The 576,716-nt window shown below is 42.2% G+C and overlaps 8 protein-coding genes, 1 long non-coding RNA gene and 1 other non-coding gene across 14 annotated transcripts; 3 read left to right on the top strand and 7 right to left on the bottom strand.

The window, feature by feature from the left end:
• Nucleotides 1–19,092: 19,092 nt before the first annotated feature.
• Nucleotides 19,093–31,773, bottom strand: LOC148755770 (5-hydroxytryptamine receptor 3A). Of its 2 annotated transcripts, XM_088789941.1 has the most exons (9): nucleotides 31,647–31,773; nucleotides 29,137–29,303; nucleotides 28,017–28,061; nucleotides 25,616–25,725; nucleotides 23,981–24,150; nucleotides 21,729–21,889; nucleotides 21,170–21,380; nucleotides 20,837–21,058; nucleotides 19,097–20,023 (listed from the first exon to the last, which is right to left on the bottom strand). In XM_088789941.1, exons 1-9 carry the CDS (start codon nucleotides 31,711–31,713, stop codon nucleotides 19,725–19,727), a joined length of 1,452 nt encoding a protein of 483 aa, XP_088646067.1. In that variant the 5' UTR covers nucleotides 31,714–31,773; the 3' UTR covers nucleotides 19,097–19,724. The 2 variants fall into 2 exon arrangements, with proteins under 2 accessions (XP_088646066.1, XP_088646067.1); XM_088789940.1 differs by having other exon boundaries at nucleotides 19,093–20,023; nucleotides 20,837–21,380.
• Nucleotides 31,774–206,238: 174,465 nt separating this feature from the next.
• On the bottom strand, nucleotides 206,239–233,924 carry BUD13 (BUD13 spliceosome associated protein). Its single transcript, XM_074335444.2, has 10 exons — nucleotides 233,724–233,924; nucleotides 231,636–231,729; nucleotides 228,593–228,677; nucleotides 224,663–225,547; nucleotides 223,249–223,532; nucleotides 221,610–221,715; nucleotides 221,109–221,247; nucleotides 220,611–220,795; nucleotides 220,283–220,364; nucleotides 206,239–206,636 (listed from the first exon to the last, which is right to left on the bottom strand). The coding sequence occupies exons 1-10, from the start codon at nucleotides 233,864–233,866 to the stop codon at nucleotides 206,543–206,545; spliced, it is 2,097 nt and encodes a 698-aa protein (XP_074191545.2). The 5' UTR covers nucleotides 233,867–233,924; the 3' UTR covers nucleotides 206,239–206,542.
• Nucleotides 233,915–241,345, top strand: LOC141572178 (uncharacterized). Its single transcript, XR_016018700.1, has 3 exons — nucleotides 233,915–234,024; nucleotides 234,740–234,846; nucleotides 241,220–241,345. It is a non-coding gene; the product is annotated as an uncharacterized LOC141572178 (long non-coding RNA).
• Nucleotides 238,069–248,890, bottom strand: ZPR1 (ZPR1 zinc finger). Of its 2 annotated transcripts, none has more exons than XM_019713628.3 (14): nucleotides 248,040–248,890; nucleotides 247,704–247,865; nucleotides 247,196–247,286; nucleotides 246,749–246,819; nucleotides 245,110–245,196; nucleotides 244,845–244,967; nucleotides 244,461–244,508; nucleotides 244,216–244,282; nucleotides 243,741–243,811; nucleotides 242,978–243,067; nucleotides 242,402–242,512; nucleotides 241,414–241,500; nucleotides 239,367–239,432; nucleotides 238,069–238,652 (listed from the first exon to the last, which is right to left on the bottom strand). In XM_019713628.3, exons 1-14 carry the CDS (start codon nucleotides 248,208–248,210, stop codon nucleotides 238,518–238,520), a joined length of 1,380 nt encoding a protein of 459 aa, XP_019569187.1. In that variant the 5' UTR covers nucleotides 248,211–248,890; the 3' UTR covers nucleotides 238,069–238,517. The 2 variants fall into 2 exon arrangements, with proteins under 2 accessions (XP_019569187.1, XP_074191546.1); XM_074335445.2 differs by having other exon boundaries at nucleotides 247,939–248,064.
• Nucleotides 248,891–249,556: 666 nt separating this feature from the next.
• Nucleotides 249,557–252,653, bottom strand: APOA5 (apolipoprotein A5). The gene is made up of 3 exons (XM_074335446.2): nucleotides 252,092–252,653; nucleotides 251,867–251,978; nucleotides 249,557–251,318 (listed from the first exon to the last, which is right to left on the bottom strand). The coding sequence occupies exons 1-3, from the start codon at nucleotides 252,129–252,131 to the stop codon at nucleotides 250,367–250,369; spliced, it is 1,104 nt and encodes a 367-aa protein (XP_074191547.1). The 5' UTR covers nucleotides 252,132–252,653; the 3' UTR covers nucleotides 249,557–250,366.
• Nucleotides 252,654–290,067: 37,414 nt separating this feature from the next.
• APOA4 (apolipoprotein A4) lies at nucleotides 290,068–292,651 on the bottom strand. The gene is made up of 3 exons (XM_019713605.3): nucleotides 292,465–292,651; nucleotides 291,976–292,102; nucleotides 290,068–291,197 (listed from the first exon to the last, which is right to left on the bottom strand). The coding sequence occupies exons 1-3, from the start codon at nucleotides 292,511–292,513 to the stop codon at nucleotides 290,225–290,227; spliced, it is 1,149 nt and encodes a 382-aa protein (XP_019569164.1). The 5' UTR covers nucleotides 292,514–292,651; the 3' UTR covers nucleotides 290,068–290,224.
• A 3,827-nt stretch (nucleotides 292,652–296,478) lies between these two features.
• APOC3 (apolipoprotein C3) lies at nucleotides 296,479–298,936 on the top strand. The gene is made up of 4 exons (XM_019713600.3): nucleotides 296,479–296,564; nucleotides 297,224–297,291; nucleotides 297,439–297,562; nucleotides 298,633–298,936. The coding sequence occupies exons 1-4, from the start codon at nucleotides 296,533–296,535 to the stop codon at nucleotides 298,754–298,756; spliced, it is 348 nt and encodes a 115-aa protein (XP_019569159.1). The 5' UTR covers nucleotides 296,479–296,532; the 3' UTR covers nucleotides 298,757–298,936.
• A 3,063-nt stretch (nucleotides 298,937–301,999) lies between these two features.
• Nucleotides 302,000–304,055, bottom strand: APOA1 (apolipoprotein A1). The gene is made up of 4 exons (XM_019713603.3): nucleotides 303,970–304,055; nucleotides 303,689–303,741; nucleotides 303,344–303,497; nucleotides 302,000–302,699 (listed from the first exon to the last, which is right to left on the bottom strand). Exons 2-4 carry the CDS (start codon nucleotides 303,729–303,731, stop codon nucleotides 302,111–302,113), a joined length of 786 nt encoding a protein of 261 aa, XP_019569162.2. The 5' UTR covers nucleotides 303,732–303,741; nucleotides 303,970–304,055; the 3' UTR covers nucleotides 302,000–302,110.
• Nucleotides 304,056–309,473: 5,418 nt separating this feature from the next.
• SIK3 (SIK family kinase 3) lies at nucleotides 309,474–554,427 on the bottom strand. 3 transcript variants are annotated; one of them, XR_012497380.2, is made up of 26 exons: nucleotides 554,122–554,427; nucleotides 428,668–428,784; nucleotides 425,390–425,453; nucleotides 390,171–390,332; nucleotides 362,715–362,839; nucleotides 362,016–362,139; nucleotides 344,613–344,731; nucleotides 343,997–344,107; nucleotides 343,302–343,445; nucleotides 342,793–342,870; nucleotides 342,556–342,665; nucleotides 341,086–341,239; nucleotides 340,660–340,815; nucleotides 337,471–337,541; nucleotides 335,097–335,240; nucleotides 330,700–330,850; nucleotides 329,819–329,944; nucleotides 329,460–329,545; nucleotides 328,885–328,994; nucleotides 327,531–327,870; nucleotides 326,031–326,914; nucleotides 315,048–315,211; nucleotides 313,959–314,091; nucleotides 312,903–313,072; nucleotides 311,480–311,724; nucleotides 309,474–311,165 (listed from the first exon to the last, which is right to left on the bottom strand). XR_012497380.2 is itself a non-coding variant. In XM_019713625.3 (25 exons), exons 1-24 carry the CDS (start codon nucleotides 554,392–554,394, stop codon nucleotides 312,915–312,917), a joined length of 4,104 nt encoding a protein of 1,367 aa, XP_019569184.3. In that variant the 5' UTR covers nucleotides 554,395–554,427; the 3' UTR covers nucleotides 309,474–311,724; nucleotides 312,903–312,914. The 3 variants fall into 3 exon arrangements, 2 of the variants coding, with proteins under 2 accessions (XP_019569184.3, XP_019569185.3); XM_019713625.3 differs by having other exon boundaries at nucleotides 309,474–311,724; XM_019713626.3 differs by lacking the exon at nucleotides 335,097–335,240 and having other exon boundaries at nucleotides 309,474–311,724.
• LOC141572628 (U6 spliceosomal RNA) lies at nucleotides 451,623–451,729 on the top strand. Its single transcript, XR_012497936.1, has one exon. It is a non-coding gene; the product is annotated as a U6 spliceosomal RNA (small nuclear RNA).
• Nucleotides 554,428–576,716: the final 22,289 nt, after the last annotated feature.

Below are 576,716 nucleotides of genomic sequence, written 5' to 3'. Positions count from 1 at the left end.
AAGAACACTGAGGGGTTGAATAACTTGGCCAAGATAACACAGCTAGAGAATAAGTGAGCCTGGATTTGAACTTGGGTGTTTTGGCTCTAAAGTATGTACCCTTGACCTCTTCTTTATACTGCAGCCCAGCCCCCACTCCCACCCACTACTGCAACTGGCTTAGGAATTCCCAATCGCATTCCCTCCAGTTATGTGGTCATGGTGACCAACGTTCACACGGCATGTAGAGATATGACACTATACAGGAAATGAAATGGCAGGAAGATGACAGTAGGGACAGAGACGTCTTAGAGAAGACCAGAAGAGAGGGGCTGTGACTCTGGAGACTGTAACATGTCTCCAGTACTGGGGTTCAGAAGACCTAGCTCCTCAACCTGCTGCCTAAGTGACCATGGGCAAGTGCTATTGACTGAATGCCTGTGTCCTCCCCAAATTCCTATGTTGAAGCTGAATTCCTAATGTGATGGTGTTAGGTGGTGGGGCCTTTGGGAGATAATTAGGTCATGAGGATGAAGCCCCCAGGAACAGGATTAGTGGCTTTGTAAGAAGAGACATGTTCTCTCTTGGCCATGTCCACAAGCCAGGAAGTGGGCCCTCAGCAAACGCTGCATCTGCTGGCACTTTGATCTTATTTCCCAGCCTCCAACAGTGAGAAATAAATGTTTGGTATAGCAACCCCAAATGGACTAAGACAGCAAGTTACGTATCAGTTTCTTTATATATAAAATGAGGATAACTCTGTTATAGGCTGAATTGTGTCTCCCAGAATCCATATGCTTAAAGTGCTCACCTCAGAATATGACTGCATTTGGATATAGGGCCTTAAAAGAGACAACTGCAGTAAAGTGAAGCTATGTGGGTGGGCCCTCCTCCAGTATGTTTGTGTACTTATTACGAGAGGAGATTAGGGCACAGACAAGCACAGAGGGAAGAGCAGGCGAGAGCCGAGGGAGGAACCGATGGCCATTTGTAGGCCAAGGAGAGAGACTTGAGAAGAAGCCAGTCCTGCTGATGTCTGAATCGTGGACTTCCTGCCTTCAGAACTGTGAGAAAATACATTTCTGTTGTTTAGACACCCAGGCTGGGTGCTTTGTGGCAGCCCTAGAAGCCTACCACAGCTACCTTAGGGAAATGTTGTGAAAACTAAATGATAGACAGTAAAGGCTCTTACCGCAATGGGTGGCGTGTAAAGGTCAGGAACTGGAACGGGTTAAGTCAAGCAAGAGAATAGAGAATGGAAGCACCTTTGCTCGAAGGCATCAGGAGTGGGAGATGTGGGATCCTGTGTGAGGAATAACCCAGGAATCAGAGGAGTAGGGGCTTGTTTCAGATGGAACTCAGGATTCCACTGGAACCAACCAAAACAGATGTGTTTTGCTAGAAGCAGAGCAGACTAATTTGATGGCTCAGCTTCATTCATTCATTCATTCATTCATTCAACCAACAGTTACTGAATGTCTGCTACATGTGGGCACCAAGCCTGGACTGAGAGCATCAGGAAGTCTTCCAGGAGACAGCAACTCCTAAGCTGGATCCTAAAAGGTGAGTAACAGTGAGCCAGATGAAGAAGTAGCTGGCAACTGTATGTCCATGTTAGATTTGAGCTGAGAGAAAGACCAGAGGCAGGTCTCACTTGGTAAATCAAACAGGGTTTCCTATTTACAGAGTAGGAAGGAACTCAGGACACATGGCAGAGACACCAACAACCTTCCTATGGACAACGGCCCATAGTTGCAGCCGAGGACTTCTGAATAAATGAGGCTCACATTAGACATGTCTGGAAGCCAGTCTCCTTCCAGGCAAGGACATATTTCTAGGTTTTATGGGCATGAAGCTTATACTGTTTGGAAAGGCCCTCTTTAAGAAAAATAATAAAATTATGAATTTTACAATTAGGTACAAAATGAGTATTTTTTTAGAGTGAAAAAAATCAGGAAATTACACATTTTAAAAAGCTTCTACACAGAGCCAACATCCATCTTTCCAGGGCATTGGAAGGGGCTTATGCAAATGAGGGGTCCTGAAGCTTAGCTTCTAGAACATCTGCTTCCATTTGCCCGCATACACACGTACCCATATCTAGACACGAGGCTAGAGCATCCAGCATACAACCTACACAGCATTCTTGCCAGAGACCGCCTCTCCTGGGCCAAGTGCATGGCAATCTCGGAATACATTGGCTGCAGTGTATACTCAGTACACTAAGGCTTAATCAAAACCTGATTCAGACTTCCCAGCACACCTGGCTCATGCATACTCCTGAATTCTGTGCGTGGAGCTAGAACAAGGGTTAGTTACTCAGCAGGGTCTGAGTTAAGCCAGCAAGACCTTGGACCAGCTATGGGACCTGTCATGCACAGTCATTCCAGGCAGGGAGCACAACATATGCAAAGATCCAGAGGAAAGGGGAGGCAAGGCCCTTTTGAAGGGTGGCTGGTAGTTCAGTAAAGCTGGAGTTTATGTGAGTAGGCCAAGAGGTATTATTTGGAAGGGGCCAATCCTGAAGGATTTTGTATAGATGCTAAAGAGTTTTAGTTTTATCAAAAGCCATGGGCACTTTTTGAAGAAAGCTAAATATGTGAAAGGCATACTCAGATTATATTCTGGAAAAAAACACTCTGAAAGCAGTGTGGCAGGTGGCTTAGTAAGGCAGGGAGACCATTCAGGAGGCTAAAGTCATCATGTGTCTGCTGGGAGGTCGGAAGGGAGCACGCCCTCCCGCCCGGCTATGAGGCTGTCACAGACCATATAGCTGTTTACAGTGAGATGTTAGCTCTACCCTCAGAGTCCTTGTTCCTGGGGACATACCTGCCATGCCCCGGTCTGAGCGTTCCTCCAAAGCAGCTTCCCTGCTGTAGGTACCTGGATCAGCAACTAGATCATTGCTCTCCTTTGATCACCAGGTGCTTTTGGCACATGTACTCATCCTGGAAGTCTCCCTTTATTGGGAATTCTCTCCCAGAGACCTGGAAGTTCTTATAATTTGGCCTCTGCCAGCTGCCCGGTCTCCCACTCCACCTTCCAGTGCACCTGAATGCCTTTATGTGCCTAGAATCCAACTGTAGATACTTAGAGTCCCTGTCCCCACACGCAAATGATACTCAGCCCGAGTGTGTCAGTATATGTGTTGTTCAAATCTTGGGGTGTTGATTTTTTTGTCTAGATTTTTTTTGTTTACTAACTTTTGTTGTGGTTGTTTATCCTGCTTTAGTTTGTTTTGGATCTCAAGTGCAGAGGGTTGAGTTAACCATAGTCCTCATTTTGTGTTATCTCTTCGTGATCTGTGCAAGGTCTCCCTCTTATTTATTTATTCCTCTTATTTCCATACTAGAGTGACCATACACTATGCATTGAGCTACACCATTTTATGTAAGGGATTTTGGTATCCAGAGGGGGACCCAATCCCCCATGGGTACCGATGGATGACTTGAATTTGGGGGGAGCCAAAAGTTATGAGGATTTTTGACTATGTGGGGATCAATGCCCCAACCCCCATGTCATTTGAGGGTCAACTATATTTGTCATACAAGCAAGAATACTTTTGAGAAGGAAAAAAAGGCACTTTAATAGCTATTAAGCTGGACCACAGGTATAAATCAGGCCTGCCATCAGCAAACCAGGACACATGGTCCCTCTGCTTGTACTTTATGTCCCTTTCTGTGTCCCTCTAAACAACCATTCTATTTTGTTTAATTTGTGTAGTTTTGTTTTTATGTATTCTTATAAAATGTGTATATTTGTTTTATGTGCATGCATCTTTAATTTATATAGAGAATATTTTGCTGTAGCTCTACTTCTGTTTCTTACCTTTTCCCACTAAGCACTGTTCACATTTACATCAAATGTGTTGTTTCTAATGGATGCCTAATACTCCGGGTTATATAACCACTGCGTACATAGATGTACCCAGCCCATGACAGACAGCCGGGTTGCCCAGCATCATCCCGTCACAGGTAATACCACATGGTTCTTCTTGTTTAGGGAGCCTCAAGAGCTGCTGTGAGAATTGTTTTGGGATCTCAGGAGCAGGATTGCTGTATTGTTATTTAAGTAAGTAGGGCTGAATTACTCTCCAAAATTTGCCTTACTCTTTGTGAGTGCTGTAGAAATTTCAGCTCCAGCCTACCTGGGACATCTGGGGAAGAGAAGGCTGAGAACAGAAACCAAGCAAGTACCAGAATTTAGGGAGTGAACATAGGGAGTGGAAATTGTTAGGTATTTTATTCTCTTACAGCTTTTCATTCAAGCACTTAGAGTTTATGGTTATATTGTCATTTGTATGATTATTTGATTAATGTCTTCTACTAAATTATATGCTACCTCAGGGCAGGGACCTTGTCTATTTGATTACAATTTTATTCCTAGCACCTGACACATTACCTGGCACACAAGAGACACAATAAATATTTATTGAATTAATTAAAGAGTAAAAGTAAAATACAGAGGATAATTATCGATTGTGGTAAGTGCAATGAAGGAAAAGACAACATGAGGTGTGAGGGAATAGCTGAGATGAGGGAAGAATGTAGGTAGAGCTACAGGGAAGTCTTCTTTAAGGAGGTGGTATGAGCTGAGAGAGAAAGGTAGAGAATGGACCATCATATGGGGAGTGGAGGGAAGAGTACTCCAGTGTTAAAAGATCCTGAAGCAGGTCAGGTGTGGGCACATCATGAGAAGTCAACGAGCCATCTTACTCAGGAAAGTAAAGTAAGAGGTGAAAGGAAAGAGAACAGCTAGGAGGCTTTTGCAATTGGAAGATGATGGCTTGTGCATAGTCACTGGTAGAAAGCTGAAAATGTGGGTGGGTATGATCTGCATTTTAGAAGTGGAAGACGGCATGGTGAATGACCAGGTGTAGGGCAGGAGGAAAATACATAAATCAAAGTTGACATGGGCAATTATGTGAGTGGTGGTACAATTTATTGGAAGAGAAAAACTAGGGAAGAAATTATTGACTACTAGAAGATCATGAAGATATTCTATGTTTTCTTTTAAAAGTTTTATTGATTTACTTTTCACATTTGGATCTGCCATCCATCTAGAATGGATGTTTGTGATCGATGTGAAGTAGGAGTAAGATTAATTTTTCCCCAGGTGTACACCTAATGTATTCAAGAGACCATCCTTTTACCATTGCTATGCAGTGCCAACTTTGTCATAAACCAAGTATCCATATATGTTTGAGCTTATTTCTGGGCTTTCTATTTTGTTCCATTGGTATATTTGTTGGTGCTTGGCCCTATTCCAATCTATCTTGATTACTGTAGTTATGTAAAAGGTAATGTAACCAGTAATGTAAATCTTCCAATTTTTTATTCTTCTTACAAGATTTTCTTGGCTTTTAGCATTTTTATATAAATGCATTAAAATAAAATAATAAAAAATAATGATTGCTGTAGATTGAATTGTGACCCCGCTCAAAACAAAAGATAAATTGAAACTAACTCCCACTATCTAACAATGTAACCTTATTTGGAAACAGGGTCTTTGCAGATGTGATCAAGTTAAGAGAAGGTCATACTGGAGGAGGTTGAGCCCTACTCCAATATGACTGGTGTCCTTATAAGAGAAGGAGAAGACACAGACACAGGGAGAAGGCCATGTGGCAACAGAGGCAGAGATTGGAGTCATGCAGCTGCACACCAAAGACTGATGACCAGAAGTGAGGAAGAGGCAAGAAGGGATTCTCCCCTACAGGTTACAGAAGGAGCATGACACTGCTGACACTTTGATTTCCAACTTCTATCCCCCAGATTTGGAATCAAAACATTTCTGTTGTTTTAAGCCACCTAGTTTGGGGGCTTTTGTTATAGTAACCCTAGGAAACTAATACAAAGATGTTAAAACAAAAAAGCTTTATTTCAATAAATTTAAAATTTTAAATGAAATAGACAAATTCCTAGGACTGTACAACTTACAGAATTAACACAAAAAGAAATTTGGAAAAATCCTGTATTTATTAAAGAATTTGGACCTGTGATTGCAATATATATATATATATATATATATATATATATATATATATATATATATCCATCCACAAAGAAAACAACAGACCCAGATGACTTCACCATTTAATTTTATTAAATCTAAGAGACACATTTTAAGTCCTCAGTAATATGGAGAATTGTTCAAAGCTAGAGTTACAATATCCCAGGCAAAAATGATGAGGACTTACATTCTTTCAGGGAAAATAGGAATGGGAAAGAGAAGGCAGATACAAGAGATAATAGGGAGAAAAGGTAGAATCAACAGAATTTGTGGGTATTCTAAACATCAGAGGAAGGTGACAGAATGACACCCTGGTCAACAGTTGGTCATCTGACTCAATAGTGGTGATATTCATTGAAATCGAAAACATGGAAGGTATAGCTTAAAGGAGAGGGTTGATAGGCAATTGGAATTTGATATGTTGAGTTTTGATTTCCAAGAAGGGATGTTAAATAAATACTGGATATGTAACTCAGGAGTGCAGTGGGTTGGGGATACAGATTTAAGGGTTAGGAGCCCATTAAGTAATATTTGAAGCTATAAGAGTGGATGAGATCTCCCCAGGAAGGAGTGTAAAGTCCAAAGAGAAGAAGGGCAAGGAGAGACTCTGAGGGACATAGATACTTATCTATGATTATCGGTCATGAAGATATTGCAATCTAAAAACAAAGGCAAAAAAAAAAAACAAAAAAAACCCACCAAAATCAAAAACAAAAAAAAACCCCAAAACTACCCAACTAAATGAAATGATAAGGAAAAATTGTTATTCCATTTAACAAGTGATCTCAAGGTAGGGTGGCTGTAGTATTGGTGGATAAGTCAGAAGGAGCCTGTATTATTTTTCTAGGGCTGCCATAACCAAGCCGCATACACTAGATGGCTTAAAACAATAGAAATGTATTATCTTACAGTTCCAGAGGCTATTGTATTTCCCCAAAAATAAGACCTAACCGGACAATCAGCTCTAATGCGTCTTTTGGAGCAAAAATTAATATAAGACCTGGTCTCATTTTACTATAAGATAAGACCAGGTCTTATAATATGATATGATATAATAACATAACATAACATAACATAACATAACATAACATAACATAACATAACATAACATAACATAACATAACATAACATAACACATAAGCCGGGTCTTATATTAATTTTTGCTCCAAAAGATGCATTAGAGCTGATTGTTTGGCTAGGTCTTATTTTCGGGGAAACACGGTAGAAGTCCAAAATCAAGTTGTCAGCAGGGACATGCTCCCTTCGAAACCTGTCAGAGACTCCAATCTCTGCCTCCATCCTCACATGGCTATCTTCTTTCTGCGTGCCTCCTCTTATAAAGACACCAGTCATGTCATATTTAGGGTCTACCCTGCTCTAGTATTACCTTATTTTAACTAATTACATCTGCAATTACACTGTTTCCAAATAAAGTCACAGCCTGAGGTACCGGGGTGAGGACTTCAGCGTATTCTTTTAGGGGCCACATTTCAATCCATACAGACCCTGTCCATCTTTCTGCTCTGCCATTCTCAACACGCTGGCTCGCCATTAGGCTGCTCTCCCCAAGGTCAAACCTAGCTACAGCAGCCGCATGCATCATACTCAGCACAACAGTGTCCATCAGATGAAGAGGGAGCAGCGCTTCCTTGTATCTCTTTTAGAAGCAAAGAGGCCTTTCCAAGACCCCCTCCCCGAGCAGACGAGCAGACGTCCTCTCGTTTCTCATTAGCAAACACTTCATCACATATGCATGCCTAATCTGATCACTGGGAAGGGGCATAAGACCACTCATCACAATTGACTTGGACCAGTGATTCTCAAAGTTGATTATGCATTGGATCAACTGGAGGGCTTGTTAAAAGATGGATTGCTGGGCTCCACTCCCAGAGCTTTCAGTTCCGTAGGTCAGGAGTGAGGTCTGAGAATGTGAATTTTTGAGTTCCCAGGTAAGGCTGATGCTGCCGGTCCTGGGACCACACTTTAAGAACCAGCAGTTTAGACTGATCAGGATTCATCTCAAACGACGGGCCCAACTCCTGAGAAATGCACTGCCACACAGACGAGGAATGATACCCAGAAAAAATTAGGATTCCATCAGAAAGGAACAAGGGAAGAAAACTATTGGGTCAAAAATCAGGGTTGTCTGTTCCAAAGAACAGCCTAGAAGAGACTGAGAAGGAGTGTGTCCAGACTGGCAAGAAGAAAGTCAGAATAGAGTGATATCCAAGGGAGCCATGGAAAAGAGATTCAGGGTGAGAGTGGTCAGCACGGTTAATGTCACCAAGAGGGCCAGGAAGGTGAGCACTGAAATGTGACCATTGGATTGGACAACGAGGTCTTTACTGATCTTAGCAAGAGCAGTTTTATTTTGAAAACAAGACATGGTAACAGTTATATAAAATACAAAGCTGTACATATATCATTGCTACTGATGCCAACTATTAGAGCTAATACCTAGAGTTGGGACGGGTTTTCCTGGAATCCAGATAACTAGGTGAGTGAAAAGAAGAGGCAATGGATTTTAATTTACCGCTGAGCAGTGAAATAAATTTACTAAGACAGAGCTCAGTGTTCTGAGCTTAAGTTCAAACAGCCATATCTTGAGTCTTGAGTTACAGACAAGAGGTTATGACTGTGGGGAAAGGTTTGCACATCCTCCTGTATTTGCTGAGCCTCACATCTGTCTCCACATATGTTCAGGTATGTCTGCTTAACTGTCAGTTCTCACCTACTTCTCTGTGCACACTTATTATCTAGCTTTGCGTATATACAGAGTTAAGTCCAGGCCCTGCCACTTGCTACTGGAATACCTCTCTTGGCCTCCATTTTCACATCTGTGAAGTAGAGATAATAATTGCACCTCTCATAGAATTGCTGTGAGAATTAAATGAGATCACGTGCATAAATAAAAATGTGTGTGTAAGATAATTGCTATTATGGCTATCCATTACTCTCTCTAACATCATCAACTAACTAGCAGTTGATTTCCAAGTGTTGTATGCATACAGTTTTAAAAGTACATTTATCCTGTATGATTCCACCATATGATACTCTGGAAAGAGCAAAACTATGGAGACAGTAAAAAGATCAGTGGTTGCCCGGGGTCGTAGGGGTATGGGGGAAGGATGGCCAGGTGGAGCACAGAGGACTTTTAGGTGAAAACTACTCTGAGGACACTACAGATACATGTCATTAGACACTTGTCCAAACCCATAGCATGTACAGCACCCAGAGTGAATCCGAATGCTAACTATGAATCCTGGGTGATAATGATGTGCCAACGTAGGTTCATCGATTACAACACATATATGCTCTGGTGGGGATGTTGATAATGGGCGAGGCCCTGTGTCGGGGGAGGCAGGAGGTGTATGGGAAAGTTCTGTACCTTCCACTTAATTTTTCTGTGAATTTCAAACTTCTCTAAAATAATAAAGTCTTTTTAAAAAAAGGATGTTTATAACTATCAGCTTACACCCATCTAGACATACCACACCTAGAGATACACATAGATTTACTTCTGGCATTGCACGGAAACATACGCAGCTATTCTACCCGTCTGTCTTTCTAGCGGCTATCTACATAAATAACATGTAGGCACAGAATTTCCATCCAAGACACTGATGTACACAACTCTCTCTCCTTATGTAAATGAGAAGTGTGCTATTCCTGGTCTTCTGAGAATCAGATGCCAGTAGGGGATTAAATATGCAAGGATTTTATTAGGGGAAATGCCTGTGAGGGAAAGACGGAGAGGGGGCCGGTGCAGGCTGGAAGAGGTATCAGATTACTCTCCAAGTTCGATTCTAGTGAAGGAGAGAGGGAAGGAAGGTTGGGCTGAATCTTCCTAGAGTGCCACGCAGTGTAAGAAAGGTTTGGCCAACAACAACAACTTTAAAAAAAAAAGGACACGCTTGGCAAGGCTATTGGGGAGGCCCCCAGCCAGTCGGCCATAAGAGGAGTCCCTGTCTGCCAGGAATGGGCCTCCCTTAGCATCCTTGCCACACTCAGCCATGCCACAAGCAGCCCACGGGAGGCATGGCCTCAGCACAAATGCTGCCATAGGCGGCCATGAAATTCAAAGCAGCAGCTGGAGCTGTTGATCATTTACCCTCAGTGTAGTTGGAAGGCTAGGGTAGGGCATTCTCATGACCATCAAAGGGGTGCCTTCCATTTTTGCATTTGAGCCAAACACTCCAAATTAAAAAAGAAAAACAACCCAGAAAATCAGTTCAAACTTGGGGAATTCACCTAGCGACAGAATTGCCTGTGTGGCCCTCCTTGCCACCACGACTGTTCTAGACGGAGCCTCTGTTCGAGGGGCCCTCAGGGTAATGCCTCAGGAAGGCCCGGATGGTGGCTGCCCATGAACTTGTCTTGTGCGCTGCTCCAGGCACGCCTCAGGGAGTTCTGGCTAAGATACTGCTGCTGCTCCCTAGCTACTTTCAGGGAGGATTTCCCTACCCAAGGATGGGAGAAGCCAGAACACTCTTGCCTGGTGTCTGCAGGGGCCCAAACCTCAGATCAGGCACAACGTGAGTGGTGACCACCCCTCTGGGATTCCCGAGCACAGCTCCCTCTCCCTAATGTCCATGACCTTCTTTGTGGCAGGGCTACCAGTCCAACTCTGATCAGAGGACAAGGTCCCAAGGGTCGCCAACCAGGTTAGGGGCTCTGGGTGAGTCACCTTGTGTCCAAGGCCAAGTCTCACTGATGAAATCACGGAGAGCCACAGAGGCCCAAGCCCACTACTGTACAGATGAAAGTCTTATTTATGTGAAAGATATATCTGCAGAGGGGGCAATAAACTGCAAAGTATGAAGGTTTGTAGCAAACGCTATAAAGTTTTATATTCCTGAAAACTAGGGATAAAAGATATAACCATTTAAAGCAAAGTGGATAAAAGGGGTTTCCACACGATTGTAAAACAGCCTTATAATAGTTAATTGCTGGTTTCTTATTACAGCAGAGAGAGTCAAAATAACCTTAAAAATACCCATGGTTGGAAAGTGAGAGGAGGGAGAGCAAAAGAAGACAGGTCCTTCCAGCTCCAATACTCAGTCAGCATTATTCATTCAGTGCCTCCACATTCCAGGCACTGTGTTAGGAAGGTGGCAGGGAGGAGATTAAGACTCTGAGAACAGTGGAGAAGACAGTTAAACAGATCATCGCAATTCTGTGTAGTAAGTTGTAGAACAGAGGTATGTGTGGGTGTTACAAATACCTGGAGACGGAGGTATTAAGAACTCTCAGAGGAGATGAAATCTAAGCTGGATCTTGTAGGTTGAATAGGAACTTGGCAGAATGACATTCTAGGTAGAGGGACTAACGTGTAAAGGCTCATGATCAGAGCTTCCTGAGTGGCGCGACTCCAGGCGCTCCGTTCCTGCGGAGTTCTATGTAAATGGTGCCTCCGGGGTTGTACAATGCACAACCTGTGCAGTGTGACACGCAGCTCTACTAAGCTGGGGTCCAGATGCACGCAGGGGGTGGTGAGGCCGATCTGAAATCCCAGCACACACCACAGTTCAGGGTTGGACCTCTCACCTCATCCCCATTTCCTACCTTCTCCCTGATAGCAGACCCCTTAGGGCTGCTACTGCTTAGATATGACTGGCCCCAGGGGATTTCTGTTCTACTCTCAAAGTCCAGGGAACCCCCAGGGAGCAGTCAGAAAGCTAGGGAGAGACCCAAATGCATTTTCCCCTTTAGGAACACAATTGCATTTTCTCTTTACTCTGCAGGGGGACATGTGGGTTTCCTCCTCGACAAAAGAGATTATTAATGAAAAGTATACTTTTAAGGCAATGGTTTATCTGGGGATTCCTTGTGTATCCAGCCCAGTGTAGCGAACTTTCACTTCCATGGGGCACGGCCCCTCTGCCAGCAGCGACCCTTCCATCCTGCACCCACCCCGTCCCACCCCATATCCATCTCCCACTGGGGGGAGTCGCCAGAACCATGCCCTTCTGGTGGTGGGGGTGGAGGCCCTCAGAGCCCTGCCTGCCTGCCTAGGCCTGCCCAGTGCTGCTTCCTGTTCCAGAATCAGCTCATCCTTCTTGCTGGGGGCTGGAGGGCAGAGGCCAAAATGGGACTCCATGTAGCTCTGCTGAGGCCATGCGGCGTTTGACCTGTGACCCCACAGGAAATCCTTCTGACCTCTGAGGTGAAGCTCAGGAGGAAAACCATGACCTCACAGTGGACAAAGGGCGGCTCTGAGGCCTCTCCTCCCCTCCCCCAGCCTAAGGTCTCTTGACTCTAGAATCCGTGGGCCAGAAGCACTCTTGGCCTGACAGGCTGGGGAAGGGACTCAGCATGGGAGGGGCCAGGGAAACCCTAAAGAAGTAGGGTGGCCATACACCCTCCTTGCCTGGGACAGCCCCACAGTACAACATGCTGTTTGTGAATAATTATTAATAGTGCCTCTATTACCAGGACAGATGGATGATAAGTTATATTGTCATCCCAGCAGAAAGGGACTCATATAGAATCCACACTACCAACTCCTTCATTCAACAAATAACAAGCCTCATTCTATGCCAGGCACGTGTCTGGCCCTAGAGACACAGAGCTGAGTAAGAAGCACTTTGTTTCTGCTGTGGAGCTCGTGATTTTGGCAGAATTAGCCCCAAAACAGCTACTGTACAATGTGCAAGTTCTGGGGGAAAGTGATTTGTTCTCTTAAAGGGTTTCAGGTAAGGTTTACTGAGGAAGTGACATCAGGGGCTTCAATGGCCACCCAGGCTCCTGAAGTCTCCCTCCCCCTGCCCCATTCCCCACTCAGCCTCCTCAAGGCCCCACAGATTCTCTTCCCTGTTTCCTCAAGGCCCCACCCCCCATTCTCCACCCAGGCTCCTCAAGGCGCCTCTAGATTTCCCACCCAACTTCCTCAAGGTCCCCCCCAGATTCCCCAGTACCTTTGGTCTCTCTCTCATGACTTACTCCCTGCTCCCCACCCAAATGGGCAGTGCCAGTGAGAGCTGAAGAGCAGGTGAGAAAAAGGAGCTCAGATAAGGTCTTCACTCTGCCTAGGCCATGTTTCTTTCCCCAACCACATCCATTCACTTAAATGCAAAGCACGGATTAAGTGTTAGGCACATATAGTGGTGACTAGGACAAAAAATACTTGCTTTGGGGAACTTACAGTCTGGGAGCCAGGACTAATGCTAAATAAATCCCCCAACAATAAATAAATGAATAACAATTGTTGTGAGAGGAAAGAAATTGGGGAGAGTGTTGAAAGAGCTGTATATACTGGGTGAGGCTCAAGTGGTAGGAGAAATACTACTCACCTTCAGAAGACTTGAGGAATGAACCCTTTAGTGGGAATTTTAAGCCCAATGACAAACCCATATGGCAGATAGATTTGGGTTTCATTAGCGACGAGAACCAGAAAAATGAGTTCTTGGGTGAGAAGGGCAGGGGGCTGGATACGTCAACAAAGAGAAACGGACAGAGCAGGGAGCTGGTGCCTTACTCTCTGATTAAGTGTCACCTAGAGGGAAAGGCCGGATTTCCTGGACCTTAAGCTGGGAAGGTCTTCTAGAGGTTATCCTGTCCATTCCCCTGCCTGTACTTTCTCACACAAAATAGGTGGCTCTGGAGAAGGGGGTGGTGGCTCTGTTACAAGCTTCTGAGGGAAGTGGTTCTGCACCCTCTTCAGCGTTAACCCCTCTTGCCTCAGGAAGCCCTTACCACTGTCAAGCACCTCTCCCCTGAGGAAAATGAGCAGCCCTGTGTGTGGGGGAATGATGGGGGGAGAGGAGCTGCCTCCATCCTGATGCTCTCTCTTTGCTGCCAGGCTGGGGTCCTGACTCAATCCCTCCAGCCTTCTGCATTCATATCCCTGTCTCTTAAGATCACGGAGTAGCTCAGCATCCATCACCCTAACATTACTGCTCAAATGAATTTTGCTAACAGAAAGTATTATTTCTTATATAATATTAATTAAGTGGGTCTGAGATGGATCACACCTCAATTCTGCTGTGCAGAATTGGACAAGGAACTTAGACAAGCAGCTTCTAGATTTATGCATAAGAACAATAATAAAACCATGGTTAAAATTTACCAAGCATTTACTTTATGCTAGACCCTTTATTTGCAATGCTTCTTAATCCTCACAACATTCCCATTAAGTAGGTGCTATTATTGTATCTATTTTACAGGTAAGGAAAGTGAGGCACAGAGAAGTTAAACAACTTGCCTAAAATCTCATAGAGTGGTAGACAGAATGCCGCCCCTCCCCCCCACTTTAAAGATACCCACTTCCTAATCCTGGAACCTGTGATCATGTTTCATCACAAGGCAAAAGGGACATCATAAATGTGACTAATTTAAGGCTCTTGAGATAGGGACATTATTCTGACCATCTTGGGAGACCCACTGTAATCACAAAGGTCTTTATAAGGGAAAGAGGGAAGCAGAAGAGTCAGGGAAGGAGGTGTGACAAAGCAGAAAAATCTGAAGATATTACACTCCTGGCTTTGGAGATGGGGGAAGGGGCCATGGGCCAAAGAATACAGGCAGCCTGCAGAATCTGGAAACAGCGAGGAAACAGATTCTGCCTAGAACTTCCGGGAAGAACACAGCCCTGCCAATCCTGTTTGGACTTCTGACCTCTGGAACTGTAAAATAATAAATCTGTGTTTTAAGCTGATAATTTGTTGCAGCAGCAGCTAGGAACCAGTACGCACAGCTAGCATGTGGCATCAGCAAAATTATGGGCATTGCCCTGGAACAGGTAATGAAACTATGTCATGAACCCTGTGTGAGAGCAGTTTCACCTCTTCAGTCCTTACTCTGGAGCCCTTGGATGAGTATCTCCCAGAGTCCCACCCTCCCCATGTAACCCCTGCCCCTGCCTGCCTCCCCAGCTCCTGCTCTGGGTAGCACCTTACTCTCATCCTTCTTTTCTTAGGACCACTGAGGACCGTCGCCGAACCCGCGTGGGATGATCTGGAGTTGGGGCTCTAGAAACATGGGCAGAAGTGAAAGGCAGAGAGTCCTCGATGGCCTGTATATGTAAGGGTCTTAGGTAAAAAAGCTTCATCATCGGGCAGTAATATCTTCATCGCATGAGCAGAAAATGGAAAAGCAACTAAGTATTTGGCTGGGAGAGGGGTCCAGGCCTAAGCACATAAGAGGGGATCAGTGTGGGCACAGCTGTATGTTGGGGAGAGGGGGCAGTGGCTAGCCTCTGCCCACATCATCAGAACAAAAGGAAAGAGCTGGCCTTGAAGAAAGGGGGCTTCAGAGACCCCTGGGGAGGACTGGGGACAATAAAATATTTCACGAGTCCCCTCCATAGAATCTCTGGACTTTGCTGCCACCTTGTGGAAAGAATTTAGATGGACAGTGTTGTGTCAGCCCCTGGCCAAAGATGGACAAGAGTTTAGCTCTCTTTGCAGACAGGGACACGGGAGGTGGGATTGAATAGGAGAGATCTAGCCAGAATAAGGATAGACCACCCAGTTTGTGCCAGTGTCTATACACTTTCCCAGAGCAGGAACTCAAAGCTGTGGTTTTAGGGAGGAATTCTGTGCAAAGGAGCTGGGAATGTGCAGGGGAGGGGTGGGGTGGGGAGGGAAGTAACCGGAGAAAAAAGGACACAGAGGTATGGGACAGGAACTTCCATGGCTGAAAGTCTTTTTAAACAAAAGTGTTTGTTAGGTCATTGCTAGAAAAAAAAAAAAAAAAAAAAAAGACCGGTTTTTGGGGCATGCGGTCTAAACCACAGCAGCAGAGCTAGGCAGGAAAGACATGTCTGTTGTCCCGGAGTTTTACAGTGTTTTTATGCATCCAGTGGGGGTTGGGAGAAAGATGTAAGCTGTTCTGAAAGAATATACATTAGCTATAGACAAAGGGGACTGGAGAAAGTGAAGCAGGCAGTTCTGGAATTGGCACAGAGTCCGAGGAAGGAGTGGTTTTGCTCCCTTGGACAGGTTGTGGGCAAGCCCAGAAAGCTCATGTGTAAATCAGAAGCAGCCGCTCCTGGGGTTCGAAGGTGCCTGGCTATTCTCTCTTTAGAATAATCGTGAAAATAGCCACCTGGGAATTAATCTGAAGTTCCAACACACACTAGGAACGTGAGCAGTCTTTGGCAGAGCTGGCCTACAGCTATTAACAGGCTAGCTGTTCTGTCTCTTTCGCTCACTCTCTGGCTGCTGTAATTATAATTTAGAACACTTCAGAATATTTTTCTTGTCAGGTCCCAGATAGAAGAGATAGAGGATGTAGAGCAGTCTTCTGTTTCAGAGAGGGGTATTAAACCAGGGTTTAATTCTCTAACTGTGGCCGTCAGGGCTGGCCAATCACAGGACTTAATGGGAGAGCTCAAATTATAGAGGACCAAGTTAGAGGGGAAAAAAAAGCAACAAAATCCACCCAACTCGCAGCCACTGGTACTGCAGCTGATAGGTAATTATCTGCTCTTTGTGTGCAGTTCGGGCTCCCAACCCTGCCGGTCAGAACGGACCATGTGGGCCCAGGGAGAAGGCCAATGAGTTGGTGTCAGGCCAAGACAGTGTGGGGCCTGTCCAGACCCTTCTCCAGACCCTTCTCCACTTCTCTCCCCGCCCCACTCCACCCCTCCCCTCCCCTCTAGTCAGGGGAGGAGCTGCCCTCTCTTGCCCACCACCCCTCCCCAACACTGGGGAGGAGAGAGGAGTGATTAGCATGGGGCATTGTCCCGGGATAATGGGCCCCAGCTGCCGCGTGAAAGAAGAGACAAAGCGCCTGGCCGCTGCACACACATTATCGCCTTGTTAAATCTCTGTTATTAGATTAGATTCAAAATGTATTGATTCAGAGGCTGGGGGGAGGTGGGGAGGGAGGAGAATCTGGCTGGGGAATGCTAAACCACACCTCTCCATACTTTCTCCCTCCCCTTCCTTCACCCTACCAGGCAACTTGTCCTCCCTCCTATCCTCTCAGGGAAATCGCCCCCCAAGCCCATCTTCTGACTCTGAGCTCAGCTACTCTCCCTGGACTATCCTGAAAGCCACAGGATGTGCACTCCTGCGATGGGCTCTGAGCACGGGTTGCCATCATCCAGGAGGAAAGGCAGCCTCACAGTAGCTTCACAGCAGCCAGCCCCACAGCTTAGAGCACTCCCAAGGATTGGACACTTTCAAAACCTTTAATGGGATCTTCTGAGTAGAAGTGACAGGTTTTGGAAAGTGGGGTGGATGGGAAAAGGAGGTAAGACCTGGGAGTACTCATAGGAGTAGAGGAGTAGAGATGAGATAGAGAACAGGTGAGCTTCTCAGAAGTGCTGGCAAAGACGTGGTAAGTTTCTGATGTTCTCTCTGCTTAGGATAGAAGGAGAAGGAATGAGCTTAAGTGGCAGGAAGAGAGAAGGAAGCAGGTTCCAGGAAATACAACAGGTGGCAGGGACGTTCTGGGTCTTCTCATATCCCAGGCAGAGTGAAGGTCTCTTTGGGAGAAGATCAAGGTCAATATTGATGACGAGAGTTAGTACACTGGGAATTCGCTGGCCCTGGCCTCAGTTTCCCATGCCTGGGCAGCACAGCCGGCATGCAGATCGATGAGCTGATTGGCTGTGGCTAGTGGAGCAGAAGATGTTACACGTGGCAGCTCATTCTTGAGGTGGTTAATTGGCTGCCTCAGTGCTGGGCTCTGTTGCCCCATTGATTGTGGGCAAAGGGTGGGGAGGGGGAGATGAGGAATCAATAGGTTAATTAGTGTCTTACTAGCTCTCTGGTTGGACACTTTGTCAATAGGCACCCACTTACTGACCAGTGGTGCATCCACAGTGCCAGACTGTCCAAGTTTCTCTCTCTCTGGCCTGAGACATGAGAATCATTGAGCAGTATGAGGGCCCAGCAAGTTCAAGTGGAGTGGGGCAGCTTTTGATGCCAAGACGAGGCTCCAAAGTGTGGGCTGCAGAGACCATCCTAAGAGTGTTGGGATGAAACATATCTACTCAGTAGGAAGCAACAATTGTGAATGGGCACCACTCTCCAGCCCCACAATCTCCTGCTTTTGCTGGGAGACCTTGATACCTATCCACCAATAAAACAAGGATAAATATAAAATCCCTAACAAATGTCAAAAGCACACATGTCTGGTGTAGAAGTAGCAGATGAAACCTCACTGCAGTTCACCTTCGGAACCAGCAGCCAGTTAGACAATGTGGAATGAAATCTTGCTGCTTGCTGTGGAACCTGGGGTGAAAAGAAGCTGAGAGAAGCTGAACCAGACAAGCTCCCTTCCTCAGCTTCTCGGCTCCCAAGGGCCCAAGATTCTGCGCTCTCCCCAACCTCCAGGGTAGTCTACTAACTAAAACTGCAGAGTTTGGGACCAAGGGAAGGTATAACTTCAGGTGTTCCATGCTGAATCCTGTGTAACTGGCTAACCTGGAACACATCATTTCAGACATTTCTTTTTGGTCCTTTCCCTCTAGCCCGGCAGTGTTCAGACTCTGTCCACATGCCTTCCTCTGAGTGAGAGGCAGCCCAAGACAAGGAGAGGGATGAGGCTGGAATGAGAAAGGGAGAACCAGAGAAAGCCTCAGGCAATCCTGGAGGACACTATCATCGCTCTTGGTGGGTTCTGGCATTCCTTTCCTCGGAATGCTTGTGAGCTGGGTGGAGTAACAGAGCTGGGGTGCTCTCAGCATGTCTTAAAACCCTGAAGTCTGGGGGAGGGGCCAGGGTACAAGTAAGATCAAATACCACGTCCCCGCCTCTGCTTCCCTCATGGTCCTGCTTGCTAGTGGATGTGCCAGGGGCTGAGTGCTGCGAGTTCCCAAAGGAGATTAAGAATCTCAAGCGTTAGCTTTCTCTCTTTCCAACACAAAAACCAGGTGCTGCTGGCCATGGTGCTGATGTCCTCGTCTTCATTGCAGGATCCTCTAGCAGGGAGAGAACTTGATCCCAGCTTCACTGAGAGACCTCGTTGAGCCTAGGTTGATTACAGGACTGTGTGGATCCTTCCAGCATCTTTCCAGGGGGTCACAGAACTGAGAAACCGCCTGGTCCTGACTCTCCCACCTTAAATCCCACCTCTTATTGTTTCTTCATAACAACCAACATTTGGTCACCACCCAATTCCTTGGGGGCAGGAAGCACCAAACAACGGAAGCCACAGATAATTCTCCAACTTCATTTCCACCAGTAACTTTAAACCTCTTCTTTCACCGACCCAGCTGCTGACAAATGGTCAAGAAGAGAGTTTAGAGCTTCATCGCATTTTATTATCCCCCCACCCCCACCATCTGATGAAACATGAATGTTCAGGGAAGTGGTCACAGGTGAGGTAAAGAAGGAGATATTAGTATTAGATAAACCCAATGCAGAGTTACCAGGCCCCAGTAGCAGAGAGTTGGTTTGCCTTTGATTTCTAAAAACAAGGTTGAGGGAGATGAGCAGAATTCTACAGTATCTTATTCAGGGAGGTACCCCTGGAGAAACTGTGCTTGATGCATAGATATATAGAATGAAGTTAGGGGATGCACAGGCTTCTCTTAATCTAAGACAACATGTTTTAAAACCATAATGGACAGGTGGTGGGGGGAGAGGACCTAAGGGTCTTGAACATCAAGGTTTGAGGGGAAGAGCTGAGGCCCGGGTTTGGGATTGCAGAGATGAACTGGCATTGGAAACAAGGATGGAACTGTGCATGTGTCTTGAGAACGTCCTTGGTGTCCCCTGGGCTCTGAAATTCTCCCATCCCATCCTAAGCAGTACCTTCCCACTGCTGGGCTATACCCATCAGGAATACTGCCAGATGGACCAGAGTGTGACCAGAGTGATGCTGTAGGCCAGCACTGCCAGCAGGTAGATGCGGAAAAGCAGCCTGTCCAGCACAGAGCCCACACGCAGCCAGTCACGGGCCACCTCTCGGCTCTCCTCCCGTTTCTCCAGGAAGTGCCGGATGGAGGTCAGCTCCTGCAGCAGCCCACGCACTGCCAGGGAGGCCTCCCGCACTGGTGTGGGAGGGCTGCCTCTGCCCCTCCGGGTCCTGTCCACGTCCACGGGTCCTCCCACATGGCTGCAGTGGTTTCCTATGTCTGGAAGAAAGACAGAGCATTGGCAAGGGATGAAGGCCCAGCCGATGGCCTGAACTCTGTACCGTATGTTTCTTTGGCCTGCAGAAATTTTTATTATGAACAATTTCAGACATAAGGAGTATCGAGAATAACTTACATATTTGTGTATCCACCATCCGACTTAAAGCAAATACAGAAATCCAGTACAATGAAAGATTCCCGTATACCTCTGCGTGGTCACACCCTCCATCCCTGCTCCAAGGCACCACATCAGGAAATTGGTGTTTATCCTTCCCATGCACTTTGGTTTTTAAACTCATGAGCTTTGCCTAGCAGTTTGATGTCCATTATTTCACTTGAACCTCACAACAGCCCCATGAAAGCAGAGAGGGGGTAATTAACTCTATGTGAAGGTGCTAAAGCTCAGAGAGGTCATGTAACTACCCTGTGGCCACACAGCTGGTGCATCCCTTAACAGTGAGGCCACCAAGGCCTAGGTGTTGGCACTCTGAGTTCACTGCTTTCTCTCGTGACTCTGTGTCTCTGCACCGGAAAACACACCTTCAGATACCATTACCTTCACCAGGTGAGCAATGAGATTAGTCATTGGGCAGGTGGGTGCCCTAGTTCATTAGCTCATGATGAGATGGTCTTAGGTTAACCAAACATCTTCTGTAAAAGGCCTGGCCCTCGCCAGAAAGGAGGACAAAAAGAAAAGGACTGGGGTGGAGTGGTTTAAAACACTCATTTAGAGAGCATGGCACATCCTCCAGAGACACTCTACCATGAGTCTGCACCCGGGCCAGAAGGACACTGGGACCCTTTCCCTCTCACCTGAGCACTCATTGGTCTTGGTGGCCTGGGAGGTGGCTGGGCGCCTGTGGGAAGTTGCCTGCTCCCCTAGGCAAAGCAGCAGGGCCACTCTGTCGAGGACCAGGTGCCGCAGCCAGGCGGGCACGGGCTGCTGCAGGTCTTGTTTGTGCACCAGCCGCACGATGAGGATGGTCTCAGCCAAGCTTATCACCAGCAGAGCCATGCACACGACGAAGTAGACACCTGTGCATTCAGGGCAGGGAGGGAGCGAGGGCTGACACACACAGCAGGGGGGAGGCGGCCATTCCTCAGTTCCTGGGCCATACCGCACTCTGCCCCAGGGGGGACCCTTACCAATAAGGGGAGTGCCGATGGCAGTGGCTGGCAGCGTGTCCGACACGATGATCAGGAAGACAGAGTAGCCCAGGAGGAGCGTGATCTTGAAGGAGACCCTCTCCCCACTGTCCGGGGGCAGGTAGAAGCCCACAATGTCCATGACCATGAGGAAGATGCTGGGCAGCAGCAGGCTGACCGCGTAGAACAGGGGCCGCCGGCGAATGACCACCTGGGACCGGAGAGCAGCTCTGGGGGAAGACTGGGGCGCACAGGGCCTGCACCCAGGAGCCACCACCCCATCTCTGACCCCTAGCTTTGTGGCGCTCTCAACCTCTCTTGCCAGAGAAGGAAACAGAGCCACATTCTGTCTCTGGATCCAGCCTCATGCTGCTCAGTGAGGGGAAGTTCAGTTGTTTCCCCATCTACTTCTTTGAAGATCCCGTGGTGAGTGTGGCCTTGGAGTTGGGCAAAGTGCCACAGAGCTTCTGCCCCATATGCCTCCTTAAGTCTACCTGGGGGTGACACTCTAGTAGTTCTAGTCATCAATTTACCCACATCTGCTCCCTGTCCCACTCACGTAGAACTTCATTTCTGCATAGCAGTTGCTGCTTTCGATACTGAACTCCCGAAACTGGGTCAGCACTCCCAGAAGCTCCCACTCGCCTTGGTTCATGAAGACGCTCTTGTCGAACTTCACCTTTTCTGGCAAGCGCCACAGGGAGATGTTAATGTCCTGGACTGAGAGAGAAGGAATCAAGCCAGCTCTGGAGTTTAGTGCCGGAGCGCACCAGGCCCTGTGGTCCTGGGGCACAGAGTGGCCACACCCACGACTTAGCTCATCTCAGCCTCCGTTTCCTCAGCTACAAAATGAGATAACCGTTCACGCTGACCTATCTGGACAGCAGGACTGTAGTGAGGGAGATGGAGTCTTGAATGAAATCACACAGCAAAATGCAAAGAACCAGACAGCTCATTTATTAGAAATGCCCCCACTCTTACACACACACACACACACACACACACACACACACATACTCTGCTTCCACACACTTTCTAGGTGTCCCTGTTAGAATTACCTGTTTGGGAAATGAACAAAAATCAATATTCTTCACTTTTGCCTTCATAGAGCCACCTGTCTTTAAAGGTGAATTAGGAAACAAGCAAACCCCCACTTACAGAATAGCAGTCTTACTTCTCTGTATCTGTATTAGAGAAACAGACATGCATATGTACCAGAGGACAGGAATATCCATTACAGCAAAATAGTGGGAAAGATCTAAATATCCACTAATCAAGAAAATGCCTAATAAACTATGATGTATGCATACCATGAAATATGGTGTGGAATTTGAGTCCGAATTTGAGGGAGATCTAAATATACACTAACTTGGAAAAATGTCCAAGACCTGTTGTTGAGTAAAAAGAATCAAGTAGCAGTAGCATAAATGATACATTCATGTAAAAAAACAACAACTATAGAATAATTTCCATGTACTTTCATACCTATGTATAATATACACACACACACACACATATATATGCAAAGGATAGAGAAGGACTGGGAAGAACATACTATATGAAGCTTATACTGATAAAAGTTGGTAAATCTAGGTGTGGGGAATTGGTGGAGTTTGGGATTGAGGGTAGAGATCAAAGGCCAAAGGTTATTTGTAATTCTGGTTTTTGTTCAAGGAAGTTATGCATTACCTTTGTAATTTCCAGTGGGTGCAATAAAAGCAGAAGAGATGTGGAGGACGCCTTTTCGCAGCGGGGTGAAGCTCACTTCATTAGACCTTAGTGAGCACCTAGCATTCACCCACGCAGTGTAAACTTGCCAGCACCTTTCTCTGTGCCAGGCACTGTGCTGGTATCTAATGGTGGGACAGAAATCATGCTCCTGCCCTCTCTAAGTTTATATCTGGTAGAGAAGTTGACATTGAACAAATACTTATAAATGCAATAGAAGTGGGAAGAACAGTAGGCTATAAATTTGGGCATCGGGGATACCTCTTCTGGGGGATAAAATGTGTTTTCCCCAAGGAGCTCACACTGATGCTGTGATTCGAAGGTGAGTAGAGGAGTTGGACGAGCCAGGTGTGGTTGGGGCAAGAGTGGGCCAAGAAGGGGAGCAGGAAAGAGAGGAGGGAGGAGCAAAGTGGCCCTGGAGAGGATGCAGGATGTGATAAAGGGAAAGAACAGGGATTGTGGGGCCTTCCAGGGAGACAGCTGGGCCGGAGCAGAGCTCAGGGGAGCATGCGTGAGACGAGGCTGGAGAGGTGGGCTGTGGGCAAGGCCAGACTTTGCAGGCCCCTATCAGCCAGGTGAAGGATTTGATTGTCTCAGGAGTGCCAGGAAGCCATTGAGCCTTTTAAGCAAAGAGTGACTGATCAGATTTGCATTTTAATGAGACCTCCCAGTTTGCTGTGAGGAACATGAATGGGAGGGGGACAGGAATGACAATGAGAACAGCCAGGAGGTTACTGCAGAAACCTGGACACAGGATCGGGGGAGGATGAATCAGTGGACAGGAGAAGCGGGTGGCTGGGAGAGACGCTGAGTGCAGAACCTAGTAGCGATCTTGGGAAAGGATTGGCCCTTACTGAGTGTCTTGCGGTCAGTTTACACTTCAACCCACATGACGACTAAGGGAGATGTAAGAGCAACCATGTTAGTCCTACTTGAAGGATAAGGAAAGAGAGGCTCAGTGGCATTAAGAAAATAAATGATAAGTAGGTTGGATAAGGGAAAACACATCCTAGGATGTGTTCCTCACTTGGGTGTCTCTGGGTCCCCCAACCTCTGCCCCACCTCCGAAGCCCATCTACTCACTGGTGTGCAGCCAGCTGGTGAAGGTCAGTGAGCAGTTCTGCACGTCGAAGGGGAAGTTGTAGATGTCCAGGCTACAGGCAGTCACCACCTGGAGGGGCTTGTAGTTCTGGACCTCACCATGATGCCGGACGTACACATACGGGATATCTGGAGACTTCCCCACGTCCACACTGGCCAGGGAAGAGGGGTCAATTTGGAGCTCAAGGAGTAGGTCAAGCCCTGGGAGTCTGAAGGTCTCCGAGCAACCCAGCAGGGAAAGAAATTCAGGGAGGGTCTAGGCAGCAGGACAACCTGCACTGTTTTTCCTAGCCTTGATTTTTCCAGCCTCCTTCTCTGTTTTAGGCTTCCTTACCTGCCATTGTCAAGGCGACTTTCCAAGCAGGAAAGGGCATGTCTTTATTTCACTGGAAACCTAGCCACAAAATGCAGGCAAGGAATCTATGGACCCCACAGCCACAGGCTCTCAGGAGCATGCCTAGTTGTCCCTGTGCTGCCACCCAGTGGGCTGGGCAGACCTCGGCTCCCAGGATGACCAGCCAAGGGACAATGGGACGGTTTGGTGGGAAAGCAGAACTTTGGGTTCTCCTGACTCGGGCTCCTCTTTGCTTCCCATCCCTAGAAGTCCTGTGAAATGAGATTAATTGTCTCTGGAGGAAAAGGAACTAGAAAAATCATTGAGAAGAACTGGGCATGGCAGGAAAGACTTTGTCCCACTTTCTCAGCAGATCCCTGACCCCCAACGTCTCCCAAGTGACCACTATGGCATCGAGTGGCCTAAGCCTGAGATTTCTGAGCCTCAGCCTTCTGTGGAATCAGGCTGAGAGATGAGAATTCAAGACTAAAGCTACTTCACTGTTCATACTGGAGATCCAGCCAGAAACTGGGACTTTTCTCAAATCCTTCCAGCCTGGGCTATGCAGGCATGGGTTTCCAGGTTGACTGCTTCTCATGAAAAGCAGTGTGAGTGGCATCCCCTGGAGCTGGGCAATGCAGTGGGGACTGGGTGGGGGGTGACCGGGCCCCGGCCACCTTCTCCTTCCATCCGTCACCCATAGCCGTCTTCCCTGCACTTGTGTTCAGAAGCCCAGGCAGTGGAGCCTGAAGACACCTGAAGGACGGGGAGGAGGAATGTGGGCTGGGGCAAAGAGACAGTGTCTGGCTGCTGAGAGTGAAGTGGGACCCACTTCAGAATGAGGGTTCAATTTGTGGCTAGTCAGGCACACGTGTGGCTTGAGAGATGTGAGTGTCTCCCAGCTCCAAATCTCCCCTGTGGACAGTGGTCACCATCAGCACTTCCTTCCTTTCAGTGACATTACTGTCTCTTTAAAAAGCAGCTGTTTCTCATTTGGCTGTTATAACAATGTGAGTTCATTCACTGGCTTCTCTTCCCCCAGGAAGGGGGCCCTTACACCAAGAACTAGAGTTTCAGTATCAAGCATAGAAAAAGAGGAATTTTACACAAGCAAAGGGGGAAAAAAAAGACAAATGGGAATTTGGGCCCAAGCCAACTTTACCTACAGTTCTGCACGTCTGGGTGGGACAGCCGAAATGCAGCAGCAGTGACCCGGTCTCCCCACCCCTGCCGTCGCAGCCCCTCAGCCACCCTGCCGCCCGGCATCTGATGCCAGTACTCACAACTCATTGATAAGAATATCCGGGACCCAGATGCTGTCCGTGGGGATGGACAACTTGGTGATGTTGTCGAAATCCTCGGGGTTCCACTGGAGAAACTCGTCAGTCCAGTACTAGGGGAGGGAGGAGCAGGAGCCGTCACAGGCAGCCCCCTCCGTCTCCAGTGGGGTTGTCCTCAGCTCAGGCCGACTTCGCCGCTCGTGCCAAGGCGACAGGCGAGCATCGGGTGTCATTGGCCTCCAAATCACTCCGCAGTACCCGAGAGACCCCCTGCCACTGGACTCACTCACTCCCTTCATGCAAATACGACACAGACACGTGCAGCCAAAGCACAGGTCATTTCTACTGTTTTGAATTCCCTCTCCACCAACTGAGGGATCTTAAACAAAGAGCTTCTTGGGTCTTGGTCTGCACGTATGCAAATCGGGAGCATAACGTGCGCCTCACAAGTAGGCATGGTCACTGTTTTGATCAATGCATTTTCCACTATCTTGCCAGAATGACTGATGTAAAAAAAAAAAAAAATAAATAAATAAATATAAATATATATATATATATATATATATATATATATATATATATATATTTAAACATTTCACATGTTATTTGAAAATATGAGAAAAAGGTGGTGCGTCAGTGGGAGCGGTCTATGAGGACTGGCATGCTAAATAAATGGTGCGATACTTGGGGGGTTAATAGATTATGTTTATGTATTATCACTGGTAACAGAGAAAATAATGTGAACTAAATACAAGCATGACTAGATTGAAATAAGAATATGTCTTTTAAATCACAAGAAAAAAAGCAAAAAGGACACACATTGAAAGGGTTATAAAATATAATATAATGAATTACCCTAATTTTATAGAAACATAAAATGTAAATTTGATCATGTCACTGCCTTGCTTCAAATTCTTCAGTGGCGTCCCATGGGCAATAGGGTAAAGTTAAACCTAATGGTCAACAAAATCTGGCCTCCACCCATCTGTTTAGTGTTTTGTTTTGTTTTTTTGCCATGCCTCTCTGTAGCGTTTACACTCTAGGCACATGGAATTAAACACTGTTGAAACCTCCGCATCTGGGCACACCCTGCCCCTCTCCCATACTGCAGCTCTTGTCTTCTTTATTGGGGTGAGTCATCCTTCCAGACTTAACCAACTCACCTGTCTGTTCCTTTCTCCTGGAATCTTTTGTGAACCCCACCCCTCAGGCTAGGTTTTACGTGCCTCCTCTGTACTTTCATGGTTGACATCTTGTCCTTGGTACATTGGGGTGGCTGTCTTGCTGCATTTAATTGTCTAATTGTCTAATCTGTGAGCTTACAATGGGCAGGACCCCGAGTCTAGTTTGTGTCTCCAATTCTGGTCCCTTAGCACAGTCTCTGGCATATATAGATGGGTATCTCCTCACTGCTGGGACAGACAAGTGACCCTAGAGGCTGAGAGGTGGGACCTAGGCCTGCTGTCCACGTAAAGGAGCTCCTAGCTGCCTGTTCTTTCTTGGGTCCCTTCCCTTGAGGCAGGACATGGTCTGTATTTAGGGACCTCCCTGAGGCAGAAAGGGAGCAGTATGTCAGAAATCAGTATTCTGGCTTCTTCCTTCACCCCACTCCTCATCTCATGAGCGGGTGGTGTGGAGTGTGCCGTGAGGCGCAGGAAGGGATTTAACAGAGACCCGCATGTGCTACACCAGGTGTGTCCCCAGAGCCTCTCTCAGGTTCGCCCTCCATGAACTGTCCTCGTCACCCTGCTCCCCCTCTCTTCAGCCACTTTAGCTTCCCCTCTGCTCTGATGTGATCCCCCACAGCCCCAGGGGCCGCCAGAGCAGGACACAACTGTGGACAGGCCACTGTTTGCCTGCCCTCCCCCACCAAGCCAGAAATGCTGCTACGGCCTCAGAGACTTCCACACATCAGTGCCTGACCAATGCCCAGCAGGAGCTGGAAGAGTGGGGAAATGGCCAAGGATGTGAGGACTAAGTGCACGGGAATCATCCTGTTTCAATCACCCCATTTGCTTGTTGTTCAATTTGGCTTAATAGAAGGAAGAGCTTTCGAGCAATTAAAGCTGTTTGAAAATGAAGTAACTGCCTTCTGAGCTCCCAGTCACTGGAGGTGTTCAATCAACAGAGGTTGGACAAGCACTTGTTTGCGATGCCGTGAAGGTTTTCAGAACCCAGAGCGGGTCGGAGGATTTCTCCTCCACTGACCTTTACATTTGTTTCCATTCCCAGTCCTGAGTTCGAGGAGTCCAGGCTCCTGGATCTCATGCTGAACACGCCCATGAACCTCTCCCCACTTCCCTCACCAAGGCCTCTGAGTTTCCTGACGCCTTGAGGTGGAGAAATCCTTCCTGAAGGGTAAGTCATGTCTCAGGAAACGTGGGAGAAGGGCTGTTCTGCTTACCTGCCGGTACCAGATGTAGGTGGTCAGCACCTGATTCTTCTCGTCCTGAGAAAGAAAAGGGAGCTTAGCATAGGTGGCCTTGTGGTCTGGGGTTCCGCCCTGCACAGGCCGCCCCTCGAAGGAGCTGTTGCTTCATATCCCTAGTCCCTTGGGAAGTGAGAGTCAAGAAAAGGGGCAGGGAGAAGGGGCCAGCCAGGAAAAGTTCGTCATTTACTAGGCTACACCTACAAAGAAATGCAGTAACACACACACACACTTATATATACCTTTTATTATGTCATGTATTAAAATGTGTATACATTTTTTGGCACCCCTGTTATATATTTTACATATATGATATATATAACACAATAGAAGATAGTAATACAAGGCATATATAACAATATCATCTCTCTCTCTCCATATATATATATATATATATATATATATATATATATATATGCCCTAGTGTGAAGTCAAGAAGTATGAAACCATATAGAGTGAAAAATTCATCACCCTCCCTCCCTCCCTCCCATCTAATTTCCTATTTCCCTTCACAAAACAGCCACATGGTCTGTATCGGAGATTATGAGGTCAGTTCCTGCCCACTCTATCCCAGCCCAGTGCCCTGCATTTCTATAATTGCCTACTTGTTTATCTCTGTACACGGTCAACCTCTTGTGCTGGACTGTGCACCCTGCCCTACTTGATGAAGGAATCAATTAATTAATTGATTTATGATTAACTCTTCAACAACCATTGAGTAATACCCACCATGTACCAGGGACCTGTGTAAAAACATCAGGGCGCGGAGATGAATAGGACAGTCTGAACCCTATGTAACACAGCTTACATAGGGAGACAGTTACCATGCTACCGTCTGTGAAGAAACACATGTGGTAAGTGGCCCACTGGCCATAGGGCTGTGGCAGAAGCAGCCACACAGGTCACCTGGTTTCCTGCTTTGTGCAGCTGTGCACACGGTGGGTGCTGCTGTCTGCTGCAGTCTGTCCTGAGCCGTGGTACCTGACCACGGGTACTATCGATACGAGAAAGCCTGCCATGCTGCCCAGGGGATAACTGGCCTCCCACCCCAAGCTGCCACCTCTGAGTTGGGGGCAGGGTAGGGCTGAGCACTCACCACACTGAGGATGGCATAGACAATGATGTCAATGGATACAGTAGTTGGCTTCCTCCAGTCCCGCACAGGTCGCACGCCTTTCTTATAGTTGGTGAAGAGGTAATCCGACAGCCTCCCCAGAGCGGGCCTGGAGGTATTATGGGCCTGGAAGCCCCCCCTGTGCCTGGCTGGGAGAAAGAACAGTTCAAAGTGGCCATCAGAGCCTGGGTCTTTCTTTGGTTCTCTTGTCCAGGTTTGAAAGCTATTAAAAGGAAAGTGTCCTCACCATTCCCACCTCACAAAATTCCAGATACCCCCACAGACTGAAATTTTCATCACTATAGCATTTTATCTTCAGAGATTTCTGCCAAAATTCAAAGGTATTATCTCTTAAGGGTAAACTGTGCATTAATTTATATGAGAGAGGAAGCTGAGTTGTAAGGGAAGGTAAAACAGACAGGTGAGGTCTGAAGTAAGCCAAGGGCTGAGAATGGTTGAGAGTAGATAACTGCCCAGAGGAGGTCAGCCTGCGGGCTCTGGTAAGGGGCTCTTGGGGAGCTAAAGGGGAGCTGGCCCTGGGTGTATGAAACCGGTAGGTAAGAGGGATGCAAAAAAAGTGGCCCTAAGTGCACTGTTTTTAAGCCCAATGGTCTGCATGAGGGTCTGCCTCAGCCAAGGTCAGACTCACTGTCCACAAAGCTCCTCATCATCTCCTTGACCTCGGCCTGCAACTGACAAAGAAAGAAGGGTGGACATCCAGGGAAAACTGACATCTCCTCTCCCTCCAGCAAAATCCACCCCAAGTAGCTCCCCTTCCCCACTTCTATGTGCACACAAACTCCTGGGGGACAGTTTACCAGGTCCCTTCATAAGGTTGCTATGTGAGCAAATTTGATGGAGTTAGGAAGAGGGTTAGGGGTGAGGTGTGGAGGAAGCAAGGAGACACCAAATTGTTCCCAGAGCAAGAGTACAAAACAGTGACGAGAAAACCCAGTTCCTAGGCCCTAGCCCCATTCTATGGAGAGTTCGTGTGCACCTCAGATAGCCCTCTAGGAAATGGTAGAAGCACTTCCTGAAAGGTGCCAAGAAATATGAAGGTGAAAGGTGTAGGGTGGGGAAGCGAGAGCACCCTAAAGACCAGGGTACAAGCTCCAAGGCCTGAGGGGACTGGCAAGGTGAGACCTAGTGCCAGCGGGCCTGGCTTTCTCTAAAGAAGACTGCCTCTTCTCTCATCTTGTCTATGATAAGTGTAACCAGTACAGCAAATTGGTCCTACAGAGTCCCCTTCTTGCCCCTCACCTACCTATCCCTGATAAACTTCCAAATTCTCTTGGAACACAGGAAAGCAGTGAGAGAAGATAAGAGAGCATTTATTGAGTGTCTCCTTTAGAATAATATTAGTTAACATTTTACTCATTTCAATCTTACAACAGCCCACTGGGGTGGGTGTCGTGATAGCCCATTTTACAGATAAAGATCCCCAAGGCTCAGAAAGGTGAGTCCTATGTTCTGCAAGTAGAGAAACTGGGATTCAAACCCAGAGCCCTGTGTGTCTTCACTACAGCAGTGGCAGCCCAGATTCTATTGTCTGGGACCCTGACCAGTTTGGAGAGAACCAGACTGGGCCCTGCAGGCCCCAGAGCAAAGGGCCATTTCTGGGAGGGGCAGAATTTCTTCTCAGCCAGGGAAGCCCCAGAACAGTCGTAACTTACAGCCTGGGTCTGCTTGTCCTGCTGAGCTTCCCCAATGACAGCTCACGAGGAGAAAAATCATCGTGCCCATAAGCCCTTCATGTCTGTCCAGCCCCCCGTCCATCCTAATTGTGCCTCAGCCCCAGCTTCAACCCAGCTCTGGATGAGGAGAAAAACTTCCAAAATGGGGAATGAATGTTATCTGCAGCAAAAGGAAACAACAGATCCTTTTGTGACTAAAATACCCTGCATCCACAGGAGGCAGAAAGAATGGGTGGGGAATGCAGAGAGAAGTTTGGTGTTATTGGAATTTAACCCTGGAAGGGAACTTTAGGAAACCCAAAGAACCCATGCAATGAAACCAGTGAAGCTGGGGAAAGATGATACATTAATTCTGGTCTCCACTCTGCCGCTAACGAGCTGTGTGGTCTTGAGAGAATTACTCCCCTTTTCTGAACCACAGCATTCCCATTTATAACAAGAAGCAGTGGACCAAATGAGCGCATGAAGATCCTTTGCAGCTGCCTTTTGACGAGTGTAGGGCAGGACACAGTGGAGAGGAGCCCGTCTCCTGCACCTGTCTGCGCATTTCCACCACAGCAGGCTGCTTCTCTGCTCCCCTCTCAGCAAGCCCTGCTGTCACCCGATGCTCAACCTCCCCAACATTCTAGCTGGACCACAGTGCCTCAAAATGCTCTTCTGCTCATATGTGGGAGATCCATGCATTTCCTGCAGCTGTACCCACCCCAAAACCCAATTTTCTTCAACCCTTGGCGGAATCAAGCACCCCCTCCATCCCCTCTATAGATGGCTGACCAAGTCCTACCCGTCGCCCCTTACCTTCTCCCTGTGTCAGAAGCATGCCCAGAAGCAAGGTGAGCAGCGTCTGTGGGACCCACAGCAGCATGGTGAGCTCCCCAAGGTGTGGGTGCCTCGGAGAGGACTGGTGTTCAGGGTGGGCCCTGCCGAGGGCCAGTCTATTCCCACTCTGCCAGCCTCATGTCCCAGCCAGCCTGCCTCTCCAGGCTGCTCCCCAGCACCTTCTGAGGCTGCAGCCTGACACTGCTCAGCCCATCCGGGTTGGGAAGCTGCCAAGTTTGCCTGCAATCAATTCTTCAGCTGAATCAGGTTTCAGGGTGGGAGGGAAGGGGAGCGGACCTCTGAGAAGGGAGCCTGCCCTGCTGTCATGTGGCTGGAGCTCAGTCCACCCATTCAGCCAGGTGGTTTGGCCAAGGAGCAGCTTGGGGACCAGGGGCTGCAGGAGCCTCTGGAGCAAGGGTACAGTCTGTCTGCTGGGAGGTGCTCCAGGCAGCTGCCTTAATTTATGTCCCACAGCAAGTATGTCTTGTAGCACTGGGCTGGGGCTGGGAGGGGTGAGGTAGGAGGAGCAGTAGGGCCATGCTCTTGCTCCACAGAGTGACATAGTGCCCCTAGCTAAGCAGGTGACTGGGCATCTCTACAGACAGTAGAAGGGGACCTGGAGTCGCCTAATGTCTGCCCTTTTGTCCTCACTCAAATATTCATATTGAAATATTTTAGAAGGAATACACACACACACACACACACACACACACACACACAAAGTCTGACAATTAAGTTCGTGAACATGCCACCGTGCGCTTACATTGGCAGCACTGTACAAACAGCTCAGTAAGGTTTCATAATCTTGGTATATCAGTGTCTCACAGCTGTGTTCCTATTGATGTGTGGTGGTGTCTTGCTGAGTGGCATTCATTATTGTTGTTGTGTGTTTTTGTGTGCTGTCGTGGGAATATCTGAGCTTGAATTAGAACAAGGAACAAACATCAAATTTGTTGTTAAACTTGGCAAGACTGGAAGTGAAATCAAGGACACGTTAGTCCAAGTTTATGGGGATAATGCCATGAAGAAAATGGCAGTGTACAAATGGATTAAACGTTTTGCTGAGGGGAGAGAATGTGTCACTGATGAAGAGAGGTCAGGGAGGCCAGTAATGAGCAGAACTGATGAAAACATTGCCAAAATTCATTAAATTGTGCGTCAAAATCATTGGCTGACTATGTAAAAAGCATAGAAGACCAAGTAAACATTGATAGAGAAACATTTAGGAAAACCTTTTTTTATTCATTTCAGATGTACAAAGCAATGCAATAATTAGACATTTAAACCCCTTGTAAAGCGATAACCCACCCCCCAAGCTACTACCCCTTCTGACATCTTATACAGCTGTTACAATACCATCGACTATATTCCCTATGTTGTACTCCACATCCCGTGACTATATGTACCTATATATTTAGTTATAGTTGACATTCAATATTATTCTACTTCTGCTCTTCAGGTGTATAGCACAGTGGTCAGGCATCTACAGTCTATGACGTGATCCCCTGATAAGTCCAGTGCCCATCTTGCACCTTACATGATCTTTGCAACATTGTTGATTATATTCCCCATACTGTATTAACTGTCAACTCGTATTTCTTAATGGCTTCACCTTTTTCACCCTGCTCCCAACCCCACTCCCATCTATCACCCTGATAGGTCTAGTACCTATCAGGCACCATCCCTAGTCATTACAGTATTATTGACTATGTTCCTTATACTATACCCTACATCCCCATGACTACTGTGTTAACACCCAGTTTGTTCTTCTTAATCCCTCCCCTTTTACCCCTCCTTTACCCCCTCCCATCTTAAAGAAGTCCCTGTAAGAGCCCTTGTATTACTGGTTTGGTGGTGATGAACTCTTTCAGCTTTTTCTTGTCTGGGAAGCTCCTTATCTGTCCTTCAATTCTAAATGACAGCCTTGCTGGGTAGAGCAATCTTGATTGTATGTCATTGCTTTTCATCACTTGGAATATTTACTGCCACTCCCTTCTTGCCTGCAAAATTTCTGTTGAGAAATCAGCTGACAGTTACATGGGAGCTCCCTTATAGGCAGCTAACTGCTTTTCTCTTGCTGCCTTTAAGATTCTCTCTTTGTCTTTAACCTTTGGCATTTTAATTATGATGTGTCTTGGTGTGGGCCTGTTTGGGTTTGTCTTGTTTGGGACTCTGTGCTTCCTGGGCTTGTATGTCCATTTCCTTCCCACATTAGGGAAGTTTTCAGTCATTATTTCTTCAAAAAGGTTTTCAATTCCTTGCTCTTTCTCTTCTCCTTCTGGTACCCCTATAAATGCGAGTGTTGGTATAATTGACGTTATCCTGGAGGCCCCTTAAACTCTCCTCAATTTTTTGGATTTTTTTTTACTTTTTGCTGTTCTGGTTGGGTGTTTTCTGCTACCGTATCTTCTATATCACTGTTTGGATCTTCTGCTTCATCTGATCTACAGTTAATTCCCTGTAATATATTCTTCATTTCCATTATTGGATCTTTTATTTCTGAATGATTCTTTTTTATGGTTTCCATCTCCATTTCTATGCTTTCTCTCTCTCTGTTGAAGTTCTCCCTGAGATCACTGAGCATGCTTATAACCAGTGTTTGGAACTCTGCATCTGATAGATTGTTTATCTCCATTTCACTTAGTTCTTTTTCTGGAGCTTTGTTCTGTTCTTTCATTTGGGACATGTTTCTTTGTCTCCCCATTTTGGCTGCCTCCCTGTGTTTGTTTCTATGTATTAGGTAGGGATGCTATGTCTTCCAGTCTTAGTAGAGTGGCCTTATGTAGTAGGTGTGCTGTGGGGTTCAGTGGCACAGTCTTTCTGGTCACCTGAGCCACACACTCCAAGTGTGTCCCTTGTGTGGGATGTGTGTGCCCTCCTCTTGTAGTTGAGCCTTGGTTGATAACTGCACATCAGTGTGAGGGACTGACTGTTGGGCCCACTAGTTGTGAGGACTGGCCTTGACTACAGTGGAAGAGTTGTTGTGCAGGGGCTGATCCTACAGAGCAGGATCTGCCTCAGCAGGACTCTGGTGCCTGCCCAGTCTGCCCCTTGGATGTGTCGTACTTGAAGGCGGCTGGGTGACGCTCCAGCTTGTTTTGAAGCTGGCCACTGGGGGCGCCAGCCCTAGGACCACCTTGGAGGGGATCTGCTTCAGGTCTACTTCAGCCACAGCCTGTGCCCCACCCAGAAACACCTAGCGAGAGCCATAAAGAAATCCGCAGATGTCTGCCACCCATGCTGTGCTTGGAAGTACCTCAAGAGGCCAAGCTGCGAACCAAGGCTGGCTGCCACTAGTGCCGGTTTAGGGCTGCTCAGCCAGAGGTGCAGAACATGGTCAAACCAGATGCTGCTCTCTGGGTTCCATGAACATTTGAGAGACCCTAGGAAAGTGCAGCTTGAGCCAAGGCAGGTGGTCTGCATGAGAAAGACACTGAAAGCAGCCTGGGTATGCCTGAAAGTTGGGTGGGGTCACGTCTCAAATTGCCATGATGGGGCAAACAAACAGTGGAAACTCAGAAAGGGTGGCCACCTGTATTAGCACACTGGGATGGGGGAGTGCTCAACAAAGAGACAATGGCCTCCACCAGCTCCTTCATCCAGGAGAAAGCCTCCTCTCCAGCCCTGGCCCCAAGCCAGATAACTCAATTCTCTAGCATTTGTCCCTGCTGCCTTTCTAGCTGCTGCCCCAGTGCTGGAGCTCAGAGTGAGTGATTCCACTGGTGGGTAAGTCTATGCGCAGTCCCTTTAGGAGGAACTCCTGGGAGTGCAGCCACACTGTCACTCAGTCACAATCTCCACTACTTTTCACAACCAAAAATTATGGGGACTTTTCTCCCTGGCATTGGACCCCTGGCCTGGGGAGAGCTGGGATCTCTTGCTCCTTTAGGAGACTGGGGGGACCCATATAGCCAAAATAGCCCTCCCAATCTTTAATGGTCACATGCAGGTGTGAGACCAGCCCGTTCTGCATCTCTGACCGTCCTACCAGTCTGGAGGTGGCTTTTCTTGCAAGTCCTTAGTTGAAAGGCTTCAGTTCAGCTTGATTTTAGGTGATTCTCAATAATGGTTGTTTTGTAGATTAGTTGTAATTTTGATGTGGTTGTGAGAGAAGGTAAATACAGCATTTACCTGCTGTGCGATCTTGGTTGTCCAGGAAAATCTTAACTGAAAATCTCAGCATGAGAAAGGTATGTGCAATAATGGTCCCAAAGGAGCTCACTGATGAATGAAAGCAAAGGAGAGTCGAAGTTTGTCAAGACCTTTAGGAGACGCAAGATGATGTGTTGGGCTGTGTTATCACTGGTGATGAAATATGGGTATACCAATACAACCCTGAAACAAAGCATCAAAGTGCACAGTGGAAGCCAACCAATTCTGCATGACCAACAAAGTTCCATCAGTCCAAATTAAGAGTCAAAATGATGTTGCCAACATTTTTGATATCAGAGAGATTATTCATTATGAATTTGGACAAACAGTTAACCAAGTTTACTATTCAGAAGTGCTGAAAAGGCTGCGTGAAAACATTATATGAAAACGTCCTGAACTTTTTGCAATAATTCATGGCTCTTGCATCACGACAATGTACCAGCTCCCACGGCCCTGTTTATGAAGGAGTTTTTTGCGGAGCAAACTAACTGTATTGGAACACCCTTTCCTACTCACCTAATCTGGCCCCCAATGACGTCCTTAATTTCTAAACAAAGGAAATATTGAAAGGAAGACATTTTGATGACATTCAGAACATCAGGGGTAATACGACGGCAGCTCTGATGGCCATTCCAGAAAAAGAATTCCAAAACTGCCTTGAAGGGTGGACTAGGCACTGGCATCAGTGCAGAGCTTCCCAAGGGGAGTACTTCAAAGGTGGCCATAGTGATATTCAGCAATGAGGTATGTAGCACTGTTTCTAGGATGAGTTTGTGAACTTAATTGTCGGACCTCGTGTGTGTGTGTGTGTGTGTGTGTGTGTGTGTGTGTGTGTGTGTACTATACAATTATTTTATATACTATATAATTATTTTATATACTATAGAAGGTAAAATATAATAGCAATGCATGTTCATTGTAGAAAAAAGTGAAGAAAAATTAAAATCATCCATAGGCGTACTTACAACCCAGAGACAGCCACTGTCCCTATTTTGGTGTATGTTCTTCTATAATTTCCTTCTATAATATGTATATAATAAAGTAAATATACTGTACATATAAATTTGTATCCTGCCCCCCCCTTTGTGTTGCTTAATATCATTTCATGAGCAATCTCAACACTTGCCTTTTAAATGTGGTTTTCTTGAAAGAAGTGTTTCTTTTCTTTCTTTCTTTCTGTTTGGTAAGTTAAATCAGGCAAGTATCTATCCCTTGTATACCCAACTGTTGCCGACAAATTGTCTGAGAAAAGAATTGCTGTGAATTTATACTTTAGGCATCCCACCCCCACTTCGCCATTTGAATATGTGCGGTTTTCTACCTCGAGTGTGTTGAAGGTGACTGTAGTACAGTGCATTCATGGCAAGCTTCAACCACAGAACATTTTCGTTGCTTTTGGTCCCTTTTCCAGTTGGATTTAAGTATTGAATAGACTGAGAACACTGTAGGAAAGAAGAGTTTCTGAATTTTAGTTAAATTAAAAAAAAAAAAAACCCACCTTGGTCAGGGGTGAATCCTTTTTAGTTTTGTCTGGATTTTTCCTCTTATTCATGTGCATGATGAAATCTGCATATAGCATTATACCTTTCAGTGATGGAGTCTCTTCATATGGCCATTAGCCAGGGTTTAGCCTTGAAGTCAAGCTCAAGGTGCCTGGGCTGCCCTTCTTCAGGTCATGTACTTCCTTCCTGCACAATCTAGAAAAACAAGGAAAATCAGCTCCAAGAATTCCTTTTGAGGGAATGGAGATGATGAGGACAGTGGTAGAAAATAGAAGAAAATAGGGGGCCCCAAACTTTTAGAGAATTTAAAGGGTCAACACACCCCTCCCCTAAAAGAATGTACGGCAGACCAGGCTTGACAACACGGCAAGGTAATGCAAGAAAGAACTAGGCGGCCATGAGCCTCCAGGCAGGCTGAGTTCTGCAAAAGGCTCCAACTCGAGAGGGCGTTTGTGGGTTTCTGCATTCCAGCCAAGCCTCTGGAGCGATGAGCAAAGTTCTCAGGCTCATGCTCACCTTCATTGCCACTTAGAAATCTGCTGCAGGTTTCTAGAAGGCTTTCTCCTCTTGTTTGTGTGCATGATGAAATCTACAAATCTGCATATCTGCATTCATTCACTGATGGGGTCCCTTCATATGGCCATTAGCCAGGGTTTGACCTTTGGCACTAAGAAATCCACTTGGGGTTTCATTATAGTTGTTTCATCATCGAAGAACAGCAGACACAAACACCCCCCCACACACACACACCCTAACCACTGCTCCCAAGTTCTCCCTGGGTATATACATGAAGCCCTCCCTCATCTCTTGCTCCAAGCGGAGGCCAGTGTGGCCCAGGGCTCATTCCTTCCACAGAGCAGAGCCATGTGGAGACAGAGTAGAAAGACGCATTAGTCACTGAACTTGTTCTGAAAAGGGGGCAGCGCCAAAGTGGGAGGGAAAGGGGCAAGAAGAGGATGAAAAGAAAGCAGAAGGTAAAACTATCGAAAAGGGGGATCTGGGGAAGGAGAAGGGAGAGAAGTAAAAAATAAAAGGAAGATGAAGGGAAGGTGAGAAAAGGAAAACTGGTAGGAAACTGAGGAGTAAGAGGAAGACAGGAGTGAAAGGCAAGGAGGGAGGGGAGAAAAAAGAGGAAAATACAAGGAGCAAAAGAAGAGAAGAAAAGAGGAGGCGGAAGGAAGAGCAAACGCAGGATAGAAAATGTGCTAAGCTATGAACCCAAGGTGGCCTGAATGTGGCTCAGCGCTGCCCCCGTGGGACTCCGGAACGTGGGCTGTCCACACTGTGGGAGCTGGGTGCCAGCCACGGGCCGTGCTAAGACCCACCTGAGGGGGGCAATGAGAAAGCCTGGAACACCCCCGTCCCACAGACCCGGAACCCTCTGGGACTGCCCAATTGTGTTAGGGAAGGAAGATGTCTCCAGCACAGTGTGTGCATTAGAGAATCAGCGTCTTAGGAACAGGATTAGAGTGAGCCGTGCAGGCCCCTGTCCTCGGATGGAGATGTATTGCCTGCGTGCCTCTCTGATGGAGTAGCAATCAAGTTTGCCCTGAAGTAATTTCCTATTAATGGATTTGATGGCACAACAGACAGAGGGGAGTTGGAGCTGTGGCCAGTGGCGGAGGTAATTGCCTCCGATGAAACTGTGGAGTCACTTCTGCCCCTTTTAAACAAGATAAGAATTAGTTCGAGGCCTTGATGAACTCTCCTTCGGCCAGTGGGGATCAGGGAAAGCAGAGGCTCAGCTAATTTGATTCCTGAGCTCCGGCTGCAGACGGCCAGGCTCCTCCCAGGGAGTGGAGGCAAACATGCAGATGGCAGCGATCCAGTGTGGCTAATGAAAAGCTCCAGACTGCAGCACCCACAGGCCTGGGCCTCCCTTTGTGTGTAGCTGCTTCCCAGCACCCTGGAAAGGAAGACTGCACTTACACATGTGCCTGGAGCTTTCCAATTCATCTATCCTTATCACTGTTCTTGCTCCCATTTTCCAGGTTAAAACACAGAGCCCCGAGAGCCTTCATGACATGCCTCAATTCCCACAGGTAGCTATTGATGGAGCTGAGATCCTCTAGACTCCTGGCTCTAGCCTTTTCCATTACAGCTGTGTTTCCATTTTCTGCAGTAAATTTTTACTGGTCTGTAAAACTTTTACCACCAAAGAGCCTTAACCTTTTAAAGCCTATAAACTTATAAAAAATACTGTGCAATCCATAGTAACATCTGGCCCCACTATGGGCCCACCAGGGAAGACCTGGGGGAGGTTTAAAGTTCGTCATCATGGTGCTAATCTAAAGATAAGTCTCTACTCCTCCTCCATCACCTTGAGGAGAGGGCTCCATGAAAGCCCTACTGGTTGGACACCTGGGCTTGGCTCTTGCTCAGGGTTCCTAAGGGATCCAACTCTGCTCTGGGGATGGGATGGGGAGGACAGACAGGTGCTGCCTTTCTTTCATTCAATGCCATGGACCTGACACGTCTTGGCATGAAGGTTAAGAGATTTAGGGATTGGGGCTGTACCTGGTGGCTCAGGCAGTTGGAGCTCCGTGCTCCTGAACTCCTGGAGGCTGCCAGTTTGATTCCCACATGGGCCAGTGGGCTCTCAACCACAAGGTTGCCACAGTTCCATTTCTCTTCAGTCCCACAAGGGATGGTGGGCTCTGCCCCCTGCAACTAAGATTGAACACGGTACCTTGAGTTGAGCTGCCTCCCGGATGGCTCGGTTGGTTGGAGCACAGAGGCTCCTAACCACAAGGTTGCCAGTTTGACTCCCACAAGGGATGGTGGGCTGTGCGCCCCTGCAACTAGCAACAGCAACTGGACCTGCAGCTGAGCTGCGCCCTCCACAACTAAGACTGAAAGGACAATAACTTGACTTGGAAAAAGTCTGAAAATACACACTGTTCCCCAATAAAGTCCTGTTTCCTTCCCCAATAAAATCTTAAACAAAAAAAATAAAAAAAGATTTAGGGATTGTCTACCCATGAAGAGGGTGAAACCTAACAGGATGAGAAGATGCCTAACTCAGTTTTCCTAGTTTCCATGTTGAAGACCCAGCAATGGGCTTCCGTAGGGAGGAGAGAGGAGCAGCAATGTCCTCAACAGACATAAAAGGGTCTCTTCTATCTTTCTTTGCTTGATGTCCTATCAAGTCCCATCTGACCTTTTCTCTATCAAGGCCCTTGTCCTTGGAATGGCCTGGTTCTGCACCACTCCCCCAACAGTACCTACCATTTATTGAGCACATACTACATGCCAGACACTGTGCTAAAGGTCTTTACAATATTTAAGCTTTATTTACTAGAAAGGAGATATTATTCTCGTATTGCATATGAGAAAACGGAGGCACAAGAGAAGTTAGGCAACCTGTGCAGAATTACATAGCTAATAAGTGAAAGATGTGGTATTGGGTCTTATGACTTGAAAGCCTGGGCTCTTTAACCATCTGATTACATTAAGTCCCAGAGAATATCGTCTTGGATTTAGATCCAGGCTGATTTGACTCTGGCTCCAATCCTGGGAATGGATGGGCTCTCATTCTCACCTTGATTGCTCAAGGGCGATGCATTGGGCTGGCCCTACATGAGCCTACTAATTTAAGATATTTTTATTGAAGACTCTCATAAATAAGAATATATGATAACTTTATGGACCATTAAGTTTACTATTTTCCCCAGTACCAAGTAGATTCAGCAATACTGCCCTCTACCATCCTGGTCCCAGTAAAGCCAGTTTCCACAAATGTCAGATATAGGGCTTCACAGTGAATGCGTGACTGGGGACCTCGTAATTTCTCCCTTGTGGTACGGAAGTGATGCTAGAGTTTTGGGGAGTGTAATATTATTCTGCTGAATCTAGGTGAATGAGGTGGGGCTTCCTTACAAGGCTGGGGTTATTTCTTGTCTCCTGTTTTTTGGGAAAAAGGCCTTTTCTATCCTCCAACCAGAAAGGATAAGATCCTGAAGCAATAAGCACAGTGGGGTTTTTCCCCTTAATATTGACCTCAAAAGGTCAAGATGATTGAGAGTTAGTTCTTGGGAGGTGGGTCCTTCTGTTCCACACCCAGACAGGCAAGGAGTAGGAATGAAGAAACCAAGGGGCCTGTGAAGTTGTGCTAATCCTTCAGGACTCTATGAAGCTACTTCAGGACACTGGGAAGGGTGTGACAGATCTAGGGGAACTGAGCACCTGTGCTGTACAAGACAGACTGTTTCAGTCTTTGCACATTCTTTTGCTTACATCCCCTGCCTGCTCCCTTATTATATATTTATGTTGGAATTTCCAACCTTCATCCTTCACATGAAGAGGAGACAAGGCAGGGGACTTTATTCCTGAGTAGACTAAGGTGGTGGCAGCAGCAATGGTCTGAGAGAGAGAAGCACCCAAGCAAAGGGAAACCCAAGGGACCATGGTGGTCTATGGTCCCACTGCCCCTCCTGCCTGGAGATCTTCCTGCTGTAAACTTTGGAGAGTTGGGACTTGTTTTCATAAGGGAGGTGGAGATCCTTCACACAAGCCATGAGGAAATCAGGGGTATGAGAAACAGCAGACGAGTCAGGGTCTGTCCTTCCTTCTCCCTCTTCCCCTCTTTTCTGGCACAGAGGGATGAAGGTCTCACTCTAGTCCTTGCCGGTGTCCAAAAAGGGATGTACCAGTCTCTTGTGTATGTCTCCTTCCTATAAGAAGATTCTTTCCCCCTACCCATTTCCCCAAATCTCCATCAGATTATAGCCTTTTCATTTCCTTGAGGATGGAACGTTTTTTCTGTGCCCCAAACAACAGAGCCAACTTCTGGGTGGTCTCCAGGGTAGGTCACCCTGGAAGTGCATCTAGAACTGGCAAGCTAGTAGCAAAGGCCAGGTCTTAATGGGGCTGCTGATGGGTCATTAACTGATCTGGTTACCCCAACGCTGGACCTGGGGCAAAAGGTCATTTGACTTAAATTTCTCTAACTCAAGAGAATTACTAAATTCAGGAAGGAAGGGACCAGAGAGTCCATGGTTCCTGGTGAGTGGCCATTAGTCCATCTGGCCACCCCAGAGCTGGACCTGGGGACAGAAGATGGTTTTACTTAAATTGCTCTCTTTCTTGAATTCTAATTTCCAGAGAGAAAAGGACTGGAGACGCCTTTCTATCCATCCACTAGCTTCTGGGAATATTAGTGTCTTCGTAGTAGTATTTTTGAGAAATTTTCAAGAACGAGCCCCTTTCGGATTCCAAAACAAAGTTTCTTCTAATATTTAACTTTAATTGCACTTGGTACAATTTTAATCATTTCCTTTTATCCTGTAAAAATGATTCCCATCTCCCATTTATCCTTCCACTGTTTCTGAGAACATAGTGGTCATTTCTGGGCTCTTCCAAAGAGAAGAAAGCAAAGGCAGAAAACAATAACATTTACCAGCTTTTGCAGCACTGCGTGCTTTACACTGAACTTTCATGCATGTTATCTTCCACTTTGAAACTCACTAGAACACTCTGAGGTAGGTGACATTATGCCCACTTTATAGATGAAGAACTATGATACTGAGATGTTTAGTGACTTGCCCAAGGTCACTCAGCTAATAAATAGGTGACCAAAGCTGAATCAGAACTCCAAGCCAAGGTAGGGCAGCACCCGTGCAGATCTGATTCTGTCTTCTGCCTTTTCCACTGGGGTAAGAAGGGGAAGTTAATGGTTGCTGCCTCTGGGGAATGGGATGTGGATGGAGGACAGGGTGTGGAGACTGATTTTCTTTATCTACCCTGTTATACCTGCAAATTTTGTACCTGGTAAACAAACCTATTATCTATGCAACAAAATTTAATGAGTTTTTAAAAAGAAGCAAAGAGAAGAGTGAAATACAAGCCACTTCAAGTTCTGTGTCATCATAAGCTACCTGTGTGACGTTGGGCAAACCAACAAAACTGTCTATGCTTCAGTTTCACCACTTACCAAATGGGAACAAAGGAATAATTACCCTGCCCACTAAATTCACCTGCCTACCAAATCCATGGGACTTTTTGTGAGAATAACATAGGTCAGTAATTAGTAATCTGGCATAGGAAAGGTAGTGTCGGCATCACCTGGTTCAATTTATACGTGTCTCCTGTCCCAGGTACCCGTTCCCCTTCCCCATGACACAGACAATTACAAAATCCGTAACTCATGGTGTTATAGAAGCAGACTCTGGAAGTCCCAGACTTGAATTGAGATCAGATTATTAATATGTTCAGCTTACTATTAGGTTGGTGACAAGTAATTGGATTTTTGGAACTGTTTTTAACCTTTTAAACCACAATTACTTTTGCAACAACCAAATAGTTATCTTACTGGTCCAGATGCTTAAAGTGACTAACCAGTTTTCTCATGTTTAAATTGGGGCATAACCCAATTTATCTCCATAGGTTGTTGTGAGGATGTAATGGAATGATGGACATAAAGCATGTAGCACAACGCCCAGGACAAAGTCCACACTCCACAGCTATTTGTTTCCTTCCCATTACAAATAAAAAGGATCAATAGAATTAATAAATAAATGAGGTAATTGGTTGCGAAACACTCTAAGAGAATTGCACACAGCAATAAAACATGACAGGGATTGTTCCAGAGCAGCCTGTCACAATGGGAGAGGGGAGAACTGGAAAGCAACAGCTTGTCTATGACCCCAGTGGCCATCACTTCCCTCAAATGTCACCTTCTCAGACACCCTACCTAAAATTCCAGCTCTCAGTACTCCCGACATGCCTCCGCAGCATTTGTCACCATCTCCACACTATAGATTTTGTTTACTTATCTTGTTTATTATCTGTTTCCCCACATCTAAAATGTAAGCTCCTCAAAGGCAGGAATTTTTCTTCTCCCTCAGCTTTATTGAGGTACAACTGACAAATAAAATTGGATATATTTAAAGTGTCTATGTAATGATTTGATATACACGTACATTGTGAAATGATTACCACAATCAAATGCATTAACATACTTATCACCTGATACAGTTATCTTTTTGTGTGCGTGAGAATGCTTAAGATCTACTCTGTTAGCAAATTTCAGGGATACAATATAGCATTAACTATAATTGCCGTGCTGTGCATTGGATTCTGAAGAACTTATTCGTCTTATAACTGAAAGTTTGTGCCCTTTGACCAACATCTCCCCCTTTCACAGTCCTCCTGGCAACCACAGTTCATTTTATTCTCTGTTTCTATGAATTCAACTGTTAAAATTTTTTTTTCCACATACCGTGTTTCCCTGAAAATAAGACCAAGCCAGACAATCAGTTCTAATGCGTCTTTTGGAGCAAAAATTAATATAAGACCCGGTACTATATTATATCATATATCACATCACATCACATCACATCACACCACATCACATCAGTATATTATATTATATTATATTATATTATATTATATTATATTATATTATATTATACCCGGTTATAGTAAAATAAGACTGAGTCTTATATTAATTTTTGCTCCAAAAGACACATTAGAGCTGATGGTCCGGCTAGGTCTTATTTTTGGGGGAAACACGGTATAAGTGATACCCTAACAGTATTTGTCTTTCTCTGGTTTATTTCACTTCACGTAAGACCCTCTAGGTTCATCATGTTGCAAATGTCATGATTCCCTCTTTTTATGGCTGAACAATAAATATTCATATATATATAGAAAGATAGATATAGATATATAGATATAAATACAAACATATCACATTTTCTGTATCCATTCATACAGCAACAGACACTTAGGTTGTTTCCATATCTTGGCTATTGTGAGTAATGCTGCAGTGAACATGTGACATGCAGACATCTCTTTGAGATGCTGGTTTTGTTTCCTTCAGTTATATGCCCAGAAGTAGAATAGCTGATCATATGGCAGTTCTATTTTTAACTTTTTGAGGAACCTCCATACAATTTCCCATAATGGCTGCACCAACTTACATTCCCACCAAAGAGTGCACACGCGTTCTCTCTTCTCTCTACTCCTGCCAATATTTATTTCTTGTCTTTTTTAATAGTAGCCATTCTAACAGGTGTGAGGGGGGTATTCCATTGCAGCTTAAAGCACAATTACTTTTGCACCAACCAAACAGACTTATTTTCTTTATCTACCCTGTTATACCTTTAAATTTTGTACCAGGTAAACCTATTACCTGGTGCAAAAAAATTAAATGAGTTTTTAAAAAGAAGGAAAGTAGAAGAATGGAATGCAAGCCACTTCAAGTTCTGGTTTCATCATAAACTACCTGTGTGACTTTGGGTAAACCAACAGCCCTCTTACCCGGTCCTATCTTTTTTTGTTCTTAGCCCCATCACCTCCTAATAGTGTATATGATTGACTTAGGTTGATTCTTTATTCTCTGTCTCCATCAATAGAATGTTAGTTCCGTGAGGGCAGGGGAGGTCTTGGTTATCTTCTGATGGATCCCAAGTACCTAGAATGGTGCCTGTCATCTAGTAGGGGCTCAATAAATATTTGCTAAATTAATTTTCCACTCAGAGAACCCAGCAGGGCCCCAGGTCTGAATCACCTCCCACAGGTCACAGTAGGTGCTGAACATACATTTGTTAATAGATGGATTGATTGATTATATGCCTTTGCTGCTCTGTAGCTTCTTTGTGTATTGAGTACTGGCCACATGGATGAAAGGAGAGGTGTGGACACAGGCTCTCCTGGGTCACTACAGAGGCTCCCACCCATGGCCATGGCCTAGAGTGTCTCCTTCCCTGGGACCCAAGGAGAGATCTGTGGAGTGAGGCTGGGTTCATGTTTGCCCCTTTTGCTTTCCAATCCATCTCAGCTGCCCCATGTAGTAGGCTGAGTAATGGCCCAAAGATACTCAGGTCCTAATCCCTGGCAACCTGTGAATGTTACCTGATCGACAAAGGTGAGTTTGCAGATATGATAACATTAAGGATCTTGAGCCGGGGAGATGATCCTGGATTATCCCAGTTGGCCCTAAATATAATCACAGATGTTTTTATTAGGGGGAGGCAGAAGGAAATTTGATGACAGAAGAGAAGGCCATGTGATGACAGAGGCAGAAACTAGAGTGGTGAGCCTTGAAGATGGAGGAAGGGCCGCAAACCAAGGAATGCAGGTCACCACTTGAAGCTGAAGGCAAGGAAATGGATTCTCCCCTCAGAGCCTCCTGAAGGAACCAGTCCTGCCAACACCTTGACTTTAACCCGGTGAAACTGATTTTGGGCTTCTGACTTCCAGGGCTAGAAGAGAACATGTTTGTGTGGTTTTAAGTCACTGAGATTGTGGTAATTTGTTACAGCAGCCATAGGAAACTGAAACACACCATTCCTCAGGCAGCTCCTCCTTCACAACCACCAGCACAAAGCCCAGGTCCATTTTTTCACATCACACAAAACCTGAGACCCTCAGAGACCAAGGGTGGGGCGCCAGAACCCTGCAATGTCTCGAGTGATTTCACCCTGAGAGCCTTGCATTCCTCCTCTGCAGTGTGGTTCCAAGTTGAGCCACTCACTTCCTCGTCTTCTGGAGCTTTCCAAATGCTGTAATTAGGCCCTGAAGTGTCTTGCTGGCCTGGAGTAACTTCCCCGTGAGGACCTTCTCAATCTTCCTGCTTCCGAGTATTTAATTAGTCCTAAATAAAGCTCTCCAAAGTGTACAGCACTTTGACCATTTACTGACATAATAACATTTGCACATTTGTTATTGCTGCTGACCATCACCATGAAAACTTTCCTTCCCCTCGGGCTCCCCTGAAGGTGCTTTCATGAGCCTAGAGAACAGTAGCACTTTGCAAACAAAACACATCCTCTCATTTCATGGGAAACTTCCGAATTCTATAGCTCGATTTGCCATATGGAAACAGTGGTTAAATAGGCCAGTCCCAGGGTATTCCGGAACATCACACAGGAACACAGATCACTATGAGTCAGTTTTCCAAGGCTCGGGCTTTTTGGATATTATGTCACTTGGTCAGCTTGACAATCTTGAAAGGTAAAATTACTGTTCCCTCCTTACAGATGAGGAAACTGAGGCTCAGGATACTGTGTGTGTGGGGGCGTGAGCCCGAGAGAGTAGTTTCCAGGCTCTCGGCCTCACATAGACAGGTGCTGGCTCAGGTAGTAAATGGCCAACTGTGATTGCATGGCCATCAGCTGTGGCTAGTTGGCCGTCAGCTGTAACCAGTGAGCCATTGGCCACAATATAACTGCTGTGGCTACGGAAGGAAGGAAAGAGAAGGAGAAAAAAGAATGGGGCTAGCAAGAAGATGGCGGCTGGGCTGGCAAGTGTGGATGGCGGTTTGCGGACAGTGTGTATCCAGCCTCCAGTGAGAGTATAGTGCCGCCAGAGAGAATAAAGTGGTATGACTCCCCTACCTATGGCTCCGTGGGTGTTCCTTTTTGGCCTCACCATGTCCTGCGTTCTTGTATGGGGAGCGGGAGAAGAGACCCTGCAGGCCTCCCAGCACGACAAATGGCGCAGCGAGCAGGGTCTCCCGCACGACACTGTGGAATCAGTCAAGTGTGGTGATTAGAAAATGGATATGGTGACCATTAGAGATTATGCTATACTCCAAATATTCCAGTTGTCCCCTTTTCTGGGGCACTTGGAAGGATTGCACTTCCTAACCATGCAGTGGCTGGGTGGGTTGCGTGACAAGGCAGATGGGACTGTGTCATGCAGGGTCTCAGTCCCCGCTCCCTGCACAAGAACGGCAGGTTATGGTGAGGCCAAAAAGGAACACCCCACGAAGCCATAGATAGGTAGGGGAGTCATACCACTATAGTCTCACTGGACAATATGAGCTGGTTGGAGAGGCAGGAAGCAGCAGCCACAGGATCCATAATCCGCCGTCCACTTGCTGAACCAACCGCACCACTTGCTAGCTGCAATCCACACTTGCTAGCTCAGCCACGGCAGTTGTATGTAGTGGCCAATGGCTAACTTGTTACAGCTCATGGCCAACCAATCACAGCTGACGGCTGTTCACCACCCAGTCAGCACCTTTCCATGTGAGGCTGAGGAAACTGCTCTCTGGGACTCTGTCCCCACAGACTGTAAATTGTGACAGAAGGCCAGGTAATTTCAGACTAGGCAAAACTCTTGTGAGGTCTCTTGTGTAGCTCTTACTAACAATGTCCCAGGTGGCAGCTGTTTCATATCCTGGGCTCAGAGAGAGGACAGGGCCCAGACTGGTGGTGACTTGGACACAGCATGCTGTTGTGAGCCTCGGCGATTTAGGGTTCAACTGGGTTACCACAGCATAACCTAGCCTCTGGAACGTGTCAGCCTCCGTCTTTTCCTAGCCATATGGCCTTGGGTGGAATCAGCCTCTCTAGGGGTTGGCAGAATGATGCAGGGCACCTACTACAGATAGTTTTGGGGAGGATTTGTAGCATAATATGAGTAAGACTCTCAGTGTTGTGCCTGTCACAGAGTAAATGTCAGTAAGTGGAAGTTCTGGTTACTGTTGTTGTTATTACTGTGATTATTTAAGGGACAATCAGTAAATTGCCCAGAGTTCCCAGTTAGAAGTGATTGGCAGAACACAGAAAGGGGAAGCTGGGCTTAGAGAATTAATTTCTCCAGGGTCACAAAGCCATTAAATGGTGGGAGCCAGGATTTTAATTTAGGTCTAGATGATGCCTCCCCCATCATCTTCTTTATCTTCCTTGAAGAAGATCTTCCTGGTGCCGGCACATACTGGTATTTCTCCACTCACCCTCAACCAGCCCCATGGCTTTCCCAGACCAGCACACCTTGGACGGGCTCTCCACAATGCCAGCCTTCGCCAGCCTCCTCCTCAAGCTTGGAACCTTGTCCATCTAGACTTGACCTACAGCTGCCCAACCCCATTTCAGCACCCCTTCCACCTTCCCACCTGCTTCTCTTCAGCCCGGCAAGGAGCAGATGGGGTCCTTAGTATTTCGGCCTAGGACAGCGTGTGGGACCCCTCCAGCCAGGGCACTGGGGCAGGGGCCTCTCCTCCAGGTACCTCAAGGGAAGGCACCACATTCGGGAAGCAGAAGATCCCAGTTTCCTCCAGGCCCTGCATTTGGCAGTAATAATTCCTTACTTTGGCAGCTCATTTAACTGCCACAGCTCCCTTGACAGAGAGGGACTTGTCATCATCACCACCTCTCTAAACACCACAGACACATGTAGATACATCTAGATACTAAAACTACTAGATGTTACATCAGATAATCTGGAATCAAACTCTTTCGACCTCACTCACTGTGTAATGTTAGGGCAAGTTACTTAGCTTTGGCCTTGGTTTCTACACTTGTGAATTTACCCTACCATGAGGATTAAATTAGATACGATATGGGAAAGTCCTTGTACAGTGACACAGTGAGTGGCCCATAGTATAATAGCTATTGGTAATCAGCATCATTACTATTGTCATCATTATCGCGGGGTCCATTATTACCCTCTCTCTGGCTCATCTACAATATGAGAGTGTTGAATGATCTGGGTTGAGTTCCTTTTACTTTGCAGTCACCGCCTCAAACACACTTGTGCACACACACCCCTGGCTAAGCAGGGGATTCCGAGCTTACAAGTCCAGCTATAAGCCTGGGCTCTGCCCAGGTACCCTTAGAGTGTCAGGTGCAAGGTTAGGGAGTCATGGTGGCTGAAGCAAGAGGCAGAGGGGGAGGGGGACACGGCCTGTGGACCCAGCAGGTGTAGGGTGAGGACCTGGTCTGTAGCCCCAGTGGCACCCCCAGCAGCCTGGAAGCAGAGCCCAGAGCCTAATGGGTGTTTGAAAATCTGGGGAGGTTGGGCAGACGATAGAGCTTTCATCGTCCCAGGGACTGGGGTGGAGACAAGGTGGCGGGAAGAACATACCTGGGCAGCCTTGGGGACCTGATGAGGAGACAGAATGTCGGCTTTACTTAAGTGGCGCCTTGTGCCAGCACTGGTACCTCTGCAGGCAGAATAAGTGATGGTGACAGAAGCAGGGCCAACCCTGTCACCTGGGGGTTCTCCCCCCTCCCTACCCCCACTCCCCAGTGCTTCTATATGAGATGATGGCAAGGTGCTTCCCCCACCTGCAATGGGCTGGGGCTCCTTTCAGGGAAACTGGGGTGCATGTTCCTTCTTCCAGAACCACCGTGCCTGTGCTCTGGGCCAGGCTGGGGACCAGATGCCGGAGATACAGGTAACCATTGTACTGTGGGCCCTCCAGCTCCAGATCTACGTCTGCCTGATGTCCTCAAACATCAAGCTTTAGCAGAGGGTTTGGGGTGAGGAAAGGGGCTACATCTGACAGAGGAAGTCAGTTAGAGGTAGTTCTCACACAAGGACAAGGAGCCACACAACTGACTGCTGAGGCCATGACACAGCAGGCAGGAGGGCTCAGGGGTTTCCCTGTGAGTAGGCTTTGGGGAAGGTCGCAGTGCTGGTACCCAGCTTTCCTGAAAAGAGGGTGTCTGCTGTTAGGGGAAAGGAGGGACAGTGGAAAGGGGCTTTGCCCCTCACCCACATCCTCCTTGGGCAGCACAGACAGAGCCATCTCTGCCACCTACCTACAGCCTATAATTAGCGCCCAGTGGCACCAAGTGCCTGACATCTCTGCTTGTGGGGAGGGGCAGATTACTGAGTGGAGGACAGTGATTGGCAAGTGCCTGGTGGGCCCAGCTGCCCTGGTAGCAGAGGGTGGGTCTATGACTGTCCCTGCAACCTCGCTCCTGGGCCAGCCATGACGGGCGCCTGAGAGCTCCCACTGTCCTCTACCTACATCGTTCAGACCACGTTCCAATGATAAGTACAAATGAAAACTCTGGGCTGGTTACAATCTCATTTTGATTCCAGGTCCAGACGACCAAACTGCATTTTCCTAACGAGTTCCCAGGTGGTACTGAAGCTGGTCCAGGGACCAGAATTTGAGAAGGAAATCTTTGGTGTTAACATAGTTTTCACATGCATGACATACATGATCTCTGTAATTTCCTGGAACAGCCCGTGTAAGGTAGTGAGTAATAATAATAACCATAATAATCTAAATGCCTCTAGTGCAAAGCACTGTGGGGACCTCACAAACTGTATCTCATTCAATTCTCACACAGCCCTCGGCCAAGAGCTTTCCCAGAAGTTACAGATGAGAAAAAAGGAAGGGTCCCAGATAACTCAGTAACTCGCCCAAGGTCCTACAGACCTAATGAGTGGTGGAGCTGAAATTCAAACTCATATCTTGAAGACTACACCTATATTTAATCCTTAGAGTCAGTCTGTTGACTTCTGTTGCCTGTTTGCTTTGAGTGTGACTGCCTACTGCTGGGATAGGGGGATGAGCTGTATTACTATGCCTTTTATTTATATCCTGATGCTTTGAGATCAGGGCCTTGTCCACCCTGGGAGCCGAGACTGCCCCTCCCAGGGCTAGTCAGCCACTGGACAATAAACAACTCACCCATCAGCTCATCAATGCAAACCAACTAATCTCAGAGCCCGCGTTCCCACCACTCCCTTAATCGGGTCTCTATACTCACAGGCCACTGTCCACCTGCCTAATCCAAGGCCAGGTACCAGAGGCTGCCCAGAGCCTGCTGAAGTTACTCACACTAGCCAAAATGGAAGCTGCTTACCCTGCCTCATGCTCCTCCAGAGAAAGCACAGTGAAGACTCTTGCCTATATTTATTTTGCGAATAGGACCTTGGCGTTTCTTTGTGTGGATCCCCCCAGTCCTTCACCTTCCCCACCCCCACCCACGCTCCTCTTGGGAACTGTGAGTAATAAACTATCTTTTCAGTGTCAATTCTCTCCTGATCTGTTGTCTTTACTATACCTCAAATTTTCTACGTATTAATACACTGTATTTTAAAGCAGGAGTATAGATAACCAAAGGAGTACCACCACCACCACCGCCCTCCCAAGTTCCATGAAATCTTAAGTTTTATCTTAATTCTAATTTTTTGCTTCTTCACCATGTATTTGTTTTCATAGGAAAGTAAATAATTTTCCTAACAACACCATATTGAGTAAAACTAATACTCTAGGAACAATTTAGTATGTCCTTTCTGGTCCTTTCTCACCTGGCTTACTGCTGAGCCCCTCCGAGGTTATGTGTCCCAGGTGAGAATTTGGCATGACCTCGCTCACCAATTTATACTTGACGAATACCTGGTTCAAACAACTGTCTACGAACCACCAAGTGGAGGGATTCTGATTGGTTTTGAGCATGATGTTCAGGAAGGTAAACTTGGCAGGTAGGAACAGCAACGAGGGGTCCTTTGGGCAGTGTGGTGACAGAGGTCCCAGGTAAGATGCGGGCAGGAAGAGGAGGGAGAAGGAGGAAATTTAGGTAAGTTCAGCTATTGCACAGGCTTGTGACTTGAAATTCAGCCCTGGTGCTCAAGGGGTCAGGTGATGGGAGAGGCAGCTGCGGGGGGGGGGGGGAGGGAGGGAATTTGGTGGCACAGGTAGGTTTGTATAAGGAAGAGCTGAGAAGCCAAGATTGGGGTAGGAGGAGGCTGGGGAGAAAGGAACTGTCACTTTCTGTCCTCGGCCTAGAGCTCTGGAGAGGATTAGCAGGCTGACTTGAGTGGGTCTTACCAAGGGTTGTCTGTCGCACACCAGCCTGTCTGAGTGATGCCTGAATGGGGTGCATAATCCCGCTAGACCTGCAGGCTTTGGCTTCGGAGCCTGGCATTAGGCTGGGGAGAAGGAAGCAAGGCCAGGGGAACAGGAAGGACCCCCACCTCCAGATCTGGAGCTCTGTTGGCTGTCACAGAGCCTGCGGGACTGCCCAGCAGTCCCTTCCCCACCCCTGCAGAAACCCTCCCTTCTACGGCCTTGAACAGCGCAAGCACAAAGTTAACTACATCACCCCCCCAGGGGTGGACTGTGAGCTGCTCAGCCCCCCCAATCTAATCACTGGTGTGGTCATTTCAATTATGGACACCAGAGTGTGGTGGGGGGCGTGGCTGGGGTCATAAAAGCCTCCATGCTGTTGCTCAGCTAATTATGAAGCTCATGCTCGGCAGGTAAACTACACTGAGGCTCCTCACCGCTGAGATGGAGCGTGAGCCAGGGAACGTGACAGGGTCTACTTGAGATGGGCCCCAGGGCACAGACGGGGTGGAGGCAGGGAGGCATGGCCTTCCTGGCGGGAATGTGGGAATAGGGTACTTTTTCTGCCTGGGGCTACCATACACCATCCAGAAACCGGTGAAGGAACTCCTTACCTGAAAACCTAAGATCTGAAAGTTTGCAGACACCTCATATAGCACAGAGTAGGGTAAAAATTAGTCTTGCCCTTTTTCCACTAAACTTGCCTTAGATGTATAATTTAGATCCTTGAGAAGTGAGAGGATCTGGAATCCTTGAGCCTGTGTAGGAGCAGGGCTAATTCTGTCAGGGGCAGTTTCTGTCAGCTGGCAGCTCTTTGGCTCCCCATCTGGTCTGACCCACCCAGGCTTAAAGGCAGATCACAAATACGTGGGTCATGGACACTAAAGAGGCAAAGGGTTCAGTCTCTTAACTACAAAAGCCTCTTCTCCTCTAGCAACCCAAGGAAGAGACAGGGATATCTTGGGAGCAGAGCTGAGAGACCAGAGGCGACCTAAGCAAGAGCCAGGCAAGGCTGTAGAGGTGATGCTAAATCACAACAGCAGCACTTGGAATTTATTCTAGATGTAATGAGGAGCACAGGTCTGCCTGTCTAGCTTGAGGCTGTGCTTAACTAAACTCTTAGCATCAGTGAGCTTCTAGAATTGGAGCTGTGATTTCTTGGGCCAGTGCCTTGGGTTACCTTAGATTCTGGGAAATAGCAGATGGTAGCAGCATTCACAGCTGGGGACAATCCCATTTTTATTCTGTTCCCTTAGTTTCCCTTTACGTAAACAGGAATCATGAAATTTATGAACATTTGCAGGTCAGCTAAGCTGCTCTGTAAACAAGGGCTGCTGGCACCCATCTTCCTCCCACTACAGAGAGACACCATCCCAGAAGGAGGTCACTAGTGTCGTTTGTTAATAACAGCATTGTTTCAGGTGCAGACCTGGCCCTGGGCTTAGATGGTTCCTGGGTACCTGTGTTGGGATCAGGGCCACACCTGCGGCTTAGTCAGCCAGAGCCAGGCTTCACTCCCGAGGGTTGTAGGCTGATGTAAAGGTCTGAAGATGTTCTCTCGGAAGAGGGAGCTGCATGGAGGTACAGAATCGCCTCGGGCAGCCCCCAGTACTCAAGCCCAGAGGCAGGTGGGACGGCTCAGGCCCGGCTCGGCAACTGGAATCAAGGCCCTTCTGGAGAGAACCACAGCCTATAAACTGGATTCTGATAGAGGTAGCTGGATGTGGGACCTCACACCAAAGACTTAGACAAATCCATATGTTGATAGCAGGTCTTATTTTTATTTTGTGATGTATTATTTACTTTTCAAAGTGCTGTTAAATACATTGCTTGATCCTCAAAATTATGTGATATGAGCAAAGTATAAGCAACCCCAATGTCAAATAGGGAAGCTGAAGTCTGAGAAGTCAAGCTCAGGAACCCCAGCTAGACAATGATGGAACCAGGACCAAAATCAGGCGCTTTCTTCAAGACACGGTTAGACAAGGAGGCTCCATAGTGGGGAATTCACTGCAGACCTTTTTCTCTAACTAACTGAGGAAATATAGAGAGATTTAGGGTTCAGTTTGAGAGGCTAACTACAGGCTCGAGGCAGAGGAAGCCAGTGGTAGAAAGTAGGAAGCTAGGAGGGGCAAAGTTTGCATGGCTACTTCCTGTTCACAAACTTCTTATGTTCCCAACAGCAGCAGTGGAATTTCATGGGACAATTGGCGTTGTGAGCACTAACTGGGAGGTACTGAGAGAGGAAGGATGCAGGAAAGGCTGTTTGAATTTAAATTCTTTTTCTTCCCGGGGGGGATGAGGGGGGAGAATTAAAAAGGCAATTTTCAGTGCTGGAAAAAGTTGCTAGCAAATAGTTTGGACTTTTGTATCCTCTGCAGCAGCGTGAGGAGAGAGGACTATCATTCAGCCACAATGCATCGTTCACCCACCAGGCTGCCCTGAGTGAGGCAGATCACGAGGATCTTGACCTTAGGTAGATTTTTTCTGTCCTCATAATTGGGAAAACACACTAGAACTATGCCCACCATCATCTCAGCGAGTCGGTATGAGTTGCCCTGTGCTACAGTTACTGCAGAATCACCATAATAAGCAAAACTCTGGGCAGAGATGAGCGATAAACTAGAAATAGGAACAGGATTACTGTTCGGACATGTGGTCTTGTTGGAAATGATGCACACACGTGGTTACAAAACGGTCAAAGGTAGAAGGGAAAAAAGCTAATGCAAGACTAAAGTAGAAGAGGGGACAGAGTCATGGAGTGATGAAGCCAAAGGTTGGGGTAAGAAGGTTGTTTGAGCAGGGTTCTCAGAGAGCTGACATACAGGTGGGCTGAAACACAAAATAGTACTGTCCAACTAAAAGTAGAGGCTTAGGTGGAAATAGTTCCTGAGCAGGATGGCAGGTTGGCTGGCTGGGATCGAGACTCCGGAATAGGAAGCAATGAGAAATGAAGAAAGTCAAGTATAAGAACAGAGAAGTGTTGTGGAAGGCCCTGAATTCTAATCTTAGGATTCAGGTTATGAAGACACAGGAACTGCCATAAAATAGGTTAATCAATGCAGATTTAACTACTGAAGCGTATGAGCCAGAAATTGGTTAGTCACCCAAGCTGGTCAGGTGATCAGTAATTTTTATTCTGCACGTAGTAGCCGTGGGCACAGAGACAGGAAGCCTAAGGAGCCACAGTACCAGGAGTTTGAGTTGACTTGGCTAGGACCACAGTACCCAGATATTTGGTTAAGCCTTCTAGATGTTCCTGTGAAGGTATTTTTTCAGATGGGATTAACATTTAAATCAGTAGAATTTGAGTAGAACAGGTTATCTTCCAGAAAGGTGGGCCTCGTCCAATCATTTGAAGGCCTTAATAACAAGACCGACCCACCCAGAAGAGGAAATCCTGCTCAGCAAACTGCCTTTAGACTCAAGCTGCAGGTCTTCCCTGGGGGAATTCCAGCCAGTGGCTATTCTGTATTTTGGATTTGCCAGCTTCCACAATTATGTCAGTATTATTTGCTGAATTGTGTCTCCCAAAATTCATATGTTGAAGTCATAACCCCCGGTATGACTGTATTTGGAGATAAGGCCTTTAAAAGAAGTAATTAAGGTCAAATGGCTTATTAGGGCCCAGCCCAGAGACCAGCTGTCCTTATAGAGAAAATTTGGACACCGACACACACACAGAGGAAAGACCATGCTGAGGTTACATGGGAAGGTAGTTATTATTAGCCACGGAGAGAGGCCTCAGAAGAAACCAACCCTGCCATACCTCGAGATCAAGACTTGCAGCCTCCAGAGCTGTGAAAAATAAATATTTGTTTAAACTATACAGTCTGTGGTATTTTTGTTATGACAGCCCAGGTAGACTAATACAAGGATAGCAGATAATAAACTCTTCTAACCCAAGGGCCAGTCTTAAGCGTATTGCTCAGCTCAGTGCCTCACACATGGTATGTGTTGACTAAATGCTGTGCTAGGTTGGGCCTGGAAGCCTTGGCACCTGGGTAAGTTCCAATAGTAATGCACTGCTGAGGTAGCACAGAGCAAGAGGACAGACTGGATAGTAGAACAAGAGCTTCAGATATGGTGGGAATTTTGTGTTCTGGTCCATACAAGGTTGACCTCATCAATTAGTTGTAAGTATCTATTTTATGACTAACTTATTTGTATTTTCTGTTTGTGATATAACGCCCTGGAACTTAATTGACACTTGATAAAGGTTTTGTTGAATGACACTGAATAATGTATAGATATATTCTGCAGACTAGGAATCTTACACTTAAAAAAAAAAAACCCTGCTGAAATGTACATATATGCTTGTATATGCCTGAAAATTTTCTAAAAGAGTGCTAATAGTGAATATTTTGGGAATAAACAGGGATAAGAAGGCAGGCTTACTTGTCACTGCATTTCTCATACTGTGTATGCATTTTCATCATGATTTACATTATCCTGGTCAGGCTCACTAGGTGTGCACACCTGAACTGAATGAAAAGAGGCCACAGGGGCGGATACTTTTTAACCCACCACACCTCCTTTCCAATTTAATTTTCCCATGCTATGAGACACGTGGACTGAGACTACTGAACTTCAGTCTTCACCACTTCACAGCACCCAGAGGGACACAGGGTGATGGTGTAGAATCCCAGCAGTGGTCAAAGCGCTCCAGGAGGACCAGCCACCCACTTTGTTGGTCCACTTGGTCTTGGGTTATCCCGCAGCTGGGACAGCATCCTCCAGGGTCCCTGACTGATCCTGTGCTCTTGACAGACAGTTCTGCGTGAGAGAGGAAAGCACCCCAGGTGAACCAGGGCTATCAAATTTGTCCCCACCACCTGAGGCCGATGGCCTCATCCTTTAGGGAAGGTTGTGGGCAAAACTGGGCAGGGCTGTCCAGTTGGGGTTGCAGACTCTCTCCCTACCTGCTGAAAAGAGGGAATATTGTGCTGAAGGAAGCCTTGAAGAACAACTGTGTCATGTAAGTAGGGTGTCTAGGCTACATCCATCCATAGGTTTTCTGAGCTAGGGGCCAGCCCTGTGTTGACTCATTTGCAGTCAGTGGCTGGGATGATTCTTAAACCTCTTCCAGTTAAGCAACTAGAACCCAGGTATACACGTGGCATGGGTGTGCTCACTACAGCTCTAGTCTAGATTCTGGGGCAATGGCTCAGTCACTTTAGGTAATTGGTTGAACCTAGAGATAAAACAAGCTAAAAGGATGGGAGGACCTGACCTCCAAGATAAAATGAGCTTTCTGAAAGCCAGCAGGCGGCGGCCTTCAGTCCCCAGAGAAGTAATGTAATGCAGCGCAGAGGCTAAGAGGCAGGTGTTTCAAATTTTTAGGACAGCCCCTTACACATGGCTTGGTGCTCCACCAATGGGAAACTGGTGATGACAGTGACAAAGCAAGACAGGTAGGCCCCAGGTTCTACAACCTGTCACCCCACACAGTGTGGATCCATTCTAGGCCCATCAGCATCAGTGTCCCCTCGAAGGCACAAGGCTACTGCACTGCTCATCGTGAAGGAAATGACCAACAAGATGGATTTAGATAAGCTGAGAACCAAGAAGGCCATGCAGACTGTGAAGAAGACACCTGAGGGGAAGGAAGCAGAGGAGGTAAAAATTAGCTGGGTTCCCCTTCCCTCCCCAGTCTGAAGTGCAGCAGTGGGTCTTTCACAGGAGTCATGTAAAATGGGGTGTTGGGCAACCCCGAGGCTGCTTACCAATCAGAGGGGTGCTTGTCTCGCTTTGCGCATTTCGTTCACATGTTGACCTGGAAGACGGTGTAACCCACCAGCACGCTGGTCCCAACAGACTCTGGTACGGCATGTGGCAGGTAGGGTGGCCCAGGTCCACCAGCATGAGGAAGATGCTGGGAATGAGCAGGTCATAAAGAACGAACTACAGTGGGCGCCTGCGAATCACCACCTGGCCAGGGACAAGGGTTTTTTCTGCCCAAAGAGGGGGTGCTTAAGCTGATGGACATCTGGCTAAAACCCACAGCTAAGAACTCTCGCCTGAAAGCCCCAAATATTTTGCATAATGTCTGTAAAAGTCTATGTAGTTTAGAAATAATCTATTTTGTGGTTTAGGAAAGAGAACAAAATTCTTCAGCTTTTACATAAAGCTAATATTAACATTAATAATTTGTCGTGCGGGATAGTGCCTGCTTCTGCGCCATTTGTCATGAGGGCGGCCTGGAGGGTCCTGCTCCCGCTCCCCACATAAGAACGGAGGATATGGTGAGGCCAAGGATCCTACTGAGCCATAGGTAGGGGAGTCATACCACTACCGTCTCTGGAGGCTGGGTTCACGGACATGCACCTGTGTCCGTTTTTCTGTGAACCCCGACGAGTCTCCTCCACTCCCCTCGACTCTGTCCTCTCCTCTCCTCGGCTCTCCCTCTGTAGCCCAGTAGCTCAATTAGCGGCTAATTGGCTAACTGGCTATACTGACGGCCATCTACCACCGAGCCAGCACCTTTCCACGTCAGGCTGAGAGCCTGTAAACTACTTTCTGGCTCAGTCCCACATAATTATAATAAAAGTAAGGCTACCATTTAGCATTTGTTCTTTGTTTGCCAGGCACTAGACTAAGTATTTCATATATTTTGTCCTAGTCAATCTCAGCACTCTTAAGGGCTGGATATTATCTCTCGACGTTACAAAACAGGGGAAATGGCGATTTATAACACAGATGGTATTTTGCTTGTCTGAACTCACACAGCTGGGAGTGAGGAAACTGTTTAAAACCAAAATCTTTCTTAAATCCACTTGTCACTCAACGTATTGTATTATTTTTTGGTTAGTCTAGCTTCTTTCTTGGAATGCGATGCTGTGTGCCTGTCTAGTCTGGGAGCACTCAAATTCGGGAAATCTGAGGAGGGCTTAATGGACTGTTCACAAGGCGTGAGCAGGGCATAAACCACAAAAAGGGAGGCAGTGCTCCAGGGATTTGTGGGGACTGGGATGGCTGTTGCTGTACCTTAGGCCTGAGTATTGAGGCTGGGCAATGTGACCTGAGAAGCTATATGGAGAGGCTGCTGGACAGGAGTTGTGGCTTCCTCTTAGGGTACCAGCCCTGGCAGCGACTCCACAGAAAGGAAATGGAGAGATAGATCCCACTCCCGAACCTCTGTTACTGCTCTCCCTGGCCCATTGGCCAAACATCACCAGAGATCCCAACTCTGGGCCCCAGGTCAGTCTCCAGGAGCACAAAGCAGGAGGGGGGAAAGTGGTATCTGTGTCAAAGCCAAGACATGTAACATGGCCAGCTGTGTGGCTGGGCATACAGAGCTGCTGGAGTGGGCTTTGTAGCAGAGAATTTCGTCTCATAAAATTACTATGATTATTGTAGCCGTTTGTTTTTTTTTATACCTAGCTTCTCTGGGATGGTGACTGGGAAAAAGTATTTTTAATAAACACAAACTATTTGTTACCCTTCCCTAAAAAACCAGGTAATGACAGGGCTGCTTCCTCCACCAGACAGTGGACCCTTTAAGGATGAAAGCAGCAACTTTTTTTTAATTCCTTATAGAATGAAAAATATTTTCTACAGCCTTTTAATAAATGTTTACCAGCAAATCCAATGGTCTAGGCCCTTTCCCCCTTTGGATTTGGGGAAACTGTCCTGAAATCTCCCATTTCCTATTCACAAAACAATTGAACATTTTGACATGTGCTCAGAGAGCGTGCTAGATGCATGGTGTGATTTATTTAATTCTCTTACTGAGAGTTTCTTGGCAGGTAATATAATATCCCCACTTTATAAATAGTAACAATTAAAGCTCAGCTCCTTAAGTAAGGTGAGTAAGTGGCAGAGCTGGCACATGCCCTGCATCTTCTGATTCCAAGCCCAGTTCTTTTTATACAGCATAGTATTACTCTTGATCTGACCAGACCTCTGGAGCCAATTCTGTATTTTCCTTATCTTTGTCTCCTGCTCTGGAAGAGAAGCAAGTACAAAGGCCAGCAGTGGTGCAGAGGCTTGGCAGGGTCAGAACGTGGCGGCTGAGATGACATCTCCACGACGAGGTGGTGGCAGATAGCCGTTGGGTTGTAGTGCATTGTACTTTGGGTGGTAGCTTGAGGCGAGAGCTGTTCGGCGGATATAGTCTGGCTGTTGTCTCTGACATTAACATATATTGGCTGCAAATATCTAAGCCAGAGCGACACTCATCTGCTTTGAAATAATTTGGTTAAAACACATTTCTACCAAAATAATCAACAAGAAAAACAACAACAAAATGAACTGTCATCAACCTGACCCCCTCAGCTCCCTTCGTCACGTGCTCATGCAGTGGCCTGTGATGGCGGGGTGGGGGTTGGAGTAGGGAGCCAAATGGTTAGAGCCCATGGGGTCTGCGTGGGCACAGCCTAGGCTATTGGTGACCTGGCCACAGGAGACAATGGTGGGGTGATGACCAAGTTTGCTATTGATGGTGGGGTAGAAGCAGAAAACACCCTAGAGGCTCCATGACGGGTATCATGAAGGGGACAAAAAGAAAAAGAATACACCCGAAAGAAAGTACAGGTAGGCACTGGTGAAGTGGAAGATATTTATATGTAGTCAAGGGGAATAGGTTCCAGAGCCTGAGGTAGCCGAAGTGCCTACATGTGCTAGTTTGAGTGACCTCAGGTGACGTATCAAACCTCTATGCCTTGAGTTTCCTTCTTAAAAAAGCAGGTTTACTTTCACGTTGCCAGGTACTTGGATAAAATTGAGATTAGCTGTTGTAATCTTTAGCTAAAGTTCCCATGAAATAGCACGTGCACATATTGTAATCCCACCAGAGGCTGATGCAGAGTAGTGAAGGTAAATCTGGGCCAGAACCAAGGATGGCAGTGTGGCTCCTCAGGGCCCCTGATTTCCAAGAAATGTGCAGTTGCTGGGGAGCAGATGTGGCAAGAGCTAAGAGGTACAGGCTGGCCTCATGGGCATTCAGTCTGTGCAGCTGCACAGAGCCCCACACTTAGAAGGGTCCTGCATACTCTGCTGATGCCATTTTGAAATTCTTAATAATTTTTACAAGGGCCCTGGATTCACTTTGCACTAGGCCCCACAAATTATGTAGCAAGTCCTGTCAGGAGGACATTCTCACTTGAATAGCAAGCAGCTGAAAGTAGAGGGGAAACATGTAGCACAAGGTATACAATTAGCTTCGGCTATAACACAAAGAACAAATTTCTCCTGTTTTTATGTTTGGCTTTAAAAAAGATAGGCCCTCAAAAAACCACCTCATCCATTCTCTTACCTTTAGCAAGGATGTCCCCATTCCTCAGCCAGACCAAATAGCACCTACCGTTTTGGTTTTCTTCAAGAACAGAGGATCTGCCCTTGCCTCTAGGTTAATTTAGGGGTGATTAATGGATGGACTAGGCTATTTTTATTACACAATTTCAGCAAGTTCATGATCTCATTTGATTCTCAAAGCCCTTTGTTCCTTATTTGTTCAAGAAACATTAATTGAACATGAACAGATATTCAGGCACTATTCTAAATATTGTGGGTAGGACTGTTAATAGGACAGGTCCCATCCTTCACCTCTTCCTGCTCTGTCTTAGGAATAAGGAACCAAATTTCTGGTGGTTAGATGTTTCACAAGTCCACAGATGGAGAGGAAGTTTACCCAGAACGGGACCATATCCAGAGTCTAATTGTCTCATGATGAGACTTGGATCTTTTTAAGTTTATATTTAGATGATGATTTTGATCTTAAGAGTTGAAGGTGGAATTGGTTAAGATATTAGGGGATCGTTAGGTGTGGTGGACACAGGAGTACAGTTTCCAGGCTCGGCTTGGGAAGGTGCTCACTCAGGTAATAATGTGATCAACTGTGCAATTGGATGGCCCATCAGCTGTGGCTACGCGAGCAGAGTGATAGCAAGAAGATGGTGGTGTACGCGGATTATAGTTAGGATGGCAGGTTGTGGACAGTGTGGCCGAGCCTCCAGTGAGACTATAGTGCTGCCAGTGGAGAAATATAGTGATCTGACTCCCAATTCTGGCTGTGGGTGTTCCACTTTGGCCTCACCATGTCCCAATGGGTGGGGGAGCAGAGACCCCCAGACCTGCTCTGTGTGACACATGGCACAGCTGAGCAGAATCTCTGCATGACATTAGGATTGGTAGAATGCATGTTACATGACATTCTGAACTTCTAGGAAGGACACAAATTCTTGGGGGCATTATTCAACTCAGAAACTTCTGCCACCATCTGGCTTCCAAAATGTCATGTAACATGCATTCTACCAATCCTAATGTCATGCGGGGTACCTCTGCTCGCTGTGCCATGTGTCACGCGGGGCAGCCTGTGGGGTCTGGACTCTTGCCCCCTCCCCACATAAGAACGCAGGATATGGTGAGGCCAAAGTGGAACACCCACAGCCATAGATCGGGGAGTCATACCACTATATTCTCACTGGCGGCACTATAGTCTCACTGGAGGCTGGAGCCACACTGTCCACAACCTGCCATCCTAACTATAATCCGCGCTTGGCCAGCCACCATCTTCTTGCTATCCCCCACTTTTCTGCTCGCAGCCACAGCCCTTGATGGCCATCCAATCACAGTTGATGGCCATTTACTACCTGAGTGAGCACCTTTCCACTTGAGGCCGAGAGCCTGGAAACTGTACTCCTGGCTCTGTCCCCACACCTAACATCCCCTAATATCTTAACCAATTCCACCTTCAACTCTTAAGATCAAAATATCATCTAAATATAAACTTAAAAAGATCCAAGTCTCATCATCTAAATCAGGCATAGACTCTGGATATGGTCCGTTCTGGGGGTAAACTTCCTCTCCATCTGTGGACTTGTGAAACATCTAACCACCAGAATTTGGTTCCTTATTCCCTAAGACAGAGCAGGGGAGAGGGGTAAGGATGGGACCTGTCCTATTAACAGTCCTACCCACAATATTTAGAATAGTGCCTGATACTCTGTTCATGTTCAATTAATGTTTCTTGAACAAGGGACGAAAGGGCTTTGAGAATCAAATGAGATCATGAAAACAAAGCTTTTCTGAAAATTGTGTAATAAAATTAGCCTAGTCCATAGGTAACATCGCCCCTAAATTAACCTAGAGGCAAGGGCAGATCCTCTGTTCTTGAAGAAAACCAAAACGGTAGGTGCTATTTGGTCTGGCTGAGGAATGGGGACATCCTTGCTAAAGGTAAGAGAATGGATGAGGTCGTTTTTGAGGGCCTATCTTTTTTAAAGCCAAACATAGACAGGAGAGATTTCTTCTTTGTGTTATAGCCGAAGCTAATTGTCTATCCTTGTGCCTACATGTTTCCCCTCTACTTTCAGCTACTGTTGGCTATTCAGTGAGAAATATCCTCCTGACAGGACTTGCTACATAATTTGTGGGGCCTAGTGCAAAGTGAAAATCCAGGGCCCTTGTTCAAAATTATTAAGAATTTCAAAATGGCATCAGCAGAGTATTAAACAGATGCAGGACCCTTCTAAGTGTGGGGCTCTGTGCAGCTGCACAGACTGAATGCCCATGAGGCCAGCCTGCCCCTCAACCTCTTAGCTCTTGCCACATCTCTCCCCCAGCAACTGCACGTTCTTGGAAATCAGGGGCCCTGAGGAGCCACACTGCCCATCCTTGGTTCTGGCCCAGATTTACCTTCACTCTCTGCATCAGCCTCTGGGTGGAGAGAAGTCAATCCTTGGGTGCACGTGCTATTTACATAGGAACTTTATTTAAAGAGTACAACAGCTAATCTCAATTTTATCCAAGATACCTGGCAAGGTGAAAGTAAACTGCTCTTTTAAGAAGGAAAACTCAAGGCATAGAGAGGTTTGATACGTCACCTGAGGTCGCTCAAACTAGCACATGTAGGCACTTAGAACCTAGGGGCTCTGGAACCTATTCCCTTGACTACATCTGGACTCTTTCCACTTCACCAGTGTGCCTACCTGTACTTTTCTTTCGGGTGTATTCTTTTTCTTTTTGTCCCCTTCATGTAATACCCGTCATGAAGTCTCTAGGGTGTTTTCTGCTTCTACCCACCATAGATAGCAAGCTTGGTCATCACCCCACCATTGTCTCCTGTGGCCAGGTTACCAGAGCCTGAGGCTGTGCCCACAATTCAGGACCCCCATGGGCTCTAACCATTTGGCTCCCTTCTACTGCCCGCCCCCGCCCCGCCATCACAGCCAGCTCAGTCACAGCATGACGAAGGGAGCTAGTGAGGTGCAGGTTGATGACAGTTCATTTTGTTGTTGTTTTTCTTGTTGATTGCACTTTGGTAGAAATGTGTTTTAACCAAATTATTGCAAAGCAGTGAGTGTCGCTCTGGTTTAGATATTTGCAGCCAATTATGTTTAATGTGAGAGACAACAGCCAGACTACTATCCGCCAAACAGCTCTGGCCTGTCAAGCTCCACCGAACTGGGATATGCACTCAGACCCAACGGCTATCTCCCACCCCCACTCTCATCATCAAGGTGATGTCTGGTCTCACAGCCACGTTCTGACCCTGCCACCTTCTGCACCACTGCTGGCCTTTATCTTGCTTCTCTCTCCAGAGCAGGAGACAAAGATAAGGAAGAAGAATGACAATTCCACTCAGAGGTCTGGTCAGATCAAGAGTCATAGCTATGCTGTATGAAAAAGAACTGGGCTTGGAATCAGAAGATGCAGGGCATGTGCCAGCTCTGCCACTTACTCACCTTACTTAAGGAGCTGAGCTTTAATTGTTACTATTTATAAAGTGGGGATATTATATTACCTGCCAAGAAACTCTCAGTGAGAATTAAATAAATCACACCACATGCATCTAGCACGCTCTCTGACATGTAGAAAATGTTCAATTGTTTTTGTGAATCAGGGAAATGGGAGATTTCAGACACTATTTTTTCCCCCCCAAATCCAAAGGGGAAAGGGCCTAGACCATTGATTTGCTCGGTAAACATTTATTGAATACCCACTATAAAATATTTTTGACTCTATGAGGGATTTAAAAAAAGTTGCTGCTTTCATCCTTAAAGGGTCCACTTCTTGGTGGAGGAAGCAGCCCTGTCATTACCTGGTTTCTCTCCAGGAAGGGTAACAATAGTTTGTGTTTATTAAAAATACTTCCAGTCACCATCCCAGAGAAGCTAGGTATAAAAAAAACAAACGGCTACAATAATCATAGTAATTTTATGAGACTCAAATTCTCTGCTACAAAGCCCACTCAGCAGCTCTGTATGCCCAGCCACACAGCTGGCCATGTTACATGTCTTCAGTTGGCCCTGACACAGATCCACTTTCCCCCCCTCCTGCTTTGTGCTCCTGGAGACTGACCTGGGGCCTGCAGAGTTGGGATCTCTGGTGATGTTTGGCCAATAGGGGCCAGGGGAGAGCAGTGACAGAAGATTGGAGTGAATGGGGTGCTTATCTCTCCATTTCCTTTCTGTGGAGTCGCTGCCAGGCTGGCTGTGTCCCTAAGAGGAAGCCACAACTCCTGTCCAGCAGCCCTCTCCATATAGCTTTCTCCTCAGGTCCCAGTCACATTCCCAGCCCTTGGATCCTTCAGGCCTAAGGGTAGCAACAGCTCATCCAGTCCCCACAAATCCCTGGAGCACTGCCCTCCTTTTTGTGGTTTCCCTATGCCCTGCTCACACCTTGTAAACAGTCCATTAAGCCCTCCTCAGATTTCCCAATTTAATTGTGCTGTTTGTTCCTGCCCAGACTAGACAGGCACACAGGTGCTAAGGAGCTCGCATTCCAAGAAAGAAGCTAGACTAACCAAAAAATAATACAATACGTTGAGTAACAAGTGGTTTAAGAAGAAAGATTTTGGTTTTAAAACAGTTTCTCACTCCCCAGCTGTGTGAGTTCAGACAAGCAAGTGCATCTGTATGAATCGCAGTTTCCCTGTTTGTAACATGGAGATAATATCCAGCCCTTAGAGTTGTGAGGATTGACTAGGACAAAACATATGAAATACTTAGTCTAGTGCCTGGCAAACAACAAATGCTAAATGGTAGCTTCTTCTTTTTATTATAATTATGTGGGGACAGAGCCCCAGAAAGTAGTTTACAGGCTCTCAGCCTCACGTGGAAAGGTGCTGGCTCGGGTGGTAGATGGCCGTCAGCTGTAGCCAGTTAGCCAATTAGCCGCTAATATAACTGCTGCGGCTACGGAGGAGAGCCGAGGAGAGGAGAGGAGCAGAGTCGAGGGGAGTGGAGGAGACTCGTCGGTCGGTTGGCAGAAAACGGACAGCAGGTTGCATGTCCGGTGAACCCAGCCTCCAGAGAGACGGTAGTGGTATGACTCCCCTACCTATGGCTCCGTGGGTGTTCCTTTTTGGCCTCACCATATCCTGCGTTCTTATGTGGGGAGCGGGAGCAGAGACCCTGCAGGCCGCCCTGCATGACAAATGGCGCAGCAAGCAGGGTCTCCCGCACGACAAATTATTAATGTTAATATTAGCTTTATGTAAAAGCTTGAGAATTTTGTTCTACTTTCTAAACCACAAAATAGATTCCTATTTCTAAACTACATAGACTTTTCACATTATGCAAAAATGTTGGGGCTTTAGGGCGAGTTCTTAGCTGTGGGTTTGGCCAGATGTCCATCAGCTTAGACCCTCTTTTTCAGCAGAACCCTTGTCCCTGGCCAGGTGGTGATTCGCAGGCGCCCACTGGTCTACGTTGTGAGCCTGCTCATTCCCAGCATCTTCCTCATGCTGGTGGACCTGGCAGCTTCTACCTGCCCCCCACGTGCCGTGCCAGAATTGTGTTCAAGACCAGCGTGCTGGTGGGTTACACCGCTTTCAGGGTCACATGTCTGACGAGATGCCGCGGAGCGCAACAGTCACCTCCTCATTGGGCAGCCTCGGGGTTGCCCAACACCCATTTTACATGACTCCTGTGAAAGACCCACTGCTGCACTTCAGACTGGGGAGGGAAGAGGCCCCCGGGACTCCAGCTAATTTTACCTCCTCTGCTTCCTTCCCTCAGGTGTCTTCTTCACAGTCTGCATGGCCTTCTTGGTTCTCAGCTTATCTAAATCCATCTTGTTGGTCAAATTCCTTCACGATGAGCAGTGCAGTGGGCAGGAGTGGCCCCTCTTGTGCCTTCGAGGGGACACTGATGCTATGGGCCTAGAATGGATCCCACAGCTCAGCTTGCTGGGGTGACAGGTTTGTGAGAAGCCTGAGGTCCCTACCCTGTCTTGCTTTGTCACTGTCATCACCAGTTCCCATTGGTGGAGCACCAGGCCATGTGTCGGGCTGTGTGAAAAATTTGAAACACCTGCCTCTTAGCCTCTGCGCTGCATTTTACATTACTTCTCTGGGGGACTGAAGGCCGCCGCCTGCTGGCTTTCCAGAAAGCTTCATTTTATCTTGGAGGTCAGGTCCTCACTCCCTTAGCTTGTTTTATATTCTAGGTTCAACCAATTACCTAAAGTGACTGAGCCATTGCCCCAGAATACTAGACTAGAGCTCTAGTGAGCGCACCCATGCACAATGTGTATATCTCTGGGTTCTAGTTGCTTAACTGGAAGAGGTTTAAGAATCATCCCAGCCACTCAAGCTCCAAATGAGTCAACACAGGCTGGCCCCTAGCTCAGAAAACCTCCTGGATGGATGTAGCCTAGACACCCTACTTACATGACACAGTTCTAGCATGTTCTTCAAGGCTTCCTTCAGCACAATCTTGCCTCTTTAGCAGGTAGGGAGAGAGTCTGCAACCCCAACTGAACCTACTGCCCAGTTTTGCCCACAACCTTCCCTAAAGGATGAGGCCATCGGCCTCAGTGGGAAGTCCAGGGGGAACGTTCATAGCCCCTGGTTCACCTGGGGTGTTTTCCTCTCTACGCAGAAGCCACTGTCTGTCAAGAGCACCAGGATCAGTCAGGGACCCTGAAGGAAGTCTTGTCCCAGCTGCAATCCATCAGCAACTACTTCCAAACCCAAGACCAAGTGGACCAACAGGAGATTGGGTGGCTGGTCCTCCTGGAGCGCTTTGACCAGCTGCTCTTTCAAGGCTACCTTGTTGTGCTGGGATTCTACACCATCACCCTGTGCTCCCTCTGGGTGCTGTGGAGTGGTTTGTGAAGACTGAAGTTGGCTGGTCTCAGTCCACGTGCTCTCATAGCATGCAAGGAAGGTTGAAATTGGAAAGGAGGTGTGGTGGGTTAAAGGTGTTCTCGCCCCTGTGGCCTCTTTTCATTCAGTTCAGGTGTGCACACCTAGTAAGCTGCTGAATGACCCAGGAGTAATGTAATCATGATGAAAATGCATACACAGTATGAGAAATGCAGTGACAAGAGCTGTCCTTCTTATCCCTGTTTACTCCCCAAAAGTGTTCACTATTAGCACTCTTTTAGAAAATTTTGAGGCATATACAAGCATATATGTACATTTCAGCAGGGTTTTTTTTTTTTTTTAAGTGTAAGATTCCTCCATCTCCCAGTCCTGTCTTGCTCAATTATTCAGTGTCATTCAACAAAACCTTTATAGAGTGTCAATTAAGTTCCAGGCATTGTGTTAGGCGCACCAGAAAATACAAAATAAGTTAGTCATAGATCATTCTTCACTTGACTTGATTTCTGAGGTCAACCTTGTATCAACCAGAACACAAAATTCCCACCATATCTGAAGCTCTTGTTCTACTATCCCAGTTGTGTCCGTCTTCCTCTGTGCTACCTCAGCAGTGCATTACTATTGGAGGGACTCCCAGGTGCCAAGGCTTCCAGGCAAACAGAAAGAAAATTATGAAAGAAAAAATCTCGGAGCATCAGAATGGAAGAAAAAGCACTGGAAAAAACAAACATTGGTACATACAAAAGATTATTGTTTTCTTCATGAGTTTTATAAATCATACCAGGGGATTTTGATTTTTTTTATAAATCAAAAAAAGTATGCAAGTGACGTCATAGGAATGGCGGCAGTGGGGCGCACTTTTTGAGTTCTCCTCTGGCTCTTATCACAAATGGGACATCTATAACCCACCAAAGGACTCTCTGCTCATCACGCAGAACAGCTAAGAGACTCGTGCAAGGATTACTTGAAGGTGGGCAAACTGGGCAAGCAGGGGAAGAGGGAAGGGAGCGGAGTGAAGAAGCAGCCTACATCTGCGGTGGAGGAAACGCCCACGGCATCCGCAGCTGCAGAGACACAGGGGATCCCAGGACAGAACAGAGAACACAAAAGCCAGGAGATGCACTCTTTCCCTGTGACCCATAGCTGATCTCTCCCGCCGAGGGGGCAGCCAGTTGGGCTCTAGGTCGGACAAAGGACACAAACTCCATACCTGGGCCCTTCCCCCCGCTCTTCCAATCCTACACCTGCCCTTCCAGAGATTAAAACTGGCCCCTGAACTGAGGAGTAGTGTCAGATTACAGAGGAGCCTTAGTGCTCAGGCTCTGGGAAGACCAGCCTGCATCTCTGACCCAGGGAAGAGGCTGGGAAAACTGTGATTTTTTCTGGGCTAGGAGAGAAGAGACTCCTTCACCCCCAGCCACCACCTTTTCTGGCCTACAGGAAGAGTATGACACAGCTGGGCTGGGAGAGAAGAGACTCCTCCATCCCCAGCCCCCACCCTTTCTGGCCTGCCTTGAGCGGGGCAATTACATCTGTGGAGGCACTCCCAGGGATCAGCAGTAAGCAGCAGATGCAGCTCTGGGCTTTCAGCAGCTCAGAAACCTTCCGCCCACCACACACACACACACACACACACACACACACACACACGGAAGAAGTGCCCTAAGACTCAGGAGAACTGGACACAGGGCTAGTGATGGTACTCTCAGTGCTCATATGTACAGGCAAGGACAGAAACTGCACTGACTTTGTAGAAACTACCATCCAGACCCCTCACCCCACACATCTAAATCTGTAGTTCCAACGTCATTCTTGGCACCAGGGGACCGGCTCTGCCTGCACAATACACAAAGGACTCTTTGGTACAGTAGTGGACAATCTGGAGATTACTTGGTGGGCTTAAGCCAAGACTGGCATGGCGTTTTTTGTTTGTTTGTTTTTTGTATTTGTTTTGTTTTGTCTTTATATCTTTGATATATTTACCTGTGTTGAGTATGGGTTGTCGGTTGTTTTTACATGTGAATGTATTTGATTTTTTCTTTGTTGCTGTTGTTGTTGTTGTTGTTGTGCTTTGTGATTTGCTTTGTTCTGAAATTGCCCTACCAGGGCCCAGCTTAAGAGGCAAAAGATTCAACATACCCAGAGGCCAACTCCAGAACTCCAGACCAAACCAGAGTATTACTGGGTTTGACCTACAAGTGACACACCCAGAGGGAATTCTCTACAGGCACAAGAGCCCATAGAGGCCAAACCACATTTAAGTGGTCAACCCTCATGCAGCAGAACACCCTGCGGTGGGCAGAGCCAAGTCTCACAACTAGTCAGCCTAGGAGTTAACCCCACCTACTCACAAGCGAAAAGCAATTCAAGGTCTTCTTTAACAGGACAATATACACAATGCAAGAGTCACCTTTGGAGCATATGCAGAGGAGAAGAATGAAGTAGTGCAAGTCAAATATAAAGGACACATACTACATAAGATAACCCAGCAAGAACTAAGAATTCTAGGGGATCTACCTAATACATTGAAGCAAACACAGAGAGTCAGCCAGAATGAGGAAACAAAGAAACATGTCCCAAATAAAAGAACAGAAGAAACCTCCAGAAATGGAACCAAATGAAACAGAGGTAACCAACCTATCAGAGACAGAGTTCAGTACACTGATGATAAGAATGTTTAAGGAGCTTAGAGATGACATAAAGAAGGATAGAGAAATCATAATAAACAACCAGTTAGAACTAAAGAACACAATTACTGAAATAAAGAACTCACTTGAAGGAATTAACAGCAGGTTAGATGAAGCAGAGGATCGAATCAGCGACTTAGAAGACAAGTTAGCAGAGATCACCCAAACAGAACAACAGAAAGAAAAAAGAATGAAAAACAATGAAGATGGTTTAAGAGACCTCTGGGATAACATCAAGTGCAACAACATGCTCATCATAGGAATACCAGAAGGTGAAGAGAGGAAGCAAGGGATTGAGAACATATTTGAAGTAATAATGTCTGAAAACTTCCCTAACCTGATGAAGGAAACCAACATACAAACCCAGGAAGTGCAGAGAGTTCCAACCAGGATAAACCCAAACAGGCCCACACCAAGACACATTATAGTTAAAATGGCAAAGGTTAAAGACAAAGAGAGAATCCTAAAAGCAGCAAGAGAAAGACAGAGGGTTACATAAAAGGGAACTCCCATAAGACTATCAAATGACTTTTCTACAGAAACATTGCAGGCCAGGAGGGAGTGGCAGGAGATACTCAAAGTGATGGAAAACAAAAGCCTACAACCTAGATTGCTTTATCCAGCAAGGCTATCATTTAAAGTTGATGGAGAGATGCAGAGCTTCCCAGAAAAGAATAAGCTAAAGGAATTTATTACCACCAAGACAGCACTGCGAGAAATACTAAAAGGACTTCTGTAAATAGAAGAAAGATGCAAACAATCTACAAATTTAAAAATGGCAATAACTATGTACCTATCAATAATCACTTTAAATGTAAAAGGATTAAATGCTCCAATCAAGAGACATAGGGTGGCTGAGTGGATAAGAAAGCAAGACCCTTGTATATGCTGTATACAAAAGACTCACCTCAGATCAAAAGACACACACAGACTGAAAGTGAAGGGTTGGAGTAAGATATTCCTTACAAAAGGAAATGAGAAAAAAGCTGGAGTTGCAATACTTATATCTGACAAAATAGACTTTAAAATGAAGAATGTATTAAAAGACAAAGATTGGCACTATATAATAACAAAGGGATCGATCCAACAAGAAGACATAACCCTAGTAAACATCTATGCACCCAACATAGGAGCACCTAAATATATAAAACAGATATTGACTGACATAAAGACAGAGATCAACAGTAACACTATCATAGTAGGGGACTTCAACACACCTCTGACAACAAGGGACAGGTCTTCCAGACAGAAAATCAATATGGAAACAATGGCCTTAAATGACACATTGGACCACTTGGATTTAATCGATATTTTCAGAGCATTTCATCCTAATGCTACAGAATACACGTTCTTCTCAAGCGCACATGGAACATTTTCCAAGATAGACCATATGTTAGGCCACAAAACAAGTCTTGATAAATTTAAGAAAATTGAAATCATATCAATTGTCTTCTCTGACCACAGTGCTATGAAATTAGAAATGAATACAAGAAAAAAAACTGGAAGACACACCAATTCATGGAGGCTGAATGACATGTTACTAAATAATGAATGGGTCAACCAGGAGATCAAGGAAGAAATCAAAAGATATTTTGAGACAAACCAAAATGAAAACACAACGACCCAAAATCAACAGGATGCCGTGAAAGCAGTCCTAAGAGGGAAATTCATAGCATTGCAGGCCTACCTAAAGAAACAAGAAAAATCACTAATCAACTGTTTACCTTCACAATTAAGGGATCTGGAAAAAGAACAGCAAAATAAGCCCAAAGGGAGTACAAGGAAGGAGATAATAAAGATCAGAGCGGAAATAAATGAAACAGAAACCAGAAAAACAATACAAAAGATCAATGAATCCAAGAGATGGTTTTTAGAGAAGATAAACAAAATCGACAAACCTTTAGCCAGACTCATTTAAAAAAAAGAGAGAACTCAAATTAATAAAATCAGAAATGAAAGAGGAGAAGTGACAACAGATACCACAGAAATACAAAAAAAAATTTAAGAAATTACTATGAGCAACTATATGCCAACAAATCTGACAATCTGGAAGAAATGGACAATTTTCTAGAGGCGTACAACCTTCCAAGTCTAAATCAAGGAGAAACAGAAAACCAAAATAAACTGATTACCACCAGGGAAATTGAATCAGTAATCAACAATCTCCCAACAAACAAAAGCCCTGGACAAGATGGCTTTACAGGTGAATTTTACAAAACGTACAAAAAAGAATTATCACCTATTCACCTCAAGCTCTTCCAAAAAATCCAGAAGGAGGGAAGACTCCCAAACACTTTTTACGAGGCCGCTATCACCCTGATCCCAAAATCAGACAAAGACACCACAAAAAAAGAAAACTACAGACCGATATCGCTAATGAACATAGATGCGAAAATCCTCAGCAAAATATTAGCGAACAGAATTCAGCAATACATTAAAAAGATCATACACCATGATCAAGTGGGATTCATCCCTGGTATGCAAGGGTGGGTCAACATCTGCAAATCAATTAATGTGATACACCACATTAACAAAATGAAAAATAAAAATCACATGATCATATTGATAGATGCAGAAAAAGCAGTGATAAAATCCAGCAGCCATTTATGATAAAAACCCTTAAGACAGTGGGAATAGAGGGATCATATCTCAACATAATAAAGGCCATATATGATAAACCCACAGCTAACATCATACTCAATGGGGAAAAGCTAAAACCATTTCCCCTAAGATCAGGAACAAGGCAATGTTGCCCACTTTCTCCACTTCTATTCAACATAGTGCTGGAAGTTCTAGCCACAGTAATCGGACAAGAAAAAGAAATAAAAGGCATCCAAATCGGTAAGGAGGAAGTAAAATTGTCATTATATGCAGATGACATGATACTATGCATACAGAACCCTAAAGACTCCACCAAGAAACTATTAGAGCTGATAGATGAATTTAGTAAAGTAGCAAGATACAAAATTAATATTCAGAAATCAGTTGCATTTGTATATATCAATAATAAAACATCAGAAGGAGAAATTAAAAAGCAATCCCATTTACAATTGCTTCGAAGACTATAAAATACCTGGGAATAAATTTAACCAAAGAAGTAAAAGATCTGTACTCAGAAAATTATAAGACACTGAAGAAAGAAATGAAAGAAGATACAAATAGATGGAAACACATACCATGTTCATGGATAGGAAGAATTAATATAGTTAAAATGTCCATACTGCCTAAGGCAATATACATATTCAACACAATTCCTATGAAACTACCAACGACGTTTTTCACAGAAATAGAACATATAATCCTAAAATTTATATGGGACCATAAAAGTCCCCGGATAGCCTCAGCAATCTGGAGAAATAAGAACAAAGTGGGAGGTATTACAATACCTGACATCAAATTATACTACAAGGCTACAGTAATCAAAACAGCACGGTACTGGCATAAAAACAAACACATAGATCAATGGAACAGAATAGAGAGTCCAGAAATAAATCCATGCCTATATGGCCATTTAATCTACGACAACGGAAGCAAGAATGTACGGTGGGGTAAAGACAGTCTATTCAATAAATGGTGCTGGGAAACCTGCACACACACATGCAAAAAAATGAAACTGGACCACCTTCTTACACCATATCCAAAAATAAATTCAAAATGGCTTAAAGACTTAAATGTAAGATCTGAAACCATAAAATTCCTAGAAGAAAATATAGGAAGAAACTTCATAGACATTACCCGGAGTAAGATTTTTACTGATATATCTCCTCATGCAAGGGAAGTAAGAGAAAAAATAAACATGTGGGATTACATCAAACTAAAAAGTTTTTTCACAGCAAAGGAAACCATCAATAAAACAAAAAGGGACCCTACTGAATGGGAAAAGACAATTGCCAATTATATATCTGATAAGGGGTTAATATCACAAATTTATAAAAAACTCACTCAACTCAACTCCAAAAAAAACAAACAACCCAATTAAAAAATGGTCTGAGAACATGAAGAGACATTTTTCTAAAAAGGACACACAGATTGCAAACAGACATATGAAAACATGCTCAAACTCACTAATCATTAGAGAAATGTAAATAAAAACCACAATGAGATACCACCTCACCCCAGTCAAAATGGCTATCATCGATACATCAACAAACAACAAGTGTTGGCGCGGATGTGGAGAAAAGGGAACCCTTGTGCACTGTTGGTGGGATTGCAGATTGGTGCAACCACTATGGAAAACAGTATGGAGGTATCTCAAAAATCTGAAAATGGAACTACCTTATGATCCAGCAATTCCACTCCTAGGTATCTATCCAGAGAAATCCAAAACTTTAATTCAAAAAACTTTATGCACTCCTATGTTTATTGCAGCTCTATATACAATAGTCAAGACATGGAAACAACCGAAATTCTCATCGGTAGATGACTGGATTAAGAAACTGTGGTACCGTGTGCTCCAATGTTCATTGCAGCTTTGTTTACGGTGGCCAAGACATGGAAACAACCAAAATGTCCTTCGATAGATGAATGGATAAAGAAGTTGTGGTATATATACACAATGGAATACTATTCGGCGGTAAGAAAAGATGATATAGGAACATTTGTGACAACATGGATGGATCTTGAGAGTATAATGCTAAGCAAAATAAGTGAGACAGAAAAAGCAGAGAACCATATGATTTCACTGATATGTGGTATATAAACCAAAAACAACAAAAGAACAAGACAAACAAATGAGAAACAAAAACTCATAGACACAGACAATAATTTAGTGCTTACCAGAGGGTAAGGGAGGTGGGGGGTGGGAGATGAGGGTAAAGGGGATCAAATATATGGTGATGGGAGGAGGACTGACTCTGGATGGTGAACACACAATGGGATTTATAGATGATGTAATACAGAATTGTACACCTGAAATCTATGTAATTTTACTAACAATTGTCACGTCAATAAATTAAAAAAAAAGAAGCTGTGGTATTTTTATACAATGGAGTATAAAGAAGAAAGAAATCTTATTATTTGCAACAACATGGATGGACCTAGAGAACATTATGTTAAGTGAAATAAATCAGACAGAGAAAGACAAATACCATATGATCTCACTTATATGTGGAATCTAAAGAAAAGAATAAGTGAATGAACTAATCAGAAACTGTTTTGGAGACAGAGGAAAAACTGAGAGTTGCTAGATGGGAGGGAGTGGGGAAAGAGGGAAGGTGAGGGGATTAGAAAACAGTCAGTAACCACAAGATGGCCACGGGGTTCTGAAAATTAATTTGGGGAATGTAATAAATAATGTTGTAAAGATTTTGTAGGGTATCCAATGGACACTTGTCTCATTAGTGAGACCACCTCAAGGATGATGTAGATGTCTGATCACTGCCTTGTACACCTGAAGCTGAAGCTAAACAATAATGAATGTCAACTACAAGTTTGTATATATATATATATATATATATATATATATATATATATATATATATATATGTGTGTGTGTGTGTGTGTGTGTGTGTGTGTGTGTGTATGTATGTACTTACAAAAAGCGGAGTACAGCATTAGGAGTAGAGAGTGGAAATGTAATGGCTCTGTACAATGTCAGAGCGTTGGTGGATGAGGGGAGGGGGTTCACACAATTTGAGGTATATAAAAGATAAACGTCTAAGTATTACTTTGTCTTGTGCACCTGAAACTAATAAAAAAAAAAAGTAGGCACATGACTTGTATTCATCTTTTGTTATCGGTGTATATTAAGAATTACAATTTTGATACAGATTTTCCTTTCTTAAAATGTGTATACACTTTTTTGGCACTTTCGGTATTTGATGACTGAAACAATAATTATGGCACCACATGATATGAAGCTCCTGAAATTTGGAGAATTCATCCAAACATTTAAAGAATAATTAACACAATTTTACACAGAAATGGAGAGGAAATTTCCAACTCATTTGATGAGGCCAGCATTATCCTGATAACAAAACCAGACAAGGACAGTACAAAAAAGGAAAAGTACAGACCAGTATCTCCCACGAACTTAGATGAAAATAATTTCAATAAAATGGTCAACTGAATCCAACAGTGTATAAAAAGTATTATACATCATGACAGAGTGGGATTTATTCCGTATGTGCAAGGCAGGTTCAACATCAAAAGCCAATGTAGTAAAAAAAAAAAAAAAAAAAATAGTGTAGTCCACCATATCAATAAACTAAGGAAGAAAAATAATTTGATCATAACGATTGATACTGAAAAGGCATTTGACAAAATCCAGCACCCATTGTTATAAAAACTCTCAGCAAGTTAGAAATAGAGGGCAATTAGGGTGGCCAGATGGCTCAGTTGTTTAGAGCACAAGCTCTCAGCAATAGGGTTGCCGGTTCAATTCCCACATGGGATGGTGGGCTGTGCCCCCTGCAAATGAAGATTGAAAATGGCAACGGGACTTGGAGCTGAGCTGTGCCCTCCACAACTAGATTGAAGGACAACTACTTGGAGCTGATGGGCCCTGGAAAAACACACTGTTCCCCAATACTCCCCAGTAAAAATTAAAAAAAAAAAAAAAAAAAAAAAAACAACCCGTGGTATGGCTCTAATTTTTTAAAAAAAAAATAGAGGGCAATTACTTTAATTTAACAACAAGCACCTACAAAGAACTTTCAACTAACATCACATTTAACATCATATTTAATGAGTAACTGAATGCTTTTCCCTTAAGAGAAGGAATGAAGAAACATGTCCACTATCATCACTCTTATTCAACATAATACTGTATATTCTAGCCACTGCAATTAAGCAAGATAAACAAAGAAACAAAAAGCATACAGATTTAAAAGAAATAAATAAAGTTGCTGTCTCTGTTTATAGAAGACATGATCGTCTATGTAAAAAAAATCCTAAGAAACCTACAGAAGAAAGATTCCTAGAACTAGTAAGTGAATTCAGCAAGATTTCAGGATAAAAAACAAAACACTCAAACATCCATTGCATTTCTATATACTAACAATGAGCATCCAGAAGCATAAATTAAAAGCACAATACCATTTTCAATCACTCCAAAGAAAATGAAATATTTAGGCATAAACTTAACAAAAGGTGTGCAGGATCCATATCCTGAAAATTATAAAATACAGATGAAATAAATCAAATAAGACCTAAATAACTGGAGAGATATAACATGTTCATGGATTTGAAGACTCAACACAGTAAAGATGTCAATTATCCCCAAATTGATCTATAGGTTTAATGCAATTCCTATCAAAATCCCATGTGCGTGTGTGTTTGTGTGTGTGTGTGTGTGTGTGTGTGTGTGTGTGTGTGTGTGTGTTACTGAGAGAGTGAGATATTGACTATAAGGAATTGGCTCTCATGATTGTGGAGGCTGAGAAGTCTCAAGATCTTTAGTTGGAAAGCTGGAAACTCAATACTATGAGTTTGAGTATGATTCTGAGTCCAAAGACAGGAGAGGACTGATGTCCCAGGTCAAAGACAGCTGGCAGAGAGAGAGAAAATTCTCCCTTACTCAGTCTTTGTGTTCCATTCAGACCTTCAATGGATTGGATGGGCCAACCCTCATTGGATGAATATAATCTACTGAGTACAGTTGACTTTACTCAGTGTAGGGATTCAAATGTTAATTTCACCCAAAACACCCACAGACCCATATAGACATACCCAGAATAATGTTTAACCTGGGCACCGTGTGGCTCAGTCAAGGTGACACATAAAATCAACCATCACAGTAGACAAGCTGTTTTAGCTATTCAAGGGCCTGTGCTTCATGGAAAGGCACAGGCCCTTGAATAGCTAAAGTAATTTTGACAAAGATGAATAACGTGGGAGAAATCACTCTATCTGATATTAAATCATAGTATATAGCCTTAGTAATCCATACATTGTGCTTTTGGCAGAAGGATAGGCACATAGCACAATGGAAAGTAATAGATTGTCCAGAAATAGACCTACACAAATATGTCCAACTGATTTTTAACAAAGGTACAAAAGCAATTCAATGGACGAAGAATAGACTTCTTACCAAATGATGCTGGAGTAACTGGACATCCATAAGCAAAAACTGAAACTTGACCTAAACCTCACACTTTATACAAAAATTAACTCAAAATGGATCACAAATTTAAGTGTATAGTGTAAGACTATAAAATGACTAGAAAAAAAATAAAAGTAAAATAAAAACTAGAGAAAGTCTTCTGGTTCTAGAACTGGGTAAATAATTCTTAGATTTTATATCAAAAGCACAGTCCATAAAAGGAAATTTTGATAAATTGGACTTCATAAATATTAAAACCTTTCGTTCTGTGAAAGTCCATGTGAAGATCATGAAAAGACAAGCTACAGACTGGGAAAAATATTTGCAAACCACACACCCGACAAATAACTAGTATCTACAATATATAAAGAACTCTTAGAGTTCTCCATAAAGAGCGATTAGAAAATGGGCAAATGATATGAACAAGCATTCACCAAAAAGGCCAAAGAGATGGCGACTAAGCATATGAAAAGATGTTCAGCATCATTCACCATCACAGAAATGCAAATTAAAACCACAACGTGATATCACTATACACCACTCATAATGACTAAAATGAAAAACAGGAACACCACCAAATACTGGTAAAGATGTGGATCACGCATACACTGCTGGTGGCAAGGAAAAACAGTACAGCCACTCTGGAAAACAGTTTCTTATAAAACTAAGCATGCAGGAGAGATCCAAGATGACAGAGTACATAAACATTGTGTCTGCTTCCTTCTGTGGACACATTAAAATTACAACTAAATTACGGAAAAATCAACCTGGAGAACCACCTGAAGTCTGGCTGAACAGAAGTTTTATAACTAAGGATGTCAAGAAGAAACCATGTTGAGACTGGTAGGAGGGGATGAGACAGTCTGGCCCCAAACCTCCGTGTGGTGGTTGAGAATTGGGAGGAATATCTCGGCCATGGAGGTTCTCCCCAGAGAATCAAGAGACCCCAACCCCACACTGGCCTCCCCAGCCTAGAATGTGGTGCTGGGAAGAGGAGCCCCAATAACATCTGGCTGTGAAAAACTGGGGATTCTGATGATCCAAGTGGGATGGAAGGTTGCGGAAAACCCAGACATCCTCTTAAATGCCCCACACACAGATTCTCTCACCACAGGCACTCACCCTGGGCTCTGGAAGAGGGACAGTGACTCAAGAGATGTCAGAGACACATGGAGGGCAGACTGAGGTTTATGGCTTTGAAGCAGGGCTAGAGGACAGTCATCATTTCTCCTGTGCAGTGGGCAGGCAGGCTACGCTGAGCCCGCCCCCACATGGCCAAATTTGAATCTGATTGGCTTGGTGAGCTCCCATGATGCTGACTCACTGGGAACAAGCCTTACCCAACTTCCTCAATGCCAACTTCCTAATGCCTTACCCAACTTTCTCATGAGCAGCCAGCCCCATTCACACCACTCTTTCTTGGAAAATTATCAGAGTCTGTGGGGCCCAGGTGGGTGGCAACTGGCCTTAGTGTGCTCCGAGACTTTTGCTGAGTAGCTCCAGACTGGCACCAAACCAGAGTGTACATTAACCTGATGACCACAACTCTTCCCACTCTAGTGACTCCCTGAGATATTTCTTCACCCAACTTGCATACTGTACAAGGCTTTATCAGCGGCTGAACCTCAAGGGGTGGCAGCAAACCTCAGGGTGTCCTGGCTTGTTGCAGAGCTACCCCAGACCTGGTACTGGTGGTAGCTGTCCTTGTTTCGCTGTGTGTCCTCGTCTACGTGCCTCCAACTTTAGCACAGGCAGTGAACAACTGTGGATAGCTTTATAGCTCCTACCAGGTAGAACCTGTGGATCACAGGTAGTGGGTGATCTGGCCCTGCACCAGAGCCCTTCCAAAGAGGCCCCAGAACCAAATGGTTGGAGGTGGGCTTCAGACCACAGCAGAGCACCACTCAATTAGTCCAACAAGTGACACACACAAGGGGGGTCTTAACAGGGACTAGAGCCTGCTGCAGTTGATCCCATTCAGTGGGGTAAGCCCCCAACACAGAAGCCTGTAACCTGTGGACATGGCCAAACCCCACAATCAGCCTGAGAGCCAATCCCACCCATTGACATGCCAGCAGCAATCAGGCTCAATTATAACAGGGAGTTACACACAATCCACACAGGGACACTCCTGGAGCATCTCACCTGGCTCAGGTGACCAGAGAGAGTGTGCCACTGGGTCCCACAGGACCCATACTACATAAAGCCACCTGGCAAAACTGGGAGACATAGCAGCCCTACTTAACATATAGAAACAAACACAGGGAGGCAGCCAACATGGGGAGACAAAGAAATATGTCCCAAATAAAAGAACAGGAGAAAACTCTAAAGAACTAAACAAAATGGAGACAAGCAATCTACAAGACACAGAATTCAAAACAGTGGTTATAAGGATACTCAAGGAACTTAGTAAGAACTTCAACAGAGAGATAGCAAGCACAAAAGAAGACATAAAAACCATTTAAAAAAAAAGTCAGAAGTGAAAAATACAACAACCGAAATAAAGAATGCACTAGAAGGAATCACTAGCAGACTAGATGAAGCAGAGGATTGAATCAGCAATTTGGAAGACACCCAATTGGAACAGCAAAAACAAGAAAATAATCCAAAAAAATGAGGATAGTTTAAGAGACCTCTGGAACAACATCAAGCATAACAACAGTCACATCATAGGTGTACCAGAAGGAGAAGAGCAAAAGCAAGTGATTGAGAATCTATTTGAAGAAATAATGACTGAAAACGTTCTTAACCTGCCAAAGGAAATAGACATACAAACCCAGGAAGCACAGAGAGTCCCAAATAAGATGAACCCAAGCAGGCCCACACCAAAGTACATCATAATTAAAATGGCAAAAGGTAAACACAAAGAGAGAATCCTAAAAGCAGCAAGAGAAAGGCAACTAGTAATTTATAAGGGAGCCCCTATAAGATTGTCAGATGATTTCTCAACAGAAACTTTGCAAGCCAGAAAAGACTGGCACGAAATATTTAACGTGGTGGAAAGCAAGGACCTACAACCACAGGTACTCTACTTAACAAGGCTATCATTTAGAATTGAAGCACAGAAAAAGAGCGTCCCAGACAAGAAAAAGCTAAAGGAGTTCATCAACACCAAACCAGTATTACAGGGAATGTTAGAGGGGCTTCTTTAAGATGGCAATAAAAATCAAAACTATGAATAATAAAATGGCTATAGCTACATATCTATCAACAATTATTTTCTATGTAAATGGATTAAATGCTCCAATCAAAATACATAGGAGAGCTAAATGGATAAGAAAACAAAACCCTTACATATGCTGCCTACAAGAGACTCACTTCAGATTGAAAGACACATACAGGTGGAAAGAAAAAGGATGGAAAAGTTATTTCATGAAAATGGAAATGAAACAAAGACAAACAAAGCTAGAGTAGCAATACTTATACCATACAAAACAGACTTTAAGACAAAGTCTATAACAAGAGACAAAGAAGGACCCAGTAATTCCACTTCAAGGTATTTATCTGAGGACACCCAAAACGTTAAGCATCCTTACATTCATTGAAGCATTGTTGACAATGCTTAAGATGTGGAGACAGCCTGGATGTCCATCAGCGGAAGAATAGATAAAGAGGAAGTAATACATAAGTGTGTGTGTGTGTGTGTGTGTGTGTGTGTCACCTCTTCTTTATCCATTCATCCATCAACAAACACCCAGGTTACCTCCATATCTTGTCTATTATAAATAATGCTGCAACGAACATAAGGATATACATGGGCCTTCAAAGTAGCGTTTTGGGTTTCTTCAGATAAATACTCAGAAGTGGGATTACTGGGTTCTTCTTTGTCTCTTGTTATAGCTTTTGTTTTAAAGTATATTTTGTCTGGTATAAGTATTGTTACCCAGCTTTTATTTTCTTTATTTCCATTTTCATGAAATATCTTTCCCATCCTTTTAATTAAAGCCTGTGTGTGTCTTTGGATCTGAAGTGAGTCTCTTATAGGCAGCACAAGTAAGGGTTTAATTTTCTCATTTATTCAGCCACACTATGTATTTTTACTGGAGCATTTAATCCATTTACATTGAAGGTAACTTTTGATAGATATGTAGTTATTGCCATTTTATTATTCATATTTTAAATCTTTTTTCATCTTAAAGATGTCTTTCTAAGATTCCTTGTAATACTGGTTTAGTGTTAATGAACTCCTATAGTTTTTTTCATGTCTGGGAAGCTCTTTATCTCTCTTTCAATTTTAAATGATAGCTTTGCTGGGTAAAGTAACCTTGGTTGTAGGTCCTTGATTTTCATCACTGTGAATATTTCACACCTATCGCTTCTGGCCTGCAAAGTTTCTGTTGATAAATCAGCTGATAGTCTTATGGGAGCTCCCTTGTAGGTGACTAACTGCTTTTTTCTTGCTGCTTTTAAGATTCTGTCTTTGTCTTGTTTTTAGTTATGATGTATCTTGGTGTGGGCCTCTTTGTGTTCATCTTGTTTGGGACTCTCTGAGCTTCCTGGGCTTGTATGTCTATTTCCTTTGCCAAGTTAGGGGAGTTTTCTGTCATTATTTCTTCAAATAGGTTATAAATCCCTTGTTCTCTCTTCTACTTTTGGTATCCCTATGATATGAATTTTGGTATGCTTGATGTTGTCCCAGAGGTACCTTAAATTCTTCTCATTTTATTGTATTCTTTTTTCTTTTTGCTGTTTTGATTGGGTGTTTTCTGCTACCTTAGCTTCCAAATTGCTGATTCGAATCTCTGTTTCATCTAATCTATTGTTTATTCTTTCTAATGTATTCTTTATTTCAGTTTTGTATACTTCATTTCTGACTGGTTCTTTTTTTGTTTTCTATCTCTATTTTTATGCTTCTCATCTCTTTGTTGAAGTTCTTCCTGAGATCCCTGAGCATCTTTATAACCAGTGTTTTGAACTCTGCATCTGATATATTGCTTGTCTCCATTTTGTGTAGTTCTTTTTCTGGAGCTTTGTTCTGTTCTTTCATTTGGAATATGTTTCTTCAACCCATTTTGGCTGCCTCCCTTTCTTTGTTTTTATGGATTAGGTAGAGCTGCTATGCTTCTTGGTTTTAATAGAGTGGTCTTGTATATTAGCTGTCCTGTGGGGCCCAGCAGTGCAGTCTCCCTAGTCATCTGAGCTGGGTGTTATAGGTGTGTCCCTTGTGTAGTTTGTGTGTGCCTTCCAGTTGTAGTTGAGCCTTGGTTAGTGTTTGCATGTCAGTGGGACAGATTGATCCTCAGGCTGATTGGTTGTGAGGACTGGCTGTGAATACAATGGAGGAGCTGTTGTGCTGGGGCTGGCCCTACAGAGCAGGATTTGCTTTAGCAGTGTTCTGCCAAGTGTGCCTTTTGTGTGTGTTGTCTGTGGAGGTGGACTTGTGGTGCTCCAGCATGGTCCACAGCCAGCCAATGGCCATGCCAACCCTAGGGTCTCCTGGGAGATGCCCTGCCACAAGCCAAGTTCAGCCACAGATCAAGTTCAGCCACAGCTTATGCTCTGCCCAGGGCCACCTAGAATGAGTCACAAAGTGATTTGTAGATATCTTCCACCCACACTGGGCTTGGAAGTTCCTGGGAGAGGCTAGGCTGCCAACTGAGGCTGGCTGACACTAGTGCTCGGCTTGGGACTGCTTAGCAAATGCTATGGGGCATGCTGAGGCCAGTTACTGGTGGTTTGGGGTGTGTGAACTTTTGAGAGATTTTAGGAAAGTTCAGAACATGAGCCAAGGCAGGCCTTTTGTGTGGAAAAACCACTGGAAGCAACTTGGGTGGGCCAGCATGTTGGAGGGGTTGAGGTCTCAGAGAATCACCAGGGTGAGGTTAATGCTGTTAGTCAGGTTGACGGAGACTCAGATATGGCCCCTGCCTGTGTCTGCATGCCAGGAGGGGGGAGGGCTCAACAAAGAAACAATAGATTCCCAGCAGGTCTGTCTTGGAGAAAACTGCCCCTCCAGCCCTTGTCCTGAGGCCAGATAATTCAGTTTCCCCCCGTATGTCCCAGGCACCTTTTGCCACAGCTCAGAGCAAGTGAGTCCATCAGTGAGTAAGTCCATACATGGGCCCTTCAAGAGGAATGCCTGGGATTTTAGCAGCTCTCCATTTCACTTAGCTATAATCTCTGGTTTTCACAGCTAGAAGCTGTAGGAACTTCTCTTCCCAGCACTGGAACCCTGGGCAGGGAACCTGGTGTGGCATTGGGACCCCTAGCTCCGTAGGGGGTAATTCTGCAGCTGATATATCTTTCCCAATTTTTAACCACCACACGTGGGTATGAGGATCAGCCTGTTCTGTGTCTCCACTCCTCCTACCAATCTCAAGGTAGCTTCTGTATATTGTTAGTTATAGGACTTCTGTTCAGCTAAACTTCAGGTGATTTTCAATCCTGGTTGTTCTATAGTTTAGTTGTAAATTTCATGTGATTGTGATAGGATAAAGCACAGTGTTTACCTATTCTGCCATTTTGATTGGAAATCCAGTCTATACTCTTTTGCATCTAGTTTCTTTCACTCAATATTATGTTTTTGAGATTCATCCATGTTGTGAGTAATCACTTATTCTCTTTGCTGTATAATATTCTATGGAGTGAATATACAATGATTTGTTTACTCTTTTGACTGTTGATAGTCATTGGGTAGTTTCCGATTTGAGCTATTATGAATAGTGCTTCTATAAACATTCTTGTTCATGTCTTTTGGTGACAATATGTATGCATTTCTGTTGAGTATATAAGTAGAAGTCGAATTTCTGGGTGATGGGATGTGTGCATGTCTATGGTACTGTGCTGGCTGACTCCTGACTGTCATCATGAGTTTGTTAGATCAGAACCTCCAAGAAGCAGAAGCCAAAAGGTGCAAAAGATTTATAGGGGGAAATCCTGTGAAAGACATAGGGGAGGAAGAAGGAGTAGTCAGGGACAGGCTTCAGACCTCAGTGTAAATTTGACCTTGTGAGAGGAGAGGCAGAAGAAAGCAGGATAGGATAGGAAGAATCTGAGAAGTTGTGCAGATCTAAGAAGGTGATGGCCAGGCTGGTGGAGTCTCCAACCAAAGTTGCCATTAGAAGAGGCCTGCATTAGTACCAGCTTTGCCTAATCATTAGCTGAGACTAGGGGGAAGCCTGGCCTCAGAATTATATGGTGTTGGGTCTAGAGGAATGACAACTGTGTTTCCTGTAGTAGGAGATCTGAGCCATGTACATTCACGGCTGCCATGAGAGAATTATGAACCCTGTGGGTGATTGACAGAAGTACACTGAAGTGCTTGAGACCTAGGTTTTGGAATCAACAAGGCTGGGCTCAAACAGCAGCTCAATAATTTGCTAGCTGTGTGATCTCCCATAGGTTGCCTAACTCCACGAGCCTCAGTCTCCAAGTCAGTTAAATGGAAGTAATAACAACAAATTCATATGGCTGTTGTAATGATCAATGAGATAATACATCTGCACTCAATGCAGAGTAATCATTCAATAAATATTAGTAGCTCATTATTCATCCAACACATTTATTGAGCACTGGAAATATGCCAGGCAGTGTTACAGGCTCAGAGGGGTGCATCAGTGAACAAAACAGAGGGTACATTTTAGTACAAGAAGATAGACACACAGACGACCAAGCAAAATATGTATAAAAGTGTGTCGGGGAGTTGTAACTGTAATGGAGAAAAATACAGCAAGACAGGGAAGGCTCTGTCTTGTTACCAGAGTGGTCAAGGAAGTCTCATTCAAAAGGTGACATTTGAGCAGAGACCACTGGGAAATGAGGGATCAAGACATTCTGGTGAATGGGGTAATTGTATTTCAGGCAAAAGAAACAAGTGCCAAAGCCCCGTGGTCAAAGTGCACTTGGCCTGTAGAGGAACAGCGGAGGCTAGTGGGCTGGAGCATAGTGGGAGGCACAGGATAGTTGGAGAAGTAGTTGAAGCAGGAACTGCAGAGTCAAAATAATGAGGTTACTCTTTACTCTAAGTAAGATGGGAAGCCAATGTAGATTATACAGCGTTCCCATTTCTCCACATTCTTGCCAATACTTGGTGTCACCTAACTTAATTTTTCATGCCAATATTATGAGCATAAGGTATAATTTCCTTGTTTTCATTTGGATTTCTCATGTTACTGGAGAGGCCAAATAGCTCTTTATAAAAGTTGTATTCATTTGGGCTTCTGCTTCTGTGGATTGCCTATTCATGTTCTTTGCTTGCTTTTCTATAGGATTTTTTTGTCTTTTTGATTCACAATTTTCATAGGTAGTATTCTTTAATGATTTTATACTTTGAAATATTTTCTATCAGTTTTCACTTGTTTGTTAATTTTGCCCATAGAATCTGTAGTAGGTTGAATAGTGTTGTCCAAGAATTCTTGTCCACCTGGAACCTTAGAATGTGACCTTATTTGGAGAGAGTCTTTGCAGATCTTATTAGTTCAGGATCTCAAGATGAACTCACCCTGGATTTAGGATGGCCTATAAATGCAATGATTGGTGTCCTTAAAAGAAGATTCAAGGACACAGACACATAATAAAGGCCATATGAAGACAGAAGCAGCTATTGGAGTTATGCTGCTATAAGCCAAAGAATGCCTGAGATCCTCAGAGACTGGAAGAGGCAGGAAAATATTATTTCCTAGAGGCTTCAGAGAGAGGCATGGCCCTGTTAACACCTTAACTTTAGACTTGTAGCCTTCAGAACTGTGAGAGGATAAATTTCTGTTGTTTTAAGCCATGCAGCTATGTTATGACAGCCCTAAGAAATTAATACAGATTTTGGCATTGGGTAGTGAGATACTGCTGTAACTCATGCCCAAAAATGTGGATGTGGTTTTGCAATCAGGTGATTGGTAGAGGCTGGATGAATTTTGAGGTTTATTATAGAAAAAGCCTCTATTGCACTGAAGAGATTGTCGACAGAAATATGAATGTTAAAGGTGATTGTAGTGTGGGCTCAGATGAAAGTGAGGAGCACAGTTGAGAAAGCTTCTATCATTTTAGAGAATACAATAAGTATCATAAGAGAATGCTGCTAGAAATATGAATGTTAAAGGTATTTCTGGTGTGGTCTTAGAAGGAAATGAGGAGCATGTCATTGGAAACTGGAGCAAAGACAATTTGTATTATAATGTGGCAGAGAACTTCACTGATTTATGTTCTACTGTTGGGTGAAAAGCAGAATTCAACCTGGATAATTAATTGAGGAGATTTTCAAGCAAAGTGTGGAAGGTGTGGTCTGGTTTCTTTTTACTACTTATAGTAAGGTCCAAAAGGAAAGAAATAAACTGAGGGAGGAGTTGTTAAACATAAAGGAACCAGCACTTGATCATTTGGAAGGTTCTAACCTTATCCAGATTGCTAAAATTAGGAAATTCATTGTTGAGAAAACACACTCAAGAGAGAGCACTAAAAGTGTGGCTGGACAACATTTTGCTGAAGAGATTAGGTATGTGACTGATGGATCCAACACACGATCTCAGCAGAAACCAGGAATAGAGGTGGGGTCATCCAGGAATATCTGGAGACATGGTGTAGATCCCTTTGACATACACAGGAGACCCACAAGGTTTGTGAGAATGTTATACTAGCAGAAACACTGCCAGCTTGGACTGACAGAGACAGAGACTGGATATAATGTAGGAAGGCTGTCAGACTTCTGGGATTCCATAGGCTGGAAACTAGTTATAGAGCTACTCAACTGCAAATGCGCTACCCTTAAAAAAAGGATGAGTGATTTGGAGGGCAGACCCACAGGTACAGAGGCAGAGGACAAAGAAGCAGGAGCTACCACTGTAGGCCAAGAGGACAGAGCATGAAGTCGCAGAGGATTATTTTCATGCCTTGAAATCCATAGGATTTGGTCTTCTGGATTTTGAACTTACCTGGAAATGGTGACTCTTATTCCTTTAAATTTTTCCCTTTTGGAATGGGAATGTCTATTCTATGCCTGTCCCAGCATTGTATTTGGAAGTATATCATTAACTTGTTTTTTAGTTTCACAGTTCCACAGTTGGAGAGAAACTTTGCCCCAGAATGGAGTATACCCAGAGTTTCACTCACACCTGATTTAGGTGACGAGATTTGGGACTTTTTGTGTTGATGATATTTAGATAAGATTTTAGACTTAGAATTGTTGCTGGAATGATTTAAGACTTTTATGAATGTTGGGATGGGGTGAACGTATTTTGCATTTGAGAAGGATGTGGGGGCAGAGGGAAAACTATAGTGGGTTGAATTGTGTTTCCCAAGAAGATATGTTGAAGTCCTAACCCCCAGGACATGTGAATGTGACCTTACTTGGAAATAGGATCATTGCCAATGTAATCAAGTTAAAATCAAATATTTAGGGTAGAACTTAATCCAATATGACTGGTGTCTTTAAAAGAAGAGAAAAACACCATGTGAAGACAGAGACACACAGGGAGAAGATGGCCATATAATGATAAAGGAAGAGATTGGAGTGATACATCTACAAGCCAGGAATGCCAAGGATTGTTGGCAAACATCAGGAACTAGAAGAAGAAAGGAAGGATTCTTCCCTCTACACGTTTCAGAGGTTGGCCCTGCCGACACCTTGACTTCAGACTTATAGTCTCTAAGACTGTGAGACAATAAATTTCTGTTGTTTTTAAGCCACCCATGTTGTGGTACTTTGTTGTAGCAACTGTAGGAAACTAAAACAGCATCCTTTGAATTAATAGAAACCTTTAATTTTGATGTAGTCAAATTCATCAATTTTTTGCCTTATGGTTTTGCTATTTGGGTTTAATGAAGTTCATCACCACCCAAGATTACAAGGAAAGTTTTATTCATTTTTATTCTATTGGATCTATTATTTTATATTTCAATTTTAAGTCTTTAATCTACATGGAATTTATGTTTGTATATGGTGATTTTTTTTTTTTTGGCAAACCATAAACTAAATAAATTATCATTTTCACACTAATTTGTGGTGCTATCTTTATCATATATCTACTTCCTATATATATGCACAGGTCTGTTTATGTATTCTCTTTTCTCTTCCACTGGATTTATATGTCTGTTCTTGAAATTAGAACCAAACTTGCTAAAGTTATATAGCTCTATAGTATGTCCTAATATCTGATATAGCAAATCACTATACTTTGTTCTTTCTAAAAAATTGAGTTAACTATTTGTGGACTTTGAACCTTTACTTTTCTATATATTAATTTTGGAATCAATTTGGCAACTTTCTAAAAAAATCTATTAGAATTTTGATTGAATTTAATTGAATTAGAGATGATATGCACACCAGAAACTGAAGCTGAATAATAATAAATGTCAAATATAATTTTATATACACACACACACACACACACACACACACATACACACACACGAAGTGGAGTGCAGCATAAGGAATAGAAACAGTGGAAATGTAATGGCTGTGTGCGATGTCAGAGGGGTAGTAGATTGGGGGAGGGCGTTATCACTTTGTGAGGGGTATAAATGTCTAACTATTACATTGTTTTGTACACCTGAAACTAATAATCTTTTTTTTTTAAAAAAGAATTTCATGGAATTCTCTGCAAACTTGCAGTTAGATCTAGAGGGTTGATTAAATTCAATCCATATATCTATATCCACATCAACTTACATTTACCTCTCTATATTGATAAATATTAATACATACTTTTTACATGACTACCTTATAAGTCGGTTATATTCTTCCTTCAAACGGAACATAATGCCAATATCTGATTGACTCTCCTTTATTGGTTTTAGTAGCCATGGATGAGCAATGGCGAGATTGATTAATCCATTAGGAGTTGCAATAAAATGATATTTTAATTTAATGCATTTTTATTATTGATTTTATTGATTTCTACCCCTTTTTTCTTGCATTACTTTCTTCTTTGGGTTTCCTCTATAATCTTTTTTTTTCCAAATTCCTGAATAAAATAGTTAGCTCATTTTTTCTATCTTTGTTGTTTTCTGATAAATATAGCTAAAGCCATTACTTTTCCTTAAGTCTTGCTTTAGAAATGTCCCACAAATTTTGATATGCAATGTTTTTGTTGTCATTCAGTTCTAAGTATTTTGCAATTTCCCCTACAATTTCTTTAATACAAGTGCTATTAAGTAGCTTGCTTTTTCAGTTTCTATACCTTTGGGATTAATGAAAACCTGTCTTTTTGTTATCAAGTCCTTCTTTTTTTTTTTTACAGTATTTGGAAATGATTGAATCATCATCCTTTGTAGCCTAGTTCATGATGATTTTTTTAAATGTTCTAGGTGAGCTAAAAAATAACATACACTCCTCATATCTTGGGTGTAAAGTTCTTTATCACATCTTCATTCAAGGTTATCAGTTGTATTATTCAAACCTATTTGCTCATTTTTGTCTTCTTGATCTGTTAGTTTTTAAAAGGGATATGTTAAGTTACTTAAGTACAGTTTTTGATGTATGTCTATTCTCCCACAGTCCTGTCAACTATTGTTTTATAGTCTTTGAGGCTATTATTAAACACACAAATATTTATGATCCTTATATCTTCCTGATCTATTTCTCTTTTACAGTTTATAACATTCTTCTTTGTCCCTTGTAGTTTACTTTTGGGCCTGGAATTCTACTTGGCCTAAAAGAAAACTAGTTTATTTTTCCATGGAATATATTTTCTATTTGTGTTAGTTAGGTTTGGATTCAACTGTAGTCAAAGAAAACCCAAAATATCAGTGTCCACAACAAGGTAGAAGTTTATTTCATTAAAATCCAGAAGAAGACTAGGGTTGGTCCTGCATAAATATGATAGTTTATTTCTCCTTTATTCAACATAGGCAGACAAGAGCTGTTATGGCAGACCCATAAAGTCCTTAGGGACACAGGGTCCTTCCACCTTATCCTTAAGTTATATCTCTTGTCCTCATGATATGGTAAGAAGGAAAGAAGAAGGGGAAGGAGAAATGTACCACTTTTTTCTTTAATAATACTTCCTGAGGTGGGTGGCTGGTTAGCTCAGTTAGTTGGAGTGTGGTGCTAATAACACCAAGGTTGTCAGTTCAATCCCCACATGGGCCACTGTGAGCAGTGGCCTCCTAAAAAAAAAGAATACTTCCTGAGGTTATTGGATCTGGTCAAGATGGTGGAGTAGGTAAATGTTGCACTTACTTCCTCTCAGGACATATTGAAATTACAACTAAACTACAGAACAACCATGATTGGGAATCAACTGAAGTCTAGCTAAACAAAAGTCCTACAACTAAGGATATATAAAAGAAGCCACCTCAAGACTGGAAGGGTGAAGACACAGAATGGGCTGGTCCAACACCTGTGTGTGACGATTAAAAATGAGGAGGGATATCTTGGCTGTACAGGTCACCCCCAAAGGAGCAAGGTGTCCCAGCACCACATCAGGCTCTCCAGCCCAAGTTTTCAGTGCTTGGGAGAGAAATCCCCGTAACTCCTGGCTGTGAAAACCAGTGGAGATTGTGGCTGAGTGAGACTAGGGTGGATGCAGTTCCAGGCGTGAAGGGCCTGTGCATGGACTTACTTGCTGATGGACTCACTCACTCTGAGCCACAGACGGCAAGAACCCATTCCCTTCCGTGGCTGAGCAATATTCCATTGTCTATACAAGGTCTGATAATTAAGCTCAGGAACTCATGCTGAATAAAGTGCTACAGACCTCATTGCTAAATGTCACTATGGTCACCCTTCGGAGGCTATGCACCGACACAAGTACTTAGTCCACCCTTCAAAGCAATTTTGGAACTCTTCCTCTGGAATGGCCATCAGAGCTGTCGTCATCTTACCTTTGATATACTGAATGTCATCAAAATGTCTTCCTTTCAATATTTTTTTTATCTTTGGGTAAAGAAAGAAGTCATTGGGGCCCAGATCAGGTGAGTAGGGAGGGTGCTCCAATACTGTTATTTGTTTACTGGCTAAAAACTCCCTCACAGACAGTGCTGTGTGAGCTGGTGCATTGTCGTGATGCAAGAGCCATGAATTGTTGGCAAAAAGTTCAGATCGTTTTCTTCTAACTTTTTTATACAGTCTTTTCAACACTTCCAAATAGTGAACTTGGTTAACTGTTTGTCCAGTTGGTACAAATTCATAATGAGTAATCCTTCTGATATCAAAAAAAAAAGGTTAGCAACATCGTTTTGACTTTTGATTTGGACTGACAGAAATTTTTTGATCATGGAGAATTGGCTGACTTCCATTATGCACTTTGACACTTTGTTTTAGGACCGTATTGGCACACCATGTTTCATCACCAGTGATAACATAGCCCGAACGATTGTCTTGCCTCTCCAAAAGGTCTTGGCAAACTTCAACTTCTCTTTGCTTTTGTTCATCGATGAGCTCCTTTGGGACCATTTTTGCACCCACCTTTCTCATGCCAAGATTTTCAGTTAAGATTTTCCTAACTGTTTCTCTATCGATGTTTGCTTGGTCTGCTATGCTTCTCACAGTAAACGATGATTTTGACCCACGATTCGATGAATTTTTGCAATGTTTTCATCAATTCTGCTCATTACTGGCCTCCCTGATCTCTCTTCATCAGTGATGCATTCTCTCCCCTCAGAAAATTGTTTAATTCACTTGTACACTGCCATTTTCTTCATGGCACTATCCCCATAAACTTGGACTAACGTGTCCTTGATTTGACTTCCACTCTCACCAAGTGTAACAAGAAATTTAATGTTTGTTCATTGCTCTAATTCAAACTCAGACATTCTCGCGATGGCACAAAAAACATGCAACAACAATAATGAATGCCACTCAGCAAGACATCACCACACGTAAACACGAACACAGCTGCGAGACATTGATACACCAAGGTTATGAAACCTTACTGGGCTATTTGTACAGTGCTGCCAACGTAAACGCACAGGGCAAGTTTGCCAACTTAATTGTCAGACCTCATATATACAAGGTCTGACAATTAAGTTGGCAAACTTGTTGCAACAATGCTGCTAAACTTTTCTGACATGAGAGGGAGTATTCATTATGAATTTGTACCAACTGGACAAACAACTAACCAAGTTTACTATTTGGAAGTGCTGAAAAGGCTGCATCAAAACATTAGAAGAAAATGACCTGAATTTTTTGCCAACAATTCATGGCTCTTGTATCACGACAATGCACCAGCTCACATGGCACTGTCTGTGAGGGAGTTTTTAGCAAGTAAACAACTGCATTGGAAAACTCTCTCTGCTCACCTGATCTGGCCCCCAATAACTTATTTCTTTACCCAAAGATAAAGAAAATATTGAAAGGAAGACATTTTGATGACTTTCAGGACATCAAAGGTAAGATGACGACAGCTCTGATGGCCATTCCAGAAAGAGTTCCAAAATTGCTTTGAAGGGTGGACTAGGCACTGGCATCAGTGCATATCTTCCCAAGGGGAGTACTTGGAAGGTGACCATAGTGACATTCAGCAATAAGGTATGTAGCACTTTTTCTAGGATGAGTTCACAAACTTAATTGTCATACCTCACATATATCAGTGGTGCCCAAAAAAAGTATACAAGTGGACATTTTGGTCAACATTGCTCGAGCACTAGTTCGCCATAATCAGAAGTGTCTGGACACTGATGGTAACCACTTTGAGCACCTCTTGTAATTGCAGAAGTCAAACGTGACTTGTATTCATCTTTCATTATCAGTATATATCGAGTATTACAATTTTAATACAATTTTCCTTTCTTAAAATGTATATACTTTTTATTAAAGTATTAAATTTGTATTAAAATTGTGATACTCAATATACACTGATAACAAAAAAGATGAATACAAGTCACGTTTGACTTCTGCAATTATAAGAGGTGCTCACAGTGGTTGCCATCAGTGTCCAGACACTTCTGATTATGGCAAACTAGTGCTCGAGCAATGTTGACCAAAGTGTCCATTTGTATACATTTTGGCACTCCCAATAAAGTATATGTGTGTATAAAGTATATAGTGGAATATTACTAAGCTATAAGAAAGAAATCTTGCCATCAGCAACAACATGGATGGACCTAGATGGTATTGTGCTGAATGGAGTAATTCAGACAGAGAAAGACAAATGCCATATAATTTCATTTATATGTGGAATATACAGAACACAGTAAATGAACAAACAAAACAGAAATGAACTCAGAATACTATTCGGCGGTAAGAAAAGATGATATAGGAACATTTGTGACAACATGGATGGATCTTGAGAGTATGATGCTAAGAGAAATAAGTCAGACAGAAAAAGCAGAGAACCATATGATTTCACTGATATGTGGTATATAAACCAAAAACAACAAAAGGACAAGACAAACAAATGAGAAACAAAAACTCATAGACACAGACAATAGTTTAGTGGTTACTAGAGGGTAAGGGGGGTGGGGGGTGGGAGATGAGGGTAAAGGGGATCGAATATATGGTGATGGAAGGAGAACTGACTCTCGGTGGTGAACACACAATGGGATTTATAGATGATATAATACAGAATTGTACACCTGAAATCTATGCAATTTTACTAACAATTGTCACCCCAACAAATTTTTAAAAAATAAAAGAAATGAGCTCAGAGATACAGAAAACATTGTAATGGTTGCTGGCTGGGAAGGGGACTGGAAGTATGGGGGAAAAGATGAAGAGATTAAGAAGTAGAAATTGGTAGCTACAAAATAGTCATGGGGATGTAAAGTGCTGCATAGGGAACATAGTCAATAACACTGTAATAACTATGTATAGTGTCAGGTGGGTACTAGACTTAGCAGGGTGATCACTTTGTAAGTTACACAAATGTCTAATCACTATGTTGTACACCTGAAACTAATGTAATATTGTGTGTCAACTGTAATTGAAAAATAAAAAATTATTTTAAAAAAAGAGTACAGACTGTGAGATTCCATGTATATTAAGTACAAAACCAAGCAAAACTAATTTATGGTGCTAGAAGTCAGAGCAGTGGTTATCCTTGGAAAGTAAGGGTAGAGACTGGAAGGGGCCCAGCAGGGATTTCTGGGGTGCTGGTGATGTTTTGTTTCTTGATCTGGATAGTAGTTATTATGTGGTTAGTATTATTATTTGGTTCAATTTTTGAAAATTCACTACTTATGATATGTACATTTCTCTACGTATGTTATACTGCAATGAAAAAGTATAATGAAAAATATAAGGGTAGGCCAGTACTGAACAACCCCAACCAGAAACACAGCCAACTGCTTAGCTGTAACACACTTTCCTATTCCTGTCCGGGCTCTACCATCCTCATGGACACTTTGTAACACAAATATGTCCCTATCGCTTACCCTTGTACGAGACCCTCTGCCATCAGTCTTGCTGGTTCTTCCTTTACAATGCCTGTCTGCTTTGACCAGTTTCTTGCACTCCTGCTGTCTCTGCAGTATTTGATGCCTTGACTCAGCAAAGGTTAGTTTCTAACTGGTCTCCCAGCCAGGGCAGGGATTCGGGTGAGGCTGGTGAGTACCTGGGGCCAAAATGTCAGAAGGCACAACTCTCAGACATAACGTTGACAGCTGAGAGCAATGTTTCTTTGAGTTCTTTACCCAGACACCTATCTTGCCTCATGCTAGTTCTGCTCCATGATGCCGGACTTTTTGCTTTCATCACTGTCCTATCATTGTCTGCTAAATTAAGAATGGCCTTGGGCAGATCAAACCATCTCCCTTAGCCTCCGTTTCTTTATATGTACAGTGAGGAGCCTGGACCCAGAGATAGCAAATAGACTTCCTTTTGAGTACCAGCTGTCTTGAGCATAGGTTGAGAAAGATTCTGAGGACAAGCACAGATGTATTGAAGAAAGGTGTTATGATCAATTACTGATACTTGCCACGGGTGAGAAAGAGGACAACCTTGATATACATACCAGGTACTTCTCTTAAGTAACTAAAGCTAAATTCTGTATCCTGTCATTGTAGACCCTCCACAATCTAGTCTGACCATACAATGGTTCTATTTCTTAGGGAATCAAGTCTAAAATATTCAGCTTGGTTTCAAAATAAAGGAAGTTGAAGTGAACTGGGACAGCTGCACCAAGACGAGTTGTAGCATGGTCACCTGTGGTAGTCACTTCACCCTCAGGGACACTTGGGCAGAACCCCCATCGAGGTGGTCAGTCCTTGGGCTCACCCCCTCCTAGCTCATCTCCATTTCCAGAACCCAATTCCAAAATATTGTCCCGAACTCCCTTGAGAACTGGTTTATGTCCTGGTTAAGGGAAAAAGAACCCAAAAACTTATGCCCATTTGTTTGAGCCGTGGATGATCAAACAGGATCATATCTCTCGTGCTCACTAGCCTGGATCTCTCAGCTCCTCTGGTACGTGCTGGAGGCAGCTGGATTTGAAAGCTCAGCCCACAAGACAAAGCCCAGCCTGTGAACCCAGAGAAATGCCAACCCAGGGCCTCTTGCAGGCCCCCAGGACTTGCACAAAGGGCTTTCTGAATGCAAGGCACATGCACACATGCCCAATAGTGCATGGTTCATTGAATGGGGAAATCTCCCGAATCCTAATATTTCTTTATTTTCCTCTTTCCCAGGATCTGTCCACCCAAAATGGTGATGGGTGGGCTCTGCCTGAGCTGGCACGTCCAGAACTCTCTGGTCAGAGGAACCCAGTGCCACTCCAATCCTTCCCCTCTTCTGGGCGGGCACCTACATGCAGCTACCTAAAAGGCAAGTATGTGTACGTAAGTGTAATACAATGAGACTTGTGCTCTGCCTGGACAAAGTACCAGGAAAATGCAAAGCAGAAGTGGTTGATTCTCCACAGTACCTCACTTCTCAGGGGAGGTGACTGAGGTGGGTCTGAAAAGATAATAGTTGTCCTCACCGAGCAAAAAAAGAAGGGAAAGCCTATGTCAAGGTATGTAAGTAGGGATGAACTCAACATGTTATAGAGCACCTACTGGAGGGAGCTCAAGACCCCAGGACCAGGCCTGTGTGCCTTCCGGATCATGACCTCATTTCACATGCTCAGGCGTGGCGTGGGCAGCAGCGGTCTTTGCTCTGCCTTCACCAACAAGGTAGCATGTCCAGTTTGCTCCAGGAGCTCCCTAGGGACTGCTGTGAAACCCTCTTGGGGACATTCCTAACATCCCACCCAGGGTGGACCCATTCAGGGAAAATCATAGTGGGTCAAAGAGTACGGAGGTAAGATTTCTAGAGCCCGGAGACCTTAGAAGAAAAGAATGAGCTGGGCACTGCTACGTTCCTCTCCCGCGGCAATGCCCTGCCAGTGGTCCTGTCCCGCCTATTTCCTGCTGAGCTCATCATCCTCTATCCACTCATAGAGCCTCTGCTTGTTGATTAAACCAAGGGGAGGGATGTGTGATAAAGTAAACCCTGGGGAATAAGGGCAATGCCCTCCTGAGGCCATAGGACTGGGCACACGCTATGACAGTGGGGACGGATGTCCATCCCCTTCCCAATGAGCTAATCCAATAACCTGATTATCAGGGAGGAATTGCAGTGAAGTCATTTAGAAGTAGAACTTGGGTACTCTGTGGAGGCGATGTGTGAGCACTGAAGGTGAGAGGAACAGACAGGGATGGGTAATGAAGGGGAAGAAGCAGAAAGTGCCTTCTCTCTCACTATCCAAGAATTCTATCCACCAACTCCCCACCCCGAACACACAACTACAGGCACCCTTCAAAGCCCTTCTCCTCCATGGAGCCTTCCCTAAGTGGCCCAGCCAGAAATGCTCAGGGACAACCAAGGCTGAGGACCACTACCTCTAGACCATTGTATTAGGAAGCAGGACCTACAGTCGAATCAACAAGGGCTCTGGAGGGTAAATACGGACTTTATGTCTAATTCTGCTTCAACTAGATGAGTGACCTTGGGCAGAGTACTCATCCTTAACAAGTACAATTTTCTCCTCTGTCAATTGAGAAGTAATCATAATACCTACCTTCCAATATTGAGAGGATTAAATAAGATATTTGTAAAGCCTCAGCACTTAGTAGATGCTTGATAAATGTATTTCTCTTGTAATATGTATCATTTCCAAGTGCACACCTCACCTCCTCCTCTAGATTGCAAGCTCCAGGAGGGGAGTTTTGTAACACACACACACACACACACACACACACACACACACACACAATTGAGCACATGGACAGCTCAATAAATGCCTTTTGGAAATAACACCTTATAGAACAAGAGGAAGGGAAAGGAGGAGATCCCTGAGAAGAGGGCTTTGCCACCTCTCCCAAACTGGGCAGGAGACTGGGTCATATCCTTCTCATCTAGTCGTAAAGCATCTGTGTTCATTATTTTAACAGTTATTCGTGATCAAGCGATTTGGTGTTAATGTGGAGCTAATGTATAAATCCATACGGGTCCCACAGTCATTTAGCATTAATTAAACGAGACCATTATAAGGCTGGGATTCCGATGGGTTTATTGCGCTTAGCAATTAATGGCAGGAACCACTTGGCCACTCTCTGCTCTTGCCTTGTCTCTTTTACCTCTGGAGCAGAACTACAGAGCTGTCCTTGGATGGAGAGAAGTGCATAGGAGGATCCTGGTTGGGGTGCCGAGATGATTGACAGGTGGGGAGCTCAGCAGAGGTCAAGCTTTGCCTTTGAGGAGCTGACATTTCATAAAGAAGAAATAAGGGCTACATTGGCAGCTCTGGTCTGGGAGTCCAGGGAACAGGATTTTAGTCCTGCTCTGCTGCTGTTGACTGGCTGTGCAACTTTGTGCAAGCCATTCACACTCTGTTCTCCATCAGTTAATTAAAGAGGTGGGACAAGCCAAGCTCATTCCCTCCGCCTGGAATGCATCTCCTTCCATTTTCCCATGGTTATTTCTTTCAGGACTCAGCTCACACATCAGTTCCTCCAATAGGTCTCCTGAATACCCACTCCCCAGCACCCCAATCACTCTGGAGCATATTTTCTCTGCTTTATTTTCTTCCTGGGGCTTATCACTATCTAAATTATCTCTGCATTTGTACTCATTTGTCTACTTGTATATTATCTCTGTCTCTTCCCACTACAGGCTCCACAAGACGAAGGACTTCATCTGTCTTATTCATCACTGTAACACCAATTCCCAGAACAGTACCCGTTCTGTACATGGCACATGTATCTGGCACATGGCAGGGAATCAAAAAATAATTTTTCTGTTGATGGATCATTAGGTGATAGCTAAAACACCTCCAAGATGGGCACTCAGTGGCCCTTGACATCTGTGCCCAGAAAGCGAAGGAGGTATATGGGGTGCAGATAGAGCTGGGCTAGCAAGGAAGTCTGGTGGGCGAAGGACTGGGAGAGTCGTAAGGGACAGAGCAAAGCCACCCTAAAGATGAGGAAAAGATGGGTGTTACATTGAGCCACAATCAGAGAGGAGCCACAATGGTGGAGAGTTTCAAGTCTCAGCAGCTGCTACCCTTTTGGGTTTCTGGCCAAGACCATTTGGTGAAACTGTATGAATAATCACAATACAAGAATCCCTTGTGGACTGGAATAGTTTCCCTTCCAAGGCACTGGCACGTATTTCACTTCACTTAATTCTCCTGCCATCTACTTGATACAGGAGAGGGGAAAATATCTTCTGCTGTTTATACTTACAAAATTAATAACTATAATTCTTAATTTGTATAGTAGCTTCTAGAACACACTTTCCTGTAAAAGAGTGCTAGTATTTATCCCTATCTTGAAGAGGATGAGGCTCGGATAGGTGAGGTGACTTGTCCAAGGTCACTCATGGAATAGGTAACCTGAAAAACTCAAACTCCAAACTCAAAATATTTCTAAAGCGCAGTGATCTGTTTTCCACATGAGCAAACAGAGGCAGAAAGTACATGGCTAGGTTATGACAACCACACACACACACACTCAGGGGGGCAAAACTATTGTAGGGTCAGGGTGAGGCATGATGAGGATGGGGGTGGGGGAACCTCACTTCCAGATCTGAGCATGGAGATGGAGATTACCCCGAATGAAATGGTTCATTATTCTAGCTCAGGGAGAGAGGGCCAGAGATTCGTGGTATTACAGAATCCTAGAATTTTAAGCTGGAAAGGACGTTGGAGACGCTACTATCTATTTATATTAAAATTATACACTATAGTTATTCTTATAGAAATTTTTAAAAGATTATATTCAGGTCTCGGTTGCGTGTTCTAAGCTCTTTGATTTAGCATCGTTATATCAGATGCCATGCCCAAAGTAGACTCAGCGAATATCTGACTCAGGGCTGGGCACTGAATGCACACGAGTAAGACAGGGCAGGTCTAACAAGTCAAATTGCCATTGGCACTCAGCCTCAGTGCTGGGGACCCATAGGGAGTGGCGGAGACTATGGCAAGTTGGAAAATATAAACTCCGTGAGGGAGGAACTATCGCAGCCAACTGTTGCCATGCGTACGTGCAGGCCCAGTGTTAGAAAAGCCAGAAACGTGGATCTCTATTGAAAAGTCTAGAATTTTTAATGTTGGCGTTTACATTGAAAGCACTGTGCTGGCCAAAATAAAATGTCTAACAGCAAGTTTCTATTCATTGTCCATCAGTGTGACACTCGTCCTTAAGTGAATAAATTTACCCTGTTCAAACCCTTCATGGTGCAGATGGGCAGCTCAAAGAGTTAAGCCATGTTCCTGATATTGCAAGCAGTGAGGGACAAAGCTTAGACCCCACCCTCCAGATTTCCAATCCAATACTTAAACTGTTGACCCAGGGATCAGGTCAGGGAGGGGACACATCATTGCATGATTTGCTGTCCTGAACGCACACAGTCCATCCAGCCCATGGCCCAGAAGTCAGGGTCTACCCTCCTGCCTGAGCTGGAAGGTCTCGCCCACAGAAGAGGTGCAGGCAGCAGCGCCCCCTGACCTCCCTCCTTCCAAAGCCTTGGAAAAGCTCCCCTATACCCTCCTCAATGCCCCATCACCAGGCCATTTAGAATGCAGCACCATGGCAAAAGCCAGCTGTCACTTAGGCACTTACAGGCAGAACCGCAGAAAAACCAAACCACTGTTATTACACTTAATAACCAGTTTCCACACCATCAATTCATTGGAGTCTGACAGGCGTTGTTAGGGTGTCAGCTCCCTTGGCCTAACAAGGGGTGGGGGCACTAGGCGGGACTGGGCGCGAGCCTCCAGGAGTTATTCTGCCCCCCTCCTGCCCTGTGTGGAGGACATGCTCCCAAGGGCGACCTGATGCTCAGGCCTGCCCTCCACTCCCCCAAACTGCCCCCACGTGCGCAGGAGCTTAGTGGCTGCACCAACAACACCTAAGGTTTGGGGCAGGGCCAGGACCCCAGAGAAGGTGTCTGATGGGTGTCTGAACAGGAGAAAACAACCCCACTTGGCAGAGTGGGGTCAAGGGGTCTGAAGGAAAAGAATCCAGGACTGGAACACCTGGATTGGGATCCTGGCTCTGCTGTGAGACCTTGAATAAGTTACTTCATCTTTCTGAGCCTGTTTCCCATTTGTATAAGGTGGTCCCTCAAAGCTTCCTTCTAAGGGTTAATTTGAAATGTATGCGTAGTGCCCAGCGAGGTGCCCGCGCCCAGTAAATGGCCTAATGTACTCGGGAGGGGAGGTTTGAGCTGAGCTGAAAATATCCAGCAATAATAAAAAACCTAACATTATTTTTATTGTCCCCCTTTCAGAGATGAGAAAACTCAGAGAAGTTAAGTCACTTATACAATGTAATCAAGCAAATGGTAAAACGGCTTGGAAACCAGGCAGTGAGGCAGGAATTGAGATCTCAGGCCTCTTTGCCCTTCCTCCCTCTCCACTCCCCTGCCCTCCCAGTCCTTGTATCTACAAGGGAAGATCTGATATAATGGGGGAAGGAGGAGTTGGGGGGTGGGGATTGAGGGCAGGTGGGACTGGTCTGCAGTTATCCAGCGTCTTAAGGTCCTAGTCCAGATTGTTCTGCACCGAAACAGCAAATGACCCTGGAGGTTTAGGGAACAATTCCGGGATGGAGGCCAGGGCCTGAGGCCTCCAGAATGCAATGATCCTTCTGTCGCTCTGGGTCAAGGCCACATGAATCACACCTTCCTGAGACTCGGCCAAAGCGGTGTTCCCCACCCAGAGCCTTGGAAGACAAAGGACAAACCCCCTTCCTAGGGCCCTCCTGCCGCCCTTCTGCTGCGCTCGCCTGAGGCAGTGCAGTGCTGCCATCTTTTGGCCGCATGCAGCACTGCATCCCCACCCTCCCAGTGGGGTGAACCCAGCCAGAGCAGGAGCCCCTAGGGATGCCTACAGACAGAGCGTCCTCCAGAACCAACACCTGGAGGGGGCCCACCTCTGCGAGCCTTGACAGGCATCCTCTCAGCATCGGACACAGCCTGAGACTGCAGAACAGACCAGGCACCCACAGAGGGCCCTCTGCCCTTGGAGGGGGATAGTGTGCTGAGGCCCCAAGAGGCCCAGGGGCCCCTGATGTTGCTGTTCTTCCCACCCCATACCTGGGCATAAGCTGGGGCCGGAGAGCAGGGAGAAGGGAGAGTGGGAGTGGGACAGAGAGGTTCACAAAGTACCAGCACCCTTAATCCCTGAGAGGAGGGATTGTGGTAATTAACATGTATGGTTTTGTTAGTTAGTTTGCCTATTTATTTGTTTTGTTATGTTTATTCTTTTTTTCTTTATGCTTAATTGGAATTTTATATTTTTCTACAGTGACCAAGTAAGCCTCAAGAAATAATGAAATGTTTATAAATTTAACCTGAAAGTAAATTTTGCTTTAAGTAAAGAAACAATAATTCTAGAATAAAAACGGACTTTTTCCAAGCTCCTTTCTTTCATGGATAAGGAAAATGAGCTCAGAAATAGGTGACTTTCCCAAAGTCACCCCGCTAGTTAGTAGAGAGATGATTAGAACTTCCATCTCAGGACAGGATTTTTCCCCCTTGAGAGTGGCCTGGGCCTTCCCAGACCCACCAGCCAGACTACGATCCAAAGTAATCAAGCAAGTAGTAAACTGGGCTTGGAAGTTAGGCAGTGAGGTAGAAACTGAAATCTCAGCCACCCTTGCCTTTGCTCCCTCGCCCCTCCCCTCCCAGTCCTGGTATCTACAAAGAAAGATCTTCTGTAATGAGGGGTTCGGGGGTTGGAGGGTGGGGATGTTAGTCACCCACGGCGCCTGTTTTTCTGTTTACTGTCTGTCCCGTGTGAGTTTCATGGGGGCAGAAACCTCACCTGTGTTGTTCACTAAGGTATTCCCAATATCCATTATAATGCCTGGCATGTGGCAAATACTTCATAATATGTGTTGAATGAATGGGGTTAATTAGGGAAGGCTTCCAGAAGGAGGTAAATTATACATCCATCTTTAAAAAGGCAATGATAATGGATCAACAGAGAAGATGGGAAGCATTCTAGGAGTTGGAGGAGGGCCTAGAGCTGGCACACAGAAAATCTGTTCCCATATACCTGGGAGAGAATGGCAAATGGCATGAATTGTCCACCAGTACATATAGGTGCCTGACCCATTCCCTTGCCCTGATTCCTCTGCTCATCCTGGAAATCTAGGATAGAAGCCAGTAAAAGCCCCTCTCTGGAACCAGGACGGACCCGCTGAGAACTCAAGCCCCAGTGCAGCCTAGCTGGGTCTGATGGGGTCCCGCTGGTTGGACCTGGCCATACTGGGTGGGTCTGATGGGGTCTGACTGGGCTGGACTGGGTCTGACCAGGTGTGGGTGGGTGGGCCTGGCTAAGCCTGGTTGCTCCCATATTTAGGAGCACCTAGCACGTGTCATCTCAGCCTGATCACCAGGGGCTCTAGTCTAAAGACATGTAGGGGAAGAGTCCAGAAATGTTGAGGCCAAAGGGAAAACGTGAGGGGTCCACATTTATGCAAGGTCTTGTTAGTAGGGCCCTTTATGTTATCACCATTAGCATAGGAACATAAAGATGCATTAAGATTACTATGTTTTGGTACAGATATGGAAGAAAAATGGGAGAAAAATGGAAAATGTCAGCAGGGAGAATTGGATATTTCTGAAAGGAAACTATTCTCTTAATTTTTCCAGAAAAGTCCCCCAAAATGTTCTTGGAAAATATTTCTTTCTCCCAGAATGTGACATACAGCCTGTATGACAAGGAACCCAGGGGCCTTGTGCACGTCCCTCCAACCACACTGAGAAGGAGACACACACTCACTGAGCACCTGCTGTGTGCCAGGCTCTGTGCCAGGCTCATCGTGTGCAGGGCCTGGTGTGATAAAAGTGGGGCAACCTGTAGCCCATAGACACCTGCACCCTGCAGTAAACCTCAGCCACCCAACCTCACTTGCCTGAACACCGGGGAGGCAGGGTCTCTCAGCCTCAGCCTCTGCGTATGCCAGGGCCACAGATGACATGGAGGGCCCCTGGTCTGTCCTCAGGCGGAGCATGTATTTGCACATGCTACTGTGGGTCCTGCCCACTACCTTCCCCTAAGCCCCTTGTGACCTGCCCTGAACAGAGTTCAGCCCTGCTTTGGGTTTCCAACTTTAATTTCCTCTTGCAAAGCTTCCTAGCACCAAAACCTAGAGATGGGATGCAGGTGAGGGCCCCTCCAGGAAACAGGCCAGGGGTAATTCTTTATTGTTTCTGAATTCAAAACAGTAACTCAGAGAAGGACAGAACAAAGACAAAAAGAGAGTGACTCAGAGAGAAACATAAAGAGAGATGGAAAGTGAGAGACAAGGAGAAAAGGAAAGATGGAGAAACAAAGAGGTGGAAAAAAAGAGAGACAAAGAGACAGAGAAATGAAGAGGAAGGTGACAAACCTGGGGACAAAGGAAAGCTTAGAACACAGAGGAAAGGAAGGCGAGAGAGACAAAGAAGCAGGCCAACAGTGAAAGGACCAAGGAGGAGGGAGAAGGCGCCATCCCTCAAGGCGGGCCCCCAATCCTGCTTTCACCCCCCTACAGGAACAGGTACGAAATGGGAGGCACAAAGAAGCAGCAGAGACAGGCAACGTCGCTGGGTAACCTTGGAGACGAGAGCCAGGGAGATGGGCACTGGGAGGGGCACTTTGGGAAGGAGGGAGGAGGGAGAGAGACCAGTGGGCTGGAGACCAGCAACAGGTCCGGCCCCCGCCTCCACCCTCACCCCCCCACCTCACCCGAAGGTAGAGGAGGGGCTAGGGACAGAGGCCAAGGAGTGTGATCCATTTGAGTGGGGGAAGGGAGTGACGGGGACAAAAAATTCCAGGAACAAACCTAAGGAGGCCTGAGGAATCAAATAAGGAGGGAGATTTGACTGAGAATCAATTTAGGGAAGAAAGAGCAGGGAGTTTGGGAGCTGTGATAACAGGAAGGGGGTGAAACCAGCAAAGATAGGCTGTGAGGAGGCAGACCAGATGGCAGCGCTGAAGCAAGGAGGGGCCTGGATGGGACTCCGGTGCTAGGCAGAGGGGCACAGGCAGAAAACAGTCACAGCCAATTGGCCAAGGGGGCTCCTTCTGACCCTTTCCCGGAGACCCATTGGGGGTCATCACTGCTGCATCCACCCGCAGCTGGAGACAGAGTCTCTGAATCCCAGCTAGTTGGCTGGGGGGACCATTCCATTCACTCCTGTCCCAAATTCTTGCTGAGCTTCCACTATGTGCCAGGTGGGTGCTGACGCCCTGGGGACACAGGGACCACTAGACAAACATATGCCCTCCAGCCACTCATAGGCCAATAGAGAAACTGAGGTGTGTACACAAATAACAAGGTAACAATGCGAAGGCGGGGACTACTGGATCAGTCACTGATGCCCAGTGCCAGCGTGGCTGTGGAGGCCATGGGCAGGGTCTGGACTGTGCAGCATTCCCAGAAAAGGCAGCAGGACTGAGTAGGCCCTCATTGTCCCTGGCTCTTCCCACACTGACACAGCTGTGTGGCTTGCCCAGGCCAGGGGACAGACCAGGGTAGAAGTGAGATCAAAGTGGCATTTTCCTAACCTAACCCAAAATCTCAATCCACCACTAACTGCATGGGTTATCTTGCACAAGTGACCTTGACTCTCTTTGCCTCAGTTTCTCACCTGTGATACAGTGATAACAAGTCCTACCTCCTGGGTATTATCCTTATGGTGTGGCAAAGAGTCTCATTACGTGAGAATCAAATGAGAAATAAATTACAACATGCAGTGCAAAGCTGAAGCTCCGTGAAGGTTGGAACACCTACCCCCTGAAACCAGGAGATTTCCCATTTTTCTTTACCTTCTGACTCCATAGTTGCCCATACTTTAGGGTATGAATTAATTTGCAGGAGGAGCTTAAAAAAAAAAGTTTAAAAAGGAAAAAACAAAAAGGAACAGTGGTCATTCCTGTCCCATAACAATTCTTAATTAGTTGAGACCTCGTTTACCGAGCAAATTTTGGCCTTGACCTCATTTCGTTCTCATCACAATCCTGGATTACTCACTCAACCACCTTTGCTCTGGTAACCTCTTTAAGCCTCAGTCTTCTCATCTGTGAAATGGGGGTAATAAGAGCATCAGATCCATAGTGTTGTGACAGTTAAGTTAGATCACAGGGGACCAGGCCTGATGGGTCCTTCTCAATATCCATGATGATTGTGACAATGCTGACAGTTTCATCAGGGCCTGCAATACCAAATAAGGCCATGTTCTTGTAGCACAGAATTTAAATGACTCAGGGATCCTGATTTCATTTATAGCAGAAGTCCATTCTTCTGAGTCCTGCTCCTCAAATAATTAAATGTTGGGAACCCCAAGAAATTCTGACATGGGGCGAGGATCTGTCCCCCTCCCTATTGCTCCACACTATCTACCATTTATGCATCTCTGCACCCATGAGTGTGCCTCCAGCCACATGCTCACACACAGTAGGGTAAGGACATGTTGGGCAAATGTGTGGGCGGGTGGATGGATGGATGAATGGATGGCTATATGATTGATAGATGGATGCAAAGATGATTTTATGGTCTTTGCTCCAGGCCACAGGCCAAACCTCACTCTAGGCCTTTCTTGGGGCTTAGTATGAACAGAAAATTCCTCTCCTGCAGGGAAAGGGAAAAGAGGGGGAAACATCAACCATCCCACAGTTCATTCTCAGTCTTAATTACATACATTCTGATGAGTTCATCGACTTTACCCAATTAAGCTGTCTTAGAGCTCTCCACCCCAGGGTGTGCTGAGAGAGGCTGGGCTGTGCACGTCAGAAGGGAGGCTGGGCTGTTTGCCTAGTCCTAGTAGGTCTAGAAGCCTGTGCCCATCATGGTTCTGGGGGCCCAGAGCCCAAGGGGCAGGCAGCAAGGTAGGAAGGGGCCTTCTACCATGTCCTCAAGCTCTCTGAAGTCTTAGGATTGCCTGGGGTGAGGACAGGCATGGGGAAGGGGAACAGAGACTCCTCATGGGACACTCCCACTGTCCCTCTCCCTCCCTCACCCCGAGATACCAGAAGTCACCAGAAGAGAAGACAAGGCTGGCTAGTGCCTGGGAGATTATTTTGGTGTCATGGAAAGAGCTCTGGACTTAAGAGTCAGAGGCATTGGACTGAAGACTCAACCCTATATGTACTGGTTGTGAGGGCTTGAACAATCCAAATGACCGCTTAGAGCTTCATTTTGGTGAGGAGTTTGTATTAGATGATCTTGTAAGATCCCTCCCATCTCTCAAGACTCATGAATCCAGAAGATATGCTTCAAGGTCACTAAGGAGCTCATGATATGGACATTGGGATGGAGTTGGAAGAATTACTCTCACTGGGGGGTGACCGGGGGGGGGGCTGGATGAGTCAGCCTCCTGGGTTCCTCTCCAAGTTCATGAGTGTTGCCAGGAGGGATACCCTAGCAGAACTTGGAGCCTACACCAGCAGGGAAGAGGATGGGGCAGGGGACAGCAAGGCGGCTGTGGAAGTGCTAGGGGCCCCTAAGCATGCCACTCACCCAATCTTCTCTGCAGAGGTGGCTCCCTTGTAGGGAGTCAGTACCCTGCTAGCTCCAAACCCTCTGGGGGATGGAGAGCCAAACCACTGCCCAGTGCCTGACAAGGAGCTCTTGGTCACATCCTCCCCCTACCAAGGCTTCAAGAACCAGGCAGAAGTTCCAGCCATAGGGAGGGCCGAGCTACAAATGTGCCCCAGTTGCCACCTTGAACTCTGAGCCCCATTCTCCCTGCTGTGAGTGCCACCTGGCCAGCCTGACAGCCCTGGCAAGGACATGGAGCCAGGCCAAGACCCCAGCATGGACAGCAATTGATGGTGCTTCAGCTCCACCAGGCCAGACCCCACCAATCAGGAGATAAGTCTCACTGAACCTCACCTTCGACTACTCCAAAACAAAGCCAGGAAGGCTAGAGAGGTGAAACGGATGGCAAACCCTCACTTTCCGCCAAGCCCAGGGAAGGAAAAGAAGGGGCTGTTATCACCCACATATTTCCTAGGATGCGTGGAGCTAGTATCTGTCAGGATACCTTACCTCCCTCAGGGTTTAAACCCAGCCTGCCCACCCTATAGCCAAGAGCACCCTTTGCCGTCCTCCAGCCACAGCTCTCAAAGTCCGCTCATTGTGCAGCGAAAGGGCTGAGCCTAGCAGGAATGATGACCTTCCCAAGCAGCAGCAGTGGAGAGAAGGGAGACCTTCAGGGCCAAGCTGATAGGTGGCTCTAAAAATGAGGGACTGACGTGCAGGTTACAGGACCCAGTATCAGACTCACCTTGGGTTTTGCTCATCCCCCTGGGACGGTCTCTAGGTAGAAGAGAGATGGTGGCCTGAAATATGCCTGGCTTAGAGATTGACTCCACCTGTCCTCAGCATGTCTCTGCCATGTGATCTTCTATAAGAGACCTAGCCCTTCTGTACCCGTTTCCTTTTCTGCGAAACAGGCATAAATTCTGCCTGGCATCCCCCTCAGCTCAGGGATTCTTGGTAAGTCTGTATGAGTAAATGCCCTGGGCCAGTCAGAGACTGGAGGACCTTCAAAGACACTGGGGAACATCTATCCCTCCTAAGGGACTCGGATAACTTAGGTGACTTCTCCAACTACACAGTGTGTTGTGTGAGAAAGTGGATCCAACATTTATTGTTGTATAAATAACAGAAACAATGTTTCTATAACAGATATTTGGCTCAGTGATAATCTGATGTAAGTTACAGACTCCCTCTGAAAAATACTCATATGTACCGACATGCAGACTGCTCGTGTGACCTACAGAGATTCATTCCTGAAGCCCATTCATGGATTCGCTGGTGGCCAAGGATCCCAGCTCTGCCACTGTGTGACCTTGGACAATTTACATAATCTCTCTGTACCTTATTTCTTCAATGATAGCACCTACCTCATAGATTGTTTTGAGGATTTAATGAGTTCTCTATGTGTAAAGTGCTTGGAGCAATGCCTGGCACATAATAAATGCTATATGTGTGTTTGCTACTATTACCCACGGGAACATAGTCTCAGCTTCCTGGGAGCCCCAGATGCCAAGACTGCCATTCTCCTGAGGGTCTATCAAATGTCCAAGTATAGCTGCTTAGTTGTCCCTCAACTCCCAACCTTGCCTGGGTTGGGTCCGTCAAGTGGATGGAATCAGGATCCCACCACCACCAGGCAAGTGCACGTCTCTGGAGCCTTGACACCTCCCACCTGACCATGCCCACCTGGGCAGCCACTGCAGGCACTTCCAGGAACCCTACTTCTTCCCTCCTCTGCCCTGCCCTCCCCGCTGCCTAGGAATCAATGCAATCCCCTAAAAGCTCATAACTCGGAGGTAATTATAAGAAGCATCAATTACCCAGCAATGTGGATTTCATGAATTCAATTAATTTGCATGGCGATCGATACAGAAGGGTTCGCTGGGATCCCTGGGGGAAGTTAGGACATTGTTCTGCAAGCTATTGATTTTACAATGTAAAACAAAACCTCTCTCCTTGAAAATTCATAGATGCCCATTCAGCCATATTAACTTTCAGATCATTTATTTTTGTATGTCTTTCAACTCTGTTTGTTGCTATCACACAAATGCAGAGTATGACATCGTAGGGAATAATTGAATCAATATAGTCATGCTACGCCAGGCCTCCCTGGCTTGAGAAAGAGATGCTGGTTGGTGAGCTGCACGTCTTCACATTCCTGTCTTCTGCTATGTCCAGCCATCCCCTCACCCCAAACATTCCCCCTCCCAACCAGGCCACTCCCCTGACCCTTAGTCCCTCACTGCATCAAACTTACCTACTTGATTCAAGACAAACTTAGAGCGCAGCTGGAGTGATGTAGTTAGACACTAGGAACAACCTTCCTGGTGATCAATGGAAGCTCACGAAGGGTGGAGAGAATAGAGGACTCCCCTGTTCCAAGGGTCTTTGGAAGCAAAAAGAGTCAAGCATGAAGTGGCTTAAGTCAAGGGTGTGGACTCAGTAACCTGTCAGTGACACTTATCTCTGCCACTCAAAGACATGTACATCGTGGGTTGGTGGGAGACTGTTTCTTTTCCTCCCACAGAGGTAATGAGGTTGAGGAGACAGCATTTCCCAAAAGCTATCCCACCCCCTTCTCTCAGAGAAGGCCAAGTTTAACAGGAAGTGTGCTCATTGAAAAAGGGGCCCATCGACCTTAGCCTCCCATTCTCCCCAACTCAGGTATCCTGAGACCTGCTGTATTACACATACTCGTACACACACACACACAAGTCCAGATACAAGGCTGAGAACCCCCAACCCCAAGGAGAGCGTGAGTGGGAGTTACCATGCTTCCCCTTGCCAAGCCCCAACTCAGCAAACCGCTCTCAGCACCCCATGTCTGGAGAAGGAGAGAAGCTGTTTGTTTTTTTCATTTGTGTCTGCCCCCCACCCCCTGTCAGGATATTAGACAACTAAACAGCCCGTCGTCTGTTTCCCTCAGATAACCAGTTCCTGACAAGCCCCCTAATTGTCCTCGGAATCTCAGCGCCAGTGTATAGAGTAGGTCATTTAACCAACAGTACACACAACTAAATAAAAATCCATTTTCCAAGAGAAAATTCTATTCTTATCAGAGTTTTGCAAGAGGGTTGCAAGCGGCCCATGTTAATTGAAGCTTTGATGTTTGTAGGAGGAAGCCTCTAATCAACGCCACAAAGGCAGCTGATTCACTGCAGAGGGCCCCTGGGCTGAGCATGGGCTCTGGGCAGCCTGTGGAGGAGGGAGCAGGGAGAGGACAGAGGGCTCAGGCCAGCCACCGACAACATACATACAGGCTCATCCACTGCACAGGCACAAAGCCAGGCACAAAGACATCAGAGAGGCAGGTGGCTGGGCTGGGAAGGCCACGGGGCTGGAGGTGAGCTGGAAACCAGTGTCCGACAAGCCTGGGTCAGGAGCCACCTCATGCTTTGCTCGGTGTGGCAAGTCGCTTGACATTTCTGAGCCTCAATTTCTGCTCTGGATGACCAGAACGCTCTCTACCACCTCTGAAAACCTACTTGATAGTGAACAAACAAAAATAAAATCCAGGAAAGGAAGTTTCACTTGTTAAGGACATCCTGTGAGCCAGGCTACCTACCACTTTATAGTCTACCTAGTATGTAATATGCTCTCTGCTTACTGCTGACTGTTTTGTGTTTATTCCTTATCTCATTTAATCTTCAAGGTAGGGAATCTTACACCACTTTGTAGATAAGGAAACAGAAGCTCAGAGCAGCTAAGTGTCTTGCTCAAAACATCACAGTAGAAAGTGTCATATCTGGGACTCAAACCTGCTGTCTTTGACTCCAAAATCCAAGCAGATTTCCCTTACCTGAGCTGCTTCTACTAAAATGAGGTGGGAGGACCCATCCAGCCCTTCCCCCCACCACCCCCACTCACCCTCCCTAACCCTAGTAATGATTAACATCCAGACACACACACACACACACACACACACACACACACACAGCGGCATCTTTCCCTTTGCTCTTCACAGCGACCTCCAAAGTAGGCAGGAGGCACCTGCAAACAAAAAATACAGCTCTTTGCAGAAATGTGTGCTAGTTAATGAAATCACATTCACAGAGTCAACTTCACCTGGACCATGACAATCTGTCAAGGGCTGGAAGCCCCAGCCCTGTGATGACGTGTTGTTGGTGTGGTGATGACGATTTCATATCTACCAACCTAGCATGCACAGTACCTTCTACACAAGAGCTGCTCGAAAAGGCATCGTTAGCAGCAGTAGTAAAATCATCCCCATTTCCTAGATGTAGAAACTGAGCTCAGAGGATGTCAGTGAGTCCCCAGGCCCTACAGCCAGTGAGCAGCAGCAGTGGGGTGTCTCCGACCCCAGGCTTTAGCCACAGACCCATGACCAGTCCACCATTCTCCTGTCCAGTGCCTGACAAAGGCCACTGCTGATTAGGGCTGAGGTGGGAAGAAGGTAGGAGAAATCCAAACACAGGACACTATGGATTGAATGGTGTCCCCCACTCCCAAAGTTCGTATGCTGAAGCCCTCCCCACCAGCGTGCTAGTAATTGGAGCTGGTGCCTTCTGTGGTGGCTAGGTTCAGATGAGGTCAGAGGTAGGACCTTCTTGGGATTAGTGCCCTTATAAGAGGGACACCAAATCTATGGGCACCCTAATCTCAGACTTGGAGTCTCCAGAACTGTGATAAATAAATGTTGTGTAAGCCATCCAGACTTGATATTGGTTATAGCAGCCAGAGCCCACCCACTGAGATAGGTGGTCATCAATAGCACAACTGGAGTTCTCGGGGCACGACACGTGGTCCCGGGTCCCCGTGAGGAATGAGGGGTATGGATGGGAGACAAGTGACAACATTCTTCACCCTCAGGGGCCTCAGGGGGCACACTAGATATGTAAAGCCATGCTCGGGCCCAGGCCGAGGAGGCAGTGGTCCCAAGGAGATAGGATAGGAGAGAAAAGAGAGGCAGTCGGGCAGCTACAAACTTGAAGTGTCTTCAGAAGAGAAAGGAAGAAGGAAGTGGTCGAATTTGCCATGCCAGGCTAGGCTAGCAAGAGTTAATGCTCATTTCTTCAACAGTGTTTACCTAGCACCTACAGGTCTGTGCTAGGGGCTGAGGGCTCAGAGATGAAAAGACATGTGATAAGAGGCATCCACTCTAGCGGGAGCCATGTGTAAAGGTGAGAGCTTTGACAGAGGTCTGCCTGTGCCCTTGGGAAGAAGTCACTTTTCAGCTGCCATTTCAAAGATGCTTAGGGGTGTGCTGGGTGGGAAATTGAGAGATGAGAGGATTTTTAGAAACTTCCCTGCCCGTGACCACATTTGATGATGCTACCTGCTGGGATAAACCAATAATGAGGAAACCAAGGCCCAAGAGCTCCAGCACCTTATTCAAGACCACAGAACTTTCAACGAGCAGAACTGGACCCAAACCCAGGTCTTTGGATACTAAGTGCAGTGCTTGTCCCATTACACCCAGGCAGTTAGATATCAGATGCAAAACATGAAGTGGCTAGCTCAAAATCAGGAGTTAAAACCAGGTATCTGTAAATGGGCACTGGGCTGAAGCTGTATGGCTGGCCTTCCACACAGGACTCTATGGCCCCAAATCTCCAGCAGGCAGTACCTGTGCCCAGCTGTGTCTGCAGAGTGTCGGGGATACTTGGGAAAGGGAAGGGAGGAGGTGTGGGCTGACTATGTCAGAGTGACCTGAATAATTCCTAGGGTTGTGGCCTCTAGCTTCCCAAGAGATAGTGGAGCCTGCACCAGGAAGATGGTGAGGTTCAAGGGATTAACTGCACCGAGTCAAGGCCAAGGTGGGTGGGATGCCTGGGGACCCACAAACCTCCCTACTTGCTTAACCAGTTTAGCTGATCCATTTGTCTTGGCAGCAGCAGGTCTTTTGCTATGTACTGACATGCCAAGAGTTGAAGATTGGTGCACATTTAGAAAAACCCTTATAAAAGCAGGAGCAGGCTCATGACCTGAGTCCCCTGATCACAAGATCAACTCCCAGGGAAGCCTGGGTGACTCAAAGTCTCCTAACTGGTCTCCTAACCTTCACCCTCTGTCCCTTCCATTCTGTTCTCTGCTTTGAAGCCAGAGTGATCATTCTGAGATATAATCTGGCCATGTCGCTCCCCAGCTTAAAACCAATCAGTGTTTCCTCATTGCCCTGGGGATAAAATCTGAAGGCTTTGCTGACAGATAAGACTCTTCCTCATCTCTTCCTGCAAGCCTTTCCAGGAGCCTCCAGTTTCATACATTCAATGCTCCTACCAGATAGGTCCCCATGTGCCAAGCCCTATTCTGTGCATGTTGTTTCCTTATCCTGTATCAACCCACCACCACCACACATCCACCCCACGTGTAGTAGATTGCATTAATGGCCACCATTCTAAAGAGGTGGAGGATATTACCCCACTAAAGAATTTTGATCTTGGGTTTGAACATATGACTTGCTTTGGTCAATGGAATGTTAGTGGGAGTGACATGACTAAAGATTTGAAATGTGCTTGTGTGATTGGCTTATTCCCTTGAGCTTTTTTTATCACCGTTAGCAGATCGAGCCCAGGCTAGCCTGCTGGTGCCGGGAGTTGGATAAGAGACTCATGGAGCAGACGTGCTTAATCAGGCCCAGCCTAAATCAGCTAACCCTCAGCCAACTCACAGAAGCATGAACTAAATAAATGGTAGTTGTTATATGCCACTGAGATATTATTGATGTTTGTTACACAGCATACTCGTATTGTAGTAATAGCTAATTGATACATCATTTTAACCTGAATCATTTCTAGCCATCGATCAGACCTCAGCTGAGGCAGATGTCATTTCTTCTCAGAAGTCTGACCTCGGCCCCCTCGTCACTTCCACCAGTGCGGGGTGAGGTGCTCCCCCCTGGGCTCCCACAGTACACAGCGTTTACCCTTTTTGCAACACTAAGCATGCACTGGGTTATAACTTCTATTGCACTTTCCTATCTCCCTCACGGGATTCTGAGCTTCTTGGGGTCATGTATTTCATGTTATTCACAATTTCTGGTTCACAGACATATTTAGTGACTGCTTGTTAGAAGCAAACACATAGAGCTGACGTTTTCTAAGTGTTGAAAGCAAGAGGTCCTCTCACTTTCCCCCCCAGCTCACCACCATCATGGAAAATGCCCAAAGTGGGAAGAAGACTCATGTGAGTTCTCAACTCCTCCGGAGGGCCATTTGACCAGGCATGTGCATACTTGAACCCCACACTTGCCCAGGCTGCACATACCACCCACCTGCTTGCTTGGTGACGAAGCACTTTTTGAACCAATTTGCTCCATCTTTCTGCAATATCCTCCAGCAAATCAAGCATCCCCTTCTTGGGATGTTTTCAATCTGTTTTATGTTGATTTTAATTAAAGAATCAGAAACTGAACAAACAGTTCCTAGCAGGTGGCCATACAAGTGTGAAATAAGCAAACTGTTTTATCTGCCACAAACTCTGCTAGTAAATTTCTTCAAATTAATCCCAGTCTCCGAGAGTCTGCTGATTTCAAGGAGAAAGCTAGGCAATCCCAGCCTCCAAATATTTGCTTTTGTTACAGCTCCTGGAGCCAACAACTGGTGGTGTCTACCTTTGTTCCACCCAGAACAAAATTCCACCCAGACTCATCTCTGGCACTCCATTGGCCCAACCCATCAGCCCAGAGCAAGGCTCATGTGCCCATACCACTGGGCTCCATGGCCAGAACTTCAATAGGGCGGTCAGATGCCCAGGGGACAGCTCCCAGCCCTCTCTCTTCTGAGTACCAGCACACCCCAGCCACCCACTCTCACAGCCAATGCTCCCACATGAGCTTAGTCCACTTCAGCAAGGTTTGCTCACTCCCAGGGAGGAACAGACTTGGAGGCCCAGGACGAGGCTTCTTTCTTCCCCATGGTACAGCCCAGGAATGAAAAAAGCCATGCGAAAGTGATACCAAACAGGGGCGTACATAAATGGGCATCTCATTCACCACTGATGGAAGTGTAAATTAGCACAGGCTTGCTGGAGACCAGTTTGTCTGCGCATGTTAAAAGTTTTAGAATTTTTCTTATTTTCAGATCCAAAACTTCACATGTAGGACTTCATTTAAAAAAAATCGTCAGTGTACAATGGTAAACATTTACCTCAGAGCTATTTATAACTGCAAAAACTGAGAACTATCTGTTGTTCAACAATAAGGCACTGGATAAATAAATGATGGGACAGCCATACAAAATATTGCAAAATATTAAATACGTAGAAAACAATCTTATGATTTTAGTGAAAAAAGGCCATTTATAAAGGCAATGAATATGTACAGCATGGATTCATTTTCCTTTTAGTTTTTATGTATATATAATATATTATATTCTATATATAGTATAAATATATTGCACATATTATTCTAGGTATGCAATATGTGTGTGTGTACACATAAGGAAAAAAGGCTAGAAGGATATAAACTAAAATGTTAACATAGTTGTCTAAGTATTGGAGATATAAGCGATATCTCTCTTTTGTTTGTTTGTTTTTAATCAGTACTTTGTTAATTTTCTAATTTTGAGAACCCTGGCTGGAGAATCAAGAGACCTAGTTGTGACCAGCTGTGATGCTGACGCAAACTTAGTATTATGCCATCCCCTGGCCTAACTCTAAAACTGGCTGTGGAGTCATTAATATCACCCTGTGTTGATTTCCCTGATCTACATACACTGTAGAAGAGAAACCAGGTTGCCTCTGTAATTGCACCATCTTATAGTTCTACAGTGTGCCTGCACTACATCTGGGAGAGGAAGATGGGTGGGGATATAGAAGGCACAAACTCAGGAGAAATGCCTTGTGGGTAACTTGTTTTCCCTGGTCATACCAGTCTCAGAGCTGTAAATATCAACACTGAAGAGGGCCTCACTACATGTCAGGCACTATTCTATTACACACTTAATGCAAAGGGATAACACTAGAATAGTAACCCATATTTCTACCCCACTGTAATTACAAGACTGTCCCTAGAGGATGGTCATATTTCTGGCCATCCCCAGGAAATGTGTCACGTGTGCTCAAGTACAAAGTACAGGTTCAGTCAGCTGTCACTGGGCCTCCATCCAGCATCACCCCCCTCTGCTGGGCAGCCACTACTCTTGTCCTGCATACCACCCACTGGCCAATCAATCCTCAGGACCTGGTCCTTTCCACCCACTCCAGGGCCAGCATTGCTCTCAAGCCTAGAGGTGCCACATTGCATGGTAGTTGGCAGTGAGGGGAGAAAGTCTCTGTATTTTTTAAAGTGACACTAGCAGCTATACAGATAAACACCTATATTTCATTGACTGAACACAGTAGAAGTTCATCTCTTGCTCACAGTACAGATCGGTGGGGAGTTAGCTCCACATAGTCATTTGTAAACACAGTCTCTTTCCATCTTGTGGCTATACCCTCCTCTAAGTTTCCAGAGTCCTCTCTGTTCTGTAGCAAATGGAGGAAGAGAGCAAGGACTACACAAGGTAGGTTCTAAAGGGCCATGGCTGGACGTGCCCACATCACCCCTACTCACACCCCATTGGCCAGGATTCAGTCACATGGCCGCATCTAATTGCAAGGGAGGCTGGGAAATGTAGTCCAGCTGTATGCAGCCCAGGGAGTCATGGCTGTAGACTGGTGAGTTATAGCAGGCTCTTTCCTCCTCTGCCCCCACTTTCTGAGTGACCCTTTGAGAGGCACCCCAGCAGTGCAGTCTCACACCCCAGTACTTTGCTGTATTTCTCAAGACATGCTTCATTCTCACCATCCTCTTTGTATTCCCCTGGGACGTGAGCCCACATCCTGGAGGAGTGGCTAAGGACACAGCATAACACTGGGAATACAGTAGGTTCTGTATGCCCCAGAGGGATCCAAAACCACCTGTTGAGAAGAATTGAATAAAACGTCCCCCTCAGTCCCTCACAACCCAAATATTTAGAAATTCCAGAGGTCTCAAGGACCACAAAATTGCCAGAAGCGATTACTTTGTTTTAGTCTTCCTTACTTACCTTTCTGTAGTGTTTGGCCCCAGTGGCACCTTCTAAAACTCTCCTCTCGTGATTTCATGACCTGTGCTCACCAGGTTTTCCTTCTGCTTCTCTGACTTCGCCTTCAGCTCCTCTCCCTCCTGTCAGGGCTCCCTTCCTTCTCCTCTTCCCCCTCTCGTCCCCTGATGAACTCACCTGCACCCCACTCAGACACCACCTTTCATCAAACCCATATTTCTGGCCAGACCTCTCTCCTGAAATCTAGACCTACATTTCAAACTGCCTGCTGATCACAGCTACCTGTATATTCCAACTCGTCATATCCAAAGCTGGGCTCACTATAGTCTTCCTGAAATCTCCCATCCTCCCTCTCTTGGTTAATGAGCCCACCAGCCGCCCTGGCACCTTGGAAGCACCCTGGGAGTCCTCCTAGAGTCCAACTTTGTCTGGCCCCACAGCCAGGTGGCAACAAGCCCTGCCATGTCTAGTTCCTAGTGCTCTGGGCACCATTTTCTTCAGCACTTCGACCTCCTCTCTGACCCTGACCACCCAAGAGACTCCTGCCTGGTGTTCCCACCAGTATTCCCCTCTGATTCATCTCCTCAAGGAAGCCAAACGCTCTTTCTAAAAACACAGATTTCATGGGGCAGTCAGATGGCTCAGGTGGTTAGAGCGCGAGCTCTCAACAACAAGGTTGCCGGTTCAATTCCCGCATGGGATGGTGGGCTGCACCCCTTGCAACTAAGATTGAAAACAGCGACTGGACTTGGAACTGAGCTGCGCCCTCCACAACTAGATTGAAGGACAACAACTTGAAGCTGACGGGACCTGGAAAAACATACTGTTCCCCAATATTCCCCAATAAAATTAAAAAAACACAAATTTCACCATGCCACACCTTCCAAATACGCAAGATATAGGACCTCAGGGAAAGGCCAAACTCCTTAGTCCAGCAGGAAATGCACACCACCATCTGGACCCCCCCACCACTTTCCATGTCAACTCACTTCCGTCTGCTCCTCGCCTCCTCTCTCAACACTCCTAACACCCTCCCCAGGCCCTTCTTAGTGCACAGCCCACCTCTGCATTCCCACCTCTGGGCCTCTGCGGGTGGAAAATTCTATACATCTTCCCTGAACAAACCCCCAACATGCACACCCTGACAAAACAAGGGTGAATTCCCCCACTCCTGGGGTCCCCCAATATTTTTCTTCCTTGTAGCCACTCTCACCACACCTTGTTATACTGGATCATTTCTGATCTAACTCCCTCACTGGACAGTGAATTCCTGAGGGCCTAGCACACTGGCTCTTGTAAAGGCACATGAGGTTTTAGGAGGAAATTAGGTCTTTCTTTTCTCCCCTCCTCAGGCTTGGGTGCTGCTGAGAGATGCACATGTACTGGGGAGGCACTGGGAAGCCTAGGGTCCACCTGGATCCTTTTCCCCAGAGGGGCCTGGCCAACACCCCTCTCTCCTCCTCTGCTGAAGCCGCCTGGTGGTCACCTTGAAGACACAAAGCTGGCAAGGACCCTCCCAGCAGCAGCCGGCCCAGCCCTGCACGCTGATGAGGCACCTGAGGGGCAGGAAAGGCAGGCAGCCTACACACCCCTCCTCCTCCTGGAAAAAGATAGCGAGAAGGGGATAGCAACAAACAAAAGAAATCCTTCCCCTTCATCTAATCTGTGCCCTCTCTCAGAACTGCTTATCGGCATCTTGCAATGATTGCTGTGCCACTAACTTCCAGAACTATCGCTTCTGGGGTGTCGTGGCAGGCTGAACTTGGAAGCCAGACCCATCATCAACCATGGGGTTGCCAGGCTGCATTCCCAACCCAGGGGGTCCAAAGCCTACACCTAGCCATGGGGTGGAGGGGCGTAGAAAGGGGTGTCCGTTCCCAACCTGGGGGCAGGCAGACTTAGGGATCCACCAGGGTGAACCCCAAGACCTGCACAGGTACACAGCATCGCCCCCCACCTCCATGCACATACACTGGGTCCCAGGTATGGACACATACCCCATGTGTATAGGTAACATGCACAGAGGCAAATACACACCCGGGAGGAAATACCATCGGCCCACTTACCTTGGATAAAAGCTGCTGTCTTCAGTTCACTTTTCTCCTCACGCCCACTATCCAATCAAGAAGTATAGGTTGGGCCCTTGCTGCACTCCTGGCACAGAGCTAGGTCCAGAGGAAATAGAGTGTAGCCCAGGGCAAGCCACAAAGGTCCAAAGGGGGAAAAGCAACTGGGGATAAAGGAGGCAGGGGGCCAGCCTGGGTGCCTGAGTGCCAACGGCCTGAAAAGTGAGGAGGCTAGTATGGGGACACAACATGAGGGAGGATACTCTGGGAACTAGAACAGAGTGGGGACACCCCTCACCCTGAGTCCCCTGCTTCTCAAAGGAGAGCCTGGGTGAGACGCCATCCGGCCCGGGGTGCCCAGGCTTCAAGCCCAGGTGAGTCGGCCTAAGCTCTGGATATTTACAATTGCCACTGTGGCCTCCCCACAGTCAACTCTGCTCATAGCAGCAAACGTCTTTCAGAATCTGATCTTATCACTGCCGCTCAATGGCTTCCATCACGCTCAGGAAAAAGCCGAAGTCCTTACCGCCATCTACATGTTCCTATGCGATCTGGCCTCTGCCCACCTCTTAGCACACCTGATGCTATCACAGATACGTTTTCATTTATGTTTGTCTCCCACTAGAAGGCAAGCTCCCCTGCAGGCCAGGACTTCGCAGCCCTCACTGCTGTGTCTGCGGTGCCTCCAGTCGCACCTGCCACACAACATACACAGGATACACGTTTCCTAACTGAGCACCTACCATTGCTCACATCCTTGTGAGGCACTGAGAATGTAGCACACACTCTCACGGTCCAGGCTTGTCTCACACTCAGCACAGAGTCACACTCAGCTCAGGGGTTCTTAACCAGAGACCCATGCATCACTAGGGGGTCTGTGCAAGGGTTTCAGGAGGTCTTTGAACTCCTGGAAATTAAACACAAAATAAGTTTAAAACATGAACACTTTTCTGGGGAGAGGATCTGTGCCTGCCAACAGATAATACAGAAGGGTAAGAATCCAACAGCTTGAAGGAGAAAGAGGGAGACACCCAGGAACACGCCATGTAGTCCGTGCCCTCAGATGGGAAGGTCAAGTGCTAGCTTATAAAATGACATGGGTGTAAAGCAGGTGACTTAAGTACCTGAGAGCACACACCGGAAGGTACATTAAGTGCCCAAGGGCACACACAGAATGGGGCCTTGAGTTCTGCCAGGGCAGACCATCAGGGAAGGCTTTCCCAGGGAGGGGACCAGAGCAGGCCCATGAAGGTGAGTGGACAACAGTCCTTTGGTACAGATGCTCACCCTTGCTGGCCCTAAGGAAAGGGAACTAGGAGATGGTGGAGTGCCTGGGGAAGCAGGGGAGGTCCCAGAAAATAGAAAGAGGACAGGTGGCCTGTTTTGTAGCTTGACTTGTACAAACATTTCCCAGGGCTGGCAGCGCAGCCGGAGGACATTGCCAGCCTCAGAGCGGTACTGTAGCAAAGCGAGGTGCACACTTGGGCCCTGCAGATTGGGGCCACTCATTGCCCGTGTTATCCCAGGTGAGGGGCTTTATCTCTCTGAGTCATGGTTTGGAGAATTAAAAGCAATAATATCCGTAAACCATTTAGCCAGTGTCTGGAATAAGTAAGAACCAAAAGAAATGTGGTTCCTTTCCTAGGGAAACTTCAATCTAGAAGTGCTTGGTGTGAAGGCCCCTGGGCTCTGTCTGGACTCTCTCCCACCCACTATTATACCCACGTTTTGATCTGTGTACCTCAGACCAGATGAAACAACCACAATCACACCCAAGTGCTCTAAGAGGAGTCCATACAGATCCCTGGAAGGAATGGGAATGTGAAAGCTTGCTACACCAGGGACCCATGATATGTCGTAAGGTACCTGGGCTGGGTCCTTGCACTCTCTCTTAACTTACCTTGAAGCCTCAAGAGGAACACCCCTGCCCAGGATCAGAGTGAGATGGGGAACTGAGAAGAGGAAGTTGTTAACTTTCATTTGTTAAGCTTCTATTATGTGTTGAGTTCAAAGGAGGTATGATTATCCCCACTTTTTATGTGAAGAAACTGAGGATCAGAAAGGTTAAAAACACCTAAGGTCATTGTTGTAGGTAGAATAATGGTCCCCCAAGACGTCCACATCCTAATCTCAAAATCTGTGAATATGCTGCCTTACATGGCCAAAGGAACTTTACATATTTGATTACGTTAAGGACCTTGAGATGGGGAATCATTCTGGATTATTCAGTTGGGCCCAATGTAATCACAGGGGTCCTTAAAAATAGAAAAGGAAAACAGAAGAGGTCAAGGCGATGCGAAGTGAGGAGAACTCAACTTTCCTTTCCTGGCTTTGAAGATGGAGAAAGGGGTTGCACACAGTCTGAGGAATGTGGGTGGCCTCTAGAAAATGGAAAATGCAAGAACACATATCCTATCCAGAGCCTACAGAATGGAATGCCATCCTGCCAACACCTTGATTTTAGTCCAGTGAGACTTGTGTCAAATATTTGAACTACGGAACTGTAAGATAATAAATTTGTGTTACATAAGCTGCTAAGTTTGTAGTTTTTGTTACAGCAGCTGCAGAAAACTAATACAGTCATGTGGTGTATGGGGGAGTCAGGATTCAAACCCAAGTAGGAATGGTATATTTTGAAGATTGAATCAACAGAAATTGCTAATGTACAGGATGTGTAATGTAAGAAAAGGGGAGGAAGCAAGGATAAATTCAAAGGTTTTACCTGGGAGCTCTCATTTACTAAAGTGGGGAGATTGTGGGAGAGAAGGTTTGAAGAAGAAAATTAGAAGCTGAGTTTGGACATTGGCAATGCCTATTTGATATCCAAGTGGAGATGTTGAGTAGGTAAGTGGATCTGGGGCTCAAAGGAGAGGCTCGGGTTAGAAATATAAATGTGGGAGTCATCAGCATGAAGACGGTATTTAAAGCCAGGAAATTGAATGAAATCATCCAGAAAGAGAGAAAAGTGCAAGGACTGAACCCCGGAGTTTGGGGAGATGAGGAATAATCTGCAAAGAAGATGAGAGGAGCATCTAATGGTTCAGAAGAAGTTCTCTGGGCCTGGAAAACCCTCCTGGCAGTTCAGACAACAATCACAAAATTTTGGAAGCTGAAAAGCTGAGGGACAAAACAAGTGATGGCTGACTTAGTGGACCCAAAACTGTTGAATCTCCAGCTAGCAATGGGAAAAGCTGAGAATCAACCTAATCTACACTGCAAAAATCCACAAAAGCCTCAGGCACTGACAGCACCAGATACCTCTGGAACTGGGGCGGGAATGAGAAGGACCTGAAATAGGAAGGATTCAACAAAAGCTGTTTTGAGAAGCACGTAGCCATGAGGCCATGACCACATTCACTTAAACCCCTCTGGGGCTTATTGACCCAGCAATCCCTCTCCTGGGCATCCACCCAAACATCTGAGAACATTTATCCATAAAGACACGTGTGCTCCAATGCTCATTGCAGCTTTGTTTACGGTGGCGAAGACATGGAAACAACCAAAATGTCCTTCGATAGATGAATGGATAAAGAAGTTGTGGTAGGGCCGGCCCGGTGGCTCAGGCGGTTAGAGCTCCATGCTCCTAACTCCGAAGGCTGCCAGTTCGGTTCCCACATGGGCCAGTGGGCTCTCAACCACGAGGTTGCCAGTTCAATTCCTCCAGTCCTGCAAGGGATGGTGGGCTCTGCCCCCTGCAACTAAGATTGAACACGGCACCTTGAGCTGAGTTGCCGCTGAGCTCCTGGATGGCTCAGTTGGTTGGAGCGCGTCCTCTCAACCACAAGGTTGCTGGTTCGACTCCCGCAAGGGATGGTGGGCTGTGCCCTCTGCAACTAGCAATGGCAACTGGACCTGGAGCTGAGCTGCACCCTCCACAACTAAGATTGAAAAGACAACAACTTGACTTGGAAAAAAGTCCTGGAAGTACACACTGTTCCCCAATAAAGTCCTGTTCCCCTTAAAAAAAAAAAAAAAAAGAAGTTGTGGTATATACACAATGGAATACTATTCAGCAGTAAGAAAAGATGATATAGGAACATTTGTGACAACATGGATGGATCTTGAGAGTGTAATGCTGAGCGAAATAAGTGAGACAGAAAAAGCAGAGAACCATGTGATTTCACTGATATGTGGTACATAAACCAAAAACAACAAAAGAACAAGACAAACAAATGAGAAACAAAAACTCATAGACACAGACAATAGTTTAGTGGTTACCAGAGGGTAAGGGGGGTTGGGAGTGGGAGATGAGGGTAAGGGGGATCAGATATATGGTGATGGAAGGAGAACTGACTCTGGGTGGTGATGAAGTATTATATTATACACTTGAAACCTATGTAGTTTTGTTGACCATTGTCACCCCAATAAATTTTAATTAAAAAAAGAAATTGTACCTCTACTTCTTTACAGCCCTAATTATTACAATATATCAGATATATATAATATATATATATATATATATATATATATATATATATATATATATATATATATATGTTGCTTGGTAAAACTACAGAGATACTGTGACACTGTACTGGCCCAGTCTACTTTCAGAGATGAAAGTAATTGGAGAAGTAATGAGTATCTCATAATTCTGCAGCAGTGAGGCTTTTCATTGTGATAGGGCCTATAATGCCCTGTCAATCACTATGGAAGAGATTTGTCCCTCAGAATGGAGGGGAGGGTCCAGGAGCTCTAAGAATTTTACATTTTGGTCTCTTTCTTTGACTTTGACTGATGGCACAGCTTATGCCATCCTGAAGACTCCCAGAAGTTGAGATGGTGTGATGCCTCAGAACAGAGGAAGCTGGGTAAAAGAGCCTTATAAATTGTTCCAGATTGTTTGGTCTAGAAAGTAGTTATTTATCTCAAGATGTGAGAACTATTTTTAAGGCATTATTTCCCTTATCATATCCCCAGGTAACCCACTCTATCCCCTGGAGCTCATGAAAAAGAGTATAGTGATTAAAAGCAGTGGCTTTCAACAGATAAAATGAATCATATTTTTTAAAACTCAATCCAAAACAAGATAGGAAAGTAGGGACAAATAACAGATATCACAAACAAAACAAACAGCAAGGAGGTAGAGCTAAACCTCTGTTGATAATTACAGTAAATTTAAACGGTCTAAACACCACATAAAAGACAGGGATCCCCAAACTGGATGAAAAAGCAAGACCCAATACTTGAAACATAAAAACACAGCTAGATTAAAAGTAAAGGGATGGGAAAAGATATACTGTGTAAACACACCGAAAGAAAGCTGACGTGGATGTATTAATATCAAAGTAGTGTGCAGAACAAGGACTATTACCAGGAAAAGAGAAACGTTTCATAATGATAAAGAGGTCAATTACTCAGAAAACATAACGATCCTAAATGTGTTTTACCTAAGAACAGAACACCACAGGAGCTCTAATCAATGTAATTGAGCATATTAACAAACTAAAAACAAAATAATATATGATCAGCTCAATAGATACCAAAAAAGCCATTTGATAAAATTTAATACCTATTTGTGATTTTTTTTTTAAATCTTTCAACAAATTAGAAATAGAAGAGAATTTCCTTAACCCAATAAAGGGCATTTCAAAAACCCTGTATTTCACATCACACTTAGTGTTATGACTAAAGGTTTCCTAATGAAAAACTAAATGATATCCTATTAAAACTAGAAACAAAGCAAGAATGTCTGCTCTCTCCACTTGTATTCAATGTCACACAGGCAGTCCTAGCCAGTACAATAAGATAAGAAAAAGGAATAATTAGCACTCAAATTTGAAATGAATGGTAAAACTATCACATGACAAGATGGTCTCTGTAACAAAATCTGAATGAATCTACCAAAAGCTATTAGAACTAATAAATAAATGATATTTACAAAAACACAGGATACATAGCCAATATTTTTTTAAATTAGGAACAAACAATTGGAACATAAAATTTTAAATGTAATAGCCTTAAGAATATCTCAGGGATAATAAATTCAACAAAATATGTGTAAGACTTGTACACGAGAAACTATAAAACATTGCTGAGAGAAATATAGCAAGCCTAAATAAGAAGAAAGATGTAACATGTTCATGGATCAGAATACTCAGTATTGTTAATAGCAAGTTTGCTGGTTCGATCCCCACATGGGCCACTGTGAGCTGCACCCTCCACAGCGAGATTGAAACAGCTACTTGACTTGGAGCTGATGGGTCCTGGAAAAACACTTAAAATAAATAAAAGTTTTAAAAAAACGACTAGTAGGATTTTTTTAAAGAAATTGACAGTCTAACTCTAAATGAAACGTAAAAGACCTACAATAGGAAGGGGGAAATTGGAGGACTTATACTACAGTAAAGCTACAGTAATCATGTCAGTGTGGTGTTGGGATAAGGATGCACGAGGTCTCACAATTAAGTTCTCACTTGTTGCAACACTGTTGCTAACCTTTTTTGATATCAGAGGGATTATTCATTATGAATTTGTACCAACTGGACACACAGTTAACCAAGTTTACTATTTGGAAGTGCTGAAAACGCTGCATGAAAGAGGCAGACAACCTGAACTTTTTGCCAACAATTCATGGCTCTTGCATCCCAACAATGCACCAGCTCACAGCACTGTCTGTGAGGGAGTTTTTAGCCAGTAAACAAATCACTGTATTGGAACACCCTCCCTACTCACCTGATCTGACGCCCAATGACTTCTTTCTTTAGCTAAAGATTGAAAGGAAGACATTTTGAAAACATTCAGGACATCAAGGATAATACGATGACAGCTCTGATGGCCATTCCAGAAAAAGAGTTCCAAAACTGCTTTGAAGGGTGGACTAGGCGCTGGCATCAGTGCATAGCTTCCCAAGGGGAGTACTTGGAAGGTGACTGTAGTGATATTCAGCAATAAGGTATGTAGCATTTTTTCTAGGATGAGTTCGCGAACTTAATTATCAGATCTCATACGGATAGATTAATGGAATAGAAGGACCAGAAATATACCCAAAACATATGGGCAATTGATTTTTGAAAAAGACACCAAGTTAATTCTATGGGAATAATAAAGTCGTTTCAACAAATTGTGCTGAGTAGCTGGATTGAGAGAGAGAGAGAGAGACAGAGAGAGAGAGAGAGAGAGAGAGAGAGAGAGAGAGAGAGAGAGAGAGAGAGAGAGAGAGACTAATCATAGAGCTAAATGTAGAGCTAAAACTGTAAAATTCTAGAAGAGATTCTTTATTAACTTGTGTTAGTCAAAGAATTCGTAGGACACAAAATCTAAATACTAGAGTTCAAGGCATGAACATTTGACCAAGGTATGTTTTAGGCAAATGAAAGGAAAGACTTGTTTACACAGCTGAACCCAGCTGCTCTCAGTCCTTCCATGTTCTCTCCTAGAATATCCTCCCTCTTCCCCAATCCAAACCCTTAGCATAACCTACTCTTACTTATTGTCCTCTCTCAGCTTCAGTGCCACTTCCTCCAGGAAGCCTCCAGGACACTCTAAACTCAGTCAAGTGCTGCTTCTTTGATTCCCATCACTCTCTAGACGTAACTATTGTAATGGTCTGTATCACCCTCTGTATTGGAAGCCTCATGTATAAATAGGATGGTGTCTGACTTGCTCAGTCTTATTGCCAGTGCTTAGCAGATGGTGGATGTTCAGTACATTTTACTGGATGAACAATTGTGAACAAATGTGTAATCACATCCATAAAGACAATGTCTAGTTCCCAGGTGCTAGCAATCACATTTTTTTTTAAATTTTATGGTCATAAAATACATATAACTATCTTAACCATTTCTAAGTGTACAATTCAGTTATATTAGATACATTAATGATGTTGTGCAACCATTATGACCATCCACTTCCATCTCTTCATCTTATAAAACTGAAAGCCTGTGCTATTAAAAAATAACTCCCCATTTCCTCTACCTCTGAGGCCCTGCAAATACCATTCTACTGTCTCTATGACTTTGACTACTCTAAGTACCTCACATAAGTGGAATCATACAGTATTTGTCTTTTGGTAATTGGCTTATATCACTTACTGTTCTCAAAGTTTATCCGTGTTGTAGCATATTGAAAAATGTCCTTCCTTTTTAAAGTTGAATAATATTCCATTGTTTCCATTGTAGGATTGACAATTAAGTTCGCGAACTCATCCTAGAAAAAGTGCTACATACCTCATTGCTGAATATCACTACAGTCACCTTCCAAGTACTCCCCTTGGGAAGCTATGCACTGACGCCAGCACCTAGTCCACTTTTTCTGGAACGGCCATCAGAGCGAGCATCGTATTAACCTTGATGTCCTGAATGTTATCAAAATGTCTTCCTTTCAATATTTCCTTTATCTTCAGCTAAAGAAAGAAGTCATTGGGGGCCAGCTCAGGTGAGTAGGGAGGGTGTTCCAGTACAATTACTTGTTTACTGGCTAAAAACTCCCTCATTGACAATGCTGCGTGAACTGGTGCCTTGTCATGACTCAAGAGCCATGAATTGTTGGCAAAAAGTGCAGGTTGTTTTCGTTTAACTTTTTTTTTTTTTTTTTAAGATTTTATTGGGGAAGGGGAACAGGGCTTTATTGGGGAACAGTGTGTACTTCCAGGACTTCTTTTTTCCAAGTCAAGTTGTTGTCCTTTCAATCTTAGTTGTGGAGGGCGCAGCTCAGCTCCAGGTCCAGTTGCCGTTGCTAGTTGCAGGGGGCACAGCCCACCATCCCTTGTGGGAGTTGAGGAATTGAACTGGCAACCTTGTGGTTGAGAGCCCACTGGCCCATGTGGGAATCGAACCGGCAGCCTTCGGAGTTAGGAGCACGGAGCTCTAACCGCCTGAGCCACCTGGCCGGCCCCTCGTTTAACTTTTTTACACGTTCTTTTCAGCACTTCCAGTTAACTTGGTTAACTGTCCAGTTGGTACAAATTCATAATGAATAATCCCCCTGATATCAAAAAAGTTAGCAACATCGTTGCAACAAGTTCACGAACTTGTCACACCTTGTATGTATATACCACATTTTGCTTACCCATTCATCCATTGATAGATACATGGTTGATGGAAATAACATGTTTCTTTGTTATAGCTATTGTGAATAATGCTGCTATGAACATGGATGTACAAATATCTCTTCAAGACTCTGCTTTCAATTCTTCTGGGCATATACCCAGAGGTGGAATTGCTGGATCATCTGGTAATTCTATTTTTAATTTTTGAGGAATCACCATACTGTTTTCCACAGCAACTGTACTATTATACATTCCAACCAACAGTGTACAAAGGTTCCAATTTCTCCACTTCCTCATCAACATTTGTTTTCTGTTGCTTTTTGTTTGTTGTTTGTTTTTGATACTTGCCATCCTAATGGGTATGAAATGGTATCTAATTGTTTTCTGGATTTGCATTTCCCTAACGATTAGTAATGTTGAACATCTTTTTGTGTGCTTATTGGCCATTTCTATATCTTCTTTGGAGAAATGTCTATTCAAGTCCTTTGCCCATTTTTTTTATCAAGCTCTTTATTTTGCTGTCATTGAGTTTTAGTTCTCCATACATTCTGAATATTAATTCCTTATCTGTATATGATTTGCAAATCTTTTTTCCAGGTTATTGAGATATGATTGACAGATAATATTGTGTAAGTTTAAAGTGTACAATGTGTTGATTTGATACCCTTATATATTGCAAAATGATTATCACTGTAGCATTACCTAACCCTCCATCACTTCACATAATTGTCTGTGTGTGTGTGTGTGTGTGTGTGTGTGTGTGTGTGTGTGTGTGTGTTGAGAACATTTAAGATTTACTCTTAGCAACTTTCAAGTATATAATATGGTATTGTTAACTATAGTCACTATGCTGTACATTAGATCCGCAGAACTTATTTATCTTAAAATTAGAAGTTTGTATCCTTTGACCAACATTCCCCATTTTCCTCACCCCCAACCCTGGTAACCACTATTCTACTCTCTGTTTTGATGAGTTAGGCATTTTCAGATTCCACAAATAAGTGATAGCTTACAGTATTTGTCTTTCTCTGCTGGACTTATTCACTTAGCATAATGCCCTCAAGGTCCATCCATGTTGTCACAAAGGGCAGGGTTTCCTTCTTTCTCATGAATGAATAATATCCCATTGTGTATATATACCACATCATCTTTATCCATTCATCCACCAATGGACTGACACTTAGGTTGTTTTCATACCTTGGCTATTATGAATAATGCTGCAGTAAACATTAGAGTGCAGATATCTCTTCAAGGTCCTGATTTAATTTCCTTTGGATATATACCCAGAAGTGGGATTGCTGGATCATACAGCACTTCTATTTTTAAATTGTTTAGGGACCTCCATAATTGTTTTCCTTAGTGGCTGTATCAATTTACATTTCCACCAACAATGTACAGGGTTCTCTTTTCTCCACATCCTTACCAACACTTGTTATCTTTTGTCTTTTTGATGATACCCATTCTAACAGGTACCAGGCAATGACAGATAATTGTGGTTTTGATTTGCATTTCCCTGATGATTAATGATGTTGAGCATCTTTTCTTGTGCCTGTTGGTCATTTGTATGTCTTCTTTGGAAATGTGTCTATTCATTTCCTCTGCCCATTTTTTAATATGATTGGGTTTCTGCTATTAAGTTGTATCAGTTCTTTATATATTTTGGATATTAACTCCTTATAAGATATATGATTTACAAATATTCTCTCCATTCCACAGGTTGCCTTTTTATTTTGTTGATTGTTTCTTTTGCTGTGCATAAGCTTTTTAGTTTGATATAGTCTCAGTTATTATTTTTTCCTTTGCTGCTAAGGCTTTTGGTGTCTTATCCAAAAAAATCACTGCCAAGACCAATGTCAAAGAGCTTTTCCCTGTGTTTTCTTCTGAGTTTAAAACTTCATGTCTTACAGTTGAGACTTCAATCCTTTTTTATCTTTTTTTTTTTTTTTACCTAACTTTTGTGAGTGGCGTAAGAGAGGGGCCCAATTTCATTCTTCTGCATGTGGTTATCCAGTTTTCCCAACACCATTTATTGAAGAGATTATCCTTTCCCAATTGAGTGTTCTTGGCTCCCTTGTCAAATATTAGTTGACTGTACATGTAAGAGTCTATTTCTGGGCTCTGGATTCTGTTCCATCAGTCTATGCATCTATTTTTATGTCAGTACCTCACTGTTTTGATTTGTATAGTTTTGAAGTATAGTTTGGAATCAGGAAGTATAATGTTAACTATCCAGGTTCTTTTGTAGGTTCCATGTGAATTTCAGAAGTTTTTTTCTATTTCTGTTAAAAAATGTCATTGGAATTTTTTTTTTTATTTTTTTTAATTAAATTTATTGGGGTGACAATTGGATCTTGAGAGAGTAATGCTGAGTCATTGGAATTTTGATAGGGATTGCATTGAGTCTATAGGTGGCTTTGAATATTTTGAGTACTATTAGTAGTACTATTAGCAGTACTAATATTTTAACAATATTAATTCTCCCAATCCATAAATATGGGATATATGTCCATTTATTTGTGTCTTCTTCAATTTCTTTCATCAAAGTCTTAGAGGTTTCAGTATAGAGATCTTTCACCTCCTCAGGTAAATTGATTCCTAAATATTTTATTGTTTTTGATACTATGTGAACGTGATTGTTTTTATTTAAAGATATTTCATTGTTAGTGTATAGAAATGCAGCTGATTTCTGTATGTTGATTTTGTATCCTGCAACTTTATTGAATTTGTTAATTAGTTATAATTATCAAATTATAACAGCTTTTTGGTGTAGCCTTTAGGATTTTCTGCATACAACATCATATTATCTGCAAACAAAAGCAATTTTACTTTTTCCTTTCCAATGTGGATAACTTTTATTTCCTTTTCTGCTTGATTGCTCTGGCTTCCAGGACTTCCAGTACTGATTTGCAAATTTTTTCTCCCATTATGTGGGTTGCCTTTTTACTCTGTTAGTGTCTCTTGATGCACAAAGGTTTTTAATTTTCAAAAGTCCAATTGTCTTTATTTCTTTTGTTAGCCGGTACCATTAGTGTCATATCCAAAAAATCATTGCCAAATCCAATGTCATGAAGCTTTTGTCCTATGTTTTCTTCCAATATTTTTATTGTCTTAGGTGTCACATTTAGGTCTGTGACCCTTTTTGAGTTCATTTTTTTATATGGTGTTAGGTAAGGGTCCAACTTCATTCTTTTGCACATGGCTATCCAGCTTTTCCAGCACCATTTGTTGAGAAGACCGTCCTTTCCCCCTACTGCATGGTCTTGGCACCTTGTCAAAATCATTTGGCCATATATGTGAGGTTTTATTCCTGGCATCTATATTCTACTCCATTGGTCTATATATGTCTGTCTTTTCACCAGTACCATACTGTTTTGATTACTGTAGCTCTGTAGTAAGCTTTAAATCAGGAATTGTGAGTCCTTCTATTTAGTTCTTATTTTTTAAGATTGTCTTGGCTACTCGAGGTCCCTTGAGATTCCATTCAAATTTTAGGATGGGTTTTTCTATTAGGATTTTGATAGGGATTGAATTGAATCTGTAGATCACTTTGGGTAGTATCGACATTTTAATAATACTAAGTTTTCCAATCCACGAACGTAGGGTGTGTTTCCATTCACCTATATTTGCTTTAATTTCTTTCAGCAATGTTTTGTAGTTTTCATTGTACAAGTCTTTCATCTCCTTGGTTAATTCTTAAGTATTTTTTATTACTTTGATCCTATTGTAAATGTAATTGTTTTCGTAATTTTCTTTTCAGATTTCTCATTGTTAGCATGTAGAAATGTGACTGATTTTTGCATATTGACTTGGCATTTGCTACTTTGCTGAATTCATTTATTACTTCTAACAGTTTTTTTTGTGCAATTGTTAGGGTTTCTACATATAAGATCATATCTGCAAACAGAGATAATTTTACTTCTTCCTTTCCAATTTGGGTCCCTCAATTTTTTTTTTTCTCACCTAATTACTCTGACTACAATTTCAGTACTGTTTTGGATAGAAGTGGTAAAAGTGGGCATCCTTGTTATGTTCCTTTTTTCCGAGGAAAAGCTTTCAGTCTTTTACCATTTAGTATGATATTCACTATGGGTTTTTCAAATATGGGTTTTTTTCACATTGAGGTAGTTTTCTTCCATTCCTAGTTTTTTTTTAGTGTTTTTATCATCAAGGGATGCTAAGTTTTATCAAATCCTTTTTCTTTTCTTTTTTTTAAAGATTTTGAATGTGTTTTTCCCCCATTCTTCCACCTCCCCTCTGTCCCCCCATCCCGCACCACTCCGGTTCAAGCCATTGTTTCTCAGTCTAGTTGTGTAGGACACAGCTCCCTGGCCCATGCTGGTATTATGAGTCTTCCGCTTCCCCCAGCTGAGGGAGTCGGTCACTCACGCTGGCTGACACTCAGCAGCCCACTGCAGCTCACAGCAGCCCAGCTCCAGGGAGAGCTGTTGTTCACAATCTTAGCTGCAGAGGGTGCAGCACACTGGCCCATGTGGGAATCCAACTGGCAACCTCAGCATTACGAGCACAGCACTCCAACCACCTGAGCCACTGGGACGGTCCCTGTCAAATCAACTGAAATGTGGTTTTTTGTTTCATTCTGCTAATATGGTGTATTTAATTAATCAATCTGTGTATGTTGAATCATCCTTCAATTCCAAAAATAAATTCCACTTGGTCATTGTATAAAATCCTTTTAACATGCAGCCGCATTTGGTTAGCTAGCATTTTGTTGAGGATTTTTGCATTAATGTTCGTAAGAGATACTGGCCTGTAGTTTTCTTTTCTTATAGTGTCTTTTCTGGCTTTTGTATCATGGTAATACTGGCCTCAGAGAACAAATTAGGAAGTGTTCCCTCCTCTTCAATTTTTTGGAAAAATTTTAGAAGAATTGGCATTATTTCTTCTTTAAATGCTTGGTAGAATTCACTAGTGAAACCATCAGGTCCAGAGCTTTCCTTTATTGGGAGTTTTCTACTACTGATTCAATCTTGTTACTAGTTATAGCCCTATTCAGATTTTCCATTCCTTTGTGATTTAATCTTGGTAGGTTTTGTGCTTCTAGGAATTTTTCCATTACATCTAGATTATCCAATTTGTTAGCACAGAATTATTCATAGTACTCTCTTTTAATCATTTTTATTTCTGAATAATCAGTAGTAATGTCCCCTCTGAGTTTAATAATTTGAGTATTCTCTTTTTTCTTAGTCCATTTAACTAAAGGTTTGTCAATTTTGTTGATATTTTTAAAGAAACAATTTTTAGTTTCATTTATTTTCTCTATTGCTTTTCTATTCTGTATTTAGGTAATCTGTGCATTAACCTTTTTTATTTCCTTTCTTTCTTCTGCTAGCTTTGGGTTTACTTTGTTCTTCTGTTTCTAGTTCCTTAAGTTGTACAGTTAGGTTGCTGGTTTAAAGTGTTTCTTGTTTTTTATTGTAAGCATTTTAACTATAAATTTCCCTGTTGGCACCACTTTCACCATGTCCCATAAGTTTTGGTATACTGTGCTTTCATTTTAATTGATCTCTAAGCATTTTCTAATTTCTTTTGTTATATCCTCTTTGATTCCTTGGTTATTTCAAAGTTTGTTCTTTAATTTCCATAATTTTTAAACTTTTCCAGTTTTCCTTCTGTGATTGATTTCTAACTTCATCCCATTGTGGTCAAAGAAGATACTTTGTATGATATCTACCTTTTTAAACCTATTGAGATTTCATTTGTGGCCTAATATATGATCTATCCTGTAAAGTGTTCCATGTACACTTGACAAGAATGCAAGAATGTGTGTGCTGTTGTTGTTGAGTAGTGTTCTGTATTTGTCTGTTACATCTAGTAATTGTGTTAAGTCCTCTATTTCCTTACTTCTGTCTGGTTGCTTTATCTATTATTGTTGAGTGGAATACTGAAGTCTCCACCTATTATTGTAGAATTATCTATTTCTCCCTTCAATTCTGTCAGTTTTTGCTACATATATTTTGGTGGTCTGTCATTAGGTGTGTAAATGTTTATAATTGTTATCCCTTCTTGCTGTATTAAACATTTTGTTAATATAAAATGTTCCTCAGCTTTTGTTCATCTGGTATTGTCTTAATTTCTCCCTCACTTTTGAAGGACACTTTTGTCAGATATAGGAATCTTAACTGAGTTTTTTTTTTTCTTTTAGCACTTTGAAAATCTTGGCCCACTGCCTTCTGACCTCCAAAATTTCTGATGATAAATCTACTGAATATCTTATTAAGGATCCCTTGTATGTGACGATTTGCTTCTCTCTTGCTGCTTTCAAGATTCTCTCTTCATCTTTGGCTTTTGAAAGTTTGATTATAATGTGTCTCGGTGTGGGTCTTTTGAGTTCATTTTACTAGGTGTTTGTTAAGCTTCTTGGATACTTATGTTCATGTCTTTCATCAAATTTGGGAAGTTTAAAGCCATTTTTTAAAAATATTCTCTCTTTTCTTCTTCTGGGACTCCCAAGATGCTTATGTTGGTCCACTTAATGATGTCCCACAGGTCCCTCAGTGTCTGTTCACTTTTCTTCACCCTGTTTTCTTTCTGTTCCTCAGACTCAATAATTTCCATTGTCCTATCCTCAAGTTCACCGATTCTTTCTTCTGCCAGCTCAAATCTACCTTCAAATCCCACTAATGAATTTTTCATTTCAATTGTAATTTTCAGATCCAGAATTTCTTTTTGGTTTCTTGCTAGGTTTTCTATATCTTTATTGATATTTCCATTTTGTTCATACATCATTTTCTTGACTTTCACATCTTCCTTTAGTTCTTCGATCATCATTAAGACAGTTGTTTTATATCTGCCATCAGGTCTTTCTCAAGGAAGTTTCTTTTCATTTATTTTTCCTTTGAATAGTCCATGCTTCATTGTTTCTTTGTATGTCTTGTGATTCTTTTCTTTGAACCCTGAATATCTGATTTTAATAATGTGGTGACTCTGGAAATCAGATTCTCCCCCTTCCCCACTATTTACTGATTTTGCTATTGTTTTATTTATTTATTTATTTATTTATTTATTTATTTATTTATTTATTACTCTAGGCTGTCTCTGTGCTGAGAATCACCTGAGATGTAAACTTAACATTTTCTCAGGTCTTTTCTGAGACTTTCCCTGGACATGCACTGTCACTTCCTAATCTTCCCCACATGTGAAGTTTTGTTGTGTTGTTTTTTTTTAATGTCCTAGTTTTTGATGTCTAGGCCCTAAAATGGGACAAAGAAAAAATGAAGGGGCGGAAAAGGCTTCTGGCTCTTTAAATCCCCTGAAAGTCACTTCAGCTAGAGGGGGAGGAGCTTACAACTATAGGAGAGATTCAAAAACAATGGCCACCTGTCCCATTGTTTGCACCTCTGATCAGATGCAGCAATCATATATCATAGCACAGATCCCCAATATTTAGAGAACAGAGTCCTTTTTGCCCATTCTGATTCCTACAAGCTATATGTAAGCTGCTCCAGGAGCATATGCACAGCTGTCTGCCAGGTGGCTGGGGTGGGAGATGGGTAGCTGCTACTGTGCTAAGAGCTGAAATTGACCAAAACTAACTGCAATTTATCATCCAAGTCTTCCCCTGGAATTTACAAATCTTCAACAGTCTCCAAAGTTCCAAATAGTTACACTTACATCAGAAAGATTCTGGTTGCCAATGCAATGTTCTCTAGGTGGGGAAACAGATTTCTTGGTGCTTCTTACTCCACCATCTTCCCAGAATCCTCTCTACATTCATTACTATTTATTACTATCAGTACCACCAGGAGAGGCAGACAGGGCAGAATTATTATCCTCTTTTGCAAATGAAGAACAAAGGGCCCAGAAAGGTGAGGTGATTTGCCCAAAACCACACAGCTGACAAAGGCCATCCTGACTCCTCATCAGGTGCTCTTTCTCCTTGGTACATTGCACTGCCTCTCAACTGTGGCATCCCAAGCTGTCCCCCAGGTATATAAAGATGCTGGAATGAACACCTAGTCTCTTTCTCTCACTCTCTCACCTCTCAATCTCCTTGTCTCACTCACTCTGGCCTCTTTCTCTTTAACCAGTATAACTGGTAGTGTAATGGGTGAGAACAGACATAATGGGTTTGAATCACACTCACTGGCTGTGTGAGTTTGGGCAAGGTACTTAACCTCTCTGAACCTCATTTTCCTCAACTCTCAGATGGGGATCAAATAGCATTTACCTCAGAGGATTATTGTAAGGATTGAGCACAGTGCCTGGCTCCTATGAGCTCTGGTTACCTGCTTTTTAGTATGATATCTTTATGTATCTCTGCCTCTGTGTCTTTCTTTTTCTCCTTCTCTTGGTCTGTCTGCCTATCTCCCAAACAAGTTGCAGTCCCCTTCAACATGCTCTCACTCCCTGTTCTGGGCTCAGCCTGAGAGATGCAGAGCTGTATTCTGCCCTGGATCAGGAAGATAACTTCTTCCAGGGAAGGAACAGTAAAACCACACACATGAACATCTTCCCCACCTTCCAGGCAAGGTCTTGGAAGAAAGGTTGTGGGGGAGTGGAGAGGCTGAGGCTGGGTGGTGGGGACAGTCCTGGGAAGGTAAAGTGAGCTGAGGGTCCCAGTCCTGGGTGACAAGAAAGCAGGTGGGGGGGGAGTGACCACCACCAAGGGCACCACCCGCAGAGAGCAGCAGAGGATAAAGGTTAGCCCATGGCCATTGCCCAAGGGTCAGCTCATCCCCCAGCAGACACTGAGGGACCTGTTATGCCAGGCTGATAGCAGAGTGGAAAGCACAAGTGTTCCCACCTGTGCCTGGCTGTAGACCTCCTATAGGAGGAGGCTTGTCAGGCCCCTGGAAAAGCTGCGTTGATGGGAAGGCATCGTGGCTCAGCATCCTGAGGAGTGGGAGGAATGAGGATTGGTCTCTGAAGACGTAGGTTTAGGTGAACGCACAGTCACTTACTAGTCACATGACCTAGAAATCATACAATCATTCTGAGCCTCAGTTTCCTCATCTCTAAGATAGAATAACAGTATAAGCCCCACTGGATTGCGGTAGAAACGAAATTTAGAGATAACAGGTAAGAAGGCACTTGGGAAACTACAAGGTGCTCTCTGATGCTGGGTGTTATTAAAGGCACAGGCTGGGCAGCCAGTCTACCCTCATCTCCCTTCCTCCACTGTCACAGAGGAACTATTATCAATGCTGACACCAGGAAGACAGACACACTCCAACAGTCTGGCAGCATAGGCTAGCTGAGACACTAATAGCCTTTCTGTGTGACCTTGGGCTATTCCACCTCTGAACCTAGGGGATTGGGCCAAAGGTAAATTTCCAGGAGTTTTGTGATCCCATGTTTGTAGCTTGAAATCAGCCATCGTGGGAGTATTTACACCACAGATATCAGCAAACACTACAAATCAGGGTACCACTGTTTGGGCCAGCATTCCAGAATCTCCTCCTTCCAATTGCTGGCCAGGAAGGCAGCAGCTGGCCCAAACAGGTTGCCTGGCATGCTCAGCATCCAGCTGCTTCCCAGGGACTCACCCCCTGATAAATATGGATGCACACCTGGATGGCAGCCGGTCCACACCCCCTGTACACACACACTCTCTGCCTGGAGGATCCCTGGTACAGACAGGGGAGGGAAGGAGGAAGGCAACCTGTGTGCTTATCAATTACAGGAACAAGGCCCTGGGCCCCGCCTGGCCTGAATATTACATGAAGCCCTTTCTCCCCAGTATTCCTGCTCTCTCACCTCTCCCCAATTCACATCAAAGCAGGAGGGGAGCTTGCCAAGCTTCAGCATGTCACTTGCTTTGTAGTTACAAAGGGCTCAAAGGTACCCCCATACAGAGTCCTGTACCCTCTCTTATGTCCCTCCCAAGACCCTTACACAGTGCAAAAGTCATGCTCAGGGAGTGTCACCCACGTAGACTGCAATGTGCCTGGTGCTCAACCCGGGCCACACACATTCTGTCCCCTTCACCTCCACCACCACACCCACACACGTCATAGCCTGGGAAGCAAACCAGTCCCCAAGTGAGGAAGCACAAGGTAAGAAGATGCCTGGAGGGCTGCTCAGGAATAGAGGCTGAGGCTGGTCTCAGCTCAGACCCCACACTGACCCCTTCCAGTGTCTATGGTTGTCATTCTTGCTGCTCTTTTCTGAATCAAGCACTCAGGCATGCTCTCATTCTCTGTTCTGGCTCAATCTGTGTCCCCTAAAAATGATGTGTAAGAGCCCCAGCCCCCCATAGCTCAGACAGTGATGTTATTTGGAGATAAGGTCTTTACAGAGGTAATCAAGTTAAAATAAGGTCATTGGGGAGGGTCCTAATCCAAAAGGACAAGTATCCTTATAAAAGGGGGAAATTTGGACACCGAGCGAGACACACATTGAGAGAAGACCATGTGAAGACAGAGGGAGTGGATGACCATCTACAAGCCAATAGGCCTAGAACAGATCCTTCCCTCACAACCCTCAGAAGGAATCAACCCTGCCAACACCTTGATTTTGGACTTTCAACCTCCAGAACTGTGAGATAGTAAATTTCCATTGTGTAAGCGACCCAGTTCGTGGTACTTTGTTACAGGAGCCCTGGGAAACTAATATGTTCCTTCTCTCTGAAACAGAAGTAAAACACTTGTGGGTATCTTGGTTTCACTCTTTCCATGCATATTCGCTCTCATTTCAGCATCTGATCCTCATAGCAGATGACTCCTTGGGTCCAAGAGGCACTACTCATCCCCTTTGACAGATGAGGAAACTGAGGCCCAGAGGCAGGGAGCTTACCAAAAGGCCCACATAGAGTTAACAACCAAGCCAGGACTAGAGCCAAGGTCTCCTCACTAACAACCCAAAGGACTTTCCTGCATCAAGCCAAACTTCTCTTCCTAAATTTGTACAGAATTCTGTAAAGCCTTAGGTTTGGAGGGCTGGGGATACCACCCATCACCAGAGATGACCTTTCTAGCAGTGGTCCCCCACACTGCATGCACTATACAACTACCCAGGCAATTTTTAATCAGCCTGAGGCCTGGGTTACACCCCAGACCAAGTGAATCAGAACCTCTGGGAGTGGTGCTCAGGTACTACTAGTTTTTACAGCAAACTAATGTGATTCTAATGTGCAGATTGGGTGGAGAAGCATGAACAAGAGTGTTTCAGGGTGGAACCAGGCACCACTGGCTTACAGTGTCAGCAACCTATGATGTGGCAAGAGGGTGAGGGACCAAATGCCTCCATTCCATCCCAGAGGGTGCCCAGCAAGCAGTCCCACCTCAGGAAATGTGAGACATAAATTAAGGCGCAAATTGGTGCTCACTTATTCTTTAAGGCCTAGAAAATGTCAGACTTGGGTGAAGTTTTTCCAATTTTTTTACTTTATTGTGGGGATGGGTCTTTAAAATATTAATGGAAGGAAAAAATCATGTCTTTGCTTTAAATTTGGGCATCTATAGGGAGATCCAAGGTAGCAGAGTAGATAAACACTGTGCCTGCTTCCTTTGCTGAACAAATTGAAAGTACAACTAAATTGTAGAACAATCAACCTGGAGAACCATCTGAAGTCTGGCTGAACAGAAGTTTTATAACTAAGGACATAAAGAAGCCATCTCGACACCGGGGCAGACGTGCAACTGGCTGACCCCAAACCTCCGTGTGGCCACTGAGAACTCTGAAGGGTATGTCAGCCATGGGGGTCCCCCCAGCAAAGCAAGGGACCCCAGCCTCACACCAGCCTCCCCCCAGAGATATGGGTTCCAGGAGGAGGAGCACCCCGCAACATCTGGCTGTGAAAAACAGTGGAGACTCTCACCATCTGGGTGGGACAGAAGGCTGAGGGAAACCCAGATGTCCTCTTAAAGGGCCCATGCACAAACTCACTCACTCCCAGGCACTCATCTAGAGCTCCAGAGAAGGGACAGTAACTCAGGGGGTGTCGGAGACATGCGGGGTCAGAGTGAGTTGTGTCTTCGAGATGAGGACTGTCTGCATTTTTCCTGTGAAGGATTCTTCTCCCATGCAGCCATCAAGCTGGCACCATCTTTCCTGTGTTGAGACCTCCCCTTGTGCTTATGGCCAAATCTGAATCTTATTGGTCTGGTGAGCTCTGCAGCAACACCCTGCTGACTCACTGGGACCCCACTCCACCTGATGCTGGAGGCACTTTCTCTGAGAGCAGCCAGCCCCACCCCCATTGTACTCTTTCTTGGAAAACTGTCAGAGTCCTACAGACCCCAGGCAGGCAGCAGTGACTGGTCTCAGTGTGCTCTGAGACTTTTGCTGAGTAGCTTCAGGCTCAGCACTGGCACCAAACCAGAGTGTACATTAACTTGGTGACTACAACTCTTCCCACTCTGGTGACTCCCTGAGACCCTGCCTCACCCAACTTGCATACCACACAAAGCTTTATCAGTAGCTGAACCTTAAGGGAACCAGCAGGTGGCAGCAGGCCTTGGAGTGTCCTGGCTTTTTGCAGAGCTAACCCCAGGCCTGGCACTGGTGGTAGCCATACTCAGTTTGCAGTGTGTCCTGTCTTATGTGCCTCCAACTTTAGCAGAGGCAGCAAACAACTACAGATAGCTTTATAGTTCCTATCAGGTAGTCCCCAGCTGATCACAGGCAGTGGGCAATTGGGCCTGCACCAGAGCCCCTCCCAAGAGGCCTCAGATCCAACATATTTGGAGGTTGGCTTCAGACCACAGCCCTACAAGCAACACACACAAAAAGTGGTCTCAAAAGGCACCAGAGCCCACTGGGGCAAATGTCACTCAAAGGGGTAAACCCCAACCACAGCAACCCATAAGCTGCTGTGGACATGGCCAAACCCCACAGCCAATCAGCCTGAGGGCCAATCCCACCCACTGACATGCCAGCAACAATCAAGGCTCAACTACAACAGGTGGTTACACACAACACACACAACGGACACTCCTGAAGCATCTAGCTCAGGTGACCAGGGCAATGTGCCACTGGGCCCCACAGGAGCCGTACTACATAAAGCCACCTGGCAAGACTGGGAGTCATAGCAGCCCTACCTAATACATAGAAACAAACACAGAGAGGCAGCCACAATGAGGAAACAAAGAAATATGTCCCAAATGAAAGAACAGGAGAAAACCCCAGAAAAAAAGAACCAAACAAAATGGAGACAAGCAATCTATCAGACACAGAGTTCAAAACAATGGTTATAAGGATGCTCAAGGAACTTAGTCAAAACTTCAACAAAGAGGACTGATGTCATAGGAATGGTGGCAGCGAGGTGGACTTCTTGAGTTCTCCTCCAGAGCTTACCACAAACGGGACATCTACAACCCATCGAAGGACTCTCTGCTCATCACGCAGAACAGCTAAGAGACTCGTGCGAGGATTACATGAAGGTGGGCAAACTGGGCGAGCAGGGGAAGAGGGAAGGGAGTGGGGTGGAAACACAGCCGCATCCGCAGCTGTGGAGACACAGGGGGTCCCAGGACAGAACAGAGACCACAAAAGCTAGGAGGTGGGCTCTTTCCCTGCGTCCCACATCTGATCTCTCCTGCCGTGGGCAGCATATCCAGCATTTGAGGCAGTAACCTCAGCTGAGACCTCCAGCTGGGCCCTAGGTCAGATAAAGGACATAAACTCCATAACTGGTCCCCTCCCCCCACTATCCCAATCCTACCCCTGCCCTTCCAGAGACTTAAGCTGGCCCCTGAACTGAGAAGTAGTGTCAGATTACAGAGGAGCCATAGTGCTCAGGTTCTGGGAAGACTGGTGTGCAGTTCTGACCAAGGGAAGAGGCTGGGAAGAGTGTGATACTGCTGGGCAGGGAGAGAAAAGACTCCTCCACCCCCAGCTACCACCTTTTCTGGCCTGCGGGGAAGAGTGTGAAATTGCTGGACTGGGAAAGAGAAGACCCTTCTATCCCCAGCCCCACCCTTTCTGGCCTGCCTAGGGCGGGGCAATTAAAATGCGTAGACACACCCAGGGATCAGCAGTAGACTCAAACTGCAGGTCTGGGTTTTCAGCAGCTCAGAAATCTCCCGCCCGCCACACACACACACACACACACACACACACACACACACACACACGGAAGAAGTGCCCTAAGACTCAGGAGAACTGGGCACAGGGCTGGTGGTGCTACTCTCAGTGCACATACGTGCAGGCAAGGGCAGAAACTGCACTGACTTTGTAGAAACTACTGTCCAGACCCCTCAGCCCCACGCATCTAAATCTGCAGTCCCAAGGTCACTCTGGGCACCAGGTGACCAGCTCTGCCTGCACAATACGCAGAGGACTCTTCGGTACAGCAGAGGACAACCTGGAGATTAGTTGGTGGACTTAAGCCAAGACTGGTGCTGCTTTTTGTTTTGTTTTGTTTTGTCTTTATATCTTTGATATCTTTGCCTGTGTTGAGTGTGGGTTATCGGTTGTTTTTACATGTGAATGTATTTGATTTTTTCTTTGTTGTTGTTGTGCTTGGTGATTTGCTTTGTTCTGAAATTGCCCTACACCAGGGCCCAGCTTAAGAGGCACAAGATTCAACATACCCAGAGGCCAACTCCAGACCAAACCAGAGTACTACCGGGTTTGAACTACAAGTGACACACCCAGAGGGGATTCTCTACAGGCACAAGAGCCCATAGAAACCAAACCACATTTAAGTGGTCAACCCTCACGCAGTAGAACACCCTGCAGTGGGCAGAGCCAAGTCTCACAACTAGTCAGCCTAGGAATCAATCCCACCTACTCACAAGCTAAAAGCAATCAAAGATCTTCTTTAACAGGACAATACACACAACACAAGAGTCACCTTTGGAGCACACGCAGAGGAGAAGAAGGAAGTGGTACAAGTCAAATATAAAGGACTCATACTACATAAGATAACCCAGCGAAAACTAAGAACCCTAGGGCATCTACATAATACATCGAAGCAAACACAGAGAGTCAGCCAGAATGGGGAAACAAAGAAACATGTCCCAAATAAAAGAACAGAAGAAACCTCCAGAATTGGAACCAATTGAAACAGAGGTAACCAACCTATCAGAGACAGAGTTCAGAACACTGATGATAAGACTGTTTAAGGAGCTTAGAGACGACATAAGGAAGGATAGAGAAATCATAATGAACAACCAGTTAGAACTAAAGAATACAATAGCTGAAATAAAGAACTCACTTGAAGGAAATACTAGCAGGAGAGATGAGGCAGAGGACTGAATCAGCGACTTAGGAGACAAGTTAGCAGAGATCACCCAAACAGAACAACAGAAAGAAAAAAGAATAAAAAACAATGAAGATGGTTTAAGAGACCTCTGGGATAATATCAAGCGCAACAACATGCTCATCATAGGAATACCAGAAGGTGAATAGAGGAAGCAAGGGATTGAGAACATATTTGAAGTAATAATGTCTGAAAACTTCCCTAACCTGGTAAAGGAAACCGACATACAAGCCCAGAAAGTGCAGAGAGTTCCAAATAGGATAAACCCAAACAGGTCCACTCCAAGACACATTATAGTTAAAATGGCAAAGGTGAAAGACAAAGAGAGAATCCTAAAAGCAACAAGAGAAAGACAGAGGGTTACATACATATCAAATGACTTTTCTACAGAAATATTGCAGGCCAGAAGGGAGTGGCAGGAGATACTCAAAGTGATGGAAAACAAAGGCCTACAACCTAGATTGCTTTATCCAGCAAGGATATCATTTAAAATTGAAGGAGAGATAAAGAGCTTCCCAGAAAAGAATAAGCTAAAGGAATTTATTACCACCAAGACAGCATTGCAGGAAATATTAAAAGGACTTCTGTAAACAAAAGAAAGATGCAAACAATCTAACTACAAATTTAAAAAATGGCAATAACTATGTACCTATCAATAATCACTTTAAATGTAAATGGATTAAATGCTCCAATCAAAAGACATAGGGTGGCTGAGTGGATAAGAAAGCAAGACCCTTGTATACAAGTGACTCACCTCAGATCAAAAGACACACACAGGCTGAAAGTGAAGGGTTGGAGTAAGATATTTCATGCAAATGGAAATGAGAAAAAAAGCTGGAGCTGCAAAACTTATATCTGACAAAATAGACTTTAAAATAAAGAATATATTAAAAGACAAAGATGGGCACTATATAATAATAAAGGGATCATGCCGACAAGAGGACATAACCCTAGTAAACATCTATGCACCCAACATAGGAGCACCTAAATATATAAAACAGATACTGACTGACATAAAAACAGAGATCAACAGTAACACTATCATAGTAGGACACTTCAACACACCTCTGACAACAAGGGACAGATTTTCCAAACAGAAAATCAATATGGAAACAATAGCCTTAAATGACACATTGGACCACTTGGATTTAATCCATATTTTCAGAGCATTTCACCCCAATGCTGCAGAATACACGTTCTTCTCAAGCACACATGGAACATTTTCCAAGACAGACCACATGTTAGGCCACAAAACAAGTCGATAAATTTAAGAAAATTGAAATCATACCAATTGTCTTCTCTGACCACAGTGCTATGAAATTAGAAATGAGCTACAGGAGAAAAACTGGAAGACACACCAATTCATGGAGGCTGAATGACATGTTACTAAATAATGAATGGGTCAACCATGATATCAAGGAAGAAATCAAAAGATATCTCGAGACAAACGAAAATGAAAACACGACAACCCAAAATGTATGGTATGCAGCAAAAGCAGTCCTAAGAGGGAAATTCAGCATTGCAGGCCTACCTGAAGAAACAAGAAAAATCACTAATCAACTGTTTACCTTCACAATTAAGGGATCTGGAAAAAGAACAGCAAAATAAGCCCAAAGGGAGTACAAGGAAGGATATAATAAAGATCAGAGTGGAAATAAATGAAACAGAAACCAGAAAAACAATACAAAAGATCAATGAATCCAAGAGATGGTTTTTAGAGAAGATAAACAAAGTTGACAAACCTTTAGCCAGACTCATTTAAAAAAAGGAGAGAACTCAAATTAATAAAATCAGAAATGAAAGAGGAGAAGTGACAACAGATACTACAGAAATACAAAAAATCTTAAGAAATTACTATGAGCAACTATAAGCCAACAAATCTGACAATCTGGAAGAAATGGACAATTTTCTAGAGGCGTACAACCTTCCAAGTCTAAATCAAGGAGAAACAGAAAACCAAAATAAACTGATTACCACCAGGGAAATTGAATCAGTAATCAACAATCTCCCAACAAACAAAAGCCCTGGACAAGATGGCTTTACAGGTGAATTTTACAAAACGTACAAAAAAGAATTATCACCTATTCTCCTCAAGCTCTTCCAAAAAATCCAGAAGGAGGAAAGACTCCCAAACACTTTTTATGAGGCCACTATCACCCTGGTCCCAAAATCAGACAAAGACAACACAAAAAAAGAAAACTACAGGCCGATATCTCTAATGAACATAGATGCGAAAATCCTCAACAAAATATTAGCGAACAGAATTCAGCAATACATTAAAAAGATCATACACCATGATCAAGTGAGATTCATCCCTGGTATGCAAGTGTGGTTCAACATCCGCAAATCAATTAATGTGATACATCACATTAACAAAATGAAAAATAAAAATCATATGATCATATCAATAGATGCAGAAAAAGCATTTGACAAAATCCAGCAGCCATTTATGATAAAAACTCTTAAGAAAGTGGGAATAGAGAGATCATATCTCAACATAATAAATGCCATATATGATAAACCCACAGCTAACATCATACTCAATGGGAAAAGCTAAAACCATTCCCTTTAAAATCAGGAACAAGTCAAGGTTGCCCACTTTCTCCACTTCTATTCAACATAGTACTGGAAGTTCTAGCCACAGCAATCAGACAAGATAAAGAAATAAAAGGCATCCAAATCGGTAAGGAAGAAGTAAAATTGTCATTATATGCAGATGACATGATACCATATATAGTGAACCCCAAAGACTCCACCAAGAAACTATTAGAGCTGACAAACGAATTTAGTAAAGTAGCAGGATACAAAATTAATATTCAGAAATCAGTTGCATTTGTATATACCAATAATGAAACATCAGAAGGAGAAATTAAGAAAACAATCCCATTTACAATTGCTTCAAAGACTATAAAATACCTGGGAATAAATTTAACCAAAGAAGTAAAAGATCTGTACTCAGAAAATTATAAGACACTGAAGAAAGAAATGAAAAAAAACACCAATAGATGGAAACACATACCATGTTCATGGATAGGAAGAATTAATACAGTTAAAATGTCCACACTGCCTAAGGCCATATACATATTCAACTCAATTCCTATCAAACTACCAACGACATTTTTCACAGAAATAGAACATATAATCCTAAAATTTATATGGGACCATAAAAGACCACGATAGACTCAGCAATCTTGAGAAATAAGAACAAAGTGGGAGGTATAACAATACCTGACATCAAATTATACTACAAGGCTACAGTAATCAAAACAGCATGGCACTGGCATAAAAACAAACACATAGATCAATGGAAGAGAATAGAGAGCCCAGAAATTAATTCATGCCTATATGGTCATTTAATCTACGACAATGAAAGCAAGAACTTATGGTGGGGTAAAGATAGTCTATTCAATAAATGGTGCTGGGAAACCTGGACAGACACATGCAAACAAATGAAGCTGGACCACCTCCTTACACCATATACAAAAATAAATTCAAAATGGCTTAAAGACTTAAATGTAAGATCTGAAACCATAAAATTCCTAGAAGTAAATATAGGAAGAAACTTCACAGACATTACCCGGAGTAAGATTTTTACTGATATATCCCCTCGGGCAAGGGAATAAGAGAAAAAATAAACATGTGGGATTACATCAAACTAAAAGTTTTTTCACAGCAAAGGAAACCATCAATAAAACAAAAAGGGATCCTACTGAATGGGAAAAGATATTTGCCAATGATATATCTAATAAGGGGTTAATATCACAAATGTATAAAAAAAACTCACTCAACTCAACTCCAAAAAAACAAACAACCCAATTAAAAAATGGGCAGAGAACATGAAGAGATATTTTTCTAAGAAGGACATACAGATGCAAACAGACATATGAAAAAATGCTCAACCTCACTAACCATCAGACAAATGCAATTAAAAACCACAATGAGATACCACCTCACCCCAGTTAAAATGGCTATCATCAATAAATCAACAAACAACAAGTGCTGGCGAGGATGTGGAGAAAAGGGAACCCTTGTGCACTGTTGGTGGGATTGCAAATTGGTGTAGCCACTATGGAAAACAGTATGGAGGTATCTCAAAAATCTGAAAATGAAACTACCTTATGATCCAGCAATTCCACTCCTAGGTATCTATCCGGAGAAATCTAAAACTCTAATTCAAAAAACTTTATGCACTCCTATGTTTATTGCAGCACTATACACAATAGCCAAGACATGGAAACAACTGAAATGCCCATCAGTAGATGACTGGATTAAGAAACTGTGGTACATTTATACAATGGAGTATTATGCAGCCATAAAGAAGAATGAAATCTTAGCATTTGCAACAATATGGATGGACCTAGAGAACATTATGTTAAGTGAAATAGTCAGATAGAGAAAGACAAATACCATATGATCTCACTTATATGTGGAATCTAAAGAAAAGAATAAATGAATGAACTAATCAGAAACAGTTTTGGAGACATAGAGGAAAAACTGAGGGTTGCTAGATGGGTGGGGGGAGGGGACAAAGGGGAAGGTGAGGGGATTAGAAAGCACAGTCAGTAACCACAAGATTGCCATGGGGTTATGAAAGTTAATTTGGGGAATGTAATCAATAATGCTGTAAAGATTTTGTAGGATATCTGATGGACACTTGTCTTGTTGGGGAGACCACCTCAGGGAAGATGTAGATGCCTGATCACTGTACTGTACACCTGAAGCTGAAGCTGAACAACAATGAATGTCAAGTACAAGATTATATTTATATATGTGTGTGTGTGTGTGTGTGTGTGTGTGTGTGTGTGTGTGTGTATACATAGTTATAAGAAGTGGAGTATAGAATTAGGAATAAAGACAGTGGAAATGTAATGGGTGTGTGAATGTCAGAGGGATAGTGGATGGGAGGAGGAGGGGTTGACACAGTGTGAGGGATATAAATGATAAATGTCTAACTATTACTTTGTTTTGTGCACCTGAAACTAATAAAAAAAATTTTTTTTTAATGTTCAACAAAGAGATAGCAAACATTACAAAGGACATAGAAACCATAAAAAAAAAATAACAGTCAGAAATAAAGAATACAATAACTGAAATGAAGAATGCACTAGAAGGAATCACCAGCAGATTAAATGAAGTAGAGGATCAAATCAGCAATTTCGAAGACAAGATATCAAAAAACACCCAATTGGAACAGCAAAAAGATAAAAGAATCCAAAAAAAAGTGAGGACAGTTTAAGAGACCTCTGGGAGAACACCAAGAGTTACAGCATTTGCATCATAGGTGTACCATAAGGAGAAAAGAGAAAGCAAAGGATTGAGAACCTATTTGAAGAAATAATAACTGAAAACTTCCCTAACCTGGTGAAGGAAATAGACATACAAGTCCAGAAAGCACAGAAATTCCCAAACAAGATGAACCCACACAGGCCCACACCAAGACACATTATAATTAAAATGGCAAAGGTTAAAGACAAAGAGAGAATCCTAAAAGCAGCAAGAGAAAGGCAACTAGTAACTTATAAGGGAGCTCCCATAAAATTGTCAGCTGATTTCTCAACAGACACTTCGCAGGCCAGAAAAGGTTGGCATGAAATATTCAATGTGATGAAAAAACAAGGACCTACAACCAAGATTACTCTACCCAGCAAAGCTATTATTTAGAATTGAAGGACAGATAAAGAGCTTCCCAGACAAGAAAAAGCTAAAGGAATTCATCATCACCAAATCAGCCTTACAAGGAATGTTAGAGGGACTTCTTTAAGATGGAAAAAAACATCAAAATTATGAATAATAAAATGGCAAGAGCTACATATCTATCAACAATTACTTTCAATGTAAATGGATTAAATGCTCCACTCAAAAGACATAGAATGGCTGAATGGATAAGAAAACAGGACCCTTACATATGCTGCCTACAAGAAACTCACTTCAGAGAGAAAGACACACACAAATGGAAAGTAAAGGGATAGAAAAAGATATTTCATGAAAATGGAAATTTTTTTAAAAAAATTTAAAAGGTGGGGGAGCAATACTCATAACAGACAAAATCGACTTTAAAACAAAGGCTATGACAAGAGACAAAGAAGGACAAAGTCATCCCACTTCAGGGTATTTATCTGAAAAAACCCAAAATGCTACTTCGAGGGGATGTATGCATCCATATGTTCATTGTAGCACTGTTTACAATGTCCAAGATGTGGAGGCAGCCTGGTTGTCTCTCAATGAAAGAATGGCTAAAGAGCAGGCCGTACAAACAAGTGTATACAATAAAATATTGCTCAGCCAGGGAAGGGAATGGGTTCTTGCCATCTGCAGTGGCTTTGATGGACCTACAGGGTGATGTGCTGAGTGGAGTGTCAGACAGAAAAAGACTGATGCAATGAGATTTCACTTATATGTGGAATCTAAAGAATAAAATAAACAAAACAGAAATAAACTCATAAATTCAGAGAACATTTTGATGGTTGCCAGATGGGAGGGAGGTTGAAGATGAGTGAAAAGGGGGAAGGGATTAAGAAGTACAAATTGGTTGTTACACAGTAATCATAGGGATTTAGAGTATTTCATAAGAAATATAGTCAATAATATCTTAATAACTATGTATGGTGTCAAATGGGTACTAGATTTGCTGGGGTGATAGATGGGGTTTAGGGGACAGGGTATAAAAGATGAACAGAGTAAGAAGTACAAACTGATAGCTACAAAATAGTCATGGGGATGTAACATAAAGCAGAAGGAATATAGTCAATAATATGGTAATAACTATGTATAGTGCCAGGTGGGTTCTAGACTACTCAGGGGGATCATATCTTAAATTACACAAACATCTAACCACTATGCTAATATACCTGAAATTAATATAAAATAATATTAAACATCAACTGTAATTGAAAAATTAAAAAGGGGGGAAAGGTGAAGGGGAATAAGAGGTTCAAATCTCCAAGTATAAAACAAAAAAGTCATGGGGATGTAATGTACAGCATAGGGAATATAGTCAATGATATTGTATGGTTGCTGGACTTACCACAGTGATCACTTCTTTAGGTATATATGAGGTGTGATCAAACAATACAGTGAATGTTTACATTTTAAAAATCTATTACAATAAAAGACCCATTGCCATTAATCCACCTCAAAATACTCACCCTCACTTCAGACACACTGATCCCATCGTTCTTGCCACTGTCTGAAGTAGTTTTAGAAGTCTTCTTTTGTGAGTGTCTTTAGTTGCGCTGTCATGGCTGCCTCTATGTCCTAATCATTTTGACTGTGGGGAAGAGCCAGAAGATGCATGGTGCCAGATCCAGTGAATAAGGTGGAAGTGGTCACACCATAAATTTTTCATTTGACAGAAATTGCCATATACCAGAAGCGATGTGTGACACGGAGAGTTGTCATGATGGAGGATGATTTACACACACTTTAAAACATACCTTCTCTCAACCGTAGCTCACACCTGACTGACTGCACCAAACAAGCTGAAATTTGTCACACACTGTTACTAAGGTTCAACGCACTGCTTCCCCTATTGACGATCCCTGCCTTTCTGTTGAATGGCACTTGGCAGCAGCATTCACTATATTTTGTGATCACAATGGAAAGGATCCATGTCACACATCACTTCTGGTACAGCAATTTCTGTCAAATAAAAACATTACACTGTCCCCTCATTCACCTTATTCATCGGATCTGGCACCATGCAACTTCTGGCTCTTCCCCAAAGTCAAAATGACCATAAAAGTTAAACATTTTGAATCGATTCAGGACATCGAGGCAGCCATGACAGGACAACTAAAAACACTCACAAAAGAGGACTTCCAGAACTGCTTCAGAAAGTAGCAAGAATGGTGGATAAGAGTGTTCGAAGCAAGGGGGAGTATTTTGAGGGGGATTGATGACAATGTGTCTTTCATTGTAATAATTTTTTTATTTAAACATTCTTATTTTCTGATCACACTTGGTAAATGTTGAATAACTATGCTGTACACCTGAAACTAATATAATGTTGCACGTTAGCTATATTTTAATTAAAATCTTTTCTAAAAATTAAATAAATAAACTAAAATTTGACAATCAATCAATAAATAAATAAATTTTGGCCTTTACTGCTCCATCTAAATCAAATGTAATTGCCTACCATGAAAATGAACGAACTGTGGAAGGGGGATGGTAGAATAGGGTAAACGAGGTCAAACATACGGTGATGGAAGGAGAACTGACTCTGGGTGGTGAACACACAATGTGATATACAGACGATGTATTACAGAATTGTGCACTTGAAACCTATGTAATTTTACTAACCATTGTCACTTCCAATAAATTTTAATTAAAACAAAGCAAAACACAACAGCACAAAAAAAAAAAAAAGCAAGAAAGAAAATGAAGGCACTGCACTGGAGCATTTACTATGTCCCAGGCAAGTGCTGAGTGACCCCTACCGTGTTTATTCTTACAATTAACCTACAGGATAGGTATTGTAATCCCCATTTTACAGATGCGCAGCTGAGGCTTGGGGGTGCTACTTAACCAGGCTAAAGTCACCCAGTAATTAAGTGGTGGGGCTGAGATTCCAACCAGACAGTCTGGTACCAAAGCCTGTCACATTGACCACCACCTGTGTGGTCTTCTACAAAGTCTTTTACCATTCACAACCACTTTTTTGTAAAAGGCACTAAAATTAGGATTGTAGATATTAAATGTTTAAACAAAATGCCCTTTTCCCATGGCTTCAAAATACTGATTTTTCTTTCCTAACTTGGGGTTGAAGAGCTCAGACAATAATAGGCCCCAATTCAGAGAGGGTATAGAACAGGAACCTCCATTCCCAGCACAAGGAACCCAGCCTAGACAGCAGCACAGGCAACCGGCACCCCCATCTCCCATCCCTGCCTGGGCCCTCCCGCTTTCAGGAAGGAGAGAAACGTGGGCTGGGACGTCCCTCTAGTGGCCGCGATGACAACTGCAACCAACCCATCCACACCCACCCAGGCCAGGTGCAGAACAATTAGTCCCAGTTAAAGCAGGGAAACTGCCTCTGATGGGCACACCTACTGTGGCAGCACCAGGCCTCTGAGCATTGGAGACTTTACCCAGGTACAGGAGCTTAGAGGCCTGGACACTATGGCCCCAAAAGGCCAAACCACACCAGTCTCCCATTCACCATTTTCATCTCATTTGCCTCCCATCTTCCCAGCTGATGAGGGCATTAGAAGTCAGGAGGAAGGTTCCCCTCGCTGGCAGGATTCTGGCTCTAGGGCTGTGGGGACAGAGCCCCAAAGAGCAATTTCCAGGCTCTCGGCCTCATATGGAGGGGTGCTGGCTCGGGTGGTAGATGGCCGTCAGCTGTAGCCATTGAGCCATTGACCACTAATATAACTGCTGCGGCTACAGAGGATAGCCGAGGAGAGCCAAGGAGAGTGGAGGAGAGTCGTCGGTCAGTTGGCAGAAAAACGGACAGCAGGTCGCACGTCCAGTGAACCCAGCCTCCAGTGAGACCATAGTGGTATGACTCCCCTACCTATGGCTCCGTGGGTGTTCCTTTTTGGCCTCACCACATCCTGCGTTCTTGTGTGGGGAGCGGGAGCAGAGACCCCGCAGGCCGCCCCGCACGACAAGGACAATGGCTGGAACCCTGAGTGAGTGTCCACAGCACTCTCCAAATTTGGCCTCTGCCCTCCCCCCAACACTCTCACCCACTCCTTTCCTCAGGCAAATGCAAGTGTCATTGGAATCCTACCCATCCAAACACTCCCTTCTCCAGAAGCCGTCCCTCAGCCCTCCCCCCACCACACACCCCTTAGCTGACAGTCTCCCCTGTCCTCATTTCCTGCAGTGAATTCCATGCAGGCCCAGCATGCTTTTCAGGACCACTGGTCTTTCCTCCTCCTCCTGAAGCTGTCCCTGCAGTAGACTGGGAGCCTCTGAGGCTAGGTGTAGAGTCATGTATGTCTCTGGTATCCACCTGCAGAGTGTCACCCAGGCCTGCCTATAGCAAGGCTTCCTCTACTCCTTCCCCACCCTCTCCATGATGCAGTGTGCCCTGAGGGGCCGGCCAGGCAGCTGGGCCAGGGGCGCACACTGTGAGGCTGGAGGACTGGTAGTGGCAAAGCACATGAACTCCTACAGGGAGAGGGGCCGGCTCTCAGGTGACAGCTGCCTCAGTCTCTACTAACTTTCTCTCTGTACTGAGATGGTGGACAGTTTTAGCAGAGGGGAAGGCGGTTTCCTCACAGTGCCCCTCAGCTCTTAGGGGTGGGGGTGGGGGGGAAATCCAGAGCCAGCCTGCCCCAACCCAGCACAAATCGAGGCAGCAGGGGCCTCCCAACCTCAGAATCAGGCTGACTCCCAGGGTATGAGGCCCTCCCTGACTGGCCAGAGGGCACCTCAGACTCACACCCAGTGCCCACCTCCCATCCCATCCCGAGACCTGAGACCTGAGACCTGAGTGTGTTAGCGGCCTTCAGGCTGTGAGGAGCAATTCCAAACGCCCCATTGATAAATTCCTAAGTAGAAGACTTGCTAATATGGAGCCTGGCTCTGGGGCAATGGGAACTCGCTGGGTGAAAGATGACAAATCACAACCCAGTGGTCAGGCTGAGAGCACTAATATTCACTTACATCTCATTCATCGGGCCGCCCTCGCCAACCACTGGTCTCAGCCATCTCAGGGGACACGGTGGGTCGTCCTGAGCAGCCCCTGTGGTTCCAAGAAGCTCTGGGATGACGGGAGGTGGCCGAACAGCCAGCCCTGCCAGCAGGCCGGGGAGGGCCCAGCAGCAAAGGGGAAGGGGGCGCACCCACTTCTAAGCCCAAAGTAGACATGAGTGAGGCCTAAACTAGAACATTCCTTGGGACAGAACTCCTGCTCCTGGTTCCGTTGAAAGTACCAAAGGCCCAGAAGTCCACCAGATTCATCTTGGACTGCACCCACCCTGTGCCTGAGAAAATATGTCGAGGCAGGCTGTTGGGCCAAAAGGGGGTCAAGGCAGCTCCTGCTCAGGTTCTGGCCTGGAGAACAGGTGTGAGCTACACACACACCACACACACACACACACACACACACACACACACACACACGCACGCTCACATGCTCACAGGCACACAACACAATCCAGGTGCAGGGCAGGGTACACAGCCAGCCTGGCAGGGTGCTGCCGAGTAGCAGGCTTGGTGCCTGGTCCCAGGCAGGGCGGGTGTGCAGTTTGAGTAATGGCGGGCGCAGGATGCACCCGAATCCTGATAAGGGAGAATAATAACTTGTCAAAGATATATATGATATGTGTTTGCTTTCCCGAAGGAATATCTATGGGGCTAATTCATCAAGCCGGCAGGCTGGCTGGAGACCCAAGGAGGGAAAAGAGAAGGAGCACGTGACAGGGCAGCCCCCAAATCGGCCAGGGTGGGGAGGGGAGTGTGGCCTGCTCAGCTTGGACTCGCTCCAGGGCTCTGGGAAGCACTGAAACTAGCCAGGTCCACTGACGTCCCTCAGGTCCTGAGTGCTAATGGTGTATTTTGGGGTCCATAATCCATAGATGTCCCACTTACTTGGGAAATCTCCTCTTCTCTCCTGTGCACCTTCTCTCTTCCATTCTTTCCTCCTGCTGCACAGTCTGTGGGAAGCCTCTGGTCTGAAGCGTGGGAAGATGATCAGCAAATATCTCCCTCTTCAGAGAGAAGAGAAACGGAAATGGGTATAACAAAACCAAGAGGGAGGGCCCTACTTGTGTCCCGTGTTCTTGCTCTATGTCCCTTCTCCCTTTCCACCCCTCCCTGTCCCACAGTCTCCCACATACCCTCCAACCTTCCTAGGCTCTAGTAGGAGGATGGAAAGAAAGAAGGCAAGAGGGCCTGTCCCCTTACTCAGGTCATGTCAAGGATGCCGAGGCCAGAAAACCCGCCTGCAAACACATGGCAGTCCCCCCGGAGGCTCCACCGGCCACAGATGCTTGGTGGGGGCCACCTCCTTACCAGAGAAAACTCTCACGTGTCTATTCCTTCATGATTAGTGCTTCCTTTCTAATCCTGTCTCCTACTTTCTCCTCTCTCTTTCTCATAGTGATCTAAAAAAAAATGGATTAGTGCACATCGTCCAGGCCTCCCCCAGGGCCTCCCGAGGTCTTACCTGTCCCTCTGCGTCCAAACTCTGAGCGCCACCCAGCCAACCTGGGTGAGGCCAGAGACCAAGCTCCAGGAGAGGAACCCTAAAATTCAAGGTCTAGAAGGAAGAATCCCTAGTGTGCCCTCCCCAGGACCGGGCACCTCCAGGCCCTGCCCTCACATATCCCCTGCTGCCTCTCAGATCCTCACGTGGCCCCTGACTCACTGTCACCCTTCTGCCACTTACCACTGAGGTCGACTCCCTCACCTGGTAGCTCCAGGCTGACATTCAGCTCCACCTGTACCCGTTCATTCAACAGAGGCTAGAGTCCCTACTATATGCCAGGTCACTTCTTGGCACTTGGGACACGTCAGTGAGCAAAGCAGACGAGGAGCTCTGGCTGTGGAGCTTACGTTGTTAAATAAAACACTGAAATACTTCTCTCTGACCGGTGAACATGTATCACCACCCACTCTTCTCTACCTCTCCATGACCCAGCAATCAAACGGTTAACTTCTGGCACAGCTCAGGGACCACTGGGACCCTAGGACCCTGCCCAGCCCCTGCCTGGCATCCATCCTGGTTAGTAAGGGCTGGTGCCACACTGTTCTTAAATATTGTGACTCTCACCCTGGAGAGAGCGTCTGTAGCCCACCCTGTGGGAATTAAATGAGAGCTTCTCTGTATGAGAATCACCATTGCCTGCCTGCCTGCCTTCATTCCCTCCCTCCCTCTTCACTCCTTCCTTTTTCCTTCCTTCCTTCTCTTCCTTCCTACCTGTCTTGAGGCTTAAGGTCTCCCTCCCAGCACCATGACCCTCTCCTGGTCCTCAGCTCTGGGCACAGATCTGAGAAGCCACCCACCAGTCCTTTTAGCTTCCCTTCCTTCCCATCCAGGGCCACCCTGGCAGTGGCTGGCATCTTCGGGATTCTGAGGGCCAGGAAATACAGACACCAGGCTCCAAGGGTGCCAGCTCCCCACCCCCATTTGTCCCTAATGAACTGATAGCCCATTCTCCCTTCTGCCCTCTGCCCCTCTCCCCGACACCTGCACTGCCCTATCCACAGAGGGCAGGCCCAGGGCTGGAAACCACTGGTCTGTCCCTACCGCAGGGCCTGCTGAATGGGAGAAGAAAGGGGGGCCATGCCCCTGCCAGTGCAGCCTGAAGCTGGAGAGCAATTAACTTGGCATTTTCAAACAAGGGCAGAGGAAGCGGGAGCCACAGGACTGAGTCAGCACATCGGAAAGCGGGTGCCAAGCGGCTGGCTCAGCTCATTAGCAGGACAGGGCTGAGCCAATGAGAAACAAGGTCAGGGAGAAATGGTGGGGGCCCCTAAACGGGGATGGGAATGGGGACCAAGTCAGAAAGATGGCCATAGACTCCCCCACCTCACCCTACAGCCTGGGTACTGTCCTGGCTGCCAAGGCCATGAGCCCAGGCCTCAGGTTCTCATTCCTCACAGGCAGCTCCTGCCCACCAGCAGCAATCAGCAAACATTCCCCATGTACTGTGTGTGCTCCACAACTACGAGTAAAGGGGACTGACACTCCACACAAACACACACACGCCAGGCCTGGCCTCCCAGGCAGACATGGCCAAGGTCCTGAAGACTAAGGAGTAGCACAGGGCTGGAGAGAGCGGAGGAGGAGGAGGGAGGAGGAGGGCTTTGGTGGCTTGGGAGACATCTCGGAGGAGGTGGACTTTTAGTAGCTACATTTAAAATAAAGTCTGCGTACCCTTCCTTTTTTACAAAAGGAAACAAAGCTGCTGAGCCCATCCACCTGCTGCATACTTTACCAGGTGCCACAGGCACTACCAACCTCACCTAGGATCCCTACGTCAGCCTGTAAGTTTCCTCTCACCTAGGAGGAGGTTGAGGCCTGGGGCTTACGGGACTTCCCCAAGCTCACACAGAAAAGGCCAGAGCTGAGATTTACATTTGTGGTCCACTGACTCCAGAGTCTATGTTCTTTCTAACTCAAGTGTTTCTGGGGTAGGACTCATCTAGGCTGAGACGAGGGGCAGGCATCCAAGCAAAGGCTCAGATGTGAGAATGAATAAAGTGAGTTCTAGCAACTCGGCTGCCAGCCAGGCTGGAAGCGGGGCTGAGTGTGTGTGATGGTTAATCTCATGTGTGCACTTGACCCCCTCAAACACTACTCCTGGATGTTTCTGTGAGGGTGTCTCCCAAAGAACTTAGCATTTGAATCAGTAGACTGAGTAAAGATCACCCTCACTAATGTGGCTGGGCATCATCCAATCCGCTGAGGGTGTGGATAGCACAAAAAGGTGGAGCAAGGGTGAATTTGCTCTCTGCTGAGCTGGGACACCCATCCTCTGCCCTAAACATTGGTGCCTCTGGTTCTCAGGCCTTCTGACTTGGACTGAATTACATCACAGACTTGCCTGGGTCTCCAGCTTGCAGACGGCAGATCATGGGACCTCTTGGCTTCTAGAACTGAGCCAATTCCTATAATAAATCTATCTCCTGTCAATTCTGTTTCCCTGGGGAACCCTAAGACAGCATGTTTCCACCACCCCTAGCGTAGGGCTTCACTCTCGGAGCTACTGACATCACCCTGTAGATGCGTCACAACTTGGGAGGATCTCCTAAGCCACCTATTAATGCATCTTTGCAAACAGGAACCAAGAATTTGCCAGAATACCATACTAGACCATATCCTCGTGATTGCCAGTTCTACTGGTCTTGATTAATTCTTGACCCTTGAGAAAAGAGCTATTTCCAAGACGCTGTGTGGTTCCCTCTGGTTCTGATGCTATTGCTCTTTTCTGAGCAAGGAAAGTTCAGGGGTAGGGTTCAGGGCCCACAGGCTGGGGGGTAAGGCCGGTGACAGTCAAGAACTGGACAAAATCGAGTCAGCCAGCCCACGGCCATGTCAGCCATGAGATGCAGGCTCTCGGACAGGTGAAGGAGCAGGAGCAAGGAGGACAGGGATCCATTGCTCAGCTGATTCCACCCTGAGTTTCCCATCATCACTGACCTGAAAATTCCCCTCGTTCCAGGCCTTCCAGCCAGACAGGGCTGCCCCTGCTGATGCCACTGCCCCTCGCATGATGTGACCTGTTTCCTTACCCTCATGTCTCCTGATCTAAATGTGAACAGATTTTCCTTTTCTTCATAGTCCACCCAGGCAAGGTTAGAACTTTCTGAAAAAGGCTTTCATTAGAAAGCACAGGGCAGACAAGAGCTCCAAACACTTTTGTTGGATGATAAAAGCATTCCACTGGATCCCACCAGAGTAAGTTCCTCAGATACAGGGGCTTTGACTTTTCGGTTACTGCTGTATCCCCGGGGCCTAGACTAGTGCTTGGTATCATGGGTGCTTAGTACACCTGTGCTGAATGAATCAAATAAACACCTTGCTTGGTGCGAAACATGGCTCTTCCCTTCCCACAAGCTCATCTTTCTCCCGCTCAGCTCCACACATCATTGACCTGATGACTCCCTGCTGCCTTCACCTGACTTACAAACAAGCCTCCCCATGAACGACCTGCTTTCCTGCCAAAGTCCTCCCCCCTGCCTCCACTTTTCACTGCACCCCTCCCACCCCAATGACAATAGGGACCATGCCACCATCTGCTCCTGTACTGAGCAATAACTGCTAGTATTTGCTGTGTGCTAGGCCTAGCGCTAAGCCTCTCATTTAATCCTCATGTATACAGGACACAGGTACTAACACTGCACCCATTGTAGAGATGAGGAAACTGAGGATTAGAGAGGCCAAAGGTCACAGAGCCAGGACTCAGACACTTAACTGTCTGTTTCCAACACTCATGCTCTCTGGCACTAAGAGCAGTGATGGTGGACCTTTGACACCACCAGGCTATCTCCTAAGATCTTCACCAATCACCGAATCAAAAATATGAAAGACACTGAATGTGCCCCAAAGGCATTCATTCAATACTGATGAACCTACTATGTGTTCAGCAGATGCATGCATAATGGACATATGACCCTTGCCCCAGAGTTGTCATGGTCCTTGGGGTGGGCACCACCTTGCCTGGGGTCTGTGGTCCCTGACTGGGGTTCTTCCGTCTCCAATGCTGGATTCTGAGCATCAGACAATCTAGGGAAAGCCTCTCATTTGTCCTTCCTGGTCCCACCGAAGGCAGCCTGCAGTTCCCAGCTGGCTCGCAAAAGGTCCTGTGCTCCAAGAACAGTCAAGCACAGATGATCTTGCTACAGGGGACATGGGTGGTGGGGAGGCTCTCCAGTGAGTCATCACTCAGGCATCCCCCAGGGAGAAGGTGTTCTGGAGCCCTGACACTATACTCTTGCAACATTAAAACACTTTACATACTTCAATGGTGAAAGACACCATCTCCACCAAGACAAAGCAGCATGGTTTCCTAAGCAAAGTACCAAACGAGCACGGGTAGGAGATGAACAAGTCGTTCCACCTGGAAGGGCCAAACCTTCCACATGGAAAGTTCCTATGTGATGACTGGTCCCTGAGGCTTCACCTGAGTCCCATCAGAGAAGGCTGGAGATTCGTCGCACCTCTGAAGAGATGGAGCCAGGATGTGGACCCAGCATCTTCTCTGGTCCAAAATCCAGGCCTCCTGCCTTTATTACCATGTGCCCAAAGTTGTAGGGGACAGGTCAGCATGGGTGCTAGGGGCAGGGTGGGGCAAGGCCAGGCCTGATGGCCAGCCAAAGCATCCTGCCCAGTGTTGTCCTGGCCCCACACACATTTCCAGAGATTGTTGCTTCCACACACACCCATTCTGGGAGCTGGCTGGCATGGGGCTTGTCTGGATGTGCATGGACTGCTGGGGGCCTCGTGCACCCTGGGAGCCTCAGGGTTTTCATCTGAAAAAGAGTCCTTTCTCATAGCCTGGCCAATGCAGAGGGGGCAGGGACACCCAGATTGTCTCGTGGGGCCCACAGTCTTAAGCATCAGGGTCCTGGGGACCAAGTGGTCACGTAAACCCAGGACGGGGAACTGGCAACAGCCCCTGATGCCTTCCCTCTCCCTCTCCCCTACCCCTGCCCCCAGTTGACCAATTGGCTTCCTCCCCAGCCCCGGGCGGGGGGGCTCCTCCTTTTAGTGTTGAAATGAGTCACCCAATAATTACACCAGACCCGGCCTTTAAGTCCTCCGCCCTCCAGCCACATAGCATTTGTGCTCTTCCCTAATTACCCCTCACCCTTCAACAGCATTGAGACTTCATTCCTGTCACTTCCTCCTGCCCTGTCTCAGCCACTTAAAATCTGGCCCATCTTTTAAGACCCAATTCCACTGTCCCTGTGGGAGTCTCTCCCAACTCCAACCTCCCAAGCCTCTCCCTGTCCGTGCCGCTTCCAGCACACTCACCATGTTCTGTAATGTGCTGCAGTGACATCTGTACATGACTTGTTTTCCTAGTACAGTGTCTGGCACATAGAAAGCTCAAAACTAATTCTTAATTGAATGAATAAGTCCAGTGTACTCATTATGTTGCAGACAAAGAAACAGCAGCCAGGAGAGGTTGACTGGCTTCCTCAAAGTCACACAGCCAGTCAGTGCTGGAGGCAGCTCCAGAACCCATAAAAATGTGTTCCCCACCCCACCCTCATTCCCTGACCCCATACCACCTCTCATCACCTGAATCAAGCCAGGGGCCACAAGCTCAGGATGGATGATTTTGTTACGGCCAGAGGTACGACACATACAGAAAAGTACAAATACGTATGTGCAGTGAAAAGGTAACAATCACCGATCTGATCTGCACCACCAGGGTTAAGACATACAATGTTGTTCGTGCCTTGGAAGCCTCAGATCCCCCCACTGTGACCCTCCCACGTTAACCACTGGAGTTAACCACTATCCTAACTCTCCTATTAATCATCCCCTTGCTTTGCTTTATAGTTGTGCCACTTTTATGCGTCTCCCTAACAATGTATTGCTCTTTGCTTACCTAGCTAGGTTTGTGCTTGCTACTCAGTTTTTCAAAATGAAACAGGATCTGTGATCTCTTCAATGCTTAACACTGTTATGTTCAAGTTTTCCCAATGCAGTGAACTCTGAGCAGATGCCTATTATAAAACCAGGCCACAAAAGCATGTACAGAGTTCTCCCATCAGATAATACCAGCTCTCTCCTAAGAGCCATTTTATTTTAAGCACTGAATTAATGGTGTACAAATGACACGTACAGTAATGTGGAATTAGCATATGTCTTGAATTATTTTTTTCAGGAAAGGATTTTATTATGTGTGTGAAAAAAGTCAACTGCTCAGGCCCTTGTTTTGATCCCAGTTGTCTGACAACAGGAACCTGCCCTCATGTTTAGAGGCAGAAAAGAGGCACCAGGAGGACGTGAGAAGTAGGCTTGGAGGGCTCCCCAGATCCCTCCTCTATTCCCCGGGGCCAGCCCTCACCACAGTGGCTTTGGCCCACAGCTACCCTAGCCCAGGGACCCAGTCGCAGACAGAAACAGACCTACTTTTGTTTCCATGGCAACTGTAGGCATCAGGAAGCCAACTGAGTGAGCTGTAGCCAACAAGGCAGCTGGTTTGAAGGGTGTTTGGTCTCTCTGTGGACCAGCAAGGCAGAAGCCCCAGAGACCAGAGGCAGCAACCAAGGCAGAAGGAGCCATAGGAGCTGGGCATACAGAGCATGCAAGGGAGCTGTCTGCAGAGCTTGCACATTTGTGGATGCACACACATGCACCCACACTCACCCCTAACCCTCTCTCACCCAGGCAGGGGCACATGCTGAGAAATGCACATCCACACTCCCCTGTAAACATACAGACCCATGCTCACAAACTCGGACAATTGTTTACACCAAATACACCCGTTTTACCTCTTGCCCCATTTTCACACTCAAAAATAGACTCCTGCATATAGATGCACATTCATACATTCTATATAAGATGTATACCCAGAAAGATCCACATTCACCCCAATGTGTGTGTGTCTACACACACCCCCACATGCACAGACACCGTACACACACAGACAGCGCACACACTGCATTCACCTTAGACATCACAGACCCACATGTACAGGGAGAAATGCGTGCCCATACTCACCTGTGCACTCACAGGCTCATCACAGACACATACACGCAGAACAGATCAGATCAGAATACTGGAAAGGTAAAACTCCAAAGCTGAGGAGCCCAAGCTTTCTGAAACAACTCAGAGATGAGATTGTGGTTCCCTTCAGTACTGGAGCAGCATGACAAAACCCAGAAATGACCATCCTGGCTTGCTGCCTCATGAATGGTGCCCACCACAGAGGTAGACCTTTAATCATCTCTCCCATGAATAAAGTCGGAGACCAGTGGGTACCCCCGCATCTAGCTCAGTGCCTGACCCATAGAAGGCCCAGCATAAATGTTTGTTGAACTGCCCAGCTCCAAGGGTCAGGCAAGGAAAATGGAATTACGGGGCAGGCGACCCTGAGGGCTAGTTCAGGTCCAATATTGAGTGGCTCCAGCACCCTGGGCCAGAGATTTAACCTCTCCGCTTCTCGATTTGCACGCTGGTAAAACGAATTCGATAATGCCCTGACCTTCCTGGCATCGCTATTCTGAGGCTCACAGGGAACAGGTTGAACTAGCCGGAAAGGCGCAGAGTGCGGCCAGAGCTGGGGGCCACGCGGACCGCTGCCACGTACGCCCGGACTCGCCTCGCTCGGTGACCGGAGATCTGGCTTAGCCATCCCCAATTGCCTGTGCCCCAAGAGCGCACCTGGGCTGAATTTCCGCACAGGAAGATGGTGCGACCTGGCCGCGCGTCAGTGTGTAGGCCCAGCCCCGGGACGCTCGCGCCGCGCCTCGCAACAGACCATAGTTGGCGGGACAGATGTGGCCCGGAGGGGACCTGGGCACTCCGGGGGTGGGCACCTGGAGAGGATGCGTGCAGAGCACGTCAGTGCCACTGACGCCAGACCGTGAGGTGCCCAAGGCACCCCTTCCTTTCCAGCAACAGAGCCCCTGTCCCAAGGCCAAGGGAGCACAAGGTCAGTTTCTCCCCCATTCTCATACCCCTTCTGAAAAGTGAGCACGGAAGGTATGTCACCTGCTTCCCACGTGGAGAAACTGAAGCTCAGAGATACCAGTGACTTTTGGCTGGACACACAGATACTCAGAGATGGAGCCAGATGGAAACCCAAGTCTCCTCAACTCCAAGTCCACTGTTCTTCCGTTGACTGGTGCTGCTCTGGTCCCACAGACCACTTTGGCCAGTATTGGATGAGGGCAGGAATTCTTCCTTCACCCAAGGCTAGTTTTGTCTCCTTCCAGCCCAGGTGCCTTGCCATCCTGGTGCCCCTGGCCCACTCCTGAACCAACATGCCACCCCACATACCCTAAGGTTAATGGAGATCTCAGACAAGCATAAAATCAGTAGAATTAAATCATGAAATACAACGAACACATTTTTTTAAAAAATAGATGATTTGTTCCCAGTAAACTATCCAACTGTTCTTATCCTCTCCTACTGGACATGATTGGGAGCTGACCCTACGATCACAGAATTCTAGTCTTCGCTGCTCGAAAAGAACCTTTCAAGAAATCCAGTCTAAATGCCACCCCTGGGCAGGTATACCTATCAGCACAACATCATCACCAGCGCTCACCCAGCCTTCACTTGCATGCCTCCCAAAACCCTGAGCTCATCATTTCCTTTTTGCCAGCTCTGGTGATTAGAAAGTTCTTACCTCTCTTTGGCAGAACTCTGCCAGTCTTCTTAAGGAGAAGGGCCTATTGTCCCTGGTGGGGCCACACAGAGCAAATCAAATCTCGCTTTCATAATCTAGCCTATGTTAGGAGCCAGCCTTCTCTTTTCCTGACTCAGCAGCCCAGGTTCCTTCAACTTTTCCTCAGAAGTCACATTCGTGAGTTCCTTTCTCAGCCTCCGGACACATTCCTGTCTGGTCCTGTCCTTTAGAGAGAGCAGCACAAATAATGTGTTCCCGCCATGTGTCAGACACTGTGCTATGTCATCTCATTTACTCAGGACGATAACCCCAGCAGGTGGGCGTGATCATTATCCCCATTTTGCAGATGAGGACCCTGGGACAACATGAGGAAGTTGCCAAGTTATACAGCAAGTGGCAGAGCAGTCTCTGCTCCTCTCTGCTGCTCTTGTGGCCCCCAGAGAACATTACTCTTATCCAGCAGCTCCAGCAGAGAGACGGGAGCACTGGAGTTGTGCTCAGAACATCTGGCTTTGCATCCCACTTCCCACTTACAGTGTGACCCATGCGAGCCATCATCTGGGTCTCCTAGTCTTTAAAATGGGGGTCCTTATAGTGTCCAGCTGCTAGGCTGTTATGGAGATGAGACCAGATCTAGAAATCCGACCCTAGTTCTGGAATTCCCCATTAGCTCCCATTCTCCCTCCAGGTGTCCCATGCAAGTGGATTCACAAAGACTACAGCAAGTGAGGGGACATGTCACATTCTATGGCGCTGGGGCCCTCTCCAGGAAAGGGCCAGGTTCAAGTCTCCAGGTCCTCCACCCAGCCTGGAGTCACTCTCTAAAATGATTTGTCAAGTGACAAGCAAAAATATATTACCAATTTAAGAGTGTGATTTGTCTGCAACTTTTTAATCCTCAGGCTGTTGTTGAATAGATTAAAGTGTCTGCTTTGATCCATGCATTTAGACGGAAACATAAATGTAGCCATCACTTATTCTCTCAGCTGCTGGGATGGGTGTCATGCTGCATCACGCTAGCTTCAGACCCAGCCAAGGTAACGCATAAGAATGACCTTTTTTTGCCATTCACATAAATCCCTCTTGACTTTTCTGCACCAGCCTGCACTCATCGGGCTGCCGCCTAATCTGACCACAGCTCATGCTGGGAAATAGTCACTCAGGAAACGGTAGAACAGCAGCTGCCCAGTCTCCCGGTACAGCAAGCGATCTTCCCCCGGCTCGGCAGAGCCCTGCAAGAATACATCTCTGGAGAAATAGATTTTGAAGAGGAATTTGGTACATAGATCTTCTGTCAGCAGAGCAGACTCCGGCTCAGCCTTTTTTTCAGCCTCGCTGCTTATCCAGAAATACATCTATTTTTACATGGATCTCTAGTGAGATTTTCCTCTTCTCTTGAGGGGTGGGAGGCCGTGGAGGGAGCGGGAGTAGGGGAGCCGTGGAAGCCGCAGGGGAGGGAGGGGGCAGGGGGGGCAGAGCAGGCCTGGGTGGGCACAGGGACATGGTGGCCCCTGTGGAAGTCCGTGGCGCTTAGCCCTGCATTTCCCTGCCTTCCTCCATCGACAGACGTCCTGTCCCGATCCTACTCAGAATGGGTCCAGCCTCCCGGAGTCTCTGTCACTGTGCGCCCCTCCACGCCCCTTCTGCCCACCCAAAGCCCCAGTCACCTCCGTGACTCCTAACCCTGAAGTCCCCAGAGGGCTGAGCTGAGAACACCCCTATGCCCACAATTCTGTGCAGCCACGCACAGAAATGCACACATAGAGGGCCCACATAGAATGTCCACAAAGCTCGGCTGAGACTACCCGCCCTACAGTGTATTCTGGGCGGTCCAGTAGGCGCAGGCCACTGCAGACACATGGGAGCTGCCTCTGAACCGGCCCGCTGACTGCGGATGAAGTGGTAGGCCGGGGCTCAAGCAGCATGCTGCAATTAGGCCTCAAACAGTGGCCCCAAAATGTGGCCCACAAAATGTCAGAATTACCTGGGAGGCTAAGATTCACATGGGCCTAGGGCATGTGGAAGGAGGGCCACAAGAAGCCAGGGGACAATACTGTCCTACTCCCATAGGATGCTTTGCAGGTGAAAAGACCCTATGCCTCCTTTCCCCAAACCCTCTTGAATAAATTAACTCCTTTCATCCCACGAGTTTCTGTGCTGTGGAGACCTGCCCCACCCCCGAGATAATCAGGGGGGAGAAGATAGTCCAAGAATAGGAATGAGTCCACTGTGGCTACATCTGCTGCCCTGCCTGGCCCTGTCCTCTGCCCTCTCCCCACAGGCCAGGGCTCCACCCATAAAGGCTTCTGTTCTAAGAGGCCCTGCCTCTCCACTCTCCAGGCCCTCCCTGGCTGGGTACTTCCAGTTCAAAAGAAACACTGGGCCAAATTGCAAACCACCACACAGCAGGGTGAATGGGCCCTTTGGAAGCTCAGCCCTACCCACATGGATCTACCCTTGGTCTCTCTCCTCTGAAGCTTCCAGTTCCATTCCCAACCTCATCAGCCCCTGCCCCTTCGGGGACCTTGTTCTTGAATTATACCCCTCTCCTTCCAGCAGCGCCAGACCCTTCCTTTGCTCTGCTTTCAGTTGCCTCTGGCCTTGCCCACTCCCTCCCCACATGCTGACACACAGTTCCTGTGGGTCAGACTGAGTCTGTGGGTGTTCCCACTCTCTCCCTCCCTCCATCCCACCCAGTCTCTCCTCAGTCCCTGCATTTGGAAATGCACTTCCTATCACCCATGATAATTCTTCACTGACTCGCGGCCTTTGTCCCCCTCTCCTGCCAGACCTGTCTTCTTCCTAACCCTGCTCACAAGCCCTGCCCAGCCTCACAGATGGGACCTCTTCTAGCTCCCCTCTTTCCTGTCCAGCTGCCCAGCTATGGCTGCTCTTTCTGTCTGTCTAGCTCTTCTTCCTCTTCTCATCTCTTCTTTGGTCATCTCCCAAGGCTCTAGCCCATTTCCTTTTTACCCTGTCTCCCTGGTAGACAATGATCTAATGCCCGCCCAAACCTTCAGCCATTGCTTCCATGTGAATAGCTCACAATTAGTATCACCAGGTCTGACAGTTCTAGTGAGTGTTCCCAACTGTTCATAAGACAATTCCAGGTTGGTAAGAACTCTGCTGTCACCCCTAAGTCATCCTGCCTGAAACAAATGCATCATCTTCCCTCCATAACCACAGCCTCCTCCTAGAATGACTAGTGAGTTACCATCTCCTCTAGTTTCCTAGGCTAGATCCAAGGTGAAGTCCCCTTTTCCCCTTAACCCGCCCTGCCACACGCACAAACATATGCAACCAGTCATCAAGCATCCTCTAGTTTCCTTTGAAATGACTTGATACCTGCCCAGCCTTTCCATTCTCATTACACCCCAGTTTCTAACCCTCATTTCCATTCACCAGAACTACTGCAGGAACCACCTTGCACCATGGGGCAGGCAGAATAATGCCTCTCCCCCAAAATGTCTATGCCCTAATCCCTGAAACCTGGGAATATGTTACATTACATGGCAAAAGGGACTTTGCAGATGTCTAAAATTAAGGTTATAGGCCTTAAAATAGAGAGAGTACCCTGGATTTGTCCAGGTGTGTCCAATCTAATCATATGAGACCTTAAAAGCAGAGAATTTTCTCCAGCAGAAGTAAGAGAGAGGCAGCAGAAGAGGCAGTCGCAAGAGATGCAGCAGAAGGGAAGTCAGGAAGATGAGGATGATTCGATATCCTGTTGTTGACTCTGAGATGCAGAGATTCACAAGAATTGAGGAGGGACCGCTAGGAGATAAAGGTGGCCCCATTTTACAGCCATCAAGGGAATGGGAGCCTCAGTTCCACAGCCACAAGGAACAGGATCCTGCCAACAACCTGAATGAACCTGGAAGTGGATTCTTCCCAGATCCTCCCATAGGTGGCCGGCCAGCCAACATATTGATTTTGGTCTTGTATAATCCAGAACAGAGAAAGCAGTCAAGCCAACCTGGACTTCTGGCCTGCAGAACAGTGAGATAATGAATTTATGTTATTTTAAGCCACTAATTTTGTGTTAAGTTGTTACAGTGGCAATGGAAAACTAATACACTTTATCCATTTATCCTTTATCCATTTAGCAAACCACTGCTATTAGATCACCTTCACACCGCAATACGTTTCAGGACTCCCAAATACATATCCTATATATCCCAAATCCTCAGGCTGACATTTGAGAGTCAGCCTTCAGTTTTCCTCTGTAGCTCACCTCCCACAGAAACCCCCATTTAAATTATGCCAGCCACCTTTACACCTCCAGAATTGCCTCGAGTATCACCACCTTTGGGTCTTCATTCATAGTATGTCCTCATCTAGAATTTCCTCTCCTGTCCCATCCTCTTTGCTGATCTAAACCTGAGCCCCACTCCCTCCTTCATGAAGCTTCCCTGAACCTCTAGCCTCAGAGGCCTCACTCCCCTGTTCTCTCTGCTTTACCCACTGGGCTCTCAGTACGCATCACCTGTGTTAGATTCTATCCCTCCTCAACACCCTTCCCAACCTGATGGCAAGACCCACACCTGTCATTTGCCTTCTATTCCCCCACTGCGCCTATCACAGTTCTGGGTAGGGGTCAGTGGAAACCTGCTGAGTTACAAATAAAATGAAAATGTTTCCAGCCACTGATCTATTGAGCACTAGATCCCAGATGTGAGGATCTGAAGAAACATCCAGCCTGGACCTAGCTGCCATGGGCCAGGAGAGAGGGCTAGAAGCCCTCAGGCCAGGGACCTCGCTGTATGTGGTGAGGTGGTAAGGGGGCAAGAACAATTATGAACCACAAGGAGCCCCTGAGAAGGCCCAGAGCGGGGGCCTCTCAGCCAGGCCAGAAACGGTCCTGTATCAGAAGCAGATGAGCCAAGAAGAGGGTCCCCAGGTCAGAGCCAGGGAGGTCCCAAGCAGAGACTAGAGGGAAGCTGGGCTCAGGGATCAGGGCAGATCATCCAGGACCTGCAAATTAGCCACTACCTACCTATCTGGCAGTGTTAGGGGACCGTGTGGGCTGTCATTAAGTGCCAGTCAGATACCCATGAAGACTTAGAAGAGGCTGAAGAGGGAATGGAAAAAGGAGACATTAAGAAGGCAGGGAAAGGGAGGGCCAAAGAGAGGAGAGGAAGAGAAGACAGGGAAAGGATGTGAGAAGGAGAAAGAGAAGTCAAGTGGGAGGAGAGGGAGGGATTTCTCCCTCGACAGCTACTGTGGAAATACCACGAACCCCAGAATATCCCTAAGCTGCCAGGGTTACGAAGAGGCAAAGAGATGGCAACACCCACCCTCCTTGGCCACCACAACTAAGAAATTGTGTAGAGTAATTAATCAGAAGCTAATGAGAAATGTGTTTTCTCTCCCAGCCTAGCCCCACATCATATTCTTATTAGCTGAGGTTATTACAATAGTAATCATGCATGCTCCAGGCGCAAATTGGGTTTTTTGCTCCACTGCCACCAATTTAGAAAACCATTAATGGCAAGATAAAGCCCCCATGGCTCACACCAGACCTAGCCCCAGGAGCCGGCTGCTGGTTCCCTGCTCCCACTGCCGCACACCCACTGTCCAGAGAGACGCCCTGCAGAGCAGTCCAGGAGTTTGGAGGTCTGACCACCATGCAGAGCCAAACACTGGTGGGGTGGGAGGAGTGCAGGGCCTGCGGGGGGCACCTTGGATTTCACCCACACACACCCTCCAGTGCAATCGCCAAGGCCAGGAACAACCTTCATGAAATGAAGCATAAGGCCGAGTTTGCCTCTGGGGTCCAAGTCATCCCAATTTTCCTTGAACCCTTAGCCTATCAGATCCTGTTCTCTAGAAACAGTTGGCTAAATCTATGGTTCCCAAACACAGGAACGCAATCAGGTGCCAACTCTTGATGAAGTTTCCAGTGGGGGGAAAAAAAGGCAATGTAATAAGCTGTTCATAAAACTAAATGTACTCAATTTTAAAGATGTTTTAAATTCGGAAATTGGCTTTCCTATTTTGTTTGTGGTTTTACATACATACGTGTGTGTGCGCACGTGCGTGTTTGTGTGTGTGTGTTGTGTTGTGTATATAACCTTACTTGGTAATTACTCAGGATTCTTTCAGTTACAAGGGCTGGATTTAAACTGATAATGCAACATTGGTGATGTGACTAGGAAGAATAGGGGTAAACCAGAACGTCAGATGGTATTGTCAGGTCTCTCTCCCTTTCTCCATCCCCCTTTGCACTGTCCTCGTTCTCTCTTACTAAATTGGAGCTTCCTACCCAGGTTGCAGCCATGAGAAGAATGACCCATGAGTGAACATGGCCAAAGGCTGGTTGGGGCTTATCCTTGCTTAGGATCTCAGAGGAAAGAAGTCTTCATTCTCTCTCAGCACCCACATATGAAATCCAGGGCAGGACTCTTATTTTCCCACTTTGGGTCATATATAAATATAAATGTATAAGAGGTATGACAATTGCGTTCAAGAACTTGCCACGTGCACTTACATTGGCAGCACTGTACAAACAGCTCGGTAAGGTTTCATAACCTTGGTACATCAGTGTCTCACAGCTGTGATCATGTTTACGTGTGGTGGTGTCTTGCTGAGTGGCGTTCATTATTGCTGTTGCATGTTTTTGTGTGCCGTCGTGAGAATGTCTGAGTTTGAACAAACATTAAATTTCTTATTAAACTTGGCAAGAGTGGAAGTGAAATCAGGGACGTGTTAGCCCAAGTTTGTGGGGATAATGCCATGAAGAAAACGGTAGTGTACAAATGGATTAAATGGTTTTCTAAGGGGAGAGAACTGGTGAAGAGAGGTCAGGGTGGCCAGTAATAGGCAGAACTGATTAAAACATTGCATGAATTCATCGAATTGTGCGTCAAAATCGTTGATTGACTGTGAGAAGCATATCAGACCAGGTAAACATTGATAGAGAAACAGGAAAATCTTAACTGAAAATCTTGGCATGAGAAAGGTGTGTGCAAAAATGGTCCCGAAGGAGCTCTTGCATCACGACAATGCACCAGCTCACAGGGCACTGTCTGTGAGGGAGTTTTTAGCCAGTAAACAAATAACTGTATTGGAACACCCTCCCTACTCACCTGATCTGGCCCCCAATGACTTCTTTTTTTACCCAAAGATAAAGACAAAAGTGAAAGGAAGACATTTTGATGACATTCAGGACATCAAGGGTAATACGACAACAGCTCTGATGGCCTTTCCAGAAAAAGAGTTCCAAAATTGCTCTGAAGGGTGGACTAGGCACTGGCATCGGTGCATAGCTTCCCAAGGGGAGGACTTCGAAGGTGACCATAGTGATATTCAGCAATGAGGTGTGTAGCACTTTTTCTAGGATGAGTTTGTAAACTTCATTGTCATATCTCATAAATATGTATACATAAATATATATACATATGTATATGTGTGTATATGTATATATATTATACATACACACACACACACACACACACACACACACACACATATATATATATATATATATATATATATATATATATATATATATATATATATCTGAGGCCAATAGCTGTGACCAGGGACACCTTGCTGGCCAAGCTTTAGTCACAGGATTATTCCTGAGGCCCAAGTAATAGTACTATCCCGCTGTCCCGTTAGAACAAGGAAGGAGTCAATGCCCTAAAAGAAGTCGGGAATGGTAACCAAAAAAGAGGGATAAAGGGTGCCATGCAGACAAAGAAAGCAGACATCCACTACACCTGGCAAAGTAAAAAACAATTAAAAAGATGTCAGTCCACCACCCCCACCCAAAAATTCCTTTTGGAAAGTTTGGGAACTACTGAGTCAAACACTGAGCCACCAGAAAATGTCAGAGACCATTTTTCCATGTCAAACACCCAGGGTTTACACAAAAGAAAGTCCCATTACTTTAACCGCAGCAGTAGATGTAATGTGCGCTCTTAGCAACCTCACTGGTAAAGAGAGCTGTCTCAGCAGATCAGAGAGCCCATCTGTGATGTCAGAACATACTGTGGACTCCTGCAACCCATTCCAGATATTCTGCACTGAACACCAAGGCGTAAGTCTAGACAGTTCTCATAGCCATCGTGCTCTGGTGGTAACGTCAGCAGGCAGCAATTTCACTACAGAGGGAAGTCCTCAGGGACCGAGACCTCAGGGAAACCCGTCCAGGCTAGCTTGAATACATTTCCAGAATGCCAGGCCCCTGGACGCCTTTCCTTGGCACCACAGGACCAGCACACCTGCGGCTTGTCCAATCGATGGGTCAGAAGTATGGTCAAGACCTCCTGCCTTTCACGGTTTGCTGGCTTGGTTATTTTAATCATTTATTATTTAGCTGTTTGAACTCATTGTCTACAGAAGTCCCCCAAAATAATAAATGGCCCCAAAACAGACCTGACTTTGAAATCTACTTCTTACTGGCTGTTTGGCTTTGAACAAAACTCTTAGGCTTCTCTGATCCCCAGTTTCGTCTTCTGTAAAATGCACTTCAGGAATGGTCTCTGAGCACCCAGGTGGCTCAGAAGCATCCTTGCATCTTTTGGTAAACTGTGTTGAGCACTTCCTAAGTGTCAGACACTATATGAAGTGCTGTGGATGAAGAGAGAACTTACATGGAAGTCTCCCTAATGATGCTGGGGAGAGAAGACACACACCCAACATGTGTGATTCAAAGGGGAATGGGTCACATGCCATAGGACAGGCATGAATCAAGTGTATGGGCATTTAAGAGGGAGAAGGTACTGCTTCCAGCTGAGGGGAGGGCAGACTTGGTGGAGGAGAAGATGTCTGCTCTGGTCTGGAAAAGATGATGAAATGTGGTGATGAGGAAGGTAAGGCACTCACTGCAGAAGGGATTGCCCAAGCAGGTCTGCACACAAGAATACTAGGGGTGGAGAGGCTCCCTCCCCTGAATCTGGAAGATTCAGGCCACAGATGGAAGAGTCTTCCCTTCTAGACCATCTGCTTCCTCTTCTACCATAGCTCTACCCTCTCCATTGTGCATTCATGGTCACATTGGCTGGACACAGCCAGGGGTGGCATGGGAGAGGGGTACCCAGGACCTGTCCCTGAAGAATCTATGGCACCCTTAGCAGGACCATCCATGACGTGCCCCACCCCCACCTCCCTTCCTCTGCCTCTCCAGCTTGGCCAAGGGTCAGTATTGCTAATTAGTAGCAATCAGCTCAGCTCTCCCCCAACCCCTGCCCCCTGCCGCAGGGCTGGGATGGAGCTGATCCTTTCCCTCCACAGGGAAGGCACAGCAGGCCACAGAGAAGGGGGCAAGAGAGCGGGGATGTGGATAAGATGGATAAGAGGGAAAGAATGGAGGGTTTGGGGAACTAAATAAACATTGACTCGCAAGCTCAATGAGCAGAAGGCCTCTTGGGCTCCAGCTTGCACTGTCTCTGTGACAACAAGAACTCCAAGCAAGAACATGCTTTATAGGGCAAAGCCTTTTCCCAGTGTCTCATTAGTCTAGTCTCCAAAACAACCCTGGGAGACAGGTATTTTCTTTTTAATGTATTTCTTCCCTGGTCCACTCAAAGATCTGCAAGGGAAGGGACCATGTCAGCCTTGCCATTGCTGTGTAGCATACAGGGCCCAGCACAGAGGTGCCATCCAACGAATAGTGGCTGGCTGGATGGCTGGCTGGATGAATGGCTGGAAGAAGGGAAGGAGGGAGGGAGGGAGGGAGGGAGGGAGGGAGGGAGGGAGGGAGGGAGGGAGGGAAGAAGGAAAGGAGAGAGAGAGTGAGGGAGGGAGGGAGGGAGGGCTTTGGAGGAACAAAGCAGGCAGATGGATGGATGATGAATTATCCCACTTTACAGATTAAAAAACTGAGGCCTAGAGAGAAAGCGTGACTTACCCAGACCAATCAGACAGCTAACAGCAGATCAGCATCCAGCCCCAGTTTACCAGCCTCCCCATCTGGCATGCTTCCCAACACCCTGTCTCTCTGTTTTCTTGAAAGTGCTCAGCCAAGAAAGGCCATCCTCCTGAAGATCTGATTCCAGTCTTTCCTCTGTCAGTTTGTTCAAAATGAAGCTATTGCCAACTTGGCTTCCACAAAATAGCAGGATTCCCAAAGTCCGACTGTGGGTTAAAGATAGGGGGACCTCTCTGATCATCATTCTGGAAAAACCTGACTGCCAACTTGTGGGGGAAAGGTGGACAGTGGCATCCAGAGCATAGGCCCCCACAGAAGAACTGGGTACCCATGGTGTAGGGTGAACAGCGTGGGACCTGGAATCATGTAGACTTAGGGGGAAATCCCAGCTCCTTCCCTTCCATAAGCACCCCTTAATGGCTCCCCACCAGGCGGCAGCCCTCCCCCCCCTGCAATGCCTTCCCTCCTCTCCATCTCAATGAAGCTGGCTCCTAATCTCTCCAAGTCTGTCTCCCTATCAATACCTATCACCCATGTTTCTCTGACGGTTAAATCACTGATGAGATGAAGTCCAGGCTTTATTTATCCCAGTTCCCTGGCTTTCCCTGGACTCCCTGCCCAGAACCCCAATGCCTTGGCCTCACAGACACCTTTCCAGGCCTTCCACATGCCAGTCAGGGGTCTTCTCACTGCAGACTCACTGCTTCACCTCAGATTCACCCACCATCCTCAGGGCCGGGCATTCTTCCCTGATGCCTGATCCCATCCAAGTCAGGGCCCTTTCCCCTTCAGCTCTTGTGTTTCAGCCTCAAGGCCTCCTTGCCCTCTGGCCCCAGGGTCACTCTTTAGTCCTCAGATAAACCTCTCCTCAAGGTGTGTTCTGTCCCTTCCCAGGAAGACACCCTCAGACTTCCCACATAGTCCCTGGGCAGGCCCTCTGGTTCCCACTGTACCTGCTGTCCCCTCTTCCCCTCTGGTTTTCTAAAACCCCCAGACCAAACAGTGGTCCTTTACCTCAGGTCCAGGGACCCTAAGAAGGCTCTCAATACACTTTTTCATTTATGGAAACACATGCACATTTTATTAGAAAAGGGTCTGGTGATGGAAGGAGAATTGACTCTGGGTGGTGAACACACAATGGGATCTATAGGTGATGTAATACAGAATTGTACACCTGAAATCTATATAATTTTACTAACAATTGTAACCCCAATAAATTAAAAAAAAAAAAAAGGTCCACAGCTAGAGGGTTCCCTGACCCTAGAAAACTTGAGATTCTCTGCCTGGAGGCCCCATTCCCCCTTCCACTCCACCCATGACAAGTTCAGTGCTTTATAGCTCAGTGTGAATTTTGCTCTCTCAAAGTCCACTTGACAAGATTCCTCCTGCCTGGCCTGACATCTACATGAATTTCAGGGACACGGGGCTTTGTTACTGAAATCATCTCAACATCACAGACTTTTGGTCCCTTCCCCCTGGCCCTGGCCTTAGTACAACGTGTGGCCTCCACCAGGGGCTCGTGCGAGCCGCACGAGCAGCCACCATCTTTCCCACCACCTCTTCCCAAATAGAGCTTTCTGGTGTGTGGCTAGCAAGGCTCTAGGGGGTCCCCTTGATGAGGACCGGATTCTGCACACAGGGGATGCTGCATCCAAGCTGGGACTGTTGGAGGTTAGAGGAGGGCCATTGGTTACAGCCGCTGGAACTGGCAACCCTGGTAAAAGTGGGGATGCCATAGAAATCTGGAGTTAACACCTCAAAGACCATTTGATTTAGCCAATCATTCAAAGAACCACTTCAGTAGCACCTTCACTGCACCTGACCCTGGAGATAGACAGACAGTCACAGACCACTGGGATGGTATATGTGAGATTCCCACTTGACAGAAGGGGCAGCTGACGGCAGAGGGGTTAATGGCTTATCTAAGGTCAAACAGTTGGTAAGTAAAGGAGAGGAACTAGGTAAGACCCAAGCACCTTGTTTCTTGGGTTGATTCAAGAGTTCACAGCACACACCCGCATCCAGCGGCCCAAATGTGAGTCCCCAGGCCAGCCTCTGCTTCCTACCCTAGATGGAGCAAAGGACTGGGAGAATGGGAAGACACTAGTTGTCAGGTCTCTGTTTTGCCTGAGGCACATAGAGGGCTCCTGGTAGAGAAGGGTGGGAGAGAAGCTGGGAAGCCACAGCCAATGCATGCAAATAAGGCAGCTGCATAATTAATCAACATCAAACAGTTTCATTAAGAGATGGAGCTTTGCGGGTGTTTGTCTTGAAAAAAAAAAACTGAAACAGAGGGAAACGGACAAGAGAAGGGAGGCTCAGACTGTTCAGGTCCAACTCAGACGCTAATGACTGTGCCTGCTGGGGAAGGCCCAGGATCTGGGGATAGTCACAAGATCTGTTGGGAGAGGAGGCTGATGGCCCCAGGATGGCTTTAGCCCCAAATCTTACACTTGGCTCCCTGGACGTCATCTTATCCCTCATGGACAAGGATGGTGTCCCTCAATTGTCAGCCCACTAAGAACCACACCATCACCTCCACTTCCTTCTAGGAGCTGAGGTTTGGGGGAAGAAGGGTGGTATCACCAGGCTGAGTTCAAGGACCAATCCCAGAGCAGCAGGGTATGGTGCTGACAAGAACAGAGACTTCTTGCTTCTGAGCAGGGAAGGAGCAGGTACCCTAAACACACCTAGGACTCAATGCTCAGTTTCCAAAATGGTCTCAAAGCACCTGGGACAGAAAGAAGCCGCTTGGAGAAACCAAACCAGGGGACCTATTTATCCATAAATCTCCACCCCTAAGTCCCCCCACACCCCTTCATTTACTCTAAAATGCAAAGAGAAGGTCAAGGGATTGGGGAGCTCTTTGCCAAGACTTCTGGGAGTTAATACCACAGCACTGGGTCCTCCCTAGGCACCTAGCTGTGCAGTCTGACCCCTACGGCAGTTGCCCTAAGTTCCCATGATTCAAGGAAGTCACCTCTCAGAAGAAACCCTACCAACTCTTCACGATCTGGCTCTGCTTCTCTTTCCAGCCACATTCTTGTCCCTACATTCACTCTGTGTTCCATCCATGTCAAAGCACTTTCCATTCCCCCAGCAGCCACGGCCTCACACTTCCCTGCTGTTCCTCCTGCTGGAATGGCCTTCACACCCTCTGTGTTACCTGCCTAGCGCTCTTCCTTATCTGTCAATGCCCAGTTCAAATAGCCCCTCTTCTGAAAGCCTTCCCTGACTCCCATGCCCTACAAGGTTCTTCCCTGGGCTCTGCATAATTTGTGTTGTAATTGTCTACTTGACAAACTCTCGTGAGGAGAGGAAGCATATCTTTCTTCATCTTTGTATCACTAAGATCTGGGCTACACTTTAAAAGTCTGTCAGCTGAATAAATCTTTTGAGCTGAAGAAGACCACACATACTCACCTCATCCAGACGCATGACTCTTGAAAATTGTCTACACCATCCAGAATGAAAAGTTTCTTCTCTTCCTGAGTATATCTCAAACCCCTGCGATTAGAAGGGGTGGGGGTAAGAGAAGCGACCCTCCCTCAGGAGGCTGGGTATCTAGGACGCCGAGGCCAAGGACAAGCAGCAGGTCCTGACAGGCAGATGCCTTAGGCTGAGCCCGGAGCACAGAGCACGGTACCGGCCTGGTGTGCTGCGCCAGAGCCCACGCACTCTTCCTAAGATGAGTGACTCCACGTGACGTGGTGTTGCCTGGGAATGCGGTGGGGCTGACTGGAGTCCAGAATCTCTGGACTTCCATGGCCATGGGGCTTATCGGAGAGCCCTCCACCGTCCGGAGCTTGTCCCACATGCCTGGAGCTCTGGCGGGTAACCAGATGGGACCAAACAGCGGCAGCTCTGCCTGTCTATCCAGGCCCTCTTACCTTCTCTTCTGCCTGGCCCCTGTCCACTTTCCTCCAAACCTGTTGATTCCTTAGGACTTAAGTCTTCCCTGAGATGGCCAGAAGGGAGAGGATCCATTTTAAATTATCAAGGTTATTAGCAATTAATTACCTGAGGTATTATTGTAATTGAAAAGAGGCTCATAAACATTCCCAGCACCCTGTTCTCTCCACCATCACTGAGTGAGGAGCAGGGCCCCGCCCCCACACGGGCCTGCTCAGACCCCTGGCTTTTCTTCCTCTCAGTCAGTATTCCTCCACATGCTGCACCCATTTTCACAGGGATATTTGGAGGGGAAACCAGACCCAAGGAGGGTAAGCTACCCACCCGACAAACCCTTCAGAGTTGCTGAGAAACACTCAGCAGAAGCCAGAAAAACACGGAGAGATTTATTTCATATTGGGGGTGTGCACAAAGGAGGCACAAATCTGAGGCCTCAAGTCAGTATTTTTAGTGATTTTTATCTCAGATTCTCCTCAGTTATTCTACAATTTAGCATGGCCGGCATTTGTCAGCATTATTGATTTCTAGTCCCAAATTCACTGCCAACAGAGATACCACCGTGGTCATGGGTCATCTCCCTTCCCCTCCCCCTCGCCTACTCCCTACCAGGGCTAAAGACTGCAGTAAGGGGCAGCATGGAGGGGACGCAGGAGAAGCCCCCTCACTCGATCTGGCCATGCTAACCCCAGCACCGCTCACTAGATCCTAAGGAGAAGGTGTCAGTCATATCACAAAGGTTCTCAGGAAGAGGCTGTCTCCTGCAGAAAATTCACCAGAGGCCATCTGTTCCTGATGCCTCACAGAAGAAGCTGCAGACCCACAGACTCCATGAAGTGGACCACCCTATGGGAGACTCTTCACAACAGTCTCCCATTCTCACAAAACTGCTCCCTGTTTAGGGTAAACCAGTAGGAGGGGTGACCTGAGAGAGCTAAAAAGGCCCCCAAAACACCCGCAGAGGCAAACAGCAGATGCAAATGGCCCACACTGCTGGGTCAGGGCCTTGGCAGCAGCACTGCTGGGTCTCCCGTGTGGACAGCAGGTTGTGGACGCTGGCAGGAAGGATGGGTGAGCCCGAGCAGGAAGGCAGCCTCTCAACTGTTTCAGGCGTCTACTGCCCTGAGGCAGACACCCTGGGACTCCCCCCACACCCTGGCTACCCTCTGGTCCTCCTTCCTTTCCCTCAACAAGGCTCCAGCTCCCCTGCCCCAGACTAAGCCCTCTCCCCTCTGTACCAGCCTCTCCCGAGCAGCACTCGGTCCCTGAATAGCCAGAGGGCCAGGACCAGACCCCTCACCTCCCACCCCAGCTTCTGGAGGCACCAACAACGAAGAGCAAAAGTGGGAGGGGCAGCGCACACAGGAAGTCCAGACATAACCACATATGTGTGAGTGTACGAAGTATAACATACACACGAAACGTGCATATGTCATTAGGTTTGTTAATTGAGCGTTTACTATGTGACAGGTAAGTAACATTATTAGCCACATTTTATGAATGGAGAAATTAGGGTTTAGAGACCCCAAGTAACATGTCCAAGGTCACACAGCTACTATGCCATGGAGAGGAATATGAACCCAGTCTGCCTCTAAATTGCCTAAACCCTAAAACGTCCAATACATGCCTTTCATGATGTCTGCCATGGTGGGGTGGAGTAGGGATGAGATGGTTGGAGAGCCGAGGTGTGTTAACACTTTCCTCTCCCCATTCCACGTGGGAAGGCTGCTGCCCAACACAGGACCAGAGTTCTCCTCTCCTCCCTACCCTCCCGGCAGGAACAGGGAGTCAGAGCCCCTGGTGCGGGACAGACACTCCCCCACCCAGGGCCCTCAACCTCTGGCTCTCTGCCTTCCCATCTGTTCTCCCAAGGGCAGAGGGCCCCAGCTGAGCCAGCGAGGGAAAGGCTCAGTCTAGACCCTGTCTGCCCTCCCTCCCTCCCAGCCCCACCACCCCCGCAAGGCTGCTCCCATCACCCCTCCCGCTGAGTCTGCACTGTCAAAGTCACCTTGCTAGTGCCAGGGAAGGCAGCCAGTGGGAGAGAAGCAGATGGGCGGCTGACGTGGGCAGCACGGAGGGAGCATGTACAGCTTGCTTGGGGTGGGGGCAGGGAGGCTGACGCACAACCTGGAATCTGGCGCTGGGGCTGACCAGGGATAAGGACAGGCCCAGGGGTGAGCCCAGAACCTTAGGCTGACCCTGGACCAGTCTGCAGGTCTGGTGGGCCACTGGATGCAAAATTCACTGAATGAACCTGCGAAAGTGGAGGGGGCGGATCTGACACCTGCAGACAGCCAGGACATTCCCCAGGAACGAGAGCTTCACTCCAACGAAAGCTTAAGCAGTCTTCCTTTCTTTGCTGGGAACTGACAAAACGAAGTAGGGAGGGAAGGACGGCACCCAGAGCCCACTGCCGCAGCCCGCAACCCCCCAACCCTGTGTGTCTCGCTGCGGGTATCTGTCTTCCCGGTTCTCTGCAGGCTCTGGACAGACAGGATGTAGTGGGAGCCAACAGCGCCGCCTTCGGGTTGCTCCTTGCCACTTACCGACTCTGGGAAAGACCATTTCTCGTTCTAAGAGTTTCATGGGGATACTACCCACCTGTGGTTTATCGCACAAACAAAATGCCGAACACGTAGTTGCCACTCAACAAAAGTAGTTTCCATTCCTCTTCCCTCCCCCACCACCTCCCACTGGAAACTTCTCTCACTTCCTGGTGGCAGAACCCAGGGAGTGGAGGGATAGCATATCCTCCTCTAGGCACCATCCCTAGCTGGCACTGGTGAGGGATGAGGGGCACTTTGGAAACTGATGGAATCTATTAAAAATCCTGCAGGAAAAGTGAGATGTTGGTGCCATGTGCTGGTGCATTCTGGGAACATGCTGGAATATTCTTGGGGGACAATCAGGAGCTCCTGGGCACACACTGAGGTATCACTAGAAGTCCACTGTGGTGTAGTTCAAGCAAACTGGGCACTACTGGGAACTCACTGGCAGTTACTAGAGTATTCCGGGGATTCCATGCAAGTAACCACAAGTTCCAGGGGCCTTACAAGGATCCCACTGGAGAGATACTGGTGCACAATGAGAGTGCAGTGAGAGTTGCTGGGGACATACTGGAAGGTTACTGGGAAACTCTCCAGGTGTCACTGCGAGCAAAAGCACAGGCCTGGGCACTCCTGGGTCACTTTGAAATTGGAGAGAACATAATGCCAACTGGGACCCTTTGCGGATTGTTAGGGGCTCCCTGTGGGGGCACTCATGATTTCCTCTAAGCTGCTCTTCTCTTGACAAGGGGCATGGGTGGGTAGGAGTGCAGCCTGCCCAGGGAGCCAGAAGCAGGGCCACACTGCACTGGAAGAGGAAGAAACTGGCTTGACTGGGCCGCAACTACCTCTTTGTGCTTCCCAGGTATGGTGGCAGCTTCAGGGAATGTGCGGCCTGGTCTGGAAAATCACTCCTGAAGAGGGGAGCAGCTCTGCCTGACCGCGGGGAGCCCTGTCTGGTGTCAGTCTCCCCCAACCTCAGTCCCAGGCCCTACCTCCACCCTCAGGGTGAGAGGACAGAGTGGGGCCCTGGGCAGGCAGGACCCTCTCAGGGCTGAGGCAGTGAGACTCAGTGGGGCTGGGCAGGGGTCTCATCAACAACAAAGCCTCCTCTGTGATCCAGGAGCTCAAGCACAGGGATCTAGAAAGGACTTAGACCCAGGACGTGCCCAGAAGCCCTCAGCAGAGAGTGGACTTCTCCTCATGGTGTGGCACAGAACAGAGCTAACGACAACCCAAGTCCGTGCCACTGGGTCACATGCGGGCACTCCCCATTTCACAGGGGTCTGTGGGGGAGACGATGGAAACGCAGGCATAGCTGAGCAGCAAAGCACAACGCAGATGGCCACCAACCAACCTTGAAAGGTGGAAGGTGGGGGTGAAGCTCCCAGAAAGGGCCAGGCTCCTTTGCAGGACCTGGGTGGGTCAGAGCGAGAAGATAAAAAGGCAAGACAGACAAAGGCCCAAACTTGAGCATGTTCGGTTTCAACTAGCAGGTATTTAGCACCTACTGCATGCCAAGTGACTCACCTGGTTTAGCCCTCACCCCCGTGTCCCCAGGCAACAGCATCATCTCTCCTTCCCTAGATGCCTCTTCGCAGGGAACAGCATGCCTCCATGCCAGAAAGCTCGGTGTCATCCTGGACCCTCAGCTCTCACGGGCACTCCAAGGCCAGATCCTGCCTTTTCTGCCTCACAACGGATCTCTCCTCCTGTGGCTCTCAGGCCACACACCACGGCCACAGCTGGTCATCTCCCATGCAGATCACTGCAGTATGCTGTTGGTGGGAGCCCTGCCTCCAGCCATGCCCATCACACTGCCGCCAAAACGGTCTTCCAAAAACACCATTCTGATCACGCCTGCATCCTGCATTAGGCCCTTTCCTGCCTCCTCAGAGCCCACAAAACAGTATCAAAATCCCATGGAACAAAAGGCCCATCAGCCCTACGGCTGCCCAGCACAATCCACCCTCTAGTCATCCCAACTCCCTGCCAGACTCTAAGCTTCTCTTCCTCCCCCTCCTCTGGGCCTCTGCACATGCTGTTCCCTTGTCTGTCTCCCATGAGTTCTTGAGACTGTCTGCAGCTTAGTATCCCCAGCACCGGGTACAAAGAAGTGTCTCAATCGAATAACTGGATGGAGGACTATGGGAAAGGATCAGGGAAAAATCTCACGAGGTTGTAATATCTTCCCCATTATAGCAAGGAAACAGATTCGGAGATGTGAAGCCACCTGCCAAGGTCACACAGAATCAGTGCCCATCCCACCACCCTTTGCTGCCTCAGAATTGCCTTGGGAGACCCAAGACAAGAGGAGGAACCGCATAAGAACCCAGAACGGGTTCAAGGAAGCACAGGGCAGGAGGCAGTAGGGAGGGGCGGTCAGGGAGGGGCGACGGAGGAGGAGGACGGGGGAGGTCGCTGCCTGTGGGTACACAGCTCACAGTACAGGAAGAGGCTTCAGAGTCTGGAAAGTTTCAAGCAGATATCACTGGTGTCCCAGTAGGAAAAAAAAACATCCTACTCTAGGAATCAGAACGGGCCTAGAGAAAATCCTGGGGCTAGAGTGAAGGCAGGACACCAGGATGGGGGGACATTAGCCCATGCTGGTCATGGTGACAAGGCTGTGTGCAGGTTATTAAGCCTGGACTAGGACTAATAAAACAGAAGAGATTCCTCCTCATTTCCAAACCCCCCGAGGGGGAGGGGAATATAACTATGCATCTGAGTCTCAGAAAGAGAAATTGGGGACACACAGGCTGGGCCTTCCTCAGCTCCTTAGCCCTTGGTGGTAATGCAGTTAGGAAATCTGGGATCCTTGGGGAAAAGATAAAGGCTTGAATAACCTGTTGTCTCTATTTCCTACCCCTGCCCTCTTTTCTGAGTCTCCCCGGCCTAGCCCTTCCCAGAAGCCTTCCCCACTTCCAGTACCCACTGTTCCTTTGAATGGCAAGAACACTTCCCCAGGACCTTGACCTCCCAGTTTGTTCTGGGGTCTTCTCTAGCTGTGGGAATGCACCTCCTGAAGACCCATAGTAACTGGGGGAGAGCAGTGGGATGGGTGAGCCACCTCACCGTAGGCCTAGCCGCAGCCCTATCCTGCCTGCTCAGGGCTTAGGGCCCCAGGGCCTGGCGGAGGCAGCTGTGCTCCAGCTAGCAGGTATGTTTTGTTAAGATTAGATCAGCTGCCGCCCGACCTCAGTGGCTAGGGCCCAGGCTGGCTGCATGCCCTGCAAAGCACCAGGGGCGCTGCTGGCCAGAGGAGTTCGGCCACCTCTGCCCCAGCCTGAGCCACCGAGTGAACCCACGCCAAAGGAGCTCTTATGCATGCCCCCTGGCTGGACATGGAGAAGGCCAGGCACTGGGCTCAGGGCACTGGCTTAGCTCTTCTGTGGCCCCCGAGTCAGGGAACTTGTGCCTGGACAGCCATGAAGCCAGCATCAGGTACCTGCCCCCCTGGCTGGGAAGGTCCAGCACTGCAGTGTGCTGTGTCCCTTCACTAGCCCTGAGGAACCTGCTGGCTGAGCCAGGACGTGCCCACTAGTCCCCCACCCGGAGGCCTCCTCACCATCTCCCCTGGCCCAGACATGAGGTCGCAGCTGGGACAGGCCAGTGGAAAGCATCAGAGAAGCTGTGCCCAGCTCACGTCCCTTCACAGGGGCTGGCCTGCCTCCCCTCCCCCAACGGTCTTGCTTAGCCAGCTCCAGCCTGTCCACCGGGCAATGAGGGGGCGCAGGAGAGGGGCTGAGGATCAGCACAGCCCGCTGGCCCTGCTGCCCACTCCTCCACCCAGGCAGCACTGAGCCCCATCATCGGGTGCTAATTAAACCCCCTAATGAGGAAATAAGGATGCAGGAGCCAGCTCCACCACGGCCTCCCCGGCCCACCGCCCTCGCCTCTCCATCGGACTTATCGCTCGTCACAGGATGTTTACAATAATTTTTAATTTGTGCAATTATTAATCACTTTTCTATCTGCCTCATTTGCATAATAATTAGTCATCTCACTGTTTGGCATGCCTGTGAATGACAGTGTTTTAAATTGAATTAAGATTTTAATATTCTATTTTCCTGCTTTCTTTCCCCTCCACACGCTAATCAAAGTCAGATTTGGCAGCCAGAGGGAGGGTGGGGAGGAGGTTGGCAGGCACTGGACTTGGCCGGCTCTGTGCTCCTGACAACTGCGCTGGGAGGAGGGCCTGTCTGGAGGAGGCAACAGCAACCCCCTCCCCCACCACCCCAAACCTGGCATTGAGGGGTTAACCCAGTCTTGCCTAAAGAGTAGAGGTGATGAGTGAGGAGGGGGCAGAGAACAGAGGAGGGAGGGACCACACTGGCTAAGTGGGCCAGAGATCAAGAAAAGCACTTACGTTTTCTTTTCCAAACAGGTTGCTTTTTGCAAGGGGAAGTTGGAAAGCACATTATAGGCTAGTGTTTGATCCCTGGTTACCGGCCTAGGTTAACTTTGATGGCTCAGTGTCCTCCAGGTAGAGAAGCTGGCTGGAGCAGCCTAAAACTCATGGCCATTCCTCAGATGGACTGAGAAAACAAATCTTCCCCCAAGCCCTCAGAGATACCGCCTCTCCACACACCAGCAGACCCTCTGCCCAGGCTGGGCTCTTGGCAGACCCTGCCAGGAGTATCGGGTTTCCACTGACAAGGGGCAGGGGCACAGTGCCCTCTATCAGGACAGCAATGGGTTTCTCTCTCCCTTCCCTACAAACCTTAAGCCCTTCTCTGACCAGCACAGGAATCAGCTCCAGACTAGAAGAGGGACGGCGCTGCCTCCCCACCGCTTTCCCTTGCCTCTGTTGCCATGGTAATCCCAGTGGCTGCCCTGGATACCCACTGCTGCTCCAGAATTCTCTGCTTAGGCAGGGCAGCTCTCCCTGAAGCCTGCTTAGAACACCTCCCCACTTATCGTCACTGAGGACAAAGGGTATGATCACCAGCATGGGGTCTGCAAAGTCGGATACTGGCCGCTCCCTTCAGGTGAGTGGGGGTGGGGGTGGCTCACTGGTGTGAGCCAGCAGCCCAGGGTCAGGCCATCTTGGGGGAATCAAACTCCACTCAGCAACCCAGGCTCTCCCCAGGCCAGAACAGGGGAAGGAACGCATCCTACTACAGAAATCCCTTCCTCCCTCAAGGTCTCCCAGCTGTGCACTTAGGGGTCAAGCTCACCTAAGTCCCCTGGATGGGGAAGAAGAAAATGGGGTCTTGCTGCCAGAGTTAGAGCTGGGTGAGAGGAGGACGGCTTGAAGTTTCCAGGAGAGCCGTCTCCTTCCCAGGATCCCACAGCTGCTCTGCAATGCTCACCTGCAACTCAGTCAACAAGGCCAAGAAGAGAAGCTTCCAGGCATTCCTGGGTCCACTCTGGCCACAGATTCTTCCTGGGCTGATGCATGAGCCCTCCAGCTGAGTGTTAATCCAGTTAGGAAGCAACAGCCCAGGAGCTGGTAGGACCAGGAACCCAGGGGGCTCAGTCTTTGCCTGAAGGGGCAGGACAAAAATTGCCAGGATTCAAGAGAGACACAGTCCAATCCAGTAATGACAGGGAGCTTTTGAGAAACTGGGCCCCAGGGCTTTGGGCTGTGTCCCCACCCACAACAAGAGGCAGCACACAGCCTTCTTACCACGTTGTAAACCAGGCCCTGATGGACCCAGACTTCACTGTCCGCTCCGTCCTCACTGAGGGGACCCCCCAGCCCTTACCACACCCAGCTTCACCCAGCTGTCTGATCCCTGGCCTCTGACTGGCATAGGGAGCTCTTGGCAGTGAGACCTGCACACACAACTAGAGCCACAGCAGCCTCTGCTGGCCACCTTTGTCTCCCACACCTCACCTGAGGGATGCATGGAAGGCAGCAGACCCTTGGAACTACGCTCACCAGGAGCTGCAGGAATTTACCTGGGACCGTCCTGGTTTACACCTGCTACGTTGGCGTCATTATTCATAACACACACACGCTGTTCATTCTCAGAAGTGTCCAGGTTTAGGACAATAAATTAAATGGTCTCTCTAATCACAGGCAAGTTCAGGGTCCCAGAGAGCCTAGGGAGAAGGTGGAGAAACTCCAAGCATGGAGACAAGTAACCTCTCTGTCCCCAACCAGAGGTGAAGTTATTCCCTTTTAGTCAGCACAGGAGGAAATTCAGAGCCCCCATCCGGACCCAAACAGAGGCATCTGATAGCCCTGCTTGGGGAGAGAGGGAAAGCAGGTCTTTTCCAAGGGGGCAAATACTTACCAGAGGAACAGAAAGAAGATAGAAGAGCACAGCCAGCAAAGGGGTAGGAAGCCCCAAGGGAGGAAAGTGTGTCCCTACATATGTCCACCGGATGACAACATGGAGCAGTCCGCATGGGCCTGTGCCCATTGCAGCAGGGCAGCCCACCCAGCTGACTGTCTTGTATGGCTCTGGGGTGTGGCCTCTGCCCTTCTGCAAAACCCGCCTAGACTGCAAAGCTGCTCCCTCTCCTCTACCCTACTCTTCATACACTTCCCCCCGCTGGCTTCCTAGCCTGAATCGCAAAATCAATAAAGACATTTCAAAAGCTCCCTCTTCCTCCCTCCATCACCCACCCCCTAGCCCTACTTGAAGATAGATGTCAGAGCAATCAGACCCAAACTGGTGGGACACCTGGATCCCTTCTTCTCTCCCTGTTGCCTGGTTGATGCAAGGCTCTTAGGAAATCTCTTCTCCATCCATCTGGGTTGGAATTCCTGAGTACAGCCTACAGGGACCACTGTGTTTCTTTGTGCAGTGGGAATGCAGTCATCGAAATTGGGGGATTTCTATACATTCTGTCATTCGAAGAAGTTAATGCAAATTAGCTTCAAAGTAATATACAAATGCACACTATCTACATCAGATACCAACAGTTGTGGCATTTGGGGGACTCAGACAGCAGCAACAGCCCCGTTCCACAGAGTCTGATGAGTCGGAAGAGAGAAACCAGGCTGGTGTACATAGGCTTTCCTTCTCACTCCTGAGTACTCCTCCCAGGTGAAGCATGTGGCCAGGCCCTGCTGGAGGCAGAGGGAGTCACGCCCTACACTCCGGCAGCTGCCGGGGGTGGGGGTGGGGTGGGGGGACTTGGGGGTGTGTGGGGGAGTGGCTGGCTGGCTGGTCGGTCCTTGGGCCTCAGTCCTACACCTCCACCATTTTCCCTCCAGCCTAATTAATGCCAAGACTTCCCAGGCATGTGGCTGGGGCCAAATTGGGATTTCATCCCCATTTTTGCCCATGCAGGAGAAGATTCTTATGAAAAGGAAAAACAAGGACCACAAAATCCTTAGAAAGATTTCAAAGATCCCCTGCCTACATTTGCATATCACTTGCTGAGTTCTGAAGTTCACACTAGCCTAATTCTTACTTGCAATGGAAACTCAACCCAACATTTAGGTGAATTCAACAAATATTTATTGGGTGTCTCCTATAGGCCAGTTTTTGTGTCAGATGCTGGAGACTGTGGTCTATGCATTTAATAAACTCTAAGTTGGGCAGGGGGAGAGTACACACATATACCACAGCTCACTGTAATATGAAGAGATTTATACTGGAGTCAGGTATGTTCAAGCATTATGGGAGCAAGCTCAAAGAAGAAGCACCTAATTCTGCCATTCTGCCTGTAGTGACGGAGCCAAGGAAAACGCCACAAAGGAAACGACATTTGAGCTGGACTCTGGAGGATGAGTACGGTTTGCTAGAGGGAGGAAGAACAGGGCAGAAGCAGCAGCTTGGAAAATCACAAAGCCTGAACCAGTAGAATTTGACCAAGGGAAGTGAGAAGTCCGAGAATGCTGGGGAGGGGCAGACAGGTCGGGTCGAAAGGGACCCTGACAGAATGCCAAGGAGACCGGACACATCCTGGAGACAAGGGCTTCATCCTCCATCTGCCTCCCACGTGACTCAGTCTCCCCTGTCAACAGTGGCATAATCACGCATCCCCTCCCCATTTCCACAAAAGCCACAGCTTCCCTGTCACTGGGCTTGGGTTGCCTGGCAGAGCCACTCCGTGAAAACTCCTATTTGAGAGGAGGTCCAAGTGCTAATCAAGCATTCACCTCACTGCAACCATGACAACCAATTAGCCCACCTGAGTCCTCTCACCCAGAGTAATCCCTTCAAGACTCATTCATTTAGACACAATGTATAGGCTTTGGTAGCTCTATGGTCTTTAGCCTCAGTTTCCTCATTTGCAAAATGGAAATATTAGCATCAAATTTGTTGGGGTTTTATGAAATTAACGCATGGAGAGTGTGCCTGACCCATAGTCGCTCTCACTAAATGACAGCTATTAGTTCTGCTGTGTCATGCCTTGGACTAGGAGTGGGGATGCAAAAATGAATAAGGGTTCTGGCCATAGGACCTCACAAGCCACAAAACAGCATGACGAATGTTGGGTACAAAGTGCCATGAAAATAAGAAAGGCTAAGTTGGCACTGGGAGCAGAAGCACAGGTCTGCATTCCTAACTAGAACTGGCAGACAGGGTGCTTCTAACCCCTGCCACATTACCCAGGGGTCTCCCCGCGCCTCAGGTTTGTGTCTGTCAACACTCTCTGCAAGTCCTCTCCAGCACGAGACCATGTTGGCTGGGCTAATCTGAAGGAAGAGGAGAAGGAATGGGCTTGGGTCATCGCCATTCCAGCCTCCTCCTCTCCTGTACCAAGGAAAACCAGGGCCAGGCCTCCCATCCCACTACCCTGCATGTTGAAAAAGCACAAAACAAGGAAGGGGGATTTCTAGAGGCTGAAGCTCATTATATTGCATCCAAAACACCAGCTGCACAAGTAGGCAATGGAGGTAACATGGCTGGCTCTACCCTCTCCCACAACATGTGTAAAGGAGCTGTGGGAAATTTTGACAATGGTCAGCTCAGTGGGAATCAGCAGGGGGATGCAGTCACCGTGAAAGCTATTCCAATCTTCCATACATGGATTGAAGTATCTAGACTGAGGGAAGTGAGGCCCTGTTGTACTCTGATCAGACACCCTGAGTGTGAGGACCCAAGCCCGCTGCTGTGCTTTAAAATGGGCAGCAGCAAACTTGAGTTCAAAGAACTTAGTACGAGACTCAAAATCATGCATTAAAAGGATAGTTGAAGGAACTGGGAAAATGTCAGATGGGCCCAACAGCTTTCTTCTGATGTCAACATAACTGTGACACTACTTCAGAGAGGAGGTGTCACAATTAAGGGGGGAAATGTCTTACTGTCAGCCACTCAAGCACAATGAATCGCAGAGATGGTTCCCTCAGTTCCTGCGTCAGGTTCATGTGATAAATCCCGACACACAGCCCCTGCAGGATGGTAGCGCTCAGGAACAGTTCCTGCAGTCCATCTAGTCTGTCCCTGAGCTGTACTGAGGACTCTGGGACCACCCTCGAGAACACCCTGCCCTCCAAGGTGCCCTGTAAGCAAGAGTCCAGAACCTCTGCTGACCACCTGGCCCTCTCCCTGGCCCTCAGCCTTTGCTTCCCGCCTCTTCCTCTCATGCCAGCCTCCAGCTGGGCATGATTGGTTCTGCTGCTGGATTGGGGGGGGTGGGGCGGGAAGAGACACTATGTGAAGTGTCTAAAACACAATTAAACCCCGCATGAAGATTAATTTCCTCCTACCTTATTGTGCAAAAACTGGCTACTTCATTTCTAGTATATGTTTCAATACAAAACTCTCCTCCTATTACCTTAACCTGGTACCTCCAAGAGGAGAAGCAAGTAGGGCATGAGAAGAAAAATTTTTCTCAACACATCTAAAATATTGTCAGGTAGAAGAGGGTTTACTAGTCTGTTTTTGTAAGCCCCAAGATGGCTAATGCAGACAAATGCTGAAGCCATGGGAAAACACAACTAAAAATAGCTAGAGTTGCCCAAGAATGGAATACATATGTTCCAGGAGGTGGTGACAGGGTGGAGCATGGGTGGGAGTGGCCCTTACCAGAAATGTGATTTGCCAGGGGATTCCAGCACTGGAGTGGGTGTGAGGATTAGATTTCTTTAAGACCCTGTCCAGCTTTGATTGTAGGATTAATATAATTAGCATTGCATCTCTATGGGACCAGAGGTTGAGACAGCAGTTGAGCTAGTAAACTGGTGGAAAATACTTTTGAACTAATTGGTGTGGGGAAAGTATAGTGAATTGAAGTCCTTTAAGGTCTCCTCCAACTCTGAGATTCCTATTTTGTGATTCCAATTTCTGAAAGGGTCAGCTACTGACAGATTTATACAGCTGACAAGGTGCAGCTCAACCTTCTGTCTCATAAACACCTGGGGTGTGTGTGTGTGTGTGTGTGTGTGTGTGTGTGTGTGTGTTTTGGGTGGAGATGAGGGCAGGAAAAGACAGACAGATGAAGGACCAGATGTCAGGGCACACACACATACACACGCACACACATCAAACAAACACACTGGAGTGTTGGACCTGAAGCTGGTAGCAGAAACAAAGCGCAATGACTTGAGGCCTGAGCAATTCCACAATCACCCCTCCCCTCGCTGCTGGTCACAGAGTCTTTTGTTAGGGACATAGCTGCCTCTACTTCCTCTCCCAAAGCCTGGGTAGTAGCTTTCACATTCAACAAGGAAGACCATGGCAACCTAAGTCACCAGATCACAGAACCAACATCAATGTGCCACAGCACAGGGACTCAGTCAGGAGCTGGGGGACAGGACAGAGCTGAGCAGCTACTGCCAACATGCCCCAAACAGCCAGTTAGCCAAAGTGCCTGCCTTCAGCCACCTCTGTGCGCTGTGACTATGGGGGAGTGTCCTCTAGTCACCCCCTACCTGGATCCTTCTCACTGTCATGCCCGTCCCAAAGCTCCTGTTCTCTGCTTCTGTCCCTATAATGCAGGTTGACAGGCAGAGGACACAGGACACTTCCTGTCCTGGGTACTGCTCCAGAGATCGGGCATGCTGGGCCGTCAATGGTTCAAGGGCTACCTCCCCATAGAGTTCTCATGACCGGTTCCCTACTATCCCCGCAGCCTCCCCAAGGTAGGTAAAACAGCCTTTGACTGCTCCTTGCTCCATCCCACGGGACACCGCACACCCTACCCTGCACCCCCCACTTTACACTGGCCAGTAAAAAACGTTCTTCTTCACCAGCCAAAAAGCTGTTTCTAAAAGGGCAGCAGCCCGTCCTCTCCCAATCTTCCACCCTTGAACCTCAAATGCTGAATCTAAGTTTGGCCAGTACAGAAGGCTAGCCTTCCTCCCTCCCCCTGAGGAACTGGGGGTGTGTCCTTGCAGCTTCAGAAGCAGGGAGGGAACAAAACCCCTGACTGTGCTCTAACCCTCTTGTGCTCCTACAGCCAACGCTTTCTTCTGCCTCTTAGGAAACAGACACCAGAGCAAGAGCGCCAAGCGCCGGGGGAGGGTGTCCCCATGCCTGGAGCTCAGGCCTCCTTTCAGTGGCTCCACTGCTAACCCCCGTCATTGTCAGTCACTCCTCCCACAACCGGCACTACTTTTAAGGACAAAACAAAATAACCTGAAATGCTCATTTAAAATACCTGCCTTTGAAATGCTGTATGCCCTTAAACTCAGAGCAAGCCTCCCCATCCCACCCAGTTCTTACTGATCCAAATACACCCCGTTTCGGTTCTCCTCACACCACCAGCAGCAGCTCACATCTCCGCTTTGGGAGGTTAACGGGCACGGGAGGGCTGCAATGAGCGTGGCGAAGAGTCACTGCAATAGGCCAATCACTAGACACTCCCTCCGCGGGGTACAGCAGCCCCTGCCCACTGGGCTACCCTTCTTCCAATAGCACAGCCCTCAACCCCCACCCAGTAGGAGACACCGGCTCACCAAACACGACCAGAGAACAGCCATCCAGGAGCAAGACGAGGGGCATCAGTGGGGACGTTGATGCAGCAGACACGCTCTTGAAAATCTTAATATTAACATTTTAAGGGAAGATACTATTTATTAAGCACCTACTACATGCCAGACAATATGCTAGCTACTTTATTTCAGATCCTCTCAATAACTGAGGAAGGGATGTACTATCCTGGTTTTACAAAAAAGGAAATGGTGGCTCCGAGAAGTTAATTACTAGAAGGTAGCACCTACCTAGTTTGTGATGACCTCTCTCTGGAAGACTGATCCCACTGACTTTCCCTATTAATGAGAGGAAGATGAGAAGGACCCCTCTGAACGAAGAGGCACTATGGGGAAGCAGCAGCAGTGGGCGCTTTGCAGGACTCAGAAGCCCTGGAGGAAAGAGCCCCAGGAGGTGTTAGATACGCCTGGAGCCCCTTCCCAAGGCTCCACTCCGGGGTTCAACCCCCAAGCTACTGCCGCCAGCACTGCCGGCCTCAGTGGCTCCCCTTCTGTACAGCCTATGGAGAACGTTACAAGCCCTGGAAGACAGAGCCTGGGACTTTCCATGAGGAGAAGCTCTCCCATTTGGGTGAGACTTAGCCTGACGGGGATGGGAGGTGCCCGGGGGGAGACGCAAGGTACCGGGATAGAGGAAGAGCACTGCATAAAGCAGAAACGGAACCCTCTGTTGCTAATCCACCTGCTCCGTCCTACCCACAGGCACTCCTGTCCCCCTGCACAACCACCAAGGTGGGACCCACCAACCCAGGAGAATACAGTAAGAAGCAAGGCCCTGGCCCTCTCTTCAAGAGCCCTTCAGGCAACATGTGGCTACATGGTCGACCAGGGCCCCTCTAGGAGGGCACCATACCAACCAACCCATCCCAGTCTACCCTCCTCCATTTGGGCTGGACCCGCTGTCGGCCCTGTAGTCCAGGCTTTCAGAGCACAGGTGGTCCAAAACTGGCTGGGAGGCCATACTGGCGTTTCACACCTAGGACTCTTTAGTTTTGGTCTTGAGGAGATAACCTTGAAGGTCAGAGAGGTAGAAGAAGCAAAGCTGATATATTTTGGGTCTGCTATTCCCATTATAAAGGGCTCAGTTGAGTAGAGCTGGCCATGCAGGAGCCAAGGCTAGGGTCCTAATACACCCCTTTAATCTCATGACTTTCCCACAGAGAGGTGGCTCTCTGCATCCTTTCTTGCTTCCCTTAGGTGACCACTACATGACCACACTCATCAGATTTCCTTCCAGAACTCTCCTCTTGGTCAGTTGATGTTCCCAATTCACATTCAGGACAGAAAAGTAGCACCAGTAGTGCGTCCAGGCTACATGGAGTGTATCAGCCAGTATGAGTGTAACTTCCAAGCCCCAGGATGGAGTCAAGTCCTCGAACCTGATCCACATAAGAGTGGCCAGAGGATCAATGAGTAACCACAACTGTGGGCAGGCCGCAGGGTAGCTGTGGGGGATAGGGCCAGAGGAGGGTCCTATTTTCCAAAGGAATAACTCAGTCTTCCATCCATTTCAGAGACATAGTTATAGAAGGTAACAGAGCAAAGGACTAATTGTTTTAGAACCTTGGATCTCTGTCTAGTTCTGATTTCTTAGTCCACTCGCCTCACTAAGCTTTAAACAAGGACAAACTACGTGCTGTTCATAACTGGAGGTCAACCTCTCCCCTATGCATCCTTGAGGTACATGAACTCTAATTGCACTAGGAGGTACAAGAGCCAGGCTTCTCTCACACCCATGAAACTATGGACAATCAGGCATTCCACATGTTTGTCCCTGTCCTGGCTTCTCCCCTTCTAAAGCCTGCTTCCCTTAGTGCTCAGAATGGTCCTCTATATCCCTCATTCATCCCTGAAAGATTAGAAGGCCCAGCTCTAACCCAAGGCCAGTCATATGCCTACAACGTTACACAAATGTTACAGAAACCACAGTCCTATTCCAAAGTGGTATATGAAAAAATAACCTGCATCCCTAAGTGACCAGGGACACCAGCCTAGCAACAAGAACAGCTCTTCTCCTCCTAGCAAACATACGTCCAGCTCCTGTTCAAGCCCACACTCTTTAGGCCATAGCTTCTAGCTGCCTAACAGGGTGTTTGAGAAATGCTCTCCATGGCCCTAGCCTTTGGCTGCAGATGTCACATCCTCTCTGCTGGGTCTTAATATAACGGGGACATGTGGAAAGAAAGACATAAAAAAAATTAAAATTTCACTTTCAGAGAAAAAAACATTTTCATTTCAAATTATTTGAAAACACACTGTCTAGTTTAGGTAGACGTAGAAATGAAAGGCAAAGCAAACACACAGACGACGTAGCGCCCTTCCACTTGACATGCCTGGGTTGGTTCACAGGTCTCGATTCCGACGTGCGGAAATACTTTTACCTCGTGCAGCAGATACATGCAGGACCCTGCTCCTGGCTGGCAGCCCACTCTGCATCAGCAGCAGAAGCTGAGCAGATGACCACCCTGGGCAGGAAGAGTACTGCCAAGTTTGATGGAGACACGGTGACCAGGGTAAAGTGGCCAAGCTCTCTGTGAAGAGGTAATCAGAACGATGGTCTTAACTATTCCCCCAACCCAAAAGGTGGGGGCAGGGAACCAGAGAAACAGTTTACCCCACAAGGACACCCCAACCCCACTTTTTTGAGAAAATCCAGAAGTTTGGCTTTCCTGAGTCTGTGGCTACTTACAGACTCTGATGTCTCCCTGACCACAGAGGTGAGGTATGTATGTACTTAATATATGCTTGACACATAAGTATATAACAAAAGATAGCAATTAAAATCATTATTGTTATTTATTGCATTATCTACTTCCTCCCAAATCCCTGGTGAAAAGAGTCAAGGGTAAGTGCCCCTCTAGCACACACAGGGTCTTCAAAGCGAAGTTCCACACTGAACCCCCCAGCAAGCCAGGACTGCTGAGCCCAGCCCCAGGTGCACTATGGGGACCCTCATTACAGAGGCTATGAGAAGCCCCTGGTAAGCACTCCTGCTGTGGGCAGGGGACAGTCCCCTGGACTTACCCTTTACTTCTCACATTCCTACTAGGGTGAGGATGGGTGGCGGGGAGAACTGCAGGGAGAGGAGTGTGATGTTTAAATCCTTGCTCTTTTCCAACTCAGAGCGATTCCAAACAAGTTAACTGTTTTGCACAAATGTTTTCTCTCCTGCCAAAAGGAAAACAAAACAAGGCCTGCTTACTGAGCTCTAGTTTACCTGTGACTCCTTGTAATTCCTTAGCTGACAGAGGGTGCTAAAAGGAATACGCAGGGGAGGGTAAGATTTACTCCGTTTACAGCTGACTGCTCTCTGTCCCCTCCCACGAATTTGGGTTCATAGGCACCAGCTGAGGACCAAACTACCACCAGGACCTCCTACTTGCCCTTGTTTTCTGGCAGGGTGAACCTGTATAAGACCAAGGTCAACAGCATCGAGTGTGAGGCAAACACAATTTCTCTACTGAGCAAAGGAAAACATTCAGGTGCCAACGAGACTGAGTCATTCCCAGATACAGTAATGTCGTTTGCATAAGGCAAGAAAAGCCAGTTATAGGAGAGGACTCGGCTGCAACCTGGACCAGTCATCTCTCTGCCTATTGTTACAGGCCAGTCCAGAGCCTGAAAGCCAGCTTCAGAAGCACTTATGCCAACAAGACTCAAAAGTAAACAAATTTTTAAAAAAATCAAGAGAAACAAACGGATCGAATAACTCATGCAAAAATGTACAGTTCAGGACACACCTCCTAACCAGGTCTTACTTTAAAACCCAGTTCTCAGGAAGCTACCTCACAGCCTAGACTCAGCTTTCTCATTGGGATTTCCCAGCCACACCCTAACCCTAATCCAGCTCTTTGACAGGACTTGAGCAAGGGTGCGTAACCTCTTTAGAAAGCAGTGATGCACTCTGTGTCCTACAAGGTCAGTGTGTTCCAGCAAACCCAAGGGAAAAAGAGCTCAGAGTATTTACAGCTTACTAGTGAACCAATGGCAAAGCATCAAGCCTTTTCTAGTTAGTACCATCAATGAATTACATTCTATTTGAGCTACAGGGTCTGCTCACTGTGGCCTTTTTCTTTACATTTTTAAATTGAGATATAATTCACATACCATAAAATTCACCCCTTTCAAGTATACACTTCAGTTGTTTTTAGTATTGCTCACTGCTTCATAAGTCTAAACTTCAGAGTGGAGAAGAAGGCATAGGAAAGGAAGGAGAGTAAGAGGGTCTGAATTTGATTAAAAGAAAAATAATCTGCCATGTAGAGTGGTTTCAATGCCCAATTAAGGGAGATTGTGATCAAAATCTAAATACCAAGTCTCTGTCTTGAAAATCGTTACCATATTGAAGAATTATTTTTCTGGATGTAAGGGAGGGATAAGAAATGGAGGAATACGCAACTGAATTTAGCCACCAAAGTCTTGAGAGATTCGAAGTCTTATTTTGTGCGTAGCCCCCGGGCCGGCTTTGTCCAGTTCAGAAAAGGCATATCACACTGCCCTCTAGTAGCCAGCCTAGGAAATCACAGCTACCAGCTCAACAGGCTTGGAGGTCTCTGCCCTACAGGATGCGCTGTGCTCACATACATAAAGGCAGAGAAATCAGCGGGAGGAGGAATTTATACATTTTCACCAATGCCTACTAAACACAGAGCTCACCTGGAATAGAATCTGTTTCCCCTCCACTGCAGTCTCTGCTTGAAAACATATAATAAATTCCTATGGGATTTATAGATGATGTAATACAGAAATGTACACCTGAAATCTATGTAATTTCACTAACAATTGTCATACCAATTAATTAAAAAAAAGAAAAAAGAAAAAAATTCCTTTATTACGGAAAAGAAATATGGTTTAAGATTTCCATTCGGACTCCTGTAACAAAAATGCCATAGACTTGGGTGGCTTAAACAAGTATTTCTCACAGTTCTGGAAGCTGGGAAGTCCAAGATCAAGGCTGCAGCAGATCTGGTGTCTCGTGATGGCCGGCTTCCTGGTTCATATAGATGGGCAGCTTCTCACTGTGTCCTCACAAGATGGAAAGAGCAAGAGAGCACTCTGGGTCTCTTTTCTAAGGCACTAATTCCATACACGAGGGCTCCACCCCCACGTCCCAAAGGCGCCACCTCCTACTGTGTTTCGCCCAAAATAAGACCTAGCTGGACAATCCAAAAGATGCATAAGAGCTGATTGTCCAGCTAGGTCTTATTTTCAGGGAAACATGGTAATAGCATTGGGGGCTGGATTTCAACATAAGAATTTTGTGGGGATACAATATTCAGTCCATAACAGCCACTTAAAGCGAGTTGTTCCTAAGAAATTGTGGGGCCCACAAAAATGAAGTTAAAACCTGAACCAGAGCTGTGGAAATAAAACCCAGCCGTGTACAGATGCATGACAATGGGCTAGGAGGTGAATGTGCTTACTCACTGCCACCTCTGGCCAAGGAAAGGGGTTGGCCTACAAAATAATGAATCCAATGTCCAGAGCCTATATTCCCTGGGGACTTTTTTAAAAAAATAAGCTTTTCTATTTTGGAAAAACTAGATTTAAAGAAAGTCATGAAGATGATACAGAGAGTCTCATTATTCTTCACTCAAATTCCTCGACTGTTAACTTTTTATATAACGGTACATTCGTCAAAAGTAAGAGATTAACATTGGCATATTTCTATGAACTAAACCCCAGACTTTATTCAGATTTCACCAGTTCCGCCACTAATGGTCTAACCTTGGGCCTTTTAAAAAATGTTTACAACAATGAGCTAAAGGACAAGACAGGTGGTGTGGAACCCAGTAGAACACGGTCTCAGTCCCAACTGTGCCACATGGTAACGTAGAACCTTACTTTCAGAGCTTGTTTTCTCCATAAAAGTACCTCCATCTCACAAATGCTAATTGTAGACGTGATTCCAGTTTACCCTTCTTCTCTCTGCCTAAGATCCTCTCTGACAGCCACTAGTTAGGGAAGAGGCATCCCTGACTTGGTAGTGACTCTAGCTGAGACTCTCCAGTTAGAGAATGGAATCCCTTTGGGCTTTTCAGATCTCAAAATTATTTCAAAATCTATGTATCTCTCAAATGGCTGGGGAATGGGCAGCCTTTCTTCAGGAGTCTAAGTGCATACTGCCGCCGAAATGACAGCTGTCCAACAACACACATTTTTCCTTCTTCCTGGGTGTGCATTATGTTTCTCAGCCTCCCTTGTAGTAAGGGGCAGCCACGCAACTAAGTTCTAGCCCACAGAAAGTGAGGTGGAAGTGCCCCTTCTAGAGCGGGCCTGCAGCACCCGCCAAGCAGCCCTCCAAGCTCTGCTCAACTCACTAAAATGGCAATGGCCCACAGCAACCTTGGAGGCCATGTTGATGTCGGCATCAGCCTGGTCCCTACGTGGCTGCATGGAGCAGAGTAACCCCCTCCCACTGTCCCACCTGTAACTACCCTGGACAATTTATGAGTGAGGAGACAAAAACCTCGTTGTGGTAAGCCAGGCCATTTGGAAGCCATCATAGCAGCTTAGTACACCCTAATACAGGTACTAAATATCAGTTCTGTTAGTGTAAGACCTTGCTTCTGGAGCTGTGCTTAGGGCCTCAGGTGCTGAGAGCTGAGGTTCAGGACACACTATCACGTTCAACCACCCAAGTCCCCACTTTTTTTCCCTTTCCCTCCTTCATTCCCATTCTGTTCCTTCAACAGACCCAAGGCTAGTGAGTAGGTACACACACACCCTCCTTAAAAAAATAATGCTTATCTGTGTAATTTACTTAGCTGATTTTTGCTGTAAATTTCATTGTTCCTTATTTTCCTTACCTGGAGTTTATCATGTCACTAAGTTCCTAATTGCTTGCATCTGACTGCTTTTTATAATAGTCCATCATAGGCATACAAAGACGGACCATTAAGTTCGCCAACTGGCCACCGTGTCTCACATTGGCAGCTCTGTAGACAGTTCTGTAAGGTTTCATAACCTTGGTACATCAATGTCTCACAGCTGTGTTCATGCCGACGTGTGGCGGTGTCTTGCTGAGTGGTGCTCATCATTATTGTTGTCACATGTTTTTGTGTGTCGTCGCGAGAATGTCTGAGCTTGAATTAGAGCAATGAACAAACATCAAATTTCCTGTTAAACTTGGCAAGAGCGGAAGTGAAATCAGGGACATGTTAGTCCAAGTTTATGGGGATAATGCCATGAAAACAGCAGTGTACAAATGGATTATATGTTTTTCTGAGGGGAGAGAACGCGTCACTGATGAAGAGAGGTCAGGGCGGACAGTAATGAGCAGAACTGATGAAAACATTGCAAAAATTCATCGAATTGTGCATCAAAATCATCAGCTGACTGTAAGAAGCACAGGAGACCAAGTAAACATCGATTAGGAAAATCTTAACTGAGAATCTTGGCATGAGAAAGGTGTGTAAAAATGGTCCCGAAGGAGTTCTTGCATCACGACAATGCACCAGCTCACAGGGCACTGTCTGTGAGGGAGTTATTAGCCAGTAAACAAATAACTGTATTGGAGCACCCTCCTTACTCACCTAATCTGGCCCCCAATGACTTCTTTCTTTACTTGAAGATAAAGAAAATATTGAAAGGAAGACATTTTGATGACATTCAGGACAGCAAGGGTAATACAACAGCTCTGATGGCCAGTCCAGAAAAAGAGTTCCAAAATTACTTTGAAGGGTGGACTAGACACTAGCATCAGGGCATAGCTTTCCAAGGCGAGTACTTGGAAGGTGACCATAGTGATATTCAGCAATGAGCTATGTAGCACTTTTTCTAGGATGAATTTGCAAACTTAATTGTCATACCTCATATACTACATTTTATTTATCATTTCCTATAAGGAAAGAGATCTAAGTTGTTTCCAGTATCTTGCTACCTAAACTATACATAAATTACCGTATACATAGTAACTCCTCGTGGATTTGTGCAAGTTCCCTGAAGGACATAGCCAGGAGTGGAACTGCTTTGAGGTAAGGTATGTACACACTTAATGCATTAGTTATCTATTGTTGTATAACAAATTACCTCAAATCAGAAGCTTAAAACAATAATACCCACAGAATAAGAGAAAATATTTACAAATCATGTATCTGATAAGAGTCTTGTAACCCAGAATATACAAAGAATTCTAAATAAATGTGTGTGGGGGCCGGCCTGGTGGCTCAGGCAGTTGGAGCTCCGTGCTCCTAACTCTGAAGGCTGCCAGTTCGATTCCCACATGGGCCAGTGGGTTCTCAACCACAAGGTTGCCGGTTCAACTCCTCGAGTCCTGCAAGGGATGGTGGGCTCCGCCCCCTGCAACTAAGATTGAACACGGCACCTTGAGCTGAGCTGCCGCTGAGCTCCCGGATGGCTCAGTTGGTAGGAGCGTGTCCTCTCAACCACAAGGTTGCCGGTTCGACTCCTGCAAGGGATGGTGGGCTCCACCCCTGCAACTAGCAACGGCAACTGGACCTGGAGCTGAGCTGCACCCTCCGCAACTAAGACTGAAAGGACAACTTGAAGCTGAACAGAACCCTCCACAACTAAGACTGAAAGGACAACTTGACTTGAAAAAAAGTCCTGGAAGTACACACTGTTCCCCAATAAAGTCCTGTTCCCCTTCCCCAATAAAATCTTTTTTTTAAAAAAAAGGAAGAAAGAGAAAATGCAAATCAAAACCACAGTGAGATACTATTTCATACCCACTAGGATGGCTATAATTAAGACAGATAATAACAAGTGTTGGCAAGGATATGGAGAAATCGGAACCCTCATACACTGATGTAGAAGCTTGGCAGTTCCTCAAAAAGTTAAACATGGAGTTACCATATGAACCAGCAGCAATTCTACTCCAAGAAAAATGAAAATGTATGTCCATATGAAAACTTGTCCATGAATGCTTAGCATCATTCACAATAGACAGAAAGTGGAAACTACTCAAATGTCCATCAGTTGATGCATGAATAAATAAAATGTGGTATATCCACACAAAGAAATATTATTCACAGATAAAAAGTAATGAAGTACTGACATATACTACAACATGGATGAACCTTGAAAACATGCTCAGTGAAAGGAACCAGACACAAAAGGCTATGTATTATATTAGGTTGGTGCAAAAGTAATTGAGGTTTAAAAGGTTAAAAATAATTGCAAAAAACTGCAATTACTTTTGTACCAACCTAATATACAGTCCCATTACACATTATATGACATTTCTAGAATAGGTAAATCTATAGAGACAGAAAGTAAATTAATAGTTGCCTAGGACTAGGGGAGTTAAAGGCAAGTGGAGAATGACTGCTAATGGATACAAAGTTTCTTGTATCCACAGGCTGATCAGTTTTAAAATGGTGAAAGTTGCACAACTCTGTATCTCAAAACCACGTAACTGTATACTTTAAATGGGTTAAATGTATAGTGTATGAATTGTATCTTTATAAAGCTATATTTAAAAAACTAATAACCACCTGTTATCTCCTGGTTTCTTTGGGTTAAGAATGGGAGCTGGGTGATTCTGGCTCATGATCTCTCACAAGGCTGTGGTCACAGCATTGATCAGGGCTGCACGCATCTTAAGGCTTGAATGGGGTTAGAAGATCCACTTCCAAGGTAGTTCACCAACACGGTAACTTGGTGCTGCTGTCAGTTGGTGAGAGGCCTCAGTTCTTCTCCACATGAGCCTCTCCAGAGGGCAGATGCCTCAATGTCTTTCATGGTCTGGTCAGAAGTCACACATTTCCAATACATCCTATCAGTTACATGTCCCTGTAGTGGCAGGGGACTACACAGGGCTTGAATACCAGGAGTCAGGGATCATTGGGGGACACCTTGGAAACTGGCTATGAACATTTGATAAGAAAAACAGTAACAGCTAACAACTCTGTGACACATACTATGTGCCAGGTACTAGTCTAAGCTCACAATAATAAACCTAGGAGGTAAGTACTACTATCTCCATTTCAGATAAAGAAACTAAGGCACAGAGAAATTAAGTGGCTTATCATGGTCACACACTTAACGTGTTTCCCCGAAAATAAGACCTACCTGGACCATCAGCTCTAACGTGTCTTTTGCACATCATATCATACCAGGTCTTATATTAATTTTTGCTCCAAAAGACACAGTAGAGCTGATGGTCAGGCTAGGTCTTATTTTTGGAGAAACATGGTAGTAAAAGACATAGGTAGGATTCAAACTGAGGCAGTATAGCACCAAAGCACACTCTTAAAAACTATGTAATACTTTTTTTCAATTAAGTGTCGCCCATTTATTCTTCAGAATGGATATACCAGTTTAAACTCCCCTGAGTTTTCATTCCACGTGAGAGTTCAGTCTCCTGCTTATTTTTGCCAAACTAATAAAGCAGAAACTCATTAATGTTTTCATTTGCATTTCTCTAATTACTAGTGAGGTAACATACTTATTAGCCATTCTGGTTGTCCCTTTAGATTTTACCTATTCATAGTCTTTGCCCACTTTTGTGTTTGATTTTTCTTCCTAATTTGCAGTAGTTATTTCTATATTCAATCCCTTATATAATGCCATCCTTTCTCAGTTTTAGACACTGCAAATATTTTCTCCTAAATTATACCTATCTGGTCTTAACTATAGGAGACTTTGTTGACTAGAAATCTTTAATCACAAAGTAGTCAGAGCTATCAAAACCTTATAGATTGTGCTTTGGGGATCTTAACAAATCTATACTCACCCCAAGGTCACAAAGACATTCTCCGGTTTTTTCTTACTGGCTTTAACATTTTACCTTTCATTTAGGTCTATAATTATTTTGGGATCCGTCTTTGTTTTACACGGTTTGAAGTAGGGATTTACTTATTTTTGTCCATATAATAAGCCAATTTTTTGGCACCATTCTCCATCTCTTCCCCACCAATCTGTGATACTACCTTTATCAGATCTCTAAATAGTCATGCCATTCCTAAATCCAGTTTAGCACTAACTCTTATTTTCTAAGAGGATAGCTCTATCACTGTGCAAGTTTTTACTGATACAGTAGTCCCCCCTCATCTGAGGGGATGCATTCCAATACCCCTAGTGGATGCCTTAAACCATGGATAGTACTGAACCCTATACATAATATAATTTTTCCTACACATACATAACTTTACACTTAAAGAAGGCACTTTATGGCTTCTCTTTGGCATATTCAAACTGCCAACATCACTACTCTTGTGCTTTAGGGTCATTATTAAGTAAAATAAGGGTGACTTGGACACGAGTACTGCGATACTGCAATAGTCGATCTGATAACCCAGACAGCTCCTAAGTGACTGCCAGGTGGGTACACACACAGCATGGAGAAGCTGGACAAAGGGATGCTTTCTTCACATCCTGGGACGGATGGAGCGGGACAGAGCAAGATTTCATCACACTACTCAGAACGATGGACAATTTGAAACTTATGAATTATTTCTGGAATTTGCCATTTAATATTTTTGGACCATGGTTGACCACAGCTAACTGAAACCACAGAAAATGAAACTTCAGATAAGGGGGCACTACTGTATTGCTTTCTGGCTTAATAAAAAATCCAACCCATCGCCTTCCAGGTCCCTGGGGGTTCAAATTAGCTTGTATTCTTCCCCCAAACAGAATACCCAGTTAAGAAAGTGATTTTAAAAAAATAAATATATGTTTATTAAAAAAAACCTAACCAAGAACAAACCCTGGGACACTGAAAAATCAATGTTTCCTTTGAAAGCCAGCAACAGCCAAGTGTTGGCACACCTGAGAAGTTAGAGGTGCATCAATCCAAACGTCAGGTCTCAAAAATTCTTCTTCTCAAATGCTCATTCAACAAGTTGCTGACCTGTGTGGACCCTGATTATTAGCATAGACAACTGTTGCAGCTGGATGTCTGGCTGGCCCAGGTCCACTACCACAACCCACAGCCATCCCTACAGCCTCAGAAAAGTTACATATCCTCAACACTCCACTTGTAGGCAAGTTCCTCCACCGCCTTCTTGCTGGCAAGCCTGGAAAAGCGCTTCTGTTCAAATCCATTGGACCTGCAATTAAGAGATACTAATCAGCCAGAATCCTGAATTGGACATTTATTTTTGAGAAAAGAGAAGAATTCACAATCTAATGAATGAGGAAGAGAATAAGGCACTCGTGAAAACATTTAAGACATCTGCAACTCAGTCAAAAGGAGAAAATATACAATTCAACCTCCTATTAGTCCTTGTTCAGACCCTTTTCCCAGTCTTTGACAACTGTTTAAAACATTGACCACTCTCTACAGGCCCAACTCACTCTCAGCTGATGTCTACATCTTATACTTTATCCATTCATTACATAAACATTTAGTGAATTCGATTACATACTAGGCACTGTATCAGGAAAATGAGTATAACCTAGCACCTGTCCTGATGAACTCAGAGACTAGTGGAGGAAATTGACATTTAAATAAACAATTAAAATAAAAAGCATAAACTATGGTAGAAGTATGCATTGGGTATCATGGAAACAGAATGGCGATCTTACTGAGCTTAGGAGGGAGAAGAACAGTCAGAAAAGGCTTCATGGAGGTGGCCCATAAGCTAAGTCTAAAAGACAGAATTAACCAGAGGGTTGGAGGTGGGCCACAAGTGCTGGGAGGGCATTTCCAGACAGAGCACAGCATGAGCAACAAGAGCAAAGACACAAAAATGAGAAACAGCCTACCACACACAGGGAACCAAAGGCAAACTTGTGTGGCTGGAGCCCAAAGTGTGACAAAGGGAGTAGCATGAGACAAAGTTAGAAAGGCAGGCAGAGGCAAAGTCATAATGGACTTTTGTCAGCCACAGTAAAAAGCTTAGATTTCATCTGGTAGGGAGAGAGTTAATGCCGGGCATAAACTGCATTTCAAAGAGATCACTCTGGAGAAGATGGGAGGCAGGAAAGTTACCTGCAATGGTCCAGCCAACAGATGATGAAAGCAATGACAAAGAAGAGGGACGGGAAGAGAAGACACGGTAGGACTTAGGGACTGCTCAGGTACATAAACGCAAAGGAGAAAGAGGTACGTTTGACCCCCGGGTTAATCATTTTAGTGACTAGATGAATGAAGCTACTACTAACCAGAATCGAACAAAAGAGCTCCTAGGAGCAGGTGTAGATTACGAGAAGTCAATGAGTTCAGTTTTGAATATGTTGCATTTAAGATGCCTTAAGTAACGTTTCAATAGAGAAATATAATGCACAGCTAGGTATCATTGAATGAGCTGCAAATAGGGATTAGGGAATCATGTGCATACAGGTGGTAAATGAAGGTAAGATTCAGCCAGAGAGCATATAGAATGAGAACAGCTAAGGGTTACAGATGGAGCCCTAAGAAACATTTAAGGGGTGCACAGAGGAAGAGGAGCTCTTAAAGGTAGCCAAGAAGAAATTATAAAAAGAACCAGGAGTAGGATGTCATAAAAGCCAATACAAGGGGGAGTTTCAAGGAGTGGACGTCAACTCCCATCTAATACCATGTATCACTGTCTTCTTATATAAACTTCTTGAAAATGCATGTATTCACTGTCTATACTTCCTCACTTTTCATTCACTCCTTTACATACTAGAACCTGGCTTTTGTTTCACTATATCACAGAGTTAGCTCTCTTTTGGGTCATCAATAACCTTCCTTATTGCCAAATCTAGTGATTTCTCCCTCTCCACAAATCAGTCACCAAGTCCTGCCATCTCATCTCTTAAACACTTCTCCACTTACTCTTCGTCTCCACTTTTAACACATTGCATAAGGATCACAAGAATCTTCACGAGGGATTTAAACCCTGCCGTACGCAACGTGTTAATACCACTGTCACAGCTCAGACCTCCATCACCTGTAGCCTGACCTACTGCAACAGCCTTGTATCTTATCTCTGCTTCCAAACTTGTGCCTTTCATCTTCTGCCATAATGACTGGTTTATCTGAAGTGGGAAAATGCTGCTAATCCTTCATTGGCTCCCCTCTGTCTCTAGGATGAAGACCAAGCTCTTCAGAAATGCTTCTAAGGCTTTCTGTGACCAGACCCTACTTACCTTTCCAGTCCATCTCAGACAACTTCACTTCATGCTTAATGCTATCCGACAATAGCAAACTGCTTATGACTGCCCCACCCGGGCCCAGTAATACTATGATGTTCCACATCCTTATGACTTTGCACATATAGAACCCTCTTCCTTAAACATCCTTCCTTTCCTTCTTATCTGGGCTGGTAACTGACATCCCTTAAACTCGTATGTCACCAACTCTAGGAAACATCGCCTGGCTATACTTTCCCACAGCTGAATTTACTCTTCCTTTGTGCTCCCAAGGCACCTTGAAAATTCTCTATAGTAATACTTATCAAGTAGCAGTGAAATTATTTACTGTTTGTCTTCTCCTCTAGATAGAAAGTGAGTTCCTGGCATCAGGGACTGTCTCTCACTAATTGTGAGACCCTGGCACCTAGAACATAGCTGCTTAAAGTTATAACATACATGCTAAGTGTTACTGAACTGATTGGGATAACAGGCTTCCCTTGATCCTAAGGCCTTCCCTAAGAGATGAGTAGGGTAAGTAATGAAAAGCTTTAGGAAGGGAAGCTCATTGTGAATGGCACCATCTCCACCCGCAGAAGCATGTGTGGTAGTATAGAGCACCAAGAAAACTACTGTTTTTTGCCTTGGGGAATAAGTACTTAAGAGAATCAACACTAATATGATCATACAGACAAAGGACATGTGAATAATAAACAAAACCCTAAACAGAATCAAAAAACAAATTGCAAGAGAACTCACAGCTTAGGAGTAGAGAATGAGGAGCCCAGGGTTCTAAATCCAGTTTTAGCAGGTGAGTTCAATGACTCTAAGTTATTAAATTTATCTGGGCCTCGAGTTAGCATAACTAATCTCATGGGTTTTCCAACTCTAACATACTATTGATCTGTTCTAGAAATATTCATTTGCAGTGGGCCAAAAACAAAATTAGAAAAGATGATGAAAGAATGAATAAACACAAAAAAAGCAAGGATGAGAAAGGGAACCAAAAGGAAAGATCTAGTAGAAAACAAGAATGAGAAGTGGAGGAAAATCACTGGGAGAGATGAAGACAAATTAGACACCAGTAAAAAATTAGGTCAGGCAAAGTTCTAAGTTTGGGGTCCAGAAGTTCAAAAAAAAAGAAAAAAGAATGAACTCAGTATAGCAGGGAACATTTTTAGGATTGTGGCTACAAAAATCTACTTCTGGCTACACAGCAAATTAGTATTCTGAAAAATCCCCCTGCTACCAAACACAGAGCCTATGTAACAGTGAGCTGCAAACCAAAGTAGTAAGCTAGCCTGAAAGCACAGCCACCCTAAGGATATTTGTCAACACGAACAACTGGAGCCTTGAATTTCGATGACAGCTTGGGGACAGAAGACAATGCCTTAGGCCCATATAAGGTGGAATGGTGGATTCTAGTCATATCAGAGGAACTCAAGCAGACTAACCTACCCTCAGCAATTATAAAATCTACACAAAATATAAAAATACATGTATTTGAAGGCATGGGAGAGTGACCAAAAGCAGGCAGAATCAGGATGGGAGTCTATGTGTGAAAAGAGATTTGTGCTGCTTTTTGCCAGAGGCACTTTCCAATCTGCACACTTCATGAAGGCAGAAAGCCACAGGCAAATTGGCTTGAGGTATCAGTGCAAAGCGGGCAGAGCAGCTGGAAATCCAAAGGGAGGGAGCCGCAAAAGGGATGAACCCCAAAATCTACACACTAACTGCCCCCAAATTCTTGGCTAACTGCTAAACTGTGCTTGTGCAGGAGAAACTCCATTGGGCCTGACGAAAAAGCAACAGCTAGAAATTAAAAGAACTGAGCAGAAATTTTGGCCACTGCCCACTGCAAAGGAGACAGAGTTTGGAGTTCAAAAACAGCCAAGTCAAATGTCTGTTGGAATAAAAATCAACACACTTCAGAGGAATATAACAGAATTCAAAGTCTCTACAATGTATCATTCATAATGTCCAGTATACATTAAAAAAATGACCAGGCATGCAGAAACAGTAAAATGTGATCAAATTCAAGAAAAAGCTATTAATAGAAACCAATCTGAGGTGACCTAAAATGCTGCAATTAGCAGACAGGACTTTAAAGCACTAGTTATAAATATTCTCAAGAAAGAGGAATATGTCTCATGATGAACAGATGGGAAATCTCGACCGAGAAATATAAACTATCAAATGGAAATTCTAGAGGTGAAAATACAATAAACTAGCTTAAATGAAAAATTCATTGTATGGGCCTAATAGATTTCGAGATGGCAGAAGAAAGAGTCAATGAATTTGAAAATAGAAATTATCCCACCTTAAGAACAGAGAGAAAAATAATGATGGAAAAATGAACAGAACTTCAGAGATCTATGGGATAATATCAAGTGGAAGAAAATAGTATAATTGGAGAAGAAAGAGTGGTTTAGAAAAAAGTAATTGAAGAAAAAATAGCCAAATACTTCCCAAATTTGAGAAACATAAAGTGTACCTCCAGAAAGCTCAACAAGCCCAAAGGAGGATAAACACAAAGAGTACACCTAGGTGCATCACGGTCAAGTGCTAAAACCTAAAGAAAGACGAGAAGAAAACCTTGAAAGCTGCCAGAAAAAAAACAATATATTACAACGTGTGTATGTGTATGTGAGGGCGGGGGGTGGCATTTAATAATAAAATAAATGAAGACTGAGGGTTGACTTCTAATCTGAAACAGTGGAGGCCAGAAAATGATGAAACGTCGTTAAGGGCTGGCAAAGCTGTCCTAGAACTCTGGTACTGCCAACCCCGAGTTCTATGTGTGAGACTGCAACCTCAGAAGTTCCCCAGGTGAAATCTGAAATGGGCCCCTGTATGCAGAGGGCAAGGAGAACCAAAGAAAAAGGCAGACCGCTCCAGAATGGAGTTTTAATAAGCAAGGGAACTTACATATGAGGCCTGTCTTGGGCATCAGAACTTAAAAAAAAGTTTATATAGAAGCATTAACTGGGTTCAGTCACATATTCAGTCCAGATGGTCTCATTCAACACCTTACTCTCTCAAGACTAAATCCTTGAATTGGTTGCTAGTATGGGAATAGTTGGAGGGACATACATTCCAAGGACAGGGGAAGGGATAAGGAGCCTCTGATTGTCCAGGTAGAGCGTGTGGGTCAACAGGCAGTCACATCCTCTCGATGACCTCCTCCAACACTATGTCAGTGAAGCCACCTTCAGAAATGAAGGCAAGAAAAAGATCTCTAATTAACAGACCTGTGCCAATGTCAATTTCCTTATTTTGATAACATACTATGATTATATAAGATATCATTGGGGGAAGTTGGGGGAAGGATATACTATGACACTAATATTTTTTCAAGTTCTTGTGAGTCTACAATTATTTCAAAATGAACATTTTTAAAAAATAAAAGTGAAACAGGCATTTTCATATCAACAAAAACTGAAAAAATTTGCTGCCACTAGACCTGCGATGAAGGAATATTAAGAGATTCTTTAGGAAAGAAGGAAGAGCACAAGAAATGGTCAATATGTGAGTAAATATTAACAACTATATATTTTTTCTATTGTTTTCTTAGTTTCTTTAAAAATATGTAACTGTAAACTAAAAATTATAACACTGTATTGTGGGATCTATATTATTTTTTGATGTAACATATATGACAACAATAGCACAAAGAACAGAAGGTAAGTGGAACTACAGTGTTACAAGGTCTTTATGAAATAGTACTATTATAACTCAGTAGGCTGTGGTAAGTTAAAGATACATCTTGTGATCCTTAGAGCAAACATCAAAAAAAAAATTGGAGACTTCCGGAAAAATGGCGGAGTGAGGTGAGCCTCTGTAAAGCTCCCCTGGAATTTACAACAAATCGAACAACAAAAACTCCACAAAGGACTCCCTGCACAGCAGACAGGCAACACGAAGAGGCCCACTACCGACTGAAATCACCTACAGGTGGGAGATTCGCGCGAGTGGAGGGAGGAGGAAAGGGAGAAGCGCGCGGAGACGGAGCCGCGCGGGCGCAGGACGCAGACCTAGCTCAGTGCGCCGAGCTCGCTGCTTCCCGGAGCTACCGCAGCTGCGGGAGATCAGACTGCTAGGGCTCCGCCTGGGCTCCACAGGGCTGAGGGGGCAGCATATAACACGGCTGAACCCAACGCTCACGGCAGAGATCTCGGAGAAAAGACTGAGGGAAAAAGGCTGAAAACGGTGGTTTAAGCCCGCACTGCCGAGCAGAGACCGGAGCCTTAGGCACTGAGACTAGCCGCCCCCTCCCTCCCCTTCCAGAGCTCGCCCCGCCCCCACCTGCCCGGTGCTAGAAGCGAAACAGTAGCAGTGTCAGATCAAAACAACAGAAAATTTGCTGTTTTGAGAACTGTGGGCCGCAAACACAAATTCACAGCCCAACTAGTTCCAGCAAAGGGGAGAGACCTGTGGAAGCAGGACCGGCTGTGGTGGTGGTCGCCGCCATTGCTCTGGGCCACCTCTCACAACTCACCCCGCCCCTGACCCCACCTATCTGGGCGGATCCCTGCAGGAGTAAACAGAACTGCTGAAATATACGGGCTCTGAATCAGGAGCTGGAAGAGCTTTGGAACATCAAAAGCTCTTCGCATACCGACCGGGACACTGCGCCCTGTGACCTAGACGAACTATTAACAGAGGAGAAGCCCGTCTCCCAGGGAATCCCCCCATTGTGTGAGAAGTTGGAATAGTGCAGAGAAAACATAGCACTACTGTGTGGGAGAAGAAAAATAAGTTGCAGTTGGAGAAACAATAAAACATTCTACCAACAAGTACTGGCAAACAAAAGAAAGACCGCTTTCTATCAACCTGTTGCAGAAGTCACTCCTGTAGATGTCTAGGAAGAGAAATAGTAAACCAGTAATCGCCATGAATAACCAAGGCAACAAGATAGCTCAGAAAGAAAGTGAAAAATCTCCAGAGAAGGCACTTAAAGATACAAAAATATGTGACTTAAATGACAGAGAATTCAAGATTGCAGTTCTGAAAAAACTCAACGAGATACAAGAAAACACAGATAGGCAGTTAAAGGAACTCAGAAACTCAATCAAAGAACAGCATGAGCATTTTACGAAAGAGATTGAAATCTTAAAAAAGAACCAAATAGAATTTCTGGAGATTAAGAACTCAATAGAAGAAATTAAGAATGAAATAACCAGCTTAGGTAGTAGAGTTGACCAGATGGAGGAAAGAATCAGTGACATCGAAGATAGAAACCTGGAAATGACACAAATAGAAGAAGAAAGAGACTTGAGACTTAAAAGAAATGAAAAAACTCTACAAGAACTTTCTGACTCCATCAGAAAGAACAATCTAAGAATAATGGGCATACCAGAAGGAGAAGAAAGAGAGAAGGGAACAGAGAATATATTCAAACAAATTGTCGATGAGAACTTCCCAAATTTGTGGACAGAACTGGACCCTCGAATCCAAGAAGCAAATAGAACACCTAGTTACCTCAATCCCAACAGACCTTCTCCAAGGCACATTGTATTGAAGCTGCCTAAAATCAACGACAAAGAAAGAATCCTCAAGGCAGCCAGGGAAAAGAAGACGGTAACTTACAAAGGAAAGCCCATTAGATTATCATCAGATTTTTCAGCAGAAACTCTACAAGCCAGGAGGGAGTGGAACCAAATATTCAAACTATTGAAAGAGAAACCATGAGCCAAGAATAATATATCCAGCAAAGATATCCTTTAGATATGAAGGAGGAATAAAGACCTTTCCAGACATACAGAAGCTGAGGGAATTTTCTAATACACGACCTGCACTACAAGAAATACTAAAGGAGGCTATTCGACCACCATCAACAGGGAGAATTTGTGGCAACCACAACTCAAAAAGGGGGAGAGTAAAGGCCTGAACCGGAATCTGGGAATGGAGAAAGTAAGCGTGCTGAAGAAAATGGAATACTCTAAATATCAAACTTTCTTTTACATAAACTTAAGGGTAACCACTCAAAAAAAATCCAGAATTGAAATATATACTGAAATAAAAGAAGAAACAGAGGGAAACATCATAGAATACCACCACACAGAAATAATAGACAACAACAAAAAGGCAAAGAAACAATGGAGACACATTACCAGAAAACTAAGGATAGAATGACAGGAAATCCTCACATATCAATAATCACCCTAAATGTAAATGGACTGAACTCACCAATAAAAAGGCACAGAGTAGCAGATTGGATCAAAAAACTAAACCCAACCATATGCTGTCTCCAAGAGACACATCTCAGCTACAAGGACAAGCATAGACTCAAAGTGAAAGGGTGGAAATTGACACTCCAAGCAAATGGTGCCCAGAGAAAATCAGGTGTAGCCATAATGATATCAGATGAAACAGACTTCAAGGTGAAAAAGATAACAAGAGACAAAGATGGACATTTCATAATGGTGAAGGGGACTGTACAACAAGAAGACATAACAGTCATCAATATTTATGCCCCCAATCAGGGAGCACCGAAATATACCAAGCAACTACTAACAGAACTAAAGGGAAAAATTGACCAAAATACAATTATACTAGGGGACTTAAATACATCATTGACAGCTATGGATAGATCATCCAAACAGAAAATAAATAACGAAATAGTAGCCCTAAATGACACATTAGAAGAAATGGACATAATTGACATTTATAGAGCACTTCATCCTAAAACATCAGACTATACATTCTTTTCTAGTGTACATGGAACATTCTCAAGGATAGACCATATATTGGGACATAAAATCAGTCTCAACAAATTTAAGAAGATTGAAATCATACCATGCATATTCTCTGATCACAAGGCTTTGAAATTGGATATCAACTGTAAAAAGAAAGCGGGGAAAAACGCAAATACATGGAGACTAAACAACATACTTTTAAAGAAGGACTGGGTCAAAGAAGAAATTAGAGGAGAGATCAAAAGGTACATAGAAACAAATGACAATGAAAATACATCCTACCAAAATTTTTGGGATGCAGCGAAAGCAGTTTTAAGAGGGAAATTTATCTCATTACAGGCCTATCTCAAGAAACAAGAAAACTCCCAAATAAATAACCTCATGTTACACCTTAAAGAACTAGAAAAAGAAGAACAAGTAAAACCCAAGGTCAGCAGAAGAAAGGAAATAACAAAAATTAGAGCAGAACTAAATGAAATAGAGAACAAAAAGACAATAGAAAAAATTAATATGACAAAGGGCTGGTTCTTTGAAAAGATTAACAAAATTGACAAACCCTTGGCTAGACTTACTAAGATAAAAAGAGAGAAGACACTGATTAACAAAATCAGAAACGTAAAAGGGGAAGTTATCACGGACACCACAGAAATACAAAGGATCATCCAAGAATACTATGAAGGACTATATGCCACCAAATTCAACAACCTAGAAGAAATGGACGAGTTCTTAGAAACATATAGCCTTCCAAGGCTGAACCATGAAGAACTGGAAAATCTAAACAGACCGATCACCAGTAACGAAATTGAATCAGTCATCCAAAACCTTCCCAAAAGCAAAAGTCCGGGACCAGATGGCTTCACTAGTGAATTCTACCAAACCTTCAAAGAGGATCTAATACCAATTCTGCACAAACTCTTCCAAAAAATTGAAGAAGAGACAGTACTCCCTAACTCATTTTATGAGGCCAACATTACCCTGATACCAAAACCTGGTAGGGACAGCACAAAAAAAGAAAACTACAGACCAATATCTCTGATGAATACCGATGCAAAAATCCTAAATAAAATTCTAGCAAATCGAATACAACAATGTATTAAAAAGATTATTCATCACGACCAAGTGGGGTTCATCCCCGGGGCACAAGGATGGTTCAACATACGCAAATCCATCAATGTGATACATCACATAAACAAAATAAAGGACAAAAATCATATGATTATATCAATTGATGCAGAAAAAGCATTTGACAAGATACAACATCCATTTATGATTAAAACACTTAATAAAATGGGTATAGAAGGAAAATACCTTAACATAATAAAGGCCATATATGACAAACCCTCTGCTAATCTCATAATTAATGGAGAAAAACTGAAGCCCTTTGCTCTACGTTCAGGAACACGACAGGGATGTCCCCTATCACCTCTGCTTTTCAACATGGTGTTGGAAGTCCTTGCCAGAGCAATCAGGCAAGAGAAAGAAATAAAAGGCATCCAAATTGGGAATGAAGAAGTTAAATTATCACTCTTTGCAGATGACATGATGCTATATATAGAAAACCCTAAAGACTCCACCAAAAAGCTATTAGAAACAATCAACGAATACAGTCAAGTTGCCGGCTACAAAATCAACGCACAAAAGTCCATTGCCTTCCTATATACTAACAATGAAATCTCAGAAAAAGAAATACAAAAAACAATTCCTTTTGCAATTGCAGCAAAAAGAATAAAATACCTAGGAATAAACTTAACCAAGGATGTGAAAGACCTATATGCTGAAAACTATAAGACATTTTTGAAAGAAATTGAAGAAGACACAAAGAAATGGAAAGACATTCCGTGCTCATGGATTGGAAGAATCAACATAGTTAAAATGGCCATATTACCCAAAGCAATATACAGATTCAATGCAATCCCCATCAAAATCCCAATGGCATATTTTAAAGAAATAGAACAAAAAATCATCAGATTTGTTTGGAACCACAAAAGACCCCGAATAGCCAAAACAATCTTAAGGAAAAAGAACTATAATGGAGGTATCACACTTCCTGACTTTGGCTTGTACTACAGGGCTACAATAATCAAAACAGCATGGTATTGGCAGAAAAACAGACACATAGACCAATGGAATAGAATTGAGAACCCAGAAATAAAACCACATAAATATGGACAGATAATTTTTGACAAAGAAGCTAAAAACATACAATGGAGCAAAGACAGCCTCTTCAATAAATGGTGCTGGGAGAATTGGATAGCCACGTGCAAAAGAATGAAACTGGACTGCTATTTGTCACCATGTACCAAAGTTAATTCAAAATGGATCAAAGACTTAAGCATAAGACCTGACACAATAAACTGCATAGAAGAAAACATAGGTACTAAACTTATGGACCTTGGGTTCAAAGAGCATTTTATGAACTTGACTCCAAAGGCAATGGAAGTAAAAGCTAAAATAAACGAATGGGACTATATGAAACTTAAAAGCTTCTGCACAGCAAAAGAAACCATTGACAAAATAAAGAGGCCACCAACTGAATGGGAGAAGATTTTTGCAAACAGTGCCTCCGATAAGGGGCTAGTATCCAGAATATACAAGGAACTCATGCAACTCAACAACAAAAAAACAAACAACCCAATTGAAAAATGGGCAGAGGACTTGAAGAGACATTTCTCCAAAGAGGACATACAAATGGCAAATAGACATATGAAAAAATGCTCAACATCACTAATCATCAGAGAAATGCAAATCAAAACCACAATGAGATATCACCTCACCCCAGTCAGAATGGCTATTATCAACAAGACAAATAATAACAAATGTTGGAGAGGCTGTGGAGAAAAAGGAACCCTCATACACTGTTGGTGGGAATGCAGACTGGTACAGCCGTTATGGAAGGCAGTGTGGAGGTTTCTCAAAGAATTACGAATAGAATTGCCATATGACCCAGCAATCCCTCTTCTGGGTATCTACCCAAAAATCTGAAAACATTTAGAGATAAAGACACGTGTGCTCCAATGTTCATTGCAGCTTTGTTTACGGTGGCCAAGACATGGAAACAACCAAAATGTCCTTCGATAGATGAATGGATAAAAAAGTTGTGGTATATATACACAATGGAATACTATTCGGCGGTAAGAAAAGATGATATAGGAACATTTGTGACAACATGGATGGATCTTGAGAGAGTAATGCTGAGCGAAACAAGTCAGACAGAAAAAGCAGAGAACCATGTGATTTCACTGATATGTGGTATATAAACCAAAAGCAACAAAAGAACAAGACAAACAAATGTGAAACAGAAACTCATAGACACAGACAATAGTTTAGTGGTTGCCAGAGGGTAACGGGGGCGGGGGGTGGGGGGTGGGAGATGAGGGTAAGGGGGATCGAATATATGGTGATGGAAGAACTGATTCTGGGTGATGAACACACAATGGGATTTATAGATGATGTAATACAGAATTGTACACCTGAAATCTATGTAATTTTACTAACAATTGTCACCCCAATAAATTTAATAAAATAAAATTTAAAAAAAAAAAAAAAAAATTGCAGAGAGGTATAGCTAAAAAGATTATACAGTAATTAAAATTGAATACTAAACTTACACACCTAAAATCCAAAACACTGACAATAGCAAACTTGTATCCACCACTATGAACTCTTTATCTTCCTGTTACTTAAAGATTTTTGTGATGAGATCAAAGGTAAGGTTAACAAACACATGATTATTCAATATTATATAATGAAGTATGTCAACATTTGGAAGGTCTGAAAAACTCAGCAAAATAATATTTTCCAAATGACCAGCGCACAATGTTACAAAATCATGCAGGGTTAAAAGATTCACCCAAAGTAGGAAAAAACAAAAACAAACAAACAAACAAACAAAAAATAACCAATGGATTTCAATAAAAAATTATGAAAAGTTTTTTTATATAGTTTCAGATTCCGTATCATCAATAACCTTTAAGAAACTACCACTTGTTGAATTTTTGTTCAGTATCCAAAAATATAATACACCTTCCTTTTCTAGCTACCTATGTATAAGGCTAAATTTACTTCCTAGTCCGCAACTAAATACACTGCAACAGACTACATGCAGAATCCTGCTATCTCCTATTAAGCCAGATACTAATAAGATTTTAAAAAATGTAAATCAATTTTGTTATGAAAGTATAATTATTTTTCTTTTAAAATATGGTAATTATGCTAAAGTAATGGCTGTATTATGTTTTAATGAATAAATGCTCTTTAAACTTATCAGTTTAATTTCTAATATGGTAAATATTAAGATATAACCCACATAAACAAAAGTTTTTGGGGATCTTCAATAATTTTTAAGAGTTTAAAGGGGTCTTGAGATCAAGCTTAAGAATCACTATGCTACATGTTAGAACAATATCCTTTAGAAGGTAAGAGGACATGGGATACAACATATAAGTGGAGGAACTGACTTTGGATAGGAGCACATATAGTTCATCCATGATAACAGACAGGAAGTTAGAGTACGTGGGTGTAGACAAAGGCAGGTGAACAAACAAGGTGGTGGGATGAGTGAGACATTACAAGTAATTCACTCCTAAGGCACTGAAGAGATAGTCCCAGGGCTACATTTTAGATACAACAACATACAGAATGCTCCAAACTACCAGGCATCACTCACCCCCTCTAAACCTTAAAAAATATCATTAGAAGTGACCAATGTCAAAACCAAAAGGATCACCTGAGTTGTTTGTCCAGAGCTTTTTAAGCTTTGAAAAGGGAAAAAGGAGGAAGAGTGTTCTAAGCATGGGAAATGGGATTTGAGAACCTCAGAAATAGAAGCAAGCAAACTGCATATTATTAACCCTGTGATTAGAGCAGAAAATGAAGCAGAGTGTACAGTGATTTACAGTTAGGGAAGGTTAGGGTCAGATGGGAGAGAAAACCAAAGCGTGGGAAATATTAAGGCTTACCTGTCCACTCCATCCCAGCGATATCCAGGCCAGATATTGAATCTGTTGGGAGGAGGTGCTATGCCAGTGTAGCGAGGTCTCACTAATGAAAGGAGAGAGAGAAAACAAGTCAGTTATCTATACAATTCAATTCAGAGCTGGATCGCAGTGGGAAAAAAAAAATTTATACAGCAATCTCGACTGGGTTAAACCTAAACTCCCAAATACCAGAAATCTAAGATTGCATGGGAACGCCTTCTGTGCACATGCTATGTAGGTATGCATCCTCACCCTACTGATTCTCTTCACGTAAGTCACCTCCACCTCTGCCGAGTCCCCACAGGCTTACCTCTCTTATTCTTGTTCTCCTTGGCCTTGTTTTTCCTGATAAAGTTGGCCATGGGGTCCCCCTCTCTTTCCTGTTCTCTTAGCATCTGGTCCAGGTCCTCATCATCGATATAGCGGGCCAGAGGTTTCTGCATTTCCTTTATTGCATCCTCCACATTTTGTTGCTGCTGCCGGCTCTGGGCAAGGCTGGGCAGAAAGAACCAAGAGTGTCTGCTATACCGTTTAACATTTTTACACTTACACTAACATGGACCACACTGCTACATTTGGAGAACCTCCTCTTTCTAGCAGCCTATGCCAAATATTAAAAAGGGAAAAATTCCTAGAATACCAACTGTAAGTGTGAAGTCTATCAGTATTTAGGAGGGAGCTTGAGCACACTGATTACCCATTCCTGAAAACAGCTCTCAGGCAGAACATGACTAACTGGTCAGCAGAACAGAAAAATTACTTCCTTCAGTCACCGCAGGCAGGTTTTACCTTTCGGTAGTTCCCTTACCCTTTTCCCCACTGGGCATACAGTTCATCTCTCTCCGAGGCCTTCTCTGCTTTTCTCCTTTGCTCTAAACGTTCCAGTTTCAAATCCCTTTTACGGCCAGACTTATCTCGAAATACAGTTTCAGCATACTGGAATTCAGCTGCAAAGGAAAAATATACTTTTAAAGCTAAACACCAAGTATGAAAATCAGAAATAATATTTTATTTAATATCTGAAATCAACCACTTGGGATTCTGATGCAGACTAAGAACTTTTGCACCCAGACTACAAGTAGATCCTACAAATATCTAAGTGCATATTGGTGATGATCCTGAAAACAACATTTTTCAAGAAGGAAAAGAACCACTTGGATCGACTGAGAAGTTAAAATAATACATAAAACCAGAACTGAAACTTGATAGCAATTACAAGTTTTAAATATCAGTTACAATAAACTATATTTAAAAAGTAAAATAAAAGCTACATGAGCTTCAATTGGTCTCTGCACTTTCACATTTTTACCTTCAAATGCCATGGTTTCTTGGTCCCGTTTCTTGAGTTCCTGCTGCTCTCGCTGTATGTCAGTTAACACCAGCCCAGTTTGAGCCCCAGAATACATGTGTGCAGCCTATACAATGGGAAAGGGAGCATCCAACATTAATGAGACAATGCAGCAGTAGGCCAAACAGGTACACACAGTTAGGTGCATTTTGTCTGATGAACAACAGGAACCAAACCGAAAACTCTAACTTTATATTCTTATTGTCAGCCACAGGATTCACAGAATAGAAAAGAAATAAAACTGAATTTCATGGAAAATTAATAGTACTATCAAGGTTAAGAGTAAACACCATCTAACAAGATACTAAAGAGAATGCTAAGCAGCTGTATTTCTGATTTTTCAGTGTATAAACTGCACACATGAAGACTCACCCTAGTCACCTGACCAGCTCTAAGCCCTCCAGTAAAGACCCACACTAATAAAATATTCCATTTAAAATACAAACTCAGGCAAACCTAAGATCCTTAAACTGTGGCTATATTTCAGGATAATGAACAGATATGACCAAATAAAAAATTTTTAACATACTCTACCCTCTAACAACACAACAAACAGCCCACAAATGAAGTACACAGTATAATTTGATATCTTTAAGCAATATGCTGAATTTGATTAATATTAAATTGTCCACGGACTAAACAGGTAGGTAAAATGTCAAGGGGCCCAGTTGAAACATAGATTTCACTTTGTTCACCAAAAGAGAAGAACCCCACTTCCCAGGTTAGGGACAGGCTTGTCTAGCCTGCCAGGACCATGGGCTACAGAGGAGACTTACCTGAAAAATCTGTCCTGGAGGGAGATGTGTACACCACAGGTTCTACCATTCTGTTCACTAACCAACTCACTGGAGTAAGATTCCTTTCCTAGTACTGGTGTTCTTTACAACACAATTACTCACGGTTCATGTGTATTTTCCTTTTGCTAATTCAGGCTTCTCCATAGATTTAAAATAAAACAAACAAAACACTGACTTCCCAGGTGATATGATTTCTAAAAGTAGTTTTATATTTTAAGTACCTCTCTTTAAGCTCTGGATAGAGACCTGCAGTCCAATTTACAAATAAATTGCTTACACTAAATGCTTCCTTTGTCCCAGGCACTGTGCTACCTCATTTAATTCTCACAATAACCTTAGGAAGTATGTACTACTATTACCCACCTTTTACAGAGTAAGAAGCTGAAGCTTAGAGATACTATGTATCTTGCCCAAATGTACAGACAGAAAGTGGAAGAAGTAGGATTTAAATATGTCATCTATTTGACATAAGGTTTGTGGTCCTAACTCCACTCTGTAAACTACAGTTCTCAATTTATTCCTAACAAGTTTTCCTAGACTTCCTAAAATGAGATTTGTGGAATTAAGAGGATGTAAAGGCAGAAGCTAGTTAGGAAATCTGGTCTTTGGAAGTTTACCTGGAATGGGTTATAGGCAGTCTTGCCTTCAGAGATAAGGAAAGAGCTCGAGTGGTCCTCTGAACTAGACGTACTATACTACCAAGACCTACCGCAGCCTGCCCTGGCTTGGATCTCTGGTGCTAGCATAGAACTAGAAGACAGAAGTCACTCCAAGAGAAGAATACGGCTCCTGAAAATTCCTACCTTCTTTCCCAGAGGCTGAGTCCTTCGAGGTAGAGAGAGATCGGAATCAGAAGATTTGGCCCTCGGCTTCCTCCTTGGTGGAGAGAGGTCAGAGTCAGAGCTCTGGTGTCTAGGTCTACTGCGTGGAGGTGACAGATCTGCATCAGAATCCTGGCGCCCTGAACTTTGTTTATTCCGTGGAGGAGAAAGATCTGAATCAGAAGCTTTCCGGTTGTCCAATGTGTCACTCTGATGTCTTCTAGGTGAAGAGTGTGTATGAAATTTCCTATGGCTGGGTGAAGAGCCTAGACATTAAAGAATAAAGTCTTTAATCCCCTTGTCAGAATCTAAAAATAGAACTTACCAGGCCAATTTTCAACATTCATTTAGTCCCCCTGTATCACTGACCTAAATACAAGTACAGATGACATGGGAGAAAAGCAAAGTCAGAGACAACTTTTACAACCAACAGGCAGGATGCAGGGTTCCATTCCCAAGTGACTAGTACAGAGAGCTCAACATACCCGTCTATGTCATACTCACCCACACACAGAATGGGCAAAGCCAGCTGCAATCAGATCTCAGTGGTGTGGTAAAAGGTCAAATTAGTATACATTCTGATGTTCTCAGACTAAAGGATAACAATGTATTTGAATTTTAAAATTAAAACAGTAACTAGGGACAAAAGATGTAGTAAACAAATTCCACCCCACAGGTCTGAATTAATAGACATAAGCATCACAAAGTACCTTCCAAAAAAGCAATCTGATAATTTCTAGGAAATCTATCTAGAAGCAGAAAAGGAAATAATCCAGAACAGGCAACAGTTTATGTACACAGATGTTCATTACAGAATTATGAAAGCAAAATTTAAAAATAACCTAAAATATACAAAATTAAGGAAATGGTTAAGTAAATTTAGGTAATACACCACTAACAAAAATTACATTAACAAAGAGATGTTTTTATGACATGGGGATGATAGTATTAAGTGAAAACAACAGGAAAGATTATACATGCAATATGCACATACGGCATAAACAGGGCTCAACTACATCAAAAATGCGTAGAGAAAAGACTAGAAGAACACTGGCTACCATACTAATAGTGACTGCCCCTGAATGACAGAATTTTGTATGACTTTTTTTCTGCTTCTTTATGTATTTCTATACATTCTGTATAAAATTTCTGCAACGAACACGTAGTATTTTTAAATGGGGTGAAGAGAATAAACAAAAATATATATAAAAATTTCCCTGCCACCGTAAATTTTTAACACTCTTCAGCCCAATCTCTCACCATTTCCCTAGTTTTTAAAACTTCTCCAAAGAAATTCCATCCTCATTTCTAAAGACATAAATACCTAATAAAGCAATAAAAGGTCCAAAAGAAAGCACCTAGGGCATAAGTCCCTCTCATGGACATCAATGCTCACCTTTAGAATCATGCTGTTTACTTCTGACATGGGATTTTGCTTGCTTTTTTCGTGGAGGAGAGAGGTCAGAGTCATATCCATATTTGCTGTTCTTCAGGAGTGACAGATGAGAGGGTCCTGGCCCCTTCCAATGTGGAGAAGTTTTGCTAGAGGCTCTTTCTGGGACTTTACTGCTTTTGGTTTGGGGCAGTGAATGCGGAACATTAGGAGCCAAATCCGGGGAGTCATGCCGGGCCCTCCTGAGCTGCAATGTGTCTAAAGAGCCAAGAGTCCTTCTAGGTTGAGATGTGTCAGGGCAGCTGTTACGGGCCCTTCTGTGGGGAGAGATATCAGAGGAACTGTGATGGGCCCTTCTAGGAGGAGATGGACCTGGTGTGTCATGACGGGTCCTCCTAGGAGGAGATGGATCTGGTGTGTCATGACGGGTCCTCCTAGGAGGAGATGGATCTGGTGTGTCATGACGGGTCCTCCTAGGAGATACACCTGAAGAATGACGATGAGGTTTCCTGAGAGGAGAGGGATCTAATGAATCATGATGGGCCCTTCTGGGGGAAGATGGGTCTTCAGAATCATGACGAACTCTCCTAGGAGGGGATGAATCCAGGGTGTTGTGACGGGTCCTCCTAGGAGGAGAAGGATCTGGGGTGTCGTGACGGACCTTCCTAGGAGGAGATGGATCTGGGGTGTCGTGACGGGAACTCCTAGGAGGAGAAGGATCTGGGGTGTCATGACGGGCCCTCCTAGGAGGAGAAGGCTCTGGGGTGTCATGACGGAGCCTCCTAGGAGGAGAAGGCTCTGGGGTGTCGTGACGGAGCCTCCTAGGAGGAGAAGGATCCGGGGTGTCGTGACAGAAATGTCTGTGTGAAGATAGTTCTTCATTGTGGCCTAAACACAAATAGCAAAGAGTCAAATGCTGTGTTCACCATTGGTACCCAAAATTTTAGAAAATGCCCTAGCAGGACATCTCAAAACTACTAAGAAAGCCCAAGAGGTCTACACGAGCTCCTTTGCTAGAACATCTTAAAAATAATCTAGCTTATTTGCCTAATAAGTTATAAATTTGCAAAGCATTTTATATACATTTTCACATTGTATGTTGTAAGGTAAGCAAAGCAGATATTTTGTTTTGCAGACATGAAAATAGAGGCTCCAAGGAGCTGAATGGTTTCTTACCTAAAGTCACAGCTACCAGATGAAGAGACAGACTAGAACCCCAGCTTCTAACTCCTAACCCAGTGTTCTTCCCAAACCTGACTTGTGCAGAGTTCCCAGTCAGAGGCTCAAAATGTAGCCTAGATAATTTATAGTTTGTGCTCACTCTTCCTTCAAAAGGCAAACTGACTAAACCTGTACCACAACAAAATGAATGCTGTTAACTATTTCATGTACGTCACTGTGCTCCTTGTTAAAGGGGGAGAGATCACCAGGAAAAAAGAAGGATCAGCATTTACTGATCACCTACCGTGTTTCCCCAAAAGTAAGACCTAAAGTCCCGGTTAAGATCATCAGCCAGATGACAGACACATTTAGTACGTTATGACAATGTTCCAGAAGATGACATGACTGTATTTGAATAAATGTAGATTGTTGTACATGAAAAAATAATTCCCCTGAAAATACGCCCTAATGCGTTTTTGGAGCAAAAATTAATATAAGACCCAGTCTTATTTTCGGGGAAATACGGTATAAGACCCAGTCTTATTTTCAGGGAAACATGGTACTACATGCCAACGTTTTATATAGGTTACCTCATTTAATTCTCACAACAAGCCTAGGAGATAAATATTATCCCCATTCTACACATAAGAAACTTGATAGAAAGATTAAGTAATTTGCCAAAGTCATACTGCTAGTAAGTGATGGAGTGAATATCCAAATACAGATCTGTCTGACTTCACAGTCCATGTGCAATCTTTAAAAAATATGTAGTTGAGGAAAGAGTTTGAAACTTTGAATTTTCAAAGGCATAACAGAAAGAAACGTTTATAGCAATTCAAGACATTTCCAAAATCCAGTTTCTCCTCTCCGTTTCTTGTCATTGAGCTCCAAGGCCCAAATACAAATAAAAGCTGGGGAGGACCAATGAACACTTGTTAAATGGATGAATTAAACCAAGTCAACTCCTTTACTTTGAGGGATAGGCCTACCTGATTGGAATCCACCCCTCAGAGAAAAGTACTGATATCTGTGTGGGCCGTGACAGTAAATCTAATCCATAAGGTTAATAAACTCCATATTTATTAGAAAGGGAGTAAGAATCAGAGATCAGTGAGGATATTTCCAGTAACAAATGAGGATGAGGTAGTGAGAATGAAGCAAAACAAAAAGAACTATTAGTGAGTGTGAGTGTGTGAGAGTGTGTGTGTGTGTGTGTGTGTGACTTCCTACCGATATGGAAACCAAAAGATTATCTCTGAAAAAAGGATGATGGAAAAGACTGAAACACAACTACAGGATAAGGCAGAAAATAATAATTAAGAGTAAAACAGTCTAATCACTATGCTGTACACCTGAAACTAATGTAACATTGACTGTCAACTGTAATTGAAAAAAATTTTTTTTTAATTTTAAGTAAAACAGGATTCTGATAAAATACTAACCGTCTTAATTCATAAAACAAAAATAATACACTTAACATTAACTGAGAAAATTAACCTACAGCCAATTGTCGTTTTTGCTATTCATTTTTTTTCTAATCATAACTGCAGGATAATTAACCTAAAGGCACAGAGTATAACACAGAGAGAATAAATTTTGTTTAGGAGTTAACTCTTCAACACTCCATTGTGAAAAAGGAATAAGCAGCAAGGGTAAACTGAAGTTAAACAACTATCAAGCACCAAGCAAGACCCTTGTTTGTGAAGGAATGAAGACAGATGGTAAAAATCCAGCACACTTCCCCTGGCTACTCAGAGCCCAACTGACTGCTGGGACCAGGGCTGGGACCCACTGTGACTAAGTATTTCTTAATCTGTGTCCCTCAGTAAATAGACCTATCTACTAAGTTTTTGGGAAAGGGGAAATGACTGCTAAGACCCAAGTGATGATTTACCAGAGGAGTAACCTGCAAGAATCAAATACCTTTTAACAATTCAACAAATATTTATTAATACCGTATTTCCCCGAAAATAAGGCCTGGCCAGACAATCAGCTCTCATGCATCTTTTGGAGCAAAAATTAATATAAGACCCGGTCTTATTTTACTATAATATAAGACCGGGTCTTATATTAATTTTTGCTCCAAAAGACGCATGAGAACTGATTGTCCAGCTAGGTCTTATTTTCAGGGAAACACGGTAGTACCTCCTTGTGCTAGGCCAGGGGAATACCAAGGCAAACAAGACTAGGTTTCGTCTCTGCTCAGACATAACAAATACCTTTTATCCAACTCAAGAACTCAAACATTTTTTAAAAATAGGTAGTCAAATTATTAGCCTTAAGGAGAGAGTACAGAACATTAGCCTTAAGGAGAGAGTACAGAACAAGCAAGTGGAGAATAATGCACCATAAATACCAATATTTAAGGGAAGAACATAAAGATTTACTAACACAAATACAAAGGTCCTTGACCCATACATGAGTGGCTTCATTCTGAGAGAGGACAGCAGTTGCTCACATGCTTGTTAACTCCTCCAAAGTCCTGCCTATGCACTAAGTCCTCACTTATTCTGGGTCCTGAAAGTCTCCCAAATGAGTCACTTCCTGACCTCAGTAACCCTAACACCAAAACATAAGACAAAGTAGGATACCTTCGATTCCCACATCTTACTACCTCTGAAGAAGTTCTGAATTCGATTTCACAAAATATTTTTCAGGATCAATGACACACTACAACAAATTATGCAGCCCTCTTTTTAAAAAAGTGTAGAAAAGAAAAAAAGGCTTCCCCTATAAATAAGAAATTTAGATCCATCTATTGCTCTAACTCACCTCCCAAAAGCTTCCATTTGGCACTGGAACGAAAGGTTTCCATCTGCTTTACCTCTTCTGGTCGCTCATCCACAAATTCAGCCACCTGTGGGAATGAGGACGCTGTGTTGAGGAAATCTACAGAATCCAACCAAGGAGTACTGTTGTCTCAAGAACCTGAAGCTATGACCATTCCCATTCCTAACATACATGGCACACACACACCCAAAACAGCCATGAAGAAACATGTAGTGGTCCTCAGTTATATTTGCTCCATGAATATCTGATTGTCGCTGGATGGTTTAATTCTGGATCTTTCCCTAACTGATTTCGCTCCAAAAGTTAATCTTTCATTACAAACCTTTTTATTAACCTGCCACGTACAGAACTGCCACTTATAAGATAAAAGCTAAATTCCTTTTACCTTTTTATTTTTACCTCTTTATTTTTATTATATTGCATTCAGAATGAAAACAGGCAGAATCCCAGTCATGCCTATCATTCATCAAGGGCCTTCGGGTTCCTTATGAAATCTTTCTTGTTGTAGGTAGTCACAGTGATAGGTGTTCTTGAATCCAACCAAAAGAAGTCATTAAGATGTACACAGAATCACAGAATCTTTAACCAAGAAAACCACATTTCGTATCATTCAAACTCTCATACCACTGTGGAATCTTCTCCATACTATACCCTTGATAAATGATCCCTCACCCAGCCATTCCCTGTCAAGGAATCAATTCACTGACAGGGAGCTCATTATGTTACAAGGCAGTCCATTGCATTTTTGGGGCAGTGATAGAAAGTTCCTGGTTTCATGAGACCCATATCTACCTTCCTATAACTTCTTCCCATTGACCCCTGATGCAACTCATCCTCTTTCCACAAGACAGACTTTCAGAGATGCCGGCATAACAAATTCTAGTTACAGAGTAGCAACTAAGCATAAGGTACTGTGTTTTGGACCTTACTATCTCACACAGTCCTCATAACAGCCCTGCAAAGAGGTTCCACACTATTAAAGAACAAACTATGAGTAAGAGAAGTTAAGTAACTTTCTCAGTGTCACAAGCTAGCAAATGACAGAACTGGAATTCAAACCCATGTCATTATTCCTGTCTACGTCTTCTCTTCTCCCAAGATCCTACCATCAGTCCTCATATAACCTAGTTTTGCAATCTCTCACTGGGCAATAAAAGCACAGACTTTCAAGCAAGCATGAAAGCTTGCTTTCAAGCATGAACTGAAATCTAAATCCCCAGCTCTGCAAATTAGTCTTTGTACAACCTTTGGCAAATTATTCTCTCTAAGCCTCAATTTCCTCATTTGTGAAAGTAGGTTTCAAAGGATTGCTATGAGGACTCAATGAAATAGATTGTGTAAGCTTAGCAGTGCTTGCTTGGTACATGATAAATGCTCAATAAATTATACCTATTATTCTTGTGCTGCCACTGCTTTTGTGGTTGTCCTAGTTCTTTTGCCATTATTACTAGTGGTGATGATGGTCTTGAAGTAACGAAAATGAATTCAATAACCAAGATCTGTTTTACCCAGTGTAGAGAGCAGTGGGGCTAAAGCCTTTCTTGTTTAGATTTTGGGGCAATTAGAGGAGCAAAAGACAATATTATAAAGAAAAATTAATAGACCACGATATAAAAATTTAAATTTTTAAAGGTCAAACTATTATAAATGAAAAGGCAAATGACAAAATATACCTATGACATGCAAAACATAATATATTCTTATATAAATATGAATTAAATCAACAAAAAAATTAAAATTCCCAATTTCTAAAAAATGGACAATACCAAGAAATTCATGAAATATAAATTCCCAACAAACATATGAAAAATTATTGCTTTCACTGTTTTTTGAAGAAAGTAAATACCACTGCTCACCTGTCAAACTGGCATAGGTTTGCCATAGTTTTTGCTGTTATTAATAATGTCCTAGTATTGATGAAGAAATGGAAAAACTGGCATTCTCATACACTTCTAGTGGGAGTATAAATTGGCACCACCTTTTGGAAAGCAATATGGGACTACAACTCAAAAGGACCATAATTTAACTTCATGGGAATAAAGCAATAGATTCCTACACTGATTTATGTACAAGATGTTTATCAAAGCATTATAATATTTTAAGACAGGAAACAACCCATATGTCCAGTAATAGGATATGTTAAATTATTATGCATACTGAACTATGCAACCATTAAAAATCATACTCTCAAAGAATATTTAAAGTCTTACTAAAGTATTCACAACATATTATTAAGTGAAAGAGCAGGCTTAAAAAACCATGTGTACAGTATAATCTCAATTATATTTGAAAAAATAAACAAAAGTATGTATAATCTATGAATTGAAGAGACATGCATCCAAATGCCAGCAGTTGTTACCGCTGGACAGTTATATTCTTTTTAAAACTTTAAACTTTTGTATAATTCCCAGATATTCTATAATAAATATGTACTGTTTTTATAAAATAAAATAAAAATAAAAACAAATGTTGCAAACATTAATTAGGTTTAAGTGATTGGTTCTGTTGGTACATATGTGAACTATAGCTCCAACATTTATCACACTGCTGAAATTACTTGAAACTCAGTCTCCCGTTCTAGGGTTTGCCCTCTAGAGTACATACATCGTGTTCTATTAATCTACATATCTCCAGTACTTAGACAAGAGTACACGAATTTTAAAGCTTGGTTAAATCAATGAATAAAAGGAAAAAAGAAAAGGTTTCCTATAACTGAACCTGAACTTTGTTTTTAAGATAAATTCCAACCAATTCAACCTGGCTAATTCTAATCATGGCTGTGATACCAGACATTGAGGAGTCCCGCCTCTTTCTCTGTGATTAGTTCTCATTTCTAGGCTGATGGGACCCTCCATAAACAAAGAAGACAGTGTACAGGCATCATCAAAAACTATTTTAAAATAGCTCTTGGAAAGTGTCACCACTTCTCTGTCCTCAACTTTCCCTCTTATAAATCTACCCTGCACTGGCACTGGAGATGGAGAGCTTGAATTTCAAAGTCCTCACAGCCTCATAAGATACATACCACAGGCAAATCTCCATCATCTTCCTCTTCCTCTTTTTCTGGTTTAGTGGTGGAAATAGATGTCCAGCTCACATCATCATCCACAATCCGCATTCTAAATGTGAGAATTAAAAAGATCAAAAAGGAAGAAACATTCTTGGGTAACAGCCTATGAACACTTATCTACTGATTTTAGGATAAAGCTCAAAATCCTACAAGATCCTGCATGGTCCTGTCTTTGCCTTACATGGTCAACTTCATCTTGAACCACTGCCTCCTCAGTTCACTACCTCACTGGTAATCTTTCGGTGCCTGGAATGAGCCAAATTCCTTCCCACATCAGTTTTCACAAACTCAGTTCCTTCCCTCTGCCTGCCCGACTCTTCTCATTCCTTACTGGGAAACTCTTACTCATTCTTAAGATCCCAGCATATACATAACCTCCTTGAGCACATACTTCCTGACAACTCTCTCTTAACTGCCCCAAATGAGAACCTGTTACCCATTCTTGGAATACTTTCATTGCATTTATCACAAAGGAAATAAATCAATTTGTTACCTAATTAGTTGTTTAAAGCCTACATCTCCATTAAACTTTAAGTTCCATCACAAAAGGAACTATGACATTCTCATTTAAAGTGGTATCCTCAACATCCTGCAGTAACTGGCATAAGAAGTATTCAAAAAATGTTTGTTACACAGATAAACTATGGATGAGTCTCAAATAATAACCATGACTATCATGATGTGAACACTTACTATCTAAAAAGCCAAGATCACTCACTTTATACATCTCTAATCACAACAATAACCATTTAATATAAGTGATACCACTCAATATTACTCTCATTTTAAAAGGAAACCAAGGCTTAGAAAGATGAAACATCTTGCCCAAAGCCACACAGCCCATAAAGTGGCACAGCTAGGATTCAAACTCTGATCACTGTTTCTCCAAAGCTCACACTATCTTCACTACATGGTACTATTACTGCTTCCAAAGAATCCACACAAGCCAGAGGGGCAGTGAGACAGAAGGCAAGAACGCAGCGAGACCCAAACCAGAAAAGGAAATAAATGAGTTCTTTGGGACTGTTTGACTTTACTGGGTATAATAGTTTCCTAGGGCAAACTGGTGGCTTAAAACAACAGAAATGTATTCTCTCACAGTTCTGGAGGCTCAAAGTCTGAAATCAAGATATCTGCAAGGCAATGCCCACTGGGCTCTTGGAGAGGATCTTGCCTTGACTCTTCCAACTTCTGGCAGCCGCCTACCTCAGCTAGTGGCAGCCAGTCCCATCAGCCTCCATCTTCACGTGGTAATTCTCCTATGCCTGTTTCTGTGTCCAAATTTCCCTCTTCTTAAAAGGACACCAGTCACACTGGATTTAGTGCCAGTCCTAATCCACTATGACCTCATCTTAACTAATTATATCTGCACATTTTTTTAAATTAAATTTCCAAATAATGTCACATTCTGAGGTTCTGGGTGGGCATGAATTGGGAGGGAGGAGTACTATTCAATCCCGTGGTGTGTAACGAAAACTTTTCCATTTGAAAAATGGGGACAATAACAATACCTACTGCATGGTAGTATTGTGAAGCTTAAAAAAATTTACGTTTGTCTAAAGTGCTTATAACAGTGCCTGACACAGGACAAGAAGTGTATGTTAGTTGTTATTATTAGTATTATTAAGAGTAACAGGAAGTGAGAATACTCGTAGGTCTCTGACTCAGGACCAGAGTCCTTGGGATTGCAGAGCCTCCACAGACAGGTTCTGGGTCCTAAATACCCAAGCACAGAAGCTCTGAATTCGTCCCACCATTATTCTCAGGGCACAACATTCATTCTGCGCGGGAGAGGACGAAAGGCTACAAAGGCGGGAAAAGTGATGCAAGTTACAGCCTGGTTTGAGCACATCGAAGGCCGGGCCCAGGAGCGCGACAAGCGACCCGCACCGAGTCTGAGGCCCGGGAAGGCTCCCACTCGCCCACAGAGCAGCGAGGCCGACCGGGCGTGGACAGGAGGAAGAGCCGGGGGCCCCGGGCGGAGCTGGGACGGCGAGGGACGGCGAGCGGCCGCAGACCCCGCCCCCGCCGGGACCAACTCACCCCTTGCCGCCAGCCCCGCCAGGCTTCGGTCGCTTTTTGCGACGCTTGCGACCGGACTCGGAGCCCCCGTGGCCGCCGGCATCTGCCCCCGACAAGTAGCGCTTCAGATACTCGGCCTTGGAGAGCGGCGGAGCTGCCGCCATGGCAGCAGCGAGAGCGGGGCGACGGCTCGGCGCCGGGGACAAAATTCTGAAACGCAAAACGGACGGCGGCAGGGAGGCGGAGCCAGGACCGGAAGTGGCGGAGTGCTTTTGGAACTGCGGGAGCTGAGGGGCAGAGCTTTCGCAGGTGTATCAGCACCGTGCGTAGATTCTGGGTCCACTCTACATCCTTCTGAGGGCGCAACCACGTTTCTGCTGTTTGTCCGTCCATCTGCTCATTCAACAGTTGTAGCCCTGAGCCTATAGCCACGACCCTAGCAACATCTCTGCCCCCAGCTCCTTCAGGAGGCCCATAATGTAGTGGTTAAAAACATAGGCTCCGGAGTTGCAGTGTATCTAAGTTTGAGTTCTGGTTCCATAACTTCCTAGCTCTACGACTTTGGACATGTTAACAAATTGGAGCTGATAACAACAGCACCTACCTCGATTGTGGGGACTGAGATAATATTACTGTGTAAAGTGCTTAGAACAGTATCTGGCACATAGTATTGTTATAATATTTTTATTGGTGTATGTTTAGGTGGGGAGGAATCTGCCCTAATAGGCTTCCAAGTACCATTCAAGAGAGGAAGTCAGGAATTCTAAACCAAACACAATTACTATGAAAAATGTAGAAGCTTCTAACTTGCCCCACATCTGGTATGATTGATAGTCCCTAGCTATCTCTTGTATAGAACTTTCCCAATGAAAAGGACGTGGATCTATTTTCAGCATAGCAAAAGAGTGAAGCTAGAGATTGAATTCTACTACTTAAGTTTTGGGGGAAAAGACTTTTCTTCTTGTGGACATTAACAGTTTTACTTGCATTATCTCATTTAACCCTCATAATCCTGTTTGATTATCCTTATTTTACAGATGAAAAAACTGAAGCTTGAAGAGGTTAAAGAAGTTGCCCAACTTCACCAGCCAGAACATGACCAACCCTTGGGAGCAGAGACTACTAGCAAAGTGGGGTGCAAGAGGTAATCCAAATTTTTGAAATAAAATATTAGGTATTGTCTTCTTATCTCATCGTGTAGAAGTTAAATTTTTCTTACTTTCTTAAAGTATATTGGTCAAGAAGGTATTGTTATACTTTATAAATACATATATCTTGGGATACATGTTCAAAAACACACAGCAAAACAGGTTTGGAGATCACTGCCCTGAAGCATAAACTTTCAGCCACTGGGCTACACTGAGTGGTCACAGCACAGGTCTAGAAAAAATAGCTGGCTGGGTCTCTGAGGGCCGGTGAGGTGACACAGAGGGCTTCCCTAGCTGGAGGCCCCATAGGTACCCCATACACCTCCTGTCTTGGCTGTTAGTCCACGTTGGTGTATCTCAAACAACTCCACAGCCCTGCCTCCACCCTATGTCAGCAGACATTTGGCAAGTCTCCCATTTCTGCTCCAGTGAACATTAGCAGTATACAAGTCCTCTCAGCCACATCAGCCCATCTCCTGCCCATTTTTGTCTTCAGTTCCACTGCTACTCAGTACCCAACCTTAGCCAGACAAAACCCAAGCTTATATCCCAAACTTCACGTTTACTTCAGTTAAGCAGGATTGCCCTCCCTCTGTAGTTGCATCTAATAAACCAAATGCGGTAATTATGGACTTGACCTCAACATGCTTAGAGTTCAGGTTTCTGCCTGGCCTGGGTTTGAAGCCTGCCTCTTAAGTTTACTTCCTTCTGGAAGTTACCCAACTTCCTTACCTGTAAAATGGGAATAATTTTATTTATAGCTACTTTTTCCCAGAAAGGGTTTAAAGCAGAAACAGACACTTTAGAATTTCTGTTGAGAGAAAACTACATCTAAAAGCACTTCACAATTATTAACTCACGAATCCTCACAAAACCCCTACAAAGTAGATGGTCTTATATCCCCATTTTACAGACCAGGAAACTGAAGCATTAGAGGTGCCAGTACTAAAGGGCTTCCTAAATCCTGAGGTGACTACACAGAACCAGCACAGGTTCTTTTCATATTTGAAAACACTGTCATTTTTCTGTAAAGAGTACAAGTGTGCATTCTTTAAAATAAGAATAAAGCCAAATGTCTTAAACACCACTGCCCTAAATTTAAGGAGAGGTACTATTTCCTGCAATGTGCAACAGGCAACTGATATGTCGAGGTATACAAAGGAAACTTACCAACAATGTTCGGCAACAAGTCTTACCGAACCCATTAACACTTCAGCAAAGACACTTGCCCTTCATACTTATTCCGTGTTCACCTCATCACAACAGATGTACACTCAATACCTGTGTTGTTCTAATGGCTAAATATGGCTGGATTTAACATGCTTGAAATATGAAGTAGAAGTGCCCTTGCAAAGGAACTCCTTTTAATATATCACAAAACTTTCCACTTAAAATTTATCCTCATGGTTGTGAAACTCTACATGTTCTTGGGCTGGCACTTTGATATTTCACCTCTCCTGGATATTTCACCTCTCCTGGCCTTAGAGCAGGACCCTTCCCAAACCTTGTTCCCTCCGTGTTACCTCCAGTGCCCTAACAAGACTCAATCCAAGATGGAAGATTTATTAAGAATCTGCTGAGGACTACCATGTAGCAGATTAACCATATGCTGTATGCTAGAGGCTGTGGGGTAAGATGCAGTTAGATGTAAGCACCCATCCCATCAGGCTGTATGATGTGAGACTGTAGCCGAGTATACAACTGAAGGCTGCAAGGCCGTGGCGCTGTCAGGACAGAAAGTACCTTGGCTGGGTTATCCGAGCCTGCTACCTCCTCAGTCCTTGCGGGTTCAGAAACTCAGGTTTCTGAAACTCATTTCCCAGTAACTGGTTGGAGTCTGCCTCACACCAATCCAACTCCCAAGGCTCAGCACGAAACCAGAGTGCCATTTTTTTCCTTCACAAAGGGAGATGAACCTGACACTGGGACCCACCTTCCAAGCACAGTCATTCCAAAGGGCAAGTCATTCAAGAGACCAAATGATAGATCAGGTTACCTGGTGAACTCGGATCCCCAAGTCAGTTGGAAACACATCTGTGGACAATCTATTAGGGTAGAACGCATGCTTAGAAGTCTGTTCAGTGTGGTAGCTTTATGGTTTGTGAGGCATTTGTTACCACAAACTCCAAATTCTTAAAACACTTTACTCTTGCTCTCAGGTATGGGAGTCAGTCCCACATGAAAGTAGTGAGATGCCAAAGAATTCAATATGGAGAGGTACCTGAAAACAGAACCTATGAAAACACATTAGGAAAGGGAGGAGGCCGAGATTTGAAATATGGAATGCTCCAAGAGGAAAGAAAGCAGGGGTGCAGAATCACAGGAGCCAAGAGAAGGGTTGAGAGATGATCCACTGTCAAATGTGACAGAAATAATAGAGAATGAGAACATTTTCCAAGCCACATTTTCCAAGGAAAATCCCACTTGTGGCCTATGAGAATAGTTTGAGTGATGAAGAGCAGATGAGTGTGATTACTAAGTCATGTTCTACTAGGCAATTCTTCAGAGTTCAGTTTGCAGCACAAAGCACTGAGGTTTGCCATAGTATCTCAATCAACAGGTCTTTATTGAACAAACCCCTGCAGCCAGCTCTGTAGGAATCAGTGGTTAATGCAATGCAGAGCACTAGCTGGGCCAGTGCCCACTGCGCTGTGCAACTGGAAGCAGCCCCTCCCTCTCTGGTTGAATGTTTCCCCATTTGTAATTCAGAGTGGGAGCTCAAATATCTCCAACTAGCTCTAACATTTTTCAACCTTCAAGCTTTTGCATTTGCAGTTCCCTCTGCCTAGATATCTCTTCCCCCAGCTAACCGCATGGCTTATTCCCTTACCTCCTTTTCAGCTTTACTTAAATGTCAAAATTATCACCTTCTTAACATGTCTTCCCTGACTATTCTATTTGAAGCACCTTCTTTGGCATCCTTCATACCCCATCCGTTTTTACATTCCTCCGTAACACTAATCACAATATGACAGACTGTTTCACTTGTGAGTTTATTATCTCAACCGCAGCCCAATGTCAATTTTCCCCACTACACTTTAAGTTTCATGAAAGCAGAGCTTTATTTTGTTCACTGTTCAGTGGTATACCGCGCAGATCTATAAAGGAATGAATGAAATGCCAGCTGCAAATGACAGTGGAGAAGATTTTCTTCAGGAGGTTGAATTCTACAAGCATGATATCAAACAAGGACAGTGAATTCAGTCAGAGGTCAGTGCTGTTTGAAAGCCACCATTTTAATAAGAACTTCACCTGCACTGGACTCCCTTCCCTCCAAAAACCCCCTTCCTGTTCAAAGTCAGTATTTTATATACCCCAAGCCTACACCCAAACTCCAGCTGTAGCTGTCTTCCATGTTCTTCCGCTTCAGAGTTCCAACCCTAGAGGAGAGAACATTGTGTGGATGGAGGACAAAGACTTGTTGGAAAAGAGTGATAATGACACTCCCCATGGTTCATTTCCAGGTTTCTTTCCAAGCTGATTCAAAACTTCCAAAACAAGGTCAAATAATCTAACAGGCTTGCACTTGCATCACTACCTGTTTAGAAAGTGTGCCATGAGCAAGGCCAGGTGGGGAGGACACCCCCAGCCTTTTCCAATAGTAATAAATAACCGTGCAGTCTGAGCAGCGCTGGCAGCTAGAGGCTGGCCAGGCAACCGCCCACTGCTACCGCTGTGGGACCAGGCCTGTCTCATAGCCCTCCGTCCTCATGTCATTGAGCCCTAGCTCCTCATTTTGATCAAAGGTGCGCTTATAACGTTCCACCTTCATCTCAGGATCATCTTCGGGTGCATACACATTCTGCAAGGCCAAGGACAGATAATCAGTGCCTGTGCCATCCTGCTATCCTTCCTCCCCCAGGCGGCTTCCAACTCCCACCTTCCCAAGAACTCAGTGATTTTCTTATTCTCTAAGCACTGCCAATTCCACATGACTTGGCTCCACTAGTGGGAAATAATAGAGCCCACATGGGTGGGAGTGGGACCCACCAGCCCCAGGCAGAATTTGGAAACAGCCTGCCTAAAATACTTTCTATCTGCACCTTCTTATGAAGACTATAGCCATAGACTTAATCGTGGAGAGACCTTTGAACAGTTTTGCCTGACCTATAACTGCTCAATAAATGTTAATGTTACTATCAATCACCAGACTATCTCCCCAGTCATCTTAAAGCCTTTCAGTTTTCCTATCTTGGTCTCTGGACAAGGCATCATTTCTCCTCACTCCACAATCAGATTTGCAGAATGCAAACTCCATTGCCAGACTTACAGTAGTGAGAAGAACTAGACTATAGGAAGAAGGAGCCTAGGAGTATCCTTTTTTCCCTCTTGATACACAGTTACAATCCTTCCCACCTTTTCTCCTTTCTCCCTTATGTTCCAACTTCTGCTAAGAGGTTTCCTGATAAAGACCAGTTCATTTAGAACCAAGTCTCTCAGTTTCTGAGGTAACAATACATATTCAAGAAAGGTCAGAAATATATCTCCATGAAATACCAGGGAAGGTCTACGGTACCTGCAAGTAGCTGTTTCCTGCTGGATCATTCATAATCAAATGGACCTTCATTTTACCCTCGAGGATCTAAAGGAGAGAGAATACAGTATGTGAACTTTACATAGTAGGAAGAGGCTATGTCTGCCAGATGAGAACCAACCCAATTCACATTGCAGTATGCCCAAAAGTTTCACGAACTGGTGAAATATGGTACTTTCAGAAGTGGAGTGGAGAGTATCTAAAATAAGGATTTAAAAATCTATTTAAGAAGCAACCTGACATCCCCAATCTCGTCTCCCACGCCAAACAGGCCAACAATTGCCCTTCTTCTATCCCAGTAGAAGACTGAATGACTCTGTGGAGAAGTTACCCCAACACACTATAGACTGGGGGTCACTGGCCCAGTTGAGAGTAAAGGAATCAAGACAAGATTAAGTGAATGTACCCTGATTGGAAGCAGACGTACATGCACCCTGAGCCCTCCCTCTTCCCACACTCAGCTCTCAGAACACTGCCAGCCGAACCTTGATCCTCAGGCCAGGAAATGGAACACCCACTGATGGGAATCTGACCAGCCCAAGAAGAAAGACCTACTGGAGCTATCTCAACAAAATGGCTAAGCTAAATCCCCTACAATGAGCCCAATGTCAACAAGACTCACCCTCACTCAGGTTTTTTAGTCCTCTACTTTTAAAATAAAAAAAATTACCAGACATCTGAGCAAAACCCCTAACAATAAAAGACAGAAAGTTACATGGGACAAAAAATAAAACTTAAGACGAAACAGAAACGTGCAAGGAAAATGAAGTGTCAAAAAAACAAAAAAATCAACAATATTCTCAAGTAGAAAAAAACACTACATCCTTAAAACAGGATACTATTTTTTTTAAAGGCAAAGGAAGAATAGTCAAAGACCAAAGAAAGCTCTTAGAAAATAAAAATGTGTTAGCAGAAGTGAAAATCTCAATTGAAGAGTTAGAAGATAAAGTCCTAGAATAGAGCAAACATAAAGAAAGTAGACAAAGGACAAGTAAATTACAGAAACCAGAAAGTCAGTCTAATATTCCAAAACACAGGGGTTTCAGAAAGAACAGAGAGGAAGCAATCCTCAATAGAATAATTTTAAAAAGCTTCCTAACTGAGTCACATGGATTTAGAGATTCAAAGGACCCATCAAGTGCTTAGCACAGTGTTTGACAATTGACCCCACACCAAAGCACATCCGAAATTTCATATCACAGGGGACAAAAAAGTGTCACAATAGGTTGGGCCGGCCTGGTGGCTCAGGCAGTTGGAGCACTGTGCTCCTAAAACGGAGGTTGTTGGTTTGATTCCCACATGGGCCTCTATGGCTAAGATTGTGAACAACAGCTCTCCCTGGAGCTGGGCTGCAGTGAGCTCTGGTATGCTGCCATGGGCTACCGTGTGCTGCCATGAGTGTGAGTGGCCAGCAGCCAGCGTGAGTGGCTGGCAGCCAGCGTTGAGCAGCTAGCTGCCGTGAGCTGCCAACTGAGGACTGGCGACCGACTCCCTCAGCAGGGGGCAGTGCAAGGCTCAAAATACCAGCAGGGGCCAGGGAGTGGTGTCCTACACAACTAGACTAAGAAACAATAGCTTGAACCGGAGTGGGGTGGGGGTAGATGAAAGAAGGGGCGGGGGGGAAGAATAGGTCACATATAAAAGATCAGGGATCAAATGCCTTAAGATTTCTCAATAGCCAAACTGGAATGTGGAAGACATTAGTGCAATGTCTTCAAAATTCTGATGAAAAACTATTTCCATCCTAAAATTTCTATTCCCAGACATTAATTTATGTAGAATAAAGAAATTTTCAGACATGTCCCAGAAATCTTACTTTCCATGCTCTTTCTCAGGAAGCTACTAGAGAAGATGATCCAACAAAATAAGAGAGAAAGCTAAGAAAGAAGATGATATGGGATGTGAGAAACCAGGAGAATCCCCAACATTGTTGATAAAGTGTTTAAAAGGTGGCAAGAAAGGTTATGGAGCCTCTTGTTCACTGGAGCCCCAAGACCACACAAGAACTGACCGGCGAGAGTCTTCTCACCTGGTCCAACTTCTGGCTAAACTCCTGCAGTTTCTCCATCTGGCCAGGACTGGAACTGTCGCCCAGTGTGAAAGGGTTCTTAGTCACCTGTAATAAATGTCATCCAAACTGCTAGAATACTGGCTCTATGGCTCTATGTTTGATAGGTGTGACCATAAACCTGCCGGAGGTGGAAGGCGCTGTCCAGTCAGGGAAGCTTGGTCTCCATTTATCCCACACCACCTTTCTGACGTAGGCAGCCACTCCTGAGAGCATATGGATTAATCTGCCAAGATGACAACTGGCAATATGAAATAAACTTAAAAATGTTCTTACAACATGAGCTCTAGTCCTAATTTGAAGAAATGCAAGGTAAAGTATAATTTACAAAGACAAAATGCCTGACAACTAAGAATCAATTAAGATTCATCAGGAGGATGAATATATGGGCTAAGTCAACACACACATATACCAAGGGTGCCAAAAACATGTATACACATTTTAAAAGATATTATCTATGCTCAAGCAGTAATTCGCCATAATCGGAAGCGTCTGGACGCTGATGGGAACCGCTTTGAGCACCTCTTGTAACTGCAGAAGTCAAACGTGACTTAACACACATCTTTTGTTATCAGTATACGTTATTACAATTAATACAGTCTTTTCCTTTCTTAAAATGTGTATACATTTTTTTTGGTACCCTCTGTATGTTGGGGAGTTTTAGGTGGTTAAAGGACCCTCATCCCTCATTTCACAGTGAAAATGAAAACTACACAATATATCTACATTGTCTCAGACATAAGGCCTGGGAATTTCCATTCAGAATTTCCCATAAACTTATCTTTACAATCCAAAATAATATTTAAGTCTCTTAAATTCTCTTAAATCAGCTTTAAGGCAAAGAAACTCCCAGATATCAGCTCCAAAAACGACAGCATCTGAGGTCTTCCAGCCCCTTCCCCACGGCCACACTGCTGAAGCAGCTGTGCACTAGACTCAGGTGACTCACCAGCTCCCGGATATCTTTCAGCAGCCCCTCCAGTGTGGTGAACTTGCCCCCGAGGACAGCCATTCCCAGTTCAAATTCCAGTTCTGGGATTTCCACACTACACGTCTCCGACTATGAGATGAAAGGTCAAAAGAGGCTTTAAATCAGGGGCTGCTAGAGAAAGCTAACCAGAGTCCTCTTGCCAATTTAATATCAACAATAACAGTTTGGGGACAAAGTCAGCTATCCCAGTTTTCTGATTCTTCCAGTTAAAGCTAGACTCACTCTTATCCATGTGAACCAAAGGAATGGAACCAAACTAATAAAGGGACACTGAGTCATGGCTCCCAACTGTCAGATATCCTGTCATGAGAGACCAGACACAAGAGCCCTTCCAGACATTGCTGGCGACAAGCTGCCAGGTCATCAAAAAGAGCCTGAGTCACCGGAATCTGCACTTCCTACCATGGATCCAGCCTCAAGCCCCCAGAGGTAAGGAGACACCTCAGTCCTAGGACATAATTGAAGACGACAATTTCCCCTAGCTCGAGTCAAGTCATGCGAGGAGGAGAGTCACTTTCCCAAGCAGGCTGTTACCTTGAGCAGGTCTCTGGTCATATCTGAGGGATCTGTGATGTGGAGGCTGATCCTGGTGCCCAAGGGCTCTACTGCGCCTCCAGACTTCACCTGTGTAAACGACAGTAGTCAAGAGCAGCAGACAAGACTCCAGTCCTCAGCTGGTGCTGGGAAACCTTGCAGGGTAGGCTCAGACCACCCATCAGGCCCATTAACAACTACCAGGCACAGAGCCTTCTGAACTGACACACCGAGAGCTGGCCAGGAGCAGAGTGGCCAGCACCCGCAGCCTACCAAAACTTACCCCAAATTACCATGAAACTCTGAATTTACCTTTTCAAAAAATTATTATTGGCGTTGAAAGGGACTTTCAACTGCATCCAACATGTGGATCCCTTTTATAATATTCTGGTCTAAGAATTTAAACAGCTTATGCTTGAATACACTCAGGGAAAGGGAATTTACAACCCTCCCAGGCAAACCATTCTATTTTCAGACAGATCTAGAAAATTTTTGAGTCAAAATCTGCCTCCCTGCACTTCACCCCTCTGAGTGGGTCTCCCTGTTCCACACAACCAAGCTTTAAAATGTCTTAAACGACTTATGCGATCTCTAACTTTTCTTCTCTAAGCTAAATCCCAGTTCCTTCAAGGGCTTCTCACCCTACACTAATACTAAGAGAAAGACCCAACCCCTATCCCACTCATCCCAAAGATTTAGTAAGTATGAAAGACACAGGTTACCCTCAAGATAGTCTTCTTCACAAACAATGGAGCCCCCTTACCTCATTGGTCCGATGGCCACAGTTCTCGCAGTTCGTAGCCATGATGATAACCTCCTTAAAGTGAGGGATTTCTGGAAGATGGAGTTAAGGAAATCTGCTTCCAGTACACCAAGACCACCCTCTGGGGAAGGAAAAAATCCAGAACACAAACACCAGCTGCTGGTCCCACGACTATAGGGAATAGATACCAAGAAGCACCTTAATTTAGTCCTCCAGAAGAGGGCAAGGTCGCAACCCACGGTGACCCATTACAAATGTTTGCAGATATGGCTTAGGCCACACACAGGAGCCTAGAGACCCCGGCTTAATTCTCTCTTTGAACCCAAAAGCCAAGGTGTACATTCTCATCAATGGCAACATCCTCATCACTTGGAATAAAACATGTGCTTTCCATGAACGGAAAACTCCTCAGCCTGAATATAATCTTCACGCCTGAGTCAGATGAGCAGCAATCCCCTTGCCTGACAAAAGATACGAACTAGCTTCATGTTGGTCTGAGCTGGAGCATTGCATTCTGGGCAGTTTGTGTCGAACTGTAGCACCTGGAACACAACATGGGGATGTAAGGTGAGCTCTCCCAGGCCGGTGAGCCCTGTCAGGCTAAAGACCTTCAGGTGGTATGCTGCTGAGTGCTTGTGTTGGTGGGAAGAGAGCCGCTGAGCGGCATCAGTCTCAGCCCACAACTCTGCTCCTTCCTCCACCGTGGCCAACGTGACTCACTTCATTCCTGAGATCTTCCTCTTCTGGCTTCTTTTCTGGTGCCTCTGCCTAAAGTAGCAGAGATGCAAATCACATATTGGCACACATACTTCAGGCCTCCCCAACACCCTGCCCTAGAGTAAGAGAAAATGCTCTGGCTTGCTTTTGTCAGCTTGCCACCTCATGAGTTTAACAGACAAGCTAGAAAGCAAAGCCCAATCAAAGGAAGAATAGAGTTTAAGATCACAGCCACTGCCATCCTTTATTGTAAAGTTTACTCTAAGTTTTTGACATGAGCTGGATGAGAAGCACAAACATGCTGAGATAGGGGACACAAGACAGCAGCATCAGCAAGTAAGTTTCCACTAACTCCAAGCATTCTTTTGGTTTCTTCAGTCTACTTACCTGGAGCCCCAGCATCTCTTCCTGCTGTGGAGTCCGGTTATAGTGTGTGATCACCAGGGCGTCATCTTTCCGGGGAACATGTGGGTTTTCCACAAAGCTATTCCCTGAGGGATCATCAATGACCTAACAGATGGGTAAAGAGCAATTATAAGAAGTTATGTGCGATCCTCCACCTACCATCAAACCACTCAGACACCACAATGGAAAACTCTCAGTGGTCTCTCCTCCCCTAAATCTAGGGCACCCAGACTCCCTCAGTACTCACCAGAGTGAAAGGAGAGGCCACATGCTTTAGCTTTTTCAGTTTGACAATGAACTCGTCAATTCTTTCAGCTATGGCTTCCTTATTTGCCTGATAAGAACAGAGAGTAAAAGCATCAGCCCTGGTGAAAGACCTTATGCCCCAACTCCCTGTCATGCCCACGTCACTTCCATCAGGAAATCACCTGTCAATGTGAGTGGAAACAAAGCGACTCAGACTTCACATTAAGATGTAGCAAATAGTATGAAGTTTAAGGGTGGTGTCAGATGAGCCTCATTATCTCACTCACTCAACCATTTAGCCCAGGCACTCATGCCAGGTTAAATAAATCAGAGTCCTCTCAGGGGGCTCCCCAGCCAGTTAGGAAGACAGATGACTAAACATGCAATTATACTATTTCTGTCATAATAAATATAAGAGAAAATGGAACACTCAAAAAGCACAGATAAACCCAAGAGGATTAAAAAAGACTCTTCAGAAGTAATGTGACACTGTTTGTCTGGGATGAGGCCTGAATATACCTTGGGGGAAGGGAAGTGGAAAGGACAGTAGGCACAACGTATGCAACATACTGGAAGCTATAGAATCACTATAAGCTTCCCCTAAAAGTTCTCCAACACTCAGTCAGAGACAGTTCATCTACATTTAAAGCTGAACACTTTATTCAGACACATATGAGATCTGATAAAAAAATGACAGTGAATATTTAAATAAAAAAATGTATTACAGTAAAAGACACATTGCCGTTAACCCCCCTCAAAATACTCCCCCTCACTTTGAACACACTTAACTCATCATTCTTGCCACTTTCTGAAGCAGTTCTGGAAGTCCTCTTTCATGAGTGTCTTTAGTTGCCCTGTCGTGGCTGCCTCGATGTCCTGAATCATTTTGACTTGGGGAAGAGCCAGAAGTCACACAGTCCCAGGTGCCAGATCCCAGATCCAGTGAATAAGGTGGATGAGGACACACCATAATGTTTTTAACAGAAATTGCCTTTTACCAGGAGCAATGTATGACATGGAGCAGTGTCATGATGATGATTTACGGCACACTTTAAAACACACCTTCTCTGAACCGTAGCTCACACCCAACTGACTGCACCAAACAAGTTGAAACTTGTCACACACTCTTACTAAGGTTCGATGTGCTGCTTCCCATATTGAAGATCCCTGCCTTTCTGTTGGATGACACTTGGCAGCAGCCTTCACCACAGTTCCTGATCATAATGGAAGGGCTCCCTGTAACACATCATTTCTGGTACGGCAATTTCTGTCAAATAAAAACATTAGGGTGTGTTCTCATCTACCTTATTCACCAGATCTGGCACCATGTGACTTCTGGCTCTTCCCCAAAGTCAAAATGACCATGAAAGGTAAATGTTTCGAATTGATGCAGGACATCAAGGCAGCCACGACAAGGCTACTAAAGACACTCAAGAAAGAGGACTTCCAGAACTGCTTCAGAAAGTGGCAAGAACGATGGGATAAGTGTGTTTGAAGCGACGGGGAGTATTCTGAGGGGTATTAATGGCCATGTGTACCGCAATAAAAAATTTTTTTATTTAAACATTCACCATATTGTTTGATCTCATCTCATAAGTAATTATTCCTTGAGATACTGCAATCAGAAAACCCCGGCTCACCCTTCGTGTAGGCTGATCCTGTTCCAGTGCAGAGATAGCTCGGCTGATCAATCCTTCAACAGTGGTCAGAGCTGGAGAATAAGAACAAAAGACAGATGAGTCTCGGTTCTGCCATCAAGTGTCCGTATGACCCTGGGCAATTCACTTGAACTCTCTCGGGGCCTTGATTTCATCTGTAAAATGAGGAAGCTGGGAACAAGGTTCCATTCAGCTCTAAGAAAAGTGATGCTAAAACTCTATAATGAGCACATGACATTCTTACAATCATTACTATCTCAAGCTGTTTTACGTAAGCTTTCTGCTTATGTTAAGCCAATTAAGGTCACAATGATTATGTACGTGGCCAACCCATACACAGCCACTAGACCTGGCATCAGGGACTTTGCAAGAAAGTAAATAAGATTCCAGTCAGCATAAACAATCCAAATACCCTGATCTTAAACTTACCTCCCTTCTGGCTAAAGGCAGGAATTTCAAAATCCAGCTCTGGGATCCTTATGGCAGCAGAGTCAGTCTTCACTATTTCTCTGTTCATGTCCTAGGCAGAAAGAAAAACTTTCAGTCCAGAGAGGTCGGCAGCACAGCTTCTCCTCAGGAAATACCAGACTGTCCCTCCCCCTCCATCAGACTCCAGCCCAGCTGTTTCTTCCTCTTTCCACTTAGGAAGGGTACAAACTACTCCTGTGGTGTGAGCCCGGCTTCCAAAACGGTTTGAGTACTCTTCATAACAACAACTGCTCATTTGACACCCTCTGACAAAATTTACAAAGCGCTTCCATCAGTCTTATCTCACCTGAGCACATGACAGCACCAACATCATTTTACAAAGGGGAAAACAGGCTTGGACACTTGGGATCTATTCCAGGCCCGACGGCCCCACCGCCTGGACCAGAGCTCGGGCTGCAATCCCCAAGCTTTCCCTAGGACACTAGGGTACCTGCTCTGGGCTCCTCACCTCCGGGGCGCGGACGGTCAAAGTGTAGCACACTCCCTGGTCCTGGATCCTGCCTGCCGACTGGATCTCCGTGTTATTCCAGCCACAATGCTCGCAGGAAAAGGAGCTCACGATTATTTCTCTGAAGAAGGGGATCTTGGTGAGTAGGAGACGCGTCATGCCCTAGGGAAGCAGAAGGAGCTAAGAAGCAATGAAACCCCAGTTCCCGGTCTAACGACCCCCGGGCGTGCCTCACCTCCGGGTACCCAAGTGGGGCGCCTAGAGGGAAGCCAACCGCCCGCCGCGGGCCGCCTCATCCAACCCTCCCGCCGCACGCGGCTGCGTCTCCCGCCTCACATTGCGGTAACAATTCATGCACAGCGACTCGATCTCGGTGGGCTGCTGCTCCTCGTCCTCGGCGCTGATAGGCCGGAACAGGCGTCCCGGGGCGGGAGCCAGGGCCGGGGCGGGGGAGGGAGCGGCGGCAACCCCCGGAGGACCCGGCTCCACTGCCCCGCTGGCCGACATCTCCACCACGCGCAGTTCAGGCCGCGACTTCCGGCTTCCGCTCCTCTCGTGGCCCCACCTCTTCCTCCGGCACACCCTCCAGCTACCGCCCCCTCCCTTTCTTAAAGAGGCCACAGACTCTGGCCCCTTAAAGAATAGAACATACGAGGTTTCCCGGTTGCCATGATTGTATGCTCTAGACTTCCCTAGCCAGACGGGTTCAGGCTTTGCCTCCACCTCAGTTCAGGTGTCACTCCCCCCAGGACGTCCTCCCAGACCCAGGGCAGTGCTTTGCTCTTCCGCGATAGCTCCGTCGCACAGGGTTCTAATAATTGGCCATAAGTCTGACTACAAGAGCCTTGATGGCAAGGGGCCTGGCTTGTCCCTCGTGTCACTGATGAGGTGTTCTCTGACCCCGGCTTCCTTGATCCACTGTTGGACCACACGCTGCTTCGGCTCTAGTCCCTCAGTCCCGCAATCGTTCTCTCCCTTTCTGTTCTCACCTCCTATTTCCTGTCTTCATAAACACTTGCCCAAATTCCAGCCTCAAATACACAGCCCTCAGTTTTACTTCCACCCCTTCATCCCCGTCACATCTGACCCCTCCCAGTTTCTTAACTAACAACGGCAAACACTCTCTTTTGTGAGGGTAAATTTTTCCAGCACCTCCTCTCCCTGGGCACCTCTCTCCCAGTTCTATTGCTAAATCTAGAATGTCAGGGAAGAGATCCGTCTGTGGGCACGATGATGCCAGATCCATGAGGGGTATGTGTTATGAGGCATTGTGGAGGTGCTGAGAACCCGGTGCAGAGCAGGCTGAGCTGGGAGGAAAGGACGCTGGACAGGACGTTCCAAGGGTTCTGGACAGGGTGTGTTTGCCCTTTTCTCTTCTCCCCACTTCACCCACCCCCAGTTTCAGAGTTCTCAGGGGATCTATGAAGCGCTTTGTTGCCCCCAAGTAAATCTGTATGTAGGGGATGGGGTTTTAAGAGTTTGGTGGTCCCAAGAAGAGGGTCAGTGTCATAAAAAGCGGCCATTTGAACTCCGAAACAGGAGGAACAAAGGGGAGAGGCCACCTCAGGAGCCTGCACTTCATGCATACTGTCTGCGGTGAGCAGGCTGGTGAACAATGTGGGGTGCAAAGGAAGGGTCTTTAACCCAGTCCCTCCCCCCAGAAGTGATATATAGCTCTCATCTAAAGCAGAACACAGCCAGCATCAGGCCCCTCTAACAGACCTGGACCGGGAGGGGATCAATGAGAAAAAACAGCAAGGGATTGTAGTGGCAGATGGGTGTGCTTCGGAGATAGTAGTAAGGGCACTGCTTTTAGACGTGTTTAAAATGAGAGTCACACCAGACAAATGAGCTTCCATTATAGGAATCTATATAATTAGAGTCAGCAGTCTAGACTTCAGCCTGGGAGTCAGAGGGGAGGGGCCAGAGATGGGGAGGGCACACAGTATGCTCCCCAGAGAGTTTAAGAAGCCCCCACAGTTTGGAGGGCTTGGTCAGCTGTTTAAATGTAGAGCTTGTAAGGAAATAAGGCCTCTGCTCCCTCCCATCACAACTCCCACCATTTTACCTACCAGCATCAAAGCCAGCAGGGATACACACACACACACACACACACACACACACACACACACACACACACACACACACCATCATCACATGCTGTTATGTTTTCCTCCTTTCTCCCTTCTCTTCCCCCAACAGAAGCTGTTATGACAGCCCTGGGGAGATACAGAGTTCCTCTCTCTGGACCTGCTTGTAGCAGTGGCCACCAGGGGCCAGAAGTGATCAGAGTCAAACTCTGGTATGGGGAGGCACAGGCTTCCAGCACCATGGCAACAGGCTTGCACATCATTACCCCTCATGGAGTGCCTCTCTCCCTTCCTATTCCCGCTGGTATCGAAATGGAGCAACTCATGAAGATTCCCAAATGAGCATGGGAAGCAGGGTTTGCAAAACCTGGTGAGTGTAATGCATTCGAATTGGGGAACCACAGGAGGCTGGATATATAGGGGACAACAGCCCCTTCGGTGGCCTCACTATCCTGTGCAGGGCCCTCCACCCTCTGCCCAATAGGCCACTGTCAAGGACCGAGCCTTGCTAGGGACTCAGATCCTGGGCTACCCAGACAAGGAGCTGGGAAGTGGACCTGGGCAAGTAGACCCTCAGGGCTCCCCCAGATGGCCGAAATCATGGTCATGAAGGCTATAGTTTATGTCTTCCCACAGGTCGTCGAGACGGGCCTGCAGCTTGCTGCGGGCCTGGCTGCTGTCGGCTTGGAGGAACTCTGGGGCGAACGCGCTGTGGCCTGGCGGGGGCGGCGCCAGCTGCAACTGGACCTCTTCTGTCTCCTGATCAATGGCGCGGGTGAAGGCGGCGATCTGCAGGAATGTGTCGTGGCGGAAAGCCTGGAGTCGCTGGCGCACCTCCTGGGACAGCACCTGGGGATCCCGGCCGGGACCTTCCTCCGCGCCGTCAGTCCTGGCGCGGGCAAAGGCGCTGAGCTCTTCACGCAGCTGGTCTAGGTTCTGCTGGATGTTCGCATGCAAGGCTTTGGCCTTGAGCGTGAGCTTGCGCGAGAGCACCTGCACACAGCGGCTGAGGCGCGCGGGGCTGGCGACAGCGTGCGGCGCCACGCTGCGGTGCAGCTCCTGCACGTGGTGCCCGATGCCTGTCACCAGGCGTTCAGCGTACGGATGGAACAACGCCTTCACGCGGTCAGTGTGGTGTACCACGCGGTTCTGCAGCTCCTGCAGCAGGCCGCGCACCTCATCCACGCCCCACAGCAGCTGGGCCTTGGTGTCCTCTCCGACCAAGGGCAACTGCTCCTGTAACTCCTGTACGCGCAGTGCCACCTGCTCCATCAAGTCCGTGGTGTAGGGTTTCAGCTGCCGCCTCAATCCCTCCAGGTTCCAGCCCACGTGCTCGTGCACCTCCGCCATGTAGGGCTCCAGGCGCGCCCTCACCTCCTCCAGCTCCTCCTGCAGTTGCTGCCGCATGCCCACAGGATCGTATGGAAGGCTGGGAGGCTCCATCCCCTGCCCACTCAGAGGGCCCAGCTTTTCCAGGAACTTGTCCATATTGTTGAGGTCTTGTTCAAGGCTGTCCTTCAGTCTCCTACGTAGGGGGAGAGACATCCAGGCCATCAAACTGTCAGCCCCCATCATCGGCTTTGCCCCAGAGATATCGCTCACTTACCCTTTGGGGAAACCAGGGATGTAGGGCGGTGACCCCGGGGTCCGGGCTCTAGTCCTACCCTCAGCCCAATCGTATCTCCTCACACAGGAAGTACAAACACATGGCACACGCAAATCCAGAACAACACTGCCCAAGGAAGCACAGATGCAACTGGACTCACACAATCCTTTCATTCTGGGGGCCGTGGTGGGGATCCTCTCTGCTGCTCCCAGGTCCCACGCCTCAGTGGGCAAGGGGGCAGCCCCTATTAGAAAGATCAAGGCAGGTGCGGGGGCGGGGGGGGGGGGGGGTGCTGCCGGCAGAGGGCGCTAATCAGCCCAGAAAGGACAGGACAGTGGGCAGAACTAGAACCGCTCTGTTCCATGGTCCCAATGGGAACCGTGGAGGTTGAGGAATAAGGCAGAGCATCAACCCACAGCCCGGCTGTCTCCTCCCTTCCCCCCGCACCCCTTGTCCTGGCCACTCACGCAGGATCCCGTGCCAGCTTCTGTCTCTGGGTCTGCTCCACCCTGCCTTTGTCCGCACTGCTCTGGCTGAAATAGTCCCAGAAGACTTTCTGTGCCTGGGTGGTTGACAATGCTGTGGAAAGGGATGGGGTGATTAGAATCTGGGTTCCTCCCCCCGGGGTGGACGGGCCCCTCAGTCCAGCCTCCACCCTCACCTCCACATTGAAGTCGGGGTTGGAGACCCACCTGAGAGGAGAGCCAGAGCCCAGGTCAGAACTGCAGCCATGCTTGCGATTACCTACTCTGAGAAAGAAGGTGAATGGAGGCCTGGTTAAGGTGAAGAAGCAAAGAAAGGAACATCTCCCAGGGGACTTGCCCAGAGGCCCGTGCTCCAGGGGCAACCTGCACGAAATCTGTGAACCCTTCCCGTGGGTGTAGGGAGCGTAGAGCTGTTGGGGCTCAAGAGGCCTGACCTAGGTGAGTTCGGCTGGGAGGAAAAGAGTGTCTTCTTGGGGTGGGGGGGGTCCTTTTTCACCTCAATCACATAATATGGAGTGTGGAGCTCAAACTGCTTTGTAAAGATTCCCCCCCCACCACCCTCCCCCAGACCCCAGAAGAGATCCCCAGGCTACATCTGCTTCCCATTTCATGGCTGGGAAAACTGAGGTACTCCAAGGGAGAAGACTCTGCTAAAGTGCTACAAGCATATGTCTTTAGTTCCCACCCCAGCTGCTTAGACCCCTGTAGTCCCCTCCCTTGGGACTCCGACCTGCGTCCCTCTGCCTCAGCTGCTCACCTGCTCAGTTCTGGACACAGAGAAGAGAGCAGATATTCCGCTTTATACTCCAGAGGCCTGGGCCTCTGGCAACAGTTGTTCTGAGTAAATATCACGTGGAGGTTCAAAGAAGGATGACCTCAGCTGCCTCCTAGTGCTCCTCCTGGCCTTTCCTGGCACCCACAGGGTTAATGAGTGTCCTCCTATCAGGGGGCTGTCCCAGTAGAACAGTTTTACAAGGAGTGGGGCTATACTCTTCACCCAGTTTCCCCCAAACCTCATGACCTTCAACCTTCCCACTGACCTGCTGGCTGGCCCACTAATAGATACAAGCCTGTTTGTCTGCTGAGGGCCGCGCTCTTACTCAACTACCCAGAGGCACTGTGCCCCAACCAGACTGGGACAGTGTCCAGCTGCCTGCCTGAACCTGAGCAGCCCCTGATAGCTCTACCACAGGCTACTCAGGCAGCCTGGGAGAGCCAGCATTTACAGGACTAATAACCCTTTCCATTCCCCTTCATGAAATAATCCTGGAACAAGCAGGAAGTCAGACGGGGTGAAGATGAGACGATGAGAGGTAGAATATGAACCAGGGACTCCGGGCCCAAAGAATTGGGATAAAGGGAGCATTCTCCTCATGTGGAAAGGCTGACCTCCACCCACAGGACCTCTGAGGAGGGGAAGCCAAAAGCCCAAACCTTTCTCTGATGACATGCCCACTCCATATACTTAAACACACATATTCATAAACTCCTGATTTTTGCTCCTAAATGTATCTTGAAACATTCCCCTCTCCCTATTTCCACCACCAGTCACATTACAGCCCCACTTGTCTCTCACCTTGATCATATTTATAGCCTCCAACCCGTCTCTCCGCCACTGCCCTGCCTACATCAGTCCATCCTCTATTATAGCTCATGCCCACCCCCTTCCAGTCTCATCTCCTGCCACACAAATGCCGTGGCATTCCCTGAGCATATCACTTCTTTCAGAACTCAGAGCCTTTGCACATGCTGTTCCCTCTATTTGAAATATCCTATTCCTTGGTGAACTTACATTCATTTTTTTCAGATTTAGTTTGTATTAGTTAGGATTAGGCTCAGCTGCTAGTGACAAAAAAAAGAAAGAAAGAAAGAGAATACCATAAACAAAATGGAATTTTATTTCTCTCTCATGTAAACATAAACCAACCAGGACTCCTTCTGTCTTGTTGTATTATCATCTTCAACAAGAGATTCATGTCCAAGTTTCAGCTGCACCAGCTCCAGTCATCAAGTCTACCTCATAGCCAGCAGGAAGATTGAAAAGAAGGGCATGTTCACTCCCTTTAAAGACACACCCTAGACATATTTCTTACCAGTTTTACTGACATCCCATTGGCCAGAACATAGTCAGCTGGCTACACTTAGCTGGAAAGGAGGCTGGAAAATGTAGTCTTTATTCTGGATGGCTATATTCCAAGTTTAACAGAGCTATGTTAGGAAGAATGGATTTAGGGGGACAATAGGTGGCTGTGCTGCACAGCTCCAATATCACTCTGAATGCCCTCTACTGCCTTCACCCTTCTCTGCTCTGGAGACAGACTGATTCCATATTAATCACAGTCTTATTTACAGTTAGGTTGGGGTCATGTGACTATGATAATTAGGTGAGCTTCCCATTTGTAGTCATTTACAGGTGAGCTTTTGAGAATCACTCCTTCAAGTGCAAACTGTCATTGCCCCAGCCCTTCCAACAGTTTCACAAACCTTTAATGTTCTACATTAAAGCCTTTCACACTTGAAATACATAGAGTGACTTCTATTTTTATCACCAAATCTAGATTAATAATAGATAGATATAAGACACACTCATACTTCTCTAGTTGATGACATCTTATAGTTTTCATTTTTTAAATGTTTGAGTTGGTTGGAAGTATTTGTATATGTGTATGTGTTATGTGCTTTGTGGGTGGAACCATTTGAAATAATTGCAGACAGCAAGACATTTCACCCTAAAGACTTCAACATACACCTCCGAAGAATAAGGACACTTTTACATAAGCACAATGCCATTTATCACACCTATGAAAATTAACATAATTCTTTAATATAATCTAGTATGTACTACATATTCAAATTGCTCCAATTTTCCGCAAGTGCCTTTTAATTACTGTTTTCCTTTTAAATTCAGGATCCAACACTTTTCATCTGGTTGTTATGCCTCCGTCACCTCTTTTCAGTTAGAACAGTACTCCCCAACCCTGACACTGACTTGTTTTGAAGGGTTCAGAGATGTCTTGTAAAATGTTCTGGATTTGGCTGCTTCTCATCATTAGATTCAGGTTAAAGATTTTCGATTCAAATCATTGAATTTGAAACAAGTTCCCTAAAAGCTTGTACATAACAAATCAGCTTATACATGTAGGTGGAATGATATAATTTTTTAATTGCTATTTTGCAATCCTCAGGTAATGTTGATTCAGGCAAAGATCATCACTGAATGCTAAAACCAATAAGTGAAAAATTATTGGGAAAGGATGGTCACATGCCTTCAAAGTATCACCCCACAGATTACTTATCAATTACCAAACAATACAAAAGTCAAAACGATGGAGAATTCTGGTGTGTCACTTTAACCAAGTGATCAAACTTAGCATCACCAAGGAGAGGGACAACCTGAGAGTTTGTGTCTCCAGATGTGATGCAATAAGAAGGGCCAGATAGCACCTATGAAGTATTTTGAACCAGATTGCTTCCACATGAACTTGTTTGCGCCTCCCTTTTCTTCACTCTTCCTCTGTTGCTTAGTGTCATGGTATTCGCAGACAGCTACATTTTTTGGAAGAGAGTTAACCCATTTAGGATTTTTTTAATGCAAGAATTAAAAAAAATTAATATGCTGATATAATCTGGATGTAGAGTAAAAAGAATTTTTAAATGTATATTTGTGAAGATTAAAAGGTACCTTACTCTTTAATGAAAAAGCAGCAGTAGTTTTGGTATTAAATGCATGAATTAAACAAGTATACGAGGTGTCATCAAACAATACGGTGAATGTTTAAATTTTTAAAAATTTATTACAGTAAAAGACACATTGCCATTAATCTCCCTTAAAATACTCCCCCTCACTTCGAACTCACTTATCCCATTGTTCTTGCCCCTTTCTGAAGCAGTTCTGGAAGTCCTCTTTCATGAGTGTCTTTAGTTGCGCTGTTGTGGCTGCCTCTATGTCCTGAATAAATTTGACTTTGGGGAAGAGCTGGAAGTCACACCGTGCCAGATCCGGCAAATAAGGTGGATGAGGACACCCCATAAAGTTTTCATTTGACAGAAATTTCCATATACCAGAAGTGATGTGTGACACGGAGTATTGTCATGATAGAGGATGATTTACGACACACTTTGAAACACATCTTCTCGCAACCATAGCTCACACCTGACTGCACCAAACAAGTTGAAATTTGTCACACACTTTTACTAAGATTTGATGTGCCACTTCCCATATTGAAGATCCCTGCCTTTCTGTTGGATGGCACTCGGCAGCAGCGTTCACCATAGTTTTCGATCATATCAGAAAGGCTCCCTGTCACACATCACTTCTGGTACGGCAATTTCTGTCAAATAAAAACATTATGATGTGTCCTCATCCACTTTATTCACCGGATCTGACACTGTGTGACTTCTGGCTCTTCCCCAAGGTCAAAATGACCATGAAAGGTAAACATTTTGAATCGACTCAGGACATTGAGGCAGCCACGACAGCACAACTAAAGACACTCAAGAAAGGGGACTTCCAGAACTGTTTCAGAAAGTGGCAAGAACAATAGGATAAGTGTGTTCAAAGCAAGAAGGAGTATTTTGAGGGGGATTAATGTCAATGTGTCTTTTACTGCTATAAATTTTTTTATTTAAACATTCATTGTATTTTTTTATCACACCTCATATGGATCTCAAATAAAAACTCAATATGCACCAAGAACTCCTAGACAATCTTTCTCTTGTGAATGCCTTTTTAAGGAATATTAGTGACTTCTCCTTCTAAACAGTAAGTAAAACTTGTTGCAAATTTTTCTCCTTCAGTCTTCCCTGCCAATAACTCAAGTGTAGGTGTAAACAGTGTGGCAGCAGGTCCTCGATTCCATCTCAGAACAGACTAGAGACATGGGTAGGATGTAGTAACTGTTTATTATGGATCTATTCTACATTGTTTATACTTCTATCACCAAACATTAATGGAAGTTAATTTAAAAACAAACACAAATATACATCTCAAATATACTTGAAAAATAAAGGTATTTATCTTTTATTAATTAAAGTTTATTGGGGTGACAATTGTTAGTAAAGTTACATAAATTTCACGTGTACAATTCTGTATTACATCATGTATAAATCCCATTGGGTGTTCACCACCCAGAGTAAGTTCTTCCATCACCATATATTTGATCCCCTTTACCCTCTTCTGCCACCCCCTCCCCCCTTACCCTAAGGTAACCACTAAACTATTGTCTGTATCTATGAGTTTTTCTATCTCATTTGTTTGTCTTGTTCTTTTGTTGTTTTTGGTTTATATACCACATATCAGTGAAATCACATGGTTCTCTGCTTTTCCTGTCTGACTTATTTCGTTTAGCGTTATATTCTCAAGATCCATCCATGTTGTCACAAATGTTCCTATATCGTCTTTTCTTACTGCCGAATAGTATTCCATTGTGTATATATACCACAGCTTCTTTATCCATTCATCTGTCAAAGGACATTTTGGTTGTTTCCATGTCTTGGCCACCGTAAATAAAGCTGCAATGAACATTGGATCACACATGTCTTTCTGGATAAATGTTTTCAGATTTTTTGGGTAGATACCCAGGACAGGGATTGCTGGGTCATACGGTAATTCTATTTGTAATTTTTTGAGGAACCGCCACACTGCCTTCCACAGCGGCTGCACCAGTCTGCATTCCCACCAACAGTGTATGAGGGTTCCTTTTTCTCCACAGCCTCTCCAACACTTGTTACTATTTGTCTTGTTGATGATAGCCATTCTGACTGGGGTGAGGTGATATCTCATTGTGGTTTTGATTTGCATTTCTCTGATGATTAGTGATGTTGAGCATTTCTTCATATGTCTATTTGCCATTTGTATCTCCTCTTTGGAGAAATGTCTCGTCGGGTCCTCTGCCCATTTTTCAATTGGGTTGTTTTTTATTGTTGAGTTGCATGAGTTCCTTGTATATTTTGGATATTAGCCCCTTATCGGAGGCACTGTTCGTAAAAATCTTCTCCCATTCAGTTGGTGGCCTCTTTATTTTGTCGATGGTTTCTTTTGCTCTGCAGAAGCTTTTAACTTTCATATAGTCCCATTCGTTTATTTTAGTTTTTACTTCCCTTGCCTTTGGAGTCAAATTCATAAAATGTTCTTTGAACCTAAGGCCAATAAGTTTAGTACCTATATTTTCTTCTATGCCGTTTATTGTTTCAAGATCTTATCCTTAAGTCTTTGATCCATTTTGAATTAATTTTGGTATGTGGTGACAGATAGCAGTCCAGTTTCATTGTTTTGCACGTGGCTTTCCAATTCTCCCAGCACCATTTATTGAAGAGGCTGTCTTTTCTCCATTGTATGTTTTTGGCATCTTTGTCAAAAATTATCTGTCCATATTTATGTGGTTTTATTTCTGGGTTCTCAATTCTATTCCATTGGTCTATGTGTCTGTTTTTCTGCCAATACCGTGCTGTTTTGATTATGTACAAGCTAAAGTCAGGGAGTCCTGTAGTACAAGCTAAAGTCAGGGAGTGTGATAGCTCCAGCATTGTTCTTTTTTCTTAGGATTGCTTTGGCTATTCGGGGTCTTTTGTGGTTCCAAACAAATCTGATGATTTTTTGTTCTATTTCTTTAGAAAATGCCATTGGGATTTTGATGGGGATTGCATTAAATCTGTATATTGCTTTGGGTAATATGGCCATTTTAACTATGTTGATTCTTCCAATCCATGAGCACGGAATATTTTTCCATTTCTTTGTGTCTTCTTCAATTTCTTTTAACAATGTCTTATAGTTTTCAGCTTATAGGACTTTCACATCCTTGGTTAAGTTTATTCCTAGGTATTTTATTCTTTTTGCTACAATTACAAAAGGAATTATTTTTTTTTTATTTCTTTTTCTGAGATTTCATTGTTAGTATATAGGAATGCAATGGACTTTTGTACGTTGATTTTGTAGCCGGCAGCTTTACTGTATTCGTTGATTGTTTCTAAAAGCTTTCTGGTGGAGTCTGTAGGGTTTTCTATATACAGCATCATGTCATCTGCAAAGAGTGACAATTTAACTTCTTCATTCCCAATTTGGATGCCTTTTATTTATTTCTCTTGCCTGATTGCTCTGGCAAGGACTTCCAACACTATGTTGAAAAGCACAAAAACTCATAGACACAGACAATAGTTTAGTGGTTACCAGAGGGTAAGGGGGCTGGAGGGTGGGAGATGAGGGTAAGGGGGATCAAATATATGGTGATGGAAGGAGAACTGACTCTGGGTGGTGAACACACAATGGGATTTATAGATGATGTAATACAGAATTACACACCTAAAATCTGTGTAATTTTACTAACAATTGTCACCCCAATAAATTAAAAAAAAAAAAGAAAAGAAAAGAAAAGCAGAGGTGATAGGGGACAGCCCTGTAGTGTTCCTGAACGTAGAGCAAAGGGCTTCAGTTTTTCACCATTAATTATGAGATTAGCTGAGGGTTTGTCATATATGGCCTTTATTATGTTAAGGTATTTTCCTTCTATACCTATTTTATTAAGTGTTTTAATCATAAATGGAAGTTGTATCTTGTCAAATGCTTTTTCTGCATCAATTGAAATAATCATATGATTTTTGTCCTTTATTTTGTTTATGTGGTGTATCACATTGATGGATTTGCGGATGTTGAACCATCCTTGTGCCCCTGGGATGAACCCCACTTGGTCGTGATGAATAATCTTTTTAATGCATTGTTGCATTCGATTTGCTAGAATTTTGTTTAGGATTTTTGCATCTGTATTCATCAGAGATATTGGTCTGTAGTTCTCTTTTTTTGTGTTGTCCTTGCCAGGTTTTGGTATCAGGGTAATGTTGGCCTCATAAAATGAGTTAGGGAATACTGTCTCTTCTTCAATTTTTTGGAGAGTTTGAGCAGGATTGTCATTAGATCCTTTGTGAGGGTTTGGTAGAATTCACTAGTGAAGCCATCTGGTCCCGGACTTTTGCTTTTGGGAAGGCTTTGGATGACTGATTCAATTTCCTTACTGGTGATCGGTCTGTTTAGATTTTCCAGTTCTTCATGGTTCAGCCTAGGAAGGCTATATGTTTCTAAGAACTTGTCCATTTCTTCCAGGTTATTAAATTTGGTGGCATGTAGTCCTTCATAGTATTCTTGGATGATCCTTTGTATTTCTGTGGCATCCGTGATAACGTCCCCTTTTTCATTTCTGATTTTATTAGTGTCGTCTCTCTTTTTATCTTAGTCAGTCTAGCCAAGGGTTTGTCAATTTTGTTAATCTTTTCAAAGAACCAGCTTTTCGTCACATTAATTTTTTCTATTGTCTTTTTGTTCTCTATTTCATTTAGTTCTGCTCTGATTTTTGTTATTTCCTTTCTTCTGCTGAACTTGGGTTTCACTTGTTCTTCTTTTTCTAGTTCTTTAAGGTGTAACATGAGGTTATTTATTTGGGAGTTTTCTTGTTTCTTGAGATAGGTCTGTAATGATATAAATTTCCCTCTTAAAACTGCTTTTGCTGCATCCCAAAAATTTTTGTAGGATGTATTTTCATTGTCATTTGTTTCTATGTATCTTTTGATCTTGCCTCTAATTTCTTCTTTGACCCAGTCGTTTTTTAAAATTATGTTGTTTAATCTCCATGTATTTGTGTTTTTTCCTACTTGCTTTTTGCAGTTGATATCCAATTTTAAAGCCTTGTGATCAGAGAATATGCTTGGTATGATTTCAATCTTCTTAAATTTGCTGAGGCTGATTTTATGTCCCAATATATGGTCTATCCTTGAGAATGTTCCATGTACACTAGAAAAGAATGTATAGTCTGATGTTTTAGGATGAAGTGCTCTATATATGTCAATTATGTCCATTTCATCTAATGTGTCATTTAGGGCTGCTTTTTCGTTATTTATTTTTTGTTTGAATGATCTATCCATAACTGTCAATGATGTATTTAAGTCCCCTAGTATAATCGTGTTTTGGTCAATTTCTCCTTTTAGTCCTGCTAGTAGTTGCTTGGTATATTTTAGTGCTCCCTGATTGGGGGCATAAATATTGATGACTGTTATGTCTTCTTGTTGTATAGTCCCCTTTACCATTATGAAATGTCCATCTTTGTCTCTTGTTATCTTTTTCACCCTGAAGTCTGTTTCATCTGATATCATTACGGCTACACCTGATTTTCTCTGTGTACCATTTGCTTGGAATGTCAATTTCCACCCTTTCACTTTGAGTCTATGCTTGTCCTTGTAGCTGAGATGTGTCTCTTGGAGACAGCATATGGTTGGGTTTAGTCTTTTGATCCAATGTGCTACTCTGTGCCTTTTTGTTGGTGAGTTCAGTCCATTTACATTTAGGGTGATTATTGATATGTGAGGATTTCCTGTCATTCTATCTTTAGTTTTCTGGTAAGGCTGTGTCTCCATTGTTTCTCTGCCTTTTTGTTGTTGTCTATTATTTCTGTGTGGTGGTATTCTGTGATGTTTCCCTCTGTATCTTCTTTTATTACAGTATATATTTCAGTTCTGGATATTTTTTTGAGCAGTCACCATTAAGTTTATGTAAAAGAAAGTTTGATATTTAGAGTATTCCATTTTCTTCAGCACACTTACGTTCTCCATTCCCCTGTTCTGGTTCAGGCCTTTACTCTCCCCCTTTTTGTGTTTTGGTTGCCACAAATTCTCCCTGTTGATGGTTGTCGAATAGCCTCCTTTAGTATTTCTTGTAGTGCAGTTCGTGTATTAGAAAATTCCCTCAGCTTCTGTATATCAGGAAAGGTCTTTATTCCTCCTTCATATCTAAGGGATATTTTTACTGGGTATATTATTCTTGGCTCATAATTTCTCTCTTTCAATAGTTTGAATATTTGGTTCCACTACCTCGTGGCTTGTAGAGTTTCTGCTGAGAAATCTGATGATAATCTAATGGGCTTTCCTTTGTAGGTTACTGTCTTCTTTTCCCTGACTGCCTTGAGGATTCTTTCTTTGTCGTTGATTTTAGACAGCTTCAATACAATGTGCCTTGGAGAAGGCCTGTTGGGATTGAGGTAATTAGGTGTTCTATTTGCTAATTGGATTCGAGGATCCAGTTCTGTCCACAAGTTTGGGAAGTTCTCATCGACAATTTGTTTGAATATATTCTCTGTTCCCTTCTCTCTTTCTTCTCCTTCTGGTATGCCCATTATTCTTAGATTGTTCTTTCTGATGGAGTCAGAAAGTTCTTGTAGAGTTCATTCATTTCTTTTAAGTCTCAAGTCTTTCTTCTTCCATTCATGTTATTTCCAGATTTCTGTCTTCGGTGTCACTGCTTCTTTCCTCCATCTGGTCAACTCTACTACCTAAGCTGGCTATTTCTTTCTTAATTTCTTCTATTGAGTTCTTAATCTCCAGAAATTCTATTTGGTTCTTTTTTAAACTTTCAATCTCTTTGGTAAAATGCTCATGTTGTTCTTTGATTGTGTTTCTGAGTTCATTAAACTGCCTTTCTGTATTTTCTTGCATCTCGTTGAGTTTTTTCAGAACTGCAATCTTGAATTCTCTGTCATTTAAGTCACATATTTCCATATCTTTAAGTTCCTTTTCTGGAGACTTTTCACTTTCTTTCTGAGCTGTCTGGTTGCCTTGGTTATTCATGGCAATTAATGATTTATTAGTTCTCTTCCTAGACATCTACAGGAATGCATTCTGCAACAGGTTGATAGGAAGAGGTTTTTCTTTTTTTTTCCAGTACATGTTGGTAGAATGCTTTATTTTCTCTCAGACTGCAACCCTTTTTTTGGTCTCACATTGTAGTGTTATGTTTTCTCTGCACTATTCCAGGTTCTCACACAATGGGGGGATTCCCTGGAAGGCGGGCTTCTCCTCTGTTAACAGTTTGCCTGGGTCATAAGGCACTGCGTCCCTGTGGGGATGTGGAGAGTTTTTGAAGTTCCAAAGCCCTTCCTGCACCAGATTCAGAGCCCGTGAGTTTCACCAGTTCTGTTTACTCCTGCAGAGATCTGCCCAGGGGCGGGGTGGGTTGTGATAGATGGCCCAGAGCAATGGCGGCATCTACCACCATGGCCAGTCCTGCTTCCACAGGTCTCTCCCCTTTGCTGGAACTAGTTGGGCTGCAAGTCCGAATCTGTGGACCACAGTTCTCTGAACTGCAAATATTCTGTTCTTTTGATCTGACACTGCTACTGTTCTGCTTCTAGCACTGGGCAGGTGGGGGCAGGGTGAGCTCTTGGAGGGTAGGGAGGTGTCGGCTAGTCTCAGTGTCTAAGTCTTCTGTTCTCTGTGGCAGTGAGGGCTTAAACCACTGTTTTCAGCCTTCTTCCCTCAGTCTTTGGTCCGAGATCTCTGCCGTGAGCGTTGGGTTCAGCCATGTTATATGCTGTCCCCTCCATCCTGTGGGCCATAAACAGAGCCCTAGCAATGCGAGTTCTTCCCTTTCCCGCAGCTGCAGTAGTTCCGGGATGCAGCGAGCTCGGAGCACTGAGCTAGGTCTGTGTCCTGCGCCCGCGCGGCTCCGTCTCAGCACTTCTCCCTTCCCTCCTCCCCTGCTCATGCAATTTGCCCACATTTAGGTGAATTCTGTAGTGAGCCTCTTCGTCTTGCCTGTCTGCTGTGCAGGGAGTCCTTTGTGGAGTTATAGCTGTTTAATTTGTTGTAAATTCCCGGGGAGATTTCCAGAGGCTCACCTCTCGCTGCCATTTTGATGACGTCTAAGGTATTTATCTTTAACACATTGAAATAGCCAAGCAATTTAAGTAGTGACCGGTGTAATCATTGTTTTTTTGTTTGTTTGTTTGTTTTTTGGTTTGCTTTGAAAGACAATCTATTTGCATTATGTGTCAAAAAGAAAAAAATAATTAAATAGAAAATCTAGAAGTGAAAAATATAGTCATTAAAATAAAATAAAAACTCATTTAGCTACAGTTGGAGAGAGAATTAGTAAACTAGAAGGTTGATCTGAGAAAATCATCTTGAAAGAATTATTGAAATAAATAGAAGGAAAATATGAAATGTAAGGTAGGAGACATGGAGGAGAGAATGGGAAGGGCAAATATATGTCTTCTAGGATTTCTGCAAAGAGAATAGAGAGACTTCAGAAGAGGCAATATTCAAAAGACAATGGCTGAGAAATTTTGATGATTAAAGAAAGATACGACCTGAATCCTCAGTTGCAGGAAGCATCCTGAGTCTTGAGTAGGCTAAATGAAAACAAATCCAAATCAAGACATATCATTGTGAATCTGCATAACATCAAAGTGTCTTAAAGTCAACCAAAGAGAAAAGACTAATTATCTACAAATGAAAAAATTAAACTGACGGCTGACTTATCAGCAGTATATTCTCAATTTACTGAAGGTAAATTAATGGCCAACCAAGAATTATATTCAGGTAAACTATTATTCAATAGTAACAAGTTAATTTCAAAGAAGATCTGAAGGCATCACTCACAGATCCTCACTAAAAAAACGACTAAGGATCTGAAAAGGAAGCAGAACCCAGAGAGGAGTGGGATAAAAATGGACATGGAAGCAACGAACAATGAAATTAGTAAATGTGGGTGGCCAGTTAGCTCGGTTGGTTAGAGCACGATACTCGTAACACCAGGTTTGACTGTTCAATCCCTGCATGGGCCACTGTGAGCTTCACCCTCCACAACTAGACTGAAACAACTACTTGACTTGAAGCTGATGGGTCCTGGAAAAACACACTTAAAATAAGTTTTTAAAAAGTTAAAAAAAAAAGAGAAATTGGAAAATGTTTAAGTATATGGAAAAAGCATTGGTAATTTTATATATAGTTATATAAATATGTGTGTATACAAATATGTGTGTATATATATATTAAACCGTATGAGATTAGTTTTTATAACTGAAAATTAGTCAAATATTGGCAATTTCATATGGTTCAACCTAACATAAAATATTTTTATATATAGTTTAGTCTGTCTTATTCACTGCTGTGTTTCCAGTGCTTAAAACATTGCTTGTCACATGGTAGGGGGCCTCCATAAATATATATTGATGAAGGGATTAGTTTGAAGGAAGTGTTATAAATATTAAGAAACTAAGACAGTAGGCCAAAGTACCATGGAAACTGGAAAAGGAGAGATTAAAGTATTCTGCGGAATTTGCATTATTCAGGAAGAAGATAAGATTATCTTTAGATTTCGTTAAGCCAAGCAGGAATATTAAAATTTTAAGGATAATCCATTAAAAGAATACAAAGAATGGATAACTTTCAAACTAGTATTTGGGGGGAAGTACTAAAGAACATCAGACTGACTTCTGGTAACGGATGGTAGATTGATTGCATGCATTGGCCTCTGCTCTTTCCTGAAATTCCAATACAATGGCATTAAAGTGTAGTTTAAAACAAACCAAAAAACCCACAGAGAGAATAGGAGACACGAGACGTTTTGGAAGCTGGAAAGCCTACATATGGTAGTAACAGGACAAACCTGAGAAGATAAATTTTAAAGCAGCAATGGAGAAAGCCAAGAAACACCCTGATTTGTACTACTGAACTCCCTGAAAGCTCAGACCTTAGCAGCAACAGATTTGTCTGGAAGTGCGAGTGACAGTGGGGCTAAAACTGTGTCAGTTGTTTGAGCATCTGTCTGAGAAGCAGATATCCTCTACAACTCCACTCATCTGGGTTACTGTCCTTCCCCCATAGCAGCAGAAAAACAGAAGTTTATTCTCTGGAGAGGGTTAAAGAATGGGTCTCTGGCCTGGGGAAAACAAAGTATTGCTGGGGGCCAGAGTTCTTGTACTCAAAAACAGAGGATTTAAGTAAAACTTTATATACTAAATTATGAGATATTGCCCTTCACAACTAGCTTTCCCTTTGGCCAAAATGTTGGCCAGTTAGACCTTACCCTCCAGGAAGAAGATTGGAATATTCTCCCTGGGAAATGGACTCAAGGGCTTCACGTGAGCTTTTTTTTTTCTTCTAATTTACTATGAAAATTTTCAAACATACAGAAAAGGCGAAAGAACAGTACAATGATCACCCTTGTACTCACCAACTAGGTTCAGTAATTGTTAATATTTTGCCCTGTTTGCATCCTCTCTCTATATATATGTGCTTTATATGTGTGCTTAACCATTTGGAAATGGCAGGTAGTGTGTACTTCTCCTCTAAATAACTTCACTTTTATATCCTAAAAAATGAGGACACTCTTCTACAAGATCACAATACTCTTATCATACCTGGGAAATGATGAGACAGGGATTGTAATAGTGGCATGAAATTGTCTATTTTGAAATTTGGATCTCTGATATAATTCAATTTAACAAGTGTAATGAGGCAAAAAAGGGTTAATAAAATGAGCCTGAAGGGGGCCTGTCCAGGCCTGCACCCCTCCCAAGGAATCACCCAGGTTCATCCCCTTGAAATAAATCAAAGTTTTCAAACATCCCTAAAAAAGGGAGATAAGACCCTAACCAGAGTAATTTGTTTTTCGTTTTGTTTTGTTTTTTTAAAGAGTTTATTGGGGAAGGAGAACAGGACTTTTATTGGGAAACAGTGTGTACTTCCAGGATTTTTTCCAAGTCAAGTTGTTGTCCTTTCAATTGTAATTGTGGAGGGCGCAGTTTAGCTCCAGGTCCAGTTGCCATTGCTAGTTGCAGGGTGCGCAGCCCACCATCCCTTGTGGGAGTCGAACCGGCAACCTTGTGGTTGAGAGGACACACTCCAACCAACTGAGCCATCTGGGAGCTCAGCGGCAGCTCAGCTCAAGGTGCTGTGTCCAATTTTAGTTGCAGGGGGCACTGCCCACCGTCCATCGCAGGACTCGAGGAATTGAACTGGCAACCTTGTGGTTGAGAGCCCACTGGCCCATGTGGGAATCGAACCAGCAGCCTTCAGTGTTAGGAGCATGGAGCTCCAACCGCCTGAGCCACCAGGCCAGCCCCTGGAGTAATCTGGTTTTGATGCCTGCGAAAACTGCTGGAACCTGTCCGTTATTTGAACTCTAGACTCATTATAATACAATTAAAATAAAAATGAACATTAAGTCTTGGCCCTGCCGTAGTTTTTCTGTACGCATTCTGGGTAAGAGCATTTGCAGAAAGAAACTAGTTCTATAACCAACATATGTCAATCAAATGACCTCAGTCTATACATCACATCTCCTGCTGTAAGGAAATTTACCTACCCTTTCCTACATAAGCAAAAGCTAACCTAAAGTTAGGTGCAGTTTTCTGCCCCTGCAACTTCTATGCCAAGATCTTCCTTCTTGAATAAACTTTCATTAATCTCTTACTTTTCAAGGCGGTGAATTCCTTCACCTTTTGCGAACGACCAGGGGTTAATTCCAATGACACAACAAAGTGTAATTTAGCTTGAGACTTTTTGAAAGCTTTCATTTCTTTCTTTGCCTCCTTTCTGCCAAACCTTAATAATTTTGCTTACTGGGGGAATTTCAATCGAAAATTCCACTACAGGCCCAAGCAACTTACATCCTTGTTATAAAATATAAAACTTAAGATGAAACAAAGATTCGACACAGCAGTTTTCAGCAGACTCTGCCCAGCCAATCCCTTCTCTTTAATAAATCTTCCTTCTGTATTTCTACTTGACTTGTGAATCCTTTCACAACCCGCGAGTGAGCAGCCACAACTGGAAAGTCAACTATAATTCCATAATATCATCAAATATACAATCATGCTCGAATTTCCCCATTTATCCTTTAAAAGCTTTTTATTATTATTTTGCTACCAAGAACCAGTCAAAGGGCAGCTGGTGAGAGTGCGGTGCTCTTAACAACACTGCCAGTTAGATCTTCACATGGGCCACTGTGAGCTGCACCCTCCACAACTAGTTTGAAACAACTTCTTGACTTGGAGCTGATGGGTCCTGGAAAAACACTCTTAAATAAATAAAAGTTTTTAAAAAAAAGAACCAGTCAAGTTTTGTGTATTGCCCTAAGTACTCTTTTATCTCTACTCTAGCGTTCCTATGTTTTTTTAAGTGACGTAAACTTTTTTAAAAGGCCAAACCAGTTGTTTTGTTAACTGTCCCATATTCTTAATCTACTGATTGTTTCTTTGTAATGTCATTTACCTTGTTTCTCTGTCTTCTATGTTTCCCATAAACTGTACTCTAGGTCTCAAGGGTCAGTTGTGTTCAGGTTATATTTAAAGTACATCAGGAGATGTGCAATGTTTGGTTGACTCCTATTAGTTTCATTATTTTGCAAGGTGGTAACTACCTGATCTCTTCATTGTAAACATATGTTATTTCCCTTTGTAAATAAGTAAACTCCAAAAGTCTTGCCAAAAATCTGGACACTGATGCATTTTAAGAAACTGCCATCTTTCTTAGTAAAATTAATCGTCTGGCATTGAAACTGTCTATATAGGGAGAAGGCACTGGACCTTGCAACGCAAATGTTGTCTCCCAGATTTCCCTCCCCCCTCAGTTCCTGAAGTCACACTAGCCTAGCTGTTGACTAGCAAAAACAGTGAGCGGAGGCTTGCAAGGGTGGTGAGCAAGCCAGGTTTTACAAGCTAGGTTGTCTGGATCACCAACCAACCTGAGAATGATCAGCCGCCGTGAAGGAGTGCTGCAGGAGAAGCCAGAGAGCAGGTGTCCTGAGCAAAGGCCAGTTTCCAGTGAAGCTCAGGAAGTGGAGGGAGTGTTCTAGGCAAGGCTGAAGGCACAGAGGCATTTGTTACAGAGGGCAGTGGACAAATTGGGAGGAAATAGAATTTAGGGATGTCAGATAAGGAGAATAATCAAAGAACAATGAGGGAAAGAGAGTGGGAGAGTTCACCTTGTCAGAGAGTATTATGTCTTGGGCTATGGCCAGGAATGAGAGATGTGAGGCATGGTGTTAGCATTGCATCAAAAACATCCAAATCCTTGATGAAAGCAGCAGATGACACAGTGACCAACATGATCAGGACCTGGACAGGTGGGACCACTTGCTGTGTGCCAGATACCCTGCCAGGTCCTGGAGATGAACTTGACAAGACTAACACGCAACTAGACTGCACTGTGAGTTCAGGAATGTTCCAAGTGCTATATAGCCAAAGAAGAGTTGTCCAGATGATGAAGGGAAGAAGCAGTGTGCATGGCGTAAGGCATGGAGGCATGAAGCTACACAATCCATAGCACATTGGGAAAACAATGAGGGGCCCAATACAGGTGGAGCATGGTGGTAGGAAGAAGCCTGGGCACACCTGCAAGTCTCTCTGCCCCTCAGAGTCTGGCCCAATAGAATATGAAAAGACTTGATAACAATAACTCCTTATTGAGCACCTACCACGTGCCCAGTATTTATCTATACTATCTGTAATTCTCAAGTCAATACTCCAAGGTAGGTATTGTTATCCCCATTTTGCTAACAGAGAAACTGAGGCTCAGAGAGATTCAGGAACTTGTTCAGGGTCTTGCTCTGGGCCAGTCCTGAGCCTGTCTGACTCCGAAGTCCATGCTCAATACACAATCTCATGCACAGGATAAAAGAACCTTGTTCCTGGGACCAGAACAAAAACAGAGCCTCTACACTCCTTATTGGGAAAAGCCAGGAACTTACTGGACTCAGTAGAAAGCCAGGTGCCATTCCCCTCACTGCAAGGGTTTTATGATTTGGGAGAAAGAGGGCTGTTGAAATGTAGGGAAGCCAGGGTCCATGTATAAGTTGATCTGGGCATAGGAACAGCAACTCAGGGCCAGTAAGGTAAAGGACAGTCAAGCCCAGGAACAGCTGCCAAGTCATCATGGGGAATGGAGTCCACCTCTCCCTCCTGTCCCATCCCACACCCTCCAAGTTCCCCTCCTGTCCTGTCCCCTACAGAGGTAGAACCAGCTCAAGCTATGGCCAGAACACCAGGTTCTTAGGTCTTTAGCCTTGTCACTATGGCCTGTTTACCCTCCACAGACCATGATCCATCGTGTCTGAGAAACGTACCACAGCCAGATGTTTGTGTCAGAAACACCTGCTGGTGGTGCAACAGCCAGGTGGGACCAGTGACGTGGACTCTAATACCACGAAATGTACTGAGCACATTCTAAGTCAACATAGTGATGCGGTGCCAACATAGATAATGATTTTAGTTGTTTATTTGTTTGGTTTTGTTTACATATACCATTCTTCATCCCCAAAGATTTGAAGCAGTGAAAATTGAAATGATGATTATGATGCTGAGAGAGAGACCCTCAGGACTAGGGAAAATAAAAATAATAGCAAAAAATCATGACCTGAGAAAGCACAAGAGCTGAAGGACAAAATCACAGATGCAATAAGGCAACAAAGTTGCAATAGTTGACTTTCACACTGGCTTTGGGTTTCCTGGAAGCCCAGGAAGAGGGAAATTCAGTCAGTTACATAATTGTCATAATAAGAAACAGAAAGCACACCAGGCTCACAGGAAAAATAAAGCTTTTCCAAACATCGAATTGCAAAATAAATGTCTCTATGAGACTTTACATACAGGGACCTTTGAATTGTATTAAAAAGTCACTCAGAAATGGCAATTTGCTTATGATCACAGTGAGGTAGCCCAAATCTAAGCTTCTGGTGACTTGACAAGATCTATGGATAGAATTAAGCATGCCTGACATTTTTCAGTAGGAAGTCCTGTCTATTAAAATTTTAACTAACATTAGTAAATAGCTTTTTATTTTGTTAATATTTAAAAGAATGCATGATACATTCAATGCAGAATACAAAAGAATACAATGCAGGAAAAGTATAAAATAAGATAAGCAAAAAATATATAACCACCCATAATTCCACCATCAGCACTTGTATATTCTTCCATATTATTTTTATCTAGGCATATGTTTACATATTTTTACATAATTTTCTTACATATTTATTTTTATGGGATCAAACTGTTTATTAATCTGATTTATTATTTAAAGAGTATACATCACATATATACATCCATGTAAATAAATGTTCATTCACAATATGATTTTTTTTTAATTAAATTTATTGGGGTGACAATTGTTAGTAAAATTACATAGATTTCAGGTGTACAATCTGTATTACATCATCTATAAATCCCATTGTGTGTTCATCACCCAGAGTCAGTTCTCCTTCCATCACCATATATTCGATCCCCCTTACCCTCATCTCCCAACCCCCACCCCCACCCCCGTTACCCTCTGGCAACTACTAAACTATTGTCTGTGTCTATGAGTTTCTGTTTCTCATTTGTTTGTCTTGTTCTTTTGTTGTTTTTGGTTTATATACCACATATCAGTGAAATCACATGGTTCTCTGCTTTTTCTGTCTGACTTGTTTCGCTCAGCATTACTCTCTCAAGATCCATCCATGTTGTCACAAATGTTCCTATATCATCTTTTCTTACCGCCGAATAGTATTCCATTGTGTATATATACCACAACTTCTTTATCCATTCATCTATCGAAGGACATTTTGGTTGTTTCCATGTCTTGGCCACCGTAAACAAAGCTGCAATGAACATTGGAGCACACGTGTCTTTATCTCTAAATGTTTTCAGATTTTTTGGGTAGATACCCAGAAGAGGGATTGCTGGGTCATATGGCAATTCTATTCGTAATTCTTTGAGGAACCTCCACACTGCCTTCCATAACGGCTGCACCAGTCTGCATTCCCACCAACAGTGTATGAGGGTTCCTTTTTCTCCACAGCCTCTCCAACATTTGTTATTATTTGTCTTGTTGATGATAGCCATTCTGACTGGGGTGAGGTGATATCTCATTGTGGTTTTGATTTGCATTTCTCTGATGATTAGTGATGTTGAGCATTTTTTCATATGTCTATTTGCCATTTGTATGTCCTCTTTGGAGAAATGTCTCTTCAAGTCCTCTGCCCATTTTTCAATTGGGTTGTTTGTTTTTTTGTTGTTGAGTTGCATGAGTTCCTTGTATATTCTGGATACTAGCCCCTTATCGGAGGCACTGTTTGCAAAAATCTTCTCCCATTCAGTTGGTGGCCTCTTTATTTTGTCAATGGTTTCTTTTGCTGTGCAGAAGCTTTTAAGTTTCATATAGTCCCATTTGTTTATTTTAGCTTTGACTTCCATTGCCTTTGGAGTCAAGTTCATAAAATGCTCTTTGAACCCAAGGTCCATAAGTTTAGTACCTATGTTTTCTTCTATGCAGTTTATTGTGTCAGGTCTTATGCTTAAGTCTTTGATCCATTTTGAATTAACTTTGGTACATGGTGACAAATAGCAGTCCAGTTTCATTCTTTTGCACGTGGCTATCCAATTCTCCCAGCTCCATTTATTGAAGAGGCTGTCTTTGCTCCATTGTATGTTTTTAGCTTCTTTGTCAAAAATTATCTGTCCATATTTATGTGGTTTTATTTCTGGGTTCTCAATTCTATTCCATTGGTCTATGTGTCTGTTTTTCTGCCAATACCATGCTGTTTTGATTATTGTAGCCCTGTAGTACAAGCCAAAGTCAGGAAGTGTGATACCTCCATTATTGTTCTTTTTCCTTAAGATTGCTTTGGCTATTCGGGGTCTTTTGTGGTTCCAAACAAATCTGATGATTTTTTGTTCTATTTCTTTAAAATATGCCATTGGGATTTTGATAGGGATTGCATTGAATTTGTATATTGCTTTGGGTAATATGGCCATTTTAACTATGTTGATTCTTCCAATCCATGAGCACGGAATGTCTTTCCATTTCTTTGTGTCTTCTTCAATTTCTTTCAAAAATGTCTTATAGTTTTCAGCATATAGGTCTTTCACATCCTTGGTTAAGTTTATTCCTAGGTATTTGATTCTTTTTGCTGCAATTGCAAAAGGAATTGTTTTTTGTATTTCTTTTTCTGAGATTTCATTGTTAGTATATAGGAAGGCAATGGACTTTTGTGCGTTGATTTTGTAGCCGGCAACTTGACTGTATTCGTTGATTGTTTCTAATAGCTTTTTGGTGGAGTCTTTAGGGTTTTCTATATATAGCATCATGTCATCTGCAAAGAGTGATAATTTAACTTCTTCATTCCCAATTTGGATGCCTTTTATTTCTTTCTCTTGCCTGATTGCTCTGGCAAGGACTTCCAACACTATGTTGAAAAGCAGAGGTGATAGGGGACATCCCTGTCGTGTTCCTGAACGTAGAGCAAAAGGCTTCAGTTTTTCTCCATTAATTATGAGATTAGCAGAGGGTTTGTCATATATGGCCTTTATTATGTTAAGGTATTTTCCTTCTATACCCATTTTATTAAGTGTTTTAATCATAAATGGATGTTGTATCTTGTCAAATGCTTTTTCTGCATCAATTGATATAATCATATGATTTTTGTCCTTTATTTTGTTTATGTGATGTATCACATTGATGGATTTGCGTATGTTGAACCATCCTTGTGCCCCGGGGATGAACCCCACTTGGTCGTGATGAATAATCTTTTTAATGCATTGTTGTATTCGATTTGCTAGAATTTTATTTAGGATTTTTGCATCGGTATTCATTAGAGATATTGGTCTGTAGTTTTCTTTTTTTGTGTGATCCTTACCAGGTTTTGGTATCAGGGTAATGTTGATCTCATAGAATGAGTTAGGGAGTACTGTCTCTTCTTCAATTTTTTTGAAGAGTTTATGCAGAATTGGTATTAGATCCTCTTTGAAGGTTTGGTAGAATTCACTAGTGAAGCCATCTGGTCCCAGACTTTTGCTTTTGGGAAGGTTTTGGATGACTGATTCAATTTCGTTACTGGTGATCGGTCTGTTTAGATTTTCCAGTTCTTCATGGTTCAGCCTTGGAAGGCTATATGTTTCTAAGAACTTGTCCATTTCTTCTAGGTTGTTGAATTTGGTGGCATATAGTCCTTCATAGTATTCTTGGATGATCCTTTGTATTTCTGTGGTGTCCGTGATAACTTCCCCTTTTACGTTTCTGATTTTGTTAATCAGTGTCTTCTCTCTTTTTATCTTAGTAAGTCTAGCCAAGGGTTTGTCAATTTTGTTAATCTTTTCAAAGAACCAGCTCTTTGTCATATTAATTTTTTCTATTGTCTTTTTGTTCTCTATTTCATTTAGTTCTGCTCTAATTTTTGTTATTTCCTTTCTTCTGCTGACCTTGGGTTTTACTTGTTCTTCTTTTTCTAGTTCTTTAAGGTGTAACATGAGGTTATTTATTTGGGAGTTTTCTTGTTTCTTGAGATAGGCCTGTAATGAGATAAATTTCCCTCTTAAAACTGCTTTCGCTGCATCCCAAAAATTTTGGTAGGATGTATTTTCATTGTCATTTGTTTCTATGTATCTTATGATCTCTCCTCTAATTTCTTCTTTGACCCAGTCCTTCTTTAAAAGTATGTTGTTTAGTCTCCATGTATTTGTGTTTTTTCCCGCTTTCTTTTTATAGTTGATATCCAATTTCAAAGCCTTGTGATCAGAGAATATGCATGGTATGATTTCAATCTTCTTAAATTTGCTGAGACTGATTTTATGTCCCAATATATGGTCTATCCTTGAGAATGTTCCATGTACACTAGAAAAGAATGTATAGTCTGATGTTTTAGGATGAAGTGCTCTATAAATGTCAATTATGTCCATTTCTTCTAATGTGTCATTTAGGGCTGCTATTTCGTTATTTATTTTTTGTTTGGATGATCTATCCATAGCTGTCAATGATGTATTTAAGTCCCCTAGTATAATTGTGTTTTGGTCAATTTCTCCCTTTAGTTCTGTTAGTAGTTGCTTGGTGTATTTCGGTGCTCCCTGATTGGGGGCATAAATATTGATGACTGTTATGTCTTCTTGTTGTACAGTCCCCTTCACCATTATGAAATGTCCATCTTTGTCTCTTGTTATCTTTTTCACCTTGAAGTCTGTTTCATCTGATATCATTATGGCTACACCTGATTTTCTCTGGGTACCATTTGCTTGGAGTGTCAATTTCCACCCTTTCACTTTGAGTCTATGCTTGTCCTTGTAGCTGAGATGTGTCTCTTGGAGACAGCATATGGTTGGGTTTAGTTTTTTGATCCAATCTGCTACTCTGTGCCTTTTTATTGGTGAGTTCAGTCCATTTACATTTAGGGTGATTATTAATATGTTAGGATTTCCTGTCATTCTATCCTTAGTTTTCTGGTAAGGTTGTGTCTCCATTGTTTCTTTGCCTTTTTGTTGTTGTCTATTATTTCTGTGTGGTGGTATTCTATGATGTTTCCCTCTGTTTCTTCTTTTATTTCAGGATATATTTCAATTCTGGATTTATTTTGAGTGGTTACCCTTAAGTTTATGTAAAAGAAAGTTTGATATTTAGAGTATTCCATTTTCTTCAGCACGCTTACTTTCTCCATTCCCAGATTCCGGTTCAGGCCTTTACTCTCCCCCTTTTTGAGTTGTGGTTGCCACAAATTCTCCCTGTTGATGGTGGTCGAATAGCCTCCTTTAGTATTTCTTGTAGTGCAGGTCGTGTATTAGAAAATTCCCTCAGCTTCTGTATGTCTGGAAAGGTCTTTATTCCTCCTTCATATCTAAAGGATATCTTTGCTGGATATATTATTCTTGGCTCATGGTTTCTCTCTTTCAATAGTTTGAATATTTGGTTCCATTCCCTCCTGGCTTGTAGAGTTTCTGCTGAAAAATCTGATGATAATCTAATGGGCTTTCCTTTGTAAGTTACCGTCTTCTTTTCCCTGGCTGCCTTGAGGATTCTTTCTTTGTCGTTGATGTTAGACAGCTTCAATACAATGTGCCTTGGAGAAGGTCTGTTGGGATTGAGGTAACTAGGTGTTCTGTTTGCTTCTTGGATTCGAGGGTCCAGTTCTGTCCACAAATTTGGGAAGTTCTCATCGACAATTTGTTTGAATATATTCTCTGTTCCCTTCTCTCTTTCTTCTCCTTCGGTATGCCCATTATTCTTATATTGCTCTTTCTGATGGAGTCAGAAAGTTCTTGTAGAGTTTTTTCATTTCTTTTAAGTCTCAAGTCTCTTTCTTCTTCTATTTGTGTCATTTCCAGGTTTCTATCTTCGATGTCACTGATTCTTTCCTCCATCTGGTCAACTCTACTACCTAAGCTGGTTATTTCATTCTTAATTTCTTCTATTGAGTTCTTAATCTCCAGAAATTCTATTTGGTTCTTTTTTAAGATTTCAATCTCTTTCGTAAAATGCTCATGCTGTTCTTTGATTGAGTTTCTGAGTTCCTTTAACTGCCTATCTGTGTTTTCTTGTATCTCGTTGAGTTTTTTCAGAACTGCAATCTTGAATTCTCTGTCATTTAAGTCACATATTTCTGTATCTTTAAGTGCCTTCTCTGGAGATTTTTCACTTTCTTTCTGAGCTATCTTGTTGCCTTGGTTATTCATGGCGATTACTGGTTTACTATTTCTCTTCCTAGACATCTACAGGAGTGACTTCTGCAATAGGTTGATAGAAAGCGGTCTTTCTTTTGTTTGCCAGTACTTGTTGGTAGAATGTTTTATTATTTCTCCAACTGCAACTTATTTTTCTTCTCCCACACAGTAATGCTATGTTTTCTCTGCACTATTCCAACTTCTCACGCAAAGGGGGGATTCCCTGGGAGACGGGCTTCTCCTCTGTTAATAGTTCGTCTAGGTCACAGGGCGCAGTGTCCCGGTCGGTATGCGGAGAGCTTTTGATGTTCGAAAGCTCTTCCAGCTGCTGATTCAGAGCCCGTATGTTTCAGCAGTTCTGTTTACTCCTGCAGGGATCCGCCCAGATAGGTGGGGTCAGGGGCGGGGTGAGTTGTGAGAGGTGGCCCAGAGCAATGGACGCGACCACCACCACAGCCGGTCCTGCTTCCACAGGTCTCTCCCCTTTGCTGGAACTAGTTGGGCTGTGAATTTGTGTTTGCGGCCCACAGTTCTCAAAACAGCAAATTTTCTGTTGTTTTGATCTGACACTGCTACTGTTTCGCTTCTAGCACCGGGCAGGTGGGGGCAGGGTGAGCTCTGGGAGGGGAGGGAGGGGGCGGCTAGTCTCAGTGCCTAAGGCTCCGTTCTCTGCTCGGCAGTGCGGGCTTAAACCACCGTTTTCAGCCTTTTTCCCCTCAGTCGTTTCTCCGAGGTCTCTGCCGTGAGCGTTGGGTTCAGCCGTGTTATATGCTGTCCCCTCAGCCCTGTGGAGCCCTGGCGGAGCCCTAGCAGTCCGAGTTCTTCCCTCTCCCGCAGCTGCGGTAGCTCCGGGAAGCATCGAGCTCGGCGCACTGAGCTGGGTCTGCGTCCTGCGCCCGCGCGGCTCCGTCTCCGCGCGCTTCTCCCTTTCCTCCTCCCTCCACTCGCGCGAATCTCCCACCTGTAGGTGATTTCAGTCGGTAGTGGGCCTCTTCGTCTTGCCTGTCTGCTGTGCAGGGAGTCCTTTGTGGAGTTTTTGTTGTTTGATTCTTTGTAAATTCCGGGGGAGCTTTACAGAGGCTCACCTCACGCCGCCATTTTTTCGGAAGTACCCACAATATGATTTTTAATGTAGATTAATATGGACATGTATAATTTAACGATCTCTTCTTATTGTATATCATTTTGTTTTTAATTTTTAAATTATAAACAGAACTGCAATGAATATCTTTATAGTTAAATGCATGCATTCTATGGTTATTTACTTAACATGAATTTTTAAATGGAAGAACATTTTCTAGACAGGTACATTCCTATTCACAAACCCATTGCAGTAGTACTAAAGACTTCCCAGGTAGGTGGGAACCAGGGGCTTAGACTCTAGAGGAATGAATGTACCACAAAGTCTTCAATGATCTTCTGTCGATGCTACTTTTGTGGACTTACAGATACACATAGTGAATGGAATGCATATATCTAACTTCACTTTTTTCCGACTCTAGAGTGAAGAGATCTCTTCAGAAAAGATGTAAACACATAAGAACAAGAAGAATAGGGGGGGGGGAACACAGCAAAATTTTGAAAGCTATAAAGCAGCCAGACCAGTTGCAATTATCCGGTTGGTGCAAAAGTAATTGCAGTTTTTGCAATTATTTTTAACCTTTTAAACCGCAATTATGTTTGCACCAACCTAATAATTTAGCAGGCCTGAGAAAGCTGATCATAAGTTGGCAATGGGGAAAGATGAGCTCCAACCTGATTGATTACATTAAATTTGCAAAAGGCTGAGGAACTGTAGTAAATCTGCTGCTAGCCCATGTTATAGCTGTGTGTGAATTAGAACTAACTTCCCTTTTTGCAAAACACTCTGCCAGAAATTTGTCATAATAAATATACAATTCCATAATGTCTACAGTGTAAGAAAGGTGCCCTCAGAATTGTGCAGTCCACAGCCTGTGCCGCCATACTGCCCTGAACTGCAAGCACCAGGTACCACCAAAAGTAGAGATAAATGGGGAAGCCATTGTAAAATATGAAAGATTGGTTGAAACTATTTAAAAAGCAGGTAAACTTTAGCTCCTTTTTCTCACCTTGGCAGAAGACTGAGGGTTTATTCTCTGAAAAGGAAAAGATCAAAGATCTGCAGAAGGAGAATGCCAGGCAAGTTGAGGACAGGGGTACTGTATTAGAAACAGAGGAAATCCAAGTATGCCCTCTGAATGCTGAGTTCCATCCTGCTTCTTACACTTGGCCCCAATAACACTGGTATCGGGGTCTTTATGCTCCAGGCAGAAGGATGGGAGAAGCTTCCTAGGGAAATATGACCAGCTGAAATGGAAAAGCCTAAATATTTTTACATTGGGGGTTCCCCAACTAAACATTCCTGTGGCTCACCCAACAGTGAAGCTCATAGTCAACAAGTACTACTCATGTACTTGGAGTTTCAAATAGGCTTTAAAATCCACATTCTTAAATTTAAGCAGACAAGCAAAGATTACCAGTCATTTGAGAAAAGATCCTAACATGAAAGATAGAGACCAAAATAAGTAAACACGTTTAAAAAGAAACTTGAAGAAAACTGAGATTATACAAAAAGAACACTTAAAAATATCACTAACATCATCAGAGAGTTAAAAGAATATATAAAATTGATGAAATAAATAAGAACAAGACACTGAAAAAAAAAAAAAAAGATTGCAAAAACAAAAAATCTGAATAGAGGGTGAAGAAAGCTCCCAGAAAGGAGAGCATGCAAAAATGGGGAATATGAGTGGGGAAAAAAAGAAAAAGAAAATGAGAGGGGCAGCCGGATGGCTCAGTTGGTTAGAGCATGAGCTCTGAGCAACAGGATTGCCGGTTTGATTCCCACATGGGCCAGTGAGCTGTTCCCTCCACAACTAGATTGAACTACTTGGAGCTGATGGGCCCTGGAGAAACACACTGTCCCGCAATACAATTTATTTAATAAAAAAAAAAGAAAATTAGAAAGCCTGTTCAGGAAGTTCCTATTATCGAAAGAGATAAAGAAAAAGTGGTATAATCACCTTGGTAAACAATTCAGAATTACCTGGTAAAGATGAACATATATATATACTGTACAATTGAACAGGAAAAAAAGATTAATTAAATTCATTTATTTTTTTTTAGACAAATATTTATTGGGCGCTTACTAAGTTCTAGTCAATGTGCTGTGTGCTGACTACACAAGAATAAACAAGATTAGACAAGACCTCTGCCCTCTCAGAAACCACCAAGATTTGGAAGAGATCCAAGATGGTGGAGTAGGTAAATGCTGTGCTTGCCTCCTCCCATGAACACATCAAAATCACAACTAAATTATAGAACAATCAACCTGGAGAGCCATCTGAAGTCTAGCTGAACAGAAGTTTCATAACTAAGGATATAAAGAAGCTATGTGGGGACTGGTTGGAGGAGCAGAGATGCAAAATGGGCTGGTACCATACCCACATGTGGTGGTTGAAAATCAGGAGAGATATCTAGGCCACAGAGGTTCCCCATGAAAAAGAGAGGGACCCCAGCCCCCCACAACAGGCTTCCCAGCTCAGAATACTGGTGCCAGAAAGAGGAGCCCCCACAACTCTGGCTGTGAAAGACAGTGGGGATTCCAATCATCTGGGTGGGACAGAAGGCTGTGAGAAACCCAGATATCCTCTTAAAGGACCCACGCAGGCACTCACTCTGGGCTCTGGCAAAGGGACGGTGACTCTGGGGGTGTGGAAGACATATGGGGAGAGGCTGAGTTGTGTAACTTTGGGGCAAGGACTGGAGGGACAGTTCCCATTTTCCCTGTGTGGGCCCCTTCTTCTGTGTAGCCTGCTGGTGGGTGCCATCTTTCCTGCGTTGAGCCCATGCCCACTGCTGACTCAATGATTCACTGCCTCACCCAACTCTTGGACCGCAGGAGGCTTTATCAGCGGCTGAACCTTACAGGAGCCGGCAGGTGGCAGCAGGCGTCTGAGTGTCCTAGCTTTTTGCAGAGCTACCCCAGACCCAGTATTAGTGGCAGACGTTTCTCCCATGCATCTCCTGGTACAGCACAGGCAGTGAACAACCATGGATCACTTTATAGCATCTACCAAGTACTCCCCCCGCCAGTCATAGGCAGTGGCTGACATGGGCCTGCACTGGAGCCTGTTTCAAGAGGCTCCAAAACCACCATACTTGGAGATTGGCTTTAGACCACAAGAGAGCACCACCCAATTAGCCTCATACGAGGCACACACAAAGAGTGGTCTCAACAGACACCAGAGCCTGCTGGGGTGAATCCTGCTACGTGCGGTAAGCTCCCCGCACAGCAACCTATAAGCTGTGGATGTGGCCAAACCCCACAGCTGGTCAGCCTGAGGGTCAATACAACTGACTAACACACTAACAGCAATCAAGGCTCAACTACCACAGGAGGGCACACAAAACTCACACAAGGGACACTCCTGGAACACCTGGCTCAGGTGACCAGAGAGACTGTATCACTGGGCCCCTCAGGACCCCTACTACATAAGACCACTTGGCAAGACTGGGAAACTTTGCAGCCCTACTTAATACATAGAAACAAACACAGAGAGGCAGCCAAAATGAGGAAACAAAGAAATACATGAGAAAACTCCAGGAAAAGAACTAAATGAAACAGAGGCAAGCAACCTACCAGACACAGAGTTCAAAACAATAGTTATAAGAATGCTAAAGGAACTTAGTGAGAACTTCAACAAAGAGATAGCAAACATAAAAAAGGACATAGAAACCATAAAAAACAACCAGTGAGAAGTGAAGGATACAATAACTGAAATGAAGAATGCACTAGAAAGTATCACCAGCAGACTAGATGAAGCAGAGGATCAAATCAGTGATTTGGAAGACAAGATAGCATAAAACACCCGATTGGAACAGCAAAAAACAATAAAAATAAAAAAAATTAGGATTGTTTAAGATACCTCTGGGACAATATCAAGTGTAACAACGACATTTACATCATAAAGGGTATCAGAAGGAGAAGAGAGAAAGCAAGGGATTGAGAATGTATTTGAAGGAATAATGATTGAAAACTTTCCTAACCTGGCAAAGGAAATAGACATACAAGCCTGGGAAGTGGGGAGAGTCCCAAACAGGATGAACTTAAACAGGCCCACACCAAGACACATTGTAATTAAAATGGCAAAGGTTGAATACAAGGAGAGAATCCTAAAAGCATCAAGAGAAAAGCAGTTAGTTACCTACAAGGGAACTCCCATAAGATTGCCAGCTGATTTCTCAACAGAAACTTTGCAGGCTAGAAGGGATTGGCAGGAAATATGCAAAGTGATGAAAAACAAGGATCTACAACCAAGGATACTCTACCCAGCAAGGCTATCATTTAAAAAAAAAAAAAAAAAAAACAGATAAAGAGCTTCCCAGACAAGAAAAAGCTAAAGGAATTCATCACCCCAAGCCAGTATTACAAGGAATGTTAGAGGAACTTCTTTAAAATGGGGTTAGGGGGAGGAGATAAAAAATATGAATAATAAAATGGCAATAACTACATATCTATCAATAATTACTTTCAATGTTAGTGGGTTAAATGCTGCCATCAAAAACATAGGGTGGCTGAATGGAGAAGAAAACAAAACCCTTCCATATGCTGCCTACAAGAGACTCAATTCAGACTGAAAGACACAAACACACACACACACACACACACTGAAAGTAAAGGGAAGAAAAAAGTTATTTCATAAATATGGAAACAACAACAAAGAAAGCTGGGGTAACAATACTTATACCAGACAAAATAGACTTTAAAGTAGAGGATATAACTAGAGACAAAGAATGACTCAGCAATCCCACTTCAGGGTATGTATCCAAGGAAACCCAAAACACTATTTCAAGAGGACCTGTGCATGTTTGTTGCAGCATTGTTTACAGCGGCCAAGATATGGAGGCAGCCTGGGTGTCCATCGATGGATGAATGGATAAAGATGAGGTGGTACATATACACTGCAATATTGCTTGACCAGGAAAGAGAATGGGTTCTAGTCATTTGTGGCAGTATAGATTGGTCTGGAGGGTATTGTGCGGAGTGGAGTATGTCAGTGAAAACTAGTGCAATGTAATTTCACTTATATGTGGAATCTAAAAAACAAAACAAGAACAAAACAGCAGCAGACTCAGATACAGAGAACATTTTGATAGTTCTCAGATGATAGGGGAGTTGAGGGGGTGGATGAAAAAGGGGAAGGGATTAAGAAGTACAAATTGGTTGTTACAAAGTAGTCGTGGGGTTGTAGGGTACAGCATAAGGAATACTAGGTCTCCCAATTAAGTTCGAGAACTTGTTGCAACGATATTACTAACCTTTTTTTGATATGGGAGGGATTATTCAGTATGAATGTGTACCAACTAGCCAAACAGTTAACGGTTTACTATTTGGAAGTGCTGAAAAGGCTTCCTAAAGAAGTTAGACGACCTGAACTTTTCACCAACAATTCCTGGCTCTTGCATCACAACAATGCACCAGCTCACATGGCACTGTCTGTGAGGGAGTTTTTAGCCAGTAAACAAATAACTGTATTAGAACACCCTCCCTACTCACCTGATCTGGCCCGCAATGACTGCTTTCTTTACCCAAAGACAAAGGAAATATTGAAAGGAAGACATTTTGATAACACTCAGGACATCAAGGGTAATACGATGAGAGCTCTGATGGCCATTCCAGAAAAAGAGTTCCAAAATTGCTTTGAAGGGTAGGCTAGGTCCTGGCTTCGGTGCATAGCTTCCCAAGGGGAATACTTCGAAGGTGACCATAGTGGTATTCAGCAATGAGGTATGTAGCACTTTTTCTAAGATGAGTTCATGAACTTAATTGTCTGTCCTCGTATTGTCAATAATATTGTAATAACTATATATAGTGTCAGATGGGTACTAGATTTATCAGGATGATAGATGGGAGGGAGTTTAGGGGCAGGATGAAAAAGGTGAAGAGATTAAGTACAAATTTGTAGTTACTAAATAATCATGAGGATGTAAAGTAAAGCATAGGGAATATAGTCAATAGTATGGTAATAACTGTGTATAATACCAGGTGGTACTAGACTAGTCAGGGGGTTCACTTCTTTAATTATATAAATATCTAACCATGTGCTGTACACCTGAAATTAATATAAAGTAATATTGAATGTCACCTGTAACTGAAAAATTAAAAAGGAGGGGGAGGAAAGGTGACAGGGAATAAGTGGCCTAAACTTCCAGGTATAAAACAAATAAGTCATGGGAATATAATGTACAGTGTAGGGAATGTAGTCAATAATATTGTGATAGTGTTGTATGGTGTCAGATGGTTGCTGGACTTATGGTGATCTCTTCTTTAGGTATATAAAAGAATAACTATTTAGGAATAACTATTGTGTACACCTGAAACTAATATAATATTGTATGCTAACCAGATTTTTAATAAAAATCTTAAAAAGAAAAGAAAAGAAACCACCAAGATTCTACATCTCGAGGCAGCTGTGAAGTATGGCACCTCTGTGGCTCAATTTTGTCCACAGGACTTGGGGTTCCACGCAAGAAGTCTCTGGGTATCATTCCTGTGGGTAGAACGTACATAAAGCAATTATAATTATCCTGTGATTCAAAAGAGGAGTAAAAGTAAGATCAAAGCTCTATTGAGAAAGAACCAGTTTAATTTTAATAATCTTTAACAGAGTTGTCCAAAGATAAAATCAATTATGTGGAAAGATGGTAAGTTGGCCATCAGCAGAAATGTTTGCTATTAAGCAAGATTCATTCACTCAATAATTGAGTGGTGGCTGTGTGCCCGGCATTGTGCTAGAGGCTGTGTATTAGTTAGCTTTGCTGAAAAACAAACCACCCCAAAGTTTAGTGTCATATGATCTCTCAAAATTTCTGTGGGTCAATGGTTTGGCTGTGTGGTTCTGGTTCAAGGTCTGTCATGAGGTTACAGGCAGGTTGTTGCCAGGGCTATCGTCATCTGAAAGCTTGACCAAAGCTGGAGAATCTGTTTCCAAGGTGGTCTACTCATACGCAGGCAAGTTAGTGCCAGCTCTTGAGGACAGGCTACAGCTCCTCCCTATGTGAACCCCTCCACAGGGCTACTTGAGTGTCCTCACAACATGGTGCCTGTCTCTCCTCAGAGTCAATGATCCAAGAGAAAGCAAGGTGGAAGCCACAATGCCCTTTATGACCTACCCTTGGGAGTCACATACCATGACTTCCACAATAGCCTATTGGTCACATAGGTCGGCCCTCTTCAATACAACAAGGACCCCACAAGACTGTGAATATTAGAGATGAGGGTCAATCTTGGAGCCTTCTTGGAAGCTGGCTACCACACTCTATAAATACAATGATGAACGAAAAATGGTGTGTTGGACATCAAGAGGCTGTTAGTGCAGAGTTATGCTCATTTGTTAGAGATGATGTCAAAAGAACTAGACTGAGAGACACGGTAGTTCCCTCCAATCTTAATGTCCTGAGATTTTATGTGCGTAGGCCGTACCGTATCATCAATCCACCATCTCAGAACCAGCAATTCAAATCCTTACTCTTCTGACATGGACAATTTAGGGTCTCTAATTGAGCTTCTCCATAATTACTTGCTTGTTGTCATGCAGCAAGATAACCATGGTTCCGCCCTCCGTGCGCTCAGACACAGAAATACTTAGAAATAGCCTAGTTGTTTCTCTCTCCAGAGCATTCCACTACCTGTGCTCCCCTTCCACTACCTGTGCTCCCCTTCCACTACCTGTGCTCCCCTTCCTGGGAGCACAGGTAGTGGAATGCTCTGGAGAGAGAAACAACTAGGCTATTTCTAAGTATTTCTGTGTCTGAGCGCACGGAGGGCGGAACCATGGTTATCTTGCTGTTAGTGCACAGGGTGTCCTATGATAACACCAGGAGGACATAGCATGCCACTGCAGGAATTGCTTTTGACCCAGCTGGGACCAACCCTCAACAGCAGCAAGGACCTGTGGGTACAAGAGAAGGCGGGCCCCAAACTCCTCCTTTTGCCCTATTGTGCTCTCTTCTCCCAATCAGGGCAATTCCATACACCACTGATGTCAGAAGTAGTGACGCCTCTGATGTTCTCAGATGACTCTGACCTTTGAGCTTTGGGGATGGGTACAGGGGTGTGGCTAGCATTTCAGCCTGACCCATACTGGTGCTGGCTGACACTCCCTTTGGGGCACTAACCCATGCCCACAGAGGAGTCTGTTATCTCCAGGTCACCTGATGAGCCAGAGGTAGCTCGGGAGCTTCAGGTCTGAAATTGTGCTGAGCTCTTGGGGAACTGTTGGGAGATATTGATGTGGGCTACACCAGAGTCCAGAAAATGCCCTTCCCTGGCACTCACAGAGGACTCTGCATGCGTCGTTCTCCTGTGTGCTAGTGCTTCAGTCTTGCCAGGTGGCAAAGACTGGATCTTGGAGAAGTGCTGGTAAATATATATTTGTTTGTTTATTTCTAGTTTTTAAAGTAATCCTATTAGGATGATTATTGTTTTTAAAAAAGAAAGAACGGAAAATAACAACGGTTGGAGAGGATGGGGACAAATGAAACCTTGTGTGCTGTTGATAGGTAAGTAAAAGGTACAACTGCTATAAAAAACAATATGGTGGTTCCTCAAAAAATTCAACATAGAATTACCATTCAATCCAGCAATTTCACGTCTGGATATACAGAAGAACTGAAGGCAGGGACCTGAAGAGATATTTCTACACTAATATGCCTAGCAGCATTATTCACAATAACCAAAAGATGGAAACAACTCAAGTATTCATGGACAGATTAATGGATAAACAGAATATGGTATGTACATACAATGGAATCGTATTCAGCCTTAAAAAGGAAGGAAATTCTGATACATGCATGCGACAACATGGCTGAACCTTAAAAACCTGCTAAGTGAAAGACGCCACACACAAAGACAAATATGGTATGATTCCACTTACCTGAACTGTCTACAAGAGACAAACTCATGGAGAAAATAACGTAGATTAGAGATTACCAGGGGCTGGAGTGCGGGAGTGGTAATGGGGAATCACTTAATGGATATGGTGTCCATTTGGAATGATTAAGAAATGTTGTAGATAGTGATGATGGTTGTATAACATTGTGACTGTAACTAACGCCACTGAACCATACACTTAAAAATGGTTAAAATGGCAAAGTGTGTGTTATATACATTTCCCCACAATAAAAAGTAATGCTAAAACATTGTCTTAAAGTCTGTATCTATGTAAGCCAGATATTGGGATTCAAATGTGACGGGGCAGAACCCAACAGCCCTCCTGTGGTGGGCACTCCCTCTTTCTCCATGGAGGTTCTTGGTAGGACTGAGTCTTCTCCTCATTAAGCCGGGCTCACCCTAGAGGCATCACACCCTGGTAATTAAAGTTCTGTAGCTGGACAGCCCGGGTTCCAATCTCAGTTCCACCACTTGCTAGGTAATGTACCTCACTATTCTAAATTGCCTTCGCCTCACCTGCTGCACCTTTGATGTCACTGTCTCTTGTGAGTGGATGTGGTACATTATGTACCATGGTTTTTTAAAGCTGTTAGCAATAGTAAGCACAAAGTGTCAGCTTTATTGCCATCCCTGTGTTTAAAAGTTCTACAACCTTTTGTCACTAGATGTTCCTCATTGGCCAGCATTTGGGAGGGGGGACTTCAGCCTCCTCTTTGAGTCCGCATTTTCCCTTCTGTGACCTCCGTCAGTTTCCCACTATTCACTAGCACTCAGATGCCTGTACAGGGCAAGCACAGAGCAGTTGAAGCCACTTCTGTTTCCTGGTCTCCCTCCAGCCAGTTCCTCAGAGTGTCTCTCCACTTTAGCAGCCAGTGGGGACCACCAAATACAATTCTCTCTCTAGTGGAATTCTAGGTCTAGCTGTTGAGTTAACTGACTTTTCACCTCCTTACACATTCACTACAAATATGCATGTGTGTTTCTTAATGGGGTTGTATAGTGCATAATATTCAGGACCTTGCATTTTTGTTTTTGTTTTGTTTTGGTTTTTCTTAAAATATCTTGGACATCTTCCCATAAATAAACAGATTCCCCAAACCAAATCAGAGTGTTTTTCTTGAACTCAGGACCTCATGGAAGACCTGAGTGTGGTTGTCAGAGCACCTCTGAAAAGGGTGGATAGAGTTGGCTGCCAAAACTGGGCACAGCATTGTAATTTCCTGATCTCAGCTGTCCAATTTGCTGCTGCTAGAGACATCCCTTGGTTGACTGAGGCACAGGAGACATAGCCCACATGTTAGTTTCGAAGAGAAGAGGAAGGCTGCCTTCCTTGAAAGACATAACCAGTCCTAATGAAGACTAATACGTGTATCTCAGACAAATCAACAGAACCGACTAGAACAGATCAGGGATCAGGTATAGCTTCCAAGAGCCACAGCAGGAGAAACCACTGCAAGAGAGAAGGGACATGTTAATCAAAGTTCTGAATTGATAGCCACAGAAAACTACTCAAAGATACAAGCAGAAAATGAGTTTATTCAAATATTTCTGGAATGTTCAAGGAAAGCTGGAGTACTGGTTGGGGAAATAGACAAGAATAAGGGAAGCTAGGGGAGAAACATGGCCATGACCACTCCACAGAATTAGACCTGTGGGGACAACACTGTTGTCACTGTTGAGCCAGGATAGCCCAGCATGCCTGGCAGCCATGGACTGAGCCTCCAGCCCGGTTGCAAACTGGTTGTTGCTGCCCCACTGCCCCTGCCCATCCCAGCCAGGATCGTATACTGTCCCTGTTTTTTAACACCAGCTCCTTATTCCGAGTTGGGGACACTACATCTGATTTGCTGAGTGTAGGCCCCATGTCACACCCTAGAGGAAAGGAGGCTGAAAGGCAAGACGCAGGCATTTTTAGTGTCTCTCATGGGAGGCAGACTTTGACACACATCAAGACTCAGAAGTGAGAAATTCCCCCAAATAAGCCAACAGAGGGTCAGAGGTTGGGCAGCCAAGAGTGATGCTACTACCAACGGACATCATCTGCCAGGTCGTGGACCCAGGAGACTGAAGACGAGGTGAGAAATCAAGGTATAGGAGAGGCATTCTTCATCCAGTGGAACCAGGGCCATGGCAGGACCCTCAGAGACCTGCAGGAGGGCTCTGGGAGACTGTGGGGGAAACCATCAAAGACTCCTGTTCAGGACCAGGCTCTGGGAGATACTGAGGCCCCAGGGATCCCGGAGACAGCAGTCAGCCAGGAGGTCCTCACATGAGGTCTGAGAACATCTTTGAAGCTTTCAGAAACCTGCTAACCTTCTGTCCCGCTTCCTTTTAGTGCCATGTTCTGTTTGGCCCTTTCCTAAAGCCAGCCAGTAAACCTCCAGGTGCCCGGCGGATTATCAAGGTGTTTTCACAGGTCAGTTCCTGCCCTTCTCATGGGCCTGAGAGCAGCCAGGCCAGGGAGGCCCAAGGGTCTGCCCTTGGCCAGCTCTGGTGGCCTCATGTTACAGAGCATGCGACCTGGTGCCAGGGGGGACAAGGAGTGAGCAGAGAGAGGAAGTCCCACTTATTGGGCATCTTGTGCTGCAGTGGCAGCATCAACATGGGAACAGTTATTGCACGTTTATTTTGCCCCATGTTGTGCTAAGTGCTTAACATGCACCATTCCATCAAACCCTCACAGCTCTGTGCGCTGAGCACTAGCATTCCGATCTTCCAAAAGAGGTCAGACTATCTGCCTTAAATCACCCCATCATTAGCAGAAAAGCCAGGATTCAAACTCAGGTTTGCCTGATTCCCAAGTGGAACCCTTCCCAATAAACAGACGCTCAGGCTAACACAAGGGCCAGAGCGAGACAGGCCCGGGCCAGACCATACCTATGGGGCTACTGTCCTGAGAGCACCTTGTGAGGGAGGGCTGGAGGGAGGAGGCCCCAGAGCACTTGCCCCTGGGCCCTGCCCCCAGGGTGTGCTCTGGGTATCTTCAAGGAAAATCCTGAAAGGCCTGCACCCCACTCTGGGAAGGGAAAGGGTGTTGGGCTGAACTTGCAGACCTGGAGTCAGAGGTAACAGCCAGGATATAAGTCATTTGGTTTGAAAGAAGGCTTGAACTGGTTCTTCTTTGAATCGTCCTCCTAGAGGAGTCTGTGAGCCTCTGAGAGCTGGGGGGGGCGGGGGGGAATAGCCCTCTCCAGAGGCTGCAGCTGTCTACAGCTGGCTGCGCTGATGAGACTGCTTGGGGCTCAACTCCTCTTCCCCTGCAGTCCACCCCAGTAGCTGCCAACCTCAGCCCCAGACAGGCAGGCCCCTGCGCAGGTGCTGACTGCACACAGCACACGAGGGCCCCGCACGCCCCAGGCACCTGCTTCATCCCACCTCCCAGGACTCATCTATGTCTCTAGGCTTCATTCCTCAACTCTGGGAACCATGGGTTTAGCAGTCAAGACGTTTCTAAAATGAGCATGATCAATTTTATAATGGGAGTCAGGTGGGGTGGGGTGGATTAAACTAAAATTCACACGAATGAGGCACAGAAGAGCTAATGCAAGGAGGGGCAGTCTCCTCCACTGTGCCAGGAGTTCCCCAAAGCCAGGGACCATGTCTTTCTTACTTCCGTAGCCACCTCAGAGCAAAGCACAATGTCAGACTCATGTTCTCCAAAGGCTGTTTTGCTCATCGCCGGGTGCCTAGAATAGTGACTGGCACATTGAGGGCACTCAATCAATATTTGTTGGCTAAGTGCATATAACGGGCTGCCTATTTTGTCTTTGAATAATGTGTGACATCTTTTTCTACATCCCCCTTGGCACACTACCCACACCCCTCTCAGCACACCCTGCCCTCACCTCTCCCACAGTTTCATCTCCCCAGACCCGGTATCTCCCAAAGTGTCCCCTGCTGGCCCCTGCTAAGCTTTGCCAAGCAGTGATCTCCTCCCAGCCTCAAGCCCAGCAACAATGAGAAGTCAAACTACAAGCAGCCTGGGCTAGTTTCTCAGAAGTTTTATTGAGTAGCGAGAGAAAGTGTCACTTTCCACAGGACATGTGTCCTCAAGCTCGTACAAGAATTGCTTTGGGACAGATAGGCAGCCAGGCGGCAGGGCAGGGCAAGTGCCAGCGGTGGGGCGTGAGCACCAAGGGCAGCTCAGCTCTCCAGGGCGGCCTGCGCCTGCTCCTGCTGGGGGAGGGCCGGGAGCGCGTCCTGGCTGTCTTTCTCCTTGAGGGAGCTGAAGAAGGAGTTCACCTTGTCCCTCAGATCCTTCTCCAGGAAGCTCAAGTGGCCTTCCGCGTCCCCCGCATAGGGGCCCAGCGTCTGCCTGAGCTCCTCCACCTGCTGCACCAAAGCTTTGTTGAAGGTCTCGCCGTAGGGCTCCACTTTGCGGCGGAACTCCTCCACCTGCTGGTCCAGGTGGGCGTTCAGCTCTGCCAGCGACTTCTGCAGCCCCTCGGTGTTGCCCTTCAGCTTGCTCCGTACGTCCTCAGCCACGGGCACCAGCCTCTGCCGCAGCTCCTCTGCATTGGCCGAGATCTTGGTCTTCAGCTCCTCGGCGTTCTTCTTCATCTGGAAGGCCAGCCCCTCGAGCTGGTGGTTGAGCTTGTCCTGGACGTCCTGCGCGTAGGGAGCCAGACTGCGGCGCAGTTCTTCCACGTTCTGGTCGATCTTGACCTTCAGCTCATCTGCATAGGGAGTGAGGTGCCCCTTGAGCTCCTCCACGTTCTGGTCGATCTTGGCTTTGAGCTCATCAGCGTAGGGCGTCAGGGAGGCCTGCAGGTTGCCCACGTTCTCACGCAGCACGGTCTCCATGCGCTGCGCGTAGGGACTTAGCTGGCGTCGCAGCTGCTCCGCCTGTGTGCTGACCTGCGTGCGCAACTCATCCGCATAGGGCCCTAGGCGCTGCTGTAGGTGTCGCACGTTGTCCCCGATCTTCTGGCTGACCTCCTCGGCGTGGGGCCGCAGCCGGGTCCGCAGGTCCTCCAGCTCCTTCCGAATCTCCTCCTTTAGCTTCTCCGAATCCTTGGTCAGGCGTTCATGAAGATCCGTGGCGAAGGGCACCAGCTTCTTCTGCAGGTCGCTCGCGTAGGTATTCACTTCCCCAAGTTTGTCCTGGAAGAGGGTGCTGCCGGCAAAGGTCACAAGGGAGCCACGGTTACACTGGGCATTGCATGCCAGGACTCATCTCCTGATATAGCGCTCACCTTATTTATACACACCTGCCTAGGACAGGTGAGTGTTCAGGGGTACCAAGTTCACCCGTCTTTTCCCTGTGGCCTTGCCTATGGTGGATGATGATTTGAGAGAATGGATGTAATAGACTAAGTTATTGTACTGAAATTGTATGTCGGGATCGCCCCCTGAGTTTGAGTCACATTTATCATGTGACCTCGAACAGATTGCTTCCCTCTCCCTATCTGTAAAGCAAAGAATGGACTTTGACGTCCTTCCCAGCTGAGGTGTGCTGTGACACAGATCACATTCTCTAATGGAATGATCTGTTCTGGATGTCTTCCAGGGTCTTCTAGCCACACAACCGTGCTGGCTTCCTTGCATGTGCCCACCTTCAGAGGCTTCCCAAATATCCCTCCTCCCTTCCCATGACTTCACAGGGCCCTGTCCGTCTGGCATGTATTAGAACCCAGCCCTCACAGCATTGCCCTCCCTCCCTTTCTTCCATGAACCTCATTGCTAAGATATGGCCATTCGTCACACTGTAGAAAGTTCAAACAGGAAGACACCTTAGGGATTATCAGTCCAACCTCCCTGTTTGCATATGTGGATCCCAGGTCCGGAGACATCGGGGCCACCTAAGCTCAGGTCTCCTGCCTGTGAGCTCAGCCCTGGCCCACACATTGCATGGCCTGTGAGAAGCCCCACCCTGCAAGCTGTGCCCCTCTTACTTGAGCTGCTGGGTGAGCTCAGACTTCTGGAGATGCTCCACGGCCTCCTTGGCGTTGTTGCTCAGCTGGCTAAAGTAGTCCCACACCACGGTGGCCACCTGGTCGGCACTGACCTCCGCCCGAGCACCTGGGCAGGAAACAGAGCAACTCATGAGGACCTGTCCCCTTGTCCCTCTGCAGCAGTCCCGTGCTGCACATGGGATGACAGTGGGTGAGCCCAGCCACCGAGTTTACTCTCAGCTTGGCTACTTACAGGCCACAGGGGCATATGAAACTGGTATAGCACCAATGCCAGTGGGCCTACTGCTGCGAATGGCCCAGCTCTCCTGTGTGCTGCATAGAAACTGGGCTGCCCTGGGCGCCCAGCTGGGGACCAGCACATACTGGGAACTGTCCCCTGGCCTTGGCCCCAGACTCTTCACCCTGCCCCACTCAATGCAGCAAATGGGTCCTGTGTGAGAGCCCCATCCAAAGGCAGCTCCTACTCACCAGTGACAGCCACCAGGGCCAGGGTCAGGACCACAGCCTTCAGGAACATCCTGGGCTCCTTGCTGGGCTGGAAGAGTCCCGCACTGCACTGGATCCTTCCTGGAATCAGAGGAGCTGGAGGAGAGGTTCTCAGCTGGCTCACCTGTGCTGCCGTCTGAAATGACTGAAGCTCGGAGCCAGCCAGATATTTAAACCCCTGCCAGACTGCCCTCCTCACCTCCTCTCCCAGTGTGACTCCACGCTGGAAGGTGACACATTCCGAGGAGGCCTTTTGGACTTTTGTGACCTTAAGGCAACGTGGAAGCTGACAGCAGACTGGGGCTTAGGCAGCAGATAGAAGCAATTGTTCCCTGATTATGCCCCACCCAGTACAGAAAGGAGAGAGCCATGCGCTGCAGGACAAATGAGGCCCAGGGAACCCCTGAGCCCAGGACTGATGCCTCAGAGGCTCTGCTGGCAGCTCTGGGTCTGTGCCAGGCTTCAGGGGGAGGGCAGAGGTCACGTCTCCTCTGTCTACCCCGCACCCCCAAATCACCCAATCCTGACTCCATCTCAGAGCACCAGACACTGGACTGGGACACCCGAGGCCACAGATGGGGGCAGCGAGCTAAGATCCAGGGTTCTGGTCAAGGTGCGCCCAGGAGAAGGGCCCTTTGTGAGCCTGTGGGTAGGGCCCTGTGTTGAAAGGGTTAATTGTGAATGTGCTTCATGTGATCCAACCTGTCTCGAGGAGTCGGGTTACCTGGTACATTAAATGAGGTGTTTCTTGTGAAGTGAGTAGTACAGTTCCTGGCACAGACTAAGCACTAAAAATTTGTTGTTATAAATAACATTGTTTTCCTGATTTGGACCAAAGTCGGGAATACAGTAGAATGCTCACCCCTCCAGTGAGTCTGGCAGAGTGAGACCCAGCCCTCTGCAGGTCGCCAGGTATGCATGATACCAAGTGATGGATGGACAGCCCAAAGCCTGACTCCTGCCCACCAGCTGCACTCCCTGGGCAGGAGTGTCAGCTTGTGACGAATCACGGGAACTCACGGGAACTGAGGCTCTCAGGGGGCCTCTCACCCAGGTGGGGAGGGTTATGGTGGGGAGGTCCAGGAGGTCTTTTACTTGGACTTCTAACGTTCTCTCCAAAAGAGGGCACCTACACTATCGCAAAAAGATATCCATCCTCTCCTGGACCATGCCATGCTACCGTGAGTGACTATGGGATGAAATCCATCATATTGCACTGTTGGCTGCCCTCCATGAGCACAGTGCCTGGCGTGTTGTGGGGGGGGGGGTCCCAATTATCTGCCATTAGAAGAGACCACATTGTGCTAACCCGGATTTACTGCATCTCCATTTGTTCACATACCAGAAATGGTTTGATGGCTTTCGGGATGAAGACAGCTAAAAGGCCTTCTGTTGCTTGCATCCCTTCTGCAGGGTCCCCATACCAGCCATGGTCACTGCGAGTGTCAGGGAGCTCCTCCTCCCTGGAGCAGTCCATGCTGTGTTGCAGTAGTTGTTGAGGGTTCAGATTCTGGAGTCAGACTGCCTGGTTTTGCATCTGGCTTCCCAACCCACTGTCTGTGTGACCTTGAGCAAGTCTTTTAGCCTCTCTGAGCCTCAGCTGCCTCCTAGGCTGTGAGGAGTCCTGAGATAATCTGTGCGACGTTTGGAACAGTGCCTGGTGCATAGTCAGTGCTGGTCATATGATACCCCTGAAAGGCTGACTCCCTGCAACACTGACCCATCAGTCCTGGTCCTGCTCCTGAATCAAGCACAGTCCAGCTTGGGGTGGGCAAAAAGGTCGATGCTCAGTGCCCCCATCCCTTTCCCTACCCCATGCCCCCAGGCCAGAGATGAGGAGGACAGTGAGTCATGAAGGACACCTCAGCTGCAGTTTGACCTCCTGGAACTTACAGTCTGAGCAGCAGATGCCGCCAGCATGTGACAGGTTCAGAGTTTGTCCATCTCCCTCACCTGGGTGTGCACATACTGGGAGTATCCTGTGCTGGTTTGAGTATGTCTGAGCATGTCTGCCAGGACATATGCAGATTTGTATAAATGTGCAGATGTATTAGCTATCTGTGGGCACAAAGCTAAGGGCTAGAGCAAAGGGGCTGGCACAGGCAGTGCGTGCACCCATAGCTGTGGGGAGGCTCTGCTGACTCCTGATGTGTGGTGGGTGGGACGCCATTAATGATGCATGTATTTCCCAGAGTCTGCGGGCATGTTCTGTATCATTCTGTGAACAGATTAGTTCTGGGGGTGGGGAGAGTGCAGCCCTGTGCCCAGTCTTAGAGGGTACAAGTGCTGATGGAAGGAGCAGACTGTCTCCTCTGGGCCTCTGGTTCTCTTTGGGCCTGGTCCTATGGGTCATGGGATGGCCACATGTGGTAAGCACAAAGGGTACATGATGCTGGGCAAGTTGTATCCCTCTCTGAGCTTCAGTCTCCTTGTATGTACAACAGATAGACCTAAAGGTTGGTGAGGTGATCAGGCTGATAGTCCAGCATTACCTACAGCCACTCTCCTCTCCACCTGCAGGGGTCAAACCAGGGCTCAGCCCAGAGATTGGAGTCTAGAAGTACAGCTCAGGCCCAGCCAGGGACAGGCCCAGCCAGGAATAGGAAGTCACAGGAACACATGTCCCACATATGCTCCATACCAGCCCACATGCCAGGTCAGAACTAAAGGTGGGTAACTTTGGTTATAGTGGGAAGAATCCAGGTAAGATACGAGGAGGGACTTCCAGCGTGGAGAGGCATGACTCACCAGGGCTTCTGGCTGGCAGGGCTGGATCAGAGCTGCCCAGTCCAGCCTAGTGACAGGGACCAGGATAACAGAGGTTCATGTACTAAGCCTCACTTGGACACAAGTGGAAGCAAAGAGAGTCAACTGAACCCCAGAGGACCATTTATGGCCTCAGCTGGTCAACTGTCCTCTCCCCACACCTTTTATTCCCTAGAGAGGTCTGTGGGCCAAGCCCAGAGCGATCGCCTGGTTCCAGGAGCCAGGTGGGAGGGAGGGAGAGGAGAAGGTAGGGAGAGGCAGCTTAGGTTGGCCACTGAGAGGGCCCCTACCAAGATAGCCCTTACCTCTACAGAGACCCAGGCTGGGAGCTGGTAGGAGTGCTAAACCCTTTGAAAGAGACAAGGTCCCAGGCCTCAGGGCATGTTGTGACCCAGCAGCATGGGCCCACACACCTGGCTTCTCTAGCAGGTCAGTACCACCCTGCTGGGGCTTCTGACCGGGCTGCTATTTCCAAGCTGAGGAATCTGCATCCCATGGTGAGAGGTCCTCAGCACTGGGACTCGATCCCAGCTGCCACAGTTTGGGGAGGGCCCCAGCCACGAGCCCAGCTCCTGCCACAGGAATGTTATCTGTGGGTCCAGAGGGCAAGGTGAAGAGAGGGGAGGCGGGGCAGGACAAAGGCCTCGGGCTCAGAGTGGCCTTGGCCCTTCTCCCACAACCCCTCCCCTGGGCCAGGTCAGGGAGGCCTCTGGGTAAGTGGCACTGGGATTGAAACCAGAGATGGAGATGCTGGGGAGGGGTGCTATATGAACTCAGTTGTGTAACCCTCCCCACACAAGCCTCTGCCTTCTGTGACTTCACTCTAGATACCCCAATCCCAACACCCTGAGCATTTTCCTCCACCATCCCCCCAGTTCAGGCTGTTTTCAGGGCTTGGGGGTGGGAGAGGAAGGGACCAAATGTGAAGGGTAAGGTGGACCTAGAGACCCCTGGCTTGTCCCCTCAGCCTCTCTCCCATCTCACCAACCTCTCCCTAGGGAGCCAGGCTGCTTGGAATGAATGGGGTCTCCCTGGGCTCCATACCTCCCCCCACCCCTGGTTCCTGAGCCCATCTGGGCTGCAGGGATGGCAGGAGAGTAGCATGGGCACTCCCAGCCTTCTAGAGATTTCCCAACTCTCCCAGCAGGCCTGGCTGCACCTGACTACCCTGCCTCAGGCGCTGGTCTAGACTGATCAGCAGGTGACCTTTGCCCGGCTCGCTGGGCCCTAAGTGCTCACTGACCTGGGACAATATAAAAGAGGTCAGAGCCCTCTTGTCTGCCTATGCAGTTCCTTCCAAGAAGCAGCTACTCCAGGTAATGCCCCTGGGGAGGGGGACATGGGGGGTCAGAGAGAAGGTTGGAGTGGGGGAGAGGAGGGTCTCTGTCGGCCCAGCCAGCAAAGCCTGGAGTAGGAAGAGCTTGCTAAAGCCAAGGAAGACTTAGGGCTTGATGAGCGGCCCCCACCTCCAATCGCACACTGGTGGAAACTGAGGCCCGTGGAGGAGAGGTGACTTGCCCAAAGCTACACGGAGTAGGGTGGCAGAACTGGGACTGGAACTGGCTGCAGAGCTGTTCACTGTCCCCTCGTTCAGCGCATTTAGGACTGGAAGAAGCCTTAGACACCCCAGTCCTATCGCAGACAGAAAAACTCAGGCATGGAGACGGGCAGAAATCCACCCAAAGTCATACAGCATATTTGTTAGTAGCAGAAACTAGGCCAGAACCCAGGTATCCTGATTCTTAGTCTGGTGGGTTTTCTGCTCCATCCCATCTCTCCTCCCTTCTGGGCTGAGTCTCCCTGAGTCCCCTTTCTGAATGCCTTTCATCTCCCTGTATTAGCATGGGTGCAGGCCCTCTCTCCGCCTGGTTTGATCCAGGTCAGTTCCACGTTAGGAGCCATGCCACTTCCCCAGGGAGGGCCGAGAGGTGGAGGGGGGCACTTGGGGTACCCCTCACAGGACACTTCCCTGCAGGAGCAGAAGTACCATGCGGCCCAGGGTCATCCTCATTGCTACCCTCCTGGCTCTCCTGGCCTCTGCCCGTAAGCTACTTGTGGGGGATGGGCTGGGGGCAGGTGGGGCAGCTGTCTACCCGGAGGACCTTTGAGAGGTGGCTTGGTGATCCCGGGCACTGATGAGTGGCCAGGCAGGAGCCCGGGGTACCCAACTCAGCCCTGCTGTTCTCGCAGGAGCCTTGGAGGCCGAGGATGCCTCCCTTTTGGGCTTCATGCAGGGCTACGTGCAGCAAGCCAGCAAGACAGCCCAGGATGCCCTGGCCAACATGCAGGAGTCCCAGGTGGCCCAGCACGCCAGGTATGCCCTCACTTCCCTGTCCTTGACACCAGCTCCCTCAGGTCCCACCTGCCTTTCACTTAGTGATAGCCCTGGCCATGGGGCTGTGGCTCTCCCACGCCCACCGAGGACTTGCACCTCTCTGAGCTTCCATGTTCTGGTTTACAAAACAGGGTTCCCTCACAGGGCTTTTTCAGGCTGCCGTGGAGAGATGACAGAGGCGTCTGTCTCCTCCTGGCCTCTTCTCCCTTTGCTGTCCCTCCTTTCTCCCTCAGGTGCCCTGCATGGTTCTAAGAAAGACCATTTTAGCCCTCATTTCCATTTTTGTTTTCTGACAGTCTGACTAGAGGTTTGGCTAGGAGGCTCCACCTGACCCAGTTTCAGCCCAGCGTGTTTGTGTGTGTTTCTGCTTGTTCCCAGCCCTGGGGCCCCCTGTGAGCGGAAGTCTGTCCCTCCTCCACCACCCTGCCCCTGCCTTCTATTCCTCTCCTCTCCCCACCAGCACTGACCAACATTTACCATTTATGTAGCAGAGGCATTCACACACATTCTTGCTCCTCAGAGCCAGCTGTGGAGTCAGGTATTATTTCCCCCATTTTGCAGGTGAGAAAATGAAGGCTCCGACAGGTTATGTGACCTGCCCCTGATCACAAAGCTAATTAATGCTCTAATGATTTTCCAAATGAGAGACTGCTTCCCTCTGCCCCATCCCACTCAAGGGCCACCAAGTTGTATAACTCCTGGGGACATCATTTGCCTAGGACAGAATGACAGCCCTGACCTTACACATCTCTTTGCCCAATCGTTCCTCTCCAGCTTTTCTCAGATCAGTGGGGGCACAAATGTGCACCCCAATCTGGAGAAATAAGAGCTGGATTTGAGCTAGGGTCCCATCACCACCTTCTGCATCTGTTCTGCCTGGGTGGAGTCATGGCGGACCCTGATTGAGGTCTCAGGGGTATTGCTGGGTGAGGTTGAGAGGATGGCGGGAGAGGCAGTGGGGATATGGTGGGGGCCCCGTGGTGGCTGCTGCGCACAGATGAACCCTCACCCCCACCTCTATTGTTCCCCCTCACTGATTTCACCCCCAGGGACTGGATGACTGAAGGCCTCACCTCCCTGAAAGACTACTGGAGCACACTTACGGGCACGTTCTCTGGGTTCTGGAATTCGACCTCTGAGGCCCTATCAGCTCCAGACTCTGAGGCCATCTGAGCCCTCGACACCCCCAGTTCGCCTGCCCATCCAGGCTCTTTGGGTCCTGCAGCTTCCAGGGCTGCCCCCGACACTCACTTGAAAGGGACAGCATTCTCAGTGTCCTCTCACCCCACTCCCCAGACCTGACCCACCTGACCCAGGCATGCTGTCCTCCCAATAAACAAGAAGCTGCTGTGAGTGGGCTGTCCCATGTGTGCCATGTATGTTTGGTCGTGGGCATATTTGGGCTGTTCTGTGAGCGGGCACTGGACTGACCCCACCTCAGGCAGGCCTGGGGCCAGTGGCTGGCCCACCTCTTAGTGTCTGGGTGGTGTCTGGGCCCCAGCTTCTTCATCTGTAAGGTAGGAGGAACCCCACCTACCCTGCCTGCCTCGACAGGTTTATGTGGAGGGGCAAATGGAATAATAGGTGTGACAATACTTTGATAAACTGTCAAATGCTGTACAACATGAGTGTGTGCTCTATGCACGGCACTGTGCCTGGCATGTTTATGTCATCGTCAGAGCTGACACTGTGTGTATTCACCAAAATGATGGAGCTGACTCACACTACTTGGGCTGCCTGGCCTTCTCAACCACACTTGAGGGAAGGAGGCTGCTGGGGTAGTGGTTAGAGTAAGTTACAACTAGGCTCTAGTCTTGGCTCCATCATGTTATATCAGCTTCAGTTTCTTGCCTGTAAAGTGGACACAATAATATCCCCTCCATTATAGGTTTGTTGGATGGATGGATGGATGGATGGATGGATGGATGGATGGATGGATGAACAAGTGAATGAATCAATCAATGAAATGAGACTGTGCATAGTACCTGGCACATCAAAGGTACCTGGTAAATGGTTGTCTTTGTTGCTATAGGCTGAGCTGATTGCCCTTGGGACCAGGATTGGAGTGGGAGAGGGGGGCTCCTGGGAATTAAGAAGGAACCAAAGGTCACCCACAGAAGCTGCTTCGCTTGTGTCCCCACCACCTAACAGATGTTCATATCAGAGAGTTCCAGAAGCACACTCTACTAGAGCAGGTCCCCTGCTCTTCCAGTGCAAAAACTGAGGCTCAGAAAAGTGAAAGCACTTGTCCAACATCACAGAATCAGCAGACAACAGACCAAGACCTCTGCCCATATTTTTCTCAGCTGACACAGAAAGAGGCTGAGTTACTCCTATTCCTGGTTGCGGAGGGCTCCCTAACAGATCTTGGAGGTGTTCTTACGAGGTCAGACAATTAAGTTCACGAACTCATCCTAGAAAAAGTGCTACATGACTCATTGCTGAATATCACTATGGTCACCTTAGAAGTCCTCCCCTTGGGAAGCTATGCACCAACACCAGCACTCAGTCCACCCTTCAAAGCAATTTTGGAACTCTTTTTCTGGAATGGCCATCAGAGCTGTTGTTGTATTACCCTTGATATCCTGAATGTCATCAAAATGTCTTCCTTTCAATATTTCCTTTATCTCCAGGTAAAGAAAGAAGTCATTGGGGGCCAGATCAGGCGAGTAGGGAGGGTGTTTCAATACAGTCTATTTGTTTGCTAGCTAAAAACTCCCTCACAGACAGTGCCCTGTGAGCTGGTGCATTGTCATGATGTAAGAGCCATGAATTGTTGGCGAAAAGTTCAGGTCGTCTAACTTTTTCATGCAGCCTTTTCAGCACTTCCAAATAGGAAACTTGGTTAACTGTTTATCCACTTGGTACAAATTCACAATGAAGAATCTCTCTGATATCAAAAAAAGGTTAGAAACATTGTTGCAACAAGTTTGCGAACTTAATTGTCACACCTGTACATCCAGCCCCACTGAAAGACTTCTGTTCTCTCTTTGGAAATCCATCTGGGCTTTTCTTCTGGCCCAGCTGGGCCAGGGACCCCAGCACCCACACCTGGGAAATGTTCTCACTCAAATCTGGGCTTGATACCTATTGTTGTAGCTCAGAATGGTTAGGAACTAAAAAGCCTGCTGGTTTATCCAAGAGTTAAGACACACTGGAGATGGAGGAGGGGCAATTATCCAGTGGCTTGCACCAGGGGGCAAAGGCCCTGAGGGGAGAGCGTAGGGAAGGCTCCATGAAGGCACTGTCCAGACCTTTGAAGATCTGTGAAGCCATGTGCACACAGGGGCTCTACGTACCTGAGAGTGAAGAGGGGCTGTCTGCGAACAAGGACGTACACAGGAGAACGTGCATGTATGTGTGCACACCCAGATCAACATGAGTGCCTGGCCACACACTTGTTTTTTTAAAATAACCACGGATTTCCAGGGGCAAATGGGTCTGAAAGGGGCAACCTAGCCCATCCAGCTCTTCAACTTTGGTGAGTGACTTCCCAACTCCAAGTTCTAGCCTCCTCATCCATACCATGGTTTTAATGACTGTCTACCCAGGATTTGGGGAAAGATGCCGTGAGATCATGGATACTGAAAGCATTTTGAAAATTAAAATGTGCTGATTCCCTGTAAGATGTGGTGATTATTTTTCTGACTCAGGCCAGAGCTGGCAGAAAAAGGAGTGGCAGGGCTTGGAGCCCCAAAAGCAGGCTGGTTGGCTTGCACAGCCCTGCCTGAGGACACAGTGGCTGTTTCAGGGGTAGGGTGGGATTGTGAGGAGTGGCAGACTGCCCTTGTGAAAAAAAGAAAAGGGAAGCATTTGTTTAAGTGTTGTTGAATTAATAAAGGAGGAAGGAGCAAGGCCCAAACTCTTCATTTGAACCTGCCCAAATCCTTGAAGTCCCAATGGCTCCCTGAGGCTCTCCCCAGACTGCCCAGAGCCAGAGGGCTGGGAGAGGCTCCTGTCCTCTGCCCAAGGGAGCACCTCTGCAGACAGGGAACCCACTTCTCTCAGCAAAGCCAACCTGCCTCCTTGCCCTGTTCAGACAGGGCTGCAGTACTGATTGTTTGAAGTTCTTTCAGGGCACCTAACATTGAATTATCTATCGCTTTGCCTGGTCCTTCCTGCTCCCCCTAGAAGGCGTCTCATACTACCTCACTCCTAAGCAGCCAGGGTCCAGCAGCCCCTCTGACATTAAGACCCTGAGAGGCCTAGGTTCTGAACTGAAGAGCTCCGACTGGAAAATTAACGGGGCAGTCCCTGCCCTCTGGTCAAGGGCCCCTGCGGGGGTTCCCCAGACGTCCCCTCCAGCGGCCCTCACCCCGCCCCCATTTTCCCAAGACAGAATTTTATTTTGGAGAACTTTTTATTGTTTAAAAATCATAATCGAAGCTTCAAAAAACATACAACCCAACACATACGTCCCGCTTTGGAAACGTTTATTCTAAGAAACCGAGCGATGGGAAGGGGTACCCGAAGAGAGGGCCCCTCGGGTCCTGGGGCCAGGAGGAGTCCCAGGGAGCACAGGGTGTCTCACTGGGGGGTTAGCTTCTTGGTGACCTCTTCGACGCTGACCTTGAAGGCCTCCCAGAAGGGCAGCAGGCCCTGGCGGAGGTCCTCCAGTGCGGGCTTGACCGTCTTGCCCAGCTCTTCCAGCCGCTTGCTGGCCTTGCTGTGGTAATCAGACAGGGTGGCGCTGCTGTCCTTGAGCTCCTGCAGCCGGGTGGCCAGGCGCCCGCGCAGCTCGTCGCTGTAAGGCGCCAGCTTCAGGCGCCACGCGTTCACTTGGCTGCGCGCGAGGTCGCGCAGTTCCTCGCCCAGCGGGCTCAGCTTCTCCTGCAGGCCCTGCAGCCCCCGGCGCGCGCCGGCGCGGAGCTCCTCGCCCAGCGGGCTCACCTTCTGGCGGTAGTACTCCACCTCCTCGTGCCACTTCTTCTGGAAGTCGTCCAGGTACGGCTGCGCCTTCTTCTTCACCTCCTCCAGATCTTTGCTCATCTCCTGCCTCAGCACCTCTGTCTCCTTTTCCAGGGTGTCCCAGAACTCCTGGGGAACCAGGCCCAGATGTTCGCGCACTTTGGTGACCGCGGTGCTCAAACTGCCCAAGTTGTCCAGGAGTTTCAGGCTGGAGGGGCGGAGAGAGAGGGCCTCAGGGGGGACCTCCTGGGCACCCTGGACACCCCCGGAGCCGCAGGCTCAGTGCCTCAGCTTACTTGTGGCGGGACCTGGGCAAAACTTGTCCCGGAACGTGCAGTAGCTGTGGGTCCGACCGGGCCTGGCTTTTCCCCCACACTGTCGCTCCCAACGCATCCGCAGTCTCCCCCCACCCGCCACCACATCCCATTGTATAGATGGACTGAAGAGCTAGTGAGAGACAGCTGGATTTTCTGTCCAGTCTTGTCTGCCCCCAAAGCTGGGCCATTTAAGGACCTCATCTCTATGCTTTCAGACCATTCTCCTCTCTGAAGACAGCCATCCCTGTTGCTAAGTAGCAGCAGAGAAGGAAGTTAAGAATGGGAAGGGGTTTGCTGCACTTGCAGGCAGAATGTGGTGCTGAGATTACTAACCAGGCAGTGCTGGTCTGTTGCTTGTTAGGAGGCTGTGACCCAGCTTGCGAATTGCATTCCTGTTTCTCCATCCAGGCCTTCTATGGGGCCCATCAAATAGCAGGTGAGGATTCGGCCAGTCTGGCTACATCTTCCCACAGGTCTCTCTGTTCCCTAGACCAGCAGCCCCTGCCCCGTCCCAGGCCCCAGGCTGGGTCCTTACTTTAGCTGTTTACCCAAAGCGGACTCTTCAAACTGGGCCACAAACTCTATGCCGCCTTCTTTGATTGAGTCCACATACACGGTGGCTAAATCCTTCACTCGATCCCATTGTGACTGAGCTTCGTCTTGCTGCCAGAAATGCCGAGCCTGGCTCCCTGGGGGTGAGAGGGGAAACTCAGATCAGTCCCGCTCTGGGTCAGAATCTGAGCTGAAAGGCCAGGCTTGGAGGCAGCAGAGAGGGGGCTGGTGAGAGATTCTGCTCCCTGTGCCCAGGAGGGTAGACCACAGGGGTTTGGGGAGAAGGACTCCCCGGATGACTGGCTTCCTAGGTTAGGGGGGCACCTACCCGTGAGGAAGAGCGCAGCCAAGGTCAGCACCACGGCTTTCATCCTGGGTGACCTGGAGGAGAAGAGGGGACTGTATGAGCGGGTGGGCCTCTGGCATGGAGGAGCTCTGTGTTCCCCCACACATTCCAGGCAGGGGAAGAGGAGGAAGGTTACAGAGAAGGCCTCACGTATCCAGAGCCCCAGCATGGGGCAGAGTCTAGAGCCAAGATCCCAGAGCCTGAGCCTCCAATGCCTAGAGCTGGGGAAGCCAGAGGAACCTGGGGCCGGCAGCAGCGCTTACCTGGAGCAGCACTTCAGCAGTGGCTGTGCCGCAGTGCTCCCCTGGCCTATTTATGTCTCCAGCAGGGGCCGGGCTGGGAGGCTGATTAGCCCAGCCCCGGCCTTGCTGCTCCTCACTGGTCCCAGCAGCGATGTGGAACTTAAGAGTTCAAGGATCAGCTCTGCCCCTGGAGCCCGGCAAATAGAGTGGGCAAACAGGAAGCCGTGGGGGCTGCAGCGCCAGGGATCAAGGGTTCAGGACGGTGTGGGAGCGGGTGGTTGCAGGCACGCAGGACCGCAAGGGTGGGGGTTAGCTGAACCCATCCCCTTCTCTATGGAGGGAAGTGAGTCCCCACCATTGTTCATTGTGCCTCACAGCTGGGGAGAGGAGAGGGAAGGAAGGAAAATCCACAAGCTGGCCTGGAGGGCAGGCACTCCTCAGGAGATGCTCCCCTCACATTCCAGGGAGATGACTTCACATGCACCCCACCCCTCCCCTCCAAGGGCAAGACCCCCACCAGCACTCTGTCAGAATCCTTTTTTTTTTTCCAAAGGGAAGCATTTTTTTCTTTTATATTTTATTGGGGAAGGGGAACAGGACTTTACTGGGGCACAGTGTGTACTTCTAGGACTTTTCCAAGTCAAGTTGTTGTCCTTTCAATCTTAGTTGTGGAGGGTGCCGGTCTGCTTCAAGTTGTTGTCCTTTCAGTCTTAGTTGTGGAGGGCGCAGCTCGGCTCCAGGTCCAGTTGCTGTTTCTAGTTGCAGGGGGCACAACCCACCGTCCCTTGGAGGGAGTTGAACAGGCAATCTTTGTGGCTGAGAGGACGCTCCAACCAACTGAGCCATCTGGGAGCTCAGCGGCAGCTCAGCTTAAGGTGCGGTGTTCAATCTTACTTGCAGGGGGTGGAGTCCACCATCCCTTGCGGGAGTCGAGGAGTTGAACCGGCAATCTTGTGGTTGAGAGCCTGCACTCCAACCAACTGAGCCATCTGGCCACCCAGGAGCTGAGCGGCAGCTCATTGACTTCATTCTAGTTGCGGAGGGCGCAGCTCGCTGGTCCATGTGGGAATCGAACCTGCAGCCCCATTACCCAGAGCTCACGCTGTAACCAACTGAGCCACCTGTCCGCCCCGTCAGAATCTTTTAATTTTGTCATGTGAACATCTTACCTACTGCCCCCCACCCAAACCCTACCATCTATCATGACCAGCACTTCAAAAAAGGAAAGATTTTTTAACACTAAAATAGGGCATAATCTTGGAATAAAGGACACTTAAATTGAATACATATATCTTTGTGTGGTTCATATTTATATTTGATAACGTACAGGTGAGAATGGATGCCAGCCCTCATGTATCACTGCAGTGGGGGGAAGACCTCTGGTCCAGGAGGTAGCAGGAGAACAGCTTTCTCATTTCATTTTACCTCCAACTTGCAAAATCCTGAAGGAGGATGGTGAGCCAGTTATGTAATCTCTCTGAGCCTTGGTTTTCTGTCAGTAAAATGGAGACAAGAATGGTGGGGGTTGTTGGAGGCCCCCATGAGATCCTGTGAATGTAAAGTGCTGTGTGTTCGTTGGTGTTTGCAGCACCAGTTTGTAAGGTTTCTCCTGAAAGGCCCAGGATCTCCAACACCAGCTCACTGACAGGACTTAAGTCATGGAACCTCTGAATGTCCAAGCTGAGAGGAACTTTGAGATCAACTACTCCAGTCTCCCCCAACCCCTCCCATCTTACAGATGAGGAAACTGGAGACAGTGAAAGGAATTGGCCCAGTGTCTCTCTTCTTCCAGGGAGGGAGCTGGAGAAAGGACTGGATTTAAAGAACCAAGGTCTCTGGACTTGGAAACCCAGGCAGAAATGTGCCCTGCACACATCTGCCTAAGAAACTCCCTCATATTCTAAACACTAGCCTGATGCCAATGTGTGCCAGGCCCAATGTCACATCACAAGAATCCTTAAATATACAAAAGGGAGGGAGGAGAGGCAGAGTTGGAAAAAGAGATGAGAGGACGGAAGCAGAGGTCAGAATGGTGTGATTGCTGGAAGGGGGCCATAGCCAAGGAATGTGGGCAGCCTCTAGAAGTTGAAAGAGGCAACGAAACGGATGTCCCCCTAGAGCAGGGGTGTCCAAACTTTTTTCAACTTTTTTCACCAAGGGCCATATGCGGTAAAATACACAAACAGCCGGGCCACTCACTCGAGGTGAAGTACGTATTGCCTCACCTGGTTTATTTAAGTAAACTAAATATATTTTTGGAATTTGCTGCAGGCCAATTAACAATGGATCATGGGCCGCAGTTTGGACACCCCTGCCCTAGAGCCTCCAGAAGAAACAGTTTTGCCGACACCATGATTTCAGCCTTGTATGACCCATTTTGGACTTTGACTTGCAGAACTGTACTGTCAGATAATAAATGCGTGGTGTTCTAAGCACTAAATATGAACATGTATGGCAAAGCTGAAAGGTACCTGGCACTTAGTAAACAACAACTGTTCTGTGTCCCCGAATTCGTTTCTGGTATTTTATCCCCTTGCTCCCACTGATCAAACTTACATGGTCGGACCAGAGCTGAGACCTTGGCTTCAGGCAGCAGACGTGGGGGAAGGCAGGGCATCGCATTTTCTCTATGTGGCCCTGTGTTGCGGGATCTCTGTTCCAAGACCGACCCAGCCCCACAGGCCTGTGGGACTACAGCCTCAGCAGATGCCTGGGCTGCCAGCTGGCCAGCTGGCCAGCCCAGCTTTTAACCTGTTTGGAGAGTGAGAGGGAGGCCAGTCCCCTGCTGGGTCAGTTCACATGGGTGCCTCAGGCAGAGATTTTTGGGGGTAGAGCTCTTCCCAGCCAGCATATGGGGGCTCCCAGAAGGTTATAGGTTGGACTCCAAGCTACTTGCCACTGTTTTACCTTCCTCTTTGGTTTATTACTGAAACGATTATTATGGCTAAAATTAGTATCCTATTTGCACAGTTCTTTTGTGGCCACAGCACTTTCATGATTAACTTAGTATGTCCCTGTAAGGCTGGCAGGCCAGATAGTCTCTTTGTTATTCTGTCTGTTAAGAAGACCGCAGCTCAGAGCAGCCAAGAGCTGCCCTGCATCTGTCAGCCATTAGTATTTGGTGTTGGTAGGACTGGGAATCAGGCCTGGCTTCTATGTCTTTGATGGTTGGTTGCCTGTTGCCCACCAGCAGCAGGGCCTCATAGCCCTTGTACTCTGCTCAGAAATTCTCACCGTCCTGGCTCCGGGGTTTCAAGGCACTGGACTGCGAAGTGCTGTCTGACAGCATCTTACTGAGCAGGAAGTTTCCTTTTTAAATAAACTTATTCAATAGTGTGTCTATTTCATTTCACTGTAAGATATTTGGCGTAAACTAGCCCAAGCCCCTAATTTCTAATATTTTGGAGAGAAAGGGCTCTTTCTGGACAGAGACCTACGGGAAATACAACCACCGCCAACAAACTGGGCACATTTCAGAATCAGACTTGGGGGCCAGCCAGTCATTGTTAGAGGCATCAAGTGCCCATGGATTTGACTATCATGTTTCCGCGAAAACAAAACCTGGCTGGACAATCAGCTCTAATGTGTCTTTTGGAGCAAAAATTAATATAAGACTGGGTATAATACCGGGTTTATTTTACTTATAGTAAAATAAGACCCAGTCTTATGTAAGACCGGGTCTAATATATGTAATGTAATATATATAACATATAATATTAATATAATAATACCAAGTCTTATTTTACTATAAGACTGGGTCTTATATTAATTTTTGCTCCAAAAGATGCATTAGAGTTGATTGTCCGACTAGGTCTTATTTTCGGAGAAACATGGTAGCTGTTTAGTGGGTGCAGGGCCCACCAATGTAGGCCCTTTGTCCTACCACACACTCTTCTGATCTTAGGAGTCTCCAGAATGACTGTTTCTGAAGTAGGCCACCAAGTGGCTGGCCCTGGGTTCCCTGACACACGCGGGAGTACTACTAGCTGACTGCAGGGGCGGATTTTGCTCATTTCACAATTTATGTCCTTATGTCATACTGGTCAGTCTGCACGGGGAGGACTCTGTCCCCTGCTAGGCCTGGCACATAACAGACACTCAACAAATATTTGTTCAGTCAATGACACTGGCACGCTAAAGGAAGGTTCACCAGGATGGTAAAAGGGTCATCTGAAGGAACAGGCTTCGGGAGGAGATTCAAGAAACTCGAGCATTTGGCCTTGTCATGGCCCCTGCTCAAAACATGAGAGCATGTGGTGGGTCAGGATGGGGTTGGGGAGGTTTGGACTGAGCAGGGGAGAGAAGAGCCCCCTCGCAGCGTTTCCTCTTTGGCAATTTTGTTTCAGCTCTTGGTGGCAGCCCAAATTTAGACCGTAGGGCAGGGCATTGTAACCAACCACATGCAAGATTCTCTCCTGCCCTCCTGCTTAGGAGATAAAGTGATGAGAGCTCATCTGTGAACAGCAGGAGTAGAGGCCTGGCTTCTTGGGAGGCACACCAGCCTTCCAAATTCTTGATTTTTGCAGTTGGAGTGGGGTGGAGGTTACTACAAAGTCAGAAAGACCAGTAAGGATCTGTCAGCACACCTTCTATTTTGTAGAGCTCAGATCTCCAGGTGTACATCCAGGAGGCAATGTCCTGACTCCTCTGTGTTTATCCCAAAAGCACCCTGGCTGACTGACTTCAGGAGGGAGTGGCATCTGTTACAAAAGGGTCTCACATGTTGGGAGGCATCTAGTGAAATCGCTGTTTGGTGTCAGAGACATTCACCCAGACTTCCATGGGATTGTGTATAGACAGAAGACTTCTGGAAGACATCTTGAGAAGGCTCTTTTCTGTTCTACAGGCCCACCGTGACTTTCTAATCCACCATGGGCTCGAAAAAGCTTTTGTAAGTTCCTTCCTCTCATTCTTCTTTCTACAAATTCAGTATTTCCAGCTTCAATAATCTCTTCATAGAAGACTTTCAATCAGCTGACTCTTAGCCATGCTTGGGACCGTGCTGGAAATTCTACCCTGCCCTTGGGAGTCCAGGGGTGGGGAAAAAGGGAAAGTTATAGGAAGTTCCCTTTCCATCCTAACACTGCGCCGATTGACGTCACCTCATAAAGGCCCAGCCTTTAGGCCCCAGGTCTTTGATGACCTCCTTCTACTCCTTCAAAAGCACCCTCTTAAGGAATCTGTTTTCCGCCTTACTCAGCAAACTCCAATGCTCATTTCTGAGGCGGCAGAGTCCAAACTGGGTGCATGGGGCCACAGTGTGGAGCTGAGTTCAGGCCTCCAGAGCATGCCAGTTTTACAAGGTGGGGTGAGCACGCACTGCTCCAAGCTCTACCCTACGCTTGCTGGACTTCTTCAGTCTCCACCTGCCTGCTGCTTCTCCCAACTAGACTCTGAACCACAAGGAAAATAATGTAGCAACATAAGACGGTAATCAGGTTTTTATTTTCACAATCCCCCTACTTTCCACTTAAGTACTAAGTTTTAAGTGCCCACAAAAAAGGGACGAAAGGCCTTACTGCAACTTGGGTCTGGAGATTTTTTAATCCTTTTTTAGTTCAACATAAATGAGAAAGAAAAAATACTTCTGACATTTTCAAAGAACAGAAATAGGAAAGTATATTCATATACATTCAACATATACTGTGCATATTGGTTACTACAATACAAAGCAATGATTTTTTTAAAGTGTAGTTCGCAAGATGGCACGGTTAATAGGCTCACTGGCTTCCATCTGGGTGGTCACTGGAGGGTGGCAGTCTGCTCTCCCATCAATTCAGTCCCATGTAAACAGAACAGGCTGGGGTGGAGGTGCAGTCAGGGGCACTGGAGTTGGAAGGAGCCTAGAGAAGTCAAACAGTAGTTGTTCAGGCTTTCTAGGTAGCCTCCTTCTGGTGAGTAACTGGTGGCACCACCAAGCGGCGGGAGACTGGGGACCATGGAAACATGGGACGTATCCCAAGAAAGGCTCTTGCACTGCAGAAATCCATCGAGGGATACTGGCTCCAGGAGCTGAGCTGCCAATATCAGTGAGAAGGACAAGCTGCATGGGGATCCTGTCAGCAACAACAGGATGGCCATGGTGGGCACCCGCTTTCTTCTGTGCAAATTCAAGATGAAAGACTAGGAGGGGGCTGGGGACCATTAACTCTCCTTCCTCAGAAAAAAGGATCAAGAGTCACAATATTTAACATCTCTTTCTGGTTTTGAAGATCAAAGGCGACAACCAGATCCTTTGTCAGCCCCCAGCCAGCAGAGAAGACTTTGGTTTCTAATAGTGAAGAAAAATAAAGATAATGACAGAAACAATAGCTATTGCATATGCTCTGCTTCAACTAGGGAAAGGAGACCACTACATCTGTCACCAGCACGAGAACTGCTCACAATTACAATGTCTAAATAAAATACTTTGAACAAAAGGTGCAAGTCACAATTCAAATAGAACAGAATCTGGTTAAACATTTCTCTTTTAAACAAAAATTTCTTTTGTTTTTATTTATTAATAATAATAACAATAACAATTATATCAACATTTACCAAAAATAATTCCTACATGATCAAGAATTAAAAGAGGGGCTGAGGATGCCCAGGGAGGAGGAGAAGGTAGGAAGGAGGCAAGGCCCAGACCACCTCCTAGTCTTCTTGCCTATGACAAAGAGGCTGAAAGGGAAAAGTGTGTGTGTGTGTAAAATAGGGAGAAACAATCCTTTTTCTAGCACAACATAAAATGAGAATGTAAGTTGACACAAAAGCATAGTATACCCCTGTTGGGTCTTCAGTCCATGGGTAGAATCACCAGGATGGTAAAGGCAACCAACTTTCCAGGCTACAGGAGGGGAACTGAGTTATACACCACAGAAAAGGCTCACAGTGAGACATTCTAACCGACACCCCATCAACATCAGGTCACACTCTGTCTCCACGCTAGCATTCTGATATGATCTTGGCTGGACCAGACATGCATTTCAGTGGATCCCAGCAGTAGAGATGTCCCCAGGTTCCAAGCTTGGGGCTTCTCCTTTTGCACTCCAAGTGCCAAAGGCCATCACCCCTTACTTTCTCTCTTTCCCCAGCAACTAGAATTTCAGAGGATGTTATCTTTCAGTTTTTGCTTCTATGGAAGAGCAATGCAGAGGACTCAAGGGTGCTCTGTGGATGGAGGCTGGGGAGGGGAGTGGCTGTCTCCCTGGCCTCTGTACTCCAACTGCTTTGCTTGTCTGTCTCAAAAAAACGAAAGGGGAGGTGGGGGCGGGGGGGGGGAGGGGGGGAGAGAGAGGGAGAGGGAGAGAGAGAGAGAGAGAGAGAGAGAGAGAGAGAGAGAGAGAGAGAGAGAGAGAGAGAGAGGAGAGAGGAGGCAAAGTAAAAAACAAAACAAAGAAACACCTCAAAAAGAATACCAAAAAAAAAAAAACCCACACACACAAAAAACAAAAGGAAAACAACAAAAAAACACAAAATCAAAACAAAAAACAATAAACCCCCCCCCAAACCCCAAAACCAAAACCAAACCAAACCACCAACTGAAATTTACCAAATACACTTTTACAAAAGGTGGCGAACATGAATTTCCTGTTTATTTCCTTGGTGATTTGGTCAAACAAGCAAACATGGCAAAAACGCCCACAGAACCCAAAAGAACAGCATACTGATGAACCAAAAGTCACGAAAGGAGCCACGACATTTTGGGTGGAGAGAAACACAATGGCAATTTGGCGCAATGCTGCCAGATACTGTTGGTTTAAAGTCAACCTTTTCATTCTCGAGCTGTACACAAACCTGCAACAGAACAGACACAGAGAATTAGTTTGAAGAGAGAAAGACTCAAATATTCAATTGAAAACTTAAAAAGAAAAAAAGCAACTGTGTAGTGTAAACCCTGATTTCTTTTTTCTTTTTGTAATGCAAGTGCCTGACTTAAGCTTTGATTGTGGAGGCATCCACTTCAAAGACTATCCTGAATAAACACATTGGCAGCCATACATTAGATAAGAGGCCAGGACGCCTTCCCCCACTGAGCCTCCTTTGTTTTAGAGATTTCGGTTGAGTTCTGTCAACCATTTGGGCTACTTGTTTGTTTTCTCTTCTCCCGCTTTAAATTCCTACATTTAAATGTTTTCAATTCACCAATCAAGAGCGAGCCTGCGAAGCCCCAGGCCCCCACCCTCAATTCCAATAAAAGCAGAACCCCAGGCCTGTGCGTGCTCGCTTGGTCTCCCCTCCCCCCCCCCCCCCAGATCTCCCTGTGTGGCCCCAGGTGTGTTGTGTCATTTCCAGGTCTTGTAAGTAATAAACCTGCATCTTTTCAGTTTCCTGATGGTTATTACTGAAGGGTAGCTTCCAATCATAATAAGAACCACAAGGACTGGTCCAGACACAACAATGGTTATTAATAGGCTGAGACCAGCGAAAAACAGACAGGTTCACTTTACCTCACATTGAGGCTCTAATATGGATTTGCCAGACGGCTTAACTTTGAAATCTTTTCTGTCAGTTTTCAAAGAACTACTACCTACTATGTTCATTTAGGCATTACTCCAGCCAAACTGGGTAATTTACCTGTTTCCTACCACTGGCCTCTGATCACCTACCTAGTCCCCTGTCCAGAATATTCTGCCACTTGCAGCACAGCCTTAAAAATATGGCTGGATGTGTTTTCTTGCTGGGCTTCATCCTACAGGACTGAGTTCAAGGACCACTTCTTTTCCTTATTATCCTGACCAGAGTGCCCGCCCCCCTCCTCTGAAGCTGGCGCTCACTGTCTGTGTCTTATCCCCCATAACTAAACCAAGGGGCAATGGGAAACATGTCTTCTGTATGCCCCTACCCACACCCCAAAACAATTGGCACAGAGCTTAATGACAGCAGGAAGATGCGAAGACCGGAGGGAAGAGCGGCGTTGCCTAGTTCACGTGGAAGGATTCTCCTGGTTCGGCCTTGGCCTGGGTGATACTCACTTTCCGTTTCGTTTACACGCCTGCCTGCTCCATGCTGAAGGAGACCTCGGGGTGCTTGTAGCTGAGCAGTATGTCTGTAATACAGGTCGATGGGTAGCAAGAGGAGTTCAAATGCTGGCTGCCATCAGTCAGGTCTGGGTGCTCGTGACCTCTTAGGTTCTCTTCGCATCCTGTACGACCAGAAAGACCACGTGAGATTTGCATGGAGCTGGTGGGGGAGGTGGGCAAGAGGGAGAGAGGAGGAAGAGAAGTCTGAGCACGGGCGTAGCCTGACTCCCAGCCCTGAATTCCAGCTCACAGCAGGCCCTCAAGGTGTTTAGTGACTGTGGGCTGGGGGGCCAGGATTCCTCCCGTGGTCTCTAAGTGTTCTGCTCTTCCTGTTCCTTTACTGTCAAGCCCTATCAGCAACTGCAGAGTGAGAGAAGACAGAAACTGCTCCTTCAGGAAGACTTTCCTCTTTAAGGGAGAAGACAGGTTTGCTGCTCAGACACACTGATTACTGGTCCTGTGACCTAGGCGTTGTTCTAAGCACTTTAAATTCACTGGGCCAGTTGACGCTCACAGCACAATCTAGGACTGGGCTCTGCTGTTTTGGCCACTTTGCAGGGGGGACGTTGGGGCTCAGAAAGGCTAAGTGCCTTGCCCATGCAGCCTGTAAAGGACAGAGTCAGGATTTACTGCAGGCCTGTGCATTCCGAGGCCTGTGCTTTATATCCATTATGATACCCTCCCTTTTCTCATTCTAAGGAGAGGCAGACATATTGCTGTGGGCACAGTGCCCTCTAATCAGAACAAGAAAAACAGTTATTAAGGAGTATCTTAACAGAGCACTACAAACAGAAATGTGACACCCCTATACTCAACCAGAAGACATGCTCCTTTAAGCACACACATTGGAAGAAAGAGAAGTGGGGAAGGGTTTTGTGTCCAGAACCCCTTGGTGATGTTGTGGCACCCCGTGAAGTCTTTATACAGAAGAGGGAAGCAGTCACTAGTGAAGATGGAAAGGGGGTCTACAGGAAGTTATCTGGGGCGCCCATGTGTAAAGCCCCTTACCTTCACTTTCTCCATCCTGAAACTGCTGGCTCCCCATGAGCGAGGACTGACTGAGAACTGCATCTGACATCCGGGCAGAACTAAGTGCTTTCCCAGCCACAAGACTCATTCCTGGCAAGTTATCCAGCTGCACCTGCAGAAAATGATTAGGAAAGAAGTAAGGATACCAGAGAAAATGCCACTCACAGGTGACCCTTAGAGATAGCTGTTCCCTCTATAAGACCCCAGGCAAGGGCCAGCCTCAGGCACTACTCCCAAGCAGTACCACCCAGACTCCCTTCCCCTACAGTGCCATCTAAAGGGGGATGCTACAACAGTGACACTGGGAAGTTGCCGCAGGTTTCTCCCAGGGAGCAGGTGGGGTGGGGGAGGCCATGCTGAATTTCTCTGCTGGTGGGCAGATGCACTTGACACCTACACAGTCTTCCAAACCAGGTTTCTGACTTATCCCTGTCACCATGAGGAGTCTATCTAGGGTAGTAGAGTCCAGTAGCGCTCTCTGTGAGGACGGAATGTCTTACTGCCCTGCAAATATGGAGCCACTGGCCACCAGAGGCTACTAAGCACTTGAAATGTGACTACTGTGATTGAGGAAATCAACTTTTAATTTTATTGAAATTATACTGAAATTTGAATAGCTACAGGTGCTATTTGCTACTGTATTAGACAGTGCTGCCCGAGGAGTCTACCTGTGGAAAACAAAGTCTTGCTGAGCCAGGTTAGCTCCCTTTATCTGAGTAAGTTTGATGTAGCTGCCAGAAAACTAACTACGAGCCTAAGGGTTCATTTGCTGGGGCTTGAGTTTACACTGGGGGAAAGTTTAGTAACTAAGACTAGAAGGAACAAATGGCAACTACTCTTGATTCCTCAGTCTAAAATTTGGAACATAGATTCCACTAAGATTCTACTGAAGCTGGGCTGGTCCGTGAGGGTGATTCAAAGGCACGCTCCCTTAGTTTACAGAAGTGGTGGACTCTGGTTGAGAAGACAGGAGGAGTGGGTGTTGGTTACCCCACATTACTAAGGTCTGTTTTCAAGGTTGGGACTGGTAGGATCCCACTTTCGAGAAGCAGGAGGGGACCAACATACATAAGCATCGTCACTGTTCTGGATCGTGTGGTGTCTCTGGAGGGTCCGGGGCCTGTGGTGCTCACTGACTGAGGGGCGTATTGGGTACCCAAGTCCATTGTGATCTGGTAGCTCCATTGCTTGTCCTGGAGAACTTCTATCCATGCAGTTCCCTATGACAGACTCTGAGGAGACAGAGCAAAATAGGGTCAGCAGACCTAGAGTTTCCCCTAACACTGTCAATGCCTGTCAAGCAAATGCCTTGCAAGGGACAATGAACAATGGTGAGGACCACATGTGCACTATCTACTAATCCTCAGCCACTGGTGATGCTGCTTAGAGGAGCCTGGACCGTCTGCCATCCCTAAGTCCTACAGCAAACATGAGCCTCTTTTTGAAGGGATCAGACCCTTAGGAGAAAAATCCCATGCATTGGCAGTTGGCTGGATCCCACTGAACCTTTCTTCCTCAGCTCTGTTGACTTGACAGTGCTGTGTTCCCAAACCTAGACGCACATAAGAACATTCCTGGAGCTTTCAGGAACCTCTCTCTAGCCTGGGAGGATGGCCTCCGTTCTGTGGAGGCCTTCTCTCTCCTTCCAGGCTTCCACCTCAGAGAACCACTCCAGTCCTCGCCTCTGCTTCTCAAACTGCTGATCCCAACTCCTTCCATAGCTCCTCTACTCTTCCCATTTCTATCTTTGATCTCTGTCCCCCAACACTTACTTTGGCAATAGCATCTATTTTCACGGCTTCAACTATATTGCCTCTATGTAAAGAACTACTGAAATACTCTATTAAGCTCCAGATCTATAGCGCCAACTATTCACTAGGTATTCTTTTCTGGATATCTAACGAACATCTCACACTCAACATGTCTAGTTACAAGCTCATCAACTCCCCCCGCCCAACCAGTTCCTCTTTCAGAGATCCTTGTTTTGGTGCCTATTTTCCTAACCTGGGTGTGAGTTCACTGGCTCCTTTACTCCTGGATCCCTATAACCCTAAGACTAAAGACTCTACCCCTGTAATGTTGGTCACTTCAGTACCTTTCTTTCCAATCTCACTGTTTCTATTAAAGCCCTAAAACCTATTGTCTGGATTACTACAATAGCCTCTTAGCCATCCCTCTCCCACTAGCCTACGAAGATTCATCTTTCTACAGGGTAGCCCAAACACCTCATTTTCACAACACTTTCCCAGACTATCTTCCCGTGAGTACCTCACACTATTCTCCCCTACATTCTAAGCTCTAGTCAAATGGTACCACTTAACTCTTCCCCACCCATTCACAGTTCAATGCATTTGCTCTCATTGTTCCCGTTCCCTGGACATGCTTGGTTCTTCTATTTCCATTCCTGCCAATCCAAATCAACTCATCCTTCTAAGTCCATCTCAAATGTTATCATCTTTATGAAACTGTCCCTTTCAAACAGAAATAGATCCATTCTTCCTTTAAGTGTTAGAAGACTTTAATGAACTCTGATTACTCTAACATTATTCCTGGTACCACGTTCAATTTGTATTAGACTGTAAATTCTTTGAGGAAAATAATTATATCTTATGCATGTCTATGAGCCTTTAGCGTTCATCCTATACCCAGTAAGTATTTAAGAATTACCTCCTTAACTGAAATAATAAATGTTCTCTTAATATAGGTTAGTATCCTGTCAGAGTCATTCAACTGTATCAACGGGATTTTGGAAAGAAAGAGGAGTTCAAGAAGAATAAATATTTCTTTTTGACCATCTTTGGTCAAGAAAACCAGGGCCACACTGAAGTTGGTAAGATTCTCCTGGTTGCACTTTTGGCTCCAGTCCTTAAGAGCCTGGAACTTGAACATATACCGGGGTGGGGTGCGGGTGCGGGTGGTGGGGGTAGGGTGTGTGTGACAAAGAAAGCTATACTAGTGGACATTTTGGTCAACGTGGCTCAAGCAGTAGTAACTGCAGAAGTCAAATGCGACTTGCGTTCATCTTTTGTTATCAGTATATATTGAATATTACAATTTTAATAGTTTTTTTCTTCTTAAAATGTGTATACATTTTATTGGCACCCTCTGTATTTTGTTTGGTTGGTTGGTTTTTCTGTGTTAAAGCTCCTTAGGTACTATTGGGCCTATTTTCTTTTTTTTGGAACAATTGGTTATTATTTTATTTCAAAAATCTAGGTTATATTTGTACCTCCACTTTACACCAAAATCAATTAAAGGTGGTGAATTAAAGATCTACAACTGAACAGTAAAACTTTCAGAAGATAATATAAAAATATATTTCTGATGTTATGGTAGAAAATTATTTCTATATGATAAATGCAGCAAAACCTTAAAGGAAAAGATTGAGAAAATTGACAATATAAAATTAAGACTTCTCTAAAATAACAGATGGCTTTTAAAAATTGAAAAGACTAGAAGAAGGTATTTGCAAATGCATAGAACCCACAGAGCATTAGTATCCAAAATATATGGTGAAATTCAACAATTCAACTAAAAAGACAAACAAACCAATTACAAATTAAGCAAACTATATAAACAGGAGATTTAAGGAGAGTAAACCTAAATAGCTAATAAAATATGAAGGATGTGATTTAGCACAGATTAAAATAACAATGGGATGTAATTTGACACCTTCATCCTTACCAACGCCCTGAGGGAGTAGTGAGGCACCTTCTCCCACAGCTGATGAGAACATGAATTGTTGCATCACTTGGGAGAGCAATTCAGCAAAAGTAGTCATACTGAATACTCTCACACTTTATGGCTGCACAATGCCCCTTCTGGGTACCTACTCCAGAGTCTAGGACCAGCAGAGATGCTCACACATGTACTCGGTGAGTCACAGAAGCCACAGGGTACAGAGAGACAAGGAAGGCATCAAAGATGGCTCCCCGCATACCCTCTACATGAAGGAGAGAGGCTGGAGCGAGGAGCAGGAGGAAGAGAATCTAGAAGGACTGGAAGAGAGCTGAGAGAATATGCGTCAGAGTTGTCAAAGCCAGAGAATATCAGGAAAGAACAGTCATAAATTATGGCCAATACTGTTCAGTGTGAAGAGGATGGTACCTCCAAAGGATGGATTTATTCATTGGGAAATCCTCAAGGAAAATCTCAAATAGAGTGGTGAGAGCAGTACTAAAGGGATGAACCCCTGGGTATTGAGATGGGACAGGAAGTGGTAGTTTGAATACAGTAATAGGCTTAAGAAGATCCAGGCAGATTATTCAGTAAATTTGGTTGTGAGAGAAGCAGGAAAGTAAGTTATTCTCTTGTGAATATGACAGGATAAAGCAAAAGATTGTTCTGAAGATGTGAGACGAACTGTTTGGAGAGAAATGGAGAGAATAAAGGTGCCATAAGGACAAAAAGAAGGACAAAATGGGATTCACACCTGTGAGATTTCATTTCGACTGCAGAAAAGACTAAAAGGAGTGTTTTTGTGTACTTTCAGCTGGAATTTATGCACATTGAAAAGTTAGGAACCTTTGAGGAAAGAAACGGTAAAAGGTATACAAGTATTTAATAATTATAATTCAAGGACCAGATTGCATTTGAAAATTATATTGTTTATAATGGCACTTGTTTCAAGATTATTTTCTTCTGTTTTTTTGTTTGTTTGTTTGTTTGTTTTTAGTCAGGCCAGGAAATATTTTTACTATAAGGTCTTGGGAACAAGGTGGATGGGAGACTTTTTGTCTAGTCTTCAAAAAAGTTTGGCAACAGTTCAGATTCACCTTATGAAATGTATTATGCAAAACTATGGTATACTTTTGCTCAGGGCAAGGGTTTTGTTTGTTCGCTTTAAAAATCTCTTTTCTCGTCCACTGTTGAGAGAAAATCTGGGAGAAAATTCTGATTGTATTTTCTTTCTGTGACAATTAAAAAAAACAAAAAACAGATACACTCTGGTGGTCTTTTTTTTGGCTTGGACTGAGCTGGTTTACTCAGCTTCAGCTTGGCCTCCTGTGTCGCAGCTACTTCCTCCCTCTGGCCCAACCTGTGCACCCCAGATCTATTGGGCCTATTTTCTGATGAACTGTACCTTGGCGAGACCAGGTTTTTAAAAAGCGTTTAATAGGAAACACAGCCCTAATTCTAACTGTATCATTCCAGTCGCTATTTGAATAATGAAAGAAAAGCATACTGCTTGAGTGTTGGTTAAAGGGTCTCTATGGTCTCCTATAACAGTTAAGGTTAGACCGTGGGTTAGGGGCTGAGGTAGAATGGGAAGGGAGGGGAGCTACCAGATATGCACATTGCTGGTAATGCAAAACATTCCAGAGGAAAATGAGCCGGGGGGGAGGTTCCCAAGTACCAAAGATGAAAGCAAATGAGCAATCTTTTGAAAGTTCTCTGAGCAAAGAGGTTAAAGGAACAGCCAGAAGTCAACTCTTTTGCTCCTGAAAGCTAAAAGCCAGCAAAGAGAGGAAGATAAAAGCCCAGGACCTGCTCTGTTTAGCTCACCCATCTTACCCACGCAGCCCAACTCCTCTCAGTGGGCACAGATTACGTGCTGGCCCCAGGGCCAGACAAAAATCACTGGCAGGAAGTGGTGCAACAGTGGCTTTGTGGGGCAAGGAGTTGGCTCTCTGGTTTGTTTTGCCAAGAAGCAACATGAATAGCTGCTTCTTACTTTTCCAAAATGTTTTCTAATACCTATATTCTCTTCTTTCATAGGTAGCACCATCCATTCAATTCTTTGAGGTTTTCTTTTTTCTGAATTATAGAATTGGATGCAAATCTCATAATCTGCACCTTCTTGTATCCCCAAAGACAAAAATGAGAGCTCTCTTGTTTAAAGATTTTTAAAGGATCATTATCAAACATGAGAAATAGCAAAGCTAACGAATGTATAAGTCCTACTTCTTGACATTTAGTTCCTTCCCACCTCTTCTCGGGGCCTTAATGTGTTTGTTTGAGATGTATGCTAAGTCTCCTCTTTCCCTCTCTCTCTTTGAATGTATTTTTATTCCTGAAGACAGGGTTTCTACAAATCCAAACACCCACCCTCCTCTTGGTCCTGCCTTTGGGAAGGTCACATGGATGCTGTCCTCCTTTGTCTGCTTTCTTCCTGTCCTTCAGGTCTGGTGCCAACACACCTGAAAGCAGCACCAAGGCAGAGCCAGCTATTGCCTGACAAATCATGCGATGAGCCTTCCTGGCCCCCAGCCTGGGGCTCATGAACACAAGCTCGGGGGTCAGGAAGACTTGGGCTTGGATCCTGAGGGCTCTTGGGGGATGGGCTCTTGGGCAAGTTACCTGACTTCCCTGGATCTCAGTCTCTATTTGTACAGCATGACTCACCCTGCAGGTATGGAAAGTGCTTACGAGAGCTTGGAACACTGGAAGAGCTCAGTAAAGACTGGTTTTACTCCAAGTCATTTCAGAGACATTATTGCTGAGGGTATAAGGGCATACGGAGCCAGCTGACAAAAACAAACAAGGAAACTGATTTTATCACAGAACCCAACTTCCAGAATTATGGGGACAATGTGCCCATGTATGAGTGAACAAATGAGTTAATGAAACTTTGATTTCCAGAGAAGAAGCCTTTAAGAGAGATGAATGTAAGTTAAAAACTAGGTGAAAACGGAGTTGGGTAACAAACCAGGGCTCTGTCTGCTCAGGTTTCAATATAATCCATAGGTCAAAGATCTGGAAGGGCTGGCATCTTTTGCGTGGCAGACATGCTCGGAAGGTGTAAAACGGGAGGAGAGAAGACAGAAGAAAGAATGTTAGACAAGGGAACCAGGACACTTGAAGTCACGATCCAGTTCCAATAAATGCAAATGTATGAAATTAGGTGAGCATTTAATCTCTCTTAATCCCTGTTTCTCTCTCTTAAAAATGACAGGTGTTTAGGGGCTCAAACGATAACACATTGAAAGAGTCTCTAATAAATTATAAAGGACTGCACAAGTAAAGTGTGATTTTTTAAGTTAAGAACATTGAATCCTGAGTCTAGAAGTCCTTTGTGATATTTTAAGAGGAGACCTACTGACTAGTTGGGGCTGGGGGGAGGTGTACATAAAGTAACCCACTGACCATAGGGCCTAAAATTCAGGTTCAAATCTTTGGCATCTTATATGTGAATTCAGCAACTACAGGAATTGTCAAGCTCACCGAAGGATATCTAACTAATGGGGACGAGGACTTCTGAGAGCAGCAGTCTCAGGTATTTACCAAAGTGAAGCTGAGCGAGCACAGAGGCGAGGATGATCCTCTGATCATGCAAGAGGAAAAATACACAAACGGACACAATACACACCACCCACCTGCCCAGGGAACTCTGGGGCAGCTTGCGTAACTGTCTGTTGAATCTGTCAATGTTGACTCATCCTTACTTATTTACCGGGTTTTAAGAAAAAAATGAGAGAAATGACATGTGTGCATCGTCCTCGTATAGGTTCTGAGGGGGTAATCCCTCTGTTAGTCATTTTACCCTCTATGTGGTCTGAAGTCCACAACATTGCAGAAGCTGACTGGACTCAGGGAGGAGGATATGGTTTTCTTTACGAGCTCAAGTTGGTAATCTCACTGTGAAACTGGTTATGCTGTTGTACTTATTTATTTGCAAAGTAAAATAAAAAATCCAGTATATGGAACACTACAGACGGAAGATAAACCTTAATTGTACTTCTACAGCAGCAGACAGGGAGATCACAGGCAGCCCAGATGTTACACACCCCTTAGCGAGCTCCTGCTCCATGCCCTGGGAGGGCCTGGCTCCACACTGATTGGAGCAAACAGCCATAAAGGAAACAGATAACCACGAGCGCTGATCTGATGGCATGGAATTTCTCTTCACTAACACCAGTGGTCCCTGTTCACCTACCCTTAAGAAACTTTAGACAGATCGTTCTGGCTCTGTTCTTTATAATCATAGTTATATGTTGCTTAACAACGGAGCTACATTCCGAGAAACGCATCGTTAGGCGACTTTGTTGTACAAACATCACGGCGTGCACTTACACACACCTAGATTACCTAGCCCACTACACACCTGGGCTTATGGTACAGCCTGTTGCTCCTAGGCTACAAACCTGTACAGCACGTTACTGTACTGAATACTGTAGGCAATGGCAATGCATTGTGCTAGGAACCACGACAGCTCTGATGTAACTGGCAATAGATATTTTTTGGCTCCTTTATAATCTTATGGACCGCCATCATATATGTGGTCCACCCCTGACCAAATCGTTGTTATGTGGCACATGACTGTATACTTCTTACAGCACTGGTTAGGCAGCACTTCATGTTAAGGCTGTTGATGAGCTTGCCTTCTTCCCCCCAGTGGGATATAAGCCCTGAGGACAGGTTCTGTAGCTGTTCATCCCTATAACACAGTCGGTGCAACCCACTCATTCAATACATTTTATTGAATTCGCTCTATCAGGAAATATTTTGAGATCATGTGGACCTACACCAAGGTGGAGGTGTCATCAGAGGGAACAGCAGACAAACTCTGTCCAGAGAGATAAACGAGTGTGAGCTTCCCCACTTGCCTGCAAGATGGTGGGGTAAAGTATTATAACCCTTTCTTGGCAAAAGTGACAGCAAATCATCTGATGATTCTTTGGTAATGTAAGACTGTGAGCTGTCAAGTTTTTAAAAGAATAGACAGAATCATGTCATGTTGAAGCAGGAAGATTGTGGAGCCTGACTTTCTATTGTAAAAGGGATCATAAGATAAATGTCCCAGGGTGGATGTGAAAAGAGATGAGTAGCTGAGTCGAAAGCACCACACCTGGAGCAGACTTACTCCCAACATTAATTGCGTTCTCCTTCGCAGAGGGGGCATTTAGCTTAACATCCGTAATTACACAGATGAAGGCTGGAGAGGTTACATGCAGGCCCCCGGTCATAAAGTAAGCTCATGTTGTTTAAGGTAAGGACAGTGGGGATATCCCAGGATAAGAGAAATTGCTTTAAACACACAGACATACATCCCTGGAGGGATTTTAACTCTTGAGCAGCAGGGGGCTTCCTTAGACCATTAGTTTCTCTATTGCATTATATCACTATACTGGATTCTAAACACACATAGTAATAAATTTGCGGCTTTATTCAATGAAAACAATTGTGTATGTTGTTCCAAAAGTCACAAAACAGGAACGGATTTTAGAAAGAGCAGTATTCAAGCAAGAAAATGCAAACTCTGCAGCTAAGTTAAAGGTAAGTTTATAGTAAACTGGGTAGGAAGAAGGAAGAATAATCTCTTACAATACAATGGCAAGCTAAGCAGGGCAGGAGCTAAGACTACAGCTTCTAGAAAAGTTCATACCAAAGATCAGGAAAAAAAGATTTAAGAAAAAAAGAGGACTTTGAGGGGAAGATACCTGCAAAACTGATAATGAGGCAGTGAGGACAGGAGAGTTTTAAGCTTAAGAATACACTTAGGGCTTGATTCTTCCAGTTACCAGAAGAGATGTTTGTAGGGATAATGGCAGTGATGATGAAGATGGTGGGACATGTAAGAAGGTAGGGAGAAGAGAGAGAGAGGAGAGAGGTAACGATAGCAACTCAGCTAGGGGAAGAAGTAGGAGAGATTTGTCAAAATAATCCTAAAATGAAATTTGGGCCTGAAGAGAAGGCCTTGGATTTAAAAAGAAGGGGTATGGATCACTGACAGGACTGCGTATTGATTTACAACTGGCCGGAGAACTGAACAGTGTGCCACTCCTCTCATGGCACACGGCAGCTGGATCGGGGCCATACGCTGGGCTTCAGACAACCTCTGCCCTTAACTCCTCCTAACCCCTCCACGTGCACTCCACTCCAGTGATCTGTCCTCATGATTCTCCCCTAAATCCAAACGGCAAAATCGTCACCTATTAAACCCAACTCAAATGCCACTGACTGCTGGAAACCGACCCCACTCCTCTGATCTCTCCCTCCTCTGGCGCGCCCACACTTGTATCAAACACATTCTGCCTTACTTCCAGTACTGAAATATCAGCAAGCCTGCTGAAAGGTGGGTTCCGCTGACAATGACGGGACACAGGTGAATTGAAGCCCTCCAGCCTTTCGGTACAGAAGAGTCACATCACACATGAGGGAAAAGTGAAGAGAAATGAGAATAATTTTTGAACAAAACCATTTCAAAAGGTGTTTTAATACACGGCAATCCAGGGGAAGTGGGAGAGGGGAGTGTATACAATTTGCTCCAGCTTTGCTCTCTCCTTCATGCCTTGTACACCAAGGACGTGCTCAGGAAGCATCTGCCAGAGTGAAATGAGTAACTCTTGGGTTCAGACGCCACTTACTAGCAGGTGACCTTGGGGGCAAATTACTTAATCTTTGCCTCAGCAGTCTCATTGATAAAACAGGGGCAATAATAAGTTACTACCATATATGGTTTTTGAGAGGATTAAATGAATTTATATATGAATAACATTTGGTGTCTGGTACATGGAAAACACTACAGAAAAGTTAGCTTTTTACAGCAATTATAGTATGCTAACCTTGTGAAAGCTTTCACTCGCACTGGAAGCTTTTCCACATCATCCCACATCTACTAGAATGTTCCTAGCGACAGGAAGCTCTCAGGCTGCTAAGGAGCCTATTCTGGAAAGTTCTTATAAAAGTCTTCCATAGGGGGTCGAAATTTGCTGCAATTTCTCTCCTGAGAAAGAATTGGTTCTGCCCCATAATATGAACTCAGAAAAGTCGAATCCTTTCTTCCATCTGACAGGTATGGTAGTTTTCCTTATTCTCTACCCCCAATCTTAAACATCCCCAGGTCTGTCAGCCATTCCACATATGATCTGGTTCTGAAACTTCCACCATCGTAAAAATACAGCAGCCACCGGTGGACACAACACACCTGACTGGTACAGACCTCTAAGCTGGACGGCACCCAACTGTTCAAAAGCCCAGGATTTAACTGGTGTTTTATGCACCCACGTGTCCCTCCCTATAAGCGCATAACGAGCACAACCTGAAGGCACCAAGTCTCCATCACATAAACTGATTTAGAGCACGGTCTTCTATCCTGCTCTGCGCCATGGGACCTAATTCCCCTAGGAGTGAGTTTTGTGTGTTGACTTTAAAAGTCAGAGCAAGAGATGCAGCTAGCTCCAAGAAGGGAAGGATGGAAGAAATGCTGTTTCAAGGTTGTATATTTTATGGGTGAACTCATTTTTCACGATCTATGGGATGGATATCAGTCCAGATTTTGTCTAAGATGAAGGCTACGATGCGAATGGAACAACATTTCCTGAGTCTAACTCACTGATGGTAATCCTAATCTCCCTCAGAATGAACATGAATGTACACATTCATTAAAAAGACAAAACGGAATGGCCTGGGGCCTCTCCTATGATGCTGTAATAGTCTGCATTTAGTTTATGAATGAAATGATCAAAGTAATAACTCATGTTTATATCGTACTTCCAGATTATCAAACACTTACTTCTTTCTCTTTCACGCTCTCTCACACACATACATTATGAGTAACACAAACACATATATACATGTCTTAATCTTCCCAAATACTCTGTAAAGCACCATTACTCCTCATGCCCTTTTTTCACACACGAGGAAAGAACATGAGGGTTTAAGTGACAAGGTTATCGCATTCATGAGAGAGTCAAGTACAGACCTGAGGTGCTCTGACTTTTGGTCCAATGCTATTTATACTAAATTTTATTTCCTTAGCACTGGTAGCTGACTCTTTTGTATTGCAGAAGTTAAAGTTAGCTATTTTGATGACAGTCAAGGAATTCTGGATTCCAAGAAACCGTGGTATGAACATGAGAAATAGATAATATATTTTACTGACTGTACTATCTGTTAATTTTCTATCACTATCCTTTAATTTTGAAAACAGATCCCTTACCCACCAACACCCAATTCCTACATGCTTCTCCCTCAAAAGGTCCTGAGGGTCTTTTCAGGAATTCTTTTTCTCTTAGGAACACAGAGTACTAGCTGAGAAAAGATAACATTACTAAGTTAATTGAATTGGGGCAGACCGGCCCAGGACTATTACTTTGAAGGGACTCTTACCTCGGCTGGACACCTTATTTCTACTGAATGTAGCAGTTGGCTGATGTCGGTATGGATGTATCCCCAATTCCTGTGCGTGACTCACAGTTCCTAGTAAGGAGTCCGGGTCTCCGGGGGCGCCAGTACTCAAGAGCAGGGGGCTTTCATGGCAACCTTTGGTTGACGTGTTGGAACTCTTCCTGTCTGGAAAGCCATCCTTGGCCCCCTCACATGAGCACTCCTCTTCCATGCTCTCTGAATGCATGAGTGCCGGCTGGTGAGCATACCCGTGGGTTGGGCTGGGTGAGGAAACCTGGGAGATACAGTCTTGCGCCCTGATTTGTAGAAGATGCTGGGGGCTGGTGTGGTGGTACGAGTCAGCATTTTGATATGGTAAAGCCTGGTGCTCTGTCATACTCTGTCCCCCAAGACTGGGAGCCAGACTCCCAGCATCCCCCTGGTTCATATGCCTGAACAATTCTTGGTACTCTTGCTGCTGCTGTTGCTGCTGCTGTTGTCGCTGCTGCTGCTGCCTTTTCATGAGCTGTGCAAACTCTGCTGGGGGCAGCCGAATGTCCGAGTGGCCGGTGAGCGAATGCCGGGGAGAGAGTAGTCCTTGAAGGATGTGGGGTACCTGCTGGTGTCTTGTATAGTCTGGAGGTGTGGGGGACAGCAGGGCCTGCTGTAGTGCTGACGTGGTATAGTGAGAGGGCTGCTGATGTGCACTGGGGGGGAAGCTGGGGAATTGGTCAAGTGGAGGGACTTTCAGGGCTTGGCTTGGGGGGAACCCCACTCCTGTTGAAGGGCTGTAGCTGCTGGGGGAACCCCGCGACTGGTCCGAAAATAGATGGGGGTGTAAATGCCCCTGGTCGTAGTTAGCAGGGGAGAACCGATTCACGTTCAAGCTGCAGACACAAAAAAGAGTGAGTGCCAGGCATTCATGTAATGAGTGTATTATACTCCCCTGGGGAATAGTTACCACTCTGTCCCAGTAGGGAGCCCCAATGATACACGGAACTGTGGTGTGACAGGGGAGACGGGGATGTACGTAGGCATCATCCCAGCTCATCCCTGCACTCACTTGCTCAGTGATGTCCAAGGGATTTAGTGCACTGTGTGTAACAGACCCAGCTCTAGGCTGAAGGTAGCAACATGGCCTATTTTCCATCATCTGAGCTACTAAGAAGCACCAATCTCTTAGAATATGAGTGACAGAGAGGGAAAGAATCCTCAAAGAATAGACAAGGGGAATTGGCATTTTTACCAGCTCCTCTAATAGCCTGTTTCCTTCTTTGTGGACAAACAGTAAGATAGTTTTGTCATTTTCCTCCCGTCTCATTAGCATTTTGATCCTGGTCAATAAATAGGTTTCAAGTTCACCCCAAACCCACGACCCTGATTTTGGAAAAGGATGAAACGATCAGACTCATTCTCCTTCCCATCTCCCCGCTGGCCCTGCTAAGCGGCTTCCTCCCACTGGATCACTGGAATGGATGGATAGGTGACTTCAGGAAGCCTTACCTGTGGGCCTCGGCACTGTCAGCACTCAGCTGCTTGGACAAGGGCCGGTGCCCATAGCTGAAGGAGGCCATCAGGTTGGCACGGTGCTGCATCTGAATCTGACTGGCACTGGGGCTAATGGAAAGACCCCGCCCGGCAGAGCCTGGAGCTGTCCCTGGCATGCTGCTGAGCATGTCAACAGGCTCCTGCACTTGGATGGTCACCTGCTGGGACTGGGTAGGCTGCTGTATGCCCAAGCAGGTTAGTGCCACGCTGGGAGGAGGAGAACAGTTCTCGGGCTGCTGCTGGAAGATTGCACTGCGGGAGGGTAAGCCTTGAAACTGGGAGGGAGATGCCGCACCTGGAGAGAAGGGAACATCAGTGACCAAATGCCCAGGTTGCTTGCCAGCTGGAAGCAATGGGCGCCAACGAGGACACTCAAACTAGATACCATGTAGAGCAGTGCTTCTCAACTTTAGCTCATCTGGAGGACTTTTTAAAACACAGATTCACGGGCCCTACCCACAGAATTCTGCTTCAGTAGGTTTGGGTGGGGCCCCAAGGATTTGTATTTCTAATTAAGTTGCCCTGAATGCTGGCCCATGAATTATTCTTTGAGTAGCTCTGATGTAGGGCAATGCTCCTCAAACTCCAATGTGCATACAAATGGCCTGGAAATATTGCTAAAATGCAGATTCTAATCTAGCAGGTCTGGGATGGGACCTGAGATTCTAATTTTCCTGCCGATGTTGTTGGTCGGGGGACCCCGCTTTGAGTAGGGAGGATATAGAAACCACTTCCGACTCTTCAGGGGATCTGGCCTGTGTGTATTACTTAAGAGATCGCCAGGTTTTGAAATACTAAGTCCTCAGAGAGCTGGTCCCTACAGCCCTACACCAAGCAGGGAGTGCTCACCTTCACCTCCATCTACACACCCATCAGAGAGGAGCCACATGTGCAATGGGGAACCAGATGGAGGCATGACAACAAGGACAGTTCTGGCAGCAGCTTCTTATTTGGTCGAGTTGGAGAGGGTTTTAATTAAAACATTAATAATAGTTAACCTTTACTGAGAACCATTTTGTGCCAGAGACTGTTCCAAGTGAAAATATTTATTCATTAAATATCACTATTCTCCCTATTTTACATTTGAGAAGGCTGAGGTGCACTGAAGTCAAGTAACTTACCTGTGGTTTCGTAGCTAAAGAGTTGGTGGAAACAGGATTCAAACCAAGGCAGTCTGCCTCTAGAGCCCACACCTTTAAATATTATGTTATTCTGCCATTCAAATCAATTGCTGCGGCCTTCAAGACCGAGACTCCTATTTTCCATGTAGCATACCATCCCACGGTTCCGTATAAACCTTCCTACTCACCGTGAGACTGGATCATGGCACTGCTCATGGGGGGAGGACTATTACTGGGTTGCCTGAAGAGATGATTGTTGGGGTGGTTGGGGGGTGGGCTTGAAGGCTGAATCCTTAACCTTAAAAAACAACAAAACCAGGTAAATAAATAAATTTCCTGAGGTGACAGAATAACCTTGAAGTTAGCTTCAGTCATATGATACACACAAGCAGAAATTATTTTCTTAGCTTTGATAAGCCTCCAGGCTAGAAAAACATATGTAAACCACCCACCACAGTCTACTTAAAAGCTATCCACGTTATTTTACCAAACTTCCCAGACAGAGAGGCAGAGGTCATTGTGGGCCTGTCTGGCCTCTTGTATTAGATATCAGATTACTTTATTCATGGGGCTAAGAAAATGAAGTGGCACAGGAAGTCAGGATTTTAGGGAGGCTGTGGAAATTTAAATTGGTTTCTCTGCTTTTCAAATAGGTTCTTCCAAGATAAAAGCTAAAGTCAGTCAGTATCTCCCATACGAGACAGACCAAGGACACCAAGCTATAGAGACAAAGGCTCAGACATGAAACAAAATGATTCGTTACCTCTGGAGCTGGTGGGTGAGGAGGGCTGGCTGATTTTCACATGCAGCCTGAAGAGGTGGAGAAGGCTGAGGAGGACAGATAGAATCCTAAAACATATGGGGAAAAGGAGAAAAGTAACTGTGAGCTTGAAGATTAACTAGAGCTATTCTCAGGCAGGGAAGAAACAGAAAGAGCTATCTGTCACTGAGACTTATGCTTTGCTGTTCATCGAAAGATTTGATTACCTTTACTCAAACATGTCAACCATCAACATAACTCAACTCCATTTTGCCCTGCATGATCTCCTTCAAAATACATAAGCAAATCAGCCTGAAAGCAAACTCCAAACAAGTTGGAGAAAGCAAAGAGTGAATGCCTACTTGAATTTGCTGCTGGAGAATTTGATGGTGCTGCTCCTGCTGGTATAACATATGCTGCTGCTGGGTCTTCTCCAGGGTTCTTTCATCAACCTGCCCCCCGTACATCTTCTGCAGCTGCTCACACTCCTGAAGGGAAAGCAGTTAGTACAGATGGGATGCACCCAGGCCCACCCTGTGCAGTGATGATGACAGCAGATGCACATCTGCCCCAAGGTCTCATGGCCAGAAAGAGCCAGAAGAGAAGAAGTGTCCTTGGTGAGCAACTGACCCATTTATATAGTTATTTGTGTACTAAATATATATTCCCATCCCATTCTGCATGAACTAATGGAAAACACTGAGGATGGTCTGTGTACAAGTGAAAATATCCAGTGTAAAATCTGTGTACAGAGAACACGCCACTTGAAGCTTGGTCATCAGGAAGGCAGAAAGGAAAACGGCCCCTTTAAGAAGCCTAGAGGTACACTTCTTTCCTCTGGGAGCATCATTCCGTACCGACTGGAGAGTAGGCCAGGTGCTAACAATGCAGAGCAGGCTCCAACAACACCCAGTGCCCATAAATCACAAGAGGACTGCCCGGGTTGCTTAGAAGTACCTTCCCTAGTGCTTCCCACTGAAACCCAAGCCCAGAAATTCCTCTCTAATGAACTACAGAGACAGAAAAGAAAATTTAGTCCCTTCATAGGGTAAGCAAGTTTGATCCTGGGGAAAGCTGTACATAACAAGAAGCAAGCAAAAAGCGTTAGAAACTATACAGTTTTGAACCTATAAAACTGCAGTGCTGACATGAAGGGGGGTGGAAAGTTTAACACCCCAGGCCTCCTGCAATACTGGTCTGCTACCCATGCTTCTCCAGAGATGCCTGCCATCTCTTCCATTACCTGCTGCAACTGTTTGATGCTGCTGTTGTTGCCCATTTTTTCCAGGTGAGCTTTGAAGGCCTGGATACTTGCAGCCCCATCTGAGAACCGGCGCACAGGAGAGAAACGCTCCGTAGGGAGGTGCAGGGTGTTGGAGTCCTTGTAGGTAGAGCTGAATACATGGGAAGAGAAGGTTAGGGGCTAGGACTCAGCGGTTTTGACCAAATCACCAAGGGACTGCTGTTCCAGATGAACACAAAGATGGCTGGCTGCCCATGGAGCCCTGTATATTATGCCATTTCCATGACATCTCCAGAGGCCAGTCATTTCCCTAGCCTGCTTCCCTTTTAGAGGGCTCCAGGTGCCCATCTTCCATTCCCACTTACCTTTAGTTTAGTTGGCTCAATTTCCAAGCCTGGTGATGTCCTGGGATCAAATACATCCAGTTCATAGAAATATACTAGGTCAGAGAGATGAGCTTCTCGAGAAACCTCAGGCCAAGCTGGCAGGAACTCTTGCTTTTATCATCATGTCTCTATGTAGTGTCTTTAGAAACCTAAAATTCACTGTTTGACCCGGTAATCTCTGTATGACTAGAGGAAAACTATAGCCAGCTTTGTGGTGAATGGTTTGGCCCGGAAGTCATAGGTTCTGTGCTATGGAGGGCAATGGGGACCTCTGATCCCCAAACGAAGGAATGGAGGCCTCAAGAGACTGCACAAACCTGGTCAATGCAAATCAGGTTACCTACTGTGAAAATTAGCTTTTCAGGCAGAAGCACCCTCCCAACCTCCTAATGAAAGAGTAATCATTTGGATGACCTTCAAAAACCCCACTGGTCAATCAGAATGTAGCCAGCATCTTACAGAAAGAAAGAACAAACTACTGATAAGGAATGCCTAAGACAGGATCAGGGTTAGAAGCTAACATCTATACTTGTTACCTCATCAGAAAGAGACGTTTTTGGGTTAAGCAGATAAAAGACTGCCAAGGCAGCATTCCAGTAGCTGAAGGAAAAGACCAGGGTTTCATGTCCAGGACAGAGATGACATCACAGTGAACTATGGGTGAAATGATGTACCTACCACCTTGCCAGTTACTCATGCTGGACTGAAGCAGAACCAAGGTTTAGGAAGCAGGGTAACAAGTGAGTTCAAATACAACGCAGACAGGGAGGGAGAAGGACAGCTTGATGACTGTGCAGAAGGGTCACAAGAATTCTGGCAGCAGGTGAGAACCCTTTACCCTCTCTTTTCTAATGATGACTTCTGTTTCAGACTCTACCTGAAGCTTGACACAGTAGTGAGCTAATGAAATGGGCATGGACGTGCATTATTTTTCAGTAGCACAAAAGACAAATGATTTTGGCAGACACACTCCAGAAATAGTGGTCATGAAAGGTGCTTTCAGAGGCATTTCCTCAATGCTGCTTAGTTCTGTTTCTAAATCAGGTGTCTGGAGTTAAAACAAGCAAATACTATTTTCTCCTAAAATTTGGTTCTTATACTTTCAATATTTTCTGACAATGGACACATTTCTGATTCACTCAGAAAGCTGTGTTCTTCAAGTATAGTCTATCTGCACAAAACCCATTCTCCCCCTTCAGAGCAATACTTCCAGGTCCAGATATTTCATGACTTTTCTAGAAGCTCAGGTTTTGAACAGACTGAAACCCAGGTCAGCCCAGCACAGTAACTTCAGAGTACCAGTTATGATGTAGTTGCTGATTTTGGAAGCACTGATGGTATCAACTGTGTTTTATTTTTATTACCATCATATTCAAACTCAGAACAGACTCATATTAGGCTGATGTTCCCACTATGCTTTTTAAACAGGGATTACTGGTTCCCCATCTAGATAAAATCCACCTTGTGTTAGGTTGCATTTTTTAATTACACATAAAACTTTTAAAATTTTAAATTATACACCTCTAAAATTAAAAAGGTTAATCAGACCCCTCTTCTGTCTCAATGTTGGACTTTAGCTATTATACCCCAGAAGAATGAATATATGTATATATACCAAAAATACCTAGCCGGACAATCAGCTCTAATGCGTCTTTTCGAGCAAAAATTAATGTAAGACCTGGTATTATATTATATTTTATATTATATTTTATATTATATTTTATTAATTATATTATATTATATTATATTATATTATTTTATATTATATTATATTTATTATATTATATTAATTATATTATATTAATTATATTATATTATATTATATTAATTATATTTATTATATTATATTATATTATATTATATTATATTATATTATATTAATTATATTATATTATATTATATTATATTATACCATACCAGGTCTTATAGTAAACTAAGACCGGATCTTATATTAATTTTTGCTCCAAAAGACGCATTAGAGGTGATTGTCCGGCTAGGTCTTATTTTCGGGGAAACACGGTATTTCTCTATCTAATGTATCTAATGTATCTAATGTATCTAATGTATCTAATGTATCTAATGTATCTAATGTATCTAATGTATCTATCTATCTATCTATCTATCTATACATACATACATACATACATACACACACACACACGCACACACATATAATGTTCTTGAGTCATTTCTCCCAGAAAATGAAAGCAACTCAATAATCTATCCGGGCCACCCAATTTCTGTTTTTTATGGCCTTGGGAAGACCAACTTCAGTCTCTTATGTTGCCATATTTTTATAGTAACCCCATCAAGACATGCTGAGTTTGCATAAATGCCACCTTACACAATCTGCCAACTCATAAAGCATTTATTCCAATTCAAACTGGCTTGACCACAGGAAACCCTTGGAACACTCTATTAGAGTGTTCACATGAAAACAGACAGACAGCAGACAGATTTCCTGCAGGCAAGGCCTTGACAGTGACAGCAGGCAGGGTGGAAACCACACACACGGTGCTATGGGCCAGTGTGGTCTTCCTTAGTAACAAATGTAAACAGGACATAGTCTGTGATAAAGGCTGACTGGAGATGTGCTGCTCTTCATGTTTCCCTGATAACAATACCTCCTGAGAAACACTTAAAATTAAACAAGGATACCCAAAGGACTTCAGCTAAACAATAGACCCTGACAAGGGCTGAAAAATTAAGTGTCAGGCTGTGGAGGAGAGGAAGACAGAAACAAGGAGAAACAAAGTGATAATGGGTCTATTAGGTAACAGTGTAGAGCTGAGTTATTAAGAAATCATATAAAATTTATAGGGTGGAAAGGCAGCTCTCCAATAATCACTCAAAGTACCCTTTGATGTAGTACCCTGAGGCCCTGAGGGATTTTCCTTAGAAAAATACTGTCTTTCTGTGCCATAGGTTTTATTTGAGAATCATCAGTCCTGTTACTCCTAACAGACCATTTTTCACTAAGTTAGTCATAGTCATTTATAAGAGCTGAGTTTTCCTCTTCCAGAGTTCCAGCGTGGCACTAACTCAGTCTCAGTCTGCTCAGAGCTCACCTGTCTCTGATGGTGCTGATGCCCAACAGGTAACCAGTCACAATAAAAACACTGTGTCAAGCTTGCCAGTGTGAGCTGATTGCAAAACTTAATAACAACACATTTATGTACTTAATCTCCTCAGAATTTGACTGCTTTTCAACCTTTCCAAGTAAGACTGTTTTTCATTGTCCTCCCAAAAAGATGAAAATAAAAATCAACTCTAGGAATTGGGGGTAGCTTTGAAAGTGTGACCCATGAGCTTGGGGAGGGCTTCAGAATGGGCACAGCTAAGATTTTTAGTTATCAAGGTTTTCACAGAAGATAGTCATCTTCTTAATCTAGCAAAGTGTCACTCCCCTCTGCTTCCAGGCTTACGTGGATTCAATTTTGTGAAGTTTTCTTGGCCAGGAAGGTTAAACTTGTTTTTATTTCTTCAAGAGAATGAATTATAAATGTGGCAGAGACCTTGCAAAAGATTTAGCCAACAGAATATTGCAAGAACGACTTCTCAAGCACAACATTCAAGAGGATGCAGTATCTCTGCTGTACCATTCACAAAGGGATGTGTCTTCCTTTATGCCCTAGCTCACTGTTCAGCGGCAACATGATGAGAAATGCTCATTCTTTGGAAAGTGATGAATTACTTAAGGTCAAGTCTATTAATATGGCTTATTTTCCAGTTGAGAGCTTCATCTCCTTGCAGGTCTCAAGTTCAATTTCATCTATGAGCCAACATCTAGAATCACGAGAGTCAATCGCAGACAATGAACATGTCTACGAGGTAATGGGAGAGAAGAATCTCATATTGCCCCATGTACTACTTAGTGCAAGGAGCTGAGAAGATACAAGTTCAGGATGCTATTTAAAGCCTTGATGCTAGTCACTAACACTGTCAGACTAGCCAGAAGGGTGCCTGTCCGATGAGCCTCAAGGATCTCACATAGCTCATGCGGCTACTCACCGATGCTGATCAGGTACCAGGTGAGGGGGCCAGACCCGGGAACGGAAAGCCTGCTGTCCTAGCTGCCGTTGTAGGTCCGGTGGGATCTCAGCTGTAGGGTTGGTCATGGCCAGTGTATGTCTTTTGGACCTATTTGCCAAGTACCTGCAACAAGCAGGAGCACATTTCACAGTAAAAAAGACAGACAGGAATATTCCTCAGCAAGAAGCATTAGAAGTTAATCCAAAGCACTCAGAATGAAATAGTGTCAGAGCTCAAAAAGGGCTCGATGGCAAACAGATCCCTGACTGGATGAAAGTGAAACATGCCCAACTGGCTAACAAAAGTTAGCTTACCACTGAAATGGCTGGATTTGGGCCTAAGAGCAGCCACTGAAGAGAAGAGAAAAAGCAGATGTAGCTCACGAAGAGCATTGATTTTCCTTCAGAGGAACGGGTTTCCTTACTTCAATCCATTCAACAGAAGAATTTATTTTCTACTTGTTAATTTTATTCCTCTTTTCACTCCAGATTTCCAAAAATATCAGTCAGAGAAAATGAGCCCGAAGGATTGTTCCTAGAGATGAGCCAAGGGAGCTATTCACAAGGATTCCCCATGCCTCTGCATCCCAGTGGCCCCCGGGTTTTGAGATCAGCCTCACTATACGTCATGGAAAACAGATCCTTCCATTCTGGGATAGTGAATTCCCAAACCAGCCCTTCCCTCATGCCTCCTGATTGTAACTCAATCATAGAGAAGACAAACTGATGTTGTTCCCAGGGAACCAACACTGTCTAGAGGATGAAGAAATGAAACCACATGACATGTTCAGAATTGTTTTTAGGGGGGAAAAGGCAAGGCAAGAAAACAGAAATTTCAAACGCTGAAGAGTTGACAAGCTGGTGACTTTTATTCTGATCTTTCAGATCCACTTGGCCAATACCATTAATAAGATATTGGTCCCCCTTCATCTGGTTGATGCCTTCCTCTACTACTGCTGTTCTTCTTGGGCATGCATAAAAGAAGCATTATTCCTCTTCATTACCTCAAATCTAATGGGCATTTTATGCTTCAAATGTTGGTCTAAAGAAGAAAGAAGGTGGAGATGGAGGAAGCAGAGCCCAAGACAAAGAAGACAAAATGAAATACTGCTATCTAATTCAAGTAGGGGGGCAGTCTCCTCATTTCTCCTCATGATGCCCGCAGGGCCCGTTTGCAGCTTTATATACACTGTTATCAGTAAACTATAGAAACAACAAAATCAGGAGGGAAAAAAAGTTTCCACAATTTTTCTTCTATTGGCTACGCTGTAGAAGGAGCTGACCTACCTGCCAACACCCCTGTTCTCCACTCTTCTTTCCACATGGGACCAGCTTCTTTTTGAACAGCAGCTCACATACAGAGCTACTGGAGGAAGGAAGAGAGTACTGGCCAAGAACCATCGGGTTCTTAAAAAATGCTCATTTCATTTTTAACCACTTTGCCCATGTAAGCTAAAAACACTGAACAGACTACAGAGTAATTAGTGGTATGTAAACTTTGCAAAGAGTAAGCCATTAGTGGTTTAATATCCATTTGATAAAGACACCCAGTTTTCCCAAGAGCCCATGAAAACCATTTTATTTCAATCTCCCTCAAGGGAAAAACATAATCTTGAAGAACACCTGTATTTCTTGGAAAATACATGCTGGATTCTGGTCAAACCCTCATCCCCGGAAAATAAGAATGACAACTCCCACAAGGGGCATGCATGGAGCCGAGGACCGTGGCTGATGGAACTGAGGTAAGATGAACAGTACAGCATGACTGATGGTCACTGCCGTTCTCTGTGAAACTAGGCATCACTCAACAAGATTCTGCAAACCATGGATATTTGCATCTGTCCCTGGCCAGAATCCCACATTCCTTTTTCAATATCTCTTTGTTGGTACAAGGGGAAGAAAGAAATACACAGCAAACAGTACAAGAGGTATTCATTCTCCTGGAAAGGCAGAGTCCATGCCAGAAGTCCATGGCCAGATTAGCTAGGGTCACTGTCATCCCAAATCTCCAATCCCTCCTTAGTGAGCAGTTTTTGGCAGGTAGGAGCAGGCTCTGTGCCTTGGAATACTATCAGAGTTGCAATATGAAGGCAGGGGGCAAGGAAGGAAGGAGGGAAGAGAGAAGTTATTGCTGTCACTTAGGGGACTTCCAATGGCGCTTACAGAAATGAAATTTTCTGGATAGTCTTCTGTTACTTCCATGTGGGGAGGAAATGCCATCTGGCTTGAGCAAAGAGACCACACAAATGTTGAAGCTGCACTGTACCACCTCCTTGGGCAGAGGTGACCTTTCGTTGGTTGCAGGGGGAGTCTGCCCAAGGGTGTTCTGCAAACACTGCCAGATGCCACATTACCTCTGCACAGCTTCCTGATCTGGCTCCCCATCCGAGCTCTCCTCATCCACAGGGGTAACTGCGGGCACTGCCTGAAGAGAGACAGAAAGGAACAGCTCAAGGTGGTGCTGCTTCTGTAACATCCCTTGTTCTAGAAACTGGACGTGGGGTAGGCCTTCCTGTTAATTTCCTTACTTACAAAACTTTTTCCTAGGCCCACTGGGCTACACAGAACTTTCATATACCTTTCTATTTTTCCATTTTTACCTTGCTCAGGTGATTTTAAATTGGATTTCTTCCTCTGATTCATCTTCATTCATTCATTTATTCATCCAATAAATAGCTGAATGCCTACTATGTTTCAGGATAAAATATGAATTAACAGATATAGTTCTTGCACTCATTTTACAATCTAAAGGAGGATAGAGACAAGTAAACAGACAATCTCAAAATAGCATGACCAAGTCCTCTAATGGGGCACCTGGGAATGGAGGAAGGCATCCTGGAGGAGGTGACCCTAACCTGAGACCTGAAGGATGAATAGGAGCTAGCCAAGAAAAGAGGGAAAGGGGTCACATGCCTCTGAGGTTTATAGGCTGAAAGAAAAGAGAAGGCCTGCAGGTATCTGAGGACCTGAAAACACAGTAGAAGCTTGTTTAACTGGGATGTCTACGAAATGATGTGTTGTTGTGTATTAATGTTATTTCCAGAGGTTAGATGTCTTTAACTCCAGAAAAGCATAATGGTGTTTTAACATTTTAGTACACAACATATAATTGTGTAGTTGCAATTCAATGCTTTAAAATAGCTGTTACCTACCAAAATATGTAATTGAAATGAGAACCACAACAATGCGTGCATTACTGTGACTCTTCCCGTCTGCTCTGGACTGGAACGCTATGCATCCTTGACAGCGCCTCGCAGCCTGGCAGCTCACATAATCGCCATGCCTCAGGCACCAGAGCAAAACTCGTACTTCAATTATTACAAAACAGCATTTTTAATGAATAATTATGAAATAAAACAACAAAATTTTTGGAATAATTCCACTGTTTGAATGTTTCTAGGGTTTCCAGGTCCTTTATTACAGTTCTATAAGGCCAGAGTAAACAGGATTAAGCAAGAAGTGGCTACAGATGAGCAGGAGAGGAATACTGAACCCAGTTATAAATGGCCTTGCACACCTCACTAAAAGCTTTATTTTGAGGAAGGGCAGTTGTGAACCACTAAAGGATTTCTAGAAGGGACATAATGTTACGAGATTTATATTTTAGAAATATAAATCTGGCTTACTTTAGCTGCAGCGTGAAAAGGGCTGGTGGTAGGCATGAGGAGACAAGACTGGAAGCAAGGAAGCCAGTTAGGGGGTCACTGTATTAATCCCGGCAAAGGATGACAGTGGCCTAAGGAAAGGGCAGTGAAGATGCACAGAAGTAAGATATTTACTTTAGAGGCACTGGATAACTCATTTGATATGGGGAGTAAGGGAGAGGGAAGAGTTAAAGATAAAATCTGCATTCCTAGCTTGTGTCACCAGGAGAATGAAAGTACTATTCACTGTCATTCAGGAAGAGAAATGGGTTTCATAGAGTTAGGGTAAGTTCATTTTGCGACATGTTGAATTAAAATTGTGAGTATTTGTGGGATAACCAACAAAATCTGTGCAGTAGGCAGAAGAGCATGCTGAGCTGCAGAATCGTCTGGTAACTGAAAATTACTGGAGTGGACAAGATCATGCAAAATGAGATGGAAACAGGGCCCAAGATAAAACTCTGGGTTTCACCAAATTGAAGGAATAAGGAGAAGAGGAACCTGAAAAGGACAGGTAGGAGGAAAACAAGAAGAATGTGGTATTGCAGAAGCCAAGAGAAAATATTTCAGAGAGAAAATGGTCAACAGTGACTAACACAGTTGGGAGGTCCAAAAATATAAAACATTGAAAATGTCCACTGGATTTATCAACAAAATTTTGTTAGTGACCTTGTCAAAAACAGTTACAGTAGGCAAAGTACCTCACTCCACCTCCCATAAAGCTGTTTCTGGTCCTCCACGGCCTGCATTGATCTTGCCCTTCTCTCAATGCTTCTGCCACCTGCTAGTCTATGGTATTCACACTGGTACTTAATCACATATGGTCTTTTACTATTATTCCAATACTTCACATATGTTATCTTCTCTTCCCATATTATAAGCTCGGTGAGGCCAAGAACTATGAAAATAATTACTTCCTTTACCTGACAGCAGTGTTACTGAAGGTATGGCCCATGGATCTGTGCCAATCCACACACAGTTTTGTTATTAATCCATGATAAGGGAAGTATAGAAACAGAATAAGCTTTTAAAAATTTTTATAAAAATTTAACAGATAATTTTGTCTATTGAATCGAACAAAAAATTTAGCCTTGTATTTTTTATGTTTTAAAATTTTTATTTCTCTAATAATTTATTTTTATTATATTTTACAAAGGTATTCATTCATGACAGATCGAAGGAGAAAAAAGGTCCTCAACTAGAGCTATTCTGAGATGTGCTGCCCTAAAATCACCTTGTTAAGGGCTATGGATACAATTACTACCCAATCTTATGGTACTATGAGACATACGGATGAATGAATGAATAATGAATGCATTTACCTATGACAGGAAAATAACCAGAAATAAACAGGGGAGGAAAACAACCTTAGAATGTAACCACCATATAAAAAAGATAGGATTGAGAAACACCAACTTGTGAAAGCCAATCAGGTGCTCCAGGTTATACTGGAAACTCGAGGAAGTGTAAATCAAAGGAGAAAGGACTGGTGAGAAGGTCATTCTGGAAACCAGTTTAAAAAGCAATTTATTACAGAGAAAACTGTTAGATTCCACCGCCTTCTGGCAAGGAAAAGTTATCTGAGAGAAGGCTGAGTGAGGCCACTACTATTCTGCCTCAGAGCTGGCAGGATGGCAGCTATACTGAACTAAGGAAATCTGTAAGTGGCTCACTGCGGGTGAGGCTCTCTGGGAGCAGGCTTCAGTGTAGAAATTATTTGGTTAAGAAAAGAAGCCAAAAATTAAGCTTGAAAAAAGTAGGAATACATTGAAGCATCATAATTTTGGAGAAAGAGGAAATAGACATTTAGGTGGGAGACCCTGGGTTCTCAACCCTAGGCCCACAATCTCTTTATCAAAGCCTCTGAGACAGTAAGTTGGGCTCTGTGTTGCTACTCACTGGTGTCATGGTGACAAGTGGGGAGGGTCCCCGTGGGCGCTTCAGCAGCTGCTGGGCATGTAGTTGGATGTTGGCTCCTCCATCTGATGCCCTCCGGCCAAGGGGGCCCATTCCATTCAGCAGCTGTAGGGTGGGTGGCTGTAACAGGGACTGCTCCTGTCGGAGTAGAGTGAGAAGGAACGAACGGTGAGGTGGGGGGAAAAGGAGGAAAGAAAATAGCAGTACTCTGATCTACTGAAATTAAGAGATCCTTTGATTGTGATATAGACTAGAGAAATCTTCCCTCTCACCCAAGATGCTCTACAAGAGAAATCGTCCTTCTCTACAAGGAAACCCTTAAAGCCTGGGGAAGGTCCCTCAAAGTCTCTCAAATGAAGCTCAAATGTGTTTCTTCTGGGGCAACGTGTTTCTCCCATATCCAAGTACCTTGTATTCCAGCTGCCCAGTTGGCTGCAGGTTTTGCATGGGCAGGAGGTTGTGCATGAAGTTCATGTTGGGGGCCACCTGCAGGAATGCAGCCTGGGGGCTGACTCCGGGAAAACCAGGGAGGAGCTTCTGCAAATCTTCCATAACTTCCGTGCTGATAAGAAACAGGATGACAGAAAAGTTTGGTTAATTTCTTACTCAAAAGTGCTACATTCCCAAACTGATGAAATAGATTTCGCTCAGCACAATTTATTTTTCTCCTAAGCTTACATTTCTCCCTAAGATCCTAAAGCAAGCAGAAGGCCAGTGTGTGGAGTCTGGCTGTCTGCCCCTTTACTGTTTGGGCCTGGGGATTGCTCTTCTTCATTGACCACTCATGTAAAACCAACAGCTCTGAGCCAAGAGGAAATACTGGCAGCAGTCCAGTTCAGGTTTGCAAAGCCTGGAGGTAAACAGCAGGTTCTGGAGGACACAGGCCACCTGCTAAAACAATGGCTGCCTGAAGTAGCAACTGATTAACCAGGGAGAGAACGCAATTACTCCTGTCAGTGCCGATAGAACAGTAAGTATTGGATGTGCAAGGCTGTCGTGCTCCAACAGGAGGGTTTACAGCATACTTTAAAATAAGAGATCTTTCCACTAGCAGAGACACCACTGACAGTCTTTGGAGGCAGAATGTTCCGCTATTGCCTGTTTGAATGTAGGCCGGAAGCAAGCAAACCAGCAGGCCTGGCAGGCTTTTTGGAAATCGCTCAGGGAAGAGGTATAAGAAAACTAGCTTTTCCCCTAGTTCAACTCTCAAGAGAACTCTTGTCACAACCTTCTCTTCTCTACACAGTAAAGGAAATATCCAGAAAAGAGGTTAAGGATATTTTTAATGTTGAGAGTCTTCAGATGTAGAACAAAAACAGAGTGCAGGTCTTCAGGACATTTCCTCAGTGTGAGGGCATAAGGAACATACTGAAGGGCTGTTTTGGGAAAACACTTTGGGAAACTGGCACTTATTTGGTGTCCGTGGATTCTTATTCACTTAATTTGTAACATACACAAATCACGTATCATTTGTCCTCACTTCCTAAATGAGTCTTGCATTAGGACATGTAGCAAACAACACTCTAGAAGCTGTGCAACTTGGATGAATTTTATGAGGTACTTTTACGGGACTTACATCAGAAGACCTCAATCTTTGTGGCAAAGACACTACCATACTCTTCACCAAGTATTGTGATTAACCGGCATGATGGTGGCCATCGGCGTACCATCCACCAGGGACAGCTCTGTAATTCTTTAGTCAAATCAAGTCTGATCTACCAGGGCTTCTGAACTGGGATAAAAACACGTGTTGGCCACTGGATTAGACCTCATCTGGGAGATACAACGAAGTAGGAGAAATTCGCCATAGTAGGAACACAAAGTCAGGTGGCAATTCCTTGCCCTGATGTTAATTAGGGCGGTTGGCCAGATACTCACCGTGGGTCAGCCACACCCACTGTGTGCCTCCTCATTGACAAATAGCGGACCAATGCTTCAGGGGAAGGCTCTTCACCCTCATCACTGTCCAAGTTCACTGTCCCATCCGGCTGAGGTGGAGGGAAATACAATTGAATTAGAAATAAGAAATAAGTAGAAACAAGAAGTAAGGAAAAGAAACAAGGATATGGGGAAGAGAATGGTTTCAGCTGGCACCTATCAGAGGTTGCTACTTGCCTCCACAATTTGGTTCTCTGGGTTGATGAGCTGCACCTGGGGGACGCTGAGGTTCACAGTGGTCCCAGCTGGCTCCGCCTGGACAGCAGTACAGAGACACACATACCTTAAACACTTGAGGGAAATGCTAGTGTTTCAAAGTATTCTTCGTCGCTAAACTCTGTTTCTAACTCTGAGTCTTTGGCTCCTCTGGCCTTAGAAGCTACAATAAAAAAGCATTCTTTAGAGATGCCAGTTTCTCTCAGTGATTTGCTGTTTCTTAAAAAAAGAAAATTGCAACTATTGTTGTCCACCTTGAGTACCTGAACACCCTTCCATCCTTTCTAAGAAAGGTTCAGATCTTTGCTTGACCTCTGACAAAAGAAGAGATGACAGATGGAGGGGACAGAGGTAAGGAAGAACAGGAAACTCTCTTGGTTTAAGTTAGTGAGCAATGGCTTACCATCTCCCTAACAACATTACTAACAATGTTACTTGTCCTGAATCAGATCACTGCAGTTATTGCCCACCTGGATATTGACTGGTGCTTGAAACGCCATGGCTCGGGGTATACTAGGAGGTACTCCGACACGCAGGGTTTTATGTCTCTTATGTCGATCACACAGCAGGCTGTAGATGGCACTATAGTGATCATAGGCGTCTGATCTTAATGACTACCAAGAGAGAAGGGAAAAAAGTAAACAGCCCCGGTTAAATAGCATGTAAATGACCAAACCTTTTCAATAGTAACATCAGAAGACCAAACCACCTTCATTCCAAGGCCCAGAGAGGGGCACAGAAAGAACAGGAGGAAAACAAAAAGAACAGGAGGAAAACAAAAAGATCCAAAATCCTACTGGTCACCAGATGGGAGGGGGGTTGAAGGGGTAGGTGGAAAAGGTGAAGGGATTAAGAAGTACCAATTGGTAGTTACAAAATAGTCATGTATAGCATAAGGAATGTAGTCAATAATATTGTGATCACTAACTATGTATGGTGTTAGATGGGTACCAGACTTATCGGGGGGACCTCATAAGGTATATAAATGTCTATCCACTATGCTGTACACCTGAAACTAACATAATATTCTATGTCATCTGTAATTGAAAATAAAAAGAAATTCTTTTTAAAAAGACCCAAGTTAAAGGAAGGAGAAAAAATGTAAAAAGCAGGGCAGAGTGTGTACGGCTACATCTCACTTTGTTCTCCACTCCTGTAGAGATACCTGTAGTGTCCGCTCTTTGTCCAGTCCCATGTCCTCCATGGCCAAGAGGACATCCTCATTCAGGGGGTCCACCTGTCTTTCTTCCTTTAGTTGTTGGCATTCAGCTATTAACTGTAACACAATGAAAGGCCAGCTATCAAACCTCCAATTAGCCTTGCTAAGATGACACATCATATATATTGAACAAGCTGTTCCATGCTCCCTGTCTTATTTTTGGCCTCAGCCAAGGCCTAAGCAACAAAGCCCTGGATACTCAGCTGTGAACAGACAAGACCCCCATTGTCCTGAGCTACTTGGGGTCCCTGGGATGGCTATAATGGTGTAAGTAAAGGGATGCGATAGGAGCCACTGAGCTGAGCACACTAAGCAAGAGGAAGGAGACATGCCCATGGAGGGTGAGCTGCAGAATTGTGGGCTGTACCCTCTTAAAAGCCAGAAGGGACTGTGATTTGGGGGCAAGTGGTATCCAAAAATTCCTTTTTTCACTATTTGCTTTAGTATTACATATAGTTAGTTCTCAGTGCCGCCTTTTCAGGTCCTGGCTTGATTACAATTTCATGCAAGAGATTCCTCCAGCTCTAAGAGGAGTTCCCTGAGGCAGTGGTAGCCCCCTCACCCTGTCAAAGTTGGGATCGGCGTCCCCTAGCTTCATCCACTTGTGCTTGCAGATCTGCTCCATCGAGAGGCGCTTGTTGGGGTCCAACACCAGCATGTGGCGGATCAAATGCTCACATTCTGCAACAGACAAAGAGCCTTCAGTCTCCGTGAGGCAGGCACCAGCGGGGCCTCTGGTGAGAAGGCGAACGAGGGGACTTGCAAGCTCCTTGCTTCTAATCTGTCTCTCTTGCTCCCTGCTCCTTACCTATGTCATTGCTTACTCCAGAAGGAACTGGGCCAAGGCAGAAAGAGCTGGAGACGAGAAATTGTAATCTGGTGGTCTGGTTAATACCTTTGCTAAAAGTCTGATTAGAAAAAGGTTGGGGATAATCCATGGATTTCAATTATTTATATTATGTATGGTCCCACTTCACACAATTATGAAGAATTGAATGTCCTCCAAAGAGACTCAGTATCTTATTAATTATGAAGGTCCTCAAAATAGTGAGTTCTTTCCTCTTATGTGTATTACTATGTGCACACTAACACTTTTGGCTTAGGTGACTAAAAGCTCTCTTCAAAACTTAGGGAATTAAAATTTCTAATACTTCAAGGTAGGGGGTGAGAGGCACAGGATGCCTCTCAACTACACACTGGGACTCTCTGCTGCCTTATGTATCATTTTCTCGATGTTGCTTAAACATTCATACAACTGGACCCTGAGCTACAGCTTAGGATCAGGAGGTATTTCCCTCCGGGAGCTCCTACTACACAATATATTGCAGAAAGAACGATGGATTCAAAACCAAGAAGCCTATGTTTTGATTTCAAAACCACCCTCTATTTGTAAGTTTTCTCATCTATAAAATGAGGGTATTGCGGACGATGTGGGAGTAGTGCTTGTGATAAAGACGGTGATGATAAAAACAGCAGATTAACACTCTTCTGAGCACTTTAACTATTATCGCATTGAATCCTCACAGCAATCCTAGGAGGAAGGTACAATTATCGCTCCCATCTCACAGATGGTAAAAATTAGGCACAGAGGACTTCAAAATCTTGTCCAAGGTCACATGGTAAGTCAGATTTCACACCAGACAGTCTTCTGAAGAGCTGGTGCTCTTAACCACATGCTATACTGCCTCTGCACAGAGCTGTGGGCAGGATCCAAACGCCTGAACCATTCATTTAACATCTTCTCCCAAGACACCATCATCTCTCCCTTAGACCATTGCAAAAGTGTCCTAACCAGTCTTCCTGCTTCCCATCTTGCCCCTTTACAGTCTATTCTCCACAGAGAAGCAAAGGGGCTATTTCTGAAACAAACCTGAGCCTATTACTACCTTGCCTCCAACTCTCCAGTCTCTCCCCATAGCCCTTGGAATAAACGCCCCAGCCGCGGGCCTGCAGTCCTGAGCCTCCATCTCCGGTCTCGCCCTCCACTCACCCCTTGGCTCGCTGAGCTCCAGCCACACTGGCGGGCTTCCTAACCTGTGCGCTGGCTCAACACACTCCTACCCCCCGACCCACCCACAGCCTTTACACGTGCTGCTTCCTTCAGCTGCAATGGCTGCTCATCCGACCCTCACATGGCTGGCTCCTTGTCATTCGAGTAAGAGCTTATATGTCACTTCCTCAGAAAGCTCCTCCCCGGCCACCTAACGTAGGTCTCCAGTCACTCTCTATTACATGACACTCATTTTCTTCACACTTACGACTTCTTTGTGAAATTATCTTATTTATTTATTTACTTGTTTGATGTCTAACTCCCCCAACACAATGTAAAGTCTGTGTCTTTCTTACTATTTCCAGCACCAAATCTCCAATCCCCCAAGGATGTTTATCACACCTAAATAATAATAATAATAATAATAATAATAATAATAATAAATAATGGCTACTGAATAGATGAACAAATAAATATTGAATATTTAATCAAATGAGATTGAATTTGTGAAAATGCTTTTTAAAATTCTAAAACTCTAAGATATAGGTTTAAAAATTTTGTTTCCATTTTATTATAGCAGTCTTGAAAACAAAATAATAAATTATCGCTAATTTCAAAAGACTTTTTATATATATAAGGCCCTGTGATTACCAACTTTATTTCATTTAATCTTCATAACCTTAAATTAGATACTATTAATATTGTTAGCATCATTTATAGAAGAACAAGAAACGAGTCAACGAACTCAACATTGCAAAGTAATGGTGAGCTGGGACTTGACAGCTATGCTCTTGACTACCCTGTTATAGATCTTCACACGGATATAATTTCTGTTTTGCTCTGTTTTTCCAGAGTGACTTCAACTCTGCAATCGCACAATTTCTGCATCATTTGGCAAACACCATCTGTATCACCATCTGGAAAGGAACACTAAGGGTAATTAAGGCAAATTACTCTTAATTTTAAATTTAGTCTACCTTTAAAAGAAAATACAATAAAGCAAAGTCCCTATACTTAGAAGGCATTAATTTGTTCTTGCTTTGTGATTAAAAGTATATTCAAATGCAGTGTAGATCCTAAAGCCTGAAGTTCCTACATCTTTAGAAAATAGAGTAAATGCTATTCATAACATTAAGCTTCTATTAAAATTATGTTTCCAGGGTAGCAAGAATAGATCCCACAATTGTAGCATCTGTATAGGTTATAAATGTCATTGACACACACCTTTATGGTCTGCAATTACTTGAGGAAAAAATATTTTTAATTTAGAAAGTTACTAACGCTAAAGACCCCTATGTAGGGAGAAGGCCTGGGCCTAATTCCACAGTTCTGAAATTGTCATTAGGACCTCTAGATGGCACTCTTCTGTAGGTAACCACATTAGTCCTGATTCAGATGACCAACGCAGAATGACATTAAATTACAGGCTTGATCTAAAATAGAGATTTTAAAAGACAATTTCTTTAAATAAAAAATAAATCGACACCACCGTAACATATCCTGATTAGAAGACATATCTAGTTCAATTTCAGTATCTTGAAACCTCTAGTCATCCATCCATAACCATATTTTGTGGTCTCAGATGCCTTGAAAAATTCCCCCTAAAATGCAAACGAGAATTTATACACAAAACTTTGCACATAACCTTAGGCTGTCCAAGGAGCCCAAAAAGCACACCACAGATCATCTAGGTGTCTACGGGTCCCAGGTTAAGAAGCCCTGGTTGCACTGGCCATACTTAAAGGACAGGGGCTCTTACCTTGTATGCCCTACATAATATCCAGCATGCAAAGGAACAGAAATCTAATACTTTTCATATGTTGCACAGATGGTAAAATATGACAAAATGCAGAAAGCCAGAGTATTATCAACTCATACTCCCTAGGTGTCATATATAGCTCATGACATTAAATTCCAAGTAGATTTGAATGCACCATACTATATAAAATATGGAAAGAGGGTGAAAACAAAGGGAATAAATGCTCTCAAACCTAGTAACAGAATCAACCACAGAACAGTCAATAAAGTGAGTGGAAAGATGGGGCCTCAGATCAAATAGTACACACATCAACTTTTCCAGATGCCAAGAAATAGTCTATATATTTTAATGTCAAAAATGGCTCCACCACTTGTTCCTGTCCAAAAGACAGAGCCTTTGATACTGAATGAAAACGAAGCACCTGGGGCAGTGCAGGGACACGCTTGTGTGCGCCAGAGCAGCTTCCTTCCGAGGCTGCTTTCATTTGCTGTGCGCAACAAGCCAAGCGCCGTGGCGGCAGCGAGAATCACTGTGGGCCCCTGAAACTGGATGTGCCAACAGAATGTTAACTAGAGGAGGCACAGCTCAGGCCCTGCCCCGGGGCGTTGACAGGCGTTCGGGTAACTGTGGAGAGAGAGCTGCTGTGTGGGCAGCGTCCTAAAATGGGAATTACGTTGAGGTTACCAGTGTAATTTCATCTAAGAAGATGAGGTCTTTAACATCTTTTTTTCCTTTTGGACCTTGATAATAAACAGCTTTCTCTAAGAGGCTGAATGTATTTGGCTTGAGGAGCAAAAAATACAGGACAGGGAAGGGGAATTAAAAACCAGATTCACCAAAGATAGTTAGTAGCAGTTGTGTCTCCAGTTTCTAGGCTATAAGAAAAAAATAGAATAACTTTAAAAAGAATTTCCTGACTAAAACCTTGAAAACATGCCACCTGAAAAAAGGATAAAGGCAATAAGGCTGATTTATCTTGGAGAAGAGACGGTGTACGCGGGAAGCAGCACACTGGTTATTCAAGTATCTGAAGGGTTTTTATAAAGAAGACAAAGTGCATTTATTCTGTGCTGCTCCAGGGACCTGGATTTGGAATAATTAGGAAGTAGTAAGTTCAATTTAGGAAAAATCTTTCTAATTATTAGAGTGGATCCAAATTACTGGATAAGGGTCTTAGGGATTTGAGGGAGGCCCCTTAGGAGAGTGAGAGGAAGCAGTCAATCGGGCAGGACCACACCTGGAGCACAGCTAGTTTTATCCATTTTATAGATTAGTGTTCTGAGCAAGATCTCCCATGAAAAATTGGGTCCAGAAACAAATGAATAGGATGAACTCCATGGTCCCCTCCAACTCTAAAAACCATTTAACTGTGAAAAGGGAGTGATTTGTCCTGTAAAATAGTATACTTATTATCACTAGAAATGTTTAATCAGCGCCTGGCATTTATTACTAAAAGGGCTCCCAGCATTAGGTGTGAGGAAAACTGGGAGTCCTTTAAGGGTGAAGACTGTGTCTCACTGTCCTGTGTACCCCCAGTACCCACTATAACACCTGATGTGCAACAGGCCCTCAATAACACCAGTCATACTGGACTAGACAGCTGCTACAATTCCTACAAACAATTTTAATAATCTGATTCTGAGAATCCACAATAGAACAGGCATTCCCCATGCTTCAAGCTTGAAAAACCAGACAACTATCATTTTACACAAGACTGAGATGTGGTACTGTTTGGGGGCCAAAGCCTGAATCAGATGGTTTATGGGCTCTCCTTGTAGCTTTAGAGTTCTTTGTGTCACACAGGGGACACTTCCTTACTTATCTTTTCTGGGGCTATACAGAATAATGTGTAAATCAGATCACCACTTGATGCCCACCATGTGGGCATAGCCATAGTGTCAAGGTTATGATCCAACAAACCCAAACAGCTCTTGACAAATACGTGTTCTCCATAAACACTGGATTCAACTGCAAGTGTGAATACTACATCTTTAGCATGTTAAGAGACTGAGTGTGAGAGAAAGACACAGTAAAGAGTAGAAAACAACACAGGGAAGGAAGGAATGAAAGATTAAAAGAGCAATTCTTCAAAAATATTGTTTAATATTTTAATAATAACATTTACTGAGCACTTATATGCTAGACAGTGCTATCAACACTTTAAGTTCATTTAATTTAAGCATTTAATTCAAACACCAACTTTTATTATTTATTATATCCATCTTATAGATGAAGAAATTAAAAATCAGAGAAGAAACTTAACCAGATAATAAGAGGCAAAGCCAGGATACAAATTCTGGTCAGCCTTACTCCAAAGCCCGAGTTCTTAACCCATACAGTACCTAAAATAAAAAAAATTATTGATGTTTTAGGTAGTAGCCAGCATATCTTGATAAAAACAAATCAAATCAATTTCATTCCTCTTCTAACAGATCAAATGCCATGTAACCTCCACAGGTTCCATCATGATAGAGTCACCTACAAGCCAAGTTAATAAAAAATGGGCTAGGTAAATTCATGGTCAGAAGACTGAACTAACTGGAAAACAAAGTGAAGGGGAAATGGCAAGTTGGATTAAGATGAACTGGGAAAGCAGGAACATAATGAGGCTTAAATGCATTACAGAAAAGCAAACTTAATTTATACACACTGCTTGTTGCATGGTGATGAAGACTGTGATGGAAGGCTAGAAACAACTGGCTTCCCCAATCAAGGAATCACAGACAAGGAGAAGAGATAGGCGGAAATTTAAGGAACTGGATCATCAGAATCTTTAGGCTGATCCTCTAATGGAGGGAATGCCAACTGTCCCTTGAAACCCTTCATGTGATGCCAAAGCACGGGACTTGGCAAAGCAGTCATTTTCAGCTCTGTGGGCAGAGTGGTCTGAAAGAAACTAAGTCATGGATTCTTTTGACCACATAAAACTGCTTTGAACTGGGGAAACAGAAGACATCTGTGTGCCAGGAGGCATGGGAAGAATGCATGGAAGAAGCAATTGCCCAGGAAATTCACGTTTTTTACAGGTGCTTGTAGGAAGGGTATGGTCTGGTTTCTCATGTACTCTCTCCAGTAAATACTAGGTGTGTTCGAAGGTAATTCCAAAGCACTCAGCCCAAGATTCTTTATTTTCAATAATTTTAACAAACTTCTTAATAATATGTAATTCTCTAGAACAATTCAAATTTCAAAGATGGTTCTATTTTTCTCAAAACTTAAAATCCAAAGAGGAAACAAAGAAATTGGGTATTAAATGTCTAAAACATGCTTCCCTGGAAAATGAGTAACCTTATAATTAAAAAAAAAAAAAAGTTAAATGGCATTGAAGTCTTAAGCTTTGATATACTGCCTGATTCTGTTATCGATTCACTTTGTCCAGCTCAGGTCCCAGTCTGGGCGAGAACTGATACTATTATGGCCAATAAGTAGAATAAGATTGATAAACTATCTACAATGACAATCTCTGGATGAAGCAACATGGCTTTGTTAAGAGTCTACACCCTTACTTTTTATGTTCTGGACTTACAAATGTTTGCGACACAGAGCTCTTTTTTAATGCTATCTGCCTTTTCCAAAAAAGAACAACCATGCACAAAACATACTGTTTTTCTTAATGAAAAGAAAATAAAGTCTGTCATAATGTCCTGATGCTGACATAATCATGGCTAAAATAGTATGACGATCTTGCTATGCCATGATCTCCACAGAAATAAGTTAAAAGTATTATTATATTAAGAAGAAATCTTAGGTGTTTTTGCCAAGATACCTTCTTTTTGGTAATAAGCTAGCCAGAGTTAGGAATCCTCACTGTGCTTATGGACTAAGTCCTAGGAATGACATTTTTAAATAAGCCCGAGGAAATCCTGTCATTGTCAGCTAAAGTCAAACCTATTTTACATAGTGACTATTTTAAAATCTAAACACAGATAAATGGTCTTGAAATAGGACACTTCTATGTATAAGTAGCATATACCAAATATGCTATCCTATGGATGAATTCAGAGATTGCATAAATATTAAATAAAATCATATAAAATACAAGTTCTTTTGTTGCAATGACATTTTGTTATATTGGATATTGTTAGAACAATGGTGATGTAGGAATTGGAAGATTTTTACTCTATAAATTAAATTTTGATATGTTACTGTCACCATAGAAATATATAAACATTTCTAACTTGCAAGTTAAGGGACTTTATTTTAAGTAATAGTCAATATCACAATTTTACACAACCAAAGAAAATATATAAATCTTGGAATTAACTGTAACAGAACTTAATCTATAATAGTGTTGGGTGTAAAAAGATTTGACTCATAAAAAATAAGCACTGAGATCAGTTGTGCTAACACAATGGCACTGAGGAATAAAACGTCTGATTTTGAAGCCATTCGCTTTCAGTTCTTTTAGGAAAGAAGAATGGGAGTCCCAGTACTGAGTATTCAGTAAAATTCCTGGAAGAATAGTCTGACAGCAAGAGATCAGACAAGAAAATGGAGTGTTCTTGATTTAAATACAAATCCCAACACCACTGTTTTCTGCAAATTATTATCAGAATGTTCTGGTTTAGAAATAAAGTTCCTTATAAGTACATCCTATGAGACATTTCCTGTGACTGAACACAGAGGCCAAAGGGAGTTGGCTTGGCACCATTTAGCAAGTAAAGATGGAGCTGATAAGAAAAGCTTCTATCAGGAGTCAATAAACAGGCTGAGAGGCTTTCTCTTCAGTTTTAACAGTTTGTCAACCTGCCATAGACTGAGGAGAAAACAAGTGTTTAACCCACATATCTCCATTTATTAGAAAAACAACACCATTTTTTAACTTTCTTTATTTTCAGCAGTTTTCTAGGTGGCTGTGATGCTGCTAGAATTGCAGGACGGACGCTGGCTTTAAAGGCCAGCGATACCAATATTTACCTCTAGCCCCAACCTTGAAAAGGTAGCTGGCATGCTACACTGTCACACTAGAGGCTGTCCAATTTGCAGCTAACATATTTAAAATAAAAGTTGGTTACTTATACTATCATATCATATTTTTAATTCCTAATATCAATTATTACTGAACAAAATTCTGGATTAGATTTATTCCAGAGTCTAATATAGAGTACTTGATACTAACTCTTTTTTCAATAAATAATCCACATAGATGGACAAATATATCTATTCTAGGACTCTCTAGATACTTAGAACAACTTGGCAGATATACATTTAGTGAGAGTTAAAATACAATCAAAGACAGTTTTTGAAGACAGACTGAGGGTTCAAATCTCAGCTCTGCCACTTACTAGCTGTGTGATTTGGGGTACGTGATTTAACCTTACTATGCTTCAAATTTCTTATCTATCAAGTTACAATAGTAGCCTACCTCACAGGATTGTTTTGAATATCAAATAAACAAGTTAATGCAATAGTGTTTGGTACGTAGAAAGTGCTCAATGAATGTGAGCTATTATCCAAATCTCTGGCGTCCTTCCACTTAGAACTTCCTCCCCTTCTCCATTTTCCTCCATAGGGTTCCCATAAGCTAGGGGACAGTTTGCTTACAAAAAGGGTAATACTAAATAGGGCAGTACCAGTATTTACCCACTGGTTTTCTACTATATAAGGTGAAATCATGGAGATGGTCAGGGGAGGTCTGCTTAACTCTGAAATAGATCTAGCTCCTCTGACATCAGTTGTGATTTTTACGCTCACTAACAGGAAAGCACTACCCAGATTTTCTCCCTTGCAGTGCAGTATGCCTCAAAAAGGAATAAGAAAACTGCTTTGAGGACTCTGAGTCCCTGAGTATATGGAGACTGATGGGTGAGCTACTTTAATCTCCTGTCCCATTCCTTCTAAACAAAATGCTTTTAGCCAAGCAAGATGTTGTGTGCTTCTTGATGAGTAAGCCAATCAGAGCAGAGTTGTGTGCATCTCAATAGAAGCTTTTTGGCAGGAGCTGCACAGTACAGTCTCCATCAGAAGCATTATGTAAGTCTGGGGCTTGCATTTCCAGTGATAAAATGCTTATGCAGTATTACAATTAATTAAGTCACAATGAAGTCTAATCAATAAGGACTCAAAAATATTGTCCACAAGAGATCTCTATGCACTTGCCATCACTGCAGTTTTTTCACTGTAAATTAATTTTCCTTCAGTTAAATAAATGACTGATCTTACTATATTTGCTAGCAGTCAGTATGACTCGTGAATAAGACAAAGTAGGCTTTAAGAAGTAGGCTTCTGATGGTTTTAAAAAATGTATTAGTAGTGAATGAGTTTGGTGTTCAAAAAATTTAAGTTGCTGGCTTCCCACAGTGGGAGGGGGCGTCAGAGAAAGTATCTGCTAACACATGTGGCCAGGCCAGGTCCATCTTCTGCCAACAATACAAAAAAACAGCAAGTTTCAACTCAACGTTTAGTTCTTCTGTAATTCAGGCTCAGGGTTTTACCCTAATTGCTCTCTGGGATGCTTTGAGAAGGTAGTCCAAAAACACTGGATTATTCAAACTTATATTACTTAACTCTACAGTAGATCAAGACCTTTTTAAAACTGGAAGTCACTTGACCTTGTCATTTACATAACCACCTACATAACAAATGTGCATAAAACCAATTAATAATTCATATCATCAGTGAGTTACCTAACACTTCAATAATAAAACACACGAGTCTGATATAAGAGTCTATAGGTAAGTGGTGATGATTCAGTTTGTCATTAAAAAATATTTACTGACTGTTTATATCATACCAGGCGCTGTTAGGTTTTATGGAAGGTGATGATGTGTGAAACACAGTTCTGAAATAAAGGAGTTTACATTCTAGGAGAGAAAGGAGGAAGACATACATAATTATAAAACTAGGTGGTATTAAATCAATTCGGCCTCCAATAAATCCTCTTTTAAATTTATACCGCTGTCATTCCAACTTGAAAGTAGTTCTTTAATATATGTCAGGGTGCACATGAAGGGAAGCTTGTATCAAACAAACAAGAACTAGGCATAGAAACATCCACTAATTGGGAGAATACTTCATTCCACACATTACTGACAATAGAGAGTGGCTTAGAATTCTTGAACTAACTGCATCCATTTGTAGTGCATGGCCTCCCACACAGCTGTAGATACTCTGGAATTCAATTTGGCTAGAAGACGCTGGCCTATGAGGCCTTCCCTACTTGGCCTCCCAAGTGCTAATTTAGAAAACTATACCAGCTTTGCTGGAGTTTCTAGATCCTTTTAGCAGAAAAATGATAAACTCAAGTCAAGTCCATGACAACAGCCTGAGAAAGGAAAGGAAGGACCTTGTTCTTTAGGACTCCCCTCGACCACATTACCTTCTCTGATACAGTGACAGTGGAAAACAGGCTGGAAAAGTAGCTAGCTCCAACCTCCACATAAAGAATTAACTCTATCTAGGCCTAGTGGGGTGCAACTGTGTTCAGAAACTAGAGGTGTGTGCAGAAAAGGGACTCTAGGGACACACTCTAGGTTTCCTTCACATGAAGCCAAAACTTTATGGTACTTGAAGGACGTTTAAGCTAAGAAAAGCCTAAATAACCTTATGAATTCATTTATCTTATGCCTTATCCTACTGACAGCATTCTCTGATGGGCCTTTGGGATTCAGGCCTATGAGAGATCATACTGGTAAAACAGCAATCGTCTACTCATATCTCAGATTGTGTTGTTTCTCACTTCCTGCACATGAAATTTGTATTCCTACTTAGGGAATTACTTGTCTGGGATTAAAAATTGACCACATTTAGGATAATTATGTTGGTGTTCTCTGAGTCTTTCAACTTTCATGTTAACTTATATCATTTTACAAATGTTAGTTCTTTCTAAGTAGTTCAATGCTATATAGCTTATTTCCAAGCACTAACAGACAATGTGGTTGACAGCATGGTTAGCTATTTTACCAGTATCCGCTACCTGAAGCCAGCTCCGGTAAGGCTTGAGTAAAAATCTTCTGTCATGATGCAAGGGGGTGTGGGTGGAGGGTAGAGGGGATCCAAGCTGCTCACAGGAAATACTGTGGACATTGGAAAAGCAGAGGAAGTGGTTTGTTTATCTTGCCCTTTCTTCGCAACAGTGTGGTATGGAACAAATGCTGAATATGAGTACTGACTTAGTCATTTATTACTTGTGTGGCTTTAGGTAAGTCAACCAATTTCTTTAAACTTTAGCTTCTTAAACTTCATTGGCAAAATGATAAAACAGTACGTGTCAATACCAATTCCAGAGTACAGTTATATAGCTCAAATTAGATCAAGTACAGGAAATATGCATACACTCAAAAGCCCTACAGAAATGTAAATTACTGTTATTAATATTATTATTTGAATACGAGTGTACACTCTGGGGGAGTTCTGGTAATTAGGTAAAACCTATGTATGCAATCATTCACTCACTTAACAAATATTTTGTCCTAAGCTCTGGGAGTACGGCAATAAACAAAACCGAAATTGTATTCCAGTCACGAGGCAGTGGGGGTGGGGGCTGGGACACAATGAACAAACGACGTCAGGTAGTGGAAAGCGCTACGAACACAAGTGAAGCAGAGGAGAGTCAGCGAAGGCCTCTCTGAGGGGACAGTTAGGCAGAAACCTCAAGTGAGGTGAGGAAGCTAGCCATGCACATATTTGAGGGAACAGGAATGTGTGTGCTTGGCAAGTCTGAGAAATAGCAAGTCCACCTCTGTGAGTGGAGCTCAGAACCTAAGGTGAAAAGCAATAGAAAACGAGATTAAAGAAGGGGGCCAATCACAGTTGTCCCTTGTAGGCCATAATGATAATGACTTTTTAAATTCCATTATAAGTGTAAATGAAAGCCACTGGAGGATTTAAAGCAGGATTCCATTTATTATCTACTTACTACTATTTACTAAGTCCTACCACATGCCAGACACTGTGCAAGGCTATAGACAACTATGAAAAAAACACGTTTCATCTTTACTTTCTCTAAGCTCACAGTCTGGTGTGGAAGATATATAATGGAAGAAGTAATTACAATAAAAACTTTTGTAAGTCCCTTGATATTAGTCCAGAGACCTAAAGAATGGTAGAAATTATCTAGATTCTTATTTCTACCACATCTAATTTCTCATTTTAGAATACAGGCGTGGGTGGGATGGGGGTGGGTGAGGGAGGAAGAAGTACTACAGGCAGAGGGAATTGTTTCAGAGAACATCACTTGTTCAGGGAACCAGAAGGAAATTAGGGTCACTAGATGTAGACTGGGAGTTGGGGCTGAAGATATAGGTAGGAGGTGGGTCATAAAGGTATTTCTATGTCATTGTTTTTCAAACAGCAGTCATGAGATCGATTTGATAGGTTACAATCAGCATTTTTAATGTAGTAGAATAAAATATACACTGTATATATTAAAGGCAAGTTTTGCTTTTTAAAAAACTTTTGTTCGTGTGTGTGTGTGTGTGTTTTCTAGGTCACAGTATAAAATATAGTTTTGCTATGGTCATGATAAAAAATGTTTGAAAGTCAGAGCTCTGGCCAGTTTAAGGAGTAAACTTTAGCCTAAAGGCAATGGTAAACCACTGAAAAGTTTAAAGTGGAAAATGATACAATCAGATGCGTGTGTTTGTGTGTGTGCACGCACTTTGCTTTTATATATGTGTTTTAAAAAGATTACTCATGCAGCAGTGTGGAGAATGGACTAGAAAGGGATAAGACTGGAGTCAAGGATCCATTTAGTTGCCTATTATTTAATTTAGGCAAAGGCTACTACAGAAGGTGTTATAGGAATGGAGGGTGAATCTACAGGATTTGGTAACTGATTGGCTGTGATGGAGGCGAGAGAGGAGGGGGAATCAAGGCTAGTTTCAGCCTTGGTCACATGGTGATGTCATTCACTAAGATGGAACAAAGAATAGAGCAAATTTGGGGGGCGGGGGAGTAAATTCAGTTTTGAAAATATTTCCATTGATGTGAATTCAAGGCATGAAAGTGAAGCTGATCAGCAGCAAATGGTTGGATATATAGCCTTTCATCCTGGAGGAGAGGTCTGCGTCAGAGAATTAATTGAGCTTTAATTGGGAACTGAGCATCACTGCAATCTCTGAAGGCACAGCAATAAGAGTAAGTAAGATGGCTCAAAAGAAGAAGAGACTTAAAGTATGAACAGAGAAAGAGAAATCTGCTAGAGAACACTAAGACGGTGTACCCAGAGAGAAAGGAATAAAACTGAAGAATGTGGTGTCTGTGTAGTAACGAGCAAAAAAGTGTTTCAAAAAGTAAAGAGTGACTCAACAACAAGAAAACAATTTGATTAAAAAATGGGCAAGGCCCGCCCAGGGGCTCCGAAGGCTGCCGGTTTGATTCCCACATGGGCCAGTGGGCTCTCAACCACAAGGTTGCCAGTTCAATCCCTTAAGTCCCTTAAGGGATGGTGGGCAGTGCCCCCTGCAACTAAAATTGAACACGGCACCTTGAGCTGAGCTGCTGCTGAGCTCCCGGATGGCTCAGTTGGTTGGAGTGCGTCCTCTCAACCACAAGGTTGCCGGTTCGACTAGCGCAAGGGATGGTGGGCTGTGCCCCCTGCAACTAGCCACGGCAACTGGACCTGGAGCTGAGCTGCACCCTCCACAACTAAGACTGAAAGGACAACAACTTGAAGCTGAACAGCACCCTCCACAACTAAGATTGAAAGGACAACAACTTGACTTGGAAAAAAGTCCTGGAAGTACACACTGTTCCCCAATAAAGTGCTGTACCACTTCCCCAATTAAAAAAAAAAAGAAAAAAGAAAAAAAAGAAATCTTAAAAAAAAAAGGGCAAAATAAATACTGGGACAGACACATCACCAAAGAAGATATATGTGCATATGAAAAAATGCTCATCACCATCATACATCATTAGGGAATTGCAAATAAAATAACAAGATTCCACTACACACCTATTAAAATGGAAAAAATCCAAAGTACTGATAACATCAAATGCTGGCGAGGATATGGAACAACAGGAGCTTTCATTCATTGCTGGTGGAATGCAATATGGTACAGGTACTTTGGAAGACAGTTCAGTGGCTTCTTACAAAACTAAACATACTCTTATCATACAATCCAGCAATCACACTCCTTGGTATTTATCAAATGATTTGAAAATTTATGTCCACACAAAAACCTATAATGTTTATAGAAGCTTTATTCATAATTGCTAAAACTTGGAAGCAACCAAGATGTCCATCAGTCTGTGACTGGATGAATAAACTGTGGTACGACCAGACAATGGAATATTGTTTATTAAAAAGAAATGGGCTATCAAGTCTTGAAAAGACACAGAGAAACCTTATGTGGATATTACGAAATGAAAGAAGCCAATCTTATATGAGTCAACCTTATGACATTCCAGAACAGGCAAAAATATGGAGACAGTAGAATGATCAGTGATTTCCAGAGGGTAGGGAAGGCAGGGCTAAGCAGGCACAGAGAATTCTTAGGGCAGTGAAACTGCTCTGTATGACACTGTAACGGTGCATACGTGTCACTGCTTTTGTTCAAACTCACAGAATGGACAATGCTGAGGGAGCCCTGAAGAAAACTATGGGCTTTGGATGATAATCCAATGCAGTCTCAATGTAGTTGATCGGTTGTAATAAATGTTCTACTTTGGTGCAGGATATTGAAAGCAGGGGAGGCTATGGACAGGGGGCATATGGGAACTCTCTGTATTTCCTGCTCAATTTTCCTGTAAACCTAAAACTGCTCTAAAAAATAAAGTTTATTTTTTCAAAAAGAAAGTAAGGAGTGGTGAAATGCTAAATCTATCTGGGCAGTCATTACGCTAAGACTAAGGATATGCAGTTGATTATGACAAGATCACGGGTGATTCCGGCCAGAGCACTGTATCGGACCCATACTCTGCTTCCTTTTATAGCGAAATTGCAAAGAGTTGTGTCTATTTCCTTTCTCCACTCCCCTTCCATTCCTTTTCTGTTGTATCCACATGAATTCGGTTTTTGCTCCTGCCCCTCCACCAAAACTGTTGAAGATCCTCGATGATCTCCATATTCTAAGCCTAACATTCAGTCAGTCACTGTACTGGACCTATCAGCAACACTCTCCCTTCCTTGAAACGCTGTCTTCACTTGTTTTCTAGGACAGCAGACTCTCTGGCCTTCCTCACTAGCCATTTCTATGCTGCTCCCTCTTCATCTTCCTGATCTCTGAATAGTAGTGTGTTCCAGAGGTGAATCCTTGGAAGTCTTTTCTTCTCTATAATCACTGCCTAAAAAGTGACCCCATCTCATAGCTTTAAACGTTATCTATACCCTGATGATTCCCAAATGTACATCTTTAGCCCATAACTCTCAACTAAGTTACAATCCTATATTCAACTGCCTTCACAATATCTCAACTTAGGTGTCTCATGGGCATCTCAAACTAACATCTAAAACATCTCTCCAAAATGCGAGTATTCTTCTCTGGCCACTGCCATCTCAGTTAGTAAAAAATCCATCCTTCTAGTTCCTCAAGCCCAAAACCCTGGAGTTACTTTTAATTACTCCTTCTCTCACAACAAATCCAACATAAATGTTGTTGGAGGCAGACTGCCTAGGTTCAAATTCTTGTTTCGCCACTTACTAGCTGTATTGTCTTGGGAAAATTGCTAAGCATCTCCTGGCTTCAGTTTTATCACCCGTAAAAATGGGGGTGATATTCTTAAGTATCTCACAGGACTGTTAGAATAATTAAATGAGTTAATGTTTGTTAAATGCTTTCAACAGTGTCTGCCATACAGTATGTAGTATCTCTTGAATCTGACCACTCTTTCCCATCTACACCTCTACACCCCAGTCTGGGAACTGGCTACTAATATCTCTCATCTGGATTACTGCAAGTCTCCAAAGCAGCCAAAGTGATTTATTTTTAAAAACAAAAGTCACCATAAAATTCTTCAATTGTATGTTTGAAATTTTTCGGAAGTCAGAAAAAAATCCCCACAAAAGTCAGATTATATCATTCCTTTGTCTCAACACTCTGATCCTTTGCATTTCACTCAGAGTCAAAACTCAGGTCCTTAGACTGACTTACTGGGCCCTAATATGCGCTCTTGGTTGCCTCCCTGACCTCATGTCTCTTGTCCCTCATTCCTTTCTGGAGCATGGCAGCCTCCGTCCCTTTCCTTAAACACTGAAGCTCCCTTCCCAAGGCCTTTACATTTGCTGTTCCCTCTGCCAGGAAAGTTCATCCTCAAACTGCAAAGCTCACTCCCTCACCTTCAAGTCTGCTGAAATGTCGCTTTCTCAGTGAGGGGGTTCCCTGACCATACTTTTTCAAATAACCTCCCACCTACCAGCCCTAAACCTCTTTCCCTCCTTGTTTTTCTCACAGCACTTATCATTATCTGATATACTGTTAAAGTCATTAATTCTAAGGAGACTGAAATTATTTATTCTAAAACGCAATTCCCATGTGCCTATGTTTTGTAGCCCACCCAAGTTGACGTACACTCTGTGTTATTCATTAAAATGAAAACATGATTAAGCAAAACTAAATAGATTGCTTACTGCATTGTCTCTAAACTGTTCTTTCTTATGTGCATATAAATGGTGATCAAACACGGTAGATTCTGGATAGGATATGTTTTCAAGTATTATTTTTTTCCAAGAGCTACTTATCCTACTAACCACTCATTTAAAAAATACTTTTTAAAAATTTGTGTCTGGGAAATAAATGTCATAGAAGTAAAAAATGTAGTAGCAGGAAGACTAAGGTGCAAAGCCGGCTTTATCCTTGGCATTTATTACATCTCAGTGGGGCCCCAGTCAACAGAAATATCCTGAAAGGGGGCATGGGAGGGGCTGAAGGACAGGGGGAAACAGGAATATTTATTGCCCTGCTACTATGTGATGGGCCTACTGACTCTTTACATACATTTTTTAATTTGGTCCTCATAGTAATAGCCCTCACAAAATTGTTAGCCATTTATAGATAAAGAAACTAAAGCTCAGACAGACTTAGTAATCTGCCACGCAACACGAGTTGCCATGTGCAGAGCCCAGAGCCAAACTCAGCCAAACTCAGCAGGGCTACCTGATACCAAAGCCTGCACACCGTTTCTATAGAACCTGCCTCCAGAGGTACCAATTCAGCAAACTGAACTAAGAAAGGTTGTTAAATGGGCCTTTTATACTCCATCACTCAATTCCTAGGATAACTTAATATGTCTAACTTTCCATGAACCCATTCATAGCTGTGTGCTGGCAACTCTCTTACCTGTGGACATAAAAAATGGGATGCGGAACTTTCCACTCAGCACCCGGGCCCGCAGATTCTGCAGTGTGCTCCCATCAAATGGCAGGGCACCACACACAAGCACATAGAGGACGACTCCAAGACTCTGCATCCCAAACAGAGAGTATGTATAATTAATCGCAGCAGAGGAAACAAAAGAGGCCATTGTAGTATGTGTCTGAAGATGATGTGAGTCATGCACAAGATAATAGAACAAACTTTTTCTCCTTTTTTTATGAGGAATAATATGGGGTACTGTCAAGGCCAGTCATCTTTAGAACAGTTAACCTTCTTCTTTGCTTCCAGATGTTAATTTTGGGTAACATATCTAGAATTTCTCTCAGAACTCATCCTCTAGGAAGAAAGCAGTGGCAAAAACAGAAAGAATCTCTGTTCTTGACAAGGGCATCCATCCAATCTTGCCCTTAGGTTGTGTGTGTGTGTGTGTGTGTGTGTGTGTGTGTGTGGTTTTTTTGCAGATGCAAAGGGGGATTTTGAAGTCTGTGGCATAATCCATAAGACAAGTGCTGTGGGAAAGACTGGACAAAGAATTGGGAATTCAAAGAACAGGTCAGCAAGGTTCTAATTCATATCCAGCATTTTGTGCCATGCAGGATGAGGACAGTTGTCATCAATCAAGGGGAACTAACGCTATGGGGCAGAGAGAAGGCAGTTACATACCCAGATGTCCACTTTGGGCCCATCGTATTCCTTCCCTTCAAAGAGTTCAGGTGCAGCATAGGGAGGGCTGCCACACCAGGTCTTCAGCAGCTGCCCAGGAGTGAAAAGGTTACTGAAGCCAAAATCTACAAAGGCAAATGTACATAACTCATGTTATCTCAATCCAGCAAATACTAGTTCCTACTAGTTACTAGAATAGAAGTTCTGAGTCATTAAGTTTAAATATCCAACGTGAAAAGAGGACATTTAAAAATTATATAACCAGCCACTTAGACTTAAAATAACAGTGAAACGGAGATATAGATGAGCTGGAATACAAAAGACATCTGGTTAACTAAAAGCAAATATGATTGGTTTGTCAGCAAAACCAGCATTGTTCCCTTAAAAAACCTAGACTGAGCAAGGAGAATGATACTCGTTAATTTAAGAACAAAAATTAATCTGGATGATGACTGATGTTAAGACCACATCAAAATCATAAATACATGTAACTCTACTCAACTGGACCCCAAATTTTCATATTATTTTTACTTCTTACACATTTATGACCACTAGAGACACACTGACTTAAAAAATTAGTCAAAGTGACAGTATTATTTTTAAGGTGGCTTATTCAAAATAAAGAATATGCAATTTATAAACTGAACAAAGAATGGTTACATTTTAGCTTCAACCTCCTTTGTGCTTCAACTTCTTCCATTCTTTTCTCCACCTCCCACTTTTTTTTTTTTTTTTTTGCAGAAAAAATTTTTTTTCCTTTTTATTTGGGGAAGGGGAACAGGACTTTATTGGGGAACAGTGTGTACTTCCAGGACCTTTTCCAAGTCAAGTTGTTGTCCTTTCAATCTTAGTTGTGGAGAGTGCAGCCCCGCTCCAGGTCCAGTCGCCGTTGTTAGTTGCAGGGGGCAGAGCCCACCATCCCTTGCGGGAGTAGAACTGGCAACCTTGTGGTTGAGAGGACGCGCTCCAGCCAACTCAGCCATTGGGAGCTCAGAGGCAGCTCAGCTCAAGGTGCCGTGTTCAATCTTAGTTACAGGGGGCGGAGCCCACGTTCCCTTACGGGACTTGAGGAATTGAACCAGCAACCTTGTGGTTGAGAGCCCACTGGCCCATGTGGGAATCGAACCGGCAGCCTTCGGCATTAGGAACATGGAACTCCAACTGCATGAGCCACCAGGCTGGCCCCCACCTCCCACTTTTTAAAGTGAAAGTAGATGGAGGAGTGAGGTTTGGGGAGGAATACTAAGAAAATGAGCAAAGATGACAGGCCGAAGGATAGACAGTGGTTGACTTATAAATACTTTAATGTGTATAAATATTTGTATGGACATCTTGTATGTGTGACAGGCTAGAACCCCTTCCTGCCCCAGACCTACCTACCACATTCCCTATGGTCACAGCATCTGAAAATGCTGAGCACCTCCCTACTCTCTCAAATTTTCCTCCCTTTCCTAGTTTTACACATTGATAACTCTGTCTCCTTTTGTATTTGCTTTTCTTCCTTCTACCTTCTATAGAAGGTGTTTTTTAGTAAGGTATGTGTGATTTTGACTATCTCCCTGCGCTCCATTTTCTCAGGCCTAACTCTTCTGGTCCCACAGCTTCCACTATCATTTGTTTCGTAATAATTCTCCAAATTTAAATCTCTGACCCTGGTACCAAACCTTAAGTTCCTGACACAAACTTCTAATACCTGCCTGGAAAGAAACACCTCAAACTCCCCATTTTCCAAACTGAAACCTGCTCTTCCCATGATGTTCCCATGGTCATTACGGGCATTACCATCCAGTTACTAGGAGCACTGGAGTCATCTTTCCTTTCTTCCTCTCACTTCCCATTTCAAACTGGTAAAAATTTTACTGCTTCTATGCTGTGTCCTGAATCCATCTCCTCCTTTCTTTCTTTTTTATTCCTACCATCTCAGTTCAGACTCTTATCATCTCTGACCTAGACTGATGCTACTGCTTACTACATGTACTTATTTCATTTCCCTCTAAGCCATCCATTCATAGCACAGTGTATGTTACACAAATCATGGTGTTACCTCCTCACTCAAAAACATTTGGTGGCTCCCTCCCGCTTACAGAATAGCCTACCATATTTTGCCGTGTATAATGCGCACCCAAGTTTTTGGCCCAAACTTTCAGGGAAAATAATCTTACGTTTTAAATTTTTTTTTTTAATTAAAGTTTACTGGGGTGACAACTATTAGTAAAGTACATAGATTTCAGGTGTACAACTCTGTAATATATCATCTATATATCACATTGTGTGTTCACCACCCAGAGTCAGTTCTCTTTCCATCACCATATATTTGATCCCCCTTACCCTCATCTCCCACCCCCCACCCCCCTTACCCTCTGGTAACCACTAAACTATTGTCTGTGTCTATGAGTTTTTGTTTCTTCATTTGTTTGTCTTGTTCTTTTGTTGTTTTCAGTTTCATATACCACGTTATCAGTGAAATCATATGGTTCTCTAGTTGTTCTGTCTGACTTATTTCGCTTAGCATTATAATCCCAAGATCAATCCATGTTGTCGCAAATGGTCCTATTTCATCTTTTCTTATAGCAGAATAGTATTCCATTGTGTATAGATACCTTCTTTATCCATTCATCTATCGAAGGACACTTTGGTTGTTTCCATGTCTTGGCCACCGTAAATAAAGCTGCAATGCACATTGGAGCACACGTGTCTTTATGGATAAATGTCTTCAGATTTTTTTGTGTAGATACCCAGGAGAGAGGTTGCTGGGTCATATGGTAGGTTTTAATTTTTTAATTCAAATTTTCATTTGTTCACATTTAGGTACTCGTTGTTTTGTATTTTAAAGGAATTTTAGCATTTATTTTTTTAACATATCGGTACAAGAAATTTTATGTAACAAATAATTACAAAACACAGGAACAGATCAGATACAAGGTATAAGCAGTATCGTAATAAATTTACGATACTTACGCATCATAGAAGACCAAGAACTCTTTGTCGTTGCAAGTTCGTCGTAAGTTCAACAAAACCAATTATCGTATTCCAGGGTATTATTTTGCATACAGATATCGTTACTGATTTCTAGAGTTGTGCTTTTTAACGCATAGCATAAATAAAATAATTTAAAACATTTATATAGATATGGAATTAGTACTACCCATGTATAATGCGCACCCTTATTCTTCCCTCACAAATTTGGGCAAAACAGTGCACATTATACACGGCAAAGTATGTAAATCTCTTAGCATTGTCATTTAGGGTCTTTCACAACTCAAGTCTACCCTACCTTTCAAACTTATCCCTGGCCAGTCTGGCATCTATTAATGCTAGACTGGCCAGGGTTAAGTACTTACATCCTGTGTTTACGTGCCTTTCTTATGCTATTTCCTCTCTGTGCCATGCCTTTTCCTTTTCTTTCCACATTTGAAATATCATGCATTTTCAAGGCCCAGTAAAATATTACTTCCTGTATGAAGTCTTAACTGATTTCCACCACAAAATAGCATGTCAATGGCTTCCTCCTCTGTGCTTTCATAGCCCTTTGTTTATACCTCTACATCCCAATTACAATTCTGCCTTATATTATACTTAGTTATATTACATGTTTATGAGCCCCACTAGTTAGTAAATGGGAGGGATATCATTTTATTTATCCTACCTCCACACAGTGTTTTCATACATACCAGGGATTCAAGAAAGGGTCACTAAATTAAGCTGCAATAAAATCATTGGGCCAATCCTTTCGTCACCTCCTGGCTACAGGAGACTTCTCATACTGACAATGGCAGCTGGCCAGCTACTAGAGCCTCCACCTCCAAGCCATCCCTCCTAAGGTTCTCAAATTAACTTAATGCTCACAAGGGGCTTAGAGGTCAGGGCCATCATTATCATTAGAACCATTATGGCTACTTCTATGAGAAATCAAATGCTCCTATTCCTCAATGGAAGCTAAATGCCTCTTCTGTTAAGGAGAGGCCAGCAATGAATTAAAACCAGCCGACTTTAAATTTTCCTAATAATATATAGGAAATTTCTCATTTTGAACCACACATGCTCTATTTACAATTAGTAACCTCCCCGCCCTTTCACTCTAGGGGAGTGGGAAGGGAAGGCACAAACTTAATGGCATGAGCTTGTTTATTGTATCTACCAAACAGGACATCTTTACAAAGGAAACAATATCAAAGGGAACTATCTTCAGCAATGACTACAGGCTTAGATTGCCATTAGGTGTTTATATGAGAAATGAGTGTGCAATAATGAATATGATTAGAGCCTGACAACCAGAGAGGGTCACATATGGGGAAGCACCTGCTTCCACAGCATGTCACAGCCAAACAGCTGGCTCCCACAGCTAGACACAAGGACCAACAGCAAGATTTCCACTTCTGTAAGATTCAACAACAAAACCCCCACCCCCTTGCTCTTATTTCCTATTACATACCAAGCAAAAATCCTCTAGTCTTGTAAACTTGTCAAGGGGTCTCCTATAATTATTCCAAGTATTGTACTTACTCCTAGCTCTAAGGTGTGGCTGTACATATAAGCAAAATTTGCTTCTCCTTGCCTGCTATGATATTCCCCCCCCACCCCACCCCCACAATTAAGACCAGTTTCCTACAATGAATGATCCTGGGATACCCCAATTCATTCTTTAATGCACCAAACATAAAAGGATCTGAGCCACCCTTCCCCCTTCAATATGCATATTACTATTTTCAGTAATTAGTTTTACTGAATGCATACTGTTCTCTAATCTTTCCTACTAGTGCCTCTTCACAAGTATTTCACATCATTAATCTTTAATACTGCTAAACAACTTGTTAGGTTAAAATTCTGGCTAGTTCATTGTCCATTCAGCTGTAACATAACTGATTTTCTGAAAATTTAAATTATGGATGTGGGAGAATCCTCAAATTATTAGCATATACTAAATCTGGAATTCATTTTGAAAGTTTAGTTCCTTCAGTCAACACTTCAGGGACTGAATAACTGGGATGGGAAGAATACCTCCTCTTCATTCTCTTAGCTGCTTGCATTTGGGAGCATCTTGCTACACATTTCAAGACGACTGAAGGAAAAATAAAAGCAGTTAACAGTCAAACCCATAGATTTTGGGTTTTGTTGGTAGTTTAGGGACGTACTGGGGAAATGCTGCTGGGACGTACTGGGATGTGTGGTAGGAAGTGGAGGTGGGAAGGGGTAGGTGAGAATAGATAGACATAGAACAGAATTACTAAAGCTTTTGTTCGTTTTCATTAGCTACACATATAGACAACTGCAAGATGACCACTTGGCAGAGAAAATTCTCACAAAAAAATGTTAAAGCAGTGAGTAAAATGAATGAGGAAGAATTCTTGCTCATTTGGATCAGAAATGCCAGAGAAGCAGGGAAATGAAAGCTTTTAGAACTTAAGTTTGCTCAGTTACCCTGAACCTAGAAAAGCATATTTCCATTCAATGGAACTGTTCATCTTATTTTGGCTCTGGAGCTATTCTTATTCACCATGTCTTCAGTATTTACTAAAGTTTCTTCTTTTCCTTCTCCTCCTCCTCCTTTTTTGCCATGAGTTGTGCTTTATTTTCATCAATCACAAAAATAATTTTCTACAATATTGCAGGGCAAACTGGAGAATTTGGCAGTCAGAGTTGGGGGGGGGGGTCTCCTCAGAGACCCACAGACCGATGGCGTGTACACGGAGTGCCCAGGGTCACAGTACAGCTTGTCGCTCGTGTCCATCTTGCAGGCGGCTTTCTCCACATCACGACTGGCATCTCCAAGATGACGGGTGGGGAGCCCTCCAGGTTCTTGAGAAATTTCACTCCACTTCTCCTGCTCAATGGTCTCTTTGGTCGGCTGGGTGTTCTTCTCCTGCGTCTCCACCTTCTTCAATTTGGCCTTATCAAAGATGGTGATTTCACTCATGTCAGGCTTGTCTACCATTTTCTTAAAACAATCCCTGGTCTTTGCTCTGAGCCAAGTTTCCTGGTTCCCGCTCGCGTCGCTGCAGGAAGAGACCTAAAGCTTCTTATTCTTAATGTCTCTTTCATAATCTCTAACTAGGTTCCTCCATTTCCTTCACTCATATTACAACATGTATATAGAAGCCTTCCAATGGGTAAAGCAATGTGTTGGTTCCTATGAAATAGCCAAAGGCAGAAAAGATATATTCTAACGGAAGGACTCAAAAAGGAAGTAGAACTTAGTTGAATGGCTAGAATCTGAGGAGGCAGAGGGGGAATGTGAGAAGAGTATTCCGAACAGTGGCTGGGAGAGAGCATAGAAAAAGTGGATCACTTGGAACTAGTGTGCTAAATTCAAATAACAAGAGACAGCCCTGGGTACGACGTAGGCTGTGTAGAGGTAAGTGGCAAGAAATAAGCTTACACCGTAGTATCAGGCCAGACAAAATACAGCCTTAAGTGAGAGAACAAGGACCTTACACTTACTTCATCCTGTAGACCAGTGCTTTTCTTTCCTTAACTTCTTTTTCAAAAAATTTAAAAATTTTATTAGACTTCAGATACAAAGAACTTGATTATGAATTATCATCTTTAGTTCATGACACACTCACCATCTCACTATTGCTCTACTCATGGCCTGCCTTTATTTAGATTTTTTTCCTATAGCCTCGAGATATAGTTCACATTCCATAAAATTCACCCAAAGTACTGTTCAGCATTTTTTGGTATATTGAGTTGTACATCCATTGCCTCAATCCATTTTAGAACATTTTCATGACCCCAAAAGAAAATCCGTACCAATTAGCAGTCACTCTCCATTTCCCCCCCCTCAACTCTCCCACAAACTCCCAGCCCTAGGCAATCATTAATCAACTTTCTGTCTCTCTGGATTTCTCTACTCTGGACATTTCATATAAAAGGAATCATACAATATATGATCTTTTGGGGCCTGCCTAGTGGCTCAGGCAGTTGGAGCTCCGTGCTCCTAATGCCGAAGGCTGCCGGTTCAATTCCCACATGGGCCAGTGGGCTCTCAACCACGAGGTTGCCAGTTCGATTCTTCGAGTCCCACAAGGGATCATGGGCTGTGGCCCCTGCAACTAAGATTGAACATGGCACCTTGAGCTGAGCTGCCGCTGAGCTCCCGGATGGCTCAGTTGGTTGGAGCACGTCCTCTCAACCACAAGGTTGCCGGTTCGAATCCTGCAAGGGATGGTGGGCTGTGCCCCCTGCTACTAACAATGGCAACTGGACCTGGGGCTGAACGGCGCCCTCCACAACTGGGATTGAAAGGACAACAACTTGAGTTGGAAAAAGTCCTGGAAGTACACACTGTTCCCCAATAAAAGTCCTGTTCCCCTTCCCCAATAAAAAAATATATTGATAAAAAAATTTTTTTTTTAAATTAAAAACTTAAAAAACAACGTATGATCTTTTGTGATTGGCATCTTTTGTGACTGGCATCTTTCACTTCGCATGTTTTCACCATGCTGTAGTAGGTATTAGTAGTTTATTCATTTTTTTATTGTTGAATACTATTCCATGCTATGGACATATCACATTTTATTTATCCACTCATTAGTTGATAAACATTTAGGTTCTTTCTACTTTTTGGTATTATGAATAATGCTGCTATGTACATTGTAAAACATGTAAGTTTCCTTGTGGACGTATGTTTTAATTTCTCAGGTATATACCTAGAAGTGGAATTCCTGAGTCATATGGTATGGTAACTCCATGTTTACCCTTTTGAGTAACTGCCCAAACTGTTATCCAAAGTGCCTGCACCACTTTACATTCCCACCAACAATGTATCAAGGTTCCAGTTTCTCCACATTCTTGCCAATATTTATTACTGTTGTGTTTTTAAATTACAGCCATGTTAACGGGGTGATGTGTATATCTTACTATGTTTTTTTTTTTTTTTTTTAATTTTCCTAGTAACTTTTTTTTTTTTTTTAATTGGGGAAGTGGTATAGGACTTTATTGGGGAACAGTGTGTACTTCCAGGACTTTTTTTTCCAAGTCAAGCTGCTGTCCTTTCAATCTTAGTTGTGGAGGGTGCCGTTCAGCTTCAAGTTGTTGTCCTTTCAGTCTTAGTTGTGGAGGGCACAGCTCAGCTCCAGGTCCAGTTGCCGTTGCTAGTTGCAGGGGGCGCAGCCCACCATCCCTTGTGGGAGTCGAACCGGCAACCTTGTGGTTGAGAGGACGCACTCCAGCCAACTGAGCCATCCAGGAGCTCAGCGGCAGCTCAGCTCAAGGTGCCGTGTTCAATCTTAGTTGCAGGGGGCGCTGCCCACCATCCCTTGCGGGACTGAGGAATTGAACTGGCAACCTGTGGTTGAGAGCCCACTGGCCCATGTGGGAATCGAACCGGCAGTCTTCAGAGTTAGGCGCATGGAGCTCTAACCGCCTGAGCAACCGGGCCGGCCCCTCTTACTGTGGTTTTGATTTGCATTTCCCTGATGGCCAATGATGCTGATTATCATTTAATGTGCTTACTGGATATTTGTATATCTTCTTTGGACAAAATGTCTGTTGAAATATTTTGCCCATTTTAAAACTGGGTTGTCTTATTGAGTTGTAAGAGTTCTTTATATATTCTGGATACAAGTCCATTTTATATAATTTGCAAATATTTTCTGCCATTCTGTGGATTGCCTTTTCACTTTCTTGATGGTGTCCTTTGATGCACAAAAGTTTTAAAAATTTTGATGAAGTCCCATTCACCTAAATTTTCTTTTGTCACTTATGCTTTTGGTGTCATATACAAGAAACCACTGCCTAACTCAAGGTCACAAAAATTCACCCGTGTTTTCTTCTAGAAGTAGTTATTTTTAGTAGTGCAATAAGCATCCCTGAACCTACCACCTAAATAAAAAACTACTATCCTGATAACTACTTACATCTAATCATAAGCAGCACCCATCCCATCCCCTTGTCCTCTAACTATTGATTTTCAATCCTGTCTGTCCGTCAGAATCACCAGTGTCATTTTAAAAATGAATTTGGAGTGATCCACAAACCTTATCTTTGACCTACTGAATCTCCTGAAAGTAACTTAGACATCTGAATGTAAACAAACAAAACGTAATTCTTTCTGAAGAGGTTTCAGAACCACTCTTGTAGGCAATGAGGAGTTGTTGGAACGTTTGCTGCAGGCAAGTGACGTGCTAAAATTAACCTGAAAGCAAGACTAGATTAGGTATGAAGTGAAATTGAAGGCCTGTGATAAAGTAGAAGTTGTAAAAATAAGAAAGACAATTTAAAAAATATTTTGAAAAAAAGATTGAACAGTACCTGAGGATAGACTGAACACATGGGATGAAAAGGAAGGAAAAGTAGAGAGTATGACCATGTACGTCTGGGTAGCTGAAAGACTCAAGGAAGGTAGAAATTGGTTTGGGAAGAAAAAAAGAAATATACAGAGGGTGTCAAAAAAATGTATACACATTTTAAGAAAGGAAAAAACTGTATTAATTGTTGTACTCAATATATACAAAACAAAAGATGAATACAAGTCACGTTTGACTTCTGCAATTACAAGAGCTGCTCAAAGTGGTTACCATCAGCGTCCAGACACTTCTGATTACGGCAAACTACTGCTTGAGCATAGATAGTATCTCTTAAAATGTGTATACATTTCTTTAGCACCCCCGATATTTTTTGTTATGCCTTGAGTTTAAGAAGGTAAGAAGAAATTCCAGCGAAGATGTTCTGAGTAATGAATGACAAAAATTTTTTTGAAACAATAAGCAGAGGAAAAGGAATGGCTGGGAATTAAGGCTTAGGAAACACCCATAGGTACTTCCTATTCCACAGGAATAGAAAGGATGCAGCAAAAAGGAGAAAGACAGGGTGGAACGTTTGCAGCAGGCAAGTGACGTGCTTAAATGTCCTTTAAGAAGAAAATCAGAAAAATATCATTATAAGAAGAAGCTGAGAGACGACAAAAACATTTCAAAGATGGTCTGCAGTATCCATAGAACGTCATCCAAGTACTATGCAACTTTGATCTAGTAGAAAACTACAATGATGGTTACTCTAGATGAGAAATGGTATAATTTCCCCCCAGAACTTTTGTTAGTTTGTTTTAAAGATATGCTAAGTCATAGGAATGGGCTATGAACATAATCCAGATTCATTCTGAATCATCTATAATGTCACACTGTAAATAAAATAAGGCATTTCTTACCATGTTTGATGATAACCAATAAATAATAATTCTGAACTATTAGTAAATTAATTCAGGGTACTTAGAAATGAACAACATGGCCATGCAGCTCAGTGGCAAGAACAATGGAGGGAACCAGGTGTCCTGGGAAGACCTAGAACTAGACTGTCCTTGATTCATCTCTCAGTACAGCAGTTTTCCCATTTGTGCAGCACTTTGAATTATATGGGAGTAAATAGTAAGGTAAATAGGTTTTTTTTTTAAAGGACACTCTGTCAAGTGTTGTGTCATCATCCCTTGTATTTATTACCTCATTGAGATGAGCATTATTTTTGTTTCTACGTCTGGGAAAGTGAGGTTCATTAAGTGACATGCCCAAATTTAAAGTTTAAAAAAAAATTCCTAAGAACAAGGGCCAGCCTGTAATGCCAGCCTGGGTGCCCTCATAATCCACACCCATATCGTGCTTTCAGCATCATGTATATGTTTATAATGAGGTAAATGTCCATCCCATAACTAATTTAATACCTTATTTATTACAGTCTATGTTTTTCATTTTGTTCCTGTCAACACTCTGCTTATGTAATTCCCAAAGGTGTATAGTGCTTGAGGAATACTGTGTGTTTACAAGTTTTTTTAAATACAGTGGTTTGAAAAGAGCGGTAGGCATTGTGTATCCGTGGGAAAAGGATACATTTTCCAATAAACAGCATAGGTACAATTGGTTTTCCACATGGAAAAAAATAAAATAGGACACCTTCCTCACACTATATCCTAAAATCAATTCCAGGTAAATGACAGACTTAACGTAAAAGGTAGTAAAACTACAACGTTGTCGTCGTAAACTAACAAAGGAGAATATCTTTATAGCCTCAGGGGATGGAAGGATTTCTTAAACAAGAAACTAAAAGCACTAATCCTAAAGGGAAAAGTGGTAAATTTGGTTACATTAAAATTATACTAGGGCCGGTCCGGTGGCTCAGGCAGTTAGAGCTCCATGCTCCTAACTCCGAAGGCTGCCGGTTTGATTCCCACATGGGCCAGTGGGCTCTCAACCACAAGGTTGCCAGTTCAATTCCTTGAGTCCCGCAAGGGATGGTGGGCTCCGCCCCCTGCAACTAAGATTGAACACGGCACCTTGAGCTGAGCTGCCGCTGAGCTCTCGGATGGTTGGCTCAGTTGTTGGAGTGCGGGCTCTCAACAGGGTTGCTGGTTCGACTCCTGCAAGGGATGGTGGGCTGTGCCCCCTGCAACTAGTAACGGCAACTGGACCTGGAGCTGAGCTGCGCCCGCCACAACTAAGACTGAAAGGACAACAACTTGACGTGGAAAAAAAGTCCTGAAGTACATACACACTGTTCCCCAAAAGTCCTGTTCCCCTTCCCCAATTAAATCTTTTTAAAAAAAATTATACTAAACTGTCTATGCATTTAAAGCCATTTTAAAGAAAGTGAAATGAGAAACCACAAAATGAGAGAAGATATTTATAACACATAAAACAAAAGATTCATATCCTTACTAGTGAAATAAAACTCCTATAAATCAGTAAGACAAACAACCCAGTAGATAAATGGGCCAAAGACTGATTTAAGCAGATACTACACAAAAAAGGCCAACAGACAATAAAAGGAGCTCCACCTCATTATTAAAGAGAAAAATTAAAAAACTAAAACCACAACGAGATAACCATTACATGCTCACCAGACTGACAAAAATCACGAAGTATAATACTACTCAACACTGGGGAAGACATACAGGAATGGGAACGCACACACGCTGGACCCCAGGTTTGGCATTCTCAAGTAAAAGCTGAAAACAGACAGACTGCAGGACCCAGCAATTTTACCCCTAGGTTTACACTCTTAAATGTTTGAGAATGTATATAATGTTCAAGAGTAAACCAGGACAAATATTTAAGAATGTTTTGCAACTGTTAGTAAGAGCTCCAAACTGAAAGCAATCCAAACAGCCAACAATAGATACAACGGAAAAATGACTTGTGGTATGCTCATATAATGGAATACTATATGAAAATAAAAATGAATAAGCCACAGCTAAACAAACATGGATAAATCTCGCAAACAACATAGTGTTGTATGAAATAGGCAAAATAATATACTCAGGGTGATTCCATTCATACATAGTTCAAAAACAAGCAAACTATATTAAGGATGGGCTCACTGCACATTGTATTTAATATCAATGGCAACCCTAGGAGCAAAACTCCTAGGGATGCATTAGACAGCTCGTACAACTCTTACCAAAAAACCCCTCTTAAGTAAAGCAAATAAGTGATTAACACAAAATTCAAGACCGTTATTATTACCTCTTGGGGGAAGGATGAAGCTGTGATGAGGGGGTGTGGTCTGGGTTGATGACGTTATCTATTTCCTGATTTAAGTGGTAACTGCACAGGTGTTTGCTTTATAGTGATTCATTCGTGTGTGTGTGTGTGTGTGTGTGTGTGTGTGTGTGTGTGTGTGTATGGTTAAGGCACATTTCTGTGTATATAACATATTTCATAATAAGAGAGGGAAAAAGAGAAAAGAAAAAATCCTCCCCTCTCCTCCCCATTTCTCGCTGTTCAGGGCCATTTCACGGAGATCTAGGCTCCATTATCACAGGGCTCGGGAGAAGTCAGGCTGTATTGTCTCCACTGATTTCCTAGTGCCTAGAACAGTGTTTGGCAGAAGGCATTCAATAAATAGCTTACAAATGATTCACTGATTAACTATTAACAGACAGGGAGGGAGAAAAAGAGAGCGAAGAATAAAAAAGGAAGTAAATGTATGAAAACTGAGAGCAGCCCCTAATGAGCCGCTGAGAGGGTAGGAACTGGGAGCTTCTTGCTCAAAGGGATCCCACTGAAGTTTTTGTGGAAAATAGCAATTTCCTATATGAAGAACAGCAAACTACGAACACTCTACATATACTGATAAAGTCTACAGTTGTAGTTAAATACAATTTAAAAGAAGAAGTCAATATTTTAATGATACGTATAATTACTGCCATGACAATTAGGTATAAATGATAAACAGTTCACGTCACTGAAAATATTAGTATTACTCTTATACTAATAAAGTAACTATTTTTCAATAACTCATATTAAGGACAAAGATAGCATACATTCTGCTGTGGTCTCAAAGTTCGTCTCTCCAAATTCCCATGTTGAAATCCACGTGCCTAATATGATGGTATTATAAGGTGGGGCCTTGGGAGGTGCTTAGGTCATAAGGGTGGAGTCCTCCCAATGGGATTAGTGCCTTAGAAAAGAGGCTCTGGAGACATCTCTAACCTTTCCCACCACATGAGGAAACAGAGCAGGTGCTGGCTATGAACCAGGATTGAGGGCCCTTACCAGAAGGCAACCATGCTGGCACCTTGATTGTGGAATTCCCAGCCTCCAGAAACGTGAGCAATAAATTTCCGCTGTTTATAAGCTACTCAATCTGTGGTATCTTCTTATTGCAGCCCAAATGGACTAAGACATATTACTTACAAATAAGCTAACAATTCATTTTTGTCTATAATGTCACTGTCTTCTCTAATTGAACAAGAGCTGCTAATAAAAAACAACAACACTAAAGAGATTTAGAATTTCCCTTCTTCTCCTTTCATATGTCCAATTTAAGGTGAACAGGCTTGATAAACTAGCAAATAAAAACATGGGTGGCCAGAACAAAGAGGAGGAAAAATATCTAAAATCCTGGATAGTAATACTAAACAAAACTGGGTAACTAAGAGTTGACACAATTTGGCAAATCTTTCAGATAAGTAACTTTAACTCTCCGCAAACTTCTTATAAAACATGTTTTTATTATAACCATTTAATTACTCAAATCTGATGGGTAACAAGCCAGTGAACAGGCAGAGCCTAACCATTTCTTTAAAACCATACACACTTTGTATTCAGTAACTACCGTCTTGCAGCTTTCCAGAACTAACATCATGCTAAGGAACACTGGAGTGCTATAATGCTGTAGCTCATGCCAGCCTCAGATCCTTCTAATTAGGAGACGTAAGTAAAATAAACTACACTATCACAAGCTAAAGTTTAGCTCACATGGCTCCGGATGAAGTGCACTATATAATAAAAAGTGCACTATAAGATATAAAACAGAAGAGTGACAACTTCAGTATAAGTAGAAAAAAACAACAAAAATTAACACAGAAACTTAAGGCAAAGAAGAAAACATATTCAGTGTATATTTAAAAGTTTAAATATATATACTTCACAGTTTTGAAATACACTAATAAATGTCAAAGAAAGGAGGGGAGAGTGTTAACACCAACGCCCTATGAAGAATTTCTGTGCTCTTAAAACAATGTGGGACAGAGCAAGTAAATTATGGCATATCCACTTGATATGCAATCATTAAAAGTGATTATATGGAGCAGCATGGGGAAAATATTTGATATAATATAAAGGATAAAAACTGCACATAAAATTGTATATCCACTGACTATAATTATGGAAAAATGCTGTCATGTGGGAGACCCTGCTCGCTGCGCCATTTGTCATGCAGGGCGGCCTCTGGGGTCTCTGGTCCCGCTCCCCACATAAGAACGCAGGACATGGTGAGGCCAAAAAGGAACACCCACGGAGCCATAGGTAGGGGAGTCATACCACTATACTCTCACTGGAGGCTGGTCCACACCGTCCGCAAACCGCCATCCACGCTTGCCAGCCCAGCCGCCATCTTCTTGCTAGACTCCATTCTTTCTCTCCTCTCCTCCTCTCTCTATCTCTTCTCTCTCTGCTAGCGTAGCCACAGCAGTTATATTGGCGGCTAATTGGCTAACTGGCTACAGCTGACGGCCAATCAGCCACAGCTGATGGCCATCTACTACCCGAGCCAGCACCCCTCCACGCGAGGCCGAGAGCCTGTAAACTACTTTCTGGGGCTCTGCCCCCACAAATGCATTAGAAAATAAGACCCGAAAGAAATGCACTCAAAATGATAATGATAGTTTTGGAGGTAGGATTCCGGTGTGAATATTTTAAAATCTTTTGTTACTATTTAAATTTCCTATAGTGTACTTATTCTATAATTAAAATTTTAATTTAAAGACTTTAAAATATCATCTTAAATAAAAATAACTAAAATACTGAGCAGTTAGTTTCAGAAAATTCTCAGGTATGAAGATGCCCCAAAAGATACTTTATATCCCTCACTGTTTATTTCCTGGCAACAGGGAAGATTTATGACCCACTGATGCAACATTAAAATGAATATTCTAAACAGTTACAGAAGAAAAAGGAGGAACAACAGAGGAAACTGGTTAAGATGGATACTCACACCCATACAATAGAAGCCATATGGGTGGAGTTGTTCTCTTCATGTGGCCTATGGTCATCTATTTCTCCACTCATAAATGGCTCCGAACATAATTTGTTAACTCTTTTTTCCAACCTCCAACACCCTGGTTGTTTAGCATTTGTCTGCAGGCTGAAATGGTATCTTGTATCCCTTTCTCTTAATAGAGAACAGCAGACTCTAATTTGAACCGCATGTCTTTCTTCTAGGGATGATTTAAATACCAGAGCTGTACTATCAATTTTGAGACTTGAAATTCTTTGTTCTAGGCAAGATCAGGAGCCCCGGGCTACACAGGGTAGTGATATTATATCCCTGAAAGTAAGTGTATCATCAACTGGGTATGCCTATGTGGTCCGGGGAAAGAGGGAAGAACGGATGGCACTAATTCAAAAATCAGGACAACTGCAACAAGAACTTTTCTTATTTGGCCCACCACTGCAGGGTGATACCCTGGACTTCTTTTTTGGCTGACCAAGGAGCAATCTAAAACAGATGAGACACAGCCTACAGCCAGTTTCAATGTTCACAGTGTCTCTTAAGGTAATACAGTACAGCTACAATTAACAACGAACCCGTTCAAGAGTCACCTGTATTTCGCTTCATTGGTGGTGCAACTAAACAGCTTGTAAGTAGGGGGCAGAGAAGAAACAGTGAAGTGGGAAAATATTTATTTATCCTAAATAGACAACCTCACCAGAAAACACTATGATAGGATCCTTCATATTTTAAAATCTGAAAGCTTCTAAGGACTTATAACCCCAATACTGCACCAGCAATTAGAGACAAAGACCAGGAACAGAAATCATTGTGGCCCTTGGTTAATTTCAGTGGACTAAGGAGGATGGGACAAGCTGTCAGGTGTTCTTGCTAAAATGACTCAAAGAACCAAAGATCAACACCCATGTGAGAACACTATATAAACAGGTTTTAGACTGTTATAGGGCTTGTTAAAATGGAACATGAAACAGATAAGGAACTAATTTTCCGTCTCCTATACCATGTCACTAGCCTAGAAATCATGTGATCCAAAACCTTTATTTGGAATTGAACAAGAATCTACTGTGTGGATCTCAGAATTACGCTAGTGATGAAGGATGAGTTTCAAAGTTCCCAGGAGTCACTGTATTAGTTCCCTCTTAAAAATGGGTCTTGGGAAGTCCTCAGTGTTTAGCAATCACTTCAACCCCTGGCTGAACTTCCTGAGTAGGAGCTAATAGGGAAGTAATGCCAAACAGCACTGACTCACAACCTGAGCATTTTTACACAAGAAAACATTCTTTCATGGGAAAAAAAAATCATGTAGTCAGCTTACTGGGGAGGGCGAGGGGGGGAATTTGGTTTGGTTTAAGAAATCAGGGGAGGCCAAAATTGGAAGAGGGGAGAGGGTAATGAGATTGAAAGAATATACCCACCTTTTGGGAAAGGTTTGTCGAAGAGTACTATTCTGTTGCAGCTGCTGCTTTTATACCATATATGGGGCAGCTCCACATCTGTCCCTAAATCATAGCAGTCTCCTGACCCTCCCTAACTCCCTAATACTATATCTCTATATAGTAGGATCACTATCTCTGCGGAAAATAAAAGGTTAAAAACAAAAACGCTGGACCAGCATTACACTGCCATTTGCAGTGACTGATGCATGCATTTTCTCCCAAAGCTTTAAAATACCTTAGCAGTTAGGATCACTGAACTCAGCTATTGTTAAATGAGGCAATAAACCAATCCCTTTCACTCTACCACAGATAGCACTACCCCAACCCTTCTCATAAAAAACACAAAGTTCTCAGCCAACACAGGATCATCAAACTCAGTATTGAGTAGATGTATAAGGAAAGGGTTGTCAAGAGACATTTTCTGTAAGACCTACAAACAATATTCATTGGAATTTTTAAAAACATTAATACATACTATTATAGTCATGATTCTAAATCATATCACTTAGAAAAATAAAAGTCCAATCATTCCATTAGGTAACTTTCTAATATTGATAGGTGACAATACTATACAAAATTTTACTGTGCCTTTTATAGACCACGATAAATCCAAGTCCCCTTAAATTCTCGACAGAAACTGAAGATAACAAATGGAAATTCTGTACATAGATAATAACAATATTTTCCAAATTAAAAATTAAGACATGGTTTTAAGATATCATCTGTTTATTTAAAAGTAAGTAGAAGCCTATTTTTGGAGAAAATAAGGTATGATTATCATATATGAAATTCTAAGGTATCACCCAGAAACTAAAAGCAGGTAAGAAAACAACCTTTTAGGTTAAAGCTAATAGGATAAATATAACTTAAATGAGAACAAACACCGAACAATAACCCACCTAAAAGGTAATGTGTAAATATGGTAATAGGAATAGGTACTCCCCAAGTTTTTGAGGGATCACTAATGTGTTCTTGGCACAAGGTGAACGAGAGACTCACGGTCCTTGCCCCATGAAGATCAGTCCTGTGGGGGAGGCACACATTACACAATCACACATCTAACTATACAATTATAAGCAGCAAGTAAGTTTTAGAGAAATTCTGGGGGCAACTGGTACATGAGAGAGAAAAGGGACTCTCCTGGAGAAGAGTCTACCAAGAGTTCAGAGAACTTCTCAATCTGATAAAAATAACCAAGGTTGTATCTGGACTAGAATGTAAAGAAAACTGTAACCTATTTAATGGCATAAGTATTTTCCAACATTTTTTGACTTACAAACATCTTTCAAAGGAATATTTATCTTGATAACCTCCCAAGAAAGTTTTTAAAATAATTTTATGTTTGCCTGATTTATGATAAAGTAACTTTAAGTAAAAGATTTTATTTTACATTACTGTATTTAAAAGATTGATTTTAAAGTTTATTATAAATATTATTTAAGAAAAATCATTTCCCCCCATTTTACAAGTGACACAATAGTTTATTTCAATTATGTAAGAAAAGGTATTAATTTAAAATTGGTAGGTCATGTTCAGTTTGGAAGCCACATATATATTGAGATTATAACATTAAAAATAGCCAAAAACTATTCACGACCTAGTATTTGGAATGCTTACATTCATTTTTAAATCTTAAAAACAAACTTGTTTATCTGAATTATTTTCATGTTTTGTTTTTAAATGATGAATGGATACACAAGTTTAGCACTTCCTTGCAAATACTACCCTATCAATGTGGGGAGTCTTTATTCCCAATAAGCAAACTATATATTATATGTATGTATGCATGTACACCGTGTTTCCCCAAAAATAAGACCTAGCCAGACAATCAGCTCTAATGCTTCTTTTGGAGCAAAAATTAATACTGTATAAGACCCGGTCTTCTTTTACTATAAGAAGACCGGGTCTTATATAACATAACATAACATAACATAACATAACATAACATAACATAACATAACATAACATAACATAACATAACATAAACATAAACATAAACATAACATAACATAACAACATAACATAACATAACATAACATAACATAACATAACATAACATAACATAACATAACATAACCACCACATCTTATATTAATTTTTGCTCCAAAAGATAAATTAGCGCTGACTGTCCAGCTAGGTCTTATTTTTCAGGGAAACAGGGTAGATATGTGTGTGTGTATAAAATTTTGGTTTCTGAAGTCCTAGAAACATCTTGATGTGCTTTATGTGATCAAATGAAGACAATTCAAGAATTTGGTCAAGTTTGTTTTGAGGCATTGCAGAATGATCATTTTTATCTTCATTAACTTGAATTTTAACACCAGTTTTCCTTATGCTTTATATTGTCCATGGTCCACTATAGATGTAAATTTAATAAAATATGATGGAAAACTGCATACTGGTTGAAATTATCATGGTAACTAACTACTTCAACAGAGCAATAAACGGAATGACAGAGTCCTAAGCAAGCTCATTTAACACCCTGGTAGCAGGTAGACTTTCTTATTCATTCATTCATTCATTCATTCACTCACTCAATTTATTTATTAGCAGGTAGACTTTCCTGATTTACACTCAGAGTCTCAAACTATTCCATTTAAAGAGGGTGAGGAAATCAAACTTATTACTTCATTTGTTCATTTCTAATAGTAAAGGCAAGAGAAGTCATTATCACTTTTTATGACATCAATCTCCTGGAACACAGAGAACCTGTAGGATTCAGAAATCAGTGGCTGGAAAAAAATACTGTAAACTATTTGAGGTGTTAACTGTGGTCTGTGTGTAACCTGAGCAAAGGAGGAGTCAAAGCTCACACACATCAGGATGTTGTTTAAAGTCTGCATAAAATGCTCCTCAGGGTCTTGCAACTTCCTCTGTTTTGAATCTATGCCTACCACTAGCTGAGTTTTTCTTAGTTTGACACTAGTAAAGCAGATATATTATACTCATTCTCTTATGGCTTTAAGAGAACTGATAAAAGTCTCAAGATCTGTAAAAATGAGAACTAATATCTGGATAAATGGGGACTCTTACTAATACTTTGTCACCTGGAGAAGGTCTGCCTACGGAAATCAGTCTCTATTGTGGTAATCATTTTATAATACATACAAATCATTATGTTGTATGCCTGAAACTAATATAATGTTATATGTCAATTATGTCTCAATCCCCTCCCCCACCAAAAAAAGTAAAGTTTTGGACGGATGCACTCAATAAGAAATCAGTCTTTCTGACATCGCCTTCATTTTAACAGTTTCTACCAGACTTAACACAACACCGTAAAGATTTCATCAGAGTCTGAGTGAAAAAGTACTCTGGATGATTTGTTAGTCCCTCAACTTGCAATTGAGGGGCTTTAAGACCCTGTTAAGAAAAATAGAGTTGGGGAAACATGGTCTTAAGTACACTTATTAAAAGTTCTTATAATGTCTACATCCACTAATAAAATTAAAACGCTCTAAATAGAATATCAATGTCCTTTAAAAACACCTTAAAATAGAAAGCATAGGTAAGTCTCCGCCTAATTTCCTTCAACCAATGCTTCCTTGCTACAGATCTTTTAAAATTGTCATTTTTTGTAATGTCAATAAAAGTCTGGTAAATTAATTTTTCTTTGCTCCAGATATTATGTAGATTAAAATGTGACTTTGCTTTTAATAATCACTTACCCACATTTTATTACATGCTATGCCCAACATGGTCCCAGAGACAAAGAGTAATTTGAAACTTTTAGATGCTTTGGTAGGTCCAAAACGTATGTTCTGTTTCACTCGACTCAGCTCCCTTCTCCCCACAGATGGAGGAGGCAAGCTCTGAGGCTCAGGTTTCTTTCCCACAGCTTCTCTTTTCCCCAAGGCCTCAAAGCAAAAGCTTCCATTTATTTTCTGCCTCCTGCTTCCTCTCCTTTTCTATTGTCAATCTCCAATTCCTTTTTTTCCCTAAGTATTCCCCAAAATAAATGATTTGCAATGAATAGAAGACTGGCATGGAAATCCTTGAGGTTGAGGAAAAATAATAGAAAAATCAATGTGCAGAAACTAGAAGTTTGTGCAAGAGGAAGAAACTATGGTTGGGGAAGAAAATCTTTATTCTCAGCTTTTCTAACTGGTGTGTGTTTATAGATCCTCAGGCATAGTGCTACAGTGTACCAAGAGTTATGTCAAACTATAGGCTAAATAAAATACATCTTCCTAGAACACCAAATTTTTTCTATGTTAAAGCTGAATAATTATAACATTAAAAGAAATACAGACATGACACTGAGAACACAAAATGTGCATGAAGTATCAAGATAAAGCATGTGACTAAAAATGTGTTTAAAGTGAGCCATTTCAGACTATGTCATCAATGTTCCCCTGCCCCAACCTGCGTAAGTTCATCCTGCATTGGAAACTGAGGTAGGGAAGTCTGAGAAGCAATGCTTCTTCTGTACTGGTAGCATAGCTATTGCAAGTGAGGTCCTACAAATAGAAACTTGTTCTTGAACCTAGCAAGGTACAATCACTCTTCAAGATGAGTAAGACCTCAGTTATAACCTAGAACGATTAGTGATGAAAAATTTGCTCATCTGAATTTTAATTTTAGAATTTTTTCATACAAAGTGAGTCAACTGTGTGTATCTAAGATGCCTTTTGAATGAAGGTACTTTAGTTTTTCATTTGTAAAGTTCCAGTCTTAGGCATAGGATTCTGAAGAATTCTTCAAATTTTATTTTCCTAAGGGTCAACATACATTAAATTTGCTTAGCACCCTCTAGTTGAAGGTCTTATACCATTTCAGGGTGAGAACACAGGTTGAGGCATTATGATTCTAGGCTCTCTTCTGACCTGAATTCAGGAGAGTCACATGGCCTCTGTGGGTGTCAATTCCCTGACCTATCAAGCAGGGAGGTATACTGAGTGATTACTAAATCAAAGGTGTTAGGATCACAACACTGCTATGATGAATACTGTGTAGTTACTTTCTGTGACCAGTCAGGGACATTCTCAATCCCCACACTGTGGAAGGGTTCTTAGAAACCCAAGGTTTCCAACCTTTTTGTCCTATATGATTGTATCTCAGTATATTCATACTGCTGGTGAAAGGTCAATGGACTTACGAAATGTTTTCGTTTCTAACTTTCAAAACACGAAATAGTCTAGTTCTCACTACATTAAGGTCAAAAATTTCCACAGTACCTTAAATCCATGCACTCTGGAAATTCTTTCCAGAAGAATTTTGCTTTGCTGTAGTTGTACTTCAGATCGTTGATGTCTACCAATTGCCGACTGAAACAATAACACCAGAGTGGAAACTATCTCATGGAGACCATTCTGGGAGTTGACTTTTAAAGAGAAAAGTTTCCAACTTCCTTAGGTTGAAAAAAGTTTCCACAATTTCCAAAACATTCTCATAACATCTGAGTATTTCAAATAACTTTGCTTCAGGGAGTAAGCCAGCTACATTTAGGTTTTTCTTGGGCAATCTCTTTTAAATATAGAATTTCTCTACTTAATCTTTAGGGACAAGAACTAAAATTATTTTCAAATAGTGCATCAACCATTAATAATAAACCACCATTTTTCTTTGACAGCTGAATATAATCCATCAATAAGAAAATCTGACTTCTCTATTTCAAAACATATCTTTAATTAGATGTTCCCTCTTCCTGGTGCATGCTCGCGCAGTTGCACTCTCACTCTATTATTTGTTGCCCCTTTCTTCCTTTTTATGTCTACTACCACCACCCTTAGGCAGGATTTTACCATATCACAGCCTTTTAACTGACCTTCCTATTGCCTTCTTGTCCCTTCCCTCTACTCTCACTTATTTTTCCTATCCATCCAATATCTAGTTTATGAAGCCTGGTATTTAAATAATTTCACAATCTAGTATCAGTACATACCTCTTCCGCCTTCTCAGGCATGACCCCCCTACTTGAGCCTCCCCTCCAGCCAAGCTGCTTTGCCTTTTCTGTAAATATGTCACATGCATTCTGCTGCTCATGCTTCTCCAGCTCAGCTTCCCATCGTAATCAAAATAAAATCCCCAATCCTCACCGTGTGCATAAGGCCCCATGTGAACTCGCCATGGCTGGCTCTCTTGCCCCATCTCCTTCTACCCCCCAACCCTCTTATTATCTCCAGCCATGCTGACCCTTTTCCTACCCTCAAATATGCTAACTGAATCTCTATCAGGCCTTTGCATTGCTCTTCCTTCTGCTTGGCAGGCTCTGAAATACCCTGATTAAAGGCAATCTCTTCCACAAGTCATTGTATCATGTTACTCAATCTTATCATTTTCACACCCCTAATGAGAGCTTACTTGTTTTTGTGTTTACTGTCTATCTCCCCACCCCCCATCAGAATGTTAGTTCCAAGGGACAGTTTTATCAGCTGCTGTATCCCCAGTGCCTAGATCAGTGTTTGCACATAGCAGGTGCTTTCTTAACATTTGCTGACTGACTAATCCTACTGGAATTCTCTACAACTACACTTTAAGGAATCTTACTCATCCTTTAAAATTCACCTCCAGTGTTATGTCCTCAACATGATGTTTATGTCCTCATCACCACTGTCTACAAAGTTACTGAGCACCAACTATAGAACAGGTATGTGCTAGGCAGGAGGGGTGAAACACTTATCAGGGCACGGTAACAGTCTAATGGAATTTTACAAACTGAGGTGGTTTCTTCCTCCTCTGAACTCCTATGGTAATTAGACTGTACAATTAATGTGACAATGAATCACAATGTGCCTTGTAACATCTCTTCTATTGTACCAAACTATAATTTGGTAGCTAAATCTGCTGTCACCCAGGAATACAGGCGACCTGCTGAGAGAGCCACGTGTGCCACCCCAGTCCTTCACCTGCTCCTCTGTGGATCTTCACACATCTGAGCATGAAAAACAAAATGTTGGAGGCCAAAATCCTATTCTTATCCCAGAGTTAGACTCTACATGAAAACAAATTTGCATCAGTGCTCTTTATAAAATAAAATTCAAAGCTTTGGAAAGTTAAAGCTGTGTGTTTCGGAAACACTAATCTTTTCTAAGTAAGCTATATTTGCATGCCAATATGATGAAATTAAATGATATATGTGAAAATGCTTTGCAAAGTACTTTATAAGTGTGTAAAATATAATTTCAGGGTTATTTAACTTCTCAAAGGTCTAAGTGTTTTTCCCCTAGAAAGACTGTAAATTCTTTAAGGTAGGAGTCACGTCTTACACTTTCTTTTTTCTATGACAGCTGAGCAAAGAACCTTTGTTAACAGTTAAGATTGTAGTTAACCACTATAAAATCTTTGTTCTAGACTTGGTAATTTTGCCTTCCAGAAATAAATTCTTTATTCTGAAAACAATCAATGCTTATTCTGGTTACTAATGATAGAAACATCGTTTAAATAATTCTATAGAAGACAGGTTTGCTACTTCCATTAAGAAGAATTTTTTTAATTCTAAAACTAGAAAGAAAACAAAGTTATTCACCTAGGTTTTATTCTTTCTAGAAATAGCAATATAACAAAGATTCATAGATAAGAATTGAAGCACAAAAACTCTTAAACCATAGAATGATGTTGGGTCTTTTAATACCTGTAACTAAAGTTTACCTGTCATATCCAGAAAACACATATTCTCTTGGAGAGGGCTTGCATGGGTTTTTATAACAGCTAGATTTTTTTTAATAGTATCAAGTATGAAATATAAATTGCCACATTAATTCATACAAAAAGTAAAAATAAATGTAAACACAAACATCCCCAGAACAACTTATTCACCTTCTATATTTGAACAGGATGTATAATCCCCTTTTCATGAAAACCACTTAGGTAAACACTGGCATAAGGAAAACATGAATTCCTTAAATTTCCCAATCTTAATTTTGGTTAATTCCACATTAATTTGCCACTATAACACATCTAATGATAAATCAGGTGCTTAAGACTAACAATATTTTAAATAAAACAAAAATCCTCTTTTCTCTCTGGTGTTTCTTTCATATGTAGTAAGTAGCTCCTTCTTACTGAGATTTATAATAATTCATCAGAAAGACCACTGAAAGTTCAGATATCTGAAAGTTACTTTTAGCTTTTAGAATAAAAGGTTGATTTCATTACTTATCTGACCTTATCCTGTCAGAACCATCCAACCTACCTCTTCAAAATTAGTCATGCTGTAGTCAGCTTCAACTAGAAGCATTTCTCCCACTGGTTCATTAAGTTCAAAGAAGACCTGGCAGATGAGAATGGGAATTCGATCTAATTTATGTATAAGAAACGTAGTTCAGGCAATGACTTGAGAAATTAAATAATGGTGGCAGTTAGGAAAGAACACCTGAGCAAAGACAACGTTAGTAGCAAAATTAGAGGTGTTCATTTATTTTTTGCTTTGCTCTAAAAACAAATAATAAAAATGCAGACTTTGGGTTCATGAATTTAAAAATCTTGCCAAAGTATATGTATTAACACAGAGAGACCAAGGCTGGCTGCCAGCACCCGTAGGAGTCTGTAATTGTGCAACAGCAGGTAAAAACTCTTATTGTCACTACATGTGTTTGTTTTAACAATTAACAAAGAAAAGCATTTAAAAATCTCCTTACCCAAATATTTGTCAGTAGAGTTTCTAATTTCAATTATCACTGACCAGTGCTTTTACACTTGGTTTCTCAATGCAAAAACTAAAAGCCATACAAATTTCCCTAACTAAATCAAAATGATTCTAAATTCAAAATCAAGAACCAAGGAAGCATTAATTTTTTTTTAACCTTTGGTCAGTGGAGGTAGAATAAAACTGTAGAAGAAATTTACCTCTTTGAACTTCTTTTAGCTCTAAATCAATACTCCAAAGACTATAACAACATTTGTGGTAGTCTAAATAATAGCCGCACCCCGCACCCCCCCCCCCCAAAGACATCGATGTCCTAATCTATGGAACTTGTGAACGTGTTACCTAAGTAGTAAAAGGAACTTTGATACATGTGGTTACGCTAAGGATCTTGAGCCGGGGAGCCAGCCGGGGATTACTCAGGAGGGCCCAATGCCATCGTGTGAGCCTCATCCTTCTACTACACCAGTTGCAGGATCAGATCAGGAGTGGCAGATGTGACACTGGAAGCAAGAGGTGGAGTGATGTGAGGAAGGGGCAGGAGCCAAGGAATGCAGGGGCCTCTAGAAGCTAACAAAAGCAAGGAGATGGATTCTCCAGAGCCTCCAAAAGGAACCAGTCCTACCAATACCTTGATTTTAGCCCCATAAGACTCAATTCAGATTTCTGATCCCCAGAATTGTAAGATAATAAATTTGAGTTATTTCAAGCCACTAAGTTTGTGGTAATTTGTTATAGCAATAATAGGAAAATACAACAAATAATTACAAAAGAAGGTTTGAAATTGCCAGGCCTTGCCACGCTACCTACCTCTGTGGGAACTGCCAGCATCTAGAGAGCTTTGGAGACTATAAAACAGACACAATGGCAAAAGAAAACATAATTTTATGTAAGATTCAAAAAAGCATCTAATTCCTGCCTACTATGTACTGAGCAAGTGCAGGACTCAAAGAGCTTAGAACTATGTGAAAGTTCTAAACAAGAATACATCCATCAGCCGACTTAGATACATAAAAAGCTAAGATGATGTTCCAAGGGTGTAAAAGTAGAGCCTAGAAAAAGTGAACAGACTTATCTACACAAAAGAAATTATCAGAAGAGGATACACATATAAATATGAACTCTCATATTTATATAATATAAATATGACCTATATTGTAAACATTAACTTTCAACTCCCACCCTATTAAAGAGTGAAATCTTTAGAATTGTTTTTCACCTTGACTTTTCAAGGCAATTATATTTTAGCTTTACTTTAGTTTTCTATATGAGATTTTCTCCCTTCTTATCTGGGAGATGGGGGACATACAATGCAATACCAAAAATTGTAAGACACAGAAATGGTTTATTTTCATAAACCATTATTTTCATACTTAGTTTTTATACAGACTGCAGTCACTTTCTTCTATCAATAGGTGGTGGGCTTGTTACTGATTAGGCAAATGCCGATAGTTTACTAAAATTGAAGAATGAGTAATCTGAGGCAGTGATAAGTGCTGTTTAGGCACTGTCAGATGAGCAGATGAGGAAATTTGAGGAAACAGAGATGGACTATCTTCAAATTACTGTAAGATCTAGCCTTAAATCACCATAAAACTACAGTCTATGGAGTAAGTATGCTCTGTATTAGCAGTGACATAAGTCAACCATCTCAAGTGAGGCTGAGAGAGTATATAATTTTAGCAGTTCTTCTTCCTACTTTATTTTATATTTTATTCCTTATTATTTAAAAGGTAACTGTCAACCAAAATAATAGAATTTTAAATATCATCCTTTTCCTTCTTTCCTCCTAGCAACTTTCCATCTAATACTACATGAAAAATAACAAATATATTTTGAAAACTTATCAGTTTTCAAGCCACATACAAATAAAATCCTTTATTTGCACAATATTTCTTTCTGAATAGATGGAAATAGACAACCCCCTTGCTTTAAGAACCCTGAAGGAAAAGCTCCTTTATTCCTATTTCACATCCTCAACAGGCCTCTCACCTGCTATTTTGATATTCAGATTGGCATCCAGAAGCAAATTTTCAGCTTTTAGGTCACGATGAACAATGTTCCGACAGTGACAAAAAAATACAGCTGCGACAATCTGTTTGAACTTTCGGCGGGCCTCCTTTTCTGCCATTCTTCCATGGGCCACCAGGTGGTCTGCATGGAGGAAGAACACAGTCAATTCTCATTTTGAACACGTATAATTTCAAAAGGTAGGTGTAAGGAAGGATGCAAGGGGGACCACCAAATGAATGACTTAAAAGAAGTGAAATAAAAAAAATACAAAACAGCACACGTAGAGTCCTGGTTTGTAGCTACGAAAATTCATTAATAATCAGTACGCAAAGTATTTTAAGTAGAAATCCTGCTATATATATAAGTATGCATAAGAATACACTTGCCTTACCATAGGGGGAAAAAAGAGTTCTGAGGGACATAATGCTATTTTTCAAAGATCATAAATAACCCCTAACACCTTCCTTTTCATATCTCCACTGCAAAAGTTTACACAGGCTCAGCACACACACACTTGAAGATAAGTATCAACAATATTTCCTGTGCTAAAGGGTGAGTCTAAAAGCAGAGTCATAATAATCAATAATTTCAGAAAGAGTGGAAAGAAATTAGTCATCACTTAGGGGGAAAAACTGCTTATACAGGACTCTGTTTAGGCTAATATCTCTTCTGCTTTCTCAGTTTTACAGTTTGACATAAAAATGTATTTATCTAGTGACTAATCTCTGTAATGCATAAGAGTATGCCAGCACCCATCGTTATATCTGCATTTATTGCGCTTACTAAGTAATATTAAAACTATATTATTAATTTTACAGATAACATCAATAGAAAACCAAGTAAATTTTCTACTACTTTAAATAATTTCATTGGCTATGTTGCTAACTAAGGTATACAGCAAAAGAATTTACATGTGATTAACTTTGTAATACTATAAATCAGGCTATCTTCTACATTTAAAAATGAAATGATTGACCTATAAGCAATACCATAAGTTCTTTAAGTATTTTTTTCTAGTAGTGGCAGTAGGTTTATACTGCACCAATGACATACATATCTTTAACCTAGTTCTTCATGTAACCAACAACATATACAGGCAGGTCATAACAGCTGACAGGATTAGAAATGTTAGCGATAATACAATTTGCTTTGTTTGAAATTTCTAATAGTTTCACCATCAGCACTATTCTTAAACCAACACATTTGCCATTATAAGTATCCTGAGATAGTGGAAAAGTGAAAAATTAGACAATATAAATAAATGTATTAGTGTTTATCAATAGCAGTTTTAGTAATACTACTCAAACGCTTTGGTGCCATCTCAATCACCAATAGGACAGTCGAGTATATCTGTTCTTCATTACAAAGATGAAGTTTGAAATAAAACATATTGATGTACTGGTAATGACTGCTAAGACTAAGAACTTATAACAAGAATTGGGGGTGGGGGACGTCCTCGAAGAAGAGGATCTAAATGACAATCCATCTACATAGTAGATTTTCAAATAATTCAAACTATATTCTGACCACAAAGAACATAAAATTTGAGACCAAAAATACAGTGATTTTAATAAAAATGTTTTATAAGTAGATCATTTCAATTATTAAGAAAAACTCCCGCACCCCAAAGGAATTGCTATAATTGGTATGGTTATCAATGACCCATACATAAGATCTTTGAAGCATTTCCCTCAAAAATAATCATTATTATGGCCAAGATTACCAATTTAGTAAACAAAGGAGAAAACAAGAAGTCTTCTACTTAGAAGTTAAGACAACTGGAATACAGCTTTCTATGGGAGTTTAGAGGTGGAGATAAATGAGCTCACACTCTGGTGTGTTTAGGCTTCTGGTGAGACCTGTCAAATGAACTTGAAACAACACAAAGTCCCTAACTAGGGACAGCAACTTAATAGAAGCTGTAAAAAAACTGGACATCGATCAGATGTACACGCTATGTTTTATTTCACCTGCTCTTTTGACCCCCCGTTTCTCTTAACCCAAGGCCTAATTATTCTAATAATATGTTTAGCTGCTAAATTTTGTCTAATTAAAGAGCTTTGAAGAGACAGCTATTCTTGAGAAACATAAAAATAAACCCTTATGAAGGTTTACCATCAGAAGCTCATTTGGCCAACCCATCCCTTAATTAAAATGCCCAAGAGACATTCGTCTGGCAGTAAATACTAATTACCAGAACACATCAAAGAGCTTCTTAAATACAACAGAATGATTAATTTAGTGATTTCCAAAATAAGTGATTTTCTTTTATTTAAAAAAAACCTCTGTATTTTCTAAGTACTTTGTTTTCCTAAAATGATTGGAAAATTCTCAAAACACAGGCTAGGAGCTGGTGGAATGCAGCCCAGTTCTCTCTACAATGACATGTTGTCCTTGGACAAATCATTTATACTGCCCATATCCTCACCTCTTGATCTGCTAAACAGAAATAAACTGTGTTACATGCTATGGCCAAAGAAAGGATAGCTGATTTGGGAATAAACCTGTGTTTTGATTAATAGTTATAGATGACATAACTTTAAAGACATTTAAAAGGCTATTTTTAAAGGTCTACTCAATACACTATGGAGAATATTTAAGCATTTGATTAACAGATCATGGGGTTCTTCAGGATGCTGTAGTGCTTGAAGGTGACTATTACATACATCAATCGTCACTGTAATATAGTTGCAGTTAAAAGGTATTTGTGACAGCACAGTGAAGAAAACAGCTTAAACTATATACTATTTTTCCTAAAGATATTTACAGTATCCTTACATTTGGGAATATAAAGAAAATATACAATCACTAAAAACAAAAATGTTGGCTGCGGACATCAGATGTTTTCTCCTAGCCATCGTGTTTAATGGTCCAGTTGTCTGCTCTTCAGGAGCATTACGCTCTTTTCCACATACAGGAACGTCTTAATGGCTCAATGTCATTCACACTTTAGCCTCTGCTTTTATTTTTGCCCATCTTAGTACCACCCCCACCCCTATCCCGTTAGTTTGCTTTCAGTATAAACCTACTGGGTCTAGTGGGTGTGCCAGGAAGCCAGCAGCCTATAGTGGTTTTCAGTTCCCGCTGAAATTGCCTTTCAGCTGCCAGAGGACAAATAGCTCCTTTATGTTCATGTGTGCTCTAGAGGCAGTAAGCAAAAATTCTTCAAGCTCAAATGTGATATTTTACTTTCAGCGAGGAAACCCAAAGCAGTAACCAGACTGGACTTAATGAAGTCACAGCATTTGAATAAAGACTGGGGTAGTTTCAGAAAGGCAAATGAAACAAAATGGTTCTTGAACCACTCCATATTCTGAATCTTGTCAGGATAAACCCCAGCTGCAAGGAACTCTAAAGAGTAGTCTGCTTCTTCCAGGCAGCTCTCCTAAATACTGGGTGAGATACCACCCACATCTTCAGTCCCAAACGTCCTACACTGTAGCCATGACCCTAGCTTCCGGTATTCCCACACTCCTCCCAGGCCGAGTCCAAACAATCTTCAGTTGGACACCTGCTGCATAAACAGCTAAAGTCCTGCGGCACTATCAGTTAACTACTTACCTATTTAGTGGTCACTCTATGTCTCAGCAAATTTAAAGTTTTTCTCTGTCACAACTTCACTCCAACCATTTCAAACCAGACAAGGATGAGGTGACTCTCAGTTAAAAGGAGAAAATGGTTCTCTTGTTTCAAGCTCTTACCAAAGTAGTCTTAAGTTCTCTTTCTCACTTTCCAACCATCATGAACCACTTGGTACTGGATTTCTTTAACCTATTTTATCTGCTCATCCACACACACACACACACACACACACACACACACACACACACACACAAGTTAGTGACACTATGGGATTTATATAGTTCATGAGCAATAGTATTACTAGAAGTGGAGGAAATAAATTCAGAAGTTTCAAAAGTATTCGAGCACCAGCATGTATAAAATTTGCTTCAGAATTCAGTTTGCAATTTTGTTCCAATCTGACTCAGGAAGAAATATCTTGTGGTACACTTAGATTCTAACCTTTCAAAATGCAAAAATACACATAAGGCAGTCTTAACTTCCCTAGCCCAGCTTCACTGGAGTGTCAGAGGCAGGCCACTAATGGGATAGTGGTGGGGAGCCAACATTTCTTTAAATAAGTCACTTTCCCACTATAAACAGACAGTGTCCCCATTTGTCTGCTAAGTAAGTCTACAACTAAAAACTGATCCAGAACACTAGCTGAAAATGAACATACCCTGACAGGAGGTCAAGCAGCAGGGCAAAAGCTTTTCATTTTTCATGATGAAGAAACAACCTAGTCTAGAATGGGGAAAAGGTAGCCATGTGTTCTTAGCTTAGGCAGCCACCTGAAAAAGTCTGCCAATTCCAAGCTAACCACAGCAAGTAGTTCTTTGCTTTGCCACTCTCTTCTACCATTTCTTCTTTCCAGGCTCATGGAGACTTCTTGTTTATGAAAACAAATGCTTCTTTCCAAAAGAGGTAGGGCTAGGCCAATATAACTCAGATACCTGGGAGGTTAACAAGAGTGTACTCAATTTAATATCATACTGTCCCTAACTCTTGTAGGCCCCAAGCTGCCACTGACTAGAGGAAGAGGGTTTGTTATTTTGTTTTCCTTCTGAAGAAACTACTTCATACCAGGCTTCTTTACGTGTTGCTGTTTCCTGTTACTATCTCTTTTCTTCATTCTTCCAGTTGCCAAAAATCTTGGTGTCACCTTGCATTCTCTTTCTCCCATACCACACATTCAATCCATCAGCAAACTGTATTAACTCTACCTTCAAAATAGATCCAGAATTCAACTATCTCTCACCCCTATCCTCACCCCACTCTAGTGATACCAACCTCGTCCAAGAGCCACTATCTTCCTCCTGGATTCTTGTAATAGCTTCCTAATATTACTCCTCACTAGTATGCCTGTTTCTGCCCTTGGCCCCCGTGATCTACTCTCAAAACAACAGCCAGAGTAAGAATCCTTTTTTAAAAACTTTTATTTTGAAATAATTACAGATTCACAGGAAGTTGTAAAGCTACTACAGGGAGATCCCATGTATTCCTCACCCAGTTTTCCCCAATGGTTAAATCTTACCTAATTATCGAACAATATCAAAACTCAGAATTTGACATGGGAGCAACGGGTGAATACTTGTATACGTCATCTTATGACACTTATGACACGTGTACATTTGTGAAACTACCCTGCAATCAAGATACAGAATTATTTGGAGTTACTCATTACTGAGTATTCCTGCAGGTATAAAAGCAAAAAGCACACTATCTTTTCTTCTGTCTATTCCAAAAAAAATAAACTTTTCCCTTAAGGTTTTGAGAAAACACAATTTCTTTGTGAAACAAGATATGATTTAGTGTTAAGTTTTAAACTAGAACCATTGTTATTTTTTCTTATATCTCCTCACTACATACAACAGAGTGCTCTGTATATGACGGATGCTTAATAATTACAGATTAGCTCAAGGAATACCAATCAGAGAAAAGTCTATAAACTTTTAAAAAACATTTTTCATTCTTCATTCCGCCACTAAACAAAGTTTATTAACCAAGCACTGTTTATGTTAAGTCTTTATTTAAAAACATGCTATTCTTTTTATACGAAGTTCATTCACATTAATGTATAAAAGGAGGATTTGTTTTCATATAGCTTCTTTAACAAATACTTCTAGACTAAACATAAGCCCAGGCAGCCTGTGAAACAGGATCCCATATATTTCAAAAGGCCTTTCAAGAATGTCATTCAGACTTTCCTGATGTAGTGCAAATGTTTCTTGTGCTACACCAGCATACTAGTAGCAAAAGTGAGTTGGCTAATTTTGTAACAGAGATTCTTCTCTGATTCCTAGCATAATCTGCAGGCTCCAATCAAGCTCATTCTTTAAAATCCAGCTCAGGGCCGGCCCAGTGGCTCAGGTGGTTGGAGCTCCGTGCTCCTAACACCGAAGGCTGCCGATTAGATTCCCACATGGGCCAGTGGGCTCTCAACCACAAGGTTGCCGGTTCAACTCCTCAGTCCCGCAAGGGATGGTGGGCTCCGCCCCCTGCAACTAAGATTGAACACGGCACCTTGAGCTGAGCTGCCTAACAGATGGCTCGGTTGGTTGGAGCTTGTCCTCTCAACCACAACGTTGCCAGTTCGACTCCCACAAGGGATAGTGGGCTGTGCCCCCTGCAACTAGCAACGGCAACTAGACCTGGAGCTGGAGCTTAGTTGTGCCCTCCACAACTAAGACTGAAAGGACAACAACTTGAAGCTGAACGGCACCCTCCACAACTAGGATTGAAAGGACAACAACTTGACTTGGAAAAAAGTCCTGGAAGTACACACTGTTCCCCAACAAAATCTTAAAAAAAAAAATAAAAAATCCATCTCAAAGGTCATTTCTCTGAAGCTTTTCCTAATTTACTCACTTACCCTAGAAGAACTTGCTCTATAATTTGTGTCTAATGGCATTAAATCTATATACCTCTACATAATCAGTGAACAATTGTATTACAGTTATTTCTTAACATGTGTGTCTTCCCTTCTCAACCAGGTATTCTTGGTCCATGGATAGGTTTTGGTCCACGAATCCTTGCAAGGTGTAGAAGATAGGCATAGTGTGCTTCCATTTGAGTAGGAAAGAAGAGGAAATACAAATATGCATGTGTGTGAACATGTATACAAATTTTTTTTTCCAAAAGGAGTAATATTAAGCGAAAAACTTTTTAAAATGGTCACTTATGGAGGATAGAAAAAGGGGTAGAATCTAAACTTTTCTGAAACTACCCAGTTTTATAGTTTTAACCTTGGAAACATGTCTTAAATTATTCAAACAATATAGAATTGAATCAAACAAGAAAAAGCAATTTTAAAAATGGAAAGCAAACTGGAAAAAAAGGAACCTAACTGCAAGTTATGACATAATCAACCAGAAAACAATTTTTTAAGTAACAATAAAACACAGTATTTTTCCTATGCATCCTTAATAGGATATATCCTAAGAACAAAAAGAACCAGTAGTCTCCTTAATATTTGTAGTAATACTGGTATTGCTCTGAATCAATCTTGCCCTCAGTCTCATAACAAGTATGTAATTATGTTGAAGTCATTTGGAACCACAATATTCAGCATAAGAGAAAGGCGATATAAATACATAATATTGAAGAAGGAAAAACCTGGAATCCTAAATTTCAATTGAAATGTTAGTACAAATTCATCTTTTACTTTTCTCTACATGAAAAATATATATTTCCTATCTCTGTACCCTGAAAAGGCCTCTAGAGAAACAGGCAATGACAACCAGTTGTCACAATAAGCATCCTAGGGCCTCCAAATGCTTTTTTCTACTTGAAGGAACCAGAGCTCCTAGGAGAAATGTTTGATTCCAGGTCTGAGACAGGAAATGTTCAAGGTAAGCTTGGGACACCTTACCGAAAAGCAAGGAAGCTATCAGACTTGGAACTGTGTCAAAAGGACACAGGAGTCAACTTGCAAAGACTCCTACTGGCTAAGTGGAATAATTTGAGCATAAAAATGTCAATGACTCAGTGGACTAAAACACATCAAATGTATTAAAATCCGTAAGTTCATAATGATATTACAAAATAAACAAATAAAATCACCTCACTGGTGACAACTGGAGATTGCTAGGATGCCAATTTATTAATCTGAAATTTAATACATGAAAGAAAATCAAGGATTTATTTTGCCTTTATTATAGTTTCTAAACAGTTTATAGGCAAAGTTCTTTACAGAAGAATTATAGCTAATAAATACAGAAAGAATGAATTAGAAAATTACCATTTTGCAACTTCTAATGAAATAATATATCTAGGCAATTAAATAATAAGAGTGGCTAAAACATTAGGTCAGAGATTGATGGGAAACTTTATAAAACTTTATACATCACTAAAAATGGAGAAACCAGACATTCTACAACATTTGAAATGATGCAATAGGAAGACTATGAAGTGTTTTTGCCCCCGCCCTGTCCAAACTGACCCGTATTTAATCAAACCACTTTATGAGAAATAGTGAGGTAGAGGAATGTGTTAAATGACACAATAAGGATCCAAATCCAGAATATGGGAAATATCACAAGACAATCCAGTTTCTTCAACAAATAAATGGCATAGAAAAAAATGTGAGTGTTTGCAGAAGGGGTTGTTGCAAATTATTAAAAATTTAAGACATCAACTCAATGAAGTATGTACTTTGTTACATCATGATTTGAACAAACTAAAAAAGATGTTTTGAGATAACTGGAGGAAGCTAAACATGACCTACCTATTAGTAAAAATTTATTGTTAATTTTATTGGCTGTAAGGATGGTATTGCTGATTATAGTTCTGATTATGAAACAGTAGCCGACACTGGATTTACTCTCCCACTTTACCCAAATATAAAAGTTGGACTGTCTGCAGACATTGGACAATAACCAACAAAAGGCTATGATTCTTCAGAGAAAGAATGCATCAGAGATGAGCCCCATATTCACCCCAAACTACAACCTAAGGAAACAGAGCCCTAGTGAAGAGAACCAGGTCAGGGTAGAGAAACAGATCAGAGTTAGGGGTTACTAAGGAAGCTTGGCTTTAGGCAGGATAGCAGAGAAGGAGGGAGAAGCAGAAAAGAACATCAAAAATTAGCATTTGTAATTCTACTCAGGTCCTTGGCCAACTCACACATTGCCCATGTACAAAGCAAGACTATGGGAGGCTTAGCAGAAACAATTTCTCGGAGGATGAAAGCTAAAAAGAAAATTTTACATGTTACACAGTGCTCATAATATGCTGAAGTTCAGGTTTGGCTTACAAGGAAAAGAACTTTGTTAATATTCTAGGTACTCAGCTGAGACCCCAGAAGACAAGACTCTAGGAATAAGGGCTGTGCCATAGTCCTAAGGGCAAAACAAAAACAGAAACACCCTAACAAAGCCTCAAGTCAAGAATCAATATGATCCATCTGTAACTTAACCGCCTGCCATAGCAACCTCACCACTACAGAAGATAATATAATCCAGTCTCTATAACATGTCACCCTTAATATCCAGCATACAACGAAAAATTACTAGACATGGGAAGAAGCAGAAAAATTGACTGATAATCAAGTAATTAAACTCAACAGAAGCAGAACCAGAGATGACACAGATATCAGAATTAGCAAGAACAGATTTCAAAATGATTATGATTAATACATTTAAGAAAACACAGCTCTTCCAGTCAAGATGGAAGAAAAGGTAAACGTTGTGCTTGCCTCCAATTACGAACACATCAAAATTACAACTAAAGTACCACTAAAATTACAACTAAAGAACAACCATCATTGAGAACTGATGGAAACCTAACTGAACAGAAGTCCTATTACTAAGGATATATACAAGATGTCACATCAAGACTCGTAGGAGAGGCAGAGATGCAGAACGAGTTGGTCCCACACCTATGTGTGGTGGTTCAAATTGGGAGAGATATCTTGGCTGTGGAGGTTTTCCCTGTGGATCGAGGTGGCCCAGCCCCACATTAGGCTCCACAGCCCAGGGTTCTAGTGCTGGAGATAGAAGTCCCCACAACTTCTGGATGTGAAAACCAGCAGAGATTGAGGCTGAGTGAGATGGAGGGCTGCTGGAATACCAGGTGTTCTACTTAAAGGGCCCCCACACAGACATTCTTGCTGATGGAATCACTCATTCAGAGTTCCAGTGCTGCGGCAGCAGCTAGAAAGGCACAAGGGAGGAACTGAATTGTCTGGCTTCAGAGTGAGGACCGGAGGGGCAGCTTTCTCCCAGACAGAAGTGCTGGCAGAAGCCATTGTTCCTTTGTTGAGTGCTCCCCCTACCCAGCATGCAGACACAGGCAGACACCATATCGGAATTACCATCAACCTAGCTAACACCATTCACTGGCCAGACCCTGTTGATTCCCTGTGACCCTGCCCCCACCCAACTTTTGGGTCCACCCAAGCCTCTTCCAGTGGCTTTTCCATACAAACAGCCTATCTTAGCTCATGCTAGGCACTTTCTTAAAACCTCTCAAAGGTTCACAAACCCCAAACAAGCAGCATCTGGCCTCAGCATCTGTCCCATACCTCTTGCTAAGCAGCCCCAAGCCAAGAACTAGTGATAGCCCACCTCAGTTCACAGCTTAGCCTCTCCCAGGCACCTCCAAGACCAGCACAAGTGGCAACTATCTGCAGATCACCTTGTAGCTCATACCAAGTGGCCCCAGGCAGGGCACAGGCAGCAGCTGACGTTGGCCTGCACCAGAGCCCCTCTCAAGAGGCCCCAGAAACCATAAATCCAGTGACCAGCTTCAGACCACATCGGATCACTACCCAACCACTTACACAAACAACACACCCAAAGAGCAGACTGGGCAGGCACCAGAGCCCTGCTAAAGTGAATCATGTGCCATAGAGTCTGCCCCTGCAGAACAGCTCCTCCACTGTAGTCACAGCGAGTCCTCACAACCAATTAGCCTGAGGGTCAACCTCGCCTACTGATGTACCAACAGCAATCAAGCCTCACAACAGGAGGGCACAAACAACCCACATAAGGGACACACCTGGAACAGTCAGCTCAGATGACCAGGGAGACTGAGCCACTGGGCCACACAGGACACTTACTACGTAATGTCACTCTACTAAGACTGGGAGACATAGCAGCTCTACCTAATACATAGAAACAAACACAGGGAGGCAGCCAAAGTGGAGAGACAGAAACATGTACCAAATGAAAGAATAGAACAAAGCTCCAGAAAAAGAGCTAAACAAAATGGAAACAAGCAATCTACCAGATGCAGAGTTCCAAACACTGGTTATAAGAATGCTCAGTGATCTCAGGGAGAACTTCAACAAAGAGATAGGAAACATAAAAACGAAGATAGAACACATTAAAAAAAAAGTCAGAAATGAAGAATACAATAACTGAAATGAAGAATACATGAGAAGGAATCAACAGTAGATTAGATGAAGCAGAGCATCAAATCAGTGATTTGGAAGGTAAGGTAGCAGAAAACACCCAATCAAAAGAGCAAAAAGAAAAAAGAATCCCCCCCCCAAAAAAAAAGAGAGGAGAGTTTAAGGGGTCTCTGGGACAACATCAAGTGTACCAACATTCGTATCATAGGGGTACCAGACGGAGAAAAGAGAGGAAGGAATTAAAAATGTATTTGAAGAAATAATAACGGAAAACTTCCCTAACCTGGCAAAGGAAATACACTTACAAGCTCAGGAAGCATAGAGAGTTTCAAACAAAATGAACCCATAGAGGACTACACCAAGACACATCATAATTAAGATACCAAAGGTTAAAGACAAAGAGAGAATCTTAAAAGCAGCAAGAGAATGCAGTTACCTAGAAGGGAGCTCACATAAGACTGTCAGCTGAGTTCTCAACAGAAACTTTGCAGGCTAGGAGAAACTGGCATATTATTGAAAGTGATGAAAAGCAAGAACCTACAACCAAGATTACTCTACCCAGCAAAGCTATCATTTAAAATCAAAGGACAGAAAAAGAGCTCCACAGATAAGAAAAAGCTAAAGGAGTCCATCACCACCAAACCAGTATTACAAGGAATGTTAAAGGGACTTCTTTAAGAAGAAAAAATGATCTAAAAAATGAATAAAATGGCATTAACTACATATCTATTATCACATTTACTCTAAATGTAAATGAATCAAATGCTCCAATAAAAAAACATAGGGTGGCTGAATGAATACGAAAACAAGACTCTTACATATACTGCCTATAAGAGACTCATTTCAGAACAAAAGACACACAGACGGAAAGTAAAGGGATGGAAGCAGATAGTTCATGAAAATGGGGGGGAAAATGTTGGGGTAGCAATGTTTACACCAGACAAAATAGACTTTAAAACAAAGGTTGCAACATGAGAAAGAAAGACCCAGCAATCCCACTTCTGGGTATTTATCCAAAGAAACCCAAAACACTAATTTGAAAAACATATGCATCCATGGTCACTGCAGCATTATTTACAATAGCCAAGATACGGAAGCAACTTACGTGTACATCAATAGATGAATGGATAAACAAGAAGTAGTACATACTATATACAATGGAATATCACTCAGCCATTAAAAAAAAAATTTGCCATTTGCAACAATACGGATGAACCTAGAACGTAAGTCAGACAGAGAAAGACAAATGCCATATAATTTCACTTAAATGTGGACTATAAATAACAAAATACATACACAAACAAAACAGAAACAGACTCATAGATACAGAGAACATTTTAATGGTTGCTATATGGGAGGGGGAAAGGGGTAAAAGATTATGAACAAATTGATAGCTACAAAATAGTCATGGCTATGTAATGTATAGCATAGGGAATATAGTCAATAATATTGTAATAACAATGTATGGTGTCAGATGGGTACTAGGCTTATCAGGGTGATCACTTCGTAAGTGACATAAATGTTGAATCACTAAGTTGTACATCTGAAACTAATATAATATTTTATGTCAACTGTAATTGAAAAATAAAAAATTACTACAAAAAGTTTTAAAAAATGGAATCTATCATTTGTATGCCTATGTTCATAACAGCGTGACGTGCAATAGCCAAAAGGTAGAAATAATCCATGTGTCCATCTATGATGAATGAATAAACAAAAAGTGGCATATACATTAAATGGAATATTAGTCAGCCTTAAACAAGAAATTTTCACACATGCAACGTGGACGAATTTATTTCATTGTGAACATTACGCTAAGTGCAATAAGCCAATCACAAAAGGACAAATACTGTGATTACACTTATATGAAGTACCTAGAGTAGTCAAAGTCATAGAGACAGAACACAGAATGGTGGTTGCCAAGGTCTAGGAGAGGGGTAAATGTGGAGTTATTGTTTAACAGATACAGAGTTTAATCTTGCAAGACGAAAAGAATTCTGTTGGATGGATAGTGGTGATGGTAGCACAATAATGTGAATATAATTATGGCACTGGATTATATACCTAAAAATGATTACAATTGTAAATTTTACGATCTGTGTATTTTAACGTAATTTTTTTTTAAGTAGAATCAATTTCTCTCTCCTTTTCTCTCTCTCTCTCTCTCTCTCTCTCTCTCTCTCTCTCTCTCTCTCACACACACACACACACACACACACACACAGAGAAACCAGCCCAGGAAATATTTTTAGGACATCAAAATTTGAAGGCACACTGAAATATAATGCACAAATTCCAAATATGAGATAAAAAAATCTCTGTATATAAGTCAAATATTTCTAAATATTATAATTAAAATATCTATATTTTTTTAGTAGTTGCACTTTGTCAGAGAAATTATGTTTTCAAAAAGAGGGTTGAAAAACAAATTTCAGAAACCCTCAGGAAAAATATTAATATAGAAGTTAGGCAAAAATATTCCTTTGGGACTCATATATACTCAATGCAGCAAAAATACTTTGCTCTTTTTCTGGGGCATTTATTTTTATGTCATGGTAGAACTAACAGGATGATCAGACAACTATGAATCGATGGTTAGCAGTAAAGTGAGGTCATCAAACTGTTGTTTTTAAGCACTAACACAAGTGGCTTCCTCATGCATCTTGAGCAAGTTGCAAATATAAATGCTAAAGTCATGCCTCATATTAAGAAAATACAGCCAAAAAATGAAAAATAATGAATGGGAAATTAATTGCAGAAGGAGATGGAAATTAACTGTTTTCATTCCAAGAGACTAAATGAAGTTCAGTGATACGGTTATTTGCTTCTGTCAGTTAAGCCTTAGAAAACAGCTAGTTTTTATAGCCAAAAGGAGTAAGTAATCTAGTGGGGAAAGAGTATTTTAGTCGTAAAGAGATATAGAATTTGAGAAGACTAAATAAGAAAAACCTGTTATTTAAATAAATAAATAAAATAAACCAGCACATAGTAGCGTGTTCAAATAAACAAATGTGACAGTATTCTTAAACATCTTAGGAGGGTGCAAGATAATACTTGTATACAAGTATAGGAAACACTTAACACAATATCTGGGACAGAATGGTTATGCAATTTAGTCTTTCCCATTCTCTGCCTTATTAGTCATTGAGTGTCTCATAGCATAGACATATGACTTTGTGAGAAGTTCTGGGTTCCATACATGTTGGCATCATTAGGAAATATTATTTTTTAAGATATCCATCATAAATCACACACACCCTTCAACAAACTAGTGTTAACTTAGTAACTTATTCTGAATGCCCATGAATTCTGCCTGGTATTCAGGAAACTTTTCTTGATTAAAGTGCTGGATTTATGACTTTATAGTCTCAAAGAGGAAGTTTGGGGATATACATCTAAAGAAATCATACTGTGGAAGTTTTAAATTATGAGTTTAGTGGTTTACAAAACTAGCCAGTTTCTCAATTCTGTTTGTAAAATTAAACAGGCCCACATTGTCATGCAGCCCCTTTATGATACAGTGCTGAATGCTATGCAATAATCACCTCAATAAATCAATGGAATGAGTAATAAATGCTCATTCATAATCTTCCATATGACTTGCTCTGAAGTTATCCAGAAAACAAAAAGTTGTTTCCACCCATCAAAAACTAATTCAACTAAAATGTTATGGAATAACATGAAAATTCCATGCTCAACTTGGTTAATTGCATTGTGACACAATGAAATAAATTTACTGAGTGCCTACTATATGATAGACAACCACATTAAAGAATGAGGACACAGAGGAATAAGATTCAAATGCCACAATCTGCGACCTAGTGACATTCTTTGTCACTTAATTTTTTCATTCAACTGATCAACAATTATTTATTAAGCATGTATTCACTGTGGGTAGTATTGTAAGTACGAGAGATTTAGCAAGGCTCAAAAATGATCAAGTCCTTACTCTCATGATGCTTACATTTTAGTGAGGTGAGACAATAAGCACGTGGTGATAAGAACCAAGAAGAGAGTAATGGGCCAGTAGGAAGAATAAAATTTTACATGGCATGGCTGGCAAAGACCTACTAAGGCAACATTTGATAAGAGACCTGAAAGAAATGGAAGGAGGGACACGTGAATATCTAGAAAAAGAGTATTTCAGGAAGAAGAAAATGGAATATTTAAAGGCCTTAAACTGGGACCCTACTGGAGACTTAAATGAACAAAAAGGAGATGTCAATGTGAAAATGGGGAGAGAAGAAAGAGCTGAGGTCAGAGAGGTAGATGGAGGACAGATTACACAGTTTTATAGGCTATAGAAAGAACCATGTATTTATTCCAAATAGATGGGAAAGCCAATAGAAGTAGCTGATTCCACATTCATTTGGAAAAAATGAAAAGAAAATCTCTCTCTAGCTGCAACAAGGGAATCAGGGCAGATTCAGGGAGAGTGGTTAAAGGCTACTGCAGAGATCCTAGCAAGAGATCACTGTGACTGAGCCCAGGCTGACACTGACGGAGGCACTGAGAAGTGAACTCAGCATTTATTCAGAAGTTTGAGTCACCAAGGTTTACTGATGGATTTGGCATGAGGTATGAGAGTAAAAGAGAAATGACGTATGACTCTATAGAAGTTTTTGGTATGAGCAACTGGATGAACGGAGTTGCCATAATTGAGATGGGGAAGACTGATGAAAAGAGAAAGTTGGTAAGTGGAAAGCAAGACTTTAGTTTGCCTTAGACTGAGATGTCTTCTAGAAATCCAAGTGGAGATGTCAAGTAAACTATTGGAAATATAAATCTAGAGTTCAGAGGACAGGTTGGGCTGGAGATTTAAAATTTGGGAGCCAACAGCTTATTGGATCATATATAATCAACTAGGGAGGGGAGGGGAGAGGAGGGGAATGGAAAGGAGGGGAAGAACGGGGAGGAGAGAGGTCCAAGGACTGAACCGAGGAGCAGTCCAAACTTTTTCTGTCAGGAAGATGAGGAGGATCTGACAACAGAACCACCAGAAGAAAAGTGATAGCAGCAGACTACTGTCTAAATTTTCTAGTCTAGTATCAATAAATGACAAAGAAATTTTTTTAGAAAAAGAAAATACTTACTGTAATAGTATTACTATTAGTAATACCAATAGTATTACTATTACAGTAAGCATTACTATAGTAGAAGTATGTTCAAAGAAAGAATGAAAAAGGCAATTAACTCTCTGGCAAAATCAGGGCAGAGTTCACAGAAGGCATAACATTTGAGAAGGATCATGAAAGCTGAGTAGCATTGAATAGGGCAAAGGATAGCAAGGCTTTTGTATCTTGTGCCCCTGACACCCACTGATAATCACCCTTCCAACCCATTCTGAGACCAGTAACTCCTTTTTAAACCTCTTGAAGAAAAACAGGACAGTATTCCAATAGGAGTTAGGAAATAATGTAAGCTCTTCTAAGTCCTCACTAGCTTCACACTTCTATGGTATATGCTCGGGAATATGGTAAACCAACCCCTTCTTGCCTTCACAGTTGTCAGACCCTGAAATACAGTTCATAGTCTACTGCTCCACCCAAGATTCTGTCAGGCACTTAGGCAATATCAGTATCAACATCCATGACGATAATCTATTTGACAATTTAACCTCATAACTCCTTGAACCTTCTTTATCTCCAGTGAGTGACTTATATATAATTCTACCAAAGTTCAGCAACTATTCCTGTGGCCACATCTTGGACCTGTCTTTGCTTGATTATTTTTCTGCCTTTGAAATTCTGAACTCTAATAGTATATTCCCCACTCTCTTAAAATAGCATTCTAGATAAGCAATGTTGAAAAGAAGTAAGTTGTGAGCCATTGATATAATTTAATATTTTCTAGTAATCACATTAAAAAGTAAAAAGAAACTCATACGTAGATACAAAGAATATTTTGATGGTTGCCAGATGAGAGGGGGACTTTGGGGATGGGTGGCAAAGGGGAAGGGATTAAGATATACAAATTGCTAGTTATAAAAAAAAGTCAGGGGGGCGAGCACGTGGGGGAGCGGCAGGAGCTCAGGGCTGCAGGGCCCGGCCTCGGGGGCAGAGGCGGGGGGCGGGGGGCGGCGGTGGGCGTGAATTTTTTTTTTTTTCTAAATAGAAAAAAAAACAAAAAGAAGAAAAAAAAAGTCATGGGGATGTAAGGTACAGCAGACGGAATACTGTGGATAAAACTAATAACTATGTATGGTGTCAGATGGGTACTGGACTTGTTGGGGTGATCACTTTCTAAGTTACATAAATATCTACTCATTACGTTGTACACCTGAAACTAATATGATATTGTGTAGCAACTGTAAGTTAAAAATCTTTTAAATTAAAAAAATAATAAAATAAAAACCTTTGGGGGGGATAAAAGTAAAAGAATCACTCATTTTGAAATTGATGTTAATAGTTTTTATTTAACCCAATATATTAAAAATAAAATCAATACAATATGCAACCAACATAAATATTAGCAATGAGATGTTTTCTTTTTTTCATACTAAGTCTTCAAACTCGAGAGTCTATTTTATACTTACAGTATATCACATTTCAGACACCTAACTGTCTATAATCAAGGTGAAATGTAATTTTACCAAAATAAGAGTTGTGTTTAATGGAAAAATATTTTACACTGCATGTAGTAAAGAATTTGGTCTTGTCCAAAGTGAAAGTCTGGCCTTTTCCCCTAGCTTCTGGGCAGTAATCTCAGGCCCCCTGAAACATTATGCCTGATGGGAGTGTTTGCCTGGGAGTTTTGGGTCATGCCAAATAATCTAACAAAATGATTTAGCATGGGACTGGCTACCCATATAGTCCCCGGGTGGAGTCTGGCCACACTAGAAAGACCAACAATGTGACTTAGGGTGGGAGATTTGTCATGCAGTATCAATTGACCTGGAGACAGAGATCAACCATGTGGACCAAGCCTATGTAGAATAAAAACTGAACCTCAGCTGAGGTTCCCTATTGGCAATGCTCTATGCATATTATCACACATGGGTACCCGGAGAGTAACACATCCAGATTTCACAGGGAGAGGAAAACAAAAGCTTTGCAGATGGTACTTCTCATGGACTTTGTGCTTCTTCCCGTAGCTGATTTTAATCTGCAACGTTTCCCTGTAACAAACTGTAACTGTGAGCATTATAGCTTTCAGTGAATTCTATGAGTCCTTTTTAGCAAATTATCAAAGGTGGGGTGGTTTTGAGAATTTCTCTAATCTTCAGTTGATATCAGAAGTGAGGGTGGTCTTAGAGACTGTGCTCTAACTTTGTAGTCGGCTAACTCCCTCAGTTGGTCTAAAATTCTTGCACACTGCCTCAGTTCTTAAATGTAAATACAAATTAAATTCAAAATTCAGTTCCTCAGGTGCTCTGCGTACATTTCAAATGTGCTATACCAAAATCGGACCAGTAGTGGCTACTCTACTGAGCAGTGCAGTTTTAGATTTTTATCACTCTAATCCTTTTATGTCCAACACACTTGCTGTTCAACTTCACTTAGACCTCCACCTTTTCATATTTCTCCTATTTAACGTTATTCGTCCTGGTCTCACTTGCCCTCTCCCCCTTTCAGCCTAAGGCCAATGACCCACACATTAATTACTTTATTGTTAGGGGCCTCAATTCCTTTGTCACCTGCCTTTCTTTTATTGGCACATGTCTCATAAACCCAAACACTGGATCAGTCCAACAGTCTTTCTTATCCCATCTACCCACAGACAGCTGAGCATTGCGAAGAAAAACTAAAAACCATTCAATCTGTAAAATGAAATAACAAGTTCATGGCTTCCTATCTCTAGGGCCTTCAATCAGCTATTTTAGCGGTCCTTATGACTCCTTCTCTCACTCCCCCAAGCAGCTAATTTCACTGTCTCCATCCTCATCCAGGTCCCTATCCTCTCATCCTTAACTCTCAGGTGATGATGGAACCTCCTGCTTCAAATAGAAAATTAGACAAAAGGCATGAAGTACCTTACTTCACTTTTTTCTAACTAAGAAACAACCTACAGCCACTACATCCTTCACCTTCTTCTATCCTTCTTGTGCAAAGACAATTCCTAGCAACTATGCTCATAGCTAATCACCGCTTCTTCCTGGATCTGGCTATATAGGTTCTCTTTTCCATATCAATTATAGTCAAACTCATCTTGTTCACTACTATATCCTTAACCTCACCCTATAATCAAATCTCATATTTAAACAAAACCAACGTCCCCCTTGTTAAGTGTGACAGAATCTGAGATTTTACCCTACTTGCAAGCTAACAATTTAATAGGACATAGTTGCATGGATGCTGGCAGAAGACACGAGACGCCAGATCAAAGATAAAGGACTTTGGTATTTAGGGTAGAACAAGCAGCGTGAGCATCAAATATTTGCTTCAGTTTTGCCAAGTCCTGATTCCCACAGGGTGATGTGAAGGGGGCCAGGTGACACCTGCACATACAGTTGGGTGCATTATAGGAGAGGGACCCTGAGCTGAGGGAATCCAAATCTTTTATAATAGGAATAATTAGATTTATCCTTTAGCTCCAGAGGGAGAAGCTATCTCTGTCTTCCAAGGCTGTTCACTATGCAAGCATCCCTGAAGAGGTAGCCTGGAACAAAGGTAAGTCATTACCTTGCTAGCAAGACATGAAGAAATGTAACACTTATGAAGAATTCTCCCCAACTCCCTGCTTCCTGCTCTAGCTACTGTCTTTCCATTCTGTCTACATGTCTTTTGTTCAGAGCTATGTTTCTTAAAATACTAGCCTACTTAATGCCTCCACATATTGAACATACTGTAATCTAGCTTCCCTCATTCCACTGATATTTCCCTTCCCAAAGTCACAAATGATGTCCTAGTTGCCATTTGCAAACCTTTATTTTATTTCACCTCTTTGGAGCAACTAAACGCTTGATCACTTCCTTCCAAAACTCTCTCCTTCTCTGACTGCTCTTTTAACATTGCTTTTCTCTCACCCATCTTTTTCTCTATACTTACCTTGAATGATACCTACTCCTGTTTTTAAAGGCTACCTATATGTTAGTAACTACCAAACCTAGCCAAACTCCGATATTTTCTATATACCGCTAGCTGGATATTCCAGACACCTAAAATGCCTATGCCATTCTCATTCCCTACTCACACTCCCCACCCAAATTATTCATTTTCCCTCTTTAAATCTGCTGTTCCTCCTTTAATATCCTACCTATATTGGTAGCACTGTAATCAATCCAAAAACTCATTCCTAGATCAGGAATGGGCAAACTATAGCTCATGGGCCAAATTCTGCCTACTACCTGTTTTTCTTTTTTTCAATAGCACCTTAATTTAGATATAATTCACATACCATAAAGTTCAACATTTTAAAAGGAAAAATTCGGGGTTTTTTAGTATATTCACAGTGTTGCCTGTTTTTGTAAATAAAGTTTTGTTGGAACACAGCCATGCTAGTCATGTACATGTTGCCTAGGGCTGCTTTCAGTGCAGTACGACAGCAGAGCTGAGTAGTTTTGCACAGAGAACATATGGCCTATAAAGCCTAAAATATTTACTATCTTGGCCTTTAGAAAAAACTGTTTGTCAACCTTTATCCTAGATTGCTTCATCTCTGTCGACTCCCATATTCACTATTACCAAATCCTGTAATATTGCACTTCCTAAATTATAGTAAAAGTTATTATAAACTGTCTAAATACTTCCTAAAGAACAGTGAGAACTACCACTGAGAGCTTACTATAAATATTGTAAGCATTTTTATTTTTTAAAACAACTTTTAAAAAATTGAGATATAATGAACATGGCATAAATTAACTAAAGTGTACAATTCAGTGGTTTTAATATATTCACTATGTTGTGCAATTATCAGCACTACCTAGTCTAGAATATTTCCATCACCCTAAAAAGAAACTCTGTACCAATAAGCAGTTAGTCCTAGTTCTCCCCCACCCCCAGCCCCTGGTAACCACAAATCTACCTTCTGTCTCTATAGAGTTCACATGTCATATAAACGGAGTCACAATATGTGGCCTTTTCTGTCTGGCTTCTTTCACATAACATGTTTCCTAGGTCCATCCATGCTGTAGCATGTATCAATAGTTCATCCCTTTTTACCACAGAATATTCTATTATATGGAGAGACCACATTTTGCTTATCCATTCCTCAGTTGATAGACATTTGGCTTGTTTCAACTTTTTAGCTATTATGAATGCTGCTAAAAAGCATGTTCTATAATTTTTTGTATGGACTAAGTATTTTACAAACACATAATCCTTACAACAACCCTTTGAGATAAGTGATAGCATCATCATTATTACTATTATTATCATCATTACCTTCATTTTAAAGATGGAAACACTTAAGGCAGTAAGATTTAAGAACTCATCCAAGGTAGGAAGTGGTGCAGGTAGAATTTGAATCACGAAGTCTGACTCTATCCATATTCTTAACGACTAACAAGGTTGCCTTGTTTAACTATAACCCATTTTCTCTGTCGTCATTACAACTACTTATCAGACCCTCCTCAGCTCTCATCTGTTTTACTGCAGTAGCCTTCTAACTGCTCTCCCACACTCTAGTCTCATCTCCCTCAAATTATTGCCACCAAGTACTCTTTCTAAATCGTAAGTTGAACTGTGTCCTGGCTTTTTTTTAAAGCCCTTCTATGGCACACTATCATCTAGCAGTGGATCAATCTTTTAGTGGCCAGATTCATTTATGTAGATGAAATCTTATGTGGAAAGCCAGTAGGCACTTTAGGTATAAAAGCAGAGATGCTCTTGTTGAATAGGAGGGGAAAAATGGCGGTTGGCTGAATGTTTTTGTGAGGAAAGCATAATCTCTTAGCCCTGCCTCATACACCTACCTCCTAAGAGAAGGCATTGTAGACTTTTCTAAAGAATCTTTAGAATTTTTAGAATAATCTGAGAAACCACCAGCCTATCACTTAATCCTCTAAGAAATTAGTTCTAGTTCCCTGAATATATCAGGTTATTTCAATGATTTATAGAGTCTTCACATGTTTCCCACCAGAAAACTCACTTCTACTCTGCAAACTTCTCACACTTGAAAACATTATTTCCTTTAGAAAGCCTTCTTTAACACACTCCTTATTCCAACAATTGCAAATATTGCTCACCATCTTTATCACATTCCAACTACTGATGTCCTTTGTACAATATAGTACTCAAAAATGAAGACAATTTCCAGATATGGTGTGACTGCCACGAAGGTTAAAATTGCAACAACTCTCTCAGCAAATCTGAAACTGAGTTTGGAATTAAGCAGCCAACTACTATCCAAAGCAGTTTTGTGTTTTAATCTGCCAACAACACAAGACAAAGTTCCCATCCAGTAACCTTTACAACTAGAACAGAAACTTCCAAGTACCGTAATTCATCACTTCAAAAAACCTTAAAAAACTCTGGATGAAACCTGCCATCTATGTTCTTCACTCTTATATCTCAACGGCCAAGTACTGCTAACAAACAACCCATAAAATAAGCCACAAGTGGAGTCCAACAAAGTTAAGGCCTCCAACAACTGCTAGCGTATCATTGCTGCCTATCAGTCTGTCAACTTGTTCCCCACCATCAATTTCTTTCATTTCATAAGCATGTTGTACAAGTTTTTGCACGGACTAAGCATTTTACAAACACATAATCCTTACAACCCTTTGAGATAAGTAATAGCACCATCATCATCATCATCGTCATCACCATTATCTTCATTTTAAAGATGTGGACACTTAAGGCAGTGAGATTTAAGAACTCAACCAATGTCACAAAGGTAGGAAGTGGTGGAGGTAGGATTTGAATCTGCTATTGCAAGATCTCATCTCAGCATATAAATTGTTTTCCTACTTCTCAAAAATTAGTATTAGGTAGTCAGACTCTCAACTTTAATCCCCCAAACATCAATCTCACACAAGTACTTCTGCAAACTTACCAGCCTTCAACTGTATCCCCACCTTCATCCTTTCTAGTTCACCCGACTAATCCCTTTACTTGTGCACTAAAATGTAACCCCTTGTAGCGCCTTAAAAAATGCTCCATTACATTTCATTCTCTCCCTCATGTCCACGTTTCCTCTGTACTCCTCGTTCTTTTCCCTCCACATAAACTATAGGCTTATACCAAATATACAATAAAAAGACAACACATATTCAACCCTTCTAGCTATTCCTTCCCATCATAGTCAAGTTTCTGAAGAGTCATTTAAACCACTGGCCTTCAAAGTAGGGTACTGATCTTTATCTTGGTGGTTGCTCTAGGGGTTATAATTAGCCTCCTAATTTATCACAATCTACTTCAAATTCATACTGACTTGACTCTGGTAAAATGCAGCAACTTTATGCCAATGTAACTCTTATTTCCTCAGCCTTCCTTTATGTACTTATTACATCAATACATGTTAGAAATCCAGAAATAAAGTGCAATAATTACTTCTCTAAACCATTGTATGTCTTTTTAAGAAATTAAGAGAAGAAAAGGGGGAAAGTGTATTTACGTAGTCTTTTATTTCCTACATACTCATCTTTTCTGACTTTCTTCATTTCCTTCTGTGGACATGAGTTACCATTGGGTGTAATTTCCTTTCAGCCTGAGCACTTCCGTTAGGAATGTCTTGTATAGCAGGTCTGGTTATAAGAAATTCTCTCACTCTGGTTCTCTTACAATATCTTTATTTTGCCTTCATTTTTGAAGGATAGTTTTGGTAGATACAGAATTTATGATTCACAGTTTACTTCAGAATTTTAAATATGCTAATCTACTGCTTTCTGGCCTCTCCTTTTTTCTGATAAGAACTCAGCTATAAATCATATTGTTGTTACGCTGTATGTGATGAGTCATTTTTCTCTTGCTGCTCTCAAAATTCTCTTTTTCTTTTAGCAAATTGACAATGATGTGTCTAGTTGTAGATCTCTGTGTTTATCATAACTTAGATTCTTTGAGCTTCTTGAAAATCTAAATTAATGTTTTATGATACACTAAAGTATTTTTTCTGTCCCTTTCTCTTTCTCTTCTCCTTCTGGAATTCCCATTACAAATATGTTGGTATACTTGATAGTATACTTGCCTGACCTGTCTCTGATTTTTTTCCCCCCCAATTATTTTTTCTCTGTTCTTCAGATTGGATTGTTTTTATTGATATTTCTTCAAGTTTGCCGGTTCTTTCTTCTGCCATGTCAAATTTGCTACTGAATTCATTTAGTGATTTTTATTTTTTTCATTTCGGTTATTCTACTTTTCAACTCCAGAATTTCCATTTTGCTCTTTTTATAGTTTCTATTTCCTAACTGATTCCCTATTTGTTAAGGCATTGTCATCATATTTCTATCAGTTATTTACACATGATTTCTTTGTCTGAACAAATTGTTTGAACTAATTTATAATAATTGCTATGAAGTTTTTGCTAAAATATCCAGAACCACTCAAAGAAAGTTTCTATTGATTACTTTTCTTACTGAGTATGGATCACATGTTCCTGGAATTTTTCTTTAATATACTATAGTGTTCTTTTTATAAAACTGAGTATCACAAATAATATATTTAAACAATTCTGGATTATGCTTTTTTTCTCCCTGAGGATGATTGTTGCTTTTCTCCTGTGTTTTCTTCTGTTTTTTACAAACTTTCTTGGAAATAATTTGAGAATCTGTATCCTTGTGGTATGTAGCCATTGATTACTCGGCTATATATTTCTTTTAATTCTCCCCCCCTCCCCGCCCCGATTCAAGCCGTTGTTCTCAGTCTAGTTGTGGAAGACACAGCTCCCTGGCCCACGCGGGTATTCTGAGCATTGCACTCCACCCGGCTGAGGCAGTTAATTGCTGGCCGTTGGTCAGCCATGCACAGCAGCTTATGCTAGCTGCCAGCCACTCACGCTGGCTGCCGGGCTCTCAGGGCAGCACACGGTATCCCACAGCAGCTCAGCTCCAGGTCGAGCCACTGTTCACAATCTTAGCTGTAGAGGGCGCAGCTCCCTGGCCCACGTGGGAATCGTACCAGTGACCTCGGCATTAGGAGCACGGTGCTCCAACCACAGGAGCCACCTGGCCGCCCCGTTTCTTTTCATTCTTATTTGTATTTTTTCACCTGGCTTCTCTGAGGTCATCCCTATGTCTACATCAATCAGTAGTCAAACCAAAAGACTTTTCACCCTCTGCTGACAAATCTGTCGGTAGGTTGAAGAGTGCATTCAAAGTTCAGAAAGTTTCAAAGTCAGCCTCAGATTTTACTCTTTGCTGGGTCCTCTCAAGATTTCCTAGTGGATGCCAGTCCCCCAGTAAGCCAGAGATGAATGGAGAACTGATTTTATTCTGTTGTGGTTCTCTCATTAACAGGATCTTCCTATTAAATTTCTTGCTACTCAACCATTCTGCTGCTTGTCCCTACCAAGACCGTAAGTTCTAGCTATCAAGGCTATAAGCCTTCCACATTCGTTTCCTAACAAACTTGCTACCAAACTGACAACATGACTAGGCATGGGTTTTTTGGTCTTCCCTTACAAATTTAGTAGGCTGCCTCTGGCCAACAAAGCTGCTGGTTTTAAGGCTAGCCAACCTTGATCACATTATACTTACCCTTGGGGAAGTGAGGGGAAGAGTGTAGGGGTTCCAGCAAAAATGCCAAAGACTCCCACTCTTCTCATCACAAATTGAAAGATTTTCAGGAATTAAAGCTTCTCAATTTGATATCTGCCATTGGTTCATTTTCAGAGCCCTAAATGGCTGTTTTTGACAATTTTGTCCATCTTATATTTGCTCTTTAGGAAAAAGATTTGCCAACTTCTTTACTCTGTTATTGCCAGAATTCCCATCACTTCTATTTATCTTATCGTGTATATATTTTAAAATGCAGTCAGTATATTATACATACATAACACTTGTTTATATACATATATTTGAATAAATTTGAGTGCACAGTTTAAAAGGTAGTATATTAATACATTATATGATCACGTTTAGAAAACACTGGTAAAACTTTCAATTTCCCCTTCCTCGCTATGTACTCACACCTCACCCCACTGCATTCTGATTTCTGTTCTTGTTACATCAGTAAAACCGATCTCTTTAACAGCACTGAGAACATCTTTGTCACAAAGACAGAGGCCACCTTTCAGCCCTTATCACATTTGACTTTTCTATAGCTTTTAAAACTGCTCTTTTTTTGAAATTCCTATTTTCCTTGTTTTTTCTAATACCACAATCTTATTTCATCAACAGCAGCTTTTTCATATACTTCAGGGCCTTACTTTCAACTTAAATACTGACGGTACTAAGGGTTTCATCCTTACGCCTATCCTTTTCTGCATTACCCCATATTGATTACTAAGTACCATCTATCTGCTCATGGAAACAATATTCCTGGGCTCCATTTTATCTCTGATTTCCAGACTAAGATATCCAATTATTTAATGGACAATTTTCATCTAACTGGTGCCTCAAACTCAGTATTGTCTAAAACAACACAGTTCATCCAATTTGTTTTAGCCCTGGCATTCTCCATCTCAGTAAATGATACTACCACTCATACCAATAAGAGGGTCAGAGATCTAAAAATCGTCTTAATATCCTCCTACTCATTTTCCTTTACCTAGCACTGTGACTTTCAAAAAGTTTAGTAACCCATTGATATGCTTAATTAATCTAAAATTTTAGGAATATTGACGAATTCTTTTGCATAAGCAATGATGGAATAAAAAACCTTGAGGGGAGAAGATGGAGTCATTATTATATAAGTAGATGAAATGCTAATTTATAAATATTAGTTCTGTAATCAAGCAATTGTCTGTGCCTAAATCTCACGGTAATAATACTCTTCTAAGAAAATCTGTCTTACCCTTTCTTTCCATGGGTATTTAGTAACAGGAGGGTAAAAAATACTTCATATTAAGATTGTTTTGCTGCTATGTCCATGACCTAAATTTCCAAAACAGAAACTTGGCTTGTATTTGTAATAAAAAAAATCCTCCCAGAAACACTTAGCTGAAGTCCTTTTGTATTTGGAAGAACTGATTCTTCAACCCAGGGAACGGGAAAGAACATGTGCTCTGGAGTCAGAGTCCTTGCGTTAAATCTCAGCTCTATCACTGATTAATTATATGAACTGAGGCAAATTTTTTAGCTTCCTTGAACCTCAATTTTTTTGTAAAATGATGACAAAAATCTATATTACAAGATTACTGTGAAGGCACTACTTTACTTCAATACCTCATCATTCTCAAATATGATTGTACAGCTTCCTAACTAGTTTTGGTATATTCCATCCCAATTCTTCCTCATATGGCAATGCTTAAAGATAAAATTCAATTCTTTTACACAGTGGTTCACTCATTCATTCACTCATTCATTCAATAAACAGTTACTGATCATTTCCCTCAGTAAATATTTGAGTCTAACAGTATAAACTGGAGAGCAAGAAGAGACATAGGGATACAATGGTGAGCAAAAAGAAACATGACCACTAAACTTGCTGAGTTTGTTGTCTGGTGCAGACAGAAACCATCAAACAATTACAAAAATAAATGTAAAACTACAACTTATGTAAGTACTACTAAGAAAGGATATAGTGTAATGAGGATGTGATAGGGGATTTTTGAAGTCAGAACTCACACAAAGCCCTTTACTATTGAGCCTTTCCTATCTTACCAGCCTCATTTCCGGCCATTTTCTTACATGCAGCCTATATTTAAACCATACTAAACAACTTAAGAAATGTAAAATATCCCATGTTCTCATCCTGAAATCTTTTGAACGTGCTACAGCACACCTTGCTCCCACCTACTTACTTCCAGCAAATGTCCCAAGATTGCAGTTCTTGCGCTACACCTTTAAAGCCTTTACCACACGATGTTAATATTAATCACCTGATCAGGTTGGTGTCTGCCAGTTCTGCCACCTAGTAAGTGATTATCCCCCTTATAAATGATTACTGTTATTGGAAGATATTCTGAGATTATGCCAAAATCCTGTCCTCATCTGTATTAGTTTCCTTGGGCTGCCAAAACAAATGGTCACAAAGTTGGTAGCTTTAAAAAACTGTAATTTATTCACTCAGTTCAGGAAGCAAGAAATCAGGTATAGGCAGGGCCCTGCTCTATCTGTAGGCTCTATGGGAGAATCTTTTCTATGCCTCTTTTCACTTTTGGTGGCTGCCATTTTTCCTTGACTTGTAGCTGCATCACTCCAATCTACTTTGTTCTTTCTCAAGACTGTTTTGGCTATTCTTGCAATTCCATATGTATTTTAGAATCAGTTTATTAATTTCTACAAAATGTCAGCTTAGATTCTGATGCTGATTGCATTGAATTTGTACATCAACTTGAGCAGTACTGCCATCTTATCAATGTTAACACTAAAATCTACAGATACGAGATGTTTTTCCAATGATTTAGATCCTCTTAAATTTCTTTCAACATTTTTTCGGACTTTTTTGTACTTTTCAGAGTATAAGATTTACACTTCTTTATTAAATTTATTCCTAAGTATTTTATTCTTTTTGATGCTATTGTAAACTGAATTGTTTTACATATTTCATTTTCAGATTGTTCACTGTTAGGAGTATAGAAATACAAGTAATTTGCATATATTGCTCTTGTACCCTGCCACCTTGCTAAAATCTTACATAGTTCTCATAGTTTTTTAGTGGATTCATTAGGATTTTCTATATATAAGATCATGCCATCTATGAACAGTTAATTTTACTTCTTCCTTTGCAATCTAGGTGCGTCTCCTTGCTGCCTAATTGCTGAGGCTAGGACCTCCAGTACAAAGTTTAAACAGAAGCCGAGAGAGATGAAATCTTTCTTATTCCTCGTCTGATGGGGAAAACATCTCGTCGTTCACCATTAAATATGAGGCTAGCTGTGGATTTTTCAGAGATCCTTTATTAGATTAAGGAAGTTTTCTTCTATTTCTAGTTTGTTAAATGTTTTTACCATTAAATGGTGTTGGAGTGTGACAAGTGATCTTTCTGCACCTATTGAGATGATCGTGACATTTGTTTTTTCTTTACTGATATGATGTATTACATTAATGGATTTTAGTTTGGTGAACCAACCTTGCAGTCCTAAGATAAATTCTGCTTGGTCATAGTGTACAATTATTTTTATATGTTGCTGGATTTCATTCATAAATGAATTTTGTTAAGAATTTTTGCATTCATAGTCATACAGATACTGGCCTGTAGTTTTTGTATGGTGTCTTCGTCTGGTATTGGTATTAGGTAATGCTGACCTCATAGAATTGGGAAGTGTTCCCTCCTCTTCTATTTTTTTAGGAGTTTGTGAAGAATTGATATTAGTTCTTTAATTTTTGGTAGAATTAAAGCAGTGATGCCATTTGGGTCTAACCTTTTCTTTATGGCAGTTTTTTTGATTGCTGCTTCAATCTCTTCACTTATCTATTCAGATTGTCTATTTTTTCTTGAGTCAGTTTCAATATTTTGTGTCTTTCTAGGAATTTGTCCATTTTATCTAAGTTAACCGATTTGTTTGTGTATACTTGTTCAGGTATTCCTTTATAATAATTTGTATTTCTTTAGGGTCAGTATTAATGTCCCCTTTTTCCTTTCTGACTCTAGTAATTTGAGCCTTTCTTTGTTCCTTGGTCCATCTAGCTAAAGATTTGTCAATTTTACTGAACTTTTCAAAGAACCACATTTTGGTTTCAATGATTTTTCTCTATTGTTTTTCTGTTCTCAATTTTACTAATTTCTGCTACAATATTTATTAATTTCCATCCTTCAGCTTGGTTTAGGTTTGGTTTGCTCTTCCTTTTCCAATGTCAAAGTAGTTGATCTTTCTTGTTATAGGCATTTTACAGCTATAAACTTTCCATAGGTTTTGATACGTTGTGTCTTTAGTTTCATTCATCTCAAAGTATTTTCTGAATTCACTTTGATTTCTTTTGACCCATTGCTTACTTTAAAGGTATTATTTAGTTTTCACATATTTATGAGTTCCCCAAATGTTTTCCTGTTATTCATTTCTAATTCCATTCTACAGTGGTTGCAAAATACATTTTATTTTTGTTAACTTTTAACACTTATGCAGGTTTGTTTTATGGCTTAGTAGTACATGGTCTTATCCTTGAGAATGTTCTGTGTGCACTTGAGAAGCATGTCTATTGTGTTGTTGAGTGCTCTATTGATGTCTATTATGTCCAGTTGATTTATAATGTTATTCAAGTCTTATTTTCCTTTTTGATCTTGCATTTAGTTTTTCTATCCAATATTGCAAATAGGGTATTGAAGCCTCCAACTATTATCTTTATTTCTCCCTTCATTTCTGTCAGTTTTTGTGTCATGTTTTGGTGCTCTATTATCAGACACATACGTTTATAACTGTTTCATTTTCCTACTGTATTGACCCTTTTATCATTATACAATGTCCCTCTTTATCCCTAGCAAGTAGAGAAAAGGTCTTTTTTGTTTTAAAGTTTATTCTGTCTGATATCAGCACAGCCAGTGCAGCTTTTGTTATGGCTGCTACTTGCATGATATATATGTTTTTCCATCCTTTTACAATTTCAGTCTATTTGTAGCTTTGAATTTAAATAACGTCTCCTGTGGACAACATACTGATGAATCATGTGTTTTTGTTTAGTCTAACAATCACTGCCTCTTTAGATTATTAGATCCATTTACACTTAATACTGATACAGTTGGAATTATGTCTACTATTTTCGTTTTTGTTTTCTATATATTTCATGCCTTTTTTTGTATAGCTCTATTTGTTTTACACCCTTCTATAGTATTTTTTAATAAACTTTAGATCAATTAACGTTACAAACCCAACAACACACTGTTATAATTATTTCTTTACTATCTGTAGCGATTTCCTTGATCCAATGCAGTTTTTCTCACACATACCTCCTTTGTGCTGTTAGTGATAAGTACATTACACATACATTACATTACAGGCCTAACAATTCACTACGTATTATTTATATAATATATAATTTCATATAACTGATTTTTAAATAGGTTAAAAGAAGAAAGGAGAAAAGTATTGATCTCTTCTGTCTTTTATAATTACAATATTACCTTTATTGGTACTTCCTGTTTTTTGTGTGGACTTAAATTACCACCTTCAGGGTTTTCACCCTGAAGAACTTCCCTTAGTATTTCTTGTAAGCTGGGTCTGTCAGGACAGCAAATTCAGGTTTTGATTATCTGAAAAAGTATTTCACCTTCATTTTTGATGCAGGATTTTGGTTAATAGTTTGTTTTTGGGTTTTTTTGAGCACTTTAAAATGTCATACCATTGCCTTCTGGCCTCCATTGTTTCCGCTGGAAAATCCGCTGTTAATCTTACAGGGTTCCCTTTTAGTGACATATCATTTTTCTCTCCATGCTTTCAATAGTTTCTCCTTGTTTATAACTTTCACTATACGTACTATGATGTATAGGTTTGTGGGTCTCTTGGTGTTTAATCCTACTTAGATATTTTTGAGCTTCCTGGACCTACAGGTTTTTGTTTTTCAATAAATGTGTGAAGTTTACAGTCATTTCCTTGCATATTTTTTCCTGCTCCTTTTTCCTCTCTCCTCGGGTACTCCCAATATACATATGCTGTCGCACTTGACAGTGTCCCACATTTCTCTGAGGCTCTATTCATTGTTATTAATTTGGTTTTCTCTCTAATCTTCACCTTGCATGTCTATTATCGAATTCACTTTTGCCAGTTCAAATCTACAGTAAGCCTCTTTAATGAATATTTTTATATCATTTATTTTACTTTTCAATTCCAAATTTCCATTTTATTCTTTTTTTAATAATTTCTATGTCTTCACTGATAGTCTCTATTTGGTATTATCATATCTTCATTTACTACTTTAATTGTGAGTTCCTTTGTTTCAGTGAATGTGTCATAATGGCTACTATAAAGTGTTTTTATGATAAATCTGATATCTGGTCTCTCTGACAGGCAGTTTCTGTGGCCTGCTTTTTTTCCAGTGTATGGGTCACACTTTCCTGTTTCTGTATATGCCTTGTAGTTTTTTTCTTATTGTTGGAAACTAGACATTTTAGATAATATGTTGGAGCACCTCTGGGTACTGGTATACTGCTACCCTTCTGGAGCATGTTATTGTTATTGCTTGTTTATTTGTTTAACGACTGGCTGAATGGTTTAAGTGAAGTTTATTCCCCCATACATAAGTGTTCAGCTTCCGATGCTGTTCCTCAAGGAGGCAGATTTGGTATATTTCACTTACCCTCAGATCACTGGATCACCAAAGTTTGGGTAGGGCTCTTTTCCAATCTTTCCTTGACCACACCCAGCTGTTAAACTCTAATAATTGCTGGCTGGTTGCTCTATTGTTTTCAACAATGCCCTGGGGCATAAATTGGTCTACAAACAATCCAATCAAATTCTGGTTCCTTTGAAGCAATAGTTTCTGAGATCAGTGTTTGATTTTTGTTCTGACTTCAGGAAATTTCTTGTGCATTATTCTCTGGTTCTCTCCAGCAAACTAGCTGGTCTACAGTTCAGCCTGTCTCTTGAATCTCCTCTTAAATGACTTTTACTACAACCTCTACTGTTCTTTAGGTGTCTTTAGATTTGAATTTCATTCTCTGTTGCAAATGAAGTTAGTTCCTTTGGGAAGAAATTAGGAGTTGTTTTATGGTATGTTTCTCCCTTTGGGCAAATTTCTGAGCCAGGGCTCTGAAGCTGGGTATGCAGACAATGGCAAAGTTCTTTCTGAGTGACACCCCCACTCTAGGAGCTAAGAACTCAGTGGAAGGAGAGGGGTTGCAGCCTGAGATCTTCCCAGCTTGCCTCTCTTGGGATGGAACCATCAACTTACAACCTGAGGCAAAAGTGATCTGAGCGCCAGTATTCTCAGCATGCCATACCCAAACTCCGTAAAGGGAGATGGGTGGAAGAAGGGAGTCCCCAGTCCTCAACTGCACTCACCCAGGACTTAGCAGTAGCAGCAGGTAGCTGGGGAAGAATGAGAAATGCTGATATCCGGTACCTCCGGGAAGAAAGCTGATAAGTCAGGGTGGTGGACTGTATTTAGACTACAGCAGTCCCGAGTGGAATCTCTACCTCACTGAGCGGGCAAGGGGGAAGGATGAAGCACTACTACTTTTAAAAGTCCAGACTCTCTCACTGCTTGTCAAATTTTTATAGATGTTTTTGAATAAATGTATATTTGCTGTTGACCCTTAGGACCATTTCCTGAAACTTTAAATGGCTGGGTATTTTTTTAAAAAAATCATTTTCACTGGGGAGTGGGTCAGTAGAGCTCCTCATGCTACCATGTTTCCCCGAAAATAAGACCTAGCCAGACAATCAGCTCTAACGCGTCTTTTGGAGCAAAAATTAATATAAGACCCAGTCTTATTTTACTATAAGACCGGGTACAATATAATATAATATATAATATAATATCGGGTTTTATATTAATTTTTGCTCCAAAAGACGCGTTAGAGCTGATTGTCCGGCTAGGTCTTATTTTCGGGGAAACAAGGTATTCTGCCAGAAGTTGATCTCCCGTTTGTTCTTTAACATGGAGGTGAAGAAAGCAAACTGCTAGGGCTCTATATATATTATCTCATTTAAGCTTTGCAACTGTGCAGCAGCTATTACAGATCTTACTTTTACAGACCATTATACTGAGTCCCAGAATCTAGTAACTTGCTCCAAGTAAAGCAGCAAAAGGTAGCAAAGATCTGATTCAAAAGCAAATCTGTCTCCAACACTCAGATTCCTAATTAAGCCCATTCTTTCACCCTTTATACAGATACTTTTAAAAATCGGAACTCGTGAGACAGTTATAGCCCTACGGCAGTCACAGTGACTTCTTAGGTAATACATCATTCTCTTCCTCATCTAGATCTTTTTAAATAATACTATAAAAAGTACTATTCTGTTTCCTCAAGCCTTGAGCTACATTCCCACAAAGAATCTATGACTAGGGAATTGTTATCTTTTCTGTACTTTTAAAAATCTGTTTACCTAAAAAGCAAAGTGGATCTGATGTGTATTATATTTGCTTTTTATTATTATTATGAACATTAAGATGACACGGCCTGTTTTCTTCCAAGATTAACATTGTGCATAATTACATATACAAAGCCAATTAAAATTATTATTAAGAAATAATGATGGGCGCGGCCAGTTAGCTCAGTTGGTTAGAGCGTGGTGCTAATAACACCAAGGTTGCCGGTTCGATTCCCACATGGGCCACTGTGAGCTGTGCGCTCCTTAAAAAAAAAAAAAGGAAAGAAAAAAGAAATAACGACACCTCTTTTAAAAAGGCTCAAACTTATCCTGAAGATTCTTAGATACAAAATGGTAAGATTTTGGGAGAATGTTTAACATACCAAAAAATCCAGTCACAACTGACCAATCCTTAATAAAAGATTCCACTTTAAAAGCAATTTCATGCCTGTAAATATATTTTAAATTAGTAAGTGCCAATATTTAAAAAATAGAAAAACTCATTACCACTCATATTTAAACCAAAACAAAACCCCCAAAATAAGCTACATAAATCTAAAGAATATAAGAACATTTCCCTGTAGCTACTTGCCAAAAGGAAAACAAAATTAAAAATAAAAAGACAAATTGAAAAATAAATTATTATTTTTTAAAAATGAAAAGACATGACAATCTAGATTTGAAAGTTTAGCCTTTACCTCTACTTGGCTCCACTTATTACTGTTACAAAAAAAAAGGGGGGGGGAGCAGTTTTTACTATCTGAAAAAGTCAGATTTCCTGGTAATAAATTCTCCTGTTTAATTCTGATGTTGTGTTCGAGAAAAAAAAAAAAGCTACGGAAAACAGAACCTCCAAAGTTACAAGAATCATCAAGGGAACCGTGAACACATGGTAAGGAATATAGTTACATGTTCTATTTAAACAAAGTTTAAAGAATGCATTAGGGTGAGACTGTTCCAAGTGGCTCTTTCTCACACAACAGAGGCCCACACACTTGTGGGAGTTCTGTCACACTTGGTAACCCCAGTTAGAGTCTGGCAATCAGACAGACCCTCAGTCACATATTCAGAAGGGATGTTTGTTCTTGGAGATCTTTAATCTCAACTGTTAACACCTGACTGAAATAAACAAAACACCTTTGCTAAGGAAATGAAGATGATGAAGAGATTTAAATAGGTGAGTCAAAAATAATTAAAATTACTTTGTTGATAGAAAATGACAGCCCTGAAGGACAGCATCAAGTGACAGCTGCTCAAGTGACAAAGGCATCGAACAGCTATTTTAGGTTTGCCATAGCGTGCTCAATAGCTGTTTAAAGAATGCAATAAATGTACTTACCAAATATTTCCCCTCCACTAGCATATTCTGTCACCAGATAAATCATCCGTTCTGTCTCCATAACCTGGTGCAAAGGCAGGAAAGTGACAGACAGTGACACAAATGACAGGCTCACATCATAGGAAGAGAAACTAATGACTCTTCTTGAAATATTAATAACCATTACTGCTTAAAGGAAACTTAAAACATTGGTGGGAGGGGATAGATACAAATGTTATTAAGATGAAAGGGGGAAAATAGGTATTCATCCGAGTTCTTAAAAGTAGGAAGTATTTACTGCTTGAGAGAAACAGTCCTTTTGTTGTTCCACGAAAACTCTGCACTCTCAAGTTCCACAAAACTGAGAATCAAGAATCTGCCAAGAACCAAAAAGTTCACATTTAACATTGATCACCTGAAGCTGAAAGTGTCCCCTCAAAACCTCCAACCAAAAAAAAAAAGCCATAGGGAAAAAAATGGGAATCACTCAAAAACAGCACAGAAATCAAATAATATATAAACTACTCATTTGTAGTTTGTCTTGGTCTCTATTTTGCTAATACTATATATTTCATATATAATTTTTATATATAATAAGTATATTTAATATATTATAATTGTAATTACATAAACATATAATTACGTAAACATAATTATTATATATAATAAAAATATATTTTGCTAATATTTAGCACTTTTTTTATTAGTTGTAGTGTGTCAGTCCTTTTTTCCTTTCTACCTTTTTCATTCAGTCCTTTCTTCCTTTTTATCTTTTTCATTAAATATTTTTAAAGTAATATATGAGTATATACGCTCATTATAAACATTTTAAATACCTAGTATATGAACAAAAGACCAAAGGTTTTCCTCTTCCCAACCCCCTCTGTTTTATTCCCAGAGGAAACACTGTTAATAGCTTATTCTGTATCATTCTAGGACAGTGCTGTCCAATAGAAATATAATGAGCCTCATACATGATTTTAACTTTTCTAGTAGCCACATTAAAAAGTTAAAAAAAGTCAAATTAATATTAATAAAAAATTTTATTTATCCCCATGTCCAAAATATTATTTCAAAGTAGTTTAAATTGTAAACTGCTTCAGTTTTTACATTCAAATTAATTTAAATAAAATTAAAACTTCAGTTCCTCATTCACTCCAGCCATATTTTAATATGAATAACCAGCCATGTGTGGCTAGTGGTGATCATATTAGGCAATATAGCTCTAGACTTTCACTACACTCACAGCTAATTATTTTAAGTTATTTCCCAGTTTCTTTATCTTTAACATCTTTACACATTAATACCATATAACAATACTATGTATTATGTTATAATAGTAATCTATCTCTTCTTTTCAATGGTTTCATGGTACTCCATTATATAAGTGCACATTAATTTCCCAATCTAATAATTGTATCATTCTTTTTTACTCTTTGATTTTTAAAAACTCTACATATACTGGTGATATTAACCCATTATTTGTTATATGTATTGCTTCCATGCTCTCTCTATATGTTGATTTATATAACAAAAAGTGCTCTAAATATATGCATGTTCAGAAAAAATATAAAAGAAAAAACAAATGTGATACTGTATATGTACACTTTGGTACCCCCAGGCCTTTCACTGATTGAAATATTCTTTTATTATTAAATTTTTCAGGAGTTCAAAAACTTTTCTATATAGTTTCCTGTATTTGGCTCATTCTATAAACCTGAGGAGACTGAAGCTTTGGCAAATGACCTGAAAATTACCTGATATTATATGAAGACAATCTGACAGCCATTCACCTTAGCAGCTCAGAATCTCCAATTAACAATACCAGCTGCCAGAGAGCAAAATTAAAGCTTAAAAGAGGGCATTGTTCAAAGCCAGGGCTTTAAGTATGGAAATTCTTACAGGCTAATGAAATTTTGGGAAAGTAAGGTAAACTTGCAGAATTCAGTTATTATGTTAATACCTATAAGTTAACTTCTTGAGAAAGGTCAGCCTAAGAAGCCATACAATTATTTAAAGATGATTTATTTTAAAAAGTGAGATCAAGAAGTTTACTCAGTCTATAAGGATAGGAAGGAAGCAAAGGTGAGACACCTCTGAGTTGCAGATACAGGTCTTGAGGCAACATCAGAAAGCTTTCAGAGGTTTGCTTCTGGGGCACAATGTGGGTGCGGTTCAACACAATTTAGTCTGATAAATTTCAACAAGTCTGCTCCTGCTGATCTAATTCATTTCATTTTGTGAGCAGCTGATGCCAGAGTTGAGCCCTAAGGCTGTAGCCTTAACCACACATACTAATATCATGACATGCTTTCTTTTCCATAAAACTGAATGACTATGAGAGCTTGCCTGTTGTGCCCTGGATGTGCTTTCTCCACGTCTGGGCTAGTAACTATTTACTGCAGACTAACAGCAGCACATGAACAGAGTGGGTGACCACTTCCTGCAGATCTAGGTGATAGCTGTTCTGGTAGAAAGCAATGAGTAAGACTGGCTCTATGCAGACGCACAGCTTGTGGCTGCCAACACAGTGCAATTTGAGAAGCACCCCCAAAGCCCCACCTCTCCCAAAATATCTCTTCCACCACCATGGCAAGATCCTCCCCTCCTTTCTGGCTTGAAATTCCAGCCATTAGATTTACTGCTTTTGCAGTAAGGCTAGGGAATCATGTTTGATTATGGCATGGAATACGCATGTTTCTTGTAAAGGTAAGAAAACTAGATTAGAAACCTCTTCCATTACACAAACTGAAATCTCTTGGCTATCAAAATAATCAAATGCTACCTTGGAAAACTGAAAACTAAGTCAGGACAGGACCCTACTAGAATAGAAAGGAGGTAGGTTCTGACTGATGCAAGAGGCCATCTTAAAATGTCCTTTGCCATCATAATTCATAATGTTATCACAGAAATTAGTATTTAAATAATGTTATGTTTGTCTCTAGCTTTTCATCTCTCAAAATCCTATACCTTTTGAGTTTCGCATTCTGTTTTAAGACTCTGACCTAAATAAATAAGTTCTCATCATCTTCCGAATATTCTTTTTGTGTTAATTCTCGCTAAGAATGGCATCAGAGTTTTAAAAAACACATTAGAAACATCTATGTGGGTAAGGTAAACCTTAGTGATAAATAGCCAGAGTAAACATGAGTACTGAGTTGGGGGAATACAGGGGTGGGGGAAACAGTAGAGTGAACATATGAACACAGAAATAAAACAAAGTTGCAGATGTTCACCCACCCACCTTTCCTCAAAGGCTGTTTTCTTGTTGCCACACACTACACCAGTGGTGACCCTACCTGGTAAAGCCTGATGATATGCGGGTGGCAAAGCATCTTCATAATTTGAACTTCCCGGAAAATCTTCTTCAAGTTCTCTTCGTCAAGCTGGGTCTTGTCTATGATCTTAATAGCAACCTGGTAACACAGGAAGAAAAATTACTCTGATGCATTATTAAAAGCAGTTTACTAAGGAAAATAAAATCCACTTTAAGACATTATATTTCACAAAATACAAGCTGCCAGTATTTTATTTACAGAATGTCAATGAAGAAAATGAATATACCCTTTTTAAAAAACAGGAAATGGAATTTTAGCAAGTTGGTCTCAAAGGAACAGACTCTAAAAGCTAGTGGGTCTTCTGCCATTTCTTAAATTTACTCCTACAGTAAAACCCCACGACAAAATACTTCATTGCTCCACAGATGTGGTTACAATCTGGGCAGATCAAGTTTTGGTGCAAAGAACGGTATGTAGGACCTCTGATTAAGACAAGAAAGAAGCTTAGGCCGGCCCGGTGGCTCAGGCGGTTGGAGCTCCGTGCTCCTAACTCCAAAGGCTGCCAGTTCAATTCCCACATGAGCCAGTGCGCGCTCAACCACAAGGTTGCCGGTTCAACTCCTTGAGTCCCACAAGGGATGCTGGGCTGCGCCCCCTGCAACTAAGATTGAACACGGCACCTTGAGCTGAGCTGCCTTCTGGATGGCTCAGTTGGTTGGAGCGTGTCCTCTCAACCACAAGGTTGCCAGTTCGATTCCTTGACTCCCGCAAGGGATGGTAGGCAGCGCCCCCTGCAACTAGCAACGGCAACTGGACCTGGAGCTGAGCTGCACCCTCCACAACTAAGACTGAAAGGACAACAACTTGAAGCTGAACGGCACCCTCCACAACTAAGATTGAAAGGACAACAACTTGACTTGAAAAAAAGTCCTGGAAGTACACATTGTTCCCCAATAAAGTCCTGTTCCCTTTCCCCAATAAAAATCTTAAAAAAAGAAAAAAAGAGACAAGAAGATTATATTGTAAGTACATGATGACTTGGTAAAGTTCAACCAGAAATTCCAAAGGTGCATCCCACATCTCACCAGGGGCTTGTATAACTAACTCAGTAATGGTGGTGGTGGTGGCGGTGGCGGCAGCAGCAGTTACCAGGTACTGAACATTTACTGTGTTAGGCATAATTCTTAGTGCTTTGCAAGTATTAACTCATTTAAACCTCACAATACCCCCATATTATTATTAACCTTGTTCTATAAATATAGAGACTGAGACACAGATTAAGAAATTTACCCAAGATAAAGTAACTTACATTTGCATGTAGCAGATCCAGGATTAAAGCTCAGGAGGCTTGCTTTAGAGTCAAATTCTTAATGCTACAGCTATAAAAATCTGAAGGTCTTTCTGTACGGTATATACACAGCTACAGCATAAAACATCTTTTCATTTTGCTCACTGTTCTTAAGATACCCAACAACACATATATTTTAAAACAGAATGAAAGATGAAGGACTTTTTAAAAAATCTACTAAATCTAAACTTCCTCTTTATTTTTAGTGAAATACTCAAAGTATTGTGGTGCCCCAAAACATTTCTATATGTCAGTTTCAATTAATCAATATGTAATCAACGAATATTAGCTAGATGAAGGAGCAGGACTAGATAAATTCTAGCCACTTTCAATTTTAAAAACTCTGATTCTATACGCTGGAAGAGGTAAAGAAAGCTTATTGAAGAAAGAAAGAAAAACCAGGAAAGCAAAATGTGATAAATAAAGCCCAGAGAAATAAAGACTGTGGAGCTACACACAGCAGATGATTCAAACGTATGATGACCAGCATAAAAGTAATTTAGTTTGTAGTTATTTCAGATGTTAGAATGAGGACTAATGGGAGACAGGGACAAGGACACACATCTCAGCTCCCTTCAAAGAGCATCTAAGCCCTGCCTAAAGACGGAATGCGATAAAATGAGCGGGGTGTAGCTTGCGCTACAAAGATTCCTCAGACACAGCCTTCACTCCAAGGAGCTCACAATACAGTAGGGGAAGAAATATGTGAAACAGACAACAGGACAGTGTTGGAAATACAATCAATAAAGCTCTGTACAGGTAAAATGGTAGAACAGAGGACAGAGTATGATCTTCACCTGGGGGGAAAAGTAGACATGGGGGAAAACTTCACAAAGGTCTAACTTGAGAAGAGAAAGAATTGGAATAGGCAGGAAAGAGGGTAGAAAATTTTATGAGAATAGCAGGATCATTAACAAATCTCACCAGCTGTTTGCTCGCCTATAAAAAGTCTTGAACCCTGTGACCCCTGACCACTCCTATTTGTACTTCTCCTCATCCCTGTGCCAAATCACATACAAGACTTTTAACTCTGGCAATTGGTCTGGCATCTGCACCTGGTTCTCTAAGAAGAGTCCCCAAAACAAACAAACAAACAAATCACAATCACAGTATATAATGTCCTTTCAGAGAATAGATATCTGGTTCTTAATAGTAGTTAATTATTTATAAAATCTTACACATGAATAGCTTATTATAGTTTACAGAGTACTTTTGTATATCTAACAAGCTTAGAAACTTGCAGACATATGCCCGTAGCAGAGCATTTCCCAACTGGTGTGCTGGAAATAGGTTACAGGTGTACCCAAGGCTGTGGGGTAGGTGACAGTGGATTACCTCCGGTCTCAAGGAACCTCATTTGTTAACCCCAGAGAAAATAGGATCATTTTCTATGTGTGCCACTATGCACAAAAGGTTGGGAAGCACTATAGGATTTGTTGATCAACTGTCCAACGATTGGGCCTGAAACCCCCTATCCTGCTCATGCGGATGGCACAGAAGAAGTAACGGGTTGTGGGGTGGAGGAATGAGGGCTTGCAATGCATTTGACCAGAGTTTTGCACTTTTCCACCCCCAAGAGAGTTTGAGTCGCACTGTAATTGGGAGGGTCATACAGTGGGGCCTCCTGAGTCACAGTGGACTCATTCTGAATTTCATGTGCATTCTGAAGCAACAGGACTTTCATAAAGGTAAAGAGAAAAACAAACCTAATTACCTATGAGAACAAAGTTGGCTATTAAGATCTTATAACATATATTATATACTTAATAAATATTTTCAATTTAATAAAGATAGTGGTCTAGTATCTAGAATGAAGTTTTACATTTCATAACAAGTATATCTAACATCACATAAAGGGAACATGGTTCTACATACTGAAATGTATCTTTTCAGGGAAAACTGTATTAAGTATAATCTGTTCTTAGAAGGTGGACACAGAAAGGTTTTATAAACATCAAATTCCTGTGTACTCTTCAGTGAGATTCAAGATTCCACAAGACACGGAGAAGTGAAGCTCTGCCCAGCAGCTCAACATAGTGTCAAAAGGAAGGACTCTGGTGTCCAGCTGCCTGAGTTCAAAATCTTAGAATTGTCTCTTAATGTATAACCCTGAGCAAATTATTTAATTTTTCTAAGGCTCCTCATCTGTAAAATGTGGGCAACAAGGGAACTTACATTGAAGGTTGCTGAGGAGTAACTAAGCACGCAGCCTGCTCAGTATAATGCCTGGCATGTGGCAGACACACAATAGACATCCATTACAGGACTGCTATTATTTACTTGACTTTTCTAGAATCAAGCCTTGAACTTCAGGCATTCCTTGGTGAGGATTAGATTTGCGTCACTAAGCAACATAATCCAGTACCTGAGACACATCAATTCCTGAACTCAGGCGTGGAGTTGGAGGGACAAGAAGCAAAATAGCTAACAATCTGTGGGCAGCATTCAGAACCAACCAGCTGCTTCCAGCTGATGTGGAAGAACATGGAAGGAATGGAGCTGGGAAAAAATGCATTCAATTTAGGAAAGTCAAACTGGGCCACAGGCTGGAACCCACAGCAACACCTGATCCTGAGGACTGTGCCAGAGACACAGTGGTCTGCTTCTTCATGGCAGGCCAGGCTCCCTTCCAGCCATAGGAACTAGCGAACACCAGAAAGGAGGACACTTTAGTGCCACTTGGCACATGTGCCTGTTAGAGCGACTTAACAGAGAAAGCAACTTCTGAAAGCTCAGCTCCTACTTTGGCTGCAAACTGAAAAGTGGAGGTATCTAAAAAGCAGAAAAACACCAATGAAACAGAAAGACTACCAAGTCAGACAGATGGCAAGCTGGTATGATTATTTTGAGAATAACTGTAGAGATCAAAGGATCATGAATTTTTATTGCTACAGATTATCAGAGGATACATCATAAAGGTTTTTAGCTTACACACCAGTCGCTTGAAAATTAAATGTATCCATAGCAAAAGGTAAATTGGTAGGTAAATAGAAGATAAACTCTCAAACAATGTATTTGGATTGGTGTTGAAAATCTATTAATCACATATTTGCACTTCACATATGAAAAGCATAACAAGGAAACACCCAACACATCACCAAAAGACCATACACGTATATTCCTCAAGTTTGCCCGTTCGACCAGTACATAGAATTCTTTTATCTTGCAAAGAGCATGACTAGTGAATTGACACTAATATTAATTAAACATGGCATGTATCAAATACGCTGCTAAACAGCTACAGATTGTGGGAATCCTTAAGAATTTCCCTACCCAAGATATTTCCATTCAACAAACTCTCCTTTTAAAATTGGCATGGGGAAAAATAAATAAATAAAGTCAGATTATGCCAAATTTAAAGTCACAGTTCTTTATTATTCATTCTACAAGGGGGAAAAAAATGACCATTTCCCCCTTACTTCCAAGCATAGTTCCTTTAACTCTTACTTCATTTTTGCAAGCACAGTAATGCTCAGAGGGAATGAAGTTGAAAAAAAAAATAGTGGTTTGTGGGGACAGAGTCCCAGAGAGCAGTTTCCAGGCTCTCGGCCTCACGTGGAAAGGTGCTGGCTCGGGTAGTAGATGGCCGGCAGCTGTGGCTAATTGACCATCAGCTGTAACCAGTTAGCCAATTAGCCCCTGATATAACTGCTGCGGCTGCGCTAGTTGGTGAGTTGAGTCCGTGACTCGAGCCGGGTCAGTCAGGTCGGTGGGTTGGCAGGCAGAGAAGCAGACAGCAGGTTGCAGGTCGTGTGACTCCAGCCTCCAGTGAGACTATAGTGCCGCCAGTGAGACTATAGTGGTATGACTCCCCTACCTATGGCTCCGTGGGTGTTCCTTTATGGCCTAGCCATATCCTGCGTTCTTATGTGGGGAGCGGGACTAGAGACCCCGCAGGCCGCCCCGCACCCCAAATGGCACAGCGAGCAGGGTATGGCACTGGCCAAAGATCTCCGAGGGATGGTAGAGCAGTTTCTGCGTGTGAAAACGCAGTCTTGGGAAGCCCGTGAGGAGCAGCACCAGAGATGGGAAGCGCAGTCTGCCTGGAAGAGATGTGACCCCTCGGTGAATTGGTGGTCCTCTCGAGCCTCCAGATGGCATGCCACCCTGTTGGCCATAGCAGGCATCACCAGCTTTTTGGTAGGCTGCTGCTGCTGTAGGCTCCAAGGGTTTGTGGACATCTTACACCAAGGCCTCCACCCAATCAGACACCTGACACAGTGAGCAGGATTCCCACCAGGTAGGAATGGAGTCTGACTCTGGGCAGGAGGACGTGTGGCCACCACACAGTGTGTCGTGTCCAGTGGCCACTGTTCTCAGGAATTGGACCACCAAGGAGGGGTGGGAGGACATGGACGGCTCTCCGGCCAGTGTGGAGAGGGCCCTGCAGGCTCTGGCTGAGCGGTTGCCGGAGGAGGCGAAGGGTATAGCCGGCCACGTGGGCTGGATGTTCCTCACAGCCTTGAGTCTCAACACGGAAAATGCGCTTAATGAAATGGCCCAGGTGCCGGACCAGGTGTCCCGGTTGGAAGCGCTGGAAGCTCGGGTCCACCTGTTAGAAGAGGGGCCCCACAGTGGAGACTCTGAGGTAGAGGCGGAGGAAGCGAGTAGAGACAATGTAGCTCCCAACCCCCAAGCCCGGCCAATCTTGAAGCAAAAGGGGCCAGATGACAAGCGTTTTACAGCCAGCATGAGAGATCTGGTTGTGGATACTGCACCTGCAAGTGCTTTTGGATCCTTGGTTGCCATTCTTACGCCCCATGTGGGGCGACGGATCCATGAAGTTACAACTGCCATGGCCACCCTAGGGGATGTTGAAAGCCGGAGGCGACGGAAATTAAGATAGGAGGTCCGTGAAGTTGAGACCTGGAAGCCCAAATCAAAAGTAAAGGGGCGAGGTCACGGGCCTCAGAGAGTAGCACGCGCACAGATGTGGGGTGATCTCCTGGCAGCAGGGGTCAATCAGGAAAAAATAGACTGACAACTCAATGCACTCTTGTTGGAAATTTGGAAACAGTTGTGTCCGGAACAGCAATTCTGGAGAAGCCTAAAGGAGAAGTCTGGGAAAGTGCGACCCGAGTCCCTCCAGGACTTCATGTGGCCGCTTGAAGCCGACTCCTTTCAGCTTGATTAGGGGTGGGGCCAAGATACCTGGTCAGAGGGGACGAGCAGGGACCGGAGGCCCCACGTGGAACTGTCCCTACATCGGTCTCCTTCTAAAGTGCAGAGGGTTTTGGCCCTAGTTGACACTGGCGCAGACTGCAGTCTTGTCTATGGAAACCCAGAACTGTTCCCCAGACCAGCAATCTGCATTGATGGCTATGGGGGAAAGACTGTGACTGTAAAAGCTGTTTTCTTACCACTGGGTATAGGAAGGCTTCCCCCTCATACCTACAAGGTTTATGTCTCCCCCGTTCCGGAGTATATTCTAGGGGTGGACGTGCTACATGACCTCAGCTTACAGACATCGGTAGGAGAGTTCCGTCTCTGGATCCAGGTGGTAAAAGCGGTGACACACGGGCATGCTCACCACCCTCCCCAAGTGTTGCCACAGCCCTGGTGCGTGGTTACAGTGCGACAGTACTGCCTGCCAGGAGGGCAGGAGGAGACAGGTGGTACCCTAAGAAGTCCAGGAAGTCTGGCTGTGCCCAGAAGGCCTGGTGGTGCCTTTAGAAACCCTGGCTGTGTCCAGGATACTGCATTCACCTCCAGGCTCCTCGCACAGGGACCATCACAGAAGACGTTGTGAGGCGAGAGCCTGTAGGGGTGGAGTGTGGGGATGGAGCCCCAAAGAGCAGTTTCCAGGCTCTCGGTCTCATGTGGAAAGGTGCTGACTCGGGTAGTAGATGGCCGTCAGCTGTGGCTAATTGACCATCAGCTGTAGCCAGTTAGCCAATTAGCCCCTGATATAACTGCCGCGGCTGCGCTGGGGAGTCGAGAGAGGCAATCGAGTTAAGTCGGCCGGTTGGCAGTCAGAGAAGCAGACAGCAGGTTGCAAGTCATGTGGCTCCAGCCTCCAGGGAGACTATAGTGGCATGACTCCTCTACCTATGGCTCCGTGGGTGTCCCTTTTTGGCCTAGCCTCATCCTGCATTCTTATGTGGGGAGCGGGAGCTGAGACCCAGCAGGCCGCCTCGCATGACAAATGGCGCAGCAAGTGGGGTCTCCCACACAACAGGTTTCTTCACAATGGGCAATAATTCACTTGCATATCCTGACATCACATTCACAGGCAAGACAAGGTAGAAAAAAACCAATGAGCCACGGAAAATTTCAGTGTTAAGATCAAAACAAGCCACGCTTCCTCCTCACCCATCGGAAACAAGTAGGTCTCTTAATTCTGGAACATGCTATGACAAAAGGACAGTACCACTTAGGGAGAAAATGCAAAGACTACAAGTGCTAAAATTCCTCCAAAAAGAAGAAGAGCACTCCTTTAAAGAAGTATGCAGATGTATGCGCAATAATTCCACAGAACGCAGTACACAGGCTGAATGATTTTAAGAAGGGAAGAGAAAAAATCATGACCATGGGGAGAAAAGTTCATTTTTCAATATTCTTTTAAGGAAAGAAGCCGTACTTCTCATTGAAATGTCTTAAAACTTAGGCAGATATCAAACGTTTTACCATTGTAAATTATTTTCAATGGAGTTGTTTTTACATTAATTTCTGTACCTAAATTTTTATTCTCTATTTCTATGACAAAGTATATCTACTCTAGATCATTCCTGGCTGAGATCTAGGATCACTTTATGGTCTACCTCTGTGCTGTTCAATACAGTAGGCACACATGTGACTATGAAGCCCTTAAAATTGGATAGTCCAAATTAATGGGCTATAAATGTAAAATACACACCAGATTTCAAAGCCTTAATATCAAAAAGAGAATGTAAACTATATCACTGATAAATTTTATATTGATTACATGTAGAAATAATATTTTAGGCTAAATAAAATATATTATTAAAACTAATTTCAATAAAAAGGTAACGTATGAAATGGCAGAAAATAGTTGCAAACCACATGTCTGATAAGGGGTTAATATCCAAAATATACAAAGAATTCATACAATTCAAGAGCAAAATAAAAATAAAAATAACCCAATTTACAAATGGGTAAAGGACCTAAATAGACATTTTTCTAAGGAAGACGTACAAATGGCCAACAAGTACACGAAAAGGGGCTCAACATCATTAATCATCAGGGAAATGCCAATCAAAACCATAATGAGATACCACTTCACACCTGTTAGAATGTCTATTATTAAAAGAAAGAGAGCGAGAGAGAGAGAAAACAAACACTGGCAAGGAAATGGAGAAAAGGGAACCCCTATACACTGCTGGTGGGAATATAAACTGGTACAGTCACTACGGAAAACAGTATGGTGGTTCCTGAAGGAATTAAAAATAGAACTACCATATGATCTAGCAATCCATATATATACACCCAGATGTATACACTTCTGGGTATTTACCCAAAGCAAACTAATCATTATCTCAAGGAGATATCTGTACTTCCATGTTTGTAGCAGCATTATTCACAATAGCCAAGGTATGGGAACAACCTAAGTGTCTGTCAACAGATGACTGGATAAAGAAAATGTGATAACCATGTTTCCCCAAAAATAAGACCTCGCCGGACCATCAGCTCTAATGCATCTTTTAGAGCAAAAATTAATATAAGACCTGGTATTATATATTATATTTATATTATTCATATCATATCATATCATATCATAGACCTGGTCTTAAATTATATTAAAGTAAGACTGGATCTTATATTAATTTTTGTTCCAAAAGATGCATTAGAACTGATGGTCTGGCGAGGTCTTATTTTGGGGGAAACACGGTATATAGATACCCACATGAATATTATTCAGCCTTAAAAAAGAAGGAAATCCTGTCATTTTCAACATGAATGAACCTGGAGGGCATTATGCTAACTGAAATAAGCAAGACAGAGAAAGACAAGAAATATACCACATGGTATCACTTATATTTGGAATCTTAAAAAAAAGGGGGGCGGAGAGAAAGAAGGAAAGTCAAACTCAGAAACAGAAAGTAGGTAAGTGGTTGCCAGGGGCTGGGAGGTGGGGGAAATAGGGAGAGGTTGGTTAAAGTGTACAAACTTTCAGTTATAAGATGAATAAGGTCTAAAGAGCTAAGGTAAAACATGGTGACTATAGTTGGTTAACACTGTATTGTGTAATTGAAATTTGCTAACAGATTTCCTCACCAAATGTCCTCACCAAAAACAAAACAAAAACAGAAAAGGCAAATATGTGAAGTTATAGATGTGTTAGCTTGAGGGGGGAATCCTTTCAGTGTATACATGTATCAAATCATCACATTATACACTTTAAATATAAATTTTATTTGTCAATTATGCCTCAGTAAAGCTGGGGAAAAAACAAATAATTTCCTGTTTCTTTTTACTTTTTAAAATAAGATTTTAATTTATGGATGTGGCCCTCAATTTTAGGACAGCGCTGGTTTAGATAATGTCAACAAGCTACCAGTTGAAGCAGGTATTCCATGAAAATGATTTCTGAAATACTTGACTAAATATTGAGAATTGCCAGTTACCTATCTTGAAGAAATTTGGCAGGTTGCAAGGCACGCAATGCTCAAACATCTACTTGGAAGAGAATCTTACGGTCTCAAAAGTTGCATTTCAAGAACTCAATTTAATTCCATTAAAAAATGTTTATTGGACAACTGGTTGGCTTAACAGGGCAGTGTCCTTTTACTCACTAGCAGCTACTCTCGACAGGGGTCCCGTGAGAGAATTAAGTTTAACTCTTAAGACAACAGTTCTCCAATTCTTTGGTCTCACGACAGCTTCTCTTAAAAATTGAGAACCTTCAAAGAAGTTTTATTTATATGGGTAATGTCTATCAATATTTAGAAATTGGATTAAAAGCAGAAATAGAAACAATTTTTAAAATATAACAATAAACATACAATTCATCAGCCATCAGAGTCATTATATCATCATACATCATGTAGTCTCTCAAAATCTCCACTATTCAACTGAAAGAACGAGATGATAACTGAAAATAATGTTTGAATATTTATGTAAATAATTTTGACCTTAGGGACTCTCACTGAAGAAGTTTTGAAGATTCTGGGGTACATCTGGAGAAAACTCTGAGGACAACTGCTCTAAGGCATCATTATATGTAATGAATTAACTTCTCTCCTATATATCTAGAATGCTACCATCTTTGGGAAAACGGCGAAAATAGTCAAATTCTTTTCTGTAGGACTTAATTCTTCCTATAGGGTTTAATTCATTCCCAGTTGAGCATGGCTTCTAGAAAAAAAATCTAAATGCCTTTGTAATCAGCCTTGATGAAAAAACTTGTTTCTTTTAAACGTACTAGAAAATAGAATTGTCATCAGAAAATAGGTTTAAAGAAACCCCAAACCACCACAAACTACAGAAGCTAGACTCTAAGGCTAAATCTGTCAGGCATTACATGGCCATGTGTGAGGACAGAGTCCCAGAGAGCAGTTTCCAGGCTCTCGGCCTCATGTGGAAAGGTGCTGGCTCGGGTAGTAGATGGCCCTCGGCTGTGGCTAGTTGACGGTCAGCTGTAGCCGGTTAGCCAATTGGCTGCTGATATAACTGCCTCGGCTGCGCTGGTTGGTGAGTCGAGGAGAGTCGGTCGGTTGGCAGGAAAGCGGACAGCAGGTTGCACGTCGGTTGATTTCAGCCTCCAGTGAGACCATAGTGGTATGACTCCCCTACCTATGGATCCGTTGGTGTTCCTTTTTGGCCTAGCCACATCTTACATTTTTATGTGAGGAGCGGGAGCTGAGACCCCGCAGGCCGCCCCGCATGACACCATGCCACATGGCCACGGTCGGGATGTAGGTTGGCCATATTCTTGGGAAGATACTGACCTCAGCACTGGAACCAACCAAGAAGGAGTCTATGCATTAGTTTGTAACGAATAGTCAAATTACTAAGGGGCAATAGTAATAGTCAAAGTACTAAGGGGCAAAGTGAAGGCATATGTCTAGAAAGAACCAATTATTCTATCCATTTTACACACCAATCACAACTGTTTCTGGGAAAACATGCACCTGTCAAGCCTAAGGAATGATTGAGATGTTAGGATTCTAGCCAACTCCAGACAGGGAGACAAGACCACTAAAGATAAGGGACAGTCAGCTCTCAATGAGCCCCACAGGAAATAGTTTAAAATATCTAGCTGGTCTTTAGGTAACTTTTATTTTTCTATACTTCTCTGTTTGGACTAGGGTTTCCGGGCGGGAATTCCCACCCATTCTGAGGAATTTTTTCCGCTCTCCCATTCCTGAATCCCGAGACATAAACTGTTTTCTGTTCTCCACGATGAATCGTTTCCACAAAGTGACAGCCGATACTACCAACAACCTGGGTTCAAGGAGCTGATTTTCCCAATTTCCCGACCAACTTTTCTCGGGATTCAGGAACAGGAAAGCGAGAAAACTTCCCGAGAATTCCCTTCAGGAAACCCTAGTTTGGGTTGTACTACCGTGTTTCCCTGAAAATAAGACCTAGCAGAACCACCAGCTCTAATGAGTCTTTTGGAGCAAAAATTAATATAAGACACGGTCTCATATTATACTAAAATATAATATAATATTATAAGTATTATAATTATTTTAATATAAGACCCGGTCTTATATTAATTTTTGCTCCAAAGGACATTATTAGAGCTGATGGTCTGGCTAGGTCTTTTTTTCGGGGAAACACGGTAAATAGTAAAAAAAAAACAACAGTTCATGCAGTTACAGTGTCTGGTGGATAGAGAATTGAAATCTTACTGAAGAAAATAAACCATGAAACACGCATTATTCTTGGAAGCATTTCTAAGGTACAATGCGGTATATTGTACGTAATTAATAAATAGAAATTTTCTGGTGATCACTTGGAATTCAAGGCACAAAAGGGAAATTTTTAACACAAAAAGAGAATTCCCATCTGGTTAACATTTACACTCTCAGAAAACAGAAGTCCTAGGAGGGTCTCTAACATAACGGGCAACTCTCTCAGCCAAACTGACGTTGCTATTGTTGTTGTTGTTGTTGTTGTTATTTTAGCATTGACACAGTGCCAACAATATTTATATGTTTTACAGAACAATAAATCAACCTCTAGCCTGTAGGTTTACCACTTAAATGAACTGGACAAAAAAGATATTTTAAAAAGGGAGCAGGGGGAGGGAGTAGAGAAGAGAAAGGTAAAAATTATTTATAAAATATCAGTACCCATTCCATTTTCAGTTATTTATTTTAGAGTGACCAGATCTCTGAAGTTTAAGGAGATTTAGAATGAGACTGATGGCTTAATTCTAAGGCAGAGAACTCTTTAAAAGGAGGCCTGAAGCCCTTAATGGAAGGGCAGGAGGGGTAAGAGCAGGAAGGAGAGGGCCCAGAGGAAAAAAATAGGCAAACAGGATGGTTTGAAAAGAGAGGAGGGACTAGGCAGAAAAGCATTAGCGATGGGGAAGAAAAGGGTAAGAAGTAAATGGTTTAACAAGGAAGGAAGTTCAAAGTGGCTACTAAAGAAAGGATAGTATCTAAGAAAATGGTACAATGAAAAAATGATTGTTAGAGTAATATTTTAAAATTAAAGGAAAACAGGGAGCAGCTGTTAGCGCTAGGAAAAATTTAAAGTCCCGATGGGAAATTAAGCTATAAAAGATAAAATTTCAGTCACAGAGTAGAAAGATTAGACATGTGGGTAAAGAACTTGGCATTGGCCTGAACTGTGAGATTAAAAGGAAGAAAGCTGAATGACTTTCAAGACGAATTTTCTTAATGAAGTACATGCTACTCTTTCCTGGGTGCCAGCTCGTAGGTAAAAATAACACAGACTCACAGGATTGTGATCGTCCCAAGAATAGCATTTGTCAAGGAGCCTGTGTACTGTTAAGCACATTTACATGTAGTACCTAGAACACTCAAAGCTTTTTAAAGCACCAGCTGGAAAGAGAGCTAAACTCAACTGGCACAGCACAACTTTCTTAAACTTCCCCAATGGAGATTTATTACATCAAGTATCTTGCTAACCATACAATGGTAGTGCTGTTCCTGGTGAACAAGTCAGCAACAGTTCATATTTTAAATTGTCTTAAATTATATTAATATGCCCCAAGGCATAGTAACATAGCCTGCAGTAGTAGCAGGAGGTTGAATGAACCAGGGAAACACAATCACAGTTGAAAAATTATCCTAAATTCCTCATCTCTTTACATTTTCCAATTATTTGGTAATGAAGACTAGGGAAAACAGGAAGCAATCTCTATTATCAGATAGCATCTCACCCTCCCTATTTCTGAAATTCTTACATCCTTAGAACAATTACTGTGAGGTAATTGTTCGTCAAGGTGTACTCCTCTGCCAAACCACGCATTTCTAGTATAAATGGCTATGACACTGGCTGTCTTCTTGGTGGCAGCCCAGAGTTAAAATAAAAAGCCAGCTTCCCTGTGCCTATCAGGAACACCGCATCAAGTACTTTCTGACGGGCTTTCCTAATCACAGCTGCACACCATCGGTGCTGGCAGAAAATGCCCCTCTGGGGTTCCATCCAAATGGGAATATTTTCTGTGATGGCTTTTTGCATTTATTCTGGCTTCAATGAGTTCCTTGTATTTAGCAGTTATCACATGTTCAAATCAAACATTTTATTTCCGTAATGAATGTTTGTGTTTCATGTGCTGCACAGTGAAGTTTAACTAACTTAAATCACTCCCCTGGAAAGTGTAATGGTAAACATTAATTAATTCTCAAATTTCTGATATTTATCTTACAGATGGGAGGGGGACAACTGATAAACAACAATGCCATAGGGAAAAAATGAAAAACTGTTCCATTAAAACATATTATATTATCGTGTTTCCCCAAAAAGAAGACCTAGCCGGACAATCAATTCCAATGCATCTTTTGGAGCAAAAATTAATATAAGACCCGGTGTTATATTATATTACATTATATTATATTATACCTGGTCTTATATTATAATAGAATGTATTATATTATAGTAAAATAAGACCGGGCCTAATTTTAATTTTTGCTCCAAAAGACGCATTAGAGCTGATTGTCTGGCGAGGTCTTATTTTCTGGGAAATATGGTATATATTATATAAAATATATTATAGCTATCATATATATGTTAATATTATACTGACATTAAATGTAAAAACACAACTACATGAAGCATGGGCTTACCATAACAGAGTTAACATTTAATAAGATTCTTCTTCCTTTCTCTTAGTAGGGGTCAGAATATGCATCTTAAATTCTGACCTATGATGGTTCTAGTTCTAAATTGATATTATTGTATAAGCATAGAATTTTGAAAAACTGCTAAAGTAGCACCAAAGATTTTACTTTGCTTTGAAGTTTTAACCATTAAAGTCACTGTAATCATTAAATTTAACCATTTAATTTATTAATTAATTTACTAAGCAAAAACCAACCTGTTTGTTGGGCCCTCTTTTGATATAACAACAATATTGTTTTTAAGCCATTTAGTATGACCTCTAAAATTCACCACCAAAGAGACCCAAAAGACTCTCCAGACATCAGAGAGAGCTTCATTTAAGATAGATATATTTGCATAAAATCTTTTTTAAAAAATAACAGACCCCAAGAAACTCCATCTAGAAAATCACAAGGAATGAGATTTATGAGATGAGAAGATGAAAGAAGAATACAGACAGCTGGAAAGAAATAAAATGTTAATTGATAATAACTTCATACTAAAAATAATTATCCCTTCACATTTGAAAGTCCTTTTGAATTTTCCCAAGGTCTTTTGGTCACAGATTTCTACAGAGATCACACTGGCATTGTTTGAAACAAAGTCAAAGAAAACCCTCCAATAAATCAAATGTACTTTTCTGAGTAGAATATGGCACAGAATAAAGAGTTCAGTGTAGGGAAGACTTAGAAACTAACATACGCAGTAGTTGAATCTTTTTTCCCCTCTGAACAAAATCTTGTATTAACCTTAATATATAAGATGGGGGCGGGGGGACGACTTATTCTGGTTAACCTTGGGTGAAAGGGTCAGAGACAGACAAAACTGTTTAGCACACTAGGGCTCAGGAGAATAATTTGGAAACCACTAGGACAGCAAAAAGAACACTGGACTGAGAGGTATGGGATCTAGAGTTCAATTCTAAATTCCATTTCTAAGAAACATCTGTGACCTTGAGCAAATCACCTTACCTCTAATAGTCCTCAGGGTCCCCATCTATTAAATAAAAGGTGTGTCTGTATGTGACTCAAAAGCAGAGTTGTCAAAACAAGGAACTCACTGTGCCCATTCCTAATTAGAACTCTAAGAGATTTGGGTTTTGCTTCTTTTAAATTTTTATTTTATTTTTTTATGTTCTAAGGTTCATTCGTGTAAAATAAATCAGAATCACTAGATAACTTTCAATCTTTAACAATTAAAACATTCATACCATCTACTTTTATAGTACTATATAGTGTAGGACCATATGATAATAAGCAGAAAGATACATTTACCACATTTGAGATAAACTTGGTGAATAAGCTTTTAACTACCTTTCTTACTTATATTAAACAGCAATATAAGTATATATAGCAGTATAAGTATATACAGCAATATAGCTTTTAACTACCTTTCTTACTTATATTAAAGTAAAACATAATACCGCTGATTACCTAGGAAAGCCTTGGCTTCTGCAACTAATATTTTCACTATTGGTAAAGTCAATGTCTACTACCGTTAATAATACTACGACTAAATAATGTTGATATTAATTTCCATTTCACTTACAGAACAAGCAATGATAAACTAAATGTTATGCAGGCCACAATTAAGCCAAAAGAATTAAACTGTAAATTACAACTTAACTAGGAAGAAGCTAACACAGAAACAAAAACACAAGTCTGAGAATCTTGTATATGTTATCCAAATTTGATAGTTTCCACTATAAGAAGAATCTTAGAAATCAGAAAATTGAAGTGTCGAGTTTAGTTCGTTTTATACTTTTCGTGTTTTAGACAAGTTTATTCCAACATATTAATAATAAACATAAGAATGGCTAAAATATACTGAGAACGTAATATGTGCCAAGGTAGCGATACTTTCTGAAACTTTTTTATTATGAAAAATTTCAAATATATACAAAAGTGGACAGAGTAATATAATTAAACCATAATCAATTAACAATTATTAACTCAAGGCCAATTCTGCTTCATCTATACTTCCAAAATTCTAATCACCGTATCATTTTATCTGTAAATATTTTAATATGTATCTCTAAAAGGATTCATTCTATTTTTAACACATAACCATAGACCCACTATCACACTTGAGAAAGTGAACAGTAGTTACAGGCATTAACTCTTAATCCTCACAACAACCCTATGAAGTAGGTACTATCATTCCTATTTAAAACTGATACCCCAAGGAAGTATTTTGCCCAGGTCATACTGTACTGAACAGCAGAGGCAGGATTTGGAAGCAGGCATTTGAAGTCTAGACCCTGAGCTTTCAACTACACTGTTTTGCTGTCTCTCAAAACTAGATTTTATGGTAATGAGTTCTTACATATGGAATAGAAAACTAACAAAAAAATGAATGACAGATACCAGAATTCAGCAAAATTTTGAAACAAGAAAAATATATCACAGTACTTCCACCTCTCCTCCAACTTCTTTCTTTATCCTCTGCTGGTATACTCCATGAACAGCTCTACCTTCCTTCATTTAACATAATGCCAATTATTATAAGGTTTATACTTTTCACAACAATGAGCTCTACTGGGTCAAACTGACATTTGGGCTGTACTCTGTAGCTAACTTTCACCCAACAAACTCACTGGATACAGTTGTACTCAAAATTAAACACTCTTTACAGAAATCATGTAAAATGTAGCAGACAGACCCTAGGTGACAACCACTGATGATATCACACACACACAATGATACACATATTCAAGAGCTGTAGACAAGCTCTCTAGAACCTGAGGACGGCCTCCAGCCAACAACCAGCAAAAAGCCAGTCATAAAGCCACAAGAAAATAAATTCCGCCAATAGTCTGAATGATCTTACAAATGGGTTCTTCACCTTTTGAACCTGGATTGACATTGCTTCTCCACACGAGAAGCAATCCACCCAACACCTTGATTGTACCTTTACGAGTCCCTGAGCACAGGACTCGGCTGAGCCACGCAAGGACTACTGACCCAGAGAAACAGTGAGATAGTAAATGTGCGCTGCTTTAAACTGTGAAGTTTTTGCTAAGTTGTTACACAGGAATAGGAAACGAATACGTTATGCTTCATTATAACGTAGGTAACTTTCATCTCTGAGAAATTCTAGGACAAGAAAATCTCTTTCACAATTTATGGTACAGAAATCTAGGAGTTTCAAAGAAGAGTATAAGCATGAGAACAGAACTAAAGCTCTTTCATGAGCAAAGCTCTGGCCCCACTGACAAGTATTCAAGCAAATACATTCTATATAAACATAGGTAAGTTCTCCACTGGAAAAAGCAAGCATGCCAGACTCATTAGTTTTCAAATCAGTTACTTTACTTTTGTCAAATGCAAAAATGGTATCAAAAGCATGTGTACCTTAAAAAAAAAAAAAAAAAAAAAAAGCATGTGTATCTAGTGACTTCTAAAGAGGACAATATGGAAGGGGGTTAGTAACTTTACAGTGGAGAAACCTGACAAACAGGACCTTGGCCAGGTGCTCAAGGTCAATATCAACAGTAATAAGTCATGTACCTTTAATAAGATGTGACAAAAAGGGCACTTCTACATTTGTGGTCTTCTTCCCTAAGACCCATGACCGCAGTCTAATCATGACAAAGATATCAGACAAATTCCAGTTGAAGGACATTCTACAAAACACCTGACCACTCTTCCTCAAAACTGTCAAGATCATCAAAAACAAGTCTAGAAAACTGTCACAACCAAGAGGAGTCTAAGGACATATAATGAGTTAATGCAATGCTGTATCCTAGATTGGATCCTGACACAGAAAAAACATAAGGTAAAAATTAAGAAAATCTGAATAAACCATGAACTTCAGTTAATAATATGTATCAATATTGGTTCATTAATTATGACAAATGTACCACACTAATGAAAGGTATCAATAATAGGAGACACTGTATGTGAGGTATTTGGGAACTCTGTACTGTAGAGAACGACTTTTTGCAAATCTGAAACTATTCTAAAACAAAAGGTTAATTGTATTTTTAAAACAAGCACGGGCATCTATCTCATTTCAAACTTCATAATGGAATACGCTGCAATTCTGGCACTATGACCAAGTTCAGTCTCAAACGATTTTGTCAGATAACTTACATTTAATGCCACAGACACCATACCAAATAACAGTTTTTTATTTGAGTCTCAATTCAGATAAGCAGAAAGCTCAATAAACTTAACATTTTACATTAGACGTATATCCAGGATCAAAATGAATTTCCACCTGAAGAATATTTTAGAATTTTTTTAACTACTAAATAATCCTTTTTCTTTTTCTTTTTTTACATAGTTTTGTGAACCGGATAGCAAGTGCTGAGAAATAACTTTTCTCAGTTAAATTGCTTCCTTTTACTTAATAATGTATGTTAAAGAACTCATCATGATTTTTTGTTTGCCTTTTTTGACAGAAAGTCAAAACTAAGTGAACTGTGATAGCTATAATTAACCTAAGTTTTCAGGTAAAATATCCATCTCCCTTCTCCCCTACACTACTTGGCTCTTATTGTTTGTTTGTTTGTTTGTTTTAAAGTTTAGCCTCTCGGTCTTTCACTAAAGATAACTGAAATTCTTTCCAAAAGTAGACTTAAAAAAAAAATTGCAAGTATTTAGCCAGAGTAAGGACAAGAAATTCTTAAACAAAACAAATAATCACATCAGTATTTCCTTGTATTCTAGTTAAAAAAAACACACAGCTTTATTGAGATACTATTCACATACCATATAATCACCCACTTAAAGTGTACAATTAGATGCTTTTTAGTACATTCACAGGGCAGTGCAACTAATCACAGCAATCTAATTTTGAACATTTTGTCCCCCCTAAAAGAAACCCTGTATCCATAGGCCATCACGAACCATTCACCATTCAACTCATCCCATTCACCATTCAACTCATCAGCCCTAAGCAACCACTAACCTACTTTCTGTCTCTAAATCTGCTTATGCTGAACATTTAAAAAAATGGAGTCATACAATATGTGGGTTTTTATTATTCTCTTCTTTCATGTAACATAATGTTTTTAAGGGGCACCCATGTTTGCAGCATTCACTACATTTTACTGCCAAATATTATTCCATTGTATAGAAATATTGCTTTTTAATTATTCATTCATCAATTGATGGACATCTGGGTTGTTTCCACATTTTAGTTATTAGGAACAATGTTCAAAGTGAAAGACAGCTCACAGAATGGGAGAAAATGCTTGCAAATTACATATCAGATAAGGGATTTGTATTCAAAATATATACAGAGGGTGCGAAAAAAATGCATACACATTTTAAGAAAGGAAAACTGCATTACAATTGTAATACTCAATATGTACCGATAACAAAAGATGAATACAAGTCACGTTTGACTTCTGCAATTATAGGAGGTACTCAAAGTGGTTACCATCAGCCGCCAGACACTTCTAATTATGACGAATTATTGCTTGAGCAACATTGACCAGTGTCTACTTGCATACGTTTTTTTTTTTGGCACCCCCCACCCCCCCTTAAAGAACTCTTACAACTCAAAAGACAATCTTATTAAAAAATGAACAAAGAAGGTATACAGCTGGCCAATAAACACATAAAACGATGCACAACATCACAAAAGATGCACAGGAAACGGAAAGAAACACAATGAGATACTGCTTCACACCCACTAGGATGGCTATACTAAAAAAAGACAGACAATAACAAGTATTGAAGATGTGGAGAAATTAGAACCATCTCTTGCATTGCTGGTAGAAAAGTGAAATGTAGCCACTTTGTTATTTCCTTAAAATTTCCAAAAATATTATATACGAAGTTAACATATGACCCAGGATTTCACATGGAGTTAACATATGACCAGGATTCCACTCCTAGGTATAAATCCAAGAGAAATGAAAACATATCCACACAAAAATTTTATATTAATATTAAGACAGGTAGAATAAGAGGCCTAATTTCTAATTCTAAGGCTGCAACCACTGACCTCAAACTTGTGGATAAATCCTCCTAGTTTCATCTTCTTCCTAGGCATGCTACCTACTTGGTAAGGTTAACATAAAGAAACTGTAAAAATTAAATTCAAAATATATTTACTGGAGGATTTTGTATGCAAGAATACCTACCAAAAGGTTAATTAAGAACTAATATTTGCATTAACAAATTTCTTTCCTCAGAGAAAGAATCACTATAGGGTTCCTTCCAACAACACACTCACAGAAATTTTCATTGCAAATAAATACATCGTACAAACCATAGCTCCTTATGTACTTTTCCATTCCACCCCCACCTCAAGATAACCACTATCCTAAAATGTGTTATCATTCCTTTGCTTTTCTTTACAAACTTACCATACAAGTATCACCAAACAAGCTATTGTTTAAACTTGCCTGTTCTTAAACATTATGTAAATAGAATCATAATTATTATTTTGACTCTTTTATCCGTATTCTATTTATAACATCCCTCCATTCAGATGCAGGCAGTAGTAACTAGTCTACTTTATGCTAGTCATCCTTTTATGACTATACCACATTTATTCACCGCTTTACAGTTGCTAAGACATTTGAGTTGTTTGCATTTTTAGCTACTAAGAACAGTACTTTAAATTTTCTTATACATGTCTCTTGGGCCATGAGTGCAAGAGTTTCACTAGGCTATATACTTAAGAATCACTAAATACAGCCAAACCATTTCCAAAATGGTTGTATCCAACAGTGCGACTGTTCCCACTGTTCAGTATCATCTCCAACAACTGTTATTTTTTATTTTTCCCAGTATGGTGGGGGTTGAGGGACACATAGTTCCTCACTGTTTTAATCTGCATTTCCTTGATTACTAAAAAGGTTGAGGATCTTCTCATGTGTTCACAGACCATTTGTTTCTGCTTCTGTGAAATAAACTTATGAGTTTTCTATTTCCTTTTTCCTATTTTTTTTTTTTTTTAATTTGAGGTCTTTTATATTCTGGGTAACAAACTGTCAGTACATCTTCTCATATTGTAGCTTATCTTTTCACTCTCTTTATGGCCTTTTCACTCTATCGTCTTTTTTTTTTAAGTAAATTTTTTATTGAACTATAATGTCTTTTTGTAAGTAAATTTTTTATTGAACTATAATATACACAAATGGGACCAAATTATGTGTACCCCACATACACAAAAGCAATTTGGGGTTCTCAATAATTTTTAAGGACATAAGGGGTCCTCACATCAAAATGTCTGAGAACCACTAAATCGGTAATATACATGGTATCTTGTCATCTTCTATGTCACTAAACCTCATATGTCCTATCTCTTCTCTCTGTACTAAATTCTGGAAATTTTCCTCAAATACATCTATCTTTCAGTTCACTCTTGAACTCTATCCAATCTGTATCATCCTTCCATTGTGTTTTTCATTTATGTTTTTTATTTCAAGAAGTTCTACTGAGACTGAGCTCTTCTTTAAGTCTTCCTCATCTATTTTGAGGTTCTCATCATCGTATCATATTTTTAATCCCCTTCTGTATTTCTTTAAACATCTATAGTCTTTACAAGACTGATGGTTACTGCTAATGTTTGAGTTATCTATCACTGTGTAACAAACTACCCCAAAACTTAGTGAATTAAAACAACAATCACTTATTTTGCTCACAGATATGCAATTTGTACAGGGCTCATAAAGGACAGCCTGTCTCTGCTCCATGTGGCAACACTAGGGCAGCCGGACAGGAGACTGGAGGATCCCTTTCAAGATGGCGTACTTACAAGGCTGGCAAGTTAGTACTGCTGTCAGCTGGAAGCTTAGTTGGTGCCATGGGCCTGAGGCCTCCGTTCCTCTCCACGTAGCTTCTCCATGGACTGTAAAGGCTTATTTACACCACAGTGATCAGTTCCAAGAAAGAGTAGCCCAGGAGAATACGGAAGAAATGTGTGGTATTTGTATGGTTTAGCCTCAGAAATCACATATATCACCTCTGTCATTTTCTTTTGGTCAAAGCAGTCACAAAGGCCTACCCAGGTTTAACGGAACAGGACAGAGGCTCTATTTCTTGATGGTAGAATAGCAAGAGTCTAGAAGAGCACATGAGTCAGGAAATCCTGTTGCAGCCATTTTTGGAAAGTGTAATTTGGAAAACACATCTAACTAAGTTGCTTGTTTTCTTATGCATGCTCACATTTCCTGCAACTTTATCTATAAAAATTCTGTCAGGCTGGTCTATAAACTGCGTTTCTAGAGAGGCTTGGCATCTTTTATACTCCTCATTCACCGAAGAAGTCACCTTTCTGGGCCCCAGGTTTATATGGGGCAGTCTCCAATATGACCTCCCACTCTGCTTGGACACTACTTTTTCTCTTGTTTCCCCCGTTGCTCTAATCCTATTAGATGCCCTCAGCATAAAAAAACCACTTTCAGGTGCTCGCTTCGGCAGCACATATACTAAAATTGGAACGATACAGAGAAGATTAGCATGGCCCCTGCGCAAGGATGACACGCAAATTTGTGAAGCGTTCCATATTTAAAAAAAAACAAAAACCACTTTCAGTGCTTATTCTACCTTACGTAATCATGCTTTCTATTCCTTTCGAGGCCAATTGTTTTTCTAACATGAGCTCCAGCATTTTACCTATCTGTTACACGTATGCATATTTTTTCCTTCATTTAAAAATGGTCTGACCAGAAGGAGCGTCTCTGCACATCTAATCTACCACATTATTGAAAAAGAAATTACTCATCATTCATTTTAAGCTATTTCACGTATTAAAAAATGACAATTTCAGTAATACACCTATATTTTTAAAAGGCAGCTATGTAAATCATCATATATCACTCGGATGAAAATGATTTGGAAAATGTCTGTAATTAATACACTTCCAATAAAGCAAATCTGAGGGAATTTAAACTTATTAGATACACTAACTTCTGCCCCAGACTCTTCAAATCTTTTAAATTCGACTGGGGTCTCTGCCCCTGTACAGATTTTAAATATGGTTTAAAACTGGATCACAACCCAACAAAAAGGAAATTTTATTGATAAAAAAAACAAAACTATTATCTAGGGCCAATGTCTTAAAAAGAGATAAATTCAAGTTCTCTTCAGCAAAATGAAAATGAATTAAATGGATTTAATATTCACATTCACTTTTTTTTAACAGATACTCTTACAGTCAATTTACTGTAACTTACAGTAAATTACAATCAAGGCTCAAACGAAGCAGCAGCAATTCATGAAGAAGAAAAACAAAGAGGTGTAAGCCACTGGTATAAGAGCCTTTAAACATTAGCTCTCCCTAGCATGCTAAAAGCAATGGCTATAAATTACCATATTCCCCAAAATATGACAGTCAAACTTATATCCCAGAGGAGGAATGGCTATTACAACTATTAGTCGGCACTGACAGGAGACTTAACAGCAAGTCACTGAACAGACCATTTATTGTTCTTCATCTTATGCAATATGACCTTTCTAGCTCAGCCTGCTAAACATCACAGTGGTCCATGAGGAGAAAAGCCACATGGAAGCAAATTCCAAAATGTAATTTACCCTACAGGCATCATGCATTTCCAGATTCTTCATCTTACTTTGCTCTGCTCCCCTCTGGGTCATAATAGAACTTGGCAGTTTAAAATTTGCTATGTATAAACTCTGGAGTCCAGATTAGAAAGCTCAGCAAAGTGTGTATTTGCACTGGCAAAAGTGGTTGCTTTGTGCACTGATTTGGGTTTGCTAACTAGGATATCTACAATTTAAAAATAAATAAATAAATAAAAAACACACACACAAAAAAACACACACACACAAAAAAGGCACGTGTCATACACATCCCAACACAGGCTTGTAAGTCTTCTGAGATCATCCTCTCCATACCAACAGAATACCAAGGCCATTATGCAATCTGTGGTTTCTTTTCATAATTGAAGAAATTAATAGCTTTGGATACAAAACTTAGATAGTTTTACCCTGAGATATTCTGTGTATAGAATCCAAAAGTACCAGTTACCAGACTCCCAAATCGGGGTCTATAAAAAGTTCTTTTCATTTCACTAGCAATCTTTCTTCATAGCAAAACTTCAAAAAATGCCTTTTGTAAGTTTTCTACTTAGGAAAAGAGTCTGCAACAAACCCCACCCCTATTGTATAGTAGTTTGCATGTACCATGTTGATAGAATTCATCTATACTGTATTTCATTTCACACCTTATTGATAGTTCTTTTCCTAATATTAAAATCCAAGAGTTAGGCATCATAACAAGGTAGAGAGTACACAGGATACATTTAGTATATGAAATATTATGAAGTTTAAAAGGGTTAAACCTGGAAGAGGGAAATGCTCTGACTTATCCTCTGAATTACAAGTAATCTAACATATGCAGGTCGGGGGACAAAGTTACATTCTACAGTGTTAGACAATGTCTGTCAATCTAATCCCTAACACAGTAACGGCTTTTCCCTTCTGAGTAATAAGGGTATTCATATAAATTAATTACAGTGTAGAAGTTAATTAATTGATGTTACCCTTGTAAATTAATAAGAGTTTGCTTGTCCATCTGGACTTCAAAATGCTAGTCACTACAGAGATTCATTTATCTTAATCTGTTTTGGTCTGCTTTACATCAAACTCTTTTACCTCCATTTGCTCACTTGTATCTTTGAAAGTACCTTCATATATGTCAAATAAAAACAAACAAGAAACTTAAGCTTCTACTTATTATTCTACGAAAAATGGGGTCTTCTTTTTAATAGAATTTTCATTTATTTAGAGCAATAATGAACATGCATAAAGAGATGCTGTTGTTAAAAAAAAACTTTTATATTTTGTAACACAGTCCCTTAATACAAAAAAAGGAATCCAACTAATATCTATTCAATAAACAGAATAATTATAAATAAAAGGTTACTCGTTTCCCCCTACATAGAAACTGAAGAACTTAAAAGCATTAACCTCAATGTATTTCAAAAATACAAGCCTTAGGGAGAAAATGAGTTTATAATTTCAAGTACCTCTAACTGTCAAGTCACATGACCAGATCTGGGTTTCTATAGGCCTCTATTAGCTCACTTCAGTTAGGGAAGCAACCCATCAAGAGCATCAACCATTCTAGTGGGGGGAAAGCATCAACGTATTTGTTACATTTTGAATACTCTTTTTGCAGTCCACTATTCCTCTTTTCTCTGAAGAACAATTTTTAAGTTACACTCTAAACTTCTGGCTTTCAATGTCAAGTAGACACTCCCAATGTCATTAAGAGTGCAGAAAGAGAAAAGCGCCTAGGTTTGGAGCAAGAGAATGAAGCTGGAATCCTAACTCTGTCACTTAGTGTCTTACCTGTAGAAAAACTACTTAATAAAGTTGCTATAAAGGTTAAAACATAAATCACCTAGAACAGGAGCTGGCAAAGAACAGGTAACTAACAGACTGGCTGTCTTATTGTTGTTATTATTACTAGTACTATTATTATGATTCTACATATCCCTGATCAGGCAGGCCCTACCCTGTTTCCCAGTAATTCCAAATTTGTCACTTTCAAGTCCTCTAATCAAACTCAGACCCCTAACTTTCAACAGTCTTGTGCTTGACAGAGAAAACAAACATGAAGAATTCCTTCAGTTGCCTTTACGTCTCTATTCATCTTATGCACCCAAACTTGCCTTTTCTTTTTCAACCCAGAAGAAGCAGGTATTTCCTCCAATCTCAAGCCAGTAATAAGTGCCCAACAAGTGACCTCCACCAACCTTTGTCCTGAATTCATTTTATGGAACCTATTCAAATGAAGGTTGAAATGTGTGTAGCCATTTTAATTTGTTGAAACAAATTCCTGGCCAGCATCTAGATAGAAACTTATATAACGTATGGTTTTATAAAAAATATAAAAGATAGACTGTTGTTCACGTACATTTTAGGGACAGGATTGAATATATTCTCAGAGATTACATCTGCTTTCCTCCACCCAGCAGAAACAAATATTAAAATAATTCTTCGAGAATACTACTCACACTCTCAAAGGAATCTTCTGACATCTGCACACAGGATCCTTAGGAGAGAGGTACGAAAGAGAATAAACATGTGGTAGAAAGTCCTCAACACAGCCTGCTCTAATGAAACCCACCAATGAAATCCATGTTACAGGAAAAATTTGACTTGAGATGCAAATATTTATAAAAACTATGGTTTAAAGGCCATCTATTTTTAGGAGGGGAAATATGCAGCAAAACTAACATAGCAACAAACTAAAATGCAAGATGAGACGATAACAGTAAACCATTTCAACCAGAATAAGAAACTGTACTTTCAAGGATTGTTTTTCAAATGGTAAGTATTCATTCTTTACCTCTAGATGTTAAAGAATCATTGTACAGAGAACAAAGTGTATGAAACACCATGTAAACACCTATGAACAAATCTATGTTTGGTTGTTTTCACAGAACTTAGCTGTAGTTTGGGTGGTACAACTCAAAGTTGTACCTTACAAATATGTAAATATGTAAAGGCACAGAACCTAATGTTAACACTAGAAAGATCCTAGGAGATATTTTATTCTAATTTAACCCCTTTGTTTCAGAGATGATGAAACTGGAGCATTGAGGGGATAAGTAAAATCTAAGTACAAAATAAAAGTTTGAGATACTAGCATATAAAAATTAAGTAACTTTCTAATATACCAACATTAATTTATAGGAAGATGTGATGATGATGATAATGATTTTTAGAAGAACACACTCACAATAGCCACGAACTATCAGAAGTGGGGGTGGGGGTGGGGAGGGGTTTACAAAACTGTGTGAAATTTTTATGGAGAAAACTACGAAACATTAGTAAAGAACCTAAAAGAAGACATATGTCATGTCCATAAACAGAAATACCTAATATTGAAAAGACCTCAATTCTCCCTCCTTTCTTCTAAGTAATCTACACTCTAGTCTCTTCCAAATAAGACTAAAATAAATAAAAGAATTTCTTCTATGTTGTGGGTGATAATGGCAAAGACACACAGGTGCAGGGGCAGGGCTGGGGGGAAGGGGGGAGGTATTAGGATAAAGCAGTCATCTTTCCCAAGCACTTTAAACTTTAAATGCAGGTTTCTAGTCTATAATACCCAGCCAGCGATGCCTTTCCTTCTATATTCATTATTTTGCAAGTTCAAATGTCCCTCAGTGGACTGTCTTTCCATACGATTCTCTATATTTGCTTTTAAAATCAGTAATGGCTTTTAAAAATGCAAAGAGAAATTTGGAAACAATGGAGGCAGGATAGAAAATAATTTAACATGTAACTTTACAGCTCACCATACACTTATTTAAAGTCTACACAAACTTGCAACTCAGTGGTCTGCCACTACACATCCACTACACATCCTGAAAACAAGCAGGGTGTTGCTGGTTCAATACCAATACAAACTATCCTTCTAAATCTCTAAAGATCAAGAAGAACAAGGTCAGCCCCCTGAGACCCCCACTACAGTATCATAAAGTCCTAATAAAAGTTATAAAGTAAAACTAAAAGCAACCCAACTTATTTTCAATTAGTATCCTGGAGAAGGAACTGAGTAAATTAAAAAGAAAAATCAGCGTTGACCCTGTGGAATTGTTAACTTCCTATTACTGTGGGCTTCCAAATTAAAACTCAATGTATAGATTGTCACACATGAAGTAGGATAAGGCAGGACAATTAACAACTGTAAATCTTTAACCTAAGCAAGATAGTTTCTTCCTGACAGTTTAACTCAAAAAGGTAACTAAAAACACATATTAGGCTTAAGGTTTAAACCCTACTATAAACTGGAAAGTAAGCAACTGAAACTTGTAAGAGTAATTTCTGAGTCTCTTAATATTTCATTACACCAGATCCAAAGCGGCTGAAATTTAAATTTCAGCTTGGATACACTGGCAAAAGACTTTTTTCCCTCTCACTGAGAAAAAGTAATAATAAATTGGAAAAAGTAGACATTCTATGAGAAGGCAGTAAGACGGTCCGTGTTTTAATGGCACAGTAACGTAAACAGGCTGCGATGACTGAACACATTAACTGTGAGAGCTTCGTGGCAACAATACAACAGGGCATTTACCCACACCAGGCACTCAGTGGTCCCGACAAGCCAGGTACCAGCACATCTGCACTAAGTCTACAATTCAGAGGTAAGAACCTTCCTAAATCAAAAACCCACTATGGAGGTCAAGTGTCCAGACTTGAGAAGGAGGAAAGCTGTCAAACGTCAGAGAGCTTCCCCTTTGAGAGAGAGCTGGAGAAAATGCTATGAGTGGGGATCAAAGGTCAGAAGGCTGACCACAATTGGGTATATCCTATACATACTATTGAGTAAAACAATAAATCTAAACTCACAGGCCTTCAAAATAATAGTCTAATACTTTCATATAATAGTACAGACTACTTCGTCAGTACATAAAAAGTATATTTTTAAAAAGAAAACATTAATTTTCCCTTAGTCCCTAGTTTCTTCAGGAATGTAGGAAAAAGACCAGTGAACTATATCCCTAGAGTAAAATAGGGACAATCTCTCTGACACGCTCCCAATTCTTAAATATTAGTTTTCCTTAAAGCTCTTTCTGTTTAGGCCACTACTCAATCACTCTTCCCAGACCCAGGTATGTCCAATCAGAAAGTAATGACTTCCACATCTGTATCTCCAGGCTTCATATTTCCAACCATCACCTCCTGAGTATCACCCTCATATCCTCTGATAACCTACTTTAAAGCCAGCCCACCCATAATTAAACTGATTCCACGTTCTCTTCCTCTTCCTTCTTCTACCCTGAATTCCCTTTGTCTCCTAAAAGCACTGCTTGGATAAAGCAATAATTAATCTACTTCCTAATTAATCTTACCAAAGGATGCTCCTCCAACCTCCCCAAACCATTAATCCCTCACATTCCAAAAATGTCCTTCTATAATGAAAGCAATATCACAAAATAATAATTGTTACTGTTTCTTAGGTAAGATTTCTGAGTGAAGTGCTGAGCTTTACATGTATTATCTCATTCAATCCAATCTTCAAAACAATTTTTTGAGGTAGGCATTATTATGCCTGTTTTACAAATGAATTAAACCAAGCTTAAGGCTTCTCCAAAGTCAGAGAGACAGCTATAAATGGGAGGCTAGGAGTTCAATATCAGATACTAACTCTTAACCACGACATAAAACTGCCTCATTACAGAATGTTCTTAAAACAATTGATGGAAGGGGGAAACCAAGTATCATTCATCACCCTAATATCTAAGTTACTAATTCATTATTTATCATACAGTTTTAGTCATGAAGTACACATAATTTTTCATTATTAGAGATACTCTCAAAACACGAATCTGATCTAAAAGACCAAATCAAGAATATACTTTGGTGGTTGTCTATTGCTTAAGTATTTCACAATCTGTCTCCAACCTACTTTTCAACTGTTATCTTCCAATATTCCCAGCTACTGTCCCCTTCCCAACCCCACACTTTTTGGTACTAATAGCTGTGCACAGCTAGTAATCTCATTCAATCTCTTAAAGCCAGCTCTATGGTCAGTTTTTTAAAAATGTAGCCTTCCTTGACGTCAGGAAAAATTAATTCCACCCTCTTCTTGCTTCTGCAGTAAGTTTTGCATTACTAACTTATAGCACACATCCATGTATATATACATATATACTCATACACATACATCAAATTTATTATAAATCCCAAAAAAGAAAGTCATCTTTTCATATGCAGATGGTCCCCAACTTACGATTTTTTGTTTACGATGCTGTAAAATGTAAAAATGATATGCATTCAGTAGAAATCATACTTCAAATTTTGAATTTTGATCTTTTCCCAGGCTAGCAATATTCAGTACAATACTCTCTCGTGGTGCTGGTCAGAGGCAGTGACCTATCACAGGGATAAACAAACAATACTCTACAGTGTATTGTGTTGCCAGTGTTTTTCCGGATATTGTGTTCTGAGCAAGTTTAAGGTAGGCTAGGCTAAGCTATTTTGTTCCGTAGGTTAGATACATTAAATTCATTTTCGACTTACAATGTTTTCTTACCATGGGTGTATCAGTCCTAACTCCGCTGTAAGTTGAGGAACATTTGTATTTAGACACAATACAGAAACCTCATATATTTATGCACCTACAGTGGAAGGCCTTTAGTGTAGCAATTTTCACTATTTCTGTTCTCTTTCTTTCTTATCCATTCCTTACCTATACTCCATACGTACACTCCACAGCATGTTAAAAAATATAGACTGAGGCCAAAGTAAAATGTTTCCAAATGTAAAAATAAGTAACATGGCAACTATACTATAGTTAGGATCAACCATGTGGCACCCAATATATATTAACTGTACAAATTGTTTCATTTGTATTTAAAGAAATAGGGCTTCTCACTGTGCTTTAGGTGGTAGAAATGGCCACCTCTGCCCAGAATAGTGAAGCTAAGAGGGTCGATTCAAAAGTATCACTAAGGAACCAAATGTGAACAAGAGTTTTTAGATCTTTACTTAAACTTTCCCTTCCTCACAGTAACAGAAATGGTTTTCATAGATTTTTAAAAAGACAAATCACAGCATACCCTATAATAATGAAACTATGCATACCATATTCAAATTGGTTTTCCCTCTACAACACCATACATTCCTAAAATATTTTAGTTATAAAATGTCTGATTTAACTGGAAAACATGTTGTTGCTGTTTAACAACAACAAAACAAACATAAAAAAACACTGCACACAGAATAAATTTAGCCTTTTATGGCTGAAACCATGAAACCCAAAAATATAGGTTACTTAGCTTCAAAAAGTAATTTCGTTTCTCTATCCTTCTTATATATTCTCAAAAGCATATAGGCACAGAAATTTAAGAAAACATGTTTATTCTTCCAGTGCAATCCTAAAACAACAAGGGAAGAAAAAAAACCCCTCAAATATCAGGAGGGGTCGTGGAGAGGAAGAGGGGCTGTAAAGACGTCAGCAGCATACTAGGGGAAGCCCGGTTGCCAAAGAAACCAAACAGTAAAGTATAAGAGGAGAAATCATTAGTGGGAAAACTTCTGAAGTGCGTTTACAGGAGCTCAATCCTTTGTCCTAGAAAGACATGCAGCAAAGACCAACTGTCAATGACAAAGGGAAGCTGGAGCACACCAACTGCCAAGCAACTGCCTTTTCTAAATTATGCAGTATGCATACGTCAATTAGAATGACCTCAAATGAATTAAAAATCAGTTGTGAATCTTCTGACTGCTGAAATCCTAAATCTGTGTATCTGTTATTTTTTTAAGAGAGACTCTGTCAGCTTATTATTTAATTAGGTACAAATAATATATTTAACCAGATATAAATATTAAAACCATTACTGTTTATAATCTGACCTAGGTAAAGAAACTCAGCAAATCAGAAACATTTATAGAATTAGCCAGCCTCCCTTCCTCCAGGCTTAAAGTCCAATCTAAAGTTATTTTGATTTGTTACAGTTTAGAAGGAAAATAGTGAATTTTGGAAAAGAGCTCGAAATGAGCAAACCTATTTGAAATCTCAAGCCAAACCTTTGTTCTAAGGCCACTAGAACAAATCATGTTGTAGGTAAGGAGACAGGGAATTAATAAGGAAAAACATTACACAGAAGAAAAGAATGTTAGTTTTATTTTCTCTGGAAAACCTAACATTTTAGAGCATAGTGGATAGACCCTGGTTTCTGAAGCCAGACTGACTGCTCTACTCCTTACAAGTTTTGTGACCTTAAGAAAGTTGCTTGACCTTGCTGTGCTTCAGTTTCTGTACCTGTTAAGGTGAAGATAATAATAATATCTAATGCACAGAGTAGTTTTGAGGTTTAAATGAAATAAAGAGTAAAGTACTTAGGACAAACAGTGCTTGGCAAGGATTCAACAAATGATCACAAAAACCCTTTGAGATTATCTCATGAATCTCCTCATCTTGACCATAGTTAGGTACACTGCAAACTATCCCTTATAGTATCACTGTCAGACTAAACGTCCTAGAACACTCCTTTCACAGTGCATCAGGAACCTGTGTTTCTTACACCAATCTCAAAACTTACGGGTTTGGCCTTCAAGATCTTCTAAAACCTGTCACCACACAATCTCTCCTACTACTGCCCCCAAACAAGCAGATTTAGTCCAGCTATTCTTCACTCACCTTCACACAAAACATACCTATTTGTGTCTGTCTCTGCATCAACAGCAGTCTTTTTAAAAGACCCACTTTCCAGGCGTCTCTTACCCCCACTTTCTACCTGTGCAAATGTTATCTACCTTCCAAAAAACAGTTCAGATTCTCTGAGAAAACTCCACTGTTTGGATCCCCTAGTGATCGCTCAGAATCCTCTCAACAACCTAGCTGCTGAGGACAAATGTAAACGTATACTGTTCTCTAATTGTGGTCGTTCTAACTATACAAGGTAATACCCTCCTTCAGGGCAGGGACTATATCTTTCCTAAATAGCATCCACAGTGTCTATCAAAATGCTATTCATTTTGCTAAGCCTTTCACTCACACGTTTTCAAACTTAAAAATAAGGAACAAAATTTTATTTAGTAAACAGAATAAATTATAAAGCATTCAATGCCATATTATAGCTTGAATGAGTCAGGAGGGTGAAAATAAAAAACTATTCTCTTAAATATAGCTGAACTTTTAATACAAAAAAAAAATCAATAACATATAAACATGCCCAAATCCAGTGGCATGAGACAGCAGATCCAACAGGATGAAAACATAGCATTTCTCTATCCTTGATATAAAAAGAATAAACAGGGAGATATTTCACTATTCTTAATTTAAGTTGTCAATGGAAGCACGCAGACTTAAAATTGGCAGGTTTATGGTCTCTGACCAGCATCACATTTATCCACAAAAGGGGACGTTTTCACTTTATTCCATGATCAAAAAAGAATTCCCAAATCCACCCTCAATGCAAACAATTTTACCACTCTCTGAAGTTAACAACTTGAGAAAATAAGATTCAGAGGAACACACTGGTCAGTATTACTAGATTACCTCTCTTCAGATATCTTCATTGCCAGTCTTCCTTCGTTTTGCCATGCAACTGACTCCCTGGCAACTCGTCTCTGGGCATAAATCCATGCACACAAGCAGAGGTATGCTGAACAAAATACTGGTTACATACTCAGCCAGTTCGTCCAGATCTAACAGGTCAGACAGTCTGCCAGACAGGCAAATCAGACACAGGCAGACAGAAGACCCTAAACAGCAGACTATCTCATTTGTTTTACTAACCATCCATTCAACAAACATGCAAAGCACTAAATGCCTATTTACATCTATGCACTATATACTATATGCAAGGCACTTTGCTCAGTATTGTAGGATAAAAAGTATTTAAACCACAGACTCATTCTATAGTGGCTTAAATTTTTAATAAAAGGCATAAGACATATACTACTAAAAAGGCAAATATAACATTTATTTATTTATTTATATTTTGCTTTGATTAAAAAATGTTTAAGGCAGCTTACATAAATTGCAATAAAATATAAAATAAGAAAAAGAAAATGAGATTAAGGAGACAAAGAAAAGGAGGATAGTATACTAAAATGAGAACATTAAGATTTTTAACATGTTTTGCCAGATATGAACAAATGTACAATGTAAAGAAATCAGACAGAATGCTATGAATTTGGAGGAGCAATAAATCTCCTCCAATCAGGACAGTCAGGGAAGAGTGAGACCCAAAAGGACACAATAGCGCCATTGTTGACAAAGAATGTTGATTCCTTTTTTAAATAACAAAGTTAAATACAGTTGCTCTAAAAAAGAACAAATGTGTATGCAAGAGACTTTTCTAGAAAACTACCAAACAGAACTGATCATCTCCTCATCTATGTCCTCTAGTACTTCATGTATCTTTATTCCTTCCTGATCTTTCTAACACCAATGTCTAGAGCAATGCACCAAGCACACAGCAGGTGCTTAATAAATGTCTGTTGAATCAATGTAACAACCCAATTATTTTCATGGTTCCTGTAACCTTTGGGGTCAATTAAAAGTTTTTTTCTCCTTCTATTGTTTTTTAGAAATGCCTAGGACACAGAAAATAGATTGCACCTCATTAATAGCAGAGTAATATCCATATCAGGGTACTATATATAATACTCCAAAGGTAAGCTAGCTATTCAGGGGCTCAAAGGAAGGAAAGTAAGTAAAAGACTGACAACTGCTGTTTGAAAAAATATCTGTAATTCTTCTTCCTCTTACTTAGGATGGATTTTGGATGTAAATGAAAACAAATGTTTAAAATCTCAATTTCACCATAGTAAGAGACAGGAATTTTAACCATGATCTCATAGATAAAGAAACAAAATGGCAGAACAAAAAGGTATGGCTTTCATCATTTCCTCAAAAACTTTAGCACTTTATACACCTGAGAAAGTCCCAGCCTGGCACAGAGAGGTCTTATCTAATCTAGTGCTTTGCTTTTTCTGCAACCCCAAGATCGCTGAAAAAATGTCAGGAATAGCCATAGAATTATAAATCTTTATGTGTGCAGTTACATAAATTTTGCTCGATAAATACAGCAAAAGTATAAATTACTGGCCATACAAAAATAGAAATTTAGCCATAATCCCAAACTAATCCAAAAAACTTCTTTTAATCAAACTAAAAGTGTACAGTTAGAGAACTAATTTTATTAAGGGATGCATTTCCAACAAATCAAAGAGAATACTGACAACTACAGATAGACTACCCTTAAGAAGAAAGGTATATGAAATCAAGGCACAATTCGAATCAGATTCCAGATTTATTTACTAATGAAATTTTGTAACTCTTACTTCAAAAGATTTATGAAAGAAAACATATTTTCACAAAAATCACAGGAGAACCAAACTTGCCTAGTTTGACCATATAGTTAAATAGTTCTAGAATCATAGGTTCAAATCTGAAGTGTAAATCATTATGTTTTTTGTATTGGTAGATATAGTTTACTTTTAGGTCCATCACCTCTTTACGCTAAGGTGTAATAACAGCATTTGATAACTAAGTCACAGATAGATATTTGCACTCCAATTATATTTCTAAAACATAAATGTCTATGACTTTTCTGAAACTGCAACTTCAATTGCTCTAAAATTCTTTAAAACCTGTGATTCCTCAGGGTAGATCAGCGATGGCAAGTAAATTACAATCCTAACTGCTATCAACCCAAATGAACACTTGTTTTACATAAGATTGAAGTTCAACATATTTGTATGTCTTATCGGATCAGTAAGAGTATAATCTTGTGAGACACAGGAAGCAGTTGGATCTCTACAAATGCCTTTAATTTAAAAATATTCTTTTTTTAAAGTAATTTTTTAAAACTTTTTATTTATTTTAAGTGTGTTTTTCCAGGACCCATCAGCTCCACGTCAAGTAGTTGTTTCAATCTAGTTGTGGAGAATGCAGCTCACACTGGCCCATGCGGGGATTGAACTGGCAACCTTGGTGTTAGGAGCACCATGCTCTAACCAACTGAGCCAACCAGCCACCCCTTAAAAATATTACTGATCTAAAGAAGAAATTCAGTAAAATGTTTCAATCTTCCACGACCTAGCAACTTAACTTTAAATATAAATCATTTTTCCATACTTTGCTTTCATTTAATGTCTTCCCAAAAGAATCCCATGGCTACGAGTACAAAAATAAGGAAAACTAATAATCATTTTTATCATTATCACATCGTATGCAATTAACCTCCTTGCTAAATTCACAAACTCTTCTGACAGTTCACTGAAAGCTGAGCACAATCACTTTTGTTTGTGTTTTAAAATGAAGTACTTTTAATTACAAAGTAATACATGTTTATCGTAGAAAATTTAGAACATACAGATCAAAAAGAAGAAAATCGCTAATGTTACCAATCATGGCACGCAGCCACTGACATTGTAACGATAGTAGTGTATCGTTGTCACCTGGCTTCATGTTTTCCACCTCAACTTCAGCTCCATTGCCATCCCAACCTCTTCAGGTGCACCTGGCTCACCGACTCTACACTTGACCCTAAATTCCTTGAACATATCCGTGGTGTTTTTCCTATGTATATATCTATCAACACAAAAATGAAACTATACTGTGCACAAATACCATATGGAATGTGTTTTTTCTACTTAGGAACACATACAGCTTATCTTTCAACGTCTTTAAATAGTTTTCTACAACATTATGAAAGTCTGTCATAATTTAAACTTGATCTCCCAGAATTGGACTTTTAGGTTTCTTGGGTGTTTATTTTTGTTTTGTTTTTTTTGGTTGTGGGTTTTTTTTCCCTATTATAAACAATGCTACATCGTAGCCATATGCTTACGGCTACATCCTTGTTGTGACCTATGATTATCTAACGCTCCTAAAACCGTCCCCGCTAAGGCAGAGTATCCACTCTTAAGGCTACCAACACGCACCACGGACGCTGTGTAACTAGCACCACTTCAACAGCAACACTGAGTATGATCTTTTCTTAAATAAAACTCTGCCATTCTGGCAAGTAAAAAAGAATGGCATTGTAACTGACATTTCTTTGATTGTGGCTGATATGTATATAAGATATATCTAATATTAGGTATGTATATTAGATAATTATGTATTTTTTCATTATTGCTAAGAATGTCTATCGGATCACTTGTAGCTCAAAGCCTCTTGCCCAACCTTTGAATTTTAACAGGCTTATACAGAGGGTGCCCAAAAATGTATACACATTTTAAGAAAGGGAAAAACTGTATTAAAATTGCAATACTCAATATTTACCAGTAACAAAAGATGAATAAACTCATGTGTATACATTTTTTTTGGCACCGCGGGTATAAGGGGAAATAGCATTAAAAAACACTATTCTGCTATTTCTTTCTTGGAAACTACTTCCTCAAATCTAATGTTGGGCAAGATAACATCTCCATTACTTACAGTTCGCTCCAATACAGAAGGTATACACAGGAGCGCTGACACAACACCTTGAATAATAAAATCTACCTTCAATTAGCTACACCCTGTTAGAGTTTATAAGTCAGATCAACCCACTTGGCATTTGTTTTTGTACTACTTTCTTAAGTATCCTTTTAAAATTTTAAGTGCATTTTAATGCATAGCTCTGTCATGCAGCCAAGAAATAATAAAATATGGAATATCAACTCCCTTTAATGCTGTCAGATTACTAAAACATTAATGACAAAGCACCATAATAAAATGATATATCTTATAAAAGTAATATCAGATCCACTAAATTACAACGAACTCATCTCTTGTTACCTTGAGCAAACCAACTTGAAAGTCAGAGTAGCTTTCAGCTCATGATTTTCTCTAACTTGTCCAACTCATTCAGACATTGCCAAGGCCAGCTCCAAAGTGATTACCTAGTTTTTAATGAATGTATTTCTTAAAGACTATTAATGTACTTACTGATGCCAGCATAGCTAACTAGCCCAATGAGATCATTAGTCCTTGATACCAGATTACAGTAACAGTAGGAAATGACAACAGGTTGCTTAGCAGCAGTTTTCCAAATGCATTCATATGAAAGAAACTGAAAAGTAATCACAGAGAATCATAGACTAAATCTATTCATAAAACAGTACTCTTGGCAAAGGAGCACAACTGAAAAAGTTTAGCTTCTTGGCAAATTTTCCTCCTATATAAGAACTAGAATATGGTACCATTATTCCCTCTCCCCAAAGTTCTCCCACCTTCAGATGGGTGTGGGGATAGCAGGGAAAACTTCCTCTCCTCAGAGATGCATGTTACTCAACTATAGTACTGTCTAAGTCAATGTTATAACTCATTTCCAGGTCACCTTTCAATAGAGAATACCGTGGGTGTCTGGCTCTGTCTACGTCCTAGTCACAACGACCATTCTAGGCAACTTGCCATAACTATGACCTTACTGCCCAGGACCTTTATCGCCACTCCACTTTGTTACCCCAATCCCACTCCTGAATTACTCATATTCCATAACTACTCCGGTCTTGAAATCCTAAAGTCCAATATCTGCATTAAGCCGGACAGATTTTTCCAATTTCCAACAATCATAATACCTGTCCTGCAAAATTATGAGAAACAACTAAGTATTCAAACAATATTCAAAATAATGTTAATTCCCCTCCCCAACTCATTGTTCCCCTCATAGCAATCAAATCAGCAGATAACTCTTCAGCCTCATTAGAACCTTCAAGAGCTTGACCCTTCTTCTTTCCTTTTCTCACAACTGCTCTTTATCTCCTCAAAGCCAAGTTTCCAGGAGTCGTCTTTAATCTGAGTTGTCTTTAGTCACTAGTGCACCTCCTTACCTAACATTCCTCAGTCCTCTGGAATCGGCCTCCCCCCTCTACTGCTTCACTGAAATGCTTCTCACTAAGATCATTAATTGATCCGCTGACACCAAATTCAGTCTCTATCTTAATGACTTCCCAGCAGTGTTTGACAGTGTTTACCATTCCCTTCTTTAACTCTTCCTTCTGCTTTCCAAAAGATCTTCCCCTACCTCTCTGGCACCTCCTTTATCACTTGCACTATTCCTCCTCCTCTCCCAGAGGGATTTTTCTAAAGGTCTAATTTGATCATGACACTCTTCAGCTTCAAACAGTTTATTTGCTCTTAAGCAAACTCCTTTATGTGGTTTGCAGCGTAACTGTGTAACAACCCTGGCCCCATTTTCTCTCAACCCACCTCCTTGCTCTCCACAGCACAGCCACACTAAATGATTTGTAGTTCCCCCAACAAACCAGGGTTTTTCTCTCATTTTCTACCCATTTTCAGATACTATTTCCTCAAGTGAAACACTTGGTTTCCTAAAACCCAAACCCCACCCTCACATCTTGAACAACTTTAGTTACCTGATTTCTACTTACACTCTCCTAAAATAGCTTTCCTGCCCCCTGAGACAGGGCTAAGGTCTATATGCAATCATACATGGCATTACAGTACTTAACTGTAATTGCCTGTTATTTGTCAAATCTCCCACTAGACTGCAAGCTCCCTGAAAGTAGTAGCTGTATTTTGTTCACGTTGTTAACCCAATGTGTAACTAACTCTGTCTGACACTTAACAGGAACATATTTCTCAAATAATGAATGAATGAATGACATATACCCTTTTCTGTAACCTAATTCAAGTCATTATTTCTTGCTTGAATGATTACAAGTCTTCTAATAATTAATATAATGAATAAAATAGTCTCCCTACCTTCAATCTACCCTCCCCATTTTAATTATGAATAAAGGCAAACTTGACTCTGTCCCCTTCTTAAAAGATATTACAAATTTTGCAATAATCTACAGGGACAAATCCATACTTCTTACCATAAAATACAAAGCTCCTTCATTGTCTGGTCTCTACTAACCTTTCTCATCTCTTGCCACCTACTTACACTGTCATCGTGCTTTGGCCTTACACCATTTACAGTTTCTGGAACTTACCATGCTTTTTAAATCCTATCTACCCTAAATTCTCTTCCCCACTTCTAAAGCCTACATTTTGAAGATTATAGTAACATCTAGAAAACTTCCTGATTCTGGAGCAGACTAGCCTTAAATTGCAAATATTGGGATAAAGTATTAGTCTCCCAAGAAAAAAAACATAGTATCCATCATGGCTCGTTTTCCCAAATAGAAGCAGAATCTATTTACATACTTAAGTTACGTTCACTGGGGTCCACCTGGGCAATAACTTCTTCTTCACGATACACTTGCATTTGAGTACATTACTGAAGAAAATACCACATTCCAGAAGAAGGAAAAAAAAGAACATTTCACAATATTACTTCGCAGTAAATATACTTTAACCCAAAACAGTATCAAGCAGAATTCTCAATATAATAAAATGCTTGTCAGTAGCAGTTCTTTTATGGAGAACACGTAGGGGGAAGACTTGTCCTCTGACAGTATCTACCAGGTTAGCACTATGCAAGTATCAGAAATCGCAAGCAGAAAGTAACAGTTACTATCACCAAAAAGTCTGTATCCCTAAGTGAACTCTACTGTGAAATGAGGTGGAAGTGCGTTTTTCCTGTTCTAAAATCCAACACGCTCACATTCCTTACAGGTAGCCAGTGCTGGTGGAGTACAGATTTGCCAGCATGAAAAGCAGCCAGTATACTGCCTTAGGCATATACGACTTGTCACATAAATGCTGCCTTGGTTGTAGTGGCTAGAGCAATAACCAAAACAACCAAAGGGGGAAAAGTTAGTCTGCCTACCACATTAACATCTCCTTTCCTATAATACTAATTATTGCAACGTTGAGTCTCTTGTCATGATAAGAAATGCACATTGACTTTATCAGGTCTACACTATTCAGAATCTGACAGGATTTATAAATTAACCAAGCTGCGGGTGCCCAACACACTTATTTCTGCTCAATGAGTCTTTAGTGAGTAAGAACATAAAAGAAAGGCTTGACTCCAGCATATCTATTTGAAATTCAAGCTCCCCAGTTTACCAGTTTTGCACTTTCTAAAATTTGCTTAAGTCTCTAAGTACAATGTCTTCTAATGCAAAATAGGGATAACAAAAGTACCTAGCTCACAGGGTTAATCTCAGGATAAAATAAAATAATATATTCAACCCAATGCCAGGAACTCAGTAAGTACTCTGTAAACAAAAGCCATTCTTACTGTTACTTTGATTTTGCTGCTGTAGCTATTATTTTTGCTTTAAGTAGGGTGATAAATTCCACATACAAAAAAAAAAAAAAAAAAAAATCAAGATGGAATTTAAAGGCAGAGCAACCTACTTATTGATAGATTAATACATAAATGAAGAAAACAGATTGGTTCCCATTTCAGATGCAAGGCATTGCTGGAAATTACTCTTTAGCAAGAAATGCTCAAAACGATAAACCCTGATTATCCATGTGCTATTATTACCTTTATCTGGTCATCTACCAAAACTGCAGAGAATGGAAGCAAAAGAAGAAATGAGACTGAGGTCCCAAAATGCTACCATAGGAATTGTATATATTTAAAATCCTCTACAAATAACGCCCCATTGGCAGCACCCAAATAACACCCAAAATTGATAGGAAACTGAATTTAACTAGCCTGAACTAAGACTGGAGATTGTCCATAATTGAACTGTGACAGGTAAGTTCACTGAATCTACCTTAAGGAGCACATGTTGATAAAAGTAAGAACAGTATTACTTGAACTACACAAACAGGAACACTGAAAAGACTTGGGTAAAAGCATTTTGTTAATCAATTCTGACAAAAGATAATAAAGAGGGAGGGAGTAAATGACACAACGACACTATTAATTAAGACCTGACTCAATTCTTGCCTTCTAATCTTAAAAAGGTTTAAACAAACACAGAATCACAAGAACACTTCTTCCCACCTGCCAATAACGTTATTCCAACTGTGGTGAGACTCCTACCTCCTCTCTCCTCATCTCACCTTCCACCAACACTGGCTGAATTCTTACCAGGCAATGAGAAGGAAAACAAGGCTAAAGGCTATGGAATAACAAAGAGGTCCCCAAACCAAAGATTTCTAATTAAAGTTGGGCGACATTAGTCACAAGACTTGAGCCCTGGAAGGCATGTTAGATATGTCTAGTATAGCTACCTCAAATAACCGGTAAGAGTTGCCTGGTCTCCTGCAAACAGTTAATGTCAAAGCCAGGATTAGAACCCAAAACTCTTATCTCGCAAGCCAATGTTTTTCCTACTAATTCTCTGAGATCAGTTTTTATAAAACCGTGTATACCATACTCGTCTATCAATGATCTTCCTTTTAACTGTATAATAATCCCCAGAATATTTGTTTTAAATGTGAACAAAAGGGATGAGGGACTGGAAACAAATAAAAAATACTAACAGATAACATTTACTGAGAGCTTATTATGTGCCAAGCATTCTGTTAAGCATTTACGTGCATTATCTCCTTTAATCCTCTTAACAACCCCACAGGTAGGTACAACTATTAGCATCGTTTTACAGATAAGACAATTGAGTCACATAGAGGTTAAACAACTTGCCCAAGATCTAGAATTTGAACAGTCTGACCCCAGAGCATATGCATAAAGAGGCAAAGCAAAAAGAAAAAGACATCACCGGAAAAGCAGTTCATCTAGTCATATCCACAAAATTTCCTTCTTCCAAAGGCATTATATTGGGGCCCTCTTTTTGACCTTAAGAGGTTTCTGGTACAGTGAAATTCAGTGCTTCCTATAATCCTGCAAAATCTAGTAAGAGCTAGATCTGGTCTGTATCTGGCTTTGATAATAACTATAATGATCAAAAAGTCAGCAAGAGCAGAGTACGGCTCTGCTGTCAGGTTATTGGCCCAATTTTAATTTCAAGACAAAACCCAAACGAGGATTTTTCTTATTAAAATAAAACACAAAAAATTTATACACTATTATATACGTCCACATTTTTCTCTCTTACTTTCCTTTGCTCTGTTTGCCTTTCATTCATTGATGTGTTCCCTGGCCAAAAGTTTATTTACTGGTAGAAAGCTTCAACAAACAAGATCATTTAGAAATCCCAAGGCCTTCCCAAAACTTTGTCCAGTTCTTGGGTTCTCATCATACAGACTTTTCAACTCAACTCAGATTCCTGTTCCACTCAACATAATCTCCTTTAAAAGTGGAAATTTTCAGGATGGCAGCCATGGCCACAGCCCGACTACCGTGTTTCCCCGAAAATAAGCCCTACCATGATTTTTCAGAATGACATCCCCTAAACATAAGCCCTAATGCATTTTTTGGAGCAAACCTTAATATAAGACCTGGTGTTATTTTCGGGGAAACGTGGTATAAGGAACGCAGCCCTCCACACGCAAACCTTCATGAGCCAACCCTGGAGTCCCAGATAACTGCAACTCTGGCCAAGCTATATAATGAAGTGTGTTTCAAATTTAAAATGCCTTTAAAAGTAAGATGCAAGTATCCAATAAAAAAGCTCAAGTACGCTAGGAAACAGTTACGATGAAAATGACTACCGTCCTTGCCACATGAAAACTTGTTACTTAAACTGGCTTGAAGATCCTATTTTCCAGTCCCATTAAATCAGTAACTTTGAAACCTCATGAGGTTACTATTCCCTCAAGGAAACAGAGTGCATACAAGGTGAAATATCGATTTCACAGAAGCACAAGAACTACACTCAATGAAAATGAGGTGAGATCTTCTCAAGACAACAAGAACGAGAAATATTTGAAAGAAGTTCGGGAAACCTTAATTCAAAAAGAATAAGCTTAAAATGAGTATGAGATAAAATTAAGAGTTTTAAAATTTTATCACTTTCCTATCCATAAAACTGGTCTTTCATTTAGGAATTGAACCAGAGTTAAACGAATTTTGAGAGGTCATCTAGTCCTACTTTTAGGAAGAGTCACAACTAGACCATTCCTGACAAATATGCCTCTGAAAATATTTCAAAGAATACCCCCAACAACCTCTCTACATACTGAAGATTATAAATAAACTGAATAAACTATGCTTTCTTTCACTAATATTTTTATAGGCTCTCTTAGATATTTGCATTTACGGGGAATTTAATGTTTCTACAATAGCCTTATAATCTGTGGAGTGCATTTGCTAGTTTTCAATTTTCTTACAAATTCCCTAACACAGTAATCCTCAATAATGCAAGAGAGTCATTTTCAAACTGTGAATGCTCCCCACACCACCGGCCCTAGTTCTATTACTTTAATATTAAGAACAATTGCCAATATTATAACTTGTAAATGGGAAAACCAGGCACCGTGTGGTTCAGAAGTAAATCCTAAATTATACAGGACAATAGGGAATGCTGTGAAGGCCTGAAGCTGAACTTTTCTTAGAAACAGACAGTGGCTGGGTCACTGGGTTAGTATCTTACAGACTCGATAGAGGTCAGTGTATTGATTTTGAAGTCCAACCTACTTGGTTTTGAATCTAGCTGTATCACTTGCTAACCTTGGGACTTCAGGTTTAACCACTCTCTTAAATCTCCACCTCTCCGCCCTTTTTTTACTTATCTCTAAAATGGGAATAACATCTACTTCACAAACTGACCGAGAGTATATTGTATGTCACATATCAAAAATCTTATTTATATTACTGTTTTGCTGCTGTTGATAATATACAGTAACACCACAACCCCGAGAACATGATACTTATATAAGCAGCAAGTCAAAATGGCCCAGGAAAGATGCTGAATCAGAACGAGGCAGGAGATCTGGCATGTTATACACTCAGTTCAGCAAAGGTACATGCACCTACTGAAATGATACCGCTGCAGTCAGCGGCGACCAGACGAATCTCCATTGTGGGGCGAAGGTGAGGCGTTGGGGGAATGAAAACGAATCCAGCAAGGAAGAATCATGTCACCATCAAGTAAACATCGGGGAAGGAGGAGGAGCAGAAAGCAGAGGCTGATTAATGAATAAAGAGTGTTCCTTGAACCTTGCTCAAGCTAAAGTAATTAGCTCTACACTTTCATTTAGACTTAATTACTGACCAAAAAAAGCAGAGGACAAACGAGTTAGAATACAGAGCTCTCTCTTGGTCTTTGGCATGACTGCATTAGTATCTGTAAAAATACGATCTAAAAAGTAAAACCACCAGGGTATGAAACTAACTAAACTTTATTAAATGAAGGTAAACAGGAAGTTTCAATGAATGTTTCCGGATGGACTGTAGCTTTGATCGTAGACAGGCAGAGATTCCACATCTAGTTAAAAGCAGAATCCAGGTAAGCTCAATGAGCAAGTTTTGTGGTCATCCTTGGGCAAGCATTTATTTGAAGTCTACTAAGTACTCAACTCAAAGTGGACTCAAGACAAAGGCTCTTTATATTAATCAAGGAAGAAAGGAAGTGAAAGTGGGAAGTAGTAAGGAGAATAGATTTAAAAGAAAACCCACAATCTGCACAATGTGAAATGGTTAAATGGTTAAATGTTTAAATATAAAGCAATGGGGTGGGGGGGGTGCTGTTGTTTTTGCAAATACAGGTATTTCTGTTCAGGCTATCTTAACCCTTCACTTTACCTAGGAACTGGTAAGAGAAATGCCCAGTTGGCATTCTGTTCTATTTTTCGCAAACAACAAAATCTGACTTTTCTCTTTTCTCCACCTACGCCACCCTCTTCCCAGTCCCCAAGGGCTGTGCCTATTACATCATCAGGGCTGTCTCAGCTTAGTATGGAACTCTTCTTTCTCTGTTGGCCTGTTAGGTCATACCATGCTCTGACGCTCCATCCGAAAGGTCATTGTCCTCTTTAATTTCCTTTAAGTGTTGAAATGCTATTCCTATGGAGGAAGCCCAAGGGATATAACCCCACTTCATTAAATTACATTGAGTCAACCAAAAAATGGTTACTATGTTTTTTAAAGAACATATCTATATAGTTTAGATTAAGAAACACGTCAGAGATGAAATCTCCACCCTCCTCCCTCTTTTTTTTCCAAATCGAAGCTGCAAAACTTTTGTACTAAGAATGCTGATGTGTTGCAAATAGATTTGTCAGGCTAAACCACAATGGGGTGAGGAATAATAAAAAGGAAAGCAGAACAGAACTGTCTTAAGCATGTATATGTGAGTATTTATGGGTGTATTATGATTACATTCGTAACTCCAAGAGATGTTTTTGGATGAGTCATTGTTTTGTACCATCCAGAGAAGAATTTCTTTCCGCTGCTACACATAAAAGAGAGTGGACTCTTCCTAAATGGTTGTTTTATACAGAAATTAAACAGAAAATATTTATTTCCCAGAACCAGAAATTCTGTTAAGATTGGTGAGAGTCACAAAGAATTCAACACCACTTATGACCCATTTTTTAGCACCGAGAAAAGCTTCTTGGGATTTACTGAGGATTCACTCACACATAAAATTCAGAAAGGTACAGCTGAACAACTACCATAAAACACAGTTTTCCTTCTTTAGCTTGGCTGTCAATACAATCCCAATCTAATTATCTCTGAAATATTTTTAAAAAAATTTTTTTTAATCTTGTCAATGGCCTGACAGCACCATTATGTTAGAGCACAGAGGACATCCTGAAGTCAGTGGCTCTACACAGGCCTGTAGATGAACTAGAATCCTCACCACACAATATACTTGAACCAGTTAACTTTTCCAAAACTGTCGGTGTTTAGCCTTACGTTTAAAGGCCTTTTATACTCTAACCTCAAACTACTTTTTCATCATCTTCTAATACTAAACTGATTTATCTGCCATCCCTAAAAATGACTTGTACTTTCCTTTCTTTCATTGCTCTTTCTGGAATTACTTCTCCATGTCTCTCCTCATATATAAACAGCATCCTTCTCACAGCTGAATCCTATCTCATCCTGGTAGCCCCTCTCTGATTATCCCGGTCAATCAAAGGTTCTCTGTCCCCAACAAACTTTGTAATGGTTGTTGTCCAGATCACTCATTTGGGTACTTAGTAAGACAAAGCAGTAAATATTATCTTTTCATTATATTGTGAAATTAGAAAAGTCCTTAAAAATCATTAGACTAGTAGGTCCCAACTTTTTTACCATAGAGGACACTTTATGTCATTTATCACCTTCCCACAGCCTTGTCACTCTTTGGCCTCTTTGTTAAAGTCTGAAGGCCATGGTTTTTGGGGTTTTGGTTTTTTTTTAAGATGTTTATTAAAATATAGCCAACAAACTAATATTATATTAATTTCAGGTGTACACCATAGTTATTCCACATTTATGTACCTAAAGAAGTGACCACATAAGTCCAGCAACCATCTGACATCATACAATGCTGTCACAATATTATTCTCTGTATTCCCTATACTGTACATTACAATCCCATGACTTAATTTGTTTTATACCTGGAAATTTGAATCTCTTATCCCTCTTCACCTTTCCCCCCCCTTTTAAATTTTTCAATTATAGTTGATATTCAACACTATTTTATATTAGTTTCAGGTGTACAGCATATGGTTAGACACTTATATAATTTAAGATGTGATCCCCTGACTAGTCCAGTACCCACCTGGCACTACACATAGTTATTACCATATTATTGACTATGTTCCCTATGCTGTACTTTACAACCCCGTGACTATTTCACAACTACCAATTGTACTTCTTAATCCCTTTACCTTTTTCACCCCACCCCTCAACCCTCCCTCCCATCTGGCCACCATCAGCTTGTTCCCTGAATCTATGAGTCTGTTTCTGTTTTGTTTGTTCATTTATTTTGTTCTTTTGATTCTACATATATGTGAGGTCATATAGCATTGGTCTTTGTCTGTCTGACTTATTTCACTTGGCATAATACCTTCCAGGTCCATGAAGGCCATGTTTTTTAAAACTGTCTAGTAAAACTACAATTATCAATAAATAAAGTTTACTTTAAAAAAAATCAAAGACTTTTATTGTAGATCAGAGCTTCTTTCTGTTCACCTCAGTTCTCACACAGAAAGGATATACAACTCCAGTTCAAAAACAAAGACACCTGATATTTTATGCAGCCTAATCATGGCTAAAAATGTGTAATTTCTCTCAGCTTTAAAAAGAAAAATTAGCTTCCACTGCCATTTAGCCAGACCCTTATTAATTTAAGGAACCAAAATTAGGAACCACTGACTTAGGCCAATCCCCTTATTTTACAGGTAATTAAAAACTTTGACCCTGAGAGGGAAAAGAACGTACCTAAAGTCACAAAGGTAATATCACAGTCAGACCTCTAGAATGGAATATAAGTTTCTAAAGTCTCTGTTCTGTTTGTTAGATGATGCTGACTGCTAAGGGCTAAACAGAATATAGATTATTCTAGGGCAGATACCATGTCTTACAGCTCTTTGTATCTCCCACTGACGCTTCTACATAACTGGAAATACAATAAATACTTATTCACTAATTACATTTAATCAACTAATACTTAGTGATCTAATAATTCCAGTTCTTAAGAAATCAAAATACTAAATTTAAAACAATAAAACTTTTAGAAGATAATATTAGACTTATAGTGATGACTTTATGTCATAAACAAGGTACAGAAAGCACTGATCACACAAGAAAATGCTACTGAATTTCATTACATTAAAATTAAAAATTGTTTATCAAAAGACACCATTAAGAGTGAAAAGGCAACCAGCAAAAGCAAAAAAGGTATATGTAACAAGTACAAAGAAAAAAATGGCTCATATTCAAAATATAAAGAACTACCATAAGTCAGTAAGAAAGAAGACAGATAATCAATAGAAAAATCTGCTAGAGACTCAGATCTCACAAATGGCCAATCAACTCATGAAGAGGTGCTCTCATTATTAATCAGGGAAATGCAAACTAAACCTCAATGAGATCCCATTACACTCCTGCTACATTAGCCAAAATTTTACAAGATTGACAATAACAAATATTAGAAAAGATGGGGAGCACAAATATTAGAGAAGATGGGGAGCAACAGGAACTGTCCTGTACTGCTGGTGAGAATATAAACTGCTATAACTACCTTAGAAAAAAGTTGGGCAATATCTAGTAAAATTGAAAATAAGGAAATCCCACAACCCAGTAATTATTCCATTTCTGGACATATTCCCAAAAGAAATGAGTGCTGCTAAATACCAGAATATATATATATGAATGTTCTTACCACCAAATTCATGACAGCTACAAACTGGAAACAACCTCAACTGTCCACTAACAGTAGAATAAATTGTGTTATGTTCATGCAATGGAATACTATACAGCAATAGAAAAGAACTATTGCTATACATAACAATATAGACAAAACCCAGTGTTGGGTGAAATAAACACATATTGCATAATTCCAATCATATAAAGCCAAAAAATAAGCAAATTATATTGTTGTACATTTAGAAGGCAAAATCATAAAGAAAAGAAAAGAACTGAATATCAAAGTTAGCATGTGGACTGGAAGCAGAATACAAGAAGCTGGCTTCTGGGCATGCTAGGAATGTTCTATTTCTTGATCTGTGTGTTGTATACATGAGTATTTGTAATATAACAATTCATTACATGTGCAATGATTTATTATGCACTTTTCAGTATGTCTATTTTCTTTCCTCCAAAAATAGGTTTTTGAAAGTGCTAAGCACAGGCCTAGTACATAGTAAGCACTCAATAATACATAAGGTTGTTTTTTTTTTTAAAGAAAGGCAAGATACTCTGGAATTGGTGTGACATACCTTGGGAGAATCAAAGTACCTGTGAGTATGAAGCAGTCACATATGAAACAGAAGTTTTTGACTCATAACTGAATACAGCATAATCTTACTGGAAAATAAATTAGTTGTACAGCTCATGTACAGTTAAAGGAGGTAAAATCTATTAAATCCTATATATGAGAAAGCACACTATTCTAGGAGGCAGGCAATGTGGATTTCAATGTTAGCTGCTTGGCCTTGAGCAAATAACTTAATTTCCCCCAAATCTCAGTTTTCTCATCTGTCAAAATAAGAAAATACCTACCGTCTATATAGTTTATCATGAGGTTCAAATAAAACAATGTTTGCAAAAGCACTTCACAAGTGGTAAAGCACCAAATGAATGGTATTATTAAATTACTGCACAATATTATTTTAGGTATGGACAAATCAAGCATAAATAATAAACATGGAACGTGAAAATATGAATACTTCATACCGTTTCATTTAGAATATAGCAAGAGATGATGCCCCTTGCCCTTAAATTGGCATAAAATCTGAGAGAGTGAGAGTAGAAAGGATAGAATCCCAGACCATGTGAAAATTGAATAGAACTTGAGGGGGAAACCTCCAACTGATACCTAAAGACAAGAGTGTTCACCAAAAGAGAACACCACTCCTCCAATACCACTGACCTCGTCCTAAACTGTAGCATCTTTGATGGCAGGAACTGATCTTAGTCATCTTTATAAGGACCTTTGGTGTAACACAAATGGAACAAGGAAGGAAAGAGCCCCCTTCTAGTTCAGTCAACTCCAATGCTCTGCAAGTAGACCATGTCGCTGGGAAGGAGGCAAGAGGAAGAAATACTATGGCCACATAACTCAAACAACAGAAATTCTGAATATGTAAAAGACTGAATTATTGTAATATTTTAAAGGAAATGGGTAGATCATAGAATTTCATAAAGAGAATGGACTCTAGACATCATAATACAAGTCCTAATTTTACACATGAGAAAAATGTGAAGCCTCAAGAGAATGAGAAGACAAGCCACAGACTGGGAGAAAATATTTGCAAATACATGTCTGATAAAGGACTCTTATCCAAAATATACAAAGAACTTTTAAAACTCAACAAGAAAATAATGCGATTAAAAAATAAGCCAAAGATACCTCACCAAAGAAGACATATATGACAAATAAGCACATGGAAAGATGCTTTACATGCTATGTCATCAGGAAAATGCAAATTAAAATAACAATGAAATGCCACTACACACCTATTAGGGTGGCAAAAAATCCAGAACACTGATAACACCAAGTGCTGGTGAGGATATGGAGTAATAGGAACTCTCATTCACTGCTGGTGGGAACGCAAAATGATACAGCCACGTTGGAAGACAGTTTGGCAATTTCTTATGAAACTAATCATACTCTTATCACATGATCTAGTAATCGTGTTCCTTGTTATTTACTCAAATGAGCTGAAAACTTAAGTCCACATAAAAATCTGAACATGGATGTTTACAGAAGCTTTATTCACAATTGCCAAAATTTAGAAGCAACCAAGATGTCCATCAGGGGTGAATGGATAAATAAACTGTGGTACAATAGAATATTATTTAATTATAAAAAGAAATGAGCTATCAAGCCATGACGAGATGGAGGAACCTTACATGCATATTGCTAAGTGAAAGAAGCTAATCTGAATTGGCTATGATTCCAACTATATGACATTCTGGAAAAGGCAAAACTATGAAAACAGTAAAATAATCAGTGGTTGCTAGGGATGGGGGTGGGGAAAACAATGAATAAGGAGGCTCTTAGAGGACTGTTAGGGCAGTGAAAGTACTTTGCATGAAACTATCTATAATAGTGAATACATGTCATTATACATTTGTCCAAACCCAAAGAATGTACAACGTAAGAGTGAACCCTAAACTATGGATTTTGGGGAATAATCATTTGTCAACATAGGTTCATCAATTGTAACAAATGCACCACTCTGGTGGGAGCATACTGATAATGGGGGGAGGCTGTGTGTGGGGAGTGGGGTAGGAGTTATATTGGGAAATCTCTGTAGTACCTTCTGCTCCCTTTGCCTTGAATCTAAAACTGCTCTAAAAAATAAAGTCTATTAAGAGAGAGAAAAACAAACAAACAAAAAACCAAAAAACAGTGAAGCCTCAAGAGTAGACCTGACCTACTCTACAGTAAGAGGCAGTTTTACTAGTAAATAATTGCAATGTGAATTCAAAACAAAGTCCCCATAATAAACAGTTAAGACTTATTCACAATTAACAAAGCTCATTGGAAAATAAAATCTCCTCCTCTCTTCCCAATATTTAAACATAGAAGTCAACCGTTTCTTAACAGATTGCAATATGTAGATTTCAGCCTCTTTAAGACCAAATTATCGTCAATTCTGATTTTATTCACTACTAAGCAATAAGGTATGACTTTAGGGAAGCCAACAGTAAATCTTGCAGTTACAAAGCTTTCCAAATGATAACGACAGATACTGGAAATTACATTTTCCAAGTAAGAAGTTCGATACTGAAGTTCAAAATGGATATTAAGTCAGGAAGCTTAATATTCTTAAAGTTGGCCAACAGGTGATCAAATGGGAGAAGAATGAAGCTAATTTTATTGGGAAGTTACAGGTAAATTGCCATCTATTTCCTTTAGTTTCTCTTAAGAGGACTAAATGACTAGTGACTATAAGCGTCACGAAAATGACTGAGAGAAACTTTAATTTACATTTTAGGTTTGGACAAATCCAAAAATTGTAAGTAATTTTGAATAAGTATTAAAGGTCACAAAGTAATGCTTAGATGCCACATAAACACAAAACTAACCAAATAAAATAGGTTAAAAAAATTGAAATCACTGGAACAGTGTTTTAAAGGCTATTTTGTCCCCTTAAAAATCCTTTCAAAGAATAAAAATAAATTTGCTATTTTCAATCTAAATGGTATAGAGTCTTCCAAAGGGCACACATCAAAACAATTAAACAGAATCCTCATATCCCCCACACAATTTCAGGAGCAGTGAAACTGCAGATCAGCGGCCTTATGCAAGGCAGTGACGGAAGTTCCATCTCCCTTGACAAAAGGTAGGGATTGGATTAAGAAGCTTGCAGGAATTTATACCATATTTCCATTCTTCAGTACTCATTCATTTGTATCGTTTACTGTTACCTTTCTCTCCAGAGATATATGTTGCCATATCAGACACATAATCTCTACTAATCTGAAACTATACTAATAGAACTTCAGGATTAGCAGAATGGAGGGCTGATATTGTTTTCTTCCTTCCTTAATATGAAGTAAAAAACAATTTTTCCAAAATGTACCTGGATAATACTGATCATAAACATGTTCAATATTAGAAAAAGAGGTATCTGAAAAATATCATTACCTAACATCAAGGCCACAAAACAAAATCATTTTCTGCCTCTGCATGCAAGAAGAGGGTATAAAACAAATACTTACTGATACTGCTGAGCCATAAGGGGATACACTATTTCTATTTGAAAGGGAAGTCCAAAGTAGTGCCCTCCCCAGAGAAAAGCCCCACCTCAACCACATCAATTACTACTAGCTAAAACAAAAACAAACACACAAAAAGAAATAACCAAGTCCCAAACCAGAGTTTTGACACAAGCCAGATAAAACTGTATATTCATTTGTTCAGAAAAATTAGGTGTAACAGCCAACTTGGTCCGTTCCCACAAAGCACACACCGTTGAGAAGAGCCTGGGTCACCCATTCAGGCAGTTTCTACACAAAAAGAGCAAGCATACTGCATGTGTAGTGAAAAATAAACATTAAACCTCCAGAACTATTTGCACAAAAGAAAAATGGAATCAGAAGTTGGGCTTGGAAGGAGTAATGCTTATCAAAAGGTCAACCTCTTAATACAAATTTGCTCAATCTCCTTGGTAATAGCACATGGACAGAACCCCACTCTTTACACAGAATTTTCTAAACATTAACCAATGCCCATAGCAGCCTACTGAGGTAAATGTTTTACAAATAGGGGTGTGTCGTTGCAGTACAAAACTTGAGGACCTGGCTCCTGAGCTGATGTTCTCGCTGCCTTTTACTTGATGTATAAGCTACTCAGAAAAGACTGCCTGATGCCTGTTTACCACTTTACTATGTAGAAAGCTGCTCTCAATTCCACACCTAAAAGACTATGTTTTAAGACGTAAAGTCAATACCAAAGGTAGCCAGGCTGCTTTGCTTACCACTCTCTTTGTCAATTACTATCAAAAATTCCATTAATCACTTAAGGAAGCAGCTTTTGAGCACTGTTTGCCTATACATACAAGCCTGTCTATAATAAAATTACTAGTATTGCTTTACTTTGTATTACTTATATAACCAGTTCCTACAGAAACAAAGGCCTGATCATTTTGTACTTGGGGCATGTCAAAATCTTTTTATTATACAAATAAATGTGTCTGGGGGCTGACTGCAAGGAAACACAAGAGAACCATGGGGAGGACAGAAATTTTCTCTATCTTGATTAAGGTGGTGGTTATAAGGATTTATCACATCTCACTGCACTATATAGATAAAATCTGTGTGTGTGAATGTGTTTAATGACACTGAAATGTACACTTGGAAATGGTTAAAATGATATATGTTATGTATATTTTACCACAATGAAAAATAAACAAAAGGAATAAACAGGAAAAAAAAAAAGACCTGTGCACATCCCAGTATACAAATTTTACCTAAAAAATACAAGCATCAAAGATGATTATTTACTATCCAAACGCTTGAGTTAGGAAGCACCAAGGAGAAGCACCGTATCTTACAACAATAAGACAAAAATCACAGCCAAAAAACCTTGGCCTTTTTTCCTTCAGCCTCTACTTCCAACTTCCATGCAGTAATTAATTCATAGGAAATCAAATAGCCCTGGGGCTTTCAGTCCGCACTGAGCAGGCAGGAGGAGGTCTCAGAGCAGTGTGGACACTGGCACCTGCCTGTGAGCATGTTATCACATGCATCAGCTAGAGCTGCCTCATACGTCAGGCAAGGTAACACGAACCACCCCGGTGTCAAAAGCATCACCAAACAGTCACAGATTCTCAGCTGCTCTGAGGCAGATTAAGAGAAGAAGAAATGAACTGAAATTTCACTGATAACCACATGGTCCATAATTATTAGTCTCCCATAATTGTCAATGAGATACTTATCAGATTGTGGATAGCAAGTAAGAAATGCATAATGGTATAAATGTAAATAATTTATATTACAAATGGAAACTGCCACTTTTATCTGCAAGTAGCTAGAAGAAAATTTTAGCCAAAAAGCCAGGTCTATGTTGTTCAGAAATAAACACAGAAATGATATGTAAATAGAGCTCTGTTTCAAGGGTAAAGAAAAACACCTTTACACTGGAAGGGAAAAAAAAGGAGCTCCTTCTTGATGGAAATGCCAGGTTTAACCACTGGCAGATTGAAGAAAACACAAATGACACCAAAGATAACTAGTGTAGGTTAAAGTACAACATGCTCATTTTTTAAAACAACTCCTGTGCCACTCCAAAGTCAGTCCTTCTTAGTAGCAGTTGGAAAAAAAAAGCATTACCAACATTGGCCACAGAAACGTCATTCCTTCCCCACGCTCATTTCCGACATTCTTCTCCCTAAAGACTACTACATATAGCCACTTGAGCACGTAAAAATGGACTATCTGAAAATTAAATAGGGCGTCAATAGTGCCTCATAACACTACACTTGTGTAAGGTTGCAACGTCTATAAAGTCACCACAGGTCCGTCTGGTAACAATACAAAAGTAAAGGGTGTAATATTTGTCAGACTCCTAGGCCGAAACACGGCCTCCTAATGTAGTTGTTTTCAAACTTTTTAAAGAAGTTTTTTAAAAAAAGAAAAAGTTTGTATCAGATGCCATTCTACCTTCTTTCCGCCCCTTCACACAAAAGGGAAACACAAAACCATCCACTGGTAATAACAGATGCAAAAAAAGATCTGTAGATCATTTGGAAATGTGCAATATCACCTCAAATTCCGTATGTCCAACTTTGGTGCCCAGTCTAAACAGATTTCCCCACATTTCTATCCTTATTCACAAACAGACCCAGAGGCTATTCTACAGGATCCTAGGACTCTGGGTAAATGTAGCTTGAAAATCACTGATCTGGTTCATCCTCATTTTATAAGTAAAAGTAAAATGAGAGGCAGTAGGGTATAACCGAAAAGGAAGCAGTCGTATAAAAGTCAGTCCTAGTTCTAGTCCTTGCCAAGTACATGACCTTGAGCAAATCTCTTAAACCCTTTGAGATTTAGTTTCCTCATCATAAAATGGGAATAATCCTATCACTGCCCAGTACGCCTTCTGTAAAAGTGCTTTGTAAATGTCAGACAGAGTGCTGTATAAATTAAGGTGTTATTATTTTTATTGTCAGGTCATTATTAGCCAAGATGACATGGTGAGTTAAGTGCATAGATAGACCTGGAACTTGAGTCTCCTGACTGCCTCTCCAAGGCTTTTTCCACTACTTCACCCAATACTTATGTTTATTGCTAAGCAATTTTTATCAGCTTCTCAAACTTGCATTTTATAATAACCATTTTTATTAGGAAAACAAAATGGTGCCATGCATAAAACAAAATCTTTAAGATTACATAAATAAATATAAAAGCAAGTAATTTAGAGTCTATGCAAGCTAGGAGGGGAAGCTACAGATAAAGAGTTTACTTGCATTCTGTAAGTTGATACATTGTGAATGCTAATGAAGGCACTAAAGAAACAATTCTGACCATTCTGAGCTGCTGTGTGCTGACGATGTGCCCATGTGCCGAAGAAAACAGAAAAGCCCTCAATGTGGTAGACACAGTGATCAGAACCCAACTGTGATTTTTAGCGCTTAAAAATGTCCCAAAGCAATGGCTGAAACTCCAGGTCAACTGTAAATACAACTTGATGAAGTTATCTAACCCACAAATTATATATTAACAAAAGACTGAATGGGCACATCTCTGCTGTGAGCCTTGCATGGACAATAAAAACAGGACTGGGCGCTGGCCGTCGGGTGCTCTAGTGTCTAACTCTCCAGCCGCTGAGCTCCCCACTCCTAAGTCTAAAATGAGTCACTGTTTCAACTGTTATTATAATGAGTGAGAAAAAACAGTCAAATTAAGAAATGCAAGAGAAAATAAAGCCAGAGATGTCATTAAAATGTAGCAATTAGTGAACATATATATATATATATATATATACACACACACATATATAGAAAGCTTTCTCTCATGTTTAAAAAAAAAAAACCCTTAGAAAATACCACCAATGTAATTTATTTCAGAACACAAGAATTTCCTTTAAAAAGCTGTTTATAAGCTCATGCATATTCGTAAAGTGATTCATTTGATAAAAATATACAGTTACCTGAATACTTATCTAGACCAAAAGGTAGCATTTCTTAAAAACATATTATTCATCACTGCACTAACTATGTATCTTTGTAAGAAAACATGGAAAACAGAGTGGACTAAGTAGCACAGAAACCTGTCACTGACAATGGTTAGAAAAGTCAAACCACATTAGAAAATAGCACGGAACTCTGTTAACATCTGCACGCTTCCTCATCCAGGAAATTGCACATCATAGAGCGTAAGTATTATGGACTACTGTCAGGAAAGGCTGTTTTCTGAAACTGACTCACCCTAACCCATCTGCAGTGTCTAAGCATGTGGCGAGACAATGCAAGAATAAAGCAAAGGGTCAATAACACATCCAAATTATAGCAAAGCAAGGTAAACTGATCTTGTAATTGATGGGTATGTCTATCCAAAGTTCTGAGTAATTCTCTTACTTCAGTGAAGATAGTGCATTACACATGTGCGGCCTGAACATACAGGGTGCTTTTTATTGATAACAATATTACCTAGAATTTACAAATTACTCATGCATGTTTAAAAGGCACTGTATTATTATTGCTACTACTATTACTACCTTCATTTTTGCGAAAGAACTGAAGCTCAGAGAAGGGAAATGACTTGCCTAAAATTATATAGACACTAAGAGATGATGGTAGGACTCAGACTCAATTCTTATGAATCCAAACTCTGACTTTCCTTAAAGTTAAACCTTTTTTACATTGGTCAGCATGATCTTCCATTCATGAAACCTTTCACCCATTCATTTATTTATCTAGTCAAGAAATATTTATTAAACATCTATGATATACTGCACACTATTCTCTCACCTTGAGAAAACAAAAAGGGTACAAAAATCTTGGTTTTGGTGGTAGAGAGGGTATGTTGATATAATGGTCAGGAAAAGGTTAACCAAAAAAAAAAAAAAATACACCAAGGTAGGAAGTGGCAAACAGACATGGGTAAGTGGCACAAGGGGAACACAGATAAGGAAACTCTAACTGTGGAAGGCAAGAAAGCATCTCATAGGTTATAATGTTACCTGAATCTCAGAACAAGAAATCTGGCAAGTGAGTAGGAGATGGAGGGAGCATGTCGGAAGAAAAAACAAGATGGGTGAAGGCATAAAGGCCAGGGCGGGCGGGGAGGGGGTGGAAATAAAAAAAAAAAAATAAAAAAATAATATATATATATATATATATACATATGCTGTATACCAGAAGCCATATGTGACACAGAGTGTTGTCATGATGGAGGATGATTTATGGCACACTTAAAACACACCTTCTCTCAACCGTAGCTCACACCCGACTGACTACACACCAAACAAGTTGAAACTTGTCACACATTGTTACTGAGGTTCAACACACCACTGCCCATATTGAAGATCTCTGCCTTTCCATTGGATGGCACTTGGCAGCAGCATTCACCGTATTTTCTGATCACAAAGGAAAGGCTAGGTGTCAGATATTGCTTCTTTAAATGAAAACATTACAGTGTGACTTCATCCACCTTATTCATTGGATCTGGCACTGTGTGACTTCTGGCTCTTCCCCAAAGTCAAAATGACCACGAAAGGTAAATGTTTTGAATCAATTCAGAACAAGGCAGCCACGACAGCCCAACTAAAGACACTCACGAGAGAGGACTTCCAGAAATGCTTCAGAAAGTGGCAAGAACGATGGGGTAAGTGTGTTTGAAGCGAGGGGGGGGGGGTATTTTGAGGGGGGTTAATGGCAATGTGTCTTTCACTGTAATACATTTTTTTAATTCAAACATTAACCACATTGTTTGATCACACTTCATGTATATATATTGAGGAAATTAGCATGACTGGCAGCCTTATCAGGTAGGAAGCTGGAAAATGGGCAAGGACCATGGCAATCACGACCAGGCTCATGGATACCTGCTAAGGAAAATGGGCTTTATTTTACAGGAAACAGAAGACAATAAAGATGAGTAACATGCTGAAATGTATACTTTAAAAACATCGAACTGGTTTTAGTGTGGCGAATGGAACAGAGGGATACAACACCAGAAATAGGTGTATCTGTTAAGACTCTACTTCAGCAGCACAAAAATATGGGTCCTTAGTTAAGGCAGTGAAAAAAAGAATGAAGGGCAAGTAACAGATTAAAGAGCTATTTTAGAAGCAGAATCTTAAAACAGTGATAGACAAAAAAGAAGTAGCACACAAGACTCAAGAAGTAAACTAGGCTAACTGTTAGACTTCTGGCTTATACTAACTACTGGGTGGCAACGGAGAAGTTGTTTTGGTTAGATAAATGAGTTCAGTTTCAGATAAATGAGTTCAGTTTCAGATAAATGAGTTCAGTTTGTGAGATCTATGTGGCATAAGGTAAAGCTATGCAATATGCAGTTAGAAACCTGGTGCTAAAACTAAGGAGAGATAAGGAATCTGGGGCCATGTTTTCAACTTGAAGATATGGACCTGGTTCTGGTTCTCCAAGGAAGGATATAAACAGAGAGAGGAGACTGAGAACAGAACCTTAGGGAACCAAATATTTAAGGGGTAAAGAGGAACAATGTCAGAAGACTGAGAACAGGACAGAGTTGTACGAGGAGACAAGATAAAGTGTTTGGAAACCTAGGCAAAAGAGAAATTAAAGAAAGAGCAGAAGTTACCACAATTTTTTAAAATATTTCTTTTAAAGATTGAGGGGACATAACCTGAAACAAAAATTCTGTAAAGTATACTGTATTTGGAGTTTTCCAGGCCCTCTAAGATGTCCACACCAATTGACACCGTAACTCCACATCTAAGAATCCACTCAAAGGAAGGGATCAGAAATCTTGACTGTGGTTTATATACAAAAACGTTCATCACAGAATTGTTTACAATGGGAACAAAATGAAAATATTTCAAATGTATGAGAGGAATGATAGAGTAAATTATAGTACATCCATACAATGAATACTCAAACCATTTAAAAACTATATTTATAGATAATTTTAAGTGATGTGGAAAAATGATAGTGTTTGTTTTTAAAAGGACACAACCATGCATATTCAGTTAACCATGAAAAATAAAAATGTACAGAGTAAAAAAAGAGAACAGTATAAAATATAACAAAATGTTAGTGGAAGTTTATATAGTTAGTAAAATCACTTGTCCTTTTTGTTTTCTTTAGTTTTTTATTCACCAAATTTAATAATGTTCATGCATTATTTTTTTCTTTTTTATGTTAAATTTTTCATTTTGAGATATTACATTGTGGTTTGAATGTGCAGTTCCAAAATGGCAAATGATGTTGATTGACTATCTCTTCCTATGCTTATGTGCCATCTGTATATTCTCTTTGGTGAAGTGTCCCTTCATGTCTTTTGTCACTTTCTAATTGTATTTTTCAGTTTTTATACTACTGAGTTTTGGGGTTCTTTATATAGTCCATGTACTAGTCTTTTGTTGGATATGGAATTTGCAAACATTTTCTCCCAGTAGGTAGTTTGTCTTTTCATCATTTTAACATGGCTTTTAGCAGAGCAAAAGTTTTCAGTTTTTATTAAGTCCAATTTATTCATTTTTCCTTTTATGGATCATGTTTTTTGGTGTCAAGTCTGAGAACTCTTTGTCTACCTCTAGATTCCAAAAATTTTCTCCTATTGTTTTTCTTAAAGATTTATAGTTTTATGTTTTGCTTTTGAGTCTGTGGTCCATTTTGAGTTAATTTTTGTATAATATGTGATGTTTAGGTCAAAGTTCATTTTTTTCTATGGATGTCCAATTGTTCCAGCACCATTATTAAAAAGGATATCCTTCCTCTATTCAATTGTTTTTGTATCTTTGCCCAAAATCAGTTTGTCAATAAGTAATGAGTACAGTGTTTCTTTTTTTAGGTGATGAAAAGGTTCTGGAATTGGGTAGCAGCGAATGTTGTACAACTTTGTGAACACACTAAAAACCACTGAATCATACACTTTAAAAGGATAAATCTTATGGTGTATAAGTTATACCTCAATTAAAAAAGAAATTCCCTAAGGATATTTGTGTAGGTCTCTATTCTGTTACTCTGGGTTCTCTATCATGTTCCACTTGATCTATGTGTCTATCCCTCTAACTAGTATCACACAATCTTGATTACTGTAGCTATATAAGTATGAATTCAGGTAGAGTGATTCCTCCCACTTTTTCTCATATTTAGCTATTCCAATCCCTTTGTATTTCTATATACACTTTTATAATAATCTTGTCTGTATCTGCAAAAAATCTTACTGGAATTTTTTATAGGAATTGCACTAAACTTGTGTGTCAGTTTGGGAAAAACTGACACCTTTACTATATTGAGTCCTCCAATACATGAATACAGCATGTCTCTCCATTTACTTAGATCGTTGATTTGTTTAATCAGCATTTTATAGATTTTAGCGTACAAGTCCTATCCATGTTTTATTGGATATACATTAAGCATTACTTTTTTGAGTGATTGTAAACAATATTGTACTTATTTCGATATATTCATTGTTAGTATACAGAAATGCAATTGATTTTTGTATGTTTATCTTATATCCTGCAACCTTGCTAATGCACCTATTACTTCTATGAGTTTATCTATAGATTCCTCTCTATTAATACATAGACAATCATGTCATCTGTAAACAGGAAAATTTTATGTCTTCCTTTTTGATCTCTATGCCTTTTACTATTTTTCTTGCCTTATTGCACTAGCTAGAACTTCCAGCACTATATTGAATAAGAATACTGAGATGAAGACATTGTTGCCTTATTACCAATCTTAGGAGAAAAGTATTCAATTTTCACCATTAAATGTAATGTTAGTTGTGGGCTTTTTGTAGATACTCATCATCAAGCTGAGGAAGTTATGCTCAAAATGATTAAGACCTTCTGAGATTATGTATTTAAAAAGTTTGCTACTCATAAGTCGGAAAGCAATTACTCATTTCTCTCTCTCCCTCACTCATGTATATCCAAAGATCACCCTATTAACCTCACAAGGCAACTATGCACTGTCCTATTAAGCAAATCACTCTATGGTAAGCTATCTACACATGCCTCTTTCAACAGTGTTAATTAAATTCAGTCATGGTATTTCCTATCAGGCATTTCCTACCAGAATAGCTTGGTCATAAAAATAAGACAATAACTTTCTGTTTTAAACTGGTAACCTACATAACTTGGATAATTAAGATTATTAAATACAGTAATGGCTGAGACTGTGCCACACACTGCTTCTATTCCTACTGTGCTTTGAACATAGTAAGCAATGAATAAAGCTACTGATTTCAGTCACTATTCTATGGCATTATTATATAGTTTTTTAAAAAAAGAAAGGCCAGAGCTTCAACCTGCTCGATATGAATTAGAAAAGACTACATCAACATTTAAACGTGATGAATATTTACAACCTATAGAAAAAAGTTTTTTCCCACTTTTCAAATATCTCATCCAAAATAAAAATGAGCTTCTTCTTCACATTTGGTAGGAGAAGGCTAGATAAATGGGGAAAATGCCCTTTTTAAATAACATCTAAAGACTTAAGATGGAATAATGATAAGAATAACTCATCTAGTTTTTGTAGATTCCTTCTGGAATCTTTCCATTGTCCAAGATTATATTAATACTCTGAAGCATTTAAAATATTCTCTCTTGGGGCGGCCGGGTGGTTCTGGTGGTTGGAGCGCTGTGCTCCTAACACCAAGGTCGCCAATTCAATTCCCACATGGGCCAGTGAGTTGCGCCCTCTACAGCTAAGATTGTGAACAACGGCTCGACCTGGAGCTGGGCTGCCACGAGCAGCCAGCTGGCGGCTGGGAACGGACTGGCTCAGCTAGGTAGGGCGCAAGGCTCATAATACCAACATGCGCCAGTGAGCCGCATCCTCCACAACTAGACTAAGAACAACTGCTTGACATGGAGGTGGGGGGGAGGGGAAGAAGGAGAAGGGGAAAAAATAAAATAAAAATAAAATATTCTCTCTCCCATGGCTACCATAAAGTCAGGTGGGGAAGGTTCAAAATGAACAGACTGGGCTCCATTCAGTCACTATATAGATAGATAGATATTAAAACTATGTTTTGTACAGCCAGGCTATAAAATAAGGGAAATAAATGCTTACAAAGTCAGGTCTTCCTTGCAAAACTCCTTAGTCAATGTTTATTCTGGAGGTCAGGCTGATCCACAGATTAAAGCAGTTTTCAAAGATTTTACTTTCAAGCTTCTAACTTAGAAATGTTTCCTTCTATAAAAGTACAAACCCTATACATGTCAGTAGAACCAAAAGCAATAAATATGTGTCACCCCAAGTAGAATGGAAATTACAAGTTCCCACCCCAACTCCAATATTTGGTAAACATTTACTTAGTTTGATTTTTTTTTTAGGTCTAAAACCAATTGACCCACACTAATTTTTTAAATCAACAATGGGCCTACTGTTTAAGTATTAGTTGTTAGTCATCACACACAAAAAAGCTGTTTTACTCCTCTAGTTTTATCTTCTAACTGGAACACAACCAAAATCCAGAAGGTAAATTAAAAAGGGGCGAACGGGGTAAGGGGACAGGTCTCATGGCTCTAAGCAGCCAAAATTTATCAGAAGATTCATGTAGCAAAGCTCATAGATTATGTTGAAGGGCCTCTCAGGATCTTACTAAAATCTTATTTTATATAAAAATCATTATTAAGTTTTATTTCCAGGTCATAGCATATTAAAATGGAAAAAAAAAGTAGAAAGAGGAACCAGGGGAGAAAAAAATCCATTAGAGTAGCATAAGGAAAGAGGCGGAATTATTACCCCTTACAAAACAGAATTCAACAAAACATTTAGTTCATTCAATTCATAGAAAAGAACCCTATATACTCCAATACAAAAAATAATGTTCATAATAATGACCTAAGACAGGCAACAAATTTAAATTATGCTCATATGTTCTATTTAAAAAGACAAGAAAATACTTAACACATTACATATACATACCCAGAAAAGTGTCACTATTAGGCTTTGTAGTCAAATAGATCTTTGGATTGAAACATGTACTGGCTCTGTGACCTTGAACAAGTTACTTATATTCTCTAAAACTCAGTTTCCTTATCTGTAAAATAGAACTAATAAAACCTACCTCACTGGGTATAAAACCTATCAGACAATTGGACTGTTGTCTGGTACATAAATGCTCAATAATCACTGGTCAATAATCACCTACCAGACAATTGGGTTATTGTCTGGTACGAAACTGCTCAAAAATCACTGGTCTTTTCTATCACTACTGCTAATGCTACCACTATGATTCACTTTAGATTTCTATTCCAAATGGTTTTTACTCAGGTATAAATTACATGTGATAAAACACACATATTAATGTACCATTTGATGAATTTTGACAAATGTACGCACCCATGTAACTATCACTCCAGTCAAGATATAGGACATTTCCACCAGAAAGTTCCCTCTTACTCTTTTGCAGTCAATTCCTTCCACACACCCAGAGACAACCACTGTTCTGATTTCCATCACCATCACCTGTTCTACTATTCATATAAACGGAATCATATAGCATATACTCTCTGTGCCTGGCTTCTTCAACATAATTTTTTTGAGATTCATTTCAAGTCCATTTTTAAAAATCTGAGTAACATTTCATTATATGACTATACCACCATTTATTTATCTGTTGGTTGTTAATTTAAATGAATCATTAAGATTCACTTATCAGTAGTATTAACAATATGGAATAGCTTACCATTAATAGTGTCCAAAAGGGAAGCATTAATATATTAAATGTAGATATTTCAAAGCCTGTAGAGGGCCATTTAATGATTAAATATTCCGTCCTTCTCACACACCAATCAATACATAACTGATATTTCATTTACTCATAAAGCAATCTTTTATTATATCTGATGAATACTTTTAACTGCAGAAGATAAAGAAAATCAACACTGTAAGTAAATTAAAATCCTGTACCTAAACAGGAGGAAGTTCCTGTGCCAACACTACTCAGGTTGGTTTCATTTCATGGAGAACTTCAGCATAACAGTCTTACAGGATATTGAAGCTCCTTAGCTCCTTACGCAGGTGCTAAAAGATTTGTCTACAGGGCCAGCCGGTGGCTCAGGCGGTTAGAGCTCCGTGCTCCTAACTCTGAAGGCAGCTGGTTCGATCCCCACATGGGCCAGTGGGCTCTCAACCACAAGGTTGCCAGTTCGATTCCTCAACTCCTGCAACGGATGGTGGGCAGCGCCCCCTGCAACTAAGATTGAACACAGCACCTTGAGCTGAGCTGCCACTGAGCTCCCGGATGGCTCAGTTGGTTGGAGCGCGTCCTCTCAACCACAAGGTTGCCGGTTCAACTCCTGCAAGGGATGGTGGGCTGCGCCCCCTGCAACTAGCAACGGCAACTGGACCTGGAGCTGAGCTGCGCTCTCCACAACTAAGACTGAAAGGACAACAACTTGACTTGGAAAAAAATCCTGGAAGTATACACTGTTCCCCAATAAAGTCCTGTTCCCCTTCCCCAATTAAAAAAAAAAAAAAAAAAAAAAAAAAAAGATTTTCTACCTAAAAGAGGACAATTTCCATCATTGCCCAGTATTACTGAGTGCAACCATACATTTTGGCAAATGTCCTTTAATGCTGGTTTACAGGATAGAGCACTACTTCACAGGATGGGAAACAAGACACAAGTTTAAAGAATTCATCTATTTAGTCATTCTCAATTAATTAGCAAATCTGTGCCACCCAAATCCATGCTATGACTGATAATGCAACCTCTCTCAAGATAAATACATTCGCAGTCAAGCTACCTCTGGGCAGAGATTTTGCATCATCAGTGAAGACCCTGAATTCAGACAATGACTGGGCTTGGAAGTAGTTATCTAAGGATTGATTTTCAAACTGTGTCCAAAAAAACATCAAGGCTTTTACAAATATTTATGTTACTCTCACTTTTTAAAATAAACTTTAACTATTTTTAAGAGTTCCTTAACAAAAATGCATATAGATGTGCTATATGCCAATTTTAATAAAATGGAGACAAGCCCCAGGCAATTACACATACCAGGTTAATTTGCTTTCATGCAGTACTCAAAATAAGGCATCTCCAGGCATTTATGCCCATTTTCTGAATGTGAAATTCTTTAAAATGTGTGCTTGAATCCGAAGGCTAGATCTAGCTATATATACGTTGGTGTTTCTTCCTCTTTTTCCTCCTTCTCAGAACGCTGTATACCCACTCACATCAAATGGTACAAGCACACACAGGCTGCACTCCATGAAGTGTCAGGCAACACTGTCTCAGCACGTGCTGATGACACAGCATGACTGCCAGCATGACTAGCACAAAATAAGTGAAGCCCTAATGGGAAGGTTTGCGTCCTTCTTGCCCTACTTTTATGATAGCATTATCACAGGCTTTCAATACTTCCTCAATAACGTACATGTTTGTGTAAGGTAAAATGATTACCCTCAATGAAACACAAATTATGATTAAAATTCTGAGATTTAAGAAAAATCTGATAATGGATATAATGAGATTAATCAGGCTCAAGACAAATTAACAATTAGTATTAGAAACGAATTCTTCACCAATTATCAAACACACTGATTATACTACATGAAGTGGAAGAATCTCATATAAATAACTAAGGTAATAGCCTTCTGTCACTAGAGATCACCTATTATGGCAAGAAAAAATATTTCAATTTCCTGATATATTTAATGAAGTTAAACCCTACAAAGTAGATTTCTGATCTCTGTCAAGTTATAATATTATTGGGGCGGGAGGAGAATAGTAAGCATAAAAAGAAAACCTAAGGTTATTGGGGAGGGAGAGTATCAAATATAATTTAAATTAACCATAAAAACACCATACCATTGTTCAAGATAAGTTACTACACAGAACATGAAGAACTAGTAAACACTCTGGAGGAAAAGCCTTAGTTCTTACACTAGTAACACTGTAAACAAGTTTGTTGAATGAATACACTACTACTTAAATATAATTAGAACTATTATTTGAAAACAGAGATCAGAGAAAAGCATCTAAAATACTTGAGTAACTAAAGAGGCTAAAATTATGTGAATTCTTTACACTTTAGGCAAGGTCATAAATGTTGGAAATCTCTAAATTTTTAAAGGATATGTTCATGCAAGTAAAGATAAGAAAGGTTCATTTGTAAAACATGTCATAATAGGAGGGACAAAAATTAAGTAATATTTATATTACTTTTTAATACACCCTCAAATAAGGTGGTCAAAACATAACGAGATTTGTACTAGTGGTAATAAAACAATGACAGGAAAAACTGCAGTAGTGTCTCCTATGAATACTATTACCTCAATATAGTAAAGTAAGCATGGCATGCTCCATAGACAAGCTCAAGCTGTTAAGAAGATGCCAACATGATTCAAATTATCAACTTTATTAAGGCATGGTCATTAAATTTCAGACTTCACAGAGTTATTTGTAATTACCTGTATGTTGAGTTCCAGAATCTCCTCTCATTGTTGGCTATCTAAAGCCAAGTTCTCTATTATAAATAGTTGAAATAAAACAAAAAAACTTGCCATTTTCTCCTTTTGGATATCAAGAAACTCCTTTAATATTGCTCAGTTATAACACGGTTGCAATAGTTGGTACATTCTACTAACCTTTTAATTAATTTTGCAGTGCAAGGTTGTAATGCTTACCATGCTTCTACAGCTGCAAATAATACCAATGAAAAAATTAAAACAAAATTTGAACTGAAGGTATAAAACAAAATGTTTTCTGTTTTAAAATTTTGAGTGAATAAAAGACAAAGACAGGATTGAAGTGTTTTTTTTTAACGACACTGATAATATTTTCAAACACACAATGAACATTTAATTAGCCAAGAAACTTATCCAACAATCACTCCAAATTGAACGAGTATGCATTAAGGAATATTAGTGATTCTACTTAGAAATTAAAATTTCCTGCTCCTCCATTCGTTTTCAGAGCATAGTGGTTAAAGGCAGCAGAGCTGAGCCTGGCACTGCCAACCTACTATTTGTAAATTTTGTATTAGTTACCTTAACTCATTGTGCCTCGGTTTTTTCATTTATTAAATAGAGATAAAAGTAACTACCTACATTTTTGGGTCGTTGTGTAAATAATACATATAAAGCTCTTATTAAGAGCCTATAGTGCTTAAGTGCTCAAAAATGTTATTAGATGCCTCTATTGCGGTTGTTGTTAGGCAAGGTGTTTTTAAAACTTATTACGACTTACAAGAACTTTCCTATGTAAACCAGGATTTTTTTGATATTGTACAAACAAAACAAAACACAAAAATAAGAGCTCCCTAGAGTTCATCAAACATGACTGACTTTCTTAAAAGTTTAATGAATTTATAAAATACATATTAAGGCTCCAGATAAAATTTCATTTGCAAAACCTTAGACTAGACTAGGTCAAAGAGCTCAGGACACAAATTTTGGCTACAAAATGTTATTTCAGAAACCAACTTAGTCATAAGTGGTCTTACCTTCAATTTTTAAAATATCAAATATAGGTAACAGTGCAAATTCCCTAAGCTCAAAATTGGATGCTCCCAGGTAAACTTGTTTTCAAGAATAAAAATATTTTTAAAAATGTTTTGGGGGAAAAAAAGGACAATGAATTATTTTCCTCTCTGACTAACCAGATAATACTAGTGAGAACAGTGTGTGAGACTCAGAAATGAAACCTGTTTTCAGTAAGAGAACAGAAACAATAAAGAAAAAAAGGCAAAATTAAAAGGGCAAAATAAAAATTAAAACATTACACGTATTTTACCACAATTTTAAATTTTTTAAATTAGATCAAAATAAATTATTTTTCATGACCCCACACATAAGTGTATATCTGCACTCCCTAAAATCCAAGATCCATTCTTTTTGGACAAGATAGAAATAGGAAATAAAATATTTAAAAATAATAATGTAAGCAATAAATTGTTTCTCATAATAACATGAATAAAACGTAAGCTGTGTTTTCCTTAAAGTTGAGATATTGTCGTACAAAGATATTTCACAAAAGGTCTTCAGAAAAAGACTAAACGTAACAAAAGGAAATGTGGAAATGTGGATGCTATGGGGATAATTTATGGAGACAACTGAAAGGCTCATACAAAACTTTAGAAGGCTCACTCTGACCCGACCTACAAAAGAGTCAGCATAGCATTCTGACTGTGCTTAGGGAACAGTCAGAGCTCCTGATGAAAGAAGCTTTAAAATCTAAGGCAATAATATTTCATAGAAAATATTTTAGGAAATGACTCAAGGTTTGTATTTTCCACACAATTTGTTAGAGGGGAAAACATGAAGATCTAAAAATATCCCCTCAAGATCTCAGAATAGCTCCTTTAAAGTAGAATTTTAGACTTTTGTCCCCACACCAAAATTGACATATCTATTGTATTATTCCATCATAAGCAACCTTAATCAACGTATTGTTAGCTCCTCCAGAATTGTTACATGACACCAAGCCAAAGTCAGTGTGGAAAATATGTTAAACTATTCTTTGGCAAAATAGGGCTTCCAACAAGAGCAATGAAAAACAAAATAACTCTGATGAAAGTTGGGGTATCATATAAAAATATGTAGATTCCTTTTAAATTTGAAACCTGCAATTCATTAAGAAAACCCTTAAAGGAAACTCAGAGTACGATTATCAATCAGGTCATTCATTTCTAATATTACAGAGTAAATGCCACACAATTAGGATGTGTTTTATAAAATATTAGCTAATCATGCAAGATCTTAAGTTTAAATGTATGCTTGCTTACCCGCACCCACCACCCCCCAGTAGCTAAGTAATGTACATCATTTGTTTCCATCTTTAAAATATTTGGTGGTTGGAGTGCCGTGCTCCTTACGCCAAGGTTGCCGGTTCAATTCCCACATGGGCCAGTGAGCTGCACCCTCTACAGCTAAGATTATGAACAATAGCTATCCCTGGAGTTAGGCTGCTGTGAGCAGCCAGAGGTTGGCGTGTGCTGCCGTGTGCTACTGTGGGCTACCGTGTGCTGCCATGAGCGGCCGGTGGCCAACATGAGTGGCCAGTGGCCAGCGTGAGTGGCTGGCAGCCATCATGAGCAGCCGCGAGCTGTTGTGATCGGTCAACGGGCGACCGAGTGCTCAGCCGGGGGGAACGCAAGGCTCATAATATGAGCATGGGCCAGGGAGCTGTGTCCTACACAACTAGACCGAGAAACAACGGCTTGAACCAGAGTGGGGGGGAGGCGGAATAAAGGGGAGAAAATATATGTATATATTTGGTGGTGAAAACTGAGCCTAAGTAAAAGGACACCGTTATTTTCTCTCCAAATAAAAAACCACGCAAGGTAAGTACTACTATTAATCTAGGAAAACTATGGTGCCTGGTCTTTACCCAGAATCTTGGTTGTGTCTGTTGCAAGGGGGAAAAAAACTGCTTTTATCAAAGCCATAGGCAAACACAGCATGTGTGGGGACGGAGTCCCGGAGAGCAGTTTCCAGGCTCTTGGCCTCGAGTGGGGAGGTGCTGGCTCGGGTAGTGAATGACCATCAACTGTGATTGGTTGGCCATCAGCTGTAACCGGTGAGCCACTGGCCACTAATATAATTGCTGTGGCTACGCTAGCAGCAAATGGGGGCCTAGCAAGAAGATGGTGGCTGAGCCTGCAAGAGCAGATTGCAGTTAGCAAGTGAGGTTGGTTGGCAGGCAGAGAAGTGAATGGCGGACTGCGGATCGTGTGGCTACTACTGTGTATGTCTTGCCGAGCCTCCAGTGAGAGTATAGTGGTATGACTCCCCTACCTATGGCTCCGTGGGTGTTCCTTTTTGGTCTCACCATAGCCTGCGTTATGTGGGGAGCGGGAGCAGAGACCCCCGCAGGCTGCCCCGCACGACAAATGGCACAGCAAGCAGGATACGGTGCCGGCCAACACCTACCGAAGCATGGTGTAGCGGTTTGTGCGTGTGAGAGCCCAGCTTCGGGAGGCCCATGAGGAGCAACACCGGGAACGGGAGGCGCGGTCTGCCTGGGAGACTCAAGCCTCCAGCTGGCACACCACCCTCTTGGCCATGGACAGCGTTGCCTTCATTTTGGTGATCTGCTGCGGCCTTGGGCTCCGAGGGTTGCGGACATCTTACACTGAGGCCTCCACCCACTCAGACAACTGACACAGTGACTAGGATTCCGACCAGGTAGGAATGGAGTCTGACTCTGGGCAGGAGGACATGTGGCCCCCACACTGTGTGGTGTCTGGTGGCCACTGTTCTCAGGAGTTGGACCCCCAAGTAGGGGTGGGAGGACATGCACGGCTCTCCGGCCAGTGGGGAGAGGGCCCTGCAGGCTCTGGCTGAGCGGTTGCCAGAGGAGGCAAAGGCTACAGCCGGCTGCGTGGGCTGGATGTTCCTCACGGCCTTGAGTCTCAACACGGAAAATGCGCTTAATGAAATGGCCCAGGTGCCAGACCAGGTGTCCCGGTTGGAGGCGCTAGAAGCCCAGGTCCACCTGTTAGAACAGGGGCCCCACAGTGGAGACTCTGAGGTAGAGGCGGAGGAAGCGAGTGGAGACAATGTAGCTCCCGACCCCCAAACCCGGCCAATCTTGAAGCAAAGGGTAAAACGTGGGCAACCTTTGGCCCCGGAGGCGTTGCTGCTGGCAACCCAGCTGTGACTGAGTTCACTACCTACATCCCTTACACTCCCCACTGAGTTGCAGGAGCTGGGGAGGCGGTACCGACAGCGCCCTGGAAAGCCAGTCTTGGCTTGGCTATTACGTTTATGGGATGAGGGAGCAGACAACATTCTCTGCTCCCCAGATGAGATGGAAAAGCTAGCCTTCGTAACAGTGCATCCGTCCCTGCGACAAAGGTTACAAAACTGCCATAGGTTGGCCAACAACCAAGGCAACCATTCTCTAATGGCGTGGCTCACGGCTGCGGTACGCACCGTATGGGAACAGGCTGGCGAGCTGCCAGACACTGTGAGTCAATGGCAGTCATATACGGAACTTACTCAAATCATCCGTGAAATGGGTATGAGCCATGCTATTTTCAACCCTAATATGCAGGGGCCAGATGATGAGCTTTTTACAGCCAGCATGAGAGATCTGGTTTTGGATACTGCACCTGCAAGTGCTTTTGGATCCTTGGTTGCCATTCTTCCGCCCCATGTGGGGTGACGGATCCATGAAGTTACAACTGCCATGGCCACCCTAGGGGATGTTGAAAGCCGGAGGTGAAGGAAGTTAAGACAGGAGGTCTACGCAGTTGAGACCTGGAAGCCCAAATCAAAAGTAAAGGGGCGAAGTTGCGGGCCTCAGAGAGTAACACGTGCACGGATGTGGCGTGATCTCGTGGCAGCAGGGGTCGATCGGGAGAAAATAGACCGACTACCCAATGCACTCCTGCTGGAACTTTGGGAACAGTTGCATCCAGAACAGCAATTCCAGAGAAGCCTAAAAGAGAAGCCTGGGAAAGCGCGACCCGACCCGTGTCCCTCCAGGACTTCATGCAGCCGCTTGAGGCCGACTCCTTTCAGCTTGATTAGGGGTGGGGCCAAGGTACCCGGTCAGAGGGGACGAGCAGGGACCGGAGGCCCCACGTGGAACTGTCCCTACATTGGTCCCCTTCTAATGTGCAGAGGGTTTTGGCCCTAGTTGACACTGGCTCAGACTGCAGTCTTGTTTATGGGAACCCAGAACTGTTCCCCGGACCAGCAGTCTGCATTGATGGCTACGGGGGAAAAACTGTGACTGTGAAAGCCGTTTCCTTACCACTGGGTATAGGAAGGCTTCCCCCTCGTACCTACAAGGTTTATGTCTCCCCCATTTCGGAGTATATTCTAGGGGTGGACGTGCTACATGGTCTCAGCTTACAGACCTCGGTAGGAGAGTTCCGTCTCCGGATCCGGGTGGTGAAAGCGGTGACACGCGGGCATGCTCACCACCCTCCTCAAGTGTTGCCACAGCCCTGGCACATGGTTACAGTGCGACAGTACCACCTGCCAGGATGGCAGGAGGAGATTGGTCGTACAATATTGGAATTGGAGAAGGCACCTATTGTGAGGCCAGCACACAGTCCCTTTAACTACCCAGTATGGCATGTCAAGAAGCCAGATGGGACCTGGCGAATGACTGTGTACTATAGGGAGTTAAATAAGGTGACGCCACCTTTGCACGCAGCAGTACCTTCAATACACGATTTGATGGATCGTCTCACTGTCCGCCTGGGAACGTATCACTATGTAGTGGACTTAGCGAATGCTTTTTTCTATGCTTGTCACATAGATTGTGAAGCGAGACCCTGGAGGAATGGAGTGTGGGGACGGAGTCCCAGAGAGTAGTTTCTAGGCTCTCAGCCTCGCGTGGGGAGGTGCTGGTTCGGGTAGTGAATGACTATCAACTGTGATTGGTTGGCCGTCAGCTGTAACCGGTTAGCCAGTTGGCTACTGATGTAACTGCAGGGCTGTGTTGATTGGTTGGTTGGTTGGCAGGCAGAGAAGTGAATGGCGGACTACGGATCATGTGGCTACTACTGTGTGTGTCTCGCCCAGCGTCTAGTGAGAATACAGTGGTATGACTCCCCTACCTATGGCTCCATGGGTGTTCCTTTTTGGCCTAGCCACATCCTGCGTTCTCATGTGGGGAGCGGGAGCTGAGACCCCGCAGACCGCCCCGCATGACACATGGTGCAGCGAGCAGGGTCTCCCGCATGACACCCTGCATGACAGCATGGCCTGAAAAGATAAAAGATTCTGAAAGTTCTTATGAAATGTTCTAAAGGATCCTTTTGTCATTTGAGAGGAAGCAAACTTCCCAAGGAAAATCCAGGGGGTGGGGGGACGTCACTGTAAAATGTACAGAGAATGATAAATTAACAACAGCCCCTGTCCTCAAGCAGCTTAACATTAGCAGTTTAACATTAACAATAAATGTCAACTACAAGAGATATGTATCGCAAAGCAAAACAAGATTAATTGCCACCTGACTATGCCACAATTAGGATGAGTTCAAAGGAGGAATGCTCACTTGGGCCAGAACAAACTGAGATAGTTCCCTAAGGCTGAGAAGCAGTTAAGTGAGGCTGTCAGGAAGGGTGGTAGTACTTAGAATGAGGTGGGGCACTCAGACTCAGTATTTGTACTCTCGCCTCACAGTCCTGACTCTGTTGAAGAAGGCTACATTGGAAGCAGGATGTGCACCTGACACTTTTCATCATCATTAAGACTAATATAAATAAGGACGGAAAAGAAAGGTTACCGAATTCTACGTGCCTGCCACTCCCAAATAAGAAAACAATCAAGCATCAAGACGTAAACTGTATAAAACAAACCTCAGTGACTCAGCTTAGGACCAGCTGTAAATGGAAGTTCTGGTTAAACAAACAACTACTTGCTTTGAATTTGCCTCCTGTGTAAGTAGGGTAATTGCCCTAGATAAAGAGACAGCTTCCAACACAGAAAAGAGATGACAACCAAGCAGAAGGAAGAAAAAACACAGGCACAAAAAACAACAACCTCCACAGAGCCAGTGATTCAAATGCTGCCTGGTTCCCTGGCCAAGAAATAAGTTAATTCCTATGCTAAACGCCTTTCCTCTGTTTTCACGTGGTTTTTTCAAATGCTGACTGCATCAAGCAATCATACCACTTAACAAGTTCTGAAAAGCCTTATGATTTTTCTTTTCTGTTGTGTGTTCTGGGGCAGAGATCTGTTTTGTCTTATTTCCGAATCAAAAGAAAGCAGAAACCTTAGCCAGAATCATTAACACCAGATATAGTGAATTTACGTATCAAACAGTATTTTTAAAAGCAGAAATACACTGTCTGAGGACACTTCTTTTAAGATGTTTTACCTGTCTTGGCCTAAAGACAACCTTCTCCTCTTCCAAGAACAACCTTCCTGTTTTCTCAGCCTCATCTGAACCTGCTCAACCAAACAAAGAGCCACTCACAATGTCACAAAATACCAACTTTAATATTTTATAGCCAAACCAACACATGCCTGGCTCTAATCTAGAATAAATTACTATGATATTCTTTATTTGTAATGACTTTCCACTCCTCTTATCTTTGGTAATAATCTCATATTTCTGTCCTACAGATGAATCAAAGCTAAGATTCTTTGAAATATCCCACATTCATGAAGGATCTCTCAGATCAGAATCACTTCGGCGCTACATTGAGACTAAAGCAAGTCTCAGCACAGAAAGGTAAGAATCTGACTCTTGAGGATCAGTTTAGAAGAAACAGCATAATTAATAAAAGAGATCTTATTTGATTTAAAAAAAAAAAGATACCCAAGGTCTTCAAATTACAAACACCGAAAATAAAGTTCAACAATGAGAAAACATTCAGAACAAGCTCCGTTTATCACAGATAGGCTTGCTGTTAATATATGATGGTTGTAAGTGCATATATGGAGCAATGTACACTAGAATTCTTTTATTATTATTAGTTTCAGGTGAACAAAACAACGTAATGATTAGACATTTACACACTTCACAAAGTGATAACCCCAACAAGTCTACTGCCCATCTGACACCATACATACCATACAAAGTCTGACAATTAAGTTTGTGAACTCATCCTAAAAAGTGCTACGTGCCTCACTGCTGAATATCACTACAGTCACCTTCGAAGTACTCCCCTTGGGAAGCTATGCACTGACACCAGCACCTAGTCCACCCTTCAAAGTAATTTTGGAACTCATTTTCTGGAATGGCCATCAGAGCTGTCATCATATTACCCTTGATATCTTGAATGTCATCAAAATGTCTTCCTTTCAATATTTCCTTCATCATCGGGTGAAAAAAGAAGTCACTGGGGCCCAGCTCAGGTGACTAGGGAGGGTGTTCCAATACAGTGATTTGTTTACTGGCTAAAAACTCCCTCACAGACAGTGCCGTGTGAACTGGTACATTGTTATGCAAGAACCATGAATTGTTGGTGAAAAATTCAGATCGTCTTTTTAACATAGCCTTTTCAGCATTTCCAAATAGGAAACTTGGTTAACTGTCCAGTTGGTACAAATTCATAATGAATAATCCCTCTGATATCAAAAAAAGTTAGCAACATCATTGCAACAAGTTCGCGAACTTAATTGTCAGACCCCATAGCTATTACAATACCATTGATTATATTCCCTATGCTGTATGTTACATCCCGCGACTACATATATATATTGTTTTTATATAGTTCACATTAAATATTATTTTATATTACTTTCAGGTGTACAGCACAGTGGTTAGGATTTATATAATTTATAAAGTGACCCGTCTATTCAGGTCCTCTGCCCATTTGTTAATTGGATTGTTTGCTGGTGTTGAGTTGCATGAGTTTTTAATAAATTTTGGATATTAACGCTATCATTGGCGAATGTCTTCTCCCATTCAGTAGGATGTCTTTCCAGTTTGTTCATGGTTTCCTTTGCTGTGGAAAAATCTTTTTAATTTGATGTAGTCCCATTTGTTCATTTTTTTCTTTCGTTTCCCTTGCCCAAGGAAATATATCGGTAAAAATATTACTAAGGGTATTATCTGAGAGTTTACTTCCTATATTTTCTTCTAGAAGTTTTATGGTTTCAGGTCTTACATTTACGTCTTTAATCCATTTTGAATTTATTCTTGTATATGGTGTAAGAAGGTGGTACAGTTTCATTTTTTTACATGTATCTGTCTAGTTTTCCCAGCACCATTTATTGAATAGACTGTCTTTACCCCAAAGTAAATCCTTGCTCCCTTTGTCATAGATTAAATGACCACATAAACATGGATTTATTTCTGGGCTCTATTCTGTTTCATTGATCTATGTCTGTTTTTATGCCAATACCATGCTATTCTGATTACTATGACCTTGTAGTATAATATGATATCAGGTAGTGTGATACCTTCAACTATTTTCTTCTTTCTCAAGATTGCTTTGGTTTTTTAGGGTCTTTTGTGGTTCCATATAAATTTTAGGATTATTTGTTCCAGCTCTGTAAAAAATGTCATCGGTATTTTGATAGGAATTGTACTGAATCTATAGATTGTTTTGGGTAGTATGGACAGTTTAACTACTGGGTTTCCCCGAAAATAAGACCTAGCCAGACCATTAGCTCTAATGCGTCTTTTGGAGCAAAAATTAATATAAGACCCGATATTATATTATTATTATACCTGGTCCTATATTATAGTAAAGTAATGCGTCCAAAAGACGCATTAGAGCTGATGGTCTGGCTAGGTCTTATTTTCAGGGAAACACGGTATGTTTATTCTTCCTATCCATGAGCTTGGGATATGCTTCCATTTACTTGTATCTAATTTGTCTCTTCAACGTCTTATAATTTTCTGAGTACAGGTCTTTTACTTCCGTGGTTAAATTTATTCCTAGGTATTTTATGTTTTTGATGCAATTGTAAATGGGATTATTTTCTTGATTTCTTTCTGATAGTTTGTTATTGGTGTATAAAACTGAAACCAATTTCTGATTATTAATTTTGTATCCTACTACTTTATTAAATTCATTTATCAGTTCTAATAGATTTTTGGTGGAATCTTTGGTGTTCTCTATATATAGCATCATGTCATCTGCAAATAATGACAGTTTTACTTCTTCCTTTCCCATTTGGATGCCTTTGATTTCTTTTTCTGGCCTTATTGCTATGGCTAGGACTTCCAGTACTATGTTGAATAAAAGTGGTGAAAGTGGGCAACCTTGTCTTGTTCCTGATCTAAAGGGGAGCTTTTAGCTCCCCCCCCCATTGAGTATGATATTAGCTGTGGATTTGTCACACGTATATGGCCTTTATAATGTTTAGATATGTTCCCTCTATTTCATAAATGGATGCTGGATTTTGTCAAATGCTTTTTCTGCATCTATTGATATGACCATATGATTTTATTTTTCATTTTGTCAGTGTGGTGTATCACGTTAATTGATATGCGGATATTGAACCAACCTGGTATTGAATCAATACCACAAATGAATCCCACTTGATCGTTGTATATGATCTTTTTAATGTATTGCTGATTTCAGTTTGCTAATATTTTGTTGAGGATTTTTGCAGCTATGTTCATTAAGGATATCAGACTATACTTGTAGGGACAATAAAGTCAGTCAGGCTCCCTCCCGGGCCATCCGACGGCACTGAACTGACAGTCCAACAGTTACCTAACAAGGAATGCTGCGCGGGCACCGTCCATCCTGAACATGTTGCTGTTTATGTACACTTATGTAAGCACCTTGGCTGTGAGCCACTGTTGTCCCAGCACGGTATAAACGAGCCCGGCCATTATACGAGGCTGTGCTGGTTGTGCCCAGCGACGAGCCTGGCTGCGCCCAGTGACGAGGCTGGCTGCGCCCAGCGACGAGCCTGGCTGCGCCCAGCTACGAGCCTGGCTGTGTCCAGCGACCAGGCTGGCTGTGCCCAGCGACGAGCCTGGCTGTGCCTAGACAGCTGGTGAAAAAAAGCATGTCTACTCTGCCTTCAGCTCCACGCATCTTCTTCCAGCTCCCAGAGTCACAGACACCTTACACCGGGGCCACAGCCCACTTGGACATGACAACACTTTTCTTTTTTGTAACGTCTTTGTCTGATTTTGGGATCAGGGCAATGGTAGCGTCGTAAAATGTGCTTGGGAGCCTTCCCTCATCAAAATTCCTCTTGAATTTTTTTGTTAATAATTTGAGGAGAATAGGTGTTAATTCTTTTTTAAATGTTCAGTAAAATTCACCTGTGAAGCCATCAACTCCAGGACTTTTGTTTGTTGGGAGCTTATTGATTACTGATTCAAATTTCTTGGTAGTAATCAATCTGTTCAGATTTTGTTTCACCTTGATTCAGCCTTAGAAGATTACAGAAGCTGCTAGGAATTTATCCATTTCTTCCAGATTGTCCAATTTGTTGGCATATAGTTGCTTGTAGTATTTCCTTAAATTTTTTTGTTTTCTGTGGTGCCCATTGTCCCTTCCCTTTCATTTCTGATTTTATTTATATGGTTCCTCTCTTCTTTTTTTTTCTCTTGATGAGTCTGGTTAAAGGTTTGTCAATTTTGTTTATCTTTTCAAGACAATAGCTGTTGGTTTCATTGTTCTTTTGTATTTTTTTCCAAGTCTATTTCATTTATTTCCACTCTGATCTTTATTATTTTCTTCCTTGTACTCACTTTGGGCTTTGTTTGCTGTACTTTTTCCAGTTCCCTTAGGTATAAAGTTAGACTGTTTATTTGAACACTTTCTTGTTTCTTTAGGTAGGCCTGCATTGCTATGAATTTCTCTCTTAGGACTGCTTTCGCTGTGTCCCATAGAGATTTGGGGTCATTGTGTTTGCATTTTCATTTGTCTCAAGGTACCTTTTGATTTCTTCCTTGATCTTCATTACTTAGTACCAGCCTGTTATTCAGCCTCCGTATGTTTATGTGTTTTTCCGTTTTTATCTTGTAATCGATTTCTAGTTTCATGCCATTATGGTCACAGAAAATGCTTGATACGATTTCAAACTTCTTAAATTTACTAAGACGTGTTTTGTGACTTAACATGTGGTCTACCTTGGAAAATATTCTATGAGCACTTAAAAAGAATACATATTCTGCTGCTTTGGGGGTGAAATGCTCTAAAAATATCAATTAAATCCATCTGGTCTAGTGTGTCATTTAAGGGTGCTGTTTCCGTGTTGATTTTCTGTCTGGAAGATCTGTCCACTGGTGTCAGTAGGGTGTTAAGGTCGCTTTCTATGACTGTGTTACTGTTGATCTCTGCCTTTATGTCAGTCAATATTTGTTTTATATATTTAGTTGCTCCTATGTTGGGTGACACTAGAGCTCTTTAATACACATAATAAAGAAAAATGTTTTCTGTTCTCCTCAGATGATAGTTTAATTTAGATAATTTTTTACTTAGTAATATTTTTACTTATAAAATAAAGCAATTTTGTAATTATTTCAATATTACAAAAAGTAATAAGGCACGAGGTTTCTGTTTACCACACGAGTTGCTGAAAGCACTGAAAATCTGTGTAATGACTAGAAGCACAAAGCTGTGTAGCACAGCCAACGTCATCTACTGAAAATGAACTGTCTAAATAGGGAAAATGTTAGAACCTAGTGCTTGAGCTCCTAATCTAGTGCTCACTTATTTGCCATGAAATAGAGTAAGTTATTCTACCTCTCACTGCCTTCGTTTCCTAATCTACAGAATGGGGATACCCATTGTATTTGTAGTAAAGATGAATCATGTAAACTTAGAACAGTGCCTGGCACTTGGTAAAATAAGTGTTACTTGTATTATTGTTACTCTGTGTGAGGGAATAGTTAAGCTAGGAGCTGTGGGTGATATGGCATGGTATGCCCTCTCAAGCTTACAATCTATGACATGTGTACAAATAACCACAAACCCATCTGTAAATACCACTACAAGTGTTGGTAAATAACTGCTATAGATGTGAGAGGAGAGAAGGATTACTTATAGCTAAAGAGATCAGGGAAGGTCTCATATAAAAGGTGATACTTAAGCTAGACCTTAATATAAAGGTAGAAAACATTCCAAGTACAGATATAATCATGGGATAGTAAAGAAATTGAGCATAAGTGAAAAATTCATGGGACAGTAGTGCTGAATAAACCTGAAAATGTAGGTAAGATTAGGGGTCAGATTATCAAGAAACCTGAAGGTTCAAATAAGGAATTCAGATAAATATTAGAGTCATATTTTAAAACTAGTATTAATATCCCCACTCCCCAGTGGAATATGTATGGAAATGAAAGAACAGAGAATCCCCCGCCCCCCGCCAGTTTGGGGGAAGGAGGTAAGATTAAATAAAAGAACAGCAAAGCAACTAAATTTGAGAAAAGCTACATGCTTTTTCTCTTTTTCTCTCTTCAGGGATTCACAAGGCACATTAGTATTTTAAGAGCTCTCATACGTCCTATCGTAAAGAAACAGATTGATTTTGTTTACTGTTTTGTTATTTTGCTTTGGAACTCTAACAGTTTCCAAATTTATTTAATGATCCTTTTCCCCCTAGAATATGTATTTAAACACTGAGGCACACTAGTGTTCTACAGAACTCATTCTGAGCTACTGATACCAAAATATCTTTAAAAAGGGACTGTGATCTCATATGAGGGAGAGGAGTTATCCTCTAGCCCTATATAATCATTTTTCAGAAACTTTTCCAAGATCATGAACTACTCTGGAAGTCTTCCTTTTTATTTTGTTTTATCCTGAGTGGCAAGTAAACCAACTAAAGGAGTACAGTAAGTATCAGGTTTTGTTTTCTACCTTAAGAAAAACAAAAATTTTAAGACTCTACTCTGACAACAGTATAAATGAAATTAACTTCTAATTTCCTTTCCCAAAGTGGCTGAAGTATTTCACACATGTGTTTTCCTTTCCTAATCAAAAGAAAAGGAGACGGGTCAAATCTGTTTATCCTTACTCTTTTCTTTCATGTCTTTTAATCTTTTTCTTTCCAATTTATCATTCTCTATTTTTTCCATCTGTATGTGACTTTCCTTTTACTGGCCCACTTTTGTGCTGTATTCCACTGTCCTCTTATTTCTTCCACCTCGCTGTTCATATTATTACCTCGAGCCTGTGGACTCTCATTATGACCAGAGAACGGGTTCAACTGCTAGTGACAACTGAGATGACAGACAGAAGGAGCACATGCTGCAGTTCCCCCATTCTGACCCATAATATGAGGTGTGATCAAAAAATACATTGAATATTTAAATTAAAATTTATTAAAGTAAAAGTCACATTGCCATTAATCCCTCAAAATACTCCCCTTCACTTCGAATACACTTATCCCATAATTCTTGCCACTTTCTGAAGCAGTTCTGGAAGTCCTCTTTTTGTGTCTTTAGTTGCCCTGCACTGGCTGCCTCGATGTCCTGAGTCGATTCAAGACATTTACCTTTCATGGTCATTTCGACTTTAGGGCAGAGCCAGAAGTCGCACGGTGCCAGATCCGGTGAATAAGGTGGATGAGGTCACACCGTCATGTTTTTATTTGACAGAAATTGTCGTACCAGAAGAGATGTGTGACACGGAGCGTTGTCATGATGGAGGATGAAGTAAAGACACTCACGAAAAAGGACTTCCAGAACTGCTTCAGAAAGTGGCAAGAACAACGGGATAAGTGTGTTCGAAGCGAGGGGGGGTATTGTGAGGGGGATTAATGGCAATGTGTCTTTTACTGTAATAATTTTTTTTAAATTTAAACATTCACCATATTTTTCGATTACACCTCATAGCTACTGCCCATCCACCAAAGCACTCCTTCCCACTAAACCACAGTGCTCTCAACAACTAGTTCCAATCTCCTAAAAGTGAAACCTATTTACAAACAGGTTCTAGATGTCCCCATTTACATGCTTTAGATTCTATTGGCTGAAATGCGAAACACACTACCAAACCCAATGTAGAGGTTAGAAAAGAAACACAGATGGGAGAAGGCTGGAGTGGTGTCTTGTTGCATACGTAAAAGTATCTCATTTTTAAAAGTCAATACCTGAAGCAAAAGTTCTCACGACATAACACAAGCCCTTGCCAAAATATCAGTATAGTTAGCACACAAAAGGAACTTTTGTACAGTTAGTATTCATAAGGATGAATAAAAACAATGAGGATAAACTTTAAAACAACCTTAAAGTATTTTACCTTCTAGGATGCTTTCCTCCATACTGAGTACCTTAATGTTTTCACAAGTATTTCATTGTGATTTCTTCCTGAATTGGACTTCATCTAAATATGAGTAGCCGAGCTGATTAAGGAAACCCAATTGGTTAAAATGCTGTAAAAACAAGCCCTCTTTTAAAATAATTAATATCTTTCTCTGTTTAACTAAAAATGCGGAGTGCAGCAACATAAAGGAAAATATAAGATTCATATAATGATGGCACATAACTAAGCTAATTAAGGTAAGGAAAAATATTGTTTACTTAGTAACCACCCAATCCTGTAAGAAAATAACTGTTGCTGTAATTATGCAGTTTTATATCTCATTAGGTACTGAGGTGGAAGATTATGTATTGTGCAATAATACTTGTTGAACCAATAAAATCTAAGGCTACTGTCATAAAGTTGTATTTATATATCCCCTTAGAACACACAGTAAACCACTTTTTCCCTTTTAAAACCAAAATATGTCCAAGAGTCCCCCAAACAGCCTCTAATTCAAATTACAAATATTTACTTGATCAATTTCAACTGTGAAATTGAAGAAACACAGTAGTTTTTGATTCAGCAAAAAACATCACATCAGTCCTGCCTACCCCCAGATGCCACGAAACAACTCTAGAAAGCAAGGAAAGGTAAAGTTTGATAACTAAGAAAAATAGAAATAAGGGAAATAGAACAATTGCTAAACTGCAATTTACTTCTATTTTTTCCATCTCAACATTAAATCCGTATCTACCCTGTAAATGATAAAACCATAGAAAAATAAAGTGAAACTGCAGTCTTCAAGCTCTTCAGCCTGGGTACTTAGATTGCCCCTCTGACACAAAGAGGTTTAAATAAAATCGAAAAATAATACTGAAATCCACCTGATACTCATCTCATGTAACTAAGCAGCAAAAGCACTACCACTTACAAAACGAACTCCAGATGACATTTTTGTGGGAGTTCCCCAAATGGCTGAACTCTTCATAATCCTACTAAATACCGTGTTTCCCCCAAAATAAGACCTAGCCAGACAATCAGCTCTAATGCGTCTTTTGGAGCAAAATTTAATATAAGACCCAGTCTTATTTTACTATAAGACCGGGTCTATATAAGATAATACAAAGTATAATATAATATAATATAATATAATATAATATAATATTATACCAGGTCTTCTGTTAATTTTTGCTCCAAAAGACGCATTAGAGTTGATGGTCCAGCTCGGTCTTATTTTTGGGGAAACAGTATAGTAACCATGCTTTACGATAGCTTGGACATAATAAAGCTCAGCTTCTGCATCATGTCACTACCAGGATGAACACTGAACTGAGCTTCTCAGTCATAGGGCCCTTGCCTTATTATTCAACCATATACTGGTCTCCAAATCTAATTTCTACGTTCCCTGGTTCCAAACTGTATATTTTTTATTGTATAACTATATTTACTTCCTGTCAGCCACTTCAAATCCTTTGTGGAACAAAACACGATATAAGTAACATTTTATTCACCTTTGTATTCCCAGCATTTAGTGCAATTCCTGGCATGTGCACATATGAATGTGAAAGTTCTTAATTCATGTTTACTGACTTATATTGCCCCAGTGCAGTTCTAGCTCAATAAAATAATTATGTCAAATGCCCATAGCAAACCTTAGCAATATTAACTACTGGCATGGGCCAGAAGTCACATTACTTGGTGTTCCCTATAATATTTTTGTCAATGAACAAAGGAATGCCAAAACTGTTTTTAAAACTGTTCTAGTTCTTGAATCTTTTCAAAGAAAACAAAGTCATCATTTCATTTTTACATACTAAATATGAAAACTCAAGGAGATAAAAGGGATTTTCAGATTTTTTTTTGTTTTTCTGTTTAGTTTCACTTTCTAGAATTTTTCTTGGGGTTGGGGGGTAGATGATAAAGAAACCTATTAAAATTTTTCCAAGCAGTTTAGTACTTATAAAAACCTACTTCAGTGACCACAGCAGACCTGTACCATTCTAATTCTATACATAATAAGGCATAGTATCTCTATACTATAATTCCTGTTTACAGAAGATTATGAGTCCCAGTGACTATATTTTAATTATAACTCATTCAGACAAGCCAAGACATCCTACTAAACAAAAAAATGAACTGCTGGCTTACAGATCTGATGATAACAGAACACAAAAAGTCGGCTAGGAAACAGTGTTTCCTTCTTCAGTATCAAAGGCACCAAGCCTGGTCACTTTAAAGGTAGATCTCTTTACCCCACATATAAAAATACTGCCAAAGAAAAAAAAGTTAAAAACTTTGAAGTCCAACCTAAGTATCTACCCTAAACAAGGAAAATCAGTCAAACTATCCAATATTGAGCATAATAAATAAAGGTCAATAACATCTGCAAATTAGCCATAAGAATGTATTCAGTTATCATATCGACCACAGACAGTTGAGAAAATGTTCAAGAATAAACATAAGAGATGAAGACTGGTGGCAGGAGTTAAATAGATAATATTTGTACATGATAAACTACCACAAGCTAATTCTGCACACTTCAGTACTCTCCTTAGCCTCCAAAGGCATGAAACAGAAGCAGAGTCTGCTATCTAAACGTTGTTTAGAGAGGATTTGTCAACATATATCCAAATATCTGCTTACTGACGGGAAAAAGCTCTGTTCACCCGCCAAGGGACTGAAAATGAGAGCTGCATATGGCATCTCCCCTCTATGGCCTCCTAATTCCACATCAGTTTGTAGTTATTCTTGTACTACAAGAGTATCGGTTTCAGAATGTAAGTCTCATAAGCCCCCAGGAAAGTCATTTTAGTGGAACAGTTCCAGAGTTTCATTTTGGCTCCATAGAGAACCTAAGAGGCCCAGTCCACAACAACGGTGAACATTAACTGCTCTATTGGATTCCACCTCTGACCTAAAATGAGCAAAGCCTGGAGCTCTTTGTAATCCACATTCATTTTAATATTCTGCTAGAACATTGCAAAAATGTAGGTTTCACCAAAGACACTGTCATGGAGCTAAAATTGAAATTCTTGGTTACTAATCCTATGTAGAATTTAATTCTCAAAAAAGGAGGGGACATTCTCTTCCCCACCTTTTTTTTTCCTTCCAATAAAAAGGGCAGTGGTGAGACCCTGACAGGCTATATAACAGATTGTCTTAATCACACTTCAGATGAATAAGGAGTAGTAAGCTATTCACAACACTGCTCGTACACTAGGCAAGTAATCTGTTATTTTGACATCTATTTCTTAAAGTTTGCTACAGCTATCGCTTCTAAAACTAATGAATGCACTATGTAAAAATGTATGAATTCAACTGAAGGATTCTAAATTTCAAAGCTAGATCACCAGTTTAAACTTTTTTCTTATATGAGGACATGAGTTCAAATGTGTTAAGTGATTTGGCCAAGGTCACATGGCCTGTGGTGGAGTCAGGACAAGAACTAGGGTCTCCTGATTCCCGTCTCATGTTCTTCACAACCACAGGATCTAGGCAACAAGAAAAAGCCATACTATTCATCAGTGGTAAGTGCAATGGCACTTTTCCTACCCATCTGTCTTTTAAAAGACACAATCCCTCTGTGTTCTGCACAATAGCCTATGGGGAAACAGAGCACATTTGAGCTAAATCACTATTCAATGGTCATTTTAACAAGCATGATGCAATACTGAGGCATAATGCCTGTTAAATAAGCAGCAAAATATGACCAAATAAAGGCTTTATTTAAGCCAAATTATCTGTGTGTGTCTCCCATTTCATCATTCAAATGTGAAGCTACTTAAGAGTAGAAATGGATTCTTCTTCATCTCTATATACTTTAGAGCATTAGTCTTAAAATTTTTTTTGCTCATATGCTCCCTAAAACAAAACTGGGAGGAAAAGGACTTCCCGTGAATATTTTTTAAGCATATTTCTTACTATTTTTCTTATTTTTTTTAATTGGGGAATATTGGGGGACAGTGTGTTTCTCCAGGGCCCATCAGCTCCAAGTTGTTGTCTACAATCTAGTTGTGGAGGGCGCAGCTCAGCCCCAAGTCCAGTCGCCGTTTTCAATCTTTAGTTACAGGGGGCGCAGCCCACCATCCCATGTGGGAATTGAATCAACAACCTTGTTGGAAGCTCGCGCTCTAACCAACTGAGCCATCCGGCCGCCCCCACAATTTAAACTTTTTTTTTCACCCCCTCCCATGATTTAAACTTTTGATGAAAAATTTTAGATATCAACTTAAAAATATTCATGGATGGGGCAACTGGATGGCTCAGTTGGTTAGAGCACGAGCTGTCAACAACAAGCTTGCTGGTTCAATTCCCACATGGGATGGTGGGCTGGGCCCCCCGCAACTAAAGATTGAAAACGGCGACTGGACTTGGAACTGAGCTGCGCCCTCCACAACTAGATTGAAGGAGAACGATTGGGAGCTGATGGGCCCTGGAGAAACACACTGTCCCCCAATATTCCCCAATAAAATAATTTAAAAAGTTTAAATCATTGCAAAGGTTTTACTTTTCGTTATAGATCAATATATGCCTATTTAAAACTGGCATCTAAAAAAGAAAACAATTATATCAATAATTTAAATGCATCCAATAAAATCAAAACACCTGAGCAATTTGATACCCACCATTCTCCTATAAAACTATAGGATCTTCTCCTATAAAACTATAAAATCTTCATTTCCTATATGAAATGTTATATTTTTCCTCCTTAAAATTATATTTCTATTTTTTTCCACAGTATTTTACTTCAACATAATTTATTTTATTATAATTTCTTAAACAAAATATGTGCATTATTTTTTATTTATTTAAAGTATTTCTTTTGGATTGAGTCCCTATATTACTATTCTTTGTAGTATTCAATTGATTAAAACAATGCAAATATACTCCAAATTTTGACAACAAATTATAAGAAATAATTTCCTATTTTTGAGATGAAGTTCTTAGATGTACAGAGGAGGCTATATACCTTAATAAAAGGAAGTTTTCACACTTGATACCAGTGTTTCGACTATCGCTTTGTTGGAACCCTGCAGAATTTTATACCTCAGAGAAACATGTTCAATGGTGAGATTCAAGATAAGGAAAATGTATGGCTTTTTCTTTTGTCAACTATTAAGAAGAGCCGGAACTAAAGTTAGGGTAGAGGAAAGAACCAGCATTATGCTAATGTTATCTTCAGGCAAATCAGTTTCAGGAAAGCGTATAAATGAATGTTTAGAACCAGGAAATTGATTTTCTTAAACACTATCCAGCATTTACACCTTTAGATGTGTACTCCAGTCTGAAGATCACTGTTCTAAAGCACCTAGCCTGGGTTCATTTATTGGAACTCAATAAATGTTTGTTGCGTCTAAATTGTTGAAGAAAAAATGTTAGTCACTGAAAATACATATCATATGTTGTACTGATTTTTTTTTTTTCCAGTCAAATTATTAAGTCTGTGTAAGGATTAGGGGAGAGAATGAATGTAAAACATTGACAACAGTGCCTGGCAAATAATAAGACAGTGTATGTTACCTGCCATTAGGCAAATATTATTTTTCCCCATCTCTCATACATTTATTTAAATAATATTAAAGTCTTATTCAAACATGACAGTATGATTTATTTTTAAAACATACATATAGCTCAGTCTGCCGAAGAATAATGGTTTGGAACAACTACCATCTTGGTACCATTTCTATACAAATTATGACTTTTACACCACAAACATACAGATGAAATTAAGAAAGACCAGAAGGCTTTTCATGCAAATCTAGAAAAAATAAGTATTTCATTGGTGAAAATTGTATTTTTGAAACTTACATGAAAACCCAGATTGATTTACCTTTTAAAATTAATATGAATTCTACAGACATGTGGCCTATTAAAACTTTTCTCTGAGACAGACTCTACTAAAAAATCCTGTGAGGTAACTAAGACAGAATGACAAGAACCTTAGGATGTCGAATTTAATGGGTCAGGTGCTTCATTTAAAATACTTCCTGATTTCTCTGTGTATTAGTAAGTTTGCCTGGAATCTAAGAGATTTTAATTTCATACTTATTTGAACATCTTCTACCTCTACTCTGCCCACCAAGGTTATAGTGCATTGAGCAGTTACCAGGCTTTAATCTGGAGTTACTCCGTTCTCCCACCAATCTTTTGCCTCACTTGGAACTCAAAATATAAGAAAGCTTATATACATGTTCCATCACAGCAGCCAAATAGGAACTGCTACAAACCAGAGCACAATTTGATATAGGAAATTGGAGAATACATTTTTTTGAGATATGATTCATATACTATAAAATTCATCCTTCTAAAATATATACCTTAGTGGTTGTTAGTATATTCAGAAGGTTGTACAACCATCACCACTATCTAATTCCAGAATATTTTCATCTCCCCCAAAAGAAATTCTATACCCATTCACAGTCACTTTCATTCCCCCTATAGTTCTAGGCAACCCCTAAATCTACTTTCTGTCTCTATAGATTTGCCTATTCTGGATATTTCATACAAATCAAATCATACAGTACATGGCCTTTTGAACTGGCTTCTTTCACTTAGCATGTTTTCAAGGTTCATCTGCATTGTTGCATTATCAGTACTTCATTCCTTTTTAATGGCTGAAATACAGTCCACTGTATGGAAATACCACATTTTGTTTACCAATTCATCATTTGGGTTGTTTTTGTTTTTTGGCTATTATGAATAATGCTACTATGAACATTTGTGTACATTTTTTTGTGTGAACATATGTTTTTGATTCCTTGGGTATATACCTAGAAGTGGAACTGCTGGGTCATATGGTAACTCTGTGTTTAACTTTTGGGGAACTGCCAAACTATTTTCTAAAGTGGCTGTACCATTTTATATCCCCACCAGCAATGATTATGGGTTCCAATCTGGAAAATAATTTTGTTTTCCAAAATCTCTTCTTTTACAAGCCTTCCGCCTGCCTTTAAAAACATTATCATGAAGAAAATAAACTTTATTTTTCACAATCCAGTGTGTGCTTCAACAACTGGCTTATTTGATGAATACTTACTGTCTAGGAAGAATATAGCATTAGAAGAGAATATAAATGGTATGGTTATAAATATTGAGACTAGCGTAAACAACACACTAGAATATTCACATTTAAATGAGTATCATGCCTCATTTAATTACTTAAGGTTATACACTCATTCCACCTTTGGAAACTCCTGTTTTGAAATTACTTTCAAGGCCAGTTCACAAAGGCAGATAAAATCAGTCTTATGACATCATATAGCCACACCCTTTTTCTTTTAAGGACCAGACACTGTACTACTCAGCTTGATCACCCACCTAGTTTGTTTTACGGACATGAGTCCAAATGATTCCTGCCCACTTCCACAAATCTAATCCAGAAGAAAGAAAGAAAAAAAGGGAGGGAAAAAGGGATGGCAACTTTTTCCTACAACTGAGAATATTCTTCAAAATGAATTTTTAAAATGGATCTTATATTGGGGGAAACTGGGGAAAGATACACAGGACTCTATACACTATTCTGCAATTTCCCGTGAGTCTATAACTATTTCCAAATAAAAAGTTTTTAAAATACAGATCTTAAAAGAGAGGCAGAATTTCAAAAGGAAAATGAGGAAAGAATTGATAGGTGAAAAAGGAAAACGTAACTCACGTTACAGGAATCACAACTAGCCCATATAAGCCACAAAGTTCATTCTAGAGTAAATTTTGGAAGGTAAGGTAGAAACGGTAACAGTCAGACTATAGAGAATTCTGAATATCAAACTAGAGTTTGGAAATTACCCTGTGTTCAATGGGGTACTTTTGGAGGATTTTTAAATAATGCATGAGAAAAATCAAAGCACAGCTTTTGAAAGATTAATATGGAAGCAGTATAGAGAACAGACTAAAAGGAAGAGCCTAAAGGCAGAAAGACCAGTTACTATTCCAACAGCCCAGGCACGGTGGGGTGTTAAGGGTTGGCAATAAAACCAGACTATACAGGTCTCAATGACTTAATATTCTGGAATTGTCTATAAAAAGTCCGTATCTAGGATTCATTCTGGGCTCTGTATCACGTTTACAATAAAGAAATCTCTTCTCTGAATCACTAGAAGGGAAAAGTTTTAACATTTCAATCTTCAGCAGGCTTTTAAGAATAAAGGTGAAAAGGCAGACACAACTCTATTTATGCCAAACAAAACAAAACGAAAAAGGTCAGATAGTATGGAGACTTTCTAGCCGTGGACTATGTCCCTTTAAGCAAACATCATTAGAGGTTCTCTTACACTCTGAGAAACTTCTCCCAGTGCTTGCTCACTATCAGCTATGTTCTGCCTGCTATAGGTAGGAAGCTTCGTTGTAATTGCAAATTTCTAGTGGAAGAGCCCACTGAGGTCCTGAACAGTTTGTGTCTCTAATGCCATCCTTTCAGAAAACATCATGTATAGGAGATAGATTGTTGAAATGCAGGAAGATCCAGTGCTTTATTTTCGGCTGAGCAAACAGCACAACTGATGGAAATGTTTATTGAGGGCCCACTGTGTACTAGATACTGATGACACAAGGATGACTAAAACAGTCCCGCTTTCAAAGAAGCCACAGTCTATTGAGGAAAATACACAAAAAAGTAACTGTAATGCAAAGTGGTAAACGCTATTATAGAGGTACGTGATGTAAGAGATGCTCTGAAACTAGTAACAGCAACCAATATTTATGAAGTACTTAGTATGCACAGGCCCTATTCAAAGCATTTTCCTACATTAATTCATTTAATTCTCACAATAAGACTAACATTATCCGCTTTTTAGGATTAGAACACTGAGGCACAGATAGAGGTTAAACAGTTTTATTCTACAGCTACATTACTAAACAAGGCAATGCAGCTCCTAACTCAGTGATTTTAACTACCTGCTATATTGCCTCTTAAGGAAGGACAAATTAATGTTGCCTAGAAGGCCAGTTAAGACTAAAGAGAGAAGAAGAGAGCAGATAACATATTTGAGACCCCCCACCAAAGGATGACCAGAATTCACCAGCAGACAAGGCATTTGGGGTAGAGAGCTGGGTGCTTATTTACAGGGAGTATTTGAGGGGACAGCACTAAGCCAAAAGAATGAAGGAGTAGCAATAACAGGAGAGAACAAAGGCATGAGAGTTTCGATTGCAAAGAATAGTCAGTGGTCTAATCTATTTCCAGTGTAGGATTCCTAAATCCCAGGAACAAGAGGTGAGGCTATCAAAGAAGATTACGGCGTCATGGCCTTGCGGCTTTATGTTTGTTTCAGGTTAGAGGGACCCACTGCGGCTTTGACGGCTGAGTGATGTGAGCAGATCTGCCTTCCATAAGATAAATCTGAATGGAAGGTGGCCAGGAAGTCAGGAGACCAATTAGAAGGTTACAGAATGATTCTGTCAAGAAATGCTAAGAAGTAGAACTCAAGCAGATGCTTGTGAAGTAGAATCAACAGTACTTACTGACTAATTGCATGTGGGGGGAGGAGAAGAAAGAGAAGACAGACTAGAAAAGCTATTTGTGAGGCTCTTGTTCTAGACAGAACAAAGCAAAAGGAAGATCGAATTTTAAGAGGAATAATAATAATTATTATCATAACAAGAATTACAATAAGTCTAATATTTTTAAGCTATTAATATATACCTGCACTATGCCAAAAACTTTTATAAGAATTATCTCATTTAATGTTAATGAGGTAAGTTTTATTATCACCCTTTCAAAAATAGAGAAATTGAAGCTTAAAGAAAATAAGTAAGTTATCTTGAGGCGACAATCACTCGGCATCGAAGCCCGAGAAAGACTTAGATTCAGATGGAGTGTAAGGTACCTGGGAGGTACGCAAACGTGGCTCTCCAGTCGGCCCTGAGTATCTGTGTGGCCTTCAGGAAAGCTGGGAGTCCGACAGATACAGAGCTATGATAATAACACAACTATATATACTATTATTACTATTCCTACTACTAGTAGTATTTATTAAGCACTTACTGTAAATGGGACACTGTTTAAATGTTTAAATGCATTATTTCATCTAATCCACATAATCCTGAGGTAGGTACCACTAATCTCACTATTACAGAGAAACAGGGATGAAGTAACTCATTCAAATCTCTCAGACAGAAAATAATCAAATCAGATTCAAAGGCAAGTCATTTTGATCTGGAGGAAAGAAGAGAAGAGAAAGGGGAGCTGAAGCTGGATTGGAAGGAAGAGTTCCAAGTACTGAATTCAGAAGATACATAATTATAAAGCAGGCAGAAAAACAAGAGTAGCAAAGGGGTTTAAGAAGCAATAGTATGTCAGTGAAGTAAGAGAAAAATCAGAGAGCACTCCTGTTTTGAAAACTAAAGAAAAGGAAATTTAAAAAAAAAGACCAGGGTAATTAGTGTTAAATGATACAAAGAGCTCAGCTAGAACAAGAGTTTAAATTAGGTAACTAGGATTAGCAGTAAGGCACTGAAAACCCTTCCCAGAGCAGTTTAAGTGAAACTGCTGGGATAGACATAAGATTGCCATGAGTGTAGGAGAGAAAAGGCGGTGAAGAGGTAGAAATTTGGTGGTAAAAAGAGTTACTTAGCAGGGGTCAGTGAACTTTTTCTCTAGGTTTTGTGGGTCACACACTGTCTCTTTTCTCTCTTTCTCTCTTTCTTTCTTTCTAACAATGCTTAAAAATGTAAAAAGTATTTCAGCTGGGATATACAAAACTCGGGCCGCAGGAGAGATGTCAGCAGCTGCCAGTACCTTCCCAACCCCTTCTTAGAGCACTGACTCGGGAACCAGACCGACTAGATTAATATCCAGCCAGTCACAGTCTGGGTGCCCTTGGGCGAGTCACTTAACTTCTGTGTCTTGGTTTCCCTATCTGTAAAACAGGGATAATAACAGGAGCTACTTATATGGAGAAGTAAATACAAAACACTTAGCTACTAGAGAAAAGCCATATCGATACGAAGGATTTGTTAGAGATGGGCACATAGGAGAGAGCCAGCAGAAAAGGAGATACATTAAGTGGAAAAGGAATAATTCCGGTAAAAAAGTCCACTTCATGACATCAGAACAGTGCAGGTGAATGCAGGGAGGACAGGCTCTATCCCAACCACTGGTGAAATTATAAACTGGTTTGCAGAACATCCTGCCAACTTTTATCAAAATTTCAAATGTACATGTTCGAAGACTTTCTTTCAACTCTTCTAAAACTTAACTGTGCATATATATCCAAGCAAGTATAAAGCTATGAATGCAAGATGTTACCCTTCAGTAGTGTTGATAAAAATGAAAAAAATGGAAATAAAGTCCATCAATAGGGGAAAGGTGAAATAAAGTAATGAACATCTGTACAACGGAATCTTATAGAGCCATTTAGAAGAGATAAATACGCATATGCTGTTGACATGGAAAGATTTCTATAATTTAATTTTTTAATTAAACTTTATTTTGAGATCATTGAAATATTTTGAGAGTCCAGTGTAGCTGTAAGAAATAAAACAGAGATCCCATGTACCCTTTACTTCATTTCTCTCAATAGTGACACCTTGCAAAACTATATAGTTCAATATCATAAATTAATTTTTAATATCAAACACCAACAGATTAGCATGCATAAGCATGCACACAGTTTGTGCATGTGCACAAGAAAATATATACATTTAACTGTTAGTAGTTCACACCTCTGGAAAGTAAGAAAGGTCAAGGAAGGAAGGAAATGGAGGACATTTACTTTTACTTTATATACATTTACACTAATTTTTATTACTTACAAAATCATGTATTATTTTTAGGGTAAAGAAAGTAAACAGGTAGAAGGGTTAGATTTTGAAATAAACAGCGGGGATTTTAAATGTTTGGAAGCAGAGGGGAGGGGTCTGAGGAAGACCACACTGACAGCCTCTGTTTACTCCATTAAGGAGAATGCAGGCTGTGGTTCGTTCTACCACCTGCTCACTGCTGGGCTCTGTTCTAGGCACTGGGGAATCATAAATCAACCAGAAGGTGCAATCTCTAAACTCAAGGAATTTAGAGCTTACCAAGGAAGGTGGACATTAACCAAGAATTACACAATTAAAATTACCATTATAGTACAGCACAGCAGTTTAGAACCTCACTGCCTGGGTTCAGATCTCAACACTGCTACCAAATGGCTATGACTTTGGACGAGTGACTTAACACTCTTCGCTTCAGTTTCCTCGTCTATAAAACGGGACTTAATGATAGGTTCTATTTATTTACCCATCTACCTAACCCACAGGCTTGCTGGACGACTTAAAAATATCTGTACGTATAAATTACATAGAACAGTACCTGGCATACAATAAACACTCAAATGTTTGCTGTTGTTGTTATTACTCTCATTACTATTAATTATTTCAGGGGGAATTTTATTTATCTTCAGGCAAACAGAAAGTCAGGAAAAGCTTCTTTGAGGAAGTGACTTATAATCTAAGTCCAAAAGATGAATACAAATTAAACACCAAAAGAGAAACATTGTCTGGCAGAAGGAAGAACACAGCTGAAGATCCTGTACTAAGAATGCACTTGGCACCATAGGGATCTGAAAAAAGCCAGTGAAGCTCTGAGAGGAAGGGAGATGAGGCTGGAAACTAAAACAGGCGTGTTAAACTTAAGAATTTTCTCTTTACCTGAATAACAAAAGGTACTGGAAATAACAGATATGTTGGGTTTTTTTTAAGATCACTTTACTGGAGTAGGGGGTCTTCTGTTATGGAGAGAGATGAACCTGAGCTTATCAAAAATGGGAAATAGGTCGATTTAGAAAGAACAGTCATTCTGGTGAAGGAGAAAAGAAATCAACTACGGACAAGAAGACTACTGAAGAGAATGAGGGTAGAACACATGAATTAGTAATATAATTAATATGATCCAATGACTTCTTCAGGCTCTAGAGCAGGAACACAGAAAATGGGCAGTATTGTTAGCCCACAGCTGGAAAGCTGCGTGGCACGTGGGAGAGAAGAACAAAGGTGCAGGAGAACTGAGGACACTGTGACTCATTGAAAGTGACCAACTATGGTGTCCATATGGCATAAAGTGATGCCAGGAAGACTGTCACAAATTTAGAGGCAGGAAAAATTTAAGGGGCTAGAAGCCTCAGTGAGATCTGAAACTAAGTTCAGCAAATGGCAAAACTGGAAAGACAGGAAACTGTGGTCAGAGAGCAAAATTTCCAAATTCATGATTTCAGAGGTAGAAGTCTGAATGACCATGGGAATAGCACTGCTACAGACAAGTGAGGGACAAATACTTAAATACTGTAAATAATGTGTTTTTAGGTATCTGGAATAAAACAGGGATGCCTTGCTAAAAACAAATCTTAAACTATTCATTTAGCCAAATAATTTTCAAGGACTTCCCTGAATAGCCATTCCTGACAAAAGCTCTACGACAAATAGAGAAGGAAACTTTCTTTACTTGATTATTTGTCACAGCTGGGGAGCAAGCATTGCGGTAAGGGTGAAAACTAAAGCACAGACAAGCCAAAAACTGGGAGAAAATCTTTGTAAAACATGTATCTAATGAAGGACTGGTATACAAAACATACAAAGAACTTTTAAAACTTAACAATAAGAAAACAAAAAGATCATATTAAAAAATGGGCAAAAGATCTGAATCTCACCAAAGAAGCTACACAGATAGCAAATAAGCTCATGAAAAGATGCTCAACATCATATGTCATTAGGGAACAGCAAATTCAAACAAGATACCATGACAGACCTATCAGAACTACAAAAATCCAAAACGCTGACAACACCAAATGCTGGCCAAATTAGTGCAACAGGAACTCTCATTCACTGCTGGTGGGAATGCAAACTGATACAGCCACTCCGGGAGAGAGTTCGGCAGTTGCTTATAAAACTAAACATATTCTTACCAGACTATATGGCACTCATACACTTCTGTATTTAGCCAAATGAGTTGAAAATTTAGGTCTACATGAAAATCTGCATGTGGATGTTGACGGCAGCTTTATTAATAATTGCCAAAACCTGGAAGCACTGAAGATGTCCTTCAATAGGTGAATAGATAAACTATGGTACATCCAGGTATTGGAATATTATTCAGTTATTTAAGAAAAGAGCTATGGAGTCACGAAAAGACACGGAGGAACCTTAAATACATATTGCCAAGTGAAAGAAGCCAATGTGAAAAGGCTACATACTGCATGATTCCAACTATATGGCATTCTAGAAAAGGCAAAATTACAGACAGTAAAAAGGTCAGTGTTTGACAGGGTTTAGGGAAGGGGGAAACAACTAGTTGGAGCACTGGGCATGTTTAGGGCAGTGAAACTGCTCTGTGAGACCCTATAATGGTAGACACATGACATCATGCATTTGTCCAAACAGAACTGTAAAAGATAAAACACGGATGGATACTAAAGCAAACTATGGACTTAGTTAACTAATAATGTATCAATCGATATTGGCTCATTAATTATAACAAATGTGCCACATTTACACAAGATGGTAATACTAGGGGAAGCTGGGGAGAGGGGCAGAGATAAGGAGGTATGTGGGAATTCTCTGTACTTCCTGCTCAATTTTTCTATAAACTGTTCCAAAAAATAAAGTCTGTTAATTTAAAACTAAAACTAAGGCTCTTCCACTTGCTGGTTGTGTCACTTCGGACAAGTTATAAACTTCGCTAAGTCTCAGGTTGTTGACGGGGACATTTGGGGATAATCATCATCACGGAGTTAAGAACATCAAATGAGTTCATACCTATGAAGCACTTAGCACAGTGACTAGAACAAATTAAGTGTTCAAAAAATACTGGCTCCCTGTTACTCAAAGTAAGATCTGTAAACTTATAAATTAGCATTACGTGGGGGCTTTTCAGAAATGCAGACTCTCAGGCCCACCCCAGACCTACAGACTCTGTATTTTAATAAGATCCCCAGATAATTTCTGCACATATAAAGTTGAGAAAAGCACTGTGTCTTAAACACTGTCACTAAAACAGGAGCATAAATACTGGAAGGGTCCAATTTATTACTTGCTGATGCTTATAATAATCTAAAAAAAAGAGAAAGAATCAATTGTAATAGTTAATGAAATTTTGAAACATACGCAAAAGTGACAGTAATTAAAACATGTAGAAAAGGTACACAAATAAGTAATCTTTATTAAAAGTCTATGTTATGACCATTTCAAATAGTAGATAAATGATTAAAACTATTAGGACAACTGGTTATCAATTTTTTTAAGTCAGATACTTATCTCACATTGTACTTCAAATATATTCCAAGTAGATTAAAAACCTAAATATTAAAAACAAATATCCAAAGTACTAGAAGGAAACAGAAGATTTTAAATGTTCCAGTGGGGTCTTACATTCCAAAATAAAAACCAGAAGTCATATTGGAATGACAGTTTAAAAAAAGAAAAAACCTTTTATATGACAAAAGATACCACAAAAGTTAAAAGTTAAGACAAATGAGATGCAGAGAGAAAATATATCATACGTAATAACAAAGAATTACTAACCATAATGTGATTTTTTTTTCAGGTCATATACTTGAATAAAAAAATAATAATCTTTCAAAAAGTTAACAGGAAAATGGAGAATAAAGTAGATTGCTATACTCAGATTCAAAGAGACTGAGTTACAAAAGCTGCAGAGGAATAAAATAACCCCCCCAAAACCTACCTACAAAAATTTGCATGTGCACAGAAAAAGGTACGGTAGAACATATACTACTAAACTGTTATTGATAGTCATTATCTCTAGAGAGCAGAATTTGGGAATCGGGGAAAGACTCAGTTTTTTTCTTTATAAATTTCTATATAAACTGAACTTTTCACAATGAATATGCTGTTTTTCTTTCTTTCTTTTTTTTTAAACTTTTATTTATTTAAGTGTGTTTTTCCAGGACCCCTCAGCTTCAAGTAGTTGTTTCAATCTAGTTGTGGAGGGTGCAGCTCACAGTGGCCCATGTGGGGATGGAACGGCAAACCTAAGAGCACCGCGCTCTAACCAACTGAGCTAACCAGCCGCCTCTATGCTGTTTTTCTTTATTTACTTTTCTTTAATTATAAAAAAAAAATATTGAGTGACAGTTTTAGCTTAAAAGGCTGATACTTTCAGTAAGAATTAAAAGCTTCATGGTTTTCCAGACAGTTACTTAACCTCAAACACTTATGACATTTGGAAAGTATAGCTTCAAGTTATCAAAATTCTCCTAAGAATTCTTTAAGTATAAATATGCCAATTTTTTTTGTCCTCCCCAAGTGGGCCACTATGTTCAATTTTCAGTGGCCCTCTGTTCAAAGCCAGTTCCAAAATGTCTAAACCAGACAAAAAATTTAGCAACACAACACAAAATATTGAAATAGTGCCCACTTGTCCAAAATACTATGTCTAATACAATAGTAACAGACATCAACTGTTTAAGTCAGTGCAAGTAACTCAATATTGACTTCAGTTTCAAATATGAATCAGTTCTCGATCACTAAACTGGAAAAAAAAGTGTTTTTGAGCTATTTATCACCTCTTAACTAAATGCAAAGCTTCAGACCCCAAATTGCTAAATGTAGGAAAAGTACATGCCCTCAAGAAGACTGCCAATGGAAGGGTTTTTCTAAAAAAGTGGTTCGCAAACACAGCAGGAAAATCTTGTATTAGGTACTCAGCTACCACTTTAATTCCCTCAACCAATTTGTAAACTACTGGAAGTAAAAGACTAAGAAGAAAAACATAAGATGGAAAAAAATCTTACATATTGAAAGCACATAAAATAGTCCAAGTCTACTTGTTTTTCAGTTGCCTTTTACTGGTTAGAATATTAAATTCCTTTGCGCTGGATGAATTGGAAGTTGGCTTTACTGGTTTCTTACAATGCACTTAAATGTTCAGCTTCTATAATGAATTATATGACAGCTAAGAGGTTTTTTGTTTTGTTTTTTTTCACTACTTAAAATGTCAAACAAGTTTAAGCTAAAATAATCAGTACCCATGTCTCAGAAGATATAACCACAACTAAAATGGAATCATAAGTTAGTGAGGTAATTTCTCCACAAAGAAAATAATCCTTACCTGTTACTGTATATGTAATCAGCATAGTATCTCAGTTTATAGAACATCATACTCAGAGCCATTACTAAGCATGTCAGCATCTTCTGCTCAATCTAAATTCAGCTGCCAGGATACTTGCAACCAAAACAAACTGTTTTAACTTTTGAAAATGAGAAACTAGGTCCTACAATCTCTCTGGCCTGATTCACCAATAAAGATGTGAGTAAAAAGAAATTATCAGGAGAGCAAACCCAGGTTTTAAGTTCTTAGTGAAGTTTCTTAAGATTCCTCATCTTAGAAGAGGAAGAGAAACCTTATCAGTAATGTTAGAAATTGCACACTCCACATCTCATATTCAGTCAGAAAGAAAAAGCTCTTCAGGTACACTGATGACTTTATCATTTGCCAACGAGCATAGTATATCAAAAAGATCTAGGAAAAATGTGCCTGTAAGAGTATAGCATTAGGAATTCACAGAGAGACTGGTCAAGAGAAAACAAGCTCAAAACTAAGGTTAAAATCCTTTAGCATTTTTAATGTTGGAATTACTCCTGTGCTGAAGAGACTTAAGCATGCTCTCAAATGTAATTTGTCAGTAAATGCCAAGAATTTTTTTTAAAACAGCTTGCTTTATCCAATTTATTATCATCAAACAACAAAAATTATATAACCCAACACCTTTGTAATTATCTCGAAGATATTTTAAATGAAAACAGCACACTATTTATTGCCTCCCATTCTAAACTCACTTTTCTTTACTCTTTCAGATTACTGACTCTCAAAATTGGATACTAAAGACTGATTCACCACTCCTCCAATTCATCAAAACTCAACACTAAGAAAACAATACACTTTTTAAAAATAGGTAAAAGATTTGAACAAGTACTTCACCAAAGAAAGTACATAGTTAGCAAGTACGTACATAAAAAGATGTTAGTGTCACTGGTCATTTTAAAAAATGTAAATTAAAACCACAAGATAGCACTGCACAACTATTAGAATGGCTAAAATGTTACCATACTAATGTTGGTAAGTAGATGGAGTAATTGGAATTGTAATACAGTGGTAGACAGAATGTAAAATAGTACCACCACTTTGCAAGACAGTTTGGCAGTTTCTTTAAAAGTTAAACGCACACTTAACAATTGATTATATGATGCAGCCATTCCACTTCAAGGTGTTTAACCAAGTCAAATGAAAACATAAGTCTACCCACACTTCCTCATCAATTTCACAGCAGCTTTATTCGTAATAGCCAAAAATTAGAAACAATTCAAATGTTCATTAACAGATGAGTGGATAAATAAATCCTCTTAAATCCATACAGTGTAACCCAGATACACCCCTCACCAATTAAAATGTAACAAACTACTGATATATAGACAACAATGAATGACTCTTAAACACAGAATGCTGATGAAAGAAGAGTACATCCTGGATAAGGCCATTTACAAGAAATTCCAGAAAAGGCAAAGCTAACCTATCATGACAATAAATCAATGGTTTTCTGGGGTAGAGTTGGGCGGAAATGAGTGGAAAGGGTCCTAAAGGAACTTTCTGGGCTAACAGAGAAATTCTGTATCTTGATGGTGTGTTCATTACATGGGTATATATATTTGTCAAAATGCAAATCATATACTTTAAATGGTTCCATTTTATTGAATACAAATTATGCCCACTCAAGAATATTAAAATGTTGTTTTGTGGGGGAATCTATAAAGTTATCATGTTTCCTAAGATGTTTATAGTACCTTTCACTAGATAATTTCAAATCTTTGACACTCTTACAAATAATCTCAGAAAAGGTGAGATTATCATCCCATTTTATAAATTGCGGGGGGCAGAGGAGAAACAGGATACATAGGAATAGCAATTACAAGGATGAGCTGGGAGCATAACATTACACTTGGGCAGATTTATCAGTAACAGTGAAACAACTGACAGGACAAGAAATAAACAAAGTGCTGTGCCCCGACCTGCTGAAAAATCTAGCTGGGAACATATAAAAAATAAATGTCAAAGAAAAATGTACCTACCCAGAAGATGGGGTGAAAATAGGCAGTAAATGCCTAAGGTCAACATTACCTATATGTACCACATATCACAAATATAAAACAAAAACAGTCATTTACTAATCAATTACCTTTAATATAGGTAAAGTGAGTAGCAGCAGCTCAGAACCCAAGGTATCTGATCTGAATCCAGATCTGCCATTGATTGGCTCACGCTTTATTAAGGTCATTAACTCTGAGTGTTCAGGGTCCCTCCCCTTTTAAAACAAAAATATTAATTCTGGTCCCTGAATAGCCCCTTTGGGACACTGCAGAAATAAAGAATTTGTGTGAATATAAATGATAAACGTCTAAGTTTTGCTTTGTCTTGTGCACCTGAAACTAATTAAAAAAATAAATAAATAAATAAAAATTAAAAAAAAAAAAAAGAATTTGTGTGAAAAAGAATTTAAAAGTTATACAGTCAAGTTATACTCTCCATGCAAAAGCATGCAACTAAGGATACACATTATCAAATCAGATTAATAATAATTAGATAAATTAAGAGTCAAAAATGGCTCCCTATATAGCCTCAATAAAGATCAAGCCCAAAAGCCTCAGCTAAAAATTCATTTCCTGTATTAACTGACTCCATTCCATCTATTAAAATATATCAATTCAGATTCATCTACTCTCCCCCAAACATATTATTTTCCCTCCCTGGATATGCTGTCCCCAAACTACTGTTAGCAATCCAGCTCCTATACTTTGTTTAAAGGTGATCCTGAAGTTCAGATCCCACTGGCCTAATAAAAACCTTGCTTATCTCTAACCCAAAAAAATGTTCTTTGCTTTCTCTGAATTTCTAGTGCTTAATCAGCACTGTAAAATACAACATTTAATTTTAAATCATATTTCTTATTCTCTAATTGTTTTGCTTTTTAAATCTTATTTCTTTACCTACAAAAAGGAAGAGTCTTAAGGATGGATACATGACTTCTACCCTGTTGTAACTTACAAGGCTGTTAGGGAGGCAGTAAGCAGGGCTTGTTACACTGTGATGTTGTAGTAGAAACTTGAGTAGAAGGAAATCTGAACTACATTCCATTTTGGCAACCTCAGCAAGAACCTATGATTTTACTTGCCCCATCCGGAGTAAAGTTGGAAGAAGGAAAGTTTAACAGTTCTATATCCAAGTTGTTGGGCTTTTTGTTTTTTGTGGTGTTTGTTTTTTTCCAGTTTTTATTATGGAAATTTTCAAACATAGACCTAAGTAGGAAGAAATAGTATAATGAGCCTTCTGTACACATCAGCCAGCTACAACAATTACAAACACATGGCCATTTGTATCTATTCTCCTGACCACATCTTCCTCTCTCCAGCAGAGCCCAGACATCATATTATGTCATCCATACATACTTCAGTATATATTTCTAAAAGGTATTTTTTCTTTTGAATATGACCACAATATTATTTTCCCACCCAAAAAGATAATAATTCCTTAACATCAAATATCCAGTCAATGTTCATATTTCCCTATTGTCATATAACTTTTTTTTAGCACTTGGTTTGTTTAAATCAGGATCTAGTATTACTTCAAGAGGAAAAATGGTTTCCTTTTCTCCTGCTCCATGACCTTTTTTTTCCTCCTTCAATTTCATACTCTTACCTTCTTAATTTTTAAGTGTAGGTGGAAAAGCATTTCATTTTCCCAGTACTCTCTACTCTACTTAATAAAGAAAATATCTCTTCTTACTCCCAAAACTGAAGTCTGCCATTACCTCAGAGCTGTTAGCACATTCAGAAAAACATTTAACTCGATGACATAGTTTCCTTCACAGTTAAGTTGTCACATTTCATTTACAACTCAGGAAGAGTTTTAAACTCTAACATCATTAAAATGTAAATAATGTAGACCCCATTAAAAGATTATTTTCTATTTCTATTAATCTTTCTGAAGAGTTCAATTTTAAATTTTAAGTTATTACACTGTCAGCTTCCCATTTTAAGTGAGTTAATATTTAGTGGGACATTTAAGCTTAAAAGATTATAGGTACAGTGCTAAGAGATCAACATTAGGTTACCTCTATTTCTTAGCCATGAAATTCATCCCTCATTATTCACAAGGGGAACCAGATAAGAAGCTATGCAATAATCAGCTCAAATACACACCCTTCACTAGAAAATAATATAAAAGCACACAGTGAATCAGTGGGGTCATTTTCATTCATTTTCAGCATAGATTAACAGAAACAGATAGCAAATGTTAGGTAAACAATAGGGAGGAATTTTTTAAAAAGTATAATCTTTACAACTACTGCTAAACCCCAAGAGCTAGTAACTTGGACATTCAGCAGGGCAGGCTGAATCAAAACCCTTTTATTACCCACTTGCTTGCGCTCAGCATTGTGGAAGACAAAAAACAACATAGCAGTCTCTGCCTTTAAGAAACATATACTCTACTCTAGCTGCTAAAATGAGACTTAAGCTACTTCAACAATTCACCCACAGTATGAGATGTATCAGTAAGCACTAAACTGTATGAATCAACTTTAAAGTAGTTCATAGAAGGCATGGGTCAGCAAGGGCTAAAGAAGTCAAAGAGAACTATGAGAAGGTCAGAAGAATAGACGAACCTTGAAGGCAGAGCAGGATGGGACTCAGTAACATCAGGCTAGACTGTAAGCTCATGAAGAGACCAGGTCTCTCTCTTGTTCACCACTCCATCCCAATGCCTGGCACAGTGTCTGAAATACAGTAGACACTCATATTTGTGGATGACTAGGAGGAAAAAGGAGGGAGAGAAGAAGGGAGGAAAAAAAGACTAGGCATTCCAGAAAAGACTTTTTTTTTAATGAAAGACTAAATATGGCTATTTCATGAAACAGTGAGAAAACACAGAATGATGAGAAATTAGGGAAAACAGGTAGAATGAACCCAAACTATCCATGGTTTTAAAAGTCTGCCAAAAGAAATATAAAACTGATTACATGTTAAATACTAAAATGAATATATCTAGAAAGCACGTCCTGTTGTGTTTCTACTTTTTAAGAACAATAACTAAGAGTATAATTGGCCATTTTTCCTAAGATGGACACCCATCTTTGTAATGTCACTGTGCATAATCTGGAAAGTGTGTTAACATTTCTCTTGAGAAGAACTAATACACCACTGGCTAATAATTGTTTTCCTTGAATATTTTTACTATCTAGAAATGTGACTGAGTTATCACTAAGGTCAGTTTCTTCGGTAGTTGTGTAACCAAATGCCTGAGACTCACCACAATCAAGGCAAGAGGCAGATGAGTGTAACCCAGCAGAAAATCAAGTGACTAATGGTGCATCACAGCTTTGGTGATTATTTCACCAAAATGTCAACCTCCCATATTAACACTCCCCTACAATGATCATTGAGGATACATCAAAAATATTATCCAAGTAAGTATTCTCCAATATTTTGCAGTACAATTTTAAAGGATTAGAGGCAATAAAATCTAGTTGGGTCTAAGTTTATAAACCAAAATTTGTTAAATCAAAGAGAGTCTTACCTCCTCACACTTAACAATTTTGAGAATTCATGATTATGGTGGTCTCAGTATACATGAATTACCCAGACATTCCCCGCACCCCCTCCACCCCCACAAAGTTCCAGGTCCTGGCTACCACCAGCTATGATCTTAAGTGGGAGCTACATAATCTTTCTATAGAAGGGCTTTTTTAGGAATTGCAATCTAAAGGGAGAAGGGGACACAGAAGAATTTATCTTAAAGATACATATGCATGGCAAGTGCATTACTTTAATTTAAATTATATGCATATTCAGAGTGAGTTTGGCCAGCTGTCAGCATTTCCAATGGTCATTTTCCTCAGCATTCCTTCTACTCTTTCAGCCCAAATTATCTGTAACAGACAAAATGTCTGGTTACATATTACCACTGTTACAATGACAGTGATGAATTTTGGTTATTTAGAATTCCACTGTTCAATTTTGATGCCTAACACCTAGTACGTGGAAAGAACAAGAGTTTTGTAGTCATAATGACCTACTTACAAATTTCAGCTCTACCACTTGAAGGTTTGTGGCCTTGGACAAGTTACCTAACTGAATTTCAGTTTCCTCAATACAAACTAGGTATAACAACACATATTTTGCAAAGTTGTTGAGAGGTTAGCATGACTTATATAAAATATCCAAAACATAGTAGGCACTTAGCATATGGTAATTATGATGGAAAGTTGATAATAAGGCCTATACTGAGGTTTCCAAATAGTGTTTACTATATAAAATGAAAGCATGAATCAGCCTCACTCTCTCGTGCAGTTGTAAGATGACTTACCTATCCTTGTATAGTTTTCCCTGGTCTCCAGAGGACAGTCTTCAGGGAAAAATGAACATTACAGCCATACCTTTGTCATTAGCATGCTATCATCCCCTCCCTGACTCTAGGGACTCTAGAAACCCCAATGTTTTCACTATTGCCTATTTCTGTTTTATGGCCTAGGCCAAATGCATTCCCTTAACAGATCCTGACTACTGTTTTGCCCCAGTCTATTGTAGGGAACTCTGCAAGTCTCCCATTTCGCAAGCACCATGCGTTGGCTTACCACACTACTGTACTCCAAGATGGCAGCCAACCCATGATGCTCTGCCAGTGCCCTTTATGTCTCTGTCACAGGCTGATTACCTGGTAAACAGGACCCTAATTTCTAGAATGACAGGTACATCCCTCTCGTGCTCAAGCTTGCTCACCCAGGTTTATGCCATCTTAGTCTCCCACCACCACTACCCGACCTCCCTACAACAGTATCTGCAATTTGCGTAAAGCGCAAAGATACTGAAATAGGAGTTAGAAGACTCTGGTTCTCCTGCTTTACCTCTAACACTCACACTAGTTCTGAAGGGATATCTACGTCTTTCCGTGCAAAATGCTGTGCTTACCTCACAAGACTGCAGTAAGGCTCAAACAAGATATTTGTCAGCATGTTAGACAGATGTAAGATATTCTTATAACTATAACAAGTTTCTATTATGACTTGACATTTACTTCTGAATATTAAACCCTAACATTTTTGTAAATCCTCTGGCATTATTCATATTAGCAAAAGATTGGAAATACTCACATAGCTAACCATAAGGGGACTTATTTTTTTAAAATATGATACATTCTTTCACGGAAATACTGTACAGCATTTATTTTTAATTAGAAAGGACCTTCTATACTTATGTGTAATAATCCTCAAGACATAATAGTTTTTAAAAAGATGCAGACTAGTGTGTAGAATTTACTACAATTCGTTTTAAAAGAGAGGTACAGTAAATAGACATACACATTACTTGTATACACATCACATAAAATACCTCAGGATATATAGACAATAATAATACAGGCTGACTAAGGGAAGGGGATCTGGATGGCCATGTGGTATATGTTGGCAGGAAACTTTACTCTTTTGTAGCTTTAGAAGTTTGAAACCCTAGTCCCCTAGATGGGGTAGGGAAATCATCTCTTCATATACCTATAACCTGAGAAATAATATGAACTGTTAATGAGGATGACAGCATATCTGACAACTCATTTCCTCAGCCAGCCTCAACATCACAGTTACCACCACCTAAAGCAATGTTCCCCTCCATGATCTCATTCCATCAAGTGACTCGAGTTAATTTATTCTTTCTAGTCAACCTTCCTGACTTGCTATTTATGTGTCTATGTGCTATACATTTCACACTCAATGTAATTTGTAAACTCTTGAAACTTACTGTCTTTAGGGTTCTACTTCAACCTTTAGAAGGCTCTTCTGTACCATTACATTTCCTGCCCTCAAGGCTGGTTAGGGACCCATTGCAATGCTAACTTTTCTGAACCAAACACCGAGTCCTGCTTCTTAGTCACTCAGATTCACCATAGGACCAAAGCAAATCACTAATTTGAGTCTCAACAATTAGGCAGCTGAAATGCAGACCATCCCCATTGTTACAGAAGAGTAAATGATGTTACTTTCCTCCAAGCTGGCAGAAAAGTGCCCCATTCAAACGTTGCAAAATCACTCTTCATGGGGGTAAGTAAAATTTACCAAGGCAACATCCTCCCAAACCTACATTTTAAATGATATGGCCTTAAATATACATGACTACAATCATGCTGGAATGACCTAACAGGACCTAAAACACTGCTCAAAACAGCAGCAAGTGCTACTTCCATTCTTGCTCTCCTGTGGCAAGCAGGTTATTTTTGGACCCAGCCTATGAAGTAGCACTTTGTTGACTATGAGCTTCATCCTCTGAATATTCCTTTCACATTCAACCTTGGTTCTCGCCTTCTGGCACAGAGCTCCAAAACCTCAATGGAATACATAATGAAATGCTGGGTTACTTTAGTGCAAAAAGGTCAAGCCTACAAAAGATTTCTAATTGGGAAATCTCTTCAATGAAAGCATATAGAAATTTGCTGACTCCTTTTTCCAATAGCTATTTGTTTTCTCTGAAACAAATCTTCAGTTAAACACAAAGCCAACCACCTAGCAAAGCTCAAATACAGATAGGTGTTTTGCAAGCACAGTAAATCTCAGGAGTAACTAATCAACATGAGATAACATCTACTAACAAGATGCGTAGTGGTGTGCTGGGACATTAACTGCCAAAAAAATCTCTGTTAAGACTAGCTTTGAGGGAAATAAAGAATACAACTAAAAGAAAAGTAAGCCCATTTTCCACCAACAAAAAGCTTGTAAAAGGAAGAACTGTGTAAGTCAACTAGTCTTGCTACACAAAAACCCTTTATTCCAGGGTTATTTTCAGTAGTACTTAACTCCAAAGTGGAGACTAAGGGTCCCAAACAAATCTATTTGAGTATTTTTCTACTTCAATACTTCTAAAATTTAATACTTCTAAAATTGAGTATTTTTCTACTTTAATACTTCTAGCCTAGCCATGGCTAGGCTAATTAAGGAACAGTCTGAAAGAGCTTGACAAAATGTTGCCTTTTTCTTTTTTTTTTTGAAGAAAGTGGGTAATCATCTGAAAATACACTTGTAAATTAGCAGTTATTTAGAATTAAGAATTTCATTGAAGCACTCCAGAATAATGTTCCAACTGAAAAGAAAGCAAGGATTTTACCACAACAGGTCTGCCTTGCTCCATTAGCTCAGATCTCCAGACATTAAATGTCTCTACTTTAAACTTCTCTTACACTCACAAGACCCTAAAGTTGGTTTCTGCATGAGAAAGACATGACAGAAAACCCCAAGAGAATGCCTATTTTAGACTATAAGAATTTATATTTTACAGAGAAAAGGAGGCTGCACTAAAGAAAAAGACAATTATTATTTAGCCATGTTCTGAACTTCACCCAAGTCATATCCAATAAATTGGTCTAATACTACTGCCACAGAAAGGAAACATGTCTTGTAAAAGGTGAGAAGTCAAGGTCACTAAACTGAGTTCTGTATACCTCTTTTAAGTAATAACTTTTCCACTATCTGCTTTGATGTCAGCTGGATGCCAACACAATTTCTTGATGCCTTTTCTGCCACCAACCATCTCTGTATATTCTGCATTAAATGATTGTGAGCAGAATGTTGTTTTTCTAAAGATGCCCAAGATTATAAAATGAGAGTTTGTAAAAAGACACTTAGGATGTCAAGCCAGAACTAAGTATGTCATAACCTAGAAAAGCTCTTCAGCAAATAACACCTCAAAGTCATTTGTACTTTGCAAGCTGAGTTTCACAATGCATTACATTTTAATCAGTAAGTTAAATGAGTGTTTTCTACGGGACAGCAAGAAGTTTTACTAAAGGAGATCACAATGCTTCCCAAACTGGTATAACATATTAAGGCTATATGTTTGAGGCTGGCCTTCTATACATAACTGAAGGAGTGTAAACCTACAGTATCAAAGCAAGTAAAGACAATACAATCAATAAAGTAAGAGTTTGGAAATGTACCCAACTATCTATAGAGAGTATGTGGATAAAGTAGTTTTCTAAATCAAGAAAGAAAAGATGGATTATTCAGTAAGTTGTATTGGAACATCAAGCCAGACACCTGGAGAAAAAGATTCATTCATTCAATAAATGAAGGGACTAAACTGATGCAAGCACGTGTGCCAGACACTAAAAATAAGAACAAGGGGAAAAAAATCACACAATCCATTGCCCTCATGAAGCTTAAAGTCAAGTGGAAAGAGAAACCATTAATGACTACAAAAACAAATGTAGAATTACAACTCCAATAAATTCCATAACTGATCCCTTTATCATTTGGTTTAAGCCAAAATGCATTCTACATGAAGCAAATATCTAAATTTGAAAATAAAACCATAGAAGTACTTGAAAGAAAACATGGGTAAATATGTTTATACGATGAGAAAAGGAAGGGAAATAAGAAGTCATAAAACTAAAAAAAAATCTGACCACCTAAAAACGTTTACATTTTGTATTTTTTTAAAACACACACCTGAAACTAATATAAAATAATATTGAATGTCAAGTATAATTTTTAAAAATTGTCATGGGAATATAATGCAGCATAGGGAATATAGTCACTAATATTATAATAACTATGTACAGTATCAGAGGGTAATAGACTTATTGGGGTTATCACTTTGTGAGGTGTATAAATGTCTAATCGCTATGTTGTTTTGTACACCTGAAAATAAAAAATTCACAGACATACACACACACACACAAAGTCATATCTGTAGTATATCTGTAGTATAACTAGTTTCAGAAGCATATCTGTAGTATAACTAGTTTCCCTAATATTTGAAAGGCTATTACACATTAAGGGAGAAAAAAAGCCAAAAAAAACAGTAGAAAAGTGGACAAAGGACACAGACAATTCCAAGAAAAAATACAAATCGCTAATGGGCAAATTAAATGACTCTCAAACTCATTAATAAGCAAATACAAACTAAAATGACATTTTCTTTTACTTGTCAGATTGACTCCCTAAAAAGATGGCTGGTTGCCAGTGTTAAAGAGGAAAGAGTATTCTCATACACTGTCGAGTGAACTAGCAAGGCCTTTCTTCAAGGGCAATTTGGCAACATTTATAAAATTTGAAGCACTCATACTTTGACTCAGACATTCTATTTCTAGTGAATTGTTATATTAAATTACTAAGAAAATGGCAAACCTAGTTTCAAAGAGCCAAACATTGTATATATCATAATAGAAAAGAATACATAACTTTCGGTAAATTTACTCTAGATTGGACCTAATAAAACTCTAGTATTTTAAAAACTTAAATTAAGTCTTAAGAGTCTTCTGAATAGTAAATAGTGCAACAGCAAATGGAACAGAAAAGAAACACTAGCACAAGTGTGCAAATACAAGGAAACATTAACTGACATATAATTTGTAATTTAAAAAAAGCTGGAAACAACCCTAAAACCTATCAATAGGGTACTAGTTAAATAAAGTATACTGTATCCATAAACTGAAATACTCTACAGCCATTAAAAAGATTAAGACCAAGGCAAAACATACTGACATAGAAGAATGTTGGAGATACATTATTAAGTTTAAAAACAAGTAGCAAACTAGATGTGTGGTATAATGATCCCTTTTCAATAAAAAACATAAACTATTAATATGTGAGTAGGAAAAAAATCTGGTTATAAAACGTTAATGTGTTCTCTGGGGAGAGGGAACTTTCACTTTCTATGTCAAATATTTTGTAAAGTTTGATTATTTTATAAAACACATGTATCAGATAAGATTGATACATTGATAGATGTTTTTAAAGAGACTTTGATGCAATTATATGAAATGTCTGGAAAGGGAGAACTATCTGAAAGTGGGAGAAAGGTACAGAATGAGTACAGAGCAAAATATTCACAGAACATATAATTTCAGAGTTAAAATAATTTTACAAATAAAGAGACTAGGAAATCAAAATTAAAAACTTTTGCGCTACAAAACAAAACCATCACAAAAGTGAAACAACCCACACAATAGAAAATATTAAATCATACATCTGATAAAGGACTTGTATCCAGAATACATAAAGAATTCTTATGTAACTCAACAACAAAGACAAATAACCCAACTAAAAAACTGGCAAAAAAAAAAATCTGAATGTACACTTCTCCAAAGATCTACAAATGGTCAATTAGCATGTGGAAAGATGCTCAATACCCTAATAATCATGGAAATGCAAATCAAAGCCACAATGAAATGCCACTTCACATCCATTTGCATGGCTAGATCAAAGAAAGACAGTAACAAATTTTGGTGAAGATGTAGAAAAATTGGAATCCTAATATATTACTGGTGGGAATGTAAATTGGTGCGGCCATTTTGGAAAAGTTCGGCAATTCCTCAGTTAAACATGGAGTTACTACATGATCCTGCAATTCCTTTCCTTAGGTAAATGCCTAAGATAAATGAAAACATACATCCACACAAAAACTTGTACATAAATGTTCATAGCAGCATTGTTCATAATAGCCCAAAAGTGCAAACAATGCTAACGTCCATTGATTCATGACTGGATAAACAAATGCAGTATATCCACACAATGGAATAGTATTCAACCATAAAAAGCAATGAATTGCTAACATATGCTAGGCTGACCCTTGAAGACATTACACTCAGTCAAAGAAGCCAGACAGAAGAGGCCATTTATTTTATGATTCCAGTTATATGAAATGTTCACAGAGATTAGTTAGTGGTTGTTTAAGGCTAGGAGAAGAAGGCTGAGGAAATGGACGATGACTGCTAATGGGTATGCCATGTCTTTCAAGGGGAATGGAAATGTTCTGATATTCACTGTGGTTGATGACTGCACAACTCCATGAATATACTAAAAACATTGAATTGGGTGAATTGTATGGTATAGGAATTAAATCTCAATAAAGCTGATGAAAAAAATACATATAAATAAAAAAGAAATTGGAAGTTCCATGAGGTTAAGTGATTTGTCCAAAGAAAAGTGCCAGGCTACAGGAAACAGGAAACATGTAGCTTGACTCCCACACCGATGCTAAGTTCATTACTACAGATTGCCTCAGGCAATTTTGATGGGCCAAAAAGGTTTCCTAAAAAACTGGAAAAGCAGAAAACACTGGCACTAGCATAAGAAAAGGAAGGGAAATTTAGATAACACTAAGAAATGAGGTTTTCAAAATTTAATGTAACTCCAAAATGGATTCTTGGCCTAAAAACTCTTAACAACCATTGATATAAGAGGCTGTGACCACTGTAACAGTGCCCCTTTTCCTGAGAGCTCAATTAGAGCTGGGCACCGATGCAGCTGCTGCCTGAAAAGGAAGAAGGAAAATGAGATCAGAAGCAACAGCGGGCTGAAATCACGGGCCACGCGTCTGTATACGTCAAAGAGACAAATAAGTAACATGCTTAAAATGAGGTGTTTTATTCTCAAGGCTTGCAAACTCCTCTAAAGAGGTCCAAAAGTATCATGCCAAGATTTAATTACCTCCCAAAATTACTACTGTATACATATAAGATACTTAGGTATAATATATAAAAGGGGTATCTCTGCAGCTGACTTGGACATAAAGATCACTGCTGGAATACAACGGCCCCATTTGACTAGAATAACAATATCATTGTTCATGTAAAAATAGAAAGTAAGCCAAGAGCATACAATCACTAAAAACGTTATTTTGACAGTTTAAAAAAAATGAATTATTAAAAAAACTTATCATCAGAACACTGCTTATGCAACATTAGAACATTCTGACAGAAGGAAAGGACAATAGGAGGCAGGAAGCAGAAAGAATTCCTGCAGGTACCCAACTTATCCTAATAAGAAACACACAGCTCTGATTCCGCCTTACATAATAAAAACAATTCTGCTTCTTGTGGCATAAGGACGAAGATTTCTTCTGCCAGGAACAGAAAACAACTTACTACATGAAAATGTCAACTTGTTCCATGGAGCACTACACTGGCGGTGAGCAAAACTAGAGTTTGGGCTGTTTCCTCACCGAATTTTTAACATCACTGGCCCATTACCAAATTCAGTTCAGTTCACGCAAACTCTTAACAGTAGACAAAAATACCACCCTGAAGTATACACTATAAATAAGAGTCTATAAAGTATCTTGTCCTCAAATTTCTAAGAACTTTGACTTATTTATAATTTTATATTAATGTAGCTCTCCTAACCCACCTCCAGTCAACCATCCTGCCAAAATAATCAATCCTTTTCCCTCTCTCTGTAAAGCAACTGGTGCCCCCAGCATGCAAACTGGCCTCAATTAATAGCTACTCTCTTACTCCTAGATAGTTCTGCTCTCACCCATTAAGGTGCATGCTTACCAAGAATTTTTTCCCAAGCCTATTTATACCAGTTGCTCTTGTTCTTACAGCTATATAATTAGGTATTTAAACTAATAAGAAATCAGGGAGAACAGAAAGACATGTTCCTATGAAAAGCAAGTTGAACGCTTTAAAAGACTTGGTAAAGCCAAATTAGATGTGGATACAAATGTAAAAGATTGTTGGGGAAATCATAAAACCCAAGAAGGATTCTATACTCATATTGCTTCACAAGTACCTTTAAATTCCTACTCTGCTTTTAAAAAGCAAATCAAAACTGGAAATCACAGATAATGACTATGGGTATGTTTAATGGAAACGAGATGAAGGCACTGCAATTAGGGCATCGATACACAAAGAAAGGCCTTGACCCTACATCAAGTGATTAACGAATGTGGGATTTTGTTGTTTTTTTCCCCCCTTTTTCCGCCTCCCCCCCACTTGGGTTCAAGGCTTTATTTCTCAGTCTAGTTGTGTAGGACACAGTTCCCTGGCCCCTGCTGGTATTATGAGCCTTGCGCTCCCCCTGGCTGAGGCAGTCGGCCGCTGGTCGACCGTCGTCTGCTCACAGCAGCCCACGGCCACTCTCACTGGCTGCCGGCCACTGGCCGCTCCTGCCGCTCCTGGCAGCACACAGCAGCCTGCGGCCGCTCACCGCAGCCCAGCTCCAGGGAGAGCCATTGTTCACAATCTTAGCTGTAGAGGGCGCAGCTCACTGGCCCATGTAGGAATCAAACCAGTGGCCTTAGGCGATAGGAGCACGGTGCTCCAACCACGTGAGCCAGCCGGCCGGCAGAATGTGTTTCTTAAACAAACTGCAAAGAAAAAGACAAGTAGGGGAAACCTAGAGAGTAAAACAAAAAATGTAAAAAACAAACTCATGGGACATCAATCATTAGGTATGAACTTTATAATTTAGACCCTGACTCAAACAAATAAGTGGTTTTAAAAAAAGAACACATACATATACATGACAATCAGAGAAATTTTAACACTGACTTGATATTTAATGACATTAAAGAATTATTGAGTGGCAGGTTAGCTCAGTTGGTTAGAGCGTGACGCTGATAACACCAAGGATGCCGGTTTGATCCCCACATGGGCCACTGTGAGCTGCACCCTCCTTAAAAAAAAAGTCACCAAACTTCTAAATACCTTTAAAATATATATATATATTGTTTTAGGTAGGATAATGGTATTGTGGTTATTTTTTTAGAAAAAAGACTCCTCATCCATTTAGAGATACATGCCAAAATATTTACAAACGAAATGATAGGTTTCTGGGATTTGCTTCAAAACAAACTAGGAAGAAAAGAGAAACAGGAAGGGGGAGAGATGAAAGATTGGCCATGAAGTGATAACTGCTTAAACTGAGTGACAGGTCCATGGGAGTTCATTATATTATTCTCTCTACTTTTGTACTTTTGTTTATGTTTGAAATTTTCCATAATAAACACTTTTATATGCATTCACTCATATGTATATTTTCAGTTAAAATAAAATATTAAAAGTATATATGAATATGTATCATTATTTCTGATTTCCTTGCTTCATTTGTTCCCCCCCCCAATTAAATAAGCAAATCATAACCCTAACTAATTGTGTAAGAGGACTTCTATTAGAGATAAAAGGACATATCAGATGCCCCAAATACAACAGCGGTAACCCCAAAACAATTTAAGACCAATATCCCCGTATTACCCATGAAAATTTCTAGAGTAACACATACACTGCCTAAGGCAAATCCAAACACAGTAGGGCTGCAGCATCACCATATTTATTCACATAATTCTGGCCCTGACAGTCTCCTTCACCATCTTTTCACCATTAAGAAGAGGGAGCAATAACTTACAACCTTCATTAATCTCTTAAATTCTCACTCAGGTCTACCAAAGAACAGTTATTTAAAAATCAAAGGTTCAGGTAATCCAAGTCTGTTTCTCATTAATCTTTCTTCTTTCCTTCAGCAATTTCTCCAATTTAGGTTTATGTCTCTTTGTGAAAGATCAGTAGAGAATGATGAGTCATAAGAAAACAACTGAAAGGTTAGATTCATACTTATTCTTTTCTTTCCTCCTCCAGGTTTGGTTCAGGAGCTGCTCTAACCCTCTTTTGAACTGTCCTTTATCACCCTAGATTTAAAGACGCAGCAGAGTCTTAAAAGCCCTATCCTCCCAAGCCAAGAAAGGCAGAGGGGAGACAAGATAAAGAAAGGCCATCTCATACACTGCTGGGGAGGCTAACCCAGGCACAACCTTTCTTCTGAGAAATAATGTGGCAATCAATATATGCATCAGGTGTCTTAAAAACATGTGTATCCTCCTCCCAGGAATTTCGCTTCCAACAATCTATTCTGAGCAAAAACTCAGAAATGCATCAAAGATTTGTACACAAAAATGATCATCACAGCAAATTTGTAACTGAAAACCCGGAAAAAAGCTTAAATTATGAAAAAGCTTCAAAAAATAACAGCGATCATATAATGGAAAAGTATACATCCATTAAAATTGATGTTTACAAATAGTTTCTAATGATGGGGAAATGCTTGTAATAAATGTTAAGGGGGGGAAGGGAATAAAAGAGTATATCGATATGATCCCAAATATAGATTTTACAATATTAACAACGCTTGCCTCTGGGTAGCAGGATCACAGGTGATTTTTTCCCTTCTGCTTTTTTATAACTTTCTGAGTTTTCCCAAATTTCTTCCATGAGCACAAATTACTTTAATAATCAGAAAAAAAGAAGGGCAAGGTGGTAGAAGACAGCCCGTAATAATGAACAATTGGCTTGAAGTAAGGAAATCATAATACCTGTCTTCCTCTACCAGGCCTGCGCTACAAGCCTTCAACTGCTCCTTTAACTTAACCTTTTCTCTACTCTGATGAGAATAAAATTTATCTTCTTGTCTCCTAGTATCAGTAGTTGCTACTTTTTGCACACAGATGATACAACAAAAACTAGTTAAATTAATCCATTAAAGGTAAGAACCATTAAAAGTAACCCATTAAAATTAAGGGCCAGTGACAAGAAAGTTTTGTTTTTGTTTTAAATCAGCTCACTTAGTATAAAGAACAGAACAAGAGGTAACTCAACAGATAGTTTAAAGTTATTTCAGGAAGTGCCAGCAGCCTAAAACAGCTTGGTGGGCTGCAAAAGAAGAAAGGCTCCAAGGCAGAAGAGGGCAAAGGAGACACTAGCTGACTATACCTGTGGGGCTTTCTCAAGGAAGTAACCCACCGGGAGCCTGGATATGAAAGAACCTTCTATTTTTAAAGGGACCTGAATTTAAATTGCAGGGTTTGCTTCAGATACTGAACTTCTTAATAATAAAAATTTGAGATATTCCAAAACTAAATTACTTGCCCAAAAAGGTTGTGAAATCTCCTTAGCTGGAGATTTGTGAGAAAAGGGTAGAAAATTAATTTTCTTTAACATCTTAACTAGAGATAGGAAATTTCAATAATAAAATTCTAAGACACATTAAGAGTATTAAAACAAACCCAGCTCCTATTTTTTGTAATCCTTATATTCATTCACTAAATGAATATTTACAAGCATTGTAGTGGGCACAAGGAATACAGCAGCAAACAATAAATTAAAATCCCCATCTTCATGGAGCTTAATTTACCACGCTGAGCCTCCTAACAAGTATTAAAAGTTAGATATTTTCTTCGTGTGTTTTTTTAAAGTAAAATGATGTTTAGAAATGTCAAGCATGTCAAAGCACTGCCAAAAAAATAAACACCATCGAGCTTTTGGACTGACCCAGAGAGACCCTAAATAAATATCTGTGAAATAAGACTAAAAAACTGTGTGGCTGAGGTGGCAGGGAGACTTAATTTAACTATATACAAATCTGTACTTTTTGAATTTTGTGCCATACATCAATTCCCAGCTTTTGATAAGTACATATTTTTTCAAAAGTCTATTGGATGGATGGATGGATGGATGGATGGATGGATGGATGGATGGAATGAATGAATGAATGAAAACTTTCTCCTTCAAAAATTTCAGTCTCAAGAAGTCTGTTTACCTAATCTAAATTTTCACATTCAGTTCTTCCGAAGAAAGCAATGAGAAGTAAAGCACACTGCTGGTAAGCATGTACTGGAGCTGAAACTAGGCAAAAATTTGATAATTTCTCAGAACTTCTTAATGAAAACCTAAATATAGTTTAAGATAACTGGCCAAAAGTATTCAATTGAGTGAGCCCAGCCTACACAGACAAGCTTCAGGCGATGGGTTTGCTTCTCCTTCCTTCTCAGTTTCTGGGAACTGAGGCTGAATATTCGCAATCTGGTTCCTACCTCTCTGACAACCTAAATTCTGAGATTAAATAGTATTCAGTGGCCAGACTCCCTGTCCACAGTGGATCACACACCTCCTAAAGAGATACACGTTCTTAACATAACTTCGCGACAGCCCATCCAAGTTTTGTACTAACTGATGGAACTTTATCGTGAACAGATCCAAAAGAAGCCCTTTCAAGCTAATTCATCCAAGACTATTGAGGCTTCTCAAAGACACTGCCTCAGCCACTTATTTACCAATTACGTATTACATTAGGACAAAAGTCCACAAGAATGTATATAATTTTCATCTTCTAGACGTTACCAGTCATCCTCAGGACAGTATGATTGTCCTGTATTATGTATTATGCCAGAAGGGACCAAGCTACTATTAGAAAGGGGCAGGGACTCACCTGACGGGTGAGGTCATTCCCCTAGGGAACGGGTGTAGTAGCTCTTAGACCAGAAACTAGAAACAGGTAGGAGAAGCCTAGATAAGGCCTGTGTCATCAAGGTATGTATCCTGGTGACCAGTTCTCTTAATGAGTTATAAGATGGCTCCATCCTCTGGAAACTGATCTGGTAAGTGAGGAGTCCATCTGAGAAAGGAACCTTCAAAGATAGGAGAGACCAGCCCAACGAAGTAAAAGTATAATTACTCATATTCCCCGGGAGTAAGCTAGATTTAGTGGCAAAAGAAAACTATATAAGGCAGACTGTGTTTACGGTCATTGCCTTTTCTGTGTTTCTTTCCCTTTTTACTTCCCTAGTATTGTGAAAGGTTTTTTGACACTTCAGTCATGTCAAGGGGGCACCAAGGGGTACTTGAGCAGGAGATTTGAAGGCAAAGCAATGGATCTGTGGAGGACTGCTGATAAATGGCAGGGGTGACAGAGTGAAATAATGCCAAAGGACAGGTAGTGTTAGTATATACTCTTCCTCCTACTTGGAAATTTTCCTCTCATCATGACATCTCACTTTTGGAGTTTGGTTTAATAAAGAGGATAGTTATCTTAGACTTCAATTAGTAGGTATATCTTGTTCCTCTAATACAAGATCAAGTGCTCAGAGGGCAAGGGCAATATTTCCTATAACTGGAGGAGCCAGAGTAAACTAGTAGGGACGCCTGGATTCTAATTCCACCTCCCCCACTAACTAGCTATAGGATTCTGAGCAAATGGGAGGGTAGGGGGAAGATACCAAAGGGAACCAGGAATCTAATGGTAATTGTTCTAAACTACTTTAATAGCCCTTAAAGACCTGAGATTCTAAACTCCATTAAGTACATCTTTCTAGAGTATAGAAAAGAAAGACTTGGAATAGAAGATCTCTAAAATCTTTTTTGTGCCTCAAAATCAACAAATATTTATTGGCTAATCATGTTTAATTTGTGTGCAAAACATGTACCATTCTCTTATAGTGTGAAAAAAATGTTAAGTTGTTAAAATTGAATACCTCCCCTATCTGAAGAAATGCATCAGGAAAAGCTTTACCCTTAACCATAAAATAACCAGCATGAGTTTTTAAAAACATAAATCAGATGATGTCAGTGTTCTGCTTTGATACCCTCTGATGTCAATGCCCTGTTTAATACCCAATGCCATAAAATGGTCTATAAACCTACGTTATACGGCCCCTGTCTACTTTTCTGACTTCATCCCTTACCATCCTCCCACTTTTTCACTAAGCTCCAGGCACCATGACCTTGGGTCTAATTTTTGGACAAACCAAGGTCTTTTCTACCCCAAGACCTTTGCACTTACCATTCCTTCTGCGTTGACTATTCTGTCTTCCAAATCTTCCCAAACTGTTTTTTTCTCATCATTCAGGTGTCAGCTCAAATATCACCACTTTGGAAAGGCCTTCCTGACCACTCTATCTGAAGCAGCATCCTTCCCCAGACACTCTCTAATCCATTTATTTTCTTCGTGGTACTCATCACTATGTGAAGTTACTTATTTATTTACAGGTTACATATTTGTCTCCTCCCATTAGAAAGTAAGTGCCAAGAAAGCAAGAGAGCCCAGGATAGAACCTGACACAAAATTTGGATTCAATAAGCATATGTTGAATGAATGAATGAATGAATGAATGAATGAGAGAAGGATTCCACCTCTATGCAGAAATGTGTTAAATATTTTTAGAATTATAGAGGCTCTGGTGAAGAGAAAAGATTTTTTTCTTTCTTTCCAAAGCATCCATTTTGTTCTTTTTTATGCTGTGAACCAGAAAACATTAGCCAGATTGATGCCTGGAAAATGAAAACAGCAGTTCTGGCACAGAAATAACTGGTCTGAGCACCTCTGGCTTGAGCCAGATCTATGACTTTCTAGGGAGCTGGCAACAAAGTCAGAATGTTAAAATAAACAGCTCTGATGCTGAAAGTAGGATACTGGTATTTTGATTCTGGAAAGGCTAGTCCAAATCAATCTTAGCTCTTCACAAAATTTCAACAAAGTCAATAACCCCATTGCAAATGAAGTACCATTTGCATCAAAATGAAGTCACTCATCTTTCAATAGGCATTTCTAGATTATCTAGGGATAGAACTATCCTCCTCAAATGTAACTAATGTAACTCTTGCTTTCAATTTCTTTTGGACATAATTCTCTTTCCTATTTACTCATGAATCTTGTTTGCAGCCTTCTCATGAGCACAAGCATCATCTCATCTGCTTCAGTAAACTCTTCCTTAGAAGTCAAAACAATGCCATTAGCCTTCTCTGAGTTGGTCTCCTCATGAAAATGAGTTTGCATTAAACCATGCAGCCCACAGATATGTCCTGGATGGTTCATATTTGGAATGGGGTCATGGGGCAAAATGTCTTCTCTGTGTAGTATCTAAAGTTAAGAATCCTGACTTTGGCCTTCTAAGTAGCACCCAAACGCAAATGTGTTCTTAAGTCCTATAAGAATATTTCTTCATATTCTCCACCAAATTTAAGTAAATCTGTGCAGAAAAGACTACATTCAAACTGTTCCATCATCAATGTGACAAAGAATAGTTACATAAACACTTGGAATATTCAAAGTCGGCCAAATTAAAGCCAGCGTTAGACACAGTTTTCATTAGACAAGTCTCATAACTATTTTTTTAAAGTTTAACTAACAGAAAGTTATGTTTTAAAATGTCAATTTCATGAAATTAGCCCATAGTCCACAGGAGTTAAACCCTACTCTCTCAAAGTGGCACCTGACATAATAACAAACTGTTTTTTACCTGAAAGCATATCATGAGGATTACATGTACTCACAGTAAATGAATGGCACATGCATTCACGAACTGTTCCATGGGGGTGAAAAGCCAAAAAGGGGGACTATGGCTTCCTCATCCTTGTGGTACAGCATCTGATGACGACGACGACGATTACACTGATGATGTATGTACCTACTATGCGCCCACTCACTGTTCTAAGAGCTTCACGTATGTTAATCGTCCTAATACCTACACTTGGGAGGTAAGTACCATTGTCATCTCATTTTATATATGAGGAAATCCAAGCACAGAGAAGTTACATAACTTACTCAAGATCACCCAGCAATTAAGTAGCAAAGGATCCAAACCCGGCAGCCTTATCCAAAGCTCAAGCCCTTACCACACACACAAAAATGGGCAAGCGATATATATATAATATTTGTTGAAATACACATTAAAAGTATTTGACCAATGGCTTCTAAAATGTATACTTTTTTTAATGCAAAATATATCTACCCTTTGTTCCCATTCGTCCAACCAGGGAAAATATAATGAGGTACAGGCAACAGACTATAAGCAATTGAGAGTAGAAAATCTTTCTTTCAATTTCTTTAATACTTCATAGTGTCCTACCAAGAGAATAGAGCCAAAGAATCTAAGCCTCCTTAGGAAAAAAGGAAATCAAAGATGGTAGGGCAAAGACGGCCAGGGTGAGCTGCTGACCAAAGTATGTCAGAGATGAATATTCTCTCCTCTTAACTGTTCTGCAGTGACGCTCTAAGCACTGCAGCGCTGCCAGCATTAACTTGGAGCTCGTGAGTGCCATGCTGCAAAAGTCACCAACAACCAAACATAAAATATTTCCTTTACTGATTTCATTCATCCCAGGGTCCTAGCGGTTTGAGAGGTAACAGAATCTGGAAAACGGCCAGCTTCACCACTTATTGTTGAGTAGCCTAGTCAATAAATGAAGTTTACTTTAGCCTCAGTCCTCAGAATGGGTAGTACATATAAGAAAAGGTGTTCATAAATAGTCCTTTGATGTTCAGAAACACCTACTATTTAACCTCCTTCGTCCAACACAAATATCGACTGAATCGGCTGAGTCTGATTGTTATATATGGTTATTTAAAAAATCCAGACCATTCAGTGACCTATAGGGAGAAAAGAAGAAAGAAAAAATCTAATACCTCTAAGAGATGAAACAAAAAAATAATATAATACATTCTGGAAAGAGAAGGGGAGAAAATAGCTTTCTTTGGTTCCAAGTGAGCTGACTACAGAACTAAGATAAACACTGCAGTGCATGGGAAGAAAAATCTGAGTAACTGAAACAGCAGCTTCTGCAACCACTAGTACCTAGGCACCTACCTTCCCCATTATATAACCAAACCATGGCCTTAATAGGCCATCATACTGTATGTCAACAGCTGTTAGGCACATCTAAGCTGTCAGCATTTAAGAAACCCTTCCAAAGTGGACTCAGATAAGCACGGAGCAGGCCAAAATATGCTCATCATCCACCCAGACCATATGACAACTCCTTGTGAATTAAGCTTCACTCATGTCATCAGAGTAATTTAAGCAGCAGAAGATAGGGCACTTGTAACTGTAACTAGAAAATTGCACACTGCTACAGAAACACAAATGAGTGCTGGTGTGGTCCCATCACATATGCAACTCATTGAACTCATTGTCCAAGCCATTTCAGTCTCATTCAAGGTTTTGAATATTTCCATACATAGGAATTGCATAACTGCACACCACAGACGATCAAAGATAAAAACCAACAAAAACAGTGACACCCGTTTATAAACAAGCCGATGTTTAAAATGCTGCATTCCTAAAGGATACCAAGGCCTCAAGTCCTCAGAGAAAAACTAAGACACACACACACACACACACACACACACACACACACACACACACACACGAAAATTAGAAAGCGGGCAGACCAGCCATAATTAGCCACTGGCTTTGCTGACTACTGAAAATAGAGATGTCTTTTATATATAAAGCCAAGAATCAACTGTTTGCAATTACATTTACAAAAACATTCAACCCTGTCTGTCACAATTTTTATCAATATTTTGGTATATCCAAGGGCTGAAAGACACAAAATTCTTTAAGTCATGAATACCATAAACTAGGCAACCAATGAAGCTCATGGAGTCCATCCTCCAGAGGTCAGAGCAAAATAATCAGGAGCGAAATGTGATTACTTAGAAAGGGGTGGGGTGGGGGGTACAAAAAAGGAAATACCAAAACAAGGAACAAGGCTCCAACAAGAAGAGTTGTTTGTACACGTAGGTTTGGCTTGGTTAACAGTAAACAGAACTGGAAACACTGGGGGCTGGGGTGGGGGGTGATGCACTAGAGTCTTGGCTCAGTCTACTCCCCACTGAGGGTCTGAGCATAACATAGGGAACCTCAGACTTTGGTATCTCCTGCAGCTCAAACCTGCAGACTTGAGGCCCTCTGATAAAAACTAACAGAAAAGCTGAAGGGGGCCCCCCAGAGGAAGTGAAACTGACCAATCAATTTTCCACAGCCACCAACCCTGCCACTCTGGTAAGAAGGGCCTCCTGTAGCCTTTGACAGAAAGGAGGGAAAAAGGAACTTCAGGTTGTAACTGAGCAGGAGAGAGGCCTAGATAAGTCACTGGCTTCTGAAAACAAGCGACTGCCATAAAAGCAAAAACAAGGTAGTGATGACAACCAGAGGCTAGGCTGAGGAGGTGAGGGGAATTGATGTGGCTTTGGTAGGAAGCAGCAGCAGCAGCAGCTATAAGGGTTCTTCATTAGTCAGGTTGAGGGAAACACAAACTGCCAGTTTTAAATATAGTGAATGACTACACTGAAGTATTCATTCAAGTGAGAGACTGAGCAAAGAAAGAAATTTGGAGTACAAATGGGCTTTGTGGGTCCAATCGAAATCAAATGATTCCTCCTGATGTTTTAGATTCCAACACTCCCAATGAAGAAGGCTACAGGAAAGAGCTACCCATATTTCCTTGAAAAGGGAATTTTAACGTGTAAAACTTTGTATGTATACATATATGGCTTCCCAACTGACCTTGGCCAATTTCACTACTACAGCACCTCTCCACAAATCCCTTGAGAACCAAAGGGCCCAATGAGTGCAATCCTCCAGTGTCCGGGTTCCTCATACCTCTCCTCAGTCACAAGCCCTTCCCCTCACCACTGAAAGCTTACCATGGGTTCTGTAAAACCCACAATTCCACACCCTCCAACAACTATAACCAGCCATCCAGCTCTCCCAAATTGTTTAACTCCTGGTTACCTAGTGCCACCATAAACCTGGCCCCCCACTCTGTTCCTTGAGCCCCTTCCTGCAGAAAAGCAAAGTGATTTTTCCCCAGTGTTCCCCATTTTCTTCATCACCTCCTCTAATGATTTTGTCTGTCCTCAGGCTTCCACTCCCACCATCTATCAGTCCCAGACTAGCAAACGCTGATTGGTGTGTCATTAACCAGTTCCCTCGTATATCCCGGCACGATGCACCGACCACACACCCCTAGTACATGCCCCAGCCGTCCTTGTTCCCCTTAGAAGCCCCTTCTGCCCGTTTACTCTTGTCTTCCGCAATCCTCCGGGTCCGCATTTCCTATGCCCCTGCCCTCATTCGCTCAGGATTTCCTACTTGACGGGTCCAGCCTTCTTAGCTTCGAGTCTCGTGGCTCCGTCAGAGTTCCGAACCTCTTTCCAATCATCCCCTCCACTGCCCTCGAACCCCGTCCTCATCCCCGACTCCGCTGTTCCCCAGGCCCCCTCGCTCAATACCCCCCCGCGTCCCTTCTGCCGTGGAGTTTCCCTCTCTCAGTCCCCAGTGTCCCCCTACCTTCTCGCCCTCTCCTCACTCCCCTCGACAGCCCCTTACCCGTTTCCCCGGTCCCCAACGCTCTCCAATATCCCAAGCCCTGCTCGCTGCGCCGACCCCTCAGCCTCGGTGTCTCGGGTCTCCTGCCCCCGCCACACTCGGAGGACGGTCCCGAGCTGCGCAGCCCCACAGCCGCCCGGACCCCCGCGCCACTACCTTGGCCTTGGTGACGAGGTGCGTGGCCCGCTTAACCACAGCGAAGTTGCCCTTGCCGATGGTGCGGTCGATCTCGTAGTAGCCGATGCGAGCAGGCACCGGACCACGGGAGGCCGGGGCTGGGGGACGCGGCGGGCCAGCCGCCGGGGACACAGCAGCGGGGGCGGCCGGGGGCCCCGGGGCGGGCGGTGGCAGTAGGCGGCCGGCCGGCCCGGCTCCCCCCGCTCCGGCCCCGGCAGCCCCGCCAGCTCCGCTCGCCGCCGCCGCCGCCATCTTGTTGTGCAGTGAAACCTCCGGGACCGCGGGGAGCCGGCGAGGGGGAGGGGGCGGGGGGCGGGAAAAGGAGGGGGGGGCCATGCGGACGTCACTCGGGGGGGCGGGGCGCCCGAGCCGCCGGGGCCCGGCGCCATGGCAACTGCTCGTCACGTGTCGACGCGCGTCACTGCCCAGAGCCATGGCAACCGTGACCTCACTGGCGAGCTCGACCTTCCCGCGTGGGCCCTGTTCCTCTGGCGCTGGCTCCCGGCTGCCCCCCTCTGGGGATGAGACAGTGGGCACCGCAAGTGTACCAGCCAGTTCCAAACCGCTGCAGCGTTCCCGATTCCGGGCTGCTTTAAACCTGACCCAAAGCCAGCCCCGTGGCCCTTGGAATAGCTAAAATGACCCCTACAGTGACCTATGTCCCAGTTCAGCAATCGTCCAGCCTCCCTTAAAACAAAATATTGCCTCATCACCAAAAATACCAGCCTCGTCCCACTTTAGCCCTTGAGGCCACAAATGCAGGAATAACTACAGCATAGAAGCAACTGTAACTAAGTTGGTAGCGAGGGGGATTTTTCAGTAAAATTCCTTCCTCTTACAAAAGCCAGCTCATCCGGTACAACCAATCTAATTGTCACCAAATATAGGGAAATGGAGAAACTAGGATTTGCGTGTTCGAGGGCGGAGAAACCAGCCCAAACACGCATTCCAATTATTGGGTGGATGAGGGCCAGAGAAGGTACGTCATTTTCCTTCCTCCCACCCCGTCTCTGAACAATTCTATAGCTAGATGACTGTCCTATTTCTGTCACTTGTATAACCCTGACAAAGCAGTGGTGCACATTGTCCAGTGAGCCACATCACGGTGAAAGACGAGCGGTCTGTTAGGCAAAATAAATAAGAAAATAATAAAGTAAAAAATTCCATCCTTACTAGTGACTCTTCAAGGACAATGAAGGTGATCAAATTTATCTTTTTCTTCCTTCCTCTGTTATCTGGCATTCCACACCCTATAGAGCCTCTCATAGCTCCCAAGTGTCCCCCTGGTTTTTCTCCCCCTCCCTTTATTAAGTAGATTAACAGCTTTAGGCAGGGATGGGGAGGGGTAGGCAGGTGGCTGTCAATAACAAGATGAGGAGGGAGGGAAAATTGTGAACATTTTCATGTTAAAATGTATTCCTTCCCAGTCCATCCACATCTGTGTCTCTCTCAATGGCAGAACTGTATCGTCATGTCATTGCATGTACAATACACTGTAAATGTGTGAAAAGGAGAGTACATGTTTACAGTCTCTGACCAAAATATATTGACAAGCACTCTGATTCCCCATCTGACTATGCATAATGGCTGGGACTAGGATAGGACAGAGAGGTCACTCTGCAGTTGTCTTGGATCAATTCCCTGGTGGCTGTTCCAAATTGCCAACACAATTAACACTAATTGTCTTCTTTACTAGCAAGTAAGCATGAGGATGAAGTGGACCTTGGCTTCTTGCACTCGTTAAACCTTTTCATTTGTTGAGATCATTCAATCCCAGATAAATAATGAGGTGTGGCCAGCCTCTCTTAGCACTTCATGACCCCACTCACCTGCCTCTAGCAAGGACAGTACATTAACTTTGGTGCTGAGCCCCAGGGTCCCAGTGGTACCATCTCCCTAAGGACAGGAGGGGAATGGAGGTCTCGGTGGAAACCTCTGAGGGAAGGAGAGGCAAGGAAAAAAATCTTTTACTCTGGAGGCTCACAGTGACTTCATAGCCTCTCCTCCACTCATGGAGATCATTTGAACATCAAGTATGGCAACTGCTGCTGCTCTCTGGAGGATATAAAAATCAAAGAAGCCTCTGGGAAGAAACTAGAAAATGGAGTATTGGTCTAACCTCCAAAGAAGAAGAGACAGATCACTCTTGTCCCTAATAATGGCCAGAATGTGTATGCTGCGTGTTATATCATTTATGTTCCCTGCCTATGTGGATTGAGGACAGTAGATGGTGTATCCTATTGAGACTTGGACAAAGACTTACTGGAGAGCTCCCTGAAGAGTTCTCTTTGGTGAGAAGAATATAGAAAATTGGGGAGGGGATTGTTTAACAAAGATCATCAATGGGAAAAGGAAAACAGTATAAATGTGTGTATTTAATAAGGATTTATTCAGTACCAAAGACTCAGGTTTTGGGAGGAATTCAAAGTCAATAATACCAACAATTGGCTAGGATCTATGCTAAGCAGTTTACATAAGTAAACTCACTCCTCAACAACCCTATGAGACGGATTATATTATTATTCCCATTTTGCAGATATGGAAAATGAGGCACAGAGGGATTAAGATAATTGGCCACAGTCATCAAGCTAGAACATGGTAGAACTAGGATGCCTACCAGGTAGAACCAGGTAGCCTACCTCTGGAGCCTGAGATCTCCCCCCACTGGATTACAAACCCTGTCAAAATAGGAGCTACTAGGAAAAATTGTTTCTCGGGAAGCACAGAGTGACTAAGCTCAGTTTAGATCCAGGGAAGAAGAGGACTTTGAGAGTCCTGGAGAGCAGGACAGAGCAGGCACCTAAGCATACAAATAAACAGCAGACTACAAAACAGAAGTACCTGTGATGACTTAACTTGTAAATAGCGCCACAAAGAGATGTGTAGGCGTTTTTTGCTACCCTTAGGAGGGCAGGAGAGCAGTGTGTTCCTGCCCTGCTGCACACTCAGAGGAGTGGCTTGAGGACTGAATTCTTGGAGCCCCTCTACTCCAGGATGCGGGCAGAGAGCTAGCCACCACCCAACTCTCGGTCAGCCTCCGTAAAACTCACCCTTTTCTAGAAAATCAAAAGATGTGTTCAAAGATGAAAATGAGACATTTCCCTATGTAACGTCATTGTCTTGTTTCTAGAATTTGAAAATGGCACACAAAGGCATTCTTCATGGATAGGACAGGCCCTTAAAAACTTCTAGACGTGATGTAATGCCTCTGAGGACCTGAGGCCTGACCTGAGAGTAATATAAGTAGTAGGGGTTAATACATTAACTCTTGGATGATTTTAAAGTCCTGCTTAACCCATCTGCAGGGCAGTTTACCAGGAACCTGAAAGAAAACTGCAGCCGCGTAATATAGCTCCACAGATTCTCAAAGCCATCAAGACCCTGAAGAAAGTCCAAAGCCTCACTTTACATTGTCCCAGCTCATTACTGCTCTGAAAAAAGCTAACATTAGATGAGCATTTAGTTGACGCAGAAGCATATTCAGAAATTCTGTATGCCAAAAGGCAACATCATAGAATGTTTACATGCTACTTATTCCCAAACAAGGAAGTTATTAAATTAGCCAGTTATAAATTCTGCTATCACATGGAAACAGGGCACTGGTGGATACACATTATCTGAGCACTCAGTGTACCCTGGTTCTCTGGGTGAGCTGCTTGTGCACCCTGTCTGTGTTAGAGCTGCATTCTGCATTCCCACCTCAGCTGTGTGGCTGTTGCCTTTCCTCCTCCTATCCCAGATCAACCTAGTAACATCCAAATGCTTACCCTGGGTATCCAGAAACAGGTCTGGCAGCCAAAGTAAGTACATAGTCTCCTGCTATAAAATATCTTGGGGAGGGGTCTTAAGAGAAGCTAAATAAACTTTCAGTCAAGGATTTTCTGTTCAGCTTGCCCATATTTTGCTTTTTAATGGAAGCATTCAAACTATTACAGGAAACATAAAATTTACCCTTACTCCTTTGCATATGTTCTAGAATATGGTTTAAGCATTTTTAGATTATTATTAAATCATTATCCTTTAAATCATTCAAAACATCTTCAGTATGTTTTCCTTAAAGGTTTTCTGCATTCTTAGATGTGACTATATTATCATGTGGGATCAGTGTTTTCCTCGGGTAAATACACCTTTGGTTTTATAAGGAAAATCAATGGGAAAATACATTTAGCAGAGAAAAAAATTCATCCAGGACAACTTTTTTTTTTACAAAAGTATATGCTCTTAAGGTGAGGTACACTTAGTTACCCTGTAATCAACTCCCTAATATTTACACTAATAAAAAATGTTTTCTTATAATCTGCCTCTTTTTCCTAAATGAAAAGTCTGATACTCAACAAATATTAATTAAGATTTTGGCGTATTTGGATCCTTTTCTCTCACTCGAATATACAAGTGTATCTAAAATTCTGGAATTCATAACATTCCATAGAGAATTAAGTCATATTTCAAAGGCTAACAGATGGAAGTTCTTTATTTTCCTGGTTCAAAACCTACAGAACTGCATCTTTCCTCTTTTCCCTGCATTGTCACATCTCTCCTGACTAAAGACCCATCTTCTCTGCTGCACCTGCCTTGGGACCTGCCTCTCAGTTTGAAGGGTTCACCTTCACACAGCTTTGCCTGTTTTGGTAGACAGTACAGACTGCTTTATACCAGTTTCCTTGCGTTAAGATTGGGGTTTGCTGAGGTTTTCTACCAGCCTTTCCAACTGTTGGCTAAGAAAAATTTATACTACTGGGGCTGATTTCTGTAGGTAGCTAACCTACCTTTGCTTCATTTCCACCACAATTTTCTTGCAACTAGAAAATCCATCTTCTACCTCAAAGGCCAGAAGGAACCTTCTTCCTTGTCTGCAGAGACACCTGTTGGCCAAAGTTCTGAACTACATAATGCCTAACTGCACTCTTTTGCCATTCCTCTAAGACCTTCTAGCCCTTCCTATTTGAATTGCAGGCAGTTGAAAACCACAAAACCACATCAGGAGCCAGAAAGCTGGAATCCAACTGGAAGCCAGCTCCAGGAAGCTAGATTTCTTTGTGGCCAAATAAAAAGTACAGTGGGCTAAAATTACACTGGTGCTTCAGGCTTAGGTAACAGTCCACAACTGTGGGTTTGTGCCACCCAAGGATATCTTCAGTTATCCCGAGTTCTCGTGGCATTTGAAAAGATTCTTAAGGATGAAATTCATTTCCATTTATGTTTTAAAAATAATTTCATTCTTCTGGCAATTCTAAAGGACAGCCTAGCATAATGAAGAAAAAAGCAAGGGTTTTACAGTTGGACCTAGGCTTTTTAGTGGACTTTTCCACTTACAAGTTCATCTCTAAGACTCAGTTACCTTTTCTGGAAAATCACTTCTACCTCATGGGGTTGTTAGGAGAATCAACTGTCATAAATACATAAAGGAACCTAGATTACAGCCTAGTACATAGTGTGCACTGAAGTATTAATTTCCTTCCACTAAATGCCAAAAGCATATAAACAATAACATGCTGCTTTCAAAATCACTTTCCAAAGATTAGGAATGAGTGAGAATAGAATTAGGCTGTGAACATGGATTAACTTCAGAGCTAAAGCAAAATAACTATAGTTTGAATGTTTTGGTTTGGTTTACTAAACATGTATAATTCAATCTTTGGAAGTTGGACATTTTTATGAGGCAACTCTACATGTCCAATGAAAACATTCTCAGTCTCACAACTTTATAAAGTACTTATTATTCCCACTTTATAGATGGTCAAGTTACTGGACCTATCTGATGATCGGCTCGCACAGCATGTAAGTGGTGAATTTCAGAAGCAAATCCAGGGCTTTCAAACCCAGTCGTCTTTCCAAACTTTAGCGTATACCAATGTTTGTGGTCTGTTTAAAAAGAAAAAAAACAAAAACAAATACTGGTGATTTTTTCCTTCTAAAATTTATTTAAAGTATATATGTAAGAAAAATGTTAAAACATTTATATCATTGTTATGCAACAATCTGCTTAAGAAATGTGTGCATTCCCAGACTTTCTGCAGACTGCAAGTACTCTATGAGAACTCTATAAGAGCTCCATAAGAAAGAAAGAAAAAAATCAATCCTGGTAGCATGTTTTTCTTCAAAACTCATATAAAGTCACATATACAAAAAATTACTAATTGCATTTATACTAAAGTCTTTATTTTATGCAATAATTTGCTTTCAAGAAACTAAACTCATTTTTTGTCTTTTACTCTGTTTTTCAAAATAAAATTAAAATGTCCCAATTTCTTTTTATTCTTAATTAAGATTATAACATTGAGTTAAAATTTAAGTTAAAAATAGGGACAAGATATGATGAGGTAGGGTAATAGAGTTTAAGCTCTACCAGGCCCAACCCCAACTATAAATCCCAAGACCACATTTCAATAAAAGCTGGATATGGAAATGAAAGTAGGTATCAAAAAGTCTACCCTTACACTTCTACCAACTTTAATAACACTTTTCTTTTTTCTAGAGATTTTCTTTGATGACTTTCAAGCACCAAGTACTTGTGGATTCGTTGTTTGTTAAGTCCAAAGTCTCAGAGAAGAGTACTCAAACTCCTTTGCAACCTGACCTCAACTTTCTATTTCAGCTTCTCAAGTTTCATCTATTTTCCCACCCCACCCCCCTTTGCTGTCCAGAACTGCTGTAGGCTCCTTTGCTATCAAAATACATTCTGCACTTTCTCCTTAACCTTTGCTCTTGCTTTTCCTTGTGTTTGGAAAACCACTGAAACTCACTCATCTGTCATCTGAAATTCTATTAGCCCTTTAGTGCAGCTCAGCTCAGGATTTTTACAACCCCTGTAAGAATTAGTCAGTTTTATTCTGGGTGTCTCAAATGTCTATTCAAAGCACAGGCTTTGGATCTGGAGTAACTGGGTTCAAATCCTGGCTACACAATTTATTCGCTGTGTGACTTTGAGAAAATTAGTTAACGTCTCTGGACTTCAGTTATTCAACTATAAAATAGGAATTATTATAACATCTATTTCATAAGAGTTTGGAGAGGGTTGAAAAAATTATTACAGACTTCCAACCAAGATGGCAGAATAGGTAAACACCGTGCTCATCTCCTCCCACGACCACATTAAAATTACTAAATTATAGAACAACCACCCTTGAGAACCACCTGAAGACTAGCTGAATAGAACTCCTATAACTAAGTATATAAAGAACAAGCCACCTTGAAACTGGCAGGATGGGAGGGATACATGAAATGGGATAGTCCCACATCCATGTGTGGCAGTTGAGAATCAGAAGGGATATCTTGACTGTGGAGGTCACCCTTGAGGAGCAAGGTGTCCCAGCTCACACCAGGCTCCCCAGCCAGAGCACCAGTGCTGGGAAGAGGAGTCCCCACAACATCTGGCTGTGAAAATCAGTGGGGACTTTGCCTGAGTGACACTAGGGCTGCTATAGACACAGGCATTCTCTGAAAGGGCCTGAGTACAGACTTACTCACAAATATCTGCCTTAAGCTCTAGCAGAGGGACAGCAGCCCAAAAAGAGCCAGAGACATATGGGGAGGAACTGAATCGTCTGACTTCAGGGCAAAGGCTGGAGGGGCAGCTCTCTCAGAAACTGAAGTGCTGGTAGGCACCACTGTCCCTTTGTTGAGCCTAACCCCACACAGCCAGCAGTTACAGGCAGGCATCAAATCTGTCTCCATTAACCTGGCTAACACCGCTTGCCCCACCCTGGTGATTCTCCGAGACCTTGCCCCGCCCAACTCTCCTGCCAGGCCAAACCTCTTTCAATGTTGTTTCACACAAGTGGCTGGCCTTGGGCTACACTGTGGACTTTCCTAAAATGTCTCAAAGTTCCACAAACCCCAAACAAGCAGTGGATGGCCTCGGTGTGCCCTGTACCTCTTGCTAAGTGGCCCAAAACCCAGCACTAGTGGAAGCAGGCCTCAGATCACAGCTTAGCCTCTCCCAGGTGCCTCCAAACACAATACAGGAAGATACCAACTACAGATCACTTTGTAGCTCCTACCAGGTGGCCCCAGGCTGGGCATATACAACTGCTGAACTGAGCCTGCACCAGAGCCACTCCCAAAAGGCTCCAAAACCAACACACTAGCCGGCCAGCTTCAGACCACACAAGAGCACCACCTAGTTAACTCCACAAATGAAACAGCCAAAGGGTGGATTTGGCAGGCATCAAGAGCCCTGCTAAAGTGAATCAGGCCCCCTGGGGTCAACCCACACACAACAGCTTGTGAGTTGTAGTCATGGCCAGTCCTAACACCCAGTCAGCTTGTGGGTCAATCCCATGCACTGATTTGCCAACAGCAATTAAGGCTCAGTTACAACAGGAAGGGACACACAACTCACACAAGGGACATCCTCTAGAGCACTTGGCTCAGGTGATCAGGGAGACTTTACCCAGACTGGGACATGTAGCAGATCTACCAAATGCATAGAAACAAACATAGAAAGGTAGACAAAATGAGAAGACAAAGAAATATTCCCCAAATTAAAGAATAGAACAAAACTCCAAAAAAAGGACTGAATGAAATGGAGGCAAACAATCTACCAGATGCAGAGTTGAAAACACTGGTTATAAGGATGCTCAATGAACTCAGGGGAAGAATAGATGAACTCAGTGAGAACTTACAAGAACCAGTCAGAAATGAAGAATACAATAACTGAAATATATTAGTTGGAATCAGCAGTAGATTAGATAAAGCAGAGGATCAAATCAGCAATTTGGAAGACAGCGTAGCAGAAAATACCCAATCAAAACAACAAAAAGAGAAAAGAATTTTTTAAAAAATTAGGATAGGTTAAAGGACCTCTGGGATGACATCTAGCATAACAACATTCTCATTATAGGGATACCAGAAGGAGGAGAGAGAGAGCAAGGAATTGAAAAATCTACCTGAGGGCTGGCCCAGTGGCTCAGATGGTTGGAGCACCGAGCTGCGCCCTCTACAGCTAAGATTGTGAACAACAGTTCTCCCTGGAGCTGGGCTGCCATGAGCTGCCTCGGGCTACTGTGTGCTGCTAAGAGTGGCAGGTGGCCAGCGTGAGTGGCCGGCAGCCAGTCTGAGTGGCTGTGGGCTGCTATGTGCGGCTGTGGGCTGCTATGAGCTGCCGCAGGCTGCAGTGTGCTGCCTCAGGCTGCTGTGCTGCCGTGGGCTATCGTGTGCTGCCATAAGCGGCCGGCAGCCAGCGTGAGTGGCTGGCAGCCATCGTGAGTGGCCGGCAGCCAGCAAGAGCTGCCGTGAACTGCTGTGAGCCACCGACTGCTGACTGGCGACCAACTGCCTCAGCTGGGGGGAGCGCAAGGCTCATAATACCAGCACGGGTCAGGGAGCTGTATCCTACACAATCAGACTGAGAAACAATGGCTTGAACCGAAGTGGGGGGGAGGTGGGAGAAGGGGGGAAAAAAAGAAAATCTACTTGAAAAAAAATGACTGCAAACTTCCCTAACCTGGCAAAGGAAATAGACATACAAGTCCAGGAAGTATAGAGAACCCCAACAAGACGAATCCAAAGAGGCCCACACCTAGACACAACATAATTAAAATGCCAACGGCTGAAAACAAAAAGAGAATTTTAAAAGCAGCAAGAGAAAGCTGTCAGTTACCTACAAGGGAGCTCCCAAAGTTTCTCCACAGAAACTTTGCAGGCCAGAAGGGATTGGCATGAAATACTCAAAGTGATGAAAAGCAAGGATATACAACCAAGATTACTCTAGCCAGCAAGGCTATCATTTAGAATCAAAGGAGAGATAAAGAGATTCCCAGACAAGAAAAAGCTAAAGGAGTTCATCACCAAACCAGTATTACAAGAAATGTTAAGAGACTTCTTTAAGAAGAAAAAGAAGCAAATAAAAACTATGAATAAGAACATATTGTGAAGCAAAAAACTCTCACTGACAAAGGCAAAGATAATAAAAGCAGTAGATCAACCAACTATAAGGCTAGTGCAAGGATTAAAAGGCAAAAGTAAGAATATCTTGTGTAATTGCAACAGTAAATTAAGAGCTATACACAAACACACACACAAAAGAAGTAAAAAATGACAAAAAAGATAAATGTGGAGAGGGTGAGTAAAAATGGTAGTGCTTATACAATGTGTTTGAACTTAAGTGACCATTGGTTTAAAATTGACTGCTATAAACATAGCTTGGTATATATGAAGCACATGGTAAACACAAACCAAAAATATACAAGAGCTATACAAGAAATAAAGGGAAAGGAATCCAAACATGCTACAGAAAGTCATCAACTTACAAAAGAAGAGAGCAAGAGACTAAGAAAGAAGCAGATAAGAACTACAAAAGCAATCTCAAAACAATTAACAAAATAGTAATAACTACATACCTATCAATAATTACTTTCAATGTAAATGGATTAAATGCTGCAATCAAAACACATAGGGTGGCTGAATGGATAAGAACACAAGACCCAGAGAACTCTAAAGATTCCACCAAAAAACTATTAGAACTAATAATGAATTTGGTAAAGTGGCAGGAAACAAAATTAATATTCAGAAATTGGTTGCATTTTTATATACCAATAATGAGCTATCAGAAAGAGAAATTAAGAAAACAATCCCATTTACAATTGTATCAAAAAATGAAATACTTAGGAATAAATTTAAGCAAAGAGGTAAAAGACCTGTATTTGGAAAATTATAAGATATTGAAGAAAGAAATTGAAAAAAAATACAAATTAATGGAAGTATATAGTATGCTCGTAGATAGCAAGAATTAACATGGTTAAAATGTCTACTCATATACTACCCAAAGCAATCTACAGATTCAATGTAATCCTTATTTAAACACCAATGGCATTTTTCACAGAACTAAAACAAATAATCCTAAAATGTATATGGAACCACAAAAGACCCCAGATAGGCACAGAAATCTTGAGAAAGAAGAATAGAGTTGGAGGTATCATGCTACCTGATTTTAAACTATACTACAAGGCAATAGTAATCAAAACAGTATGGCAGTGGCATAAAAACAGACACATAGATCAATGTAACAGAATAGACAACCCAGAAATAAACCCACGCTTATATGGTCAATTAATCTGTGACAAAGAAGGCAAGAATATACTCATGGGGCAAAGACAGTCTTCTTAATAAGTGGTGTTGGGAAAACTGGACAGATACATGCAAAAGAATGAAACTAGATGACCTTCTTAGACCATATACAAGAATAAACTCAAAATGGATTAAAGACTTAAATGTAAGACCTGAAACCATAAAACTCCTAGAAGAAAGCATAGGCAGTAAACTCTCTAATATTGCTTTCAATAATATTTTTTTTTTCTGATACATCTCCTCAGGCAAGGGAAACAAAAGAAAAACAAATGATGGGACTACATCAAACAAAAAGGTTTTTCACAGCAAAGGAAACTATCAACAAAATGAAAACACAACCTACTGAATAGAAGAAGATATTCACCAATGACACATCAATAGGTGTTAATATCAAAAACTTATAAAGAACTTATACAGTTTAACACCAGGGAAAAAAACAACAACAACCCAATTAACAAATGGGCAGAGGACCTGAATAGACATTTCTCCAATAGACATATGAAAAGATGGCCAATGTCACTAATAGACAGATGGCCAATAGACATATGAAAAGATGCTCAATGTCACTAATCACCAGAAATACAAATTAAAATCACAATGAGATGTGACCTCACACCTGTCAGAATGGTCATCATCAATAAATTGACGAACAACAAGTGTTGGCGAGGATGTGGAGAAAAGGGAACCCTTCTACACTGCTGGTAGGATTGTAAATTGGTGCAGCCACTATGGAAAACAATATGGAGGTTTCTCAAAATATTAAAAATAGAACTACCATATGTCCCAGCGATCCCATTTCTCGGTATTTATCTGAAGAAATCCAAAACACTAATTTGAAAAGATACATGCACCCCTATGGTCACTGCAGCATTATTTACAATAGCCAAGATATGAAAGCAACCTAAGTGTCCATCAATAGACAAATGGATAAAGAAGAGGTGGTTCATATACACAATAGAATATTACTTGGCCATAAAAAAGAATGAAATCTTACCATATGCGATGACATGGATGGACCTAGAGGGTATTATGCTAAGTGAAATAAGTCAGACAGAAAGACAAATACCATGTGATATCACTTATATGTAGAATCTAAAAAAGAAAATAAATGAACAAACAATACAGAAACAAACTCATAGATACAGAGAACAAACTGATGGTTACCAGATGGGAGGGAGATGGGAAGCCTGGGTGAAAAAGATGAAGGAGTTAAGAAGTACAAATTGGTAGTTACAAAATAGTCAACAGGATGTAAAGTACAGTATAGAGAATACAGTCAATAATATTGTAATAACTGTATGGTGTCAGGTGGGTACTAGACTTATCGGGGGGATCACTTAGTAAGCAGTACAAATGTCTAACCACCATGTTGTACACCTGAAACTAATATAATATTGAACATCAATGGTAATTGAAATTTTTTTCAAAATTTGAAAGGAGAAATTATTACATATAAAGTATTTACAGTTGTGCTTGGCACATAATTGGTGCTCTATAAATGATTACTAAAATTATTATTATTATTCTCTTGTAGCATTTTTAACAGTCTAACTTACATTACATTTATGGCTCTCTCTCTCTCTGACTAGACTGCATTCCCCAAATAGGCAGGAACCATATCTATTTAGTACATTATTCTATATCCTGCAATTAACATTGTACTTGGGATATAATTAATATTCTATAAATATTTCTTAAATAAATGAGTGTCTCCCCATTAAATTGAGATTTCCTTGAGACTAATACTTTTATATGCACAGAGCATTTCTTTATTACTTCATTTCTATCTGCTTAGAATCTAATACAGTGCTGGCACCTTATAACACTCAGTGTATATTGGCAAAAATAAAGCAAGAGAAAGATAGAGAAGTTTTACCCCAAAATGTGTATATTCTCTCATAAAGATTCAGGCAGATATGACTGGTGCTCTGAAGCTGCCATCCAAAATCTAACTTCATGAATGACATAAGAATGACTAACAAATAATCAGTGAAACTATAAACAAAAACAAAATAAAATCTAACTTTGGTCTGAGCACTTTATCTTGCAGAAATGTGTGGATCCCAAGGCACTTCTGGAGAAGCCAACAGAAAAGTGAAAGGTTTTCCGGGTAATCAAGCACCCTCCAGAAAATTGAGCACATGTACAGCCCAGGACTCTGCTTCTTCAAGGAAACAGAAGGCTGTGAAAAGGGCAGGAGAAGGAATAGTTGGCAAAGATCCAGTTCTGACTCAGATATACGGAAAGGAAGGATGGAAGTGTCCTAATTACTGTTAAAGCATGACTCCAAGAATGCATAAGGGCTAAAAATTGGCTTTATTTCCTCAGTACCATTATTCATTAGACCCTTTCTAAACAGGGCTCCAGTTAAAAAATCCTTCTAAAAACTCGTCTGCCCACTTTTGCCACTTTTGTTTAACATTGTACTGGAGGCTCTAGAAAGGGTAATTTGGCAATAAAAAGAAATGAAAAGCAGGGGCCGGCCGGTAGCTCAGGCAGTTAGAGCTCCATGCTCCTAACGCCGAAGGCTGCTGGTTCGATTTCCACATGGTCCAGTGGGCTCTCAACCACAAGGCTGCCAGTTAGATTCCTCGAGTCCTGCAAAGGATGGTGGGCTCTGCCCCCTGCAACTAAGATTGAACACGGCACCTTGAGCTGAGCTGCCGCTGAGCTCCCAGATGGCTCAGTTGGTTGGAGCAAGTCCTCTCAACCACAAGGTTGAGGGTTGGACTCTTGCAAGGGATGGTGGGCTGCGCCCCCTGCAACTAGCAATGGCAACTGGACCTGGAGCTGAGCTGCGCCCTCCACAACTAAGATTGAAAGGACAAAAACTTGACTTGGAAAAAAGTCCCGGAAGTACACACAGTTCCCCAATAAAGCCCTGTTCCCCTTCCCCAATAAAATCTTTTTTAAAAAAAAGAAAAGAAAAAGAAATAAAAAGCATTCAAATTTGAAAGGAAAAAGTAAAAACATTCCTACTTGCAGATGATATAATTTGTATATAGAAAATCCTAAGGAATCCATTTAAAAACTAGCTGAACTAATAAGTGAGTTCAGCAAGATTGCAATACAAGACCAATATACAAAAATCAATTATATTGCTATACACCAGCAATGAAAATTCTGAAAATAAAATTAAGAAAACAATTTTATAATAACATCCAGAAGAATTAAATACTTAGATATACATTTAATAAAAGAAATGGAAGACTTGTACACTGAAAACAAAAAACATTGTTGAAAGAAGACCTAAATAAATGGAAAGATAGCCCATGTCCATGGATTGAAGGACTTAATATTGTTTGATGGCAATACTCCTTAAATTGATCTACAGATTCAATGCAACCCCTATCAAAATCCTAGTTGACTTCTTTTGTAGTAATTGACAAGTTGGTCCTAAAATTTATATGAAAATGTAAGAGACCTAGGATAGCTAAAGCGATCCTAACAAAAATAACAAAGTTGGATACTAACACTTCCCTATTTCAAAACTTAATACAAAGCTACAGTACATAACAGCATGGTATTGGTATAAAACCATATAGGTGAATGGAATAGAATGAGAATCCAGAAATAAACCCTTACATTTATGGTCAAATGATTTTTCACAATTCAATGGGGAAAGAATAGTCTTTTCAATAAAAGTGCTGGGACAACTGGATATGAATATGCAAAAGAATGAAGTTGGGTTCCAACTCATACCATACACAAAAATTAACTCAAAATGGATTACAGAGCTAAAACTATAAAACTCTGAGAACAAAATATAGGAATAAATCTTCATGACCTTTGGTTGGGCAATATTTTCTTAGCTATGACAACAAAAGTGCAACATACAAAATAAATAATAAATTGAACATCAAAATAAAAAATATACAAATAATAATAAATAATTTTGTGCTGCAAATTATACCACCAAGAAAATAATAAGACAATTTATCAAATGGTAGAAAATATTTGCAAATCATATATCTGATAAAGACTTGTATCCAGAATATATAAAGAACTCTTACAACTTAATAATAAAAAGACAAATAAGCCAATTCAAAAGTAGCCAAAAGATTTGAATAGACATTTCTTCAAAGAGGATATACAAATGACCAATTAGCACATGAAACTATACTTAACACCAGTAGTCATTAGGGAAATGCAAATCAAAACCACAGTGAGATTCCACTTCACACCCACTAGGATGGCTAAAATAAAAAAGACAGATAATAATAAGAGTTAGTTCATATATTGCTGGTGAAAATGTAAAATGGTACAGTCACTTTGGAAAAAGGGTTTGGCAGTTCCTTAAAGAGTCAAACAAGAATCAATTACCATATGATTCAGCAAGTCCACTGTTAAATGTATCTAAGCAAAGTGAAAACATATGTTCATACAAAAATTTATGCATAAATATTCATAACAGTATTATTCATAATATCCAAAAAGCAAAACAACCCAAATGTGTGTCAACTGATGAATGGATAAAGAAAATGTGGTATAGCCATACAATCAATTATTATGCAGCTACAAAAGGAAATGAAGTACTGATAGATGCTACAACATGGACGAACCTTGAAAACATTATGGTCAGTGAAAGAAGCCAGACACAAGAGTCACATAGTATATGATTCCATTTCTATGAAATGTCCCAAATAGACAAATCCATAGAAACAGAAAGTAGATTAGTGGTTGCCTAGGGCCGGTAAGGTTGGGGGTAGAGAAGAATGGAGTATAATTCCCAATGGATACAGTGTTCCCTTCTAGGGTGATAAAAATATTTGAAATTCAGATCGTGGTGATGATAGCCCAAGTCTGGGAATAGAGTAAAACCATTAAATTGTACACTTTAAATGGGGGAATTTTATGGTAAGTGATTATATCTCAATAAAGGTGTTAAACTCTTTTTTTTTAATAGATACCTTTTTTTTTTTTAAGGAATTTATTGGGGAAGGGGAACAGGACTTTATTGGGGAGCAGTGTGTACTTCCAGGCCTTTTTTTTTTTTTTCCAAGTCAAGTTGTTGTCCTTTCAATCTTAGTTGTGGAGGGTGCCATTCAGCTTCAAGTTGTTGTCCTTTCAGTCTTAGTTGTGGAGAGCGCAGCTCAGCTCCAGGTCCAGTTGCCGTTTTCTAGTTGCGGGGGCACAGCCCACCATCCCTTGTGGGAGTCGAACCGGCAACCTTGTGGTTGAGAGGACCCATTCCAACCAACTGAGCCATCCAGGAGCTCAGGGGCAGCTCAGGTCAAGGTGCTGTGTTCAATTTTAGTTGCAGGGGGCGCTGCCCACCATCCCTTGCGGGAGTTGAGGAATTGAACTGGCAACCTTGTGGTTGAGAGCCCACTGGCCCATGTGGGAATCGAACCGGCAGCCTTTGGAGTTAGGAGCATGGAGCTCTAACCCTGAGCCACCGGGCCGGCCCTTAAACTCTTTTTTAATTAAAAAAACTCATTAGGAAGGAATTCGCTACATTACCAATGGAGACCCAGCTAAAAGGAGTTGGGGGAGGGTGGCAAAAAAATATTATCAAGTGTTTCGTAAAAATACCAGAAGTCTTTGTAAGAAGAGACCCTTTCAAGAAAACCAGGGGGGTGATTAAAGTTTGCACTACTTTTTGATCTGTAGAAACCAGAATCAGAATCAGCTTTATTTGCATAAAAAACACATAGTGGGGGGGGGGAGGAACTTCTGAGAAACATCTCAGGGAGGGAGGCTTTCACAGGAAGAAGAAATAAAACTTCTCCCCATCTCCATTCATTAATTTTACTGAACAAGTGCTGTCAAAGATACAAAGTCCAGTTCATATGCAATTATTTAAACAGGCCATACTGAGGATCTCACTGATTCCTGGGGAAGCCAGCGCCTTAGCCTGGAGGCCCTGAAGAATCCCTCATTGTTATTAAACGCTCAGCTGGTGTGGTGGTAGTAGCAATGTCTGCTGATTTCTTGTCTATCTCGTGTTAATAGATCTCAAGCGTTGTCAACTACAGTCCCATTTCAAAGGTAGTCTCCTGGGCCGAGTTATTTTCAGCTACTGTGTGTTTACTTAGTACCTTGTTGACTAGGGGGTGGGGGTGGGGCAGCTGAATATGTATCTAGCTAAAGCGACTGTGGCAGTGACAGAGATGCAGCTTTGGGACCAGCTGTTGAGAATATCTGACAGACCTAAGGGGAGATGATGAATTACATCTTCTCCAAAAACTAGAATGATATTCTTTTTTTTTTTTTTTTTTAATTTTATTTTGTTAAATTTATTGGGGTGACAATTGTTAGTGTTAGTAAAATTACATAGATTTCAGGTGTACAATCTGTATTACATCATCTATAAATCCCATTGTGTGTTCATCACCCAGAGTCAGTTCTCCTTCCATCACCATATATTCGATCCCCCTTACCCTCATCTCCCACCCCCCACCCCCCACCCCCCTTACCCTCTGGCAACCACCAAACCATTGTCTGTGTCTATGAGTTTCTGTTTCTCATTTGTTTGTCTTGTTCTTTTGTTGTTTTTGGTTTATATACCACATATCAGTGAAATCACATGGTTCTCTGCTTTTTCTGTCTGACTTATTTCGCTCAGCGTTACTCTCTCAAGATCCATCCATGTTGTCACAAATGTTCCTATATCATCTTTCTTACCGCCGAATAGTATTCCATTGTGTATATATACCACAACTTCTTTATCCACTCATCTATCGAAGGACATTTTGGTTGTTTCCATGTCTTGGCCACCGTAAACAAAGCTGCAATGAACATTGGAGCACACGTGTCTTTATTAGAATGATATTCTTTTGCTTACATCGCCACCCCTGGTGGAGCCAAGCTAGAAAAATAATGGAAGGTTAGCAGGGTTTCCATAGAAGACAGTACAACAGGCTGTGCACAGTGTATCAAAAGCCTTAGGAAAAAAGAAAGACCTAAAACAAAACAGACCACTTGACTGCAAGTTACATAAACCAACAAGCCACAGACACCTCCTACATTGTATGCAAGAACTAGATTCACTGAAATAAATACCCTGTCTTTGAGAAGCTTGTCTTAAAAAATAAAAAACGCATAAAGACTTGATTATTCAGCAGAAATTCTCTTTCCCGGGGAAATAGCCTGATGGTATTTTAGGGTGCCTAGCATTGCATCCGATAATATGAATTATATGGTCAGGACTTGTGAAGAGGGACAGACTGAATTTATGAATTGGTAGCTGATAAAGAGGAATGCTAGGTAGTTAAGGGACTGAAAGCAATGAAGTAGGAACATAGGATGTCAATTCAAATCAATAAAGTCAGAACACTTTATACCAGGAAAAGTCTGATCTTGTTTTTCAATCCCCTTCTGCTGCAGATGAGAAAACTGAGCCTGAGAGAGATGAAGCTACCTGTCTGTGAGCTGGAGATACTAAAGGACTTGTCTGAAGTCACACAGGTAATAGCAGGGTTGGAAGCTGATGCGACCACACCTTCTGATTCTCTCCTTATGAAGCCAGCACTCTTGCCTTCATACTGTTTCCTCCCAGGAGCAAGTGAAGAAAAGCCTAGAAACCAAAAGACCAAAGCAGCAGCAAGGAATCCTCTCCTTTCCATGAATATGACAGGCCGGACACCTGGGAGGAAAGGCAAAGACTGGGCAGTGAGGTGTCATAACAAAATACGCACACTGGGTGGCTTAAACAACAGGATTTTATTTCTCACAGTTCTGGAGGCTGAGAAGTCCAAGATCAAGTTAATAGCCCATTCGGTTCCAGGGAGAGGGGCTTCTTCCTGGCTTACAGACAGCTGGCAGTCTTCACCTGGGGGAGGAGGAGCAGAGAGAGAGAGAGAGAGAGAATGTGCAAGCACTCAGTCTCTGTTCTTCTTTTTAAAAGGACACGAATCCCATCATGGGGGCCCCATCCTCAGGACCTGATCTAAACCTAGTTACCTCCCAAAGTTTCCACCTCTAAATACCATCATATCAGGGGTCGGGGCTTCAGCATATGAATTTTGGTGGTCAGAAACATTCAGTCCATAACAAGATCTCAGAGGTCCAAGCAAGAAAAGATCCCAAAAGTGACAGATATTAACTATACTTATTGAGGTGACCATGTTGCAATTTACACAAATATCAAATCACCTGCGATTAATATAATATGTCAGTTACACCTCAGTAAAAGACTCACTATAGCTAAAAAATAAAATCCAAAACTACTTTCTAAATATATAAATAAATTCGAAATGGCATTACATTGCAAACTATAAAATTCTGTTGCATGCATATCTGAAATAAATTAATGGGGGACAAGATTTTTTTTTTTTTAAGATTTTATTGGGGAAGGGGAACAGGACTTTATTGGGGAACAGTGTGCACTTCCAGGACTTTTCTCCAAGTCAAGTTGTTGTCCTTTCAATCTTAGTTGTGGAGGGTGCCGTTCAGCTTCAAGTTGTTGTCCTTTCAGTCTTAGTTGTGGAGGGCACAGCTCAGTTCCAGGTCCAGTTGCCGTTTTCTAGATGCAGGGGGCACAGCCCACCATCCCTTGTGGGAGTCGAACCAGCAACTTTGTGGTTGAGAGGACACGCTCCAACCAACTGAGCCATCCGGGAGCTCAGTGGCAGCTCAAGTCAAGGTGCCGTGTTCAATTTTAGTTGCAGGGGGCGCTGCCCACCATCCCTTGTGGGAGTCGAGGAATTGAACTGGCAACCTTGTGGTTGAGAGCCCGTGCTCCAACCAACAACTAAGCCATCCGGGAGGCAGGTCAGCTCAAGGAGCCGTGTTCAATCTTAGTTGCAGGGGGCAGAGCCCTCCATCCCTTGCGGGACTCAAGGAATTGAACTGGCAACCTTGTGGTTGAGAGCCTGTGCTCCAACCAACTGAGCCATCCAGGAGCTCAGCGGCAGCTCAGCTCAAGGTGCCGTGTTCAATCTTAGTTGCAGAGGACGGAGCCCACCATCCCTTGCGGGACTCGAGGAATCTAACTGGCAGCCTTGTGGTTGAGAGCCCACTGGCCCATGTGGGAATCGAACTGGCAGCCTTCGGAGTTAGGAGCACGGAGCTCTAACCGCCTGAGCCACCGGGCCGGCCCCAGGGGAAAAGATTTTAAAAAAAGACCTCAAATACAAGAGGGCACATTGAAAAAGGGAAGAAAAATGATGAAGTAAAAATGGTTTGTTCTCAGTCCTCTTTCATTCTTCCTGCTGAGATTTTGGGGGTGAGGAGGGGTCAAACAGAGGGAAGACTGCAGCTGGAGTGAGAGTATATGCACTGTAGCGGGTCCGGATGTGCCAGCAGTGAGGTGATAGAAAGAGACCTGAACTTGAGTCAGTTAATACCATGTTTCCCCGAAAATAAGACCTAGCCGGACCATCAGCTCTAATGCATGTTTTGGAGCAAAAGTTAATACAAGACCCAGTCTTATATTATATCATACTATATTACATAAGACCCGGTATTATATTATATTATATTATATTATATTATATTATATTATATTATATTATATTATATTATATTATATTATTATGTTAAAGACCCGGTCTTATAGTAAAATAAGACTGGGTCTTATATTAATTTCTGCTCCAAAAGATGCTTTAGAGCTGATGGTCCAGCTAGGTCTTATTTTCGGGGAAACACAATGGTTGTTCAAGGCCCAATTCCACCACTGACTATCTTGGTGACTTTGCATAGCTTAGAGTATCTCATCTGCAAAATGGGGATAATAATAACAACCTAACTACAGGGTTCTTATAAAAACCAAATGAGAGGGGTGGCCGGTTAGCTCAGTTGGTTAGAGCGCAGTGCTCATAACACCAAGATTGCCGGTTCGATCCCCACATGGGCCACTGTGAGCTGCACCCTCCACAACTAGATTGAAATAACTATTTGACTTGGAGCTGATGGGTCCTGGAAAAACACACTTAAAATAAATAAAACTTAAAAAAAAAAAAAGAAGAAAAACACCAAATGAGATAACATTTATAAAACTACTTTGTAAATTATAAAGCGTTACATAAGTTTGTTTTGCCTAATGTTAGGATACTTCTGGGATTGTGCTAGTATTACAGACACAAAAGAAGTGGAAAACATGGTCTCTGATCTCAAGTATCTTGTGGTCCTGTAAGTATAAATAAGGCTTACATGCATGAAAAACCTTCAGGATAGCACATGGCTGCACAGGGTTGATCAGGGACCTCATTTTGTCCATTGCAAATATGCAGATATGGCTGGATGTGTCTGGCTAGCTAGTAGTCTGATTTTAAGGAAGTTTATTTGCAAAAAGGCCACACTGCCTCATCCTTTTATGGAGCCAGGCATTATAAGCTCGCCAAGAGTCAGTGCCTTGGTCATCAGAATGGAGTGTGGTTGTTTTTACTGAAATGCAACACTGCCCCAACTGCTTACGTGAAGATCCAAGGCCTCATAGAAAAGACAAGTCTTATGTATGAGGTCTGACAATTAAGTTCACAAAGTCATCCTGAAAAAAGTGCTGCATACCTCATTGCTGAATATCACTACAGCCACCTTCAAAGTACCCCCCTTGGGAAACTATGCACCGATGCCAGCGCCTAGTCCACCCTTCACAGCAATTTTGGAACGCTTTTTCTGGAATGGCCATCAGAGCTGTCATCGTATTACCCTTGATGTCCTGAATGTCATCAAAATGTCTTCCTTTCAATATTTCCTTTATCTTTGGGTGAAGAAAGAAGTCATTGGGGGCCAGATCAGGTGAGTAGGGAAGGTGTTCCAATACAGTTATTTGTTTACTGGCTGAAAACTCCCCCACAGACAGTGCGGTGTGAGCTGGTGCATTGTCGTGGTGCAAGAGCCATGAATTGCTGGCAAACCGTTTAGGTCGTCTAACTTTTTCATGCAGCCTTTTCAGCACTTCCAAATAGTAAATTTGGTTAACTGTTTGTTCAGTTGGTACAAATTCATAATGAATAATCCCTCTGATAACAAAAAAGGTTAGCAACATCGTTGCAACAAGTTCACGAACTTTATTGTTACACGTCTTAGACATCGAAAGAGGGTTTCCCTATCTCTGTAACACACTGGGGCTCAAACTATGTTTTGGGACCCATCTCTGAGTGTATAACACAAAGAGTGAGAGAAATTATTCCCTACTCAGCCATAGACCATGTGTTCCTTTAGTATCCAGTAAGCTCTGGGTAGAGCAGTTTGGGAAAGACCCAGAGCACCCAGGAGAAAGGGGAATCATGGCAGTGCCAGCCTGCAGAGCCGTCAATTTCCAGCGAGGACTGCAGCACAATAACTGAATGTAGCAGTGTGTATTCTTCCCATTAGGGCAGAGACAGTACAGTCCCTGGCAGAAACTGCCCTGCCAGGCAGCATGGCAGGAGGTAGTGTTAATGGATCAGTTCAGAACAGCAGCAGCTCTTGGATGCTGTGGCTATTTGGGGAACGAAGGAAGAAGCCTATGAAGCTGCCAGGAACATTGAGGGAGGGGATTTGCCGAAGGCTTGGCCCCTATGTTAGCAGGTGAGCTCTAAAGGGCCAACAGAAGTTCATGTAATACAGAGGCATTTCAG

This window comes from Rhinolophus sinicus, chromosome 14 (genome assembly GCF_057876585.1).
Source record: "Rhinolophus sinicus isolate RSI-liver-muscle chromosome 14, RSI-T2T, whole genome shotgun sequence".
Taxonomy (NCBI): domain Eukaryota; kingdom Metazoa; phylum Chordata; class Mammalia; order Chiroptera; family Rhinolophidae; genus Rhinolophus; species Rhinolophus sinicus.
Note: the sequence above shows the minus strand (reverse complement) of the source record. Positions and strands in the feature narration are given on the sequence as shown.

What these genes read in the sequence shown, in the direction of transcription:
- LOC148755770 (XM_088789940.1), bottom strand. Translation starts at nt 31,713, where the DNA reads ATGCTGCTGTGGGTCCCACAGACGCTGCTCACCTTGCTTCTGGGCATG. An exon ending in GCTTCTGACACAGGGAGAAG is followed by an intron (nt 29,304 to 31,646) that starts GTAAGGGGCGAC and finishes TCTTTCTCCCAG; the next exon opens with CCAGGCACAGGGGGGGCTTC. An exon ending in CCTACATCTGGTACCGGCAG is followed by an intron (nt 25,726 to 28,016) that starts GTAAGCAGAACA and finishes TCCCTCCCCTAG; the next exon opens with TACTGGACTGACGAGTTTCT.
- BUD13 (XM_074335444.2), bottom strand. Translation starts at nt 233,866, where the DNA reads ATGGCGGCAGCTCCGCCGCTCTCCAAGGCCGAGTATCTGAAGCGCTAC. An exon ending in CTCAGCCTCTGGGAAAGAAG is followed by an intron (nt 221,716 to 223,248) that starts GTAGGAATTTTC and finishes CCCATTGTATAG; the next exon opens with GCTGCACACATGTATTCTGG. An exon ending in AGAAACCATGGCATTTGAAG is followed by an intron (nt 221,248 to 221,609) that starts GTAAAAATGTGA and finishes TTTCCTTTGCAG; the next exon opens with CTGAATTCCAGTATGCTGAA.
- ZPR1 (XM_019713628.3), bottom strand. Translation starts at nt 248,210, where the DNA reads ATGTCGGCCAGCGGGGCAGTGGAGCCGGGTCCTCCGGGGGTTGCCGCC. An exon ending in TGCCTTTAGCCAGAAGGGAG is followed by an intron (nt 246,820 to 247,195) that starts GTAAGTTTAAGA and finishes CTTATTCTCCAG; the next exon opens with CTCTGACCACTGTTGAAGGA. An exon ending in TGACCAGAGACCTGCTCAAG is followed by an intron (nt 242,513 to 242,977) that starts GTAACAGCCTGC and finishes TTCATCTCATAG; the next exon opens with TCGGAGACGTGTAGTGTGGA.
- APOA5 (XM_074335446.2), bottom strand. Translation starts at nt 252,131, where the DNA reads ATGGCTGCAGTTCTGACCTGGGCTCTGGCTCTCCTCTCAG. An exon ending in GGCTCTGGCTCTCCTCTCAG is followed by an intron (nt 251,979 to 252,091) that starts GTGGGTCTCCAA and finishes CCCTTTCCACAG; the next exon opens with CATTGTCAACCACCCAGGCA. An exon ending in AAGCTGGCACGGGATCCTGC is followed by an intron (nt 251,319 to 251,866) that starts GTGAGTGGCCAG and finishes CCCCCTACGTAG; the next exon opens with GAGACTGAAGGACAGCCTTG.
- APOA4 (XM_019713605.3), bottom strand. Translation starts at nt 292,513, where the DNA reads ATGTTCCTGAAGGCTGTGGTCCTGACCCTGGCCCTGGTGGCTGTCACT. An exon ending in GGCCCTGGTGGCTGTCACTG is followed by an intron (nt 292,103 to 292,464) that starts GTGAGTAGGAGC and finishes TTTCCTGCCCAG; the next exon opens with GTGCTCGGGCGGAGGTCAGT. An exon ending in GAGCTCACCCAGCAGCTCAA is followed by an intron (nt 291,198 to 291,975) that starts GTAAGAGGGGCA and finishes CTTTGCCGGCAG; the next exon opens with CACCCTCTTCCAGGACAAAC.
- APOC3 (XM_019713600.3), top strand. Translation starts at nt 296,533, where the DNA reads ATGCAGTTCCTTCCAAGAAGCAGCTACTCCAG. An exon ending in CCAAGAAGCAGCTACTCCAG is followed by an intron (nt 296,565 to 297,223) that starts GTAATGCCCCTG and finishes ACTTCCCTGCAG; the next exon opens with GAGCAGAAGTACCATGCGGC. An exon ending in GGCTCTCCTGGCCTCTGCCC is followed by an intron (nt 297,292 to 297,438) that starts GTAAGCTACTTG and finishes CTGTTCTCGCAG; the next exon opens with GAGCCTTGGAGGCCGAGGAT.
- APOA1 (XM_019713603.3), bottom strand. Translation starts at nt 303,731, where the DNA reads ATGAAAGCCGTGGTGCTGACCTTGGCTGCGCTCTTCCTCACGG. An exon ending in GGCTGCGCTCTTCCTCACGG is followed by an intron (nt 303,498 to 303,688) that starts GTAGGTGCCCCC and finishes TCTCACCCCCAG; the next exon opens with GGAGCCAGGCTCGGCATTTC. An exon ending in GCTTTGGGTAAACAGCTAAA is followed by an intron (nt 302,700 to 303,343) that starts GTAAGGACCCAG and finishes CCGCCCCTCCAG; the next exon opens with CCTGAAACTCCTGGACAACT.
- SIK3 (XM_019713625.3), bottom strand. Translation starts at nt 554,394, where the DNA reads ATGGCGGCGGCGGCGGCGAGCGGAGCTGGCGGGGCTGCCGGGGCCGGA. An exon ending in CTGGTACCTGATCAGCATCG is followed by an intron (nt 330,851 to 335,096) that starts GTGAGTAGCCGC and finishes CCATGTATTCAG; the next exon opens with CTCTACCTACAAGGACTCCA. An exon ending in TGCCATGATCCAGTCTCACG is followed by an intron (nt 327,871 to 328,884) that starts GTGAGTAGGAAG and finishes CCTTCTCTCCAG; the next exon opens with GTGCGGCATCTCCCTCCCAG.